This window comes from Symphalangus syndactylus, chromosome 1, assembly GCF_028878055.3.
Source record: "Symphalangus syndactylus isolate Jambi chromosome 1, NHGRI_mSymSyn1-v2.1_pri, whole genome shotgun sequence".
NCBI classification, from domain to species: domain Eukaryota; kingdom Metazoa; phylum Chordata; class Mammalia; order Primates; family Hylobatidae; genus Symphalangus; species Symphalangus syndactylus.
In genome coordinates, this window is record NC_072423.2 from 28150610 (window position 1) to 28707113 (window position 556504).

General features: G+C 43.2%; 1 protein-coding gene, 1 long non-coding RNA gene and 2 pseudogenes across 21 annotated transcripts; 2 read left to right on the forward strand and 2 right to left on the reverse strand.

Moving 5' to 3' along the window:
* Nucleotides 1-9952: 9952 nt before the first annotated feature.
* On the reverse strand, nt 9953-378451 carry NEDD4L (NEDD4 like E3 ubiquitin protein ligase). 20 transcript variants are annotated; one of them, XM_055297875.2, is made up of 31 exons: nt 377969-378451; nt 249551-249624; nt 168119-168200; nt 164676-164714; nt 161581-161634; nt 96134-96184; nt 89696-89757; nt 89099-89201; nt 87259-87425; nt 83329-83461; nt 81528-81704; nt 78162-78236; nt 76516-76575; nt 70842-70973; nt 70214-70333; nt 68910-69107; nt 62110-62187; nt 60680-60734; nt 54450-54508; nt 47366-47431; nt 45445-45674; nt 43806-43927; nt 41253-41323; nt 38464-38559; nt 28084-28157; nt 25814-25874; nt 23917-23976; nt 22261-22368; nt 20726-20822; nt 19924-19996; nt 9953-15321 (listed from the first exon to the last, which is right to left on the reverse strand). In XM_055297875.2, the coding sequence occupies exons 1-31, from the start codon at nt 378014-378016 to the stop codon at nt 15219-15221; spliced, it is 2928 nt and encodes a 975-aa protein (XP_055153850.1). In that variant the 5' UTR covers nt 378017-378451; the 3' UTR covers nt 9953-15218. The 20 variants fall into 20 exon arrangements, with proteins under 20 accessions (XP_055153850.1, XP_063495406.1, XP_055153882.1 ...); XM_063639336.1 differs by lacking the exon at nt 377969-378451 and adding an exon at nt 377062-377080; XM_055297907.2 differs by lacking the exon at nt 377969-378451 and adding an exon at nt 376889-376944.
* A 19508-nt stretch (nt 378452-397959) lies between these two features.
* Nucleotides 397960-421837, reverse strand: LOC134736669 (uncharacterized). The gene is made up of 3 exons (XR_010120835.1): nt 421704-421837; nt 420380-420461; nt 397960-398219 (listed from the first exon to the last, which is right to left on the reverse strand). It is a non-coding gene; the product is annotated as an uncharacterized lncRNA (long non-coding RNA).
* Nucleotides 402107-409605, forward strand: LOC129488170 (uncharacterized; annotated as a pseudogene).
* An 87856-nt stretch (nt 421838-509693) lies between the features above and the next one.
* On the forward strand, nt 509694-510094 carry LOC129492728 (small ribosomal subunit protein eS26-like; annotated as a pseudogene).
* Nucleotides 510095-556504: the final 46410 nt, after the last annotated feature.

The following is a 556504-nucleotide window of genomic DNA, read 5'->3' on the forward strand; positions in this document are numbered from 1 at the left end:
TACAGAAAGCATTGATTTAGCCTCACGCTTTCAGGTGCTTCGGGTGATGTATAGGATGGAGATAATAAACACTATAAGAGACAGAAAGGGACAAAGTGCTGTAAACTCAGAGGAGGGTTGGAACTTCATTTGGTGAGGTGAATCAGGCAGGGCTTCATGGAGGAGGTGACATTCGAGATGGGCCCTGAAGGTTGGCTAGATTTGGAAGCGTGGGAAGGTCACTCCGAGTAGAGACAGTGGTGGGAGCAAAGGCAAGAAGGTAGCAATGCAAGGGCTGCATGGGGATGGAACGGTTCCCTTGATGTGACTATAGGAGCATAGAGAAAAGGTGAGTTAGGAGCCTGATCTTGAATGCCCTTGCTCATAAGGAGTGTAGATTTTAGTTTCATTTTCATTGGTCAATACAGGCAAGCCTTTGAAGGGTTTCTGCAGGAGAATGTAGATATTGGAGTTGGGCTGCACCAGTGCAAACTTGGCTGGGAACTGGGAAGGGAGCAAGTGGGAGGTACAGTCAGGACATTATTGTCATAACTTGGGCAGCAGTTACAGAGGCAAGCAAGGTGGAGAGGGGGTGGAAATGAAGGTGAGAATCCAGATGCCTGAGCTGTGATGGGTGTCCCTGTCTCCAGTTCCTCCCCTTCTTCCTCTAGTGAGGCATTTGCCCCCAAATTCCAGCAAAATCTCTCCTATTAAGGCCACCAATGACATCCACATTGATAATTCCAGTGGTCACTTCTCAGTCCTCATCTTGCTGACCTACCAGCAGGCCATACCACACTTGGTCTGTCCTTCTTCGTAAATAAACTCTCTCCTCCCAGCCAAATCTCTCCAGGGTCACCACTGTCTCCTGGTTTTCCTCTCACCTCTCTGGCCACTCCTCCTTTCCTGGATCCATCTCACGCTCCCGTCCTTGGACCCCTCCTTTTCAGTGTCACAGCTTTAAAGACCATGTACACACTGATGATGCTTTAGCTCCAGCCTGGACCTCCTTGACGTCCATGTTCCTTCCACTTTCTACTTGACCCTTCACTTGGCTAACAGATGGTTCACCTTGGTATAGTCCCAAAGGGCTCTATCTTGTTTCCTGTTCCTCTTTAAGACCTCTGGATTTGCTGTTTCTCTGCCCAAAGCCTCATGGCTCGCTCACTCACCTCCTGGTGCTCTTCACCCTGACTCACCCCATCCAAAATTGCACTGTCCCATACTACCTGGATCCTTTGTCTGCTTTATTTTTTCCCCGCCTTCATCAACATTTAACACACCATATATTGTACTTACATATTCTAGTGGAGGCAACTAAATGAGAAACATATAAATATCTCATAATGGAAGTGATCTTTTGTTTTGTTTTAATTGCTGTGTTCCTAACCCCTACGAGTGCTTGGTACATGGCAGGCACTCAATGCATATTTGTTGAATGAATGAGTGAATGCATGAATAGAAAACTGAACTTTGTCACTCTTTCAACCTAGGGAGCAAAACCATGTGAAAGGTCACTGAGGAAGTTCCAATGTGGATGCCTGGAAGATACAAGAGAACAACTCCCAGAGATTTGGAAATACGGAGGAGGGGAGGTTTAAAAGGAGTGTGAGTTCAGATTGGGACATTTAGAGTTTGGGTGACTTGAGGAATGTCCTATGATGAGTCCATTAGGCTTTTGGAGATGAGGGTCTGGGGAGAAGCTGGGGCTAGAGATAGACTTGGGAATCGTCCACATGGAGGTACTAACTTAAGCCATGAGAGGAGGAGGAGGAGGAAAAGGAGAAAGAGAGAGAGAGAGAGAGAGAGCTCACCAAGAACAAATTATTGGGGAACACCTACCTTTAGGGGAGAAGAAAAAATAGTAGGAGTATTTTAAGAGTGAGAGAGTAACCAGAAGATTGAAATGTCATGGAAACGAAAGACACAGTATCAAGACAGAAGAAATCATCGGTAACACTGAAGGCAGCACACTACGGGGGAGAAAGAAGACTGGGAATTGGTGGTTAGATGTGACCACCTGGAGATCTGCCATCCCACTGCCCGCATGTCCCGATGAGCAGATAGATGTCCTTGAGCACCAGTCAGGAACGCAATGGGGAGTCATGGAAAATTTTCCAGCAGAAGATTGACAAGATCAGAGCTTTGCTGGAAGCAGGCTCACATGAGTGTAAGATGGCTGGGAAGGGGAAAAATCAAGTGGACACCACTTAGTGGGATATTGCAGAAGTCCAGACCGAGGGAGGTCTAGAAGCTAATTAAGGGCTGGTGGCTTCAATGTTCAACATGTAGATCAGGACAATGACAGGCCGAAGGTCATGGGGCTCCCAGGGCTTCCTGGACCTCAGGTGGGTATGGCCATTGCTCTTTGCATGTCACCAGCAGCAAGTGTTTCCCAACTCGGTCTCTCTCAGCCTCCGTAGCTAATATTTGCCTCCTATTGATTCAGTATCTAGCCTGTTACTTTTTAACTGGAGCCTGGGGTTCAAAGGCCTGACTGTTGGTTAAACACTCACTACATTGCGGAGGGCATGTGCCCCTGACAATCTCAACTGATGAACAAGCAAGGATCTTCTAAGTAAATATAGAATGCAGAGAAGGAAAGAGGGGGCCAGGAAGGGGTTTGAGGTCATGGTGAGAGGGGTTGTGAGGGAGGGCGATGACCCTAGCGGCAGAGTCTTAGAATTGCTAAGAGAGCTATATAACTAGAATTCAAAAGACCAATCCCAAACTCAAACTTTCTGCTATAAACAATATTAAATATAGTCATGTTCATGTGTTGCTTAACAACTGGGACACATTCTGAGAAATGCGCTGTTATGTGATTTCATCATTGTGCAAACATCAGAGTGTACTCACACAAACCTGGATGGCATAGCCTGCTACACACCTAGGCTATATGGTCCAGCCTATGGCTCCGAGGCTACAAACCTGTACAGCATGTGACTGTTCTGTTCAGGCAATTGTAACACAATAGTAAGGGTTTGTGCATCTAAATGTAGCTAAACATAGAAAGGGTGATGATGTGTTGCAAAGGCTATGATGTCACTAGGCAACATGAGTAGGCAACAGGAATTTTTCAGCTCCATTATCATCGCACGGGACCACCATCGTATATGGGAGTCCATTGCTGACCGAAATGTCTTTATATAGTGCATGACTGTATGTTACAACTTAATATCTAAAATCCTTTAGTAACAGAAACTCTTTAAAAAATTCAGCATCTCAGAGCTCCATCAAGGAGTTCCTGGGAGTAGAAAATCCAGTCCTCAGTTTCTGGTCCCTTCAGCCCTTCAATTCTGTTGGACAAAGGGAAGTTTATGTTGTCCCTGGAAGGTCCCTGGAAAATATGAGATGCTTGTTTTGTGGTGTGGGGAAGGCTGGAGGGAGGTGGGGGGTTCTGTCCTGTGGCAGCCAGAAAGGCAGTGCAGTGTCTTTTAAGTGCTGAAACTGAGGCTGTCCCACGGATCAGGCTGTCTTTTCCCACTGTGCTGGCATCCCGTATTCCACTGGCGTCAGAGGATTTTGTAAACTTAAGTAGGCCCCCTACCCTCAAAAACCTCCCCAATTTACTGGGACATAAATGCCATAATTTTGAACTTTATTCCTTTGATATAAACCAAGCATCACCTTTGGTATTTGTTAAAATAAAAAATTCTTCTGGAAGGGTCATACGTTTAGCCTATCAGTCATTCACATCTTAGTATGAATGAGTTTATTGTTCTTCAGGATGTGTGGGCAGTAGGATGGCAGATCTCCAGGTGGTCACATCTAACGACCAATTCCCAGTCTTCTTTCTCCCCTTTAGTGTGCTGCCTTCAGTGTTATTGATGATTTCTTCTGTCTTGACACACTGGTTTCTCAGACAGGAGGTTTTGATGGAGGGGCAGTGAATGGGCAGTAGAGTTGGTGGTTAAATGATGCCTTTGAGCCAGACAACCTGGGTTCAGAGAACCACTCTGCGAGTCTCCTAACCTCCTAGTCTGTTTCCTTGTATATAAATTGGTGCTAATATCATCTACCTCTTTAGGCTGGTGTGGAAATATTATAAGAGAGTAAACTGAAGACCCCAGAAGCTTGGCAGATGGCAGGAAGACCACTGCCCCCAGGGGAAATTCACTCTGTAAAAAGATGCTTAAGGCTGAAGATAAACTCTCCACGGCAGCTTGGCTTATTTTTCCCAATTCCTTCCCTTTTCTTTTGGGTGCCACTAGATATTTCCCAGCCCCGTGGGAGGCTCTGGCAGGTGGCTTGGAGGCTGCTCACTCAGGTGCAGGTGAGCAGCTCAGAGAGGCAGAAAGGGCTGAGGGCCCTACTGGAGTGCCACAAAGGGGGGCTGTGGTGACGGCAGGGTGACCCCGTGGCTGAGAGCCTCAGGGCTGACCGACCAGCTGGGGCTTGGGTGAGCATCACAGAGGCCAGCAAGATGTCCCTGGAGGATGGCCCTGGAGTACTTGCAACCCCATTCAGGGGACAAAGAGGATGACACCCTAGGCCCGAGGAGAGAGCCCGCCTCAGCCTATCCCATGAGGATCCACCAGGGACCTCTGGAGGAAAGAGCCTCAACAAGGAGTTTAATCTAGAAATTGAATATTTATCCTCCAAAGACTATTTTAAACCAAAAGAGGCAAATTACACTGAAAGAGCTAATGATTGAAGCCCCTTGCACTGCATGGAAACAGGGCCCCAGTGCAAGAGGAGATTGGTGTCGGGCAGCGAAGGCCCCGTTTGTGCCCATCTAACAGGCGTGGATAGTCCTGGGCCCGTGCCTGTGGAGTGCAGGCTTGTCTCGGCCTTCAGGGCCAGCTCTCCCAGCTCCACATCTCGGAGTTCACTGTTCAAAGACTGAGGACTGCAGAGTATAACAGGCTCTGGGGTGTGAGGGCCCTAATTCCCACCTACTGCTTTTTTGCTCCAGCTTTTTGGGTCTTGCTCCAGCTCAAGGGCTTCTCCTCAATTTTGAGGAAGACAAGGCATAACCCAGAGGGCATGGTGGGCTCTGGTCCCTGTCCTGAAAGACAAAATTTCTTGCGGATGTTTGCCAAGATATACTCCCATGCCGGGATGATGTGTTACAGGAGGTTGATTATGCTCTTTATTATTTTTTTTTTGGGACAGAGTCTCTTGCTCTGTCACCCAGGCTGGAGTGCAGTGATGTGATCTTGGCTCACTGCAACCTCGGCCTCCCGGGTTTAAGTGATTCTCCTGCCTCAGCCTCCCAAGTAGCTGAGATTACAGGCGCATGCCACCACGCCTGGCTAATTTTTGTATTTTTAGTAGAGACAGGGTTTCACCATGTTGGCCAGGCTGGTCTCGAACTCCTGACCTCTCAGGTGATCCGCCCACCTCGGCCTCCCAAAGTGCTGGCATTACAGGTGTGAGCCACCGCACCCCGCCTACTTAAGATCTTTAAATTTTCTTGCTGTCAACTCCTCTTGGGGCTCCTTGGCCCCTTCCCCACCTACAGTGCCAGCCTGCTACTGCCTGCCCCCTTGGCACAGGGCCCATCCTGCTCAGGACAGGTAGGATTGTCTCCATCCTTGCACTTTTTTGAAGGAGAGACCAGCTTAATGTGCTTGCAGATTCCCTGGGAAAACCTGGGTTTTCTGCCTGAACTGGGAAGCGGAAGGATGGAACTCTGCCGGCCGTGTCTCTGCTGGAGTTACCTCCAGGCCAAGGTGGTCTGTCCATTCCCTGCTGCCTCCAACTGCCCAAGCTGGGCCGCTCGTGCGGCTTCCTGGCCTCCCTTCCTGAGCTCAATGTTGAGTCCCCCCTCTGCTGCAGACAAGCCCCTGGGTGGAGGTGGTGGGGTGAACGAGGTCCCGCCTGCTTCCATGGCCCACAGGGGCAGTCGGAAGCCAACCACCTTCGCCCATCAGCCCTCAGGTTTCTAGCTGGGAGAAGCGCCCCCAGGGGCAGCTGTTCTGGGTCTGTACAGGGGAGGCAGGGCTGCCCCAGCAGAGTCCAAGGCCACAAATTAGAAGAAAACCTGGCCCTCCGGGCCCACAGTACTGGTCATATCTAGATTAATCAAGGGCAAGAACCCCGGGACTCACGTGGAAAAGGAGAGCATTAGACAAAGCAAGGCCGGCCCTGCAGGCCCACATATTCTGCTATCATGTGATTAGAGCTGCTGACACCTGGGCACTCTGCAGCGCAGAACCTTCTGCCTTTAGCCTTGGTACTCAGTCTGGATAAGGCCAAACAGGATTGGGAACTCGACTCCCTGATTCTAACAACAGTATTTAAAACTCCTTAGGAAGGGTATTGCTTAGACACCACCCAAATCTGCCTTTAATCACAGGAATGTGGCTCTCACCCATCCTCTGGGCCCTATTCAGTTTCAGTCTGCTCAATTTGGGGGTGTGCTTGCTCTAGTACTGTACACCCCTTCCAAACTAATTTGTCTGCAAGTAAGCCCTTTCCTTGGAGAGGAAAAAAGGCTTACTCCAAGAACTGATGTGGGGAGTGGGCAAAAACGTGTGGAGGAAACACGGTCTCCCCTCACGATTCCAACCGGGAACTGTGCAGCAAGGCTGCAGAGCTGCGAGGGAGGGCGCCTGGAGGCCTGGTAAAAGGGCATATCTGAAAAGGTAGTTTCTGGGGGCACCTGGCCAAGAAAAGGATGAAGCTATCGCAGTCAGTTCCCTGGGAAAACCTGGGTTTTCTGCCTGAACTGGGAGAAATTCCCTAAGCTGGGAACTTACAGCTAAGGCAGTAAGACCAACAGAGGACCTGGAAGAGCCACTGAGAGGTGACAGCATGCTGGCAGTCCTCACAGCCCTCGCTTGCTCTCGGCGCCTCCTCTGCCTGGGCTCCCACTTTGGCGGCACTTGAGGAGCCCTTCAGCCCACCACTGCACTGTGGGAGCTCCTTTCTGGGCTGGCCAAGGCGGGAGCTGGCTCTCTCAGCTTGCACGGAAGTGTGGAGGGAGAGGTGCGAGCGGGAACCGGGGCTGCGCGCGGCGCTTGCGGGCCAGCTGGAGTTCCGGGTGGGCGTGGGCTTGGCGGGCCCGCACCCGCAGCATTCGGCCGGCCCTGCCGGCCCCGGGCAATGAGGGACTTAGCACCCGGGCCAGCGGCTGCGGAGGGTGTACTGGGTCCCCCAGCAGTGCCAGCCCACCAGCGCTGTGCTCGATTTCTCGCCAGGCCTTAGCTGCCTTCCCACGGTGCAGGCCTCAGACCTGCAGCCCGCCATGCCTGAGCCTCCCACCCCCCCTCCATGGGCTCCTGTGCAGCCCGAGCCTCCCCGACGAGTGCCACCCCCTGCTCCACGGCGCCCAGTCCCATCGACCACCCAAGGGCTGAAGAGTGCGAGTGCAACTGGCAAGCAGCTCCACCTGCAGCCCTGGTGCAGGATCTACTGGGTGAATCCAGCTGGGCTCCTGAGTCTGGTGGAGATGTGGAGAACCTTTACGTCTAGCTCAAGGATTGTAAATACACCAATCAGCACCCTGTGTCTAGCTCGAGGTTTGTGAGTGCACCAATCGACACTCTGTATCTAGCTGCTGTGGTGGAGCCTTGGAGAACCTTTGTGTCCACACTCTGTATCTAACTGATCTGATGGGGAAGTGGAGAACCTTTATGTCTAGCTCAGGGATTGTAAACGCACCAATCAGTGCCCTGTCAAAATAGACCACTGGGCTCTACCAATCAGCAGGACGTGGGTGGGGCCAGATAAGAAAATAAAAGCAGGCTGCCCGAGCCAGCAGTGGCAACCCACTCGGGTCCCCTTCCACACTGTGGAAGCTTTGCTCTTTCGCTCTTTGCAATAAATCTTGCTACTGCTCACTCTTTGGGTCCATGCTGCTTTTATGAGCTGTAACACTCACCACGAAGGTCTGCAACTTCACTCCTGAAGCCAGCGAGACCACGAGCCCAGCGGGAGGAACGAACAACTCCAGACGCGCCGCCTTAAGAGCCATAACACTCACCGCGCAGGTCTGCAGCTTCACTCCTGAGCCAGCGAGACCACGAACCCACCAGAAGGAAGAAACTCCAAACACATCCAAACATCAGAAGGAACGAACAACTCCGGACGTGCCACCTTAAGAGCTGTAACACTCACCGCAAGGGTCCGCGGCTTCATTCTTGAAGTCAGTGAGACCAAGAACCCACTAATTCCTCACACACCACAACCCCTTGTGGGACTTCGTGCTTTGAGCAGGCCTGGGAGAACGTGACACAGGGACAGTCTCTGACCTTCACCTGGAAGCACTGAGGGCTCAGGACGCCTTGTCCCCAGGAGGCCCCTGTGAAGTGAGGGCCACTCTGCCGGGAGGTGACGGGAGGGCTCTGCGCTGTCAACACTCCAGGTACCCGAGACTTGCAGCCCAGCTGGGAACTTTGCAGAGGAAAGGGGAGGAGGCACACGAGCAGCACGGGGCACTGTGAAGGGGGCTGGGCAGGAAGGAACACAGCAACAGACTAACTGGGGAGACTGACCTTTTTCCCAGTCTGGCCTAAGGTCAGCCCTAAAAGGTTTCCAACAGGGACTCTCCCTTCTTGCCCTCTTGAGCCCCCACTGGGTCACAGCTGGGCACTGCGGCCTACTTACCAAGGACTGTGTCTTGGGTCTTAAGTAAACTCATGCTCAAATTTTTTCCAGCCCAGTTCAAGTCCTGTAAATGATTCCTTAGAGATTCTACAGCCTGAGCTCTCTGGAAGCTGCTTTGAGAAGTGTTCTCTCCCAGAAAGTGGCTTCTGCGTTCTCACCTCAGGAACCCCTTTGAACATGGCTCTGAGAGCCAACCCCGGGAAAGCTAGCGTCAGAATTCAGGATACCCATGCTCACCGCAAACACTTTTACCAGAGGCTTCACCATCTCACAAGTGCCTAATGAGTCTTGGACTTCAGAGCAGGTTAAAAGCGTATTAATCTAGCGACCGTGTCATTGATGTAATTTGTTCCACCATGTGTGGTTTTAAGAAAGAACATAAATATTCACAGTGGCTCTGTGCCTCTCAATTGTGCCTCTCACGTGTACTCGTAACTCTGGAGGAGGAGGCAGGAATTCCAGGTGCTGCGGACAGCTTCTTGGCAAGATGCCATCTACTGTTAATGGAAAAAGACAAGCCGCAAGAAACCAAAGACTAAATGATGTCCTGCTTCCCCACTGTCTCCTCTGCCCCGAGGGGATGGGTTAAGCACATCAAGAGGAATCTCAGTACTAAAGAAAAAGGGAAAATTCTCCAGGAGTCTGAGATTATCTGAGCGGAGTGAAATGGCATGAGGAAAAATGCCACCGGCTTTGCACAGGACAGTGACATACGGTCGGGATTTTGACAGCACCTTTCTGAGAAGCAACTTGGGGATTCATTGAGTCTCTAACTCTCACACAAGTTGAGGGCTAGGTATACAAGGATGCCTTTTGAGGAACAGACTAACATGGATTATACAAATGTTACGTAAAATCAGTAATTCTCAAGTTTAATAAAAGAACAAAACAGCAGATGGATAAGAATAAATGTGCATCCTTTTAGTAGGCTTAAGCCATGTGTTTTGGGCAGACTTTTTTTTTTTTTGAAACAGAGTCCCACTCTGTCGCCCAGGCTGGAGTGCATGCAATGGCACAATCTTGGCTCAGTGAAACCTCTGCCTCCCGGGTTCAAGCGATTCTCCTGCCTCAGCCTCCTGAGTAGCTGGGATTACAGGCATGCACCACCACGTCTGGCTAATATATATATATGTATATTTTGTATTTTTAGCAGAGATGGGGTTTCACCATGTTGGTCAGGCTGGTCTCGAACGCCTAACCTCAGTGATCCGCCCACCTCAGCCTCCCAAAGTGCTGGGATTACAGGCGTGAGCCACTGTGCCCTGCCAGACTTTAATGTTTTTAAAAGCGCGGAGCTTTTAGGGAGATGAAGGAAATGAACATACTATAAATCTGCAGGCATTTAAACCCCTCTGAAACAATTAAGATGGTGCATTCACAAAGAAGCTTTAAATCAAACAACCCATAATACTTGATGTAGAAAATGTTCCAGCTTCCATAATTCTTTATTAAATATTTGACAAGTTGCATCGCTTCTTTACAATGACTTCATTTTGTCACATTAGTCTTTTGCTGTCAGGAAAACAATCTACAGTTTCTCTTTAGATCTCTCAAGAAAAAAGAAAAGCGAAAGGATTGTTCTTCAAGAAAACTTCCTGTGTGTATCAAATTCAACCATATTTTAAAGCTATTCTGATTGTGAAAATGAGCATTATTCGTAAGTTGCCTTAAAAAAAATTTAAGGTAGTTTGGTTTTTACCACTGTATCAAATAGTACTTGGCTTCCTATTAGGAGGTGGGTTTATAATAAAAAGTTATGAAACATTGAGAATTTATTTGGAATGCTTGAAACTCTTTTCACCTTAAGAGTCACTGTTTTTTCATGTTTCATTTGATGATAGATCCTGAATTAAGAAATGACAGCAAATTAACATCATCTTCCTAGGGTTTTCTCAGGCTCCAAGGGTCGAAATTCGCAGGACACAGCTTGGAGAAAACTGTAGAAGGGACTAAACTCTCACCCCCTTTCGAAACCAGATTACTCAATAAAGGTGTAAAAATGCTATACAAATATATACAAATATATTTGGACAGCATATGTACGTATATATGTATATATATATTACATACAGAGTAGTAAAGGAAGAACAAAGTCACGCAAAGTTAACATGAAGGAAACCGTGACAATCTAGGTGAAATTAGTCTGAGTAAAAGGGGAAAACTGGCTTACACAGGAACACAGATATCTGCAGATACAGAGTTATGGTCATGAGGGAGGCTTCCGATGCACTGGTACGGGGTTGAGAATGCAGTGCACGCGAGGTTAGGCGCCAAAGCAATGCTACTCCTTACACACAGAAAACCAACGAACAGAAAGACATGCCTTTGAAACATGCGTTGCTTTGAGTGGAACATCTTTAACAAACAACAGATGTTTAATGAGAGGTTTGCTTGGAAAATTTCATGCCAACAGGAAGCTAACCCTTTTCTAGAAAACGTTCTCCAAGCTCCCGTCCTAATGCTATGGCACTTTCTCTGACATACTGAGAACACTCTGGGGTGGGGGTGTGCGTATGCAAATGTATAGACACTGTTCATTAAGGCTTATATAAATTAAAAAAGTGGTCCAAAGAATATCACATTTTTTCCCCAGTTTTAAAATCTAAAGTACAAAGTGGAGTTTATAAGGATTTGTTTTTTAAAAACACATCTCAGTCCTGAAATTGGCAGTTCTGACATGACTTATCAGGATGTACCCCAATGCCTGAATGACAGAGGTAGTGTGTGATCTTCGGGGTCGGGGGAGGTCAGGAAGGGACCAGGCAGGCAGTTACGCTGCACCGCGGCACCCCCTGTTGGCAAGGCAGAAAATGATACCAGACAGCACCTCCCACCTCTCCCTCTTAAGTACAGGGGTGCAGGGGCAGGGTAAGGAGGAGAGAGAAGAAAGAGGAGAACTAGCACAGTGGGTAGGGGCTGCAGAACTGACTAACTCAGGCTCTCTTTATACGTTTTTAAATTTCAGAGGTGAGTACGAGACTCTTAGAAATACAGGAGTCGACTGTTAATGGGTAACTGTTAGAATAATTAAAAAGTTGCTGTGTATGAACCTTGCTTTCGAGAGGACCAGTGTGGATCTGGCAAGATAGCAGCAGGTGCACACTGTCTATGCAACAATGGGAGATGTAGAAAATGGTTCAAATGTTTTGCACGCTGTTTCTCAGAATCTGTCACTGTGAGGCCAGGTGCAGTGGCTCATGCCTGCAACCCCAGCACTTTGGAAGGCTGAGGCGGGAGGATCACCTGAGGTCAGGAGTTCAAGACCAGCCTGGCCAGCATGGTGAAACCATCTCTACCGAAAATACAAAAATTAGCCAGGTGTGGTGGTGGGTGCCTGTAATCCCAGTTATTCGAGGAGGCTGAGGCAGAAGAATCGCTTGAAGCCAGGAGGCAGAGGTGTGGTGAGCTGAGATTGAGCCACTGCACTCCAGCCTGAGCTACAGAGCGAGACTCTGTCTCAGAAATAATAATAGTAATCTGTCCCTTTGTCCTTCATGGGAGAAATAATACACGCCAAGTCGCTCTGTATCCCTCATTGTCTGAATTTAGGGAATATCTGGTGTCACCTTCTGAAGGGTCCTGGAAACAAAAACCAAGTGTCTTACCTTTGTTCTTGTGATTTGTTAGAGGACTGGCTACAGAGAAGCATAAACATTTCAGGCAAAAAGGAAAAAGAGCACTGAAGCTGGGAATACACCGCAATACAGACAATGAATGCCTCACCGCTGCTGGCTCCGGGGCCAGCAGTGGGGAGGCACAGGCTGTTAGACCTTCATCCCACCAGGCGCTCTTTCCACATCCTTCCTCGGGCCAACAAGGGGCAGGAATGGCAATACCCGGGACCCACAGGCGGCCGTGATAACTGATATTAAGAGACCCGCAACAGGCAGTGTGTGAGCTCTGGCACGTACTTCTCAGCCTCATGTAAGTGGCCCATAATAACTATAGCTTCAGCAGACAACTAAAGAGACTGCATTAAGGTGATTTCTCTGGCTATAAAGAGAGCCAGGCCTGCAGAGCAGTGTGGCTGCTGGGACCTCTGGGATAGGCAACACTGCCCTCTCCCCCAGAGCTACTCGCTGGGCAGGTCGGGGCCCAAGGAATGACCCAGCAACTGCTCCTTACCCAGCACACTGTCTTTACTGCCACTTGCAATTACGCTGTGAAGATGACTGGGCGTGGTGATCATGATTCAGAGAAATCAAGATCTACGACCATTTTAGGCAAAGAGAGAAACTTGGAGAATTGCTGAGGACTACTGAACCTTGTTTTGCTTTTTTAAAAAATACTAAATCCTCACTTCAGCAATATTTAGTTGTCATTAAAATCAAGCTGATATTATTAAGGGGTTGATGAACTGAGGTGTCACTCACAATTACTGCCTTCCAAGTATTCATGGGGTAGATTTCAGTAATTCTTGTTTGCTTCTGGCTTAGAAATTGTCAGAATGATGTTTCTTTTATACTTTTCAATACTTGACTTAATATGCATTTAGTGACTCTTCTGTTTTTTTCAATATACAGTTTGCAAGATGACAGAAGAATCCCCGTTCTTAGGTTAGAATTGGATTTCTCCCTCTACAATTACACAATTACTCTCAAAAACCAAGCAAGCGCACTGCTCGACTCAGGCTGTGGCATCATTCTTAAAAAGAAAACTGACTCTAGACTATGGGGGCTTACAAAAAGGGGATTTTTGCCACTGAGACATTTGTCATGTTAACTGTAGGGGAAACGTCTCACCAATAGTCAAAACTCATGAGCAGGAATTTTTTTTTTTTTTTTTTTTTTAGTTACATAGCATCTAAGTTTTCTGATCACTACCAGGTATTTTTCAACCAATAAGAAAAGGGAACCAACACTCAGGTCTGTACAAATCTACCTTCTTTTAGAAACCTCAGGCCTCTGTACCCCTGTAGACAACTCATTTACAACCACAACCTTCCATGGCTTCTCACATGCCAGCCAGGGCAGGGTAAAATCGGCAATTTCTTACACCGAAAGGTCCTTTTTATGTAACAAACAGACCTCCCCAAATCACAACTTTTTTTGTCCTATTGATGACTGGCATGAGATCAAATCTCTAGTGTCCCCTAACTGCCCCAACAGGGTCTAGGACAACACAGGTTAAAAAGGACAGCGGGGTTCGTTCAACTCCCACTCTGCCTCAGGTGTTTTCTCAAAGCACGACAATTCTGCAATGGAGACTTAACACGTGGAAAAGAATCAAACTGTGCAGGTACCTTCAGTCCTCTGCCACTACCAGCTCAACAGCTTGAGCTCAGAGGATCAAGTCAAGTCTCTGTCTCACTTTTAATCTAGCACACAACAGACACAACTCAGGCAGTACACGGTATCGAAGCATGCAACAGGTCATTGGTAACAAAACTCAGATTAAGTGTACATTAAATAAATCTTTGTAGTTGAGTAGAAATCACAAAACAGTTGGTGAGGACAGGTCTGTAGGCTCAGCTTTACATCCAGGTTTTTATACACCAGCAGCCAGATTCACAATTGATAGATATTGCACCGGAAAGATGTGTGCAGGGAAAAGAAATCATCATCACATTTAATGTTCATGATAAAAAAATAAAAACAAAACCAGATATGACCTCCATGTAGTACATAAAGTGCCTTCAGAATTGGTGCATTTACAACAAAAACTGGTTATTTAGCTACCATTAGCAAACGCATACAAACAGGAGACTAAACAGATCTGGTTTCCACAGTTTTGAATCAAGCAGTGCCAAGTTTCATTCAAAATGTCTGTACTACAAACAGCAAAGAGGAAAGAGAATAAAAGATGACTGTACAGCGCCAGGAAGGGTTAAGTAATTTCTCGGATGAGAAATGGGAGTCCAACCCTGTCTCAAATGTGTTAGGGCCCAGGTAACTACTTCTAAGGAATAATGGTGTGGTTCCTTTCAAGTCAACACAAAATTTGTCATGCTATGTTACAATTCTCTCAGCCTGTAGCTATTAGCTAAATTTGTACAAAAAAAACCCCAAAACAAAAACGTAATATCCAGTTTTTCATTCTGAGTATGGAAAAAATTATCATTATGTCTAATATTATATTGGAAATTCTCTCAAAGTACTTGTCTGTAGAAGGTTTTTGGACAAAAATTTGCCTTCCAATTCTAATAAAGTAGAGGGTGGAGGTGGCAGAGTACTTCAAAAATAAAAATGTCATTGACATTAAGCCTGGTATGAAAGTGAAATACAAAAAAAAAAAAAAAAATGCTCACTGTTCCAAGTACATGAGACATCTTTAATCATAACGAAATAAAATCTGCAAATCGGTCTAAATCATTTTAAAAAGTAAACATGAGTTGTAATACTATACCTGTAGAGTGATTAATTCCATTCATTGTCATTAGAAAGGATGTAAAATATTTATTAAGGGCTTTGCCTGCAGAGGCACAACATAAATAGCATAAGTCCTCCTGAAATGTAATTAGTGTACACATCAACCAGTTGATAATTTGTGGTGGGAAATGCAGGAACTCAAGCTGGGACCAGGTTCCCGCATCCGAACTTGGATGAGTGCGTGGTGAAGGCTCGGCTCCAGGGACCATGCCTGCAGCTGCTCTCTGCCATCGCCTCTGCAAAAGTCTGTTAGGCAAATGCAAAAGTGCAAGCAGAACTTGCTTGAAGAACAACCACCCCCGAGGCAGAGGGCGCTTAATCCACCCCTTCAAATCCTTGAGCATTTTCCACGGCCATGAGAAGTTTCTCTCGTAAATCTTCAAAAGTTTCATATGGAGGTAAGTCAAGGCGATTAAAGCTGCAAAAGGAACAAAAAGTGTAGGTGAAAAGCCGCAACAGCACTTCCTAGATCTGGTTAATAGGGCATGGGGTTTGAGTAAGAGAATAAAAAAGCTTTAACCAACAATTTTGATTACCTGGAGAAAAAACCCCCGAAAACCTCTAGCTATGAAACATCCACACTAAATAAGCTCTTGTAATTTACAGAGAAAGAACATTTTCGAATGGTCCATGAAACCTTTGCTATAGTCAGATGCAGATCTTGGAGGAATCCTGGTGGGAAGGGAAACATGAAAAGCAAAGTAACTGGCAAGATTTCCAAACCGTTGGAACACAGAGTTGATGCTTTTGGAGTTACCCACGAATTAAGACTGTGTCTATCTCTAATACTATTACTTATTCCACACTAGGCCTCAAGCCAAGTGCTTTTCTATTAACTCACTTCATTTTCATCACAACCCTATGAAGCAGGTCATGTTATCTCCTTTCTGCACAGGAGCTCCTGGAGCAGAGACATAGGGCAAGGTTCCTGAGGTCACAGTCTTTGTCATACGGCAGACCCACAAACAGAACCCAGGCTGTCCGGGGCTCGGGAACACCATTGCTAAGCTACCTCCTCTGATCAAAGTCAGGCAAAATTGACATTTGCTATGCAAAGTTGCATTTAGAAAAAGTCCCTACATATCTGGAGGCTTCAGGTGGGGGCGGGGGCTGCAAATCACCCTGGCAATAGTGAGGGTTTTCAGACAAATGGATGGCCTATGTGCTTCTGTGACATGGGGAAACTGCACATATGAGTGCCAAGTGGATCGGATCAGTGGGCCTGGCATACAGCAAGGGCCCAATTACTCAAGAGATGGTATCAGTGTTAACACCTTTCAACATTTACTGAATGTCTACATGGGGCTCAAGACCAGAGCCTTTAGCCACAGAACCTGCACCTCTGTGTGTGTGTGTGTGTGTGTGTGTGTGTATGTGTTGGGGGGTGGTTGCTGATGTGTATCTGTCATGAAAATGGCATGCACACTTGCCACAGCTGATTATGACATAAGAGCTCATGTTCACGGAGTGCTCACTGTGCCCCATCAGCCTTGTCTCAATGTTATGAACCCTGGCAATCACCTTGTAAGGCAGGTAATGCTTCATCCCTATTTCACAGAGGAGGAGCTTGAGACACAGCAAGGTTAGGTAACTTGCCCAAGGTCACATGGGGCCAGGTACAGCCCCGGGTGCTCCAGCTCTTGAAGTGCACTTGTGCTGCCTCTGCCGCGAGTGCTCACACTGTGTTTAAAACCGCCCCCTCCAGGTATTGATGTGTGATTCCAAGAATGAGCAAAGTAACTTCTTAGGTTTTAAAAGCTAACCATTCACGTGCTCGCTTTGGCAGCACTTGCACATATACTAAAAGCTAACCATTGTCACAGCAACAGAAAAGAAACAAATACTGTAGAGGGCCGTTTAACAACCCCTAAATATTGAATAAGTCCCACTGAGTTCCACTTGGATTCTCTAATAGCCACTAATCACTAAAAGACGGAGAATAACACTGTGCTTCTCAAACTGGGATTCTCAGAAACCCAGGAATCCTAAAAGAGTAAGTACTAATAGAGGCTTTTAACTTTCTATTATCGTATTGATAAAGACAGGACTTCGTATCTACAGATGGCATTCAAAAGAGCCTTTCACGGAAAGTGGCTCCAGGCTTTTCAGCTGGGGTTTCACAGTCCTAGGCCTGCAATCCCTATGGGGGTCTCAGGCCCATTCTTGAGGATCTGTGACCATTTTTTCCCTTTAAAAAAGGTCCACAGATTATTCAGGTTTGAGAAACATTGGCATGATGAAGAGAAAGGCAAAGATGGGACGTCAAGATCTGAGGCTCTGAATCATGCTGCTTAATGCTTCACCGCTTTGCATCTCAGTGGTATCTGTAAAAAAGTGGGTCATAACATCACCCACCTTTTAGGACCGCTGTGATGATGGTACGAGTCAATCACATCAAGTGCTGAGCACCATCCCCGGAATGAACAGAGTGCTTGGTGAGTGTGAGTTCCTATCATTTCAGAGGTCAGGACACACAGACCTGGCTTTGGTCTGCACTAATGAGCTGGGTGACCTTAAGGAGCTCATTGTTCCCACAGGGCTTCAGCATCCTCACACGGAAGATGCATGGGCTGAACGAGATGATTTTTGTTTGCTTTAGAGTCTACCTAAAAGGGCAGGTGGGCCTGTGATTCTTAATGAAGAGTAATTTTAAATGTCTGAGTAGTGACCTTTTATAGAACAATGAAATGAAGTCCTTTGAATGTCAGACACTCAATAATCACCACTGGAAAGCTTAATGAAAGGTACCCTCATCACAGAGAACCAGATCCTTCAGCTTCTGCTCTTCTAGGAAATCAGATTTTTATTTTGAACTTTAATTGTGTATCATAAAACATGGAAGAAATTAAACCTATGCATGGCAAAATTTCACGGCAGAACTGTTGCCACGAAACAGCCAGTGAAGTTTCTGTTTCCTATGTCAAAATACAGTCAGGGTTAGGTAGGAAGGAAAGCCATCTAGAAGAAACAGCAGAACAGTCCCACTCACGCTAGCCAGTGTTGCTTGCAACTGCCAGTCCTCTCCATCCGGGTCAAGTTAGTCTGGGGAGAACATCATTAGGAAAACTACGTAGTTGCTTTATTTCCGTGACACATAAAGAGGAAAATAAGTTCTGGTAAGAGCCAGCTGGGCTGTTCCCTTCCTGTAGGTGGATCTTTGCCCCTCCTAGTGAGGGGCTGTGAATTTTCAACCCTGCCAGCCTGTAAGAATCATCTGGGAAGCTTTGAAAATCCCACTGCCTGGGTCACACACCAGACCAATGAAGTCCAAATCCCAGGCATCAGTGATTTCTTTAAAGCTCTCTAGATGGTTCCAACATGCAGCTGAGGTTGAGAACCACTGAGTTCAGAGGTCTTATCTGGGAAGTTCTACTTGTGGCAGAATCATGCGGGCTCCGAAATAAAAAAGACAGTTCAATAGTTAAGATATGTGTCCCTGAAGTCACGGAGAAACATGGGCTGAATGAACATGAAATTGGTTCACTAATTTGGTTTCCTTGGAAAAGTCTAAAAAGAAAGTGGGTATATCAACAGAGGCAGTGTATCTGGTGTAGTGGTTAAGGGTGCAGGCTCTAATTCTGGTAGATCTGAATTCAAATCCTGTGATCTGGGAATCTGTGACTCAGGTGAGCCCTGGGCCAGCCTTCTGACAGCCCAAGGGAATAACACATCTCATAAGGCTGCCATAAAGATTAAGCAGTGCCTGACCACAGATGATGACTGTGCCCAATAATTTCGCTTTTCCTAATCTTCATCCTGGTTAGTATTATGAGCTTGAGTTCCGTATCACCACCCACAGTCCTGGGGCTTGGCTCAAAGCCAGTGCCTTTCATATGGAGGACAGTAGAACCCAGAAAACCACATATAACTTGGACACTGTTTGGATAAAAGCTCTGAACTACTCAAGCATTCTTCCCTTAGAATAAAGCCAGAGAACCATGGACAATGACTGCTCTGGATATTCATCAATTTTAGGCTGGAGTCAGCTTGCTTTCAAGGCTGTGACAGGCAATGACCACATTCATTCCATTTGGAGAGTCACGTGAGTGGTACGAATGGAAAAAAAGAATCCAACAGAAGTAAAAAATCTTTCACAGCCGATTTTTCGCAAACGTATTTTCATGAGAATTCTCTCCTGGCCAGCACTTCTAGTTTAAGGGAGGGCGTTTCCTGCAGGGAGTGTTCGGTTGCTTCTGTTAGCTCAGTACGGCCAGAGCAGGCTTTGCAGCCCCCGCTGCATGAGAAACACAGGGCTACGCTGCTCACCGTTTTCCAGAAGGCCCACTTCTGCTGCTTCCTCAGGAGCAAGAAATAAAGGCCTTTGCAGAAAAACCAACACGAGGGACATGGGAGTTGGAGTTAGCAAGAGCTCCCTGAACCTGGCTTCAAGAATTCATTTCCGTCCAGTCTGCATTTGTGCTGGGTTTCATGCAACTCTTCAGAAAACAGCTGGGACCCTTCTGCCTCACTGTGCCTCCTGAGAGGGCCTCCTGAGGGCAGCCACGCTCCATGCCTGGGCATCCCCGGCCACGTGTCAGCCTTCTTACCCTCCTCCAACCACAGTCACATTACCGCTCAATTCCAGGGAATTATGGGTTATTTATGGGCATAGAAGGCCTTTGAAAAAGGATGTTTCTACAGGGTATTTTGTCCTAACTTCTCAACCAATTTAAGGTTGGAGTAAAAACCCAATGTGTTTATAGAGGTTGAGAGCTGCCTTATCTATGTATGGGGAACAGTGAAAGCTCCATTACTTAGAATAATGAGGGAAGGACTGGGCTCAGAGGAGACATTCTTCACGGCAGGGAGGCCTGAGCCCTTTATGTGCCAAACATACTGAGTGCGTTACGTCTTATTAGCACTACTGTACAATTTCTATTTTCATCCACATCACTGTCCTTTAATTCTCTAAGCTACTTACAGACAGGAAACAGAGCATTCTATAGCCTCGAGCCCAGCACCATACCCAGCTAAGTAGTTCAAATATTGCTGTTGACATGCATGTGTTTTTGTCACTCACCATGTGTGAGCTCTGGGCAGTTTCTCAGGACTGCCCCATTGCTCTATTGTAAACAGCTGAGGACCATTGGAACCTAGACAAGAAAAGAAAAAGAAATGTTAAGAGTGCTTGGGGCAGAAGAATGAAGCTATGGTGTGGTCTGCAGTCCAGCTACTGTCAGGGCAGGGTTTGCTCCCAGGGGTGAGGTACAAGACACTCTCTTCTGTTGCAACATTGAAATTTAATGTTGAGGGAAGCCAGAAGTCTGCACAATCTCACAGAAAGACTCTGCATCGTCTCCAGAATGGAACTGCACCAAGTTTAACAAACACAACAGTTACGTGGAAAGGCAGGCAGCTACAGCCTCTCAGCTGGACCCTGGAAATTTAAACTTCGGGGGTGGGAGGACGAATGAAATGTGACCTTCAGTATGCAAAGTACAGAGTGATTTTTAAATCTATGGTAAACACTGAAAAATTCTGCCTACTGGAGGTGACTTTATACATCAGTTTACGATCATATAAATGACCCTGCAAAACCTAGTTTTTAACGATTTACTAAAAAACTAAAATAGGAAAAAAAAGAAAAGCAGCCTTATGGATCTCTTCACAAACTGCCCCCCAATCCCTCGAGGTAGAAGCACCATGTTATCTATATGAAGTATAGATAACAGTACTTTCATTGAACTTTTATGGAACCTATGCATGGCACACTGTCCTGAAACTTAGCCTTCTGCAGAGGCCTGGCGGCAGGGTTCTTGGGCCAGAGTTCATGCCTGGCTGGAAATTCCCAGGACAACTGAATCTAATGGCATCCTGCTCACCATAAAGTTCAGCAAATCCATTCATAGGTACTCGCGACGTCCCTGTGACAAACTGCAGTAACCGGATACGCTTTTCGGCGTCCATGAGTAGCACAGCCTATGAACAGAGGCAGAAGGTCATTATACCCCCCATGTGACCCATGGCACATGCTGCTGTCATGCAGGCAGGCAGAACTTAATCTTATTTATATTTCAATGTAAGACCTAGACAGTTGACTCTGAAAACTGAGTAGGTTTTTTATGGCCACAATACTAGCTGGCCTCTCTAATCTAAGAGACTGAGTGATCACAACGTCCGTCTCTTTCTTCTTCTGCCAATAGGCCAAAATAAATGATATAAAAAGCAAATTCTCTGAGGGCACTGAGCTCATGTTTCTGTGTTCGAGGCTTACCAGTTCCCCCTAAGCCAATTATAAATATACAGTATTTAAGATTTGTCATCACAAGGGGAAGCCAGGTTATGAGATGGGGTTTCAGATTGTAGACACATTCCCTAGAAGACATCATTTTATAAAATGAAACAAAAAAAAAAACAAAACAAAAAACAAAGGCAAAGATGGGGTTCTAAAACAATCTGTGTATCTTACATATCTGCATTATTACGGGAATCCAGGTGGCTTCACTGGTAATGCCACTTGGACTGCTGTAGGAAAACATCTAAAGCAAGCCAAGTGAGACCTGGACTGGGCTTTGAAGACTCTGCTTTTTTATCTCTGTATTCCTGCTGGCATTTGAAATAGTAATAAAAGGCATTTAGAAATGTGAAAAAGGCCGGGCACGGTGGCTCACGCCTGTAATCCCAGCACTTTGAGGGGCCGAGGTAGGAGGATTGCTTAAGTCCAAGAATTTGAAACCAGCCTGGGCAACATAGTGAGACCTCATCTTTAAATAAAAATAAAAATAAGAATAAATTTGAAAAAGTTAAATGATTCCTTTTTGGGGTGAAGAAAATAATCAGCCTTTTTGGGGATAACTGTTTTTTTTTTTTTAAGTTTGTTTACTATATCCCCCTTGGGCTAACCCATTCCTATTTTACTTCCCTCCTAAGCCGAACAGGATACAAACAGTGGCCCTAAGATAATAAATCAAATGTTGTGTTATGTTTGGTTGAAAGATACACAGATCAAAATATTTGTTGGAATATATTTTAAAAATTGAGAAAATGACTTAACAGAAAGTGGCATCTTGCAAAGCCATCCCTGAAGCCTGTTTCTGCCCTGGGAAGCCCCCATTTCTGTTTACACATTGGAGGACCAGTCCCTCAAATAAAAGTCACTTTCACGAGGTGGTCAAGGAAGGCCAGTGTGCTTTTGTAGGCACCAACTTCATTCAAGTCTAGCTGTCTGCTACAGTTACAGAGGAGCCACCACGGGGCTGCTGGCTCAGTTTGCCTCTTCCCTCCCCCAGCAGTCCAAGCTCTAACGGACCCCAAAGCCAGCATCAGTCCTGAAGTCAGACCACAATGGAGGGCGCCACGCAGCCCTCAATCCTGCCTCAGGTGGAGGACACCGGGTAGGGCTGGGCCCCGGAGTTACCTTCCAGAACCACTGAATGACGGGGTGGTTTGGGCAGTAGCCATTCTTGTAAATAGAATGCTGTCTCCAGTCATTCACATCCACATCACCGAGGCCGCACATGAGCAACTAGGAAGAAAATTTACCAGATGTAAAAGCAGGATGTGAAAGCTGCGAGATCACACACTGAGAAATGACCACCCTCAGTGCCAGCATGTGGTCACTGTGCCACGAAGGTAAGCTACCAAATCGTAACAACAGAAGAAGGCAGATACCTGTTCCAGGCTCCACCTGCCATAGCAGATCACAGAGGCAGCAGTCACGAGGGCGGCTCAATTTGAACCCTACGCAAGCCATGGCATGTCATATCAGATATAAAAATGCCACAGTCGTCCTCTCTACCCCTCTAGTCTTACACATGGGACCCGTGGATTTTCTCACGCTCCAGCAGCATCTGCGCATTAGCCTGGCTGCTTCTCCTCCCGAGAGGTTATTCCTCTGAATATCTGAAAGCATCTCCCTACCCACAAAAGAATTAGTGCTTATGACTCTCCTCCAGGTTGATCAATTCCAGTGATGACAAATCACCTCATCTGCCCAGAGGCCTAAGAACGGCAGACATATGCTAAGGCATAACTGGGTCTTCGGCTTAGCATTTAGTCTAAGGTTTGCTGTTCCTATTATGCAACTCTCCATCAGGGGAGGTTTCCTGTGGATAAATGGAAGATATTCCTGCAAAGGTACCAGAATGAAATGGAAACAGAACTAAGCCAGAAGCCAGGAAATAAAGTTCCTAGGCCTGACTGTGCCAAAACCTTGCTGGGTAAACCCAGCTGCTCTCTGCCTCAGTTTCCCACCTATCAGAGGAAAGGCTTGAGGTATATGATTTCTACAGACATCATCGATCTTGAACTTTCTCTTTTGAGATAAAAGTATAGAAAGCCAGTCTATGGGAAACGCTCACTGGATATGGATGGGGGAAATGGCCGAGTCCCACCAACGGCTTCTCAACAGACACAGTCTTTCTCCTGTTTCTCTCGACACAACAAAGGGCGAGATATTCCTCTGCTTTTAAAATGGCTGTTGCTCATCTATGTCAACACCAAGAAGCTGAATTAGACAATCATTAAACTACCTTTTGCTACTACCTTGTTGCCTTCTGATATTTTTCCTCACTCAACATAAACCACTTCAAGTTCAATGAGACGTCTGTTCTACAGGCCCAAGTAGATGCTTACGGCCACCTTGTGGCCAACACCCCCATTTGGCTGCCATGGTGGGGGTGGATGGGGATGCAGCAGAGGATACTTGGCCAGTCTGGTAGTGTAAGCAGGTTTCTGCTGTCCAGAGGGCTACTGCAAACCTTGTTTCTACTTGTCGTGGTGATTTGCCTCGCCTGGTGCATAGGGCCATGATCCCAGCTCTGCTCAGTGGCCTCTACTTACTAGGCATGTTCCAGAACTGCCCTCTGATGGGCAAGGCAACTACAGCTGATTATTTTTGCTGTTCCTTACTCCTACATTGGCAAATAAGTCCCATAAGAGACATGTAATAGAATTCATCTGAAGTTACTCTCTAGGACATTATGGATCCAAGAATATTAAAATATTACTTGTGAAGTAATGAGAGATACTTTAAAAAATCCACTTTACATAAAATAATGTTTATAATACAAACCTCCAGCTCATTTTCATCAAAAATTTTAATCAAATCAATAGGAAGTAGTTCTGTGAATCCCTGAAAGAAAAAAAAAATCATCTTAAACACCTATTGCCTTCAAAAAAAAAATTTCACAGGAAAAACAAACTTTTCTGGTTAGCCAGAAAAAAATATAATCTCTCCTGATGATTCCTACGTCAGTGACAGTATCAAGTAACCATAGTTCCAGTAAAAACAACACAGTCACAATATAAAAGTTTCAAAAAATCATAGAATCTAGAAGATTCAAGTAGTGGAGTAATTTCTGAAACCTGATGAAAATACGGGATACTGTAGGCAGGTGGATTCCAAAAGCCATTTATAACACTGCTGTGAGTCAGTGCGTCCTAAAATGCACAGGCTACAGATATGTAAGAGACACACTTAAAAATAACGTGCTGGAGGCATGGAGAAGAAACACAGAGGGAGGCAGGTGATGGGTGCAGAGGCTGTGCGTACAGAAAACCATGCTCCAGTTCCCAGGGTACCACTAACTATGGCGTGATCTAGGATGAGCTCAGCTCTGCTGGGCCCTGCGCGCTGCGAAAGCTGCGTTTCTGAAGGTATGGACCGCCTGCGGTGGGGTCCAGGAATCTGCTTCCTGGGATTTCTTATCTAAATAAAGAGTGAAACCTGCCATTCTGTCCTCCCATTTTAAGTCCCTAAGGCCCCGAGTTGTTTCTGAGTGTGCTGCCCCGGCTTCACGCATCCTGTGTAGGTGCCTGAGTGAAGGGAAAGCATCGCCCCACGAGAGCTCTGCCTCAGTGCAGAGAAAATCAGTCACGTGGACGCGAGGCTGTTTCCTGTGTGATCTTCGAGGTAACTAATACTATCAGATTTAAGAAAGAATTTCACTTTTGGTCCAAGTGGAATACTGTTTAAAATGATGAATCCCTCACCCTCTGCTAGGGGCCTGGGAGCATCCCTGATATTAAAAAGTTGCATCTGGGCAGTGCCCGCTTTGCTCCGTTAACAGGGTAAAAGCTGTCATGAGGTGGCTGGGTATAAAATAAATAAAAACTCAGCTTAAGAAAATGTGTTTTCCATGTATCTGTACAGAAGAGAACCTGCAATGAATTACGCCACAAAGAAAAAGGGCAGGGGATTAAAAAAAAATGCCCAGGACTGGGCGCAGTGGCTCATGCCTGTAATCCCAGCACTTTGGGAGGCCGGGGCAGGTGGATCATGAGGTCAGGAGATCAAGACCATCCTGGCCAACATGGTGAAACCCCATCTCTACTAAAAATACACAAATTAGCTGGGCGTGGTGGTGTGTGTCTGTAGTCCCAGCTACTAGGGAGGCTGAGGCAGGAGAATTGCTTGAACCCAGGAGGCAGAGGCTGTAGTGAGCCGAGATCGCACCACTGCACTCCAGCCTGGGCGACAGAGTGAGAATCTGTCTCAAAATAAATAAATAAATAATGCCCAGGCAGCAGTGATCCAGGGAGGGAGGGGTGGCAAGGCACTGCGGGGACTGCGCTTTATCATTCAGCTCTCAGTCCTCGGGCTTCTTGGAACCTGTCACTGCAGCAAAAGGCAGCCTTTTCTTGGGTACCGCCTGAAACTTCAAGACAATGGTTGTAGATCAAGTTTGTAAAACGTCCTCTTTAAAAACAGGACAAATGTAAAAATAAGAGAAGCCAAGCAGGAGAACCCATGAAAATGAAAAAGAAGAGGTGGTGGCACAACGGCTGAACACTCTTGTGCTGGAGACTGGCCAGCAGTGTGAGCTGTGCGATCCTGGCCTTCCTGCAGGGTCCCCAGCCTTACCTCTGTCTCTGATCAGCTCCACCACACCAGCTAAAGGAGAAGCGCGATCCCCCCTCGACCCGGGACCAGAGGCACATGGCAGAGAACCCTGGCTAGCATGGCTTACCTCCAAGAAGGCGTTCATCTGCTTCTGGACCCTGTTCACAAATCTCCACTGGATGACTAAGCTGCAGGAGAAAAAAGGACAATATTGAACCACCTCCATCATCACTAGTGCTCACTGCTTTCTCCACAACAGGGAGTGCTTCTCCTCCATCCATGACAGCAGAGCAGAGGGGAGGGTCTCCTCTGTGCCCCCACTGTTTAGTTTATTCATGGCTTCTTTCAAGACTCCCTGGAACACCCGTGAAAAACCTAAAATCTCACTGGAGATTTCAAAAGAGTAATTAACTTCCCCCACATCAAGGTTTGGCTGACCTAAACTGCTTTAAATGCTTAACTGCTTTAAAATGCCTTAAATGCTTTAACTGCTTTAAAATGTGACAACATGGAGAAAAGGGAAAAGTCCATGGGGTATGAACACACACGTATACGTGTATAAGATGCACACACCCGTATACACACCCACATATATGTATATGTATTTGTAAAGAGTACTCAGGACAATGCATTTAGTTATCTAATATTTCATTCTAGTGTCCAATGTGCTAATATTCAACAATAACATATAAGCTTTATCAGCAAAATGATTTGCACTCATAATTTAATGCCAAAATTTAGAGGATGAATGGTAAGACCTCCTTATGCAACTGAAGTTCATCAAAACCAAGTTCCCTGCGATAGTGTTTAATGCACAGCATAAGTGATCACAAGGCAAATGTACTCTGGATGTCATCTGAGGCATTCCATCACTCTGAAGGGCTCTCACCTTCGGGGTGGTACACTGTAACCATGGTAATGGCCCTGAGGACCAGCCTGCAGCACAACCACTGTGCAGCCTCTCAGGCGGCACCTCCTGGGCTACAATGAACAGCTCAACAGCATTCTTCTGGCACCAGGGGAGCCAAGGTATCAGGGAGCAGTTGGTGATTTCAATTATACTTTTAAAAATAAAGCTAGCTGGAACCCTGCCTGGCCCTGACTCCCACCACGTTTGAACCCTAAAAGAATTAACTGCAAAGAATGATGCAAGACACATACCACGCATGTCAGAGTCCTCAGATTTGAGACCTGGGTCACCCTGAGCTAGAATATTTTTTAAACCCCACTCACAGTCTGTACTTTCTGAAGGAAGACAATGGTGTCTGCCAGGGTGTCATCAGCTAAGATTGTTCATATTCAGAACAAGAGAGCCAATTAATGTGGCCAGGTAAGAACTGATGTATCTTATTTCTAGTCTATGTATTCAGCATAACAAGCTTTCAACTTGAGAGTGGAAAAAAGTCTGCCGTGTAATAGTTCCACTCCTTCCTGGGATCTCTGAGTAGAGACTCTAACATGCTCCGTTTCTTCCTAATTAGGAAGGACAGTAGGTTTTTCTTTGCAGATCACATTGAAAGGTGCTAAGACCCACAGTCAATGCAAGAGCTGTCTGAATTCAAGACCTCTGACCAATTCCAAATGAGAAGAAAGGAGGGAGCCTAGCTTGTTGAAACGAAGCACTGAATGCAAACGAGGAACTCAGGCCACTGCGGCGACCACAAGAGAGCAGAAACCAGGTGCCAGAAATCACACACTGCAGTGCTCACCTCACCCCTGCACCAGGGGATCTCCTTGGAAGATCCCAGAGTTATGCATTTGAAGCACACATACATACACTAAAAAAGAAAACGTAACGTGCCCAACAGAGAAAAAACTTCTGCCTGGTACAAATGTCTTAGAATCACTTAACAGCTAGACTTCCAAAAAGACTCAACGTTTTGTTCCACTGAGGCTGAGGTTGAGTTAAGAATATTACAAATACCAGAAAGAATTCCTTAGGGTTGCACATGCTGAATTCTTCCTATCCATTTTAACTATTTCTGTACCTTTCTATTATGGAAAAGAAGTTGGGAGAGAGACAAAATATTTTTAATTTGTTGGTTCCTAATTTTGCCCTGCCGGTCACTGACACCGTGGTCCTCCGTTGCAATTCTAAATCTTAGTTGATATCCACATATTCCAAAAGAGTATTTGCCATATTACTCAATAATATAGACCTTCTCTCCCTCCTCTGCTCCTTTATAGGGCAGCTCAATGGAGTCATGATACAAGACAGACTTTCCATCTCATATTCAACTTCCCATTAGCTCAAGCCAGAAAAGAACTTATATTGTTGAAAACTGACCAATCAACTCATGCCCATAATAAATGCATGAGCTGTTTCAGAAAGGGACAGTGACAAAACATGCTTTTCAATTTATTCAAAGAAAAGGCAGTAAATACGTGTATACATACTCGATATATTCCCTTTTGTTTTCATTTGTGACCATTATTTCTGACCCATTGGGCTTCAAATCCACTTGATATGTCTGTAATTACAAAGACAAAACAACAATTACTATCACGAAGTTATCTTGCATATTATTATTGAGTGACAATGTCTTACTATAAAAGGAAGACAACATGTATTCAGAAATATTTCCCAGCAAATGGGCTCTGTGCACAAGAGAATGTCCAATGAGGCTTTTTTGCTAGGATGTTACACAGTTAAAGATGCTATCATTAAAGGCAAATTGTTTTATGGTTATTTATGACTTTTAATTATTCTTCATATATTAGCAATAATGAAGAGCAACATTTTTTCATCTGCCATTCATTTATCAGGAAACTAATTATGTTTAACAGAGAAAAGAACAGGGTACAACCATCAAGACTCCAGAAATCCAAATTCTAATGCATTCTGTTTCTGAAAATTATATTTTCTAGTCATAAAAAAGGATGGATGGCATTTCTTTCAAAAATGCAAACAGAAACTTAAAGACAAGAAAGAAGCTTAAGGATTCAGGCTGAAGAGACAGATTTATCTGGTTTTTGAAGACATTTATTTGCATCAGATGCCTTCTCCTCACTCATCTGCTCTGAAGCGTCCTCCCTTAGCGCCACCTACGATCATGAAAAAAGCTGCTGCAATCAGGGCAGCCCTTTCTCCTATGCCCTGACCCAGACCTAGCTTACCATAAGGCCACATATCGCAGTAACCAGCGTTGAGGGAAGGGAGAGAGGCCTACTATTTTAAAATAAAATGTTTTTTCTAATTTTGGGGAAAAAAAGGTGGAAAAATATAGCACCTACACCTCTCCTACTGAAAGAAAGCCATGCCACTATTTTGGTGGGGTTCCCTCTAAGTCTTTTTTCCTCTGCCTGCTGGTTGCATTATAGACTAAACCAAGCCGGGGGAGAGGGTTTTCCAAAGTAAGTATTAGGGTAGTACCCAGGAGGGATGGAGGTTCCATGTTGTGATGAACTCTGTGCCCTGGCAGAGGCCGCCTCTAGGGGTTCCTTGGTCCTGCCATCTGTACCCAGGAGATCCTGAGCCCCTCTGACCCGAGCGCTCGCACCTGTGTCTCTCATGCGGCTTCTCTACGCACTGGATCTTGTTCCCATTCACACTGAGGTGGCTTTTCAACGTAAAACACATTCATCATCTATTCAGTCCCTCGACATTCTCTTTTTCTCTTTATTCAGGAAGGAATCTCATTTTTCCACTATGCTTTCCATTTCTGCAAAGTCAATTGAACTCTTCACTGTGCCCAATGTGAATTTTAATCCCGCTGCTGTGTTTCCGGTTTTTCTGACATCCTTCATTTCTCCATTTCCCTTTCCAGCTGCCATCCTCCCAGTGCATCCCATTTTCTCCCAGGGGTCATCTGCTCCTGCCCCGTACAGGCCGTGTCGGGGATGGAGGATGCCAAACAGTTTCCACTTGGGGGTGGGGTGGGGATGTTTCTACAGTGAAACACTGCCAGTTCGTGGCTGGTTCTCAGAGGTACGTGGACGACAGTGCTCATCCATACCTTTTGTTCTACGTGTTAATAAACCCAGGTTGGCTTTTCTTCTTTTCCCCATTTATTCCTCCCCAGACTGCCTTGTTGTTCCTTCAGTAAGAGTTTTCTTATCAGATCCACACCAATGACAAGTTAATAAATCCCTGCCCAGGTGTTGGTATTGAGAAGGCTTTCGGTACAGCTCGGCTACACTCAAGCCAAATCTTTCCTCCCACCCTTTCCCCTCGCACAGGGAAAGGGAAGGAGGTGAAGTAGATAAGCATCCACAATCCCTGTAATACACTCCTTCCAGCATTCATCCAGCCCTCTTTCCTTGATCACAGAGCCTTCCTTGGTGTTGCCTGAAAGTTGTAATTTCCAGAGAGCTATTGAATGAGCGGGTCGGCCACAGACAAAGTGGGGAGGGGAGGGCCAAAGAGGAAAACACTCTGCTTCCTCCAAAAGCAGTGCCCAGAGATGAGAGAGAAAATAAGTCAGTGTTGCCGAGTGCAGAGAACTGGTTCTCACCTTCACTGTGGGAGGCAGTCTAATTGGTTCAATCTTTTTCTGAAGATATTATAATTTGGCAATAGGCATCACAATTTTAAAATTATATATCCCTTCTCACAGTAATTTCTCTTTTGGAGTTTATAGCAATGGAAAAAAATTAGTCAAGTACACAAAATGTATATTCCAGATTATACATTTGTATGTTATATATATTATGTATATATGTGAGTATTCCAGGGTTATACAGAATTATATGTTTATATAGAAAATACTAAAATAGCCTAAACGTCTCCCAACAGGGCACGGTTAAAAATATATGGCATGTCTACAAAGTAAAATTCAGCACAGTCATTAGAATGTTATAGACTAATATTTAGTGACATGAAAAGGTACGTGTGATGTATTAATTTGAAAACTGTTTTCTGTTCCTGTGTTAGTTTGCTGAAAATGATGGTTTCCAGCTTCACTCATAAGTGGGAGTTGAACGATGAGAACTCATGGACACAGGGAGGGGAACATCACACACCGGGGCCTGTCAGGGAGTGGAGGGCTAGGGGAGGGATAGCATTAAGAGAAATACCTAATGTAGATGATGGGTTGAGAGGTGCAGCAAACCACCATGGCATGTGTATACCTATGTAACAAACCTGCACATTCTGCACATGTATCCCAGAACTTAAAGTATAATAAAAAAAATTTGGGAGGCCGAGGTGGGCAGATCACGAGGTCAGGAGTTCGAGACCAGCCTGGCCAACATGGTAAAACCCATCTCTACTAAAATACAAAAATTAGCTGGGAGTGGTGGCTCACGCCTGTAATCCCAGCTACTCAGGAGGCTTGGGCAGGAGAATCGCTTGAACCCAGGGGGCGGAGGTTGCACTGAGCCGAGATCATGCCATTGCACTCCAGCCTCGGCAACAGAGCGAGACTCCATTTCAAAATAAATAAATAAATAAATAAATAAAAATAATAAAAAAGAAAACGGTATGCAGAGTGCAATTCCACTTCTGTAAAAAAAAAAAATCTGTTTTGTGCTTACAGAAAATAATTCTGGAAAATATAAATAAAAATGTTAATCCTGAGTTTTCTTGAGATACTGGGAACAAGTGACATTTATTTATTTTACATATTTTTATTATACTGGCTTTATTTTTATTATGGAGGTTAATATTTTATAATTAGATAAACTAATAATTTTTGAAAGAAAAGAAAAAATGGGCCCATACTAACCCATGCTAAATGAGGTCACAGCAGTAAATCATCCTGTGGGCAGCCGTCAAGTTTCATGGTTGATTCTGACCCTGGGTTTCTCTGTGGGGGAGTGAGGAGAGGGCCCAAGGATGGGCACAGGATGAGGGGTTTGTAATTCTGCTCCCTAAGCTACTAGGTTAGGGGTCACGCCCCCAGATCTCGGTGCCTCCTGGCTCGAGCCCTCAGTGGTACAGAAATGCATCCCTCTAGGGTTCGTTACAGGTGGCACTTTCATGAGTTACAGGCGACACTTTAATGAGAAGCAATGACCACTCTTCAAATTCCACTTTTGAGACTGGCTGTCGGGAGCTGATCGTGAGACCGTCTCCTGCAGTGCAGTCATATTGTCCAGCCCACCACACTGCCTTACTGCCACTGGCCGGTGCCCCCGAGTCCTTGCTGGTTGGGCACGAGGCTCCATGAGGGATGGAGGAACAGAGACCACGCCCAGGCTATTTGACTCTAATGCTCGCCTCTGGGCATAAAGATTCCCCACGGGCCTCATTCCTGTCTCACCATCGCTCTAACTACAGCCTGTGTTCTCCTTTCCCCCAAATTCGTCCCTTCTTAACATCAGCTGTTGCCACCACAGGAGGGGACTGTATGTCCTTAGCACCGAACGCCGGGTGGCACCGTGACAGTGTCAGCCCTAAGCGGGAGAAGGCGGGGCAGCGTCACACAGAGGCTGCTCTCCACCCCGCGCATCTCCTACAGGTGCTGCGGCAGCGCCCTGACCCCATCATGAGGGTGGACAGCATCCCGGAGGAGGCAGAGATCCAGCAAAGTGACCAAGGAGAAACAGCGAACTGCAGATGGAGCTGGTGCTGGCACCCAGGGGCCCTGCTCCCTGGTGAGCAGTCTGCAGAGCCTCCTCTGTGGGGTGGATTCTTGCCACCTTCAGCCACGAAACGCACACCCCGCCCTCCCAGGGCTTTCTGGGCCATCGCCCTCCTGTGCCTGGGCTCCTGGAGGACCCCACACAAGGAACACAATGCCCAGCCACAGCAGGTGCTCAGCAAGAGCTCGTGGGAAAATACTGCAGTAGAAAAACTCCTCTTTAAGTCTACCGGCCCCAGCATAAACTTGGCTCTCTTCCTCACAGAGATCAGAGGAACTTCTGGGGGACTCCCTGCCTTGGCCAGTTAACAACCCGATTCCCACACATCTCCCTGACCCTCCATAGATGCTTTGTGCTGCCTGGGAAGCTGCTGAGAGACAGCTTGGATCATATGGAATATGCTGGACTTGGGGGGAGCAAGACTTGTCTGCTTGTTAGACTCCATTCTTGGAAACGGAGCACTGCTGGGCAAACGCCCACTGATGGGTGCTCACAAATCCTGCAGGGCATGGCCTCAGGGGCAGTCAGCACCCTGCACCCCCATCACTCCACCAACCAGGCCTTCCTCATCCTCCCCAGCCTCTCCAGCAGCGCAACTACTGACAGCAGGGAGGCAGCGAGTCCATGCCAGCCTTCCCACTTCCCGTCTTGCCAGGTGCCATCCCTCTGTGTCCCTGACTAGCCTGAAGGCGCCAGGGCCTCAGCCCTCCTGGGAGCCACCTCCAGCTCTGGGCTCTTGGTCTGGCTCCTTCCGGCTTCGGCCAGGACATGCTCTGCCCTCTCCCTCATATTGACCATTTCTGCCTTTTCACTCACTGCCTTTCCCCAAGTGTTTCTCTACCTTTTAATTCATTATCACCCCCTAAAGAGCCTTTTTAGATTCTTTCTGCCAGTGGCCCACCTCTCTCCATGAAATCTTAACAGAGAGATCCACAGTACACCTGTGGTATGTGCTGTGGCTTTTGAGAGGGCCACAAACCACTTTAATGTCTGAGATGATCTCCTCCTTTTTCCCTTTGTGTAATCATTCCTATGGAGACTGGCTCGCCCCAATCCTAAAGAACCTTCCTATATGGCTGCTGCCCATGCTCTCCCTCCAACTACCACACAGCCTCTTGAAACTTCTGGCACCTTGTCAAACCAATCAAATCAGGCCAGGCATGATTTGCACTTCAGGAGGCTGAGGTGGGCAGATCACTTGAGGCCAGGAGTTCGAGACCAGCCTGGTCAATATGGCGAAGTCCTGTCTCCACTAAAAATATAAAAATTAGCCGGGCATGGTGGCGTGCACCTGTAGTCTCAGCTACTCAGGAGGCTGAGGCATGAGAATTGCTTGAAAGTAGGAGGCAGAGGTTGCAGTGAGCCGATATTCTGCCACTGCACTCCAGCCTGGGTGACAGAGCGAGACTCTGTCTCAAAAAACAAACAAACAAACAAACCCATAACCAAATCAGACGTTGCTCTGCTGAACTTGCAATAAAGAATTTTCACTTGTTACAGCCCTAAAAGGGCCCCTCCTCCCAGTGGGGGCAGGTATGTGTGCACAGCAGTGAATGGGGGTGTGGCTTATTCTTCCTGCTCGGCACAGGATCATAGTTTAAATACTGATATTTCTTCAGTGGAAACTTTCATATTAGGCCCTAGAAACCAGCAGCCCGATTCTTACCAATCAGAAAGAAAACAAATTGCAAAATAATGGCAACAGCTGCAGCTTCATTACATGAAGGAACAGCTACCAAACCTCATGGTCTGATATTTCTTTTTTTTTTTTTTTTTTTTTTTTTTTTTTTTGAGACGGAGTCTCGCTCTGTCGCCCAGGCTGGAGTGCAGTGGTGCAATCTCGGCTCACTGCAAGCTCCGCCTCCCGGGTTCACGCCATTCTCCTGCCTCAGCCTCTCCGAGTAGCTGGGACTACAGGCGCCCGCCACCACGCCCGGCTAATTTTTTGTATTTTTTTTTTTAGTAGAGACGGGGTTTCACCGTGGTCTCGATCTCCTGACCTCGTGATCCGCCCGCCTCGGCCTCCCAAAGTGCTGGGATTACAAGCGTGAGCCACCGCGCCCGGCCATGGTCTGATATTTCTAACTGTGAAATTAAAAAAAAAGAAGGTTGAAACACCATGGAAGGCTGACTGCATGTCTGTTTCACCCCATGACAACTGCACTCGCTTTGCCCCACTGTGGAAGTGACTTGACTGTTTGGCACTGGGGAGGAATGGGCTTCCTTCTGGGTCAGAGTCAACAGTTTTGCAGAGGGCCAAAGAGGTGAGAGGCTTGTCCGGGCATCATGCTAACGCCTAGATTTCCACATCAACAACTACAAGTACCCACCATGCACCAGGCAAAGTGCTTGTGGGAAGTACACGACAGTGAGTGAGCACAGGGCAGGCATGCGGTTGCCATCATCGGGAGGAAGCTGAGCAGGAGAGACAGGCACTAAACACAAACATAGTCAGAAATGCAAAGTCGTCTGTGGTACATGCCACAGGGCAGGCATGGAAGATGCATAGGGTCTGGGTCAAGGGCTGGCTTCCCTGATGAAGGGACATCTGAACTGAGACTGGGAGGGAGTATGCTCCCAACAGATGGAAAAGAAAGCAGAGGGCCTGAGGCAGGAAGGGGCTTGTGTTGGACAAGCCCAGTGGGGCCTGTGATTCACAGTGAGTCTGGAGGAGGAGCAGGGAGAGCCAGGCCATGCAGGACCTTGTGGGACAAAGTAAGGTTGCGATCTTTATCTCAAGGGCAGGGGAGACCCCTGAAGGTTTCTGGCAGAGGAATGACATGCTCATTTTTATATTCCAAAAAGACCACTCTGCCATTATAGGAAGCCAAATTGGATGTAGAGACTGGTCGGGGGACTAGTGGGGAAGATGGGAGCTTGGACTTGGGTGTGAGTGAGAGAAGAGATCGGGAGAATGCATAGAAGTGAGAAAGGTTTGGGAGGTGTGTGAATAACTCGCTGATGGACTGGATATGGGAGATGAGATCCATATGCAGCTGTTTAACTTGCTCTAAATTCCTTCCCAGAGTGCAAAATAAATACGTGAGTTCCCTGTTAATCAGGACAGCTCTCTTAAAAAGGCAAGGCAGTAATTCAACAAACTGGGCACCTAATTCTTACCTTACTCATCTCGTGGGTCTGTTTTGATTAATGCATTACTCTACTTGATCCTACCCAAAAGTCAGAAGAAGAATTCACAACATTAAACGAGGAGGTCTGAGAACTGTTTTTAATGAAGATCTGGCCTGAACGATCATCAGAAGCTTTATTAGAGGCCTGCTTAAAAACTCCAACGCTGTGTTTGATTTTCATTTATGAGATGGAAACAATTACATTTAAATGTAATTAGGAAGGTTTCCCAGATCATTTGCTTCTGACTGTGGCATTGTTAACAGTTTTCTGAATTGGGTTAATTTGGTCATATGGTTTTCTATGGATGGATCCACACAAAGACTTTTTTAATGCATTTGACACACAAGACTGATTTTCAGTCTTCCTTGGTTCTCTACTTCCACTCCTTTCTTCATATGTTAAAAATGAAAGGAAAATACTTCCAGGGTGACTAACCATGTCTAATCGTTTGAAAATGGGCAGTTTAAGACCCTTCAATAGGTCCGGCTTTTTAAAAAAAGCCACCAAGACTCAACTGATTTTGTTTTCTCACACTTAGAATTTCTATTACTTACCACCTTATTCCTATTTTTAACAAGCCAGGTTAGCACTCCTCATTCGTTTGCTCAATACACACTTGGTAGGCATCAACTACATGCTGAGCACTGGAGAGACCCAGAAGACCTCAGGGGGCATAGAGCGCACAGCTTGTCATCAATACCTCAAGGATGGCAGGGAAAGAGGTGATGGGAGAGAGAACGAGAATGCATCGGTACAGAGTGGGCAGTGTCGAGCCAGCAACGTGGCACTGAGGCATCTCTGGGGAAACCCTTGAAGGCACACTGTTTGTTGACGGGTTGACAGGAAGGAGGTGTCAGAGGGTAATGCCAGAGGTGGGTAGGTCTGGATCACGAGGGGTCATACGCCATGCTAACGGTTTTCATTTATGCTGAAGGTCACAAGATGGTCAAGCAGAAGAAGGACATTTTCAGGGCTGCATTTCAGAAATAGTCCGTAAGGGGCTCACAGCTGGAGAACAGGGTAGAGAGCAGCAAAGCAGGAAGAGAGCTGCAGGTAGAGAGCAGCAAAGCAGGAAAGGAGGCGGCCGACAGGAAGCTGTGAGAACAGCAATCAGGAAGTGATCGGGGCAGGGCTAGGGGAGTGCACAGACAGGGACGTGCCAAGGACGGGGAGTCACGGGGCACAGCAAGCCTGGGCACGGGGAGATAGCCTGGGCATGGTGAGATGGCATGAGGAGGGGAGATGGCATGAGGAGGGGAGATGGCATGAGGAGAGAGGGAGATTCTGAGGGGATGCCCAAGTGTCAGGTGGGAGGGGACAGTGGCGGCACTGATGAGACCATAACCGATGTGGGGGCTGGGGAGGAAAAAGTGGCTTTAGCACTGGGACCCGTGAGCCTCTCAGGAGAAGCAGTTGAGGAGGCCGTTAGATCTGGGAATTCTGGAGGCTGGAAGGCAGACGTGGGCTTGAGATAAGAGGCTGGTGGTGAGCACAGACGGATGCAGCTGGAGCCACAGGCAGGATTAGAACATCCAGATAGCAAGGGTGAGACAAAAAAGCAGTGGGTGCAAGACAGCTGGCAGGGTGACACCTGCATCCACAGGGCCAGCAGAGGAACATGAACTTCCAGGGGACTGGAGACCAGCGGGGAGGGGTGAGAGCCTGGAGTGAAAGGCACTGTGCCTTGCAGGCGTCTCTGCGGGGAGTGAGCCATTCTTGTCAGAGGCAGCAGAGGAAGGAGGCAGACAGGGCTGGAGACACCCAGTGCTCTTGGTTCTGGGGAGGCTGCTGGAGACCAGAGGGGCAGCAGCTGAAAAGACTCCTTCCTGCCCTATCACAAGGTCCCCGTGCGGGAGAACAGTGTCTGCCTGTCTGTGAGGATTCTTAGGCATAAAGCACAACACTGCGGGGTGGGGAGGAGGCCGGGAAAGCGGGGGCAACGGGGAGGGGGCACAAAAGGAGATTCTTAAAGGACTTGATCATTTACATTAAGCCACAAGGTCTCTTGCCTCTGGTGCCTGAAGTCCTTCTCTGAGTCTCGCCCAGCCACTGAAGGGTACTATGGACTCCTCAAGTTCCACCCACACCAGGACTCACACTAGAGACTGAAATTTCCTGGCTCAAACACAGGACATGGGAATAACAAGTGATTTTGATATTAATGTGATTATTTTCTTATCCAACAATTTTTACCCTCAGTTATCATTAAATCCTCTAGTGGCATCAGCTTCTTTTCTCAAAGATTCTCTAGCAATCTTTGACATCTAGCAATAAAGAACACGTCTATTTCATTTTTCAGAGGGCAACCATTACAATGAGTTCTATGGTCTAATTAATTTCATAGCTATGGAGATTTAGTCTGAGAGATGGGAAATACCTCTGGGCTTTTGTGGAAGGACAGGTACCAGGGTCAGAGAATATCTTGAGAACACCTCCCAAGCTGCACCATTATTACTGAGTGGCAGATGAAGCAAAGGCTTCAGATTTGAGACAAATACATCATATAGATCCTTAGGATGATGAGAATTATTCCAAGCAGGCAACTTTATCTTTGAAATCCACTTTTAGTGGCCCAACCAAATCCCTGCTGACCAGTCTGAAACTGACTTTGAGAATTAATCCAGCCTGAATAACAGCGTTGGGGCAAAGCAGATGGAATGGTAGAAAAACCTGAGCCTGCCATGCTGAGCCCCACAAGACAAATGTCGCCATGACGACAGAACCATAAAACAGAGAGAAAAACCAATGGCCCTTCCAACATCACCCACTCCTGGTCATGTATTTATATTGCTAAGTCAACAATCGCACTATTTTTTAAAGTAAATTCTAAAACTGAGGCACAAATGAAACATTCACATTTGCTTTGGATTAGAAGAGGTGCTGGTTCATGCCCCCAAGGCCTCTTGGAATTTCTGTAACTTTGCTGGAAGAGAGAAATGGTTGTAATTGGAGTGTGGCTTCCTGGCATGACAAGAAGGTGCTGCTACAATGAGATGAAAATGAACACCTGCAGCTCCTGCTGGTTGTTTCTGATTGTCCAGCAAAGTTGTGTTACAGTCTGTCAAGAAGAAAACGCCCCTTGAAAGCTAAAGAAGAGTTCCCAGGGTTACCTACACGTACCTGTCCAAAGTTTTCTTCATCTATGCAGAACATGAGGTCCAGCTCAGTAGGGTCATTCTCCAGGATCCATTTCAAAGAGTTATAATATTCACTATCCTACAGAATGACACAGGAGTGAAAATTCAGCATTTTTTTTCCCCAAAATACAAACGCGTTTGACTTCTTTAAATAATTACATTCTAATGTAATTCTGTGCAGAATGCTCAAGAAATACGTTACTAATGCAATGTTTCCTGCTCCACCTAAACCAAACCTTCCTCTTTAATTTAAAATATAAGCAAACAAACTGCTTTAGTTGTAATGGGCATGCAGTTAAATCCTGTCCTTGGTGATGCACAGTGGAAGGTACCTACTCTGGATGGTGGATGGAGCTGCTGTACTGGTCTACAAAATTTAACATACAGACAACAGTATACTTTCTTTTATCTCTTTTTTTTTTTTTTTTTTTGAGATGGAGTTTCACTCTTGTCACCCAGGCTGGAGTGCAATGGCATGACCTTGGCTCACTGCAATCTTTGCCTCCCGGGTTCTAGTGATTCTCCCGCCTCAGCCTCCTGAGTAGCTAGGATTACGGGCGTGTGCCATTACACCTGGCTAACTTTTGTATTTTTAGTAGAGATGGGGTTTCGCCATGTTGGCCAGGCTGGTCAATATACTTTCTATCTTTTTAGAGTGAAAATATCATCGCTGTTATTGCAGCACTTTGGGAGGCCAAGGTGGGAGGATCACTTGAGCTCAGGAGTTAGAGACCAGCCTGGGCAACATAGTGAGACCCTGTCTCTATAAAAAATAAATAAAGTTTAAAAAAAGAGTGAAAATATCTAAGGAAAATAGGAAGGATAAAGAATGTTCTAGACTGGGCTTGGTGGCTCATGCCTATAATCCTGTAATCCTCGGCTTTGGGAGGCTGAGGCAGGAGGAGGGCTTGAGGCTTGGAGTTCAAGACCAGCCTAAGCAGCATAGCAAGACGCCATGTCTACAAAAAAATAAGAAATTAGCTAGGCATGGTGGTGTGTGCCTGTGGTCCTAGCTACTTGGGAGGCTGAGACAGGAGGATCACTTGTGCCAGGGGATGGAGGCTGCAGTGAACTATGGCTGTGCCACTGTACTCCAGCCTGGCAAACAGAATAAAATTCTATCTCCAAAAAAAAAAAATAAGTAAAATAATGTCCCAAGTAAGTAAATACCAATAGTTTTAAGTTATCCCCTTTCCTGTGCTTTCATCACTCTCCAGGTTAATGTCAGCCAAAAGGGTGGCCGCTCTGGTTTCAGAATCCAGAGGAGCAGTCACAGGCCTAAGCGCCTGTCCCTGGTCCCTCCACGGTCTCTCCTGCTGGGGACACGACGGGCTGTGAAAAGGGTAAAAATAATACGTGCACTGTATTTTAGGCACTAACTGTTAGCATGTGGTATAGAGTTAGACATTAAGAGAAATTCCTATGCTCCTAGCTGCTTCATCATTCAGTGATGAAAGCAGAAAGCACAAATGCAAGGTGAAAGTGGACACTGGAATCACAGGTGTGCATCCCAACCCACCATGACTGGCAAACCAGCAGTGGCTTCAAGGGCACTGCTGGCTTCTTCCTCTCCTTTCATACAATGAGGAGTAACAGAAACACTGAGTCAGCGCTGGTCAGGGCCGAGGACACAGCTCATCTACCCAACCATGCTCAAGATACAGTTGGTATCACAGCCAGGTGACGTAACGCAGGAGCTTTTTAACTCAAGTGAGCAAACACGAATGAGCCGCAAATACCCCAAATGGACAAACGCGCTTTCCAGTGGCCCTGTGTGTGTGCTGGCATGTGGGCAAACACCCATACACTCTGGAGGTAGATGTGGGGAATAGGTACATTAAAAGAAAAACAGAAGCGGAAGTATATTATAAAAAGAACATCAATTTTTGTTTTATAGAAAATCCTGGCCGGGCGTGGTGGCTCACACCTGTAATCCCAGCACTTTGGGAGGATGAGACAGGAGGATCATAAGGTCAGGAGATCGAGACCATCCTGGCCAACATAGTGAAACCTTGTCTCTACTAAAATACAAAAAAAAAAATTAGCCGGGCATGGTGGCGTGTGCCTGTAATCCCAGCTACCTGAGAGGCTGAGGCAGGGGAATCACTTGAATCCGTGAGCTGAGATGGCACCACTGCACTCCAGCCCGGGTGACAGAGCAAGACTTCATCTCAAAAAAATAAAAATAAATAAATAAAAAATAAAATCCTTCCAACTCTAAAACAGTCTGTCTAGGTAAAATTAATGTTAAATGCAACATGAAAACCCAAATCACTGCTTGGAGAACGTCTCAAGTGTTCACTTGCCTGAGCTGTGGCGTCACTCATCCATGTCTAGGATGTCTGCCTGATATTCTTCCTATTGTTTTGAACTTTGCCTCTGCCATTTTTATGAGGTCAGGAAATAGAGGAAGAGCGCATGAAGCTCTAAACATTCAGTAGCAGCAGTTTTTATAGAAAACACAGGTTACCATAGATCTTCAGCTGTCTCTTGGATTTAGTAAGTTCAAATGAGTCCTGTGCCGGGTAAGCAGAGGAAACTGGGATTTGGATGTATCCACCCTGGGTACCATGGTCCCAGGAAATGTGAACAATGATTTGCTTATTACAAGAATTAGATCAATGAACTTTTCAGGCAATTAAATGTCTCCTGTTGTTCACATGGAATGCAACACCCATAAAAGTGGCTGAGACTACAAATATGGCTCTCCAATACCTTCCCATAAGACATAAGTGCCCGCTGATGGCCAGTGTGTGACCTGCATTTACTCACCACAGATTCCATGTCATTCAGGGTTATCTGCTTTCCCAACATCATCTTGTAAAATGGTCTAATGAAGAAACCTAAAATACGGTAAACACTGGGTTTAGTTTCAGGTTTTTGATACTGCTATGTATCAGAGCATGAAAGAAAAGATTAACCTGCTTTCAATGTAAATGAGAAACCAGGACGGAGTAACCAAGGGCCTTCTGCAGTATTGCACAAGTGAGGAGGCGAGATCAGGGGGAGAGTGGCACGAGGAGAGCAGCTGTGCTAAGAGAGATGGCTCAGCAGAGGGGGGCCAGAAAGGCCTCTGGGAGGTGACAGATGAGCTTCAAGGTCAAGCAGAGTCCGCAGTGCAAATCAGGCATAGGAATTGGGGGAGAAAAGGGCACACTAAGCAGAGGAACAAGCCTGGGGACTTGCCAGCAGTTTGCCAGGGCAGGCAGACAGGCCAGAGAAGGGGCCGGCAGTACACAGCCCACATGGGGTGCTGGAGAGTTGGGGTGCTCTCTGAGGGCAGTGGGGAGTCAGTGAAAGGCCCAGTGAAATTCCATCTGTCTTTTGTTATCATTGCTTGGGCAGCGATGGGGAGAAAGCACAGGAAGGGGACAGGCTGGAAACGGGGGAGGCCACGGAGAGGGCCTGTGCAACCTCCCGGGGAGGGACGGCAGAGGCCTCAGGGAGGCAACAGTAGCAAGGTCAGCCTCCCACCATTCAGGCGTCTTGCAGGGGCCTCCATTTCACCTGATCCAAAGGCATCATGTACCTCCTCACAGGGGGCCCTGACCCCACCAGACCTGGCACCCCAGGCTCCTGCTTCTGCTCCTTCATCCCCCCACCAGGCACCAACCCTCTGCAGCACAGGCCAACTCTCCCTGGCTCAGCATGGCCCTATACAGGCTCCAATAGACTCCAGTGTCTGGGGAAGTAAAAGCATGAAGCTGACCAGGGGGAGCAGTGGACAGATGCGCGGAATGAGCCCTGCCGACAGGGACATTCCCATCTGTGGGAAATTTGAAGATACTGCTGACTAGGCCCATCTATGTGCACTTGGACTCTTAAATGTGCAATTCCAGGTTTATATCGTGATCACTCTTGTGGGGGTCACTTTAGCTGGCTCCTTGAGACCCTGAGTGGTTCTTGCTTCCGCCCATCTTCTTCCACAGAGCCTTGAGTCTAGGCCGGTCCTCACTCATCTGAAATGACCCCAGCCTCTGAATGCTCAAATGCTACCCCACCTCTGAGGTGCAGCTCATCCTGGGAAAGACTCCCTGCGCCTCCAGCCAAGTCACTTTCTCCTCTGAGGACTCAATGCGTTCCCTTCTGCTTGGACACTATCACTGTGATTCTTCTGGTTTTGTTCTCATCTCTTTTCCCCCAACTAAAATATAAGCTGCCTAAGGTCAGGATCATATCTTTGCTTCTCTATTACCCCCTGTTATAGAAGGTATTAAAGATGCTGTAGCAACTAACAGCATCTTCTCACTTGCATACAGTGACTAAACTGACTTTCTGAGAAAGTTGGAGTGAATTTGAGCAGGCTGAAATAATCTATGGCCTGACTCCAAAGCTGGAAATTAAAACATATTCACACTATATGTACATGGAAAGAGTGTGTGGTTTAGTTTCCTTCTAGAGGAAAAAAAGTGTTTACTGTTGCCCTCCTACCAAATAAAGCATTAAAATCAGAGTATCAATATCAGCTACCAATTAACAGTAAAAACATATTCATAGGAAAAGTACAGAGGGTATTCAAATTATTTATTAGAAGAGCTAAGCCTCCACAAATGCAATGAACACAGTTCCCTTGGAAATATCTTTCTTATAAGTTACTGCAATGTCAATCTCAAATCCTACTCTCCCTCTTCCCATCCTCAACCACTCTACCTCCAAGCTCTTAAAGGATATTTCTGATGCTTTTTCCTCACTGATGATTCCTGTAGTGTTTTCTTAAGGACACTATTTTGAATTGGCCAAATCTTTTAGAAGTCTCTAAGCCTACAGATACTGCTAGATAGAGGGTTTGACTTCTAACTTTCAAGGTACCTTGAAATTCTTCCATGATTTATATGCTTTAAATAAGAATGAAATTATTTTGTGTTATTTGTTTCAGGGTTAATGCCTTAGCCGAGCGGTAACATTATTTTGAAATTATTTAGTCCCTTCAAATTAAAAAATAATTTGGGGACAAATGCAATAATCACAGGATATTAGACGGATGAGATCATTTTAATTAACTTTTCAATTAGTTTTTCCATCTGTTATCAAATCTTGCTTTCACTAAAGTTATTCCAGAAAACATACAAATGTATAAATACATAATGTTCTGTGTTTTACACTGAAGTTAAAAAAAACTTTTGTTTTTAACTGTGTGTAGACACTATGTCTTCAGTGCCCCAAATAAGCTACCAGAGAAAAGCACATCCATTACGGGCAAAAGATAAAAATACTTTATGAGTAAACCAGTGAAGCTTTTGCTTAAAAACCCGTGATGCGAAAGATAAGACACCTACCAGTGAACCGCAAGCAGCACTGACCTATTTTTATTACTTCAAGACTTACCATCTAAGAGCTTCCCATGAAATACGGCCAGACCAGCAACTCTTCCAATAAAAGTGAAGTAGGACAAATGATCTTCATTACAGAGGCCTGAATTAGGGTTGATCTGAAGGGTGTAGTTGTCCCTTTTGAGGAGAAAGAGAAGAAAAGCCCAATCACACTTTCAAATGCAAGATTTTGCATATTTCTTTGCCACCTATCACTCAACTTTTACAGTGTCCTTGTGAGCATTCTGTACCTAGTGGGAAAAGGTGTGGGCTAGAGGACCTGACTTACCACATGCTCAACCATGACCCACCATGGAGGCTGACGCATACGCACTCTAAAGTCAATTACACCACAAGAAACGCTGATGTTTGACTGTTTTTGACCTACAAAATGTCTATTTCATATGGTTCAGCCAAATATCTTGGGGAGATGAGAAACTCCACATAATAAAGGGGCTGTGTAGGGATTCCCAAAGATGTGAGTCCTTTAGGTCGTCTCTCTGATGAAGGAAGTTTAATTCCTTCCAGAGGCTTTTGGCTTGGCCATAAGATGTTTCCTATGGGCCCAACCCTTGGTCTGTCTTCTGACCACTACTCTGCTCTGAAAAGGCCTCAAGGGGATTAGGAACAGGATATGGCTCTCTCGATGATGCAAACCGGCAAATGTTTAGATTTGTCCAAATGACCTTGCTTGGTTCACAATCATGCAGATCAGTAGTTTTCAAACTGGGATCACAGACAGATTCTTCCGGTGGGGTATCTTTCAAAATGTGGAGGAGAGGTAAAGATCTTGTCTCTCCCCGCCCTGCCCTCCACCTTCAATAGTTGGATAAATTGTACATAGTGGGCTTTCTCATGGGACTCAGTCACAATAACAACAAATCAATTGGGCAATTCTTGGCTAGAGCAACCAAGAAGAACGTACTGAGGTTGCCTTCCAAATGACCCCCAGGAGATTGGTACCAGGTGGGAGACGTGGGGGAACCCACGTCCCCTTAGGGCCCAGGGCTGGAGTGATGACAAATGCCCTTCAGCAAGGTTAATGACTATTCTACTGGGGGCTTGGGTGCAGCCCAACCCTTGGAGGATTCAGAGTCTGAAGGAGGAATGGCAGGCCTGGAAGTAGCCGATGTTAATTGCTCAGAAAGCAATTTAGTCTGCCTCAGTTTCCAAGCCTGGCAATGATGAAATCCTAATGCAAGGGGAAACCTGGTTCTTTCCTTACAGGAGCAGGGCATGGTCCTAGGTCCTCAAAGTCCTTACAAGTTGCCTTTACACAGAGACCTCAGAAATGACTCTTGTTCAAAAAACACCTCCTTTTTTTTTGAATTCTAACCCTGCCAAGTCCTCCTCTTGAACACTGCAAATGAAAATTGCCTCCTGTTCCTTACCATAATTATCCACGTTTTCAATTTCAACTCCATGAACCCAATAGACTAGAAACAACATCAATGTTAGATGTTCACAGAGTACACTATTTCTGCAGTTAGAGTCAGAACCTGTTCTAGACTCGCAAGGGGCTGTGGGGTGAGGAGAGAATAAACTCAGCAGAGTTAATGCATCTCGAACTCGTGAGCTGCTTATTCTTTCATTCTGTTTAAATTCATACAACTCTCTCAGTGGGGGACACACTCTGGGTGTGGCCATATACTTACGTGGCAGAGTACTCAAAGAGGCCGTAGTAGGGGTTGAACATCTCTTTGGACAGTAAGAAGAACCATTCTCTGGCCACACCCCCATAGTCAAGACCTTTCTCTGATTCAAACTCAATCCACAGTCTAGCTTTTAGGACATCTGGTCTTTTCACAGACATAATTCTCCGATAGGACTCTTCAAATATGTTATTTCTGTGAAGTTTCATTTCAAACCTATTGGGGATATCAGCCTACACAAAAGACAAAAGAAAACACATAATTATACAGTAATTACATACTTTGTTTTCTAATAAAAACAACAACAAATGGTAGAAAAGTTGGCAGTCCTCAAAGAAACAGGCAGTGACAAATGTTGGAACCATTTGAGTGACAAATGTTGGAACCGAAATTCTCTCCTTCAGGGGTTTTCCCTTGCAGACAGAAAGCCTCGCTGTGTCACAATGGGACATATGGCATCCACTAGTGATGTTCGGGAAAGTCAGAACTCTGCTGCGAAGGAGAACATCCTCCTTGACCCCTTTAATAAACAACTGTGGGCACTTCTCCAGCATAGGGCAACTGAAAGGCAGTCAACTGTATCTGTTGCTTCACTCAAGAGACTTTAGCCCAGGTAGTCAAAACCTGTAACAATCCCCACCTGGCCAGGTTGGGCCCATCCATGCTCAACAATGGCAGGGCTGCCAGGTGGTAGATATAATCCATGGTGCCTCAAGTCCATTTTGTTGCCATGGGGAGTGGGATCCTGATTATGCCAAGTGTGGGGAAAGCAGCCCAAAGCATGGTTTGCTGACATGAAAATAACAAAAACACTTGACCAAGGCTGTGGCAACTGCCTCCTGCAAAGAGGCGGTCCACACTTGGTCTGGCTGTAAGAATGAATCTGCAGAGATGGTTTCCGGGTAGCAGACACTGCTATGTGAGAGCCACAGAGTGAGACTGGGTGATGACCACAAAGTCATCATCATTACCAGGGCACGTGACTCACAAAGAAAACTGTAGAATTTTCAGTGTTCATTTGAGTTTTGAAGGCAAAGAATCATTTCAATAGCAGTTATCCGCAAGCTCTTGAATCAGAACTTTGGAACAGAGACCAAAACCCCTAAATGACAGCAGACATTATGCCCCATTCAGAGATGTCCCCAGGCAGGAGGAACCAGCTGAGGGGAGGTGGCAGGGAGAGATGGCAACGGAGCTCAGGCCACCGGAGGGGGTCTGAGCTGCAGCTGCTTCTCTCCCCTCCCTAGAGGTGTAACCACAGTGATGGAGAAAATCAAAGAGAAAACTGCTAAGGAGGAATCGGAAAGTAAAACAGAAGATGCAACGTTGAACAATTTGGGGGTGGTGTGTCATTAGAAAATGTAATGTTATAATTTAAAACATTGCCCATAAAAATTTTTAGAGTTTCTCGGTTTTAAACTGCCAGGGATAATTATAAGCAGAAAATTACATTTGGACCTAATACTGCCAATTATTATAATTAAATATAACTTTATATTATAAATATTGTAGTTGAAACTAAGCTTTTGCATTTACAAGGAAGGACTTGAACATTTTTCTAACTGGGATCCAGGTTTATTAAATATGATAACTGTGCATAATTGAATAGGCTTCCCCAGATTTTGTGACTAGGGTTCTGAATTATTTTATATCCCATAAAAATCATTGCTGTCTTTTCATGTATTACATACGAAATTACCCTTCAGGTGATTTGATATGTAATACTGAGTTAATCTTCACTTACCATTTCTGTTAAAAAGAAAATTCAGATTTTAGAACCAGGAGGATCAAAATGCAGTGAGAAAAGGAAGGTAATATTTTTAGCATTCATATAAAAGTAACAACCAAGTTGTTCTCACTGAAGTAACTGTGGTAACTTACAAATGACTAACACAAAGCATTTTTGGAAGGCATGATTACTCACAGGTTTCTTTAATTTCTTCCTGAAGTAGTCATATTTCTGCTTAAATTCTCTGGAATAAGGAACAGCCTGGAAGATAAATTTATAAATATAGATAATGCAAACAATACACTTGAAATTTTATGTAGACTGAGGCAACATTCAAGAGAATTTCATGAATCATAAACCGTAAATTCTCACTTCTCAGATTATCCATGGAAAAATTAGATAATGTCTACACAGCACAGGGGAGAGTCCTAGAACTGATGAGGGCTAATCAGCTTTGAATGCAGCTTTCACCCCTGAAAACAGCTATACTGCTGTTTGAGAAACCATTTAGGGGTACGCTACACAAACTAAACATGCTTTCCAACTGACTTTTGTCAGAATATGAGTCACGGTGTTTCTGTTTTTCTTTTTTGCTGTGGTTTAGGTAAGAGTTTTAACATACAACCCATAATGACCTGTGCTAGCATTTTGAAAAGTCTAATTATGGTTTAATGAATTTTTGTGGGGAAATACAACGAGCAGAAAGGGAAGTGAACTGACCCTCCTGTCAAGTAATATAAAACCAGGCAGATGGCATTCTCAAAAAATCCTCAATTTAGGAGTCAGAAGGTTTGTCTCCTAATATTTAGTGGTCTTGGGCAAGGATTTCTTTAAATCTCAAATGCTTTATCTATGAAATAGAGTGATGGTACCACAGTTGAGGGCTCAGGAATTGAGTTAACTATAGTCATTCAGGCAAAGGAGTAACATCTTAATGTAGTCATTTAATCTTTATTTGCTATGTTGTAAAGTGGCTTACAATATCTTAGAGTCAGGGCCCTGAGTCTCGGCTACTGAAAAAGCTTACAATATTTTTATGAAGCAAAAAAGATAGGGTTTTGCATATACACAGACATTAACTATGACAGCCTCGAAAACAACTCATTGCTTTTTAGCCACTAGTATGAATTTCAGCAGAGAATACTTCTGCTGTTATCATTTTGGCCTAAGTTAATAAAATATACTGATCCTTAGTCTAATATCTCCAGACTCCAAACCTTACACTTTCACCATACTTATCTTGACCAGAAAGAGAAGAAACGAAGAACATGAACTTCCCTCCTTTATAGTTTTAAGACATGTTTATATAAAAAACTAACCCAAAACAAAACAAACAACCACTCTTCCAGAAAATGAGCATGTCAGTGTTTTGCTCTGTAATTCCAGAGCAATAAATACATCATCTTTATATAGCTTAGGAGCAATCTATGGACAATTTATACCGCCTATGGTCTTTTCTTAGTTTTTAAGCCAGTCTTCTTTGATTTTCCACTGAACAACAGATCTGGCCTCACATCCTATTTGTTTTAGGCAGTGTTTAGTCTGATGAAACCACATAGCAATCCTGAGTCTAGGCAAGGTATAAATTTGTTAATACCTGGACAACCACCAAAATAAGAAAAAGAACACACGTTCCGACATAAGCCAATAAAGAGATCATGTTTTCTGCTCTACCAATAGCACATCCCGTCACAAACTAAAATTTCCTCTCAAGTTTATGTCTCACTTTCTGGTCTTCATTCTCATCCATTCAACCGATACTTCTTGAGCACCTACTCTGTGCAAGGCATTTTAGGTGCCAGAAAAATAACAGTACATAAAGCAAAGGTAGCTTTCCCAGTTCCCTCCTGGAGCTCACAAGCTGTTGAGAGCAACAGGAAATAGGAAATCAATGAACAAACCATGGTAGTGCTATGAGGAAAAAAATTGGCCCCCGCAGGAACTAAAAAAGTGACTTCCTTCCACTCTCTCCTGCCAGCGTTAGAAGGCCTGCACTCTCGGGTAGACTCTCATCAGCTGGCTCTGCAACATATCCTCTCTACTAAGGAGTTTCTTAACTGTTAAGTGGAAGGATCTGACTGGATGAACAAACGTGATTCAGCTCTTCTCTTTCTGAAAGTCTGTGATTCCCAGCAACTATTTTTTGTTTGTTCCTGTATTCGTGAGGGTTCTCCAAACATCACGGTTACATCACAGTTCCCCCTACTCCTGAAAATGTTGGAAAAAAAAGCTTAAACAGTCATCACTGTGTATGCAAGTTCGACTGTCTTAAATGACAAATTCCCCAAGGAGCAGATTTCAACATGTGGCCCCCAGCCTGTGAAGCCCGTTCCCTTGCCTGCTCTGTCTCCTGGCAGGGGCTGAGGAGGTGTGGGTGGAAATGTTGAGATATTTCAGGCCTTTCTCCTTCTGGGGAATGATGCGTGAAAGCTGAAAAATCACTGTCTTCCTCTTGTACTCATTATCTTTTCTCTCCAGAGGTAGTTTTCATGACAGAATAAGAAGAGCAAGTTTTTACATTCTCTTCCTGAAAACTTTCCAACAACGTACCAGGACAAACATCCTTCCAGTGCAGCTTCTGAAGAGATTACACGTACATTTTTTTTTTTTATTGGACCAAATCATTTGTTCTCATTTGAAAATCTCGAATGTCATTTTCTGGCTTACAAGTTAGCTTCTAAAATAGGTCTACGTGAAAAATGAACATTTCTGTTGATAAAAGCCCTTTTGCTCTGCATTAAATCTGTGTTCCTGTTTTGGGTGCCGAATGAAAATCTGCCTTATTGTGCAAGTGGGTTCTAAATGTTTTCACATCATCACTGTCCAGGTGACACCGGAGCTCCTTGCACAGAAGGGCTCATGCCCGGCGTGGGGACATCAGTGACACCAGCACATCTGGGGCTTCGGTCCTGATTCCGACCCTTGCAAGGACTGTCAGCAACAGAATAAGCTTTCTGAGCTTCTGACAAATTGGAAATAACAACATTTGCCCTGCCTTTCTGAGGCGACGGCTGTGAGTTTCAAATCAGCTGATTATAAAGTTGTTGGAAAAATGAAAGTGTTACACAACATCAGATACTGTTCATGACAGCAGCATGCGCGAACAGCACTTACTAAATGCTATTACTAGTGATATTTGCTATACACAGAGCATGCTAACTTACAGGAATGCTGAACACTGAGCTGCCACAGAAAGGGTCCTCTCTCCCTAAAAATATGTAGAAATGCTAGGCCTACTTAGAACTGATATTTTTAAAACTTGGGAAGAGAAACTCTAGGTACTAGGTAAGCAGAAAGACTCACAATTAGAGAAATCAGTGGGCACTGGACCTAGACATAGGGGCTTGGGTTTTAATCTCCCATGGGGACACAGAACTTGGCCTTTGGTCTACGTGACGGAGAAAGAACAGTCATTGTTTAAAACCTAACATCTGGAAAGGGGACAAGAAAACTCTACCCACCGGACCAGGGAAGTTGCAAGGAAGCTTACCTTCTGTCCAGGACCATAAATGGGAGAAAAACAAAAAGAAACAGACCTGTAATAAATCCATACTCCAAGCCTGTGCCAAAGTGGGTATGAGGTCCACAATTATACTGACTGGGGGTGCATGAACCCAAGCTAAGAAGTTAACAGTAAATACAGGTCAGGACTTACAAAAGCCTCACAGGAAAAAAAATGAGCTCGCTCATGCTCTCTCTCTCCCTCTCGCATGCATGTACACACACACACACACACACACACACACACACACACACACACACACAAATTATAAACTGAACTAGGCAATAATCTACACTCTTAAGGAGAGTCAACAGACATAGTGGGAGATTTAATGCTCCTAGGACCAGAGATAATAGAATAATCTGAAAGAGGCTAAGAAATAAATATCTTAAAAATAATAAAGAGATGAAAGCATCAAAAATAAAGAGATAAAGAGAACAGGACAGAATAACTACGAAGACAAAAGCAAATTTTAAACGACCAAATAAAACTTTGAGCAATTAAATTTAGTCACTGAAATAATAAACACAATGAACTGACAAAGAGATTACAAAAAAAGCTTAAAGAAATAACTGGAAGAGCTAAGTAATAACTCACAATACAGCAGTGAGAGACAGAAAACACAAAAGTTAAGAGATAAAGCAGACCATGTGAAAGAGAAGTAAATGTCCAACAGGAGTTACAGAAACAGATACTTAGAATCGGAAAAATGCAATATGTTAAGAAATAATAGCTGAGAATTTTCCAGAACAGAGGAAAGACACAATTCCCATACTGAAGAAGCCTGAGTCCAAAGCAAGATAAATGAAGAGAACTCTACACATAAATACATGATGATAGTGAAACTGTAAAACATCTAAGACACAAATAAAAATTCAAAATCACCAGAGAACAGAGCCATTTACCTACACAGAAACGACAATGAGATTGACAGCAAACCCGTTATCATCATTTATGGAGGCCAGAAGACATGCAGGAGAATCTCCAAAGCACTGAGGGAAAATAATTTAACCAAGATTTCTATCATCAGCTGAACTTTCAATAGAGAGGTCAAATGAGACCTTTTGAGTCAAAGAGTAAGAGATATTACCACTCTCAGACTGTCACTGGCAGTGCTGCTGGGCAGAAGTGCTCAAACCTGAGGGGGCACCGGAATCCCTGGGAGAGCAGTTAAAACAAAGACTGGTGTCCCACCCCCAGAGGTGCTGATTCAGTAGGTCTGGGGTAGGACCTGAAAACTTGCATTTCTAACCAGCTCTCAGGCGATACTGATACTCTGGTCAGCAGACCACACAGTAAGAACCATAAACTGGACTAGACTTCACTAAGATCAAAACTCACCCCAGAAAAAAAATGGATGGAAGAACCAATGGTGGGCGAACCAATGGTGGGCAAAGAAATTTGTCTACATTTAGTCAAATTAAAGTATGGACAGTAGGGAGAAAAAAGATAAAACATATTAATGACTATTTGACTATTAGGAAAGTTTAAAGCAAGGTAGTTTTAAAATTCCACCCAACAATGACGTGGCAAATGGGAGTGGGAAGAATGGCATTCAAGTTCCCTGAGGTCCTGATGTTAAGAAGAGTAGACAGTGTAACCCTAAGTCAAGTATGTTGGTTAAACAGTTTAATGTGAGAGCTATAAGAATAGAAATAGAAAGTACAGCCTGCAAGCACATAGAGAAAATAAAAGAGAGAGTACTCTATCAATTGAATAAAAGGCAAGAAAGAAGATAAATATCGCAAGAGAGAAAAGATATGCTAAGCAGCAAATAAGAACAAAGAGAGAAAGACAACGTAGTTATATACACCTCAGACAACATCGACAGGGCAACAATCACCACAGAGACTGACACAACTATCTTGACTAGATCCAATAGCAAAACAGCAATGAGAATGTAGATAATTTGAACACCACAGGCTTGACCTAATGGATACATAAGGAACTCTATATTCAACCAAAGACACAGTACGCATTCTTTTTAAACAGAAAAAGAACATTTACAAAAAATGATCAAGCTTCCAATGAAGTTTTAAATAAACATCCAATAATAAATATTCTATAGACAATATTATCTGACCATAATGCAATAAAATTAGAAATCAATAAAAAAATGAATAGGCACAACCCTCCCATACTCTTAGAAACTAAAAAGCATATTTTAAATAATTCATAAGTCAAGAAGAAAAATCAAATGAAAATTGCCAAATATTTAGAACTGAATGACAACAAAGGCCGAATGTCTACTAAGTTGATAATTACCTAAATACAGATTCTCTTATTGAAAGCAATATAATGAATAATAATAATAAAAATGAAGGAATAAACAAGGCTCTTTTATTAATAGAAAACAGAGAGCTTTTTCTTGGGGGCAAATCTACTTGGCTTTATGATGCTAAGCAATTTTCAGTAAGATTTAATAAGGACTAGTAGTGTTTGAGTGACAGTCAGTAATTGATAAGTGATAAAAATACTTGAAAAGGCTTCAAAGTTACGTCAAAACTCTTCTGCCACTTAAAAAGAATAGTTTCTTGAATTTACTTTGTTCTAATGATGTAGAAGAGAAAATAATATTCTAACAAACAACTGTGACCGTGAATATATATATTAAAAGGAAGCATCAGAGTAAGGCAGTGTTTAAGCCACATAGAGAAAAAAGTTGACTGTTTTTACCCAGGTATTACTGGGCACTTTGCCTAGGAAATAGTACCCAAATGACTGAACAAATCCAACAAGTAACTAATGGGAGTCAGTTACCAGGGCACATTTGCAATGTAATATCTTTTAAGTTTTCAAATGGACATATCTTACTAATTCAAAACATAATTTGAACGGAATCAGATTAAAGCCATGAAATTGGAATTTTAAATCTACCTACTGGCCTCTTAGCTCAGCATGTGATATAAAAAAAAAAAACCAAAAAAAAAAAACAACAAAAAAAAAAACAAACTTCAGTTCCTTTTGCTCTTCTAGTCTAAGAATCCCAAATTTGCAATCTTCTGCTGATCGCAGTACAACTCCTGTAATTCCAAATTATCTCCCTGCACTCATATAGCCACTGACAAAAGCTGGTGGTGTGCTCTCTGCTGATGAGTGTGGTCCCATTCTACAGACTTGTTAACAAGTGTGAGATACTAAGTGTCTCCTGATGCTCCGGGGAGTGGGGTTCTCACACTGCCTTATGAACACAGTGTGCTACGGTGTTTTAAGAGGTCATCACGCCTGCATCAGAATTGATTCTTTTTCCACCCGGCATATACGAGGGGACCATGAGAACACTGTGGGTCAGCAGAGTTCAAAACTCTTAACTCTGCCAGCTCCTGAACTTAGCTACAATCTCACCCAAACTTCTACAGATTTTTGAAAGTTGTAAAAGATTTAAACTTTTGGCATGCATTTACTACTCCTGGCCTAAAGAAATGATAACACTTTATGAAGATAGGGCTTGGTTTTGCTTCATATAAAAAGGAAGGGAGGAAATTTTGACTATACTTATAGTCCACGCGTTTATAAAGGAGAAGAAAAATGTTTAATTCTGCTGTCGTTATCAAGCTGTTTTCTTTTCCTTTATAATGAAATCTCTGACAGGGCACATGCAGCTGTACCTCACCTGGAAACTTCAGTAAGAAGGAGATGGCAGCAAAGTAGTCCGCTTCTAGTCAACTACTCAATCACACCAGTCCCTTGACATCACCGTTATCAGTAATACACAAGAAACATGTAAACGTGTAACCAAAATCTTATACTGAAGAGGCAGAATTTGAAAATACTGACCGGACCAGTAATAGCTGGATTCTGCAGTCTTGGGTCTTCCCACTGAGTAATTTTGCTATCTGAAAATGTTAAAAAAAAAAAAAAAAAATCAGAACATTAGTTCAAATCTATTCTATGTAAAGAAAGTTTTAGAAGGAAGTATTTCTGGAGTCTTCAAAAGCTGTCCAGTCCCCTACCCTGTGTTCTAAAGACAAATTAGTATTTCAGAGTTAGCAGGTAACTACGCTCTATACGGCAACCCCCCTCACATACTGTTTAGTTAAAAACACTCAATCAAAAATGCACAACTAAAGAGAAACCATCTATTCATACTGTTTTGGGCAAATAACTTGCTAAAATGGGGATTATAAACCCCTGTTCTTTTAAGGATTTATAACTTGATCTTGATTTTCATTTAATTGAAAAAAGGTATTTAAAAAGTCTTAGTTTCCCAAAAGGCTAACAAACACACACAGGATATTTTGCTCATTTCAAATACTTTTCTCTTTACTTATGGTGTTGAAAAACTGCTTTCAATTAAGAATCCTGCATTGAACAAATGAATAATCTATTACATGCTTCACTCATATGCACACAAAAATCAAAGCAGCTTAGGCAGTCCAAAAAAGAGAATTAGATACAGCAGAGGAAGATTACGGAGCATGGTTTCTGTTTGGTCACGTTGGCAAAAGGTGGTTTGCTTTCTTCCAAGTGAGTTAATGTGAACAAGATTGTTCAATGCTATCTATACCATCACTTGTGTAGGTGATAATACACAATAGCTGCCTTAGATCACTTGGTGTTTGTAACCGTGCATAATTAAAAAGACCTTATGGATTCCTGTGTGTGTACTAGGGTGGAGTGGATGGAGGGAGAGTGCAATGGACTCACATGAAAGGTACGGGGGGTGGGGCACACTAGGGGAGAGTAGGTTCTCCGGAGTTTTTGGATATCTAGGTTAGTAAAAAAACAAAAAAACAAAAAAGAAGAAGAAAATTATTTGAAAAGTAAAGAGTGGCCAGGAGCAGTGGCTCACGCCTGTAATCCCAATACTTTGGGGGGCTGAGGCAGGAGGATCACTTGAAGCCAGGAGTTTGGGCCCAACCTGGGAAACATAGTGAGGACCCATCTTTACAAGAGGTTAAAAAAAAAATTAGCCAGGTGTGGTGGTGTACGCCTGGAGTCCTAGCTACTTGGGAGGCTGAGGTGGGAAGATCGCTTGAGCCCAGGGGGAGGCTGCAGTGAGCTATGATTGTGCCACTATGCTCCAGCCCGATCTGCACCTGTCTTGGGGACCAGGGTAGGGGAATGTGGGGGAAGAATACTGATTCTGTTTATTTTCTGTATACACTGTAAGTGAGCTGATAAGAATAATTAGTGAATTCTGTTTTCATGACCATATTAGGAATTTTTAAAAGTCTTATTATTATTTTAATAAAAGCAGAGGAAAAGCTAAAAAAAAAAAAAAGCTACCAAAGCAAGTGATGATTCTAGAATCTTTTGTTTTCATGCTGGCAGAAAATTTACATGAAAAATCTCAACTGTTTGAGAGAATCTTGATGGAAGCAAAAGGCATTTTTGGGTCCCTTACCTTTCACAGAAGACTTTGGAAAGTAAAAGTTGCTATTGTGATGGAAAACAAGAGAAAAGAAAACCAAATAAAGGAAACGGAATACAGCTGAGTAAAAACTGCGCCTTAAAACACCAACTTGGATTATAACTGTATCAATGGATATTGTCATCAAAGCAGAAAATAAATGAATAACTCCCGACTCATGGGGATTCGCAAGTCCTCAGACCAGACCTGAACTTCAAGCTCCATCCTGGACATCTGCATCTGGGTTTCCCATAAGTACTTCAGCTTAACTCTACCAAAACCAAACCTCTGATCACCCAACACCAAAACTGGTAACGTGACCTTGCATTCCAATGTGCAGTATCACAATCCACTCACTGTCCCAATCAGGAACCTGGCCATGTCACTCACTCTGGTGGTCCCGGACCAACCCTCTCTATCCCTGATAAGCTTCTTGCTAGAGGGCTCATTTTTTTTCCCTGAACTGTTCTCTGGGCGTCACTGGGAATTGTCTCACCCCCCAACTCCGGTTCAAGACATCTTCTACAGCTCTGCCAAAAGGATCTCTCTAAAGAACGATTTTGACCCCATCCCTCCCCTCTGGGAAACCCCCTGGGAGCTCCCCACTGCCTGTGGCTTGAGCCCGAGCCCCCACACCTGGCAGATACCCTTTGGCTTGGCCTGTGCGCCCCTGCGGCACACTAGCTGTTTGGAGCAATGCTGCGTTTCTCGGAACGTGGCAGCATCTGCACATATTCACACACCTCCACGCATCCTAGGATCATTCTTCCTGGGGCTCTGTCAGCCTCAATCCTACTCAGTGTTTGTCATCTATCTAAAAAGTGACCCATTCCCTCAGGGCCCCATCCCTGTGCCCAACCACCTCCCAAGCAGATGCAGTCCTTGCCTCTTCTGTTTCTGTGTAACAACTGATTCACTCCTCTAACACCTGAAACATCCCCCGCTACTTCCCACTGGACCTAACCTCCCCAAGGACAGGGACTGTGTGTTATTCATCTTTGCAACCCCCTCTCTACCACTTAAGATCAGTCCCAGCAGGTAACAGGAACTTAGTGCATTATTTTTTTAATGACTGAATGAAGCTGATGGTGAAAACAAAGCCCCTTTAAAAAGAGCCTAAGCTTTTGGAACAACATAAGTTTCTACATGGTTATGATAAAGAATTCTTCAGTGAAGTATGGTCAATGTATGAAAGTATGGGGTAGCCAGTTATCCTTTTTTTTTTTTTTTTTAAAGAACTTTGGAGTTTAAACTTGCTTTTCCTCTTTGAGATATGTTTCAAATAAAAGGACAAGAAGGAAGTGGAAGGATGAGAAACTCAGTTTAGCCACGATGAACAGGTCTAGTAAGACTGTTGACAGGAAAGACTAAAATAGGACTTTACGAAATCACTGGAATTCAATTTTCTCTTCTAATGTTGTAGATAGGATACCTGTGGCCAATTACTCAACTGCTGGGCCTGTCTGGTCTTTAAGAAGAATGACATCATTCCTACAAGATGTGGAGATTCAGTTCAAGACCTTCCTTTAACCTCCCGCCCCAGGCCCAAGAGCCAGGAGCCATTCTATAGACAGCAACCAAAGGAATCAAGGAGTCTGAAGAGGTTAGTCTCGATCATTCGTTGCTTTTGAAATTAAATCTTTAAGATGGCTGAGTATTGTTCATCTTGAAAATGTCTAACTTCTCAGGAAAAACTTACAAAGCAGAAATAATTAATCATTGAAAAGACAAGTGCATCTCGTGTGGACCCACATGCCAGGTATGCTGGAAGACAAGATGACTCCAAGCAATTTACAAGATGACGGCATTCACAGCATTGTGGCATACACAGGCATAACCTGGTTCCTGTCCTGTAGGCATTATGACAGCAAAATCAGATGCTGAGTTTTGCTAGAAGATTGTTTAGAAAAAGAGGCTTTATTCTGATGGAAAGGACATTCCTAAATGTTATCTTCCAGGTAATTCAACCCATTTGGAATGTATGTGTCAGCCTGATAAAGCCTCTTCAAAAGATAGGTATTCTGCAGTTTTCACAGACTGAATTTTGTGGAAAGGCAAATGACTTGAACTGTTTCATTGACGTGTACTGCTCTACAGCTTTCCATTGAGTAAACCTTGATGAATTTGGAGAGATGGTAGAAACGTAGCATGAACAGCTAAGGAGGCACTCGTAAACCAATCCTTTTCTTAAATGGTTTTTGGTCACTTAATTTATGTTATATCTCTTTAACAGAATCTTTCAATATGGTTGTGCAAAGGCAAAATAAATTGTTATCTCCAAGTCAACGGCCACAAATATATCGGCACAGCTTAGTTGCATCCGGCTCTGCACAGAGTATAATGGAGCCTCGGGGGTGCTGTTCTAGTCAAGTGAAATGAGGAAATGTTTGGGCAGAGAGCTGGAGTAACTGCAGAACTGATCAGGAGTAAGGAGAAGCCCAGGCATCTAGCAGGTAGTTACCTTCTTCTACCTTCCAGTAAGCCGGAGTTGGGCTAGCCTCAGGCTGGTGGGGGTGGGGGGCTGGAGGGGGGGCACCTACTGCTCCTCAAGTGAGTTCACTTCACTTTCTCATCAAGCACAACAACTTCCTAAGAGCTTCACCACTGATCCTCCATGAACCTGATTTCAAGTCCCCATGTATCAAGCATCTGCTATATATTATACTAGGTCTATGACACCACAAGTGAAATAGTCAGTGATTTTTACTATTTTAACACATGCTAGGATAGCCCTTTGTAATTGTGCTTTTCTGTTTTTGGCTCCTTGCAGTATACTACACACATTCACAACATTCTTTTTAGGTTGACCTAAGCATCAGATCTCCAGCCAGAAAACCGTCACAATATTGTGTGCAATGCTCTCCATGTGTCACAGACCAAGATGTGTTATCAGCAAAGACCTGTTTTAGTAAAATGATCAGTATTATTCACACCTGTCTTAAAACTGGGATTGTGATGTATAAAAAATACTATAAAGGAAACTTTTTTCTTTTTTTTTTTTTTTTTTTGAGACAGTCTCCTCTGTCGCCCAGGCTGGAGTGCCGTGGCATGATCTTGTCTCACTGCAACCTCCACCTCCCAGGTTCAAGTGATTCTCCTGCCTCAGCCATCCGAGTAGCTGGGATTGCATGTGCACGCCACCACACCCGGCTAGTTTTTACTTGTATTTTTAGTAGAGACAGGGTTTCATCACATTGGCCAGGCTAATCTCGAACTCCTGACCTCAACTGATCCTCCCACCTCGGCTTCCCAAAGTGCTGGGATTATAGGCGTAAGCCACTGCACCAAGCTGGAAACTATTATTTTGTTTTTCATGGGAAAAAGAGGTGTGGCCTCTCTCTCATTTTAGTAAATTCTCTTAAGAGTAAAATAATAAATAAATAGTATATTAAGGAAAAAAGTAGGGTATACACATACATGAAAGCAGGAAAAATACTTTATGCTTACTACGAAATTCTGGACAGTTGGCAAATCTGCCCATTTTTTGATAAAAGACAAAAACTAAGTCTCTGCACCTTGAAATATCTCGTTTAAACAAAGGGTAGCCCACCCTTCTAAATACACCTAGGACTTCTACTTTCAGTTGAATTGTAAACTGCTGGTACTCTTGCTTAATTCCATTTATAATAAGCCCTCAACCCCCAGGGCCTGAAAGTGAAATCCTGTTCACAATGTACTCTGCCTCCTAGTAACATATGAAAAACGTACTATGCCTATGAGATGGTGACCAGTCCTACACATGTGAGGATTACTTGTGGCCAGACTTCTCCGCAGGTGGCTCATCAGCGTGCTTTTGTTTAGTTATGAAATTGTGAAGCCAGGGAAACCTGGTGGGACTTTCTATTCATGAACCAAATGAAAGCAAAGACCAAGATACTACCAAATGAAACCAAAGACCAAGATACTACCAAATTGTACTCATGGTTGAAATTTTACATCTATTTGAAGGCTTCTTTTTAATATACTTTTTCAGAAAATTTAAGGGACATAGAAATATGAATCCATGAAGAACATGGCACCTCCAAAAAGAATGAGGAAAAAAAAAATCCCACTGGCTAAAAAGCAAACTTTTATTAGTTGAACTTTTAGTTGGAACGAGAAACCACACATTTATTCATAGGTGCTGGAGCAAATGTCTATAGCAAATATACTACGATTTCCAGAAAATACATATATATTAGTGTTGTGGGTGCAAGGAAACATGCCGTGAATAGAAAATAAGGTCAGAGCGGGCATCCTGCCATAGGACCCTTGAAGGCAGTGTCTAAAAAACTTACATGCTGCTTCAAGCACTGTTCACAGATTTTTGACTAAATCATCATTTCTAATCTTATTTTCTATTACCAGAGTGTATTTATTAAATGTGCAAAAGTCAAGGGATCAACAATCAAAATGTGGTTTAAAAATTAAAAAAAAAAACACGTTAATAGGTCACAAGATCAGATTGGGTGAAAGTTTGATGGGCTACTTTAAGCAAACTTGAGGTGAAAGCACAGTACCGTACGAAGGCACTGATTCTCTGGTATCATTTTCTCCACATAACACCTGGCTGCCTAGATAAAGAGTAAAATGACAAAGCTTTCACTATGATGTTTGAATTACTCCCTTCCCTCTAACCCACAACACCTGTGTGCCCATAACAGCGCCTACTTACTATGATCAATATAAAATGTTCGGCCATCCAAGTGAATTCTTTCTTCCCAGCCAGGCTAGTAACCGGGGAAGGAAGGGAGAGAGAAAATATAAACATTAGCTAGGAGTTCCGAAATCAAAGGCAACATTTAAAAACTACAGGACACCTTTGTACTCTTTTCTGCTAGGGTACATTTATGCATTGAGCGTGAACTAAATATGAACATTTCAAGTTAACTCTTGACAATGTCTAGCAACACGCTTTATCACATGCTCAGGTCTCAGATGTGCTGACTGTATGAAGAACCAGAAATGGGCTGCTAGCTCAAAAGCTTCAAAGGGAAACTGCAACATTCCATGGAACAGTGGAGTTTGAAGTTGAGTACCATTTAATTAAATAAATACTGAGTACTAAAGGAAGGGAAGGGCGGTTAATATAAAAATGTTAGACACGGTTAACTGTATTTGTGTTGTCCAGGCAGTTGATGATCTAATACTGGTATTACCTGCCACGAACTTTTGCTAGTCAAGCTCAGGAACCAAACAGGTTTGGAGAATTTTTTCAAGATAAAGCTGGTATGCCCTCATTATCTGAACTATCCATATTTGCTATCTGAACCTCAGGAATCCAAGAGATTCAGAAAAAAATGCTTTCTTTTGTTTTCTAAACTCACTCTCTGGTTCTTTCTATTTTAACCCAGGAACCAAACAGATTTGGTGTGGGATATCTGTATAACCTCATGAATAATGATTGAACCTTAAGCTTCGCAGCCTCAAATGTTGCCCTAATATACCAGGCAACAAAAAGGTTCTTACACTTGGAAAACAACAACAAAAATTCCCATTTAAAAATGGCCTTGGAGTCCAACCACTGCCCTGTCACCCCCTATGGCTTGTTCAAACTGAGAGTGAGTTGTTGAGGAGGATGTATGTGAAGGTTTCATTCAAAATCCAATTTTAAGTATACAGCTCAACTCCTACTGAGCCGTCACCAACAAGGGAGAAAAAAACTTTAAAAATCTGCAGGTTAAATGACTTATAGAAATGTTCTATGATTAATTAGACCTTCTTCTCCCATACTATTTTCATTATTTTTGTGCTGATGACTTAATCAGCAATATGACTGGAACTCAGTGGTTGCTAAGTTACAAAATAAATGAGTGCCACTTAAATTGTCACCTGCAGAGAATGTCTCTTGAACATCCTGTGTACAAGGTCTATCTTCTGCTAGAAGCTAGCAATTCAGAAACCTCTTTCATAAGTACTGGATATCACATGAACTATAATGTACGATTACAATTCAGCTGAACACCCAATTCTGTTAAGAAACACAAACCAATGAAATCCACAAAGCCTGGAGATACAGAAGGTCCACAGGACCTCTCCATCAACATTGAGCGGATAAAGGAACACACATTTTCAGACCATTCCATGTGTCTCCAGTGTACTCACAGGAAGGGGGCCAAGGTCATTGGGGTTTAAAGATGTCTTTGACCGCATATGTACTGGAAATTTCAAACGCGGATCTTCCTGCAAGAAAAATGTAAAAGACAGTAGATGCTCAGTGGAAGTATCTGTGTGCAGTTACTGGGTGCTTTTCTTCTTGAGCTGTTTGTTTCAAGGCAACCAGGCTGTCCATGCCTGGAGCGTGAGATGGGTCCCATCTCTGCTTTGTACAGGAAGCCTGGCTCACTGTCTCTCGAGACAGACTGTACTCTTCCTTCTTGTGCTTGGTGGAAAGAGGAGAGTAAGAATATTTACATGAAAGGTTAACCATTTCCCTGGGACCTTGAGAAGGGGAAGGGGAAGAGAGTCCCAGCAGTGATGTTACTAGGGAAACCAGAATGGAGGGTGCCAGTGAATGTGGCACAAAGAGGGAGTGGGGACAATGGTTTCGAAATCTCTCCATGGGTCCCGAGCTCCCAGTGAGGGGAACCAGCCTAACACGTTAGGGAACAGGCCTCCCTGCCACACCCGCCTCCAGCACTTGTGTTCCCCTCCACTCCTTCTGAACTCAGCAGAGAATGTGAATCTGGTCTGTGAAGTCACGTGGCTACTCCAGGGAGAGTTGCTTTCATTAGGCAAACTCACAAAGTTATGATACGACTTTACTGAGATTCTTGACCAAGTTCTGCAGATTAAGTTCTCATTTATGTCTTAATATTTAAAAGTTTACAAAAATTTTTTCTTAAAGCATAAGCTTCATAAGATACCACAGAGAATCAACAAAAGAGAAATATGTACTCTGACATCCTGGGTCAGGCTGCATGATTTACGAGGCATGGTCAGATGTAAGATCTTTCAACAGACCCTTGGTAGGAGGTTGGGCACATGGCCTGTTTCTTTTTTTTCTTTTTTTTTTTTTTTTTGAGACAGGTTCTCGCTCTTTCGCCCAACCCGGAGTGCAGTGGCGCAATCTCAGCTCACTGCAAGCTCCGCCTCCCGGGTTCACGCCATTCTCCTGCCTCAGCCCCCCGAGTAGCTGGGACTACAGGCGCCCACCACTGCGCCCGGCTAATTCTTTGTATTTTTAGTAGAGACGGGGTTTTGCCGTGTTAACCAGGATGGTCTCGATCTCCTGACCTCGTGATCTGCCCGCCTCGGCCTCCCAAAGTGCTGGGATTACAGGCGTGAGCCACCGCGCCCGACCAGGCCTGTTTCTTTAGATGAGGAAATGGAGTTTCAGAGAGGACAAGAAGTTGCCCAAAGATTATGACCCAGAGTCCAGGAGCTGACTCTCACTTATGTAGATCCAGTTAAAATGCAGTGTAGGCCGGGCACGATGGCTCATGCCTGTAATCCCAGCACTTTGGGAGGCTGAGGAGGTCAGGAGGTTGAGACCAGCCTGGCCAACATGGTGAAACTCCGTTCCTACTAAAAATACAAAAATTACCCGGGTGTGGTGGTGTGTGCCTGTACTCCCAGCTACTTGGGAGGCTGAGGTAGGAGAATTGCTTGAACCCGGAAGGTAGAGGTTGCAGTGAGCCGAGATTGTGCCACTGAACTCCAGGCTGGGCAACAGAGTGAGACTCCGTCTCAAAAAAAAGAAAAAAAGAAGAAGAAATGCAGTGTAAGGCCAGATGCAGTGGCTCACACTTGTAATCTCAGCACTTTGGGAGGCCAAGGCAGGAGAACTGCTTGAGTCCAGGAGTTCGAGACCATCCTGGGCAACAAAGCAAAACCGTTCTCTGCAAAAAACACAAAAAGTTAGCTGAGTGTGGTGGTGTATGCCTGCCTTAGCTACCTGAAAGGCTGAGGTGGGAGGATCACCTGAGCCTAGGCGGTCAAAGCTGCAGTGAGCCGTAAACTGTGATTGTGCCATTGTACTCCAGCCTGGGTGACGCAGTGAGTCTTGCCTCCAAAAACATAAAAAGGAGAATCCATATCTTTACACTCAAAAAAAACACACTATCAACCAAATAAGCTTAAGATTAAAAAAAGTAAACTGTGAAGACATTTGATATCAGCTTCATTCAATCTTATAATAGGGCCTTTGCTGCTGCCAAATTACTAGATTTTTCTGCTTCCCAAGTCAACCGTATAAGTCATAGTATCACTGAATCATAATCATAGATCTTGGGAATTGGCAAGAATCAAAAAAGACCACGAACAACAAAAATCAGCCTTTGCTTCTTGCTAGCTAGGCGAACTTTTAAATGAAGAAAGAAATCCTGTTAGCAGTTTGTGATGCATACTGACCCTGAACCCAATATATATTTTTAAAAGGTTAAGCAGAGGCACAAAATAATCCAGTACTCTGCAGTACACTGACATACACAGAACATAAAGAAATATGCTAAGCTGATTTAGGATTGAGAAGGTCCAAGAAGCTGATAATCTGGTAAACATCTGTGACTGGTTAAGTACAGACAGAGGAAAAACTGAAATCACTGAATTTCTCAAAAGCTACCCACTCAATGCTAACTCTGATCTGGACCAGGTAATGCCACAACCAGCGGGGGACCCTTGGGCTTCCACCTAGCCTATGACCATGCCAGGTTTAGAGAAAGCTGAGGACTGCTATTACATGAAAGAGGGCAGGGCTTCTGAATGCTACACACAAGGCCAGCCTGACCTTGGAATCACACGTAGGCTACTGTGAAAGACAATCAGCTTTTACCTGTTGGTAAAAGGCTGGTGATTTAAAGGGGGGGCTGGGGGCGTGAAAAGAAGCTGAAATTAGAGAAAAGTGTCAGGGAGGCAGTGAGGGGAAGAGCATGAAGTATAAAGTCAACCGAATTTCAAAGGTCTGCTAAAGCGGCCTTGCATGGAAACCCGGACTTCATAGACTGTGAGGGCCAGAGGCCTTGAGGCTTATAATATTATCAAAAATAATAAAAATAATGGCAGCAGCTGCCATGAACCAGCTCTGAGGGCTAAGGCTAGTGGTCACCCCCGAACCCTGACTCCCACCGAGCCACTCAAGGAGGCAGGCATCTCTCCTTAGTTGCCAGGGCACATGAAGTGGCGGTCAAGGCTCTCTATTAGCTATGGACAACTTCAGAGCTGATAAGAAAGTGGAATACTAACGAGGTCTCCGATGCGATGAAAATAAATGATCCAATGCATAAAGTGTGCTTGGTTGTTTCTTCCTTTCTTCAGTTTCATACGGGAACTCTTTCATGTGTAATATAAAATTGCTTCCCTCTATCGAGTTCAAAGTGTTTTTAAACAGGATGCAAAGAGCAGTATCTTTTTAAAAAGGGCTTTCCTAATTCAAAATATATAAAACACAGGGATTAAAAAAAAATGTGCCTTTTTTCTTTATCTTTTCCATCCTGGAAGAGACCAGCAACCACGCCTAGAATAATAAGTTTCATTAGTTTGAACTTGGATGGAAAACAAACCTGCAACTTAACTAGGGTGTAATCTTTCTTGCTACAAAAATAAGCCCATGCTTCATCTTGTGAAAGGCACAAATACACTAATATGCGTTGAGCATCCCTCACCCATAATGCTTGGGACCAGAGGGGCTTTGAATTTCAAAATATTTGCAGTTATACTTACTGGTTCAGCATGCCTAATCTGAGAATCTGAAATGCTCCAATAAGCATTTATTGCTTCAGTGTCATGTCAGTGCTCACAAGGTTTCAGACTTTGGATCATTTTGGATTCACAATCTTTAAACTTGGGATACTCAACCCATATACATGGGCTCTGAGCTGCTGAGGATGGAACATCCCTCCTCGGCACATCCCTCCCAAGCCCCTGGTCTCCGGCATGCATTCCCCGAAAGGCCTGACCCACGCGGGGAACAAAGCCAATGTTTGTCTGTTTGTTTGAATGAGGCTAAACTTGGCCCGGCAGGGTGTCTCATGCCCATAATCCCAGCACTTTGGGAGGCTGAGGCGGCAGGATCACTTGAGGTCAGGAGTTCGAGACCAGCCTGGCCAACATGGTGAAACCCCGTCTGTACTAAAAAAAAAAAAAAAAATACAAAAATTAGCTGGTGTGGTGGCGTGTGCCTGTAATCCCAGCTACTCAGGAGGCTGAGGCAAGAGAATCGCTTGAACCCAGGAGACAGAGGTTGCAGTGAGCTGAGATTGTGCCGTTACACTCCAGCCTGGGCAAGAGTGAGACTCCATCTCAAAAACTAAAAAAAAAAATTAAAAAAAAAAGAGAATGAGGCTAAACTTTATCCAAATACTGATGGCATACTGCCTTCATATCTGTGTGTGTGTAAAAGGTCATGTTTCATGACATATTTCAATAAATTTTTAAATTTCTCAATGTATAGAGGGGAAATGTCCTGATACTTTTCAGGCTTCTGGGTGGTGTAAGAATCAACAGTGCCCAGGCTGATGGGGGAAGGAGTGTTATTTTCATCATTTTCAACCTGTCCTACCAGTTTTTTTTTCCTTTTTCTATTCTAATGCTCAAATCTAAGAATAGCTATGCTGTTCTCTCATTTGTTCTCTTCCTCTTTCAAAAATAAAAAACAAAGCAAACCCTAAAACCAACTCAAAACAGATTTTTAAGCTGCAAATTATCTTCACGCTTCCCTCCGGCTCTTCATCTTTTGTCAAAATGAACAGGCAATTTAGAGTGTGTCTTCCGCAGGGAGAATCCTGCCTAGGCCTTTGTTTAGAAGCGGTAACACAGCTGTGTCAGCACATCTGAATTCGCTTAAGAAGGGGAGTAACTTGTGGAATTTCCAGTTGTTACCTTGAGGATTTCCCACACTAGCAGCAGCAACAAAATGTTGTTCTAAGAGATTATAATTTTAAATCAGTAAATTAGTCAATAACAAGTATCTGGGTAAAAAGGGACAACTGGAAATTAAAAATGGGTGTCATTCAGTAATGTTGCAAGCAATAAATAAAGCGAGTGCTGTTTAATTTAAAATACAATCTGCCCAGCTGCAATTACACTGCTGTTGTAGCTTGAAAGGCTGTGAAAAGGTTAGGGGATTTGATTACCAAGCTAGTTGAAATTACTAAAATCATAGCTTATGTTGGCAAGCCACAGTGGCTCCTTACACTAATCCATCTACTTTTATATTCGTTAGCCCTTATTTCTGGAGCCTGTTTCTGGCTAAGGACTTGAAATTACAGCAGTGCTACAGTAAATGAGAACGCTGGCAGGACAGCCAGGGGTTCCATGGTAATAAGGAAAAAGACATAAAAAAAAGAACTCCATTACTATATTTTCCAACGAGCTGCCCGTCTCTTACTCTTGGCTTGTCTGCAAATCTGTAACGTTATCTTCAGACTAGTAGGGGAGTCAAACCTACATGTTATTATATGCCTTAGAAGCAGTTTCAGTTTACCAAATGAATGTTACCAGATCTAAATGAGAAATTCTCTTGGCAGGCCATTCCCTTACTTCAAAATAGAAAGAGCTCTCACAGTGGTTCTCACTTAGGGCTGTTTTGAAATGTGTAGGGCATTTCTGGTCGTCACTATGTTGGGGTGGGGGTAATGGTGACCATTAGCACCTGGTGGCAGGAGCCAAGTTTGTTAAATGGTCTGCAACTGAAGGCACAAATGTCCCTGCCCCAAATGCCAAGAATGCCCTTGAAGACACAATGTCCCACGGTTCAAAGGATTCTAGGAGCACACTCTTTAGACCTGCTGGACTGAACTGATACCACACAATGGGCAAGGCATAAAATGACAGCCCAAATCCCCTTGAGCAGGGCTTGTTCTTGAATATAAGGCTGCTGGTCTATCAAATGGACACACTTAATGTCCATCACTAGAAATGGGAATTAATGGTGTATGTTTATTGTTGGTCCAAGACCAAAGAGCTAGGGCCAATGACAATCACCAAAACTCAACCAGCATTCCCATAACATCAGTTCTGAGCAAGTAGCACAGACAACAGTAGGACCAAGTTAAACTCTTCGGTTAACTCTAGCTAGACAATTCGATGGGGACACAACAGGAAGAAAAACCATCTGCAGCATCAAAAATAGCCAGAAATAAGGGAACCAATTTCAGTTTAATTACAGGTATGGAGATTATATAGCAGAAAAATACCAACTGACTTTTAAAACAACCATATACTACACTGAAAAAGCCACCCACTGATTCAGTAAAGAAATAAAGAACTGACAGAGAAATACAAAGATATGCATATTCGCCTTTGATTAATCTCATTTTGCTCAAGATAATACAATGTACAGATTCTTTCTTGGGTACAATTCAGGAGTACGTGAAAGAGTTGCATGGTAAGAAAAATCAATTTTGACAAAACGATCACAAAAAGGAGCTATCAGATTTACAACAAAAGTCACTCAGTACGTCCCCTACCCCATGATCAACGGCATGAAAATGTACCTCAGACGTGTGAATACTGATCTATGTGAACAGTAAAAACTAAAGCGACAAATCAAAAGAAGGTAGGTAATGCCAATGAAAGTGCAAAAAGAAACTGACAAAAGAAAAAATTATCTGAAAGTGATTATAACTCCTAGTGAGATTACTTTGTGAGACGGAATCAATTAACAAAATCTTAACAGCACAGAGCAGTACCTTTCCATCCAGCATGGTGATCTGTCTAAACTAGAGCTTCCCAGGAGAAAAGGCAGTCCCAGCACCAATACCAAAGACAGCTACCAGCCTGTGCCCACCCACTCCCACCCGCCCATTTGTGCAGGGGCCAGATGCAGGCTGAGGAGACCCTCTGGAGACACCCTTTACAGTCAATCCAACTCCTCTGCAAGAACTACAAACACTGAGTAAGGAAATCAAGGAATTAATGCCAGACTTCACGATGAAAACGGAGCCAAATAAAAACAGCAGCCTTACCCAGGTTGTAGTCTTTGTGTTATGATCAATGAAGAAGGGCCGGCCGTTTGGCGCTATCCTCATTTCCCAGCCGGGTGGCAAGAAGCTCTGTGTGACTTTGTGTTGTGGTTTGGGGGAGTTGTAAGGTGATAGCTGTGGGGACTGTGGGTTGGAAAGGGTGTCTTTCACAGCCCGACGTACGGGTGAGTCCTTGGCACCCTAAAGAATAACAATGAGGATTAGAACTCCTTAGCAAGTGCGATTCCAATGTGCCAAAATGTACCTGGGTATTGCAGAAGGCTTCTCTTTGGAGATGGACAAGAGGGAAGATCCCCAAAACCTGTTTTCTGTCATTCATTTACTTTTAAATCAATCTAACTTTACATTTTCTCTGTTGGATAAACACACAACAATATTAAGTATTTATAACCACCATCCTTTGGTAGCTACTTAGTATGTACCAAAAATACTGTTCTGTACTAAGGATTATGGATGGAGATTTTACACAGTGGAGAAAACATGCCCTTGCTCTTAATGAGCTCACAGTCTAACGAAGAACAGATTGGCAAGTTTTAGAGAACAAAAAAGAAAAAAGCTACATCAATAAAGACAACGATCTGGAATCTCACAGTTGTTACCCATGACATTCATATCAGAGTGTGGAAGAGACAGCATCCATCCTCACTTATCAGCATCTGGACCCAGGGCATGGAGAAGCCCACAGCTGTCTCTAAGACACAGTCAAGCTTAGGACCTCAAACATTGCTCTTTGGCTTCTCTAATTCTGACATTTGTGATGTTAAAGGATGGCACCAAAACAATACAAACACGACAGAGAGCACAAGCAGATGCCCAGCCATGATGCAGAGATGCAAATATGCATCAGAAACATGTATGCCCATAGAATGAAAGACCCTACAGTTGAAAGAAAAACAAATGATCAAAGCAATAGCTATGTTTAAAAACTCAATATCAGCACTTCGTATTTGAAAGAGGGATTATGCAATTCTAATGAGGTAACACGCAAAAAGAAGCGAAACACAACAAGAACGGTGGAAGTCCTGAAAAGAGAGTGCCCACGTCCAGCACAAGTCACCACGGCCTTAGCCAAATGAGAATGAGAATCAGGTGAGAGAGTCCAGGAATGTTAACTGGGCGAGACAGAGAAGCAGGTAGAAAGGCTGCACAAGAACACCCTTCACCACCAACACAACGACTGATCAGAGAGAGGAGGTGGCTGCGAAACTAAAGGCAGAGTTAAGAGAGAAGAAAGAATGGGAGTCACAGGACAGAGTGAGTCCAGTTAGATGAGGTAGCCATCTCACCTCCAGCGGGGCAGATAAAGTTACTGTTGGCGAGCTGAGGCTACGAGGCCGGCGGATCTGAGGCTCGATTAGATGGTTGTTACTGTTTGTGGCTGATCCGGATGCACCATCTTCTGCAAGCTATTTTGGAGGCAAAAACAAGTTAGCTTCATAGGAGGATCTCCGTGTGTGTGTGATTAGGAGCGCGAACCCAAACAACAACGCAAACAGCAATAATAAGAGGTCTGGCCTATTTAAAGCGTGGAGGAAATAATTAAACATAATGATGGGGGAAAGGATGGGGAAACACATTCAAGGGAAATAAAAATGAATCACTAGCCCAGCATAAAAACTAGCCTCGGATTAAAGTGGGGGCCGGGCAGGGAAGAAGCTACACACTGCAATAGGCTCTTACTTTGAAAATATCTTTCACGTCACATTTTTAAAATACATTCAGTGATAAACTGATTTGAAAAGCAAATTCTTCCTTAGGCTATTATTGTATTTAAAGTAATGCATTTTCTTTGTGAGAAAGCTTTTACAAATATGGGTCTTTCAGAACAATACATAAACACCAGGAAAGGAGGTTGGTCATGTACATTTCGGCTTCTATGGCTTGTGCTTTTAAGTTGGATGGCGATCTTCGTACCTGCATGATAGGTCGAGTCCAAGTTGTGGTTCGATTGTTATGATTGACATAGTATGTGCGCCCCTTAGCATCTTTTCTTTCTTCCCAGCCTGAAGGCAGACCCGGCGTGGTATGTACATAGGCCACTGATGGCTGTTTGTGCAAGAAATCATTATTATTTAATACCTTGCATTTGTTTTCTGATCAGTTTAATAAAGTAAGGTACACCCAGATAATTATTTTCTCTAGACAAAGTTAATTAGTTCTATTTATAAAGAAAACGCTTACAAGTGTCTGGAAAACAGCAATAGATTTCCAATAGCTTCAAATCTACTGTGAAATGAACCCCATACAGTTGCAGAGTCCAAGTTCTTACAGAACTTGGTTCTAAGACCCTGTAGTCTTAAACGTAAAGAGTTGCTGCTAAGGTGAACACAGGGAAAGGGAAAAACATCATCTGTTCTAGCTACTAAATTCCACTGCCAAACCAGGTAGAGCTTAAAGGTATTTCAAACTGTCCAGTGTCACTGTGTATGAGAGGGATGCTCTGAGTTTCTCCTCGATGTAGCTCCCATGGGGTGCTGTTCTAGCTTAGTCCTAAATTCCTCCATCAGCTTAGGACCCTAACACTGGAGTTTTTGGGGCAAAATTTTAAAATCCCAACACAGAGCCCCTTCTCTAGGATACTGATGGTCACACAGTAGCATATAATCTGGAGGACCACCCAGGACATCTGTGTGCCCCAGCTCAGGAACTCTCCCAGCACCCAGCCTCATACCCGAGGCTGTGTGCACCCAAGTCTGCTGATAGGAGTGTGTTTCCTTGAAGGGAACACAGCTCAGCAGTTTTTGGGTTTAGAGACCTGTCCAGCGTAGAGTGACTGTATTTAGACAGTCCACATTTGATCACAAGCAGATCCCTGAGAAGCACTCTAAGAAATGCAGTGTGGATGGAGAAACACTGAAAAACATGGATGTGTTGATGATGTATGGAGGCACTGGGACTGATGCTGGAGATCAGGGCTGTCCCAGGAGGGCTTGAATGCATAGGTGATGCATGTAATATCTGTGCCTGTGAAAGAGCTCTAAGTGGGGAAAAGCTCAGAAACCAGAAGCCAACCACAGCTATACCACGGCTCCTAGGAGAATCTAAAAGTATAGGAGCCCATGCCTTAGGAATAACCTCTCATGTGAGGTTACAAAAGGAAGCTGCTTCTTTTAGAGTACTCCCATCTCTAGCCAGGATCTTCTCCTGTCCCTCCAGATATTTTAGCAGGTGTCGTTTTCTTGCTATTAGGCTGAGGATACAAATTTCCTCTGAACCCAACTTCTTCCTGTGCTTATGCCACCTTTTCCCTGCACTACCAGCAATGTGTCTTGGTGAAGATGGTCACCCGGAGTTCCTTGGTGGACTCCAGGATCTCAAATTAGAGAAAGCACCAACAAGGACACTGCCGGGTAATTTGGAAACCCCATCCACAGAGAAGCAATATGTTAACCTCACAGGCTTAAAAGCACAATTCAGAGAAAGATCACCTGGGTAAGATCATGAAGCAGCTGATTTTAGATTATGTGTAAGAAAACTTTCTGCTAAAAATGCAGCAACCATTTCCTTAATATTTCCTGAGATGAAGTCCTAAAGCTCCATAAAGATAGTTTATAAAGACACAAAGACTCGGATCATAGAGCATTCTGGATCCAGGTGTGGAGACTCAGCAGGAGCAGAAGAAACATCAACACTGACTTAATCCTTTCATGACTATTAAACATCGATGAACATCGCAGCCTGAGTGAAGCTCCTTCCTCCCCTCCTCCTCTAGCAGTGATGCCAACGCAAAGAGCTACGTGGATCCGGGCACTTCAATGGACTCCCCTGCTGAGCTAAGTTGTAACCTAAGTTCCTGGTCAATTAGTATCTCTGGCAAAGTATGTGCTATCAAGTTTTGACCTACTATTGTTTATGCAATCAATGAAATACTAAACGGAATGTGTTACCTTCTCAGGTCCCTCTGCCCAGAGCCCTCCCCTTCCACCCTTCTGGTGATCCACTTTCCCCTCTCCCAAGTCCCTTCCCTCCCATAACTCCCCCCTCCCCCTGGCCCCGCCCCTGGAAAACTCAGCTCTGGAAACCTTGGCTCTGGAAACCTTAAGGGTATTTTTGCAGTTACTGAATCTCTAGGAGGCAACTGATAAACTGAAAGCACATGGATGTGTCATAGATCATCTCAGAACTGAATCCTAAAGCTGTATGAATTCTAGCAACCAGGTTACTTTGTTTTTTTCCTTTTTTTTTTTTTTTTTTGAGACAGAGTATCGCTCTGTCGCCCAGGCTGGACTACAGTGGCACAATCTTGGCTCACTGTAACCTCCGCCTCCCAGGTTCAAGTGATTCTCCTGCCTCAGCCTCCCGAGTAGCTGGGATTATAGGCATGCGCCACCCTGCCCAGCTAATTTTTGTATTTTTAGTAGAGGCACGGTTTCACCATGTTGGTCAGGCTGGTCTCGAACTGCTGACTTCAGCTGATCCACCTGCTTTGGCCTCCCAAAGTGCTAGGATTACTGGTGTGAGCCACTGCACCCGGCCATACAGGTTACTTTCATACAGCCACAGTGAACAGCACTAATCAGTTTGTGGAAAATTAGGAGTGTAGTACAGAACACTGAATTTGATTAAAATGCTCATTCTCTTCTACTGAAAAGTGAACTGGCAACCTGTAATTTAGTTACATTTATGTAAGAGGGCAATTTGGAAATGTTTCTTTACAGTGTTCTCTCCAAATGACCACATAGAACAACCTGTGCTGATGATTCCATTTGTAACTCACACTGCCTCCTACCCTGCACGGCTAGTTGAAGGGGTCAGGACTCAGCTTCTACAGACAGGCCATGGAAGGGCCAGCCACGAAGCCAAAACCAGCCTTCTGCTGTTCTATGCTTGTGAGCATATTCCACGCTAGCTTAACAAAAAAGTAATCAAACCAGTTAGAAACTGCGACTTAGCTTAACATTTCACAGCTTCTCATCGTAGACTGAATACACTACTGCTTTGTGATGCCCAAAAGCCATTAGCTAGAACTTCCTAGTGGCTCTGTTTCTTTCATTAAAACAAAGAACACGATTGTAAACTGCAGAAGTTTCAATATGCTTTTAAAAATAACCACTTTGACACTGACCATCACAGATTTGCCAAGACTTGCACCGACCCAGTACTGGTGGCCTCGTGTATTTTTAGAATATATACAACGAAGACTGAAAGGACTGTGCTATCCCTCTCCTTTTATCTCATGGGGAGGGCCCTGGCTTAGTCTGCCAGAAAGTGACACCACTGTGCGTTTATTTGCCATAAATCAAAGGGCTGTGGTTTCTTGGCTGAGAATCAGGACCTGTTTATTAGACTACAGGAATGAAAGCACTATCATAGAAACAAAGCTATACCAGGACGGTTACTTCAGCACAGCATATGGAGTCAAAAGGGCGGGGTAGAGGAGGAAGAAATTCCTTGAATGTCGGGAAATTAACATTGTAGTGCCTTCACATCACTGAATATTATGTAATTATTAACATGTCCCAGAAGAATGACCATAAGTTAAAAAAAAAAAAACCAAGTTGCTGAGTAATGTATATATGACATCCCATTTTAAACAAATAAAGTGGCACAATGTGTACCTATGTGTACACAGCCGTATTTCTGTGAGAGCACACAGGGGGAGTGAGATGATATAATCCCACGATGGCTCCTGCCCAGGACAATACACTTCAGTGTGAGTGACGTGCAGAGGAACAGAGGGGATGCCAAAGAGGGAAACACGGGGTGAAGAGACAGAATTGCAAGACAGGAAGTCAAGGGCATTCACGACAAGGGATGTGGAAGAGAAACATGCAGGATACAGCAGAAGAGAAATGGATGTGATCCTTTCAAACCCAACTAGGTAGGGAGATCTATCTACTCTACCAGAGTAGATGAAACACTTAGGAATGAATATTGCCAAGCCTGTGAAAAGAAAAAACCCAACCCATGCTGAAACTCAGTGACGGGGAGGGGAGTGTGCAGGCAAGAAGGCAAGAAAAGGGCAGTCTAACGTGCCACCCGGGATCTCATTCAGAGGGGTCACCTTGTCCTGCCAGGTGACCCTTGCCATGGAGCCTGGTACTGCAACGATTCCATTCCTACTTCATTTACTACATCAGCTACCACAACACTCCAAAGCTACAAGCAGGTTGCAAGGCCAACAAAATACAAAAATAGGTGGTATACAGATGATGTTCATCAGCACTGAATTCTACTAAAATTATTTCACAAAATGATCTTGTCCCCCTCGAAGCTCCACTACTCCCACAGAAATTACAAGTGCACAGTGGGAAACAGTTCATGTAGAATTTCTTGAATTCTACTGGAGGCTGCCTCACTCAACACATGACTCATGTAAACCACTGTAGCTCACTATCTTAACCTGAGCTGAGTGTTCCGGGGCTGACTGTTGCCAGTTTGATTTTCCTCTGTACAATGCTGAGCATTAAATTGAAGTCATCAACATCTTTTAGAAAATCAGCAATTGTGTACGTAAAGTTATCCACAAGTAATGAGCAGTTATAGCAAAATACAACACAGGTGAAACAATAAGGAAATTTTTTTTTTTTTTTTTTTTTTTTTTTTTTGAGACAGAGTCTCGCTCTGTCGCCCAGGCTGGAGTGCAGTGGCGCTATCTCGGCTCACCGCAAGCTCTGCCTCCCAGGTTCACACCATTCTCCTGCCTCAGCCTCCTGAGTAGCTGGGACTACAGGCACTCACCACCACGCCCGGCTAATTTTTTGTACTTTTAGTAGAGACAGGGTTTCACCGTGTAAGCCAGGATGGTCTCGATCTCCTGACCTCGTGATCTGCCTGCCTCGGCCTCCCAAAGTGCTGGGATTACAGGCGTGAGCCACCTTGCCCAGCCAGGAAATTCTTTAAACAGCTATTGCAGTGCGAAGTATAAACTATCAGCTAGCCTAACTTTAGGGATCAAGTAGAAAACAGGCAATTAAAATACAAATCTAAGTCACCCACAAACAGGAATACCATAAATTATTTAAAATAATGAATAAGGATGATTGGCTCAGAGAAACATCAATTTTTCTAGATCACTTATATATCCTAATTAAGCTCCCTTGGAATTACAGAAACTTGTTCATTGTGTGAGGAGAGCCCCTGGTGGCAGAGAAAGGGTCACTGGTGCATTCTGGAGACAAGAAAAATCTAATCCCCTGTTAAAAATGTGGTAGGGGAGATACAGAAAAGAGAACGGCCCTGGGCACACCCAGGAATCACACACACAGTCTCATGCAATTCCTATGGCTTCTCTGATGATCTTCCAACCAAATTATTTTAACCAAGCATTCTAATGAAATGGAAAAACTTATCAGGAGTACAAACACTAAAAGTCAAAAATATCTTCTGAATGGTCAAGTTAAATGCACTTAACCAAAGCCTGATAGTACTCCTAATAAAATTATGTGGGACTAAACAAATCATTCTATTTTACCCAGTACCTTTAAACAATCCCCAAATGAGAAGCTTAAAATAAGAAACGTGTGCAGCTCTGTAGCACAAAGGAGTTAATCTTATTTTTAAAAAGAGCGTATATTCACCACTACATGAAATATTAAAACTGCCCCACAGCCTCTTGCCATTGATGTCTGATAAAGTGGATCATTACCGTTGGTTCCTCACCACCCGTGACAGTTGATGAACGTGCTCTCCCAGCTGGGGCACTGGGCTGTGAATGATAATTTACATCAGTGAAATGAACTTAGGGGATGACCCACTGCTGTCTGAATCAGGGACCACTGCTGTGGCAGCGCTGTAAGGCAGGTGACGTGAGATCAGAATCCCTGAAACCCACTCTGTCCAGACAAAGCCAGCAGTCGCTGATGACCAGTAGCACAAAGGAAGTGTGACTCCTATGCCACCCAAGGTGGCTCATCCTTGACCTGGGTAAACAATGACAACCTCAAAAGAGTGAGCTGCCTTAGAGAAAAATGGAAAGCTGGTCTGGTTTTGCCTGCCATTGTCAAATAATTAGCAGATTCTGAAATCTGCCAACACTCAAAACTCAAGAGGCCACTGGTGATCAGTGAGTTTACAGCATCAGAAAGTACAAAGAAAGAGGGAGGAATCACCAGTTTCCAGGAAAGTGAGTTCTTTGGGAAATAAAATTGACATTGATTTTGAAAAGGAGAGAAAGTACCATTCGTTCAAGGAAAATCACAGATCATGAGGTTGAGAAGGATCCTACCAGTCCATCTCAGTTGATTGTTTTGTTTTTGGGGGCCCTGTACTGAAACCATCCCAGAAAAGACGCTCTTATCAAGCTTATTATTAAGTCTCTCCAGTATAAGTCACAAATGACGCTATTATTTTGACTGCTTCCTTGACTAGTATACTCATTAATTTTTTCTCAAACATAAAAAATTAAAACCTAGGCCAAAATATCCTTTGAAGTCAAGAAAAAACATACGTGAGAGGGAAGACACTGTGATTTCAAAAACCTTAAATGCACTTTTCCCCCTTCAAATTCATATATAATACATTATTTGTCTTAAAAATGATCAAGGTTTTGTAGCAACAGACAAAAACTGTCAAGGTAAAATATCAAATTGAACACATTAAAATCACATATTTTCACCTCCAAAAGAAGAAACAAATTTATGTAAAATTTCTTATTTTTAATGGGTACATCAAACATCTCTCAAGGCAGTTCTAGTCTGCCTTCCAACTTGAATATTTCTTTTTACATACATCAGATGTTACAAAATCCCCTACACTTCTACATTTGCTGATAGCTATTAAAATGATGAGAGAGTTGGAAAGAATTACAGCCAATTCCTGGTGAGCAGAGCTGCCTTTAAAGAGAAGGCACAGAGGCTCTGTAGAGTTCAGACTTCAGGTCCATTAGGAAGGGAAAGGAACATGTGGATGGTGGCCCAGAAGAGTTCTTCCTGGTTAAAGGGACTCAATGTGTTTTCAAAGTAGAAATCACTGGAGCATAACTATAGTAACTCAACAAAGTAAAAGGAATTACTAACTAATATACCAAGACGTTTTAGTGAGCAAATCAAAATTGGTATAAATTTGGGTGAAAAACTAAAGCAATGAAGGTTCCAGCATTTTAGAGATGGGTGGCAGTAACAGTTCTCTGTATTGGAAATCCACTTTCCTAGGGCAATTTGCCAGGAAATTTAAAAACAACTCATTTATATGGTAAATAAATTTACACAGGAAAAACTCTTTTTGCAGCAGCTCAGATGATTGTAAATGAAAGCCCCAAAAGTCAACTGGTGACTGGAAATTAGCATGGGTTACCGGTGGTAGATGGCCCTGTTCTGCAACTGCGTCGGTGACACTGCATGACCTCAACCTTGAGGAGGGTTCTCTTTGCTGGAAGGAGAGGAAAAGACAGGAAGCATCAAGAAATATATTCTTAAAAGCAACTTTCATTGGTTTAACAAATATAGCACTCAACCATATTCACCGCTCTTTGATATTAGAAGGTAATTAAATTAAACATCTTTTCAGAGCAAGGACAGTCACCCTTGAAAAAGTCATCTTCCACTTTAATTTTCAGTTAAGCAGACTGGAATTTTGACCTTGAAAAAAAAGTCATCTTCCACTTTAATTTTCAGTTAAGCAGACTGGAATTTTGATTGGTCCTTAGAATTAGTGGCAAAAATAAGAGGAGACCAAAACTTTCGGAAAGGAGACTCAACAGGACTCTGCAACATTCTAATGCTGCTTTACAAACAGAAAGAAGCTAGCAGTCTTGTAGTTTGCTTTAAGATGCACCCTCAGGGTAAATTTTAATGTGATGTGAATAGAGGGAAGAAGAGGAAGAGGAAGAAATAGTGATATGTGGCTACCCAATATTTATTGATTATTACAATTGAAAAAGAGTCAGTTGCATCCTATATTCAGAGGAGCTCAGACATCATCTTGGCCTACTTCTGAAGGATCTGGTATTTATAATTTTAGCTGCTGCTTTTTTTTTTTTTTTTTTTGAGATGGAGTCTTGTTCTATTGCTCAGACTGGAGTGCAGTGGCATGATCTCAGCTCACTGCAACCTCTGCCTCCCAGGTTCCAGCGATTCTCCTGTCTCAGCCTCCTGAGTAGCTGGGACTACAAGCCCCCACCACCACACCTGGCTAATTTTTTGTATTTTTAGTAGAGACGGGGTTTCACCATATTGGTCAGCCTGGTCTCGACCTCCTGACCTCAGGTGATTCACCCACCTCGGCCTCCCAAAGTACTGGGATTACAGGTGTGAGCCTCCATGCTCAGCCAATTTTAGCTTCTAAGTGGACTTCAAGTAGTAAAGACAGGAATGATTAAAAATAGTGAGATCAAGCTAAAAAAAAAAAAGATCTAGTATGTAGTGTCTAATATTCCTCTCACTTGTTTGTATTAGTCTATGTGGTTAAATGAAGCCTAATTGATATGAATGAAGATTAGCAGCAGGTCACACACAGAAGCCAGAGTCTCCTTATCTGCAAGTTTATCCATGGTATCAGTTTCTAGTATTTACTCATTTTTAATATTTTGTGATAAGTAAATGGTAGACTCTGTGGTAGGGATGGGGGACAATTCATATCTTCCCACATTGGTTACTGTGAAAGAATTAGTCTTTAATAAAAGTGTCACTCTGTTGCTCAGGCTGGAGTGCAGTGGTGTGATCTTGGCTCACTGCAACCTCCACCTCCCAGGTTCAAGAAGTTTTTGTGCCTTGGCCTCCTGAGTGGCTGGAACTAAAGGTGCACCCCACCACACCTAGCTAAGTTTTGCATTTTTAGTAGAGACAGGGTTTCACAATGTTGGCCAGGCTGGTCTTGAGCTCCTGACCTCAGCTGATCTGCCTGCTTCAGCCTCTCAAAGTGCTGGGATTACAAGCATGAGCCACCGCGCCCAGCCAAAGCTCATGTTCTTGCCCTTGAATGCAGGGTAATCCCGATAAGGAAATATCCTATTTGACTCTCATTTAACAGTGAACACGATGCGAAAATAATACAATATTGTATTTGGGTCTTAAGGATATTTCACAGATCTAGAATAATTAAACGCAGGAGCTCCCCATCCAAAGAACTAGAATTGCTAACTTATGATTAATGCTGAAGAAAATTACTATGTTTACTTGGTTTACTAACGGTGTGTTACTGCTATGGATTCTGTGGCACCTTCTTGGTTTTATAGGTTTTAAATACAAGGCTTCATTGTTTATGTTGTTTCTATAACAACAGTTTTATCCGTTCAAATATCCCATATATATGCAATTTCTTTTATCCTGTCCATTTAGTACTACATTTTCATCTTGGTGACACATCTCTTTTTGAAAAAGTCACAGAATTTCAATGTGAAATCACATTAACTGAATGATAAATGCAACTCATGTAATAGAGGCCTATAGTGTCTTTTAAAATAAAAACACCATAACCAAAAAATTTTGTCAGTACTTACTTGCTTTTACATTGTATGCAGTACTATCATTTATGTTTGTTAGGGTCATAGAAATGACTATTTTTTTAGGAAGCCATTTTCAGTGGAGTGACTACCATCATTTACTATCGTACATTTTTAAGTTCAGTTTCTTGAGAAACACTGAGACTTCATTTGCTCTTAATTCTATGCACAAGCAGGGATTTTCTATGGGTTATTTCTGCACAGTTTTGTATTGTCAAACATGGAAGTCTTTGTGACTGATTCCACTGGGCTCAGGCATTGGGCCCATCTGAAGCTTCTAGAAAGTATGTTTCTGATGGTTGAGAGCCCAAGTTAAAATGCTACCTTGATGACAGTGTCACAATTTCACAACATTTCTCAAGGGTTCATACTCTGGGACTTAGGAGATGTCTTCTATCTCCCATTCAAACCTTGGATGAGCCACTTAAGCATTGTGCCCTTATCAGTGAAATGAGAATGATAAATCCTGCAGAATGTGACTTAAGAGGACTGATTAGGCCTGATGGCTTTTAATTGTTACTGTGAAATACTACCTTTGTGATAAAGGTACTATTTTCATGAGCCTTTTGGCTGGGAAAGAAATTCTACAAGGTTAAAGCTAATAATTACAGACATCCTGGAGTTTTACTTCTTTGAGTTCTTTATAAACCAAGAAAGTGTTAGTGGTATAGGGGTGAGCAAAGCTGCCTTCCAAATCAAGAAAGATTCTCACCTGCTTGGGCTAATTTTAGTATAGTCCTGCTTCTCCTAGGGAAGGAGGAACTTTGGAAAATGTCAGAGTTAGCTGGGAGCTGGAAGACCCTTGGTCACTATTTACATAAGATTCTCCTAAAGCAAAAGGCCGGGCGCGGTGGCTCAAGCCTGTAATCCCAGCACTTTGGGAGGCCGAGGCGGGTGGATCACGAGGTCAGGAGATCGAGACCATCCTGGCTAACACGGTGAAACCCCGTCTCTACTAAAAAATACAAAAAATTAGCCGGGCGTGCTGGCGGGCGCCTGTGGTCCCAGCTACTCGGGAGGCTGAGGCAGGAGAATGGCGTGAACCCAGGAGGTGGAGGTTGCGGTGAGCCGAGATCGCGCCACTGCACTCCAGCCTGGGGGACAGAGAAAGACTCCGTCTCAAAAAAAAAAAAAAAAAAAAAAAAAAAAAAATTCTCCTAAAGCAACAAAAAGCAATAAAACATTGCTCAGCTTTTCTTTCAAACAAGGCCACTACTTACAATCAAAGAGCTGAACTGTTCCCCATTGGAGTCTGGAGTGATTTGAAGCCTTCTGTTCAGTTCTTCTGACAGCTCCTGAGGGCTGGTCCGAGATCCTGGGGAAGCTGGTGGTGGGGGCAGAGCCAGACCGAGAGAGTCTCCAGCGATATTCACTTCCTCTGAAATAGTCTCCCAAGGCTTTCAGAGAAGGAGACACTGGGGTAAACACGAGGAAGTGGGGATCCACCCAGCTCCCCAACAAAACCATGTAACAACAATAGCTACGGTGATAACTATAATTAACACCTACTAAGTGCCTCTCATGAGGCACACAACCTTCACAATAATCACGAGGAAGATATGACTACTTCCCCAATTAACAGATGAGGAAACTGAGGCGCAGAGAATAACTTGCCCAAGGTAACATCTAGCAAGTGGTAGGGCCATGATGTGAATCAAAGAGGCCTGGTTCCAGACAGAAGCTGTGCTCTTAACCACTTTATAACACCGCCTCTCTGAACAGTGACTGATTTCCAGCACTTGTAGAATATGTGTGGGCAAAAAAACAAACACACACACACACACACTTCTCTGGAGTTTATAAACAATTGTCATGGATTTTCTTTTACTTTTAACCACTGAGGATTCACCGTGAGAGCAGCATAGAAGCTATATGCTGTAATTAAACAATGGTATAAAATAACTTAGAGTGAATGTATTATGGAATCATTACTTTTGCTTTTCCAAGTTGAATCACTGCATTCTGAATGATCTTCCTAACACAATGTCTAAGAAGAATGGATTTTTAGTACGTAAACAGAGCTGATAAGACAGCATGGAAGATTATGGCTAATTTGTTGTTTAATTCATAACGTTTTAAGCGACATACCATAACTATTTAAAGGGAAAATTACACATTTCTATTCACCTAAATTTATATTTTCATGGTAACAAATCTCTTTCAAGTGTCAAAGCGACTCAATAAAAATATGCATATGATACCCAAATAAGTTACAGGGCTCATTCAATAGCTCAACCATGATAAAAACAAGTTGTCATTTAATGAGACATGGTAAGACCCTGGTGAAAAATAAATTACAAAGTAAAAATATCTTAAGATTTTCATACTGAAAAATAATGTGGGCTGGACACAGTGGCTCACGCCTGTCATCTCAGCACTTTGGGAGGCCAAAGCAGGTGGATCATGAGGTCAGGAGTTCAAGACCAGCCTGGCCAACATGGTGAAACCCCGTCTCTACTAAAAATACAAAAAAAAAAAAAAAAAAAAAATTAGCTGGCGTGATGGCGTGCGCCTGTAACCTCAGCACTTTAGGAGGCTGAGGCAGCAGGCGGATCACGAGGTCAGGAGATTGAGACCATCCTAGCCAACATGGTAAAACCCTATTTCTACTAAAAATACAAAAACTAGCTGGGCGTGGCGATGCGTGCCTGTAATCCCAGCTACTTGGGAGGCTGAGGCAGGAGAATTGCTTGAACCCCGGGAGGCAGAGGTTGCAGTGAGCCGAGATTACACCACTGTACTCCAGCCTGGGCGACAGAGCAAGACACTGTCTTGAAAAAAATAAAAAATAAAAATAATGTTACTACCATTTCTATAATATAGAGCCGCATATACTTGTCAAATACGGCTTTTACAGGCACTTTCAAATTAATATTCAGATGGTAATTAATTCGCGGTATCACCGTAATCTTTATATTCTCAACAACGTTTACTGAGAGAGGAAATTATGATATAAAATCAAGCTGCAGAACATGGGAAGAAGGAGCTGCCGGGCTTTGCAGCATTCTGGGGACATCGTACCTCGGGGACATCCCCGCCCTCCGAGGGCTCAGGCTCCAAGTCTTCACTGATGTGCCTGCGGGAGCGGAAGCGCCGGTGTGCTGCCTCCTGGTTGATCTGTCTGATGTTATTGTCCGACTCTGAGGACACGTCCCTGAGCATGCAGGAAACGGGGAAAGAGAAGAAGAGAAGCTGTTGAGATCAGGCCCTTCATGACAGTCCAATGCTCACGGAGGGCCAGATGCCCACTAAAGTGTCAGCGTCAAACACTGACAACTAGCTGGTCATCCAATGTGAGAATTCTCCCACCATATTATGGCTAAAGTATAGGTTAAGGTTCATTTCAGTCAAATAAATGCAGTTTTAAAATGCATTAGTCACACCATTTTGAGCATCTTTTAGGCATAGATTTCAAAATATACCTTAGTGTTTAATAAAAAACAGAAATCAAAGTCCTCCACCCATTTGTCACAATAACAAGTCAGGCCTCTGGAAGCAGAGGTGACAGGCGAGTTCACACAGCAGCTGGGCAGTCCCAATCCTTCTAGAAGTCCGGCAGTGACAAGGCAGCTACTTTTGGTCACCAGCAATTTGACCACAGACTACAAAAGGTACAAATTCAAAGCTGTCATCTGGAGGAAAGTACATCTGATCCAACATGAATTTTTTTTCAGCTGCTTTCTAGCTCATTTTGACAAAATCTCAAAATCTTGACACTGCATTTACCCCCTTTACCCTACTTTAAAAATCTAATTAACTTCAAGAGATAACCTCTCAAGTCAGCCGGGGTCTGAAGAACACCGAAACAACATACCCCATTTTTTGTCATGTGATGCTCTCAGTTCAGGATCTAAAAGTTTTGATTCAATTTGGAAAACTTTTTTGGGCTGGGCATGGTGGCTCATGCCTGTAATCCCGGCACTTTGGGAGGCCAAGGCGGGCAGAACACTTGAGGTCAGGAGCTCAAGACGCACCTGGCCAAAATGGCGAAACCCCGCCTCTACTAAAAATACAAAAATTAGCCGAGTGTGGTGACGCGTGCCTGTAGTCCTAGCTACTCAGGAGGCTGAGGCAGGAGAATCACTTGAGTCTGGGAGGCGGAGGTTGCAGTGAGCTGAGAGATCGCACCACTGTACAAAACAAAACAAAAAACAAAACAAAAGAAAAACAAAACTTTTTTTTTTGCAGTAAATTATAGGCAATCATACTTTGGGGGAAATATTAGTCAGAGGCTTTTAATGTACAAGTTTAAATGCCAAAAAGTTTTTCAGGGAAAACTCTCACAGATACTTTCAATAAGACAGCATATCCCATTAACAAAAATTATGTCACAAGTCAGTATCTCAAAAGTTGACATCTTTATTTCAGACTAATTGAAATATAGTACTTACCAAGAACAACCATTATAGACTCTTTCTAAAAAACAAATTTTAAAGTTTTCTCACACATTCTGAAATGAACTTATACTGTATCCCAATAAAGGGCCTGCTAGCAGAGGTTGTGGTGGAAACTCTTTTTCCTTAACTAACTTTCCTCTTGCCTTCTAGAAGTTATGTCCATTGGAAGGAGGCGCTCCTCAGGTTCCGCAAGTTCTGCTGTGTCCTTCCTGGCTCAGCCTCTCCCTTTGGCATTGCTGCCCCCCGATGGGGCAGTTATGCCTCTGCCTTCTCCCAAAACTACATGTGAACCCGAACTTGGATTAAGAACTGCATTTTTCGGCCGGAAGTGGTGGGTCATACCTGTAATCCTAGCACTTTGGGAGGCTGAGGTGGGCGGATCACCTGAGGTCAGGAGTTTGAAACCAGCTTGACCAACCCGGTGAAACCCCATCTTTACAAAAATACAAACATTAGCTGGACATGGTGGCGGGCGCCTATAATCTCAGCTACTCAGGAGGCTGAGGCAGGAGAATCACTTGAACCTGGGAGGCAGAGGTTGCAGTGAGCCGAGATGGTGCCACTGTGGGCGATAGATTGAGACTCGGTCTCAAACAACAACAGAAAAAGAACTGCATTTTTCCCTTGTTGCTCTAGACTAGTGAAGAGCCAGCAAGTTATACCTTTTGTTTTAGTTTCTGGGACACTGCCACCAAAGATGGTTTCTCTTTTAAATCACTTTATTGAGGTCTAATCAACACATTAAAAAGCTGTTCATATTTAACGTACACCTCTTGATGAGTCTGGGGACATGTCTACACCTGTGGAGCCATCAAAAAATTGTATATATTTAAAAATATACAAAGTGTTTTCTCAAGAATTCCTTCATTAGTTTCACAACTCTGTGAGGTAAAGAAAGTAGCAATTATCCCTATTTGTCCCCAAAACACAAACTCCAATCTGCATGATCCTTATTTATGAAGTTGAATATTTTTCCATATACATATGAGCTATCAGGATTTTTTCCTTTGTGAGTTGCTCCTGGCCACTTTTCTGCAGAGGTTGCATGAGGATCTACCTTTTCAGGTACTCCTTTCTCATGCTGTTGAGCAAAGGTAGATAATGGTGCTTTGCTTAGGATATTGCTACCAAGATTCTTCTGGTCACTACATGTAACCAAGCCAAGGTGGGTCCAAATTTATTTTTACTACAAATAGCTACGATGGATTACAATAATTTTAATAGCTATGGGCATTAATCAAAAGGAAACAGTAAGCAATAATATAAAAAACAAAAAGAATCAGCCAAGCTATTTCCATGGGAAAAAATTTTAACAAAAGATAGTTTAGCATTACCCAGTTGCTCTGATATTTTTGCTGTCCTGAGACCACTTGGCTGTCCTGAGCTAATGCCCATGCTGGGTAGTCTAAAGCTGATCACGAACAGCTGACATTTACGAGAACCCACCTGGGGGCTCAGGGAAGACAGGCTATTCATTGTTCCAGATTCTGCAAGCTTTATCTCTAAATTAAACGAAACCTAGACCAGAAAACTTGGCCACCCTCTCCACCCACAGTCATACGTAGAGTATCTTTGCAATTTCTAAAGATAAATGGTTCTTAAGAACATGATATCTCATACTGCTTGTTGTCTAAAATGTATCATTAGCCAATTTCTTTCAGAGTTGGAGTAGACAAGAAAATTATGCTACCCAGTAGACTTGCTTTTATTACACACTGGAAGTTGTATAGTTCATTGATAATTTCCTCCTTGTCTTGGCTGCTAGGCAGCTCATAATTTCTAGGATAGAATTCCTTTTCCTTAAGACTTTCTTTTGGCCCTTTGATGTATTATCAATAGACTTAGATCTTGCTGTATAACATGATTTAAAAACAAGCTGCTACAAAACCATTTTTAAAGTCCATGAGTTTTAACCAGTGTTTATTTGCTATCAGTCAAACCACAAATTGCTGAGGGAACAAAACAGGAATTGGTTTACTGCATCCCTGAGGCTGGTGAGGGATTAAAATACACAGTAATTACTAATTCTGATTTTGCAACTCTTCCATGTGTTTCTGATTATATTAAGGGGCTAAAATTTCCTTAAAGAAAAAAAAATTTTTTGAGGTTTCCAAATCAATGCATTGAAGAGAGTAAAAACCCAAAAACTTAGAGAAAACAGAAAATTGCAAAGCCAATTTGCTTGCTGGTTCTGTTCTGGGTCAGTTGGGAGAGAAAGGTGAAGAAGAAAACAATACAATCAAGAAATGTAAAATAAGTCTAAGAAAAACAACCTCTGCTTTGTATTTCAGGAATCGGCATACAAGAAGACATAGAAAATAAATCAGCTCATATTGAAAATAGCAGCATGTGACTCAAAGGCAATTGCTTACAATATACAAGTTCTGACTGCTCTTGCGTGCTTTACGTACATGGAGAGGAATCTTGTACCACACCACCATCTGCTCTTATTGACATATGATTTATTTCCCAGCCTTGTCCCAGAGGGCCGCCATATTTGTCCCTAGCTGTGCAGTGCACGTGCACGTGTTCTTGACCATCACACGGTACTCACATCAGGCTTGGTCGGTGCCACTGAGTGGTCCGGTTGTTGTGGTTGACATAGTAAGTTCGGCCTAAATTGTCCACTTTTTCTTCCCACCCGGGAGGCAGAGGAGGAGGAGGAAGTTCCTCTTGGTGCTGAGAAGCCGAGTCATTTGAGTCAACAACTTCCCATCCATGCTGCAGAATAAAGTTAAAGGGACGATTATGAGGTTGGTTCTTTGGCTGTGAGGAAGAGGTCATCACAGCGTGCCCTGCATGCCCTTCTCCTTGCTCTGGGGCTCTCTGGCTCTAGCCATGGCTTCAGGGCCACATTTGAGTAAATTCCCAATTGAAGGCCAAAAATATATATATATATATATATATATATATATATATATAAATTCTAGAAAGGCCTCAAAAATCTTCTGAGTAATGGCCAATTAATTGTGCTGCCCTCTAAGATGACTACATTGCAGGAGAGCACAATTTGGATCTGCACAGTCGGTGACACTACTTAAGTCACATCATACTCTTTCCATACGTCATGTTTGTTATTTTGACTTGAGGGCCTCCAAGGCTGTACAAAGCCCTGTCAATGATGCGGGTCACATTACAGCTGCCGTCTTTTCAACACCTCTATGAGGTAAAGGGAGCAGGGAAGATGAGCTGCGCTGCACCTGTGTTCTAACAGAACTCATGGCACAGGGGACCAGAGGCCTGGAGCTCTGTTGCTCCCCAGGGAGGCAGGCTCTGAGAGAGGTCTCCTCTTTGCATCCCGAACAACCGCAGGAGCCAGGAGTCTGGAAGCTGCTGCTTTCTACTCAGGCCCTCTACATTGGCTGTGTCCACACCAACAGGTTTCATGGTACCAAAATTCGAGTTCCATTTTTACAGCACATATTTTAGGCGTTACGTATTCCCTTCCTGACATCCTCTGCTAAAATCACTGGAAAATTAAGTAATTCATTGGTTACTGCAGTTGGAAGGCAAGAAGAGTGTAAAAAATTCCTGGGATTTGAGATGAAAATCTGTTGACGTGCTTATGAAATGTTAACATTCATAAATTTCTACCACCCACATTATTCCTCTTCATGTATATAGAGAGATGAAGGCTCGTAAATGAAATAATGCCGGAAATATGATCTCTCAGGCGGAGGGGTGTTCGGGTAACTTCTCCACAACACATTATTCACATATCACATATATGCAACAGCTGCAAACAGATGTGAGAATAAGCCCTGGAGAGGTCTCGTTTAATGGACACTTTGAGAATATGAGAATCTGTCTAACAAACTGGCCGAGGTGTGTGCTGAAAAGGTACAATAGGACCCACAGCATCAGTCTGTGACAAGGTAAATACGGGCGGCTCTATCAGGAAGGAAAAAAGGGACATTCCTCTGGTCAGCTCATTGCAGAATGGCATTTCTAGAGGAGGGTTTTTCTATTGCAGGCTGTCATCTGTGGCCAAATGAGTAAGAAACTTGAAAAAAAGTGATTTTCTAAATTCCTTCACCCACTTTGAAGCGACTTCAATGGCTAAAAAGAATTTACAAAGAGCTGCAAGTCCATAGCAATAACAGAATTCAACGTGTGAGGAGACTTTCACAGAGCTGTGGGGCTAACATTGGGGAATAGGCATGGCATTGTCTAAACAGAAATCTCTCCGAGGACTGGTGTTGTAACATAAAAAGTTCATCTTTAACCAAAACAAATAACTGCACTGGTAGACTATCAATGACCAATTTGTGGACATATGTACTTTTTTTATATTTAAGCTTTCTAAACTTTTATTTCCTTCAATTATAACGTTTGAAAGCAAAACATGAATATGATCTCAAGGAAAGGAGAGAGGCCTGACACCCTCCACGTACCTCCATGTCGTCCCTCTGGTCACTGTTTTCTTCATCTTGACCTCCATTTTTCGGCATATAGGCCATTTTCAATCGCAAAAATCCCTTAACTCGAGACTTATGACTGCATGCATAACGGAAGAAAATTGGTTAGAAGGGGTGTGACTTGAAAGGACACTTAAAATCATCTTCAGCAAAAGCCAACCACCACAGCACGCAGGGCAGGCATCCCCACCCACCCATACCCACAGCACGCAAGGCAGGCATCCCCACCTATACCCACAGCACGCAGGGCAGGCATCCCCACCCACCCATACCCACAGCACGCAAGGCAGGCATTCCCACCTATACCTACAGCATGCAGGGCAGGCATCCCCACCCACCCATATCCACAGCACACAGGGCAGGCATTCCCACCTATACCCACAGCACGCAGGGCAGGCATCCCCACCCACCCATACCCACAGCACGCAAGGAAGGCATTCCCACCTATACCCACAGCATGCAGGGCAGGCATCCCCACCCACCCATACCCACAGCACTCAAGGCAGGCATTCCCACCTATACCCACAGCACGCAGGGCAGGCATCCCCACCCACCCATACCCACAAGCCTCACCTTCTTGGTCTGAGGAGAAAGTCCTTAAATGTATAGGGTCGCTCCATGGTTGGATCTTCTGTCTGTGGGGAAAAAAACAATAAATTAAATTTTAATATTCCTAATAATTTCATGTTTTAGATACAGCCAACTGGATTACAGAGAATATATTTTGAATTTTAGAATGTGGCACCGCTGAATGTGTTTCTTCACTTGGTACCTGACAGTCCACGGAACTGATCTACTAGAGATCCACTAGATGTCACTATCCACACCGGGTTTCAGGAGCCAGCCCCAGCCACAGACAAATGACAAAATTACAGCTGTCATTGCCAAGTAAAATTTCTAACTGCAGGGTGTGGCCTCTGTCTCACAGAGCTGATTAACTTCGGAGAACCAGCGGTCACCGGTGCCTTGCTATATGCCTGTGACTCGAGATACATACGAGTGGAGTAAACAGAAGAATATACAAGATTTAATCTTTGAGGGCAACTTTGTTTTTTGCATTAAAATCTCACATCATCAGCCTAAGAGAATTAAAAGACTATCTCCTGCACAGAGATCACCCCAGGAAGCAGCACCAATCGATCGACCTTCTGCTGAGGTTTAGCTCATGAAGCTATGAGTACAAGTGGAGTATTTGTTCATTTTTAAAGAAATCAGTGTTCATTTGATTGTGCGAAGTTCGTTGGCCTACCAAAGCAGGAAATTGGACAAATAAGTGTGACTATTTCATTAATCTTTAAATACTATATATGCAGTAAAACCTCAAATACCTAGACCCTTCAATTAAACACAATTTCAAATATTTTCATAGCAAGAGATAAACCACAGTCCAATGATTTATTGTATCAGGTTTGTGCGCGCGTGCATGCACACACGTGTATGTACGTATGCGCTGCTATTTGAAATGTTATCTGTTTATGTCATTATCTGCTTTAAACTCTCAATGGGTTCCTACTCCTCTCATAATAAACTGAAAATTCTTTCCTATGACTTAGAAGACCAACTATAATCTGGCTTTGAATCACCTTTAACCTCATTGGGAGCCAGTCTCTCTCTTCCTTCCTTGTACTCCCAACCATCCTGTCCTCATCTGCCATGGATGCAGATTATGTGTCCTGCGGTAGGGCCCATGCACAGGCAGGTCCCTCTGCTGGACAGCTGACTCCGGATGGCATGCCTGTTTCCACTTTGCCATCCAAGTGTGAGATCCGAGGTCACATCTTTAGAGTTCCCACCATCAGCCACCCTTATCACCCCCCCATCCTATCGTCCTGCTGTATCTTCCTCATATCACTGTCTGAAAGTACCTGTTCATTTGTTGACGTACTAGTTTATCATCCATCACTTCCAAAATGTAAGCCCATGAGAACAGAGACCTGAATTTGCTCACCATTGGATCACTGGTGCCAAGAACATTGCCTGGCACCAAGTAGGTACTCAGGTAAGCACTCAATTCATCTGATCTGTAGTAAACTACGGAGGCTCTCAAAATTCACTATCATTGAATGAAGTAAATTATAGTTTCTAGACTGTTCTTATGAGGCAGTAATAAACATACATTTTGAAAATGTTTTCTACCAAAAGGTTTGTAAATATATATAAGGAAATAAATGGAAAATTTATTAAGAAAACTATTGCTGGTTTTCCTTCCTTTTTTCATTTATTAAACCAACATTTATTTATTTAATTTAGAGACAGGGTCTTCTGCTGTCCAGGCTGGAGTACAGGGGCACAATCACAGCTCACTGCAGCCTCGACTTCCTGGGCTCAAGTGATCCTCCCACCTCAGCCTCCCAAGTAGCTGGGACCACAGGTGTGTGCCAGTATGCCTGGCTAATATTTTTATTTTTTATAGACATGGGGGTCTTCCTATGTTGCCCAGGCTGGTCTCAAACTCCTGAGCTCAAGACATCCTCCTGCCTTGGCCTCCCAAAGTGCTGGGATTACAGGTATAAGCCACTATGCCCTGCCAACCAACAAATAATTTGAGAGCAATATTATGTGAACGACATGTGGATACAACGTGGTATACCAGCCCTTATGGTTATAATTACAAGGGAAGAGCCATCGTGTCAACAATCCACTAGAAGCTAAGGCAGAACAAATTCACTGACACGGAGAGGTCACATTCTGAGAGACTTGGGGTACAGGGAAGAGACGGACTCTCACTTGGAAATCAAAATGGTTTTGGATGTGGAGTTCAATACAGGGTGACGGGAAGGCTTTGAGAGGTGGAGAATTGGGAGAAAGGACAGTTTAAACATAGGAAATCAAACAGTATGACAAAGCCTACAGGATCACCAGTGGGCATGAGCAATCTAGGAGCAGCAGAGAACATGCAAGACAGTGAAGAGGGAAAACCACAGAGCTTAGAGGGACTCTGAACCTGAGTCTGTCCATACCCTATGCAGCTTAAATGACTGATACCACACAGGTCAAAATGCAGATCTCCTGGGTTTGTGTCCTGGCTTTGTTACTTACAGAGCCGAGTGGCTAAGGGCAAGTTCCTTATCTCTCCTGGCCTCCGTGTCCTCATCTATAAAATGGGGCAGTAACCATATCTTACAGGGCTGTTGTGAGGATCAAACCAATCAACTGAGTTGGTTTCCATAAAGTTCTCAAGGGCACCTGACACACTCAGCAAACACTGGCCATGTTCATTGGCCAATTCTACACATTCATATCATTTGTCAGTACTGCCAACTCAATGCCAAGCAGTAACAGATAGGGCATTAAAATGAAAGTTCACCTTCATGGAAATTCTCTAGCCTGAATTAGAAGATGATCTTATAGATAACTACAAGATTCTTCCTGGCATTCATCCAGGTTCCAGTCTGATCATGTTCCCTGTAGCATTGCTGACTGGAGACTCCAAGGATGGCTTTGAGGGTGCTCATGGTGGAAAGCCATCTTAAACAGACTGCTGCAAACAGTGCTATTGGCCACAATAGCTACAATGCTGCCCCCATTCCAGGGTAAAAACATTCAGAAGAAAATCTGGATACACAGTACTTTCATCTTGAAAGACAGTAGCTGCTTTCAGCCTAGGTGCACTCACTATGGAATGGAGTGAGATAAAGGATTCTGCAGGCACATGGAAGGAGAGGGCCCTGCTGGGTCCCTACACTCGAAACCTGGATGCAACCACTGCAAGCACTTAAGCCTTGGGCGAATCCACCCCATGCCCACACCCTTGACCACACCACAGGCTCACAATGATGCTGGACACCCAGGGTCAGATCCAGCACCACCAATGACCTGCTTATTGTTGAGCAAGTCCCCTCCCTCTCTGGGCCCGGCTTTTTCACCTGGAAAATACTGGGAGTGAATCAGTGTCTCTGAAGTCCCTCCAAACTCCATGATTTTGAATTCTGCACTGATGAGAGGGAACCATCAGCCTGCTACCTGCTACCAGCCATAAACACAAGAGGGGTAAAAGGATGATGATCAACTGAGTTACCTCCAAGTACAGGCAGGGCATCAAATAATACCACCACCATGAAAATGCCTCATCTAGGAAAATTTAAATTCCAGAGTGAGCCATGGTTGTCTTAAGTGGCACATGACTGGGATTTAGAAAAACTTAATGTTTTAAAATAGCTCTCTCTACCCACTGCCCTTCCCAGGGATGAAGAGATTTTGTGGCTGGGCAAAGGTGGGTTACTGAGGGCTCCAGGTGAAGGGGAGACAGAGCTGACAAATCAAGAGGCAGGTGCAACAGGCAGACGCCTGCCAGAAATCTCACTCTGTTAATACAGATCTCAGAGTTCTCTTTATCTCTAAATAATTAATAGATACAAGTTATCAAATATCATATGAACTTTTAGACAACGATGCAATGAATTTAACAGACAAATGTGAAAATGGTAGTTGAAAAAAGTCAACGATGGTACAGTTACAGCTAAGTTTGCTCTTGGTCTCTCAATGTAAAAGCAAAAGGAGAGCTTGCTCTGTCTCCAAGGCTGGAGTGCAGTGGTACAACCATGGCTCAGCGTAGTAATGACCTCTCATGCTCAAGCGATCCTCCCACCTCAGCCTTCCAAACAGTTGGGGCAACAGGCATGTGCCACCATGCTGGGTTAATCTTTAAGTTTCTCTATAGAGACAGGGTCTTGCCATGTTTCCCAGGCTGGTCTTGAAGTCCTGGACTCAAGCGATCCTCCTGCCTCGGCCTCCAAAAGTGCTGGGGTTACAGGCATGAGCCACTGTGCCTGGTCTATTTCCTTTTATCTAAAACTTGGTGGTTTTGACAAATTTTGAATCTACAGACTGTAAATAATCCACCTTGACAATGGTCATATATTAATCAAGAACACAGCATCCATAATTCACTCCACAAAATACACTCATATGCTCCCGCCCTCTCCACACTCACACCTGTGTGCTATCACACAAAATAGAATGCCACTGTAATTTCCCCATGAGCATCCTATACACGCGACCAAACACACATACGAGAGCACCTGAAATCCTGGATTCAAAAGCCACGTGCATTCAGAACACGCAACTTGGGTTTTACCGCCACATGAATAAAGAATATACCTTTGCGCCTCTCCTTTTGTTTTCTTTGTGGTCCATCTCCCTGACTGTAGTTGGCTGCAAACAGCGAGTCAGTTTGAAGTATGGAGGGGAAGCACGCCACTGCAAGTTACCCTCTGGGCACACGAGTTAACTAGGGGCACTCGGTCCTCTCTGGGCGTTCCCGGCTCTACCCTCTGTAATCGGCTGGCTTCTATTCCTGCCCTGCGCCTCCGCACCGCTTCCTTCTTTGAAGGCTCACTGACCCACCTCCACTCAGAATCCAAAGCTAAACTATTCTTTCTACTGACTTGGTCTCGGAGGAGGAAACTTCTTCTATTTTCTGGGAGCCCTACTCAACCTTTCAAGACCAAGCGCTGCTCACTCACTCAAAAAACAGCTTGTTGGAGCAAGGTTTTTAAATATGTCACTTTTGCCTCTTAGAGAATATTAGAATATTTGCCTCTCAGAAAATTACTTCCCTTGGCCAAGATGTGGTTTTTACATTAGGGAAAGGGTGGCTGGAGACGTCCATAAAAGAGCTGGCCCATCAATCAACACTGTCTAAAAGTGTGAGAGGATCGCAGCTTCAGTCTGAAGAACATACACGGAAGACCTCCCAATGTAGAAGTATGTGAGGTCTTTCCTCACAAAAGGTGAAACAGTCATATCCTTCCAATGTGACCTGAGAAGAGTAGTCAGGTTTCTGATGGCTCATGGAGTAGGTTTCACGAAGAAGCCCCATGCAGGCCCCTCCCGTGGCACCCTGGAGCTTCAGAGTTTTATAAAGAAACAAACGAGATATTTTAAGAATATCACTTTCACTTCCAGTCCTTTGGAACCTTGCAACCTTTCTTCCTTAACAGCTCCCCTGAGTGAGTAAGAGTAAATTACTTGCTATCACCTTCCTTCACAACACATCTTCAAAGCTTCTTTGGTAAGACACAATCTTTCTCGGTATTTAACATATGGAAACAGCCATAATTTCCACACAGCAGGAAGCTTATGCTAGGGGGTTAAGTCACTTTAGTTTATAGACTATTTATGCTACTTGCTCACACAAAGCATTTAAAAAAATAACACGATGCCCTTGTAAGGCAGAAACATTCGCCTTTCCTCTCTCAGCTGCTACTTCTATCACGCCGTGCTGCCCAGGGAAGAAGGCCAGGAGGAAGGCTGGGACGAGCTGGAAAACTGAAGCTGGAATAGGAGATGAGGATCCACCTTTCTCAAGGCCTCCAGGTCCTACCTACACATTCTGTCTGCCCTGACTCCTGTTTCAGGTGACAGCCCTAATGCCCGTCACTAGTCAACAGCCTCGACTGCTCCGCTACTTTGAGCAGAGAGAAATGGCAGTGCCACACATGCTAACTCAGTGCATGTTCCAGCGAGGGTGGGTGTTCCCAGCTGACAAGTTCACTCAGAATGAACAGGCTCTTCTTTTGTCACCACGCTGACTGAGAAAGCCAGACACCAAAATCTGGGAAATGCTATTATAGTTTGTGTAGAGGTATCCAAGAGAAATGGCATGTGTGGTTCCAGACAAAGAGCGCACACATCTGATGGGACCCGGAGGATGCCTTAGGAAGCAGAGACAGTAAGTGACAAGAAGGGAGGCCTGAGTGAAGGAGGTGTCTGTTTTGTAAGATGTGATACACAAAGGTGGAGCAGCTGAAGTGCAGAAAAGAGAGGGAGCTGGTGGATGGGAACGCAAGCGCACGACTCAGGCACCCCTGACTACTCTTACAGCTGCCAGCTTCTCCTCCATCCCCTTGAAAGGACCACTTCCCAGAAAGAACGAGGGCCACAGCACACAAGCTTCATTTCGGCCTTCTCCACTGTGGTGAAGAAATACCACTCTGAAAATACGCTGACTACAAACGATTAGAAACCCCCACCCCCAGCACGAAGCATCAAACATGAGACTGTCCTTACCGGAAGGTGACTAAGAGGCACGTCCACCTGGCCCAGGAAGTCGTCTCGTGTCTGTTAGGAAGAGAACAAAGAGTTAGTGTTTCCATTTCTTCACTGAGCCTCAGCATTTCCTAAAAATGTTTTATCATGAATAGAGACAAACGTCCAGGGCCTGGCACTGGAATGTGGAGGGCGGAAGGCCCCGAGGAGACACGAGTAACCACACCCCAGGAGACCAGGAGCCCGTGCGCCTGGACTGAGTTGGCTGAGATACTGTCTAGTGTCTGCTACCGAGCACAATGCTAAGGAAGCCTCTGTAGAGGCTGGGAGAACATGATCAGTCAGGGAAGAGGCAGGCAGGGCCACAGAGGGTTTGAGGGCACAGCTGGGCCCAGCTGAAAGAGAAGATGGCAAACAAATGCTGGGAACATTTTAATAAGTGTTTACTGATCCAATGCTAAAAACTAAAGAGCTTCTTGAGAGCTGAGAGCCAATGGAAAAAGTATATGGCCTAGTTATGAATGCATCTTACAAACTGCATCTCACAAAAAAATACACACACTTTTTAAATCCAGTAAGTACACTGTTTTTTTTATCTAGTAAGTGCACTGCTTCAGAATCCACGTTTATGGATCAGGTCCTGCTAATTTTTGGACACACCATGCCTCTCCCTCTCCACATCTACCATACTGCACGTACCTGTCCTGACTTCAAAGAGGCCCAGGTGAAAATCATTTGGAGACACACACCAGTCCCCTCCCAGGCTCTGGGAGTCATCTGGGAAGTCATGATTCAGCTCCAGAGGTCACTGGCCTGGACCACAGGGTGTCCGACAGACCACAGTTACACTATGTCCCTCAGTTACGGTGCTTGTGGCATGGCCTGTGATGTTTAGATGACCCAAGAAGCAAACTGGAACACAATGACTATTTGCCGCTCTCATATAAAAATATGCAGCTGGTTCCACCACATTCAAAATGCATAAAAGCTGGGCAGTTCTTTGGATGTGATCAGACGAGCCCCATAACTCGCTTGAGCCACCCAAGAAGGAATCCAGCCTACCTTGTGCTGAATCCTGGCCTCTTACTTCTACTCTGCTAGTTTACAGAGAAAGTTTCTAATTCACAGATGCTACTTTTCAAGCGTACTTGAAAAATATTCTCTTCTTCCATTTAAAAGGAAGCAGCAGGTAAATATGAATGAGATTTATTGAAATGACTTGCTCCAAGCGTAGGAATTCCTTTTAGATAATTGAAAAAATTTGATGAACTGGAAAGCCATCTGTCTCCTCTAAACAATCCATACTGGATAATAAAAAAATCAAAGTTATCACGGTTTGGGTGTGCATGAAGAATGAGACTAGCCCCAATCCTTTTGATGAGATTTTCATTTCTTTTACTTTCTTAGCTGTATCTGCTACAACTCAACGTGGAGACGCCTCATCTAGCATAAAGCGGCAAGAGGAGGTGCCCATAGATTCTGTATGTCTTACCAAGAGCAGCAGTCAGCAGAAGGCCTTGAGAATAATGACAGCCTTGCTATCCAGCTCACAGACCTAATCACGCTGCCCCAGTGACTCACACCAATGACAGTTACACAAGGAGTTAGGCAGTGTGCCTGTTAGTTCTCTATTTGGCTGATTTCACTTTTTTTTTTTTTTTTTTTTTTTTTTTGAGACAGAGTCTCTTGCTCTGTCGCCCAGGCTGGAGTGCAGTGGTGCAATCTCAGCTCACTGCAACCTCCGCCTCCTGGGTTCAAGCGATTCTCCTGCCTCAGCCTACTGAGTAATTGGGACTACAGGCACACACCACCACGCCCAGCTAATTTTTGTATTTTTAGCAGAGATGGGATTTCAGCACGTTGGCCAGGCTGGTCTCGAACATCCGACCTCCAACGATCTGCCCACCTCGACCTCCCAAAGTGTTAGGATTACAGGCATGAGTCACCATGCCTGGCCTGATTTTGCTATAATTTTAAAGCTAATATAAATATCAGTTAACTGTACTATAAAAAAAGAAATTCACTGAATATTGACAATAAATTGTCTGCTTAATGTGAGCAGAGTCATGTGGCCACTTGCCACCTCTCCTCTTCCTGCTATGGCTGCTAACATGGGAAGGAAAAGACAATCAGCAAAAGGACAAGACAATCTTATTCAAAGCTGTTTCACAGCCTGATAGCTTTGAAAGGCTGCCCATGAATCATTAACCTCAGTGCATTTCAACAAAACTTCACAAAATATCTACATGCCCATGTTGTTTTGCCAGGGAGACATCTGAGTTCTAAACTGATGAAACAGCTTTGCCCAGACACCAAAAGACAGGCACCCAGTACTAACGACTGGCAGCCAGTCTTTACACAGTGCTCACTCTCTGTGGGCTCTGTGCCAAGGCTGCGTCTAGTCCTCGCGACAACCTTCAGAGGCAGGTACAATGATTGTGCCCATTTTACAGATGGGAAACCAGAGAGGTGTGTGGCCGAGGTGCCCATCAGCCTGTGCCCTTAACTGACACTGTGTGCCATATGTCAGCAACTGGCAGGAAAGCAAGGTGGTACCATCTCTGGGCTTCCCACTGGATGCTGGCTTTAAAAGGTGTAGATGAGAAGGGAGGGATTCTGATGATGGCACAGTCTGATGAGACTTCAGAGGGTTCTGGTAAAATGCTTATTTGCTATGTTATCTTTACACTACCTCCTACTCCAACCGTTCCTTTCCTCAAATGGAATACAGTTTACCGAATTCCCTGAGGTACTGCAAAGTCAGGAAACTGCACTTATACCTTTTATCATGTTTTCTCATTATGTTAAAAAAATTGTTTAAAACAGTAAAAGATGAGACAATTTGCCATTAAAGGAAACAGAAGGCTCTTATTAGTTTACACGAATAGAGATGGAAATTATTTTTGAAATAAAATAGGGATCAAGCACAGAAACGCACATGGTCAAAATGAATTGGCTGAAACTACTGTTTCACCAGTCAATGGAAAACGTAGTTGGTCGAGAGATCTAGGTTTCAAAACATCCCATTGTTGCTAAAACTACAGAAAGTTCAGGCCATGTAAAATATTTAGGTTAGGGACACCACACCGATTAAAAACAAAAATGGCCAGGCACGGTGGCTCACACCTGTAATCTCAGCACTTTGGAAGGCTGAGGTGGGCAGATCATTCGAGGTCAGGAGTTTGAGATCATCCTGGCCAATATGGCGAAATTCCATCTCTACTAAAAATACAAAATTAGCCTGGCATGGTGGCTCATGCCTGTAGTCCCAGCTACTTGGGAGATTGAGGCAAGAGAATCGCTTGAACCCGGGAGGCAGAGGTTGCAGGGAGTTGAGATCGCGTCACTTGCACTCCAGCCTGGGAGACGGGGCAAGACTCCATCTCAAAAACAAACAAACAAACAAACAAACAAACAAACAAACAAAAAATGTCTTCAATACCACAGAGGAGATCTAACAGGGGATCAGCGAACCTCCTGGTGCCTTTATGCCACGGGGAGGAGCAGGCATGTTGAAGGAACACCTCTGTTTGATGGTAAGAGGAAGTGGGAGGTGTGCTAGTGTGTGGGATCCTGCCTGTGGGCCCTGGAGGGACAACGTTTGAGGCCATCACAGCACCCTTAGGTCATCACCACCACAGTGCAACATCTCATACCAACATTATAAAAGCATTAATCAAATCAATTGTTAATGATTTCCAATACAAAATTATTTCCATCAAGCATCAAGTTAACTACAATAGCCTACAAAACCAAATTAACTTCAACTCATTTGGTGAACACTGGTATTTCTTGTGGTTATTTTTAAGTGGTAAAACGCTGTCAATTTCCATGCCATTACCTGCCATCCAATTCTCAAGGCTGAAAATGTGCCTTTTAGTAACAAAATAATAAAGGCTCCCTTCTAATGAGCCATCAAATATTTTTCCTGTGAAATGACAATGTAGAATGGAGACCCTGAAATGTGTCCTATCAGGTGAAACAAAAATTCATATTCCGATATTGAAAAAGTTAAATAAATACACAAATAAAACACTCTCTTTTAGAGCTTGTGCGGTAAATACTGATGAACTACATTCAGGACTGCCACCCTCCCCTTTAAAAATCACTATTAAGAAGGAGGGGACAAGTGGGCGCCCTGTTCATGCAGAGGGGTATGCTGCCACCAAGGGTGGATGCCACTGGGACCTGAAGCCCGGGGGCTATTATAATTGCTCCAGTGAAAGAGATTATAGCCTGTGGGCATTTCCCCAGATGGTTGTGCACACTAGGTCAAAGCTGTCAGCACTGATGTGGACACCAGGCTTAGATGTCCTCACAAAATACTCAAGACTCAATTTCTCAAAGAACACATCCATTCAAACAACAACAACAACAACAACAACAAAAACCACAGGGACTCTTATCTTTAGGGTAGAACTGTACTTGAAGGATGTGATTCGAATCTTACTATATACCAATGACCACCCCACCCAATTCCTTTCAAGACAGAGGCAGTGGTAGCAGGGCTGGGTGCACAGTAAACTTCACATGGAAGCTCAAAGGGAGAGCATCTGACTGTGCAGAAAGAAAAGCATTAAAGGAAGGAAGGGCTACCCACAGGTCACGCTGGGGTCCTAAGACCCCCAGCTGGGAGCCCAGGGGGTTGAGGGTGCAAGGAGCTATGATCGTGCCACCACACTCCAGCCGGGGTAACAGAGCAAAAGAACTGGTGGTTCTTGGTAAAATGACCCATGTGTATTCCTGGAGCTATGTATCAAGGTAATATTTTTTAAGTTGTGAGTTACAATCCCACAAATGGTACACAGGAAGTATTTTTTGAAGTTAAGCATAATATAGAACAGAAAATATCAGTGCCTCACATAAAACACAGGTATGTGCTATTTTGAGGAACTCACCTCAGTTACATGCATATATAAATGTGTGTACTAAGTTGTGGTCTAAGGTTAATTTCTTTTCGTGTGCCATCAAAAGAATTAGAAAGCCACTCAACTACAGAAAATGAAAACCATCCACTATTACCAACTGTCTGGGGTTTCATCCCCAAAATCATTAAGTAGTGATTTCCAAAAAAAAAAAGGTTTAGAGTTTCTAAAGACAAATGGAAAAGAATTGTAGAGAATTTAGAACATAAGTCAGACAGTAATAGAATGTAAGCAAAGACAGCATATGATCAGATCTTTGTATGTTACAGATCGAGGTAAACATCACAGGTGCCTCTAACACTAAGCCAGAAAAACAACCTGGGCTTTCCCAGAGGACTAGTGAGTGCAGCTACCCCATTAGCTGCTCCATTCTGAGCACAGGCCTCTGCAGGCTGGCCCCAGTGCTGACAGCGGCCCTCAGTAAAGCATGAGACGCCAGCTTTGGCATTACAGAGAAAAGGAAGGAAGAATGTTCCTTTTCCTCCTTCCACTTGTCAGGCACATCAGCTTCTATCACGCAATCAGAGCAGGGCTGTGGTTCAGGAGGAGGTAGAGTGTGAGTGCGATCCCACCCATGCTGGGCGTTGCATAACCCAATGGAAGGTTTCTGCACCTGGGCGGTGCCTCTGCCTTTCAAGGTGAATTGCTTCAAAATACGTCACTGAAATTACCTTAATCAAATAAGAGCCAAGTGGCACTCAAATAAAGAAAAAAGTGTGATGACATATTCTCTGAATGCATATACTCCTACCAAAATTCACTTCGTATGCACCAGAACACAAAACCCAAACAAAATTCAAGTACTTTTTGGTAAACACACACAGGGCTTTTACGTGGCCAGCTCCTCTGCCGTTTAGTTTTTAAGAAGTAAGGGACAAAATCTGCCATTCAGTTATACAGAGTAAGGTGTGTCCTAGAGACACTGGTTCTTATTTATAACAACAAACGAGACCTCCATGTCAACAAAGTGTCAGAGCAAATTTGCAGGACTTTTACAGGCCCCAGGAAAACCATGCTGGAAGGCAGCAGAACTCAACCCTCCCGGCTGTACCTACAACCAGGAAGACCATCTATTTTGAGGAACATTTATTACTGAAGTTTAAAAAGTTAAACTGAAGTCAGAGAGAGAGAGACAGAGCAAGCGAGAGCGAGAGCAAGAGCAAGCAAAGAACAACTGCGCTTGCAAGGACTGCAGCAGCCCTGCAATAGCAGCCTGGCTTTAACCCCAAAGCCTAACTAGACCAGTATAATCGGGGCGGTGAGAAGACACTCCTTTGCGGGCTCAGAGGGAGTCCCGGTGTCCTGGTGGCTCCAGGTACTCGGCTGCGACATCAGGGGATGAGGTGTACCTGATGGCCCCACCTCCCTCTGCTTGGGTGCAGGTGGTTCAAGAACACTCAGTTCTCTGCCCCACTCCAAATATAAGCATATCCCAGGTGCGGGGTCAACTAAGGGCCACAAGAATTACCATTTTTTTTTTTTTTTTTTTTTTTTTTTGCAATAGGAGCACTTGATAATCTGAACTTAAGACCCAGGAAACTGGCGCTGCAAACACTGGGATAGGACTCTGCCAACTAGATGCCCAGGTGAGCAGTACTGTCGTGCTTAGGAGCTTCTCCTCATCAGCTCCTTCAGGCAGGGCTCAGCCACAGGCAGGAGGCATCTCTCCCTGCACATCCTCACCTGGACTGTCCATGGTTCAAGTGCTCAGCAGCCACAGGGTCTGGGGGCTTTGGAGCTCTGGACAGGATACGACAACACAGTTCCGCCACGTAGCAGAGGCATGAGCAGATTGCTGCAGGGACACCTTAAGGGAGTGACAGATTCTGCCGAGGGAAGGCCAGGGATGACTGTGCAGGACGTAACTTCAGGCAGGGTCCTGAGGCAGGAGTTTGCAGGGAGGACAGAGCAGGGAGGACAGGAGTGGCCAGCACTGGAGCATCTGGCTGAGGGCTCGCTGACCAAAAGGTCCATGCCACTGATGAGGCGTGGCCCTGTGGGGCAGTGGGGGGGAGGGAAACTGAGGCCAGGCCTCGGGGTCCCATATGGCTTGCTCTCTCAAGACGACAGTCTCCCAGGGCAAGTGAAGACACATGAGGACATTAAACAGGGAATAACTGGCAAGGACTGTGTCCCAAAAAGTTGCCTGAGCAGGAGAGCTGACTGGAGAGAGAGCACCGAGGACAGCGCTGAGGACAGCGCGAAGTCACCCAGTTGAGCACCACGAGGGTGCGGCCCACTCAGGGCATGGAAGGTGCAGTGTCCCCACAGAAGGGTTCCGCTCAGGGACGCTTCTTGTCAGCAGGTGTTTGTTCACTGGGTGATGAGCGCATCAGGTAATGCCCACTAAGGCCTCAGTGCAGTGCCCATCAGGAGGGCTGGGAGCTGCAGACCAACGTTACTGACTTGACGCGGACACAAAGCAAACGTGGAGGACGGTGGAGGAAGAAGCAGCCCAAGGGAGGCGCGGCCAGACCACTGCCTGGGACTCATACTGAGCGCAGGACCGGCTGTCCCACCATCCAGGCACTGAAGCTGCCTGCCTGCAGCACAGGCGGCAACAGTCCATACCGCCTGTCACCCTGACGGTCACCACCTTTATTCTCCTCTCTGTGAAGAGATGTCTTCCCCTTTCACCCAGATGTGCTTGGTTACAGATCTAGGGGAAATGACTGCCTCTTCAATGTTATACCTTTTCAGAGGAGGGAAGAAGCCAGAGCTTGTCATGCTTACAGGTTCTGGGGCACGGCCTGGCATCACAGTTACTGTTACGTCTGCTCCAAAGCTGTCCAGCTGCACAAATGCCACTGACAGCTTCTTATAAGGCTATTCTATTTTTGCAAAAAATGCAGATGTAGAAACCCCCCAGGTATTACTGGGGTCCTGTTATTAATTATTCCTCCACTGTCTTTCTTGTGAAAGAAATGCTAAATGTATTTGCTGAATAAACTAAAACATTTTAATGAACATAATATGCTAAAAATAAGGCAAACATGTACATATATTCTACTTCTTACAAAGCAAACTGATATGAGATTGAACTTAATTTAAAAGTTAATTTTAAAGTTAATTTAGAAGGAAAATGTGCCACTGGGTTCTCTTAAAATAATATTGTTTAATTTTGTGCTTCTGGTTTTATGGTGCAATTTGTCTTAATTTCTCAAGATTTCAGGATAATTTTACCAGGATAAGTGTCTCTTTTCTACTCTTTTAAAATCAAATCTTCTGCAAGCAATTTCAATATCAGATTAAACGTATCAGGAAAAAATAGCAATGATACTTCTAGGTTCTGTATTTTTTCTCTGAACTTAGCTACCAAAGAACAGATCTTAATCTGAAATACTGAATGACAGACACTCTTAGTAACCATGCAGTGTCAAGAAATGATTTGGATTTGGGTAAAAGTAAGCCTAAGTACACCAGGGGTTCAATGCCAGTTTTTACTTTGATTTCATTTTCATATTTATTGCTAAAAGCTCTTACATATCTCCAGGCATCTGAACCTCACAGCCCATCCCACTGCCTGGCTGTCTCACAGTTGGGATATATGGAATGTCACAAGCCAGCAACAACAGATTACATGGGAATGGAAGTGCCACGTGGTTTTATTCTTGAATTGCAATTACTGAAGACTCTAAACTAGAGTCATACAGGTTTATGCAAGGACACTAGCTAACTTTTCATAAACTCTCCATTAAACAGCCTCAGTGTAGGCATTGACATCCTAGTTAGATCTGCTGCAGGACTTTTCCTTAGTTCAGCTTAAGAGGGGTCCTTGTCACATGACCACGAAAAATTAGGCTCACAATTTAAAGGGTGATAAAAATGGGATTTATTGGACAAAAACCAAAAAAAGGAAAGCAGGAACTCTCCACCAAGCTGGAGTCCTGCTGGTGTGCTTCTTGCCTCGCAGACTGAATCCTAGGTACCACCCAAGAAGAGGAGGGGCCAGGCTCCTCCCTGCTGCAAATGGCTCCAACTTCCCAAGGCTCCACCCCAGTGCGCACTCCTCCCAGTATGCGGGTCGGTCACAGGCTCTCCCAGGGAGCCCTTTCCACCTGGCTGTCTCAGATCCTTTCCTCCTTTAGCCATATTTTGGCTGAAATCACATCTCTGCCCAGCGGACTCCATCAAAGTTGGCTGGGGGAAAAGTTCCAGCTTTACTCTGGGGAGAAACTCAAGTATGCAAGGAATAACAAGCCAACCTGTAGCTCATCTATCATGTGCCTGACACTGCTATAAGGAGGTTAAGAAATTTGCTTGGGCATGGTGGCTCATGCCTGTAATCCCAGCACTTTGGGAAGCCGAGGTGGGTGACTCACCTGAGGTCAGGAGTTCGAGAACAGCCTGGCCAACATGGTGAAACCCGGTCTGTACTAAAAATACAAAAATTAGCCAGGCATGGTGGCGGGTGCCTGTAATCTTAGCTACTTGGGAGGCTGAGGCAGGAGAATTGCTTGAACCCAAAAGGCAGAGGTTGCAGTAAGCTGAGATCGCACCATTGCACTCCAGCCTGGATGACAAGAGCAAAATTCCATTACAAAAAAAAAAAAAAAAAAAGAAGAAGAAGAAGAAGAAAGAAACTTGCCCAAGGTCACAGAGCTAGTAGGGAGTGGCCCAAACATGAACCCAGGAAGCCTTCCATCATGATGCAGAACCTGTATTTCAGGTACCAAAGTTGTAAGGAAAACATGAACAGGCTCCCCGAATCCCTCCTCAAAAATCCTAGTACGCTATGCTGCCATCCCCAACTCCATATCCCCTCATGGATTATGCTTGCCAAATCTTGCCATGTGCTCTTCCTCCCTCATCTATATTTTAATATAAAAATGAAATGAGTAATGTACGAGCTTGAAAGAGAAAACAAATGGAACTGAATAGTTTTTCTTCTTTTACTTCACCCCCCTCATCCTCCCTACCCCTGATATCTTTTAAAGCAGAGCTCTTCAAACTGGAGCATGCACAGCTCTGGGGATACACAAAGACATTCCAGGGGACTTGGACATGGACAATTCTAGAGAAATCATTTTCTAGATCCTTCCATATGTCCTCTTCCTTGAAACCGATCTGGCATGGGAATAGTGCTTGCCTTCTGTGGCCCTCTTTTCCTGCTTCCCCTTTCTAAATCACAACCTTCCATCCCAGCCTTTCCAAAGAAAGACATACTCCTGACCCTTCTTGAATCATACACCATGGTCCACTTTGCTGGGTATAAAAGCCACTGGAGGACAAAATAATGAAGGAACAGAATCTATCATAAAGTCAAACCATTAACTAGGTTGTTATAAAAACATTTCCCTGAAAACTTCTAAGTAGTTAAAGCTAAGTCCCCCGGCTCCCTCCTCTCCCCACCCGACACCATGTAACAATTTTAGATGACAGCAATGGAAGAGAAAAATTCCTTCCTTCCAGCTGGGCACGGTGGCTCACACTTGTAATCCCAGCACTTTGGGAGGCCGAGGCAGGCGGATCACGAGGTCAGGAGATCGAGACCACGGTGAAACCCCGTCTCTACTAAAAAATACAAAAAATTAGCTGGGCGTGGTGGCGGGTGCCTGTAGTCCCAGCTACTCAGAGAGGCTGAGGCAGGAGAATGGCGTGAACCCAGGAGGCTGAGCTTGCAGTGAGCCGAGGTTGCGCCACTGCACTCCAGCCTGGGTGACAGAGCGAGACTCCGTCTCAAAAAAAAAAAAAAAATTCCTTCCTTCCACACACCAGGTTGATGAGAAAAGTGTGGAGAGGAAAACTTCAAAGCTTTGTAAAACAAATTAAACCAAAGATTATATGTATTTTGAAAGTATTCCATATAAAACAAGGATGTCCAAGGATGAGGAGAAACTTCCATTAACTAGATTTCAGAGTCTAGCAGGTGCTCGTTTAGGCACAGAATATGGGCCTCCTTCTCCCTACAATCCACTGAAGACACGCTGAGAAACAGGGCCCAACTCACTCTTTTTCTAGTCTCTTTATGACAGAGTAACACCAGCAGGTACTGGAGCAGAATGCGCAGCACTGAGGTGTGCCGTTAACCAGAGGTGCCCAGGCTGCTTAGACACTGGAATCCCTGCAAAGTTCTCAAATCACTGTACCCAGGCCTCACCTCAGAAAATTAAATTTCTGGTGAAGGGGCTCAGTTGTAGGTGTGATTGAAAAGCCCTCTATCTTATTCTAATTTTTGGCCAGGGCTGATCACTGGGTGAAGCTATCCATTTTCCTTGTTCACAAAAGAGAAACTATAATTACTTATTAAACTAATGTAGTGACACTGATCAGCAAACTGATACTAAATTGCAATCTCAGAGTATATGATAGGTTCCCCTCCTTCTCCAGCTCTCCTCACTTGTGCCTCTGCTCTTCTCCCAAATGAGAAATTGCTGGGCCCATTTACATATGGAAGTAAAAATAACTTCCTGGGCCTGGAATGCAGATGGGATGCAGGAGATGGTGCATTTCTGGCTGTCCCTGTTTGGAACCCCAGCCCTCTGGCCCCGATAGGGCTGGTATATTAATAGGAGTAAGATTCACAGGTGCACAAAGCACAGGGATTTCACTGGTCATGGCCAAGGGATATCTGGATGCCACTCTAACACTGGGGCTAAAAAGACAAATCCCATTTCAAAATAGAACCAGAGAATGTGATCCTTAGGAGGGACCTCAAAAGTCATTTAGTGCAACATACATCTTAGGCTTGTATCCTCATCCATCCCCTCTTTCAAGTGGTTGCTCACCCTGCTTAGCTCTGAACATCATCAGTGATGGGGAGCTAACTACGTAATGGGTTTGTGGAAAGCAGATGGGTTTTGGACACATAGATGGCTAGTTTAAAATCCCATGTCCATCTAGAAGTAGCTGAACAACCAAAGAAAGGTTTCTCAATCGCCAAAGGCCAATCTCATCCAAAGTAAGGATAAAAACCACTTTATCTTGCACAGTCATTGATATTAAATGGGAAAATTAGATTCAACAAATGTTCTTTCTTTCTTTTTTAATTGAGACAGAGTCTTGTTATGTTGCCCAGGCTAAGTGCAGTGTCACAAACATAGCTCACTGTAGCCTCAAACTCCTGGGTCCAAGCAATCCTCCCACTTCAGCCTCCTGAGTAGCTAAGACTATAGGCATGTACTACTATGTCAGGCTAATTTTTTTTTTTTTTGTAGAGACAGGGTCTTGTCCAGGTGGTCTCAAAGTCCTGGGCTTAAGTGATCCTCCCACCTCGGCTTCCCAAAGTGCTGGGATTACAAGTATGAGCCACTGCCCCTGGCCAATCAATGTTACTTCTGACTAGGGCATCTCAAAGTCAGCATCATTAATATTTGGAGCTAGATAATTCTTTCTGCGAGGGCTGTCCTATGCTTCGTAAGGTATTTGGAAGCATTTCTGGCTTCTGCTCACTAGATATAGCAGCAACTCTCATCCCTTAGTTTTGTGCAATCCAAAACTGTCAAACGTCCCTGGGAGGCAGGTGTGGGGGCAGGGGGAAGAAGTGCTCCCAGTTGAGGACCACTGTCCAATCCTACTCCCTCCCCTCCACTCTGGAAGATGTCCATTCCATCTTTGGGCAACTTTATAAGAATGTTCTAGTAATCTGGTGTTCATTTTTCTTTAACTCCTATCTCCTTCAAACATCAAAAGAAAAGTAATGTAAGTTTCTGTAACTAGAAAGTGGCAAGACTAGGATTTGAACCACAATCTCTTCCACGCTAACACTCAAGAGTGAAAGAGTTATTTGTTTCCATTATTTCTTAGTGGCTAATCTCTACCACGGGTCAGGATGGCTTAATTTGAAGAAAGTTATGTCCTTATCCTCTAGCTGCTTTTCCTTTTGCCCCCAGAGTACTTAAAAAAAGATCAGCAAGCAAAGCTCCATGTACCAGAGTATTTCCTTATTAATGGGTAAAACAGAGTGTGACATAGTTCACTAGGTGGCTGCCAGGGAAATCCCCAAGAAGCTGAGACCAAAGGCGGAGCTCCTTGCAAGGCTGAGTTGTGTTTAAGATCAAGAGCAAAAGTTACACAGTTTCCAGAATAAGGAGCCAGGCTACATAGGGCTATAAATGGGAACACACAGTGGGGCTAGCATCAAAGCCAGGAAAGCCCAGGAACACGAGAGGGATTTAAATGTGAGGGTGCTTTAGAGAAAAGCCCAGAGGAGCAAAATGCCCCAAATATTCACTTCAATGTCGTGTCAAAAGCCTTCAACAATCAAACTACCAAAGACAATAAGAATGAGCATCCTAGGCACCAACCTTTGACTCTTTATGTCTCAAAACACAAGATCAACCTGGGAGAGAAAAGTTCCATTCATTACTCATGCCTTTTTCCAAGAATCACTGTGTACATGGGCTACAATTCAGGTGCCCATGCTTGCAAGAAGTGGTTGTGCACCTCTGCCATTTGGAAAACCCACTAGGATGAGTCAAGTAAGGCCCCAGGAGCAGGGCTGCCCAGTGCTGACGGCAGGTGTCTACTTCACTTTTGCACTCTGATGCCTCTCTCGCCTCACCCTAGCCCCAGTCCTGAAACCCGCTTCTGTTGCACTGCATGCCCTCTACTGATGACTACAAGGTAGAAGAGACGAGGAAAGCACTATCTCCAAGATGTACATCACCTCGACGCATGTGTTCAAAGTCACAGGTGGAGATCTGAAGTACGCCGTGGGAGAGGTCCTCCCAGGCCTGGGGCATGGAGCCTTGGGTACTGTTGCTTGTTGGAAAAGAGCTAGCCAAATGGGCACCAATCCTTCCCTGGACGAGGGTCCTCATCTGGAAAATGGGGCTAAGACCCCATTATGCACATTCTATTTCATAAACTGGTACATATCTCAGAGGTCAGGGTATATGAAAGGCTGCTGCAAGTTACTATTGAATGTTATTAAGCTACTGTTGGTGAATATTTTAAATTGACTGTTGAGAAATAGGAGGAGTAGTGGGACCCTGCCAAGGCTGGCCAACTGGAAAGCATACAGTTATTTTCAGAAAGCCAGTGGTTCAATTCATCTGGTCTCCAATGAAGGAACTGTTGTGTTGCAGAGTTCAGTGTGTGCAATTTGAGAAACCTTGTTCTATTCTGTGAGGACAAAGTATATGAAAGAGCTTTAAAAAGTGGGATGGAATGTTAGAAAGTATCCCTTAAAAAATAACTTCATGAAGCAATGAAAGGTAGCATAAGGAGTAAGATGCAAGATGAAATAAGGCTAAAAAACTTGCTCTAACCTCAAAACGGGGACACTCTCTTGGGGTTTTAGAAATGACTTCTTTTTTTCCCCTTTAAAACATTATCTAGTGGGAAGCTATTCACCAATGTATAGACATGATACACTTTTAAGAGACCATTTATGTATATGCTGGTTGTATGAAACATGAAACCTATAATCCCAAAGAAAATTGTGTCATCAACAGTAATCCTCAGGCTAGACTACAAAAGATTCTGAAATCTACAAAGTAACTGGGACACCAAGCAGCACTAACCCAGGAGCTTCAGTTACATTCTCTCACTACGCTGAAGTTCTTAGTGAATCCCCCATCGCTGGGGCAGGGGCAACAAGGGGATGTGATGCGTTCCATCACACTTCCAAGCGCACACTGGTGGGCACCTCTATAGGGCGCCTGTAGGAAACCAAAGGGCACGGCACCAGTGGTAACTCACCTCTGATGACAGAGCTGGGCTTGGGGCCTGGCCACAGTTTCTTGGTCATCCTAAACATTAATGAGTATTCTGCATTCAACTCCATGATATTTCAATGGCTAGAACTAAGGCTGCAGAAATACGCACCACGTTTCTATTGCATGATTCACAGACAACTGCTTGAAAAACACAGGCTGCTCCAACAATCACAAGGACCCTGGCAGAACTGTTCAGTTGCACTCCCTCTGACCCTCAGTAAGCTCCCTAGCCTCTCTGAGCGTCTCTCAAGTGGAGATAATAGTTTATAATCCAATGCGTTATTAGAGGAATCATGAAGATATGCACAAAAGTAGCATAAGGTCTGGAAGACAGCAGATGTCTGAGAGGTAAATTAAACTGTTATTCTACAGGGTACCTCCCTGGAAAGAAAACTAGAGAGAGTGACACATTGCAGGGAGCACTTAGGAGCTGGCCTACATAGTCACAGCTATAAACTATATAGATGATTCCCACATAACTTCTAACCTTCCCATTGATCAAAGTGCCCAATTTCATTAAAATTCAGCTTCTAATGACTATATTCATGGGCTGAATTTTACTAGAACACGAGGAGGAGAAGGGGTCAGTGAATAGCAATGGGCCAGGAGTTCAGATACTCTGGGCTAAACTGATATATTGAGACACTTAAATGAGCTCTATAAGTTGTCATTCTTTTATTGATTTAATCATTTGAGCTCTTCCATAGTTAAAAGGAAAGAGTACTGAGAGAGTTAAAGGACCCTGGTGCCTAACACACTATGGAACCCAAGGGAAATCACCTAAACTTTCTGTGGTGTCTAAAACGTGGGGCTAAGACTCGGCAATTCAGATTCTTTATATGTGTACAGTTCTCAGAGCTTATGAGATACACCCTGCTGTAATAATACCAGTCTCCTTTGCCCTTAGTGTCTATTTTGGACAAAGTTTAACTGAAAAAATTCTCTAATAATCTGTAAATCAAGCAATATGCACACACTTTCAATTTAGAATCTGAGGAGCAAATCTAGTAAAGCAGAGAGAGCTGCACACAGGGGCAAACCTTGTCCACTGGGCCACAGACTCATTCATCCTGGAACCCCTTGCACCTAACAGAGCCCAGCATATACTGGAATTCGGTAATACTGCACTGAACTGAGCTGGGACTCTCTGACTGCCATGTGCAAAAAACTCGAAGCATGGCCTCTACAGAGTTTCTCTGCTCTCTTTCCTGAGTAATTCTGAGAACTGAGTGCTGAGAAAGACAGCAAAAAGAGCATGGCTCCCTATTCTGTCTTTCACTCTATTCCTGGCAATGCACCTTTTTGGATGGTGACTTGGTGTAGTTATTTAACTTCTCCGAGCCCAGCTTCTGCATTTGCAAAGTGGGGATAACACTGAGAGGTATTTGGGAGGATGAGACTGGGAGAAGACTAGTGCACTAGATGGAAGGTAGTATTAAACCTAAATACATCCTCAAGAGTACAGAGTGCTGCAAAACCTCCATTTAAGCTTGGGGTGGTAACCCTCCTATTTGTATCACACAGTTAATTTTAAGCTATAAATCAACAACTATTAGCATATACAAGGCACTCACCACTCTGTGCCCAGCACTATTCTAAGAGCTTTGCACAAGTTAGTTCACTTAATCCTCACAACAACCTTATAAGGTAGATGCTATCTATCCCTATGTTACAAAAGAGCAAAGTAAAACACAGAAAGGCCTAGTAACTCGTCCAGGGTACACTGTGAGTAAGCAGTGGAGCCAAGATCTAAATTCTTACCCACGACAACATGTACAGTCTCTTAAGTCATGGACATGGCTGATTTTACTTTTCAAAGCAAAACCTCCAGTTCTTACGGTTTTTTTCTTTTTGCTGGATAAAAATCTTGCCCAGACATTGGCACATTCTTGATCGTTCCTTGGGGAGCTAGTCATTGTAACACCTGGCAGATCATAAATGGACCATTTAAGCATTTGGAGGATAAATTATAAATCTGAGCCTTACTTTGGATACCATCTTGAGAAAAACTGAGAATAGCTGACCATGAAACTCTTAAAATCTTATTTTTAAAAAAAGACACCAGAAAGCCTTTTCGAAGCTCTCCATTACCCCAACCCCAATTCATCTCCCAAAGGGACCAGGATTGGGAAGGAGACTGCCTATCTATTTATGAAATTTAACTTAATTATATCTGTTACAAGACCTACCTGTAAAAGCTGTCAATGTTTGGGTAAATTGATTCTACCCATCCATAGAAGATAACTTAGGGCATTTCAAACCCACAGTAAATGGCAACTAGCTCCCAACAGAAACTAAAATACATTTAGTATACACAAAGGTACTAAAAAATGTTTTGATTCATTAGTACATACTGTATTCTTCTTTTCAGGCATCAATCTGTCAAAGAAATACCTTGTTGTCTAGCAGCCAAGAAATATATCAATGTTACTCATATGCTACACTGCAATTTAAGAAGTCAAGGGGACAAAAATACATTTGTTTCAGCCAAGCTCAGTCTTTGCATCTCTCTCCCTTCACCCTGCTAAGGGAACTGTAGATAGGAGGTGACACTTGGATAAAGGCACTGATGTGGCACCTTCTCAAATCGCTCATCATGCGGGATGCACACAGTGTGCAAACAATTAGCAGCTTTGTGTAGGAGGAATTCTCTTTTATTCTCTTGAAATTCAAGTGAGAATTTCTAATAAAACAGAATCATAAACTCCAGAATGATTACTGTGCATACACGACCAGATCATGTTGAGCCACAAGCCTTCTTCAGCCTTATCACATGTGTATGTAAATGTGCATATTCTAGTTGAGGAGTGAAAGTCACTGCAAACATTCGAGGGATGTGACTAAAGATAATATTTAGAAGGCAACTGTCATCAATTCAATGTGATGGCTAAGTAATCCTCAGTCATGTCATGAATCAGTATCAGCTACAGCCAGAAACTTAATCACTTATTTATTTAATTTTGCTTTTTGCTGGAAGAAATAATATGCTGTGCTGCAATTCAAGAGGACAAAAATACAGTGAGATATTGTCATATAAAATGTAATTTAGGAGACTGTTCTATATCCAAGGTGACATGATATCCCCAGAAATGTCTGTCATCATGTGCTCAATGGAATGAACCAGAGGGAACAGTGATTACTTAGAAGTGCTGCACTAAAGGGAGCCCATAAACTCACCCAGCCCACAAACATGTTTTTTTTTTTTTAAAGGAAAAAAGGGGAGAGAGAACGAAAAGACAAACTTTAAAGCAATGTTCTAAACACTGCACATGCATTATTTCATTTAACCATCTCAATAATCCTAAGGCAGAAACCATTATTAGTCCTATTTTGAAAATCAGAAAAGTGTGGTTTCAAAAAGTTATTTGCCCAAGTCATACGGTCAATCAAGCCCTAATTGTGCAGTGAAAAATTCAGGATTGTCTTCTATATTGTTGCTGCATATTTTACTAAGAAAACCAGGGTTCCAGGGATAAGCTGAACATCAGGTATTCCCAGAATACTATCAGTATCACGCATTACAACCCAAAGAAATTCAGGTTCCCTTAAAACATACACAGAAAAAAAACTATTTTTTTCTTTTATAGGGATATTTCTGTAATTTACACTAAGATATGACTTTCATGTAGACAGAGTGAACTAGCATAAATTTAAATTACCCAGAATGGCACAGCATATTATCATAGATTCATCTACTATAAACGTAAGTCTCCTTGATTTTATTCGCATGTAGTATCATTGATTTAGATGACTCTAATCATACTTGTTAACCCAGAGACATTATTTTTTAATTGTTTCCCTTCGAGAATTTAAATTGCTATTTTATTGGAGAAAAAGCCACTGAAGAATAGAAAAAGGGATCATCGAAGCACAACAGGGAAGAATAAACACAGAAATGTGCACTTGTAAGAGGGGGCTCCCGGGAAAAGACTCGGAGACAGCGACAAATGATGGAACAGGAAAGAGTCAAATATGAATATGATCACCGAAATCTCTCTGTGGTCAAATGTTCCAGCACACAGAGATATCTACCAAGAGAACAGGCGCAGCAGGGGCTTACAAGGACACTTGTGACTGTATTTAGGGCCCACTCAACTCATCCAGGACAACCCCCCATACCGGGACCCTTCATTTAATCACATTTGCAGAGGCATTTTCATGTAAGGCAACGTTGACAAGTTCCAGGGGTCAGGACCTAATAAATCTGTGGGCCATTTTTCAGCCTACAAAGTCTCCTATTTGGGAGATACGAGCTCGGATGCTCACTGCTGGTACCACTATCTGGCTCTCAGGATCAAACACGACCTTTTTCTTATGACTAATTTTACACACACGTCTTCTCTTCCAACAAAACCACAAGCAACCTCAGGGCAAGCAGAGTTTTATGTATCTCTGTATCTCCCACAGTGCTAAGCAACAGCATCAACATGTAGTATGTTCTCAATAATCACTCAACTCAGCTGCAGGGTAAGATGATCCCTGTAGGACAGAATCTGAATTTTTTGACACTCTCATCCATAAGCTGCCCCACCCTTGTTGAAACTGGGAGACAGTAGGCTGAATACTGGCCCACAAAATTTATTAGGTCCTGACCCCTGAAACTTGTCAATGTTACCTTACATGAAAACACCTTTGCAGATGTGATTAAATGAAAGGTCCTGAGATGGGGGATTGTCCTGGGCCTTAAATGCAGTCACAAGTGTCCTTGTTTATTTTTATTTATTTATTTTGAGACAGAGTCTCACTCTATTGCATAGGGTGGAGTGCAGCGGCGTGATCTCGGCTCACTGCAACCTCCACCTCCTGGGTTCAGGCAATTCTCGTGCCTCAGCCTCCCAAGTAGCTGGGATTACAGGGGAGTGCCAACACACTTGTTTAACTTTTTTTTTTTTTTTTTTTTTGAGACAGAGTCTTGCCCTATTGCCCAGGGTGGAGTGCAGTGGCACAATTTCAGCTCACCACAACCTCCACTTCCCGGGTTCAAGCAATTCTCCTGTCTCAGCCTCCCAAATAGCTGGAATTATAGGCGCGTACCACCATGCCCGGCTAATTTTTGTATTTTTAGTAGAGATGCGGTTTCACCATGTTGGCCAGGCTGGTCTCAAACTCCTGACCTCAGGTGATCCACCTGCCTCGGCCTCCCAAAGTGCTGGGATTACAGGCGTGAGCCACCGCGCCCGGCCCACAAGTGTCCTTGTAAGAGAGATGCAGAAGGAGATCTGACACAGCAGAGGAGGCAAGGCAGCCCCAGTGGCAGAGGCTGGAGCCCGCTGGCAGCCCCCAGAAGCTGGAGGAAGCAAGGTGCAGATGTGTTCCTAGAGGCTCTGGAGGGAGTGCGGCCCTGCGGGCATCCTGACTTCAGTCCAGTGACACCTGCTTTGAAGTGGCCTCCAAAACTGTCAGAGGATAAATGTCTGCTGTTTTAAGCTGAACTGGTAGTAGCTTGGTACAGCAGCCCTGGGAAACTCAGTCATAGGCAAAGACCAATCAGGCTTTGCTCCAAAGCCTGCTTTAGGAAGAAAAGACCTGGAGGGTCAATGATAGATACCTTGTCCCTGGATCAACCAGGAAGCTCTTGCAAGGCTGAATTACATGGGGCAATCTCCTTCCTAACTAATAGTGTCTTGAGGTTCCTTATAAACATCTGGATACCACCAGAATCAAAAATGCTACCTGTGGGTCAAACTCAAATTCCACAAGAGAGATTAGGAGACTGTCTGAATGTCTGCCCCAAAGTGTTCTGACAACTGTGGTATGACTCCGGTCTAGGGGCACACACAAGCTCCCTCTGTCTTGCCCAAATCCTTTTGGTCTGTGCCCACACACCAGGAGTAGCTTTCTTGCTGGAAAAACAAAGGCAATCAAAAATGAAATACTGTTTCACTCACCAAACCAAACTCCTTCAAAACTCTGCTTAAAACAACTGCTGCCCCTAACCACTCCCAAAAAACAAATCTGTACATTCTGAAGAAAATCTCTGCCAGGAATCTCCCCTAAAAAAATCTTGCCCCCTTTTTATTTGCCTGCCCTGGGTGCCAAAGTGCAGCTGTGGGTGGTTGTGTATCTGCTTATACAGAATCTGCTCCTATCATCCTTCCTCACAGCGTAGCACCTGAGCACGCAGCACGGCACTCTAACACCACTCAACAGGACACCCAGCTCAGAAAACTGTGCTTTCTGAGGCTATATGATCACTGAGATATTTTAAATATTAAAGTATTGATATGTCATTTAAACTATTTTTTAAAAAGCTCATAGCAGCTTTATTCATAATTGCCAAAAGTTGGGAGCAACCCAGATGTCCTTCAGTAGATGAATGACTAACTAAGTGGTGACATTTCCAGACAGTGGAATATTATCCCCGCACTAAAAAGAAATGAGCTATCAGGCCATGAAGAGGCACAGAGGAACCTTAAATGCTTATTACTAAGTAAAAGAAGCCACTATGAAAAGGTTACACACTGCATTATTCCACCGGCTGCATGATATCCTGGAAGAGGCAGAACTGTAAAAATCAGTAAAAGGATGAGTGGTTGCCAGGCTTTAGGGGCATGGGAGGAATGAACAGATGAAGCACAGAGGATTTTTAGGGCAGTGAAATTATTCTGTATGACACTATAATAGTGAATACATATCATTATACATTTGTCCAAACCCACAGCATGTACAACACCAAGAGAGAACCCTAGTGTAAACTATGGACTTTAGGTGATGATGTGTCGGCGCATGAACTGTAACAAACATACCACTCTGGTGGGGGAGGCTGATGATGAGGGAGGCTGTGCCTGTGTGGGGGAAATACATGGGAAATTTCTGTGCCTTCCTCTCAATTATGCTCTGAGCCTAAAACTGCTCCAAAAAAATAAAGTCAATTTAAAAAGAAAAAGGAAAAAAAGCTCCAGTGGCCAACCAAATGAATTCTGTTGTATCTGCTGGGCTTTTATTGTTATTTTAATATAGCCTAAATAATGGAGACCATTAGTTAAAAACAGAAAGAACACAAATACATAATGTGAAAAAAACTTGAGACTGGGTACACTTTGGGAGGCTGAGGCAGGAGGATTGCCTGAGGCGGGGAGTTCAAGACCAGCCTGGGCAATATAGCAAGACCCCAGTCTCTACAAAAAATTAAAAAAAAAAAACAGAAAAGACAATCACTTCAACTCCTTTTACCTATGAGCTCAAAAAATAAAAGGAAAAAAAATCAACATGGTCTGGGAGTTTAACTGAATAAAACCAATGAGAATGTCACAGAAAAACAAGTATTTGTAGAAGAAAAATCACTATTTGTAGCTGCTGGTTTTTGAAAGAGCAACAGTTTCTGTTCATTCCAGGGCTGCCATATTTTTATTTAGCCACTTCCTAAGAAATGTGTGTGAACAGCTGCTTGGTTAAAGAATAAAATACTGAATTTAGAACCATTCAGTGAGAGTCTCCCCATCACCCCACCACCCTAGCTACAACTTCCTCTAAAAACACATGGATACCAAAATTAGTCAGTGCCAAACCAAATTCAATAGCCTTGATAAGAAATGCCACCATGGAGTGTGAAAGCCTTCTCATTTATCTTGGTTATCTAAATTAAGTTGGTAGTGGAAAAGGGGAATCCTTGGGTTTATTTTGGAAGAAAACGGCAAGCAGAAAGTGTGACGTGTATTTCCGTGATATTGATTCCTTATCAGATTTCCCATGTGCCAAAGTGAAAGGTTGGTATAAAAATTAGACAAAATAGGTGTTCATGGCACCAAAGACAAATGGTATGTGGGAAACTTCCTAATACCAAAATTTCCTGGTTGGACATGGTGGTTCACGACTGTAATCCCAGAACTTTGGAAAGCCAAGGTGGAAGGATCACTTGAGCCCAGGAGTTTGAGATCAGCCTGGGCAACATAGCGAGAACCCATCTCTACAAAAAATACAATAATTAGTCAGGCATGGTGGCATGTGCCTGTGGTCCCAGCTACTTGGGAAGCTGAGGTGGGAGGACTGCTTGAGCCCAGGAGGTAGAGGCTGCAGTGAGTTGAGACTGCACCACTCATTCCAGCCTGAGCAAGACGTTACCTCAAAAAAAATTTTCCTTACTCTGAGTAAACTGGAGATCTTATAAAATAAACAACTCATGAGAACCCATTATTATACACCAGAAAACATATGAGTCAAAGGTAATCAGATGTTTTACAAAGACTAGGTTATGTTAATTAAAACTTTAAATAAAAACAGCATTAAGTAAACAGCAGTTTATTATTACATGATCATAGCACATGGTTGATGGATTCTTCAGAAGCAAGAGCTTTCTTGTACACAACTTGGGTTATTAAAATTGCTGTGCCTTTTTACAACATCGAAACATATAGTAATTATCCCATATCCAACAGCTGATGTCTTCTTGCTGTTCCAAAGGGGGGGTTATTACTATTCCAGAAGATAATTTGTTCTTTAAATTAAAAACCAGCTAGACAGGTGCATTAACTACATTGGCACTGATTTTCCCAAGAACACAAGCCATTTCTCATCACAGCTTCATAAAATAATTTGATCCATCAGTTAATGAAGAAGAATCCATGGATACGATTATCCCCCCACCTGAAGAAACAAATCCATGTATGGGCTGTAGCAGCTACTCACCAACCAAGTTTGCTCTGTATTATACAAGTTTCCTCTTGTATTATTTGACAAGTTTGAGGAATTAATATCAAATTCCTGGACATTACGAAGTTGGATATGATGAAAACCCAGGAAAATGACATGAGAGAAAAATACAACTTTAGGTACATCCTAGCCCAAAGACAAGCTAATGTATTTTGGGCTGTCAGTAACCTAAACATATAAAAGAGCAAAAAACAAAGTGGTTGTCCATTCATGTGCCTTATAAACATTTTATGGATCTAAAGGTATCACTTTCCAGACTGACTTCTACTTAACAGGCAAGTGTTTATTTAGGACATTGTATGTAATCCAAGCATCCACAGAATAACAACATTTCAGAGCTTACATTCCAAATACTTCTTTGTACTAAGAAGTAATGCATAATAAGCTCATTCATTCAACATCTGATGAGAATTTAATCATGTGTAAAGCATTATACTAGAACATAAGGGGATGAGAAAAGGCATAAAACCATCCCTGGCCTCACAGGAGCTTTGAGAAAAGGATGCAAAAGGAGACATATATAGAACCATCTATAAATACAAGATAAGAGTGTAATGTGAGCCAGGAGCAAGGTAAAAATAAAGTACTACGAGAGAGTAGAGGAGCGAGACCATGACTAGGGTGGGGGCGGCCCAGGCAGCCCTCGGATGGGAAGAGGGGCTGAGAAGTGAGGTGGTGGGTGAGGTGGGGGCACCCCTCCCAGGGGAGCCTGTGGAGAGTTATGCCCAGTGGGGTGGTGAAAGCCCCAGAGAGTAGAAAGGAAAATGCCACCCAGGAGAGGACAACCTGGCTGGGGTGGGGAGCACCTCGAGGCATCTGTCTCTACTTGGAGGGAAAGGGGAAGCCACAGAGGCAGCAGTGAGAGTATACGCTGAGGTGGAAGGACCACTCAGGGTCAGCGCCTCCAAGGAGTCCTGGCAGCCACTTGGCCTTGCGTGGGAACTTGCGGTTTAATCTTCCGTGAACTTCCATGGTTGATACCCACTGTTACCAGCCAGTCCCTCCTGTACGCCTCGGAGGGCACCCAAAGCTGTGCGTTTGAGTGCTCACTCTGTCCTTTAGGGGTGTGAACTGGGTGCCTCTCACAGACCCCCAGAGCTGTGTTCTTTTGTGGTACTTTTCCTAGGGGGTTGCCTACAGGGTTACAGGTAATTAAAGGCCAGATAATTTATACGAATGTGCTTTTTATACTGGTGATATCCCAGGTAAGAGAATTGGGGTTGCTTTTCTCTAAATGAGCATAAATGTGTGGGAAGGGGGTGGCTGGAAGGCTGCAGGGAGAAGAAGGAAGGGAAAATTGAATACATTTTTATACTAGCCATTACCAGCTGCTGGCAAATGTTCACTGTATCCATGGGGTGGTGGGGGTGGGGGGAATCCAAGTTTCACTTATCAACAGTTAAAAGTGGCAAATGTTTTGTCCTTAATTAGTTTCATCTAATTGTGTATCAGTCTTAAAAACTGATAGTCCAGATTAGCTTACTGGAAAATACAAGACATAAAAATTAGGGCTGTCTTTCCTAGGCAAAGATTGTCTTACAGGCAAAAATGCATTTGTCGTGTGCCAGGCAATTGGTACAATGGGGGAATCAGCCAGATTAAATTATTCTCAGGGGTCAGAAAACAGCCAACTGACACAGGATTAGACAAATGGAATCAGTCCATTTAAAACTGAACCAATGGTGCTAGATTCATTGCACTACACTCTAACCACTTTTAAAATAGAAATATTGCTTGCCAATTTTCACTTCTCTCTCCTCTCCAGGCACAGAGAAAAGATGACTACACTTTCTAGCATCCTTGTGGTCAGGGAAGGCCATCTTACCAGTTTTGGCTAATGAGAAAAGGTGACCTGTCTCACCTCCGAGTGGGGGCTGTGAAAAGCTCCAGCGCAAACTTCAGTCAGCCTGGTTTTCTGTGTGACCATGTGGGTCGGTCGGCCTGGTTCTCTGTGTGACCATGTGGGTCGGTCGGCCTGGTTCTCGTGTGACCGTGTGGGTCGGTAGGCCTGGTTCTCTGACCCTGTGGATCCGAATGCCTGTCAACCTATGTTGACGGGTAGTGTGAATGAGAAATAAACCTGGGAATTTGTTAAGCCACTAAGATTTTAGGGCATTCTGACATAACTCTCTTTTTCAGTGATCATCACACCAGGTGGTTTCTCAGTGGACATCCAGAGGAAAAATAGGGTGCTAACTTTATGAACAGATGACAAGTCTTTATAGGACATAAAGTTGCATGTCTGCATAAATGAACAGTTTCTTTTCATTAAAAAAAAAAAAAAAACGACTAAAATTTTGGTCCACAGTCCAGCAACAATAAACCTTTGCTTCAAAGCTGCATAGAGATACATTTTCTCACTCTAATTTGTAGGAGACATTGCAGAAATTCTCTTCTCACACATCATTTCTAATAATATCACTTCATATAAACACAATTTTCAATGCAACGAGATAAGGGATCGCCTACCTATTTTTAGACGCTCTCCCAGTTGTGAGCCTAGCCACTGTTGTCTATATACATTTGGAGTAACCTCCAAGCTTTTATGCTGGTAACTGCTTCACATTTGCCAAGAGTGAGATTTGCCAATAGCATCAAGCAAATGACAGACAGTATCATCTATTTTACCTTACATTTGTGAAGTATAATCAAACAATGGGTTTGGATCTATTTTAGACTGTCCAGTTCAATGATGAATGTGGATCTATTTTTACAACAAACATGTTGCACTTTAATAAGATTAGCAAAACAAATCTGGTTGTTGAATTTCCCTGTTAAACTTCCTGATGAATGGTTGGTGCATTAGTCATTTCTTTGTTTCTTCCTTCATTTGTTCATTCATTCTATAAATACGTATTTGGTGCCTGCTTTGTGCCAAGCATTGAGTGGGCTCCGAATGTCTGAAGTCTAATGTCTAGGAGTTTATAATGATATTAATTTACAATAAAATATCTGATCATTGAATAGTCAGTAGTTATGGATATTTTGTTTTAATCATACAAATAGATGAATATTAAACATATCATTTTTTCACGGCTACATGGGGACATGATGAATAAGAAAGTCTCTGAAAGTCAGTTTACTTAATTTCACTATGGAAATCATGACTATCAATGGTATACAATGCCGGGGTGAGACCCTGATTCTTGAGGGCAATTAAGGCAGAACTTGAACACTTATAAAAAGCTGCATATGTATTTACAATTTGTGCATATACATTTCAAGGGATTTTATAACTCTGGTAACCCTAAAATATGTAGAATCCATAGAAGACATTCTCCTGCCTTGGACACCAAAGACACTCAATAAATACTTGGTGGTGATGAGGTGTCAAGTGGAGGCTTCCTTCCCCTAATTACTAAGAGCTTCTCTTGCTTCAGTTGCTCTCACCCTCTGCAGCTACTGTGGCTGGTGGAACGGGCCCCTGAGCATGTGTAGCTGACTCATCTTACACCTCGAGAGGCATGCTTGCTGCAGGCTGTGTCCAAAACACACTTATGTTTATAACCTTATTTTAAAAGTACTTTAAAAAGCAGATTCTTGTAGTAAACATATTAAAAAGTCAATACACGGAATAGCTTGGTTCACTGGTTCTCCGCTGCTTTTTCCATCAAATCAGACATGCCATGTCTCATAGGCCATATACTCCAAGGCTGCAACCCAGCAGCATGCAGGGGTATCAGCAATCCTGAGACAGAAACCTCCCACCTGCAGGCTGACTTCCTCCCACCTGCCCCTCAGCCCCTCTCACGCAACAAAAAGTTTAAAGATGCAACTGAGCGTTCAGTTGTTAGAGCAAAAACCTTGAATCTGAGCTAATTTATACACAGCGTATAGAGTAAACTTAGTTTATTATCAAATTTACTTGTGAAAACATTCACGACTCATCTGGCACTCTTGTCACTGAACCATCATTGGTCATTTATTCATTTATTTTTACAAGTGATCTAGTTAAAGTAATATGCAGATTGACTTCGTGGTACTGCAGTAGAAACACTTAAATTCTCAGAATAAAATATCGAACACTGAACATGATAACTACATTTAAACTCAGGCCTTTCCTTTTGTCTGTGTACTTCCATTTATGCCTCTGGGTGTATGGTGTAAGAAATGAAGCTGAATCTATACTGAGAACATGAGACGACTATAATACCTTGTCGTGATATTTACTAACTGGAAGAAATACGAACCATTAGTTATTTGAACTTTTTAGTTTTTTCGAAGCAAGTTTGCAGTATCTACCTGTAATGCAAAGAACGTTGCATAGTGAACATTCAAGGTTCAAAACACATTTCACTTAGCACCTCAAAGCAAAAAAAGGAAACAGCCCTCAATGGCACTATTGAGACACATTTGGTCAGCATCCATCACACGGTTTTGGAAATAAAGTTAACATTAACCAAAATTTCCTTTCTCTTTCATTTGGCAATAGCAAATCAAAGATTTTAGTTAAAACAACAACAACAACAACAATATTAAACTATAAAATTCAGTTATATCACTCACTGTTCTTTTTTGCTATACAAAACAAAATTCCCCCATAAAACAATTACCAAATCATATTACAGCCTATCTTGCATCCTATGTAAAGTCTTACATAAACTATCTGATACTTATATGTCCACAACTTATTCCTTTTAGAATTTTATTTTACAACAAGAAATTTTATAATAGGTATCTTCAACTAAGAGACTACTCAGGGTTACCTACGCATGTTTCTATGGGGTGCATAAACAAAGACAGATTACAATTAAAAGGCAGGAAAAAAACAGAGAATCCAGCTTTTCAGCAGATGTTTTCTCTCTCTTCACTTCATGTGGTCTGATGGATGTATTTTGTGCTCTCTTTTTTGTTTATACCTTGACATAAGAAGTAACATGAGCCTTCTCCACAGGCTGCTATCAAATTTTTCTGAAAGTTCGTAGAGGAATGGCAAGATTTCAGTGGGAACTACTGGGTGGGCAAATTAGTCAGGCATGAATTAGCAAAGTTCTACTGTAACTTGACTTCAAAGCTTGCTTCCTGTAATGTTCAAGATCGTGCTCAGCTGTATATGAATCTGAAGTATGAACTACACACGATTACATATGCATGACTGATTATCATTATTGCTGGTATCTTATTTTTTTCTTTAATGGTTGTGAGAGAAGCTGCCCCACCCTCCGTTAGAAAAAGCAAATGGACTCTGCTTCTCGCTTATTCACTATTCCTCCAAGCAAAACACACAGGCACGCGCACACATGCAACTCACAAAAGGACAATGACCTGAATTAGAGCCACAACACAATGATTCCATTGTCTCTAAAGCTGAATGTCTCCTTCTTGAAAAAATATGATACATAAAGAAGCAAAGGGAAATATGTGCGATAAGACCTCTGTAAGACTGCATATTGCAGAAATATTTATACAGAAAAGGTTTTCAGATGGCCGAAGAAAACAAAAGCAGTATGAACAAAAGTTTAGATTCCGCTCTATAAAGTCAGAACTTAACTACTTTAATTTGTCTAATTCCACGTTGCCCAGAGCTGTGGTGCCGAGGTGAACTCGTGATCCTGAGGAAGGCTGGTCTCTGAGGCACCCACCATAATTCTACTCTGTGGTCTCCCTGGGCAGGGAGCCTATACTAGAAGACGAACGGTATGTATGCTCCTCTATCTTTCTTCTCGTGGATGTATCTTACATATACTTTTCAAGCTACAATCATTGAACAGCGTGCTGTCCTCTATTTGTCTGTAAAGCAAGTATGCAGTTGTCTGAATTATTTGGCAGTAGGTAAACAGAAATGAATGAGCCTGGAATTTCGTGCTGGGTTGAGAGCTGCCTTTTTGATCATATGGACCTTTTAGCTCCTTAGCAGGATAAAGTTAAATGAGGACAAAGTTAAAGTTGAACAATGTCAAATTCTAAGAGCCCAGCAAAAAAAAAAGAAAAAGAAAGAAGTGCTTTAAAATAGCTCTCCTAGTTTCTCAAGTATTATCAGCACTCTAAGCACACTAAATTCCTTTTGTGTAAATGTGACCCTGCAGTTGTTCATTCTGGGCAAATAAAAAGTTATATAATTATGGTCAAAGAACAATCAAATGTCCCCATATATCCTTGGCCTTCTGGGAAAATCTCTACTGGCAACCACAGATGACTCTCAAATCATGAAAATTTCAATGTAGTTTATGCACATAAAGAGCGCCTCCCGGGTCAGGATAATGTCATCTTCATCACTGTGGTCCCAATATCTAGCATTGCACTTACTGGTGTTTAATATTCAATTAAATTCAACTATCCACACCAACCTATCTCAATTAGCACTACTGTGTGCTATGGATCAGCTACCCGTTTGACATTTCAAGCTGCTGGGATTATCACGAACGTGATGAAGCCCTCAGTCAGCTGAGACAGACTTACTCTTACACATTCTGAAACAGTTTTTTTTACTGATAAGGGCTATTTTATCAACATGATAAAGAGTGCAGACTAGATAAGTATAATTTATTGTCTTCACAGGATGCCTTCATACTGAACACATCCATTAATACAGACGCTTATGACCAAATTAAATGCAGGGGAGCTACCAAAATTGAAAAGAACATGGCAGTTTCAATAAAGTATTTTAAAAACACTTTATGTAAGACTCATCCTTCAGAATAGGACAGGAAATTTTTTCCAACGTCCAGTTAGCATCTTAAATTGGCACCTTTATTGATACAATGATGACCTCACTGAAACCTTGAGGACTGGGGTGGCATCTACTTATATTCTATAGAACATAGTACTGTACTTCTACAGGCAAATATTCAAATATCAAATGTTTGCAGTGCTCATTCGACGTTTACATTAACACAAACAATTCATAGTTGGCTATGTTCAGGTTTTAATAAATGACATTTATATTCTTTACCACCCTAGACTTAAATGTACCCATGGTGAGTGTCTGCCTATAAACACTGACATTGGGTAAGAACGTGAATCTACTTGCAAAATGCTCTAATATTCTGAAATGTGTCTAAATAAGAACTTAAGGTATGAAAATTGTGTATAGCTACTTAGAAAAGAGGTTAAATTCTTTTCATAGGTGAGCAAACTGTACCTCAGAACATAATGTTCTATTCATTGTGTAAGCAAGATTAACAGCTTGTTGAACATGTTGTTTAAATAAGATTTGTAGGGTAAAGAGTTGAAGAATGAGGAAAACAACAGGCTATAAAGTTCATCTAATATTTACTTTAATTTCAATATTCTGCTTCCATAAAATAGGTTGATCAAAAACATTTGAATGTTGAACGAGCCAGCTTTCAAAAAAGAACAGGTTTCAATAAAACCGCCTTTGCAAAAATTATACAGTGAGCTGATCTAACCCAGCCTCCTCTTGCTTTTAGGTTGCAAGCTGCCTTAATTATTCCTGGGCTTAGGCTGGGCTAGCTTTGGTGGATATTTAGTTTATAGTTTAAATGATAATAAGCCTAACCTGAAACTCAACCGCCTTTGTATAGCTAATGAAAGGGCATCAGACTAGGGGTAGGAGAGGAATCTGAATTCTGTATGGTGGCACATGCCTGTAATCCCAGCTACTCGGGAGGCTAAGGCAGGAAAATCACTTGAACCTGGGAGGTGGAGGTTGCAGTGAGCCGAGATCACACCACTGCACTCCAGCCTGGGCGACAGAGCAAGATCCTATCTCAAACACACACACCTACACACACACACACACACACACACACACACAGTGGAGTTAGCTTCTTGCAGACTTTTAGAATGGGTCCTTTTATAGGAGCCATAAACTACATGACCACTCACTAGTCCTTAGGCTTCCAGCACCAGATGTAGGTTCTGCACACACACACACACACACACAATCTGGGCTTTACAAGCAGTTGCAGAGGAGGTACTTCATTTGGGGAAAAAAGCATGTAACTTGGCAACTATTTAGCACCTCCTTCTCTGGCAGTGATCAGTTAGGAAATCCTTTGCTGGAAGCATCTACTCAGAATTTTAAAAATCATGCAGTTCTTGCTGCTGAAATTTATGAGCACGTAGATGAGAGTATGTATCATGGATGAGGACGGGGACAGCAGGAGCAGGAGTGCCCCACGAGAGCCACAAACAGCAAAGTACAGGAGCTGGCCCGTGTGCACCATTGCCTTGTCCCAACCATAGAGCGGTCCCAGCCACCCGCTTTCCACATAGCCCTGTGGGGTTAATGACATCACTCCTGACAGTGCCCATGGCACCATTCTCTATGGCCATGGTGTAAAAATGGGTTTATAATCAAACAAAATATTCAGATATATGGTTCAATATGTTTCGGTTTGCAAACATCACTTATCTAAAAAGTTTTTCAAAGAAGTAAGATTAAATATTTGATATACAAAATTTACTGAAAAGAACAAGATTATATAAAATCAGGTAGCTGGGCACGGTGGCTCACGCTTGTAATCCCAGCACTTTGGGAGGCCGAGGCGGGCGGATCATGAGGTCAGGAGATTGAGACCACGGTGAAACCCCGTCTCTACTAAAAATACAAAAAATTAGCCGGGCGTGGTGGCGGGCGCCTGTAGTCCCAGCTACTCGGAGAGGCTGAGGCAGGAGAATGGCGTGAACCCGGGAGGCGGAGCTTGAAGTGAGCCGAGATCGCACCACTGCACTCCAGCCTGGGTGACAGAGCGAGACTCCGTCTCAAAAAAAAAAAAAAAAAAAAAAAAAAATCAGGTTGCCCATAAGACTGGGTGTACCCACATGCAATGAAGATACAACCAGAAGTTACCAGCACTTCTATTCATATAAGTCTCCCTCTGCCACCACCATCAAAAGCAACTCCAGCCCCACAAAGCTTTTGTCTCACAAAAAGTGTGTCTTGATAACCACCTGTGACAGTATAATAAAGACAGATTATTCATTTTGCTAGCACAGTCCCTTATTTCTCTTCTTGCTAATACTGAGTTCCCACTAACACATTTTACTCTTCACTCCAAAAGCTACTTCGAGGAAAAAAAAAATCAACAATAGTAGTCAATTTCACTGCAATCAGCATTAGACATCATATTGGCCAGGATTTTACCAAACTTTCCCAAGAGGGTCCTTGTTTCAATTTCCCAAGTGGTACTCCTTGATAGGTCCAAAGAAGATGATAAAAATGTATATTGATTAGCATATTAGTTTGCTAAAACTGCTTTAACAAAGTACCACAAACTTGAGTAGCTTAAACAACGGAAATTGATTGTTTAAAAGTTCGGGAGGCTGGAAGTCCAAGATCAAGATATGGGCAGGGTGGTTCCTTCTGAAGGCTGAGGGAGATTCCATGGTCTCCCCTGCCTTCTGGAGGCTTGCTAGCAATCTTTGGAGTTCCCTGCCTTGTAGACAGCATCACCTGATCTCTGCCTTCATCCTTCCATGGCATTCCCCCGGTGTGCATGCCTGTTTCTGAGCCTAAATTTTCCCTTTTTTATAAGGCTACCTGTCAGATTAGGGTCCACATTCATGGCCTCATCTTAACTTGACTCCATCTGCAAGAGGGTCTGCAAAGACCCTATTTTCAAATAAGACCTTATTTTCAAAGAGGTACTGATAGCATTTCATATCTTTTTGGGGGGACACAATTCAACCTGTAGCAATGAGCAATAAGGAGGTGACCAGGTAAGTTACCTTTTCAAAAGGGATTCCTCACAAGACAAGGGTATGTTGTGTAGCACCAGCAGCTGGCTTCAAGACTTACTGCCTGACTTTTTTTAAGAGTAAGGATTTTTTAATTGCCCCAAAGCCTCAGGATCATTTAGGTGGACTAAGGGATAGTACTGTAGTCTTTAGGGCTGTTCTCAAATATTGCATATCTCTCTCCTTCTCTGGGCAATGGGAGAAATGTACTTCCCAATCTGAAATGGCATGGCCACGTGACTTGCTTTGGCCAGTAAAATATGAGCGGCAGTGATGTGTGCCACTTTCGAACACAGGCTTTAAAAGGGCAGTGTATGGGCTGGGCATGGTGGCTCACGCCTGTAATCCCAGTACCTTGGGAGGCTGAGGTGGGTGGATCACCTGAGGTCAGGAGTTAGAGACCAGCCTGACCAACATGGTGAAACCCCGTCTCTACTAAAAATACAGAAATTAGCCAGGCGTGGTGGTGTGCACCTGTAATCCCAGCTACTCAGGAGGCTAAGGCAGGAGAATCGCTTGAACCCGGGAGGTGGAGGTTGCAGTGAGCTGAGATCGCACCACTGCGCTCCAGCCTGGGCGACAGAGTGAGACACTGTCTCTAAATAAATAAATAAATAAATAAATAAATAAATAAGGCAGTGTGCAATTTACCACGTTCCTTTCACCTATGGCAGTGATGGTGAAGGCACAATGGGATTAGCCGTCATCATCCTAGGGACTCTTGGTGACGACAGAGAATTCTGCTCTCCTGCTGACACACATTGTGTATTGTGAGCAAGAAAATCCCCCTTTGTGGGCCAATTCACTGAGATGTGGTTTGTTACGCAGCATGATCAACATGATCCAGCCTATCCCTGACTGACACAGACGGGAATTTCCCAAATTGAATGTGTTCTCTGTATTTCCTTAGGTTTTTCTTTTGTCTATACTATTAGGAAAGGGAAGTCCATTTCATGAGCTCATATACAGTAGCAAAACTAAATGTAGAATGTTATACGCATCCATACCGCTAATTTACCCTGCCTACTAAAAACACTCAAACTCAACTGGGGCAATAAAATGTCAAGAGGAGCTATGTAGATCAAGGCCCAGTCAGGCCAATTCACTGACATAAGCCAAAATTCATTCGTTCATTTACTCAACCATTCAGTGGATGTCTACTTTTTATTTTTACATCAACTGGATTGATCCAAAACATACTGACTTATCTTTTATTTAATTTCAGTCACTGATATTACAAACATGTTTTGCAATCAATTACTGCATTCACTTAAATTGCTCGCAGTATAAATTTCAGTGGTGTCTTAAAATCAGATAGATTAGTAGATATGAGGATGAGGAGTAATTTGATCCCTCCCTTTCTAGAAAGAGCTCCTTCTTGGTCCTCCTCTGAGGTGACAAGACTTCATTTACCAGCTAACGACAGCATTTTAACCAAATTAGAAAATGCTCCTGGTTACCATAAACACAACGAACAAATGGAAATAAGCCAGCACAAACTATGCAACACTCACGTGGATATTTTGTGAAATTCAGAGACCTTTGCCAACCTGACTTTTAAAAATAGCTGTATAAATAACTAGATACAACCTTATCTTTTAATTTAAAAATATGTTTATTAAACATTTTATAGTTTTTTTGTTTGCTTTGTGGGTGTTTTTTTTTTTTTTTTTTTTGAGACGGAGTCTCGCTCTGTCGCCCAGGCTGGTGTGCAGTGGTGCGATCTTGGCTCACTGCAAGCTCCGCCTCCCAGGTTCACGCCATTGTCCTTCCTCAGCCTCCCAAGTAGCTGGGCCTACAGGCACCCGCCACCATGCCCGGCTAATTTTTTGTATTTTTAGTAGAGACGGGGCTTCACGGTGTTAGCCAGGATGGTCTTAATCTCCTGACCTCGTGATCCACCTGCCTTGGCCTCCCAAAGTCCTGGAATTACAGGCGTGAGCCACCGTGCCCGGCCAACATTTTATAGTTTTAAAACTGTTATGATCAACCAGAAGTAACGCATTAAGAAAAATAAAGGCAGATTTTTTTTCGTTTTGTTTTGTTTTCTTTTTCCTCCAAAATGGCTGCCATAAGGTTAGGGAAGTTGTTATTGACTCATTTGTAATACCGTGCTTTTGTTAATATTGCTTGGTAGGCGTGGAGAGCTAGGACAATGAATAATTACCTAATAATTAAGAGACTTTATAACATAAAGAAGGGGACCATGTGGTAGCAGTTGACAGAAAATATGGTGAGAACTGTGCCAAAGGGTGGGCAGAAAGACACAGAACAATAACAAAAGGCCACCCACTTCAACAGGTTTTCAGATCCTGTACTACACAGTTATGCTACCTAAGGTATTCTGTTGGAAGTCTTCCATTTCCATCACAGCTATCCTTTCCAGTTTGAAAAAAAAAAAAAAGGAGACAGACTTGAAAATATAGGCTGGGCACAGCATCTTACACTTGTAATCCCAGCAGTTTGGGAGGCCAGGGCAGGATGATTGCTTGAGCTCAGGAGTTCAAGACCTGCTTGGGCATCATAGTGAGATACCTTCTCTACAAAAAATAAAAGATTAGTTGGGTATGGTGGTGCATGCCTGTAGTCCAGGCTACTCAGGAGGATGAGGCGGGAGGACTGCTTGAGCCCAGGAGTTCAAGGCTGCAGTGAGCCATGATCGCATGCCACTGCACTCCAGCCTGGGCAACAGAGTGAGATTTGTCTCAGGAAACAAAAAAAGAAAAGAAAAGAAGAAAAGGAAATACTGCAGAGTTTGAGAAATGTCACATTAGTTGAAAGTAATTAATTATGAAATAAGTCATTCTGTTGATTAATCTTTTACCAAATTACATTGGTCATTTTTAAACGACCCTCAAATAGGTCACAATGAATGAATTTCTTGGTTATGGGACTATATGCCATACCGGCTTTCTTAATTTTTCTACAATGAACATAGTAATGATGGTTGGAGACAGCAAAAAATAATGTATTTAACATAATTTTTAAATAATATTTCTCAGATTCAGCCCTCACTCCGAATTCCCCACAGTACTGCTTCCCTGCCCCTCATCTTCTCTCTGTGGCTGTGCTTTCCTAGTGGAAGCACACAGGTAGCTTCCTTGACGGGCTCCATGAATCCACTGCACAACCGACAAGTCTACAGAACCTACCAATATGCACAGGCTTGTGCTCGCTCTGCCTCCTAAATCCCTGCCACATCTGGTCTTTGCACCTAGCCTCACCCGGTCTGCTCCATGGCTTTCCTTTCTTTTTATTCAAAGTCCAGCTCAAATGTGCCTCCCTCAACCCCTGCCCAGAAAGTTCTCCTAACCAGGCCAGCGCCTGGTGCTCTCTTCCCTACACAGGTGGACAGTGGCATGGAACGCACAGATAGCGGCATGGGTTGGACAGTGGCATGGGCCGGACAGTGGCATGGGCTGGACAGTGGCATGTGCCACACACCCAGAGGCAATAGGAAAGGCCAGAGGCATCATCTACCTTTAAAAGTGATGTAGTCAGGTGCAGTGGGTGGTCAGGAGGCCGAGGCAGAAGGGTCACTTCAGCCCAGGAGTTCGAGACCAGCCTGGGAAACACAGGGAGACCCCATCTCAAAAACAAAACAAATACCTCCTCCCCCCGAAAAAAAAATACACACAGCACCTACTAGCACACTGTGGCTTATAAACTAGAAGGTTTGCTGAGTGTGCTTCAGGGATGGAAGGGGTTGGAACCCTGACTACACCACTTAGCCTGGCTTAGAGCAGGAACCCAAAAATCAGAGAGCTTTTTCTCTACTCAACATCCATGTATGTCACAACTAAGTGTATAATGCTTATTTGTGAATGTACTTTAGAAACTTGTGTCTAATGTACATTCAGAATGGACTAGAGGCCAAAATATTTACTATCTGGCCCTTTACAGAAAGTTTGCTAACTCCTGATTTAGAGCATAAAACACCATTCTTGTCAAATCATGCAGTGCCAATTATATCACAGAGCATGTGCAACAAAAAGGTGATCAATGCAAAGTCCCAGCTCTCAGACGGCTTACAAACAGATCCCAGACCTCACACCAGCAAAAAATCCTACTGACACCACTGCCTAGGGAAGAACATCTGCATACCTGCTTCAACATACTTCCCCAGTGGCACTTCTTTTCCTCTCAATCGTGTACCAAATTTCTAACACAGGCCTATTCTACTGAGATTTTCTCATTTCCAGGACTTCTTGCTGGAAATGCCCTTCTTTGCAAGTATAAATCCTATGCCTTTTTCAGGACTCTTGCTCACACCTTTCATCTTATGCAGCCTTTCAGCATCCTCAATTCTGAGAATCCATAGCTTTTATCCATTTGTGTCTTCCTCTTCGTTTGAACTTCTACCACTACTTAGTTCAGTCCCTTCTGTCATGTGCATTATCTTTTTGGTGCCTGCCTCTCTAACTAGACTGGAAGCTGTGTGGGGGCAGGGGCTGTATCACTTTGGACTCTCTCATCTTAACTAACACATTAAAAAGGTATAATTGGCCGGGCACGGTGGGTCATGCCTGTAATCCCAGTACTTTGGGAGGCCAAGGTGGGTGGATCACTTGAGGCCAGGAGTTCAAGACCAGCCTGGCCAACAGCAAAACCCCATCTCTACTATAATACAAAAAAAAATTAGCTGGGCGTGGTGGCACATGCCTGTAATCCCGGCTACTTGGGATGCTGAGGCAGGAGAATCACTTGAACCCGGGAGACAGAGGTGGCAGTGAGCCAAGACTGCACTGCTGCACTCTAGCCTGGGCGACAGAGTGAGACTCTATCTCAAAAAAAAACCAAACAAACAAAAAAAACAACAAAAGTATAATCAGTCAAATATATAACTGTGTGAACCATTTTATTCTGAAAATGTCCATTCTCAAAAAATTTTCAATCTAGTTTGAGACGGATACGACAGAGAAGACAGACATGCAAACATAGATGGCACAATGATGGAGGTAGTAAAGGGGCAGAGCGAGGGGGCTGAATGCCTGTACATGAGGGACTGATAGAAAGGGGAGGGAAGGCTCCTGCACACAGGGGCCACAGGGAATAAAGGCAGGGACGGGCTCAGTATCATGGAGTGTTTGTGGGTGTGTGGACATGCTGGGAAATGCAAGTCGATTCACCTGATTGGTATTGGAGGACCGTATGGGGTTTTGGCAGAATAGGAGAGGATAGAATTTGTAAAAGCCACACTTTTGAGCTATAATATGGGACGTGGATTAGAAGGGGTCCGTCTGGAGGTGGTTAAATCTCTAACCAGGTAGGAAACTCCTCCAAATAAGAGGCTGGCCACAGCAGTGGCAGCAAAGAGACAGGAGGGGCAGGGCCTGGCCGCCAGACATATGTGGAAGATGAAAAAGAGACAAGGGGCTTCCAGGGTTTCTGATCTTCAGATAGCACTGGCCATGCTGGAGGGTCAGACCCCAACTCCAGAACAGACCACATTATACACTGTAAAGGCATGCATTTCCAGTGGAGAGAAAGCCTCTCTGAATCTCTAATGCCTATCTGAAGTTGAATTCTATCAAAGGACTACATGGGATTATGGTCATGCTTCACTTTTTTTTTCTAATTGTAAAAGGGAAGGAATCTTGGATATTTCTCAATGACACAGAAGGCGAAAACAAGTTCAGGAGAAAATACTTCCGAGAAAGTTTTTAATGAGGCATCATTCAATATCTTTTAGACAAAGTTTTCTCAAAGAGAACCATGGACACCCTATGTTGGAATACCTTGGGTATGTATAAAACACTGATAAGCAATTTCTGACCATAGCCTAGCCAGTCTGACCCGTTATGATATTACAACAACGTAGAGGTAGTTTTAAAATAAACTAGCAGAACATGCCAATGCATTTCTAACTTTTTTAAAAAAAACAGCATAAACAGAATCTCAAAATGTAAAACATACAGGCTATTTTAATATGATACATTTTATATCTTTAAATGTACAGTATCTTCCTAGTTGGTAAACATTAAAAATAATAAAAATAAATTTCAGGTCAATGTCTGTGGAACCCCAGAAACAGTCTTTGGAGCAAAGTCTAAAACCACAGGTTTTAATTACCCCATTTATACCCACTGAGAAGCAAGCCAGAGGATGAGAAGGTGACCCATGAACTAGCAGGCAACTGTCACCTAGCTGCCGAGGGGCCTAGGGGAGACTGCCACAATTACAAGTCAAGATCTACCACATGCACAAGATGCCTGGTGGACATTTCTTTTCACTGCTACCAGGCTCTAAACAACCTGCTATGCTCTCAGCTGGGACTATACCACCCTCCTTCCTGCCCCCAGGAAGACAGCTCCTGACATGCAAGCCAGAGCCTGCCTTTCTCTGCTGCCTCGGGGATTATGCTAGGATCACTATCCTCTATTTTATTTGTTGCTTATGTTTTCAGCAGAGTATTTTTTTTTCTCTTCCCCATTGTGCCCCTCACCTGGCAGGACCCATGGGGTACAAAGATCAAATCAAAGTTCTGAGGCACAGCTGGCTCAGAGAAGCCAAGATACACAGGATTCCCCGTCCACAGCCAAGTCCCTTTTCTCCTCTTCCTTGGCCCTTCTTCCTGAGACCTGCCATGCAGTCCTCGTTCTGACATGGCTGTATGTCTGCCACTGAAAAACCAAGGGTAGCACAGCCAACCCGGAGCCTGGCACTAAAAAATAAATACTCCCCAAAGGAAAAACAAAGTCTCTCTACACAGAAATGTTTGATCAACAGCAGGACACGGTCCACTCCACCAAAATGCCTTAGCACAATTATATCAAAGCTCGTAACCAGGGACATAGGCATTCCAGCAACTACAGACCCTGCAATATGCCAAGTTCAGATGGAAGGCTTTGATCATGGCATCATGCGGCTTTCCTTAACTGTTTCCAGCTTAAAATCCTCCTTAAGTAGTTTGGGAATGGGTGGGAGCTATTAACTTCGCCTAGTAAGCATTTTATTAATAATAATAATAATAATAATAATAATAATATTATAGCTGACCACAATTGTAAAACACATTAGCTTTTACAAAGATCTTAAAGTTACCCTCATTAATTCCTTACATAAACTCTACTGCAAGTATTGTCATTTTACAAATAAGGAAACAGATTCAGAAAAGTTAAGTCACCAGGTTTCATAGAACTTGTCAGAAAATGAACATTAGGGCTGGGCATGGTGGCTCACGCCTGTAATTCCAGCACTTTGAAAGGCCGAGGTGGGCAGATTACCCGAGGTCAGGAGTTCAAGACCAGCCTGGCCAACATGGAGAAAACCCATCTCTACCAAAAATACAAAAATTAGCCGGATGTGGTGGCAGGTGCCTGTAATCCCAGCTACTCAGGAGGCTGAGGCAGGAGAATCACTTGAACCTGGGAGGCAGAGCTTGCAATGAGCTGAGATGGCGCCACTGCCCTCCAGCCTGGGCGACAGAGTGAGACTCTTTCTCGGAAAAAAAACCAAAAGAAAATGAACATTAAATCGAGTACTTTATGTATTTACTATACTCTGTTAGGTTGTTTTAAAAACTGCAAATGAGACCTAAACATGAAACCAGTAGTAATATTTTTTTGCTATTAACTTGAATGAGAATTTAATAAAATGTTTGGTTTAAAAAGTGTCAGAAGAGGCCGAAGACTTAAAACTATCCAGTTGTTCCTGATGGCACTAGTCCACACAGCACCAAAAAGATGACTGACAAGCTTAGAGGCCTGCAGGGCAGCTTAGGAAATGGGACCTGACTGCTCCCTACCTTCAATGCTCCCCCTACCTTCAATGCCCATAGGGGATTCTCATGTGCAACCAGGGTGCAGACTTCCTGCTTGTTAAGTTTTCCTGCTCTCAGCCATTCCATCCTTCTCCAATTGAAATGCCTCTGACCCACAAATCTCCATTGGGTAACAGGTGAGGGGTGCTAAGGGTGCCATGCTCAGTCATGAAGCCTGGGCATCAGCAGCACCCATGATGTGCAGGTGAGTCAGGGCATGGCAGGCTGGTGCAGCGGCAGACTACTACTCCCTGGAAGAAGGCCTCGTATCAGACTCTCTGGGGACTTCACACACTCTCATCTTTCAGGACATATAACCTGGCCAAATGACCCAAGAAATGGGAGATTATTTGCTTGTCAAGTTTTCTTTTTTGGTCTAGTAAGATGTGTGTGGGTGGTTAATCATGACGGAAAAAAATCCATTCAAGTACAGTTGACTCTTGAACAAGACGGGTTTGAACTGCATGAGCTCACTTATTATACAAGGATTTTCTTCTACCTCTGTCACCTGTGACAGCAAGACCACCCCCTCCTCTTCCTCCTCAGCTTACTCAATGTGAGGACAGTGAGGATGTAGACTTTACAATGATCCATTTCCACTTAATAAATAGCAAATATATTTTCTTTCTTATGATTTTAACATGTTTTCTCTAGTTTAATTATGAGAATACAGTATTTAATTTTTATAACATAAAATATATATGCTAATCAACTAAGTTATCAGTAAGGCTTCTGTCAACAGCAGGCTATTACTAGTTAAATTGTGGGGGAGTCAAAAGATTTCCAACTATGTGTTAGGATGTTGACACCCCAACCTCCACTTTGTTCAAGGGTTAATTGTATGTAGGTGTGATTTACAACTGATACTGCTTATTGTGGTTTTGAATACAATAGCAGATTTCGTTTTATAGCAAACTTAGTTAAATCAGATGCTACAGAAATCAAATTATTATACAAACTCAACCCATTTATGGAGCACCTACTACATAAAAAACTTATTACCAAGTGCTAAGGTGATAGAGCCTCACAGGACAAAATATCTGATGTGAAATTCACTAGGATTTGACAAGGAAGACAATTAAGACTACCAACCTCCTATTGAACTATTCTTTATTATTGGGAATAAGTCCTTCATCATCCGCCTATTAAATCAGATTAAAAAGAACTGGATCTTGGTGCAGGCCTAGGCTAAGAACTCTTCTCTTTCTGCAACTTTTAAGAATATGGTGAATTTCCTTCAACTACAAATCTTCTGTCCTTCAAGTTGAATAATTCTACTCCTGACAACAAAACACCCACTCTTTCAACTCCCTTGGGGGCACTGCAGCTGTTTATCAGCTGTCTAAGCCAAGTGCATCCCTGAACTGTTTGGTCTACACATCCTGTGCATGGCTGCCCTCCTCCAGCTTCCGGGAAAACAACTGGGCCAAGCACTCCTTCATCCCACACTCCAGGGAGCTCACCTACAGGAGGAGGCAAAGTTCAAACCTCCCAGGACTAAATGTTAAGGACACTCTCTCTTTTGGTTATATGTCACTAACAAGCTAGTCTACAACTTCAGAGCTCAACACAACAGCCACTTACTAACTCTCAGGAATGTGGAGACTGACTGGGCCGATCAGTGGCCTCCTATGTGACTATAGTTGGATGGTGATTGGCTGGAACATCCAAGATGGCTTCACTCACCTGCCTGACACTTGGAGACGGCTAGAAAGCTGGAACTTCTCTCTACGTGGCTCACTTCAGGGCTTTTAGGTGGCAGCTGGATCCCCAAAGCAAGTGTTTCCAAAAGGCAGGAAGTGGAAGCTGCCAGTCCTTTGAAAGGCTACGCGTAGAAAGGGCCCAGCATCACTTCAAGGCAACCACAAGGCAGCCTGGACTCCAGGGGAGGGGAAATAAACTCTCTGTGTGGATGGGAGAGGGATAAAAAGGATCCATGGCCATCTTTGCTCTGTCACATCATTTTCCCATTTTTAATTAAAGAAGAATACACAGATACAATCTCTACCTATGGTTTTAAAGATAGACCTAAAATCCACACCGAAGGTTCTGCGGTCTACCATTTTGGTCTGAAGCAAAACATCTTGTAGGTTAGAGCTCACTGAATGGATAAGTGCATTTGCCCAACTTGTTACATGGTCACGATGCCTTAATCTACAACACCAAATTGTCAACAAGGACCCAGTGTCTGCATAATGAACACAGTTATTTATGTTCAACAAATGAACAACAAAAGCCAAATGAAAAGGCCTTAAACTCCTGGACCAAATGATTCAAAAGTGAAGAGGGATTCTAAAGACATAAAGAGAAGTCTGCACGCCCTCACACACACTCCTGACTCTACTGTGTCTGTATCTCAGGAAAGGCAAGATATCTGGCACAGAATTTGGAAAACAAAAGTAGCCTCCTGTCATTTGTAAGAGTAACAACGAGAGAGAGAGAGATCCTCTGTAAATATCACAGGAGATGTTAGATACTAGTCTTTGTTTTTCCTGTGAAACTGTGGATGCGTCATAATTTTAAAAATTGCTGACTTTTCCCAGGCTTCAGAGCAGCTGAACACATTTGAGTTTTGCATCTACTGAGGGTACCTCCATGCTATTTACATATCAGATGCGTGACTGTGTTCTACAACGTGAACAATCCAGGGGCCCTTGCTTTCCCCTAAGCTCATCCTGGACCACTGTCTCCTCCACTCACTTGGATGATCCCTTTCTGATCCTCCAGCATCTCTGACTCTCTTCCCAGTGCAGGACCTTTGGGCCAGTGGCTGCTTCCACTGCGGTTCCACTGGCCTTGCCCAGAGGGGTCCTTCCCAGGCCTCAGCTTACAGGCCACTCCTGGGGGGGTGGTTCCTTACCTCTCTTCAATTAGGCCTCCCCATGATTTCCTGTCTCAGCTTCCCGTTTGCCTCCTTTGGCACATTCATGAAAATATGTAGGTATTTGACTTATGAGTGTCTCTACCATTCATAAAAAAAGAGCCGGCCGGGCGTGGTGAACCCGGGAGGTGGAGCTAGCAGTGAGCCGAGATCACGCCACTGCACTCCAGCCTAGGGGACAGAGCAAGACTCCGTCTCAAAAAAAAAAAAAAAAAAAGAGCCATGGTCTGCAGTCTCCACAAGGGCAGGGGCACATCTGTCTTATGTATTACTTGCATCTCTAGAACTCGGCACAGTACCTGGACAGTAGAAGGAATTCAGAAGTGTCCCTTAGCCTTTTATGTTTATAAAAGCGGCAACAGCAAGTGAACCATCAAACTTTCTGGACTTAATTCATTCTTTTTTGGAGGAAGGTCGAGATTAAATTTTTTTTTTTTTCCTTGAGATAGGGTCTCGCTCTGTCACCCAGGCTGGAGTACAGTGGTGTAATCACAGCTCACTGCAGCCTCAGTTTCCCCAAGCTCAGGTGATCCTCCTACCTCCTGAATAGCTGGGACTACAGGCACATGCTGGCCAATTTGTGCATTTTTTGTAGAGACGAGGTTTTGCCATGTTGCCCACATCTTGAATTCCTGAGCTTAAACGATCTACCTGCCTTGGCCTCTCAAAGCGCTAGGATTACAGGTGTGAGTCACTACGACTGGCCTTTGGATTAAATAATATTAATTTCCTTCCATCAATATCACTGAACAGCTATTACCTACTCACCCAGGTTTACAAATAAATACTCATTTGTATTTACTACTTAGTGAGGAAATTCATTATCAGTAAGGATTTATTTTCTTGTCTCTACTATTATCTTATGAATTTAATATTGTAAAATCCTAACATAAAATAGGTCTGGAAAGACAAACTTTCCATAATCTTATATAATAACACTTTCACTATCTTAAAAGTATAAGGAAAGTCTAACCTGTGGAAAAATTCAGAAGTAATAAGGTTTTTCTATTTTTCATAAATTTTGAATATATCTTCAATAACCAAGGATGAGGTCCAATCCGTAACACTGCAGTCCTAGGCTTGAAGTTGTAATTTGCTGACAATCTCATTTCAGCCACATCCAAAATTAGCAACTAATTCTTTACACGTACTTTATTAATAGACTCCTGAAATTCAGAGATGAGATTAGAGAGAAGCACATTCATTAAGTTGGGAAAACATACAAAATGAAAAATAAAAGGTGCACTTTAATATAATGATCAAACAAACATGATAATCAGCTAGGGAAAAACTACTCACTCGATTTTTAGACTTTTCTCCTACTCAGTAGTAAAATATACGACTGGTACATACAATAGCAAAACTGTTGATAAAATTCTTAACCCACAATCAACCGTACATCTTGGTTTATGATTTGGTTTTCATTAATTTATAATCTAAGTTTCTTGGAAAAGGTTACTTGCTGAGTTACTTAAAATAATCCTTAATTTCTTTTCTAGCTAATCTCACTCAAAGGGTAACTTTTAAATTATAACAACTGTTTGGGTTTAATAAAAACCAGAAAGAACTTTTTGAGAAATACATTCAGAGGAAAGGTAGCCGTTACCAAAAAGTGATCTTGGTTTGGCCTTTGAAAAAGAAGAGAATAAACCACGAAAGCCTTCAAAGTCCTTCTAACTTAACGTAATAAAAATAAAAGTTGCTGACACCTGGTAGTCAAGTGAATCATACAATCTTTTTTAAGGATACATTTTATTGATTTTTTTTTCAGGGTTCTTCCATAACAGTACAGTAGGAAATTCATTAACCCTAAAGGGATAAAGGCATAATCCAGATGAAGATAAAAATCAAGATGAACTAAAAATGTGTTTGCTGATATTAATTCAGTGGATAGGGTCGCTACATATCCAATTCCTAAACATCTGTGAAGAATTAAGATTTTCTCTTTCAGGGAAAAACAGTAATAATAAGAGCTAATATTTATTAAGCATTAATATGTGCCGAGCACTAGGCTAAACAGCTGGTATAGATTATTCCACTGAATTCTTACATCCAAGTCTTACAAAAATCTATCTGATTCCAGAGATGTTCCAGGAGGACGAGAGTAAAATCAGCAGAGATATGAGGGAGAAAGACCAAAGACAGATCATATACATTATTAAAAAGGTAACTACCCTAAGTCCTCACTCTCAACCTATTTATTCTTCCTTTATAAACAATGCTAGTGAGCTTGACTAAACACCTAAACTTTAAGCAGATGAGAAGCAGCAAATTAGAAGAGGGAATTGGCCTCTATCCTTGGAGCCACAAGAAGTGGTAACTGATAAGCAATAGAAATCAGAAAGAAACAATAAGCAGCAAACATCTCAAGATCATGGTGGTCTAAGAACTTTAATGCAGAAACAAAGCATGCTATATACCTTACCAGGCCCAGACAGCACTGTTGATAAATGTTTATTATGTAAAGAATGACTAGGTCATAAAATAACCCATGGCTAGGAGGGTGACAGTGTGTCAAAAAATTGTTCAGATATGTTCAGAATGCTCTACTTAAGAGAGAATGAAAGACAGCAATACAACAGTGTGAACTGTTGGCCAGACTATGGGCAGTTCATTTGCAGAAGACCCCAGATGGCCAAGACTGAGCTACAGTTTGCACTCTCCTGTGCTGGGGGAGCTGGTGGTTTGGGCTTCAGGCCACCTGATGTCCAGGCTCCGCTACCACACTCCTGTGAGCCCTAAAAAATGAGATGACCCAGGTTACCTTTTCAGGCCTTTTCCTCTTTACTACTTTGCTTTAAATACTGTAAGAAAGAAACCACCTATTACCCACTTCTCTGAAATTCATGAAAATTTGACAACTGGCCAACACTTTCAAGAAGTGGAGTTATCAAAAGCCACAAAAATGCACTCAGTTAATATTTACAGCAGGGAGATACTTTAGTTACCTGGAAAAAAGTGGTATTGGCACACAAGACATAACAGGATAGACCGGTCTTGCCATGGCTAGAATTGGAATTCCACTTTTACTCACTTCTTGCAGTAGGAAACTGAGAGAAAATTAATCCTTTCATTTCAGTTATTTTAGGAGATAAGCTCTTTTATATATGCTTTGCAAATATTCAACTGGACTGCTCTTATTGCACAGGTATTTTACAACCTTGCTTGAATGGAAGTTTATTTTGTAGACCTCTGAGCCATAAAATGACATGTCCCACCTCTAGAAAGAGGAACCATGTGAACACAATATAGACTTGGGGTGATGAAGGACAAGTGGGTGAGAAAAAAATGCATTAAATCAGTATTTACACCAAAGGTTATCAAGGAAGCCCAGATTTAGGCCGTCAGTAGCATTAACTTCTTAAATCAGTTATTCTCAACCCTGACTGACAATCAGAATCCCTGAAGTACCACCTGGGTACTATGCCCTTCTCCCCCCAAGCAATATATCTACTTCTGGCCAGGGGTCCCCTTTAATGTGCTAAATAATCAAAATCAGTGAAATTATTTTTATCCAGTCTGCATTATTCTTGGTAGATTCTATTCCATTAAGAGTTAAACCTGTTCACTGACAGAAATATCAATAAACTAGGATGAAGTAAAAAATCTGCTGACCACAGACTTGTGTTGAACACAAGGGTAATGCCTAATCATTTTTGCTGCAGTGAGCCATTTAAACACCACTCTGAAAGCAGGGTGGGAAATAAAAAATGAGCCATTCAGTAGCCTTGCAAAGATTTGCAAGAACCTAGAATGCTTTTCTGAGAGTTTTAAGCCATGATTTACCCAATCTTTGATATCTGTTCTATAGATAAATACTGCTCGATCCCATCTCCCCAGCCAACACACTCTACCTCCCACTTTTCCTCCCTTTCCTCCCTCTCTTCCCCCACTTCGGGCAAGTCTTCCTGCATCTGTTTTGCTTGGCAACACACATCAGCATTCCAACAGATGTCACCTGGCCACTGACAGAAGATTGGAACATATTAGGCAAAGTAAGAAACCTCTTCAAAAGGAAAAAACGATCCCCAGTGAGGTTTCTGCCAGGGAGGATCACCAGACTTTCAGGCCTGAGGCTTGGGAAGGGAGGAGGCTCTGAGTCACTGAAGGCCATACCTTGTCATCACCCTTGCATGGCTATCAGATTGAAAGAATGCTCCCAAGAGCACTGTCTCCCATAGAAGGCTCCCCTCCTCCCCAAGGACTTTCTCTTCTCCCTCAAACACAGAACCTCTGCAGAAACCTTAACTGGTCAGCTTAAAGAAGCCTGAGAATAAACTGGCTGTGACCACTTACAATGACCACAGGACTTCCTTACAAAGCATGATGCCTATTTCTTTCTTTATTTAAATCCATGTTTAAAGAAAATTTTCACTAGCTGAGACAAAGGAGTGTCTATTTCATCAGCAGCAACTTAAAAACTCTGCCCTACCCATCTCTATTCTTGCCTTTTCCATGAACTAAGATTGTGTCTGTCTATCTGCTCATCCGTCAAGCCCTCAGCCTATCAAGGAAACACATGATAAACTAGGGGGTGAAGGGAATAAAAATATTTCACCCCCAAAATATCCCTCTTTGATACACTGTGAATGTCTGTTCAGAGGGCAGGTCTGTGGGGGGAGATTGCACCTGGGGAGGAAACTGCACTGATGGAGGCCGTCTTTCTCTAAGGCCCTCCCTTGTCCAGATCTAGGGAAGATTCACTGAGAGTCTGATACCTTTAAAGGTCTGAAAGAAACAGCTGCATTCTCTTCTCTGTGAGGGCTGCTACCTAGGAGGTTTCACCTACATAACAGGACCACCTTTGCTAGCCAGGCCTCCTCTTCTCTCCCTCCAAGAATCTTTCTTGCCACCATAACCTGATTGACCACCATACCCTGTTTTTGGTCAGGCTCTGAGCCCCATTCTTCCTATAACCTCAGGATGGTATAGAAGCTTCTGAACCCCATTAGGGGGTTGGGGTAATCACTCTGCATGCACGTTAATAAATTTGCATGCCATTTCTCCTATTAATCGGGCTTCTGACAGTTGATTTTTCAGGGGACCATCAGAAGGCACAGAGCAAATTTTCCCTTGGCCCCTACAGTAGGGGCAAAAAACAACGACCTCCGAAACTGAGGGAAACATGCAAAAACCTTGCTCCTGGAAAACGCTTCTGAAGGGCCTGCCTCTCTCTGGGGGTGAAGCTTGCAGGATAAATGAGCTATTTTAAAAGCTATGTATCAGCTTTGCTTTAATGCCCACACATTATTCATCAATGGACAACACACCTTATAATAAATGCAATCTGCAAATCAGAAGCAGACTCGCTGGTGCAAAAGTGCAAAAATATATCCACCCACGCCCTGGCATGACATAGGCAGCAGAAAGCATCTTGAAATACCACTTCCTCAAGGAGGAGAAAAGCCTCCCATTTTCTAGGCATTGCAACATGAAAATGACAGGCTAAGTACTAAGGGGGACACTAACTCCCGAGACAATCCATGATCTTTCCTGGTATTCGGAGAAATGAAAGGGTGTGGAGGGAAACAGCATAGGCCAGGGACCAGGATCTGCTACATACTAAGGCGACATGCACTTCTGCAAAGGCCTCTCAGCTCCCACCTTGCTCTCCATCCAGTACAGTAGCCAGTGTACTGGTCCATGGAGACAGAAACCAAGTTCCTTGGGAACTGTTACATTTTCATGAGAGATTCTAGTATAACCTAACAGGTCTTCATTTCAAGTATAATAGGGTTTTAGAGTACATGATTTTAAAATATGAAATATGAACAATTTTCAGGAAATTGTAAATTAAGATCCAAGTTAAGGGGCAATCGGAACTCAGAGGACTAATACCTAACCATTAGAATTGAGACATTTTAAAAGTAATCATGTTAACTTCAGGAGCATATTCTTGTAACCCTAGAGTTTTTCACAAGCAAAAAATCATAAAATTGCCAATTGATCAATTCTCTATCTGGACTGAATGAATGAAATTTCCAAATTTTAAAATTCTGGGTGACAAATATATGGAAGGAAAGACTAAAAGCATCCATTTTCCAAAAAGTCTAATGCCTTAGACCCAGATATAACTGCAGTCACCAGATTATTTTAATAGTAGCCAGTAATCTTAAAACATTCCTATTTATCTGTTCTTCATAACTACATAGAAAGCAAGTCCACTTTAAAAGCAGAGAATAATGATCTCTTAATAAGGTGTCTGCTTAGATTTGTAACTTTATCTGGATTAACTCCAACACTTCAAAACACAAGAATCTTAGTACCTATAATTGATCTTATCATTTAAAAATACTTAAGTGTTTAAAAATCACTCCAAAGTCACATTCATGAATACTGCCACCAGCAATCTACGTATATTATTTTCAACCACAAGTTCTCCAATTTGATATATTTTCTATTGGCATAACACAACAGTATAATGAACAACTTGGGAGCTGGACATTTCTGTCTTTCTTGTTAATCCCTTTGTGTGATTCACCTACAAGACCTACTTTGCAATGGAGTGAAAGAGTTGGAGTGGGGGAACCTCAGTATTTCTCCAGTACTTACTAGAACTTTACTACAGAGATACAAACCCACTGGCCAAAATATGCCCACAATTAGACACTGAAAAGATATACATATGAGAACTTACACGAATCACTAAGAAAAACATCTGGTGTTTCCCTCATTTTAGTTATTTTTTTTCATGGTTCAGAAATTTAATACTTTTACACGGCTGAATCTATCCAGCTTCTGTGATTTCCTTTTCTGCTTCTAAGGTTAGAAATGTATCATCCTTCACAGATCTATCTGATACTCAATTTTCACTGCTTATTCGATGATGTGAAACATTTTATATGAATTTATCCTGAATTTAATTTGGCATTTGGTTTAGGTTGTAGATCCGATCAGCATTGTAATTTTTTCAAATGGTTATATGCACATATAATTGAATACGATTTGTTCAAATGGTGGAAATATGGTTTATATTTCCTTTTTTGTTGCTAAATCTAAATACATATAATATTTAAATATATGTACCATATATAGTTAACATGTCTCATATCATACAGATTAGCATTTTTCTTACATAAATGTCATATCCAACAAAAAGAAATGCAGAGACGTATTTAAAATATTCATTTCTTTAGTTTTTCTTCAAGATAAATTCTCCACTGTATACATAAACAGTTTCTTTATAAACTCCATAAATAAAGCCTACTTAGTTGGATACAGTGGCTCATGCCTGTAATCCCAGCACTTTGGGAGGCCAAGGCAGGAGGACTGCTTGAGGCCAGGGGTTTGAGACCAGCCTGGGCAACATAGTGAGATCCCTATCTCTACAAAAATTAAAAAATTAGCTGCGTGTGTTGACATGTGCCTGTGGTCCAGCTACTCGGGAGTCTGAGGTGGGAGGATCACTTGAGCATGGGAGGTGGAGGTGGCAGTGAGCCATCTTAATGCCACCGTACTCCAGCCTGGGCAACAGAGCAAGACCCTGTCTCCCTCCCTCAATTCCCCAAAAGAAAGCTTCATCCTCTCTGTTCCAGTTATGATCCTACACTATGATGTTATAATGAAAGTGACAATAATCCATTGCATTCCTGGGTCTCTGCTACCACCATTAAATGGCAGAAACTGTGCCTTGGTATTTCCTTGTCCTCTGCATGGCCTGGCAGGTGTTCAGAGAACAGCTTTGTGGAAGGCAGGCCAGCAAGGAAGGAATTCATCCAACTCCACATTTGATGGGAAAGAGAGGAATAGTTTGTGATGGCAGCCACACCCAAGAAATCTTCAGCAATGTTTCACATGAAAAATAATTTGCTGAAACCTGCTAATCATGAACAAGGCAATTTGGAGCCAATATGACCACCATATCCCTGGGAGGCACATCTACCTTCAGTCTTTCGATGAGACCCCTCCCACTGGCCCACTGAGACAAATCTGGTCACTTTTCAGCATCTAGTTCCAGTCTTGCCCCTCCATGACACAGTTCCTGTCCCTCCCAGCCTGTGCATAAGCAATCTGTCACCCAATGCCTTGCTTAGTGCCCGCTGTCAGAAGTCAGGCTTCTTCTGCTACGTAGGCCTCACCTCAGCTGTCCCATCTGTTTGTGAAACTGAAAGCTCTATAAACCAAGCTCCCTAAGTATTTATATTTCCAACATCAAGAAGGATAGGGCTTCACGTGCAGTGATTATTCAAAAATAATTATTTCATACTCAAGAGAGAAAAAGAATATTCTCTATTACTGCAAAAGCAAAGCTCTCAGGGTTGGTAAATGGGTACGAAAATACGGTCAGATGAAGGAGTAAGTTCTAGTGTTCAACAGCACAGTAGTCCACGTCCTCAGCACGACAGTTAATAAGAAGTTACTATACATTTCAAAACAGCTAGAAGAGAAGATTTGGAATGTTCTCAACACACAGATGCCACAAATGTCTGCAGTGACAGATATTTCAAATATTTCAGTATGTAATGATTTGATCATTACACACTGTATGCATGTTAACAAAATATCACATGTGCCCCCATAAACAGGTACAACTATTATGTATCAATTTTTAAAAAGTAAAGCTCTCACTTTCCTTATCTTTAAAATTAAAGGAACTGGTCTGCATAATTTCCAAGGCAACTCACAGCTCTGTAAATCTGTGAATCTAAAATTTAAAAATGACCCCTGCATACATTAGCTGGAGAAAAATGCCATACTGCAGAATGCAGGAGCTTCTCTTGCTAATATAATTTCAACCAAGGGTGCAGGCAGGCCTGAGGCACACTGTGTCCTTAGCATTGCTGTGGCCTTAGCCTTGGCATTTGGGCACCTAATAATGCATGCTAATGTGTATAACATTGTTTCTGGATTTTATAAAAGCAGATAATTACTGTAGTAAGAAGTTAGCAAAAAAGATAATTACTGTAGTAAGAGGTTAATTCAACTTAAATATTCAAACTAAATTAAAACATTTAAAGTTTTATTACAACTCGTCCTTGCGATAGTTTACTGAGAATGATGTTTTCCAGTTTCATCCATGTCCCTACAAAGGACATGAACTCATCATGTTTTATGGCTGCATAGTATTCCATGGTGTATATGTGCCACATTTTCTTAATCCAGTCTATCGTTGTTGGACATTTGGGTTGGTTCCAACTCTTTGCTATTGTGAATAGTGCCGCAATAAACATACGTGTGCATGTGTCTTTATAGCAGCATGATTTATAGTCCTTTGGGTATATACCCAGTAATGGGATGGCTGGGTCAAATGGTATTTCTAGTTCTAGATCCCTGAGGAATCGCCACACTGACTTCCACAATGGTTGAACTAGTTTACAGTCCCACCAACAGTGTAAAAGTGTTCCTATTTCTCCACATCCTCGCCAGCACCTGTTGTTTCCTGACTTTTTAATGATGGCCATTCTAACTGGTGTGAGATGGTATCTCACTGTGGTTTTGATTTGCATTTCTCTGATGGCCAGTGATGATGAGCATTTTTTCATGTGTTTTTTGGCTGCATAAATGTCTTCTTTTGAGAAATGTCTGTTCATGTCCTTCGCCCACAAACATCATTCTCAGTAAACTATCGCAAGGACAAAAAACCAAACACCGCATGTTCTCACTCATAGGTGGGAATTGAACAATGAGAACTCATGGACACAGGAAGGGGAACATCACACTCCGGGGACTGTTGTGGGGTGGGGGGAGGGGGGAGGGACAGCATTAGGAGATATACCTAATGCTAAATGACAAGTTAATGGGTGCAGCAAAACAACATGGCACATGGATACATATGTAACAAACCTGCACATTGTGCACATGTACCCTAAAACCTAAAGTATAATAATAAAAAAAGTTTTATTACAACTTAGTATCTCTTTTATTCAAGTGGAAAAGCATAATCAGTAAGGTCCTATGGAACAGACACTATGCTTAAGGCATTTTAACTCATGAGGAAGACCATACAAAAGAAGCCCAGAGGTATGCTGGTAGTTTCCAGTGTTCAACCATGACGAATTCCTTACAAAGTTTAAGAGTCATATTAGTTCTGCAATGTAACTCCTAGCCAGAAAACCTCCTGGATTTGAAGAAGTGCTAGATTGTTTGGTTGGAGCTTAATACACATTATTATATTTCAGTATTTCTGGTTCCACCCCACCTTTTCTATTCAACTCAATTTTTAAAATCTGGACCAAAACAGTTGTTTTCCTTCATGAGGGAACTACCTAGCCACGCATTTGAAAAGAACATGGGAGAGAGAGAGAAAAAAAAAAAGCCCAAGAAGTAGGATTTATTATCACGCTTGAAAATGTCAAGGAAACAGATGAGTTATGACGTGTGAGTCATTAAATGTATTTTAAAAGTCTACCAGCTCTCGATTGACCAATAGAAGAAAGAGAAACTACATCTATCAGAAAGGATTTCAATTTCAAAGTATTTAACATGCTTAATAACAACCCCAGCCCATCTAACCCCCAAGAAAGAAGTAAGCAAGATAATAAATGATGATGTGGGTTGAAAGTAGGCTCCTCAAAGTTATTATACAGCGAAGTAAAAGTCACTTGACTCACTGTGATCTATAAAAATTAAGCCACAAAGAAGGCTGTGTAAACTCTAGGAACCTGTGAAAAGCTGATCTGCCTGGGGGAAATTCCAGTCTCTTGCTACCTGGAGGAATTTACTCTGCCCTGCTTACTGGATACACGGCATAATGCTTAACATTAAAACAAACACTGAATGGTTTCCAGAAATACGGAGGTTGTGCAGGCACTTAAGGGAACCAATATAAAGTTTCTGAATACTAAAGTGTAGCAACAAGTCAAAGCAGAGGGAGGAGGGGCCCCTTCCAGCTCAATTTATGATCCATCCTTTTATTTGATTTCATGACCTGTCCCTTCACAGAAATTTAATCACTGTACTCAAAAGTGTCAGAACAGTCCACGGTTCTAAAATTGTCAGGGCATAAAAAACAGGCTTCTTGAAATACAATCGATTCCATCCTCCATCCTGAAAAAAACTAAGCTTCCTGTCAAAACATGGTGATGCCTAGAGACCAGGAAAGTGCCCGTTCGGGACACGGCATGAAATCAGCCAGGACATCGGGGCTAACTTTCAGGCCCACTCACATCAGGCCACCTGTCTCACTGAGTTACTCATTTATCCTCCTCTGTATCCTAGTTGGCTCAAGGAAGCCACAGTGGAATAATCAAGAGATTCCAAAGGAGAACTCCAGTGAGAACGTTATGCATTCATCATGCTTACTGAGAGAAGATTATTTCTTTTTCTTTTTTTTTTTTTTTTTTTGAGACAGAGTTTCATTCTAGAACTCCAGTGAGAATGTTATGCATTCATCATGCTTACTGAGAGAAGATTATTTCTTTTTCTTTTTCTTTTTGAGACAGAGTTTCATTCTGTCGCCCAGGCTGGAGTGCAGTGGCACAATCTCAGCTCAGTGCAACCTCCGCTTCCCGGGTTCAAGCGATCCTCCTGCCTCAGCCTCTCAAGTAGATGGGACTACAGACACAGGCCACCATGCCTGGCTAGCTTTTGTATTTTTTGTAGAGATGAGGCTTCGCCATGTTGCTCAGGCTGGTTTCGAAGTCCTGGGCTCAAGGGATCTACCTGCCTCAGCCTCTGGAAGTGCTGGGATTACAGACATGAGCCTCCGTGCCCAGCCAGCATTTCTTAAAAACATTTTATCACAAATAGAGACAAAAGTCCAGAGCCTGGCACTGGAATGTGGTGAGCGAAGATTATTTCTAAAAACCTTTCAATAATCTCCACCTGCCCAGCAATGTACAGACATTCTGCAACACCTGCTTTTGCTAATATTTTACACATTCCGTCCTTTAGCCTTCTTAATTTTTGATTCAGAGCGGGGCATACGCAGCAGGTGAAGGCCGTTTTGGTGCTCTCCCTCGTGCAAGACATGGAATATCATGCTGCTTGGTATGAACTAAGAGAACTAGAAGATTGCAGACAGGATGATAACCTGTCCGAATAATCACCAGCCAACTCTGAGGTGGGTTTCCAAAGTTTCCTTTGACATTTATAGAGGAAATGTAGACATTCTGGTACCTATGTGTAGAATCAGCAATTTCAACACCACCTATGAATTTCCTGCTTTTTCCCATTCTTGCAAATGGCTTAATATAATTAAGAGTTAAAAAGGTAAAAACGTATTTAGGATAGCTAACCTGTATCGCCCACAGTAATATGCAGGTAATTATTTTTATTAAAAAATGTGCTAGATCATTGCAAGTTGTACAAGTAGCATTACCATTTAGATTTGCCTCAACTATACAGAAATATTCATCAACTATCCAGAAACCATCAACTATCCAACATTTATTACATTTTAAGGTAGTTTTTACATAAAGTAAATTTCTTCTGGTACTGTGAACTTTTATGAAAAGATAGCAAGTTTCTTATCAATATGTATTATAAAATTAGAGATTTATTTCAATGACTAGGAATTCTGCCACCAGGCTCAGCCAAGAGAAGCAGCTGCACCATTTACGAAAACTCTCTAAAAGACAGTCTCTTAAAATAAGACATACTCCCAAATATCTCCCTCATTTTAAAGTCATACAATGTGGAAATTTTGTAGATCTAACACTATATTGTTTCTCAAAAGCCTCAGTCTATCCCAAAGTAACAGTAGACTCAACCACTGGAAATATTACAGCAAAATGACATAGTAAAAAATATGCTAGAAATGCAAGCCAAAATGTTATAAGGCTTCAAAATCAACACAGTAAATATACTTACGAGTCCTTTTCTATAATGCGTAGTTCAGGAAGCAATTCTTTTCCAAGACTGCATTTGGTGTTAGGGACAAATACTTAGGAAAGATGAAATGACAGCAGAAAGAGCATCAAAGCTATTTATTAAACATTTCCAGGTATGCCATAAATGCATGTTGTCCTTGTGTTAAATGCCATGCTGATCAAAAAATGACTGTTCACAATTAACCTACTTAACCTCCTAGGGGAAAGACTTGTATATTACAGATACCTAGTTCATGAATCAGGTACTTCCATGGACACTTTCATTTAAACCTAACTATGAACCTACGAGCTGGACATTTTTATCCTCAAATTTACTGATGAGGAATAGGCTTAGAGAGGGAGTCTAAGTACTCCAGGACCAAAAGCTAGTCAACTGCAGAGGATGGCTCTTTGGGTCCCCAAAGAAGCCTTCTCTCACCTTCAGGCCAGTGCTGCAAGACACCAAATGAAGTTACCACCTCTAAACTTTTCAACAAAACTGTCACATCACAGGAAGCATTAAACTGCTTTTTGGTTTAACATATACTTTTGAATTGTGCAAATATACACACACACATTAAATACATACTCCCATTATAGGTGCACAAAGTGATATCATAGTATACACTATGATATACACATAATGTTATTACACCTAACAACGGTATCACATCCTTTCATCTGAAACAGTGAAATAACACTATTTCACATGGGAGGGTGAAGTGAGATAATGCCTCCACAATGGGACAGCCATACACATTAAGTGAAATAAACAAAGCATTCTTCAAATTGTGAAGTGCTACAGAAACATAAGCTATGCTGCAAGCCATGTACAGTTTCTGTTTACAAACATATCAGTGTCAACCTTGTGCACTGCCTATCCAACTTTTCAAAACATCCTTGAAAACAGGTGACATTTTAAGATATATATTGGTTTATTCTAAGACCACATTAAGAGAGAGCATTACTATACATGAGAGAAGAAAGAAAGTTGATAGAATCCAATCAGAAACCAAGTCAATGAAAAGAATGTTACTTGTTTTTCTTATCCATTACAATATTATGTTTTATTTTTATTTTTTTGAGACAAGGTCTCGTTCTGTTGCCCGGGCTGTAGAGCAGTGGCAGAAACATAGTAATCTCAAAACTACCGGGCTCAAGCAATCCTCCCACCTTAGCCTCCTGTGTTGTTATGTTTTAAAATAAAGGGGTGGTTAATACATTGGATACTCGAGTTATTTTTAGGGTAAAAAAGAGACATCAACTAATATTAATGTCAAAAAATGCCCGTATATTAAAAACGGCATTCTGTAAAAGAGACTCAAAGTTTTCCCAAATGAAAAGAATTTGGATATTCCCTTGTTGTTCAATAAAAGGAATTTTTAACCACAAGAGATTACTACACCACTCCTGTGAAGTGTATGTCCACTGAGAGGACAAAGAGGAAAGTCCAGAGAGCTTGAGCTGAAAGAATGCTCTCTTCTCCAACAGCATATGCAGTAGGTGTTAGAATTACTGCTTTTGTCTGGGTGGGCCCTCCTCCCTCTGTTTACATTACAAACTGTGTCAGCAAGATACTGAGATTGTCCCTGAAACTTTCCAAGTAACGAGCGTAATGTTATATGCACAGTAGACCTTGAGTACTTCATAACACCAATGAGATTAGAAAACTGGCTCCTCAAACTTGTAAAATGCAGTTTCACAGTTATTATGCACAAAATGGCATACAAAGGGGGCACAAATGCTGGTAAATGTTGGTCCAACTTCCTCAGAATAACTCTAATGCAGTTAAGAGGCTCAGAACCAAACCAAATAACCCAAAAGCTAATTTATAAGAAAATAACTAAGTTACTCACTAAATGACTGCTAATGACTACCACAGACTGAACTGGTAAATTCTAACAATTCTGAAAATTTTTAACTGATTATAACTGATGACTATATGAATGAATTCTTGTCTACTGACAGCGATAGACCAGGTGGAAAACTTATCATCACAAGGGTTTCCCCTGTATTTTTTCTAATAATTTAGTTGGTTAACATTTTTTGGAGTCATGTTACATTTTAGATTTAGTCATGGCAGGATGTTTGGGAGGCACAGATAAAAGTACTCAACAACTTAATCTTGTAATAAGGTTTAAGTATAGTTTATGAAATATGAGCACACTGTCAAATGAATCCCGAGTGGTATTCCCAAATCTAGGAAGACTTTCCATATCATTCCACCACCAAACTGCAACAGATTCTAGCTAATTTTTCATGTAAACTTAATAATGTAATGTCCTTCAGACCAAAGCAGTGGATATTTGAAACACTAAAAAAGCTTGGTGGCAGCCAGACTGTAGACGCCCAAGTGAATGTTTTCCTTCAAGATAAGTAAGGCGGTGGCAGCTGCTGCCTAAACTTAACACCCCTGTCCATATGAAATGCATACAAAGTTGCTGAATGGAGCAGGCGGTTTTGTTATGTGACCAGTTTTGGTCTTGTTTTTTAAAGAAAAATCGTTCTGCTTAAAAGAAAAACAGCTTACTAACTACGTACTAATTCATGTATGTGCACAAAAATACATACATATGAAAATGCAAACTACTGTTCACTAGTTGGAACTTACTCTCCAAGAAAAGCTCTTTATTCCAGAATTTATATTCCCCAAATGTGTAGAAACTTGTTTTTCACTACATAGTACTGGCGAGTTAGAATAGCCCTTTTAAGCAAGGTACACATAAGTTTTAGTTTATTCGATTTGTTTTCTAATTACATTTGAAAGTTCAAACCAAATGAGTCTGAACTTTTTTGAGTTTAATTGTATGAATCCCTTTGTCCTCCACATCTGAACTGCAAAGTGATTTCAGTTTTTGGTAATATAATTGAATAGTTACCAAACTTTAGGAAATATATTTTTGTCAATCTTCATGAGGTAAGTGGTCCAAGTTCAGCATGGAATTCTGTTGCCCAACAAAGCCTACAACTGTCATGATGGTAATTTGTTGGGGTGGGGGTTAAAGGCTCCTATAATATCGAAACTCTGTCAAAATTTGTACCATTGTGTAATACATGGTATAGGTTCAGACCAAGACAAAGCACTTAGCCATTTCCCAATGGAAGAGTTTGAGATAATGAAAGAAAGGAGACACACGGAAGGAAAGAGAAGAAGAAAAATAAATTTTCATTAAGCATCTGATTGTATCTTCAAAATGATGAAAACCAATGATGGAGGAGTGATAAAGTTTACTTGAAAGACGAAACATATTTCTGAACACAAAGCAATAAAAGACAATACAATTCTAGAGTAATACTCAGACACTCACTTTTCAAAATCACAATTCACAAGTGAAATCCAAACAGAAAGTCCCCTAGACATTTACTAATCATATCCTCAAACTGGCAGTCACATGAAATTCAGGAGAAAAAATATCCAATTCAAAATATAAGGAGCTTGTTCTTTAAGAGAAAGCACTCACTGGCTAGTGATTACTAGTAAAAGAAACCAAACTGATTAAACTTTTCATCCCACTCTAAACCACGAAAGCTGCAGAGTCATCATATGCCTGGTCGATGGAGCGTGCAGCTGTCTCTCTGTACTCCATTTCACTGAAAGGGAGCGATCAGGAACAGAGAAACAGGAAGGCCAGAATCTGTTCTAAGGCGTCTATTTCTCCACAGCTGGAGACAGGGTACTTACTATTCTATATACAGCATCCTCGGCTTTGACACTCAAGTGCGCAGCGTTAAATTGCACGCCATGCCATCTGACCATTAACGAGTCCCCATCAGCTTCCCCTAGCCTTGGGCCATAACCCAGTGTGCTTTAAAAACGCATCTGTTAGTATCTTAGCAGTGCCCGCTTGTGGGATAGTAATGTCACTATCCCACAAGTGACACTACTGTCGTTCAGTATTACTTAATGGGACAAAAAAACAAAGCAAATAATGTAACAACGACTCACCTGACCTCCTACAGCAAAAAGGCCATGACAGATAATCAAATTCCACTAAACTTTACGTTCACCTATTTTAACTATTAAGAGACGAAACTCAGGTCCTTTGCAATATCCTCACCTTTCCGAGAACTGATTATTTTTAAAGTGTTGTCACAGGCTATACTTGCAAGCAGCTTTTTAAATGCATTTCCAACATCAGCACGTTGCGGCACTGACTTGCTTTTTGGCAGATTAAAGTAATAAATTTTATTCCAAATTCTCCTATTCTGAAAAATAAAAACAGGGGGAAGGTATCTCTGTCAAAGAACAGACCAAGTTCTTTGACTTTGAGGACCTACAGAAGACACTTGCAGAAATGGTGTTTTGCGCACCAAACACTGGACCACAAATCATCGTGCCAGAACTCGGCCAAACATTCAGATTCGCTGGCCTGAAGCAGGGAAACTCCCAGAACAGAGGGTGAGGTTTTATTTTGGTTACGCCGCAGAGTAAGCATCGAGGTTGAAATCAGTAAACACATATAAACCCGCTGTGAACTTACCGTGGTGTCAGCTCCCGTGGAAACAGGGCTTTTGGCGCTTTTCTCCTCGGGATTCTGGGGAGCTTCTTCCGGCCCCCGGGTTACAAGAATTCTAAAATGCTGCTGCCCCGCGTTCTGATCCTGCCTCATCTTAAATGTGCACCCCTGGCCCTGCGGAGTCCTCTCTGCGGAGTTCGTCCTGCGGATTTCGGGAGCCATCCTGCCAGCCCGAGGCGGTGCCTCTGGGGCTCCCCGATCTTCCGTGGGGCTCCCTCGCTCGCTTCGGGGCTGCGTGGGGTACGAGGTGCTCCTCTCCAGCCGAATGCGGGGATACCTCACCAACCTGTCCCCCTTTGTGCCCGTGAAGCCAAAGTTGAGGTCACTGCCTGGCCCCAGAGCGCCTTGCTGGGGCTGCTGCAACTGGAAGACAAAACACCGCTTCCCGGAGCTTCCAGAAGCATCTGGAACGTGCTGGAGGGACCAGCGCCTGGGCTCTGCCGCGGCGGGGCCGCCCTGGCCATCGGGGCCCAGGGGCAGCAGCCTCACCTGGCGCACGTCGGCGCTGGAGGCACGGTGCTGGATGCGCAGGCCCGGGGCGGCCTCCTCTGCGCAGTCCACGGGGCCCGGGCACCGCACGCGGCGGCCACACGTGCCGTTGACCTGGAGCCCCGGATCCCGGGCTGCCCTCGGAGGGGAGCTCCCGGGGGTGTCCCTCGGCGAGGGCTCCCGGGAGCCGCTCTGGGGCGAGGCCCTCGTGGTGGCAGTGGCGGAGGCCTGGTCCCCGGGGTCGGGCGTGGCGCACGGAGGCCCATCGTCGGCGCCCTCGGGCGGCCCGCACCCGTCCGTGGCCCCCGCGGCCTTGCGCTGCAGGGAGATCTGCACCGAGGAGCTGCACGTGGGGCGGGCGTCGATGCTGGTCAGGAGCTGCGGGATGAACATGGACGAGCTCCGCTTAAGAGCGCCCACGCCTCCCTGCAGGCCTCCGCCGCCGTCGTCCCCTCCGTTCTGGGCGAAGGGGTGCGGGCTGCTTCTCCGCGGTAGGGTGTGGAATGCCATGAAGAAGTCGTCTTCTCTCTCCTGGTCTAGGATCTCTGATTCAGGGGCTGTGTTGCTGCGACCAGAGCCAAAATGAAACCGAAGCCGATGGGCCATGGTGACCAGGGGGGCCAGGAGGGCGAGGGCGAGCGGCAACAACAGGCCCGGCACTGCCAGAAGTCACAAACCAAAGACACAAACTCCAAGAAAAAGTGTCCCATCTGCCAAACTGTTAGCACTGCGGCACCAGGAGCGACAGATAGCAGAAATAACCCAAGTGGCAAGCGGCATTCCAGGCATGATTGGATAAGAGCAAAAAGCTCTCATCCACACTGTGACAGAGGGTAGGGTGGCCAGAACCACATGACCACGCTCTCCCCCTCCAATGCCAGCTTCTGGACTTAGAGGAGTTTTCCCCCACTCGCTCTTTTTTTTTAAACAGCAAGAGCCTGAAACAGCACCTTCCCAGCTGCTGCTTTTCCATCAGAAAGGAGTGGCCCCAGCAGGGCGCTCTCACAGCTGACTAAGGCAGCAAGCACACTGCAAGCCACGCTGCTATAAATCTAAACCACATCACATTCGCAGGGCATTTCTTTCCCAACGGAGTACAGCACTGAGACTCTGTCTAACCAGTGCAGGGACCTGGCATGCTTAACAGCACACACGGTATTTCCCCACCTTCCATCACACGGAATAATGACAAGTAAAATACGGCTTGGCCACCGAGTAAACCCCTTCCCAAGCATCGGATACCATATTTCTGTTATTTATGACATCACTACACTACCAGGATGGAATGCAAACTAATAAAACAGTACTATAAATACAATTACACACCCTACAGAGTTAGTGTCCGTTTAATGCTAAATAATTAGACCAGGATCTACAAGTAACAAAATAGCTAAGTGGAGGGGAGGGGGTGCGACTTGCTACACAACCAGTTGGCCAAGCAGAGGCCTCCTGCTATCACAACATTTTTCATTTAAAAGGTGTGTATGTGTGTGTAGCTCACATATGACTGGCAGACACAAAAGTGTCTCCTCTTCGAAGAGAAAAGGAACCCAGCTGGAGAAAACATTGTCTCCCATATGACAGGTAGGAAAGAAAACATCAACCAAAAAACAAACAAACAACAAAAAACAAAAGGAAAATTGAAGAAGGGAGTGCACGTGGGCCTTTTTTTTTTTTGGTAATAATTTAACTTACATACCATACAGAAGAAATCCTGCCTACAGCTGACTGTTTTCCAGTAAGAAGTCAGCAATATTACCACAGTTGGGACACAAATATGGAATCTTGCTATGTTTGAAAAGGACCAAAAAGGGCCTAAGAAATAAAAGGAAAAGTGCACACTCAAAAAATTGTCATCAGATTTGTAGTTAGCTTGGAAATATTCTGTATTTTAAACTTACTATTTTCTATGATCCAGAAACATCAATTATTTAACAAAGAGGTTTATTTAGAGGGGGTAAAAAAAAATAGGAGGGGAAAATACCAAGCTGTAAGAGTGACAAAAAGTTTATTTTAAAATCTGCAAAGCATTACTTTGTCAACAGCTCTAGCATCCAGGATGTGGCGGATTAACCCTGCGTTTACATACATCCAAATCTGTTTTCTAAAAGCATGTGTTTTAAATGCCAAAAATGACCTCTATGAGAGAAATGGAAGCTAGTCTGTGTAATGCTAGAACTTCCAAGTACTACCATAGCCACGTATTGTCTCCGCTGGGTTAATAGCCAACAAAGAAAAAAAAAAAAAACAGCAACACCAGCATTCTTTGCATGGTAACCACACTGCAGATGGCCTGGGGCAAAACTAGGCATCAATATTATAAAACACAATTTTTCAGATACAGCTTGTATTCATACAAGATTTCTTAAAAGTTTTATATTCTAAGTCCTTTTTGGTTTGGAAGTATAATTTCAGACCCAGGGCAAGATCACCTCAACTACTGTCATTATTTCAGATATGGAAATGGGAAACAATTTTTTAAAAGTAAGTTTCTCTTAATAGAAGAAAATAATAAACTAAAACACATCAAACAAGAGGCCATTTTTCCTCGAATTTGGCCCTTTCCTCATTTTAAAGAAAAGATATTATACTCAATAACTGGAGGATAAGGATTAGTCTACAGACCCCCCATGTCTCCAGGAACGTACCGCTATACTACTCAATACTGCCTAACTCACTTGGTCCTCACTGGATGAGAGATGGAGAGACAAGAACTGCACCCTCAGCAGAATCTCTCATCCGATCTCACAAGAAAGTACTTTTATGCATACAACAAAAGTGGTTTAGTTACACTGTACGACTGTTCATCACCCAACATCCCATACTTTAATGGAAAAGATACTAGGACGGTAGGCCAGGAACTGTTAGTTTTCTCTTTTGGAGAATAATACCAATCATATGAGATTCAATACATTCCCAAACTACCACTGGGCTGGGACTTAGGAGGCCAGCAGGTCAGACCCTGGCACCTCCACTGACTGATGTGTTTATGTAAAGGCTCTAGACCTGGTTCTTCTCATCTATAATAACAGGAGTTAAATGAGTTATTGTATAAGGCTCCTCCAGTTCAAATATTCTATTAACGTCCAGCTATTAAAAATCTGAAGTTCCAACTGAATTCTGCAGAAAGGATTCTTAAGAACACCTTTTAACCAGTCAACATATCATACAAGTTTCAGTGAGGGTAAATTTGAGAATGACTGACTGCACTGAATTATAGTTTCACTTCTGAAGGTACCTTAAGGATTTAACATGATAGTGTTCATTTTCATAGTTGGAACACCTGGTTCATAGCTACTTGATGTACACGTTTTAGTTAGTTAAGAAAGCAAAATGTGCTTCAAAAATTCCATTTCTAAAATGAAATCTGGCCAGGCACGGTGGCTCATGCCTGTAGTCCTAGCTATCCTGGAGGCCTGCTTGAGCCCAAGGGTTTGAGGTTACAGTGAGCTACGACTGCACCACTGCACTCCAACCTGGGCGACCGAGGGAGACCCTCTCTCCAAAAAAATTAAAATAAAAATAATAAAATGAAATCATAATTATTTCAGTTATGTATGTATCGATCTTCATAAACATATTATATATACATCAATCTATACATAAAATGTTAGTTTATATCTATTATATGCCTCAGGCATATCTTTGTTTCTTTAAAGGTACTTTCTAAGGTTCTCTCTTGAGAAAGCAACCACTTTTAAAATACAGCTTGACTTTACCTGCTAAATGTAGATTCACTTTTTGCTATACATTGTTAATTAGATTGTTATTTTCCTCGAGAGAATTACCATAGATTTGCTACTGAATGCATCCCAGTATTATGGTCTGGCTTTCATTTAAAAACCGAGCAAAGTTTGTTTACATTCCTGATGGCCTCTTTAGAGATCTGCCTACCATTCTGTATTCCCAACATTAGCGCATGAGCATATGGGCTGATACTATCACCAGTGGCTTTCGTTAACATTAACTGCAATAAAAATACACACACATACAAATACATTTTTTACCCTAGCAACATAAAAGTATTTGTTAGGATTTTGAACATCAAGCTAGTAGTGGGACAAAAACAGTCTTCTTTTTGGGCACATATACTGTCATAAGTACAACATAAACACAAAGTTTTAAAGACGCTGCTCTGAAAATCCAGTTAATAAAAAAATGAAGCAAAATTCAAATACAGGCATCCACTTACCAGTCTATTTTCATCAAATACTTCAAATAGGAGTCTGTGATTAGATGGGTTTACCTATAAGGAACATAAATAGTACTTTTTAAATGAGCAGGAATCATTTGAACAGCGACGTAAGGAACAGAAAGAATAACATACTGCTTTACAATGCGCCCAACTCAATTGTGTAATATGAACAATTATCCTACTGTTCTGGAAATTCTATGTGTACTAAATCAAATTTCCTATTACTGATTTCTATATTATTCTGCCCCGAATTTAGGCATAGCAAAAGAAGAAAAGGCTCTTAGCTGTTTTTCTAAAATAAGAAAGGATAGTTGTAAATAGCTTTAAAGAGTTCCTAACCTCTATACAAGGCATTCTCATGACTGTAGATAAAAAAATGTTATGCCTGAGGATATTTCTTAGGCCTGATAGCAGTAATAGTAATGATAAAAATAATGAAGAAGATTGTAATAGCTTACGAGCGTGTGTGTGTGTGTGTGTGTGTAGAGAGAGACACACACAAACACACAGACAGACAGACAGAGACAGACAGGGTCTTGTTCTGTTGCCCGGGCTGGACTGCAGTGGCATGATCATGGCTCACTGCAGCCTCAACCTCCCAGGCTCAATTGATCCTCCTGCCTCACTCTCCTGAGTAGCTTGGACTACCATGCCTGGCTAATTTTTGTATTTTTTTGTAGAGATGAGGTTTCACCATGTTCCCCAGGCTGGTTTTGAACTCCTGGGCTCAAGCTATCTGCATGCCTTGGCCTCTCAAAGTGCTGGGATTACAGGCATGAGCCACTGTGCCCAGCCTGTGCACTTATTTTTTAGGCACTGTCTTGTTATTAAATATCAACAATCCATGATCTCATTTAATCTTCACAGCAATCCTATGATGTATAACTATCACGCAATTTTATAAATGAGGAGCCGAGACCCTGAGGTTCAGTGAAGTAACTTGCCCAAGAGCCCACAGCTAATGTGTAGGGCAACCAGGACCTGCACTAGGTCTATGCTGCCTGTCTCCAGAGCCTAGGCTGTGAACCATGAGAGAGACCTGGAACTGTGAGGCAATGACAGAGCTACTGGGCTTTCCATATCTTTTTGCTTCCTTTTCTTTACCAAACCTCATCAAAATGGCCCATATCATCTTCCAAACTCAGGTATCATTTACTAAGCACCAACCATGTGTGTGACATAGAGCTACATGTTCTCATTTACATCATCGCATGCAAATCCTTGAAACAACCCTTCCAGGTAAGGATTCTCTCTCCTATGTGAGAGATAAGGATCCCAGGGAGATTGAGAGTCCTCAGGTGGCCTTTCCAGAGTCACAAAGGCTCTAAAGGGTAAAGCCAGAGAGGTGACCTAGGCCCTGGCTGCTTCATGGTGGGGAATGCATGAAATAACACTTGACCATACAAGCACAGAGAGCTCAACTTGTGCTTCTGGTCCCGTGGTCTGCCTGCAGCCTAGTGACAGAACAAGCAGACAGGGTTTGCTGTCTGTTTAGAAGCTCTATGAAGGCTCACACTGCTTACCAATGCAACCACAGGCTACAGGCAGGAGCTGGCACATAATAGGCACTCAATAAAGATTTGTAAAATGAATAAATATAAAGACTTTTAAGAACCTGTAATCCCAGCACTTTGAGAGGCCAAGGCGGGCAGATCACGAGGTCAGGAGATTGAGACCATCCTGGCCAACATGGTGAAACCTCGTCTCTACTAAAAATACAAAAATTAGCCTGGCGTGGTGGTATGGGCCTATAGTCCCAGCTACTCAGGAGGTTGAGGCAGGAAAATCACTTGAACCTGGGAGGCAGAGGTTGCAGTGAGCTGAGATTGCGCCACTGCACTCCAGCCTGGTGACAGAGGGAGACTCCATCTCAAAAAATAAAACCAAACAAACAAAAAAAACCTTAAGAAAAACTAACAAAAATAGAACTTAAATGTGCCTACTGCCAAGATTAGCTGAAAAAAGTATGAGATGTACTAACATTTGTATAATTGTGGCCAGTGTTCCACTGAAAGGAGTCTAAACACTTTGGAGGTTCCCAAGTGGAAAGCTGTATTTCAGAGTTAACTAAAGGCCAACAGCATCTATCAGCTCCTATTAGCTTTTCAGTCCTCCACAGGGTAATTTCAAATACATCTGGTGGAGGCTGTACATAGGATTTCACCAAGTATCAAAATATCAGTGCCATATTTCAGCTCTGAGCATAATGGAAAGCAGATGCTGTATGTAGTAGTCCAAGTTTGGAGCATAAAAAATACTATTGCGATTGAGAGGAAGAAATCAGGACCAATTATAATGGGCCTCATGGCAATATTGGCCTTTAGAAATCTGCACTAATCAGAAGACCTGGATTATTTCTGGAGGTAAGCAGTTTTTAATATCACAGCTATACAATTAAGATACCTTCATTTTGAAGAGAAAGCCTTTTCTTTCAATTAAATAGCTGAGCAGTCTAATATTTCCAAAATGTCAGTAGTAAAACACAGCAACAACCACAAATGCTCAATAAGCAGAAATCTCTGCTAATTCACACATTTCAGTCATTTCGACATATAGCTATTCTAAGTATTAAATATAAAAGGTTGAGGAAATCTTACCTAATTTCGTTGTATTTAGATACCAGAAGTAATTTTATATTATACACATATATATGCACTCAGTATTTCAGTTGCCAAAATTTTCCTCCCTAACTAGAACATAACTGGTAATTTTTATGTTTCTTTTTAATCATGTTGCCTCTACTGTTTTACTCTAAAATATTTCGTAACCCGTCTCATAGAATTAAACCATTCTCATAAATGATATTTTATCTTATTTCTTAAAGAAAGGTTTGAATTCAAAAGATGAAACATGGTGTTTGGATAATTTTCTTTTGACTTCTCCAAAACACTCCCCAATGAAACAAGTCCGGATTCTGTGACCACTACACTTCTAGTCTTTCAAAATTTGGGACACATTAAGAGGCTACCTATTTTTCATCCTAAAAGGAATTTCTTGTTAAAAATTTAAGAGCTGTTCCTCAAGATGAATTGACTGTGATAATCGACCTAGACGCATCAATAACAATTATTACCAAACAATGAAAAACTTACCCTGAAATAAAATTCTTCATTCCATTTTGGGTTCAGCGTCTGGAAGAGAAATTATCTTGTAGTATCTTTTAGTCTTTCAAACATTAGCAGTTACTAGTACAATACAGTCTACATATTTGCTTAAACATTTTTTTGATTAAAAAAAGCTAAGAGAAGCATTTAGTCAATTTTGAGACTAGCGTATAAACCAAACTGGAGGGGGAGGGAATGTATTTATGAAACAGATGCTTCATAGATATGAAACCTTAAACTGCTTCTATCACCAGAAGGAAAAACAATAGAGGCCTGGAAAGAGTCATCGTGAAAATATAAAAAATTCCTTCAAGAAATTAGCATTGATATGATTATTCTACCAAGAAGGAAATGAACTTTGTTGACTTCCCTCTACCTGCTACAAATCTGTTTTGCAGAGTAATGAAGCAGATGGGGTAAAGTGGAATGTGTTCATTGTTTATATAAATATTGAAATCTTAACATTTTATAGAGAGCAATACTGAGGATCAGATTTTATAACAACATCAAAAAAAGACCAAATATAAACCAAAAGTGAATTATTTTTTTCTCCAAAAATAACCAGGTTAAAAAAATACTTGCCTACTTATCCTTCAGTCTTCCTCTCCATTCATCTATCTGTTCATCTTTCTATCAATCTACTTAAATATACATCTCACAAGGAGATGGCAAGGATACCTTTGTCCTCAGCATGGAAGAGAGGACTGCCAGATATCCCCCAAAACTAAGAGGAAGCATGTTCTAGGAAGGAAGACTGTACATGTGTGTTCATGCATCTGCACATGCATAAGCCTCTTAAACACAGCTCTTAAAAATTGTATGTAAAAATTGGAGACTGAAAAATCATCACTTCCACCAACAGCGACAGATATTTTTAGTCCAAATGATACTTATCTTTATCAATCTATTTCCTTTAACAGATCAGTTCAGGGAGACGAAAAAAAATCAATAGAGTGCAACATAAAAATAGGAAACACAGAGCACACACAACACTGAACCGGCGTTTTTAAAAATTCAGCACTTTCCCCACCCACAACTCCACAGTGAATTCAATCCTAAATAATGGGGTTCATACTTTTCTCCCATGTGAATGAAGCCAAGGATGGTAATGAGCGAGGGGAGGGGAGTGGAGCAGCAGGCCTGGCCTGCCTCTGGCTGCAGTCCCCGAGGGCAGCTTCATGGAAATGCACATGGGAAATGACAGGCGAGGAAAGCAACAAGACATGAGAGTACAAAACGAACGAAGAACCAGTCACAACACCGCAAGGAGAGGAGGATGACGGCAGTTCTCGCACCGGAACGCAGCAGAGGCATACGAACCAGGAGGCGGGCAGCAGGAGAAGGAGAGCAAACCCAGCTACAGAGCTACTCCCTCGACCGTGGAAAGGGAGGGAGAAGGAGGACCTCCCTTTGGAAGGAAATACATCGCAATAGCCCCAGTCACCGGCTTTGGTCCTGGCTCCACATCCACCAGGCGACCAAGTTTCCCAGCTGCCTTCCTGGTGAGCCTTCTAGACAGCCCCCACTCGCCTAGAAACTGAACCAGCAACAATGCCTAACACAGGGAACAATGGCCTCCGTCCCTCACAGGCATCCTCCCTGCTAATCAAAATACTGGCTCCTGTTTGCAAAACAGATTTTTAATGCCAGTCCCAATGCCAAGTGGAGGACACGCTGCAGTTATGGTTCCTTACACAAAAGGACCTGGCTGCATCCTGGGTGCCTGCATGGCAGCAAGACAGTTACAATTTTTTAAAGCACTCATGCTGTCCAGAAAATGTTCAGCAAAGTGTTAGACTATCTAAGCACCCGCCTCTAAAGGAGGTAAGGAAAAAAATCATAGTAACCCATAAATAATACTAAAGCACAGATGAAAGGGGTTTGTTTTGTTTTTTGGGTTTTTTTTTTTAGACAGGTTCTCATTCTGTCACCCAGGCTGGAGTGCAGTGGCATGATTATGGCTCACTGCAACCTTAACCTCCTGGGCTCAATTGATCTGCCAGCCTCGGCCTCCAAAAGTGCTGGAACTACAGCCATGAGCCACCGCATCCAGCCAAGTATTTTTAATAGAGAACATGCATCTTCAATAAAGCCTCTAAATACAGGGTAAAAAATATTTACATATATATATATTACATATGTCTATAAATACATGGAGATAGGCAAATTAAGACATACTTATTGGCCAGGCACTGTGGCTCACGTCTGTATTCCCAGCACTTTGGGAGGCTAAGGCGGGTGGATCACCTGAGGTCAGCAGTTCCAGACCAGCCTGGTCAACATGGCAAAATCCCACGTCTACTAAAAATACAAAAATTAGCTGGGCATAGTGGTGCACACTTGTAATCCCAGCTACTCAGGAAGCTGAGGCAGGACAATCACTTGAACCCAGAAGGCAAAGGTTGCAGTGAGCCGAGATTATGCCACTGCACTCCAGCCTGGGTGACAGAGTGACACTCTGTCTAAAACTAAATAAATAAATAACTAAAAGACATACCTATGGGAACAAATTTTTAATGAAATCATGTACATGAAAATTAGGAAAATAAGATATATACATACATTTATAGCTTTATTATTAATATATTTTCTCTATTTCCATGTAGCTAACCAAGTATTTTGCTTCCTTTAGAAATAATTGTTTCAAGTTAAACTATTCCTTGTGTGCCTACCAATTCCACAAACAGCTCCATTTCATTAAATGTATTTTAAATTACTTTAAGTTTCTTTGTGAAACATACAAAGACAAAAACAAATCCTTGCTTTTGCTGTATTCTGTGCAAGAAAAAATGTTACAACTTATGACATTTTCAGGATACTGTTTTTGTAGGCATTTAAGTAAAAACCTGAATCACTACGTTGGGTTAGTACTGAAAAGTCTTGGAAAACTTCTAGATTTAATACTGAAGGATGCTTAAAATGAAAATACAGTATAAAAGACAAAAAGTGGGCTGGGCACAGTGGCTCACTCCTGTAGTCCCAGCACTTTGGGAGGCCAAGATGGGTGGATCACCTGAGGTCAAGAATTCAAGGCCAGTCTGGCCAACATGGTGAAACTCCGTCTCTACTAAAAATACAAAAAAAAAAAAAAAAAAAAAAAATAGCCAGGCATGGTGGTGGGTGCCTGGAATCCCTGCTATTCGGGAGGCTGAGGCAGGAGAATCACTTGAACCCAGGAGGCAGAGGTTGCAGTGAGCTGAGAATGCGCCATTGCACTCCAGCCTGGGCGACAGAGTGAGACTCCATCTCAAAAAAAAAAAAAAGAGATAAGAAGTGATGCACTTGTATATGGCAGCTCCATTATAATCTCATGGGACTATCACTGTGTAAGTAGTCCATCCTCGACCAAAAAGGCATTACGCAGCACATGACTGTGCATAATTGGCTTAAATTACGACTTAAATGACGTTTGGTTAAAGATCGACACCTACCTTTTTAATTGTTTTTGTCTGGACCAAAGCAAGTTCTCTATTCTCATCCGCTACGTACAATGAAAGTTTCACGTACGGATCACTGTAAGAAAATATTTCAGATTTAATAAGATTATACTTTTCATTCAAAAGAGAAAACAGTGGAACCTAAATGAAAATGCAAATATCAGTTAAAGTCTCAGCTTGTATTATTTCCATAAAGTAAGCAATAACCTTTTTAACATATCTACTAAGTCAATACACTTGGAGTAAAGTTCCTATCAAAACCAGTGCCAATAATGTTTACTTAGAAGCTAAAAATATATATAATTTTAAAGACAGAGTCTGAAAAGATTACAAGAAAGATTAAAAGGCACACAGATTTTGTTCAGACTTTACAAAATTCAGCTAGAAAATTTGGTTTAGGTCTTATCCATATTCTTATTTTTAGTGTCTAGGTAATTAGTGGAGGTAAAAGAGCCATTGTTCATGTGACCCCACACCTACCATTTTACAGATTAAAAACCAAATCAAGGCTGGGTGAGGTGGCTCACACCTGTAATCCCAGCACTTTCAGAGGCAGAGGCGGGTGGATCACCTGAGGTCACGAGTTTGAGACCAGCCTGGCCAACCTGGTAAAACCCCGTCTCTACTAAAAATACAAAAATTAGCTGGGCATGGTGGCAGGTGCCTGTAATCCCAGCTACTCAGGAGGCTGAGGCAGAAGAATTGCTTGAACCCTGGAGACAGAGGTTGCGGCGAGACAAGATCATGCTACTGCACTCCAGCCTGGGCTTCAGAGCAAGACTCTGTCTCAACACCCCCCACCAAAAAAAAACAAAAACAAACAAACAAACAAAAAAACAAAACAAAACCCTAGAAAACTAAAGCCTAGAAAGTCAAGAGAGATTTGCCTAAAGTTATAAATTTGAGTAGTCTAGATTAAAGTTCGGGTTTCCTGACTACAAGTCCCAGAATTCCTTATACACATCACATTATATTTAATCATTATTTCCTTGGGAAAGGAACTTCTAGCAAGATGTATATTTCAAAGGATTACTTACTGTGGACTATCTACTAAGAGGTTAAGTCTAGTCACACTTTCAAGTATTGCTAGCCCTGGGGTAGCTCAAACCTAATCAAAATATCACTTTGCAAGAATTTAGGGTATAGAAGAATTTATTTTGTTTCATACTTGAGATCCTGAAAATCATAAAAAGGGCGCTCATGTATTCAATCTCTAAATTCTCACTTATCTAGTTATCTATAGCAAAAACTGATTGCTATCAATTCATCAGATTAACTTTATGTAATTTGAGAACTGCCCATTAGTGGCTATACTATGACTATTAACCCTTATTTTGCAATGTCTAAGATATTTCCAAAGATTACATCAAGTATCTTAAAATGCTGAGACTGTACTGATTTCTATTTGATATTTCAAATAATAAATATGCCATGAAATCCTTTCACAAGGAAGTATGATAAAAGTTTGGTAGTAACAAGGCTATACTCAATATCTAAAAAACAAATCAAAAGTCTGAAAAATATTGTTAGTACACGTGTGTGTGAACACGTATTTATTACCCATAAGATGTATCTTAATGGAAGCTACAAAACATATCCTAAAAAAATTAGCAAAACGATTTGTTCAGTTATACTCCATTATGAGTAAATATTTTTTTATTTTTAACATTATGGTTTGGAAGGTATTAGTTAATCTTGCCTCTTTTCTGTAAACTGTAAACCTTTATTTGGTTAAATAACATCTAAGCGGATGCCCCTACTTCTCCTTCTATGGACACCCTCAGCCTTAGAAAAAGATGGATCAAGAGCCAGCACCTAGCCCAGGTCAAAGGTTCCATAAGCATCTTCCTAATGGGTGCCCATGGGCTGGCAGATGAATCAGGCATCACTTTCCAGGGGAGTGAGGCTCAGGCTTCAGCATATCAGATTCACCTGGGGGAGGGGGTGATTAAAACACAGAAAACTGGGCCCCGCTCCCAAATCTGAATTCAGTCCGGGGTAGAACCCAAGAATCTGCATTCCTAACACGTTCCCAGTGATGCCACGGCTCCTGAACCAGGAACCACAATCAGAGAACTACTGTTCTAGATGGCATTTGAAAAGAGTATTTTCTAGCTACAGAAACTGAATTTTCAATTTCCAACCACAATCTATTGCTTATAAAAGAGCTCAAGGCCTGATGATCATGTTATCTCCAGAGAATGTGCCATGGAGATGCATGCAGAACACAGGTGCACACACATGCACATACAGAATCCACAGTTATAAAGAATACCATAAACTCTGCTGCTATCTCTCATTTTTATGCCCCTCAGCTATCATGATTGCCAACTATTATATAACTGCAATAAAGAGCTAAGCATTTCCTGTAATAGAACATCCACATTCTTCCACTCGTGGTTCATTTACCTCAGTCTGTATCCCTTGAACAGCTCACAATAATTGACACATGCAGCTGGGGACTGTGGGTGGGATACTTAGGTGTGGGACACCATATCTTCGAGCAGTAATAAAGAAGTCAGGTGGGAATATGTAACATCTTGAGTGCTCACCCAGGTAGGTACCAAGGTATGATCAACTGTATGAGAGATTGACTAAGAAACTTCCTGAAAGTTCAGCCTGAAGAACCAAAGGCCAGTGTCTTGGAGCTGGCTACAGGACAGTAAGATGTAAGCTCAAGGGAAGGAGAGGGTTAGGTGCAGTGGCTCACGCCTGTAGTCCCACCCATTTGGGAGGCTGAGGCAGGCCAACTGCTTGAGCCCAGGGGTTCAAGACCAGCCTGGGCAACATGGCGAAACCCCATCTCTACAAAAAAAGTACAAAAAAATGTAGCTGCATGTGGTGGCATGCACCTGTAGTCAAAGCCACCACAGAGGCTGAGGTGGGAGGATTGCTTGAGCCTGGGAGGTGGAGGCTGCAGTGAGCCGACATCATGCCACTGCATTCCAGGATGGGCAACAGAGTGAGACCCAGACAGAGTGAGACACTGTCTCATTCATTCATTCATAAATAAGAGGAGAGGGAAAACGGGTGCCCAGATTGCTCTCAGGCTCCTCCTCCCTTTCAGCTGGTACTTAAACATTCTTAACTTCAGCCTGCTCATGAATGAAATGCGAATGACAATTCCTAACTCAGGCAGTTTTTGCAAAGACCAGAGAAAATCATGTCTTAATACTAGTGAGAGGTGACAGCGTGCTGACAGTCCTCACAGCCCTCGCTTGCTCTTGGCACCTCCTCTGCCTGGGCTCCCACTTTGGCGGCACTTGAGGAGCCCTTCAGCCCACCACTGCACTGTGGGAGCCCCTTTCTGGGCTGGCCAAGGCGGGAGCTGGCTCTCTCAGCTTGCAGGGAGGTGTGGAGGGGGAGGTGTGGAGGGAGAGGCGTGAGCGGGAACCGGGGCTGCGCGCGGCGCTTGTGGGCCAGCTGGAGTTCCGGGTGGGCGTGGGCTTGGCGGGCCCCTCACTCAGAGCAGCCGGCCGGCCCTGCTGGCCCCAGGCAATGAGGGGCTTAGCACCCAGGCCAGCGGCTGCGGAGGGTGTACTGGGACCCCAGCAGTGCCAGCCCACCGGCGCTGCACTCGATTTCTCACCGGGCCTTAGCTGCCTTCCCATGGGGCAGGGCTTGGGACCTGCAGCCCGCCATGCCTGAGCCTCCCACCCCCTCCATGGGCTCCTGTGCAGCCCGAGCCTCCCCGACGAGCGCCACCCCCTGCTCCACGGCGCCCAGTCCCATCAACCACCCAAGGGCTGAGGAGTGCGAGCACATCACGTGGGACTGGCAGCCAGCTCCACCTGCAGCCCCGGTGCAGGATCCACTGGGTGAAGCCAGCTGGGCTCCTGAGTCTGGTGGAGATGTGGAGAACCTTTATGTCTAGCTCAGGGATTGTAAATACACCAATCAGCACCCTGTGTCTAGCTAAGGGTCTGTGAATGCACCAATCAACACTCTGTATCTAGCTGCTCTGGTGGGGCCTTGGAGAACCTTTATGTCTAGCTCAAGGATTGTAAATACACTGATCAGCACTCTGTATCTAGCTCAAGGTTTGTGAACACACCAATCAGCACCCTGTGTCTAGCTCAGGGTTTGTGAGTGCACCAATCGACACTCTGTATCTAGCTGCTCTGGTGGGGCCTTGGAGAACCTTTGTGTCCATACTCTGTATCTAACCATTCTGATGGGGACGTGGAGAACCTTTATGTCTAGCTCAGGGATTGTAAACGCACCAATCAGCGCCCTGTCAAAACAGACCACTTGGCTCTACCAATCAGCAGGACGTGGATGGGGCCAGATAAGAGAATAAAAGCAGGCTGCCCGAGCCAGCAGCGGCAACCCGCTCGGGTCCCCTTCCACACTGTGGCAGCTTTGTTCTTTCGCTCTTTGCAATAAATCTTGCTACTGCTCACTCTCTGGGTCCACACTGCTTTTATGAGCTGTAACACCGCGAAGGTCTGCAGCTTCACTCCTGAAGCCAGCGAGACCACGAACCCACCAGAAGGAAGAAACTCTGAACATCAGAAGGAACAAACTCCAGACTCGCCACCTTAAGAGCTGTAATGCTCACCGCGAGGGTCCACGGCTTCATTCTTAAAGTCAGTGAGACCAAGAACCCACTAATTCCGGACACACTAGTACCCAGTACCATTCCAAACGTACAATACAAATGCCCCATAAATGACAGCCAAGGTAACTGTTCTTTGCTTCCTCTCTTAGGAGACATGTGAGGTTCTCTGTTGCTCCTTTTGACTCCCAACTCCTGCTACAATGACTGATTTGACACTGATTACCTCACAGTACACACTGGGTGCCGGCCAACTGCAGCATGCTACATATTCCACGCCTCCTCATTATTCATACAGTGTGGAGGTCCCAGGGGATCTGGGTAGAAATGATCAAACTGGGAATCTTACTCACAATGAAGCTCACCAGAATTCACTCTTGGCATCAAGTTACCGTTCTAGTGGCTGCTGTTGATACAACTCAGGGCTAGCATGAATATGACTCTCTAGGAAGCTCAATGCTGTGCAAGAACACGTAGATTAGAAGGCAAATTCTATTTTGCAACCTTTTTGTTTTCTCTGCTTAGTGAAGCTGCTCAGACATCACATTCTACCTTTCAGCCTTTACAAGGAGACAGTAAACTGGTACTAGGATTCAAGCAACCTTCTATTTCCTGAGTGCCTACTATATGCCAAGAAAAGAGACAGGTTCCAGAAACAAAAGGCACTGTCCCTACCCATTTGAATGGAGCACAGAGAAATGAAAACATGATTGTGACAGAGTGTGCCAAGCACCCGGGAAAACAGCAGTCAGCAGCAGTGGTCCCTGACTTCCCGTGAAAATCCGGGTACCTGGCCCCACCCCAGACCTGCTAATCAGAATCTCCAGGGTCAGGACCTAGGAGTCTACATTTATTGAGTGTCTCATGTGATTTCTATGCACTGGTCCATCCAGATACCACTGCCAGATGGAGTCTGAAGGCACACATAGAACCGGGAGGCATGAGGTGGAAAGATCACAGGTAGAGGTCCAGTGATAGGCTGGAGCTGGGGTTCCGAACATTAAAAAGTCTGGCATGGCTGCAGTCAGGAGGGCTCAGGGAGAAAAGGGAGCTGGAGAGGGAGCCCAGGCTCAAACCACAAGGAGTCGGCCATTCCTGCAGAGCTCAAACCCTGGGTCTTCATCAACTAGTACATGACTTTGGGAAACTTACATAGCCTCTGTGCCTCAGTTTTACCATCTATGTAATGGGTATAATAGTAGCACTTCCCTTATAAAAAGGCTGTTAGAAAGACAAATTATAATAGTGCTTGACAGGAGTATAGTGAGCACTTAATAAATGTTAGCTGCTGGCTGGGCATGGAGGCAGGCGCCTGTAATCTCAGCACTTTGGAAGGCCGGGGTGGGCAGATCACTCAAGGTCAGGAATTCCGGACTAGCCTGAACAACATGGTAAAATCTCGTCTCTACTAAAAATACAAATTAGCTGGGTGTGGTGGTGTGCATCTGTAGTCCCAGCTACTCGGGGAGCTGAGGCATGAGAATCGCTTGAATCCAGGAGGCGGAGGTTGCAGTGAGCCAAGATTGCACCACTGCACCTGGGTGACAGAGTCAGAATCTGTCTCTAAATACATACATACATACATACATACATACATAAATGTTAGCTGCCACCATCATCCTCCTCATCGTGGAGTTGTCTAAATACAGAAAAATCATGATCATATTCATTAGAAGGAGATAAGACAGCAGGCAGTGAGACCCATTGGAAGGCCTCTGTGCCAAAGAATAAGAAAGCTTTGAATGCAGAGGTGGCAAAAATCAGAAAACACTGACTACTCATCCAAAGGTGGACTCAAAAGAACAAGGTGGCCAACTGAATGTAGCAGGTAGGTGGGTTAGAAGGAGAGGGAATTCATGCCAACTCCAGGCCTCAGGCCTCTTGACAAATTATGCCATTACACACGGGGCCCTAGAATCTTCTGCTCCATTTCATAATGATGCATTTGTGTGTAAGTGTGCAAGAGCCTACCAAATAATGACGGCCTGAACTGTCTGTCCTCATGGGATCCTAATGATTTAGTGCTATTCCAACAAGAAGTTTGAGCATTGAGCCTGGCCTCCAAATCCACGTCAAGGTTGGGCAGACACCCAAATGCACCCTGAAGGATCTCAGGTTCCTCAGTACTTTTCACTGAGTAAACAAAATCCAAAAGAAAAACCACTTGGGAGGTTCTAGCTGTTCACTCACAAGTAAGACACCTCACTGTCACATAAAAGATTACATATGAAAAAAAAATACAAGGGTGACATCACCTTAGAGATATGAGACATGCCAGGAACTGTGCATGAAATCAAGGGCTAGGAAACAGACTCCCCGAACTAAAATGAAGTCATAAGGAGTCTGACAGATGCCAAGATACTCAGCAGGAAATCCTCAGGCACCTGCTCTCTCAGGAGAGGTCACCAAGAAATCCTGGTCAAAAATCCACTCTGATTTTGCAAAATTTCCAAGAGAAAAGCTTTTCAATTATTGTCTCTTTCATTCTCAACATAGAATCCAGTGCTGAAAATTCAATTCTCTCTTCTGGGCCTCTGCTCCAGTTCTATTAGAGAGACTGCAGGCCTGCACTGATCTCAAGTGGGTTTAAAGAATTCAGAGAGGGAAATCTTATTCAAGGGTCTTGTTCCACCTTCATCACCATGAAGCAAAAGGCAGTGCAGACGAGGTCATCTGTCAGGGAGAGTTGAGAATGAGATTTTCTGGGTTTGCTCCATTGCTCAACCCTTCTGGGACACACTCCACAAGGACAGTCATCCTGACCAATCATTATTGGGGCAATGATTAATCCTCTCCATTTGATTCACTGAAGTGTTCCATGTTCTTTCACACCTATTATTTGCTCATTTTTATCAGAATAAATAGTCTTTGCAGAGCTCCACATATTTTAAGGGGGCAGGGTCGTAAGGGGAGAGGGGAGGGCAGGAGTTGCCTCCAAGGGGCAAAATGTCAAGGGGGATTACATTCAGTCTGCAGCCAGATTGCAATGACACCTGCCTTGTCTACCTGCTATAGAGGTGTTCTTCCAAGATACTTGGGTATCAGAACAACAACGAGAAACGTCTTCATTTTTCAAGTGTGCCTCCTGAGGGGCGTCCCAACCTTAACCAAAGGAAGCAATAATTTTTTGCTGTAAAAGGAAGACGCTCAACATGGCACTGGGACAGCTTGCAAAAATGTCTTTGCTCTCTATGGGCAAAGAGCAGAGAGCTCATGGATGCAGCATATTTCACAGCACCATACAACAAATTTCTTTCGACTACCTGACACACTAAAGATTTAGCTAACCAACAGAAAGTTGCATTGCAAAACCCATTTTGTTAATGACAACTTGTTTTGTTGAAGGTTTCCTCATTCTTTTCCATTTTTACTGTTACCATCAAGTGCTACATAATAACTTATATTCTCAATAAAGTAATAACAACACTTATAAAACACTTATGAACAATATAGAAAAAATCTAGAATGTGTGAGAGGAAAAATACCCATGAATACATGCAATAATATTGAAACTGAAGTTTTTATCTAGCAAACTGTCAAAGATTGAAAAAAGGTAATACTTTCTAAAGAGAGGCAGACATTTAATACTCTACTACTGGAAGGAATAATTATTATATCTTTTCTGGGAAACAATGTGGCAGAAATATCAGAAGCATTCAAAGGGTTGATGCCCTTTGATTCATCAAATTTATTTCTAAGGATTAATCCCAAAGAAGTAATCAGAGAGGCAGGTAAATATTTACTGGTAAAAGATACTCATTACAGCATCATATATAATAAGAAAAAATTAGAAGCAAACTTCCAGTCCAATAATTGGGAAGCAATTAAATAAATTATGGTACAATCATATACTAGAATATTATAAACCACTAAAATCATGTTTTCTGATAATATTTTAAAATGAGAGAAAATAATGGTATAACATTAAGGAATAAGCAGGATCTAAAAATGTGACTAATTCAAATATACATACATATATATATATATGAAAGTAAGGAAAAGGCTAAAATGTTAATAGTCATTCTCTCTATATGATGTTTACGAATTGTTTATTTTGTCATTTATGGTTTTTATTAAGTTTCTACTGTAAGCAAGTACTACCTTTATGAGTATAAAAAAGTTATCAAAAAACTAATAATAGTTACATATACACTTCAATGAGGTACTGAACCCTGTAATTTCATGGCCAGCCTACATCTCAATAACAAACCCTAAGGGGCTTCAAATATTTTGTTTGCCCAGAAAATTGACTTAAATAGATGACTACTGAAAAATTTTGAAAACAAAATGTACATATCTTTCAGCCCAAGATTTACTGAAAGGCATGAAGCATACTTTAAAAGATATCACTCATCACCAATACTAGCAATGAGCCACTACTCTTAAATATGTACAATTTTCCAGCAAATATAAGAATTAATGGGTTAGATTACAGTCAAATGCATTCTTCACTGAAGCAGCTAAAAAAGACATTAAAACTTTATTGCTTAGGCATAGTCTCTGAAGCTGCCGGAAGAACACACTTTTGGATACTTCCATTATAATGGTTTTGTTGTTTGGAACAACTAGTGGTTTACCTGCATTCTAAAACCTTCCCAGCCACTCGAGTCTTGAAATCTCTAGCCAGGACCAACTCTGGCCTTGCGGCCGCCCTTGCCATCCATAACTAGTCACTTAAGGGTCCCAACCTTGGGTCACAGAGACCCCTGGGAGCCAGGGGGCAACTGTATGTGCATCTATCTCTAACAAATATATACACAGCTCTGATGATATCTATATAGCTATCTATATAGGCATCTAGATAGAGATCATCTGAGCTGTGTATACATGTGTTAACTAATAAAAAATGTGCTAATAAAAATATTTATTTTATTAATATGTGGTGACTAGTAAAAATATTTAAATATTTAAGCTTAACTAGTTTGTTAAAAAAATTTGTTCCCTTATCTTTGGGTAGTAAAAATGTTGTTCAGTGGAAGTCACAAAAAGGAAGCTTTCACCTATAAATTACTGAAATATCCATTCAGTCACCAAAGAAAATGACAATCTGTGACTTGTCTTTATTGCCAGCATATTCTCTTATGCCTTTTCCCCATATATGTGCAACTACCAGAGGTTAAGAAAACAGCTCTCTCTTTTATGCTATTAATAATGGAGCCAAGAGAGATAGCAACTCATAAGGCTATAAGGAAACGGGGAAACAAAAACTGTTCCCTTTTTGGAAACTGTTTCGCAATTGATTTTATTCCTCAGATAGTCAAGGAGCATCCACCACACACAAGGGACTGTGGTGGGCACCAAAGCAGGGGGTGGGGAATAGAGGTAAACAGACATAGACTCTGCCCACAAAGAGGCCGTCTACCCCTCCTCCAGAGGAACCAAACTCAGACAATAGTGTTTCTAATGCAGATTTTGCCTTCGTGAAAGTTGGCGATATATATATTAAGAGCTCAAGCTGATAAATCACAATTATTATTGTTGTTGTTATTATTATTATTTGAGATGGAGTTTCGCTCTTGGTGCCCAGGTTGGAGTGCAATGCCACGATCTTGGCTCACCGCAACCTCCACCTCCCAGGTTCAAGCTATTCTCCTGCCTCAGCCTCCCGAGTAGCTGAGATTACAGTCATGCACCACCGCGCCGGGATAATTTTGTATTTTTAGTAGAGACGGGGTTTCTCCATGTTGGTCAGGCTAGTCTTGAACTCCTGACCTTAGGTGATCCGCCCCCCTTGGCCTCCCAAGGTGCTAGGATTACAGGCGTTAGCCGCAGTGCCCGGCCAATGACAATTATTTAAGGATGATCTGAAACATATGAAAAACTATGAGCAATTGGTCATAACTTCCCGGATCATTAAGCAGCTTCTGGGTGCCAGCACCGTGCCTGGTGCCTCACAGACATCATCGCTCATTGCTACAACAACCTTGGCAAGGAAGATCTTAGAGTCTTCCTTTCATGGATGCGTAAAAGAAAAGGAACGGCTGTGAAGACCAGGAGGCAAAGAAAAAAATTCCAAGATCAGATCACGTCAGTCAGTGAATGCTTCCTCTCATGAGTGAGTCTGGGAGGACATTGAGTGAGTCACCAGAACAGCCCACCTACTTCCCTCATGGTTAGAAGAAGAAACGTTAACCCAACCAGTACTTCCTAAAACATTTTCTTTTTTTTTTCTTTTTTTTTTTTTTGAGACAGGGTCTCGCTCTGTCACTCGGGCTGGAGTGCAGTGGCAAGATCATGGCTCACTGCAGCCTCGACCTCTTGGGCTCAAGCGATCCTCTCACCTCAGCCTCCTGAGTAGCTGGGACTACAGACACACACCACCATGCCTGGCTAATTTTTAAAAATTTTTTATAGAGAAGAGGTTACTATGTTGCCCAGGTTGGTCTCAAACTCCTAGCCTCAGGCAATCTTCCTACCTCTGCCTCCCAAACTGCTGGGATTACAGGTGTGAGCCACTACACTTGGCCAAAGACGTATGTTTATTTTTATTTTAATTTTTATTTATTTTTGAGATGGAGTCTCACTCTCTTGCCCAGGCTGGAGTGCAGCGGCACAATCTCGGTTCACTGCAGCCTCTGCCTCCCAGGTTCAAGGGATTCTCCTACCTCAACCTCCCAAGTAGCTGGGATTACAGATGTGAGCCACCACACCTGGCTATAAAGACATACTTTTAATTGTTTAATTATATTTTATTCTGTTTATAATAAATTGGCTCCTTCTATCTCCAATTTACAAAGTACACAGCCTTAAAAAAAAAAAACAACACCCACAGAGACACAGATTGCATTGGAAAACAAGTGTGGGGACAGACTTCTGAACTAATTATTCCCTTGGAACCCTGAAAGTCAATTCCGTGACCAGTCTCACCTATGTCCTTGTGACTGAAAACAGTCTGGCCAAGCACAGGAACTATGAACGTGATGTCAAAGTGGAGGCAACACTGAGCTGTGTCTAACTAAAAAAGAGAGCAAGTTCTCATGGCAGGAACTACTCAGGGAATTCAGCCTGGATTAACTAACCAGGGAAAAAAAGATGCTTACTTTTAATTAATTCTGGCAGTCACTGGTTCCCAGGACTCGGCTTGCACTTCACTTCCACTGTCACTGTATGCTCCTGGGATGCCAGGACTAGAGCTGACATGCAGAGGCACACGGTATCCCTTTTGCATTGCAGAGAGGGACGCTGCTGAGCACCTATGGGTGTCCAGTGCTCAGGACAAAGGTCTAGCCAAGGGAGACACTTTTGAAATGAGTAAGCAACAATAAAACCTGTTAGCAGTGCCACACAGAGTGGGCCTCATAGGGTCAATGTACCGGACAGATGGTAAATTGCATGGTGGAGCTCACTGGTGTACAATTATGTGCACTGGTAAACACTTCCTGTGTACTTAAGCATCAACCTCTTTGCCACTGAGTGTTTATATGAGGCAAGCACCGTCCTAAGCCCTTCCTGTACAATCTTGGAATACACCTGGGAACATTCTGGGCTTCTCGGTGGGGGAGTAACAACGGTGCCAGAAGTATCTCGGGAACTTATTCTACACTCAGCTCAGTTCTCACTGCAAAATCTGACTTGATTCTCACAGGCAAAATTGTTGGAGGGAACGGATTCCTCCCTCACGTGGAGTTAACAGGGGATGTGGCAGCTTCTAATGTCTGAACAGGCAGCCCCCCAGGTGACACCCATTCAGTGACACAGCTGCTGCTGATATACATTCCCAGGGGTACCAGGAAAGCCCTGAGGCAAAGATCTTGAACTTGGCACTGGCCTGAACACAAACAAAGAATGGAGCAGCTCGTCTTGACCCATACTCTATCTTATAAGATGGGGAACTATGTTCCCCCAGTATTTCAGAATGTGACCTTCTCTGGAAACAGGGTCTTCACAGAGGTAATCAAGTTCGAATGAGGTCACCAGGCACAATGGCTCATGCCTGTAATCTCACCCCTTTGGGAGGCTGAGATAGGAGGATCCCTTGAGCTCAGGAGTTCAAAGCCAGCCTGGGCAACATAGTAAGACCCTATCTCTATGAATTTTTTTTTTAAAACTTAGCCAGACATGGTGGCACACATCCATGGTCCCAGCTACTCAAGACGCTGAGGTGAGAGGATTGCTTAGGCCAGGGAGGTTGAGGCTGCAGTGAGCCATGATCATGCCACTGTACTCCAGCCTAGGTGACAAAGCAAGACCCTGAGGGAGGGAAGGAGGGAGGGAGAGAAGGAGGGAGGAAGGGGGAGAGGGAGGAAGGGGATGGAGAAGGGGGGAAGGGAGGGAGGAAGGAAGGGAAAAAAAAGAAAAAATATTTTTAAAAGAAAGAAGGAAGGAAGGGAGGGAGGGAGGAAGAAGGGAGGGAGGGAGGGAGGCAGGAAGGAAGGAAAGAAAGAGAGAGAGAAAGAAGAGAGAAAAAGAAATAAAGAAAGAGAAAGAAAGAAAAAAAGAAAGAAAGAAAAAGAAAGAAAGAAAGAGAAAAAGAAAGGAAGGAAGGAAGGAAGGAAGGAAGGAAGGAAGGAAGGAAGGAAGGAAGGAAGGAAGAAATGAGGTCATTAGGTTGAGCCCTGATCAAACATGACTGGTGTTCTTATGAACAGGGGAAAGGTAGACACAGAAACAAACAGGCACAGAGGAAAGACAATGTGAAGACACAATGAGAAGATGGTCATTTACAGGCCAAGGAACACAGAACACTGCTGGCAAACATCACAAACTAGAAGAGCCAGAAAGGATATTCCCATAGGGCTCAGAGACAGCAGAATCCTGCTAACTCTTAATTCCAGACTTCTGGACTCCAAAACTGATAGAAAATAAATTTCTGTTGTTAGCCACCTAGTTCATAGTGCTTTGTCATGGCAGGCCTAGCAAACTAATACTCCATTAAAGCCAACCTTTTTTGGAAACAAATGTGTTACAGAATTCTGACTTTTTGTCTCACTTTAGAAAGATGACTGATATGGTTGGGCTGTGTTCCCACCCAACGTCATCTTAAATTGTAGCTCCTGTAATTCCCACATGTTGTGGGAGGGACCCAGTGGGAGATAATTGAATCATGGGGGCAGTTTTCCCCATTCTTGTGATAGTGAATAAGTCTCAAGAGATCTGATGATTTTATACGGGGTTTCCCCTTTCCCTTGGCTTTCATTTCTCTCTTGTCTGCCGCCATGTAAGATGTGCCTTTTGCCTTCTACCATGATTGTGAGGCCTCCCCAGCCATGTGGAACTGAGTACATTAAACCTCTTTTTCTTTATAAGTGACCCAGTCTTGGGTATGTCTTTATCAGCAGCGTGAAAACGGACTAATACAATGACTCAGTGACTATTCCAATTATTATTATTATTATTATTATTATTATTTTGATAATTCCAATTATTGCATAGCATCCCCAGTAGGGGCTGGGGCAGGGCCCATAAGTGAATGTTAATATCTGTGCAGCAAGAGGCACAAAGCATTGAATGAAGTGTTATACATGATTCCTAGAATACTCTCAAATCTGTTCACATCAGGTTTTGCTCTCAAATCAATTTCCTACAAACCTACAAAGATGTCTTTGGTTTTCAGGGCTTTTTGGACTTTGGAACGGCAGGTAAAGGATCATGGATCTGCCCTAAGAACGCTTAAAATATGTGCCCTCCTCATGCCACCCTGCCAACCACATTCCAAAACACATGCCTACCTGTGAAATCCTAGAATTCCTCAGGGAGACCAAAGGGCAAAAGTTTCCCCTCAACTCGCAGAAAAACAACTTGCAAAATAAATGTTTAGAGATTTTATCTTTAAGTCTATTAAATGTGCAAACAAACCACCAGACACCTGACTTTTCTGTTATTCTGAGTGCTGCACTTCTTAAAATGAAATTTTTAAAGCGTGGATAAAACAATTGTGTGATCACAGAAGAAAAAACTATAATCAACAGAAAAAGGGCTAGATTATGGTGATGCTCCTATATCCCAACACATGGCTGCCACAGGATGTGTATTTTCCCCAGTTACGCAGATCAATTACAGCAGGTACCCATGTTTGGAACCCCTGGACCCGTGCACTATCAAGAAGAAAGGGAGTTTATAGAAAGAATGAAGCCCACATCAGCATTAAAAGTCTTGGCTGGCCCACCAGTGTGAACTCTGGAATCCATTACCACACCTCTAAAGCTGGACACACACTGGAGATTTTTCCTTGTGTCTGTCTGATTCATCCAAAAAGGACACATTATTATATTTGGATCTCAGGGATCTCAGCCTGGTTAAATCCAATACAAATCTGAGGGCATTTTGATTTTTAAAAATCCTCTCAAGTTACTGTGTGTGTTAGACTGGATATTGAAGGACTTCTACAGACAGTGCAGAGCAAGCTCTGTAATAATTAGTAGAGTGCTGTTCCTACACACCCTGCCCCACCTCGTCAGGGCACATGCTTGAGCATTACAAGTTTTTGCCTCTAGATGACATTGTTTTATGGGTGTATGTTTCTCCCTGTCCTGTGACCCTGGAGAAAAAAGTGCTAAATAATTATGGGGTAAAGGCACAGGGGACACATTAAGATAATTTACATAGAACAAAATGCACCTCTCCTACAATAGCCACGGAGTCAGACCTCTGTTATATTTAACCAGCAGAACACAGGGTCCTTCCTTTACTTTTGCCCTATGCTTCAGACTTTCTATTAGGCAGGAAATGGAGAATCCAATTTAAACCACTTGTTGGCCAGGTGCAGTGGCTCATGCCTGTAATCCCAGCACCTTGGGAGGCCAAGGCAAGTGGATCATCTGAGCTCAGGAGTTCGAGACCAGCCTGGCCAACATGGTGAAGCCCCATCTCTACTAAAAATACAAAAAATTAGCCGGGCATGGTGGCTCATGCCTGTAATCCCAGCTACTTGGGAGGCTGGCGTAGGAGAACTGCTTGAACCTCGGAGGTGGAGGTTGCAGGGAGCCAAGATCAACCCACAGCACTCCAGGCTGGGCGACCGAGTGAGACTCTGTCTCAAAACGAAAACAAAACCACTTGTCAATAATAGCCATGTCTGTTTGGTTTTCCAAACAGGTCAATCTAGTATCTTCACAGTTTTCAGGGTGCTCAGCCCTGGTGTCTATTCACTCATCCTTCATGCTTTACCCCCATACCCTTGGAAATCTTTGATTCTTCCAGGCTCCAGGCAGCCAGCACCTCCTTTCCCTCATCTCCCCAGGATGGAGCACCCCCATAATAACCAGCCTCTCCACTCTCTGAATTCCCACAGTCTGAATACTTAGACCACTCCCTTTTCCATGGAATCTTGTGTCTATTGTTTGTTCCTTTTCTGTTCTTTCTTTCTTTTTTCTTTTTTTTGAGATAGGGTCTCGCTCTGCCACCCAGGCTGCAGTGGCGCAATCTCTGCAGCCTGGATCTCCTGGGCTCAAGCAATTCTCCCACCTCAGCCCCTGTGAGTAGCTGGGACTATGGGCATGCTGCCACATGTGGCTATTTTTTTTAAATTTTTGTAGAGACAGGGGTTTTCCCATGTTGCCCAGGCTGGCTGCGAACTCCTGGCCTCAAGGGATCCTCCTGCCTCCACCTCCCACAGTGTTGGAATTACAGGTATGAGTCACCATGTCCAGACTTGTTTGTCCCTTTTCAAGTATGTAAATCTTAATTCGCTTAAACCGGCTGCACGTCACTCAGGGCCACTGTCCATGTCTTACGCTAGTGTGTCTTTTCCATGCAACCTTGTACGAAACGGGCCTTCAATTAACATTTCTTGGTTGCTTGATTTCTTAACACACACTATGATAGGTTACCTTCTTCCCAGGGTTACATGTTTGGAAAATAGTCTTGTCTGAGTTGCCAAAATGTGGTATTCTCAGTGTGTTTACCTCATACCTGACAATGGCACCTCAGAATGTTGACCTTCTTTGGAAACAGGGTCTTCACAGAGGTAATCCAGTTCAAATGAGGTCACCAGGCACAGTGGCTCATGCCTGTAATCTCATACCTGATAATGAATAACTAGATGCAGAATTTATTTTCCACATAAATCTAATTTTCTTGAACTTGCTTCATTTTCCTCTTTTCTATAATGTAGGAAACACAGGGTCATTTCACATAGTGTCTCGAGTTATAAGCTCATATACACTCAAAGAAACAACAAAATGATTAAAAAAAAAAAAAAAAAAAAGAAGCTTCACAGTGAACCTCACTTCCACAACATTACCTGATACCAAAAACTGAAATCATGAGCCACTTTTCATTAACTAAAAGCATGAACATATTAACTGACTTATAGAGTTGATATCCTTGTGTGTTAAAAACAAATAGTCAAATCAAAAGAACACAAGAAATACTAATGTTTGAGGACGAACTTTGGGAGGAAATAATAAAACATTTAATTCCAGAAACCCTGATGAGGCTGTTAGTAATCAGTTATAAACTGAAAGGGGAGTTCACATTTAAATATAGATCTTCAGCTCACTATGCACCATTATAATTTTTGTTTCCAGTTGCTTACATTCTTAGTGTCATTTTTCATGCTTTTTCACGTCTGCTGTTGATACTTTTCCAACCTGAAAAAGCTTTCCTTTTTTGTTTGTTTTGTTTTTTTGAGACAGAGTCTTACTCTGTCGCCCAGGCTGGAATGCAGTGGCACGATCTCGGCTCACTGCAACCTCCGCCTCCTGGGTTCAAGCGATTCTCTTGCCTTGGCCTCCGAGTAGCTGGGACTACAGGTGCCCGCCACCACGCCCAGCTAATTTTTGTATTTTTAGTAGAGACAGGGTTTCACCATATTGGCCAGGATAGTCTTGATCTCCTGACCTCATGATCCGCCCGCCTCGGCCTCCCAAAGTGTTGGGCTTACAGGCATGAGCCACCGCGCCCAGCCAAAAAAGCTGTCTTTAAATGAAGTTGCATAAGCCTCAATCTAGATATGAATCTTCACATACCAAATAAACTATTAAACAGCTCTCAATAAGGATTGAGAAAACATTCGTTGTAATTAATCTCAAATTTTTGTGCAGCTGACGTGGAATGAGATAATATTAAAGAGCAATGACAATTATATTAAGTACTGCCACTTGGGGATACAGTGAGCATTAGCACAAACAGAGACATGAGTTCTCCCCCAGCTAGGTCATTAGGGGACAAAATGTGTGACAGATCACCACAGGCAATGTGAGGGTGCACAGGGACTTTGTCACCATGCCATCCGCTATGCTGGGGCAGCAGTTTGAAACCTGAGCAACTAATGTCCCGGGAGCATGCCTGCCTGCAGCGTGGCTCCTTACAAATGAGCCCAAACCCTAACCAGACATGTGCCATCTCAGTGTAAGAAATGGCATTTGTGTGGAGACAACTATGTATTCTAGCCAAATATCACTAATTAATTGCTAATGACATTGACACTGTATATATTCTGCAGTCTATAATTCTGAAAAAATTCTAAAAGGTAAATAGGTCCTACAAAAAATACCAAAGGAAAAGGGAAAAAAATCACCCTCTTTCACGCTTAGCAAAGTCATTTTACCACAGAGCAGTGTTCTAGCACTTCACGTGCACAGGGATTGCCTGGGAGCTGGTTAAAATGTAGTCTGATTGGGTAGGTGTGAGCTGCGCCTCAAGAACCTGCATTTCTAACAAGCTCCCTGGTGATGCCAGTACAGCTGGTGGGAGTAGCAAGACTCTAAAGAAGCTCAAATACCACTCACTTTGCAAAGAATTCCAAGTGTGGAAGAGTGCATGGGCTCTCCCATAAAGAACTGAGACCTTAGGAATATCAAGTTGTATGTGGATACTCCCCAATGCTCATCCTGGGCCTCTTTTCACACTGCAGCTTTCCTTGGAGGGGGCTCACACCCTGCCTCCACACACATCTCCCTGACTATTAAAGGCCAGGACCTCAGGCTTGAGCACCAGGCAAGCAAATGAGGGCCCCCTCCGGCCATCCCAACCTGATTAAGCACCTTGAGGAAAAAATTCACGGGAAAGTCCCAACCTCGCCTTTTCCGTATCTTGTCAATGCAGCCAAATTATTAATCAAATAGCCTATGCCTCACCCACTCTGCACTGGTTCTTTGTAACCTACAACGAACTATTGTGGCATACACGGTCTGCCCAGCTCTGGCCCTATTCCATGTGCCTTATACATGTCGCCAAGTGGAGTGACTACGACTTTTAGTTCTCAGAGCACAGAATGCTTTCTCCTCTGCTAGAAATGTCCTGCCCCCACCTGGCATGCACATAACGTTAAAACAAGCTCCAGTCCCTCTGGGAAGGCTTCCTGGCCCTCAAGCTCCACTCCTGTTGGCAGAAGCCTACCAGTAGTGCAGTTGTTTACTTATGTGTCCATTTCTGCTATTGGTCTGGAAGCTCCTTGAGAACAGGGCCATGCCTTGGTCACTTGTGTGCATCACATTCCAGTCACACAGTGGGTCTGCAACAAAGATTGCTTTACAGGGCACTGAGATGGCCCTAGGGTAGGTTAGGCAAATGGGAAATGGGGGTAATGGCGGGAGTGGGGTAGGGTAAATCTTGAGATTTATGGTAAGCAGATACTGCAAAATATCTGTCTATCATGGAGCATACACTTTTCACATGCTGGGCAAGAGCCAGCTCTATTATTTTAAGGTGCAATACTGCTCAAATTTGGGGTAAATTGGATAGAAATAAAATAGCCTTACTTGCTATTATCAGACTCACACTTGATTATTTTTTTGATGTCATGACTGAAAAAAGGTTCAATAGCAATGGTGCAGAAGCTGAAAGAGAAGGATAATCTGCTCTTAGGGAGTTTGAACAAGAGGCAATTAATAAAGGATTAAGCTAAGTAAAACCACAGCAGAACATGTAGCTGCAGCATGTTGAACACTGAAAACCAGAGGGGCAATTAGGTAGGAAAAACCCACAGTGGGTAAAACACTCACTGGGTCAATGAACAACAGTAGGAACTTCACGAGGCTAATCCCTTGTGGACAGACCTCTTTCTAGAAGAGAAGCAAGGAAAGCAGACTCCAGCCCTTAGACAGAGCATGCAGGGACGTCTGGTAATTAGACTGACCACACAGTCCTAAGAACCACTCAGCGAATTCCATTTTACTAATGCATAAAGGTGGGATGAGGTGACCTGCAGACAACTCACCTCCAAGTACTGACAGCTCAGAAGAAACCACAGCCTCCACACTGACCAAAATCAGTATCATGAGGTCCTTCAGGACATCCCCAGGAAGACTGCCTGGAGGCTCCCTTACACAGACCCTCCTAAGGCTCCGGGGTCTGCTTTTTTCTCCCATTTCTTCATTCAACAAATTGTCACTGGCACCACTACATGTCTGGCATGGTTGTTTTAGGCACCTGAGATATGCCAGGGAAGAAAACAGACAAAACGCTCTACCTCTGTGGAGCCTACATTTTACCAAGGAGAGACAGGTAGCAAACAATCCAGAATAAATTACTAAAGTTCACAGTGTTAGAAGATGGTAAAAACTAAAGAGACAAGAAGCACAGCAAGGAGGACTGATGTGGGGATGTGGAGGCAGATATGGGCTGCAGGGTAGGCAGCTTTCTGATTTTGTGAAATCTGTGAGTAGTCGCTTGAAGGAAATTAATATCGCTCACTGGAGAGGCAGACTCTAACAAAAATATAACAATTGCATATTTGACAAAGATCAGATTTTTTTTTGTTTTTAATGGACGCCTTGGTTGACTTGATCTAGGGTAACACAGTGGCATCACAGAGGGCGCATGCGCTCTGGAGTCTGACACACCCTGGTTTGTTTTCTAGCTCTGCCATGTGCAACTAAAAACAACTGAATGTCATCTCTATCAGCTGTAGCAGTGAGGCCTCATGAGATGAGAGGTTTGTACACCCTCTCGCACAGTGCTCAGCACTTGGCGAGCCGAGGCTATTAGCACTGTTCAGACTTAAGACCACAGTAGGTCCCAAAGCCTTCCCTGTCCCCAGGCACAGCACAGGAACTCATGCCCCTGCTCACTTGAGAAGCTCAGAAAAGACAGCTTTATTCTCAGTGGTGCTAACTTTAAGAAATTTAGGAAGTAACAGAACGGTCTCATGACTGTGTTGCTCTGCATATGCATTCATGTTCGTCCCTCCCCCTCAGTATTTATCCTATAGTTGCAAAAAATCATTTGCCAGGCCTGGTTTGATGGGTTACTATAATCAATTTTGACTTGGGGGTCAGGGGAGAAAACATAGAGCTCTGCTATTGGAGGTCACTTAATTTAACACAATTGCATTTGGCAAATGACAAAGCTGGGAGATAAAGGGCACTTTTGCCTTCAATGGTGCAGCCTCAAGTTCGGGCCTTTACTTCTATGTCTAAACCGCTATACCTCTTAGAGGGCAGAATAATTAATTCTCTCTGAGGATATTCCATAGGTGTGGATATTCCTAGTTTCCAATATTGATTAGATGAGAAGAGACTTGAGTGTCTTTGATGAGTGGAAATATTTAAGTCACTTTCAAAGATTTCTAAAAGTTGGTTTTCCTTTTTTCTTTTAACCCCTAACCTAGTGTCAGCCACAACTTCCATATTAACCAAAAATAGACACACTGGAAAATGTTAGGAGATACCGTGGCAGAAGAAAACAAAACTGTGCTGTTTTATAAAAGATCATCCACCCATGTAATTGTGATGGCCTTACCCTGATTTCTTTATGTCCCCCAACACTACTACTAATTCTATTATCAGTTGACTTGGCTATTATGGGTCTCCTCCACCAGGCTGCAGTTCCCTGCAAGCAGAGAGGTAGGTGGTCACAGATGGCTGTGCAGGCCACTGGCTCGGGACCTAATAATGTGCCCTTGGCCTCTTCTATTTGCACTGGTATCTCAAGCAGTGGTACATATTTGCTGAATAAATGAATTTCACCTTAAGGTTGGGAGGCCACTTAGACTCTAACTGGTGCATTTGCCATTTGGGAGCTTGCAAGCTGTATTTTACCTTGCCCACACTTCTCCCCTCTCTTCAAAAATAAGAAGCAAAGCCAAATATAGATGTGCACAAGCATAACAAAAAGGAAATTTAATTGTGAAGCAGATAAAACCCAGGATCAGGCAGATGAAGTGGCTGGGGCTGCTCCCTGCCCAAGGCGGGACAATGGGTTCCCCGCCCACATTGCTGAGCTGAATCTCACTGTTGAGTTTCTGGGTTTTTTTCCCTAACCTGGTTATTGCTAAACTGAGATGCTGGCTTTGTCATCAAAGCTTTCAGTTCTGTGTCATGCTCAAGATCAAATTTTAATGGCAATATCTCTAAAAAGGGATAAATGCATCATCTCTCCAGGGACCTGCAGTTCCACACGGGTGACAGGGCCCTGACTGTGTCTTGTCTTCTCATTCTCTTCTCCCCCAATACCCCTTTCTCTCTGACACTTGTACTCTTCAGCTTTCATAGTATTTCAAGCTAAGTTACTTGTTTTTTCCAGACACAGAGCATTCCTCTGCCATACACACAGTGAAACCACTCACCTGGAGTGGGTGGCCCCTATCAATAAACAAATAATTTAAAGAAAATTAATTTTTTTAAACCAAAATTAAGGGGCATTTTCCCAATCGGATCACCGTCCTCATTCAGACCAATGCTTCGAGACTGTTAAAGTACATATTTAAATATAAATAAACAAATCAAGTGAAAACAAAAGTAAGAGGAAAAGAACAATCGGCCTTAAAGAAAAATGTAGCTCAACAAAAACAGACAAGTGAAAGGGAGAAGGAGTGCCCCTCAATGTCTAGCACAAGACACACTTAGGAAATATTTGGTAACTGACTAAAAGAATAAAGAGAAGACAACTTGTTTTCAAGCAATGAACAGGACAAGTGACTTAAATGGCCTTTTGAATGAGTTAAGCTAAATAGTAACACAAATATAATACCACACAGGACGGTGCCCAAAGAGAACAAATTCCTTTCAGATAGATCACTCACTGATTAACCTCAGGTATAATTATGGCCCTGAAAACCTCAACAAAACAGGGCAAGAGAGAAAAAGTGGAGTATATCAAAATGTCTTAAAGCCTGCCACACCATTTCCTCTAATGAAGTTAGAGACTTCCTTCCAGTCTCAAGCCTGTCAACTTAGCATGGCAGATCTCAGTCAAAATAAACTCCTGGATTCAGTTAATTGAGCTAAAAGGGGTCAAACCCCAGCACTGGCAAAGGCTCAAAGATCACACCCCCAGGACTCTCAACGGCTTCTGCCCAAGAATCTATGACCAAATGACCTCTGATAACGTGACAGGGTTTCCAGTCACTGACCTTAGTCAGAGGAGGCTGTTTATAATTGCATGTGATCCTCTTGCCTGCTGCAGGCCAGATGAGTAATCGTGATGTGAACAAGACAGCTTACATCACTGAAAGCGGTGCGTTTTCCATGTATTCTATGAAACTCCACTGAGTCCACTGGACTCCTGGATCTGTTTCCATTTAGTCTGAAGGGCAGGGGGGTCTCGGCAGGGAGCGCCCAAGTGCTCCCTGTGGCCCCTGTGGGAGGGAATCTGGGTACCGCCTGCCCACATCCCACTGCCCACCTGTTCTCCTGGGTACTGAGAAAACCTGGCCAGGCACAGAGGAAGCACAAATATATACTGTAGATGAGGGTGTGTCGAGTGACCCTTGGGGAATTCTGGGCCACTGGGAACGCAGTCAAGATAGACTCAGAAAACAGCTGAGAACACGTGCTTCTGCCATTGCCCTGAAGGCCAACGGCCTCTGAAACCTCCGTGATTCAAGGTGAGCGAGTGGCAGGCTCACTTCAAGCCCACCTGTAGAAAGGAAAGCCCCGTCTATGTCACTAGCACATTACATCATATTTAACTCAAAGCATATAAGAAGGAAAAGATTTCCATCAAGGTGAAAGAAACGATATGAAAATGGCTTCACATGAAAATTGACTTGGTAAAACCCTAAGAAGTACAGGCTGAAAAAATAAACATTGCCTGGAATGAAACATAAAAATCCCAAATAACCCTCCCATCCCAACAGAACCGTCAAGACCACAAAAGCTCCTGTCCCATCACTTGTCTTAATAAGTACATAGAGCCCCCCACCATCACCACATCCACCAAACAAACCACTTTGGAATAAAACTTCTATACTGAAGTAGCAGAATTCATATAATTTCATACCTGCCTTTATTTTATATCTTTTCATTATATTCCACAGTGCCAAGAAAATGTCCCAAATGTGTCATTTTAAATCAACATTTAGTTGCAATATAGGACTCCAAAAAACCTTCATTTAATTTAAAAAGGCAAATTTTCATAAAAACGATAGGAATGAAAAAGGTTAAGGCATAACATCTGTAACTAATACAGATGTTTACTTCCTCTTAACTAAATAAAAAGCATTTCTTCCTCTCTTCTTGACTTCACCATCATCTTACTAGATTCCCACAAGAATTAAAGTTCACCTTGTACTCCTTACAGACATTAAAAAAAGTTTAAAAGAAAAAAAAAAAAGAAAAAAGGTCAGCAGCCACCACTGTGGTCATTCTTTCTCTTCCTGGTCATTGCTAATGAAACTCACTCACCAGCCTGGGGCCAGCACAAACATACTTTAAAATCCCTCTTCCCTTATAGAGTTATTTGCTTCCTTTTGTTTCTTTCACTGGCAATATCTCATTCAAACATGTGTAAAGTATTTTTCAATGTGAAATAAGTATTAAAGAATAAATATTAAAGAATAGCTATGAAATAAGTACTAACGAATAACTCAGATTTGACTGTAGGCTTTGATATTTCATATTGTTGATACATTTTTATTGTCTTTAGAATTCCAGCCATCTTAACACTTAATGACATCAGAAATACTTTACCGAAAGTAACCCGGCTCATTGATACGAAGGTGTGGCCTGCACTCAAATTTATTTCAAGCTTTGCCAACATATGGATACACTATAACCAGTTAACTAACAGTTTATGAATCACCATGAAATGAGACAGTAAAGAAACAAAAATCACGTGTTAATCATTCAGCATATTCACATGTACGAGTAGGAAGGGTGGGAAAATGATAGAAAACCTGAGGGAAAAACTTAGTTGAATATGTTCTGGGCTTTGACTTTTGTTTTCTCAAACAAAAAATATAATAAAATTTAGTCTAAATCATGTAAGCCAAATTACTCATACTGAGGAAGAGAAAGATTTCTGTTGCTACCAACCAAAAATTCAGATACAAGCCATGAATTATTCTCCAAGCAAACTATTTTATGACCTAAGATGGTATTTCACTTGAAACCAAGTAGAGCTGGTATCTCCCTCTTCTCCAGGAGGTTTCTAAGTCAGAAATACTGAGACTCGAAACAGAACAGGAAGGAAAACACAATTCTTTCCTCCCCAACCTATGATTTCTAAAACAGAAAACAGCATTCATAGAACTTCAGCGGTCTCTATTTTCCATTATTTTCAAAAATAAAAGTATTATTGCTTTGGTTTTTGGAAGAAAAGCTGTACATTTTTCTAAATAGTCAAGAAAGATAAGAAGCAAAGAATAAGGGATCAGAATTCAGATCCCAATTCTTTTCAAGGCTCATTCTTTGCCTATCATTCTTTTTATGCATAAGGAGAGTAAAATTGACCAATTATAGCTAACTGCGAACACCAAAAAGCATTTAAAATGGAAAATCTTGGTATGTGCTAGAACTATGCCGCTGACATAAAAACAGTATTAAACCAACATCAAACTCACACCAAGAACAGATGTTATGCATTCATATAGCAAACATACAGCGGTGTCTTTGTTCTTACCTATACTTTTCCTCAAAGCTGATGAAAAACAAGGCTGGAAAGTGTTCAGCTGGACTAGCGGTGCTGGAAATCTACCTCGGTGACCCTCCGGCTCCCTGGCCTCGTCTTCCTCCTTCCCAGTTTTAAAGCAGTGTCCGTACACACCTCTGCTGATACCGAGGGAATACCAGCAAGTTTTAACACAACTGAGAAGGAATGCACCCAGCTCGCTACTTATACTGATGATTCACTTCAATGACAGGTAGAAAGAAATGCTTGTTGGTGGAAAAGGGAGTTGCGTCAAGCTCCACCCCCTACCATAAGGTTAAGTAGCTCCACCCAGCTCAGCAATTAGCTTACATCATCACCCGGGGGCCTTATCTCCAGGTTCCCTGCAGTTGTTCCTGCAGCATCTTCAAGTGAAGTTCTCAGTGGGCTTACCACACAGGATGGGCAATAACAGAGGTCATGAGGTTTTGTGGATGACTCTATGTCTGGTGGGGCTGTTTTGCTTATTTAAAGCCAGATCAGAGATTTTGGCATTTCCAACAGTAGAGGTCAGCCCTTCACCCTTCCACAAACTAACTCGGCTTCTACATTCTGAGGTTCTGGCCTTCGAGGCCCCATACTCAGCAGATGGGAACACAACTTCCTGGCCCTCCAAAAGCTTATTGTCTTGAAGAGGGGAAAAAAGCAAGAACAAAAATAACTATGATACAAACTACAGTCCCAAAAAGAATCAACAGTCATATGAGAGACAGCCCCGCCCTGTAAATCCACAGTTTCTACTGTGCATCCCAGTTTTCAGATCCCAGTTGTGTGCCCTTAGGTGCAAATCAGGGCCCTGAAGGTGGCAGCGGAGCTCTACCCTGGGACCCAGCAGCACCATGTCCTCGTTTGAGGGGTAGTCTGGCAACCTGACCACCCTTACTCTATGGAAATTCTAAGAGCAAGTTAAACATGTGCTGTCTCCCTGCGACGGGCACTATGCTACTTCTCTTTCCTCTTGCTGGAAGAAGTCACACCCTATTCTCCAACCCATACAGCTCTCCACCCCAGCAGATGTGGCTCTAATAGGAAGTGTCCTCAGTTGTAGCAAACAGCTGACTTTCTATATGCACTCAAATTTGGTGGCATGCTCACTCGTGAAGTGTTCCTGGCATGTCAGCTGAGAAACCCTGTAAACTAGACTTGCAGTTCTCCCCAGCATTCAAACGCTGGGATTTCCAGAGGTGGGGGGAAGATGAACGGATCACCCCTTGAGGCTGGGAAGACTGCTGAAGGCTTAGAGGAGCAAGTGGGCACCAGGGTTCAACTAGAAACATTCACCCTCCTGGAGACAGGGGGACAGTGTCAACCATTCTCAGTCTTTTTTTTTTTTTTGAGACAGGGTCTCGCTCTGTCACCCAGGCTGGAGTGCAGTGGCACGATCTCACTACAGTCTCTGCCTCTGGGGTTCAAGCAATTCTTGTGCCTCAGCCTCCTGAATAGCTGGGACCACAGGTGTGAGCCATCATGCTCCACTAATTTTTGTATTTTTAGGGTTTTGCCATGTTGCCAAGGCTGGTCTGGAACTCCTGGCCTCAAGTGATCCACCCATCTCGGCCTCCCAAAGTGCTGGGATTACAGGCATGAGCCATCGTGCCCAGCCCATTTTCAGTCAAATTCTTAAAACAAGAGGAACATCTCAAGTTTTTAGTCTTCAGCAGTTGAGGATACACAAGTTGCTGAATAGACTAAATTTAAGAACAGATTTCCATCATCTTTGATTATGTCTAAAACTATCAAATTAAGCTACAATGTTTCCAATTTACACACTAGCTGGAAGGTTAAAAAAATAAGAACCACAATACACTATAAGAAAATGTACCTAAACAAGTTGAACAAGTTTTTATTTATTTATTTTTAACGATTTGCCTATTCCTTTAAAGATAAAAAGCATCTACACATCCTACCAAATGTTACCTGATTGTGATGGGCTTAATTGTATTTGCCCAAAATTCCTATGTTGAAGTCTTTAATACTTCAGATTGTGACTGTATTTACAGAGAGGGTATTTAAAGAGGTAATTAAGTTAAAATGAGGTTAGTAGTTGGGTCCCAATCCAATATGACTGTGCCCTTATACGAACAGGAGATTAGGACACAGACAGGTACACAGATGACTTGGGAAAACCCAGAGGAGCCATCTGCAAGTCAAGAAGAGAGGCTGCAGAAGAAGCCAAACCTGCTTCATCGCAGGATCCGGACATCCAGAGCCCTGAGAAAACAAATTCTTGGTAGTTGAGCCACCCAGTCTGTGCTACTTTGTTATGACAGCCCTGGCAAACAATTAAAACACTAATTACACAATTGTCTCCCTCTGAAAATTAATATTAAAAAATTGAGACAATTGACATTTCTAATAACCATTCCCCCATAACCATACACTTCACTTGAGGATGCTCACTTTTGCCTTGTCCCATGAGGTTCTGCCGCAAAAAAATGCATAGAAAAACCTCATTCTGGAAGGGAAAAAAAAGGCTACATTTGATCTTTCCAACTCCAATTCTGCCACCTCCATTCTAGGCAAACTGATCAAACAAATGGTGTACATCCACCTCCCTGCCAACTATGTCATTTTCCCTAACCCAGAGAAATCAGCTTCTGCCAAACTTGCATTAAAATGTAACTGGAAAATAGTCAGTGACCATCAGCACCAAATGAAAAAATGTTAAGCCTGGAGGGAATGCTGGAAGTCTTAGTTCAATTCCTTTTGTCTAGAGGAGAAAATTAGGGCCCAATCAAAGCAGCGCCATGATCTAGGGACAGAGGCTAGAGAGTGGACTCAACCCTTACGCCAGCTCCAACCCAGTGTTACCACCCCTGCCTCCACAATACTATTCACTGAGGGAAGCCTGAAGCTATTCCAACCTCACCAGTGTCCCAAAATGAAAACTGCCACCATGATCACCAGGCTATAGTGAAAAGAGAAAAGGATGCAGATATCAGGATAACCCATGGAAGATGGCCAGCTTCTGAGACTAAGTCTAAAACCAGCTTTCTTTTACCGGGCCACTACTGACATTTTGTGGCTGGGTAATTCTTGGTTGTGGGGGATTCCATGTGTCTGGATTTGATGAAGAAAAAAGCTGCTGGCGTCTTAAGACAGATACTTCAGGTTTATAATCTGGGCAGAATGCAATAAGCAAAAGGAGAGGAGGGACGAGCAGCCTCCCTAGAACTTTCCACAGCCCTCACCGACCAACAAGGTCACTGAAGAGACACCTGGGAAGACCAGGGGTGGGTCTCCCAGAAGTCTGGCAGTAGGAGAGGATGCTTTCATTCTTGCTCATTTCCCTTGGAATTTTTTCTAAACTCAAATTTCAAAATGAAGTTAAAAAGTCATAACATTCCTTTAATTGTATATTACTTATGCTTAAATGTAAGCAATAAGCCATTGTTGGATGGCACCTAACACTTCCGACAATATTACCCAAAAAATTGCTCAATACTGTTGACTACGCTTAAAAGACTGGGCGGTTTTTAGGGTGTGGTTTTATGAAATACCACAAAGGGTCACAATGGATCAGCTTGTTTCAATGCAAAGCAAAGGAAGTATATAAAAAGTTAATTCAACTGCAGACAACATAGCCAAAAGGAATAAGAAAAGCATGAAGACTGATTTCATTCAAAACAGGATTTTATTAAGAACATAAAATCTGAATTTCATAGTATTCCAAAGATGGTTCAGTTTTTGTATTTTGTTTGCTCTTGTTTTTAATCTTAGGATTTGTTAGTGAGATCATCTTGATATTTTCCTCTAAAAAGTCATCATGAATTTATCCATACTCTGCAGCCTTCGAAAAGTATGTTTTTAAAAATAACATTACAAGCTATCATAAAATGCTTACCATAAAATAGTTTAAAAAGCATCATTCTAAAAAATATCATAGTGTGATTCCAAATTCATAAACTATTTCCATACACATAAGTATAAATATAGCCAAATATAGATGGAAATAAAATTAAATGGTAACCAATTTATATCCCTGTGGCTATTTGGCTCCACAGGTAGATCAATGCTTTATGTTTTATCTTTTCCAATAGCTAAATCTGTTATAGTCGGAAAAAAATGTTATTTAAAAATTGCCAAGATTAGCTGGGCATGGTGGCACGGACCTGTAATACCAGCTACTCGGGGGGCTAAGACAGGAGGATCGCTTGAGCCCAAGAGTTATAATGCTGCAGTGAGCTGCAATCGCACCATGGCACCACACCCCTGGGTGACAGAGCGAGACCCTATCCCCATAAAAAATAAAATTAAAAATAAACAAACTGCTAAGAATGTACTATATCACTTATTTTAACACAGTGAGTAACCAAATGAGAAGAATTCAGATGCTGAGGGTGGAGGGGACCCAAGTTTCTCTCTTTTGTTCAAGACCAGCTACAGTAGAGGAGAAACTAGGACACTTGGAGGGGGAGGAATAAATTGAACAAAACAAAGATAACATGACACAGGCAAAAATCTTTACATAACACAGGCAAGGTTTGGTGATAACAACATAGGCTTGAATTTCCTCACATGGTCTTAAATCCCTCCTAACTCACGTTAGCTTTTTCTTCCAATGCTTTACAAATGTGTGGTTTACATGCTTCATAAGGTCCTACAATCAACTCACTATAACGAAACATCTGAAAGGCAAATTGTTTCATCAAGAACCGGGAAAGGTCTCCTGCATCTTTAAATGCCATTCAGTAAACACAATACGATGTACCTCTTCTGCTCAACGCATTTGAAAAGACCCAAAGATTTATATCCTCAAAGCATTTAGAATCTGGCAGTTATAGACAGTTCCTAATTTATGAAACCTTGTATTCCTAATGTTTAATTTTTAGGGCTGTTACTTAGGATCCTGATCACATTTTCACAGGAAAGAAAGACCTCAACCTTAGTGAAATCTTCCAGTTCCTTAGGCTGTAAAGACCATCTAAATGCAAATGACTCTGGCCCCTCTTTTAAGCTCCATTCTCGTTTACCATCATCTTCACACCTCCACTTGGAGATCTAAGGGATGCCTTAGACCTAAAAGGAGCAGTGATTCCACCTCGGCACTGCTCCCCAGCGCATCTGTCTAATCTCAGTGGCCCCCAGCCAGTTCAAGAAGACATTTCCTCAGTTCTGCTCTTCCCTTTCTCTCTTACACATCCAATCCACAGATCCTAAGGGCTCCATCCCCAAATTTAATCCCCCACCATCTCCTCCTCTCCATTCTGAATGTTACCATTTTGATGCTTAAACCATCCGCTCTCACTTAGGCCTCTGCAACAGCCTCCTAACTGGCCTCTGGGTCACTCTCACTTGCAACAATAAATCACACCAAGCCACTCCTTTCTTGCAACTCTCCAGGCTGACTTACTACAACCTTAAGCAGGAAATGCAAATTCCGCGGCACCCACACAGCCCTAAAGAGCCATGGCTCCTTTACCTTCATCTCCAGCCCTCCCCCATGAACTCTCTCCCTTCCCCAGCCCCACTGACCTCCTGGCTACTTCTCAAACCTCTCAAACTCACTTTCACATGCCTCTCTACGAGTACTCCTCCCCCAAATCTTCAGGGCAGATTTCTTCTCTTCTGATGATAGCACAGTGAGTCTTTGCTGATTGCAACATAAACTAGTATCACACTTTAGGAAAGCAGATTGGTAATCTATACCAAAAGTATTTAAATCCTAATATTCCTTGATTTAGGAATCCCATTTCCAGGGAGGTATCATAGGAACAGAATCCGACTGAAAAAAAAAAAAAAAAAAAAATTCTTGTTTTGCACAAAGATATTCCCAGTATCTTTCTCTCTTAAATGAAAAACTGGAAACGAACTTAACAGATATGATAAATAGGATATTGTACATTCAGAAACTTATATATTACATATTGGAATAAATCACCAAAATAGACTATATCTATGTTATGATGCTAAGTATAAATATACATTCTCTCCTAAAAGACAACTAAAAGGAAAATGCCAAAATATTAAGAGTGACTGATGTTCTTCCTGTTGTTTTTTCTGTTTTTTCCTCTATTTTTTTCAGACTTAGAAAAATGTATAATCTTCACAATTAGAGTGGGAAAATCCCTTCTTGTTTTTAACAGAAGGAAATTATGCTGTAAGTAGTTGTTAGCTTTCCAAGTCAACACAGAAAAGACATTTAAAAACACAATGTTAAAATTAAAAGGTGCTATACAAGATATACAATAAATCAAATGAGAAAAAACATATGACAGATGGGGAGTTAAACTGCCCATTTTACAAAGAATTCTTATCAATGAAAAATTAATAGGCCAAAGGAAAAATTGACAGAAGGATGTGAGTTGGCACTGGATAAAAATGGAAATATAAATACACGAAGAGATACTTGGCCTCACTGATTGAAGACATAAAATGAGATGTTTTTACCTTCCATAATGTCAAAGATGAAAAGACTGATAAAATGGGTTAATATTGAACTAGGGAAAAACTGGTGCTCTCATCAACCACTACAGCCAGTGGAAACTAGTGCAGTACTACAGAAGGCAATTTCCCAACGTCTATGAACATTGTAAATGTTCTTGTCCTTTGATCCAGGAATTCAACTATGGGAATTTAGCTACAGAAACCCTCACACATAGACATATCAAGAAACACCAGGCTGGGTGCGGTGGTTCACGCCTGTAATCCTAGCACTTTGGGAGGCCAAGGCAGACGGATCACTTGAGGTCAAGAGTTCAAGACCAGCCTGGCCAACATGGTGAAACCCTGTCTCTACTAAAAATACAAAAATTAGCTGGGCTTGGTGGTACATGCCTATAGTCCCAGCTACTTGGGAGGCTGATGAAGGAGAATCACTTGAACCTGGGAGGCAGAGGTTGCAGTGGGCTGAGATGGCACCACTGCACTTCAGCCTGGGTGACAGAGTGAGACTCTGTCTCAACAAGAAAAAAAAAAAAAAGAAATAAATAAATAAAAAGAAATACCACAGAGTTTTAAAAACACGACAAGCCTCAGAAAACATCCTAGATCTATTAATTAGAGAAAAAACCCCAAAGCTCTGTTGCAATCTAGTATTTCCAGCATGATCCCGTTTAAAACAACAACAACAAAACACACACACACACACACACACACACAAAAAAAAAAAAAAAAAAAAAAAAACCAGAGCAGCTAATGTTTATGGAATCCTTAATATATGACAGCACTGTTCTAGGTCTTTTAAGAGCACCACCTATTTTAATCTTTGCAGTAACCCTAAGAGTAACAGACAGGCACTGTTATTATCCCTGCTCTACAGATGATCCCACTAAGGCTTGGAGAGATCAACAGAAGTTTCCATCCAAGTGGCCCTCTGAGTGTACATTTCTATCTCTCTCTTTCTCTGATTCAGACTAAGTATCACAGTCATAAGAATCTTGGGAAAATAAGACACGGTATCGTCAAATGAACAGATATGGATGGGCTTGGGTTGAAAGAAAAACAAAACCAGGGGACTGCTGCTGTACAAGTAGTATTCTCCAGATGCTGGCAATTCAAAAGAAACAAGTCAAGAGATGGAGTCAAGAGATCCAAGGGGCTAGAGTGACTAATCCTGGGGCAGCGATCAGGTGATTTATCAGGAAGCTTCATTTCCTCTCTGCTTTTCCCATTGCTACCTTGCACTTCATGTAGGCCAAAGCAGGAATGTGGTCCTAAGACTGAAGTGCAAGCAGCTCAAGAGAGCAAGTACGGTCATGCAGGAGCCACACCTGAAAGGCCACCTCCTGGCCCATTCCACCGGGCCCTACATATTGCTTTAACCTGGCACATTCCAGTGAAAAAAGGGCAACTGGGAGGCACAAACAGGAAGACCAGTAGACCACCAAGAACCGCCAATGATGCCAAAGGGGCAGGCAAACGGGGTCTCAGAATAAACCAAAGAAGAATGTTAAATACGCACAATTAATATGCTCGTAAAATCTAAGAGGATATCAGCGCAGCAAAACGAGAACAGACTAGAATTAAAAAAAACAACAACAACAAAAACCAAATCAAGACCTAAGTGAAGGAGCCAGCATGTTTAACCTCAAACCACAGCATTGCAGCTTCCTTCATAGGAAAAAAATGGGATGTGGTTAACACTCACCACTGGTGGGTGACTTGGAAATCCCGGCCACCCCACTCTCCCACCATTCCACATTAACCTCCACCCCACTCCCTGCTTAACATACAGAATGAACATTTTCATCTTGTTCTCCACACTCACACACTTACACATATGGGCACAGGAGGAATGTGTCTTTTACAACTGGATAGTATACATTTTTCTACACATTGCTTCTCATTCATCAAGTTCTCATAAAAACTCCTCCAAAGCCAACTCTGATACAGCTCTAGTTCTCTCATAATATTACATGGTACAAATAGTCCATAAATTGGCCATTTTTCAACTGATGGGTTTTCATATTTTCAGTATCTTGCCACTATAATGGTACAATAAACATCCTTATACATATGACTTTGCACACACTTGTATTTCTAAAAGACAGATAACCAAGGACAAAGGTTGCTTAGAAGAAAGGTATAACAGTTTTTTATTTTAATATACGTTGCCCATCTGCTTTTCAAATAAGGTCATAATTCACATTTCCATCAGTATTATGAGAAATAATACCACTTACCACTTCTATTACAGCCTTGCTATCAAAAAGTGTTATTTTTCTCTATTTTTACCAATCTGATGGGTTTAAAGTAATGTCTCGTTGTTTTAATCTGCATTTCCCTAGCAAAAATGAACTATTTTTCATAGGTTTGCTGGATGTCTGCATTTGTTTTCTGTGGATTCTATATTAACATTCTTTGTCCATTTTTCCTCTGTGGTTTTCTTAACAATTTGTAAGTTTTTTGTTATAGATAGTAACCCCATGTCTGTTTCAAATATCCCTCCTTGATCTATGACTTAATCACGTATCTTTTGCCCCAGAAAAGTTTAAAAATATATTAAAATATATATTCAGGCTAGGCGTGGTGGCTCATGCCTGTTAATCCCAGCACTTTGGGAGGCTGAGGTGGGCAGATCACTTGAGAACAGGAGTTCAAGACCAGCCTGAGCAGTATCGTGAAACCTCGTCTTCACAAAAAATTAGTGAGGCATGGTAGCTGATATGGTTTAGCCCTGTGTCCCCACGCAAGTCTCACCTTGAACTGTAATAATCCCCACGTGTCATGGGAGGGACCCGGTGGGAGGTAACTGAATCACAGACGCAGGTTTTTCCCATGCTGTTCTCATGATAGTGAATACATCTCATGTGATCTGATGGTTATAAAGGGGAGTTCCCCTGCACACATTCTGTTGCCTGCCACCACGTAAGATGGGACTTTGCTCCTCATTCACCTTCACCCATGATTGTGAGTCCTCCCCAGCCATGTGAAACTGTGAAACCTCTTTCCTTTCTAAATTGCCCAGTCTCAGGTATGTCTTTATTAGCAGTATGAGAACTAATACAGTGGGTCTTGCCTGTAGTCTCAGCTACATGGGAGGCTGAGGTGGGAGAATCACCTGAGTCTGGGAGGTCAAGGCTGCAGTGAGCCCTGATAGTGCCACTGCACTCCAGCCTGACAGAGTGAGACTGTCTCAAAAAATAAACAAATAAAAATAAAATATATGTTCAAAGTGTGTCTCTTTTTATAGCTTGTGCATATCCAATTTTGCTTAAACATTCTCCCTCACTCCAAGATTATATAAAATAGGTTCTTATATTTTCTTGTAAAAGTTGAATTGCTTGTTTACATTTAAGTGTTTGAAGATTCTGGAATTTATTACTGATTATGATATAAGATAGAGGTCTGTGCTGTTCCCCCAACCCCCTCTCCAGATAAAGAACTAGTTATGCCAGTACCATCCTCAACAGTACTAACTATCATCTTGTTATACATTCACTCTCTTAATGAGACACAGTCCTAGATTCTCTAGTCTGTTCCACTGAACTATTTATGTAATTCTGGATCAATACCACATTGCTTTGATTAAGCAGATTTGGCTTACAAGGAATGACAACATGCTAAGAATAAGCTTATTCTTAGCATGTTGTCATTCCTTGTAAGCCAAATCTGCCCTTGCTGGTTTTCTTTTCCATATTTGTCTTGGCTCCTCTCAGGTAGTACGTATTTATTCTTCTATAAAGACTTCAGGATTATTTTATTCAATTAAAAAGAAAACCCACCACTTTGGAAATTCTAACTGGAATCACAAGAAATTTACTTATTAATTTTGTAATAAGATATATTCAGGCATTACGTGTTTTAATTTCTGTAGGTTATATTTCACATTCTTCACTAAGAAGGTTAAGGTATTAGTTCAATGTCTTTCTAGGTTATCTGCTGCTATTGTGAAAGAAATACTTAACTTCCATTTCTAGGTGCTTATCTTCAAAACACAGAAAAGATAATTTCTAGAGACCTATTTTTTATCCAGCTTCCTTGACAATTGTTTCTGTTGATTTTAGATTTTTTGCTAGATGCTCTTGCGATTTCTAGACATATGACCATTTCATTGTCTTACTCCACTCACAAGAACCTCTAAGATAATATTAAAACTAATTGTAAAAGGTAAGATTCCCCTCTCATTCCTAATTTTAATTGAATAGCTTTAGTGTTTCGTCTTTTAGGAACTATCTGCTGTGGTGTGTGTGTGTTTGTGTACACACATATGGCCTTTATGTTTAAGTAATTTATTTTTATTCCTAGTTCGCTTTCTCAGACTGTACTATATTAGGAATGGCTACTAAACTTTTTCAGATAGGTTTCTAGCCTCTACTGACTTATTCATATATTCCTCTCCTTCAATATGATTGCATAACAATTGATGATAGTGATGAGTTTCTAATAGTTGATCACCCTGGTATTACTGGAAAATAACTATTGATTATAGTGCATTCGCGTTTTGATGCACTCAAGAGTCTATTTGTTAATAAATTATTTTAAATTTCTACATTTACTTTCATAAATAATATTGATCTTCATTTTTATTTTTTTAATTCATCAGATTTTTAAATTAAAATTTTGCTGGTTTTATAAAATGAACCAGGAACCTTTCCATGTTTTACTATGTCCTAGAAGAGTAAAAATAACACTCAAATTTTCTGTTTTTTCAAGCCAGTGTGACCAACATGGAGAAACCCTGTCTCTACTAAAAACACAAAATTAGCCGGGCGTGATGGCACATGCCTGTAATCCCAGCTACTCGGAAGGCTGAGGCAGGAGAATCGCTTGAACCCGGGAGGCGGAGGTTGCGGTGAACCGAGATCGCACCATTGCACTCCAGCCTGGGCAACAAGAGCGAAACTCCATCTCCAAAAACAAACCAAACAAACAAAGAAAAAAAACCTCAGCTGGAAATCCATGGATTCCTGATGCCTTTCTCAATGGTAACTTTTAATCATTTTTCCTATCTCTTCTATAGTAATTGGTCTATTCAACTTTTCCATGCTTCTTGGATCAACTTCGGTAATTTGTATTTTCCTAAGAAGTCAGCCCTATATTTTCAAATGTGTTGCCACAGGGCTGCATGTAATGTTTTCCTATAAAGTCTATTGATACCTCCTGTGTTTCCTTTCTCATTCCTATTATCTATTTCTTTCTTTTTTGTTGTTGTTGTTGAGATGAAGTTTCGCTTTTGCTGCCCAGGCTGGAGTGCAGTGGAGTGCTCTTGGCTCACTGCAACCTCTGCCTCCCAGGTTTGGGCAATTCTCCTGCCTCACCTCCTGAGTAGCTGAGATTACAGGCATACACCACCACGCCCGGCCAAATTTGTATTTTTTTTAGTACGGACGGGTTTCTCCATGTTGGTCAGGCTAGTCTCAAACTCCTGACCTCAGGTGATCCGCCCGCCTTGGCCTCCCAAAGTGCTGGAATTACAGGCATGAGCCATCATGCCCAGCCTCTCATTCTTATTATCTAGTTCTAAGTTAGGATGATTTCTTTCTGTTCCTGAGTTAGGATAATGAGAGTTTACTTTATTGGTCATTTCAAATAACCAGCTATTGGATTTACATAATTTTTAAAACTTATCATTTCCTAATTCCTCCATCCTAGTTTTTATATTTTTTTGTTTACTTAGTTGATCTTTTTCTAATTTCTTAGGATGCAGACTCAATTCTTTACTTTTTACCTTCATTAAATAATGAAAGTAAGTCTTTTCTCCAGGTGATATGCTCTACGATGCTTAGAATTCCTACAAAGACCAAGAAAGAAAAATACCTAAGATGAAAATGTTATGAGTCACAAGGCAAGTAAGCAATGGAACTAACAGGCTAGTTGTTGGCATTCTAAGAGAGGAGGGGGAAGAGTAAACTGTCCCTAGTGGGCGCAGGGGTGGGGTGTGCAGAAAGAGGAGGAGGAGGAGGTAAAGGAAGAGGAGGTGGAAGAGGAGGAGGAGGTAGAAGAGGAGGAGGAGGTGAAAGGGGGGGGCAGTAGGAGGTGGAGGAGGAGGAGGGGGACAGGAGGAGGGAGAGGTGGAGGAGGAGGAGGTGGAGGAGGAAGAGGAAGAGGAGTTAGAGGAAGTGGAGGAGGTGGACGTGGAGGAGGAGGAGGAGGGGAAGGAGGAGGAGGAGGGGAAGGAGGAGGAGGAGGGGAAGGAGGAGGAGGAGGGGGAGGAGAAGGAGGAGGGGGAGGTGGAGGAGGAGGAGGGGAAGGAGGAGGGGAGGGGGAGGGGGAGGAGGAAGATGGGAAGGGGAGGAGGAGGTGGAGGTGCAGGATGAGGAGGAGGAGGAGGTGGAGGCAGAGGTGGAGGAGGAGGAGGAGGAGGAGGGGGAAGGGGAGGGGGAGGAGGAGATGGAGGTACAGGATGAGGAGGAGGTGGAGGCAGAGGTGGAGGAGGAGGGGGTGGAGGATGAGGAGGAGGAGGTGGAGGAGGAGGAGTAGGAGGAGGTGGAGGAGGGGGAGGAGCAAGGGGAGGTGGAGGATGAGGAGGAGGGGGAGGAGGAGGTGGAGGCGGAGGAGGAGAACAGGGAGGGGGAGGAGGAGGTGAAGGGGCAGGATGAGGAGGAGGAGGTGGAGGATGAGGAGGAGGAGGGGGTGGAGGATGAGGAGGAGGAGGAGGGGGAGGAGGAGGTGGAGTAGGAGGAGGGGGAGGAGCAGGGGGAGGAGCAGGGGGAGGTGGAGGTGGAGGATGATGAGGAGGAGAGGGAGGTGGAGGTTGAGGAGGAGGTGGAAGGGGAGGGGGAGGAGGAGGTGGAGGGGGAGGAGGAGGTGGAGGGGGAGGAGGAGGTGGAGGGGGAGGAGGAGGGGGAGGTGATGGAAGAGGAGGAGGTGGAGGTAGAAGATGAGGAGGAGGGGGAAGAGGAGGAGAGGGAGGAGGAGGTGGAGGTGGAGGATGGAGAGGAGATGGAGGTGGAGGAGGAGGGGGAGAAGGGGGAGGAGGAGGAGGGGGAGGAATTGCTTCCATTTCCTGAGTGCAGGCTGAGTTTGAGCTATAATCTCTTATCTATCATCTTTCTTATCCCATTGTTAGGTTTTCACTCTTCATTTCACATTTTGGGAAAAATGTTTGGGTTCATATTCAGGCTTAAAAAACTAACCAACAAACAAAAAAATTCCCACTGGAATGAATCCTGCAGTCAGACTACATTTAGCCTAATTTTAAAACTGCTATTAAATATCTAGAATCAGTGTTCCAAAGCGAAGGCACCCCAGGATCTTGAATCAGCAGAGATTCACTCCCATGTCACGACAGTGAGCTCATTCATGCATAAATGTGGCCTAATATATCTGAGGAGTATTTTCAGCACAGCTTGATATACAGCTCTGTTAATCAGAAGAGCCAGTAATTCAGAATCCACTCCTCCAGGTTCAGAAATGTACCCTTTTAAGAAGTGACCTTGTCTATGCAATAGCTTCAGACAGCAATTCTCAAAAACCAGTGCTGAAGGGGCAAAGTGAATCTGCTTCTCCCAGGGTGAGAGGCTCTGACCTCATTAGAAAACTGTCTAAGGCCAGAAGCAAAGCTGCTACTATTTTCTTAATCCTCCCTACAGGGAATTTTTGATGACTTAAAAGGTCTCAACCTGGCCTGGGGAACTTGAAAATGACACTCAAATAAAATCACATTCATTTATGCTCTACTAATTCAGAATTATTTTTATGATCTGGAAAGAGTTTGGACTCACGTTTCCATTTTTAGACCCTATGACAACAGGCTGAGAAGGAGGCTCAACCTACTTATGGGAACAAATTTTAGATGCTCTGACTCATACGTAAACAACCAAAGTGCTAATAATTTATCTGTTAGTTAGATCAAATACTTCTATTTGGGTTGCTACCATAAGTCCTTGTAAGAACTAGAACCAAAATGACAATGTTCATATGTCCTATATTTAATTTTTTCACCTTGTTCCTGAATACTTTCCCCCGAGTAAATCCCAGTGAATAAAATGTTACTATTATATTAAACCCCCATTAGAACAGGAACTGTTTGGTAGTAGGAACCATTTAATGTTCCCAAGGGTCTCTGAGAACACTGAGGAAATAATACCACTCTGCTCTTTGTTGTTGCTGTTGTTGAGACGGAGTCTCACTCTGTTACCCAGGCTGGAGTGCAGTGGCGTGACCTTGGCTCACTGCAACCTCTGCCCCCTGGGTTCAAGCGATTCTCTGCCTCAGCCTCCTGAGCAGGTGGGACTACACAGGTTCTCACCACCATGCTAGCTATTTTTGTATTTTTAGTAGAGGCAGGGTTTCGACATGTTGGCCAGGCTGGTCTCAATATACCTCCTTTCTCTTTATGTCAACTTTTGGGGGGAAAGTCCAAAATTCCACCTTCCATGAACAAAAAACCTGACCTGGATCCTGCTTAAGCAACCTCAGATACTGGTCAAGAGCCAGATGTTAGACGACACACGTGAGTGAGTGCAGAGGCATGGCCAAGGGTGTAACTGTACCCCAAACATCACTGGGGGATGGGCACGGTACTGCCGCTACTAAGTCATAGAAATTTTAAAAAGGTGGAACAGGGCCCAGGGACCCTTGGCTATCAAGTCTCTTAGAATCTACTGGCTGGTTCTGCACAGGACCGCCAGCTCAAGTACCTTCATATATTTCTGTTGCCCTAGAGGTTAACAACCCTGTAGGCCATCCACCCTCACTGCCATCTATGCACATTACCCTGCCTGCCTTAACCCATTCTTCAGGGAGGAAACTACAACTCCAGAACTGTAAGTAGGAGAGTTTCAAGACTCGGCGTTGGCTATAAACAAGCGCTGTTTCCAATTTCCCAGAAAAAAAAAAAAATCTCTAAAATAAGGTATTAGGTTGATTTCCCTCTGCCTGACCCCCACGCAGTACTCTGGTTTTCATCCGTGAAAAATAAATCGAACAATCTCTTTTTTCCAAAGTTCCATGATATACAGCTACTTGTCATGGTTAAAATATAAAACAGCGCCGGTTGGAACTTCCAGATATCCTTGTATCTTTTTCAAGCACTTTAAATTTCACTTCCTGGTGAAAATATTCTATCTGATTCCATTCTTGGCAAACAACCGTATGCTAAAGCTTAAAGAGAAAAGAGTGGATGAGAGAACTAATATGCATTTTCACCATGCAAAGGACAACAGGGTAGACACAATTAAAAGGGCTTTTCCTCGTGCACAGGAGGGTGGGAGAACTGAGTGCCTTTGGATCGTCCCTTATTCCATCACACTGTAGCAAGTGGTGTACCCCAACTGCCTATGAAGGTGCCCAGGTGGGAATGCAATTGATTCCTACCTGTATGTTCATGCTGTAATATTTGCCCAATGAGGTCAAGGAACAGGAGACCACCATGCCTCCCACAAACACCCACACACTTCATGCCTCCAACCTCAGCCAGCAATTCTGTTACTTCTCACTTCTACGGATTTCTCTTCTCTTACTTGTGCTCTTTCCATTTTTTGCCTATTATTTCTCCCACATGTCTTAAGTTCTGTTGCCACATCTCTATGGATATGTTACCATGTCTGGCAAAGATTAATTCTCCTGCACCTTAAGCAGCAGGCTGTCCTCCAAGAGCTTATACCCGAGGCGGGGAGGTTTAGACCCCGTGCAAACACAGATCCATAAACTGGTTACATTTGACTGGAAAACTTGGTATAATCTTCAAACCAATGTTGCTGGGCTGAACCAAGCTACTCTGATGCTGAAAGTTTGGGGGTTTTTTGTTGTTGTTGTTGTTTTGAGATGGAGTCTCGCTATGTCACCCAGGCTGGAGTGCAGTGGTGCAATCTCAGCTCACTGCAACCTCCATCTCCTGGGTTCAATAGATTCTTCTTCCCCAGCCTCCCAAGTAGCTGGAATTATAGGCGTATACCACCACGCCTGGCTAATTTTTGTATTTTTAGTAGAGACAGGGTTTCACCATGTTGGTCAGGCTGGTCCCGAACTCCTGACCTCAGGTGATTCGCCTGCCCCGGCCTCCCAAAGTGCTGGGATTACAGGCGTAAGCCACCGTGCCCCATGCTGAAAGTTTCAATGCATCCTGTACCCAGCGCAAAGGGGAGCATCTTTCATTCCTCTGCAAATAGCTTTATTGCAATTAAGAGGAATTAAAGGAATTAAGGAAACCATTGTACAGAAGGTGGTATCTGAACTGGGTCTCATCAGCTAAGCAAAGTCCAGACATATGCAGAAGGAGGCACAAGGACACTAGGATTCTGAGGCTGAAAGAACAGCACAGAGGAAAACAAACATCAGAACATATACAGACAACCCAGGCAGTCTAGCGTGGCTAGAACCAAGGGGGTGTGAAAGGAAATGAGAGGGGACCTGGGTTAGACCAAAACTATATTCTACCAGAATGCCAGGGAAAAGGTTTGGGACCATTTTTTTTCTTTTTTTTAACAATAACTCTATTTCTTAATTACTGGTGGTTTCTACCATTTCTCTGTGAAATCTTCAACTAATGACTAATGAATAGCCCCGAAATTTCAAGATCCGCCTTCCTACATGTTTTCTATTCTTACTAACTTAATCATCTCATTTCCCTCTCCCAACTGACACACTCCACAGTCCCTACCAGCTGCCTGCCTCCCTCCTTCTCTCCCTGCCAACCACACACACACACACACACACACACACACATACACACACACCCCTCTAGTCAAAATAGCCCAAGCTACTTATGATTATAAAACAAACTTTCAAATATTTTTACCAAAAACATTTCTTCTATATATAACTTCCATCATTTTAAAAAGGGTAAATATTTTTGCCAGGTGGCTATATTTACCTTTCTTTAATCTCTGTTATTCTTTTGGACATTTGTGAACACAACAGATTACTTGGCGTGTTAGTTCATGGCTTTACTGCTCATTCTCCTACCAACCCACAACTGTGCCTGTACTAGCTAGAAGCTGGTGACCACAAAATTATATTAGTTCACTAGGAGTTAATTAAAAGGACTAAGAACCTCAAAAGCAGGAAACACAAATAGGACATAATAAAGATGATACCTTTAATTGATTCTACATTGCTTACTCTACTTGGTCGATCTTAGAATATCTTATGGTTTTGGATAAAATGTCTTTGATGGGTTGAACTCTCAACCCAAACATCCCACATGGAGATGCTCACAGACTATTGGATGTCTGGATCTGATCCACATTCTGCTTTCTCACTGGTATGATGCCGAGTTCCTCCCCTGCCATTTTTTGAACTATTTTTTCCCTTTCTTCATTATACTCTTGGATTTCAGAGTTGGAGAGTTTCATTTTGTCTCACAAACCATTTGACCTCTAGTGCTTTTTATAGCACCTTCTTGCTTCTTTTTTAAACATTCACATAGATGACCCTCAGAAAGATCTACAATACATATAAAACCTTTTATGTAATGAGTGTCTAATATGACGAACATGATGGAATATCTAAACCTATTTTTACAAGACTAAAGCTCAGAAACATAAGCAATTCCCATGCGTCATGACCTGTCACCAGTTAACATAATGTGAAGGAAAGTGACGAGAATGATTTTCATTTACTTAGATGCCTGCTCATTCATTTGGTTGGAGTAATCCCAAGAAAACCTTGCCCAGCGGAAATTTCAAGGTTTCTATTAGACTGTAAGCATCTTGAAGTCAAGGGACTTACTCTACTCCTTTATGTACTCCACATAACCATCTTGTCACATATACACCAAAAGCAAAATAACTGCTTATTGTGAATAAGTAAATCACCACTAATTATTTTGTAAATGTATTTGTGCCTACAAAGTACAGATAGATCTACGATAAAGTCAGCTAGACTCTTTTTTTTTTTTTTTTTTTGAGAAGGAGTCTCACTCTGTTGCCCAGGCTGTAGTGCAGTGGTGCAATCTTGGCTCACTGCAACCTCCGCTTCCCAGGTTCAAGCAATTCTCCTGCCTCAGCCTCCCGAGTAACTGGGATTACAGGGCGCACACCACCACGTCTGGGTAACTTTTGTATGTTTAGTAGAGATGGGGTTTCACCATGTTGGCCAGGTCTCAAACTCCTGGCCTCAAATGATCTGCCCGCCTTGGCCTCACAAAGTGCTGGGATTACAGGCATGAGCCACCATGCCCAGCCGCCTAGGTTTTTGGAGTCAAAATGGTTGAATTTTTATTATAAGTCATTCTATGAAACTGGTTATTTTCTGTGGCTAAAAGCAGTGGCTTTTTCACAGCAGTTGGATTGAACTGGGTTCTCTAAAACCAGGGTGATAAGATTAGTACAAATCTTCAGACTGAAAAACTTTCTCCAATTATGCCCTTATAAATTGCAGTACACAGTTGTTATTTTTCAAATGCTACAAGTTTTTAGGGTCTGATTCACTAGTCTTCTCAGACAGTCTGGCAAGACTTAATTTATCTGAGAGATCAACTACCAAATGGAGAATTTCATTTAATTATATAAAAAGTAAAAAAAAAAAAAATTGCAAAATGTTTTTACCAGTCATGGTTATTTTAACATTTACTAATTTGGGTATAGCTAACATAGTTTAGAGAAAAAAAAAAAAGATCATCTGTTTCTTTGTATAAAAAGCTGTCTTTAAAAAGAAAACCCCTATACATTTACCAACATTCCATATTGTTATGCTAAAATCTTTCCTACAGTGTACTAGCCCTCATCACTGAATCTAGATAGATTATTACCACCACTTCCCAAAAATTTACCTTCCAAAACTGAAATGTAAGAGATTAGAAATACTAAATCTAACAATAAAGAATTTTATTTTATTTTTATTATGACAGTGGTTTCACTACTTGTAGTCACTTTTACTGCCAAGTCAGTTTGTGGATAATTTAAGAAGTAATTTACAATTAAGTTTTTATTTAAGTATATCTAAGTATGCATTGAGGGCCAGGTGCGGCGGCTCACACCCATCATCCCAGCACTTTGGAAGGCTGAGGTGGGAGGATGGCTTGAAGTCAGGCGTTCTAGACCAGCCTAGGCAACACAGTAAGAATCCGTCTCTACAAAAAATAAAAAAAAAAATAGCCAGTGTGGTGGTGTGCGCCTGTAGACCCAGCTACTCGGGAGGTTAAGGTGGAAGGATTACTTGAGCCCAGGAGCTCGCGGCTACAGTGAGCTACAACCATGTCTCGGTCCTTCGGCCTGGGTGACGAACTAAAACCTTGTCTCTTAAAAAAAAAAGTATGCACTGAGGCCCCAATATTATCAGTTATTAACACAGGTAGATGTGCACACATGGACACACCTCACAGCAGCAGTAAAGCAAATAAATTGAACTAGTAACTCTTACATGGTGGCATGTATACTAGCAAGCATAATAGGCCCTTAACATCAATGATGAGAAAATGAATAAAGCAAAGGCACTTGTCAAACAAAGGAGTATGACGTATCAGAGACAAATGGAGAAGGATGAAGGCTGTGTTGAATGTATGCAGCAGGAATGGAGGGGAACGCTATCCAAGAAAGACCCTACCACCCAAAGGATCAAGTCTGAACCCCTTCCAGGGGGAAGCTGGTGTGGAACAGGACAGGCAGGCTGGCGGAGTGCACCAGGAGGAAGTGCAAATCCACATGTTGAAAAGGAACTGCACCATCCCTGTTTGCAAACCGCTGTTGCATGCTCCTCCGGAGAAAGCCACCAGTCCAGCGCTTCTCCAAGCTGACTGTGCATGAGTCACCCAGGGAATCCAGTAATTGGTAGATTCTATCTCAGCCCCTCTGGGGCAGGGCCTGACATCTTGCATTTATGATGAGCTCCAGGGATGCTGCTGCCCGTGGACCACACTTTGGCAAGCACTATCCTGGAGGACAGCCTGGCCAATAACAGGCAGAGGGAAAGAGAGTTTAACAGAAAGAATATCACCTGCCAGGCAGGGAACAGGAGACCTAGGCTTCCGGCTCTCCCTTTGTTTCCTGCTCTCAGGTCCTTTAGCTGTAAAACACAAGGGATCTCTTAGGTTCCTTTGTAGCTTTAAAAACTTGAGGCAGGAAGAAAGGTTTATGGCCTGAAGAGCTGCACCTCTTAAATCAGGGATTAAAGATGAGGACAGAGCTTTAGAGAATAAAAGGTTACTGAGGAGCTGCACATCTTCAAGGCAAGACAGGAAGAATTTACTTATTTTTATTGGAATGCCTCGACAAAAATACCAAATGACATATGCCCAGGGCTATTTTTGCAAAACAATGGACAAGTCTGGGAATAACTCAAGCGTCCATCAACAGGGGACTGACTGAATGAACTTCCGTCAGCCTATAGCATGGAGTTATAAAAAGACAAGGGAATTCTCTGTATACTGACATTGAGTGAGTTCCAGTATACAATGCTAAGTGAAAAAAAGAAAACCAGGGCTCAGAACAGTATGTACCGTGTGCTGCTTTATGAGTAAGAGAAAATACAAATATATCCATACTCTTTCCAAAAAGGGCAATGGAGGAGGGATAACCCCAGAACAAATAAAGACAGTTACCTATAAGGGGACAGGGATGGAAGGTGGCCTTAATACAAGAGCGTAATAAGAACATAAACATAAACATAAACTATGTATCAAGTTAGTGGTGAACTCATATAGAGAAACATTATTTCACCTGACTTTAAAACCTGTTTTTATTGTCATCCCTGATGGTATATGCTAAATAAAAAAGGACTGCCAAGAAATATTTAGCTGCCTTCAGTAGCAATAAAGATAGCAAACTGTTAACAATGGTTGAAGCTGAGTGATGGGGTTTCATTATGCTGCTGGTTCTCATGTTATCTTCTCTATTTTAGTATATGTTTGAAGAATAATTTAAAAATAGCTTTCCAAATAATCTTCTGCTTTTTTTATTGAGACTGGATCACACTCTGTCACCCAAGCTGGAGTGCAGTGGCGTGACCTCGGCTCACTGCAACCTCTGCTTCCTGGGTTCAAGCGATTCTCCTGCCTCAGCTTCCCAAGTAGTTGGGATTACAGGCAGGCACCACCATGCCTGGCTAATTTTTGTATTTTTAGTAGAGATGGGGTTTCACTATGTTGGCCAGGGTGGCCTCGAACTCCTGACCTCAAGTGATCTGCCCGCCTTGGCCTCCCAAAGTGCTGGGATTACAGGCATGAGCCAACGCACCAGCCTAATCTTCTTTATCTAACATTAACATACACACACTGAGCAAGAATACAAGAGAGTCCAGGTTTGCAACAAAGACAACCTTAGTCCACCAAAAGTGAATATCAATATATATAAGATCTAAGATACAAGTAGGTAAGAAGGTGGGGAAGTGGGGCCACACCTGACTCCTACTGCAAAGTAATAGATTCAGCATCTGTACAGACCTCACTGTACTCAAATACATTTTATATTAGTTCATTCTGTCTTCACAACAAAATTGCAGGATGACTACTCTGCCCACCTGTAGCGAAGGTAAGTGACTCAATTTGATTCCAGCTCAAGTTCTTTAATCTGCAAGTCCAGTGCTTTTCATACTGGCCCCTCTGGTAGCCCCACTAACAGGAGTGTAGGGCAGGAACGGGGTTCACAAAACTAAAGCCAACAATCTCCAGTAGTACTTTAAAAAATCATGCTAATTTTAAACTTTGTTCCATAACATAACATTAATACGAAAATAGTGTATTTCATGACTTATCATCAATTAAAATAGGCCTGCATATGTATTTTGTGGCTTTATGGACCCAGAAGCCACAATTACTTATTCTGATTATCAGAGGCATTAAATGGCACCAGCCTCCCTGAGGCAGTGATAGCTGTCACCCAGCAAAAAATGGGACAAGTCCCATCCCATTGTCCAACTAGCACATTGCTGGTAGCATTTCCAGTTCACAGTATTTCAACTGGCACCTACAAATACATTTTCTGTTAATGTAACTTTTTAAACCTGAAAATTCTGTCTAGTCTTTTAAATACATCACCCAGAAATGGTTAGTGAATGCAATGGAAAATAAATTAAAATCACATAACATGGTTTGAAATGGTTCAAAATTATCCGGGCACGTTTTTGAAAGAGCCATTTCATGGCTACCCTGAGCAGAGAGCCGAGATAACAAAGAACATACCTTTGCAGCAGCCTATTTCAAAGAAAAAGAAAACAATAAGATTGACTACTATATCTGTTAACAAAATGGGAGCAATTTTGTTTGTGCTTTTTTAATAAACTTTTTTGTTTCAGACTTAGAGAATTATTACAAAGATAAGATGGAGTCTCCACGTACCCTGAAGCCAGTTTCCCCTGGCTTAAGGGGAACGTATTAAGATCTACGTTGGTTCAGGACATGTCTCACAATTAATGCATCAAGGTTGATTTATTATTAACAAAATTCCACACTTTATTTCCATTTCCTCAGTTTTTCCCTAATGTTCTTTTTCCTGTTGCAAGATACAGTTTTCTTTCCATTTAAATTCAACCATAGGAAGGCTATTAAGCTAATAACAAATTCAGGCCTAAGAGACTAAAATGTTTCTCAAGGCATCCTTAGCTAAAGAAAAATGCAGATGTTGGATGAAATACCAGAGTCAGCTCTTCAACAAACCAACCTTCATCTATATAGCATCAGAATCACCACTTCAGAGAACTTAAATGAACTTAAACATGGTCTCAAACTTTTGGGCTCAAGCAATTCTCATGCCCCAGCCTCCTAAAGTGCCGGGATTACAAGCGTGAGCCACCGCGCCTGGTCTTCCACAGCATTTCGTATATGGTCAACCAGTACCGACGCTTTAGGCTGTGTGTCAGGTGCCATCCAGTGCAGTGTAGAAAGTGGAGCAGCACCCAGGCCTCTACCCACTAGATGCTTGCCAGCTTCACACCCCACTCCCTCGAATATGACAATGAAAAATGTCCCCAGATAGTGTCAAATGTCCTTTGTGGGGGAGAAGGCAAAACTGCCACTGGTTGAGAACCACTGGCTTTAAGCAATTAATCATATGGATAAATATAACAAAATTTCTATCACAATGTAAGATGTCAACGTGGATTAAACAACTGTTTTTAAAAACCTTTTATTGGACTATATAAACGAGTATTTGTCTTAGAAAATATAATCAATATGAAAACCAAAGAAGGCCGGACGTGATGGCTCACGCCTGTAATCCCAGCACTTTGGGAGACCGAGGCGGGCGGATCACCTGAGGTCAGGAGTTCGAGACCAGCCTGGCCAACATGGCAAAACCCCGTCTCTACTGAAAATACAAACATTAGCTGGCATCTGTAATCCTAGCTACTTGGGAGGCTGAGGCAGGAGAATTACTTGAACCTGGGAGGCAGAGGTTGCCGTGAGCGGAGATTGTACCACTGCGTTCCAGACCTGGGTGACAGAGCGAAACTCCGTCTCAAACAAACAAACAAACAAACAAAAAAACAAAGAAGCCAAATCATAGTTGTTCCTGTCGACTATTATGAATTAGTGCTTTGTAAAATAATAAATGTAATGTATAGGTTTAATAACTCCCTAGAAACAAGGAATTCAAATTGAAATCATTCTTAACCCTTTCCATCCTAGGATTCTAAGGTAAACATCAGATTCTATAACTAGCAGCCAAACCAATAAGCATGAGGCAGAACTTGGTCTGGGAAAGAGGCCAAGACAGATAATCCATGACCACTGTGTGTCCCCCAGCTCCCCCACACTCCACCTTAGAGGGCCATGGAAACACTGCTCAGGAATCCTTTTGCCACCAGCAATTAAAATAGGCCCCATTCCCTAAAAGAAAATTAGGGCCAGGGAGTAGAAAAGATCCAGTTGGGAAGGACATACCTAATAAACGCTTTAGGCTGATGTCCCCAGCTTCTTATATGTCACTCTGCTTAATTTGGGATTGGAGGTAGCAAGGAAAAAGCCAATAATCCACAGTTCTCAAGGGAAATCTGATAGGCTGCAGGATGATGCCATCCAATTTTTAAAAAAGAGGTTTTAAAAGTTGTTTCTTAAAATAAATTTTAAAAAAGGGCCACCTCTCATTTCTGCAGCTCTGAAAGCTTTTTTCATCTTTGTAAAGGTCTCGACATAAACATGTAGAAATACCACCATCACATATCTAGGTCAGAAGAAAGGGCTAACTTTACCTACCCTACAGCTACTAGGCCATCCAGACAGCTCTTTCCTTTATGTAGGGGTGCCAAGGGGTGTCCGAGCAGAAAGGTGAAGAAGGCAGGTCGGTGCCAAAGAGACCCAGGCTGTTATCACTTGCAGGTGAGAGCCTTTGATCAGCCGCTACCACCCCCACCCCCACCCACTGGAGAGACTGTGGGGCAGCGCCTTCCCTCAAGCAGGCTCAGGGGGAAAGGCTTACCAGAAAGTCCTCAGATTTTAGGAACCCTCAAGCCCTCCACCCAACAGGCTGCTCTGTGGTTGCTCTCTTCTGCTGAACAGCTTTGGTTCTACCTCATCGGTCTCAGCCCAAATTCCATCCAAGGCACAGAGAGCACATGAAAAGAAAACTGGCCATGCCCAGTTCCTACAGGTGGGCAGGTGGCTGGCAGGGAAGGGATCACATGGGAGGACCACGGAGCTCGGCCTGTGCATACTAACCCAGCTCAATGTTAATCAAGGCAGAAGATCATTTACATTAAAGATCATTAACCAGGTACTTGGGTCCCTTGGCAAGAGGCGAGAGTTCACAAGTTGAAAAATGCATCTGGATCAAGGGGCAGCCTCTTGTTGCCAAACACAGGTTTGGGTAATTTCAGGGGAAGGGCACGTCAATGGCAAGGAAGGAGCAGAAGCAAATGGGGGTGTCTCAGGAGGGGGCCCCGTTTCCTTCTTGCAAAGCTGCTCCCACCCACAGCCACACTCCATTCAATCAGGTTTATGTGCTGTTCTTCCTTGTCCCTTATGAGGTAGAACCATCACCTTGCGTGCAAAGCAGCTTACAGGTAAGGAATTATAAACAGGTTAAGGTTTATGGCGTTTGTCTTGCCAATTTTCCATCTCTCAATAGAAACATCTCCTTTTAAGGTGACGGCCCAGGCTCTATCATGGCAAGTCCCACCCAAAAAGGAAGGCACTTCCCTATTCACGAAACCACTTTGCTGTTCCTCCCACATCCAGGGACCCACTGCCACAGAATTCTCAAGCACAACAAGAAGTCGCCATCAAGCAAACAGGGTCAGAAGTTCAATTTCACACATTACCAACCGCCACGGTTTTGAAGATTTCTGGCAAATGTTCTTTCTGACATGCTTCAAGTTGCTACACATGCTCGGTGCCCTCCTCCTCACCATCTCCTCTTCCCCCTCGTAAAAATCAGCAGGAGCTCCCGTCTCAGCCTTTGTCTAAGGCAGCCTGAGACTTTCTCATTGTTTATATAGCATCATCCAAAAAGAGTAGGCACTGCCCTGGTTTTCTATTCCAGCATTAACCTAATTCAATTTTCCTCAAGTTATATGTTTACCAGAGAGTATTACCTGTGGCTGATGTTAAAAAAAAAAAAGAGAGAGAGAGAACAGAAAAGTAGAGCCCCAATATCCCTGCTAGTAAGATTAGGTCAAAGAAAAAGATTAATTTCTATGTCTTTTTTAATGGCACATAACATGGGTAGTCTTTAACTTAGAGTAAAGGAAAACATAAGTGCCAGTTTTATTTTCTCTTAAAGGGAATAACAGTTTATACGTTTGAGGGCTGAAGAATGAGGTAAAAGACAATGAGTAATGATTAGGCACCTCATTTACAATTTTTTGAAGTTCCTAACTGCACGTTTATCCATATAAGAGCAAAATCATTTAATCTGTGTGAATACATGTAAAAACTTAAGTTAGGGGTCATGTGACTCATCCCCAGGTATTTCCTGTAAAGGTTATAAGACAAATGAGAAGGTGTGTGTATCCCAGGAGGTGAATCTAAAACAATAGAAAAGTATGTTGTCCCATCATGAGCTGGCTGATTGCATTAGCTATGCTCTAAATTGAACTTAATTCACAGTGAAGCCTACAAAGAATCAAATTTTAAATAAAAGATCTGTCCTTGCTTCACCTGAGGTTTTGAACTCAGAAATTTGAAAATTTCTGAACTCTGCATGACAGATTCCTTTACAGTGTCTATTTTTGACATTTCAGGAACACAGTGATGACAAATGCAGTAATTTATTCATAAAAGGGGGGAGAGGCACCAGAGCAATATCTGTGTAATTTTTGACTGCACCACCCTGAAGAAAAGAGGTTGCAAACAAGATGATACAGGTTAAATACATAAATAATTAAAATGTTTTCACTGTGCCGCCTTTTGATTTTGAAGCATGCAAAAAATGTCTAACGGACATTTTAAAAAGAAAGCAAGCAAGTTCAAATAATCCCCCTAATCCTGCACATTTGGGTTAAAGCTAATGGATTCACGGTAAGAGAACCTTCTCCTGATGTGGGCACTAATCGAGCAATAAAGGGAATGGAACCTTCGGTGGCACTTACCAGATTCCAGGCAGGAAGAGCTCGTCTGAAGTGGGGAGTGGAGAGAGAGGCAGGTCTAGATTCAGATTGTCTGTTTCCCCTAACAACAGCAACGGCGGCGAGGAGAAATCCTGGTCTCCGCCAGCTCCCGGCCAGGTAACCAACAGCCTGGAGCGGGAGGTGCCGTGCTGGGGAGGCACCGCGTGGACAGGGCTCTGCGGCCGCTCCCGCCCAGGTAGGGCCCCGCGCAGCCACCCACCCGGGCACCCTCGCGCGGCTTAAGCCTGTCTGGGTTGGAAGCTGCTGCCGCGGATGCCTGCCTCTCTCGAATCGGGAGCAAATTCAAATGTGGGGAACACGGAAGTGCCTCATCAGAGGCAGCAGAGCCAATGACTATAGGAGGAACTTCGTGTATTCAAGAGACACAAAAAAGCAATTCAAACCACAGCCCCACAATGCTGCCCTTGCAGCAAAACAACATCAGGGAAGTTAGGATAACAGCCAACTTGCCATGAGACATGTGTATACCTGGCTTGGCCCAGGTGACCCTGGAGCCTCAGGGATCCCTCTCAGGTGCATGGAATGCCCCTTTTGGAATATCAGTGGCATCTTTTCCTAAATGTCCATAGCAATGTTAAAAAGAACTATATTCAAGGCAATAAGGAAACTCCTCTAGATACTTCTGTTTAAATAACTGTCCCACTGTCCTCACATACAGGGCATGCGCCTGTATTTTCATCAGCCAAAACTAGCTTTGGATCCCATCTCCACTAGCTTCGTGACATCCAGCAAGCTTCTTGTCCCATGCCACCTCTGGCGTTCTTGTTTGTAGAAACAGCCTTGAAACCTCCTTCACGTGCTGCTTTCGGACCACAGGTCCTGCAATCAATGTGCTTTGGCCCTTTTTACATTTCCTTGCCTTTCACAGTTACCCGTGGCTCTAAAAGTATTATCCGAAATCAACCAGTCACCCCTTTCACCTTCTCTCAGTTTAAAAATGGATCCAGTGCATACCCAATAGCAAAACATTTTCCTCTTTGCTCTCATTTTTTTTTTTAACTAATGTCTCCAACAGGTTAGGGAGGCCAATTTTAAAATCATTTTTGCATACAATGGTCAAAGAGACAGATCCCATGACCCCGCAGTCCAAACCCTGCCAGGGACAACAAGTTGCAGCCCAAGGCAAAGGGGGTTTCTTCTGTTTAAAGTTCTGTGTAAATTCCCATTTCAAGGCCAAGAACAGGCCCCTTTTAAGAGCCAAGAGTGTTGAGGAAAATGAAGGCTTTATTGGGCCAAAAGGTCCTTTTCTTGAATGCTTCCTTTTAAAAGGTAATTATTTCTCACAATGGGAATTTACAGCTAACTTATATTAGCACTCTTCGATAACATAAGAACGACCAGGGCATGGGTGACCGGCCCAGCACTTATCAAGTGACTGTCCATGGGAGGAGGAGATGCAGAGTCCCACCTGGGCCGAGAGGCCGCATCACCATCTGCTGGTGGCTCCTGCATTTTACAGTCAGGAGCCCTACACCATCTTCCACCACCTCTGTAGCAGGCAGCCCATTAGAATTCCTGTTTTATTACATTAACGTTCTCACAGCTTAGTTTGGCTGCTCAAGGACAACTCTTGTTCTTTCCCACCGGATCTTCTTTCCAACCTTCATTCTTTCCCACAGACTCGTAATCAGGCCACTAACGACAGCGGGGAGCATAAAAGTTCTCTTCCCTACCCACCTCGCGTGATGCGGTGACACAGAATGAAATTCACAACACACATGGAAAAAAGGAAAACAACCAATCCTTCCCCAGAACGGAACAGCTAAGAGCCAACGCTACTGAAAAGCATGGGGCAGGCATCTCCACTGAGTGCAGGGAAGAGGCCAGGTGAAGACCCAGGAAATAAATCAAAAAAGGGACAGCCTTTGAGCTGGTTCCTGACCGGTGAGCAAGACTTAGCTGGGCTCAGGCAAGCTGTTCTGTGTGGCTGGAGTAGAGAATATACTGGAAATCAGGGAGGTCAAAAACAATGAGCAGGAGATATCGGAAGAAATGTTCCTAACCACTTCACTCTCCCAAAGCCTTCACCCATCCCTGGTGACTATATCTAGGTCCAGCAGGGTCTCAGAAGCAGGTGCCAACCTGAGGGGAATATTTACCAGATGAAGTGAAGGCCGTGGAAAAAGAAGAAATTGGAAAATTCATTATTTAAATGGTATCACTGGGATACTCTCTAAAATGATATCAGTAATTTCTAAAAAAGATCTAGGGGGAAGAGAATAAATCTGGGTTTTACAGGCAGCTGTGATGAGGCCTGGGTGACCAGCTGTGCCACAGCTGGCAAATGTGTCTACATGCAGTAGTGGCATCTGTTTGCAGTATGACAGGATAGGGTACCTCTTTTAGGTACAAAGGAAGATAGGAATTATCACAGAACTTCATACCACATAAAAGGTCCTGTCTCTTACTTCCATTACCCCAGTATATTATTTGCAAGTCTGTGAAATTAAGTATATGATTGGTATTTAGTTTAATTTTATACCAGAATAATTCAAGAGGTAAATTTCAGTACCTTCTGTCTTCCAATCAGATGTACATTCTCATATATAAAATATTCCAAAGAAATAGCTCCTAAATAAAATGACTCAGATCAAGAAATACAGTCTCACATCTGACCTCATCCACACCCTATATACTGCCCTTACTCTCCTCTTAGCCACTTCACTGTAAAAATCTTTGCAACTGCCACAGGTGCATGCCCCAAACCATACAGGCTGTTGTGCTGTGTTGGAACATGATCACATCAAACTAGGATATCAATTGTTTAAAATGATCAGAAGTGAAGAAAGCAGGCAGAAAGACAAGTCTATACATTAAAGGATCCTTTTCTTTCTTTCTTTCTTTCTTTCTTTCTTTCTTTCTTTCTTTCTTTCTTTTCTTTCTCTCTCTCTCTCTCTCTTTCTTTCTTTCTTTTTTTTACATCTGGAAATCTATGGCCCATGTTCAAGTGTCAGGCTCAGCTCAAATTAGCAAGCGATGATAAATTCCTGGAGGCCTAGAACTCCGTGTTCCTCATCTCCCAGTACAGTGCCTTTCAACATAAATAGATGGTTGCTGAACTCCCCTGAAAGAAAGAGACAAGTACCTGTGGGCTGCATCACCACCAGCGAACCCAGCAGACGGCACAGATGCCTGCGTTCAGCTAGGTAGGAAACCAACCATGTAAGCAGTGAAAAGCATGTCAAGACAGCTAGTAAAACCATTAAAGTGAGTGGTAAACTGTCAAAAGGCTAACATGAATCACTAAACTAGAAAAGCTAGGAGTCAGGAGACCTGAGAACTAACCCTAATGATGCCCTTAAATACCTTCTTTGCTTAAGACAATTTAGTATCTTAACCTTTGAGAAATCAGCAAGCCTATCACAAGACAGGCAAAAGCAACTTCCCTGCCACTGTCTCCCCTTGTTATCAAATTAACGATGGCACCTTACACACAGTCAATAGTGCCTCAAAACCAAGAAATCATTTCTGATCTTGAACAATGCATTTAGTGTCTGTATGTTAAGATGACAGCTCCTTGTCACACAGTTTAATGGTCCAGGCTCACATATTTAGGAAAACAGGATCGAAAAGCCAACTCAAATGCTATCATCAAGTTTTTAAAAATTATTATTATTTTCTGTAGCTCAGGCTGGAGTGCAATGGTGCAATCTCAGCTCACTGCAACCTCCAACTCTCGTGCTCAAGCCATTCTCCCACCTCAGCCTCCTGGGCAGCTGAGACTACAGGTGCATGCCACCACACCAGGCTAATTTTGGTATTTTTTGTAGAGATGGAGTTTCACCGTGTTACCCAGACTGGTCTCGAACTCCTGAACTCAAGTAATCCAGCTACCTCAGCCTCCCAAAGTGTTGGGATTACAAGTGTGACATTAAGCAAGTTTTTATCAAGCTTGTACCATGTACCTTGTCAGCAATGGGGTTTCCCAGATTGAATCCCAATCCCAGCATCGGAGTTTCCCAGATTGCTTCCCCTTGAAGCACTGGGGTTTCCCAGATCAGGGCGTGCCTCTCACTGCCCATCAGGTATAACTTTTCTGAAATCACCAATTATATGCCTGTTATCTGTGCATGCAATTTAGAACTTTGGTTACACACTGAGGGTGGCAGGAGTATATGTGCTGGTGATACACCAAGTTCTAGCTTAATGTGATTGTTTTGTAAGAAGACTATCTCACCAATAAAGTTTTAAGTTGTACATACCAAGGCCAATGTCTTTTTTAGCAACTTACCTATTATAGCAGAGCCAACCTGCAGATCACCTCAGTCCAGGGAACTTAGCTGCAAAACCCAAATAAATAGAAACAAACCTCTGGATTCTGAAATAGGGGCCATCAAAAGCAGGCCCTTGATCTCAGAGCTTCATTAACCGACTATAACACAATTCTGAACAAGCTTCATTACTGAGCTTCCCATTACAGAGATTAGGCTTCTAATCAGCAATAAAGCACGTCAAATAGCATTACTGTCTCTCCTATAGGAACCAGACACACCAAACACACCAGAAAATGTGGTGACAGGGGGGTTATTCATTGATACAAATGGCAATTAAAAATCTCAGCCATTATAATTATCAACAGTCCACTCAAAAATCAGTTTAAGTTCTTTTTATCACTAGTTTTTGTTTTTTCTTTCTTTTTTTTTTTTTTTTTTTTTTTTTTTTTTTTGGAGACGGAGTCTCGCTCTGTCACCCAGGCTGAAGGGCAGTGGTGTATTCATGACTCACTGCAGCCTTGACCTCCCAGGCTCAAGCGATCCTCCCACCTCAGCTTCCTGAGTAGCTGGGGCTACAGGCACACACCACCACGTCTGGCTAACCTTTTAAAAATCTGTAGGTATGGGGTCTCACTATGTCACTCGCTATGTTCAGGATGGTCTCGAACCCCTGGCCTCCTAAAGTGCTGGGATTTATGTGTAAGCCACCATACCCAGCCTTTTTATCACTGTTACATCTTCTATTTGATGGTAGAAAAAGACAGATTTAAATAATGGAGGTAAAAGGTAAACTAAGAAGTATAAATCACAGGTTCTCGCTCAAAGAGGTAACTTTAATATCTAAATCTAAAATAAACCCTTCCAGTAGTAAACGCAATACAGATTCTTCACAAGATAAGTGTATATACATATCCTGTATACAGACACACTTACACATATACATACTCAGTTAGAAGAAAAGAAAATAAACACTCCTGAGCCCACTTCTCTGAGGTAATGAGGTAATGCTACTAATACATTAGGGCATTAATACCCTTTCAGACTTTCATCTATATTTCTGTATTATGTGTTTCCTAAGATGAGATCAAATTATACAAACCAATCTACAACTTACTTTTCATTCTATGTTATAAAATGTTTCCATAACATTAAATACTTATCTGCAACATCATTTCTAACGGCTTTATACTACTCCATTATAAAGATATACCATTATTAAGCTAATTTAGGGTGCTTCAACTTTTTCATTGTAAGCAATGCTTCATCTTAATAGCTGATTCTTTAGGTATATGATACACACACACTCTTTGGATATATAAGGATAAAATATAACTTCAATACTTCCTTAGGAAGAGTTTCTTTGAATGAAGTGTGTTTGCTAGATCAACAGGCACGCACACTCTTCTTTCTATATATTTGTTACTTTGAACAATATGTTAATTGAAGAAAATTTAGAAATTCAGAAGAAGCAAATATAACTTATACTCCTACTGCTCTAACATAATGTTAATAGTTTGCATACCCTCTCCAGTCTTTTCTAATTATATTTTTTCCCTAAAAATCATTTGGAATACTTGGTTTGGTGTGACTGGAGTTTTGATTCTTTTTTAGAGAATTCCACATAAGGGATTCCATTTACCTACTTTAAATTTAATAACATGAATCGTAAAACTCTTATTCAATAAAGATATGAAATATAAGATACTTGACTTCTGCTGGATGACCCAATGTGCAAAGAGGAAGGGATGAAGTAAGGAGAGAAAGGTGGGGATGGAGGAAAAGGAAAAGGGATTGAGCTATGCCCACCGCTGTGGGTCACAGGCTTCACTATGAGCTATCACTACCTCTGAAGTCACTCAGTGACCATTAGTTACAACAGACAAGTTCATGTAAAGAAAAAAGCCAAAACCGCTGGCCAGAGAGGAAATCACCCCGGGCTGACCAGGATGTGTGCAAGGCCCCACTTCAACACACCTGAATTCTGATTTACACATTCGTTATTGGACTTGAGGGCTGCTAACTCCTTAAGCTGGCTGCCAGCAGATGCACTTGTTCTGAACTTGGACAGCCCCCTGGAGAGCCCAAAACTCACACCAGTCTAGCCGTACAGGTTAAATACGCCCAAGGCAAATCAAGGGTTTTAAAACATAGCCATTTATACTCTAGGCTCATTGTTTGTAAGTTATTTTCTTCCTCTAGGTGTATTATTTCAACTCCCGGGGTGTAAAGGTCACTACCTGTGGTTTGGGTTTTGGAAGAGATGTACCCCAGAGCACACCAGGGCTATGGAGTTCAAGTGGGGAACGCACCAGATGGGGCTGAACTTTTAAAGACAAAAGATCCTGTTGCTGCCTTTCAAACAGCAGGCTTAGCAGACAGAGAGAAAGGCAGCGACAACCTGACGTGGGCTTTATAAAGTCTAAAAATAGGCACTTGCAGCAGAATGGTTTCTTTAGAGAACAATTTTAAAGATTCCCAGGAGATGTCAGCTGTTCACCAGATATTGGATGAGGATAAAGGCTTTCTGAGCTGTCAGGGGATCGCAAAGCCCATGGTGAGGGCACCCGAGACAGATGAAGAAAAGGTCTTGGTTCAAAATCCTGCTCATGACAAAGCGGCCTGGGAGAGAAGATCTCTGATTCAGGACAGCAGCACTCAACAGGAGCTGAGAATCCACTCCTGGCTTCTACCTTGCCACACAGACTGACTGGAAGACTGTTAGGCCATGCAATCACTTTCACTAGAAAGACAATGAATTAACCCACTTTCAAGACTAATAACTACAGATTACTTGCAAAGAGACAGTCTTCTCCATAATGCAGGCATTAATATGCATCTGCTTAGCTTCCATTACTCAAAAACAATGTTGGAGGCAGGTAGATTAGTGCAAAGCCCTGGCCACCAATGTGCTGTTATATGGAAAGTCAAGGGCAGAAGCTGTGGGACCAGAGCAACACAGGGCTTGAGAGTGCACCGGGGCCAGATTCAAACTGGACGTGCCCCACGGCACACTGGAATACAGGCCAGGACAGAGTCAGGAGCCCCAAGCCTAGTCCTGCCTCCCCATGTAACGTCAGGTCCTTGAGGGAACAAGCAGCCTCCCAGACTCTCAGTCTCCCGGTCTGCAGAGGTGGACCCACTCAGTGGTTCCTGACCCTGGCCACCCACATCTCACCCCAGGCCAAGGAATTCACTTGCTCTGGACTGAGTCTTGGCAGCAATATGTTTTTGGAGCTCCCAGGCGATGCTAACGCCGGGACAGGCTTGAGAACCACTGGTGCTAGGGTCCCTTTGAGCCCTACGTTCCATATGTACATTTTCACTCGTCTCCGTTTTCTCCCAGTAGGCCAGTGAAGAGGTGGGTGTCTGATGGAAGGAGAAATGAAGTGCTAGAGGACCGTCCTGTGGGTTGGCCCGGGCATCAGGCACAGGTCCTGGTCTCAGCTGGACTATCGCTGAACAGAGGCCTTGGCCGCACATCCCCTTGGAAGGACTCTTTGCCTCCACATTCTGAACACTGTCCTGCTTTTGTTCAAACTCCTTTCTTTTAGCCCTCAAAATACATCTCACATCCCTATCATGAAGTTTTCCCTGGATTAAATGGAGGCAAAGTAGCAAAAAATGCAAACAAGAGATAACATAGACTCAAGCACATTCCCAGCTCTTTAGAAAGCAAGAACTGAAGCTTCCTGAGCTAGCAGCACATTCATCTCTCTCTCTCCTGAACTCAGACCAAAGAGAAATGAAATGCACATGGGGGTGGGGGGCGGTAGTGAGGATTTTCTGATTTTTAATGTGATTTCCATATTTGCTTTCAGAATACAAGTTCCATCTGCTTCTTTTTTTATAAGAAAAGGAAATCGTGCATTTAATCATCTTTGAATATTACTAATTTTATATTTCAAGTGTCTGGTAATTTGATTTTCATAATTAATCTTAAAATGTATTCAGAACACAAAAAAACTCAATACATGTGAAGAGAGGGAAACAAAAAAAGTCCTATTTTCATCTACTACAGAAAATATTAAGTCAAAGGTTTAAATGTAATGAAGCATACTGGATTTAAATCCTGATCATGTATTTTTCAGATTTAAATTTTTTCTTTATTGCTCTTCTGATTTATAAGAACCTAAGAAAAGGGTTTCCCTTCTTACTCCTTCTTCCCCGGTCCCCGCCCTCTGCTGATTTTGCTTCCAAAGGCTGCCCTTCTTACCCATTCCCTGCCCTCCAGTCCCCCACCTACCTGGTTCAGTGATTCAGTGAGCAGTAAGTGCAGAAAGCCAATGCCCAGAAGACTAAAACAAACTTGTCAGGTTGTCACAAAGTTTTTCTGGGTTCTCCACGCCCCTCTAGAGCCAGCTTATTTGAAGCAGACAACTGCTGGCCAACAAAGACTGGAAGCCACGGAGACAAAGGAAACCCATTTTTCTGAAGACCCTCTGTGGGGTCTTGAAAAGCCTGTGCACTAGGCTTCATGCCCAGCCCTCCCTACTGAGTGGCCTTCTCCACTGCCTGCTGCTTAAAGGCTTTCCAAGCACCTATTAATTTCAAAGATCACTTTCCTGCATGAAGACATGCCTGACAGCATGAACAAGAGTTCTCGGACTGAAAGCAGAAAACCAAGATTCTTAATTAAATGATCAAGTGAGAACCTGATCATTTACTGGTGGTGTAGATCAGTGGCTCCCAGCTCTGGCTTTCATTCCAATCTCCTGAGGAGCTGGAAATGCCAGGGCTGCAGACCAGCTGAATCAGAAGGCCTGGAGCCAGGGCCTCAGCATACCAGGTGACTGGCGTGCAGTGGGCATGAGAAGAGAGTCTACACAAGCACACCGGAACGCAGCTCCAACTCCGGCACTTAAGTCTGCTGTGACTTAAGCAAGATGCCTCACCTTTCTCATCCTCCATTTTTCTTTCTGGAAAATGTCAATAATAATCCTTATCTCCTAAGAGTGATTGATGACTATGATTTAATTATGCCATATAAAGCTACAGTGTCTCAAAATACAGTAGGTCTCAGCCTCTGCTGCTTCATCTATAAAGTGCCAATCAGAATAGAGAGAATGATCTGCTGGGAGTGTGAAAAGGAAATGAAGACAGAAGGGAGTGTGACTCACACATTATAAAAAAAATATGAATTCACGATGGGCTAGAGGCCAATTTACAGAACATCCCATTCTCCTGCTCACATCAGGGGTAACTCAACACAGCCCAATAAAATACAGGCCGTAAGCTCTGCAGGAGCCACCATCTCTCTCTGCAAATGCCAGCCTAGGGCTGACATCCAATGGAGAAAATCAGGCTGAGAATAAAACCTGCAGAGGGCAGAGGGAGGGTGGGAGAGAAGCAGAAGGGATGCTGATGTCTCAACACAGGTTCAGACTGTTGTTTAATGGATCTTTTCTGTTGTTTCTAATCTGTGACTCTGTCAACTAGGGAATGCATTTTCTTGTGCATCCTTCTCTGTACGCGTGTGCATATGTATCCTTCTCTGTACGCGTGTGCATATGTATCCTTCTCCATACGCGTGTGCATATGTATCCTTCTCTGTACGCGTGTGCATATGTATCCTTCTCTGTACGCGTGTGCATATGCATCCTTCTCTGTACGCGTGTGCATATGTATCCTTCTCTGCACACGTGTGCATATGTATCCTCTGTATGCGTGTGCATATGTATCCTTCTCTGTATGAGTGTGCATATGTATCCTTCTCTGTATGCATGTGCATATGTATCCTTCTCTGTATGCGTGTGCATATGTATCCTTCTCTGTACGTGTGTGCATATGTATCTGCTGCATCTTTCTCTATACGTGTGCATATGTATCTGCCCCATGAACTGGCAGAACTGGGAGTGCTGGGTCTAGGAGTACAGGCATTCATCATTTTATTCTACTTTTTAATTTTAATTTTAATTTTTTTTTTTTGAGACAGAGTTTTGCTCTTTTTGCCCAGCCTGGAGTGCAATGGCACGATCTTGGCTCACTGCAACCTCTGCCTCCTGGGTTCAGGTGATTCTCATGCCTCAGCCTCCCGAGTAGCTGGGATTACAGGCATGCACCACCACACCTGGCTAATTTTGCATTTTCAGTAGAGATGGGGTTTCACTACGTTGGCCAGGCTGGTCTCGAACTCCTGACCTCAGGCGATCCACCCACCTAGGCTTCCCAAAGTGTTGGGATTACAGGCGTGAGCCACAGCGCCCAACCAGGCATTTGTCATTTTTATACATATTTCCAAATAGCTAGAGGTTGTACCCACTTAATTGCCCTCCAATGATAGTTTAAGGGTAGCTGTGATAGAAACTGGTAGTATGTTCCTGCTTGTCTGTTTTTACACTTTATATAATATACGTATATTTTAAGACATATTCACCAGTCTGGTCATTCATAGCTTCTCCAATTTGGGGTTGATGAAATGAAACTGCTTTAAGCCTCTTTTTTAAAAAGACATGTGGACATCGGTAGTTTTAAAGTGTTTCATAAGGAACAGGTATCATTCCCTTTGAAATCTGTTTCTACTAATGGTGCTAATCCCAAACTCCCTACCAAAAGCTTACAGGGAAGTGAGCCGCAGTCTGGGGTAATCCAGCTCCCACAGTCCGATCACAATTAAGCCTCCCTGTCATTCCTGTGGCACTAAATGCTAACCAGGAACCTGTGCCCGCTGTTCAGCTGCACATTTGCACCATACTGCTGCTACAAGTACAGTGCCTTGAGAGCAAGGACCATGACTAATGCCGTGCTTGCCTGGTGCTGATGAAACTGTAAACAAATGGCCTAATTCACTCTCCCTCGCAGGGTTAGGTCCTGTTTGGGAAAAACGGTGAGCAGCACTTAGGAGAACACTTTCTTTTTTTTTTTTTTTTTTTGAGATGGAGTCTCGCTCTGTCGCCCAGGCTGGAGTGCAGTGGTGCCATCTCAGCTCACTGCAAACTCCTCCTCCCGGGTTCACATCATTCTCCTGCCTCAGCCTCCCGAGTAGCTGGGACTACAGGCGCCCGCCCCTACGCCTGGCTAATTTTTTTGTATTTTTAGTAGAGACGGGGTTTCACCGTGTTAGCCAGGATGGTCTCGATCTCCTGACCTCACGATCCGCCCGCCTCGGCCTCCCAAAGTGCTGGGATTACAGGTGTGAGCTACCGTGCCTGGCCTTAGAAGTCTTAACAGCAGAAGTTAAAATGAACAAAATAGGCTGTAAATAGGAAAGAGGGTAGAAGTTAAACAAAAATAATTTAAAATTAATCATGTTTTCACCTGCAATGTTCAGGATAACAAAAAGTCTTTTTTGCAAACTTACGGTGAATCAAGTAAAAACTTGGGTGACTGAAATCTAATGAAGCGATCTGAAATGACACCCACAAGTGCACGAAAAAGCTATTTACAGGCCCATGTGTGCTGCATGGAGCTTTGAAGTGAATACTCAATCAACTCGGTAAGATGCAACATGAAAAGCTATCTCCAAGGAGGGGGGTGCTGCAGGTGAGCAGCTGGCTCAGAGCCCAGGTGGAGAGTGTTCGTTCTACCCAGCCAGAGAGCAGGTTGAAAGAGGACATGGCCTGTGAACGTGCAGCTCAAGAAACACTTCAAGAACTGGCACAAATGCCACTCTCTGGGCAAATGTTTGTAGCAAGGACAGCTAGCAGAGTACAGGAAACCATCTACTCCTGTGTTGTGCCAAGCCCGTATTAACTTCAACAGGGACAGCACCAAGTTGAGTCCAAAGAAGAGACCCAGAGCTAAGAAGGCACAGGGTTTATTTGGAGGAACTTATTTACAGGGTGGCCCAGTGGCACTGGGCTGGACAGCAGAACTTCAGCTGCTTGTAAAAAGCATGCAGCTTATACAGCACCTTCACTTAGCACCCTCCTCCCAGCAACCTCCATGTGGCAACCCTCATTTCTTCAGTGACTGCTGTCAGGTATGTCTGCCATAAGGGTCATTCTCAGGGTGTGCTGAAGTTACTCCTGTCAGATGCTTCTCCCATACAACCTGGCGCATTACTCCTATGGGAAGATGTGGTCCCAGTGACAACCCTGCAGGTTACCAGGAAGAAGCCTTCTCAGGCCAGGTCTCCTATGACAGGGGACCCAGCAGTGAGGGAGAAGAGGGAGTATCTTTCAAGGTACCTTCCTCTGCAGTTGACCAAACACTTAAAATAAAGGAATGCAGAATTTAAGCTCTGAGCAGTCAGGACCTCCCTGCGTAGTGCATAGAACATTACAGGGGCTGAAAGAAACATCTGAGAAACCAAGGCACAGCCCAGGTGCAGTGGCTCACACCTGTAATCCCAGCACTTTGGGAGGCTGAGGTGGGCGGATCACTTGAGGTCAGGAGTTTGAGACCAGTCTGTGCAACATGGTGAAACCCCATCTCTACCAAAAATACAAAAATTAGCTGGGTGTGGTGGCAGGCGCCTGTAGTCCCAGCTACCTGGGAGGCTGAGGTTGCAGTGAACTGAGACTGTGCCACTGCACTCCAGCCTGGGCGACAAAGCAAGATTCCATCTCAAAAAAGAAAAAAAAAAGGTATCAATGCCTAGGTCACCAGAGAGAGCTGCAGGAACTGTCCTAACAGCCCTGAGAATGAATCTTAATGTCTGCAACTGCCAAGAAAATAAACTTTAACATCATCTCAACTGACACTTTTTTCTCCCTAAGTGCCTCCCTCATTTTCTGTCCCACTGAAGACATGCATGGTTTTTGTTAGTATTTGTAACATTAAGAGATGTTAAAGGAAAGGAAGGACTTTCTTACAAAATGAGCAGATACATTCCCCCCTCCCCCTGCATTTTCCTCTGTGGGTGTGTTCAGCACCCCCTACTCTGTTTTCAGTTCTTTGCTACGCATATCCACTTAGGCAATCTGCCCAGGTTTCTTGCACCAAGACTTAATGGACTCTTTCCCCTGCCCCTGGTAGAATTTTTATCAAAAACAAAACTCAAGCATCCAGAGAGAAAATCACCCAACCTTGCATTTTAAAAAATTTAAATTAAAAATTGTTGCTGCCGTGGTTGAGGGTCACAGTCATCAGTCTGAAAAACAATGCCATCTACAAAGTTAGCTATAGGGAAGGGATGACAATACAAAAAAAAAAAAAATGTGTTAAAGACCTCTCTAGCCTCTTCTGAGTCTCTTTCACATCACAGATTGTTCCATTAACTTTTTATAATACTAAAAACTCCTACAATCTCAGAATCCTATGAAAGGGGAAATTTCTTTTTATTCCGAAGTCAAATACAAACACTTTTGAGATGAACCTTAGCTGTTACCATAAATAGCATGGATATAGGCAACTATTTATATAACAATATTTTTCTACATGAGGAATTCCTTTATTAGGCCAAGACAGGAGGATCGCTTGAGGCCTTGAGGAGTTTAAGACCAGCCTGGGCAATATAGCGAGATCCCTGTATCTACAGAAAAATTGAAAAAAAAAAATTAGCTGGGCATGGTTGCATGCACCTATGGTCCTAGCTATTTGGGAGTCTAACGTCGGAAGGTTGCCTGAGCCCAAGAGTTCAAGACTGTAGTGAGCTACAGCTGCACCACTGCACTCCAGTCTTGGTGACACAGAGAGACCCTGCTAATTAATTAATTCATAGATAGATAAATTCCTTTCTTAAAGAAACCTGGAAGAGTGTTGAAGCTCTGATTCATAAACACTTAAAACTAAAAATGAATCCTAAACATTTTATCTCTGGGACCATATGAAATGAATACAGTACTTTTCATTTGAAGAATTTAATTTTTTCCCACTATCGGTTAATTATTCCTTTTTAGTGACTGGCATTTTATTTGGATAATTCTACAAGTTTAAGAAATTCTCTGAGAGAAAAGAAAGAAATAAATGGGAAATAAAGTTTAAGACTATGTATTACCTACTTTAAAACCAGCTACGTAAAAAGTAGAAATTACTTAAATAAAGTCATTCTCTCCTCTGCGTAAGTGTCACTTTTGAGAATGGCTTAAATACCTGCTGAAACACACAAAATGTGAATTAAGGACGTCCTCTGAAAAACAACTCCAATCGACTGTTCGATTTGTGTATCATTTTATTTGGCTAGAACAAAAATGCACCTGACAATATGGCCACCAGAGGGTGCTGTAACCCCCCAATACACCTCGATAGAGCTGGAGCAGGAATAGACAGTCAAGAGGCCTTCAGGTGACAGAGACTGCACACCGGCCCTCTAATGAACTTACATGGGCAGAGCCCCTCTGCAGGAGGCTTTCCTTAAACACAAAGGCATCAGTGCTAACTTTAATGTAGGGAAGACAGAAAAGCAATGTGATGGGCACTCATAGAGGACTTTTATATTATTAAAATTCAGAACCTGCATGTTTTAAAGAATGTCTTAAACCTACAGAATAAAATAAATGAGAAAATTAATGAAATGCAAGGGTAATGAAAATATGGGCCTGAATAAGTCACCTAGAGAACAAGCACGAAAGGAGGAGAGATTCAGCCAAGGGGTAGGGAGGCAGAGCCAAGGAGGGGCAGAAGAACGGGCGCTGGAGTCGGCCAAGCACAGAAAGGGGGTAGGGAGCTGTCCTCAGCTCAACGCCCCTGGGCTGATGTGGGACTAGAGCAGGATGTGCAGGACTCGGTGATGGCCCTTGTGGCGCTGAAGGCCTGTCAGGGAGAATCTTAGCGCCATATGCTAAGTGCCACCACAGAGACCTGCACAGGGCCAAGGACTGTGCACCCGGGTCACACACACAGATCAGCAGCACTGGCCTGAGAAAGGACAAGAGCAAGGCAGTTGTGCAAAGAGGGAGAAGGGGGCGGTTCTGGGCACCGGCAAGGCACAGAGCAGGAAGAGCACACGGCGGCTCGGAGAGGGATGCATTGCAGGGTGTCACAAAGACCTCTGTGCCCCCGTTCACCCAGGGCAATGCACAATCACTGAAGTGTTTGCCCGGGCAGAAACACGGTCTGTCTGTGTCTTAGAGATAGAATTCTACACCTAGGTTGAGGGATAGAGAGAATAGGGCAGATACAGACACTGCTTGAGGAGTCCTCTACACCAGCAGTCTCCAACCTTTTTGGCACCAGGGACTGGTTTTGTGGAAGACACTTTTTCTCCAGGCTGGTTCGGGGGTTGGGGGAGTGGGGTGGATGGTTTGGAGATGATTCAAGGGCATTACATTTATGGTGCACTTTATTTCTATTATTATTACACTGTAATAGATAATGAAATAATTATACAACTCATCATAATACAGAATCAGTGGAGCCCTGAGCTTGTTTTCCTGCAAATAGATGGTCCCATCTAGGGGTGATGGGGGACAGTGACAGATCATCAGGCATTAGATTCTCATAAGGAGCGTGCAACCTAGATCCCTCACATGCAAAGTTCCACAATAGGGTTCACGCTCCTATGAGAATCTAATGCTGGTGGCTGATCCGACAGGAAGTGGAGCTCAGGCAGCAACGCGAATGATGGGGAGTGGCTGTAAATACAGAGGAAGTTTCGCCTGCCCACCCATGGCTCACCTCCTGCTGTGCGGCCCACTTCCTAACACACCACAGGAGTTGGAGACCCCTGCTCTATACAAACACTGAAAGCCAAACACAGCAGCCGGAAAGATGAGAGAGTAAAGGATGACTCTTGGGTCCCTAGCTTGGATGACTGTACAGATGGCGAGGCCATCACGGAGACAGATGATTCCAGAGAAAGAACAGTTTCTGATATTTTGACATTCCAGGCCAAGAAACTATGTAAGGACAAACAAAAGATCCTGAATTATATGGCCCCACTAGTGGTTGAAGTCTCATTTCAAGAACATGATGGTTCTACTACATATGTAATAACAAGAGAAGATGCAATCACACTCCAGAGAGCCAGTACACCACCCCGGAAGAAAGATATTTGAAAATTTCTCTTTTGTTTTCCAGATTTGCTAAATAATGTTTAAAATCACCTAACCAACTTAAAATCCCTGTTCTCAATGAACTCCCACGTGATTCAAGTCAGCGTCAGAGAGAGTGTTTTGAGATAATATACAACCAATACTATCATTTTCCTACTAGGAAAAAAAACAAAAGTGTGATAAAGCTGTAAGACTAGCCTAGTTTGATTTTTCTACCAGCCACTCCCAAACTTCAAAAGCAGTATTTCTTCCAAATGTTTCTCTACTTTCCTACCACGAATGCCTAGTTTTAAGCATCTAAAAGTCACAGAAGCTTAAAACAATGACCAATCAGTTCTTCAATAGGAGAGACACACAATAACGTGCCTATAACAATGATGGATAAAAATGCGAACAACCCTTGAAGTGTATTTACTACACATTACTATGCCAGAAGGAATGTTAGCACACATTCATTAAGAATCCAGGCATATTTTCTATCCCTTGTGTTGATATTATACAGTAGGAAGGCCAGTCCTTTTAATAATTTACGGAGGAGTTACACATTGCAGATTCCTTATTAAACATTACTTACACTAAGGTCATAAGTCCAACGAATATTCCATAGAGAAAGTGGGCAATATTTTAATTGCAATACACTAATCTAAATTATGTCTGCATCTGCTTGTATGCATTTAATTCATCATTATTTTTCATGTATTTATAACACAAAGCAGTGAGAGTATTTTCTCTAAGGCAAAAACATTTTACAATTGCATTCATTTTTTAGACCTTAAAATTTACAGTGGATATCCAAAAGCTTCATATGCTGTATTTTAAGCATGTTGCCCTTGAATGGAAAAGAAAATAAATAAAAAGCTACTGCACTATCTAGGAACCCCATTATTCCCTGGCCCAGAAAGTCAATGCTAGCAGAATTAGTCTGTCATTGACCGACCAGCAGCTCTGTGAAAGAGTTTAATCTGGAAACCATGACAAAATAACACTGACACTCCCAGTTCTAAATATATATGTTGTAGAAAATCAATGGCTTATAACATCAGAGGTTGGCAAACTGCAGCCTGCGGACCATGAGCTCACAGACATGCCCCTTGGTTTATATATTGCCCAAGGCTGCTTTAGTGCTATGTCAGAGACCATAAGTCCTGCAAAGCCTCAACTACTTAGTATCTGGCTTTTTATAGGAAAATAAATAAAAAAGCTTGCTAGGCCCTGATTTAGATAACTACCTATAGCATGTAGAAAAGGTTTTATTTACCATTTAAGAATTTGCCAGTTCACTTAACTTATAAATAACCTTTAAAATCTTAGCTTCCAGGCTTCTCCCCCAAATAGAATTATTCAATAATTTTATAAAGTCGATGACAATGTTTCTTAGCAAACGAAGTAATACAACATAGGCGATACATATCTGAGAAAGACAACATTCTGGAGTTCCAAAGATGTTTGCCAAATGGATTCAAGATTGTGCATTTTTAAAAGCATGACTTTTGGGTAGAAGGGACACTGTTACCTTCAATAACACAGACGCATAGTAGGCCCCAAGATCACCAGCCTCACGGCCTCCCCAAAGCTGCACCCACTGAGGATGGGGTAGAGAGCCAGTCCTCACTGTCTACAATGGGGAGAACCATTAACAAGGTTCAGAGAAACGAGTCCCTTCCTCCTGGGGTGGGGACGCCGGCAGCCACGCTCCAGCATCCTAACGCACACCTCTCCCTACACAGCACCTTCTGGCTGTGTTCCTGCAGCCTTGGTTGGTAGTTCAATTTTTGTAAAATAAATATTTTCCTCATTGTCTTACACATTCAGAACTGCTTTCATTTCTGACTCATCTCGAGTTGGCAACCTTCCCTTCCTCATACTTCAGCTTCTTACACTCTTTCTACCCTTCCTCCCCGCAAGAAAAGGAAAACAGAGGAAGACAGCGAGACAAACGGAATGAATTAAGACAAAGACTCCAGAGTCAGGGCATGGGAGTGGGGGCACAGGCAAAGACAGCGGAAGACAAAAGAGAGGAAGGGATGAGGAGGGGCCAGCGGCTCAGGGAGAGGTGCAGGAAGGGGCCAGGGGCTCAGGACACAATGTGAGGCAGGGGATCCAAACTTCACCAGCCCTAGGACTGGCCTCATATTTTTGGCCCTATTGGTGCCTTTGTATTTATGTCAAAAACGCGACCCCAGCACTCCTCAGCAGCTTTTTAATTTAATTTTCTCAGGCTCCATTCTGACCAGATTAACAAAATTTGTCAGACATCTAGTAGGTGTCAGACACCTTCCGCTTACTAAAAAACACATCAGATTCTCTGCCCTACAGACTCCGCGACCCCAGCATCATTCTAGACTGAAGAAAACGAGGGCAAGAAGTCTTGTGGTTTTCCTTCCACTCTGTCAAAACATTTGGTAAAGCAGAGGTGTCTTTGGTAACAGCAAATATCCATGCATCAGGAGTCAGGGCAACGTGAACAAGGTTCTGCAGTAGGGACTCTCACTAATCTCACAACATCAGGGAATGGTACAGAAAAGTGACCTGTCTGGCTGGGCACAGTGGTTTGCACCTGTAATTCCAGCACTTTCAGAGGCCAAGGCGGGAGGGTCACTTGAGGTAAGGAGTTTGAGACCCGCCTGGGCAACACAGCAAGACAACATCTCTATAAAAATTTTTAAACATTAGCTGGGCATGGTAGTGTGCCTGTACTCCCAGCCACTGGGAAGGCTGAGGCAGGAGGACCGCTTGAGCTCAGGAGTTTGAGGTTACAGTGAGCTGTGATTGCACCACTGCACTCTAACCTGTGCAACAGAGCAAGACTCCTGTCTCTTTTTAAAAAGGGTGGGGAAGAGAGAGATGAGGGGGAAAAATGAAGCAAGGAAGGAAGGAGGAGGAGAGAGGAAGACAAAGAGAATGAGGGAGGGAGGAGAGAGAGACAGGGACGGAGAGGGAGGGAGGGAGGGGGAGAGTGAGAGAGGGAGGGAGGGAGGGGGAGAGTGAGAGAGGGAGGGAGGGAGGGGGAGAGTGAGAGAGGGAGGGAGGGAGGGGGAGAGTGAGAGAGGGAGGGAGGGAGGGGGAGAGTGAGAGAGGGAGGGAGGGAGGGGGAGAGTGAAAGAGGGAGGGAGGGAGGGGGAGAGTGAGAGAGGGAGGGAGGGAGGGGGAGAGTGAGAGAGGGAGGGAGGGAGGGGGAGAGTGAGAGAGGGAGGGGGGGGAGGGAGAGAGAGAGAGAGAGAGAGAGAGAGAGAGAAACAGTCTAGTTTGCTCTTTTATTTACCAAAACTGGAGTGGGAGAGAGAAAAAAGCTTATGTGGAAATGTTTGTAAACTGATCATATATCCCCTGCATGCTCACTTAGTGTATACTGAACATGGCACAGTCTTTGCTCAGTGATTCCAGATCATTAGAAAGATCCATTATTGTGGCGCTGGCTATATAGCACAGCAAGCCTCCTGCAGAATGGAGATTTGCCAGCCCTGTGCATTTACCCGTCTGCCATTTCCAGTGCTTCCCTCTGGGAAACCTGGTGGGCTGGGTGATGTGGAGCCTAGGATTGACATATTTTTAAAGGATGTTGCATGCATTCATATACTTAAAGACTAGGAGGTAAACACAAAAATGTAAACAGTTGTGTGGTTGTTAGGGAGTAAAGAGGTTTTTATCTATATTTGCGGGAGAGAGTTACTATCCTTTAATGTCATTTCGGTTTGGGGGGTGGGAAGGAATACAACTAGAACAAACAGCCTAAGAGTTAGATCCTCTGGGGCTCTCACAGGAGTAATTGCACAAGCTATTTGGTGCAGGGATTTTAAGACAAACACTTTTTGGCCCAAGGGCCATTAGTGTTGATGTTGTGATTCTCAGCAATGCCCTAGACAGCGAAGGCTGCTCAGCAAGGCCTCTGGAGGGAAATGTAGCTCTGCAAAGAGCCTGCAGATCACAGACAGACTCTGCACACAGTAAGGTGCTGCTCCTCAATGGGGGAGGAAGAGGAGAAGTCAGTTCTAAATGCTAACGAAGAAACGGTGCAGAGGACAAGTCCAAATGCCGGCCTGTACCTTGAGGGACCTCATGGCCACGTGTCAGCAAGGGAAACCAGCCCCATGAAAACAACAGGAGGTGTACAGTCCCTGGTGGCCAAAAGGGTGCGGTCCCACCTAATGGGCGTGCCCAGCACACACCTCTAGCCATGCAGCCTTGCACAGATGCAGGCTCAGTGTGGCTAGATTGCCAAGACCTTCCAGAAACCTGGAAATCTGGATTTGTATTATAATATGGGATCTCCCAAACGTTGGCTCAGGATTTGTATTTTTTTGTTTCAGTGCTCCACAGGCCAAATAAACTGCAAAGTTTGGTCCAACTGTCTGCAAAGTTTGGTCTGACCTCTGATCCAGAAGGGCTTACAGTTGAGCAAAGGGACTTCAACGTATGTTCAGCCTCTTTCAGAAGTTTATCCATTAGTAAAAGAAGGAGATTTACTTTGTACAATGTTTTCAAAGGAGGGCAAAGAAAGAAAAAACAAAATTTCCAATCCTTTGGAAGTAAATCAATATTTAAAATTCGCAGGTATACAGTGCCAAAACAGCCCCTCCCTCATTACTTGCTGGTCACCTGGAGAAAAAAAAATGTTAATTTTTGACAGCAGAGGGATGAGACTGCCCCCACATTAACCCAGGGATCAATTTTAATCACTGATTATGGCAGAACCAGTCATTGTGTCCTTCCAGTCGCATGTAGCCTCACCCATTCCTGCCTCAAATTTGATCAAGCCTTTAGTCCAACTTCCAATACACAGTACGTACAAGAAACACGGGGAAAAGAACACGTTCATTCATTGATGATGCCACCAGGACACGATGGAATGTGGTAAGTGAAACAACCTTCCTACAAGTCGTTGAAGGGGACAGACTATTGATAGTGATAGGAAGCAGCCAAATGCCTTGGCAGATAGGGGAGGGTCCCCAGTGAAACCCCCATCTTTGAGCCAAAAACAGCCTGAAGGCTGAAAGACTGGACTGCTGGTCCTGGAGGAAACCCACAACCCAGAGTGAGAACTTCTGTTCCTGTTTGCCCACCCTTTCCTGATTGATTCTTTCTGAACAACGCCTTTTAATGAATCAAATGTTGCCTTTTCCAGTACTACCTGCAGCCTGCCCCTCCCCTATTCTGAGCTCATAAAAAGCCCTGGGCCCAGCCACATGGGAAGGAGAGAAGCACCTGACTGCAGTCCCTCTCCACCAAGAGCTATTCCATTGTTCAGTAAAATTCTAGTCTGCCCTCCTCACCCTTCAATGTCCAGCATATCCTCACTCTTCTTGGGTGCCATGTAAGAACTCGGGAACCACTGAACACGGGTACAAGCTATAACACAGGTGAGCTGGGGGACCCCAGCATGGTAGAGTGAGACCCAGGTGAGGTGTTGCTGGCTGGGGGTCCCCAGTTTGCAAAGAGACCAAGAGTAAAAAGCTTTTATCACTATTCTAGGTTGAGTGTCTTAATAGACCTACCAATTAAATGCAATACAGAATTCTCAATTGAATTCTGGTTTAAACAGTCCAGCTGTAAAAGGCATTTTAGGGTCAGCTGGGGAAATTCAGATAATGGATCAGGTAATAGAGTCCATTAGACAATTAGTCTTAATTTTGTGAGAACAGTACTACAGTTATATAGAAACATGTTCTTGTATTTTAGAGGTTTGGGCTGAAGTATTTAGGAACTAAAAGTCATGATGTCCGTAATTCACTTTTGAATACTTCAGGGAAAAAAGAGATGGAGCAAATACAGCAAAATGCTAACAACTTAAATCTAGGTAAAGGGGACTGAGGTGAGCTGTGTCAAAGAGCTATCCTTACACAGAGTTAGGACCCCATCACTCTTAATCACTAGGCGGCAGAAGGACTTTCTGCCATGTCCCTCCAATACCCTTGAGCCCCTGTGTGTTTTAAATTTCAAGTCACCAGCTCCCAAAAGAAAAACTGATAGCAACCCAAGCAGGTTTGATGCCAATGGCTCATCACACACAATAAAGGAGCAACTGTGAAGGAATGTCTTGCAACCTTCTTTATGAAAGCATGAGATTCTATAGTTGGTTTGTCTCAGCCGACATTGCTGAGTTTTAAGAAAGCAGCTTTATAGTCTCAAATGCATGCCAGGTAACCTCAAATGAAGCCACTGATCATAATTAAGGAGAAAAAGGGAGGGGAGTTAGGTTTAAAAAGTTGCATTAAAATGACCCTATTTAATGACTGCTTTAAACCTAAGACAAAAGGTTAAATGTCTTGAGCTTACTGAAAAAGAACAGTTTGAAATTTGAAAAGCTATCCTAAGTTTAAAAGAAAAACTTTAAGATCTTACTTAGCAAAATATACCTATTCTAAATCTAATAATAGTTGATGACACTCCAATTCAAAAGGCTTACTCAGCTACCATCAAATACAATGGCCAGCTCTTTAAATCTGCTAACACAAAAAGGTACCCCTCAAAAAAAGAAATCTCAGGGTTTTCGAGGAACCCTAATAGTCATCTAGTCCCATTCAATTCTCAAACTTTTATCCTCAAGAAGAGATCTATCACTGAGCACAGCATCAGAAGTCACATAAATCTGAATTTAATGGGTCGCACCACTCCCTATACCCTTGTTTGATCTCAGGCTGATGATAACCTCTCAGTTTTCTTACCTATCAAATGGAAATCCCCTCTTCACAAAATTTAGGCAGAATCTAATGACATTACATTGGGTTCCATACGCATTGCCAGCCAACCTGTGAGCACTCAAGTAACAGCTTCTAACTAATTTCTCTTAAGAGATTAGGCCCTGGCTCAATACCTAGCTCTACAACTTACTAAATTTTTCTTGCCTCAGTTTCTTTATCTGCAAAAAGAACAATAGTGCCTGCTGCATAGGACTTTGCTGGGAGGACCCAATGAGCTCCCATGTAAACAATTCAAACCATATCTGGCACACAACAAGTGCTCAAGAAACATGAGCTGCTGAAACTCACTACCCTCCTTCCTTACACCCATGTTAAGAAAGCATGACTCACCTACCCTAACTGCACGCTTCACCATGGCCAAACACCAAGGACTTGTTCCTGCCCCACCACAGAGTGCCTAAAAGACATCCAGAAGAGTCAGTGGTCTGCTGAGCCTGAGGTTCCTGCTGCTGTTTTGGCCTCTGTTTCCTGGACCTGCCTTGGTTCCTGACCCTGTTGGCGGCTGCCTGGTGCCTGCCTCGCCACCTGTACCTCTCCTCTATGGAAGGATGGCCACGGCACTCCATGGTGCCTGCGTCCTCCCTAACCCATCACTCGTGTCCTTGGCTCTCTCCTGACCCCTAAGGTGAGGGTCAGGTGCAGAGCCATGACCTTCTGTGCCCAATCCCAGCTGGGCTTCATGTACCCCTAAGCAGAAATTTCTGGGACCTACCACAAGAAGAGAGTGTGTTCCTTCTATAGGGTATAAAGTAGTCATTCTGCACAAACATCAGCATCAAACGGAGACCGTTCCTTGCCTGCCATCCCACTGACTCCCCCAGATTCTTTTCTCAGAGCCCAGTCTTGAGCTTGCTTCCCTTAACCTCCTCTATCTATGTTCACTTTTCATCCAACCCCTAGGCAGGCCTCCTGTGCTGGTCCACAAAGAGCCTTTGTGAGAATGAGAAATAAGCACCTCTCCTGGATGCTTGGGAGAGATGCTTGAAGAGCCAATGGGACCTTCATGACAATGAGAAAAAAGTACCCCTTCCTCCAGGCTGGCCATCAGGTGCCACAGCACACCATATTGTGTTCCATTCAATGAATTCAAGGCTGTTTACCAGGCAACTGTCATGTGCCAAGATTTCCAGACCTGCAAACAGCAATAAGACAGGGCTGGAGTCTCTGAGCCTCCCAAGTCCGCTAAGACAAGGGGCCGCAGGAGGAGGGAACTTGTAGACCTGCTATAGCCCCAGGAGCAGTGGTGTTCTGTCCCCTTGGGCTGGGGTGATGAGCGGGGCAGCAGTGTTCTGTCCCCTTGGGCTGGGGTGATGAGGGGGGCAGCAGTGTTCTGTCCCCTTGGGCTGGGGTGATGAGGGGGGCAGCAGTGTTCTGTCCCCTTGGGCTGGGGTGATGAGGGGGGCAGCAGTGTTCTGTCCTCTTGGGCTGGGGTGATGAGGGGGGCAGCAGTGTTCTGTCCCCTTGGGCTGGGGTGATGAGGCCGGCAGCAGTGTTCTGTCCCCTTGGGCTGGAGTGATAAGCGGGGCAGCAGTGTTCTGTCCCCTTGGGCTGGGGTGATGAGGGGGGCAGCAGTGTTCTGTCCTCTTGGGCTGGGGTGATGACGGGGGCAGCAGTGTTCTGTCCTCTTGGGCTGGGGTGATGAGCGGGGCAGCAGTGTTCTGTCCTCTTGGGCTGGGGTGATGAGCGGGGCAGCAGTGTTTTGTCCCCTTGGGCTGGGGTGATGAGCGGGGCAGCAGTGTTCTGTCCTCTTGGGCTGGGGTGATGAGGGGAGCAGGGGCCTCAGCAGGAGTGTTGCCACCTAAACTGGGCCCTGACACATGAGAGGGCAGTTGCCAGAAAGGATGTGAGCAGATGCCAGGCAGAGGGGAAAACACAGGCAAAGGCAAAAGGCAGCGACTTCATGGCATATTTAGTGAATGTGAGTTTCTAGTGAAGGGATGGGAAAGGGAGGGAAGGAGAGAGGGAAGAAGAACGGGCTCACTTCATGCAATCTTTTGGTAAATACTTCCTGAGAACCTGTTAGGTGCTATGTGCTATAATAGGTCCTGGAAAATAAAAATAAATAAATAAAATAGAATCCTAGTCATCAGAGGAGAAAAATCTAATTTCAGGAGAAAGAAACAATTCTAAGTATAAAACAACAAGTCAACCTCACAGATAGAACTATGCACAGCACTTCCCAGGGGTCATGGACACCCCAGAGACAGGGAGAGGTCTGCTAGGGGCCAGAGCAACAGCCTGTGTGACGGAAGAGATGGGGCCCCAGCTGGTGAACATAGGATGGGCCACTGAAGGAGTCGCCAGATAGGGGTGAGGTTAGGGCAGGGTACATCCTTGGGAAAGGGGACAGCAGAAACGGGACACAGGCACACAACGGTGAGCTGTGGCCACCCCATGTGGGCTTGTTTTGAGCAGGGTTTTACTTCTCTTTTGATGTCTTAGTGGCATTTTACGTGAGGCCTGCTTTTTTCAAAGGTGCTTTTTATTTTTTTTTTCTTTTGCTTAGCATTTTTTTAAGCTGTTTTGGGGAAAAAAAAAATCACATGCCATTTTTTTTTCCCATGATATAGATAATAAAGGCTGGACGTGTCTGACCTAGGGTGACTGCAGTCTCAATTTACATCTTCTGTCCGGACGTCCCATTCAATGTCGCATTCATTCCAGACAAAAGCGTCCCAGTTTAGATGACAGATTCTATGATTATATGACTGCCCTTTTTTGTCCTCAAGGTATGGTCCAAAGGGAAGCATCTTTCTCTGCCATTGCTGTTTCCCACGTGGGCCAACTGCTCAGATGTTCAAGTGGAGTCGCAGCTCAGTTATCCAATCTGCTCTGAACAAAGGCTCCTTTAATAAAGTGAGACTTGGCTGGAAGGAGCTGAAAATGATCTTGGATCCTAAATACTGGACTGGGGCAGAGACGGCCAAAAAGGACAAGGGCATTTCAGGCACAGGCCTCTCAAGGGGGAAGGGGCCACCTCCAGCTAGGAGGGAGGCCCCACACCTAGTGTCCCAGAAACCCCGGCCTCTGAGCTGGAGCTGGAGGCAGCTTCCATCACCACCTCGGAAGGGCAAGGAGAGATGACGTGCTCCAGTCTTCCCACCATCACCCGCCCCGACCATCCTGCATCCCCAAACATCACATTCTGCCCCCCAACCACCAATCCCTTCCCAACCTCAGGCCAAGTGGCCCAGGGAACCTCCCTTGGAAACAAAGGAGTCGGAGTCCCAGAGATGCAAATCCCTGATTTTAAACACATCATTGTCTACAGGATTTCTGCCACTTTAAAGGCTCTGAAATGCCTCTCATGAAAATGCCCTTCCTCTTCCACCCATTATCCTGTCTATAGCAAGGGCTCCAATGCTTACCCGGCCTTTTTGCTGCTGAGGGAGAATAAGGTGTCTGATCAGGCACAGAGGTGGGGGGAATACTCAGGGAAGAGACTTGGAGAAAAGGCATGCCGGTGGCCCAGGGCTCTAAAGGAGACGGTGGCTGCCAGACAGGACACTACCAAACCTCCGCCCGGTGACTGCTACCTTGAAACACAACAGAGCTGCTGCCAACGGAAGTCACTTTGGGGTTCTTCTCCACATGCCAGTTACAAATAAACTGCTATCCTTGTTGTACACTAATATACGGTGGCATGAGTGGTTTTAAGGGATTTGCCCAAGATAGCATGGAGGGAGAATGCAGGTCGTCTGGCAAAATTTTAAGGCAATAAGCAGTGCCACTCCAGAGCGAGACGCCAAGATGGCATTAACCCACACTGTCACCTCACACTTGCATCTCAGACCCACTGACAAATGCATCCCTGAAGAACTGCAGCACTTCAGAGGAGGGAGGAAAGCAGGGATGTGTGTGCCTACTTATCAATCTAAGAAAATGAAGACCAGAACCAGGGTTCAGAGTTTCTGATGCATTTTCTGGCACTTGGTCCACCTGGCCACAGTACGATTTATCTTTCTAATTAATATCACGAATATTCCTTTCCACCATGTCCCTTAGAAATGACCCTGCCTGCTATTATCTAAACAGTAAAAATTCAAGGTTCAAATCTGCTCTTCTAAGATTTGGAGGCTAATTCCACTACAAATTCAATCTTAAATCTACTTAACTTGCTTAGAAATACAATGTGAATCAATTTTTTTTTTTTTAATGGAAGAGTTTGGATAAAACAAAATAAAAACCCAATCGAGCTTAAAAAGAAATCACCAAAATTTTCTAAATCCAACTTCCTCCTTCAGCACTATAGATTTCATTGGAAAGAGTGAGAATACATATTTTAACGTAAGAGCACAATCCACTACCAGTCGGCATGCAAATGTTTACATTTTTAAAAGATAATTTTTGTTTTTTTTTCCCTTGGTGCTATATGTTAAGTAGTAGGAGAACGACATTAAAAAGATGTCTGTCCCCAGTAAATTTCTTTTTTTTTTTTTTTTTTTTGAGACGGAGTCTCACTCTGTCACCCAGGCTGGAGTGCAGTGGCACAATCTCGGCTCACTGCAAGCTCCACCTCCCAGGTTCACGCCATTCTCCTGCCTCAGCTTCTCCGAGTAGCTGGGACTACAGGCGCCCGCCACCACGCCCGGCTAATTTTTTGTATTTTTAGTAGAGACGGGGTTTCACCGTGGTCTCGATCTCCTGACCTCGTGATCCACCCGCCTCGGCCTCCCAAAGTGCTGGGATTACAAGCGTGAGCCACCGCGCCCGGCCGTAAATTTCTAATCTAGTAATAAAAGCAAGTGAAAGAAATACTAGGAAACCACCAGGTAATGCATCTGCAAAAGCTAAAATGACACTGCACCTACTGTGGCAGCTAAGAGGGATTAGGAGAGGAAAGACACACGCTTTGATACAGGAATATCAAATCTTCTTTCTTGGAATTTTCTTGACAGGCTTCATGGAAAGGCAGGGCATAAGGTGGGCTTTGGTAGATAGCAAACTTGTGAGTTTCAGGAAACAGTATTTCAGCTGGGTAACAAGAGCCCAGACTCATGGAAATGGCTGAAAGTGTTGCTCTGAAAGGGAAGAGAAGGGAAGCAGGGATGCTTCTGCCCATGCCTAGAGACCTGGCTTATCCTTGCATGAATGCAGGCACATGGTGAACCACTCAGTGTGACTTCACGGTCAAGCAAGAGAGTGCCTTCAGGTGGGATTTGCTTCACTCTGACACTATCAGCAGTACAGGCTGATGTCAGTGTCCCTGTGTATAAGGTTCTTTGTGACGCCACTCAGAGTCCTAAGCCTCCGTTAGTCACTTGAGGCACTTCTAAGTACAATAGTTTTTTAAAAGATTTTACTGACATTTGCAACAAATTTTTTTCTAATTCTTTTGGTGCCATTTTAGTAACTTAACAATTGCTTTAATAGACAAAACTCAATCATGCATGATCTATCACAGGTGAGAAAATAGAGGCATGCTTACTAATGGCAGCAAAAGGTTTCTGTGGGGGTGTGCGGGATGGAACAGCTAGCTAGCTAGAAAGGGGCTTCTTTACAGAGGGACTTCAGTGTCAGGCAGGGGCACTGAAATCTAGGGGTCACCAAGGGCCACTGCACAGGGGACTGACAGGGAGAATCCAGTGGCCGGAACTCTCCTCACCAGTCACCTGCCTTCATTGTTAAACCCCACAGTATTTTCAGGCTACTGTGCCACAAAGGAAAACGTACTGGGTAGAGGCAGGAGGAGTGTTCCTGTCACTCCTCAAACATCACTGGCCCACGTGACCTGCACAGGTAGTTTAACCTTTCTGGATTTAAGCTTTGTCAACCATAAAATGGAAAAGTTGGACTAGAACATCACTCATGTCCATTCTAGGTTTAAAGTTCAAAAGATCTTTGGTCTCCAAAATCTGGTTAAATTCTAGTGCCACGTGGCTCCACCCTCACCCTGCTCCCAGTCCAATAACTTCATGCAACACATCGCTGACAGCCAATAGGAACAAAAGGGCTGATCTAAAGATACAGGAACATCAAGTGCAATACTGAAAATAAAAAAGGTGAAACACACAGAAAGATCTGGCTGCTTCCCTGCTGGTACTTCTAGAAATGCCACAGAAATCACCACATCCGCCCCAAATCACCCGATCTCTTAATTCAGATTATACACGTCAAGAATATCCAGTTCTCCTAGAAACAAAATGACACTTTTATGTTTCCCTAAGTTAGAAATATTTTTTAAAGTATTAAAATAAGCACAGCCATAGTCCCAAACTGTATTTTTCTACTGAGAATACAACACCAGAAGCTAATCTCATGAAATTAGCCCATGTGAAGAACAAGCCTGTTAACTACCATTGTGATGCTAAGTCCAGAAGCCCTGTGCAAAATGTGGTCCTGGAACCAGCTGGACCAGCATCACTTACTAAATCAGAATCCCTGCAGGTGGGGCTCAGCCAGCTTTGTCTTAAGAAGTCCTCCAGGTGATTCTGATGAGTGCCTGAATTTGAAAACTGCTTGTCATTTTTCAGAAGTCCACAGACATAAAAACAAAGCCAACATACCTGGCTCCAAAGATGTCCTTTTTGGCAAGATCAATTCCAGAAACAACTTTTACTCTGAGAATACGGGACTCTCCCTGTGAGAAGGAGAACAAAAAAAGAGGTTAAAAACCTGATATTCAATCAATCACTCTCTCATCCAATATTAAAGTCATTGATTTCTACTCAGTCCAGTATTGGGATACAGAACAAATCAATTCAAGCATAAGCAATTCTTCCTTACACTGAAGTTCAAAAAGCAATATTCCAACTCTAAAAGTCTGTGACTCTAGACACTTACAACATCCAAGTTAATTAAGCACAAGTTTAATTCAAAGTAAGTCATTAAGATCAATTACTCCTGCCATTTAAAGTTAGATTTTCCAGCTGTACCAAGAACACAATCACGCACAAAAAACCATCTAGATAAATGTCCAAGTGCCACAAGTTTGCATAAATATAACAAATAATTCCTCTTTTGAAGTTGACATATTTGTATGTGACCTGCAAGAGAAAAGAATTTAATGTGGTAAAACATTTCAAAATTATAGTGCTTTTAAAATGTTGGCATCAACAAGCAAAAATAATTCCTTAGTTCCAGTAAAAAGAAATAAAAACCATTCTAAATGGAAACCACCCCAAAGTGTCTTGGAAATCAATCAACTGTTCATTTGTTCATTTATTCATCATTTCTTCATTCATTCCAATATTTCCTAAGAAGCTCTTATGCCCGGGGCCTTGAAATACAGACATGAATATACTCCAGGCTCTACTGAAGGCAACAAACAGCCCAGCAGTACAGGACCCTATGACAGCTTAGAGAACTAGTTAAGGGCTACGACATTTAGGACAGGTGAGATGGCCTAGGAGAAGGTGGTAGGCAGAAGTCCAGGATAGCTCAGGTTTCCAGTTTGGGTCATGAACTGTCAACATAAATTGAAATAGAGGACTGTGTCCAAGGTGTCTATGAAGCAATCGGATGGAAAACATGTATCACTAAATGGGGAGAAACGTCTGGTCTGAGTTAGAGACTCACTCAGCAGTTATCAATGTAGAGCTGGCAGTTATAACCAAGATCTGCAGAAACCTAGCCTAAAAGCGAGAATAAAAAATGGCTCAAGGGCCAGGTGTGGTGGCTCATGCCTGTAATCCCAGCACTTTGGGAGGCCGAGGCAGGCGGATCACGAGGCCAGGAGTTCGAGACCAGCCTGACCAACATGGTGAAACCCTGTCTCTACTAAAAATACAAAATTTAGCCAGACATGGTGGCATGCACCTGTAATCCTAGCTACTCAGGAGGCTGAGGCAGAAGAATTGCTTGAACCCGGGAGGCGGAGCTTACAGTGAACCAAGATCACACCACTGCACTCCAGCCTGGGTGACAGTACAGGCTGATGTCAGTGTCCCTGTGTATAAGGTTCCTTGTGACACCACTCAGAGTCCTAAGCCTCCGTTAGTCACTTGAGGCATTTTCTAAGCACAATAGTTTTTTAGAAGATTTCACTGACATTTGCAACAATTTTTTTTCTAATTTCTTTTGGTGCCATTTTAGTAACTTATCAATTGCCTTAATAGACAAAACTCAATCATGCATGATCTATCACAGGTGAGAAAATAGAGGTGTGCTTACTAATGGCAGCAAAAGGCTTCTGTGGGGGTGTGCGGGATGGAACAGCTAGCTAGAAAGGGGCTTCTTTATAGAGGGACTTCAGTGTCAGGCAGGGGCACTGAAATCTAGGGGTCACCAATGGCCACAGCACGGGACTGAGGGAGAATCCAGCGGCTGGCACTCTCCTCACCTGTCACCTGCCTTGTTTTTGAGACTCCGTCTCAAAAAAAAAAAAAAAAAAAAAAAGGCTCAGGATGGAGTCCCCAAGAACACAATGGCTGACAGCGCAAGAAAGAAGTAATACGAAATTCATCTACCCAACATGTTTAGTCAAGACCTAGGTGAGGGCAAGAAAACCTCAATGATTATAGAATGTCGAAGAGAACAATGGCAGAGCAAAAATAAAACATGGAGGGTACAGGATGGTGGATCCTTGTCAATTAGCTGCATAGATCAAACATACATCCATGCAATGGACACACATCCTTGAGATACTTCACACTCCAGAAGTCTTCCATCCACCCAACCGTCCATCCAAGCAGGTATCCCAACACAAGACTGCCCAAGTGGCAAGCACGGTGTCCTCATAATACAGTAAAGAACATGAATATGGTAAAGAAGATGCTCTCAACTCGTTTGTGCCAATGTTGTTTCAAACATGGCCTGCTTTCAAGGCTGGCAGGACTGAATGTGTTTGCCAGTCTTCGTGAAAGGATTAAGGGATGTAAAGTAACACCAGGCAAGTCAGGGATAACTAAGACAATACCCTACTATACCAAAGGGCGTCTCAAAGTGCTTACAGAAGCATCAGGGGTTAACTACTCTTCCCTGTTCCCTGAAGCGCTGCAGGGACTGCTCTGCCCATCTCTGGAACACTCACGGGCTGGGAGTCAAGGTTCTTTCTTTAGCACAGGATGTTATGTAGGCCAAGGCTCTTTTCTGGTTCTCACAACAAGTTGTACCCTGCTGCTAATCATCTGATGCCTCCATGGCCTGCTCAGCTCAAATGATGTCACTGCTAGAGTATTTTTTACACATGCTTCAAAACCTGAAGTACCTATAGTACCAGCTACTCGGGGAAGGGCTGAAGCATGAGGATCACTTGAGTCCAGGAGCTCAAGGCTGCAGTGCACTATGATCACGCCTGTGGAAAGCTACTGCACTCTAGCCTGGGCAACATAGCAACACCCCATTCTTTTTTTTTTTTTTTTTTTGAGACAGAGTCTCACTCTATCACCCAGGCTGGAGTGCAGGGGTAGGATCTCAGCTCACTGCAACCTCCACCTCCCAGGTTCAAGCGATTCTTCTGCTTCAGCCTCCCGAGTAGCTGACATTACAGGTGTGTGCCACCACGCCCAGCTAATTTTTGTATTTTTAGTAGAGATGGGGTTTCACCATGTTGCCCAGGCTGGTCTTGAACTCCTGACCTCAGGTGATACACCAGCCTCAGCCTCCCAAAGTGCTGGGATTACAGGCATGAGCCACTGTGCCTGGCTGCAACACCCCATTTCTAAAAAATTTTAATGCACAGAGAACCTGTAATGACATTTCTTTATTCCACAAGTATTTACTGAGTACCCATCATGTGCCAGACACGTTACCTGGAGATAGAGATGTAAACAAGACAGAGTTTCTGCCTCAAGCAACCCACCATCTAGTAGGCGGAAGACAGACTATAAATACATAATGCAAGATAATTTCTGATGGTGGCAAGTGCTCCAAAGACAATATGACAGTTAAACAAAAGCAACTGAGTAGAGGGAGAGGGAAAAAGCAACTGGGGAGAGGAACATTTATGGCTGAGAGATCAGGAAAGGCTTCTTTGGCAAAAAGACACCGGAGCTGAAGCCTGAAGGAAGGAGGCCGAGTGGTGCAGCGGGGCTGGGAGTTGCAGGAAGGGCTGACAGCAAGCCCCGTGTGATGGGGGGAAGCTGGTGAAGGATGGCAGAGTCAATGTGGGGCACCGTGGGACCTGATGGGGTCACGGACCACAGAGGCCAGCCTCAGGAGAGGGTGGACATTATCCCGACCACTGGGGGGGAAGCACTGTAAAGTTTTAAGCAGGCGAGTGACAAAATGTAGCTTCAGTCTTTGAAAGAACCACTGTGGCTGCTGTGAGGGTACAGGGCAGAAGGAGGGAAAACAATTGGACAGAGATTCTGGCAAGAAATTTTAACAAGATAGAGATGGAGAAGTGAGCAGATCCAGCACATAAAAATGTGTCTGAAATAAGCTTTTTTTAAAAAAAGTTTCAAAATGGTTTATAAAATTGAGTTACAAACATGCTAGCTGTTCCACAGAAAGGTGTCCCTTTTCTACCCAGACGTGCAACTTGACTACATTTCCCAGTCTTCCTTGAAGTTAGGTGCAGTCATGTGACTAAGTCCTGGCCAATGGAATGTGGCCAAAAGGTATGAGGCCTCTTCCAAACTGGCCCCACAAGCCCCTCCCACTCAGCAGCCTTCATTCTCATCCATGTCTCTCTGCGAAATGGGGAAGATCCTGGAAATAAAGAAGGAAAAACCATATGAAGGGAGTAGAGCCAAGCACCCCCCACCTCCTGACCCTCCCCAGAAATGAACTGGAGATGAGACTTTTTCTGTTTATTCCCATCCAAAACCAAAAGTTGCTGGTAGGGTAGACCAGCAGTCTACCCTCCAGTACAATGTAATCTCATTTTTTTAAAAATGTCAATGATATAGCTGCATAGAAAAAGACCCGGAAAGGTTGATGTTAGTAGTGATTACCTCTGGAAAATGAATCATTTCTTTGGACTTACTTGCATTTTTTTCCTTTTGAAGCATTAAATATTTTGGTTTAGAAACCAGACTTTTGTTAAAAAAAAAAAAAAAAAAGGAAATATTAAGGAAAGCAAAAGAAAAATTTTAACTTCACTGTTAACGACACCATCCAGGCTTGATTTTGTCATAAGAAAAACAAACCTGCCAGGCGCGGTGGCTCACGCCTGTAATCCCAGCACTTTGGGAGGCCAAGATGGGTGGATCACTTAAGGTCAGGAGTTCAAGACCAGCCTGACCAACATGGTGAAAACCCTGTCTCTACTAAAAATATAAAACTAGCTGGACGTGGTGATGCATGCCAGTAGTCCCAGCTACTCAGGAGGCTGAGGGAGGAGAATGGAGGCAGGAGAATCGCTTGAACCCAGGAGGTGGAGGTTGCAGTGAGCCGAGATTGCACCATTGCACTCCAGCCTGGGCGACAGAGTGAGACCCTGTCTCAAAGAAAAAAAAAAGAAAGAAAGAAAAATAAACAACCCTATGAGTTATTTTTTAGGTGACTCACAAAGGTACAGAGCTGCAAATATGGAAGATGTGAAGGGGTTCTCTTATGTAACATGTAGGCAACAGCTGGGAGGTGACCTTTACTGAGCAATTACTGTTTACAAGCACCTGTTGCAGGAAATTTTACTCCTCTCTGAAGCATTACTCTATAAAAATAGTTTACACATGCATTTTAGAGACACAGCAAAAATGTCTTATCTTTGTTTCCTCAAAATGACAAGCTTAAACACAGATAAGCAGCCATCATCATTCTTTTAGGAAGCACATGACAAGGTGTGTAACCAAATTATCAGATGCAGTGGCCCCAGGCTGAGCCATTGTACTTTCTGAAGCATTTTATTAGTTTCATAAAATCTATGTGTGACATTTTGAACCCTGTTTATGACTCCAGTAGAATTAAATATTTAGCTAAGGTGGCTTTGCTTAGACAATGAAAATATTATTCATAGATTGGCTGTACAATGCAGAGAAGAAACAGCAGAGTAGAAACTAGGCTGAAGAGAAGTTTCAGCATCTCTTCCTGTTATTAATCTATTGTTCTGCATTGTTATTGTGTAACGGGGTGATTCTATAAGCTTTACATATGTTTTTCTTTTACACTGAATTTTCTAATTCTTCATCAAGACATAAAACAAGATAAGGTGCCCGAGCCATAAGTGACAGCAGCACACTAATAAATAGTGTCCAAACTGAGAAACAGGTGGTAATCTGAAGGTTCAGTTGCGAGAGCGTCATCTGGAAATCCAGCAGCCCTACTCATATAAACTGTGCATAAGCAGTTACTAGATTCCCATGGCCACCCACAAAGTCTATAAAATACATAATCCATCAACAGCGTTCTTGCGGTAAAATAAATTTCAAGTTCCAACTCAAAACTCAAGATACTGGAATTTACCATTTCTCTTATGACTTTGTCTTAAGGAGGTAACTTGTTATCCTTTATCCTTATTTTCCACAATGGCGGGTACTCTCCTAAAAAGTACTCTCCTAAAAAGATGATATCTGAGCTGGGAAATAGTGTTCTTCCTGCACAGGGAGCCACTGTAACCCCAGGATCACGTACACCAGCTGTCCAGGCGGACAATAAGTTCTAAGTCAGGGACTTCCACTGTTTTGTCACTCTTACCTAAATTAATTCATGTATTTACCTTCCATATTCTGAAGTACTCTTCTAGTTCTAGCTATTACCCATCACATTTGCAGGCTTAGGGTAAACACTCTCTGGATTAAAACAGATGACCAGTGTTTTTTGGACCACATAAATATGTAAGTTATATATACATTACTTAACTTTAGTTGCTTTAAAAAATAACTAAGCCAGCATATGGACCATGCCCATCGTGTGCCTGCTACACAGCAGCCACAGTCACTCTTTCCATTCCTACCTGCTCTTGCACCAGTCCTGAGACAGGATCCTATTTCATGCATTTTTAAGATTACACTTTTTAGAGCAGTTTTAGGGTCACAGCAAAATTGAGCAGAAGGCATGGAGATTTCCTACGTACCCCCTACCGCGACACACTCACAGCCTCCCCCATGATCAACATCCTGCACCAGAGTAGTATCCCTGTTACAATTCACACATCAAAATCACCCGAAGCCCATCGTTTACCTTAGGGCTCACTCTTGGTATTGTACACTCCGTGAGTTTGGACAAATATATAATGACATGTATCCACCATTATAGTATCATACAGAGTATTTTCACTGTCCCAAAAATCCTCAGTGCTCTGCCTACTCATCCCTCCCCTGCCTGCATTTCTAAAAAAATCTCACACACTGTCTTATTGCCTCCCCACCCCACACATTTCTGTCACTTTCAACTCTTGCCAGGTTGCATCCTCTTCACTTTCTCCCTCCCCAAACCAACGCCCGCCCGCTACACCTTTCTCTCTCTTAACGTTGGGTCTCACAACCTTATATTGCTGCCACCCCCTCCTAAAATCCCTCTGAGTTCTCCACATTGACCATCTAATTATACACTCAACAAAAATGCAGAATGATACTATGTTCAATGCACTGTGCTAGCAAAAGGGAGGGCCACAAAACTGAACCAGACACATTCTCTCGCTCTCAGGAGCTTACAGTCAATGGCAGAGGCAAGGTGTGTGCACAGTTGCCTCTTACACAGCGGTAGAACAGAGGCATAAGACATGAGTAGTGAGAACAAAGACCCAGGGTGGAAATGAAAGCAGCCTACCAGGACTGCATGTCCAGTTCAAACTCAGATGACACTGACAGAGGCAAACAGTCCTAACTCAACGGACTACTCACTGTCATCTCTGATCACCACTAGCAGCCCAACACATAACACGTGGTCAAGTTTCGGTCCTACCATGCTGTCAACAAGCAGACGCCCCAAGGATATGAGTTCCTGAAAAGACTGTGGGATTCTGTGCAACCTAAATCTCTCAACTTCTACTAGGTAATGGCTGCTATTATGCCAAGTAGGAAAAGGGTTAACAAATGGGAAAAAATAAAGGGATAGACTTCTAGAGCAGAACCTTAATTTAAATGTTCAAGGTGACTCTACCTTCAAGAAATGATGCTGTGTGGTTATGAAACAGGTCCACGAACTCTCGGTATTTCTTTCTTCATGAGGTGGGTAATTTCCCATGGGTATCTGATTTAGTGACTCCTTTCTAATAGAATATGGAAGAGGTGACAGTGTGTGACTTTGGAGACTAGGTCATAAAGACATTAGGCTTCCATCTCTCTTTTGGATCATTCACTCTGGGGAAAGCCAGCTGTTGTTATGATGTGCAGACACTCAGTCAGCCCCAAGGAGCAATCTCTGTGATAAGGAATTGAGGCCTCTTGCCTCTAGCCATGTGAGTGACTCATTTTAGAAATGGGTCCTTCTGTTCCAGTCAGGCCTTCAGATGACAGCAGCCTTGGCTGACATCCTGACTCAGCATCATAAGAGACCCTTGCCTGCTACATGCCAGTCACTGTACCAAGGCACATGTCAGAACCACCCAGTTAAGCCACTTTTGATTTACTGACCCACAGAAACTGTGAGATAATAAATATTTGTTGCTTTATAAGCTGCTAACTCTAAAACTAATTTGTTATGTAGCAATAGATAACTAACATACATTGTGAAAAACCCAATGCAATAATTAGAGTCTCATTTATCTCTTTGCTAAGTCGAGATTTTCCTACGTATTAGGGTGATTCTTCAAAATAAGAAAAAAACAGCAGTGAGAAATAAAGACTATTGCCTGTGTTTTCTATCATGTCAAAGCAGTGGCATTTTTCAGGCAAAATTAACAGAGCTTGGTGACTTGTTCAATATAAGTGCAGCAGCAGTATTACTTTTAAGAAACATGGAACCTGATACCACAATAAATACAGTCAAAATGTGAAACCAAGACTACTTCAGAAAACTTAACATACATGATCATTTATTGAGTATGAAATTAAAAAAATCCAAAAAGAATGACAATCAAGAGATGCTGAGATACTTACATGTGCCACTGAAATAACTCTAAATTCACAACTATTCTCTACTCCACAGCCTCAATGCATGTTATCGCTAATGGCAGGATGGTCCAACACCAGTTGGCTTAAGCTCATTTGTTCATTCTTTCAGAACCTATGGAATACCTATTATGTGCCATGCTCTGTATAGCTGGTGGTGGTGTGAGGCAATGTTTCTGCATCCAAATTCGCTTGCTACCATATTAGTCCAATCTTCTTAAAATGTCCCTCTCCACTGCTCTGGTGAGACCTCCCTAGGAACAAACGAATCTAATTAAAACTGCCTGGCCTGCCACTGAAAGCCCACCACAAGCAGCTTCACTGCTGCTGTAAGAACAGCCTGGGCTCTGCACAGGGACCCAATTCTTTTCTTCCAGTTGGTACCTGCCTGTCCAACATCTATTCCTCATTGCTCTGAGTCCACACAGTGACTCAACCCAAAGTGCCTGCCCTGTGCTGAAAACATACAAGGAATAATGACTCAATCACACAGAGTTCAAGCCTGCAAGATTTACTTTCTATTATGTATAAGGAGAGTAACCACAACAAGAGACACGTAATGTGATGAGTAATATTCTTCAGGAACTTGGAGAAGGAAGAAATTAACATACACACAAGGGGTGGGGAGGGAGAAAGGTGGAGAAGTTGGAGAAAGCCACAGATGAGTGAATGTTTGGGCCAGGCCTTCAAGAATGAGAAAAGAGGGAAGAGAAGAGAAAGTTGATGTCCTGGGAGGAGCTGATGTGCCAGGGAAGCAGGGGCAGGTGCAAGAACTGAGTGTGGCCTGCACCTGGCTCCATCCTCTGCAGGATGCAGAGCAAACACAGTAACCAGGTGAGTGGTGGCTCAGGGATGCCATCACCCTGGATGACAGCACAGAGGGCATGTGAAAGGGAGAGGACAGGGATGCTAATTACGTGGTCTTCTCCACCATCTGGCAGATAAGCATGGAGGACAAGGGAATGGCTCCAGTGCTCCTGATGGGGGAAGAATGTGGCTGGGTGACAGACTGGTTTTACAGGGCCAGAGAGAAGGAATGCGCTCAAGTTTGCAGTTTTGTTATTAGTGGGGGTTGCTGCTATTAGCTGGTAGAAAATAAAGAGGAGTGGTGGGTCTTAGGCTAAGGGAAATAAAGGAATAGGGGTTTCTTGGATTTGAGGTTGTCTTCCCAGTGGGCCTGCAGGGCAGTCAGAAGTCAGAAACCAGAGCTCAGTACCGAGAGATCAGACATAGACACCCAGCATGGGAGGCCTGGCTACGTGACTGCCTTCAGACCAACCATGTATTCTGGCACTTAAGTAATGAGGCAATCCAGTCTTTTTTTTTTTTTTTTTCTCTCTCTCTCTCTCTGTCACAGGTTAAGTCTTATTTCCTCAACTAGACCCTGAGGCTGCACTGTCCAATAAAGTATCCACTAGCCATGTGAGGCTGTTTAAATGTAATTAAAATCAATTAAAATTAAAATTCCATTCCTTGGTCACACTAGCTACATTTTGAGTACTCAATCACCACTCATTCCCAGCGAGCACTGTATTAGACAGTGCAGATAGAGAACAATTCCATAATCCAGAAAGTTCTACAGCAAAACCCCACTCTAAGGGCACTAACACAATGCAAGAGTGCAGCAGGATTTGAATAATCCCTTGTGAAAGGAAAGAAAAAAAGGAAAAGAGGAAGGGAAAGGACCCCTATACTTCACCCAATTATAACTGAGAACACATGAGAACACTATGGAATTGAGAACAATTGAGAACAGTATGGAATTCAGCTACAGTGTCACTCCAGTGAAGTAGCTATAGTGACGCAGGAAATGACTGTCTGGAAATGATACAGGCTTCACTATGACAATGTGCTCTAGCATCAATATTTCACCTGCAATATTAAAGACCGGCATGCAAATTAAGTGCCTATCAATTAATAGGCACTTAATATGAAGCCTAATAAAGCAAATACTGAATACTGCAGAAATACATTCTTGCAAAGACATTTTAAAAATCATTGTGCAAATCAACAGTAGGGTAGGTGGCTTGATAGAGTGTGACAAAGATCTGGGAGTGTCTGATGAGTCCAGCATAGGCCAGCATCCTAATGAGGTTGCAAAGCTTGCACAGCATTACCAGGTAGAGTACTCAGGAAGCAGAGACAGAAAATCCCAACAAAGGCTCCCAGTCCCTGTAAGAGAACTGGAAGGTATTCAGAGAGGAAGAGCTGGTAGGAAAAAGAAGCTAAAATTCAGTTAAAGGAGAACGGCTGAAGGAATGGTAGTGGCCGACCACCTAGAAAACTCCCTCTGGGGGCCCTGTGGAGATCCATCAGGCCCCAAGGATGCCCTGTGGGAGAAGCCAACTGTGATTCATAGGGAAGAAGGAGGCCTTCTAACAAGGACATCTGTCGAGTGAGGGACTGGCAGAGAGCCGTGACCACACCCTCCTGCTGCAGGAGACCAATGCCAAAGGCACTGCGTTCAGGCCCCAAATGGTTTCTGTCCATTCCAGTGCTGATTCCACATGGTCTGCACTGAACCACACATGTGTGAAGGGGTGTTTTGATCCATGCCTTAAAAGTGCTTGCATGACATTTCTTTCTTTCAATGACATTGGATGCCTCTGTCTCTGACTTTTGAATAGAGCAGGGCCACGGCACTTGAGGTGTTTTTCCCAAGTTCTTGGCAGATATCACTATTCCACCATCATTTCACCCATAAAAGCCATCACTGAAGAAGAGGTGGGTAAGCAGGTGGGTTTATGGGGTGTGGCAGGTTCAGGGTTACTCGTGGGTGGAGGCTGGGATCAGTTTCATAGTCATGGACATGCTAACCTCCAGGAGACTCACATCTACCATGACTCAAGTGTGCATCTCAGCCAAAATGCAAATTCTTCCACGTGTGAACAGATTTTTAGAGTGACTCTCAATCAAAAATGTTTGATCTTCGCATGCCAAGAATCCACAGTAATTCAATGATTATGGGGAGGAGAGGAGGCTGTCATCGAGCAGGGCCCATGAAATAAATAAGCTGGGAAGAGTTCGAGCTTAAAGGACACAGTCACTCTCTTCCACTAATTAAAAACTCTCCTTTTACCAGAATAGCTGGTAAAACTCCCATAAAAAGGTCTTCAAAGCATCCACTTATCAATGGTTCTTTTGTTCTGAATCTCTAACTCATAAGACAGGAAACATTTTTAAATTCCACCAAGATCACAAAGACAAGCATTATTGGGTGTGTATAGTTCTAAAAATGATCATATAAACAATGGCACTCTGTTGAAAGCCAAGAACTATAGCTCAGGATCTAAAATTCTAGATTTTTTCATGGCAGTCATAACCTTGACCTCTCTCAATAAAGTCAAGTCTGGGTTTCTGGATGGGAAGTGTAGTTTGGACTAGAGAGGTCTAGATTTCACAAGGTAGGAGCTGCCAAGGGCCCCCAAAAAGGCATTCTCTGGGGTTAGTTCTGTTGCTTCATATCTGGATCTCACTAGGTAGGCTCAGAATAGCTTCTAGCATCTTAAAGACACACAAGAACAAAGTTTTCCCCTCCCCCCTACTTTTTTTGTTTGAGACAGAGTCTCACTCTGTTGCCCAGGCTGGAGCGCAGTGGCATGATCTCAAGTCACTGCAACCTCCGCCTCCCAGGTTCATGCAATTCTCCTGCCTCAGCCTCCCAAGTAGCTGAGATTACAGGCCTGTGCCACCACACCCAGGTAATTTTTGTATTTTTAGTAGAGGTGGGGTTTCACCGTGTTGGCCAGGCTGGTCTCAACTCCTGGCCTCAAGTGATCTGCCCGCCTCAGCCTCCTAAAGTGCTGGGATTATAGGTGTGAGCCACCACACCTGGCCCGAGCAAAACTCTTAAGAAACCCAAGACAAGCGACGAGTTGTAAATTTTAAAATGAGAAAATGGCCTGTTTTATGGATCTGGGGGCTCAGGACAAACGACTAGCATTTTCACTCTGTAAGCAAATTATAACCAATCAGCAGGCTGCATGGGGAGCGCGCACTCAGAACCAGGGCTGAGCTTGATTATTCAAACATGTGCTGTGCCCATCTCCGAGAACAAGGAGACTTCCTGCTGCTGGCTCCTGGGTGCTGGAGTTCCTGGACCCTGGACAGGCCTTCGAAGGGCACTGCCAAACAGAATCCTCTCTGGGCTTCTATTTCCTATGCTCTAGGATGCCATTCCCCTTCCATTCCCAGGCTCCATCCTGATAGTGCCACAGAACTGACAAGGTTTCTCCTCTGCAGATGGCAATCAAATCCCAACCCTGCCTCCTGTGGATCACCTCCACTGAAACTCTGGATGTTCCCAAACGCTTCAGCCATGCATTTACAGATAAGTTCTTGCTTCATTCCTACCAATACCTTATTTGCTACTAGCCCAATCCTCATAAGATAACTATTTCTCATTCCTGGGTAGATATGATGTTCTTGCTAAATAAGTATCCACACTTGAGCTACAGTGTGACGCCCCCTGCACTAACACTTACTGGCCACTGGAAGAAAGTGACTAGGAGAACCAAGGCCCTGAAATACCGAGGAACCAGGATGGCCCGATATCCAAGCTCTACAACTGATTCTGCCATCTGTCACATTCTGCAATGACTGAGAGGAAACTGCTGGTCATCTCAGAGGAATTACAAAGATCAGAGCTGGGAAAAGGTCCCAATTCTGAAAGAAAGGATTCTATAAATTATACAGACGGAGCGTATGATAGTTCTTTCCTCTACCAGAACCACCAATTTGCTAATTTTGCTCAGATCTCCTACTTGTCCTTTAGGGATCAGCCTAAGTATCACATTATCTGAAGTCTTTCCAGGGCTCCTGGACTAGTTGTCTTCCTCCAACAAGCTCCACAGTACCCTATAGCTCTCTTCTTGCCCTTTACTGTCTTTGCTTTTAAAATTAGCTGTCACAGCCAGAGATGGAGCTCTCAGAGGGCAGGGGCAGGGCAGATCACAGGGAGTGACAAGGATAAAGGGGTATGTGCAACCGTTCCTGGCCAGAGAGCCACACAGCAATCCCTCATCCTGCTTAATACGGACTTCCTAGACTCTCGCAAAGAGCTGGGCACCCAAATAATTTTTTTTTAATTATAAAAAATACATATTTGACAGATTATCTTTTCATCTATCAAGTCTCCTTTTCCTGGAACACTGTTATGTTGGTGGCCAATGGCTATTAAGATACATTTCAAAAGGGTTTTCACTAAGTTTTCCTCCAACTACCATAGGATGGGCTCACTAATTTCTTTTTTTTTTATTATTATTATTATACTTTAGGTTTTAGGGTACATGTGCACAATGTGCAGGTTTGTTACATATGTATCCATGTGCCATGTTGATTTCCTGCACCCATTAACTCGTCATTTAGCATTAGGTGTATCTCCTAATGCTGTCCCTCCCCCCTCCCACACCCCACAACAGTCCCCGGAGTGTGATGTTCCCCTTCCTGTGTCCGTGTGTTCTCATTGTTCAATTCCCACCTATGAGTGAGAACATGCGGTGTTTGGTTTTTTGTCCTTGCGATAGTTTACTGAGAATGATGATTTCCAGTTTCATCCATGTCCCTACAAAGGACATGAACTCATCATTTTTTATGGCTGCATAGTATTCCATGGTGTATATGTGCCACATTTTCTTAATCCAGTCTATCGTTGTTGGACATTTGGGTTGGTTCCAAGTCTTTGCTATTGTGAATAGTGCCACAATAAACATACGTGTGCATGTGTCTTTATAGCAGCATGATTTATAGTCCTTTGGGCACCCAAATAATTTTAAGGGAAGTGAATATATGACGTCAATCCAAACCAAAGTTGTAGAGAGAATTACTAAACAGTTTGTGAGCATTTAGAAAAGGAGAATAATCTACAGCTAAGGTTCACTAAGAATAAGACATGCAGACAAACTTATTTCCTTTTTGATAAGGTTAGTAGCTCTAGATATGCTGCCTGCACAGGGTACGTAGACTTCAGCCAACCAGCCAGCAACACCAGTAGTACGCTCCTATTTATTCTAGACAAGATGATCATGTGAAGATGAACTAATGGTAAGGCTGGGTGGGATATTGCGCCCAGCTGCTAACTCTTATCCAAAGTGTAATCATCCAGCCGGACACAGTGGTTCATGCCAGTAATCCCAGCACTTTGGGAGGCCAAGCTGGGCGGATCACCTAAGGTCAGGAGTTAGAGACCAGCCTGGCCAAAATGGTGAAACCCCATCTCTACCAAAAATACAAAACAAATGAGTTGGGGGGGGGGGTGGCATGTGCCTGTAAACCCAGCTACTTGGGAGGCTGAGGCAGGAGAATCTCATGAACCCAGGAGGTGGCTGTGTCAGTGAGCTGAGATCATGCCACTGCACTCCAGCCTGGGTGACAGAGCGAGACTCCTTCTCAAAATAATAATAAAAATACAAAATAATTAGCCAGGTGCAGTGGCATGTGCCTGTAGTCCCAACTACTTGGGAGGCTGAGGCAGGAGAATCGCTTGAACCCAGGAGGTGGAGGTTGCAGTAAGCTGAGATCACACCACTGCACTCCAGCCTGGGCAACAGAGTGAGGAGATATATATAGGTGTGTATATAAAAGCAAAACGAAAAACACAAAGTGTAATCATCAGAAAACTCCAGGAAAGTGTCAGAGGGTTATGTCATGGGGCTGTATTATTAGCTGCATTCTGTGCAACGTTCTGAGCCAGGAAAATCTGGATGAGGATATTGACGGCAGACTAATCCAATCTGTAGCTGATCTACACAACTGGATAAAATGTCAGATGACTAAATTAGAATCCTGAAAGATCTCATCAGACTGGGTGGCGGGCCAAGTCCCACAGGATGGGGTTTTATAGTGGTATGTACACTCGGATGTCCGAAACAACACAGGAAGCAAGAAACATGACAATAAGAACATCAAGAGCAGGGGAAGAAACCTTTGGGGTTTTATTTTACCTCTAATTCATTATGACTCAACAATATGACAGTATAAACCACCCGTGTTACCAAAAGTCCAGAGCAAGTAATGTCATCATACTCTGCCCTGGGACAGCATTATGTACAAACCCAGGGGGCACGATTAAAGAGGGAGGTTGTGGTTTGCTTTAAGTAAATAAGACAAATTCCATACTGTAGAACACTATGTAACCTTAAGAAAGAATGATGGTGTTCTGTACCTACAGGTTTGAAAATTAAAGACAGACTCATAGACTAGAGAGAACATTCTGGAGGATATGCCAGCCTTACCATAAGATAGAAAGGGTGTGTGTGTGTGTGTGTGTACGAATATTTGCTTACGTAAATGCATAAAGCAAACATACAAGAAACTGGTAACACTGGCTGACTCTGGGGATAAGAACTGTTAGGCTGGGGATGGAAGTGACTGAGAAAAAAGGAGACTTTGAATTTAAAACCATCTAAATGTATTCATAACTCAAAAATTCATTTTAAGTAGCCAGGATAGTTAATAAACAGGCAAAAGTCACAAAAAGAATGACTTTGAAATGTTTAATCTGGTTTTTCTTATTTTTCTTATTTTTTTTTTTTTTTTTGAGACAAGGTCTCGCTGTTGCCTAGGCTGGAGTGCACTGGAGTGATTAAGGCTCACTGCAGCTTTGACCTCCCAGGTTCAAGCAATCCTCCCACCTTAGCCTCCCAAGTAGCTGGGACTGCAGGTGTGTGCTACCATACCCAGCTATTTTTTTTCCTCTTTTTTTTTTGGTAGAGATCTCCCCATGTTGCCCAAGTTGGTCTCAAACTCCTGGGGCTCAAGAGATCTGCCCACCTCTGCCTCCCAAGGTGCTGGGATTTTTACAGGTGTGAGCCACCACAACCAACCTAATCTGGTTTTAAAAATAATAGAGAGATAGAAAAGACCAGATTCTTTCATGGGAAGGAGGAGGAGGTGGCAGAAGTCAAGTCATTTTCTGTTATGAGGTTGCAGAGGGCAGCTCTCACCCAAGGAGCCAGCATGCAGGAGAGCAGATGAGTCGTAATAAGGGAAAGGAACTGGTGGTCATTAACCCAGGTCAAACAGGGGCAGGCGGCCTCCCGAGGCTGCGAGCTGGCCAGGTAGCACTGGGGAGGGACCAAAGGCTGGGAGGCTGCCAGAAATGTAGGGCATGGGAGGCGGTGGGGGGTAGGATAATGAACCACATGGCCCCGATGTTCCTTCCCATCTCAGGGCCATTGTGATTTTAGAAGGCCTGCACACGAGGAGCCAAAAACTCAATCTAAGAAGAGCTGCACAAGATCACACACTTGATGCATGTATGTAACTTCTCTAAGACAAAGCGCAGGAATAATTACAATTCCCATCTATTTCATAGTGAAAAGCAGATTGTTCGTAAACCAGAATGTTTTCTACTCACAACAGTCTCAAAATATCAGGGATGCAATAACCAATTGAAATGAAATTGAAGCATCTCTAGATAGCATCTGGGGAAGGGCGTATCCAAATCTTAAGTCCCAAAACAATTTATAGTGGCTAACCCACTCTCCAAGAGATGTTTAAAAATTCCTTTTAGGAAGAACACCAACACTTCTACTACAATGGACTAGTTTTAGATATAAAAACAGGAAGGGAAGAACTACATAAGAAAGTAAAAGAGGTTTCTGGTTCAAGGAGTGGCTAAGGACCAGCTTGAATCCTCCACAAAAGTGCAACCAAGACAGCACTGAGAAACCAAATCACCAGCTGGGAAGACAGAGGAGAGATAAACCTAGCCTGCAGAGGGGCTGCAAGTAGAATTTCACTGTCTCATTAGACATCGAGAAGTCAGGAAGCCCAGTGCCACCAACTTGGGAGAGCTGCAGGCTTCAACCACAGGACAGTAGATCCTGGGGGTGACAAGGAGAACAGTACATGTGCAACTGACGATGTCTAGAAACTCCCAAAGCAACGCCGCAGTTCAAACCCATCCCTGATTCCTCACTTCCCTTCTGTCATCCATGTGGCTGAAGGCCTGCAACTGACCACACACCATGAATGATGTTCACCCTAATTTTTCTACCAGGCACCTGCATACCACAGACAAACCGTTGAGATTGCTGGCTTCACATTTAGGAGACAAACATGCCACCGGCCTCATCTTGGCCATAATCATGCTTCGAGAGCTTTACTTCCTTAAAGCGTGCAAATGTCCATTATGAGATTTAACTTTTCAGCTCAGCCTCAACACCCATCCATGCCACCTTACCGCAAAGAAATAACTCATATCAAAAACTCATTAGCAAGATAAACAACTGAAAAACTCCTTAGCTTACTGGATTTTCCTTGTGTTATGAATCAAAAAATTTTTACAAAGCAAAATAGAAATTTGTGAAATTATTTTTTTCCAGTTTCCTCATAAAATACCTAAGATCAAAGGATTTCATCTAACTTGGAGCATTTTTTTTAACTTAAAACTATCAAAGTCAAATTGTCTCACTTTTTTTTTTCAAAACACAAGATAGTCTCAATTACTATGTGGGTGGGTACTGCTTCAAAAGGGATATATAACTAAGTAATATCAAAACTAAAATGACAAATGTTGAGTTATTTTCAACAGAACACTTTGAGAGGAAAAAGAAAACAAACATTAGGATATTCTTTTTGAAGGCAACTACATGATGCTAGATTGTGTCCATGGACTAGATTTCTAAAAGGCCATCTAAAATACATTTTTAAATACTTATTCCTCTCACAGGTAATATCTTACGAAGTTTGATTATTTTTGAATTGTCATAATATGGACTTAATATGGGAGGAAGGTAGTTCCAAAATGACAGAAGTAATCGCTTCCACATTACTTTTGTTTTTCTATTTACATATACAAACGCATTTTTCTCATGTCACAATAGTATCTGAAACATTAAGAGGTGCTCATAAATATTTGAGGAATAACCAGATTGTTTTGCTATTTATTTATTTATTTATTTAGAGATGAAGTCTCACTCTTGTCACTCAGGCTGGAGTGCAATGGCATCATCTTGGATCACTACAACCTCCGCCTCCTGGGTTCAAGCAATTCTCATGCCTCAGCCTCCCAAGAAGCTAGGATTACAGGTGCCTGCCATCACGCCCGGCTAATTTTTTGTATTTTTAGTAGAGACGGGGTTTTGCCATGTTGCCTAGGGCTGGTATCGAACTCCTGAGCTCAGGCAATCCACCCACCTTGGCCTCCCAAAGTGCTAGGAGTGTGGGTGTGAGCCATCACACCCAGCCAAATAACTGGATATTGTAAAACAGTTGAGCTTAACTGCTCCTGCACTGGAAGCAACTTCTGAGATTCACTGGGTCCAAAGGGTGGTTTGGGCTCAGCAGGTATTGTCATTGTCACCCTTTGTGACAGCAGTCATTGTCACTAGTTTGGCCCCTTGGGTCCCAGTCTTCCTTTCTCACCCCACAGTTCTCTCTCTTTGAAATCGAATTCTACCCCAAAGAGGCGGAAGGTTCTATCTGGGCAATACTCACTCTGCAGGATGCCTGAGCTCGGTTACCAGGGAATCCTGCAAAGCCAGGACTGCCTGGGCACAGTGTTCCTTTTAGGAAACTTTTCTTGGCCTTACAGACTTTTTAAACGCCCATGTCACGTGTCCATTTCTCACATTATTTTTAAGGAGATTCTGTTGAATATTTTATTCATTTTTTTATCGATCAACCTCTACTCAGTGCTATTTCTTTCTGTAACTTGAAATTAATGCTTGACTTTAATGCCACACACTTGGTACTTCGTTTTAACAATGTTTCACAAAGGTACTTGGTTTTTGTAACAATGTTTCACAAAGGTACTTGGTTCTTATAACAATGTTTCACAAGGGTACTTGGTTTTAACAATATTTCGGGCCGGGTGCGGTGGCTCACGCCTGTAATCCCAGCATTTTGGAGGCCAAGTCGGGCAGATCACAAGGTCAGGAGATCGAGACCATCCTGGCTAACATGGTGAAACCCCGTCTCTACTAAAAATTCCAAAAAAATTAGCCGGGCGTGGTGGCAGGCGCCTGTAGTCCCAGCTACTGGGGAGGCTGAGGCAGGAGAATGGCATGAACCCAGGAGGCAGAGCTTGCAGTGAGCCGAGATTGCGCCACTGCACTCCAGCCTGGGGGTCAGAGCGAGACTCCATCTCAAAAAAAAAAAAAAAAAAAACGTTTCACAAAGCTAACAGATTGGTTTTCCTTTGACTCTTCAAACATGCTCCCTAAGAGACACAAAGCGGATCACCAGAAGTCAGGAGTTTGCGAGACCAGCCTGGCCAACATGGAGAAACCCCATATCTACTAAAAATAGAAAAATTAGCTGGGCCTGGTGGCTCACGCATGTAATCCCAGCTACTCAGGAGGCTGAGGCAGGAGAATTGCTGGAACCTGGGAGGCGGAGGTTGCAGTGAGCCAAGATTGTGCCACTGCACTCTAGCCTGGGCCACAGGGCAAGACTCTGTCTTTAAAAAAAAAAAAAAGTCAATCTCTTCCCACTTCCAATTTGAATCTCTTCGACTACAGTCCCTCACACTTTGTATCCTTCCACAAAGCTTCTGCTGTACCGTAGGTCCCTCCACAAAGTGCATGTTCTGTTTCTAAGAGTCATTTAAAAAAAAAAAAAATTATCATCAAATGAGAGGTTGTGCAAAGATAGGCATCAATGATTCACCTACAGGACAACAGGACTCATGATAACCATTCCACAGGAAGTATGGGCAATGGAGCCTGAGGCCAGGTGTCTGAACATCAAAGCCAGGCTCTTCCCACAACCTGGAACCACTCCTTTAGACTCTCCTTCACCCAAAACCCTGAAGACACAGAAAAGGCATCAGCCACCCCATAGGTGTCTGTCAACCGTCACGGAATGTTGATGCCTGTCATGAGATTTCCCACACCGGACAGGTACTAGGTTCTCTGCAAGAGTCTATGCTGGAAGAGGTGCCTAAGAAGCCACAGGACTGGCACAGGGCATGTTCCCAGAGTACCAATTTTTTGGAAGTCTTGGTAGGTAGAAGAGTGGTTCTCCAAGTACGGACTCCCGACTACCAGCATCAGCATTACCTGGCAACTTGGAAGAAACGGAGATTCCCAAGCCCCACTTCAGACTTCCAGAATCCGAATCTCCAGAACCAGAGTCCAGCAATCTATGTTTGTAAGCACCCAGATGATTCTGAAGCACAATAAAATTTAACAATGTTCTATTCAAACAAACAAGTATCATGGAATGAAAGATGCTATTTACATACATTTTTAAGATTTCACATTTGCAACTGGACTCCTCTGCAGGGATCCCCTCTTCCCCAAAGAAAACTTGGATGGAAATGTGTGAGAAGGGCAAACAAAATTTCCAAATGCAGATGATCCGTATCTATAGATCTCCCAGATCTGTATCTCCACCTTAACCCCTTTCCTCTCCAGCATGCAAGCTCTGAATATTTGACTCTCTTGGAGCCAGCAATGCTGGAAGAGCACCTGGAACTGTGCAGAAAACTGAACAGGTCCTGAGTGTTGCTCTCATGCCTCTTGTTCCCAAGCCTTGCTGTTTCAGTAGCCTGATCAAGAATCACCCTGTGACAAGACACACACACATTAACAGAGGTGCTTCAGGGTTGTGACAGTACAGGGTGTCTTCATCTTGAGTACAATTGTCTATAATGACGGAGTTTGTGTTTTTTTTAATTTTTCTGAAGAACATGAGTAATGCTTTCATAATAAGAAATTAAATTGCTTTCACAGGAGGTACAACCACTTTATCTCATCGAATTTTTAACCCAAACTCACTAACCGTGCCTTTCTATCCTATGGGATATATTATTTGATGTTCCGTTTCATCAAACATATATGAATAATACACTTATACTGCCCTACTACCTGCTGCAATAATCACATTCCCTTCCTGTCCTGACCCTGAAGCCACTGGGGTAGTCCTGGTGGCCGTCAGTCCAGGCCTGCACCTTGAGCCCTTGAGCTCCATTGCCCACCCCACCCCCCCTCACCCCATCCTCTTACATAGCTACCTCCTTACTCTCCAACCCCACAGATTATTTCCAAATTCAGTCAATTAAGTTACTATCAACACTCCACCCCACATGTCCAGCACCACTGGTAAGCCTTCTCCAGGCAACACACACACACACACACACACGTCCAGGCACAGCTACCTCATCTTCACAATCACCCCTTTAATTACCATGCTATGGTAGTATCCGTATTTTTATACTAGTTCTGGGCTCTCACCTTCATCTTTCTCAAGCTTTATTGAGCACGTGGTAAACACCAGAAATTTACATTTTGGAATGAGAACTAACTCATCCATGACCTACTGAAGCTCACCATGATACAGGAAACACCCACATATATGGAGATAAGAGTAATGATGTGCTAACACCCAACAGTGAAAAAAGGAAAATGGACCAACACTGAAGAGAAAGAAACAGAACAAAGAAAGGTAGAGGGAGTGGGCAGACAAGGCCGACCAGTCCCTTGGAGAGCCATTCTCAAATAGTTTCTTCCCATGCATGGTCTGTCTGTGGCAGAAGCAGCACATTTCTTTCCCTTGACCCCGGCTCCAGGACGCAGTACCAGGCAGACCCGTCTATAGGCATATCGTGAAGAATCATTTTAAGTGAGCACCTGAGAAATGCATGTTTGGCAAAGGAAGGGCTCCAAAAAGTCAAGGTTGTTAGTCACCAGAACCTAACACTCAGGAAAGTTATGAAATCCTCTGTAGAGGGCTTTTAAAAGTAGGTTAGGTCCCAGTCTCTGCCCGGTTGAGGTGTAGCCTAAACTCCCAACAGTGTCAAAGTTCAAAGTCCTTTTGGAGGTGGAGGAGTCAAGAACATCCACCAATTTACCTGGGCCAGTGAGGCAAGATCACAGGAGAAGGGGGTCATGGTACGACCCGCCCCCACTGGACCAAGGCCCCCAGTATGGAAAACCCTTGGCTGGGCCGCCAACCACAGCCACCATGGCAAAGGCAGCCAACAAGTGTGGGCCATCCTGGGACTGACCACTATAGCTCACAAAGGGGTCAGTCACCCAAAGGAATGCATAGCACCTCCTAAGAAAAAGTCATTCCTAGTCTTCCCTGCTACTTCTCTGCAAATAAATATTCAAAGTTAGATCTATCTAACATCTAAAACGCATTGTCAGTCCAAATCACAGTGCTTTTAACTGTCTCCTTATAAGTACAGGAAACAAAGTTTCAAACCAGAAGTTTAAAATTCATCAAAAACAGGCTGGGTACAGTGGCTCACGCCTGTAATCCCAGCACTTTGGGAGGCTGAGACGGGTGGATCACCTGAGGTCAGGAGTTCGAGACCAGCCTGAGCAACATGGAAAAACCCTGTATCTACTAAAAATACAAAATTAGCCAGGTGTGGTGGCGGGCGCCTGTAGTCCCAGCTACTCAGGAGGCTGAGGCAGAAGAATTGCTTGAACCCAGGAGGCGGAGGTTGCGGTGGGCCGAGATTGTGCCATTGCACTCCAGCCTAGGTGACGAGTGAAACTCTGTCTCAAAACAACAACAACAACATTTATCAAAAACAGAAGGTTTGATGGCTCGGCCAGCAAGAGAGATTGGAGGTAAATGATGCATTGACTTTAGAACTGAAAGACATCGCCCCTTCCCAGGATACAGAATGCCATTTTATTTGGTTAATTACACTGAAATCTTCATCAAATTCTCTTAACAGGCAAACAAAAAATATTCTAAAACCTAAGAGAAAATCCATAATTCTTCCAAAAATAACCTAACAATTCTACTCAGTATTCAATATGAGAGAGAGCCTCACTCAGGCAATTACACAGAAATAAATTACCATCCACAGTAGAGTGTCATTTCTCACTGCACAGCATAAGAGAAATATTCACAGATACTCATTTTTTTCCTCAATAAGAAAAATTCACAATTGTCATGGTGTTCCTACATTTTCAATCATTCATTTTCTTAATTTATTTCCCAAAGCTGTATCTCCACTTAGGAAAACTAATCAGGCCCGGTTAGACTTGTTCCTAAATAAACCCTGAGGTTTGAACAAAATCCTTCAAGAAAGAAGTAATCAGGTCAATTACATTAAAGATGAATTAACAGCTCCAGCATCTTGAGGTCATATAACATAATCATGGCTATGGGTGGATTTGCAGAGCTTCAGAATGCCACAGGAAGGTAAAACCTCCTCCCCCACCAAGCAAAGTCTTACCGAGTGTTACTTGCTCAAATGCAAGACGTCTCATTTAGGAGAATATTAAAGGTTTAGTGCATTAAACGAAAGCTGGAAAACTCAAGGGCAGAGCAAGTTCTGAAGAATATGCGGAAGTCGTGTCTGCAGCCAAGGGTAACTTTCCACTGCCAGGTGACAAGGTCACAGGAGAGCAGTTTTAACTTGACTCCCAGGAAAGCAGACTACACGGTTATTCCTCTCTGGAAATGGCTTTCTCTGTGATCGGCTCACATCAAATCACAGGTGTCTTATGAAACTGCCACCTGGACACCAAGGCCCAGCCTCTCCCAGGACTGCCGAGTTACCTCTTCAGGAAATGCAATGAATCTGACCCAGACAACGCCACATAAGATAACATCAGTTGTCCAGGGCCCTCCACCTTCAGTAAATGTTCAGAAGTACACTCTGTCTTAAAGGAGTCCTTGTATATTTCATGTTTTCCCCATGCAAAAGCTTCCTCTCTGCCACTTTCAGTTTGTGTAATCAGACAGCTGGCTGTGAGCATCTCCAAAACCCAGGATTTGTATTGTTTCAACCAAGACAAAAATATTAGGCTCCTCATAGGTCTGGAGGCACCAGTAGTGTATCATTCAGCCAAGTGACACTGAAATTCTTACCAACTGCTTAGAGCAAATAAGGAAAGACTTAAAGTATCAAATATACAGATTCACTTTTCTTCTAAGAAAATATTCTTGAACCCACCACGTATTGGTCTATTCTCCCACAAAGCTTAATATGACATTGATGTTATGGGTGGAAGTGTGTCTCCCTCCAAAACTTCCATGTTGAGGCTCTAGTCCCTGGAATGTGACTGTATTTGGAGACGAAAACTTGAAAGAGGTTATTAAGGTAAAATGAGGTCATACAGGTGGGCCCTAATCCAGTATGACCAGTGTCCTTCTAAGAAGAGGAAATTTGGACACACAGAGAGACACTGGGGCTTCGGGCGTACGCAGAGCGAAGGCCATGTGAGGGCACAGCAAGGAGCCACCTGCAAGCCAAGAACAGAGGCCTCGGGAGAAACAATCCACCGGCCCCCCAATCTTGGCTTCTGGCCTTCAGAACTGTGAGGGATCATGGCCAGGCAAAGTGGCTCACACCTGTAATTCCAGCACTTTGGGAGGCTGAGGCAGGCAGATAACTTGAGGTCAGGAGTTCGAGACCAGCCTGACCAACATGGTGAAACCTCGTCTCTACCAAAAAATATAAAAAGTAGCCAGACACAGTGGCATGTGCCCATAGTCCCAGCTACTCGGGAGGCTGAGGCAGAAGAATCACTCAAACCTGGGAGGCAGAGGTTGCAGTGAGCCAAGATCACACCACTGCATTCCTGCCTGGGAGACAGAGCAAGACTCTATCTCAAAAAGAAAAAAAAAAAAGAACTGTGTGGAATCAATTTCTGTTGTTGAAGTCACCAATCAGGTATTTTGTTATGGCAGCTCTAGCAGGACTAGTAGAATTGGAAAGAAAATATTTCAGCGACCAAAAAAAAAAAAAAGCGGGGGAGAGAGGGGTGGACTCCGTGGGTCCTGTGTCCTTCCCCTGGGCACATGGCCTGACCCGCAACCCCATTCCGAGCCCGGCCCCTTCCGCAGTACACTGCAGAGCCAGAGCACACAAACCAAGCCCTGTGGACACAGCAGTCACTGGGGCTTCCGGGGACAGTGAGGTGCCCTGGAAGAATGGATGAGATTTGCTGGCAGAGAAGAAAAGGCATAGTCAAGAGAGGTCACAGGCATGAAAAGGGCATTCAAAGCTCCAACAGAAAACAGAATGAGACAACTGAACAAAAGACAAGAGGAATCAACCCCAAAATATAGAATTGGCAAATACACACATACAACATGAGGCTATCTCCCTCCTCACCATATGCAAACTGAACTCGCGTGTACTTCAATGCCTCTTATATTAGCAGAGATTAAAATTTTAACATTAGCTGCTGTTTACGCAAAACTGAGCACATTCAGAGCAGTGATATTAACAGCCATCCTGACAATGTACCGAAAGGGACAGTGAAGCTTAGGAGAGAGAACAAGTATCTTCTCCAAGCTCAGGCAGCTCTAAGCAGCAGAGGCTAGACAGAATACAGGACACTGTGTTCCAATAACACTGCTTCTCAATTCGGGGAGGGGGGGATTCTATCCCCCAAATGTGGCAACATGGAGAGATTTTTTTAATATTACACCAGGGAAAGTGCCCCCAGCATCTAGTAGGCAGAGGCCAGGAGTGCAGGGAACATCCCATCGGGCACAGGACAGCCCGCACAACAAAGAGTGAACCAAGGCACATAGTTACCAGTGTCGCCTGCATTGGGAAACCCTGTTCCAGAACCAATGCCAGCTCAACCGCACTCTCACAGCCTTTCTCTAATTTTGAAATAATTTTAGTTTCAAAATAAAAACTTACCAATGCACACACAGACACATAAAGCTATGAACCACTCTGCTACAGATTCTATTTGTAACCCAGAGAAATCTGCCATCATCAGGCCTCCTACCCCAGCCTGAGAACGCATCCTGGGCCCAACACCTTTACATGAGCTCTGCTCGGCGTCCTGAGGCCAGTTCATCCCACCCTTACCCAGGTGTCCTTCTCGTCAGTTTTCCGCCCACCTCTGCTCTGCACATCCCCTCAGCACCAGCGACGTAATTTCCAGGCCCAACGCAAAATGAAAACATGGATCCCTTGTTCAAAAATTATCAAGAATTTCAAGATGGCAAGAAAAGAGCATTAAACCAAACACAGGGCCCTTCTGAGTGTGGAGCAAGTGACCACATCACAGGCTCAGGAAGCTGACCTTGAGCAGCTCTGCACCCTTCCATCTTTGCCTGCCTCCCTAGCCACTGCACCAAATCTTCGTTCTTCTCCAAATTGCTCCCACCATCCCTTGTCACACTGAAGCTTGGCTCTGCACACAGGACAGGTTCCAGGAGGCTACAGTTTCTCTGGCATTTTTTAGGGCCAGGGCTGAACCCTACTCTGGGAATTTCCACCTCAGCCTCCATGTCATGAAGAGTCCTCATTATCTATAGGCCACTTGGCTGGTCACTGGACACCCTAGTAACCATCCTCTCTTTAAAGATGGCATGGAACCTGGGTTGCCATCTTCCTCCCCGGCCCAAATCCTGCATCATCCTGGATCACCGTGGTCCACACCCACATAGCACCCTCAATCCACAAATGACTCCCTGAGCCCCAGACACATCTGCCCATGTTGTGCTCATACCCAGAGGCATGCTGGACTGGGCCACCACGCACCACCTCATCTCTGGAAACCTCAACTCCAGAGCTCCTTTTCTGCATCCAGGTCTCTCCCGCCCACCTTCCCGAGGATCAGCACATCAAATGGCTAATAAGCTCTACGGCTAGCTGAACATCTACCAGAGCCCAGCACTGATTCAACACGTCTATGCATCCTCTCTTTAATCCTCACAATGACTCTGTGAGATGGGCACTACTATTAATACTTTTAATCCCACTTTTCAGGGAGAAAAATGATCCTGAGGGAGATTGAGAAAATGCACCCAGATGAACAAGCCAGTATGTGGCCCCAAGGTCTTGTTCACGAAGCAGAACTGTTTCCATATGACTCTGTGAAAAACATCAAGCTCACTAATACATGCCAATTTAAAAAAATGTATATTTTTCAATCACCTGATTGACAAAGAGTAAAAAGAACAACAAGACCCAGAACTGGTGAAAATGTGAGGGACGGGTGGGTGGTCTGAGAGAAGGAGGACTGGAAATTGATGTATTTCTAGAGCACAATTGGGCAAAATATACAAAGAGCCTTAAGCAGTGGAGACTTTGCTGCAAGTAGTCCACTTCTAAAAACCCACAGAAAGACTCAGACAAGCAGGCAAAGATGTATTTACAGGAGTATTCATCAAGGGAGAAAAAAAAAAAAAACAACCCAATTCCTTAAACATCCACAGGTTTGATAAAATTGGATAGAGTAGTAATTACCCTTATTATCACTATCACTGGATACTGTCAATCAGCTAGGGTAAAGTACTAATACTTTGACATTATCTCATTCGACCCTCACAATTTGGTGTATTTTACAAAAGAGGAAAACATTGCCTACTCCAGAATCTGTTTCATTGAGAAAAATTATGTGGAGCTGTATCAAGCAAGGAAGATACCCATGGTATATTATTCACAGTAAAACACAGGGTTACATTAGAGCAGAGTAGCATTTGATTCCAGATTTGATTCTTCAGACTGTCACGTAGTCTGGTTATTTATTATCTTCTTAGCTGCAAATCCACCCTTCCCTTGTCTGCCCCTTGGCACTTGGACCCCACAAATGAAACTTCCCCGACTCCCTTTCCAGCTGGCTTCCAGCCGGGCCTGATGAGAGGGGGCCCTGGTAGGAGAGCCTCAGGGGGAGGGGAAGCACGGTCCCAGCATCAGCAGTGGGGTCTGATGTCGTCCCACTGCAGAGGTAGCATCAGCAGCGGAGGACGTCCTCCGGGCTCCTGGGCTCAGGTCACCCAGCCCAGTGGTGGTGCCTGTTTCCTGCAGAGCTTGTCTCTGGGCTCTCTCGGGGTCGCCCCAGCTTGTTCTTTCATCCTCCACACCCGTGGAGCAACTCCTCGCAGGAGGTCCCTCTGTTGGGCCCTGACTGGTACCACATGCACGTGTATTAATATTTACTCAGCACTCAACTGCTGAGCAGTTATGCTGTACCAGGGACTCTGCCAGGTGCTGCGGACATAGCACTAGCAAGGCACACCTGTCCCTGCGTCTGTCCACCTGCATTCAATGGTGTGTAGACACACTAAAACACGAACTGTGCGGTACACGCGAGGGAGACTGTGGGTAATTTTTATTTTGTTCCTTTTCTTCTTCTATGGTTTCAGGTTTGTTTTTTTTCCAGGACTGACTTTTATAATCAGAACATTTAGTATTTTAAAATACAGTAGACAAAATGTCCTACTCTCTGAACTCTACAATGCTTCAAAGAGGTAAGATCCCCTTAAGGCTATGACATAGTTTGGATGTTTGTCCCTGAAATCTCATGTTGACAGTAATCCCCGGTGTTGGAGGTGGGGCTTGGTGGGAAGTGTTTGGGTCATGGGGGCAGATCCCTCATGGCTTGATGCTGTTCTGGCAATGGTGAGTTCTCATGAGATCTGGTTGTTTAAAAGTGTGTGACCCAACTCCTTGCTCCTGCTCTGGCCACGTGAAATGCCTGCTCCCCCTTCATCTTCCACCACGATTAGAAGCTTCCTGAGGCCTCCCCAGTAGCTGAGCAGATGTCAGCATCATGCATCCTGTATCATCCGGTACAGTGTGCAGAGACATGAGCCAATTAAACTTCTTTTCTTTATAAATTATGCAGTCTCAAGTGTTTCTTTATAGCAATGCAAGAATGGCCTAATGGACTAAATTGGACATTTTTTTTTTTAAATGCTGCTCTCAGTATATAACCAGAGTCATGAAGCAATGTGTGTGGCAGAATGTTTTCTGTCTTGGCCAAAGAGAACAAAAACAAAAGAGATCTGAGCTACCATTACAACAACAAAAATACTAACTGAACCACCTGCTGTTTCTATCAAAACGGAAACCTATGACTTAATAATACCTAAAGGAATATTCTGGATACCTCATATCAGGCCACAGGGAAAATGCCCATTTCTATATAATATGAAATTCTCTTTCCTAGATGTGAGACAACGTAGCACGCAGCTGCAAAACCCTATTGCTGGCCCTCGGTGCCACTCTTCTCCCTTCCTTCAACAGCTATGGGCTGTCACACCACCAGCCGCTGTGTCTTCTTCACAGGGACCACCCGCAGGAAGGATTAATTCTGCTTCCTGATGGTTTCTTGCACCATCCCATCCACGGTCTCTCTGGGGACGTAGACGCAGAACATGGGACGGGCACGGGTCATGTGTTTATGCTTCTGGAACATAAACATCCTGCTGTGCTCTCCCTCGGTGAGCTTGCTTTCTTATCTTTAAATAGCACTGCATCATTACTGGCACTGGGCTTGCAACACAACATAACACGGACAGCTTTACAGCTTGCCCCAGAGCCTGCGGGCATTTCGGCAGATAAGGGAGAAATACAGAAATAAACTAAATGGTCCCCTTTCAAAGATACTTATGAGAATCACAGAAATGTCTAGGAATACCATAGATACTGTAGCTGATACAACTCAACGTTTTTGAGAGAACAGGCAGCTGAGCTCTGTCTAATGAGGTGAATTCCAATGTGCTGTGAGATCAAGGGTGCAAGGTTACTTATCAGCTGTGTGTACGTGAGCACATTATTAAGCCTCAGTTTCCCTACCAGTGAACGCCAGTGAACAGGGATATGATGTGCATTCCCCTTGTTGTCTATCTTGAAGTGACGCCAGTGATGCCAGGGGGCTTGAGTGATGCATATAAACTAGCTAGGCCAGTACCTGGCACTAAAGGATATCAATATGTACCATTTCCCTCCAAGTTAGGACTTGGGGCCAGCTCTCCTGACCTGCAACAGGCACCTGTCTGCTCCGCATGCTGCCTCTTCCCCACAGGTGGGACAGGTTCAACACTGATCCAATCATGCAGGCTGGATCCCCTCTCCCTCCCTCCATTGCTAAGGACCCTGCCAGCATCCAGATACTGATGACCTGATAAACAACAAATATCTGAGATAAAGACCCTTAATATTAATATTTAAAAATCTGAAAAAAAATGATAAAAGGTGAGGCCTATAAACTGCAATTTTTAAGCTGCTTTTGTTATAGCAGAGGAGATAGGAAATAAAATTCTCATTTCCAGAGTCTTCACAGTCTGGGCCTGAATGCTCATTAAATATGTGGCATTAACATGGTAAATAGAGCGATCTCCTGAACACATACAGGTCATTCAGCCAGTAATGAGAAATATATTAAACACAGTTGTTTCTACAAAACAGAGTGCAAGGTAAGATTCCCAAAACTTCTTTTATCTAGCTTAAGTAGAAAGCTATCCTCAGCAATCCTCTGAGGTCTGGAACATGTTTGAGCCTATTTGCCAGGCTATGAAATGTCAGAGGATCTCTGTGAATATCAGTTTCCCCAACACCCCCATAGGAAGATACAAGACATTTCTTCCGAAAGCTGAAGAAAATTATATAGGTTTTTATAAATCAGGATCAAAACTTAAAAGTGGAAGGTTAAAATTCAATTAGAAATTTTGGGGCTAGGCATGGTGGTTCACGCCTGTAATCTCAGCACTTTGGGAGGTCGAGGCGGGTGGATCACGATGTCAAAACATCGAGGCCATCCTGGCTAACACAGTGAAACCCCGTCTCTACTAAAAACACAAAAAAATTAGCCAGGCGTGGTGGCGGGCCCCTGTAGTCCCAGCTACTCGGGAGGTTGAGGCAGGAGAATGGCATGAACCCGGGAGGCGGAGCTTGCAGTGAGCCGAAATTGCACGACTGCACTCCAGCCTGGGCGACAGAGTGAGACTCCATCTCAAAAAAAAAAAAAAAAGAAAGAAATTTTGGAAGGCGGTGGGGGTCAGGAGGGTAGGGTAGACAAAACCCACAGTGCCTGCTCCTTTACATTTCTCTGAAGTTTGCCATGACCCTAAGCTTCTACTTGGCTTTCACAAAACAGACAGCGTTGTTTTCACAGCTCCTGTGAGTTTCATCAGACAGTAGCTGGGAATGCAAGAGCTGAGCCAGGCTTGTGAACCACAGGCATGGATTCTAAGATTATTTCCCATTTTTAACTTGAAATGTAGAAATTGGAGACAGGCAAGGGATACTTTTCAAATATTCCTTTTAGCTACACTCAATGTAAGTGAGATGCATGCACATACATAGTACGTGGATTCCTAATACTAGTCGCATAACATATACGTACATAAAAATATTCATGACACTAGTCTAGAGGGAAAAACAGAACTTCTTCATATGAATGATGAATTCCTGATTGTTTGTACACAATCCTGTACACAATCAGGAATTCGAAGCCTGCTTTCAGAAAAGGAGTAGGAACAACTAGAGCAGGGTAAACCATCATCACATCAAGTTTTTTAAAAAAAACAAAGAAACAAAAAATTGTCTTTCAAAGGGGTCAACATTTTGCCTTATTTCCATCCCAGCCCTGGTGATTAAAGGAATTTTGTTTGATTTTATTCTGTAACTCAAAATGACTTTTTTTAAATGTCATCCTGACAAACCATATTCGCCTGTCTGCAGTAACACTGTAGCAAGAGTTCATATTTTCTCTAATCTGAATAACTTACACTGTGTTACCCCATAGTTGCCTTGTGTAGGGACAATAAAAGGTGCTTTATCTACCACATCCCCTACCAGGTAATGACCTCCAACACCACTAAGGAGGGAGCTCTCCAACCCCGCTGATGGTTAACACGAACCAGGGCAGCCACCCCGCGCTGGGTGCCCATAGCATGGCCAGCCCAGTGGAGCCACATCAGGAAGGTGTTATTAATATTATCCTCCCCTCCACCTGAGGATACTAAAACTCAGAGAAGAGAAACAGGCCTGGCGCTGGCTTCTGACTGGAGAGCTGGGTCTCAAACCCACGTCTGTCAACTCACAAAACCCCACCATCCCCCATCACTCTTATCAGAACCATATTATTGACAACGTGATAGTTATCGGAGAACAATGAAATCTGCAATGCTTCCTCTAAGGCCTCCGATAATCTCAGAAAAATGAGCAACAACTCAGAGCAAATGCCACAAGGCCACTCCACCGGCTTTACCTCTAGCAGAGCCATGCAAGTGGCCAAGGCCGACACAAAGGTTTAATTCAGCAGCAGAACTCTGCTACCAACAGGACAGATGGCACCAGAGAGGCACTCCTCCTCTGAGAGAAACACTGAAAATACACCATGTTATGGAAAGGAATCCTCCACTCAGAAACGGACAAAAGAATCCACTGATTACTATAAAGGAAGCAACCTGATTGGCATTTTCATGGCAGGCAGCACCAGTCTACATTTTTATAAAATGACAAGGGGACACACTATGTATTTCCTCGTGCTGGTGGCCCTTTGTGGGGCAAACAGAGGGCTAATCCTCCACTCAGAAATGGACAAAAGAATCCACTGATTACTATGAAGGAAACAACCTGATTGGCATTTTCACAGCAGGCAGCACCAGTCTATATTTTTATAAAATGACAAGGGAACACATTATGTATTTCATTGTGCTAGCGGCCCTTTGTGGGGCAAACAGAGGGCTTCTATAAACCTTAGGAAGTATGACTTTAATCATGGGGCAAATTCATAGGTGGAGACTTGAGCATTTCCTTCATCTCTGCACCAGAATTTCCCAGGTATACACTCCCCGCCATGTCATCAGCCCAGCAGCTGCAAGACTGCACGCTCCATCCTTAGCTAGATTGGGGCCCTCTGGGACTAGGTATAGGTATGTCATTGCTCCAGTCCCCTTCTGGATGCTCCAAGTCTAGTCCAGGCCACAACACCTCTCCCCTGGATTCCCTGGGAAGCCCCCTAAATTTGGGTCCCTGCCTCTATTCTTGACCCTTCCAGTACAATGAGCACTGAACCAATGTCCATCAGCAATGCAAGCAAAATATAAATCTGATCAGGTCACATCCCTGCTCGAAATGCTAAGTCTAGGAGCCTTAACATAACCTACAAAGCCCCCATCCCACCTGCCTGACTCGTCATCTTCGCCTCTCTCCACTCCTGCCTGCCCCCACCTGCTCAGCTGTAGCCACCCTCCCCTTTTAGGGGGGTTCTACGGTGGTTTCCTGAGCTTCCTCCCTTTGGGAGGTTAGCAAGGATGAACACAGCTGATCCGAAGTCAGGCTCCTTGGGCACAGCTGCCTCCGCTCAGCCAGATTTCTATGGCTCTACCAGAATGAAGAGTGACTTTCTTTGTAATCATGTAACACAGACAAAAGGCATCCTCCACCCTTCTTCTGTCGCTAACCACCAACACCGGAGTTAGGGGATTGTCAATTTTTACTTTGCTTTTTTCTGTATTTTGTTCGGTTATTTTTAACAAACGTGCATTATTTTAAATATATTTTTCTGATTACAGAGTTGATAGAATGGTGATAGGATTATCAACATTCCTAATAATCCTAAAGTTGATAGGATTATCTTGATTGTATCAGCCCAATTTTTTCCCTGCCAGCAAAACAGAGTTTTGGTTCATTAAGCATTACGTCTCCCAAAATATGTAACTGAGGGTACTGACAGAAATGTATCTGAGGGTCTCCTGTATGGGGCGGAGGTGCGGGGAGGGGTTGGGAGGGAAGAGACAGATAATAAGGAATCCTATTGTGGCCAGATTATCCTCTCCTCCCCAGTCCAGCCCTAGACTATGCATGCACTCAAAGACTATAGAAAACAATCTCTCGGTTTTCTAACAGAATAACACAAGTTTAATCTGTATTGTTAAAGGGCCAAGTATATTAAGTGATCAAAAATAAGTATGAGCATTTTCATTTGAATGTTTATATCAGGTAAAATTAAGGCAAAGCACTGAGGACCCAGAATGCCCAGGCATGGGCCTTAGGCTGGATGATTCATCCAGGGTGGCTGAAATGAGCCAGCGTGGTCCTGGCAGGGCTCCAGGCATCCTGGTGATTGCCGGCCACACAGTGCCTAACGCTGTCAGGGACTGAATGTTTGTGTCCCCCTAAAATTCATGTGTTGAAATCCTAATCCCCAAGATGGCGGTACTGGGAGGTGGAGTCTTTACGAGGTGATCAGCTCATGAGGATGGTGCCCTCGTGAATGAAATTAGTGCTCTCATAAAAGGCACAACAGAGCTTGCTTTCTCTCTCTCTCATCATGTAAGAATACAACAAGGTGACTGCCATCTGCAGACCAGGAAGCAGGTCCCCACCAGACCAGATCTGCCAGCACTTTGATCATGGACTTCCCAGCCTTCAAAACTGAGCATTAAATGTTTTTCGTTTAAGCCACCCAGCCTATGGTACTCTGTCACAGCAGCTGGAGCTGACTAGGACACTGTCCCTCAGCCAAGGAGGGAAGAAGGGCAGGTGAAGATGCTTACTTCCCACATTACTTTGTAATGTGTCCAAAAACTAACTAAAATGGCTTGTCTTTCAGGCCATACCTGATCAAAGCATCAGGGATGCACCTGCGCACATGCTTCATGAGGGAAGAGGAGGAGGGGAGGGAAGAGGAGGAGGGGAGGGAAGAAAAGGAGGGGAGGGAAGAGGAGGAAGGGAGGGAAGAAGAGGAGGGGAGGGAAGAAGGAAAGAAGGAAGTCACCCAACAATGCCTCAGCATCACTCAAAGTGGTCATCTAGCCCAGTGCCTTTCAAACTGCAAATCACACAACCAGTGGGTATGAAATCCATTTAGTGGATCCTATTTATTTAATGAAATAAAAATAGGTAGAACAAAGTAGCACCACTCAACCAGAAAATATCAGAAACCCAGAAAAAGAGAGGAGCCGTCAAAGAGAAACCCTAACGTCCAAGAGAGGTGAAGGAAGTCTTCAGCGGGGCAGCAGGAGAGCACAGGCTGGGTGATGGCAGACCTGGGGCCCTGCCCAGGTCAGACCACCTGGACGGCTCTGGGCCAAACTTCCTCAGGAACGTGGATAGGCCTTATACCTAATGGGTCTGAGCACACTGAAAAGAGGCTGACACAATGGGGGATGAGCTGGGGAATCTTTACAAATAAAATACAAGGAAGAAAAAGACAAAGTTGGGCAGGAAAAGTAATGGTGGTATATGAACCACCCAGCTCACATGTCAAGAGCGTTTACAGAGTATCAGGGGTCAACACAGAAAACGGAGCTGACCAACAGTATGAGAGACCTGTATTTGATGTGGTAGGGACAGGGTGTGTGGGTGGAAAAAAACAAATCCTTAACTTCTAAAATGGAAATCAAGTTTGAAAATTCAAGTAGCTGCACCACAATCATGTTTTGGAGACTGGAGGATACGAGTTGAAAGAATCAGTCAAAAGAGGTGCTTCGGTTGCCTCCGAAGAGCAGGCAGTGAATACACACTCTGGGCTCGGAGACTTTTCCTCCCCGTTATCCTCTCAAACACAAGCTTCTCTTCCTCGCCCTTAGGGACTTTCCCAGCTAATAAACCCACTCCCCACTGGCACTGGTCCTCACACCCTCCTTGACCTCACAGAGCTGAGCCCTCACGCCCCTTCTCCACTGCCCTCCAGAAACTTCCTGTTCTTGCATGCAAGAGATTCTGGACTTACGAGTGGTGCCCATGACGCCCTGCTGAAAAACACACAGAACTCATTTCTATCGTCTTTTTAGATGGGTTGGGCCTTACAATATGGTTTTTATCTAATTTTCTATAAGAATAAATGAATCCACATAAATCACACAGGATGCATTTCTCTCACAAGATAACCAGAACACAACTTCCAGCCCTGAGGAAACCTTGCCCCCATCATGGTGGAGCTTCTGTGGTAGCCAAGTTGTGCTCTCTGCTTTTTGAGAGTCACTAAATATTGCTCAATCGTTTAAAATGATTGCTTTTGCCAGACTGCATATTGTATTACCCTTGGATTCAAGATACACATACAATGGCAGGGAACAAAAGTTTAAGATAATGTCTACACGAGAAATTCTTTAAATGCTTTTTTTAAAAATTTATCTGTTCCTTGATTTTCCTTTCTTGGAATTAGGAAAACCAGACTATTATTCCATTTTAGTGGCAAAACCTGTCCAGTCAGTGCATATGACACTGGTTGGTTGGGCCACTTGTGGAATGACACGTTCAGTTCTGGATTGTACCTTTTAAAGGAGTCGATGAAACAAAAAAGGAGTACCCAAAAGAAAGTTCCAGAACAGTGCTGGGTCTGAACCAGCATCTCCTCTCAATCCCAAGATCTCAGTGCCTGATTTGCTCGGCTTTTCTGGGTCCTTCTGGAATGTTGCTTCACTTTTCTTTGACCTTAAACCTGGTAAGTTTTACTTAAATCTGCCCTACTCCATCAGCCTCTCACTACTTGGAACTGTACCGAAGGTCTTTCTTTTGTGAATATCCACTGTAGTCACAGTTGGTGGCTCCTGGGTTCCTCCCTTTCATTAGCGTCAGGTTCCCCGCATATCAAACAAAATGAAAATCGCTTGAAGACACTGACTGCAACCTGTGTTACTCTTGCTCTACTCCAAACCCAACACTGGGGAGAGAAGGCACTTTGTAAACAAAACAAGTGTTTGTGTCAGTCCCCAAGCAAGCAGACAATTTGTAATTAAAAACACTTTATCAGTACAAAATCAAACAGATGATCTCAACTCAGTGGCAGGACGCGGAGCAGGGTTCTTACTTGAAACTCCACTTTCTCAGCTCAGGGTGAACAATCTTCCCTGATGTACTTTCTCTGCCAACTGATTAAGTGAAGGAAATGGCTTCCCACAGAGAGCCAAAATTGTTATTAACATCCACAATAACAACACATGAAACACCCTCAGCATGTGAGTTGTTATCTTAATTATTTTCTTGCTTTACCTCTAAGTCACAAAAAGTTTCAAGCTGAGTTTACATTTATAATCTTCTTACTCCTTAGTAGATGCAGTAATTGACCACTGGGTTTGCCAGCAGAACTACCTCTATTTAGCCACAAGGGGGAGCAAGCGTTCAGCTTCCTGGCCAACCACACAGGGGTATGGCCATCAATGAGCAAAACAAAACCCAAAGTCTTCTTCAAGAAACACGGGCCAAGACTGTCTCAATAACCTGGGCTCTCCCTGCAGGAGACACACTTCCATTCTTTCCATACCCAGTCTGGCTGTGACTTTCCTCCCATGACAAGTGTGGCCCAAAGACAAAACGATCCCACAAATCAAGGGATGAAGAATATTCCAGTCCACGTACCAGGAATACCAATGAAGAAAACCTTGCAAATGTGTTAATTCTACAAGAAAAGCCAAGAACCAGTGGGAATTTACTAGAAAGAAGTCGGCTGTGGCCAAGTATGCCAAAGGTTAGTTTCTGCAGACTGCCTAGATCACAACTCGGAACTTCAGTCTGCACTCACATAGCTTGTAGAGAAGAAGAAAGTGATTTTTCTCTCTCCATACATGGTCAGGTGGCCTGCATGTCAAGGTTAATTTACAATCAGATACAAGGGCAAACCACACATGGGAGCCATCACAAACACAACACAGCCGGGACTCTCAGAGATGTGCACACACATTGACCACAGACCACAGCTTAAAAGGCACATTCCCTGAGTGAGACAGAGTATCACTAAACTACCACATGAGGCCAAAGTTAATATGGATCTCAAGATGTTGGGCCAATTTGCCACATCATCGTCCCTTCTCTCCTCGTTCTGGAAGTGCAATACTCATTTGTTTCCTCAATCATTTCATTTCATTCATTCATTCATTTATCCATTCATCGTGTACTGTTTCAGGACTTCCACTGGACAGGATGATGCCATGGAGGCTAATATCAGCCAAATAAGGTGGCCAGCCTTTGCCTTTAAGGAGATGAAAATACATGAGCAGGCAATTCCAAAAAAAAAAAAAGAAAGAAAGAAAAAAGAATATGTGAAACCCCTGATTTGAGGCACTAAAGGGTATAGTCCAATTGTAGAAACTCTAATGACACTCTAAGGAAAATCTAATGTCCTTCTAGAATGTTCCTTTGCTTTCCATTGACCTTAGACCTGAAAGGTTTTACTTAAATCCCTCCTACTCCATCACCCTTTGCCTCACTACTTCACACTGTACTAAAGGTCTTCCTTTGTGACTATCCACTGTAATCACAGTCAGTAGCTCCCAGGTTCCTCCCCTTCATTCGCCTCAGGTTCCCTGTATAAAAAAAAAAAAAAAAAAAAAAAAAAGAAAATTGCTTGAAGACAAAAGAAAAAAAAGAGATTAAAAGAAAAAATAGAAGGGGAAAAAAAGAAAACAAATTCTGATTTTCACTTAGGAAATGGAATTGCTTTGATTTGGGTGACAACCGACAGCCAAATTAAGAATATTAGGCCAGGCGCAGTAGCTCATGCCTGTAATCCCAGCACTTTGGGAGCCCGAGGCGGACGGATCACCTGAGGCCAGGAGTTCGAGACCAGCCTGGCCAACATGGTGAAACCCCGTCTCTACTAAAAATACAAAAAATAGCCAGGCAAGGTGGCATGCGCCTGTAGTCCCAGCTACTCAAGAGGCTGAGGCAGGAGAATCACTCAAACCCAGGAGATGGAGGTTGCGGTGAGCCAGGATCATGCCTCTGCACTCCAGCCTGGGCCAGCGAGCAAGACTCCATCTCAAAAAATAAAAATAAAAAATAAAAATAAAGAATATTAAGCTCACTTACTTTCATACCTCACATTCTCATCCCTACAATGGACATAAAGTAATGCCTATCTCCTAGAGTTGTTATGAGGATGAAGCGAGCTCATACTCAAGTTTTTAGAGCATGATTCCATGATTCCTAAGCTCAGAAAGGCAATTAGGACTGGCTTGAGCATGTACCATTTGCCAAGCACCATACATTCATTAACTCACGAAACTTCATGGCAACTCTGTGTCCTACTATGATGCCACCTTATGAATGAGCACAGAGTGAGTGCTTGCTATGTTAGCTCCTTCATTATCATCATGATGTGCGCATAAGCCAGTCTAGCAAGCATGGAGGGGAAATGATATGTTTGCTGCATTATACGTATTACTATATTAAGAAAAAAATCAACTTGCAATTTAGGAGTTTTACTTCTTATTTACACATATTTCTCGCCTCCCAAAAAAACCCACAAACTCATTAATGCAAAGAACATACTATCTAAAGAAAAAAGATTTAGGTTCCAGTCCTGTTCCAGCTGCTAAATCTGGCATAATAACTATGCACAAGTTTCTCTGCATTCTTCTGAGCTCCAACCTCATCTGTAGAAGGGAGGTGAGAGCCCGCTCACTGGGGCAAGATTCGTTGTGGGGCTATAGATATCCCTGTATAAACCCTGGGACCATGTAAACAGGGGAGCAGTGGAAACAGTTGGCACAGAAACTTATAAGTGCATTCTAATTATCCCTGTCCTCAAAAACGTCAAAATGTTAAACAGTAATATTTAAGCATATTAAACCATAAGAATTCCATCAGAGTCAAAACATAGGCTCTCCCAAATCTGAAAAGACATCCAATTCCCAGCTGTTACACATTCCTCCAGTGAGTTCTTTTGACAGAATTTACTCAGTTCCACATGCCAGGCAAGTAAGAGAAGAGAAGCCATTTAACACCACAAATAACTGAAATCTGCAGAGAAAAAAGGCCTCTCCATCTGGTTTGAGAATGCATGTTATGGTCTTCAAAGGCAGCATTCATCTCCTAAGTATGAGTTAACTCACGTTCTCTATTTGGGTTTGGTGATCTCCTAATCGATTTGTCTGATCTCAAATCTCTAGTTACCCTACATATTAAAATCACCTTCCATCCATTGCATTTGAACTTTGTTTTGACAATTTGCTTAAACAAAATATTTTCATGAACTCAATTCTATCACACACACTCTCATCCCCTTAAAAAAAAAACAAAAAAGAGAATAACACGGAATGCTCAGTTCAAAGTCCTCAGCAGGTCCAAGGCCCACTAAGCTCAGAAAGGCAACGAGGATTGGCTTGAGCCCCTACCATTTGCCAAGCATCATACATTCATTAACTCATTAAACTCCACGGCAACTCTATGTCCTATTATTATGCCAACTTGTGAATGAGGAAACTGGGGTATGTGACAGATTAATCAACTTGCTAAGAGCATTCTGGAACAAGGAACTGTATGTACCACTATCCCACCTGACAACAGGAGGGTTCAAAGGAAGATCCGCAATTATTGAAGTGCTTTTTGTGATATTCCAAACAGGAAAAGGTTTACTCCATCACTGTAGTACATGTTAGGTTAAATTCACATCTGCAAAATAAGTAAGTTATTTAAATACAGCAGCCCTTGGATCCATTCCTATGTGGCAGCCTCACATTTAATTAATCCCAAGGAAACTCCATTGGTCTTTTTCTTCTAATCCCCTCTCTCCTGTGGGTGGCAAAAAACCACCACCACTACCATCAAAACAACAATAACAACAACTTTCAAGTGATAATACCAGTCAGGGTAAGTTCAAAAGACTGAACGCACTGACAGAGAATAACAGAACATAAAAACTCAATCCCTCAGCCCTGGGTCTGTGGTTTCCGTCCCCTGGGGTTAACGCTGGCACTTTCTGAGTTACTTCAGCTTAATTCCTCTGCTTCAGAAAGGAGGAGAAGGAGCTGTAAAGGAAAGAGAATGCACTAGCAGAGAGGGGCAAGGGGACCTGCTTTAGAATAAAAAGTGGATGTTTAATCTCACCTTTTCAGAATATATTCACACCAGAACATGTCTCAAATGAAATAATCAAACTTGTTGAGAAAACTGGTTCAAAATCCTAAATTGTTCTTCCCACAACTTTCCAGGTATACAGGCATACAACAACGCAAGATTCCAGGAAGCATCTGCATGCAAAATAACACAAAATCCAACTTTGAAGCACACAAGAAGCAGCAGCTCCTGGGATCCATCACCACAGTTCCACTAGATCACAACCAAACCCCAACAGAGCCCAAATACCATCACAGTTCCGCTAGATCACAACCAACCAAATCCCAACAGAGCCCAACACCACCACAGTTCTGCTAGATCACAACCAAACCCCAACAGAGCCCAACACCGCCACAGTTCCGCTAGATCACAACCAAACCCCAACAGAGCCCAACACCACCACAGTTCCGCTAGATCACAGCCAAACCCCAACAGAGCCCAACACCGCCACAGTTCCGCTAGATCACAGCCAAACCCCAACAGAGCCCAACACCACCACAGTTCCGCTAGATCACAGCCAAACCCCAACAGAGCCCAACACCACCACACTTCCGCTAGATCACAACCAAACCCCAACAGAGCCCAAAACCACCACAGTTCCGCTAGATCACAGCCAAACCCCAACAGAGCCCAGCACTGCCACAGTTCCGCTAGATCACAACCAACCAAATCCCAACAGAGCCCAACACTGCCACACTTCCGCTAGATCACAGCAAATCCCAACAGAGCCCAACACCACCACAGTTCCGCTAGATCACAACCAACCAAATCCCAACAGAGCCCAACACCACCACAGTTCCGCTAGATCACAGCCAAACCCCAACAGAGCCCAGCACTGCCACAGTTCCGCTAGATCACAGTCAAACCCCAACTGAGCCCAACACCACCACAGTTCCGCTAGATCACAACCAAACCCCAACAGAGCCCAGCACTGCCACAGTTCCACTAGATCACAACCAACCAAATCCCAACAGAGCCCAACACTGCCACACTTCCGCTAGATCACAGCAAATCCCAACAGAGCCCAACACTGCCACAGTTCCGCTAGATCACAGCCAAACCCCAACTGAGCCCAACACCACCACAGTTCCGCTAGATCACAACCAAACCCCAACAGAGCCCAGCACTGCCACAGTTCCACTAGATCACAACCAACCAAATCCCAACAGAGCCCAACACTGCCACACTTCGGCTAGATCACAGCAAATCCCAACAGAGCCCAACACTGCCACAGTTCCGCTAGATCACAGCCAAACCCCAACTGAGCCCAACACCACCACAGTTCCGCTAGATCACAGTCAAACCCCAACTGAGCCCAACACCGCCACAGTTCCGCTAGATCACAACCAACCAAATCCCAACAGAGCCCAACACCGCCACAGTTCCGCTAGATCACAGTCAAACCCCAACTGAGCCCAACACCGCCACAGTTCCGCTAGATCACAACCAACCAAATCCCAACAGAGCCCAACACCGCCACAGTTCCGCTAGATCACAGTCAAACCCCAACAGAGCCCAACACCGCCACAGTTCCGCTAGATCACAGCCAAACCCCAACAGAGCCCAACACCACCACAGTTCCGCTGGATCGCAACCAACCAAATCCCAATGAAGCTACGCGTGTGGACAACATAAACCCACGACTGCTGAGATCACAAGGTCCCTATCTGAGTTTCTCTGTGACAAATCTTCTGAAAGTTTATTAAGAACACACAGCTTAATGAAATCATTTGTTGATCCCCCACCCACCACCAGCAAGAGTTCTGAAACACATGATTCCTCCAACTCAAGATGGGCCAGAAAGTAAGTAGAAAACCAAGTTGGGTGCTCTATTTTAGTGGAGAAGCTTCTAGAACAGAGGGGCAGAAGATGGCCAACTGAAATGACAAGACCATAAGAATTCACTGCGTGTTTCCTCTCTTTTTATCTAATCCCAGGACATGAATACATCTGTACTCAAATTTCAGGTCAGTCCACACACTGAGGCCAAATGCAGATGACTTGGTTTCTCCTTTTGAATCCACTGTTGTGTTTTTCTCACACCACTGATAACTGAGAACAGACGAGATGCAAGCAGGCTGAGCAGCAGCAGCCAAGGGTAGGCACAGATGCCTCAGTCAGCCCTTTGTGTCTTGAAGCACAGGCAACTGGCTGGGCAACTTTCTCAGGGCTTCCTCTATCAGCAATCTAGGCTGGAACAACAGGCATGTAAGTTAAAGAAAATGATAAAGCACAAGCCGCTTTTTAATTTTAATCTCAAATGCGTGATCTGGATTTCCATTTTGAAAAGAAATGCTGGAAAATGTGACCCCCATGCAAGGCCCCCTCCTAATGAGGTCTGCCTGTTATACATGCGTGACAGGCGCTTCATAGCTTGGAACTAACCGCACTGTATTTGATGTGCTCAGCACAGCAGGTTACTGTAGGTAGAAAATCATTAACAGTACAGTGAGATCGCAGTCAGCAATCCAAAGGCCAAGTTCAACCAGGAAAAATAAAAGCCACCACTGCCCTCTACATCCAAGAGACTTCATCTTACGCTTCAGATATTTAAATGTGCTGTTCAACCACAATGCATTAAGCGGGGAAGGGCTTCTAAAAATCTCAACATTTACACACAGAAACAGCAAGCACCATCCAGCCATAGCTGCCTACAAAACGCAGAAAGACGCGGCCCCGCCAGGATTTCCAGCATCCGTCCCTGCTACAGGCAGTTGCCAGACAGAACATAAACAAGGGTATCCAATGGAAGAGGAACAAGGGACAGGATTTATGTTGCACTGTTTATGGTATGGAATCTGTTGTTTTTGGACTCAAAACTTCAAGTTGCCGAGATGCCTGTATAATTGACTCAGAGGCCACGATATGGGCAGCTGGACGTACCAATTCCCAGCCAGCCCCATCCAAACTGCCTCAAGGGGAGGGTTCTTTGACCTATTAAGTTTCCTGGGATAAGAAGAATTTTACAACCAGGCACAACAAGGGATGCTAAAATAAATAAATGAGCATGTTGGGAGGCCGAGGCGGGTGGATCACCTGAGGCCAGGAGTTAGAGACCAGCCTGGCCAATGTGGTAAAACTCCATCTCTACTAAAATAACAAAAATGAGCCGGGTGCAGCGGCAGATGCCTGTAATCCCAGCCATTCGGGAGGCTGAGGCAGGAGAATCGCTAGAACCCTGGAGGCAGAGGTTGCAGTGAGCCGAGATCGTGCCATTGAACTCCAGCCTGGGCGACAGAGTGAGACCCTGTCTCAAACAAAACAAAACAAAGCAAAGCAAAGCAAAACAAAACAAAACAAACAAAAAAAATTAGCCAGGCATGGTGGCACTGCACTGAGGCACAAGAATCATTTGAACTGGGAGGTGGGGTTTGCAGTGAGCCAAGATCGTGCCAGCCTAGGTGACAAAGCAGGACTCTGTCTCAAATAAATAAATAAATAAATAAATGTAGATTTTTTTTTTTTTTTTTTTTTTTTTTTGAGATGGAGTCTCACTCTGTCGCCCAGGCTGGAGTGCAGTGGCACTATCTCTGCTTACTGCAAGCTCCGCCTCCCGGGTTCACACCATTCTCCTGCCTCAGTCTCCTGAGTAGCTGGGACTACAAGCACCTGCCACCACACACAACTAATTTTTTGTATTTTTTAGTAGAGACGGGGTTTCACCATGTTAGGCCAGGGTGGTCTCAATCTCCTGACCTCATGATCCGCCCGCCTCGGCTTCCCAAAGTGCTGAGATTACAGGCGTGAGCCACCGTGCCCAGCCGATTTTTTTTTTTTTTTTTAAATAAAGGTGAGGTTTCGCCATGTTGCCCAGGCTGGTCCCAAACTCCTGGCCTCAAGCAATCTTCCCGCCTTGGCCTCCCAAAGTGTGGAGATTACAGGTGTGGGCCACCATGTCTAGCCTGAAATGGATAAATGAATCATAATGGCAAAGATATCATCCTGGACCTTCACACAGCCAAAGAATTGTGTTTGTAAACAAATACAGCGCTGCCCACAGAATGTCGTCCTGTGATGATGGGAACGTCCACATCTGCAGCGTCCTGTGGGCAGCCACTAGCTGCATGTGTCTACAGTGTACCTACAATATGGCTAATACCACGGAGGACCTTTCTATTTGTTTTATTTAAGCTCAACTGGAATCTAGCCTGGTGTGGCCAGCGCTCCTTTATGGGCCAGTATAGCTCTAGTCCACCAGGAGGGAGGATGACAGGAGACAGGCAGGGTTTGCTATTAGAGAAAAGCAAGACAGCATGAACAGGTAAGCAGAGAGAAAGGTGACCAAGCAGCAAGCAGCCATCAACCGTCTCACCTATCCCGAAAGGAATGCAGACAGAAACCCAGAGAGGCAATCACAAGGGTCCTCTGGTCAGTCAACCCCAAGTGAGGACAGGGTCGCCCAGGCAGGCACCTCACCCCTGGGTGCCGGGGTGGGGGTGACCAAGGCAGAGTGAGAGTCCGCAGGGAACTGACATTCCTGGGAGGTGCAATAGACACCTGCAAAGAAATGAGCTAATTTTATGTTTAGAAAGTGCTACAGAGGCGACAGAAAAGGGTAACCAACTGCTGGGGAGGATATGGAGAGACTGGAGCTCCCACTCGATGCTGGTGGGAATGCAAATGGTGCAGATAAAAACAGGCCAGCAGCCTCTCAAATGCTTAAATGTAGAGTTACCGTAACTCCATGGTTATTCCACTCCTAAGCCTATGTCCACACAAAAACTTGCACACAAGTGTTCATGGCAGCATCATTCTACCAAAAAGTAGAAACAAACCAAATGCTCATGAATTGATGGACTTTTTTAAAAAAATAGGTGGTATATCCATACAATGGGCTATTATCTGCCATAAAAAGCAATGAAGTACTGATGCATGCTATCCCACGGGATGGGCTGTGGAAACACGCCACGTGAAAGGGGCCCCAAGCAAAAGACCCCCTAGTATGATTCCATATATGCAAAATATTCAGAATCAGCACACCTACAGAAAGTAGATCAGGGTTCTCCAGGGGCTCGGGGGAACAGGGAATCACGAAGTCATAGCTAAAGGATACAAGGTTTCCCTTTCAGCTGATGAAAATTTTCTAAAATTCGCTATGGTGATGGCTGCACATGTGTGTGAATATACTAAAAGCCACGGCATTGCATCACCCATTAAATGGGTGAATTGTAAGAGACGTGAATTCTATCTCAACAATGACTGGGGAGAAAGCTGCAGCTGGAGTGTTCAGGCCTCTCGGAGCAATGGTCCCCTTCAAGGCTGAAGGGAGTCGGCCCCGTGAGGATGCAGGGGAAGGGCGTTCTGACCAAAAGGAACAACAGCAGATGCCAACTTCCCCAGACTGGAACCCATTTGGTGTGTGCGCCAGGCAGATGGATGCCCGGGTGGCAGGACCTTCCCTGTCCATGAGGTAGCCACAAGCAGCTGCCAAGCACTGGAGATGTGGCTGCCTGAATTGAGAGGTGGTGGGTCAAACTTCCAAGACCCCGGATCAAAAGAAAAGACCGTTAAACACTTGATTAATCTTTGTGTGAATATTGATTACATGTTGAAATATTTTTGCTATCATGAGTTAACTAAAATGCATTAAAATTCATTTCACCTGTTTTCTTTTTAATGGGACTACTAGAAAAGTCACCATACATAGGTGGCTGGCATTTGCAGTCCACATTATATTTCCTGGGCTGCATAAGGCACAGAGAAGAGTGGAGAGGCTGACAGTGGGGTGGTGACTCGAGATCATATAAGGGCTCAGAGACATGAGGTCAGGGTGAGCTTTAGTTCTAAATGTGATGGGCCACTGAGGACCTGATGAGATTTCATTTCTACCATGAACACATCACTATTCCAAAAGACTGGAGGTGAACGAAGAAGGGGGTGGTCGGAGAGAATGACATGAAAGCCTGCCTCAACTGGTCAGATTCAGAAAACATACACAGACACACACACACACACACACACACACGCACACACACCCCTTCTGGGGGGGAAGAGGACAGTGTTACAGTTAAGAGCCCAAGCTTAGAATCACATTGCTTGGATTTAAGTCTCAGCTGCAACACAGGAAATTTCTGTGAGCAAATTATTTAACTTCTTTGTGCCTGACCTTTCTCATTCACAAAATAGGTTATTACAGGCCAGGCGCGATGCCTCACACCTGTAATCCCCACACTCTATAAAGTCAAAGTGGGAGGATCGCTTGAGGCCACGAATTCGAGACCAGCTTTGGCAACATCATGAGACCCCATCTCTCAAAATGTTTTTTAATAAATTAGCTGGTGGTAAGCACGTGTAGTCCCAGCTACTCAAAAGGCTGAGGTGGGAAGACTGCCTGAACCCAGGAGTTTGAGGCTGCAGTGGGCTATGATTGTACCACTGCACTCCAGCTTGGGTGACAGTGTGAGACCCTGCCATTCATTCATCCACACATCCATCCATTAATTAATTAATTAATTAATTAGATTTTAATAGCCTTCCTCATGCAGGTTAATACACTCTTTTTCAAATGCTTAGAATGGTGTCAGGCACATAGCAAGCACTCAATAAATGTTTGTGAGTATTACTGAATAAAGAATGTGAGGGAAGATGATAAGCTTGTTTTTTTAATGAGAAACCGTGTCAAGAGCTGGTGCCGTTTAGTGACAGTGGGCAGGATGTGGTGGTGAGGGCAGATCTGGGCAGGAAAAGCAGCGGCTCCATGTGGGCCGCGTTAAGGTTGAGAATCATCTTGGTCCTCAAGCGGAAATGCCGGACAGAGAGGTGACTCTCCAAAGATGGAGCACAGAGGTGAGGAGGCTAGGCTGGCAGCATCGAGGTGAGATTCCACTTACACGGAGTGCTGGAAGGTTTGGGCTGGATGGAGACAGAGCACAGAAGGGAAACAGAGCAGAAGCCCAGAGCCTGCAGCACTTGGAGGTGGAGAAGCAGAGGAGTAGCCGAGCGAGACCAAGGAGGAGCCACTGGGGAGGCCGGGGAGGAGCAGACAACATGCCACACAGAAGTCGGGCGTCGTAGAGTCAATGCTCTCGAATGCACTGCAGGCAGAGGAAGATGAGGGCAGGCCACGCACGAGTCTGACCAGATGTGGTCCCTAACGGGCTCGCCCAGGGCAGCACAGCTGGCACTGACATCCAGCCTCCCACCTGGGGAACACCCTCTGGCACTCTCAGAAGGGACAGCTTGTCACCCGGTCATTGGAGAAGAAACGGACACAGTTACCAGACTGGAAGGCGCAATCGGAAGGCAGGCACTGGAGAGGGCAGGATCCAGTCTCTACAGGTCACTTCTTTCTATGGAGTGAGGCACAACAGGGGCAGTGGCCTCTAAGAGGGACATGGCACTGGTAAGGACATTTTTAAAGAGGAACGTCATAAGGCCTGTTTCTACACTATTTGGAAGGATGCAGAAGAAAGGAAGAAACGAATAATGCAGGAGGAAAAAGGGTTAACTGCAGGAGTGACATCCTTGGGAAGCAGGAAGAAGATGCCTTGAGGGTGGCAAGGGGCCTGAGTGAGACAGGAGCTGGGGAAGCCTCCACGGCAGCAGGTGGAAAGGAGGAGGTGAGACAGGGGGTCTCACTGACCGAATGGCTTCTTTCCTCAATGAGACAAGTACACCAAAGTCATCAGCCAGGAGAATGATGGGAGGTGTGGAGAACTGATGAGCAGAAGGTATGAGAGTTTTCTCTGAACCGATGAAACTGCTGCAAAAATGTAATAAGATTCCTGATACAATGAGTGATGACAGCCGGTCTGAAGAGACGCGAGTCCAGCTGGCAGTTTTGGAATAATTGTGAAAGTGGGTTTAACCAGGGTGGAGTGTCCAACTGGGGCTGGGGTCTCCTCAGGGAGTACAAAGCAGTTTGGCTGTTTATAGGAAGGGACCATGAGGTTCAAGCTACAGCAAAGTCCCCTGCGGGCACTGGAAAGTCCCCTGCGGGTGAAAAGGTGGTGGGTCCACAGATTGGCAAAGCCCGGGATTTCCAAGACGATTTCAAGAGGGAAGGCTAGGAACAGAAGATCGCAGAGTGGGGTGCCTGAGATGAGGGTTCTGGAGGCTAACCTGGATGAGATCTAAAAAGGGTCACTAAAATGAGGTACAGAAAGGCAGCTGGACCAGAAGAGGTCAAGAATGGACAGGCCAGGTTGCTGGGTGGATACTCCGTGAAGAGACCAGCAGGGTTGGCGGTGTCTTCAAGGGCCAGCCAGGCTTCCATTAGAAAGCGAAGGTGTGGGAACATTCAGATGCAGTGGAGGATGTAAGGATGCTGCCATGACAGGGAACCCAAAAGGCACAGAGGCAAGAACAGTATAATAGATATAAACAGTCAGTGGGGCCGGGTGCAGTGGCTCGCACCTGTAATCCCAGCACTCTGGGAGGCTGAGGTGGGTGGATCACTTGAGGTCAGGAGTTCGAGACTAGCCTGGCCATCATGGTGAAACTCCATCTCTGCTAAAAATACAAAAATGAGCCAGGTGTGGTGGCACACACCTGTAATCTCAGCTACTCAGGAGGGTGAGGCAGAAGAATCGCTTGAACTTGGGAGGCAGACATTGCAGTGAGCCACGATCATCCCATTGCACTCCAGTCTGGGCAACAGAGCAAGGCTCCGTCTCAAAAAAAAAAAAAAGAAAGAAAAAAGAAAAAAAAATCCATCAGTGGGATGGGTGGACACCACTTGACAACTGCTTTGATAGCAAACAATAAATCAGCCAGGTATAGCCTCATTAACTCAGCAGTATCTAAATACACATCATTTGAAAAGTTATCACAAATTTTAAGTCTCTTAAAAAGGGCAAGTTGGAGGTAGCAAGACAAACACCACTCCAGGGCTCACTAGATTTTTGTATTTTATTTTAGACAGAATTTTGCTCTTGTTGCCCAGGCTGGAGTGCAATGGTGCAATTTCGGCTTACTGGAACCTCTGCCTCCTGGGTTCAAGCGATTCTTCCTGCCTCAGCCTCCTGAGTAGCTGGAATTACAGGCGCCCGCCACCACGCCTGGCTAATTTTTGTATTTTTAGTAGAGATGGGGTTTCACCGTGTTGGCCAGACTGGTCTTGAACTCCTGACCTCAGGTGATCCACCCGCCTTGGCCTCCCAAAGTGCTGGGATTACAGGCGTGGGCCACAGCACCCAGCCTAGATTGCGTTTTAGACACTTGTCAGCAACTAAAGACTGCCAACCCTGCCATCAGGTTGTGGGCACAAAACCATCACTTCACCCCACCCTTGGGCTGAATGGCAGCTGTAAGCCAAAGGGCTACCACTAGAGGGCGACACAGCCCAAAGACTTCAGCAACTCCCAGGCACTGATTTTAATGAAACAAAGCTCTGAGCAGAACAAGTTGAAAATTCTCAAGTTCAAAAACCCAGTTTATTTTGTTAAATGAAATAATACTATAAAAACATAGAAAAAAAACACGTATATGGGTGTGCAGAGAAAAAGGTCTCAAAGGCTTCACACCAACCTGGTAGACAGTGACCCATCTCTGGGGAAAATAAGACACGGGAAGGGAATGGGGCAAGGCAGAGAAATGGCAGACCCCCACTTTTTAGCCTAAAGGCTATGCTTAGTATTTTTCAAGGCTGCATTCACATATTATTGGGATAATTTTAAAATATATTACAAATCAGAAAATATAATAAACACAGAAAACATATAGTTGGCCAGGCGTGGTGGCTCATGCCTGCAATCCCAGCACTTTCAAAAGCCAACACAGGATGATGATGACTTGAGCCCAGGAGTTGGAGACCAGCCTGGGCAACACAGTGAGACCTCATCTCTACAAAAAAAAAAAGTTTTAATTAGCCAGCTGTAGTGGAACTCGCCTGTGGTTCTAGCTACTTGGGCAGTTGAAGTGGGAGGATCGCTTGAGCCTGCAGTGAGCCAGGGCTACACCGCTGCTCCAGCCTGGGTGATAGAGAGACCCTGTCAAAAAAAAAAAAAAAAAATGAAAGGATGGAAGAAAAGAAAGATTAACAACGGAACAAAACTTGCTACAGACAGAATCTCCAAACCAGCAGCATTCAGAAGGGTTCTAAAATCCATCTCACTGAATTCTATAGGTAGTTCCTGAGGAAAACAGGGCCCCCAAAGAGTAATTTGCTCCAATACCAACGGCCAAAATTAAAATAACAGCCCACTCTCATCCAAGATCCTAATAACACGTGAGAATCCCTTCTTTGTTGTGTCCTCTACTACAATGCTAGCAGTTAAGGTTTGGTCATCAATGCTAATATCATCTTACTAATATCATTCTACTCTCTTTTCTCTCCACCAAAAAAAAGAGAAGACACTTTTACTTAGATCATATTGCTAAAATGGCATGTCTTCCTTTGGCTAAATTAAATTTTAACAAATATCTGTTGATATTTTCATCACTTGATAGAAAAACATCACTTAATTGTCTATTATAAATCTAAAAACCTACCTAAGTCCATGTCTTCAAATTATCTGTAATTTATAAAAACAGTCCAAGCAGAATACGGTAATAGTCACCCGAGTACATAAAGGTACCAGTGGGGGTGGGGGAGTGAGGGGGGATTACATCCGTTGGACTAAAGAAAATTTTCCTGAACTTGAAGGTAGAAAGGGATTTTTTTTTTTTTTTTTGAGATGGAGTCTCACTCTGTCGCCCAGGCTGGAGTGCAGTGATGCAATTTCGGCTCACTGCAAGCTCCGCCTCCCGAGTTCATGCCATTCTCCTGCCTCAACCTCCCGAGTAACTGGGACTACAGGTGCCCGCCACCACGCCTGGCTAATTTTTTTGTATTTTTAGTAGAGACAGGGTTTCACTGTGTTAGCCAGGATGGTCTCGATCTCCTGACCTTGTGATCCGCCCACCTCAGCCTCCCAAAGTGCTGGGATTACAGGCGCGAGCCACCGTGCCTGGCCATGATATTTTTTAAAGGGTGAACATTTGCTGAATACTCATTATGGGCTGGGAATTGTACTGACAGTATTTTATGTTTTGTTACCTCATTCCATCCTCACAAAACCCAGTGAGATAACTGTAATTAACCTCATCGTAGAGGGAGGGAGAATACAATTGGCCAATGAATAGCAGAACCAGGACTCACACTTAGGACTGCCTAATCCACACCTGCTCTTGGCTGACATCGGAAGGCCTTGTCTTTACTGCTCCTGGTGCGTTTCATTTCACCCCCTGCCCCTCTCCATCCTTGCTGTCTGGCCTCGACACGGATTTCCGCCTCTCTATTTGGGCAGTCCAATCTGGCTGACGTCAAGGCAGCCAGAGAGGTTTCATGGGTTCTGAAGAGAGCAAGCAAGGAGGGATCCAGAGACCGCAGAGGCCCATCCTGGCAAGGAGACTTCTTCCTTAAAGGATCAACAGGCAGAGGGAAGATCTTCAAAGACGATTAAGGAAGATTATCAGATGGCTTGCTTCACAATGCGATGTGTGCCAACCTGCTGCAGAGGGAGATTAAAGGGGGCCTGGGGAGCCAGATAAGAACAGGCCATGGTGCTTGACCCTGGCTGCTAGGAGAACCACCCAGGCAGCTTCTAAGCAAACCGCCAATGTCCAGGCCTGCCAGCCCCCGACCAATGAAGTCAGCATTTCTGGGTGTGAGCCCCAGGGTATGGGGGCAAAGGTAGGGTTTTAAACCTCCCCCAGGTGATTCTAATGTGCAGCCAAAATTGAAAACCACTGGGCCAAACCAATAGCTAGACGAACTGGACAGTTACACAGGGTCTGGCAGGGGCTGCAAACTCAGTCATCCAGCCCCAGCTGGCTGAATCCACTTGTTAGAAAGCTACACTGCTTAGCTTGGTGATGTTCACCAGCAATTTCTGCAGCTAGGAACAGAGAGAACACACCAGGGCCATCCGGGACAGCAGGTCAATGGATCGGGGTAAAGGTGTGTAGTGTGACTACAAAGGCACTGTGGCAGCTGCTGATGAAGGAGTCCAGGCTGATAAGCGATTCCAGAACTCAAACGCCAGAAAGAAAGACTCCAGGGAGGCCCAGAAACCAGGCTGGGGGCAGAAAAGGACCTCAGAATAGCCTGGGTACCTTTTTCAACACAAATGTATACAGGTGCCCACACCTCCCCCACCTCCCCCATTGCTCTGGCCCTTAGGAAAGTGAGCAGGCAACTGGACTTTGGCAAAGCCGTCCCAGGCTTCCACTCCCCATGCCCCATGAGAATGACTGGAACAGAACGGACAGATGGGGACAAAGGGAAGGTGGGGCATAAGAGGGAAGGTGGGGCATAAGGGGTAAGGTTGGAGAGGGCAGACTGCAGAGCCTGAGAGCTTAGAGGTGAAGTGTTTTCAATGAAGACTGGCTTGGATTAAAGACAAGGAAACATTATTGGATTTACTTCGCTGACAAAAGACGAGGACGGTGTATTAGCAAGCACAGCCACAGGGCTATCAAGAGCCTTTAGGATGACCCCGGGGCCTAGCTAAGAACAAAATCCAAGACGCAGAAAGGTAGTAGCAGGTGGTATGAGCTGAGGTTAGGACCTTCAAGAGAAACCCAGTTCAGCTTGGGGAGCTGAAGAGGATCTGGAATCAGCACCCACCCAGGGAACAAGAAATGTCAGCACTGACTGTGACGTTAGCTCCCCCACCCCCTGGGACACAGGGGCCTTCACTGGAGAGAGGGAGAAAGTGTGTCCTTCCTCAGCTGGGAGATGAAGAAATCAGATGGGCTTCTCTTCGCTCTAGTGATTTGATAAGTATTTCAGGACATCTTCAAAGATTCAGTGCAAAAGATTTGGCAACCCTACCCCCACCCCACCACACACACACAGACACACAGACACACACACAGACACACACACACACACACACATCCCAACAAAGAAGAAAAGGGAGGATGAAGAAGAGGAATACAGGTTCCTAGAGTGGCGAGCACTGAGAAGCAGCAGCACAGTTCTTAAGATTTTTATTTTAATAAATAGGATTTTGTAAACAAATTGTTTTAATACAATCATTGATGAAGCAGAGCTTCTAGTTATATCCATAAACGAGATGAGAAAATAGGAAAAGCCACAAGTCTGCTTCACCAATTTCAGTTTCCATTTTTATCCACTCATAAATGTTCAGACCACAAATTCTGCATCCACAGCCTCACGTCACAGGCATCATAAGCACCTGACAAGTGGTTACTGCGCAAGCAGCGCCTTACCAGAATCCGGCAGGATACGTAAGAGCATGTGCATCTTGATAACCATGTGTTCACAAAGAGATCTGTGTGTTCACTGACACAGCAGATGTGAATTCTGAGTCATACACAAGTTAAGGTTCACTCTAACAACTTGGCAATGCCAGCCGAGCTTCTGGGGCTATTGCATGAAGGAAAAGGGAAGGGAGCTAGTTAAATCATCTTGAGGGGACAAAGAAATGTGGGGTGGTGCGGTCTCCAGTGTCAAGTCCATTCCTTCTGCTGGGCTGTCATTCACACTAAGCATACTGGAGCAGCTGTTCTAAAAAACAAAAGCAATGTCTGAATAAAGCAGAGACAACCACTACCCAGAGGTTAGGAGAGGGGAAGCTTCTCCTGGTAGCACTGACAAGGAAGACGAGAAACACTCTATATACTCCATATTATGGAGTATATAGGTGTGTGGTGTGACTACAAAGACACTGTGGCAGCTGCTGCTGAAGGAGTCCAGGCTGATAAGCGATTCCAGAACACAAGTGCCAGAAAGAGAGACTCCAGGAAGGCTCAGAAACCAGGCTGGGGGCAGGAAAGGACCTCAGAATAGCCTGGGTACCTTTTTCAACACAAATGTATACAGGTGCCCACACCTCCCCCTACATCACCCATTGCTCTGGCCCTGTCGGGGTAACCGGGAGCCACGTTTGCTGCATTTCAAACAATCCCAGGGAAACTGGTTCAAAGATAACGGTGAAGCGATGAGGATGGTTTTCATACATAGAGACCTCTGGTCTCATTAGCTTATAATTCTACCTTTTCCACTATAATGCGGTTCCCCAATAAAGAATAAAAAATGGCTGACTGCTTCCCATTTATTCCCGTAAATAAAGATTAACACACAGAAGAAATGTGGCTGACATCCAAACTCAAAAGTGTACTCAAATCAAATTCGAGTATGATAAAAAGTGAATTGATTGTGTATTATCTTGAACATAAATTATTCTGGATGGTAATGAGGATGAACTGTTTTTTCCTGCTCCAAGGCAACTGGGCCTGGAGGTATTCTACATCTTCAATAATATATGTGCTGATTTACATTAGTGTCTGGAACCATGACCTTAAATGAATCTGTAAAAAACAAAGCACTCGAGCAAAGAGGTGGTTCTGCAAATGCTCCAGAAGAGGAAAATCTGTCTGAAAATTCTTAGTTCATTCCTCAACTGTTTACTAAGCACTTGCTTTCTCCTAGGTATGTTAGGAGCTGCTGCCTTCTTACTCCTGAAATTCCCTTCTAGATGGAAGAAGCTCTGTCCAGCGTACTCCTCCTGCCTCTCCCACCCTCACACACTCCAACCAGGGTAAGAAAGAAGGGCCAGCATTGGCAGGAGTTTGGGTAAAGAACTGGCTGTGCCAAGCCAAGCCCCTGCCCCTTGCTGTATTATATCCTCCACGAGGAGATCAGTCCAAAGGATGGACCATCAGTGTGAAGGGCAGCTCAAGCCCATGCTGGCACTCACCGGGGTGGGCATGGGGGATGTTAAGTCTGCCTAATTCCATGTTCTGTGTTAGGAAGCCCACTGGCCTGGCCATAGAAGCTGCATTCCCCTATATTAAGCCTTTGCACTAACAAAGATGATGCTCTGGTCTCCCTCTGCAAATGCTTTTGTTATTTCTCTGGTGAACTGTACTTACTGGACCCCCTTGAGTCCTTTGAGCCTAGAACTGTGCTGCTATTGTATAGGGCAGTAGAGTTTACAACCCATGAGCTGGCCCCAAATTTAGGGTGCATTAGACTCACCTGAAGGGGTTATTTTAAATTGCAAATTCCTAAGACCCAGGCCATAAATTCTGATGCAGCAGATCTGCAGAGGGCTCAGAAACCTGCACCTGGAAGAACCGCAGCTAAACCAAAACCACATTATGAGAAGGCATGGAAAAAAATTCATGGATCTCTGTACCTCTGAGCTTTAAAACAAAAACACAGTATTTTAATAAGTCTGATTTTCCACTTCCATAAAATTAAATGATTTTATGGTTGATTTGGTGACTCACAGAAAATGCTTATAGGGCAAGAAGACTGGAAGTAAGAAATGCAATTCTGAGCGTGCTGTCTGGAAGAAGCACTGTAATCAAATGACCAGGTGGTCACTGCGTTCTACCAGGATGTCAGCGTAAGTTAGCCAGAGCCCAAAGAGGCACACTGGGGTGTGCGCTGGGTCCTTGCACAGGCACAGGAACCACTGAGAAGGACACAGTAGTTTTGGGGAAGAGTTGGCTGTACTGGGTTTGGTCAAGCTATCCAAAAATCATCAGGCCTAAACACGCCTCACTCCTCCAACAACATCAATTTCCAATCCAAATTTAAAAGTTAACAAATGTAGAGTGTTTTCTAGGGCCTGTCAAATAGACACACTGTACTGATTTTGCTAACCTCTTAGCAAGGGAAAAATAATCCTATTCCAAGATCTATAATGTCAAGTTTGCACAAAAGGTGAAGTTAAAACTAACTCTGTATTAATAATATTCCTGGAAGTGTTCCCCTCTGTCAATGTTTGGCTCATGTCCCACGTGTCCCCACTGCATTGCCACACAACACAAGACAGGATGCACGTTCCCTCCATTTAGGCAGCAGTTCAACAGAACTAACAGGAGAGAGTGAGTCAATCTTTCAAAAGTCCAAAAATCCTCAATCGCCATTCTCAATTCAGACCAGGTTCACAGGCTCCTTCCCCACCAGAGTTCTGGAAATTAGAATCCAGTATTTCTCAACAACTTCTGTAAGTATGAGAAATTTAAACTCATCTTGAGAGGACCCCTGGGTTCCCTCTGAGTATTTTTTTTTTTTTTTTTTTTTTGAGACGGAGTCTTGTTCTGTCGCCCAGGCTGGAGTGCAGTGGCGCAATCTCGGCTCACTGCAAGCTCCGCCTCCCGGGTTCACGCCATTCTCCTGCCTCAGCCTCTCCGAGTAGCTGGGACTACAGGCGCCCGCCACCACGCCCGGCTAATTTTTTTTTGTATTTTTAGTAGAGACGGGGTTTCACCGTGGTCTCGATCTCCTGACCTCGTGATCCGCCCGCCTCGGCCTCCCAAAGTGCTGGGATTACAAGCGTGAGCCACCGCGCCCGGCCCCCTCTGAGTATTTTAATATCCTGCATTAATGAGGAAAATGCAACTAACCTCCTATGTTCCCTGAACAGACTTGTCTTCCTGGAAAACTTGAACGTAAGTGGGGAATTGCATCTCCCCTAGGACTGCTTTAAAAACCTCTACCACTTACTACAATGGATTCCCAGAAGGCAACTGGACTCCATGATTCTAAAGCACCTACTGTGGGCCCAGAACCAAAAAAAAAAGAGAGAAAGAAAGAAAAAGAAAAGAAAAGCATCTCAGCAAATACCAATAGGAGTCGGCAAGAAGACAAAGGCCAGCGAGCCAGGTTCACAATATCAGACGCCTAAGGTTTAGCCTACCACTGCCGCAGGTGGAATGACGGTCCCCCAAGATGCCCGAGTCCTAATCCCCAGAACCTGTGACTAGGTCAGGTTACACAGAAAAGAGGGATTAAGGCTGCAGATGGAATTAAAGTTGCTAATCAGCAGACCTTAAAATAGGGAGATTATCCTGGATTATCCAGATGGACACAATGGAATCACAAGGGCTCCTGAAAGTGCAAAGGGAGGCAGAAGGAGAGCATCCCAGGAGGAGATGTGACCATGTGGGAATGGCCACAGAGATGCTACTCTGCTGGCTTTGCAAACGCAGGGAGGGGACAATGAGCTGAGGCTGGTAGATGTCCTGAAGAAACTGGGAAAGGCAAGGGGATCCTCTCCTAGAGCTTCCAGGAGGAACACAGCCCTGGCAACACCTTGAGTTTAGCCCATGTTAGACTCTACCCTACAGGACTATGAGATATAACAGCAAATCCGTGCTGTCTGCAGCCACCGGTCTGTGGTCCTGCATTACAGCAGCCACAGGAACCCCACCTGGGATGCTCCAGAAAGTCCATGCTCCCATCTTCACGTTCCAGAATGACTTCTGCCCGTGTATGTCAAGTGCTATACAAAGACATACTGGATTTTAAAAAGCAAGAGGGTAAAAGATAAAGGTTTTAAAAAATCTCCTGACTGCTGGAGGCCAAGAGTTTGAGATCCTCTGGCACACACACAGACTTCCCGCTTTTTACTTTATATATCTGTGTGTGTGTGTGTGTGTGTGTGTGTGTGTGTGTGTGTGTGTGTGCCTATTTTTTTTAATCTCCCAATGGATTCCAAAAGCAAAAACACCTTTACCCTACAAATGCTGCACAACAGCAAAACTGTCACTAGAAGCAACACCTCATCTTGAGCATAAATAACAAATTTGTCCAAGTACTAGAAATCTGTGAAAGCACGTTTTCTAATTTAGTTGGTAAATTGTAATGATGGAAGGGTCACTCAGAGAGTTGTTTAAGAATGCATGGCCCTAAAAACTCAAAAGTGGTTTCTGCCTTGTCTCTGCCAGGGGCTATGTTCATATTTCAAAAACACAAAAAAACACTAAAGGAGATCTCTCCCAGCAACGCAAGCGAGCCAAAGTGCCCTGCAGCTGGTATGAGAGTGCACATACCCTCACAGGGGACAGAGGACAGAAAACATGGGCACTGAAGCCCCATGTCCCCAGCTGCAGCCCCCACCCCCAGCCATCTGGGTCTTGGGCAGGAAGACCCATGAGGTCCCAGTCTCAGTTCATAATTTGTCCCCCTACATCTATTCTTGCCACCAACCCCACGCCCCCAATCCCAATCCATCTGCCACACAGCAATTAGAGTGGGTTTTGCTTTTTTTTTTTAATTTGGATAATGCCTCCCCTCTGCTAAAACCCGTCAATGACATATCACCCCACCTTGAATAATGCCCAAATTATCAGTTCGTCCATATGACCATCCCACTTTGGCCTCTATGGGCCCCTCTTCCGGCAGTCTCTGCACTCCAACACAGACTTTATTTCAGTTCCTCTAACCTGCCAGAGTGTCCCTGCCTGGGAAACCCCCTCCAGCCACCACAGTGTCCTTCCCAGGCAAGCTCCTCCCCTTCCTTTAGATCTCAGCTGAATATTTTTCCTGCTTCAAAAAGGTCCTTCCTGACACATCTCCCACCAAAGAGAATGTCAAACTCAACTTGAGAAGTCCCTCTTATTCTCTCCTGGAAATCCCTTTCCTTCTGCAGCCCTTGTTCAATCTGTAATCACATCTGCCTTGATTCATTAAAGGTCTATTGCCCCAACTAGACCATAGACTCCATGAGGCAGGGACCTTGTCTACTCTGTCACCAATGATCATCAATCAAGCATGAAATTCAGACTCATCACTCAATAAAGTGTGTTGACCAAATATATAAACTACAGAGGGGTCAGCATTCTCCCCTTTAGAAACTGCCTTTAAGTTTGGGTTCCTCTAACAAACTGTCATAGACTGCGTGGCTTATAAATAACCGAAACTTATTTCTCACAGGTCTGGAGGCTGGGAAGTCCAAGAGAAGGTGCTGGCAGATTCAGTGTCTGACTAGCGCCACTTCCTGGTTCACAGAAAGCACCTTCTTTGCTGTATCCTCACATGGTAGAAGGAGCAAAGAAGCTCACTTGGCCTCTTCTTATAAGGGCACTAATCCCATTCATGAGGGCTCTACCCTCAGGACCTAATCACATCCCAAAGGCCCCACCTCCTAATACCATCCCATCCCACTGGGGGTTAGGACGCAAACATTCAGTCTATAGTAGAAACCACATGGTTTCACATTATATTAAAAATGTATATATACTGGGCCAGGCGTGATGGCTCACGCCTGTAATCCCAGCACTTTGGGAGGTTGAAGCAGGCAGATCACGTATAAGCTCAGGAGTTCGAGACGAGCCTGGCCAACATGGTGAAACCCTATCTCTACTAAAAATACAAAAAATCAGCTGGGCATGGTGGCACATGCCTGTAATCCCAGCTACTTGGGAGGCTGAGGCAAGAGAATCACCTGAACCCAGGAGGTGGAGGTTGCAGTAAACCAAGATCACACCACTGCACTCCAGCCTAGGCAACAGAGTGAGACACTGTCTCAAAAAATAATACTAATAAAATAAAATAAAATCTATATATATACATACTGAAAATACATTTGATCATTTACCGACCAAACTGAAGTAGGCAAAAATAAATAAATAAATAAAAAATAAAGACAAATAGGAACCACCACCTAAGTTCCTCAATTAAGAGAAGAGATAGCATGTAATTTTTGCTCTAAAACAAAATTGTCATTTCCGTTTAAGCTTGAAAGTTTAAGTCACTAAACTTGTCAGTTGATTCAACTGAAAACCTAAACACTGAAAAAATGTCAAATATTAAACTGAGAATGTAGGTCTGGTAATGGAAGGTAGGAATGTCCCCTTACAAAACATGCATGTTGACAAGGACAAATCCTCATAAACAGCCAAACATGGATAAATCTACACAAGTTAATGACAGCATGAGTTGCAAGTTGGGGACAGTATGTGCAAAGTCAGTAATGCAGAAATGTGATCTAAGTTTGGTGTTAAATGACATAAAACAACAGGGACACCCAGTAGGATGGCTATCACTGGACAGACAACACGTGTTGTTGAGGATGCAGATACACTGGAACCCTCAGACACTGCTGGGGGGGAATGTCAAATAGTGAGCTGCTTTGGAAAACAGTGCGGCAGTTCCATTCCTAGGTATAAACCCAAGAGAAATGAAAACATATTCACCCAAAACCTGTACAAGAATGTACTACATAGAGGTTCATAGCAGCAAAAAGCAGAAACAACCCAAATGTTCATCAACTGATAAATGGATAAACAAAACTCTACAGGGGTCAGCATGGCTTCCATCTCTAGAAACCATATGGTTTTATAACACAATGTATCCCATACAATAGACTAGTATTTGACCAATAAAAAGGAATGAAGTGCTGATACCTGCTAGAACATTGATGACCCTAGAAAACACTCCACTAATTGAAAGAAGCCAGTCACAAACGACCATACATGGCATGACTCAGTTTATATGAAATGTCCAGAATAGGCAAAATGTAGAGACACAAAGTAGTTTAGAGGCTGCCTAGGGATGGGGAGAGGGATGTGTGGGAGAACTGGGGGGTGATGGTTATATCGTACAGGCTTCCTTTTATGGGTAATAAAAATATTAACATCAGCCAGGCACAGTGGCTCACACCTGTAATCCCAGCACTTTGGGAGGCCAAGGCAGGTGGATCACCTGAGGTCAGGAGTTTGAGACCAGCCTGACCAATATGATGAAACCCTGTCTCTACTAAAAATACAAAAATTAGCTGGGTGTAGTGGTTTGAGCCTGTAGTCCCAGCTACTTGGGAGGCTGAGCCAGGAGAATTGCTTGAACGCAAGAGGCAGAGGTTGCAGTAAGCCGAGATCGTGCCACTCCACTCCAGCCTGGGCGACAGTGAGACTCTGTCTCAACAAAAGGAACACACAAAAAAATTAACATCATAATGATGGTTGCACAACGTTGAATATAATAAAAGTAATTGAATTATACACTGTAAATGGGTGAATTATAAGGTATGTGAATTATATCTCAATAAAGCTGCTTTTTTAAGAAAGCGTGTGTGTTTCTGACATTTAATTCATTAAAAAATACCTTGGACAAAAGGATAATGGTAACGGCAGAAATGCTTTCGGTCCTAGCTATATTTGTCTGCCTGTGCACAAAGGCACACACATGCACAAGCATATACTGAAAAAGAGTAAGTTCAAAGCTGATTTGTAGCTAAGGAAAAGAAAATGAGCAAGGTTTGGTCTCTTACACAAAAACTTGAGTCAGGAGGAGCTAGGTTAGGCTAGAAAACCACCAGCAAAATCCCCATGTCATCTTCAAGAGCCTAAAACAAAGGCTTCTCTCTCGGGGCAGGTCCGTCACGGGTGGAGGTGGCACAGCGCTCCCTCAGGGACCGAGGTCCACAGTACAGCTACCTTCTGGGACATGCCAAGCACCACAGCTGAGATAATGAGGGCCAGAGAGTCTTGCCCTGGCTTGAAATGCTTAGCTCAAGAGCCACACGACTCTCATCAGCTCACTGCCTAATTAGTCACAGGTGGTCACATGATGACCTGGGCTCAATGGAGCAGGCAGCATCCCACCGTCTATTCTGGAGATTAAAGATCCAAACCTGTGTGACCGATCTTAATGACTACCCTAGATACCAAATTGCAAGCTCTATTCTTCAGGGTCAAGTCTTTAAAGATGAGCTGGCATTCTCCATCCTTCCATCCCATGTGGATTGACTCCCATGGCTGGCCAGCTACCTTTGGGAAAGAGGACAGTACTCAGCCTGCCCATGCCCTCAGCCTCCATATGAAAGGCTATTTATCCACTTGGACACCCAGGCTAGAAACCCAGTCATGCCCACCGCAGACACACCCATCTTGATGCGAACTATCTCAAAGCTCTGCAATCTGTCCTCCTGGGCTGCTGCAGGGCAGCCCAAGTTCAGAACCTCAGTCTCAGCAGAATCATCACAAAATCTTTCTAAAACTTCCCCCCTCAACAACCCTGCCTTCCACTCTGCCTCCTTTCCAAATCAGCCTCCAAGCTGCTGTCACTTTGGTCTTCCTAAAACTGTAAATATCATCAAATCGCTTCCCTGCTTAAAAATCTCCTAGTCAGCCGGGTGTGGTGGCTCATGCCTTATAATCCTAGCACTTTGGGAGGCCAAGGTGGGCAGATCACGAGGTCAGGAGTTAGAGACCAGCCTGGCCAACATGGTGAAACCCCGTCTCTACTAAAAATACAAAATTAGCCAGGTGTGGTGGCGATCACCTGTAATCCCAGCTACTTGGGAGGCTGAGGCAGGAAGGTTGCTTGTACCCGGGAGGCAGAGGCTGCAGTGAGCCGAGATCGTGCCACTGCACTCCAGCCTGGGTGATGGAGTGAGACTCCATCTCAAAAAAAAAAAAAAAAAAAAAAAAAAAAAAAAATCTCCTAGTGGTTCCCAAGGCCTGCGTGATCTGTCCCCTTTTTACAAATCTAGTCCTCCACTTACCACCCCCACAACAAATGGATTCCTGAGCTGCTATTTTCCAACCATGCCATGCGGCCTCTCCCATCCCTCTAGACTTCTGCACATGCTGTTACCATTGCCTGAAATAACTTTTCCACTCTTCTCTGGGTGACTAATTCAAATGTTAATGCAAGTGCCTGCTCCCATCTTGTGGCACAAATCTGGAAACAGTGAAACTCTTCTGCGGGCATAAATCCAAAAGTAGCCCTCTTCAATACCTGCATGACAACCTGAACACACCTGAATGGCAGCACTTATCACGCCCTCCTGGGCTTCCCGCCTGCCTGGAAGCTCAGTGAGGGCAGGGGCCTTGCCTTATTCTAATTTGGAGCACCTAACCACGGCTGGTTCTCAGACTTCAATTGTTGAATGCGTGAAAGAATTGATCCAAATTTTCTTGCTACATATTGTTTTCTATTAAAGAAAAATATTTTAAGAAGTCCCTTAATTTGCCTCCACTTTTAACTACCCACTTTCAACTTTTAACTATCCACTTTCAACTTTCTACCTTCTTGCATAGCATTATCACAAGTGCCTATCATGGGAAAGACACAATGCTGGACAGAACCTCCACATCCATTACTGCATGCAGCAACCCTATGTGATGTGTACAGTTATCCACTTTTCACAGGTGATAAGATGGAAGCTCTGCCTATTTATGTCATATGGTATATCTGACAAAGCTATTAAGTGACAGAGCCAGGATTTAAACCCAGATAGCCTTAAGTCAAAATCCAGTCTCTATTATACCAAAATTTGCTAATTAAAATAATAACAGTAGGCTGGGCATGGTGGCTCATGCCTGTAATCGCAACACTTTGGGGGGCCGAGGTGGGTGGATCACCTGAGCTCAGGAGTTTGAGACCAGCCTGGCCAACATGGTGAAACCCCGTCTCTACTAAAAATACAAAAATTAGCTGGGCGTGGTGGCGGATGCCTATAATCCCAGCTACTCGGGAGGCTGAGACACGAGAATCGCTTGAACCCAGGAGGCGGAGGTTGCAGTGAGCTGAGATTGCACCACTGCACTCCAGCCTGGGTGACACAGTGAAACTTGTCTCAAAAAATAAAAATAAAAATGAAATAAAATAATAATAGTATAAAATTAAGGTATACTTAAGAAGTTTAATTTCAAAATATTTTCATGATGTTCCTCTACAAACATAGATTAAAACAATTTTGGAGTTAAAAACTATTTTTAGGAATCTGAGACCTGAATGATCTCTCCCCTGATAAGAACTGTACTGTGATTTCATGCCTAGTACATGAGGCACCCCATAGCTTTTAGTTCAATAAATGACTCAAATGCCTATCAAAATAACAAATTAACTTCTCAGGCTAACGTTTATCATGCAGTCAGTATCTCTTCACTCAAGATCTAACTAAATCAATGTGCATCCCACAATGGGTCTGCGGATCCCAGATCTCCGTATTCTGAGGATCCTCCTCTCACCGCACAAAAAGTCCTTTCCAGCAGGGTGCAGTGGCTCATGCCTGTAATCCCAGTACTTTGGGAGGCTAAGGCAGGAGGATTGCTTGAGCCCAGGAGTTCACGACCAGCAGAGGCAAGATGGCAAAACCCCATCTTTACTAAAAATACAAGAAAAATTAGCTGGGCATAGTGGCATGCGTACCTGTAGTCCCAATTACCTGGGAGGCTGGAGTGCGAGGATCATCTGAGCCTGGGAGATTAAGGCTGCAGAGGAGGAAAAAAGTCCTTTCCTTTTTGTCCATGACTGACTCTGTTGAAAGACTTTTTTTTTTTTTTTTTTTTCTGGAGACAGGGTCTTGCTTTGTTGTCCAGCTTGGGGTGCAGAGGCACAGATCTTTGTTCACTGCAGCCTTGACCTCCCAGGCTCCAGTGATCCTCCCACCTCAGCCTCCAGAGGAGCTGGGCCTGCAGGCATAAGCCACCACTTCTGGCTGATATTTTGTAATTTTTGTAGAGACAGGGTTTCGCCACGTTACCCAGACTGGTCTCAAACTCCTGGCCTCAAGTGATCTGCCAGCCTCGGCCTCCAAAAGTGCTGGGATTACAGGAATGAGCCACCTCACCTGGCCTGAAAATCATTTTCAAAAATCACCCAGACCGAGCACCTGCTCCATCAGTTCTAGTCCTTCCAAATTCTGGCTTCATTCCAGTCCTTAGTATCTGTGTATTCAATCCCTGTGTTTGATTACTAATCATTTACTGGTATTGGCTGAATTGTGTCCTCTCACCTCCAAAATTCATACATTGAAATCCTAATCCCCAGTACCTCGGAGTGCGACTGTATAAGGAGTCAGGGTTTTTAAAGGAGTAAATAAGTTTAGATGAGGTCAGGAGGGTGGGCCTAATCCAATATGGCTGTGTCCATATAAAAAGGGAATTTGGACACAGTCACACACAGAAGGAGGACCACGTGAACAAGCAAGAAAGTGACCAACTGTAAGCCAAGGAGGGAGGCCTCAGAAGAACCCACGCCTGTCAACACTTTGATCTTCGACTTCCAACATCCAAGATTATATTTAAAAAATAAATAAATGTCTGTGGTTTTGGCCACCCCATCTGCAGTTGTTGTAGCAGCCCTAGCCGACTACCCCACTTCCTCATCATTCTCCTGCTGTGTCAAGAAGCAAAGCAGGTGAATGTTTCAGGGGACAGGTTCAGATCCTGGCTCAAGTCCTTTCTAGCACTGTGACTTTGGGCGAGCGGTTGAGTCTGTCATGCAAAATAGGTATGACAATTGCCCGTTCTGCATGATTGCTTTGAGGATTAAATGTGACCAAAAATGTTATTGCACTGTATTTCTGTAACAGTTTTTTTCATCATCTGCCAGGCACTGTTCTTAGCACTCTGCATACTTTAAATCATGTAATCTTCATAACAACCCTATGAGAAGGGTCCTTCACTAGCCCCTTTAACAGATGACAAGACAAGCGCCAGGAGGCAAGTGGCTTGCCCAAAGTCACATCTGAGAAGTATGGGAACCGGCCCCCCTCACCAGGCAGCCTTCTGACCACTGCAGGGTCTCCCTTAAACCCACAGTGCCTAGCACTCGGGAGACTCTCAACAAGGGGGAGCCTGTAAGCTCCCCAGGAGCTGCAGCTTTTGGCTTTTTTGGTACCTTCCCACAGAGCAGTAGGTTCAAACTTATCTTAAATACCTACAGATAAGAAAGCTTCTACTAGGGTTAAAAAGCCTGAGCTGGAGTTGAAGGGGCAATACTTAAGAGTAGGTACAAACCAACTTCCACAACCCAAAGTGAATGCCATCCACAGTTCTGGACACAGGCTTCCAGCCTGACAGTTGATCTGGGCAGTGTCCCAGGATCCTGGGCAGCACGGATGTCCCCACACAGGGCTCGTGCCTAGCTAGGGACCATCTGCTACCCAGATGGGGCCTCAGGTGAAAGAACGGCTGCTCCTCTCACTCTCCACATCAACAGGCTGCCCAAGAATGATCTTTCTACAGGGCCAAATGGCCATTTCGGAGCTGCGAGCTGATGCAGTAATCATTTAGCTGCTGGGTAACCTAAGGTTTCTTTTTTCAAAACAATTTGTGGAATCTCATTATGCTGAAGCCTGGCCCCTGGAAACAGCAAAAATATGCTTTACCAGATAATTCAGTCGCCATCACAGACTATGACCCCCACCCAGTGATCTTCTGCGGGCTGGCTTTCGTATTCTTTCCTTCCAAAAAGTACCACTGAAAAATGCAAGCAATACTGATGGAGAAAATCTGGAGTAAAACTAAGATGTAGTCAGAGGGCTTGAACCATCATGTGTGGAGTTGGCTTCACAACAACACGTTGACTCGTGATATCAGACCATGAGCCATACCATCTATTTTTCTTAATCATTTTCACAATATAAATAAGAGATGGGAATGAAAAATAAACACACAGCTCAGACAAAAAAGCAGCTTTGGTCAGAAAACATTACCAATGATCCTAAGCAAAAATAAACAGATTCCCATAGTCATTTAGAAGATTTAGATTAAAATCTTAATGTTGTAATAATTAGGTTCATTAACAAGTATTTATTAAGCTGTTGCTAGGCACTGCCAGGCACAGGAGCCTCGAGAATAACTAAGGCACACTCCCCTACCCTCTCAAGTCTCTGGTGGTGAGGGGAATACACTAACCCAACTGCCACTCAAGCACGGCCTGTGTCAAAATGCAGGGAGAACAGGGAGATACGGATTGAATCCTCGAAAGCATCCGAAGAGCTCAAGTGAAACAGCATCGTCACAGCCCACTATGCATTTCTGGGCTTCAAGCATCGTACCTTCAGTCCTAGCGCTCTCCATGCTGACAGATTTCCCGAAACTAGGACATGTCCAGACCACTGGTTCTTCCAGCTACTGGCCACACGGCTGCTAGCCAATCCCACAAGCTGCTCTGAAATTTACCATACCTTATAAGTTACAGGCTTCCCCTGGTCCCTAATACCTGCTGACTTTACCTTCCCTCTTCCCTAGAAGTAGCTGAGGTTCTACCAACTTCACCACTAATATCCCACCTCTAACTTCCTCTGCACACCTTTTTCTACTGTAGAAGACACATCTCAGAATCCTCCCTGCAGCAATGTGCTGTAATGGGTATGGGATGTGTTTGAGGGGTGGAGGGGTCGGTGGGGGGTGGGGGGTGTAGTGAAATATATGTGCACAGGCAGTACTCAGTATGAAACCATAAAAATGTCCGTAGAAGCTGAAACTGTGCAAAACAATGTTAGTGATGAAAGGGAAAAAATGTAATTGTTCTGTGATTTCTTAAAAATTTTGTCAAAGCATTAAAAATTCTATTACTGTCAGTTATAAATGTACAAGGAAGTGAAAAATAGTGAAATATTCAGCACATTGCCATTTAAAACCCTGGAAACAAAAAACTTATCAAGAAATGTTTAAAAGTGCTTATGTTTTTGTCACATAACTTATACAAGCGAAGCATCTTTTCTATGACTTGGTGAAATGTCATATTTTTAAAATCGAGGTGAAATTCATATAACCATTTAAACAATCAAGCGCATTTAGTACATTCACAATGTCATAAATGTCATACAACCACCACATCTACGTGGCTGCAAAACATTTTCTGTTGCCCCAGAAGGAATCTCCACATCCATTAAGCAGTTGTTCCTCATTTCCCTACCGCACCCCAGCCCCGATCTTAGAAATAAGCTTGCTGTGATCTTAGAAACCAAACCACAAATCTGTGTTCTTTCTCTACGGATTTACCAAGATAGTTTACATAAATAGAACCTTATAATATGTGACCTTTGTATCTGGCTTCTTTCACTTAGCATGGTATCTTTGAGGTTCATCCACATTGTAGCAGGTAGTACTTCGTCCCTTTTTAAATCAATATTCCAGTGCGTGGATATACCACAATCTATTTTTTAATCTATTCATCCATTTGTTAATCTATTCACCCACTGATGGATAACTGGGCTGTTCCTACCTTTCCACTACTGTGAACAGTGCTGCTAGGAGCCGTAAGTTTGAATAAGCATACATTTCATCCTTTGCATTTTCTATGCCAGGAAATGGTTCTGAGAAATCCTTTAATGTGAAGTTTGTTTGTTTTGCCAAGGTCATGTCCTCTAAGACAGTTTTATTCTTTTCTTCACAACCACTTTCCTTGTTTATGTGGGTAAACCTGCATTCTCCTCCTCGGGCTGCGCAGGCAGTCTCTCCAACAGCTGTACTGCCAATATTCCCACAGTCAGCTATTTCTTCTATAATTCCATGTAGGTTTTGGTTTCACTTCTAGCATTATCACTTTCAGCTTCTTTGTTGCACTTTTATCTTTGTTCACCAATTCTCTCTCGATTTTTGATACTTCTGTAAAATGTCACACTGGTTTATCCCCAATAGCCAAGAAGGCCACAGAACTACACATTCTGCTGTCTGTGCATGAACTAAGGAACATGTGCACTGACCAATCACCCATGGGCTTTGAAAGAAGTGCTGTGATTGGCCACGGATTCTGACATGCATCTGTTATTTACGTGATGAGTTGTATACTGAAGCACTAGCAGCAAGCTTGTGTACTTCATGCAGTTACTCAATTAACACAAGGGGATAACTGAGATTTGACTAGAGTTGTTGGGGAACTGGTATTATTTAAATCATGGTAACTGCAATTCATGCATATCAGAACTGTGCAAAGTCAGAACCATCTATATATGTGGATACATAACATATATAATTATATATTATATATTATATATAATAATATATCCACATATATAATATGTATATGTAATATATATATGTAATTTAAGCATTACTATATATAGCAAATAGTTTGAGGATAAAGAGCATTGCAACAAGTTAGTGGCACTACTGCTACACAGACAAATAGACAAAGGTCAGTCTGCTGTCCATTCTACTCAGTTCATTCTGGGAGTATCGACACTAAATGCTCACTGTGTCCATACACCGAGCCACTGTCATGATAAGCCAGCACAGATAATAAGCCAGCCGTGATCTTAGAAACCAAATCACAAGCTGGTTTTGAGCATGCAAACAAAGCTGAGCTGCCTGAAAATAGCAACTGTCACAGGATCAAACTTTCAAGATTACAATTTTACAGTACATATTTTATTTATTTTATATTATATACAGTTGTCCCTCAGTATTGATGGCGGAGTAGTTCCAGGACTCCTCAGGATACTAAAATTCACAGATCCTCAAGTCTGTGATATAAAATGGTATAAGATTTGCATATAACCTACACACACCCTCTCATATACTTTAAATCATCTCTAGATTACATATAATACCTAATACAACACAAGTGCTACATAGATATTACACTGCATTATTTGCATTACTTTTTGTTATATTGTTATTTTTCATTTTTCTAAATTTCTGAATATCTTCAATCTGCAGTTGGTTGAATCTGCAGAGGGAGAACCTGCAGATGGGGGTGGGGGTTAACTGTATTTTTAAAAGGAAGAAAATTTGATGTCAAAATTGGTTCTGTGAGTGGGCCCTGAGAGAGAATTCACTGAAAGAAAAGTGGTATTATACTTATTGCACAGAATTTTTGCCACGTATTTCCAGAGTCAATTTTGTTCACTTTCTGATTCTGATTATGTCTTCAATAGGTGGGGTTACAGCACAACAAGTTTCAGGAAAGTGAGCCGTTATAGTAGTTAGAAGTTGATTTTTAATCAGTCTTCCTAGGCCCTGTGTCTCTGGAGACATGTGAGCCACAGCTCACCAAGCAGTCACCACCCCCCACCCCTCTGTATCATTACTGCCTCTCACACAATGGAAACGTATTCAAATGCAGGCAGTCATGGAGGGGGAAGAAGATGAGAAGAAAGGAAATACATACCCGACCTTAATTCAAAATGATTTATCAGAGCTTAAAAAACATCTAGGGAAAGAAAAACAGAGAAAAAAAAAGATAAAATTAGGCTAGGAGTTAAGTGGATGTAGAAAAACCAACCAACCAAGGAAGACAACACATTGGCCCTTGCTGGTAAAGCTTCTTGGTAGCCACATCAACATTAGGGTCTTAATAAACGGGTTGTGAACCATTTGCTTCTACACTAACTTAAAATAATACCCCCATTCATTTCATCATGAATAATTCACCCACTTTCCAAAAAGCACCCAACATGACACAATTAAACAAAAAAAAAGTTCTCCATCCTGGCTCATTATCTCTCTCGGTTTACAGTTGACATTTGCTATGAAGTAACTGACAAGGGCAGAACAACCATCCAAAGAGGTTTACAAATGCATCTGCCTTTGAATAAAAATGCATAGAACACGGAAAGCATTTCCATCTGGGAATACAGTTTTCTATTTCATGATGTCATTCTGTAATTTACTAATTGCAGGGTATGCAAAAATCTAATGTGCAAATGGAAGCTCGCAGGCCCAGCGCAATGAGCAACAGTCACTTGCTACTCAAATGACACTCGACACGGACAGAACCGAGAAATACTTATTGGAAACCTCAGCCCTCATTACCCAAAACAAAGAACAGGCTCTTTCCATGACCAGGCACTCCAGACACCAAATGCAAATTAAACCAACAGAACAAAAACTGTATTCAGAAGGCGCAGATTGCAAAAGCCTTGTTCTGAGTTCAGCCATTCACAGACCCTGAGGAGGACATCGCCCTCAGAGAAACACAGCTGGGCCATGCTGAATATGCCAGGAGTGATGCTCCTTTTAAGCCCAGAGATGTACGATTCCACTTATCTAAGTCTTTCTACTTAGTAGTTTTCCTTCTCCTGGTTGGCTGTATCAGTTGAATACTGAAATTTCATCTGAAAGAAAAAGACATCCATCCCCTGCTGACATTTTTTGAGCCACTGCTAAACTTCCATAACCCATAATCAAGTTATTTCTTTTTCATCCAGGCACGGTGGCTCACGCCTATAATCCCAGCACTTTGGGAGGCAAAGGAGGGAGGATCCTTTGAGCTCAGGACTTTGAGACCAGCCTGGGCAACACAGCGAGACCTCATCTCTACAAAAAATACAAAAATTAGCCAGACATGGTGGTGTGTGTCTGTCGTCCCAGCTACTTGGGAGGCCAAGGCCAGAGGGTCACTTGAGCAAGGAGGTCAAGGCTGCAGTGAGCCATATTCACGCCACTGCACTCCAGCCTGGATGGCAGAACAAGACCCTGTCTCAAAAAAAAAATTTTTTTTTAATTAAAAATAAAAACATTCTTTCTTTTCTGCCCCCTAAAAGGAGCCTCCCACTCCAATATCCATTTCCATTAAGGCCTACATCAGCTAAGTAGGTAGGAGGAAGATGTTTCCTCAGGTTTTGCAGGTTTGTTTTTTTTTTTGTTTGTTTTTTTTTTTTTTTTTTGAGACGGAGTCTCGCTCTGTCGCCCAGGCTGGAGAGCAGTGGCGCAATCTCGGCTCACTGCAAGCTCCGCCTCCCGGGTTCACGCCATTCTCCTGCCTCAGCCTCTCCGAGTAGCTGGGACTACAGGCGCCCGCCACACGCCTGGCTAATTTTTTGTATTTTTAGCAGAGACGGGGTTTCACCGTGGTCTCGATCTCCTGACCTCGTGATCCGCCCGCCTCGGCCTCCCAAAGTGCTGGGATTACAAGCGTGAGCCACCGCGCCCGGCCAGGTTTGTTTGTTTTTAAGGCCTTGCCCACTATGAGAGAGAGCCTGGTTTATGAAAAAGTCAAAATCTCTTGCTCAGAAGAGAGATCTGGAATGCTTTAGCCAAGCTGTGGCCCAGCCTCTGTTCTCAATGTAAGAAGGGTCCCCAAAGAGTATTTTAATCCTATTTGTGAAACTTGAGTTTAGGATAAGGTCTTCACGTTCAAAAGGCATACATAGACCAGGGGAAAGGAACTGTCCTCTGGATCTGTTTGCTAAAACAATTTATCACCTTGGGAAAGTCCCTTAACCACCAATTGTCTCTCTCAAGCAGGTGGCAGGTAAATTACACTGTCATTACTCTGGCCTCTAAGGGAACTGGCTTGAGAGCTACAGCCTAACATAAATCTCAACCTTCAGAGGTAATTTCAGAATCGGCCATGATGTTAAGGGGCCTTAATGACTGATAGCCCAAGGAAGTGGTCCTCCTCACCCTACCACAGACAGTGCTCCTCCCCACTCCAGACAAGGAAAACAGCACTCATTTCCCTGAGCCCACAGCAGCAGGCAGGTCCTGTGCTTCCTTTACCGAGCCCGAGGATGCATCATCCCAGCATGCTTCTGTCTTTGTTTTGTCTGCCAGGAAACTCAGAGCTGCCATTGGCTTCAGGAGTCCTTGAAATCGGTATTTTATCCCTTCTTTTCTGGTTCTATGATAATCACTTTCATTTTGGGGGGTCTGCACTTTGATTATTAGCTAGCTCAGATTATTCTATAAAGCAAGCAGAATATAAATAAAGCAAGAGAAGTAGAACATTACCTACTCTCTTATTTGGGGCTGGTTTTCCTTGAAGAGTTTTCCTATATTGTGTGTGTGCTACTAAAGGTCTGGGCACTAAAGCAGTCCCTGCCAGTCACTCAAACCAATCCTAAGACTCTAAAACAATGGGCCGTCTTACACCCCTTAGAGTCTACCTGAAATGCCTAGGTCAGATTTCCAACTCTTTCAATATACTCAAGAACCAATGCAGCAGACCTCCTGGTTTTAATGTGTATAGCACCCGCTGGTGTTGTGTTTAATGGATGCATTCAATTCCCATTAACACGTGATTGGCCTAAATGGTCATCAGATGAACTGAAATATCACTATCTCACTCTAACAGGAAATAGCACTAAAGGAAGAAAGCTGCCGGCTGGTACACAGCAGACATTCGACAAACGTGGGTCATGTGCATGAGAACCCAAACCTTACTATTTTCCCATTAAAAAATAGGTTAGTATTTATTACTAAGTAATGATAAATGCATTCAACAAACATTTGCCAAATGCCCATTATAAGCAAGGCACTGACCTAGATGCTATAAGGAAAATAAAGATGAATAAGACAATAGGCCTTGAGGAAGCCTGCTTATAAGGCACTGGGATTCGCTTGAGCCCAGGAGTTCAGGGTTGCAGTGAGCACCACTGCACTTCAGCCTGCGCAAGAGAAAAAACTTGTCTCCAAAAAAAAAAAAAAAAAAAAAAAAGGCACTGGGGTATAAGGAAGTCAAAATAACCAGAATCTGGACACAAACAGGTACAGATATTCAAAGATTATTACAATTTTCAAATATCTATAAATGAGCTCACTTAACTCTATCATTTCATGAGTCCCAGTGTGGGGCTAGAAAAAAGATAGTCATCACAACTATAATACAAGGTGGCAAGTAAAACTCATCGTGACAAGTAACATAATAATAGTGACCTGGTGCTCACTGAGAACATTTGCTTACCACATGGTTTAGCATTTACTCACGAAACCCTGTGAGATGGGTTGGGTATCACCATCCTTCTTTAACACGTTGGGAAACTAGTGCTCAGAGACGTCAGCAATTTGATACATTTTCAAACCTAGTAAGTACAGAGTGATGACTGTGAGCCACCCCTGTCTTCTCACCCTAGTATCCCTCTGTGCCTCTTAGGGAATCTAGAACAAGAGACCAATTCCTTTTGGGGGGCTCCAGAAATAATTCCAGAAAGTGTGAGAGTTTGGGTCTACAAGATATGAGGAAATGACAATGATGATGGCAGCAGCTAGCATCTGTACAGCTCAATAACACCATGAAATAGGTACTGCCACTATTACTACCATACAGATGAGGAAACTGAGGCATAGAGAGGTCACACAGCTGGAAGGTGGCCAAGCAAGGATTCAAACCCAGGCAGGTGGCCTCGAGAATTCACACCCCTAACCACTCAGGACAATGCCACTGTATCATGGCGCTCCAGGATCAAAGGCCCGGAGGCTGAGAGTGCTTAGAAACTGATAGAAAAAAAGTGAAGGCAGGAACAGACGGGCCTTATTACCCATCATAGGCCTGGGAGTCTGAACCTCATCAGGCAATGTGGGGCCTGAAGAAGGTGACCAAAGGGACTTCTTGCAGGGGTACCTCCCACACCTGCAGGCTGGGCAACAGGCTCTGTCCCTCCCAACAAAGGAGAGGGATTCCCCTCTCAGTTCTCCAAGTCTCCTCTGCTCAGCCGACCTTAGGCATGAACTCTCCCCTTTCCCATGGCTCTGCATTCTGCCACTTGTCAGATTCTTCACCACTATTCTAACAGTTATCTGGATAAAAGTAAGCAGGGAAAGCCATTCTCTGCAACTATACTTTTGGTTTTTGTTGTTGTTGCTATTTTGAGACAGAATCTCACTGTCGCTCAGGCTGGAGTGCAATGGCGTGATCACGGCTCAGTGTAGCCTTGACCTCCCAGGCTCAAGTGATCCTCCCACCTCCGCTTCCCAAGTTGCTGGGACTATAGGTGCACTACCACGTCCAGCTAATTTTTTATTTTTTGTAGAGATGGGGTCTAGCTATGTTGTCCAGGCTGGTCTTGAACTCCTGGGTTCAAGCGATTCTCCAGCCTCAGTCTCCCAAAGTGCTGGGATTATAAGCATGAGACACCATACCTGGTCAACTACAGTTTTTTAATACTTCTCACTGTTTCCTTTAAGTCCCCTCCAGCATGCAACTACACCAGGCTGGCATCTGAAACCATTTACCTCTTCCCACTCCATCTGTATATCTGATTCCAGTGTGTGTCTATTCAGAAGTTAAGGGCCTTGGGCTCAATTAACTTTAAACTTTAGATAAGGCATGATATACTCACTGACTCACTCCAGATAAAGGGCCAAGGATTCCTGCCTTAGTGCTATAATTAGTTGAGAATGCAACGTGGGGGCTCTGATCCTCTGTTTCTGATGTCCTTCACTCATGAAAAGTAGAACGCGTTGCTTGGTGCTGTATCACTTCAACTAAACATGTGTCTGTTTTAGGTTCTCTGTTTACTTGTCCCGGGGATGGAATGCTTCTCCCACTTGGAATGGCCCTTGCAGCCTGCTGGCCAACTGCGAACTATGGCCCGGGCAAAAATTCAGAGGCAAACACTCGAATGCTCTCTCCATGTTCTTAACAGCACTTGGCATGGAGCTGGCACTATTATTCTGAACAGTCATTTACAATGGTCTCATTTCCTCCCCATCAGAATGAAAAGCCACAGAGCTGGAGGGCTGTGTCATAAGTCTTGGGAACAAAACAATCTTCATGCATTCACTTTTTTCTTCTTTTTGTAATTTAAGGAAGAATTCCAAATGGTTTGCCTCTTGCAATGCCACAGTTTGATGTGAAATTGTATGAAGCACTGACTTTAATGCTTTGAAGATCAGAACCTTAACTGGCTAATGCAAAATAGATAGAGTATAAATAGAAAGCCCTAAGTTCTAACTGCCACCTGCCATTCTTCAACATGGCATTTTAGCACAATGATAAAGATTCTGCAAGGCTGAAAAGATTTCACATTCCAACACACCGCATTCTGTGATTTATGGGCCTTCAGGGCAGATGGAACTGTGTTTTTCCAATGTAAGGGAAAAATTCATTACAGCAAATAAGCATGGAGTTGGTTTCTGAACTTACTGATGTTCTTTTTTTAAAACAAAACTCATAAAATAAAATACAAAATCACACTAAGGCCAGGTGGAGTGGCTCATGCCTGTAATCCCAGCACTTTGGGAGGCTGAGGTGGGTGGATCATCTAAGGTCAAGAGTTTAAGATCAGCCTGGCCAACGTGGCGAAACCCCATCTCTACTAAAAATACAAAAATTAGCCAGGCATTGTGGTGCATGCCTGTAATCCCAGCTACTCAGGAGGCTGAGGCAGGAGAATCACTTGAATCTGGGAGGTGGAGGTTGCAAAGAGCCAAGATTGCACCACTGCGCTCCAGCCTGGGTGACAGAGCAAGACTCTGTCTATAAAATAAAATAAAATAATCACACTAAGGCCAGGAGGATTCGTTTTAGATAAAGATGACCACAGAATGCCTTTTATCAAACTACCCTGAAAATGCAATTGATTCAATATTCAAAAATAGTTTTCCCAAATTTTTAGAAACAGCTATTGGTTACAAAGTACCCTGTACAGAAGAAAATAATAAAGGAAAAGAGCCACACACTAACGTTAGGTTCTACCAAGGAGTTCATGAGGAAAAGCATGCTCATCCTAATGGAAGGCGCCTTTCCATGTAAACATTTGGCATTCCCAAAACCTAAGTCCTAAAACTCTAAATCAGGGGTATCCAGCCTTTTGGCTTCCCTGGGCCACATTGGAAGAAGAAGAATTGTCTTGGGCCACACACAAAATACACTAACACCAATGATAGCTGATGAGTTAAAAAAAAAAAAAAAATCACACAAAAGGCTCATAATATTTTAAGAACGCTTACAAATTTGTGTTGGGCCACATTCAAGGCCATCCTGGGCTGCATGTGACCTGCTTGTGGTTGCAAAAGCTTGCTCTAGATCATGGAAGTCAAAGCTTTCTGGCAGAAATTTAAGTATATAGGCACACCTTTTATTAATGCTCAAATAAAAATATTGGAAAATGTTCATGAAAAGAACTAGAAGAAACTATGGAAATGATTACAGGGCTGGCAGAGATGTTTCTACCTGGTGAGATTTCAAGCTCCACAGTGTCGATCGATGCCCACAACCCCGATGGGCGAGGATTCCATGGGACCCAGCAACGTGGCCACAGCTTCTCTCTATGCCCCGCCCCTCTGCCCTTTGGCCCTGACTGAGCCCTGCAAGGCCCCTCTGCATTCCAGTCTCACCCGCCTGTCCAGGCCTCAGTGCGTCTCTCACTGCCTCTCTCTGTTGCAGACAGATCCAATTATTCCCCATGCGATGGGAGCAACAACTTTAAGAAGCAGCTTTTGCCGCTCCCTCTGCCCGAACTGGCTTCTCCCCATCTGTTCACCCCGGGAATTCTTCAGGCTCAGCCATCATCCATTTCATTTGCACCTTCCCAGAGCGAGCACCTGGCACCCATACCCTCAGTAAGAATCTGCTGAATAAATGTCCCCCCTCTTTTCCTGCCTCCATGGCCCTGGGTGCAAAGCACAGTATGTAGCTCAATAAATACTACTGGACAAGCAGCCCAGGCAGGAGCAGAAGAACCCAGATGAGTGACATCAGAGTGAGTTGGGAGTAGAAGGAAAGAACATAGGAATAAAACAATGAGAACCTCTTAACAACATCTTGTGAAACATCTAGAAAAGCACCAAAGTCTAAGTGAATACACAATCAATAGGCATCCAAAATCTCAGACACATATCTAGATCCTCTAATGTGTCAGCAACTCAGCGGTGAGCAAAGGGCTAATGACATGGGGTGCTTGTTTTTAAACTCATAGGCCATGAACAGGGAAATCCCTTCTTTTTTTTTTTTTTAAAGTGCTCTTTCTAGAGGCATTCACGGCAATCAAGCTGTACAGCCTACCTATTTCTTAGCTGTAATTTGGAATCATCTGTCTTCTAGCCCATACCCTCAACTGCCGGGTCTGTAAGGCCCTCAAGGTGCAGCCACCTATGCAGTCAGGCTCCTCCATGCCATGCCTTGCAGTGGCACTCCCCTCAGCAAAATGATGTTGGGGCCATCTACACAGCAGGGGTGGAGTCCATGGAGAAGGGGAAGAGCTCTGAGGTGTAATTACAAATGAGCACAGTCCACGGGGCTGAACATGGGAGAATGGGGGTATTCCAGACACAGGGAATGGCCAGAGCACAGTCAGGCGAATGCCAGGTGAAATGGTTGCAGTCGTCCAGCCGGCCAGGGCGGCAAAAGGTAAGGGTGCAGGAGTGGCCGGGCGCAGTGGCTCACATGTGTCATCTCAACACTGTAAGAGGCTGAGGTGGGCAGATCGCTTGAGCCTGGGAGCTCGAGACCAGCCTGGGCAACATGGAGAAATCCCGTCTCTATAAAAAAAATACAAAAAATTAGCCAGGCGGGGTGGCATGTGCCTGTGGTCCCAGCTATCTGGGAGGCTGTGGCAAGAGGATCATACGAGCCCAGGAGGTCAAGCCTGCAATAAGCTATGATTGTGCCACCACACTCCAGCCTGGGCAACAGATTGAGACCCTATCTCAAAAAAAAAAGAAAAAAAATTTAAAAAAAAAGGGTGCAGGAGTCCCAGGAGGAGAAATCACAAAGGCAGGAAGGTGGCAGATGAGAAGGACTTTGCAAGCTGCACTAGGAAATTGGGCCGTTATTCTGCAGTTAGTGGAGAGTGACTTATGCCAATCCATGCTGTATCTGCCACCATCTGTGGCAGTATAATGAGGAAAGAAAGGAGTCAGGCTTCAGGAAAGCAGCCCACAGCCCTGCCTCAATCACTCTGGAAGCCCCTGGAGCTAGGACTGCATGTCCTGCTCCAGCATTCAGTGGCACATGCAGGAACTTTTCAAGAGTGGCTCCAGTTTTACAATGGACAGTATAATTCCTCCAAGTTTAACGTATTTTAGGTGTTCTATATCATTCTTCTGAAAAGTTCGATTTCCTTATTGTGTGGAATAAAGTATTTATGATGGTTGGAGAGTTGATGGGAATTCTCCTCCTCTGGCGTAAATTGTGCAATATTTGACCTCTGCATTCTATCGTCAGACAACACATGAGCACGTAGCAAATATAAGACTACCACCAACTGTATCGCAGTTCTTTCCGTGAGAAAGTTTCAAGTGAACTGCTCAGCATGAAACATGAATATGCGCACAGTAGTGAATTGAAGGTATTCAGCTTCAATTTGGGTGGGGTGGGAGATGTTTTATTTACCCCACCTAGAGACAACTCTAGTTCGCTACTCCTACTTTTCAAGAAAAACCTGTTAAACAGTATTCTCTGCTAGCCTAAGGGACAAATATAATTTTGAAATGTTATTACTAACCAACTATGACAGCTTGAGAGGTTGAATGAGAATGAGTGATTAGTACACTGTCTTGTGCATTTCTTACCAAACATCTATCATTCAAGATGCCTGTGAAATGAGTACTTCTTGAAAAACTCCTATGTGAAATGCACCATGCTAGATGTCAAAAAAAAATTTAAAAATCAGTATATTTAGCAAAATCCATGCTCCCAAAAGCTCACAATCTACAAAAAGAACCTATTCCATCACCATTTCACTGAAATGTCCTGTTGCCTAAGTGACACTCATATTATAAGCCCCTGGTCATTTACCTTAAAAAAGAATCTGTCCACATACTGCTGAAACATCAGTCAAGAGAGGGAATACCCTGTCTCTACTAAAAATACAAAAAAACTTAGCGAAGCGTGGTGGCAGGCGCCTGTAGTCCCAGCTACTCGGGAGGCTGAGGCAGGAGAATGGCGTGAACCTGGGAGGCGGAGCTTGCAGTGAGCCAAGATCGCGCCACTGCACTCCAGCCTGGGAGAGAGAGCGAGACTTCATCTCAAAAAAGAGGGAATACATGGAATTTTTTTTTTTTTTTTGGTACCAGGGAGAGAATTGTACCTTTTAATCTGTGAATCTTAAATTCCACATAAACTGAAATTTTGCTCATGTGCACTACATCTCAAGTGCTATTGCCTTCATGCTCTTACACGAACTCTTCTAGATCAGAACATTCTCTTCTGCTTGTCTTCTCCTCCATAAGAGCAGGTGCAGAGCTGTGCTGAGTGGCTTGCAGAACCAGTATGTGAATGGTGGTGATTCCTAGTCATCTCCATTCACTCTAAGCAGTTTATCAACATTCCTCATACAACTTTCATACCTCCCAAATCAGTCTCATCAGAAATGCCCTGCCTAGTGCTCCTTCCCCATCCGTTCGGCATCTGTGATCTCTGCTCTGCCCCTTGGATGCCCTGGACCTTGGCATACTGTGCCTGAGAACCGCTTCCACCCTCAATTCAAATGAGAGTTGCTGGGCAATCTTTCCCGCCTTCTACACACAATCCCCTACCCCAAATCCAAAATACACACATGGGGATCTGAACGCAGCATGCCATCACTCATCTTATATGTAAAAGGGGAAACAGAGCAAGCTGTTCAGCTGGTGCCTCTACACTTTTACTTCCTACGTTGCCAACTCCTCCAGCTAGCGCCCAGATGAAAGGACCTCCCCTCCGAAGGGAGGATGCTGCTGGCAAGTCACAGGGCCTGCCCTGACTTCTGCCCTGTCATCCCCTCTTTTACTCACATCTGTAACTTGGTTCTTCCAGGACTTATTTACCTGGCTTAGAGTTGACACAAAGCTACAAAGAAAACCTAATATGTGGAATAACAGAGTCACAAGTGCCAGAAATGACACTTAATGGCTGAATGTGACATCCCTCACAAAAGCAAGAGTGATGGCCAGTGGGGAAGCAACACAGTTCCCAGGGCATGTAGCGGCTCGAGTCTTCTAAAAGCATGAAATGAGTCCCCTGTGGTATCTGGTTGCCAAAGGAGCTTTTACGGTCTCAGGCAATGTGAATAATGCTATTACATGTGCATTTACATTAAGACAAACTCTCATGCCACAGTGCAGATCACAGCACAGCAGTTAAGAAAGCAGGTTCTAGAGGACTTCCACCTAAATGAAAACTCTGGCTCCTCCTTTTACTAGCTGTTAGAACATGGGCAAGCTATGAAACCTTTTTGAGAATCAAATGCCTCATCTGTAAGATGGGGATAAAGCAAATACTTACTTATGCTCTAGGCTGGAGTGAAAATGAAATAAGTCCTTGTAAAGCCCTGAGCAATGGTGCCAGGCACACAGGAAGCCCTCAGTGAAGGGAGCAGGTACTGGTGATTCACCATTCTGCCAGCAGCCACTATGCAACGGGCACCAGCACGTACCAGCCCCCATCAGGAAATGTGCACAGTCCATCTCATCTTGTTTCATCTTCATTTTATTAATGAGGAACTGAGAGTCCAAGAAGGTTCAATCATTTGCTCAAGGACAAAGGAGTGCATATCAGCTTAAGATCTGAGCAACTCCAAAGCCCAAGCTTTGTGCCCCCGATAACACTACAGGGCTCTGGAACCTTCCCTCACTGTGCCAAATTCTGGTCACCACACTTTAGGAAAGGTACAGAGCAACTGGAACCTAGCCAGTGAAGAGCAAGTGCATGGTAGGTGGCAGCAGGAGGTCTGAGAAAAGTTGTTGTGGAGACACAGGCTCAACCTGGCTCTCTCTCAGCTTGTATGGTGGAAGGAAGGTTAGCGTGTGTAAAATGGACAAGAAGGCAGATTTCACCTCATATTAAGGAAGGACATTTTAATCTCTGTTACTATGCCAAGGGTGAAGTAAGGTGCTTCAGGAGGTAGTGAGTTCCCGTCTACAGGGATACTCAAACATCAGCTATAAGGCACTTCCTGGACAGGGGACCTGCTTGGTTGTTGGACTCAAAGACTTTAAGATTCTCATCCAAGCTAAGTCTACTATTTGAAGGTTGCTTTTGAAACAACATACTTCTATGAAAAAACTTCTCCAGAAAGAACAAGCAACAAAGTCTGAAATCTCAAATGAAATAAAATAAATCACAGGTGTGGCCGGGTGCATTGGCTCATGCCTGTAATCCCAGCACTTTGGGAGGCCAAGGTGGGTGGACCAATTGAGGTCAGGAATTCAAGACCAGTCTGGCCAACATGGCGAATCCTCGTCTCTACTAAAAATACAAAAATTAGCCAGGCATGGTGGCGCACACCTGTAGTCCCAGCTATTTGGGAGGCTGAGGCAGGAGAATCGCTTGAACCAGGAGGTGAAGGTTGCAGTAAGCCAAGATTGCATCACTGCACTCCAGCCTGGGCAACAGAGCGAAACTCCATTAAAAACAAATCATGGGTGTTATCTGGATAATATCACTGTGATGTGAAATGGTAATACATCAGAGAAAATGGAAGGAACCAACAAAAGCCCAGGAGTTCTCATACCAAAGAAAACAAGGAGGTTCTACCAGCTGCACTCAGATCTCATGGCCCAGTGACAAAAACTTTTAAGGTCCCCCCAAGGCACATGTTAATTTACACTTATAGTAAAACCTCCTGCTGGGTCCCTAAACCAGTCACATGTAGTTTCAACAAATCCATCCCCAAAGCAGTAAGCAAGACCGTAACACCAAAAGGAATAAGAATGAAGGTAAGGCTAATTAAGAACCACAGATAAAGCCCATCCTCTAAGAAAAGGAAGTTTGGGCTGGGCATGGTGGCTTATGCCTGTAATCCCAGCACTTTGGGAGGATGAGGCGAGCAGATCGCGAGGTCAGGAGTTCGAGACCAGCCTGACCAATATGGTGAAACCCCGTCTCTACTAAAATTACAAAAATTAGCCGGGCATAGTGGCACATGCCTGTAATCCCAGCTACTCGGGAGGCTGAGACAGGAGAGTCACTTGAGCTCGGGAGATGGAGGTTGCAGTGAGCTGAGATAGCGCCACTGAACTCCAGCCTGGGCAACAGAGTAAGACTCTGTCTCCAAAAAAAAAAAAAAAAAAAAAAAAAAAAGGAAAAGGAAGGAAGTTTGGACACAGACACAGAATAAAGACCCTGTGAAGACACAGGGAGAAGATGACTGTCTGGGAGCCTCAGAGAAATCAACCCTCATGACGCCTTGATCTTAGGCTTCTGGCCTGTAGAACTGCCAGGAAAGAATATCTGCTTAGTTTAAGCCACAGGCCTAGCTGACGAGCCCTTGCTCTCAATGGATGTAGCTCTCCCACTCACCTTTCACTTTTCTGAGATGCATTTGAAACCATTTGAATCCAAAGGTTCAAGTGTTATTTTAAACCACTCATCACCCCATCCCATTCAGTGCCTATCAACCACTTCCAAAAGCTTCCTCTGAAATCAGTAACTCACATTAGTAATATTTGCCCCAGCCAATTCTTTCTCTGGAAAGATAGAATTATGAAATATGGCCAGGCATCATGATTCACGCCTGTAATCCCAGCACTTTGGAAGTCTGAGGCAGGTGGATCACCTGAGGTCAGGAGTTCAAGACCAGGCTGGCCAACATGGTGAAACCCCATCTCTACTAAAAATACAAAAAATTAGTCAGGCATGGTGGCATGCACCTGTAATCCCACCTACTCGGGAGGCTGAGGCAGGAGAATCGCTTGAACCCAGGAGGCAAAGGTTGCACTCAGCTGAGTTTGTGCCACTGTACTCCAGCCTGGGCGACAAAGCAAGACTCCGTCTCAAAAAACAAAACAAAACAAAAATTATGAAATAAAACTTGAATGGGTAGAAAGGTGATACATACAAATTAGGTTTTCTCTGAGGCCAATTCTTCCACATTATGGAGGAAAAGCTAAGGTATTTTCTTATGACCAGGTTGGAAGCTGTAAGCGAGTGGGGACCTTATCTATCTGTTCAGTGCCATATCCGGGGCACATAGAATGGTGTCTGGCCAGCAAGTGGAATTCAATAAATATTTGTTCAGTTCAAGAACACCTGGCTTTTCTTCCCACAAGTAAACTGGAACATCTCATAGCAAAATATCAAGTAAAGGAGAATATAAATACGCCAGTCAGTAGGATCAACATAACTGCCACACTTGAACGACAAATTTCACTCTCAGCTTCCTCATAGCCAGGGCAACAATGGAAACCAAGCTTCTATTTATACTGATTTATGATGCAAAAAAAAAGTTCTCTAAATATTTACAAAATGGACATTGAGTAATAAAACCATGTCCCCAGCTGCATTTATACAAAAATGCAATAATGAAGTTTATATGTTCCTTTCACGAAAGTAAAATCTACTAATAAAAGCAGAGGGCATATACATAATACTAAACTTCAACCCAATTAAATCTATTACTATGAGAGGCTTTGTATATAGAGGCCCAAGGGTAACAAAATAGCAATCCCAACTTAACATAAGAATAAGACACTGGATGGACTGCTTGTCTTTTTAAGGCAAGCCATTCTCACAAGTTTTACAACACACTGGTAAGCCACAATCAAGTCTGAGGTGTATCTGAATTTCTTACCAATTATGTTATCAAACCTCCATGATAGCCCCCAATAATTCTTGCCTCTTGGACTCACCCTCATGTAGTCGCCTCTCACAATGAATAATGCTGACATGTAACCTACAGGATATTGCAGAAATGACAAGAGTGTTACTTCTGGGATTATGTGATAAAATGACACTGCAGCTTTCCCCTGGTCTCCTGAATCACGGGTCCTGAGGGAAGTCAGCTGCCCTGTAGTGAAGGCATTCACGCACCCCTCAGAGAAGTCCACCTGGTAAGAAAAGCAGGCTTCCTGCCAGTAACGGCACTAACTCGCCAGGTATGTGAGTGAGGCAACCAGGAAGCAGGTGCTCCAGTCCCACCCAAGCCCTAGCGGGCATAATGACTGCAGCCTCAGGAGACCCTGAGACATACTGACCCAGCGGAGACACTCTGAGATCCCTGACCCTGAGGAAGTGTGTGTGACAGTAAATGTTCATTTTTGTTTGGTTTGTTTGTTTTGAGATGGAGTTTCACTCTTGTTGTCCAGGCTGGAGTGCAATGGTGCGATCTCGGCTCACCACAACCTCCGCCTCCTAGGTTCAAGAGATTCTCCTGCCTCAGCCTCCCGAGTAGCTGGGATTACAGGCATGCGCCACCATGCCTGGCTAATTTTGTATTTTTAGTAGAGATGGGGTTTCTCCATGTTGGTCAGGATGGTCTCGAACTCCCAACCTCAGGTGATCCACCCGCCTTGGCCTCTCAAAGTGCTGGGATTACAGGCATGAGCCACTGTGCCTGGCCAGTAATGTTCCTTGTTTTCAGCCACTAAGCTTTGAGGTAATCTGTACTGCAGCAACATATAACAAAAACTAGCAGACTCTAGTAACTGGAATTGGTATGCTTGTTAAAAAGAAAAAAAGAAAAATTCCTAAAATGTGTCAGTGACTTTGGAACGTGGCAATGAGCAGGAACTGGAAAGACTGTAAAAAGAGAGTTAGAAAACCCCTGAAGAGCCCCGGAAAAGCTAGAACCTGGAGGGCCTTTCAGGAGGTTGTGGATGATGGTGTAGAGAGGAAAATGTTACTGGAAACTGGGGAAGGAGATCTTTGTTATTTCCTGATGGAAAGTTTAGCAACACTGTTGCCTGCTACAATGTGGGAGATGGAAAATGTACCTAAGGAGATGGCTGATGTAGCTAAGGCAATTTCCAGAGTGTTGAAGGTCCCACCTATAAAATCCTTTGTTAAGAAGTCAGGAAAAAATCCAAAGCAATGGCTCAGAGTACAATTCTGGCAGACCAAAGGCCCTAAGAAGTAAGGGTGTTGTCCCTCAGCAGTCTCCACAGAAGTCCAATATTTAAAAAGTGAACTCCAATGAGATTCACAGGACATCCACAATGCTTTTAAAAGAATTACACCAGCAGAACCTCATCAGGTTGGGCTCTTGGACTGAAAGGCACAGAAACAGTACAAAATGATTACTGGCAGGATACAGAGTGAGAAATCTATTCAGATGGAAACAGGTTAACTTTCACTGAAAAGAAAGAATGAAAGTGTGACATAATGAATGCTTATTGTTTTCATATGCTAAATTTTGAGGCAATTTGTTACACAACACTAGATAACTAACATATTAATAATATACTTTTCCCCCCAAAACATAATCATTTCAAGATTATTCCTCTAATTCCCCTGGATTCAAAAATACTTTTTTGAAGAGAAAATAGTGAAGAAAGTCAAGTAAGGCAACTTACAGCCTTGTTTGTACTTAAAATATATCCGGCATGTTACCGTCTATCCTGTGTGGAAATATCAGAACAACAAAAAGGCTAAAAACGAGAGACTTGAAAGATTTTCCCTAATATTTTTGGAGAGTAAAGGTTTGTTTTCCTACATGAGTAATACATTCAAATAGTTCAAAATATATATATCAGAATGTACACCATAAAAACATCCCTGTCACCCTGCTCCTCAACCTGCCAGTCTCTCCCATCCCCTGCCACACCCACATCCAGAGCCTCCACCCTGCAGGGAACCACTACTGCCAGTTTCTTAGGAATTCTTCCCAAGTTTCTTATGGATCTACAAGCAAATATGAAAATCTCGTCTTATTTTCTCCCTTCTGACACAACAGGTAGGACATTTTACACAGTATTCTGCATCTCGGGAAGCTTTAAATTAGCTGACAAGGTGTCCAATCAAGGCTCTATTTTCTGGCAAAAGATCTCGATAACAGATGTTCTACAGAGCTCAATGGAGTTAGAGTCAAATGCTTATTTGATGTTTTAAAGGATTAAAAGTCAAAATAAAATATGTATGAAATTCAACAACTCCAACTTCAATATCTATAAGCAAAATCTACCCAAACCAAAGAGTACATCCCCCAAGTTTCAATGGTTAAAAACAAAGTAAAACTCAAAATTATAATTAGTAGGAATCCTACCCATCCCTTAATCAAAGAACCAGCTGTAAAATCTGTTACAAATTGTACAATCTGACCTCACATAAATGATTAACAAAGACACTCGTCTCCATCTAACTCTGAGGTTTAGGTTCCTGAAAACTCTCTTAGGAGAATCAGCAGTTAATTAGTGTAAAATAAAAGATTCTCCTTTTAATAGAGAGAGAAAAAGAATTGGTTGCAAAAATACAGTTTGGAAGTGAGCTATAAAAGCTGTTTAAAATAAAGAAAAGCACACTAAATACAGAATCAATGACACTTCATATATCTTACCAACAATGGGACCTATATTTTCATTTATCTGATTTCCCCATTTCACCCTCTTTCTTCTATAAATAAGGTTCAAAACTGTGACATCATCTCAGATGCCTCCATTCTGAAGCTTGGGTTCGCTTTGCTTTTGCAAGGCCTGCAATCCTTTTACTTTCCTTGGGATCACCTCATTATCTTGCACACTCATTTCCCTCAGCCTCCTCCCTCCTCAGTCCATCCTGCAGGGCGCAGAGATGAATTTTCCTGAAGCATGGTTTTACAGTGTCACCCTCAGTTCAGCCCCCAGAATGACCCCCCTACACTGGGTAGAGGACCAAGTCCACACTGCTGCCTGGCACACGGCCCTCCACACTGACCCCATCCCATACCTCTGTGCACACCTCCTGCTGCGTCACAACTGTGGCCCATGCATCTTTACCAATGCATCTCCACTCATATCAGTCCTCACTCCCAACAGATAACCATTGTTCTCATTGGGTTGAACCATGTTCCCCCAGAATTCACATTGGAGCCTTAACCTTCAGTACCTCAGAATGGGGCTGTATTTGGAGACTGGGACTTTAAAGAAGTGATTAAGTTAAAATGAGGCCATTACGCTGGGCTCTAATCCAATACGGCTGATGAGGAAATGTGGACACTCAATGAGACACCAGGGGATATTTGTGCCCAAAGACAAGACCAGGCTGGGCACAGTGGCTCACATCTGCAATCCTAGCATGTTGGGGGGCTGAGGTGGGAGGATCACTTGAGCCCAGGAATTCAAGACCAGGCTGGGCAACATACGAAGACCCAATCTCTACCAAAATTACAAAACTTAGCTGGGCATTGCGGCACACACCTGTAGTCCCAGCTACTCTGGAGGCTGAGATGGGAGGATCTCTTGAGCCCAGGAAGTTGAGGCTGCAATGAGCCAGGATCATACCACTGCATTCCAGCCTAGGTGACAGAGGAAGACCCTGTCTCAAAAAAAAAAAAAAAAACAAACAAACAAAAAACCCCACAAGACATAGTGAGAAGGTGGCCAGGTGGCCATCTGCAAGCTAAGGAGAGAGGCTTCAGGGAAAACCAAACCTGCTGACACCTTGATTTTGGACTTCTAGCCTCCAGAACTGTGAGAAAATAAATGGCTATTGTTTAAGCCACACAGTGTGTGGTGTTTTGCTATGGCAGCATTCAAAAACTAACACACCACCACCCCCATCCTTCCTTCTACAATGCTAAACCTCACCCAATTTTTCATGGTGTTATTTAGATATAATTAGATAATATTAGATATAATAATCAGGAGTTCAAGACCAGCCCGGCCAACATGGTGGAACCCCATCTCTACTAAGAACACAAAAATTAGCTGGGCATGGTGGAACATACCTGTAGTCCCAGCTATTTGAGTGGCAGGTTCATCCATGTTGCAACATGTATGAATGTTTCATTCCCTTTAATGGCAGCATAGCATAGTATTCCATTGTATGGATATACCACATTTTGTTTATCCATTCATCGGCTGACGAACATTTGATTTGTTTCTGTTTTGTTGTTGTTGTTTTTTTTTTTTTTTGAGACAGAGTCTCACTCTGTCACCCAGGCTGGAGTGCAGTGGTGCAATCTCTGCTCACTGCAAGCTCCGCTTCCCGGGTTCATGCCATTCTCCTGCCTCAGCCTCCTGAGTAGCTGGGACTACAGGCACCCGCCACCACGCCAGGCTAATTTTTTTGTATTTTTAGTAGAGACGGGGTTTCACTGTGTTAGCCAGGATGGTCTCGATCTCCTGACCTCGTGATCCACCCACCTCAGACTCCCAAAGTGCTGGGATTACAGGCGTGAGCCACCACGCCCGGCCCCTGCTTTGTTTCTGTTTTTTGAGCCCACCTAAATTTAAAGTCTTACTTCCATCCCATAGCATGAACTAATTTAGAGGTATACTTCCTCCCCTTCCAAAATCCCAGGCAACAATGTATAAATCATTTAGATCAGTACCTCGTGCCAAATCATTACACAATTAGTTATTATCATGTTACTGTGAACCACTGCAGCACTTCTCCTATATGTACCACTAACTGGGCCATTCTTTATGACCACGGATCTTTTCTGTTCATTCAGTCAATAAACATTTATTGAGCCTTTACTGGTACTAACTGGTATTAAGCCACCGGTTAACAAAACAGGTACCCTCTCTACCCTTAGAAATCTTAACCTGTTAAGATCCCTACTAAGAATTTAAGTTCCTGCTAAGAATGTATATGCTTTTGACTGATTAACAGAAACTGATAGGAAGTGACATTTAAAAAGAATGATTGATGAATGAAACTGCTTCCCATCACCTTATTTGTAATATAGAAATATCAGAAACAGCCCAAGAACACAAAAATATGTATCAAATAACTAAGTGAACATCCACACAATGGGACGCTTTGCAATCACGTACAATATTTACCAAAGCTCTTTTTTTTTTGAGATGGAGTCTTGCTCTTGTCACCCAGGCCAGAGTGCAGTGGTGTGATCTCAGCTCACTGCAACCTCCACTCACTGCAACCTCCACTCACTGCAACCTCCGCTTCCCGGGTTCAAGCAATTCTCCTGCCTCAGACGCTCAAGTAGATGGCACTACAGGCATGCACCACCATGCCCAGCTAATTTTTGTGTTCTTAGTAAAGACCGGGTTTCACCATGTTGGCCGGGCTGGTCTTGAACTCCTGACCTCAGGTGATCCACCTGCCTCAGCCCCGCAAAGCGCTGGGATTACAGGCATAAGCCAATGTGCCCAGCCCAAAGCTTTTTTTTAAGAAAAGAAAATGCTTATAGATTTAAGAGGCAGCATACAAAATGCATAAACAGTACTATTCTCAATGTGTAAAAGAATATTTATTAGAAGGCTTGTAATCCCAGCACTTTAGGAGGCAGAGGCAGGTGGATCACGAGGTCAGAAGTTCGAGCCCAACCTGGCCAACATGGTGAAACCCCGCATCTACTAAAAATACAACAATTAGCTGGGTGTTGTGGCAGGCTCCTGTAATCCCAGCTACTTGGGAGGCTGAGGCAGGAGAATTGCTTGAACTCGGGAGGCGAGGGTTGAAGTGAGCTGAGAACGCGCCATTGCACTCCAGTCTGGGCGACAAGAGCAAGACTCCATCTCAAAAAAATATATATATATATATATATTATATATTCATTAGAAAGCAATTAGAATAAAAAGACTGCAAACTGTATATTTAGTCCTGGATTACAATCATTTCCTGTACCATTCCTTTCTAAAATGAAAAAAAAAATGCATTATTTCACTCTAAAATACAATAAATAGCCCTATCACACACAATGAGAGATTATTAGATTAGGTAGTTACCACCAACTATTAGGATGGTGACATTGACATTTCAATTCTATGCAAAATGCATTTGTTATGGCGAAACTGCCTGGAAAAAAAACAGAAAGTTCAGCACAGAGTCAGCCAACTCTTAATTTTTTTCTATAATAATTAAGGTAAGTGCTCTGAAGCAGGGACAAGGGTTCAGCCTGTACCACACAGGTTCAGAAACAAAAGTGGAAAAACAAAACATAAATCAAGGCTGCAGTTCAGCATCAGGGCAGGAAAAGATATGAGATTCTGTGTGTTTTGCTTTGTTTTGACCGAGTTAATTCCAGCATCTAGATTTCCTAAAGTGTTCAAACGTCCTTTTGTGCAAATAACAATAAATTCTCCGCTTTAAAAAATGGGTGGTGTTCCAGCTGGGCACGGTGGCTCACACCTGTAACCCTAGCACTTTGGGAGGCCAAGGCGGGTGGATCACAAGGTCAGGAGATCGAGACCTTCCTGGTTAACACGGTGAAAACCCCGTCTCTACTAAAAATACAAAAAATTAGCCGGGCGTGGTGGTGGGCACCTGTAGTCCCAGCTACTCGGGAGGCTGAGGCAGGAGAATGGCATGAACCCAGGAGGCAGAGCTTGCAGTGAGCCGAGATGGTGCCACTGCACTCCAGCCCGGGCGACAGAGCGAGACTCCATCTCAAAAAAAAAAAAAAAAAAAATGGGTGGTGTTCCAAAATTTCATCTGGAAGCTAGTTGTCTAAAACTCGGAATGTATGTTCCCAAACAGAAATGAAGGGCCAAAACTAGACCACAAATGTCCCTTAACATACAATATGGCTGAGAAACCCTAGGTTTTTTATTCACTGAAAGTAGCAGAGAACACTGTTACTGTAACATTATCATATAGGAGGCTTTCAAAGACCCAGACAACTTTTTATTTCTGGAGCTCCGATGCTGAGGACTCTGGCACTCACATTTCATATCCCCCAGCCCCCTACCACCTCCCAATTCTACATCTCCCCACTCCCAATGAAACTGCTTTCTTAAAAGCTTGAAGGGGCTGCTTTAGGGAACTGTTGCCCCCACTTCCTGGTAGGGTTTGAGGAAGATCAAGGGAAATAACAGTTGTCCTGGGGCAGCTCCCAGGCTCCAACTCACTCCACCAGTTACTAAACGATGGCTTTCTTTTGTCTTTTTCTTGCTTGCTTAATCTTGATGGTTAACACACACACCACCCTCTTGCTCCTCATTTAGAGCAGTCAAGTGAAGCTACACATCCCAGCCTGGGGGCATCCGTCCCTAATAAGCCTGCAGGTACAGGAATGAAGTACATTTGCCTTCTCGCTCATCTGGCCCTGCTCCCTATAGCAATATCTGCCTTCTTCCTAACAGTTTTTCCAAAAAATGATCCACATGGTGGTTCCAGCTAATGAATATACAGCCTCTTACCTTTCCAGACCAGAAAAGTCTCTAGGGAATAAGGATCTCTAACAGAAATAATCCCATTTTACTGCCCATATCAAATCCACAAGCTTCAGGTTATCAAACATGTGAGAACCCAAAACCTCAAAGGGTGGATGTCAAACCTAAAGCTTTTACCAGAACTCTGAAACCTGAGTAAGAGATGCTCGTGTGAAACCGCTGTGCATATGCGGGAGCCAGGTGTCTGGCGTCTCGCCCAGGTGGGCTCCGCATCTACAGAGAATCCTAGGCAGGGTGCGGTGGCTCACACCTTTAATCCCAGCACTTTGGGAGGCTGTGGTGGGAGGACTACTTGAGGCCAGGAGTTCGAGACCAGCCTGGGCAAGACAGTGAGACCTGGTCTCTACAAAAAATTTAAAACTTAGCAAGGCATGGTGTTGCACATGGCAACTACTCGGGAGGCTGAGGGAGGTGAGAGGATGGCTTGAACCCAGGAGTTCAAGGCTACAGCGAGCTATGATCGTGCCACTGCCACCCAGCCAGGGCAACAGAGTGAGACTCTGCCTCTAAAAATAACATTAATGTTATTATTTGTATTATTATTAAAACAAAGAGAATTCTGCATGAGCACTGAATGCCAGTTCCTCATACTTCCCTGGGGACTACCTTCATTGTCCCTGCTGTCCCTCTCCAATGACCCATTCCATACAGAGTTCCCATGCTCATACCTCACCCAGTTTAAAAAGGGAAAAGCAAAATCAAAACCTCCACAATCCCAGTCCCAGGGAAATTACCGCTCCGGTTCCTCACACACACTCCCCACCAACTCTCATTCTTGAAGCCCACAAATGCCTCCAACTCCACAGCCCATGTGGTGCATGCGGGGAGGTGGCGAAGCGTTCAGAGCCCAGAGGGCAGGGTGCCTGCATCCCATCCAGGTCTGCCACTTCCCAGCTATGACTTGGGGCAAATCACCAACCTCTCTGAGGCTCAGTTTCCCCATCTGTATACCAGGGATAATAGCAGTTACCTAAGTTATAGGGTGTTGTGAAAGTTGAAAGTGAGAATTTTTAAGATCCCAGGGGCAGTATGTACACTGTGAGTGTTTGTTACATAAAATTACTGAGGAAGCGTATGCACACTGCTGTTACCACGCCCATCACTACTGCCATTTCAGATTCCCAGAAGCCTTTTTCCAGAAAGCTCCACACCAGAAGTACAAAATCCTAAAGATGAACACTTAGGAATATCCAAGTACCTCTTTCATTTTAGATATGAAAAAATGAAGAAAATTACAATCAGAGACATTAAGCCACTTGCCCAAGGATACATCATAATTAAACCCCGGAGCTGAGCCAAGACTCCCAAGAAGGTTGCCTCATCAGCAGGACCTGCTGGTTATCTGCAGCTCACACACACCCCGCAGGCACGGGTGTCTTCGCATGTCGCCACACCCAGAAGTAACAAGAACACCTTCTGGCACTGGGAGTGCCTAGTACATTTTATCCACACAGTTCCTGTTCATAGTCTCATTTAATCTTCCAACAGCCATACAGGTATTATTTTTCCTCAATGACAGATGTGAAGTGAACTGACACCCATCCAGAGACTAAGCCCAGTTCCACCCATTGCAATCCAGCAGTCTGTTTTCACCACCATATTGTCTCATCAGGTCCCTGAAATCAACCAAGCAGGAAATGGACTGACCAATATCACTTTTCACCTTCATCTTCCTCCTCCCTTGGAGGGCCAGAGCAAATCCTGTCACCCACTGGCTCCCCACATCACTTTCACCTCAAGAAAAGACCTGCCCTTTATTTTTTTAAGCTGTCTTTCTGTTCCACTGTACATATTGTTTTCCTAAAAATTGGTAAAACATGGACTAAGTAGTCAGAGCATTACTAGAAACGCATCTTAGTCAAAAGACAGGTAAAGCCATTCATTGTGGAGTCAAGTGAGACCTTCGCGAAAAATGCCCCCATCCTCCCAAGACACTCAGAAAATTCTACATAGAGCAACTACTGAGAGAAGCCCTCTGCGGTACCCCCTCACCCAGCTCAGCACATCCCTGCCACCCTGCAGGACAGGGCCTGGAACATAGCTACCTGAAAAAGAATCTTGCTTTTCATTCATTATGTTCATCCCAAAGCATCATGTTCTATTTTTCTTTGATATAATATTTAAGATATATTAAAAGAAACTAAAGGCCACCAGCAACATTACCTTTTCAAGTAAATTCACTCAAAGTTTGAGATTACTGACCATCTAACAAGCTTTTAGAAATCAGCTTATTTTAATAAATTAGGTACTTTCTGGAGGATAAATCTGTATTTGACAGAAACCAGGTAGGCAGTGATGAGATTGTCTCTAAAGGTCTCATTTGGCTCTTAAAAATTCATTTCATGTTGTCATTTTATTTTTTACTTTTTATTTTTATTTTTGGTTTGCCTGGAGTCATCTGGAGCAAGCAATTTTCTTTTAGGCAAAAAAAAAAAAATACATTTCTCAGCCTCAGCACTATTGGCATTTCGGTCCAGATAACTCCCCATCCTGTGGGGCTGTCCGGTGCATTACAGGATGCTCAGCAGCATCCCTGATCTCTCATCACTAGATGCCCCCTGGTGTGATAACCAAACTATCCCAGACATTGTCCAATGTCTTTCGAGGCACAAAACTGCCCCTGGTTGAGAACCACTGTTCTAAACAAAAGAGTCCAAGAAAACCAAAAATGGAGCTCTATGGTCAAGTTAAAGATAACTGCCCACCTCTGCATTTTAGGTGAGGATTAGCTATGAAGTAACCGGGAAGCACTCCCTGGGGCAGAAGATCCCAAACCCGATGCATCACAAGAAGCACTTGGGAGCTTTTCAAAGTACTGATTCCTGGGCCTGCCCCATCCTTCTAACTCAGAAACTCTATGATGGCGCTTGGAATTTAATCTTGAAAAAAATCCCTGGAAAAGATCCAGAAACAAAACAAATATTAAACTGTAGTTAACGACGTGCACACTCAGTGTTTAGGACCGTACTGTACCGATGTCTATCACATACTTTGAAACGTATTCCAAAAAAAGAGATTCCAGTACTTTGGGAGGCCGAGGTGGGTAGATTGCTTGAACTCAGGAATTCCAGGCCAGCCTGGGCAACACGGCAAAAGCCCATCTCTATAAAAAATACAAAAATGGCCGGGCGCGGTGGCTCACGCTTGTAATCCCAGCACTTTGGGAGGCTGAGGCGGGCGGATCACGAGGTCAGGAGATCGAGATCACGGTGAAACCCCGTCTCTACTAAAAATACAAAAAATTCGCCGGGCGTGTTGGCGGGTGCCTGTAGTCCCAGCTACTCGGAGAGGCTGAGGCAGGAGAATGGCATGAACCCAGGAGGCGGAGCTTGCAGTGAGCAGAGATTGCGCCACTGCACTCCATCCAGCCTGGGCGACAGAGCGAGACTCCGTCTCAAAAAAAAAAAAAAAAACAAAAAATACAAAAATTAGCTGGGCATGGTAGTACATGCCTGTAGCTCCAGCTACTCAGGAAGCTGAGGCCAGAGGATCACTTGAGTCCAGGAGGTAAAGGCTGCAGAGATCACACCACTGCACTCCAAACTGAGTGACAAAGTGAGACCCTGTCTCAAAAAAAAAAAAAAAAGCAGGTATGAGACCAGGTATGGTGGCTCGTGCCTGTAATCCCAGCACTTTGGGAGGCTGAGGCAGGCAGATTACCTGAGGTCAGGAGTTCAAGACCAGCCTGGCCTGTTAGCAAAACCCCGTCTCTACTAAAAATACAAAAAATTAGCCGGGTATAGTAGCGCGCACCTGTAGTCCCAGCTACTCAGGAGGCTGAGGCAGGAGAATTGCTTGAATCCAGGAGGCAGTGGTTGCAGGGAGCTGAAGTCATACCACTGCAGTCCAGCCTGGGTGACAGAGCAGGACTCCATCTCGAAAAAAAAAAAAAAAAAAAAAAAAAAAAAGAAAAAAAAAACAGGTATATTAAAACGTTCATTGTAGAATAAATGTGGTTGGTATATGGGTGCTCACTGTACATTCTTTACCTTTTCTGCAGGCTTGACATTCTTCATAATAAAGCATTAGGGGTTGGGGAACTGGAGCCATTCTGAGTATCAGCAGGATTTGAAAACCACTGAAACAGGAGTTACAACTCCAGCCCGCCCGCCAGCTGAAAGACACAGGCTCACCTCACTGAGCTCTCGGTTTACCCACTACTCAACGGTAAGTCCAAAAATGCAAGAAAATGTATCCAAACCTCAAACAGGATTTTTTAAAAGTCTTTTGGCCCTTTTCCCTCTGTGGTCCTGCTACCATTTGCTGTATATCCTAATATTCCACTAACAGAAAGCAAAACTTACCACCTTGCCTAATTTTGTTTTAGTTTTTCTGGTTAATAGACCCAAGCCTGAGGCAGAATCTTTCATCAGCTACTAAAGGTTTTTTTATCCTTTACTGCACCCAGTTTTAGAAAGGAAGGTGTTCTATTATGTATTATGAATGAAATCAAGGGTTTGCTCTTCATGTGACATTAGCTACTCACTCTGCCTCCCCAGATTAGTTTATACAACTCAAATTACTAACATCCTGCTACAGTCTGGCTTAACCCCAAAATATAACACCTTCCAGCTTGCATATTTGTAGGCTTCTCAATTAATCAAAAAATCCTGACCACAAAAAAAGCAAACAGCAACATTTTCACTGAGCCCTGGTTTAAGAAATCCAGGGAAATCACTCTTTAGTAATCTAGTTCACTATATTTATCAAGTGGTGTGAGATTTCTCTTGATGCCAACAATGGTTATTTTCCATTGTGCTTTGTGCCAACCTAACGATCACTTTGTATTGCTAAACCGGGGGAAAATCAGTAAGAAAATAACATGATCTCCAGCTATCATCTAGAGGGGTCTCACCCTGTCACTCAGGCTGGAGTGCAGTGGTGCAATCATGGTTCACTGCAGCCTCAATTTCCTGGGCTCAAGCAATCTTCCTGCCTCCCTCCCGAGTAGCTGGGACTACCAGTGCGCACCACCACCACCAGCTAATTAAAAAAAAAAAAAATGTGTAGGAATGGGGGTCTTGCTATGTTAGCCCAGGCTGGTCTCGAACTTCTTTTCTCAAGTGACCCTCCCACCTCAGCCTTCCAAACCGCTTGGATTACAATCATGAGGCGCCACACCCAGCCTGAAAAAAATACTCTTAGAAGTACTTCCCAGCTAGATGCAGTGGTTCACACCTGTAATCCCAGCATTTTGGGAGGCTCAAGTGGGGGGATCCCTCGACCAGAAGTTTGAGGATGCAGCGAGCTATGATCACACCACTGTACTCCAGCATGGGTGATGAAGCGAGCAAGACCCTATCTCAGAAACAAACTAAGGCTGGGTGCGGTGGCTCACACCTGTAATCCAGCACTTTGTGCGGCTGAGAAGGGTGGATCACAAGGTCAGGAGTTCGAGACCAGCCTGGACAACATGGAGAAACCCCATCTTTACTAAAAAAAATACAGAAAGTAGCCGGGCATGGTGGTGTGCACCTGTAATCCCAGCTACTCAGGAGGCTGAGGCAGGAGAACTGTTTGAACGGCCGGGAGGCAAAGGCAACAGAGCAAGGCTCTGTCTAAAAAAACAAACTAACTAAAAAATGACTTCCCTTTTGCTCTCTAGGACAAGAAATCTCTGCCACTACGATACTCTCTGGTCCTAAAACTCCATCATAAATTGGATCTGTTCAAAGCACACTCCCTCCCAAGAGAATGGTGCGTAAGATGAACCCAAACAGGTATCTGACATATTTGGCTAGGTTATTATCATTGTTATTTTGACCTAACAACCACTGTCCATCCAACTGTTCACCTATGGAGAAGCTTCTCTCACACTCCACAATCCTGAATTATCAATGCCTCTTTTGTATTTTCCACCATCCTCTTCCTTTGAGCCTATCATCTTTTACATATTAAAACTTTCACAGCCAACCCTGTGCCTAGATACCCCTGTATCTTCTCTTCCATTTCCCTGCCATTTGGGCTTAATTTTCTTGTCTTAATATAAAGCATCAGTTGTATCCCTCAACCACCAGAGACAAGAATCTGTTTTATTCTTCAAAACAAATCATCATTCCTTACTTTGTAATCATTTACTCATTTTTAGTGTCTCAAGCCATCAATCAGGCAGATACTTTTTGATACCCTCAAATTGCCCAAGATCATCTCTATGGCTTTGTTCTTCATTGTGTCACTTATTTTAAAAATTCTTAGCGGCCAGACATACTGCCTCACGCCTGTAATCCCAGCACTTTGGGAGGCTGAGGCAGGCGGATCACAAGGTCAGGAGATGGAGACCATCCTGACTCACATGGTGAAACCCCAACTCTATTAAAAATACAAAAAAATTAGCCAGGCGTGGTGGCACGCACCTGTAATCCCAGCTCCTCAGGAAGCTGAGGCAGAATTGCTTGAACCCGGGAGGCAGAGGTTGCAGTGAGCCGAGATCGCGTCACTGCACTCCAACCTGGGACAGAGTGAGACTCCGTCTTAAAAAAAAAAAAAAAAAAAAAAAATCTTAGCATGATTTTGGGAAGATAAGAGCAAAATGACAGAATACAAGTAGTGAGAATCGGAGGAAACATCTGATAGGTCTGACATCAATGGAAACTTAAGCTCACCTGTTAGACGAGTGTGGCCCTACAGCTCACATTGCCCTTTTAACTAACTTCCTCATTCAGGAATTGAGGGATGCTCCAATGCTGCTCCCTCAATCCAGGAACAGGGAAGCAGACCCTGCCAGTGGCAGTCCAGTGGACAGGGAAAATCCTAAGCAGATTTTGGAATTCTACATAAGGTACAAATGCCCCAAGTTTGCACAAGCCAGATATTTCAGCTTAATGCACCGCTTTACTAATACCTTAGGTATATCTGGATGTGCTCTTAACTGTATATTGTTTTTAAATAAGTTTTATTGAGATTTCATATACCATAAAATCTGCCCCTCTGAAATGTATAATTCATTGATTTTAATGTATCTCCAAAACTATGCATCTATCACCATTAGCTAATCACAGAAAATTTTCATCACCCCAAAGGAAACTCTATATCCATTACCATCACACCCTATTCTCCCCTTCCACCAGCCTCCAGCAAATATTAATACTCATCTATTTCTTGTCTCTGAATTTGCTTATTCTGGAATTTTCAAATAAACGTGTGGCCTTTTGTGTCTGACTTCTTTCACCTACCATACATTTTCAAGGTTCATCCATGCATTTATCTGAGCTTAGTGGTTTAACGGCTGAATAATATCCCATTGTATGGATATACCACATCCATTCACGTCCTAAGACCCCTGTCAAAAACACAACTGACTGTAAAGGTAAGGGTCTATTTCTGAACTCTCAATTCAATTCCATTGATCTCTATGGCTGTCCACATAGTAGTACCACACTGTCTTGATAACTGTAGATTTGTTGCAAAGCTTTGAAATTGAGAAGTGTGAGTCTTCCAGCTTTGTTATTTTTCAAGGTTGTTTTGGTTATTCTGGGTCCCTTGCATTTCCATGTGAGTTTTAAAATAAACTTGTTAATTTCTGAGGGAAAAAAAAAAGCCAGCTGGGATTTTGTAGGTATTGCACTCAATCTGCAGCTCAATTTGGGGAGTATTAGCCATATTAACAATGTAAGTTTTCTAATCTATGAACATGGAATGTCCTTTCTTTTGTTTTTTAGGTCTTCTTTACTTTCCTCCAAGAATGTTTTATAGTTTGTGTACAAATCATAAACTTATTAAACTTATTCCCAAGTATTTTATTCTTTTTGATACTACTGTATCATGGAATTGTTTCATTAATTTCATTTCTGGATGGTTCAATGTTCTTGTATGTACAAGCTTGCTAAACTCAATTATTAGCTCAAGATTTGTGTGTGTGTGTGTGTGTGCGCCTTAGGATTTTCTATATACGAAATCATGTCAACTGTAACTACAGACAGTTTTCTAGTTATAGTTCTATTCCAATCTCCATTACAATCTCCATGCTTTTATTTATATTATTATTTTATTTTTACTAATTGTCCTAGATAGAATCTCCAGTACAATGCTAAATAGAAGTGGTGAGAATGACTATCCTTGTCTCACTCATAATCTTAGGAGAAAGCATGCAATTTTTCATGTGAAGTATGTTAACTGTGAGTTTTTCATAGACAGTCTTTATCAAATTGTAGAATTTTCCTTCTATTACTAGCTGATCGTTTTCATCAAGAAAAAGTACTGAACATTATCAAACGATTTTTCTGCATCTACTGAGATGATCATGTGGTTTTTGTCTTTTATTCTATTAACATGACATATTACATTGAGTGGTTTTGGTATGGTAAACCAAGTTTTCATTCCTGGGATAAATTCCACTTTGTCATGGTATACAATCCTTTTTTTATGACAGAATACAAGTAGTGAGAATGGGAGGAAAGCTAGCATTGCACTGAGGATTTTGGCCTCTATATTTATAAGGAATATTGTTCCATAGTTTTCTTGTGATGTCTTTAGTTTGGTATCAGGTTAATTACAAAATTTTGAACGAGTTTATAATAATACTCAGTAGACGAAAGATTGCAGATGTGGAAATTAATGCCTAAGATGTTAAGTGACTTAACAAGAGCTAGACCAATTAACTCTGCAATTCGAACAGGAACACATAACTTTTTCTTTTTTTAATTTTTTTATTTTTGTGAAGACAAGATCTCACTCTGTCACCCAGGCTGGAGTGCAGTGGTGCAGTCATAGCACACTGTAGCCTCAAACTCCTGGGCTCAAGTGATCCTCCCACCTTGACTTTCCCAGTAGCTAGGACTACTGGCATGCACCACCATACCTGGCTAATTTTTAAATTTTTAGTAAAGACAAAGTCTTTGTTGCCCAGGCTTATCTTGAACTGCTGGATTCAAACGATCCTCCTGCTTCTGCCTCCCAAAATGCTAGGATTACAGGCACATACCACCATGCCGAGCAGAACACAGAACTCTTGATTCCACAGTCAAATGTTCCACTATATTTGAAGTAAAAAGATATCATCAATAAATACAGCAGATAGCAAAAAAAAAAAAAAAAAAAAATACTCAGTAGAATTCACCCAGTAAACCATGTGGACCCAGTATTTTTTTGTGGAAGGTTTCCTGATTGCTATTTCCATCTCTTTACCTGTTATTGGCCTATTCAGATTTTCAAATTCTTTAGTCAGTTATGGCCATTTGCATCTACATGAATTTGTATAAATTCCATATAGGTTATCTAATTTGTTGGCGTACAACTTGATATGGTTTGGCTCTGTGTCCCCACCCAAATCTCACCTTGAATTGTAATCCCCACATGTCAAGGGCAGGACAAGGTGGAGATAACTGAATCATGAAGGCAGTTTCTTCCATACTGTTCCCATGGCAGTGAATAAGTCTCATGCGATCTGATGGTTTTATAAATGGGAGTTCCCCGGCACAACTCCTATTCTTGCCTGCTGCTATGTAAGACATCACTTTGCACCTCATTTGCCTTCTGCCATGATTGTGAGGCCACCCCAGCCATGTGGAACTGTGAGTCAATTAAACCTCTTTCCTTTATAAATTACTCAGTCCCAGGTATGTCTTTATTAGCGGCATGAGAACAAATACACAACTATTCACAGTATACCTTCATTTTCCCTTTACCTCTTCCCCTTCTGGGACTCCCATTATGGGTATGGTTGATGCTGTTACACAGGTCTCTAAGGCTTTGTTCATTTTTGTATTCTTTCCTTTTTGCTGTTCAGACTGAACTATCTCAAATGACCTGTCTTCCAGTTCACTGATTCTTCTGCCAGTTCATACCTGCTGTTAAGCCCCTCCAGTGAATTCTTCATTTCAGTTAGAGTTTACGACTCCAGAATTTCTATTGGTTGTTTTTTTTGTAATCTCTACTTCTTTATTCCCGTTCTCTGTTTGGTCATCCAACATTTTTTTTAAGAGACAGAGTCTTGCTCTGTCACCCAGACTGGAGTACAGTGGCCTGATCATGACCATGGCTTACTGCAGCCTCAAACTCCTGGGCTTAAGCAATCCTCCTGGCTTCAACCTCCCAGGCATATTTTCATGTGATTCTTTAGACATGCTTTCCTATAGTTATTTGAACATAACTTTCATAGTGACTTAAGTTTTAAGCATGCCCAACATCTGAGCTTCATCAAAGACAGTTTCTATCCTAGAAACTAGGCAGAAACTGAGGTGTGTGTGTGTGTGTGTGTGTGTGTGTGTGTGTGTGTGTTTACCTGTATATGGGACATATCTTCCTGTTTCTTGAGATAGCTTCTAATTTTTGTCAGACTAGAAATTTTATGTAATACAATGTGTCAATTCTAAAAATCAATTCTTCCCCCATCCCAGGGTTTGTTTTGTTGCTGTCTGATTAGTGATTTTCAGGAACTAATTTTATAAAGTCTGTTTGTTTTGTTTTTTGCTTGCCATGTATGGCCACTGAAGACTCTTAGTTTAGTGGTTCGCTAGTAACTGGACAGAGATTTCCTTACGTGCCTTGAACTACCCACCCACCCAGCCTTTACTAAGGGTGGGTGGGTGGGTGGGTAGGTGAGAGGGTGTGTGGGTGTGGGTATTGGGGCATGCCTTCAACACTCTGCTGAATGGTTTATAATTCTACCTTAGTCTTCCTTGAGGCTTGCATAAAGCCTCAAGATCAGCCACAGCAGAGAACATAGAGCCTTCTAGATTCCCAGGAATATGTTGGAGCTTTTTGAAGTCCTCAAGGAACATTTCATTCTCCATTTTAAAAAAACTGTTTGCGCCTGGGTAACATAGGGAGACTCCATCTCTACAAAAAAATTAAAACATTAGCTGGGCATGGTGGCACATATATGTGGTCCCACCTACTTGGGAAGCTGAGGTGGGAGGACCAATCACTTAAACTCAGGAGGTTGAGGCTGCAGTGAGTCACGATTACACCACTGCACTGCAGCCTAGGTGACAGAGAGAGACCCTGTCTCAAAAAAAAAAAATTTTTTTTAATTAAAAATAAAAATTTTTTTGGTCAGCCACTTGGCCTCAATTAGCAACACCACCTCAGACAGCTGTGATTAAACAACTACCACTGATTGTTTTCAACAAATGCTCAGTGAGTACAGCTGTTTGCACAATGTGAGCTGAGCTGTGTTGGGTGAAACAAAGACAAAGCCCTCAGAAAGGCCCTTTTAAGCAAGCTGCCAAATAGTAGAATTGTGATATTTCTTTGAGGATGGTCCTTGAAGAGCTCCAGTTCTGTTCTGTCCCTTCCAGTGGCTTCACAGACTTCTGAGTTTCACAGCTGCCACGGGTGCGAGGCTGCTGGTTTTCAAGGCCATCAAAGAGGTGGTCAGGGGCGGGGAATGGGATTGCAGCAGGTTAAAACACAAGGTTCACTGTTCCTACTGAGATCCCAGTGTTTTCTTGAACAATCATTTCTCAGATTGCTAGAAATCTTTAACTAATTTCCATGGTTCTGAAAAACTTGAAATTAATAGGTTTTGCCAATGTTCTCATTGCTTTTATGAAGTAGATTTTCAGATGTCCTTAATCCACCATCCAGCATTCCAAGGCCCTAATCTGTACTTGGGGGTGAAATTTCAGTGGGACATTCACCATTATTTTAAACTCAGTATCAGTATCACTCAGTTACAGCATTAACACTTCCCATTCGTGTGCTGAGGGACTGCTGCTTTTTTAACAACAGAAGCAGTCCACAAAGGATCTAGAAAATTCACAATCATTGCCCTCTATCCAGCCAAACTTTCTTCCAGGGGAATCCCTAGGACTGCTTCCTAAAACTGAGCTGACAAAATAATTAGAATCTGGAATACTTTTAGTTATCAGTTTCCCACATTACTAAATTTCTACTGACTTCAACATCTGAAAGTTGGTTCCTGGTGAGATAACCTCAATTTCAGTTCTAACACTGGTGGAGCTCAGCTACTTGCAGAGTTGTGAAAATCAAGCTTTATCAATTGCACTCACACACTGTTGACACTTTCTGAGGAAGGGCATGAGGAGCTGGTTGTCCCTTCTGATAAACTATTCAAGAGAAGAGGGTATAACAGGGAACCACAGGGGAACATATATTTTCTTTCCTTTTTTTTTTTTTGGAGACAGAGTCTTGCTCTGTTACCCAGGCTGGAGCACAGGGGTGCAATCTTGGCTCACTGCAACCTCCACCTCCCAGGTTCAAGTGATTCTTGTGCCTCAGCCTCTTGAGTAGCTGAGACTACAAGTGCACATCATCACACCCAGCTAATTTTTATATTTTTAGTAGAGACGGGGTTTTGCCATGTTGGCCAGGCTGATCTTGAACTCTTGACCTCAAATGATCTGCCTGCCTCAGCCTCCCAAAGTGCTGGGATTACAGGTGTAAGCCACCGTGTCTGGCCAGGAACCCTTCTTTCCAAAAGGAGCATGAAGGACCTGGAGGGTCCGCTTTGCCCCATTAACAGAGTATTCCCACCCACTCAGGGTCAGGGCTGGGCCATGGCCACCCACTGATATCTCTCAACCCTCTCCTATGTCTCCTGCAGAGCAATTTTGAATCAATGGAAAATAACCAACCCAAGACAGTAGAGAAATGCTCACTTTTTTCTCTGAGTGGTACAAAATCATATTCTTTCCTTCCTCATCTAGCTCTCTCACTTTGCAAGTAAATCATTTTTCCATCTGCTGAGACTAAAAGCAAGTCATGATTAAGAACAGAGACGTTTCTGTCCTTAATGTTTAAGAATTCTAGGAGTTCAGCCAGGAGCGGTGGCTCACACCTGTAATCCCAGCACTTTGGGAGGCCGAGGCGGGTGGATCACGGGGCCAGGAGATCGAGACCATCCTGGCTAACACGGTGAAACCCCGTCTCTACTAAAAACACAAAAAATTAGTCAGGCGTGGTGGCAGGCGCCTGTAGTCCCAGCTGCTCGGGAGGCTGAGGCAGGAGAATGGCGTGAACCCGGGAGGCGGAGCTTGCAATGAGCCAAGATTGCGCCACTGCACTCCAGCCTGGGCAACAGAGCAAGACTCCATCTCAAAATAAATAAATACATACATACATACATACATAAAAATAAAAAGAATTCTAGGAGTTCAAGATCAGTCTGGGCAACATAGCAATACCTCATCTCTAAGAAAAAAAAAATTCACTGGGTGTAGTGGCACATGTCTGTAGTCCCAGCTACTCAGGAGGCTGAGGAAGGAGGATTGCTTGAGCCTAGGAGGTTGAGGCTGCAATGAGCTATGATCACACAGCTGCACTCCAGCCTGGGTGACAGAGGGAGACCTTATCTCAAAAGCAAACAAAAAAATCTGTACCCCTACTCCCAAACAGTGCAATCCCATTTTACCTTCTGGAAGTCCCAGCCCTTCAAAGTCCAATTCCCAAACTTGACACAGATACACCTGCATTCCCCACTGCCACCAGCAGCTGTCATCTCAGGTCCTGGCATTCCTGGGCCAACTAAGACTGCCAGCTTCCCAGATCACCTCATCTCACCCACATCTGCATGACACTGTACAATATTCCTTTCTCCAGCTCCCACTCCTCAAGTGCTCCACTGGGACACAAATCATACATTACCAAGAACAACATGTGTGCAGCTACAGAAGCACTAAAAGTGTGGCAAAGTCCCCATTAAGCTACTCCTCTTCCTAGCTCACGCTTCCATTTCTCAGTTGTGAGACCCAATTCCGTGGGAACTGCAGATGTACCAGGTAACCCAAGTGTGTCCTCGCAGGCCCCCCACACTACCTCCTCAGAGCAGCTCTCTCCACCCCAACCCAGCCCCAACCATTGCTTTAAGCAGAAAATGTCAAATTAGCTCATTCCCTGATAACCCCTTAAATGAAAATAGCAAAAGGATATCAGATAGCTGAGTGGTTGGACCAGGACTCTAAATCATCTCTTTTGCTTTTCATTCTTCAAAGCCTGAGGTCACTATGGTACTAGATATATGTATGTACACCGACAAAATTAAATTCAAACACTTGTAAGAATGGTATTTGAATTTGGACTTTTATCCAGTCTCATTTAAACTAGGACTGCATTCTGCTTAACTGATCAAAATCATAAAACAGTACTCTAATTCTCCAGTTTGCTCCTGTGGAGCTAAGTTCTGTTATACTTCTCCTTTCTTCTGCTGTTGATCTTTCTTGGCAAAAATCAAAACTCATTAAAGTTCACTTTGAGAGTTCAGGGCTGGAAACATTTAAATTGATAAGCTAATATTAAAAAATATTTTTAAGATGACAAATTCTGAATTGCAATATGTGTGTATGAGGGTTATATGGTTTAGATTTGTGTCCCAACCCAAATCTCATGTGGAATTGCAATCCCCAGTGTTGGAGGAGGGGCCTGGTACAAGGAGATGAGATGATGGGGGTGGATTTCGCCCCTCCGTGTTGCTCTCGTGATAGCGAGTCTGTGCTTGGTTATTTAAAAATATGTGGCACCCCACCCCTCTTCCTCCTGATTCTTCCACGTAAGACATGCTTGCTTCCTCTTCACCTTTCCTCATGACTGTAAGTTTCCTGAGGCCTCCCGAGAAGCAGAAGCCTGTACAACCTGCAGAACCGTGAGCCAATTAAACCTCTTTTCTTTATAAATTACGCAGTCTCATGTACGTCTTTATAGGAGTGTAAAAACGGACTTGGCCAGGCGCAATGGCTCATGCTTGTAACCCTAGCAGTTTGGGAGGCTGAGGTGAGTGGAACACAAGGTCAAGCATTCAAGACCAGCCTGGCCAACGTGGTTGAAACCCCATCTCTACTAAAAATATGAAAGTTAGCCTGACATGGTGGCAGTAAGCTGAGATCATGCCACTGCACTCAGCCTGGGAGAAAGAGAGAGACTCCGTCAAAAGAAAAAAAAAAAAGACTAATGCAGAGTGGATCTAAATTTACAAATTTCACAAAAATAAACCCAATTCTCAAACAAGCCTCAGCACTCAACGAGATCACTCTCACTCAGCCAGTTATTTAATTTCCTTGTGCCTAGAAATGTGTCCAAAGTTAAACTCAGAACCACCTAACTTCTATGCAAACGGATGCTTCCAAAAACGGTTTACCCAAAAAATGTCATGAGATGTAACAGGAAATGGATATGCAACTTAAGTGACTACTAGGGGAGAAAAATGTGCATACATTTCTACTGTACAGAAATCCAGCAGTAATTTCTGCTATTTTATTTAATCTACCAAGTTTCCTTCCTGATGCTAACTCTATGAGATATGAATATTAAAGAGTATGACTGATTATTTCTGAATATTCTTTAAACATTAGGCATTTCATATGCCATTACATACACCTTGGGACTCTAAACACTTATTTAAGCAGGGAGCTATCATTCAACACCCTCCTCAACCTTCCCTACTGGAATAGTTGCCTTTGAAGCCGGGTTCCCAGTACACCCAGCACTCTGTGTGGTGGCAAACATGTTTTTTCCCAGGGAATAAACTTAACTTCTAGAAAAGGTTCAAAGCCAACCATAGTGACTAAGATAAGTGTTCAACTTCGTTAAGGCCATTTGAATGAGGTGTTATTGTAAGGTAATGAAACTAGTATGGCTAGTAACCTGGCTAACAAGGCAGCTTTGACAGAGTAAGGATGACCAAGAAATGCACTGACCCATAGGCACCCGATTAAGAGTAAATGCAGTCTACCAAGAGGCCACCTTGAATGGCAATGCTCACCTGCCTGGGCACCATCCAGCGTATCTCTTAAAACAATAAATAGGTCGTTCCTTATTTTACTGTCATCGCTGACTAAGAAAAGCAAACGGAAAAAGAAATTTTTAAAGGCAAGAATACCAAAGCTAGACAGGAAAGTAATGCAACCACAAGCATGGCAGCTGAGACACCAGCAGCACAGTGTGCAATGCACAAAGAACTGAGCTCCACCTCGCCAGGCACTCTAGAGCCAATAATAATTGATTTTTGTTTGCCTTTAAAAAATACAACAAAAGCAATTGCCAGTTGGAAGCTCAGCAAAGTCATCTGATGGTGACAATGAAAAAAACGTTGCTAAAGATTGGAAAGAGCAGAGATTAAATAAATTGTGCTAATTTACCAGAGCAATTTTCAGTACCAAACTGTCTTTGAAAGTAAAGACAAGGTCTGTGCATGATTAAGCAGCAAGAAATGCACAAGATGTTTTAGATCTAATGAACAATCGCAATATAGATACCGTATTGGGGTCAGGTGATAGTTATTTATATTCTGAAGAATCAGAGCTATGTATTGATAGCACCTGTGAGCAAAATACATGTGCCAACTGAAGAGGCTCCACTACAGCAGGGAGGTTTCCATCCCTGGATATCACTTCCATTTTTTAAGAAATGGGATCAAGCTATGTTGCCCAGGCTGGTCTCAAACTCCTGGCCTCAAGCAATCCTTTCGCCTCCCAAAGTGCTGAGATGAGAGGGATGAGTCATCATGCCTGGCCAGACTATGACTTCTTTGAGAGCTAAGACCACTCCTGGCACAGGAAGCTTTAGGCAGTTATGATCTTAATACACTAACGGGCATATTTTAGATCATCTACATGACCACTTTATGTAAATGAGTACTTCCCCATGATTCCTGGGGCTTCGATCAGCCCTTGTATTCAGGATCAAGATGACAACAGTAGTTCTGCTGTGTCTCCAGCTAACATAACTTTAGGTCAAAGATGTGTTCATGCTCTAGTACATAGTACAAAAGAAGTTTGAATAAAGGAAACCAAGGAAAACGGTGTTATGTTATCACCAAATGGCACATAAGTGGTTAGGAAAGGAAATCTTACCCTAGCAGCCACAACTTCCTGAGCACAGATGATAGAGTTTTAATAAAATAGCATCACCTGTCACATTAAAATCATGCTATCAATTTGAATGGTATTCATTTGAGAATTAGATTTGTAACAAATTTGCATGTTTGTTACGGTGTTACAGTGATGGCTATGGTGATACACCAGCTATAAACATCCTTGTTCTTTTTATGTTTGGATGTATTTTAAGAAACACTGGGCCAGGCGTAGTGGCTCACGCCTGTAATCCCAGCACTTTGGGAGGCCGAGACGGGCAGATCACGAGGTCAGGAGATCGAGACCATCCTGGCTAACATGGTGAAACCCCGTCTCTACTAAAAATATAAAAAAGTAGCCAGGCGTGGTGGTGGGCACCTGTAGTCCCAGCTACTCGGGAGGCTGAGGCAGGAGAATCGCTTGAACCCACGAGATGGAGGTTGCAGTGAGCCGAGATCGTGCCACTGCACTCCAGCCTGGACGAGAGAACGAGAATCTGTCTCAAAAAAAAAAAAAAAAAGCTGTACTATCTCATGACTAATTGTTCTTCCCAAGAAAAGCAATATTAGAATAACGTGCTCCTTGAAGAGAAATTCTGGCGAAGAAAAAAAACATAAGCACAATTAGTTAAGCATTGAGTAACAGTAACAGTATAATAGACAAAACATGTATTTTTATGTTTACTCTTCAATATTGGGCTGAGTTTAGAAGGTATCTTTTAACTTACTGCCCCTGGCCAGGTGTGGTGGCTCACGAAAATAAATCCAGCAATTTGGGAAGCTGAGGCAGGATGACTGCCTGAGCCCAGGAATTCGAGACCAGCCTGGGCAACACAGCACGAACTTGTCTCTACAAAAAATAAAAATAAAAAATTAGCTGGGCATGGTGGCGAGTGCCTGTAGTCCCAGCTTCTTGGGAGGCTGTGGTGGGAGGATCGCTTGGACTTGGGAGGTCAAGGCTGCAGTGAACCGTGATGACGCCACTGCACTCTACCCTGGGTAACAGAGTGAGATACTGTCTTTAAAAAAAAAAAAAAAAAGAATAAATAAAATTATCAACCTTCGATTTTTTTTTTTTTTTTTTTGAGACAGAGTCTCGCTCTGTCACCCAGGCTGTAGTGCAGTGGCACAATCTTGGCTCACTGCAAGCTCTGCCTCCCGGGTTCATGCCATTTTCCTGCCTCAGCCTCCTGACTAGCTGGGACTACAGGCGCCCGTCACAAGGCCCGGCTAATTTTTTATATTTTTAGCAGAGACGGGGTTTCACCGTGTTAGCCAAGATGGTCTTGATCTCCTGACCTCGTGATCCGCCCGCCTGGGCCTCCCAAAGTGCTGGGATTATAGGCGTGGGCCATCGCGCTGGGCCCAACCCTTCAATTTCTTTGTCAAAATTTTCTATTGGTACTTTCACGCTGTACACATGTGAATATGAACATGGGATCTGAAAAGCAGCAGCTGCGCTTTAGTGCCATGCTGTGGTCCCATCTAGGCTGGCTACCAACTACATTTAGATGACAGCAACAAACAGCAAAGTTTTAAGCTCTCCTTTTCTCCATTTTTCATCTGATTTTGTATTAGTCTGTGCCATAATTAAAACATAAACTCAGTATTTCTCTCTCACAACATAAAGCTTGAGGCCCTGTTTGCTTACCAAACTCCATGATCAGATTCCACCCCAAAATGCCCCTCTAAGCATCTATTTTCTAGCAGACTGGAAGGTGCTGCAAACAAGTTCCCCTCAAAGCACCACCACCTGAGCCGGCACCTTTCAGGACAACAGACTCCACAGGTGAAGTACAGAGACCTCACACTCACCAGAGCCCAAGCACACCCAGGTACTGGGTGATCAAGAGAAAAGACCTGGGACCGACACAAAGACTTCTTTTTACAAAGAGAAATCACAACCGCAAGACAACTATCTCAATCTCAACAAAGCAGCCTTCTTCGGAACACCATCCAAAGACTATCTTAAAATACACATTTAACTTTGAAAATACCAATAATGACATATTAAGAAAAGTTCAACTGGGAGAACTCTGTCCCTAGAGCTCTAATATCATGGATAGCCAAGGGAGGCTGCTACATACATGCAGAATCTTCCCAGAACTGGACAATAACCATTAAATTAGACAGTAGCCAAAGAATTAGAAACCTTCCTATTTAGAGCTATATATCATTTTAGCCCTCTAATCATTCTCGACTAAAACAAACTAATTCTCAAAAGGGCTCTGTACCTCTAGCAAATCAAAATATTTTTAATAGTTCAGCTACCTCTAAATCCACAGTGGTCCTGCATGATCTTCCAAATTCCCTTTTGCCTCTTATCCCTTCCCAAAGGGATAGTAATTAATTTGAGAAGCTTGCCATAGTTCATATGCACAGGGAATAAAGTTTTTAAGTTGTAAGTTTTACATTTTACCTTATCTTAATTATAACAGTATATTTTAAAGCAAAAGATGGTAAATGTTCCCGTATTTGTAACTGCAAGGGAAAGCCAACGTCTAAAGGAGATTTCTTTGAACTACCCGCTGCAAGTCCTTCAGGATTGAAAAAAATCGATCCTATGCACAGCTGACTATAAATAACCACCTTCCTTCCTGCCTCCTCTAGTCTGGAGCCACCATGACAGAAAGAAAAAAAAAAAAAAAACCCTCAGTCCAATGTGCATCTTCCTTGGCATCACTGTGAGACATGAAGCAGCAGGGTAAACAGAAGGAGTAGATTTTGACATCTGGAAGATTTGTGTTCAAATTCTGGCTCTTAACACTTACTAGCTGCAGAGCTTTGGCCAAGTGACCCATCCTGTCTAAGCTTCAGTTTTTTATCTGAAAAACAGGAAAAATCATATTTCTGATCTAACATGACTGGCTCATGGATCCAATTAGATAACCATGTAAAACTGATACTACACTACAGCAGGATTTCTCAACCTCAGCAGCATTTGGGGCGAGATGATCGTTGTGGGAGCTGTACTGTGCCATGTAAGATGTTCTGCTGCATCTCTGGCCTCCACCTTCTAGATGTCAAAGGCATCTCCTAAGTTGTGACAATCAAAAATGTCTCCAGGCGGCCGGGCATAGTGGCTCATGCCTGTAATCCCAGCACTTTGGGAGGCCAAGACCGGTGGATCACTTGAGGTCAGGAGTTTGAGACCAGCCTGACCAACATGGTGAAACCCCATTTCTATTAAAAAATATAACAATTAGCTGGGTGTGGTAGTAGGCACCTGTAACCCCAGCTACTCATGAGGCTGAGGCAGGAGAATCGCTTGAACCCAGGAGGCGGAGGTTGTAGTGAGCTGAGATCGTGCCATTGCACTCCAGCCTGGGCAACAAGAGCAAAACTCCGTCTCAAAAAAAAAAAAAGTCTCCAGGCATTGCCAAATGTCCCCTAGGGGAGAAGGAAGGGTGCAAGACAGGCCCCAGTTTAGAGCCACTGTACTAAGTATTTAATAGAGATAGGCTTCTTCCCCTCCTCCCATCTACCTAGTCCTCTGAAGAAACCTAGGGATTATTCCAGACACCTCCCTTTTCTTGTACCTAATCAATCAGTGACCAAATCCAATGGAATCTGCCTCCTAAATACCTCCTGCGTTATCCCCTGGCTCGTTTTCACCGTCATCACCACCATTTCTGCCTGGACAGCTATGCAACTGCCTAGGGTTATCCAACTCAAATCCAGTCTCCCCAAAGCTGCACGGTGAGCTTTAGAAAAGCCCAGATTGCCAGGCCCAACGGCTTGCACCTGTAATCCCAGCGACTCAGAAGGCTGAGATGGGAGGATTACCTGAGGCCAGGGGTTTGAGACCAGTCTGGGCAACATACTTACTAACTAATAAGAAAAGCCCAGATCTCAACAGATTTCTCAAGGTGCCTCAAACAATATAGTCCCAGCTCCTTGATGAGGTCCACAAAGCTGTTCACATCCAGCCACTTCTTCCTTTGGCTTTTATGGTCTGGCCACTCAGGCCTTAGCTGTGCCTTCCCCACCCCAACCCCACCTCCAACCAACCCCTGCTTGAAGCACTCCCGGACACACCACAGCGTGATGGTTCCACTCAGAGTGTCTACAACCGGACTGCTTGTTCAAGTCCTGGCTCAGCCACTTACTAAGTAGTTCTGTGATCCTGGCCAAGTTATTTAACCTCCTTGTACCTCAGTTTCCCCACCTATAAAATGACAGCACCTACCTCAAAGGGCTATTGTGAGGATTTATGTTAGTTTTTCTAAATGTTTATTTTAATTGATGAAAATTGTATCTGTTTATCATGTACATGTTATTTTGAAATATGTACACACTGTGGAATGGTTAATTCGAGCTAGTTAAGCTATGCATTACCCCACATACTTACCAAGTTTGCACACGAAGAACATTTAAAATCTACTCTCTTGGCAATTTTGAAGAATACATTGTTACTAACCAGAGTCGCCATGTCCCACAAGAGGTGAGTTTGTTTCTGCAGCACATTTACATCAACACCTAGCCAAGTGACAACTTCATGGACAGGATGAGGTGGGTTGGCAGATTCCAAACCTCCTAACACTGCTGTCACTCCAGGGGAGGAGTGACATCTCAGTTTTCTAGTTCTGTTGTGGTTTAACACCTGGGCAAGGAGGACACTGCCCATCTTTTTTTTTTTTGAGACGGAGTCTCACTCTGTCACCCAGGCTGGAGTGCAGTGGCGCAATCTCGGCTCACTGCAAGCTCCGCCTTCCGGGTTGACGCCATTCTCCTGCCTCAGCCTCTCCGAGTAGCTGGGACTACAGGCGCCCGCCACCACGCCCGGCTAATTTTTTTGTATTTTTAGTAGAGACGGGGTTTCACCATGGTCTCGATCTCCTGACCTCGTGATCCGCCCGCCTCGGCCTCCCAAAGTGCTGGGATTACAAGCGTGAGCCACCGCGCCCGGCCGACACTGCCCTTCTTAGCCAGGCAGCATGGATCCTGGAGTCACAAAAGAAATACTGGTTTCAAGCAGATGCTCTGGTATTGACAGTGGCAGTTTCAATACCTTCTTTGCCCTTTTATGAGCCTCTGGGGGGAAAATATGGTATAAAGCAATCAAACATGGGTCTGCGACCTTCTGTGGAACACATTTGCCTCTCTTGGGGCCTAGAGAGGAGAGAAGTCTTTTCACTTAGAATTTGAGGAAAGAGAATAAAGAGTAAAATTCTCAGTAATGATACAGACTAGAAAATAGGAGGAGGGGCTGAGCGTGGTAGCTCACACGTGTCATCCCTGAACTTTAGGAAGCCAAGGTGGGAGAAATGCTTGAGCCCAGGAGTTAGAGGCCAGCCTGGCCAACATACTGAGATCCCATCTCTTAAGGGAAAAAAAAAAAAAAGAAAAAATAAGAGGAGTAATCTATATTGCATAAACAAATTAGAATTCCAAAAGACATTTAAAAAGATGTTTTTGCTTTGACCAACTGACCTCATGATTGTCTAACCTGAGATCATCACTTGAATGGAGTAAACGGTCAAGGGGTCTGATTCGGTGCTTGGGACTGGAGATAAATCATTGGGATGTGGCTGTGGCTCTGAAGAGGTGCCTAATCTATATGAGACAGGCACATAAACAAACAATCCTTCATTGCTGTCAGTGAAGTATTCAGTAGAAGTAACTATGCAGGAAGGTGCTATTGAGTCTGGGATGTGAAGAGGGATAGCTGGAGACACAGAGTGCCCAGCTTTGAACAGTGACCTCTGAGCTGACTCTTAAATAAAAATAATAAAATGCACTAACAGCTGTGATTCTGGATGCCCAGGCTTCACTGGTCCCTGACCCCTGTCCAGGCCTGTCTCTCCAGTGTGACAAGTACTCCTGTGCTACCCCAAATTCCTTCAGTTAATTTCTTCTCTGTTGAATTCATCAGATTCAACTGCTGTTGCCTGCAATCAAAACCCTATCAAAGATTCTGTATCAAAGAGAAGATGTGCTACAAGAAACTGGAATGGCTGGGAATGGGGAGGTACTTGTTCACGAGTATGGCATTTCAAGTTTTGCAAGATGAAAGAGTTCTATGGCTAGATGGGGGTGATGGCTGCCCAACAGTGTGCATGCATGTAATGCCACCAAACCATACACTTTAATGTGGCTGAGAGTCAATTCTGTCATGTGTATTTTATCACCTTTTTGAGATGGAGTCTCACTCTGTCACCAGGCTAGAGTGCTGTGGCGCAATCTTGGCTCACTGCAACGGCGTGATCTTGGCTCACTGCAATCGCTGCCTCTCGGGTTCAAGTGATTCTCCTGCCTCAGCCTCCCGAGTAGCTGGGATTATGGGCGCGTGCCACCACACCCAGCTAATTTTTGTATTTTTAGTAGAGACGCGGTTTCACCATGTTGGCCAGGATGGTCTCTATCTCCTAACCTCATGATCCACCTGCCTCAGCCTCCCAAAGTGCTGGGATTACGGGCGTGAGCCACCGCAGCCGGCCTTACCACCATTTTTAAAAAATTGCTTTAAGAAACCATTTTTAAAAAATTGCTTTAAGAAATTGGAATGGCTGAGTGAAAGGAAGTGGGTACTCAGAGTCCCACAATCCCAGTGTGGGGAAGTTGCTCATTCTTGATACACCAGAGAGCAAAAGCAGACTGGGTTAAACTGCCCCTGTTGTCTGTTAGACCCAAATTGTGTGCCTCTTCATTCTAGGCTATTTTTAAATTGCCTCAAGGCAGATGCAGTGGGGATTAGCAGGGCTGTGGGACTTACTGTTAAGACCCAGGAATTCCCAGAACCAGAGACCTCACCTAGGGAAGATCACCGGCTGCCATTACCAGCCCATGGAATTGACTAGACACAAAACTCAGAGCCTGAGTTTTCCTGGGAGCAGTTTTGCCAAAGACATTCTCAGTAAGGCTGGAACAAGCCTGTGGCTATTCAACCCCAAGACCACCAATCCTGAAGCCCCAGACTAATGCCAAACAGCACCCTAGAAAAGGAGCTTTGCCAGTGCCTACCCCATCCAGGTGCAGCCGCAGAGGACAATGACCAAGGGAGATTCTCGCCCTGGACGGACTTCAGCAGAGGCAAGCTGCCAGACCGGCTGACCAAAGCAAACGCTCCCAGCTGTTCCTGTTCAGCCAGCTACCCCACTGTGAGTATCTTATTTTCCCCTTCTCCAAAGAGAAGGTTCATTGTAGTCATCCTGTTCTTATCTTGCCCATTGTAGGTTCAATGTTTTGAGAGACATAGCCTATTTAGTCATAAATCACCAGATAATTGAAAAAAAAAACACAACCTCCTTTCGGGTGTAATATTACCCAGAGATCCTTGCAATACTTAGATGCATATTCGGGTTGCCTCCCTGGAGAAAGGAAGCATGTGCGTTTCATGAAGCCAGGGGCATTTCTGAAGGTGGACGGATTATCCAAGGTGTGGAATGCAAGGTCACCATGCCTGACTTTACCCCCAGCTCAAGAGGTAAGGAAAAAAAGGTAATTCTATCTCCTCCTTGCCATGGTGACTGGTTGCAGGATGAACAGATCTCAGCCTCTGTGGGCCCTGAGACGCAAGGGAAGATTTAAGGCACATGAGGCCATTCTCTTTCCTTTACAAGTACATAGTTTAAAAAAAAAAAAAGAGGGCATAGCTATGGCTGGGCACGGTGGCTCACACCTGTATTCCCAGCACTTTGGGAGGCCGAGGCAGGTAGATCACTTGAGGTCAGGAGCTCAAGACCAGCCTGGCCAACATGGTGAAACCCCATCTCCATTAAAAAATACAAAAATTAGCTGGGTGTGGTGGTACATGCCTGTAGTCCCAGCTACTCGGGAGGGTGGGGCAGGAGAATCGCTTAAACCCAGGAGGCGGAGGTTGCAGTGAACCAAGATGGTGTCACTGCACTCTTGCTTGGGCAATAGAGTGAGACTGTCTCGAAAAAAAGTAAAAAAAATAAAAAAAGGCATAGCTCTGTCAGTGGCAGCCAGCCTAGGACCAAGAAGACCTGGAAAGAGCCAGGTTGCTGAAGGGAAAGCAGAAAAAACAATGAACCTGGTTGCTGACAAGACATCCCTGAGCTGGCCCACTTCCTTACTTCTAAGTGAACGTTTCCTAATTGAGACATCATAGCTGAACAACACAACTAGTTCCCATGACAACTATCAATTATCTTTCACAACTTATGGGCCACCATAAAACATGAATTGAGACAGACCAACTCAAGCCTCACAATTCTAAGACACCATCAACTGTCAGCTGTCACTTTTTGGGGGTGAGGGGAGTGGAGGAGGATGGCGTGAGTACAAGAAACCTACCAACACTTTAAACACATATCAACTGCAACATGAATTCAGAATTATTAAAAGGCTGGGGTAGGGGGACAAGGACAAGTCTCTGATTAAAAGTAACATGGTGTTTGTCAACTCCACCCTTCTGTTTGGGAAGAGATATACTTTAGGTCATACCCAACAGTGGCTGGATATTACAAGTCAGTTGAAAGAAACAATGAAGAACTGACCGCTCACAGGTGAGTATAGCTATGCATAGCTATCACTTTGACATCTAAAACTATTCAACACCTTATAGGGTAATGAAAAGGTCTCTAACTCAAAACCTAAGAAAACAATAATAAGGAGAAACAGATTTGAGTCTGATCACAGGTGACAATTTCCATAGCACACACAAAAAATTTCAGAGAACCCAAAACACTACTAGCAATGTAAATTACTTTCACGCAACTGGAGTGCACAGAAGGATGGAAATTCAAACTTTAAGTGTCCACAGTGGAGAGAAATGAAACATCTATTTTGCAAACTGCAAGTGGAGAAAAAAAAATACAATTTACCAGTCATTTTTTCCTTAAAATAATCCTTGCTCTATCTCTCCAACTCCCAACGTAGTAGTGAGCTCCTAACATGAAAATGACCTTGTAATCCTTAGATACAAAATGCAAGGCAGACCCTAAATAAGTGTTCCACTGAACAAACACTATATCAATATTTGTGCTGAACAAGTACTATATCTTTCACTTGAAGCTTGAAGTACATGCCTTTCAGGGATTTTTAAACTCACTTTTAAACTTACTTTTATATTAAGAAAAAAAGGTTTATTGTAGAAATACAGAAAATACATGTAAGCGAAACACAAGACAATAAAAAATTACCTATAATCCCCTTTGCTCAAAGATAACCTCCACTAACATGCTGGAATATATCCCTAGTCCGTTTTTCTTCTTTCTTGTTTTATAGAGACAGAGTCTCACTATGCTGCCCAAGCTGGTCTTGAACTCCTGGGTTCAAATGATCCTCCCACCTCTATCTCCCAAAGTGGTTCAGATTACAGGTGTGAGCCACTGTGCCCAGCCCCTAGTCATTTTCTCTACATATAAACACTTTTACCCACAATAGGATTCTACTGGATCCACTGTCTTATAACCTACTTTTTCTGTTTAATATTATACTGGTGACATCTTCATGGTATTAAATATTCTTCAACACTGCCCCACCCCACCCATCACTCCCACAGCTGCAGTATACTCTTCTGTACCTCACTTCTCAAAAAGAGGAAAAGCTCTTACTCCTGGCTTAAAGTGTTCTCTTTAATAATAATACCAATAATACTCCTGAAAATTAAGGTATCAATTCCAAAGGCACAGCACATACCAATTTCTCAAGAATCAGCATAAGCATACTCTAGAATTCAAAGTCAACATGGGAAGTTCAGCTCCCTGTAGATGTAGTTCAATCCAAGAGCCACGTTCATTTATCTTCTGGTGTTAACAAGTGAGGAGGAAATACAGTTGGAAGCTTAAAAACCAAGTTACTGACAATAATTATGGCTGCATCCAGTTGTCACACACAATGCATGAAGCACAAAAGGAATGAGAGCAAGAAGGATAATACGAAGTGAACTGATTCAGTCTTGCTTTTTCTTTTCCTTCTGAAATGAGGTCTCATTCTGTTGCCCAGACTGGAGTGCGGTGGTGCAATCATTACTCACCGCAGCCCTGAACTCTTGTGCTCAAATGATCTTTCCACCTGCGCCTCTCAAGTAGCTGGGACCACAGGCATGGGGTCTCACCATGTTGTACAGGCTTTGCTTTTTGTTTAAACCTTGCACTCCTTCCTCTACCCAAAACAAACTGGGCAAGATGAAGTCAGCATGATGAGGACACCCAAAGACAACTCACTTAATAACTGAGAAGGAAAAATAGAGACTAGCAAAGAAAGCAGAAGATTCTCCACAAAGTCCCATTCTTCAGGTTCTCAGGGTAGTTAGGAGATTCATAAGTAAGTTTGTGGAGCCTGTCACGCTGTGGGACACAAACACATTTTCTCCCCATTACTAAATAGTACTGAGGGCTTACTAAGCAAAGTAATTCTCTAAATAGATTAGGGCTACTTGCATTTTCTGAAAAACCAAAGTAACTTCTAGCATTAAGAAAAAAAGAACTTACACATGTAAATAAAACCCATTCAACATGAACATCTTCAATTAAACAAGAAAAATTAATAGAAAGGGTCTTCATCTCCTACATTACCTCTGACCCAAAGTCTGCCCTCACCGGCCTCCTCACATTAGTGACATCCAACACTCACTTGCCAAAACATAAATCTAAAACTTAACATCACGTAGGTCAGGTAAAAAAAATGATTGGCTTCGCATTTTCCAACATTCATTCATAACATATGTTCAACGGGGGCAACTCAGTGCAATCTCCGGTCAGCTAGGGAAGTGTTGGCCATGGTTCCCAAGTGCACTTCTCACTATTACAACAATCTCAGCATTTACCCACAATGGGAATTCCAGCTTTACAACACGCTTTTAAATACACATTATAAGACATGATCCAAAATTGCACCCAAGGAGACCAAGAGCTAAGCCTTGAGTCAGGTTGGAAACTGGAAATTAATTACAATGTAAAAACAGTTGGCCGGGCACGGTGGCTCACACCTGTAATCCCAGCACTTTGGGAGGCCGAGGCAGGTGGATCACAAGGTCAGGAGTTCGAGACCATCCTGCCTAACATGGTGAAACCCCGTCTCTACTAAAAATACAAAAAAAATTAGGCGGGCGTGGTGGTGCGTGCCTGTAGTCCCAGCTACTCGGGAGGCTGAGGCAGGTGAATGATGTGAACCCGGGAGGCAGAGCTTGCAGTGAGCCGAGATCACACCACTGCACTCCAGCCTGGGCGACAGAGTGAGACTCCATCTGGAAAAAAAAAAGTAATAATTGTTAACACAGGCAAGACCAGGGGGTGGAGATGCAAATCACGCCCTTGTCACTGCACCTCTGGGTCCCCTCAAAACAGAGAACACGGTCTCTGCCTGGTAGACAGGAGGTGGAAACATGCTGGAGCCACTCAAGCAATCCATCTACTTGTTACTTCAGTGTGCCTGGGAAATCATTGGTCCACTGCAGCCCAAACAAAGTGACAGGTGATGGGACATCACCCAAACCAGCAAGAGGACAGTTCCCTCAGTTTGTTCATCCTCTTCATGGGACCACCATCCTTACAAGCCCTTCCATGTTCCACCTTCACAGGACAGCTTTCACATCACAGCTTTTTTTTTTGAGACAGAGTCTCACTCTGCCACCCAGGCTGGAGTGCAGAGGTGCAATCTCGGCTCACCACAACCTCCATCTCCCAGGTTCAAGCGATTCTCCTGCTTCAGCCTCCCAAGTAGCTGGGATTACAGGGGCGTGCCATGACGTCCAGCTAATTTTTGTATTTTTAGCAGAAATAGGGTTTTGCCATGTTGGTCAGGCTGGTCTTGAACTCCTGGCCTGAAGTGATCTGCCTGCCCTGGCCTCCCAAAGTGCTAGGATTATAGGCATGAGCCACCATGGGCAGCCACATCACAGCTTTTTAAACTTTAAAAAAAAAAAAAAAAAAGAAAAACTCACTTTTGAATGGCCCTTTTCTTTTGGTGAATAGGAGGTATAAAAAGAATACAAAATCTCTTAGTGGATGTCTGCCTGCCAAGAAGTCACCAAACACTGAATTTGATGACAGCAAGGGAATCTGAGAGCCTTGCCGTTTAACTTAGTGCGTTTTGAATCAATGCAGGACTTAAGTCAGGGATAAAAAGTTGACTGGAGTGTCAAATTTAAGCTAGTTACCCCAGATACACTTATATAATAAGGCTTTTCTCACCTAAAGGCATTACAATAATCAGCACTCGGGTTCAAAACAAAATATTACAATCATAGTGAGATTCTATTATTCATGAAATAAGAGGCCCAGATCTTTATACCACCAACCACCAAACGCCCTGCTAAAACTTCAGCCACAGTCTTGCATCAGGAATCAAGAATGTCTCTGCTAATCAAACACCAGTAGTTGTGATAATTATCAGCTCCTTTTCAGAGTCAGTAACAGAAAGTTACAGAAGGGTCCACACAGCAGAACTAGGACTATTTAGAAAGTCTCTACTAAATCTAAATCTAGTTTCTCTTTTTCTAAATCTAGTTTTTTTTATTCTCAACTCTAAATTATGCTCTCATTTCCATATTCCAGCAACAAGCAACACCCAAGCCAACAGTAACATTCAACAGTGAATAGCACAAACATTGCCACCTATAGTCTGAAAATGAAATACATTTGTGACCTGGAAGAGAAACAATGTAAAAACAGAAAGTAACATTTTGTCACACTTCTCCCACCCTTCTTTATTCCTCCTGCCCTAATACTTACTATTACCATTATATTATTTATATATTATTCTAATCCTCCTTAGCATGGACTACCAAAAGATCAACATATAGTTTGCTTTATCGCTAGTTAACAAATATTTCAGTAAGACAGACCCACGTATTCAAATACCTGCAACATCAAAAAGCTTGAAAACTCTTAAGTTAGGATCTCTTTTTTTCACTGCTGCTACTCACCTAAGACTGGAAATTCAAGGGCAACAGTAAAATCTGTTTAATACAGATCTTGCAACTCAAAATAAAAAATTTAATTGGCTCTTAATCTATCACACATTGCCATGTTTTCATGATGCCATTTTAAACACTGCACAAGCAGACAGGTGATTAAATTAGCAGTGAGCATAGTTGCTTCCTTTTGAAATGAATGCAAAAGTAATTTAGCAGAAACTCCAATGTACTGCTGCAATAATGTCACACTCAATCATTCTTAATATTTTTAAACAGTTTTATTCAGATGTAATTCACACACAACACAATTCATCCATTTGAAGGGTACAAAACTCAATGACTTTTAAGATGTTGGGAGTTCTTCTTTGGGGTGATCTTCCTTTGTTTGCCTTTGTTTTCTGAGACAGTGTCTTGCTCTGTCACTCAGGCTGGAGTGCAGCGGCATGATCATGGCTCACTGCAACCTCAACCTCCCAGGCTCAAGCCATCCTCCCACCTCAGCCTCCCCAGCAGCCGGGACCACACGTGCGTGCCACCATACACAGCTAAGTTTTTGTATTTTTTGTAGAGGCGGGGTTTCACCACGTTGCCCAGGCTGGTCTCAAACTCCTGGGCTCAAGCAATCTGTCCACCTCGGCCCCCCAAGATTATTCATTTTTCTTGGGAAAATATACCAGATATATTGAGGTACCCCAGAATCCCAAAACAAACTTTCCCAAGTAAGCTTCCTGGTGATGTGGGCACACACTGCATTGAAGAAACACCTGAGTACCATGCAATGGTTTTCATTTGAATTGCATTCTGTAATGGTAAAGAAACTACAGTCATCTGAGGATCACCATTTGTCACTGTCCTCACCCTTTGAGCAAAACTATTACTATTCTTTTTTTTTTTTTTTTTTAGTTTGCTCTTGTTGCCCAGGTTGGAGTGCAATGGCCCGAACTTGTCTCACTGCAACCTCTGCCTCCCAGGTTCAAGCAATTCTCCTGCCTCAGCCTCCTGAGTAACTGGGATCACAGCTGCCTGCCACCAAGCCCAGCTAATTTTTGTATTTTTAGTAAAGATGGAGTTTCACCATGTTGGCCAGGCTGGTCTCAAATTCCTGACCTCAGGTGATCCTCCAGCCTCGGCCTCCCAAAGTGCTGGGATTACAGGCATGAGCCACTGCCCCAGCCTGTTATTATTGTGACAGAGTCTCACTCTGTCACCCAGTCTGGAGTGCAGTGGTATGATCTCGGCTCACTGCAATCTCTGCCTCCAGGGTTCAAGCTATTCTCCTGCCTCAGCCTCCAGAGTAGCTGGGATTACAGGTGTCCACCACCACGCCCAGCTAGTATTTTTTTCTTTTTCTTTTTTTTTTTGTAGAGACAGGGTTTCACCATGTTGGCCAGGCTGGTCTCAAACTCCTGACCTCAAGTGATCCACCAGCCTTGACCTCCAACATGCTGGGATTACAGATGTGAGCCACTATGTCTGGCCTGAGCAAAATTATTTTTATTCCTTAAATTAAGGAAACTGATGTTCAATAATGAAATAAACAATCATAACATTCTGATTTAATAAAACTAAATATAATGAAAATTAAAATGTCAATGTCTACAAATTCCACAGACACTACATCCTTGAAGAAAATAAATTCTATTCATTAGTCTTTTTTTTTTTTTTTTTTTTTGGAGACAGGGTCTCACTCTGTCACCCAGGCTAGAGTGCAGTGGCACGATCTTGGCTCACTGCAACCTCTGCCTCCGGGTTTAAGTGATCCTTCCACCTCAGCCTCCCAAGTAGCTGGGACTACAGGCACGTGCCACCATGTTTGGCTAACTTTCATATTTTTTTGTAGAGATGGGGTTTCACCATGTTGCCCAGCCTGGCCTTAAACTCCTGAGCTCAGGTGATTCACCTGCCTCGGCCCCCCAAAATGCTAGGATTACAGGAGTGATCACTGCACCCGGTCCCTATAATCAAATTTTAAAACAACACGTTATATTCATGAATTTTAAAAACTGACTTTAAATGTCACCATGAAAACTAGGTCCTTTTAACATCTGTTTCTCAAACATTACCTATATGTCCTGGTTATACAGTCTACCATCCAGCATCTAGGCCCGACACAGGCACTTGGACTTGGCATGACTGGGCAAGCCTTCTCTCTCTTCAGAAAACGGCCCGTCAGCATTCACCTTGAGAACCAAGCAAAATCTAAACCACAATTTTTGAAAGCAATCTTGTCCTCACCATTTTGCACAGCTGCAAAGATGGCACATAGGGTTTCCCAAGTAATCTCTTGAAAATACACACAGGCCACTTTTTAAAAACTAACAGCTATTCTTAATCACTTACAGATGGCTATCCAGTTGGCTATCATCTAGGCCCCCAGTTCCTTCTTTGCTAATGCCTATTTAAGAGCACTTCTCTTTTTCTAGCACTTTTCTCAAACACAGAAAAGCAGAAATCTGACTACTCGTTGACTTAAAAGTACTGAATGATTGAGGATATTGAAACTGATGGCTTGGAGTTTTCCCAGGTTTCTAGTCACTGTAATACATCAATTCTAAAATATCCTTGTTTTCATATTTCAACTTCTCTGAAGTAAGGATGCTTCATAAGATAGACAGTATGTCATAACTTGACAGCAATTTTTTCTTAGTGGTACATGAAATAATGGCATATTTTAAAAGTGACAGCATCTTAAAGTGAAAGAAATATGGTATCCACGCCAAAGGTTAGCCTTAAAGGTTTGTTACGAAGTGGATAATTATATGTAAATGAGTAGAAAGACCTCTAAGACAATCGAAAATAGTGGTGACTGCAACCATATCACAACCAGCTGCCACATCTCAAAGGACATAATGCCAGCCACTGACTGTAACTAGGTTAGAATGTGTCCCCAATTAAGCCAGATTTTTACCATTTTCATGAAATTTCCAAGCTTTAAAACACTCTGGAGACCACATTAAGCAGGGTTCCTGGTCAAATCTGGCCCAGCAGCCATCAGTTTGCAACCAGTGGTATTTATTTCTCTTACATCATCTTGAATAATCTAGATATTAAGAACTTACAAGGCATTTGTCAGAAAGGAAGGATTATTCAGCACGTTAAAAACTAGGCCTTTCTATTCAAAATACCTGGCTCCATAACTTAACTTGTTTTGTGTCCTTATGCAGGTCACGTCACCTCTTTGAGCTTTCATTCCTTGTTGAGTGTGAGCCTTGTGAGCCTACCTCACACAGTTCTCATGAGAATTAAATGACATAGTATGTGCACAAGGCTTAGCACTTTGCTCTCATGGTGCATCTTAAAAGTGACAGCATCTTGAAGTGAAAAACATACAGGACCCATGCCAAAAGTTAACCTTAATGGTTGATTAAGAAGTAGATAATTATATGCAAATGAGTAGAAAGATCCCCAAGCCAGCAGGGAGCCATGGTGACTGGCACCTATAAGCAGATCTGCCACATCTCAAAGGACATAATGCAAGCCACTGATTGTGACTAGGCTAGAATGTGGCCCCAATTAAGCCGGATTTTTACCATTGGTATAGAAGAGGCATTCAAAAGTAGCCAACTATCCGTGTTTGTACAGGATAAGGAGAGAAGGTGCCATTTATCCTATGTCAGCCTGGCCTTCATTTCTATGCCATTTGCTTCATTTTAACTACTAACGAAATTACTTAATGTCATATCTAATGTGATAAGAAGCTGCCATTCAATCCCAGGATTTTGCTCAGTAGAAAAATCTTTTCAATAAATGATACCTTTCTAAAATGGAATAAAAGATTTCAGAAAGTTAGCAGTAACATTCATAAGTAAACTATGCCAAAATGCACTACAGATTGCCAAAAATAAATAAATAAAACAAAACAAAAAATCCACCAAGGACTCAAGCCAGATGCAGAAACTAGTCCAAAGTGTTCTGATTCCAAACCAAATCTGATCTTGGGCCATGAATCAGAAGTTTTGTTAAACTGCTAATCCCTCCAACACCAAAAGTCCTTCATCTGATGGTTTTGAATCTGGCTACCTAAAGTGACATGATTTAAATCAGGGTAAATATGAATTATAACTCACCAGAGAAACCTCCGCCTGAAACACACAGGAAAAATTAAATAGCACATACATTCACACAAGCAAAGCCCACATCTCAACCCCTTACCTTCTACAAAGTGGACAGACCTCTGCTGATGATGCAAGGAACAGCACCTAAGCCCTCTGCTTTGGCATCCCCGTTTTCTGGGTTCATACAATGCTTCATCATCATCAGTGCAGAGAGCTCAACAGGCTTTAGGAGATGGGACACAACTAAGTGCACTCCAAACATATCCTGCTTTTCATCAATCTCAAATCAAAATACAAATCTACTTTTATGCAGTGTGGTAGGTATGTGTGTCTACTTTGCTAAAAAGTTTATGAGGTCACTCTTCTAAATAGCAGTCAAAATATCTTCGTATGTGATATTCCGCAGCACACCAAGTCTGCAAACTGAAGTGCACACATATTTAATACGCCTTGGAAGAACAACCCTGCCGTTTGCTTCAGCAGGCATTCTACTTTCGGAGCCTGCTAAAATCTTCCATTGGTTTTTCTTACACATACTAATTCAGGGAGACAAAACAAGCTGTGCAAATTCAACAATTTGTCGTTAATATTCTACGAAGGCATTCCCTGATTCTCTGAAGGGCAACCTGACAGCAGGAAACCGCCCATGAAAAACAAATACCAATGAAATGTGAAGTCATCAAAACTGCCCTGGCTTATTTTTTCACTGGTAGGAGAAAGTTGAAAAAGGAAGACGGATGAGACTCATCTTATGAAACACAATGTGTGTGGAACTAAATACTACCAGCGACATGGCAATAAATAGATAATAAAAGGTGTCTTCATCATCTCTTGCTATTTCCTATACAGCCCCAAATTCCCTTCCAGCAACATGCAGGAGTGAACCCAGTCACATGCCAACACACACTCGGACACTGTTTACATTCCAAGCTTCACTTGCACACTAGACACCAGTTATGATGATTAGTAGTGACTCCTGTGGACAAAAGTGGCAAGATGTGCTCTAGGTAGATTACACTGCCAATGTAAATAAAGCACAAACAACAGTGATATTAACGTGTTTCATTTATCCAGTTGCACTTCCCAAAACACTCTTAAAATCCTTTTTTCGGGGGAGTTTTTACAAATAATCATGTTATTAAAACATTTTTTAAAAGAACCTAGGATGAAATGCAGCTGTCCTCACCCCCCCACCCCCGGCAATACGTAAACCCAAGCAGCCCCTTTGTTTAGGAATGTCCGTGTCTCTGCAACTCAGGGCCTGCCCTCTACTGCCACTAATTAAATGGAGAAGTAGAGGATGCAAGGAAAAGCTCCTCAAAGAGAGAAGCCAGGAGGGAGAGGAGAATCCCTCGCGGTCAATGAAACAATGCTACTTTCACCTATCCCCAGGTAGTTACGCAAAACGGGAAATTATTTTACAAAAGCACAGCGAGGCAAAATAAACACACAAATCACACATTATTTGCACTGTGATCATTCTTTGATCAAATAAATACATCAAGCTTTGCCTAGCACCGCTAAGAAAAAAATTCATACCCCAAACACCCTTCCCACCCCAAAATACCTTTCATTCCACACTTACGTAGCACACAGGCACAGTGTGCACACACACACCATGCCAGGGTAGGAGAGCTGCAGAAAGCGGAGCCATAACGCGAGCCTGTCTCAGATAATAGCCTTTCTTCCAACCCCACCCCCATCACGAGAGAAAGAGGGAACCTCTGAAAAGAAAGGAGGGAGGGGAAGAAAGAGAAATCGAGAACGCCTGAATTTCCAGGCATCAACTTTTCATGAAATGCACAACAAGGATAGGAAATACCTCCCTGCTGAGTAATGCTTCTTGGGTTGTAAATTCACCTCTCGAAAGGGGAGCCAGACCTGAGCGCGCACCCCGCCAGATGGCAAACCACTCCTACCTGCTCCATCCAGCCTGCCTGTCACGCCGCGCCCGCGACAAGCGTCCCACCCCCCCTTTTTGGCAGAGCAACATACCAATAAGAGCCGAGCGTGGCTGGTCGAGAGAGGACTAGGCAGTGATTTAGCAGGATTGTTTCAAAAGGGGAGAGTGGCAGACACAGAAGAGAGAGTGAAGGTAAAAACAAAGCCCTTTCCAGTGAAACCGACCGCCTGGGAGGCGTGGCTTATTCATTCGCTTTATTAATAAAAGAGATCAATTGAGCTTTCCTCTCCCCATCCACCCCGGAGGTCCCGGGCTTTGAATCCTCGGGAGGAAAAAAACGGCAGGGCTGCAAGCCTCCTCCCCAAGTTTCCAGGAGCACCTGCCACCAGCCTTGAACACCTCCCCCACCGAGGCTCCGAAATCCACAATCCTGGCCGTAGACTTTGCAAAACGAGGGGAGGGACACACGCAGCGTGTCCCCCATTCCCGCCGGGATAAGCACGCACAGGCTTCTGAGCGCCTGCTGATCCACACAATCATGAGAGAAAGTTCCAGGGGGAAACGATCCGGCTTCTCCGCAGTCCCGGGTCTCCAGCCGCGCGACCCAGACGTGACATGCATCATGGACTCCCGGGCTGCAGGGGCGAGAGGCGGAAAGTTGCCCAACAGCCCCGGGAGACGCTGCTTGGAGAGGAAGAGGGAAGAGAGGCACGCGTGCCCCCTCCCTCTCCTCCCAAAAGCGAGGAGCTGCGGAGTGAACCCCCAGCTCCAAGGGCGTCGCACCGCTTTTATTTACAAACAATGAGCTCGGCTTGCGGAAGGTGGGGGGTGCGGAAGGACCCAAGCTCCCCTCGATCCCATTCCGGGGCGCTCCCGCTTTGGGGCTCCCCTGCAGACGCCGGGCACGAGCACCCAGGGGACGGCCCCTTTCCCCTCCCCCTGCCGGCGCGGGACAGGAACTCCCCGGGGAGTCCCGGGCAGGAAGGGGGTGCCACTCACCTCGTCTTCAGAAAGTCCATAGACCGGCTCCCCAAGCCCGGTCGCCATGGAGCCGGCGCCCCGCGTGGGGTCCGAGGCGCTCCCCGAGGCTGTGCTGCGGCGCGGACGGCCGGTTCTCCCGTCTGCCTCCAGGTCCCCCGGGTCCCGCACCCTACCCTGCGCACGCCCTGCCGGGGAAGCGGCCGGGCGCCGGCAGGTGAGGGTGCCCGAGAGCGCGCCCTGGCCGCTGCCGGCGCCGCTTCCTCCCGGAAGGCTGCGGGACCAGCGGGCCGGCGGCTCCCGAGAGCGCGCCGAGCACGGGGCTGCAGCCCCGGCGCCTCTCCCTGCGCGCGGCGGCGGCGCAGACCTGGCCGGGCTTTCCCTCCCCGCAACGCGCGACTCCCTCCCACCCCGCCGCTCTCCGCCCCTCTCCGAGCCTCCTCTGCGCTCCCGGGGACCCGGTTCGCCCGCCTCCTCGCTAGCGCCGTCCGGGCCCCCGCTCTCTCCGCCCCCTCCTCCGCCTCCTCCCACCGGCGCCGCAAGGGGACCCTCCCTGCTCGCCGGGGCGGGCGCACGCGCCCCCCAAGCCAATCACAGGCCGGGCTGGGGAGCGGGCCGCGGGCTGCGGGTGTGGTGGAGTTCAGCCCCACGCCCACCCCGGCCCTGGGCCTCCGGCGCAGCGCGGCGGGGGTCACCCGGCCGCGGGGCGGGTCCGCAGGGGCGTGTACTGGCGCGCTTGGCGGGCGCCGCCGACCCTCCCTCCCCTCCCGGGTTCCCTCCGCTTTAAGGAGGGGGCAGGCTGGACGTTTGGGGGCGATAGAGGATTTTGCGAACAATAACAAAAACGCCCTGAGCGTTTCTTCCTCCCGGTGGTCTTTTTACCAAGAGCCCTGAGCTCGCTGTTAACTGTGAAAAGGGGAAAAGATGGATGTTTCTAGACCCCTTTAAATTCTTTGCGGCCCCGGCGAGCAGGACTTGGCTACATTGTCAGCTCCCGGGAGCGAGCCGCCCAGCCCGGCTGCCAGCCGAGGAGAGGCTGCCCCAGTGTGGCCGCAAGTCGCCATTGCCTGTGTCAACCTTGCAGGGAACAAAACCAACATAGCGCCCGCCCCGAGTACACACCCACCCACGCGAAAACAGACAGCATGGTTCTTTGAATAAAAGGCAGTTCATTTCTGAGCCGCAACGTGAAATATCAGACTCAAGCTTAAGGTTATCCTTTGCATATGCAAATGATAGAGACGTCTTATTAGCCACCGTAGGATTCGTCCCACCTCCCAGCTACTGTTTCTCTAGCAAGCAGTTCATTTAATCCTTCCGATTTATAGGACTGCAAGAGACTACTTTAAATAAGTGAAAGAAATTCGTCAGTCGACTTTTTCGGAAGCCTTTCCTTAAATTTAGATGTTAAGTGCAGTTGTGAGTTCAAAAAGAAAACAGACGCAGAACATTCCATTTGCCTTTGAAAAGGAAACGTCAAAGTGCCTACTTGGGTATTACCAGGATGCATTTAGGATTTTCATTCAAGGAAGTTAAGAGAGAACTCGCTTGACCCGAAAGAATCATATTCCTCGTTGCCAGCTACATAACAAAATATCTGCTGTTCGCCCTGCTAGTTCGTTTTCAAAAGAAAAGAGCACACCCATGCTACCTTAAGCTCTCCTTTGCCTCCCTGCAGCATGACTGGCTTAAAACCTGTGCCGAAGAATGCACAGGTTTCCTTTGACGATTTAGCCCCATGGAGTCAACACCCTACTCAGAAGCCTTCCCTAGAAGTCTTGAGCCATCAAGTCCACAGTACTTACAGGCCACAAAACCCCCAATGAGAACTATTTATGAAGGACTATTTAAAAGTCAGATATTAAAAGTCAGATTTCTTTCAATACTGAGGTTTTTCAACCCTTTCAAACCTCGAGTCTTTAGGCCGGGCACAGTGGCTCAAACCTGTAATCCCAGCACTTTGGGAGGCTCAGGCGGGCGGATCATAAGATCGGGAGTTCAAGACCAGCCTGGCCAATATGGTGAAACTCCATTTCTACTAAAAATACAAAAATTACCCGGGTGTGGTGGCGGGCGCCTGTAATCCCAGCTACTCGGGGAGGCTGAGGCATGAGAATCCCTTGAACCTGGGAGGCGGAGGTTGCAGTGAGCCGAGACTGCGCCACTGCACTCCAGCCTGAACCACAGAGCAAGACTCCGTCTCAAAAAAAAAAAAAAAAAAACCCTAAAGTCTTTTGATAAGCAAAAGGTACACGTGCACATGCTCTCTCTCTCTCTCTCATACACACACACACACACACACACACACACACACACACACACGCATTCTCAGATGCCCTTGCCCTAGCCTGTGACCCTCATGGATAGGAGTCAGTGCTTCTCTACCTACCCTCACTAGCCAAGCCTTTGAAAAATTTGTACAGTTTATATTATAAAGAAAGAAAAGTAATTGAATAATAATGCTAGCATTTTGGGAGGCAAAGGCAGGAGGATCATTTGAGGCCAGGAGTTCGAGACCAGCCTGGGCAATATAGCGAGACCCCTGTCTCTACAAAAAAAAAAAAAAAATTAAAAAATTAGCCAGGTGTGGTGGCATGGGCCCATAGTCCTAGCTACTCAGGAGGCTGAGACTAGAGGTTCACTTGAGCCCAGAAGTTCAAGGTTACAGTGAGCTATGATTGTGCCACTGCACTCCAGCTTGGGTGACAGAGCAAGACCCTGTGTCTCTAAATAAATAAATACATAAATAAATAATTCTTAAAATGTGCTGGTAAAAAATTATAATTTCTAATTACACAGGACGCGCCTTCCACATCCTGGAGGTACACAATTCCAGGCTTCGCCTTTGGGTAAGGCTGTGATATCTGGAAACTGTAGAGGGGTGTGGCAGTTTCTCTTCCTGTCCTTTATCATCTACTCCCACACACCCACCACAACAGCCTATAGCACTGCACTCGGGGTCATGTCTTTCCCTGAGGTATGGTTATTAGGAACTATAATACGAAACTTGCCATATGTCACTTATTGTGGGGTGTTTATAAAATCGTGATCCATGACATCAACATCCTCTGTGAGAAGACTAATAAACTAGACATTCATTTCAGATCTATGAAGAAAAGCTCTTTTGCTTTCAAGAAACTGGTAAGCTTTTGCATGGCAGATGACCAAAATTATTAAAACTGACTGTGTTTTTCTATCTACTTTGGCCACCAGGAAGCTCAGAACCAGTTTCATGGTCTTAAGCCATAAAAGAACCCATTAAAAAAAAAATCCCTTTTGTAACTATATACCAGCTTTTCCCCAGTGCTGTGGTTCTCTACTCTGCATGTACATTGCAATCACCTGGGGAGCTTTCAAACAGACTAAGTGCCCAGTAAGCAGCGTCAGAGGCTATGATTTAATGGATTCTGACATCAGTAGTTTCAACAGCCTCCCAGGTGATGCTAATGTGCATTTAAGGCTGAGAACATCAGCCTAGGCCAGTAGTTTCCAAATTTTGCTATACGTGGAAACATTTGGGAATTTTTACTACTACTCCTCCCTGCCTCCCACTCCCAGGCATTATGATTTAATTAGTACAGGGTGCCACGTGGGCATCAGGAACTTTAAAAGTTCCCCAGGTGATCCTAATGCACCACTGCCAAGTTTAGAGACATCTGGCCTAGATTTATATTACTATTCTTTTTTTTTTTCTTTTTCTTTTCCTTTTTCCCCCGAGAGACAAGGTCTTGCTCTGTTGTCCAGACTGGAGAACGGTGGCATGATCACAGCACAATGTACCCTCAAACTCCAGGACTCAAGTGATCCTCCCATCTCAGCCTCCCAAGTAGCTGGGACTACAGGAGCACACCACTGTACCTGGCTAAGGTTTTTTATTTTTTGTAGAGATGGGGTCTCCCTTGCCCAGGCTGGTCTTGAATTCTAGGCTTCAAGTGATCCTCCCACCTTGGCCTCCCAAAGTGTTAGGATTACTGAGCTACTGAGCCCAGCCTATATTCCTTTTCTTTATATATTTTCCACCACTCTGTTTTTTCATTCTTTTTTTTTCAACTTAGAGGAAATTACATGTTATAAACACACTCAAATCTTTTGTGGAGTGAGGTAGAATGTAAACATACTTAGGAGACTAGCATCATCAATCAGTTTACCCATCATCTACTCTGAAGTCTCAGATTAGTAATCCAATTTCTTTTCTTTTTTTTTTTTTTTTTGAGATGGAGCCTCGCTCTGCTGCCCAGCCTGGAGTGCAGTGGCATGATCTCGGCTCACTGCAAGCTCTGCCTCCTGGGTTCACGCCATTCTCCTGCCTCAACCTCCCAAGCAGCTGGGACTACAGGCGCCCGCCACCACGCCTGGCTAATTTTTTGTATTTTTAGTAGAGACAGGGTTTCACTGTGTTAGTCAGGATGGTCTCGATCTCCTGACCTCGTGATCCGCCCGCCTCAGCCTCCCAAAGTGCTGGGATTACAGGCATGAGCCACCTCGCCTGGCCTAGTAATCCAATTTCTTTGGGGGTGAGGGAGGACAACCCTTAAAGGAAACTATTCAGCAGGTGTATCAAAAGCAATGTTTCCTCCAGTCCGTTTTGCATCTACCCAACAATTACATAGAACCTTAACTTGTAGAGTCTCTTCTAGAATTCGTTTCCCTTTGTTCCCTTTGCAGGCTGCCTTTAGCATCTTAGATTTGATACTGTGGGTGTTTGGCAAATACTCTTCACTTGGATCATCAGAAATGAAAAATTAGCAGGAACAATTTTAAAGTACAATGGGTAACCACAAATAGGGAACATTTTAATGCTAAGCCTCTTTACAAATTATTGAGTTGTCTTAGCAAAACTGTGTAGATCATAATCACATCTGGGAAGTACCCAAAGAAGAAGAATACATAATGTCACATGTTTAAGTTTCATATAAATAACACTCGATTTTTCTCTTCAATTTTCAGTGATGATTTGTCTTCTTTAAAAAGAAGGCCTATTAAGCAGACATTTTGAAGATGGCCATGAACCTGTAAAAACCGGTATCATCTTGGAACTCAGCACCATTCCTTGACACACGGAAATGTAACAAATTTAAGCCATTTATGATCATGTAAGAAAGCTATATTATGCTTCAAATTTTTAACAAATGTAGAAGTAGGTAGCAAAGAATGACTTGTAAATAGCTCATCTTTTTGTATAAAAATAGCTATATTAGGCCATTCTTGCAATGCTATTAATGAAGAAATGCCCGAGGCCAAGCACAGTGGCTCACACCTGTAATCCCAACACTTTGGGAGGCTAAGGTGGACAGATCCCTTGAGTCCAGGAGTTCGAGACCAGCTGGGCAACGAAGTGAGACCTCATCTCTAAAAACAAAAAATACAAGAATTAGCTGGGCCTGGTGGCTTGTGCCTGTAGTCTCAGCTACTCAAGGAGCTGAGACAGGAGGATCCTTGAGCCTGGTAGTCTGAGGCTGAGGTGTGCCAAGATCGCACCACTGCACTCCAGTCTGGGCAAAAGAGCCAGGCCCTGAAAAAAGAAAGAAAGAGAAAGAAAGGAAAGAAAGAAAAGAAAGACCTGAGGCTGGGTAATTTATAAAGAAAAGAGGTTTAGGCCGGGCGCGGTGGCTCACGCTTGTAATCCCAGCACTTTGGGAGGCTGAGGCGGGCGGATCACGAGGTCAGGAGATCGAGACCACGGTGAAACCCCGTCTCTACTAAAAATACAAAAAATTAGCCGGGCTTGGTGGCGGGCGCCTGTAGGCCCAGCTACTCAGAGAGGCTGAGGCTGGAGAATAGCGTGAACCCGGGAGGCGGAGCTTGCAGTGAGCCGAGATTGTGCCACTGCACTCCAGCCTGGGCGACAGAGCGAGACTCCGTCTCAAAAAAAAAAAAAAAAAAAAAAGAAAAGAGGTTTAATGGGCTCATGGTTCTGTGGGTTGTATAGGAAGCATGGTGCTGGCATTTGCTTCTGGGGAGGCCTCAGGAAGCCCACAATCATTGGTAGAAGGCGATGGGCAGCCATCACTTCACGTGGTGACAGCGAGAGCAAGAGTAGGTTGGGAGGTGCCACACACTTTTAAACAACCAGATCTCACATGAACTAACTGAGCTAGAACTCACTTATCACCAAGGGGATGGTGCTAAGCCATTAATGAGGGACCTGCCCTCATGATCCAGTCACCTCCCACCAGGCCCCACCTCCAACATTGCAAATCACATTTCAACAAGAGATTCGGAGGGGACAAACATCCAAATCATATCAATAGCTAAGCTTTTTAAGAAATACATTTTGAATAACTATGTGCTATTTATTCTAGAGCTCTACAACTAATAAAATATAGTTTATTAGCCTTTTAAAAATCATCATTTCTAAAATACCTGGCTTTGTTTTCACATTTTTACTACATACTTTTTCATGCCTTTTAATTAGTCTTCTGATTGAGTAATGATAGTGTTCTTTGTTTTCTTACTGCATTTATTTCCTCACTTGGGATAGGTTGGGATGTTAATCACAGCATTTCTGTTCTTTTACAGATTACACTTGACATTTTACATGCATGCTGTTAAATTAAGTTTAACAGCCTAAAGGTTTATTCATACATAATGAACTATAACCTAACTAGAAGTGTAAACAGACTGTAACTTACTCTTGTATCAGTCACTGACTTTCAGCCAATCAAAGAGGCCAACTCTTCAAATTGTGTTGAAATAAGGCAAACACTGAGCAGTAACCAATTCAGCTATTTCTGTACCTCACTTCTGTTTTCTGTAAGTCACTTCCCATTTTCTGTCCATAAACTGTCTTTGGCCACACAGCAGCATCAGGGTGTCTGAACCTATTCTTGTTCCAGGGAAGCGCAGTGTTGCTGGATTCTCAAACTGTTCTTTGCTCAATTAAAATCTGTTAAATTTAATATGCCTGAAGTTTTTCTTTAACAATGCCTAATGTAACAAACCAAAAGTTCTTATCTTAATCCCCTATCTGAACATGAAGCTTAAAAAACTATTTTGATCAAGGACCAGTCTTGTTCTGCCTTTTTTTTTTCTTTATTTTTAAGAAAAATTTTGTAGAGACAAGGTCTTGCTATGTTGCCCAGGCTGGTCTCAAACTCCTGGCTTCAAGCGATCCTCCTGCCTCAGCCTCCCAAAATTTTGGGATTACAGGTGTGAGCCACCATGCCTAGCTCCTGTCTTTTTTTTAAAACTACCACATTAGATATTATTATTATTATATTATACACGTTCTTCTAGCATTACCAGTATGTTTTGCAGTTTCTCTTCTAAGGATTCCTTGTTGCTTCTTAGATGTTCCTTTGGGATCGTTTTCCTTCCTCCTAGGAACATCCTTTTAAATTCCTTTAGTAAAGGTCCATTGGTAATAAACTTGCAGTTTTTGTTTACCTGAAAATGTCTATCCACATCCATGAGAGAGGGTGAAATTATATATTAAAAATAGACTCAAAGCTGTTGTGGAACGTGGCTGAATGTAAATAAATGTTCTTAATGTGATTAGTGTCCTTGATTGGTTTTACCCAACCCCTATTACTCTGAAGTCTCAGGTTTATAATCAGTTTATTTTGGGAGGGTTCTTGGGGACAGAACAACCCTTCAGAAAAAAAAATATGGTAGTCTTATCCCAGGTATAATGTTGTTTCATTCTCAGCACTCTGAAGATGTTATCCCTCTGATTTCTGGCTTCCATTGTTGACGATGAACAGTAAGCTCTTAGTCTAATTATTGTCCCTTTTAAGTCATTTGCCTTATCTTTAGCTGCTTTTTGTTTTCAGTGTTCTAAACTTTCTGTAATTTTTCTACATGTGGCTTTCCTTTTCTCCATCCTGCCTAATGTACTTTGTGTTTTTTCTATCTCGGATTTAAATCTTATTTCTGGAAAATGCTCAGCTACTAATCTATTCATATATTCTGTTTTCTCCATTGTCTATATTCTGTTCTTCTAGGGCTCCAATTAATTATATGTTAGACATTCTCATTCTATTCTCTGCATCTCTTAACCTTTTTCATATTCTGTTTCCCTGTCTGCTACACTCTGGATGATTTCTTCAAACCTCTCGTCTACTTTGCTAAATAAATATTTAGTTTAGTCTAATCTTCTGTTTGGCCCATCAGTTGAGTTTTTTTTAATACAACAATTAGACTCGCTAATTGTATCTAAAGGTTTTTAGCCAGGCGTGGTGGTGCATGCCTATAGTCCCAGCTACTCAGAAGGCTGAGGCAGGAGGATCATTTGAGCCCAGGAGTTTGAGGTTGTCTGAGCTATGATCACACCACTACACTCTAGCCTGAGTGTCTCAAAAAATTTAATTAATGAATTATAAATAAAGTTTTATTTAATTCTTTTTCAAATCAGCCTCTCAATTCTTGAGTTTATTTTATGTCTCCAAATTTTATTTCATTAAACATTTCGTAACTAATTATTTTCTATTGTGTTAATTCTCGTATCTGAAAGCTTGGGGTGTGTCTTCCATTGTTTCTGCTGACTCTTACTCATAGTAACTTCATTCCATGTGTGTTGATTGGGAATTCATTTGGTTGCGATTTTATTTGGTTAGTCTTAGTCTATGGGAATCCAAAATGGATTTGTGTTTCTTTCTGCTAAGAAGCAGGAGACCCTACCACCCTAGGACCACTTTAGCCCCATTTGAGAGTCTCAATTTAGTGCAGAAGTCTCAGGTTCAGCCACCAGCCAAAGGGTTAGTCTCCCTTCTACTGCAATATTGATATATTAATAGCATTTACTTGCTGCTTACTGCATCATTCTTTGGTTTTAGCTAACTTTTTTCAGGTTAGAGGAGTATGATAGACCGTATTACTATTTGGCAAATATTTACTTCCTCACCCCCAGTAAATGTCCCTGCCACAGTGATATTGCACCTACTTTGGCCAATGGAATCTTAGCAGAAATGGCAGTGTTGCCAGTTCAAAACAGACATCATAAGAGGTTTGCAAGATTCTGTGACCTCTTTTGTGCTCCTGCCCTCCACCATGAGAACATCACATCCTAGATGAGCATTGCTCCTTAAGTATCAATGAGAAGAACCATGAAACAGACCTGAACCTGATCTGGAGCCTGGAGCAGGATTATCCAGCTTAACAGCTGCCAACATGCAATGCAAATTAGAAATAAATGCTTACTGTTGTAGACATTGAGATTTTGAGATTTTGCTGTACATCATTATCACAGCCAAAGCTGACTAATATATGGGACCTTAAGGGATGAATTCCCTTGTGAACTGCAAGCCTAGCAACACATTTAGAAAGTTAGGTTGGCTTATAACAGGGAGACCCTTCAGTATAGCTAGACCACCACAATGCCAGCCGAGGAAACTCAGTTGCCGCTCTTTACTAATGATGCATTTGAGATTTAATGCAATTAAGACTTTTTTCCTAAAAGAAGCACAGCCAGATTTGTTTTTTGTTTGTTGGTTGGTTGGTTTTTTTTTCAGACAGAGTCTCACTCTGTCGCCCGGGCTGGAGTGCAGTGGCATGATCTTGGCTCACTGCAACCTCTGCCTTCTGGATTCAAGCGATTCTCTCGCCTCAGCCTCCCAAGTAGCTGAGACTACAGGCACGCACCACCACGCCTGGCTAATTTTTGTATTTTTAGTAGAGATGAGTTTTGACCATGTTGGCCAGGCTGGCCTTCAACTCCTGACGTCAAGTGATCCACCCGCCTGGGCCTCCCAAAGTGCTTGGAATTACAGGTGTTAGCCACAGTGCCTGGCCTAAAATTTGTTTTTTTTTGTTCTTCTTCTTATTTTTTTGTCATACCTTTACATTCTTCTTCATCCCCATTAACACATGTACTGAACTTTAAAATCAAACATCAAGTTCCTGTTTCTTAGAAATTGGGAAAAGCATTAATTGGTTCATATGGCTGGCCCCTGTAACATATTACCACACATTTGGTGGCATAAAAGAACAGAATTTTTTTCTTTTGCACATCCGTAGGCCAGAAGGTCAAAATTAATATCACCAGGCCAAGGTACAAGGCCCTCTCTGGAGGGGAGAATCAGTGTCCTTGTCTTCTAGAGCTGGATTCCTTGTATTCCCTGGCTAACAGCCCCTCCCTGCATCTTAAAGCTGGTACCATCTTCAGAGCACTCTCTCTGCTGAGGTCATGATATCACCTTCTTTCTTCTGTCTACAGTCAAATCTCTTTCTGCCTCCCTCTGATAAGGACATGTGATTATATCTGGAATCCACCCACATAATCTAGGATACCCTCTCACCTCAAGATCTTTAATTACATATACAAACTCTTTTGCCACATAATAACTTCCCCAGTTTCCAAGGATGAAGACCTGGATATCTTTGGAGGCCATTATTCAACCAATTACAAGAAGTGTCATGGCAAATTTTAGTCTATACTTTTCTAGATGCCACAGAAATGCTCAATTATTTGAGTTCAACTTTTGCAAGATAAGGGAAATGATTTGGGTTTTTTTCTGCTTTCTTTGCATTTTTATTTTCCAAAAAGCAAAATAATTGATATCCTTCAACTCTAGGGTAGACATTCTAAAACAGCAGCTTTAATAAACACTGTTGACAAGTTTAGTGATTATTTATTTTTAAAATAACAATGTCTTTAGTAGTCTGAAAAATCTCTACTTAATTTAAAAAGCGACCAATGTGTCTTCTCATTTTAGAAGTCTTTTAGTACTCCACTAATGAAATTTCAAAGCATGCTTCTAGATGATTTTCTCTACATTTATGGTTTGTTTAAAAGCAGGAAGACCCAGGAAAAGTTATTAAATGACTCAACTAGCAATTCCAAAGATGTCTCCAACAATGTTGAATTCGCTTTCTGCTGTGTGTGTGGCAGGGGTGGGTGCGGGTGCATATTGGAAAAGAGAAAGGGGATTCACATAGTGGAAATTCTCTTTAACGATCAGTAGCGGCTTCACAATTTACGAGTTCGCAGTTGAGATAACAAAACCAACTCCTTCAGCTAATAGTGGCAAACAAACATCCTATGTTTTTCCTTACAATTTTTCCAATGCCCATCCCCCAATGCAACCCCCATCATGCTCACTGTCCGCCCTCCACTCCTACCCCTTTTGGAATAATAATCTTCTAGTTCTATGAACTATTCTTTCAGTATCACTGACTATGTCAAAATTTGATCCCAACAGAGATTATTCCTCCGTAGACTCTAGATTCTGTTCACCGATGTCCCTTGAACATATTCCCGGGGAGTGCTCCCATCTTATCGCGGTGGTCCTGTGGCTGGAGCTGAGCCCCTTCTCTGCCTTTTCAAGAAGGGCAAAACTTAAGGGAACAGGATTAAAATACAGGAGATTAAAAAAAGCCAAACGTTTGACAAGATACTTAGTTGGCAAATTCATGGGGAAACAAGACACATCACTGGTGAGAATGCAAAGCAACCCCTGTGAGGAGACATTTGTCTGTGTCTACAAATTACACTGGTATTTCCTCATTAATCCAGCAATCCCACGTCTAAGACTATCTGCACTGGCAAAATATGAAGTGACATGTGCATTTGAAATATTAAAAGATTGGAAACAATCCTAAATGCCCACCAATAGAGAAGTAGTTGAATCAATTATTCGTATAGCCAGCCAGTGAAGCACTGTGTAACTCCATGAGGACGCTCCCTCTACACTGAAGTGGAGTAATCTTGAGGGTATATCAAGTTAAATAATAATTTTTAAAAAGCAAAGTGCAGAACCATGTTTATCCTGGGCTACCATTTGTATACAAGTGGAAAAGCATGGCTGAGTCTAGAAGTACAGCTGATATCATCGGGGCTCTGTCTCTCAGCTCTGTGTGTTTCTGCTTGGCATCATTCTGCAGTCTGGTTCTTTCATATAGTAAATAAGGAGACTGCTTGCATCCCAAGCTACACCCCCTCCCTGAAAAAAAAAGAAAACATAAACAAAACCTAGTTTTTGTCAATTACACCTTAATAAAGCTGGGGGTGCTGGGAAGAACTGGTTCCTCCCAAATTATTCTACCAAACAAGAAAGGTGTAGACTGGGTCACAGGCCCACCCCTGTGCACAGGAGAGAAGAGAACAGGGTAGAGTAGCTGACAGCCCCACGGGGACCACATAGCATGAGGAAAGACAAGGTCTCCAGATCAAATGAGGGCACTGAACACACAAGGGCAACAGATGCCCAGTCCAGGATGAGACCTCTGAGAATGAGACAATAGGAAGAGATTATTGCATTTCTCCAGACATCACATTTCTACATAAAATATGTAAGATATTAGGCACCATGAGCCTCCTTATCTCAGGGTATCAGATGGAAGAAGCTGTCAACGTTTCTTAATCCTTCATATCCAATGACTCATAGCAATATATTGAATTAATTTAGGGGCTGCATTATAATTTGTTTTGTGTTTTCCAATGTACCTACTAGATTTTTAAGGGAATCTGAAGTCCATCCTCAGGAAACAAAGCAGGAGTTTTAGAAAGTGAATTCTGAACTGTAAAGGTGCAATAAAAACATCAGGACTCACACCTGTACTAGGACAAAAAGCTTTCAGTGTTATGTTTCATGCCCAGAGAGCTCAGCCTTTGCTTCCCCGAGCATGGTTGCCTCTGGAATTCCCTGGGGCCAGCTGTAATGAAGATCTGCCAGGAAGCAGCGAATATTGCTTATTGGAAGGAGAGTAATGGCCTTAGAAGCATTTTGGGAGAGGCAGAGACACTTCCATTGGCCTTGTCCACCCAGGCCACCTGCTCAATCTTAGAATTTTCGAAGATGGGCAAAAGCATCCAAATGAAAGCAAATTTGTGGGCACCGAAAGGCTGTGATGGCTAAGAAAGTCTGATTTTTCTGGAGGGTCCCACCTGTTTCAGTATGAAAACTTCTTCTTTAAAAAAAAAAATAGAGACAGGGTCTCACTATGTTGCTCAAGCTGGTCTTGAACTCCTGGCCTCAACTGATCCTCTGGCCTTGGCCTCCTGAAGCACTGGGATTACAGGTATGAGCCATCATGCCCAGCCAATATGAAGGCTTCTATAATAATACATTCTCCCTGCCTGTTTCAGCATGAAGACTTCTAAGACCAACTACTGTTATAAATTGTTACAAATATAATACCTCCTCCTCTCTTTCCCTTTATCCTAAAACCAGACATCTTCGGATCATGGCTAGAGACATCTTCTGTCTCCCATGGTTGAAACTGAGCCTGGGGAAATGGCCTTGTTACCTTTTCATAGATCATTCCAGTAAGCCCTGCTAGCTAATGGCCTCTTATTCTGTATGGTCCCCAAGATCTGCTAATTGAAGCCTCAACTCCAGTTAATATGCAGCAACCAAAACTCCTATTTTTTGTTTGCTTGTTTTTTGAGACAGAGTCACCCTCTGTCACCCAGGATGGAGTACAGTGGTGCCATCTTGGCTCACCGGAACCTCCTCCTCCTGGGTTCAAGAGATTCTCCTGCCTCAGTCTCCTGAGTAGCTGGGACTACAGGCGCATGCCACCGTGTCTGGCTAATTTTTTGTGTTTTAGCAGAGAGGGGGGTCTCACAATGTTGCCCAGGCTGGTCTCAAACTCCTGAGCTCAAGTGATCCACCTGCCTCAGTCTCAAAAAGTGCTGGGATTGCAGGTGTGAACAACTGTGCCCTGCAAAACTCCTATGCTTTTTGATAGCAGAAATTTCTCATAATCATGCACACTCACATACTTTTTAAAAACTCAGATATGTTATCCAAGTGTGGTGGTGTGCACCTGTAGTCCCAGCTACTTGGGAGGCTGAAGTAGAAAGGTCACTTGAGCCCAGGAGTTCCAGGCTGTAGAGTGCTATGATTTAGCCTGTGAATAGCCACTGCACTCCAGGCTAGAACACTTGTTTCTAAAAAAATGTTTTTAATCAGAAATTGTCTTTTATTTTATAGCACTGATTACCCTATATTAAAACTGCAGCACATTGAAAATTCATTTCCTTTCTTTAATTTTATCATTAAAGTTTGTTTGACGCTGTAAAGTACTTCTTGGAGACTCATGTCATGTACACTTTTTCTTTCTTGCCACTGGCATCCACAGATCCTCCTCCCTCAACACAGCTATACTGAGTGGAGACTGGTACTTGGTTCACCATGAGGTTCTATCAACCTCAACTTCTGGCACAGAATCCACCTATGGTATAATGAACAGATGCCCAGATTCCTACCCACCCTCCTGGCTTCTCGGCTCCTTGACCTCCTCATATCTAGTGACCTTCTCTCTCTTTCTCTATGCCCTGGACCTTATCAACACTCCAAACTGCTCTACCTTCAAACTCAGGGATTTATTTATTTATTTATTTAGAGACAGAGTCTCACAGTGTCGCCCAGGCTGGAGTGCAATGGCGCGATCTTGGCTCACTGCAACTTCTGCCTCCCCGATTCATGCGATTCTCTTGCCTCAGCCTCCTGACTAGCTGGGATTACAGGTGCACACCACCACATCTGGCTAATTTTTTGTATTTTTAGTAGAAACGGAGTTTCACTATGTTGGCCAGACTGGTCTCAACCTTCTGACCTTGTGATCTGCCTGCCTTGGCCTCCCAAAGTGCTGGGATTACAGGCATGAGCCACCGTGCCCAGCCCAAACTCAGCTTACTCACCACAGACTCCTCATGCCCCAACCAGAGTTACATGGTCTTTGACTTCATCAAAAGCATGATCCCCTCCATTTTCTCCTAATTTTGAGACCTCTTGGTTTTAACTTCACCACCTTTCTTGTCCAGCTTTCATACCACAGTCTCACATTCCAGTCTTTCTCTTGAAATTACTCCCAAACAGCCCTTCCCTCTGTCCTCTGCTATTTCTGCTTTATCCAAGCTTGAATCTGAGTAGTTGAGACTCACTGAAGAAAGTAAAGGATTTCAGCAGTTTCCACCCACTTTGAGTTCCCAGCCACCAACTTCATCTGGGCTTCCATCATCCTTAGCTCCCTCCCCTTCTCTGCACTCTCAACAGTTCACTCTGCTTCCTAGTTCCAGGAGAAAACAGAAGCCATCACACAGATCTCCACAGACACAACCAGAAAGCATCCTCATCCACACCCTGTCCTCCTCTTTCCTTTTTTGTCCTTTTCCTATTAGAGATCAGTCATTCCAAGGAAGCCTAGAACGCATTCTCTCCCAGGCATCCTCTCTCTTGCCCACCGGATCCTCCCCATCAGCATTCAAACGTTCCTCTAACCTGAGAACTCACCTTAATTTCACATGGAGGGTTGTGCCTCCCTAATTTGCAAAGATGAAGTTTTCAAAAAGTAAACACAAAGATATGTACTTCCAACCTAAAAAAGTAAATTGTAAAAAGCCCTCTTTGGACTTCACATCCTCTTCTAATAATCACCTTCTTTTGCTTCTTCTCTTCATGATTGAATGTCTACACTTGCTATCTACACTTCCTCACTACCATTTATCCCCTCAGGCCTCCAGTCTGGTTCTCATACTCCATTGACATTTCTTTCATTAACTTCAATGAAGACATATACGCCACTTCAGCCAGGGGATGCTTTTTTCTATTTGTTTGATTTGTTTTCTTATGGTATCCACCACAGAGATCTTTTTTCTCTGGAAACTTTCTATTGTATTCCCTACACTCAGTGATGCCACACTTGCCTGCTTTCCCTTCTACCCTTTTGGCTTCTTCTATTCGGTTTCCATCATAGACTCTTCTCCTCTGTCCAGTGAACTCTGAGGACCTCATTGCTAGATTCTTCTCTCTTCCTACCTTTTATATATCTCCTGTGAGAATCTTCTGTCTTCTGCCTTTAACCACTATCTCTTCACCAAAGACTCTGAAATATGGATCTCTGTCCCAGACCTGCAAGTCGGTGTGTATGTGTCTACCTAACTGACCACATAGCCACTCCTGGACGTCTCAAACTCAGTATGTCCTCAATTGAAACTATCCTCTCTCTCCCACCCACCTATCCCCCAAATGAACTCCAGACAGAACAAGTAGTATAATCAGAGACATAGAGTCTGAGTGAGAAGCGTAATTTAGGAGCCATATGTGACTCTATTAGGGTAGACATGTAGGAAATGGTTTTCTTAAAAGTGAAATAAAAGATTTTTTAAACATCTGTGATTTGGGCCCACCCTTCATTCATTATTCCTTCTATAGCCAGATCGCTGTTTATTTAGAGGGAGTCAATCCTTCCTCTCCCTCCATCCATTTGATTTGGATGGGGCCGACTCCATTCCCTGAAGAAAAGCACTGGACCCAAGGATGGCCAATCAGAGCTCCAGACCCCCAGCCACAGTGATGGGTTCAGGAATGGGCACATGACGCAAGTGGGTCAGTAAGAGTCATATGCTGGACTTTTTACTGGAATGTGGTTTAAATGGCTTTGTTTTTCCACTGAGGTTCCAAAGATGACATAGGTTGCAAGTCTAGTGTTACTGGTGGTCATCTTTACCACCACATGGGAATGACCTACCTAAGAAGGCAATATCAGTGTGATAAGATTCTATTTGCATTTTAGAAAGATCACCGCTGAAGACAGTGAAAGCAATAGACTGATGCAGTGACCCAGGTAAGGACTTAGAACTAAGATCACTATAGAAGATCCAGAAAGAGGAGGAAATATCTGAAAAGTAATCTGACTGGTAGCCTCTCAAGAGTAAGGAGCTAGTTGGAGACAAGAGAGAAGGAAGAATGAGGACCCTTTCCAGTTTTCTGGATCTGCTGGCTAAGCAGATAATTATGTCATTCTCGAGACAGGGAGCATGGAAACAGTAGATGGCTAGTAGCAGTGGCCTCGGAGTGGTGTGGAGGATGATTTGGTTTACTTTTGGATAGATGGGTTTGAAGGGTTTTGGTGCCTGAAGAATATGTAAATGAAGGTGTTAGAAGATGCATTCATGAAGGAAAATGAAAAGCAGTGGCCAGTGAGATAGAAGAAAAACCGTAAATGGCTGGTATCACCGAAGTTCGGTAGGGAGAAGCAAGAAGTATGAGATCTCCAATTTGTAATCTCCAGCCCAAGTTTTCTTAGAAGCTCCAGACTCATATATCAACATTCATTAGACATTTCCATGTGAATGCAAACATAGCCAGAATAAATCAAGCATTTTCCATACCCAAAACTGTTTCCTTATGAATCAGTTCCATTATTTTATAGTTGCATGGAAAGCAAGGAATCCTTCTAGATACTTCTCCTTCCTTATCCCCCACAAAAATTCCCGTGATTTTTATCTTCTCTTTGTACCCTTCTCCCTTGCTCTATTGACACTGTCCTAGTTCTTCATCTCTTATCACAATTCCTTTAGTTTCTCAAAAGAGGAAACACAGATACGGCTTCCCCAACCACCCTCCATGGTCATGTGTTCGTGGAATCCTGGATTCTGAGCTCTTCTGGCCTGCTCTAATGGACTCAAGGAGTTACTTGGGATGCCCTTGGTCTTGTTTGCCAGTAGAAAAATGAAGAGTAGAGTTCAAGGAGAGAGCGTGGGAGAGGCAGCATTTAGCCACATGGTATAAACACATGCCCTGCTGGCCCCACCTCTTCTTCTCTCCCAGGATCTCCCAATTGAGATTGTTAAGGGAATGGGTTGGACTTAGATCAGACCACAGACGGGCAAGGTTTTTTTTTTTTTCTCTGTCCTTTTATGAGACAGGATCTCACTATGTCACCCAGGCTTGAGTGTAGTGGCATGATCTCAGTTCACTGTAGCCTCAACCTCCTGGGCTCAAGCGATCCTCCCATCTGAGACTACTGGTGTGCACCACTATGCCCGGCTAATTTTTTAAATTTTTTGTAGAGCTAGAGTCTTGCTATGTTGACAAAGCTGCTCTCAAACTCTTGGATTCAAGCAATCCTCCTACCTCAATCTCCTGAGTAGCCGAGACAACAGGCATGAGCCGACACACTTGGCTAATTTAAAAAATATATATTTTTTGTAGAGGCAGGGGTCTCACTAAGTTGCCCAGGCTGGTCTCAAACTCCTGGCTTCAGTGATCCTCCTGGCTTGGCTTCCCAAATTGCTGGGATTACAGGGGCAAACTGGCAGTCGTTAAAGAAGAACCTCTTTGCGTAGAGATTAAGCTGATATATATACTAGTTTTTGTTTTGCCCTGGAACACTAGTGTGGAAGCTCCAGGAGGCAGGGACTGTGGAGATTAAGTTTCCCACTGTAGCCCCTGCTTAGAGCTTCTGCCTTGAACATAGGAGTCGCCTATTAAATAATCATGCAATAAGTGAATATTATGTTGGCAACTGATGTGTGCAAATGTCATTCTGAAATTCTGATCCAGTTTGCATTTATTAAGGGACTTCCAAACAGTATTCTGATGTACTCTCTCGGCAGCAAAACAGAACTGAAGATCACGAAAGTAAATGAGCTTATTGTCTTTGTCTTGCTTCAAGTCAGCATGCCTCATCCCCCCACCCCCCTTTCTCAGTCAATATAAGGCCCCTCAAGGCAAATAACTCTTCTATGACTCAAAGATACTCACTTGGAGGCAATGAATGTCTCTCTCGTGTAGATCCTTCCTCCAGGATGAATTTCCCACTTCAGTAAGGAAAATGAGGATACTCACATAAGCCTACCCTTTCCTGCCTCACAAAGTGGATACGTGAATAAATTAGATGATATTTCTGAAGGCTGACTGTATCTATAAATTCCAAATACTCAGTAGACTTTAGGATATGCTTAGTAATACACATACAACCACATTCCCCAAAATGTAATAACTGCATTGTGTAAAAGCTGGATATAGATGTGTTTTCACATGAGACTAACCCTTGAAAATGATGAGTCTCCAGGTTTATCAGGTTAAAATAAAGCAAGCCTATCCAATCATAAACACACATGAGGGACAGGCTCAGTCTGTTCATTAAATTCTGGAACGCCCAAATTTGAGAACATCCTTTGAAGCTTAAAATAAGTCATTTTATACTTTACACCATGGACTGCAAGCTTATGAAACTTAGTCCCAGATAAGAGCCTCAGCATGAAAATAAATTAGGAAAAGTTTAGTTAAGTTAGTGAGCAACAGATTTAGAGAGAGCTTTTATCATTTATCACTACAGCAAGCACTTATTAAGAGCCACAAGGTGTTGGGGATTTCACTTAGGGCCCTTTAACCTTTTGAGGTTTTAGCATGAGGGTAATTATGACGTCCCATGACATACCCCCTTCATGCTGCTGGCAGAATACTGGCTTGATTCACCACCAGCCTGGCCTCATAAGATGAGCAATTTGTTCTAGTTCTTCAACTCCAGCATTATAAAGGAAATTATATGAATGATTTATCATATTAGTTATAAGTGCTCCAAGTTTAGACAAACTGTCCTTGTCTCTCTGGAAGAATTAATATAATCCTTTTCCTATGTTACTCCAGGCTGCTTTCTTCTTTAAAAAAACAAACAACAACAAAAAAAACAAAACAAGATCTTGCCTAGGCTGTAGTGCAGTGGCGTGATCATAGATCACTGCAGCCTCCATCTCCCAGGCTCAAGAGATCCCCCTACCTTAGCCTCACAAGTAGCTGGGACCACAGCTGTGCACCACCTTGCCCAGCTAATTTTTAAAAGATTTTTTGTAAAGATAGGATCTCACTATGTTGCGCAAGCTGGTTTCAAACTCCTGGGCTCAAGTGATCCTCTGGCCTCAGTCTCCCAAAGGCTCAAGGCCTTCTAAACCAGCAATATGTATACACATGTAAGTGTGTGCCTGCAGCTATGTGTGTCTTTTTGTCTCATATCTTGTCTTCCCACACAAGCGAGCATGAAAACATAAGAAGCACCGGATACACGTCCTAGACTCAGGGTCTCAAAAGCCAGTCTTGAAGTTTCCACACTCACTCCCAGGATGTCAGCCACTTCTAGTGTGGTTGTGGAAATCTCAAAACAAAACCCATTTCTTAGGCTGAGTGTGGAGGCTCATGCCTGTAATCCCAGCACTTTGGGAGGCTGAGGCCGGCGGATCCCTTGAGCTCAGCAGTTCCAGATCAGCTTGGGAAATGTGCTAAAACCCCATTTCTACCAAAACAAAACCCAAAACAAAAAACAGCCACAACTCATTTTTTCTCATTTCAAGTTTTTTCCAGTTCTGCAAAAAGATAATATGCCAAAAGGAGCTTAGGAGCTGGGAGACACACCACATCAGAATGAAATAAAACAGCAGCATGTTCAGGAATGATGGATCCAGGCACATATTAAGGTAGCACCTCCAATCTCCCCTTTCTTCTTCATTCAGAATATAAAACATTCCTGCTCTGAATTAATTTTATAATTGCTCTTCCACACCACTTCATGGAAACAAATTCATGGAAAGCGATTTGATGCAGAGTTCCTGTATTGAAGGAATGAAGGAAAATATTTTTGTTGTGAATATAAAACCATGCATTGGTCAGGTCCCCCAACCTGACTGAAATGAATGGCACTATCAGTTCACAAATTCACTTGATTAAATTAAATGCAAATCCCAGGCCCAAACTGCCTGGAAAATATTGTCATACCACAGCTTTCCTAGTAAACAACCATTTTTATTTGCCAATCAAAATAGATAAGACTTCTACACAAGAAGCAGTAATTGATTTAGTGTATTTGATTTAGATAGAGTGAGAGAACTTAGTCAGTTGGGATAAGAAGCCATTGTTAGAGAGTACAGCTGAGACTCCAACAGAGTTCTTTTATTCTCTCTTCCCTACCCTGGGAGATGGACTTTGGAAAGGCTTGTAATACAGCTGGTTCCAGACCTTACTTCCACCGTAAAAGACTTCACTGAGCCTCAGTTAATCTGCTTGTTTATGTACTGTTCAGATTCAGCCAATTGGAGGATGGAGGGATCTGAAATATTTCCATGACAACAGTTTTTTATTAAGACAAGAAAATGTTAGAATTCTTTTTATGATCAGGCCATTCTGAGATAAATAATGGTCAAAAAGGTTATTCAACAACTTTTTTTAAACCAAAATAATTTTCTAATTATTAGTTAAAATTGTGGACTAGTATAAAAAATTCCTGAATCCTAATTAAATATATCATTTGATCACTCTACCTTCCATTCTCCCAGAAGGAAATAGAGATCATAATAGTAAACTTCATGCAGGAGTCATTTTAGCATTAATTAGCTCATGTTAGTAAAGGGTGTTTTGAAGCAGTAAAATAAAAAGTATTACAAAATTTTGTTAGTCTCCATTGTGCCTGACATTTATGGGTTTTAGCTCTTACTTCTAAAATTTAGTAGCTGTAAGGTCATTTTGAGTGGATTTTATTAGTATCTCCTGAATCGTAGCTTAAGCAACTCACACATACATACACACAACCCGTCAGTCACAAAGCCACAGCACACAGTAAGTCTTCCAGGGAGATGACCAGAATCCCTGGTCTGATACCATTTCTTGCTCCCACTCAATTTCTTACTTATTTAGGACATAATATCACATGTGCAACTATGAATGCTTCAGCACAGCTCCAAAATTTGACTTTCTGGTTAATTAAATACTTAGATAAGCAGAAAGACATTAGATAACATATTCAAATTATTACTTTTCCAAAAATGAGAATTCAGTAGAAATATAACAATTAGTAAATTATACTGAATACATTATTCTTTATATTGACAATTCAGAAAGGTTTTTTTTTTTCTGTCCCCAGGCTGGCATGCAGTCGTGCAATTATGCCTCACTGCAGCCTTGACCTCCTGGGCTCAAGTGATCCTCCCACCTTAGCCTCCTGAGTAGCTGAGACTACAGGCATGTACCATCATGCCTGGCTAATTTTTTAAATTTTTTGTAGAGATGGGGTCTCACTATGTAGACCAGGCTGCTCTTGAACTCCTGATCTCAAGTGATCCTCTTACCTTGGCCTCCCAAAGTGCTGGGATTACAGGCATGAGCCAACACACCTGGCAGAAAGTATTCTTAAGGGTTATAGTTAATAGTAAATATCTTCATATTCTATTATGGATTTCCAGATAAAATGCACAGTGAAAGAACACGTACTTTGTCTTTTTTTAATTGATATATAATATTTTACTTATTTATGGAGTACATATGAGTATTTGTTACATGCACAGAATGTGATTTTTTTGTAAATCTCTTTTGTTTATCTTAGTACCAAATACAGAAATCTATACATGGGGAATTTAATACATTTTTTTATAAAATCATAGCAGCAGCAATCACCCTCTACAGTAGGCAGTTTTGTTTTTTTTTTGTTTTTTGTTTTTTGAGATGGAGTCTCACACTGTCCGTGGGGCTGGAGTGCAGTGGCACGATCTCTGCTCACTGCAATCTCTGCCACCCGGCTTCAAGTGATTCTCCTGCCTCAGCCTCCCAAGTAGAAACCCCAGGCCAGCTTCACTCCCACCACCTTTGGAGGTGAACTAGGTGGACCGGGTTGGGGATGAATGCGGTGGCAGGTATGGGAGGAGGCAGTGGTTGAGGTTGCACAGTGCCTAAGGGCCCAAAAGTGTGAAAGAGAGATAACATTGTCCACAGACAGGGCTAGAGAAACAGAATAACATGTGAAACCTGGGGAGAAGCGCAACTCATATAAGAAACCAGAAAATTGACAGTACATGAGAAAACCTCAGAGATATTCTTGGTCATGGCTCTTCGTAACTGGTGCAGTGACAGGTCCCCTTGTGAATGAGTAAACAATTCCTGCACAAAACCAAGAGCATTTATGAACTTGCTTTTCTTTCTTTTTAATTTTCATTTATTTGTTTATTTTAGAGCCAGGGTCTCACTCTGTTGCCCAGGCTGGCGTGCAATGGTGTAATCCTGGCTCACTGCAGCCTCAATCTCCTGGGCTCAAGCTATTCTCCCACCCAGCCTCCTGAGTAGCTGGGACTACAGGCATGCACCATCATGCCCAGCTAATTTTTTGATATTTTTGTAGAGATGAAGTCTTGCTATGTTGCCCAGGCTGGCCTTGAACTCCTGGGCTCAAGTGATCCTCTCATCTTAGCCTCCCAAAGTTCTGGGATTACAAGCATGAACCAGCTTGCTTTTCTTATACATTTAAAAAGTGTTATAATGGAAGGGGAGGGCGATGTGTGGGGACTCTAGACCCTGACTTAGTGACAGGTATTTCTGTCATGGACAGCTACCATAGTTCTGGAATAAAAAAATCATTGGACATGCTGGAAAAGCAAAACAAGTATACTTTGGGAAGAAAGAGACAGACCATTTGAAATCTTGACTCACCCACACAAGGTAGGAGGTGTGGTCTCCACAGCTATGCAGGGACAGATGACCTCTGCAGGGGGAGCAGGTATGGAACAGGTATAGCGCCATTGGTGACTAGAAGCTAGGTGTGGGGGCTGTGTGACCTTGGTCACCTCATTTCATTTAGTTTATCAAATATTTATTGAGTTCATGGGAGGAGGGAGTGCAGGGAACATAAAGATGGGCAAGATAAGCTCTGGATCTCTGATTCCCAGTTTCCTCATTACAGCTGAAGTCCTTCCCTATTCTAGGCATATCTGATTCCAGGGTCCTTTATTTAAGATGAAGGAAAAGTTAAGGAAGTGTGCTCTCCTCAAAGGCATTTATTTCATTTGGTACTTAAGTGGTGCTTAATCTTAAGCCCTAATAGTCCTTTAAATAATTTGAGACTTGGCTTCGCCATCTGTAAGTTGGGGATAATAATATCTCTCCTATTATCCGCTAGAAAAGTGATTTGTCAAGCCTAAGGGCTATTAAAATTTACTCCACAATAATGAGAGTCTATGTTAGCAGCCTTTCCAGCATGTTAGCAGCCTTTCCAGTCTATGTTAGCAGCCTTTCCAGCATGTTACAATAACCTGGGGAGACTTAAAAAATAACCAAGTCATGCAAATAAACACAGGCATGCTCTTTCTCCCTGCAGATGTGACTGACAGCACATTGGCAGTTATGCCATGGCTGGCTGACACAGCACAGGGGCATTATCCCACTAGGAGCAAAACAGGTTTTCATTTTTTTGTTTTGTTTTGTTGCAGCTTTTTTTCTTTCATGTATATAACCACTATACTGCAGCATCAGTATAGGGAAGTGTTACCCATTTTATAACATTATTTCTTTTTTTTGGCTTTAGGCATGAGATAGGAAAAGTTGGCCTGAAATCCATTGGAGGAGCAAACTCACTTCTATAACATCCCTGATCCAGGCAGCATGATGTATAAGCCATAGTGGAAGATGGTAATATATAGTGATGGCAACATTTGAAATGATGATGAGTAAGGCCGGCATGCATGGAAATCAACTAAAGCCTAAGTCTGCAAGTTTGGAAGACCTGTGTAAAGGCTGATATGTAAAACAAGTACAAGATTTCCAAACTGCACATACTGTGGTTTGCATTTTACTCCCCAGGTACTTGGTGAGCATAGTTCCAGTCTAAAAGGTTGATTTCTTTCCTGGTGCTCCTCAAGACACTTTATTCCTTTGCTCTGGTGACTTTTATAAATGTTTATACTCCATTTCACTCAGTGTAAATCAAATGGTGGAATCTGATGGGCTATGAGGAGCCCCAAGCTCTTTCTATAACTGTGTGTACATTTTCTCTAGTTAAGTACTAAAGTAACACCCCATGGAATGAAAAGAATAACAGTACAGACACAGTGAAAAGCCTTTTTCTGGTTCTCATCTAAACACATCACACACATATTCAGAAATAAGAAAAGCTAAGACATCAACATACTTTACTGTTCCAGATAGTCTCTAGCCCCCTCTTTTTTTAGCCTGTGCTTTTTAAAAGTAGACTGTTTTCATGAGTAACCAAAAAAAGATAGTAGAAATAATTGCAGCTAGCACTTATTTTCTTCTTTTCTTTTCTTTTTCTTTCTTTCTTTCTGAGACAGAGTAGTGCTCTGTCTCCCAGGCTGGAGTATAGTGACATGATCTTGGCTCACTGCAATTGCCGCCTTCCGGGTTCAAGCGATTCTCCTGCCTCAGCCTCCCGAGTAGTTGAGATTACAGGCATCCACCACCACACCTGGCTAATTTTTGTATTTTTAGTAGAGATGGGGTTTCACCATGTTGGCCAGGTTGGTCTCAAACTCCTGACTTCAGGTGATCTGCCCACCTTGGCCTCCCAAACTGCTGGAATTACAGGCATGAGCCACTGTGCCAGGCCCAGCTAGCATTTATTGAGTTCTTACCACATGCTGGATACTCTACTAAGTGGTTTATAGTTTTTTCTTATTTAACCTGTTATTTAAATGTATAATTTAATCCAGTGTACTTTTTGGTTGTTTTCACCAGGAGGGCAGTCAGAATCTCTAACTAGCCTTAGTATCAGCAAGGAAATCTCAAAGTGAGACCTTGGGCAAGTTGTTAACTAGACACCTATGAGTAGGTGCTATTGTTGTCCCCATTTTATAGAAAAGAAAACTGAGATTTAAAAGCTTAGTATCTTTGAACCTGACCCAAATGCAGAACTCATGTGCTTAGGAATTACCCACTGAGCCCTCTCCACCTAAAGAGAGTCCACATTCGGCTTGTGCGCTCTTAAAAATGTAGACATACATAGAAATGAACAAAGCCTCCAAGAAATTTGGGACTATGTGAAAAGACCAAACCTACGTCTGATTGGTGTACCTGAAAATGACGGGGAGAATGGAACCAAGTTGGAAAACACTCTGCAAGATGTTATCCAGGAGAACTTCCCCAATCTAGCAAGGCAGGCCAACATTCAGATTCAGGAAATACAGACAATGCCACAAAGATACTCCTCGAGAAGAGCAACTCCAAGACACATAATTGTCAGATTCACCAAAGTTGAAATGAAGGAAAAAATGTTAAGGGCAGCCAGAGAGAAAGGTCGGGTTACCCACAACGGGAAGCCCATCAGACTAACAGCTGATCTCTCGGCAGAAACTCTACAAGCCAGAAGAGAGTGGGGGCCGATATTCAACATTCTTAAAGAAAAGAATTTTCAATCCAGAATTTCATATCCAGCCAAACTAAGCTTTGTAAGTGAAGGAGAAATAAAATACTTTACAGACAAGCAAACGCTGAGTGATTTTGTCACCACCAGGCCTGCCCTACAAGAGCTCCTGAAGGAAGCACTAAACATGGAAAGGAACAACGGGTACCAGCCACTGCAAAAACATGCCAAATTGTAAAGACCATCGAGGCTAGGAAGAAACTGCATCAACTATTGAGCAAAATAACCAACTAGCATCATAATGACAGGATCAGATTCACACATAACAATATTAACGTTAAATGTAAATGGGCTAAATGCTCCAATTAAAAGACACAGACTGGCAAACTGGATAAGGAGTCAGGACCCATCAGTGTGCTGTATTCAGGAAACCCATCTCATGTGCAGAGACACACATAGACTCAAAATAAAGGGATGGAGGAAGATCTATCAAGCAAATGGAAAACAAAAAAAGGCAGGGGTTGCAATCCTAGTCTCTGATAAAATAGACTTTAAACCAACAAAGATCAAAAGAGACAAAGAAAGCCATTACATAATGGTAAAGGGATCAATTCAACAAGAAGAGCTAACTATCCTAAATATATATGCACCCAACACAGGAGCACCCAGATTCATAAAGCAAGTCCTCAGTGACCTACAAAGGGACTTAAACTCCCACACAATAATAATGGGAGATTTTAACACCCCACTGTCAACATTAGACAGATCAACGAGACAGAAAGTTACAAGAATATCCAGGAATTGAACTCAGCTCTACATAAAGTGGACCTAGTAGACATCTACAGAACTCTCCACCCCAAATCAACAGAATATACATTTTTTTCAGCACCACACCACACCTATTCCAAAATTGACCACATAGTTGGAAGTAAAGCTCTCCTCAGCAAATGTAAAAGAACAGAAATTATAACAAACTGTCTCTCAGACCACAGTGCAATCAAACTAGAACTCAGGATTAAGAAACTCACTCAAAACCACTCAACTACATGGAAACTGAACAACCTGCTCCTGAATGACTATTGGGTACATAATGAAATGAAGGCAGAAATAAAGATGTTCTTTGAAACCAACGAGAACAAAGACACAACATAGCAGAATCTCTGGGACACGTTCAAAGCAGTGTGTAGAGGGAAATTTATAGCACTAAATGCCCACAAGAGAAAGCAGGAAAGATCCAAAATGGACACCCTAACATCACAATTAAAAGAACTAGAAAAGCAAGAGCAAACACATTCAAAAGCTAGCAGAAGGCTAGAAATAACTAAAATCAGAGCAGAACTGAAGGAAATAGAGACACAAAAAACCCTTCAAAAAATTAATGAATCCAGGAGCTGGTTTTTTGAAAAGATCAACAAAATTGATGGACCGCTAGCTATACTAATAAAGAAGAAAAGAGGGAAGAATCAAATAGATGCAATAAAAAATGAAAAAGGGGATATCACCACCAATCCCACAGAAATACAATCTACCATCAGAGAATACTACAAACACCTCTACGCAAATAAACTAGAAAATCTAGAAGAAATGGATAAATTCCTCGACAAATACACCCTCCCAAGACTAAATCAGGAAGAAGTTGAATCTCTGAATAGACCAATAACAGGTTCTGAAATTGTGGCAATAATCAATAGCTTACCAACCAAAAAGAGTCCAGGACCTGATGGATTCACAGCTGAATTCTACCAGAGGTACAAGGAGGAACTAGTACCATTCCTTCTGAAACTATTCCAATCGATAGAAAAAGATCCTCCCTAACACATTTTATGAAGCCAGCATCGTCCTGATACCAAAACCTGGCAGAGACATAACCAAAAAAGAGAATTTCAGACCAATATCCTTGATGAACATTGATGCAAAAATCCTCAATAAAATACTGGCAAACCGAATCCAGCAGCACATAAAAAGCTTATCCACCATGATCAAGTGGGCTTCATCCCTGGGATGCAAGGCTGGTTCAACATATGCAAATCAATAAATGTAATCCAGCATATAAACAGAACCAAAGACAAAAACCACATGATTATCTCAATAGATGCAGAAAAGGCCTTTGACAAAATTCAACAATGCTTCATGCTAAAAACTCTCAATAAATTAGGTATTGATGGGATGTATCTCAAAATAATAAGAGCGATCTACGACAAACCCACAGCCAATATCATACTGAATGGGCAAAAACTGGAAGCATTCCCTCGGAAAACTGGCACAAGACAGGGATGCCCTCTCTCACCGCTCCTATTCAACATAGTGCTGGAAGTTCTGGCCAGGGCAATCAGGCAGGAGAAGGAAATAAAGGGTATTTGATTAGGAAAAGAGGAAGTCAAATTGTCCCTGTTTGCAGATGACATGATTGTATATCTAGAAAACCCCATTGTCTCAGCCCAAAATCTCCTTAAGCTGATTAGCAACTTCAGCAAAGTCTCAGGATACAAAATCAATGTACAAAAATCACAAGCATTCTTGTACACCAATCACAAACAAACAGAGAGCCAAATCATGAGTGAACTCCCATTCACAATTGCTTCAAAGAGAATAAAATACCTAGGAATCCAACTTACAAGGGATGTGAAGGACCTCTTCAAGGAGAACTACAAACCACTGCTTAATGAAATAAAAGAGGATACAAACAAATGGAAGAACATTCCATGCTCATGGGTTGGAAGAATCAATATCGTGAAAATGGCCATACTGCCCAAGGTAATTTATAGATTCAATGCCATCCCCATCAAGCTACCAATGACTTTCTTCATAGAATTGGAAAAAACTACTTTAAAGTTCATATGGAACCAAAAAAGAGCCCGCATCGCCAAGTCAATCCTAAGCCAAAAGAACAAAGCTGGAGGCATCACGCTACCTGACTTCAAACTATACTACAAGGCTACAGTAACCAAAACAGCATGGTACTGGTACCACAACAGAGACATAGATCAATGGAACAGAACAGAACCCTCAGAAATGATGCCGCATATCTACAACTATCTGATCTTTGACAAACCTGACAAAAACAAGAAATGGGGAAAGGATTCCCTATTTAATAAATGGTGCTTGGAAAACTGGCTAGCCATATGTAGAAAGCTGAAACTGGATCCCTTCCTTACACCTTATACAAAAATTAATTCAAGATGGATTAAAGACTTAAATGTTAGACCTAAAACTATTAAAATCCTACAAGAAAACCTAGGCAATACCATTCAGGACATAGGCGTGGGCAAGGACTTCATGTCTAAAACACCAAAAGCAATGGCAACAAAAGCCAAAATCGACAAATGGGATCCCATTAAACTAAAGAGCTTCTGCACAGCAAAAGAAACTATCATCAGAGTGAACAGGCAACCTACACAATGGGAGAAAATTTTTGCAACCTACTCATCTGACAAAGGGCTAATATCCAGAATCTACAATGAACTCAAACAAATTTACAAGAAAAAAACAAACAACCCCATCAAAAAGTGGGCAAAAGACATGAACAGACACTTGTCAAAAGAAGACATTTATGCAGCCAAAAAACACATGAAGAAATGCTCATCATCACTGGCCATCAGAGAAATGCAAATCAAAACCACAGTGAGATACCATCTCACACCAGTTAGAATGGCCATCATTAAAAAATCAGGAAACAACAGGTGCTGGAGAGGATGTGGAGAAATAGGAACACTTTTACACTGTTGGTGGGACTGTAAACTAGTTCAACCACTGTGGAAGTCAGTGTGGTGATTCCTCAGGGATCTCGAACTAGAAATACCATTTGACCCAGCCATCCCATTACTGGGTATATACCCAAAGGACTATAAATCATGCTGCTATAAAGACACATGCACACGTATGTTTATTGCGGCACTATTCACAATAGCAAAGAGTTGGAACCAACCCAAATGTCCAACAACGATAGACTGGATTAAGAAAATGTGGCACATATACACCATGGAATACTATGCAGCCATAAAAAATGATGAGTTCATGTCCTTTGTAGGAACATGGATGAAACTGGAAAACATCATTCTCAGTAAACTATCGCAAGAATAAAAAATGAAACACCGCATGTTCTCACTCATAGGTGGGAATTGAACAATGAGAACTCATGGACACAGGAAGGGGAACATCACACTCCGGGGACTGTTGTGGGGTTGGGGGAGGGGGGAGGGACAGCATTAGGAGATATACCTAATGCTAAATGACGAGTTAATGGGTGCAGGAAATCAACATGGCACATGGATACATATGTAACAAACCTGCACATTATGCACATGTACCCTAAAACCTAAAGTATAATAAAAACAAACAAACAAACAAAAAATGTAGACATACATGATCACTCATTCAGCAAAAGTTTTTGAGTACCTAACACATGTCATATAATATATGAAGAAACTAGGGTACAGGGTTGAATAAGACAGTTATGGTCCCTGCTTCCTGAAGATTACAGTCCAGCTGGAAAGAAGACAGGTGTTCTATAATAGCTGCAGAGATCACTATTTAAGTTCAACTGTGACAAAAAGCCAAGAAGGAAAGTAGAGTGACAAGTAAGAGCAGCTGACAGTGGTGAGGGGCTTACTGCAGGTTGAATAAGTAGAAGTCAACCCAAGATGAGTGCTTACTATGTGCCAGGCAGTGTTCTAAGCACTTCACATTTGCCATTTTTTATATTCTTCACAACAATTCTTTGCACTAGTGCTATTATTGTCTTCATCTTACAGAGGAGAAAACTGAGCAGTGCTGGGTTAAGTAACTTGCCCAAGGTCTCACTTTGAGGTTTCCTTCTTGAAAGCACTTAAGAGCTGACATGATAACAAAGAACTAGTAGTTTAAGAATCTACATAAAGCGGGGGGCCGACAAGGAAGAGCCCAAGAGGAGATCGGCGCGGTTGTCAGCTAAACCTCCTGCAGAAGTGGAAGCGAAGCCAAAAAAGGCAGCAGCGAAGGATAAATCTTCAGACAAAAAAGTGCAAACAAAAGGGAAAAGGGGAGCAAAGGGAAAACAGGCTGAAGTGGCTAACCAAGAAACTAAAGATTTACCTGCAGAAAACGGGGAAACGAAAACTGAGGAGAGTCCAGCCTCTGATGAAGCAGGAGAGAAAGAAGCCAAGTCTGATTAATACCATATATCATGTCTTATCAGTGGTCCCTGTCTCCCTTCTTGTACAATCCAGAGGAATATTTTTAACTTTTTTTTTTTTTTTTGAGACGGAGTTGCGCTCTTGTTGCCCAGGCTGGAGTGCAGTGGCACGATCTCAGCTCACAGCAACCTCCGTCTCCCGGGTTCAAGCCATTCTCCTGCCTTAGCCTCCAGAGTAGCTGGGATTACAGGCACGTGCCACCACGCCCGGCTAATTTTGTATTTTTAGTAGACACGGGGTTTCTCCATGTTGGTCAGGCTGGTCTCGAACTCTGGACCTCAGGTGATCCGCCCTCCTCGGCCTCCCAAAGTTCTGGGATTACAGGCTTGAGCCACCGCGCCTGGCCGAAACATTTTTAAGAAGGAGGGAATCCCACCTCATCTCATTTTTTAAGTGTAAATGCTTTTTTTTAAGAGGTGAAATCATTTGCTGGTTGTTTATTTTTTGGTACAACCAGAAAATAGTGTGGGATATTGAATTATGGGAGGCGCTGACTGTCTCGGGTGTCAGCTTAACATTCCATAGATAGGGGGTTAGTTTTTATATCCTATAATAAAAAGCATATTAAATGGCAATATGGAGTCAGTCCTGCATTTAATGTCTTGAACATTTTAAATTACTTCTATTCCCATGTTGTTTTTTAGTAGAATTTTTTCCTAAAGAAAACCACTCTGATCATGGCTCTCCCTGTCAGAATTGTATGCACTCTGTAACACCTTTGGTTGTGGTAGTCCTGTTGTCCTAATAACTTTGTTACTGTGCTGTGAAAGATTACAAATATGAATGTGTAGTGTACGTGCTATTCAGTTGTGGCCGTATGTGCTATTCAGGTGGGCCGTATGTAACAGCTGACCAACTGTGAAGATACTGGTACTTGATAGCCTCTTAAGGAAAATTTGCTTCCAAATTTTAAGCTGGAAAGTCACTGGAATAACTTTAAAAAAGAATTACAATACATGGCTTTTTAGAATTTCGTTACGTATGTTAGGAATTGTCTACAAATTGAAATGTCTGTACTGATCCTCAACCAATAAAATCCCAATTATGAAAATAAAAAAAAACCACATAAAGGGAGAAACGCTCCAAAATATATAGAACATAGAGAGTGCTTTCTGAAATTGAACGTCAGTTGTCAAGGTCCCTTGGATCAAGGAGCACAAAAAACAAAGCCCAGGGCTTGCTCAAGCAAAGAATCTAATATATAAGATCTTCCACAACCTTGAGGTCCTAAAGGACTATACCTTTCATGTTTAATGAACCAGAAATAGCCTTGCCTTCCAGGGAAGTCTTCTTGGACCTGAGCACATCAGGAGGAATTAATCCTCTGGCCCAAGGACACTATAATGGAAAAAAAATCTTCTCATGGGTTTGCAGCCCAAATTCACATCACCCAGGCAGTCCAGAAAACCTCAAGCTATAAACTTATTTTAGAGTTGTCCCAGACTGCTAATAGTTTCAGGAACCTGACAGAAGCAAATGTAAGTATCAGAGAACCCCACCTTCATCTGAGGCCTCAAGCAATTCCCTCGAATAATTTTCTAAGGAAAATGCATAGCTCACAGTAATAAATTAATGAATGAATAAACACTAAAAAGAAAAACAAACAACCCACAGCAGAACAGACTCACAAAATTTTAGATATTGAAATTACCTAAGGCCAGGCATGGTGACTCAAGCCTGTAATCCCAGCACTTTGGAAGGCCAAGGCGAATGGATTGCTTGAGCCCAGAAGTTTGATACCAGACTGGGCAACATTGGTGAAACCCTCTCTCTACAAAAAATTAAAAAATTAGCTGGGCATGGTGGTGCTCCCCTGTAGTCCCAGCTACTCAGGAGGCTGAGGTGAGAGGATCACTTGAGTCCAGGGAGGTTGAGGTTGCAGTGAGTTGTGATCATGCCACTGCACTCTAGCCTGAGCGACAGAGCAAGATCCTGTCTTGCTCTGTCTTGCAAAGAAAAAAAAAAAGAAAAAAAGATTTCTTAGAATACTAAACCTACTACTTCAGAAACAGATAAACGAATAGACAAGGTGAAAAATATTTTCAGGGTATAGAAAATAATAAAAATGATATAGCAGATTTTAAAATTTGAATTAACAAAGATAAAAATTTAAATGATTGAAATTTAAAACTCAGTGGGTATATTAAGCATTAGGCATGGCTAATGAGAGAATTAATGAACTGGAAGACAGGGCTGGAGAAATTATGCAGAATGCAGCACGTGAGATGAAAAATATAAAAGGGGCATGACAAGATACAAAAGACAGAATTAAAAAGTCTCACATTTGTCTATCAGAGTTCCAGAAGAGAGGAGAGTGAGATTGGGGCTGCAATATGAAACCTGAATTTTATCTTGAGAGCAGTAACAAACCATTGAAAGAATTTGAGTACGGTGTTAATGAGGGTTGTTATGAAAGATGGTGCAGTTTCGTCACTGCTCAAAGGTTTTTGGCTGAGGGGATAAAAGGGCTAAAACGTGGCTTATGTTCAATTTAGCAGGCCACATGCCTGGTGAGGGGTTGCATCTGGCTGGAGGAAAGAAAGCAATTTTTAAAAAAAAATTCCCACAGAAATATTATATGGCTAGTCATAGCCCTGGCCCTGACACAGGGGAGTTCAAGTTTTACTCTTCAGATACAGTGTAGAGAAGAGCTTTTCTCAAAGAAAAATGGTGTTAGATCAGTTTTTCATCTTTTCTGCCACAGGTCAGATTTCCAGACTTTTCTCCAAAAGGTCATGCTCCTAAGAAACAATTAACATACATTCATTTTTGTTTCATATGAGATTGATTATAGCCAAATTTAGTCCTCAATCTAGACTCTGCTATTATCCTCTTCTATAGTCATTTTTGTTCTTTTCTTGTCCTTCCTGAATACATTTTGGGGTGGAAAAGGGAATTTCATCTTCTTTTTTAACTTAGCAGAGTATGTAACACAATATGCACATTGCTTTGCATTCTGAAGCGTGGAAGTGATTTTTTAAACTACTATATCCAAAAGATAGTCACTGCTCAACTTTGTATACTGTATTATCTGAAGTCCCTGGTCAAATGAGCAATTCACTATATCATCAACTGTCATGTTATATCGCCTGGGTTTTAGAGAATAAGGGGTGGTGGTTGGTTAATAGCCCAACTTGAAATATTACTAAAGAGGGACAATTTGAGCCGAGATCATTTACAACTCTCAGAATGGGAATTGGTGGTAGAAAATAAAGAAGGGCATTTATGTGGGGCTAATTATATTGAAGGAAAATGAGGCCAGAAGTTGGAGTGTACTCCGGTGTCTATTACGATGTAGGAGCTGAGATACGAGTGGGGAACGGGTGGCCTCTGTAGTTGGACTTTTAAGTTAGCAGGGATGGAGTTGAATCTGCATAATCTTGGAAAAGGAACTTGAGAAATGTCTTCTGAACCAGGCCAACTAGAGGAAACCAAAGTTACCCCAAATCGTCTGGGTCTTCTGTAGGTGACTCAGGGGACCAGCCCCAGCTCATAAGAACAGAAAGTAGTAAGCATTTGCATGACAGGGAACCACTGTGAGGAAGTGAAAGCACCTTATTTGCAGAAAATCAGGACACATTTATACCATTCTGTGAAGACTGCAGGGAAGAGAGATGTTTCTAGTGGAGAAGGGATGCTAAATTGGATTAATTACATAGCATGCATTAATACTAATTAAAGATGTGTAATGCATCATTGGTATCTTCTTATTTAGTATGCTCTCAGCTGCTCATTTTCCTTCAGTGAACACAGAAAATATTAATAAAGGCTTTCATAGAATCACTTTAAACTTTGCAATCCAATTCTCCTTTTAACATGTAGCTGAACATTTTATGAGGAAATTCTGAACCTTACTCTTTTAGTCAAGGTCTTATTGCACTTATATTTTTAAAGAAGAGATTGTTAAGTCCATCACTAAGGTATTTATAAATGAGGGTTATCTTGCTATCATCTGCTACCCCACTTCCTCAGAAAGGATGAACCAAGCCCACAACCCTTGGGTTCTGTAACAAGTGATGGAGAAACAATGATAAATAGGACAAAGAATCTTTCTTCTGAAAGACATAACACAGAAAGGTTAATAGCTGGCTGGGCATGGTGGCTCATAACTGTAATCCCAACACTTTGGGAGGCTGAGGTGGGGGGATCACTTAAGCCCAGGAGTTTGCAATTACACTGATCTATAATCGTGCCACTGCACTCCAGCGTGGGTGACACAGCAAGAATCTATTTCAAAAAGTAAAAATAAAAAAGTGAAATAGCCATATAAATAAACCACATAATTCAGTATGGTAAGTGTTCAAGTAGATGGTTGTACAATGTATAGGTGGAGCACAGTGGAAAGAACACTTTGTTCATTTTTAAAGTGTTTAAGACCTACTGTGTGCCAAACACTATGATAGGCATTGAGGGAGATGAAGGAATAAGAAAAAACTTTCTTGCACCTTTTCTTTGTGTGGGGTAGAAGCACTCTTGAGAAGAAACTAATTTTGAGAATCTTCAGAAGGATTAAGAACAGTCATTATTATACAAAAACCTCCTAACAGATCCCACTACCTCAGGCCCAGTGGTAGAAGAGAGAGACTGAGAAAGGAATGATCCCTGCCAACCCTTCTGGCCCAGAGAAATCTCTTAGCTCTCTAGGAGCTAAGCTGTGTTGAGTCAGGCAGTTATTTTTCTCTGATGTTCCAGAACATTGCAAGAACACGTGGCCAAATTTGGTTCACTTTAACAGGGGTCACTAGCAGGGCTTTCAGCAAATGTTTAACCAACAGGTTTGCATTTTACTAGCAGTATGGTTACCATAATCTCTCTTTGCTGACAGATTTGCAGGTCAGAGGTCAATAGCAGCTTTGAGAACAGTTATTGATTCATGAAGTCAAATATTCCTTAGTCCTTGCCAAACATAGACGCCTTTCCTCACCCAGAGTAATTGGTATGGGGGTAGTTGTTACCTGGAGAAAGGGAATTCTTCTAAGGCCTGTTGTGTAATAGCATTGTAACAATAATGTATATATTCATGGCATCTGATTTCATTCAACACCCAGATTCATTGCCTTTCAAAGAATGTGTTGACTTTGCCACCACTTCAGTCATTATTTACTTTGGGATAGATAATGTGAGTCAAAACTTTAAAGGTGGTGCCCAAAGCCTACTGATTAAAGAAGCTTCAGGCAGGGAGAAACTAAAGCAATGTAATGAGGAAACAGAAAAATCCCATGTCACCTTTTTAACAGCAACAATTTTGCTTTCAAAACCTGAGTCAGGATTCCTGGTGAAGCCAACACCGGCCTGATGCTCAGGATATTCTCAGGAAGCAAAGTAGATGTAGTCTGCCCCATTCAATGAATAATGTCATGCATACCGTTTCTTCCCTGAGCTGGGAAGGAAATGGGAGTAACATTTGTGATTCACAATTTTATTAATAGCATTCATTGAGCATACCAAATGTGTGATATGCATGTCATTCAATTCTCATCACACAAGCTGTCCTACACAATTGGGACTGAAAAAAGCTCTGTGCCAGCAGCTTATGACAACAGCCTGTTCAACCAGAGCCTCAGTTTATACTTGAGGAAGCTGCTACCCAGAGAGGTTAGGGACAGTTTTCAACGGCCATGCAAGGAACACCAGAATTCTGAGTTTCTGGGCCTCTCAACTGCTCTACCCATTGCTCCGTTCATTGACAGAGAAACACCTTAGACCTTTGCTTCTCAAACCTTACCTGCATGCAAGTCCCCAGGGATCTTGTGAAAATAAAGATTTGATTCAGCAGGTCTGGGGTGAACCCAAGATTTTGCATTTCCAACAAGCTCCTGGTGGTGCCAGTGCTGTTGGTTCCTGACTGTGCTGAGTGAGAAGGCTGTAGATGATTGTGTGTTCTTCATTGTTCTCTTCAACGCGACATTTTCAGCACCAGTGGTGCCCTTTTCTATCTTATTATATATAGATTTTGAACTAGTGGTGACATTATATTAAATATGAAATCTGCTAAAGGTTCTTGAGTTCTGAAATAATGCTGAAGAGATTCATATATAGAGCATCTTCTTAGGAAACTTTAAAGCATCTTTGAGTCATTTTTCCTTGAATGTCACTCCTGTCACCATTGAGATAGGTACCAGCACTAAGGACCAAAGTGTGACAGATCAAAGCACAGTATTGATTGTGCAGTCATTGGCGTACACATACAGATATTTAAAAAAATGTGACAAAACTTTTAAATATATTTTGGGTCAACACCAACATATATTTTTCAGAGATGCAGCAGTGTGGTAGTGGTCATTTGCTAGGGATTGGGATCCTGGATTCCAGTCTCTCTGCCTCTCCCACATAGCCTTGAGAGCTGAAGCTCCAGCCCTCTAGGCCTCATGGTCCAGATCTCTAGGAGAATGGTTGGAAGAGATAATCTGGAAGGCTTATTACTTTCTTGCTTTATGGTTGGTGATGATTAGCATCTTTCTTTTCTAGAATGACCTACCACAAAATGTAGAAAGCCAATTTTCCCTTTGGGTAACCAGGAAGATTTTGACAAAAACAGCTGGCAAATATAAGCCAATTATTGGCTTCTCTTAGCCTGTTGCTATAGCAGAAGGAGTCCTGAATTTAGGAGGCTGCAGATACATGTTGTGTAATATTGGGCAAATTACTCCATCTCTCTGAGTCTCAGTTTCATCATCTGCAAAATGATGGGATTGATGCTCTAATTCTATTTTAGTACTAATGATCCATATAATAAATGGAAACAGTTAACAAATTTCTTGAACCTGGTTTTCCTTTCTCATTTGTCCCCGATCTTTACCCATGATGAAAGGAGTGGGTCCCCAACCATGCCCCATATCCTTATGGATAGAGAACTTATGAACTCCTGAAGAACAGACATGTCTGCTATTCCAGCCTTCCCTCATCATCCTTTGAATAGTTGGCACAATGAATGAATGAATGAGCTGTTGTACCACAGGACTAATAGGAAACCGTCAGATCCATTGAGGTCAGTGTTGTCAATGAGATTGTCCAGGAGCTATAACACATGGGTCTATAGTGGACAGCACAGAAGCTATTGACCACAGGGGCAGTGGAAAGTGTTTTTATCTCCTGGATGCTTATAGGGCCAAGATTACCCAGGATGCAAGATGATGTTGTTAGCAAAGGATGCTACTACATCCTTATGTTATTAGCAAAACCGCAATGGTGTTAAGGACCCTGGGAGGGAAGAAAAATTAGTAACTTTGAGATCATCCTCTTTAGTTTCCATTTCAATCTCTAATGCTAAATTTTAATTCGAATTGGGAATTGGGTTTAATCAGAAGTGTTTCCATAGGGAACAGGGCCTGTGAAATTTAGAACATATTTGTAGCTGTCTAGCTTGGTTTCAAGAGAAAAATCCCTTCTTTTGGGGAGACTATGAACATCTGGGAATTGTGGGCAGATATAATTAAAAGAATCATAGATGTTAGGGCAGGAAGGATCCTTGTCAACTAGTTCTACCCTTTGTTTTCTGTTCTTCTCATAGGCAAACTTGGGGTGTGGAGAGAAAATTAGCTACGCGAGCATTGGAAGCTGCTCCCCTCAGACTTAGTGGTGACTCTGAGAAAACACAGACAACAAGACCACCTCCAGATCAGTGCTCCTTAAAAACACATTTTCCTGGTTGGGTGCTGTGGCTCACGCCTATAATCCCTGCACTTTGGGAGGCCAAGGCAGGCAGATCATTTGAGGTCAGGAGTTTGAAACCAGCCTGGCCAACATGGTGAAACTCTGTTTCTACTAAAAATACAAAAATTAGCTCAATGTGGTGGTGCGCACCTGTAATCCAAGCTACTCGGGAGGCTGAGGCAGGAGAATCACTTGAACCAAGGAGGCAGAGGTTGCAGTGAGCTGATATTGTGCCACTGCACTCCAGCCTGGGCGACAGAGCGAGACTCCATCTCAAAAACAACAACAACAACAACAACAACAAACACATATTCCTCAGCTCCTTCATGCACACATTCTCCTTCAGGGGTTTGGGGTAGGGCCAGGGACCTGTGATTTTTACCAAGCTGCCTAGATGATTCTTAGACACTCTTGAGTTTGAGAATCTAGCTTTGGGCAATTTGCAGTCATTCCCACTTTCACCTGAATAAAATTCAAGTTCTTTCCTTACTGTAGATTGTACATATTTAAGAGGAAGAAAGAAAAGAACTATGGTTAAATACAGGAGAGTATTTTGATTGTTTTGGTTTTTGTTTTAGAGATGGAATCTTACTCTGTTGCCCCAGCTGGAGTGCAGTGATGCAATCATAGCTCACTGCAGCCTTGAACTCCTGGGATGAAGCAATCCTCTTGTCTTAGCCTCAGGAGTAGCTAGGACCACAGGTGTGCACCACCAAGCCTGGCTAACTTTATTATTTTTTTCTTTGTAGGAACAGAATCTCACTATGTTGGCCAGGCTCCTGGCCTCAAGCAATTCTCCCACCTCGAACTTCTGAAATTCTGGGATTACAGGTGTGAGCCACTGCGTCCAGCCAGAAGGGTATTTTGTAATGCTCTGGGAAGAGGTGACTTTGGGGAGAGGTGAGTTTTAAAAAAAATAACACAAGTGAAAAGGTAGGATGCATTGAGGAAAAAAACATTTTTTTTTGAGACAAGATCTTGCTCTGTCACCCAGGCTGAATGGAGTGCAGCAGTGCTACCTTGGCTCACTGCAGCCTTGACCTCCTGGGCTCAAGTGATCCTCCCACCTCAGCCTCCCGAGTAGCTGGGACTATAGATGCACACTGCCACACCTTGTTAATTTTTGTATTTTTTGTAGAGATGGTGTTTTGCTGTGTTGCCCAGGCTTATATCAAACTCCTGGGCTCAAGCAATCCTCCTGTCTCAGCCTCCTAAAGTGCTGTGATTACAGGCGTATGCCACTAAGGCAGCTGGGAAAATTTTTTCATCAAAGCTCTGCTCAGGGTTGGTTAGCTTTTATTTGAAATCTTCTTTAAAGATATCTAAGACTAAACATCCCTTTTAAGATGTTTCTATACAATGAAGAAATGGAATTGTTCTTTAAGTCACCTCACCAGCTCAACGCCTCAAACTACGAATTATCTCCACTGGGGATGGCGTGGGATGGGAGGAAGGAGACCCTTGAAGACATTTTGCAAGACTAACCTTCTCGGCCGGGTGCGGTGGCTCACGCTTATAATCCCAGCACTTTGGGAGGCCGAGGCGGGTGGATCACGAGGTCAGGAGATCGAGACCACGGTGAAACCCCGTCTCTACTAAAAATACAAAAAAACTTAGCCGGGCGTGGTGGCGGGCGCCTGTAGTCCCAGCTACTCGGAGAGGCTGAGGCAGGAGAATGGCGTGAACCCGGGAGGCGGAGCTTGCAGTGAGCCGAGACTGCGCCACTGCACTCCAGCCTGGGCGACAGAGCGAGACTCCGTCTCAAAAAAAAAAAGACTAACCTTCCCCTCAGCTATCCAAATGTTGTGTGAGCACAGTCAAATTCTTTGTTATGTTTGTCTTTTTTCCTTCTACTCCTTGTGGAGACATTCAAAAAGGAAGAAATTTCACCGGACATACAGACACCTCAAAAATCACACTGCATTTCTTGATGTACAGGGCTGTTGTGATTCATGGACTTGGTAAATATAGGCCTTTTCAAGTTAGACTTCTCCAAGGATTGGCAGTAATTTATACACTGGGGCCTCAGGGAATTGAGGAATTCATGTATTGTGTAGGAATGGGCTGAGTCTCTCCCTTGGGACTAGCACTACTCAAGGAGTACAGAAGACACAAAATACAGTGTCTCTATTTTCTAAAAGTGTATAGTCTTGTCAGGGAGATAAAACAGACACAAATAAAGCAGAGAGAAATACCAGACCTTACAAACAATGGTGTTAAAGTGAATATCACTCATTTAACAAACTCCTTCCTATATAGCACTAACTGAATTCAACTCAGGTGAAAAATCGTCTTTTTGAAATGTTTTCTCCCAGATTGCAGTAGTAAAACTTTTCCACTTGACTCTTAACTTACAGCAGCACTCCCTTGGTAGACAAATCAAAGATGGAGGGAGAGGAAATAAATGTATTTTGCATGTGGGAGTGATGTGAATTGTTGTGGCCAAAGGGCAAACAGTGACTGATTGTCTTTTCCAGAGGTAACTAAACCAGTAGATTCCCACTCCCATATGCTTTTCCTGTAACACGATGGATACTCCTTCCACTGAAAGGTGAGATCTATAGTCCATTCACTTGAATCTGGGCAGAAGCTGAGCATACTGACAATCAGCCAAAAGCTGGGCCTTTCACTCTTACAAGGAAATGAATTCTGCCAAACACCCGAAAAAGCTTAGGAGCAGGTTTCCCCCATTTGAGTCTCCAAATGAGAATGCAGCCCAGCCAATACCTTAATGGCAGCCTTGTGAGACCCTAAGCAGAAGATACAGTTAAAAGATGTGGCTTAAGCTGGCCGGGTGCGGTGGATCATGCCTGTAATCCCAGCACTTTGGGAGGTCGAGGCGGGCGGATGACGAGGTCAGCAGATTGAGACCATCCTGGCTAACATGGTGAAACCCTGTCTCTACTAAAAAATACAAAAAAATTAGCCGGGTGTGGTGGTGGGCACCTGTAGTCCCAGCTACTTGGGAGGCTGAGGCAGGAGAATGGCCTGAACCCAAGAGGCGGAGCTTGCAGTGAGCCAAGATCATGCCACTGCACGCCAGCCTGGGCGACAGAGCGAGACTCTGTCTCAAAAAAAAAAAAAGATATGGCTTATGCTTGACCCATGGGACCTGTGACATGAGTGTGCATGGTTTAAGCCACTGAGCTTATGGTGATTTGCTGCGCAGCGATAGGGAACCAAAACACCTGGCTACCCTGATGGTGCCATGCTGGAGAGACCACACTGGAAAGGCCACATTGCAACAAAGAGACAGCTCCAGGAGTCCAAGCTGTTTCAGCCCCCAGCTGTTTGAATCTCTGCAGCATCAACCACTAGGCTTGTAAATGGGCCTTCAGGTGATTCCAGTTCCCAGCCTTCAAGCCCTCTCATATGACGTTGAGCAGAGCAGAGACAAGCTATCCCCACTAAGCCATGTCTGAATTGCAGACTCATGAGCAAAATTAAATTTATTGTTTGAAGTCACTAAATTTTGAAAGTAATTTGTTATGCAGCCACCATAACTGGAACAGGTATAGGTAAGCTCCCAGATCTGCTTCCACCTTGACCTGCCTTTCCTGGTGTATTTCCTTGACTTTCTGTAACTTTTGATGATGGCTTTTATCCTCTTGACACTGATCAGCTCTTGCTTTTTGGCTTCAGGACCTCTTGGTTATGTGTGTCAGGCTTCCCTGTGTGTCCCATACTTTGTGTGCTCTTCCCAACTTGATCCAACAGAACCATGCATGGAACACAAGTAAAATTCAGGCAGCCACAAGACAGCCTTAGCTTGTTTATATACTTGCCGTAATGTATTTATGCATCTCCATACCTGTTATCCCCATCAGACCATGAGCTCCTCCATGTCAGTGCCTTTGTCAGTCTGGGTCCAACTCAGGATATAAATGCTCAATCTGTTGAATGAATGAATATAAGTTATCTTGCTGTGTGGAAATTAAAGATTTATATGCAAAGACCTCTTCCCTTAAAGAACTTACAGTCCAGTACTAAAATACATGGTCCATATTACAAATGCTAAGAAAGGAAAGGTTGTAGTATTGGCTTAGAAGGCTTCACAGAAGAGGAGAAACGTGAACTTGACATTAAGGAGGGATTTGCTGGATTTGGGTGAGAGGAGAGGAGACAAGATGGCATTTCAAACTAGAAGAACAGTATGACAAAATTATGTAGAAGTTGGAGGGAGGAGAAGACTGGCATTTTAAGGACCTTAATGAGATACTCCTGGCAGAAGCTTTTTTTTCATGGAGAAGTATTAGCAATGGTCTTTTTCTTCTACTATCTCTCCATGGCTACTGGATTCCACAAATCTTGTATATCCATTTGATATCAATTTATAATCTAGATACATTTTAGATTGAGTATCCAGATTTTTCATCAGTTGAAACAATAAACTGTTACATGGATTATTTATTAATTTATGTTGTCAGCTTGCCATAAATTCATTTCACATCAATCATACTGGGTGAAACTCCAGTGAAATTCCAATTCATCACTAGGTAGAATAATTTGATATATGAAGTAAGGTCTACAAATTGTAAAATCAGAACACTTAGGTTTCCTTTCTTTCTTTCTTTTTTTTTTTTTTTTTTTTTTTTTTTTTTTTGAGATGGAGTCTTGCTCTGTCACCCAGGCTGGAGTGCGGTGGTGCAATCTCAGCTCACTGCAACCTCCACCTCCCGAGTTCAAGCCATTCCCCTGCCTCAGCCTCCTGAGTAGTTGGGATTACAGGTGTGTGCCACCATACCTGGTTAATTTTTTTGTATTTTTAATAGAGACAGGGTTTTACCATGTTGGCCAGGCCAGTCTCGAACTCCTGACCTCAGGCACTCCACCTGCCTTGGCCTCCCAAAGTGCTGGGATTACAGGCGTGAGCTACTGCAACCAGCCAAAACACTTAGATTTCTTAAGCATCAAGAAAATTTGTGAATAAAGTTGAATACTGTGACTAATGGCTGCCTACACCTCCTGGGATTTAAGGTTCGTGTAATCCTAGGTTTGATGATGTTAATAATTCTGACCTCACCAGAGCTAGTTGAGGTATAGTGAGACTAGCAAGTGTGTGCTTTAATTTGGAAAATCTGAGTTGCATGGTTGTTATGACAACAACTACTATGCAACTTCTGTCAGAGGCTTACCATGAAATTAAAAGGGAAGCAAGTCCATTGTCATCATGGTATCTAGATATATGTAGTCCAATGACAAAGCAACACTTCTAATTGGAAAAACGATGCCTTGCAGGCTTTACAGCAGGAAATCATTCACCTTTGTGAGGAACCTGGGAAATGAGTAGAAAGACCTGAGTCAGGTTACATGAGACAGGGACATACGTACGTACTTATATGAGGATGGAGTCCTCATCAGTTGGGGTAGCCTGAGTTATGCTGCAGAAACAATTCCAAATCTCAATGGCTTAAAACTATTAGTACAAACAGTATTTATAGTTCAGGAAGCTTCTGTCATGGGTCATTCTTAAGGTTCTGTTCTGCTTTATCCTCACATAAGGACGAAGGCAGAGGGAAGTCCCATCTCTGTGTTTCTAAGACTTGCAAAGTGGCCAAAGTAAAAAAAAGGATACATGGTGTTATGCCCTGGCTTTCGAAATTTTTGTCTAGAAATGCAGCGACTTTACATTGGCCAAAGCAAGATATATGCCTACACCAACTTTAAGAAATGCAAATTATACCATATGCCTGGAGGAAGAACTTGTAAAACTGGGAGAAGAGCATCAGTGACTAGCACACCAGCATGCTCTCCCATCGTTGGCGCTACTGACATTTGGGCCCGAAACTTTGTTGTGGGGAACTATCCTAGGCATTATAGGATGTTTAGCAGCATTTCTGGTATCTACTCACTAGATGCAAGTAGAATCCCCTCCCCCAAGTTGTGACAACCAAAAATTTCTCCAGACATTGCCAAAGGTTCCCTGGGGGACAAAATTGTCCCCAGTTGAGAACTATTAGCTTAGAGTAATGCACATAAGAGTCCATACATTTCTAGGCTTTGGAGTTAGACTGCTCAGGTTTGAATCTCAGCTCTTTTATTTTATTTTATTTTATTTTTTAGAGACAGGGTCTCTATCATCTGGCTGGAGTGCAGTGGCATGATCATGACTCATTGCAGCTTCCAATTCCTGGGCTCAAACGATCCTCCCACCTCAGCCTTCTGAGAAGCTGAGACTACAGACATGTGCAACCACACCCAGCTGATTTTTAAATTATTTTGTAGAGACAGGGTATCTCTATGTTGCCCAGCCTGGTCTCAAACTCCTGGCCTCAAGTGAGCCTCACACCTCACAGCCTCCTAAAGTGCTGGGATTACAGGCATGAGCCACTGCACCCAGCCAGCTCTTTCTTTTACTAATTGTGTGACCTTGAGCAGTTACTTAACCTTTCTGGGCCTGGTTTTTTAAATATGTAAAATGAGGATACTGGTTGTACTTCTCTCATAATGTTACAGAGATTGAATCAGGTAATACAATACTTGTAAAGTGCTTAAATACTGCCTGATATATAGTAAAATATATTAAAAATAGACTTCAGACAAAAAGTACCCATTCATAGTGGCCTACAGTCTGCAGCAATCCATCTAGTTTCAAGTTCATTTATATTTTATGTCACATTGAATATGCCATTTCAACAAGTGAATTGTCAACATTTCATATTAATTACACACGATAGGTCCTTAGGACCCTATGGCTTACCTTGGTTAAGAACGACTCAGTTCACTTCGATAGGGTTTGAAATGAAAAAAAAAAAACAAAACAAAAAAAAACAGGGTGACTAATGACAGTGACTCAATAGACTTATATTTAACATACTTTGCTTCTGCCCTTTTCTTTCATTTGATGTTTGTGGGAAATATTTATGGTGAGCAAGAATTAAAAGTCTATACTTTTTCATTGGAGCACTTGGTCAGAGCAGAATGCTAATAAGATTTAGATCAAATGTGTTTGATCCCTACCAGCCCAGAACCTGGAACAGGCTACTATCCCAGAAGAGCTAATCATGGCCACATAGGACAGTGGACAAGAGTCAGGGGGACCTCAGGAGCCAGGAGACTCCAGACAGTCAGTTTAAATGTCTTGCTGTAGAACTTTCATGTGGCAGCAACCTTTTATTCAATGTGTATTCATTTGTCCCTGATTAGTGACAAGCACAGGACTGACCCATTGTAGCTGTTTAATAATAATGTTTGTGCATTTAAAGACGCTGTGCTTTGGAATCAGCCAATTTTGAAGGGCGGAGGAAGAAAGGAAACTGGTTTGCCATCTGGCATTTACAAAATGGGAAACAAATGCATTGACTTTTTCTTCCTCTCAAAACTTCACAAAAATGGCAATAAAGAGACTGTTTTCTGAAGACATAAACCCATGAGGATGAAGAGCATGGAAGAGAAGATAACAGATAACAATAGAAGATAACAATTTCCAAATTTTGGAAATTGGAGAAATGCTTATAAAGGGGCTTAGCAGAGCCAAAAAAAACTGAATTCACTCTTGAACCCGGGAGGTGGAGGTTGCAGTGAGCCAAGATCATGCCACTGCCCTCCAGCCTGGGCAACAGAGCAAGACTGTCTCAAAAAAACAAAACAAAACAAAATCTGAATTCAAAGCTGGCACTGGAGAAAATTGAGACCTGATCTGTAACACAGAAGAAATGACCCAATGACCCCAAAATTGGTGGCATCAGGCAACTTTGAGAAGATGGAATAAAAAAAGATTGCTAAAGTAAGGAGGTTTATCTGAAAGGCTGTTTAAAAATCAGTGTCCAGGCATGGTGGCTCACACCTGTAATCCCAGCACTTTGAGAGGCTGAGGTGGCAGGATCACTTGAGCCCAGCAGCTTGAGACCTGCCTGGGCAACTTGGTGAGACTCCATCTCTACAAAAAAGTTTAAAAAATTAGCCAGGCATGATGACATATGCCTGTGGTCCTAGGAACTCAGGAGGGTGAGATGGGAGGATTGCTTGAGCCTGGGAGGTGGAGGCTGCAGTGAGCCATGGTTGCATCACTACACTCCAGCCTGGGCAACAAAATGACAGCCTGTCTCAAAAAGAAAAGAAAAAAAAATCAGATCCATAGATCTTCCCCTACGATCCCCTCACGCTGGCAGAAGATTCAAGGTTTTTCCACTGAAGATAGTCTCTGGAGTAAGTACAGAAGTATCGAACTAGAAAGGGGAGGGTGGACTTAGTAAGCCATATACACTGTATGCTGAAGGCTTCTGTCCACGTTCTTCTCTGGAGTAACAGAAAAATAGCAGCCAGGCCAATGCCTCCCTGGCAGGAGATTGGAACCATCGGCTGTGAAGAATCTCAACTGGCAAGGAGGAAACACCTAAAGATACAGATGACATCAAGTTTCCCAACTAAATAGTTTAGCCAGATCATTCCACAGTGAGGTTAATGGGTGACAAACCCCAGACACATACTCAGAGCTTTCTAAGAACATTTCCTTCCCCAACTCTTACGTATATGAGTTGACAACCAAGGATTACCAGCTGTCAAGGAAAGCCTCAAGCTAGATGTATAGAAACCAATGCAGATGAACAGAAAAGGAGGAAATAGGTAGAAGAAAACATTTAAAAATCTACCAATATTCTTAGAGAGGTAAGAAAATATTGCAACTATGAAACAAGAAGAAATGTTATAAAAAGAGAGCTCTTGGGGAACAAAAATAATACCGGTTAGAAATTAAAAATATGAAGACACAAATTTAAGATTCAATAGAAAGTCTGTGAAAATATACCTGAAAAATTTCCCAGTAAGCAGAGTAAAAACAAATAGATGGAAAGAGGAGAAAAATATAAGAAAATTAGAAGATTGGTACAGAATGTCCACCATTTGAATAACAGAAGTTCTAGAGAAAGAGAACAGAAAATAAAGGAAAGAAATCATCAATGAGATAATTCAAGCAAATTTCTCAGAACTGAAGGATATGAATTTCCAGATTGAAAAGGCTCACCAAATGCCCTGGACACTGAGTGAGAATAAACCCACAACAAAGCATGGCATCAGGAAGCCCAAAAATGCTTGGGACAAAGAAAAAACCTTAAAACTTTCAGAGGACAAAAGCAGATCACAATCCTGAAACAGGGAATTAGGATGTTCTTTCGACTTCTCAAAAGTAATACTAGGCTGGGCACAGCGGCTCATGCCTGTAATCCAGCACTCTAGGAGGCCAAGGTGGGAGGTATGTTTGAGCCCAGGAGTTTGAGACCAGCCTGGGCAACATAGCAAGATCCCCATCTCTACAAAAACATTAGAAAAATTAGCTGAGTGTGGTGGCATGCACCTGTGGTCGTAGCTACCCCAGAGGCTGAGGCAGGAGGATCAGTTGAGCCCAGGAGTTCATGGTGCAGCCAGCTATGATCACACCATTGTACTCCAGCCTGGGGGTGACAGAGACCCTGTCAAGAAAAAAAAAGCAAAAAGCAATACTGGAAGCTAAGGAGATATGAAGCAATACCTTCACAATTTTAAGGTAAAATTATTTTTTAACCTAGAATTTCATTCTCAGCCAAACCATCAATTAAGTGTGAGGGTAGAATAAATGAATTTTTGGAGTGTAAGGACTCAAAACATTCCCTCCCATGAACCCTTTCTCTGGAAACTACTAGTGCTGTGCTGTCTAATATGGTAGGCATTTGCCACAGATGCTTATTTAAATTTACATTTATTACAGTTCAATACAATTTAAAATTTTATTCCTTAGTTACATTACCCAAATTTCAAATGCTCCATAGCCACATGTGGCTAGTGAGCATCAATTTTTATTTTTATGTTTTGAGACAGTCTTACTCTGTTGCCCAGGCTGGAGTGTAGTGGTGAGATCTTGGCTCATTGCAGCCTCCACCTCCTGGGTTTAAGAGATTCTCGTGCCTCAGTCTCCCGAGTAGCTGGGATTACAGGTGCATGCCACCATGCCCAGCTAATTTTTGTATTTTTAGTAGAGATGGGGTTTCACCATTTTGGTCAGGCTGATCTCGAACTTCTAAGCTCAAATGATTCACCCACCTCGGCCTCCCAGGGTATTGGGATTACAGGTGTGAGCACTGCACCCAGCCCGAGCATTGATTTGATTGTGCAGATATAGAACATTTCTATCACTGCAGAACTTCCATTGCACAGCACTATACCTGAGAATGTGCTCAACCAAAATAAGAGGAAAACCGTAAATAGCATTGACACTGGGAGATAGTATGTAACATATTATACAGAGATAATATTACCTTTTGACTTTTTTAAATCTGAAAATTTCTGAATTCTGAAACATGCTTACCCTAAGAGTTTCAGAGAAGGATTATGAACTCATGTTAATAAAAAGAAAATTTAAAATTAAAGAGTAAGATAGTATGGCAAAGACTCAGTATTGTACAGGTGTCACATTTCCCCTAGTTTATTGATAAATTTCCCCAAATTAATTTTAAAATCCCAACAGAGAATTTTTCTCTCTCTGGAACTTAACAAACCAACTCCAAAATTTATTTGGAAAAGCAAGGGTCAAAAAAAAGAAAGACAAATGTAGAAGAACGAGGTAGAGAGATTTGCTCTATCAGGTAAGACATTAAAAAGCCACAGCAATAAATAGAAGACGTGATGGCAGGGACAGGCAAATAGACCAATGGAACAGAATCAGCATGGAAATAGGCTCGCTGTGGCCACTTGATAAATGGCAGAGATGGTGCATTAAGTAATTGGGAGATTTTTAAAAATTAATAAAGGGTACTGGAGAAATATTTTTTAAAATTAATAAATGATGCTGAGACAGTTGGTTTTCCTTAAGGAAAATAACACAATTAGGTCCCTAACCCTACACCAAAATCAATCCAAGGAGATTAACATCTAAATGAAAAAAGTAAAAATTATTTCAAAATTAAAGGGACATCATTAAGATATGCTAGCCAACAGGGCTTTCTTAAATAATCCTTAAAAAATATAACATGGCTGGACGAGGTGGCTCATGCTTGTAATCCCAGCCCTTTGGGAGGCTGAGGCAAGATGATCACTTGAGGCCAGACGTTCAAGATCAGCCTGGGCAATATAGTAAGACCCCACCTCTATTATTAAAAATAAATAAATAAACATTTAAAATGCTGATAAAATTCAATGCATAAAAAGATAAAGCTTCTGTGCAACAAAGGACCAATAAAATTAAGAGACAAGCCTTAAAATAGAATACAATATTTAAAACGAATGTAATTAATACAAGATTAATATCCAAATTATATAAAGAACTCCTACAAATCAATAAGAAAAAGGAAAACAACCCACTGGAGAAAAATAGTCAAAGGACAAGAACAGGAAATTCACAGAAGAAACATGAATGGCCAATACATACACGCAATGATGCTCACTCTCACTAATACCCAACGTAATGGCTGTTAAAACCAACTGCCATTCTATTTTGAACAGATGGGTAAATAGTAAAATGAATGCCAACATCAAGTGTTGGTGAATTGGTGGAGCAATGGTGATTATCATGTACTGGTAGTGGGACTGTAAATTGGTACAATCACTTTGGAAAGGAATTTGGTCACATCGTTAATGTTGAAGATGTGCATTTCCTACAACCCAGCATTTCCACTCCTAAGAGTCTGTATCAGAGAAGCTAGCACCTAAGAGCATAAGCAGAAATGTATGACATTGTTCTTTGCAGTGTTGTTGGTGATAGCACAAAAGCTAGAAACAAGCTAGATTTCTCTCAATAGGTAAGTGGATAAATAAGCTGTCGTTTTGTCATACAGTGAAGTACTGTATCACTGTTTGCTGTATCACTGTTAAAGATAAATGAATAAATCAACATGAATATATTTCAAATTTTGAACAATAAAAGTGAGTTTTAGAGGAATACACACAGTATACCATTGAAACAAAGTTAACAATAAGCAAAACTACATATACAATTAATTCTTTACAGATATTTATACATGAGGTAAAATTATAAAGACAAAAATGGGATAATAAACCTCAAATTCAAAAACTTCTGGGGGAATATGATATTACAGAAAGGTACATAAGCTACTTCAACTGTCTTATATATGTGTGTGTGCACTATATAAAAACATATATATGTAATTTTATTTTATCTTATTTTATTTTTTTTGAAAGAGGGTCTCACTCTGTTGCCCAGGCTGGAATGCAGTGGCATGATCTTAGCTAACTGCAGCTGCCAACTCCTGAGCTCAAGTGATCCACCTGCCTTGGCCTCCCAAAGTGCTCGAATTATAGGTGTGAGCCACCATGACCGGTCTACATGTATATTTTAAATAAAGTTTATTTTTGAGTATTTTTAAGTTCACAGAACAATTGAATAGAAGGTACAGCGATTTCCCATATATTCCCTGCCCCCATATACTCATAGCCTTCTCTACTATCTAAATCCTGCCCCAGAGTAGTACATTTGTTGTAACTAATGAATCTACGTTGACTCGTCATTATCATCCAAAGTCCATAATTTACATTAGCATTCAGTCTTAGTGTCATACATTCAATGGGTTTTGGCAAATGCATCATGACATGTATCCATTAGTATAGGATCATATAGAATAGTTAAACTACTCTAAAAATCTTCCATTATATTTTATTTATTAAAAGGAAGAGAGATATGAATTATATATGGCAAAGTGTTAAGGTTTGACAGCTGGACTGAATGTACCTGTGTTTAATAATCAATTCTGTAAAATTTTCTGAATGCTTAAAATATTTTAAAATAGAAAAAGATCATAGGTATCTCTTAGGTGAGACTTTTTAAAAAATACGTGGGGGTTATAAATATATATTTGGTTTCAAAAGTTCTCTATCATCAAAAAAAGCAAACGGGCCTATTCCTCTACCTTCAGCATCTCTCAGTCTTCTCTTATTTTCACCCAATTTCATCAACATAAAAATGCATATAGGATCGTTCCACGTGGCTTGCCCTTGGTCCTGGGCACACCTAGGAATGAGGGCCTGAAACAAGTGTGTGGATGGTTGGACCCTGGGAACTGGTCTTTGCTGGAGAAGCAGCTCAGCTCAGATTTGTGGATGCTGACTCAGCAAAGTGCTACAGTCTTGGTGTTCCATTGTGACTGCTCGACCGCTGAGCTGTGTGACTGATTCTTTAGGGACAAGTAAACCCCCCATCCTCACTGTTTTTCCTCATTACTTTTTAATCGCTGGGGTCCTCAGGAGAGTTCCATTTGGTGGGCTCCAGGCACCTAAAGGAGTTCCTTAAACCACTTAATTTGCAAGGCGTATGGGGATTATAGAACTAGAAGAATCGTGTTTATTAACTAGTCTCAGCCCCACTGCCCCAGAACATGACACACACTCATCAGATTCTTCTCTTTGTGATTGGGAAAGCACCAGCGACACCAGCTCTGGTGTCACCAGGCCAGCTCAGGGGTACAGCTACAGTGTGCACAGTGCCAAATGGGGTTTAATGAAACATCCAAGTCATTGGACCCACACCTCTCTGCTTTAAACATGATCTCCTTGGCTGCCACGTTCTGAAGGTCCTCATTTGGGTCAGTCCTCAAGAACATAGCCAGTGGCAGCTTTGGAAGGTGTGGATGGTCCTTAGGGGAAGGAAGAAGATTGGCTGTGGGGTGTTGGGGGCAGATGTGTATTTGTGACACATGATAGGCTGAATAATGGCCTCCAAAAGTGTTCATTTCTGAATCCCCAGAATTTGTGAATATATTATTTTATGGCAAAAAGGACTTTGCTGATGGGATTAAATTATGGATTTTGAGGTGGGCAGATTATGTTGGGTTCTCTGGGTGGGCCTTAAATGTATTTACAAGTGTCCTTATGTGAGAGAGGCAGAGTGAGATTTGACTATAGAGTAGGAGTGTTAGAGTAACACGGAGTGAGAAAAACTTGACCAACCACTGCTGGCTTAAAAAATGGAGGAAGGATCCCAGGCCAAATAATGCAGGAGGCTTCTCAAAGCTGGAAAAATCCAGGAAGCAGATCTCCCTGAGAGCCTGCAGAAGCAGTGCAGCCCTGCTGACACCTTGATTTTGGCTTGGTGAAACAGATTTTGGACTTCTGTCCTTGATATGGTTTGGCTCTGTGTCCCCACCCAAATCTCATCTTGTAGCTCCCATAATTCCATAATTGTGGGAGGGATGCAGTGAGAGATAAATGAATCATGAGGGTGAGTCTTTCCTGTGCTGTTCTCCTGATAGTGAGTAAGTCTCACAAGATCTGATGGTTTTAAAAATGAGAGTTTCCCTGCACAAGCTCTCTTTCTTTCCCTGCCACCATCCATGTAAGATGTGACTTGCTCCTCCTTGCCTTCCACCATGAATGTGAGGCCTCCCCAGCCATATGGAACTGTAAGTCCAATAAACCTCTTTCTTTCGTAAATTGCCCAGTCTTGGGTATGTCTTTATTAGCAGCATGAAAACAGACTAATACAGTTCTCCAGGACTGTAAGAGAATAATTTGTGTTGCTTTAAGACACTGTTTGTGGCAATTTGTTACAGGGGTGTTACGGGTTGAACTGTGTCCTGCCCCAGTTCACGTGTTTAAGTCCTGACCCCCACTACCTCAGAATGTGACTAGATTTGTAGATAGGGCCTTTCCAGAGGTCATTAAGGTCAACTGGTCCAACACAACTGGTGACCTTGTAAGAAGAAAAAGTTAGGACACAGACATGTGTGTGCACAGAGGAAAGGGCGTGTGAGGACACAGCAAGAAAGTGGTCATCTGCAAGCCAAGGAGAGTGATCTCAGAAGAAACCAAACTGGCTGACACCTTACTCTTGAACTTTCAGCCTCCAGAACAGTGAGAAAGTTTATTTCTGTTGTTGAAGCCACCCAGTCTGTGGAGTTTTGTTATGGAAGCTCTGGCATACAGGTTGGAATACAGGTTGCTCCAAGAAAACCAGCTGTGCCTCAAGGTTGGACACTGAATATGTAGATCATCTTACATGAAGTGAGACATCAATCAATTGTCCATATCAAAACAAAGTGGCCAGGCATGGTGGCTTATGCCTGTAATCACAGCACTTTGGGAGACCGAGGCGGGCAGATCACCTGAGGTCAGGAGGTCAGGAGGTCAGGACTTTGAGACCAGCCTGGCTAACATGGTGAAACCCCATCTCTACTAAAAATACCAAAATTAGCTGGGCATGGTTGTGGGTGCCTGTAGTCCCAGCTACTTGGGAGGCTGAAGCATGAGAATCACTTGAACTCAGGAGGCAGAGGTTGCAGTGAGCTGAGATTGCACCACTGCACTCCAGCCTGGGTGACAGAGCAAGATGCTGTCTCAAAAACAAAAACAAAAACAAAATGATGGGGACTATTGAGGTGCTAGGCCCCCTCCCCAAAGCTCCCTCTTGGCCTGCCACTGACATAGTTAATGCCATTTTATTTTTCAGTGTCTTCTCCTTAGCTCTGAATCATTGACCACGTTGTTTGTAACTCCGCTTGCACTTTGCCTTTCCTGGCGCTACCCTATTACCCACCCGTTCACCCTCCAAACACAGGCAGGGGAGGCACTACGGCTGAGAATCTGGGGGACACTCTGCTAGCTGTGCACCTCACAGGCACTCGCTCTCCTGGACTGCTGCTCCTTCCTGGGCTTAGATTTTGCCTGCTGACTTTCTTTTAGGGTATTTGTTTTCTCTGGTTCTGCCTGCCTTGTTCCCAAACAAGCTAGAGCTTTTCTCTTCAAAGCGCTTGAACCCTAAAGAAATAAGATTTTGTGAACTAGTTTTCAAGACACTGTTTTAGGCTGGGCGCAGTGGCTCATGCCTGTAATCCCCAGCACTCTGGGAGGCCGAGGTGGGCGGATCACCTGAGGTCAGGAGTTCAAGACCAGCCTGGCCAATATGGCAAAACCCCGTCTCTATTAAAAATACAAAAATTAGCTGGGTGTGGTGGTGCATGCCTGTAATCCCAGCTACTTGGGAGGCTGAAGCATGAGAATTGATTAAACCTGGGAGGCAGAAGTTGCAGTGAGCTGTGATTATGTCACTGCACTCCAGCCTGGGTGACAGAGCAAGACTCTTTCAAAAAAAGAAAAAAAGACATTGTTTTATTCTCATCCTCAAACCCCTCAGGACAAATTTCACTTCAGACAGCCCTCCTGCCCCTTCATGTGGCTGCTTCCAACTACCACATCAACCAAATTTTGCTCCTCAGCTTCTGATTTTAATCCTGGTATTGTTTGTTGCTCCAGAACTCTTCTATCCCCTGCTGTCCCCCATATCTTCAATTTTGTATTGAACCTATCACCTTCTTCCTCCCTCCCCCTGTCCTTCCTCCTTTCCTTGTCTCCTCCCTTCCTTTCTCACTCCTCTTCCCTTCCCTCTAGTAATATTGATCTTCAGCTCTGCACGGAGTGTATATTTCCGGGTAGTCACTATTAAACCCACTCATTAACCAGAGAGGAACCAAAAAAAAGAAAACACTGGTCTTCCTGTATCTCTCGTGAAACAGTCAGGGCAAGGTAAGGGCTGCTTATCACACAGAGGCCCTGAGTCATGCACCTCCCCTTCCCACTACCATCACTATATCATCATCCATCTAATAGTCATCTATTGCTACGGCATTTTATTGGAAGTCCAACTGTTCTTTTTACTAAATTGATTTTCTGGGCAGGAACCAGGAGAGTTCTGTACATTTTAGTGTAAGTAAAGGCAACTTCCAGAGGTTAGGGGAGAGAAAGTAGTAGAATCTACACTATCTTGAATATATTTGGCTGCCAGCCATAGAAAACTCTGTTAACCATGGCTTAAACAATGATGGCATCTTGTTATTTGACCAAACAAGAAGTCTGGAGGAATCCAGACCAGTGCTGGACTAGCAGCTCAGGGATGGCATCAAAGAGCAGGGCTTTTTCTATCTTTCCTTCTCCACCATCTTCTGTGTGCTGGTTTTTCATCTTTGTGCTTGAGGCTTCATGATTACAGAATGGCTGCTACAGCTTCAGACACTACAACAGAATTCTGAGACAGGAAATAGTGGGAGAGGGGCACGAACTAACAATAAAACAACTTTTCCTCAAATGCCTCTTTTCTTTCATCTGTAAAGAAAGCATTTTTGCAAAAGATTCTGTCACCCTTCTTCTTATATCTCATTGACTAGAACTGCGTCACATAGCTGTCTTTAGCTGCAAGGAAGGCTGGGTAAGGAAGGATCTCACTTTTTCAGCTTTGCTACAGGATGTCACTCATCAGAGAAAGAGGTTGGCATGGCTGTGTGTTGGCCAATTGATCATGAGTATCAATAACTCTTGACACTCAAAAATTCTTAACTATATCTACTCAGAATCTCCAAGGGAGCAAAAGGTAGCACATCTGATAAAAATGGAGAAAGGATTTCTCTGGCATTGCCCCGCTTCCTCTCCCTACACATCTCACTCAAATCGCTTCTCAACACAATGCACCCAGAGCCACCAGGTTGTGGGTGCTTTGCTTGTGCATATGTTCTGAGACTCTCAGAAGGCTGAAATGGGGATCAATGGTCTCCAGTGCCTGGGTTCGTATTTATTAGGCAGAACAATGTTGGCAGGAATCTGTGATTAAGACAGTGTTGGATTTCTCAGAGCCTGCCATTCCTGAAACATGAATGGAGTCAATTTCCATTCCAAGCAGAAATAGTCTCAAGGGTTCAGACATTACACAAATCAATTCCATTTTAGATTAGAGTCTGAAAATTTAGCAAAAAGGAGACATCACATTTATGGTGGTCATTTTGGCCCATACCAGTGGTTGATAGGAAGGCTCTAGAGGCAAAGGCAAGTTTTTAAAAATACCCAGCCAGCTTGGAAAAGGAGCAAGAAAAGGGCATAAGCTTTGAGGCTTTAATAGGAGTTGCCAGGGTGGTGCAAAGATCATCCTCTGCTCAGGCAGGACAGTGGCTCGTGTTAATCCTCAGACCTGCCAGGTTTCAAGCACGCAGGGTAAAGAACAATAAAAATGCTTTGTCATTTATGGCTGAAGATGGTATTGGTGACTCACATCGGTAGGGTTTTATTTATTCTTCCTGTAGGAGCAGAAGATTTGTGTGGGTGGCTCACGCTCCCTCATTGTACCCTTCCTACCAGAATAGAGTGTTCTTTGAGAGGATTGAACAGGGTTGGGGCAAAGACTGTGGGTTTTTTTGTTTGTTTGTTTGTTTGTTTGACAGTGTCTCACCCTGTCACCCAGGCTGGAGTGCAGTGAGGCGATCATAGCTCACTGCAGCCTCCAACTCCTGGGCCAAGAGATCCTCCTGCCTCAGCCTCCCGAGTAGCTGGGACTACAGGCGTGTGCCACCACACCTGGTGAATTTTCTTATTTTTTTGTAGAGATGGAGTCGTACTACATGGCCCAGGCTGGTCTTGAATTCCTGGGCTCAAGCAATCCTCCCACCTCAGTCTTCCAAAGTGCTGGGATTGTAAGCATGAGCCACTGCACCTGGCAAGACTGTATCCTTTGCATAGAGCAGGAAAATGGCCTGGCTGCCTTTTCACCCCCTTGGCTCCCTGCTTCCCTCAGCTGCTCCAAATATTGCCTGAGGTTTCTGAGCCTGAGACGCGCACCTCACTTTTCCAGCCTTGTGTTCTCCCTCTAGCCACTTCTCCAAAATTACCCCTCTCTGATCTGCTTTCAAGCCCTGCTACCTCTACCCATTTCCTTCCCAGCCCTGGATCAGTTTCTTCAGCTCATCTTAATGAAGCTGACCCATTTTTCAAGGCCCCTCTCAGCCACCATCTCCTACGTGAAGTCTCCTGAAATGAACTCCAGCAGATTGAGTTGTTCTTAGCCCTGTCTGCCATGGCATCTTGTATGTATGACTTGTGTGCACTTGAACTTTAGGGCTGAACCAGGGCTGTGCTATTTGTGAACAGGCATGTCTCTGCCTGAGGTAATAAACTGAATTACAATCATGATAGACACAGTGCTTGTCTCAGAGAAGACATCCAAATTTTAAAAGGAAGTTGAAATTCTGGTATAAATGGTCACTTTATCACAAAACAACAATTTTGGAAAAAAAAATATTAGAGGACTTCTAGTACTCTATTTATTTTTTCTTTTTTTTTGAGTCAGAATCTTGATCTGTTGCCCAGCCTGGAGTGCAATGGCACGATCTCGGCTCACTGCAACCTCTGCCTCCTGGGTTCAAACAATTCTGCCTTAGCCTCCCAAGTATTGGGATTACAGGCACCTGCCACTGTGCCTGGCTAATTTTTGTATTTTTAGTAGAGACAGGGTTTCACCATATTGGCCAGGCTGATCTCAAACTCCTGACCTCGTGATCTGCCCGCCTCGGCCTCCCAACGTGCTGGGATTACAGGCGTGACCCACCGTGCCTGGCCATACTGCCCCATTTCAAAAGTTACTACAAAGCCCTGTTAATTAAGACAGTGTGGTATTTATGTAAAGATAGACAAACAGGCCAATGAAACAGATTAGAGTCTGGAAGTAAATCCTTGCATTGGTGGCATTTATGGTTGATTGATTTTTGACAAAGGTGTCAAAACATTGCCATGGGATTTCTTTTCAGCAAATGGCACAATTATACATCCCTATGCCAACAACAACAACAAAAACGTACCTTCATCACACACAAAGGATAATAGCCCAAAACGTAAAAGCTAAAAGTAAAAAACTCTAGAAAAAAACATAGGAGGAAATCTTTGTGACCTTGCTTTAGGCAAAGGATCTTTGGATTCAGCATTAAAAGCATGAGCCATAAAAAAATTGATAAATTGAAGCTGAATAAATTTAAAAACTTTGACTTCAAAAAATATGAAGAAAATGGACCACTGGCTGGGAGAAAATATTTGCAAATCATATATCTGACAAAGGACTTGTATCAAGAATCCAAAAAGAACTTCTATAACTCAATAAGAAGACAATCAACCCAATTAAAAATAACCCAAATCCTTGAGTGAACATTTCACCAAGGACAGCCTAGGAATGGCTAATCAGCACATTAAGATATGCTCAACATCATTGGTTATTAGAAACATGAAGGTTAAAACCACATTGAGATACCACTTTGCACGCTCTAGGATGGCTACAATAAGAGAATGCAAAGTGCGCAGAGAGAAACTACAACTCTCATAGATGGCTGGCAGGAATATTGAAGAGTACAGTCACTTTGGAAAACAGCGTGACAGCTTGTTGAAATGTTAAACACAAACATACTCAACAAATCTACCCAAGAATCCACCCAAAAAATCCACCCAAGAGAAATGAAAACATATGTCCACAAGAAAGACAGACATGAATGTGCATAGCAGCATTATTTATAATAGCCAAACACCAGGCACAGCCCAAAGATCTATCGAGTGATGAATGGATAAACATAATTTGGTAGCTCCATACAATGGAATACTATTCACCAATTAAAATGGAATAAAATGCAGATACAGGCTACGATACGGATGAACCTCAATAACATTAAATTAAGTAAAAGAAATGAGTCACAAAAGACCAAATATTGGATTATGGCTGACACAGGACATGAGTTGATAGTTTTTGAAGCTGAGTGGTGAATATATGTGGTGAACTGTTCTCTATAATGCTGTATATGCTGAAAATGTTCCTTTTTTTTGGTTTTTGTTTTTGACAGTCTCACTCTGTTGCCCAGGCTGGAGTGCAGTGGTGCGATCTTGGTTCATTGCAACCTCCGCCTCCCAGATTCAAGCAATTCTCCTGCCTCAGCCTCCCAAGTAACTAGGATTACAGGCATGTGCCACCATGCCTGGCTAATTTTGTATTTTTAGTAGAGATGGGGTTTCACCATGTTGGCCAGGTTGGTCTCGAACTCCTGACCTCAGGTGATCTGCCCACCTCAGCCTCTCAAACTGTTGAGATTACAGGCTTGGACCACTGCACCTGGCCTGAAAATGTTCCTTTACACGAAATGTTTAGAGGCTACTAGTCATTTTTTTGTTGTTGATGATGTTTCAAAAACACCAAATCTATTTCATATTTTATCTGCCATCATTTATTTTACTGCATTCTACTTTCATTGCTATTTTCTTTCTCTCCTCCCTTGACATGGCCTGTGACATACTGATAAACACACACACACATGCATACACAAACATGCTATGTTCCCTATCTTAGCTGTTGTCAGCTTAGAAGCTGTTATTGCTCTCCCAGTTCACTTTCTTTCTCAACGTCCCCTTCCCTCATCTTCTTGCACTTCTTTTTTCCCAGAGAGGGTCCACACACCCTCCCAGACACTATCTGCTCACACTTGGCCCAGATAGTAGTTTCTGCGGCTTAGCTTTTATGTGGTTCTGTTGTCCATTTATATCTGCTTTGGAGCTCCACAATCTTTGTGTGTGTGTGTGTGTGTGTGTGTGTGTGTTTGTGTGTGTTTGAGACAGTCTTGCTTCATTACCCAGGCTGGAGTGCAGTGGTGCTATCATGGCTCACTGCTGCCTTGACCTCCTGGGCTCAAGCATTCCTCCCAACTTGGCCTCCCAAAATGCTGGGATTTTAAGCATGAGCCACCATGCCTGGCTTCATTTATGTTTTTGAAAACCACTCTAATAAGCTTCTTCTACACTTTAAAAATGCTGTATTTGAGTTTTCTTCCATTTATATAGGGACAAAGCCAGGTTTTCTTCTTATATGTACATTGTTTTGGGGAATTGGTATATGATAGTAGTTTACAAACATTTATTACACACACACACACACACACACACACACCACAGTTTCCATCATTTTATTTATATATATATATATATATATATATATATATATATATATGTTGTCTCACTTCTTTAGCTCCTAATAACTCCTATCATTTGTGGTAGGTGAGTTGGATTCAAATTTACTCTAATTTATGCTTCACAAACATCTTAAGAGGTAGTATTGTTATGCCCATCTAACGCAGGAGTCCCAGCCCCTGGGCCATGGACCAGTACTGGTCCGTGGTCTGTTAGGAACCTGTCTGCATAGCAGGAGGTGAGCAGTAGGGTGAGTGAGCATTACTGCCTGAGCTCTACCTCCTGAGAGATCAGCAGCAGCATTAGAGTCTCATAGGAGCTCGAACCCTATTGTGAACTGCACATGTGAGGAATCTAGGTTATATGCTCCTCATGAGAATCTAACTAATGCCTGATGATCTGAGTTGGAACAGTTTCATCCACGAACATCATTCCCTCGCCATCCCATCAGTGGAAAAATTGTCTTCCAGAAAACCAGTCGCTGGTGCCAAAAAGGTTGGGGACCGCTGATCCAATGGATAATAAAATTGAGGTTTTGGGAGGTTGAATAACCTTCCCTCGAGATCACGCAGGGTTCTCCTTCTGATATAACAAGCTGTCTCTCAAAGAGTTACTTAAAATAGGATTGGCATAGTCAAAGCGTGGAGTTAGAAGACAAGCTTGCCAATTAATATCTGAAGATTCCTTGTCTGAGGGGAAGAGATTATAACAATGCTGGTGAGAGAGCCAACCTCAGTCACAGGTGGAATAACTGGTAGGAGGATTTCAGGGCTTTATCCAAAATAATTTCCTAGACACCTTGTCTTTGCCAATTTGGGATGCTATAATTGAATACCAAAGACTGGGTGGCTTAAAAAACAAACATGTATTTCTCACAGTTCTTGAAGTCTGAGCTTAGGGTGCCAGCATGGTCAGCTCCTGGCGAAGGCCTTCCTTCTAGTTCATAGACAGCTGCCTTCTCACTGATTCCTCATGTGGCAGATGGCAGATAGCAGACAAGCAAGCTCTTCAATGTCTTTTCTAATAAGGGCCTTAATTCCCTAAGGAGGACTCTACCTGCAAGACCTAATTACCTCCCAAATATTATGTCCAAATTGTGTCCCATTGGGCATTAGGGTTTCCACATGTGAACTTGGGGTGAGGTGGGTGGACACAAATATTTAGTCCATAGGATACATCCACTTGAAATTCTAAAACAACGGGATGAAAAGACAATCCTGAGAGCTTCTACAAAGAAAAACATGAATTACTTATAAAAAAAATGAAAATCAGATTGGTATCAGATGACTTGATCCACAATGTTGGATAGGAGATGTCAACCAAGCAATGTCTTCAAAATCCTACACCTGGAACTTAGAACTAAGTATCCAGCCAGACTATCAATCCGATGTGAAATAGAAACACTGACATTTTCAGATATTCAAGACCAAGAAAGTTTATCTGACATGTAGGCCTTTGAGAAAAAAAATGTATAATAAAGGAGAACCAATTTTACATTGATATTTAAAATATTATGCTTCCAGTGGTACAGGCTTACAGACATAAAATTGCTTTCACTAAGTTCAATTGTGGATGAAATGTCATTACTTTTTTCAACTAGTAAATCATACTTATATGATTTAATTATCTTATTACTAACACATGCGGGGCTTAATGCCTAGGTGATGGGTTGATAGGTGCAGCAAGCCACTGTGAAACATTTACCTATGTAACAAACCCACACGTCCTGCACATGTATCCCAGAACTTATAATAAAATAAAATTTAAATAATTGTTATTACTTATATTTATAGTATACAATTATGATATTATAAATGCTGCTTACTGGCTCTTGATTTTGAAAATTGACCTACAGACACATCATGGAATATTTACACATGCCAAAGGGATAGGGATAGTATGATTACAAATTTTCACGTATAAAAATAATGGTATGGCTGGAAGAAGCTGAGAGGTAGAGGGAGGGAGATTAGCTGGTAGTGGGAGTGGGTATCTCACAGAATGGAGAGAGAGAAATACTGGTTATATTTGGAAGATCACGAAATAGAAGTTTAACTCTATTGTTTAAAGTTACGAAGTTGTGAGAGACTGAATATCCATCCAAGCAGGCAATGGCCAGGCCATGTATATGTAGATGAACTTTGACCCACGATCTGCAGCAACCTGCCCAGGAAACCAACGTCCTTTCTTACCATAAACAACCCAGCCAGCCTAAGTCAGCCCCAAATGGCCAGGACTTGTTTAATAACTGACAGCTTCCCGAATTTTTATCCCTGCTTCCGACTTAGGATCAACTAGAGGAAGCCAAATACGCACCCCTAATCACATAGGATACCGTACTTCGACTTAGTCCACCTATAGCTTCCGCACGCCAGCAGCCTTCAATCCGACTGTAGCTGAAGCCTTCCTTGTTCTCTAATCTAAAGCTTTCCTACTCCTCTGCCTGCCTTTGAGTCTCTGCCAAAATGCAAATGACGGTGGGTGGCTGACTCCCTTGCTACAGCAAGCTCAGAATAAATAGTCTTTGCTTTTCTCATGTGATTGGTCTTTATTTATTTTTACAGTTGACTCATAGAAGGACCAAGAGATAAAAATATAATAAACAAAAATGTAATGAGGGAGGGAAAAGGGAGAAGATGAACCAAACTCTTCAGTTTCACAGTAAAAAGTGGATAGATACTATTTAAAGAGAGAAATCAAGAAATAGGGCATATCATATTATTTAGAGTTATGGGGTACTTTCTCATAATTTACCCAAAAAATGGTCAAAAGTATTAATAACTGCCTAAGGAGTGAGACCGGGAGGGGCAAAGGGAGGAGGGCATTTTGTTTTTATACAAGAGCCTTCTACAACATTTGAACTTTTGTTTTTATACCAACTCATTACTTCTATAATTCAATACATTTCTGGATAGTTCCCTTTTATTCCTTTGTATAAGAATCCTGCTTTTAAAATGTGGATGCACATAAGAAAAGCAAAGCGCTTGGTAAGAAAAGCAAAGACCTTGGAGCAAAGACCCAGGCAATGGGGCAGCCATGAACGGAGAATGGGCAGCCCCAAGTGCTGACGGGAGGGCCTGGGAAGAGGCTGGGTGTTGCAGGATGGGTGTGGTTTGGCCATGTTGGTGGCTATGCAGTCGTTGTCATAGAGTGAATTTCAGGAGGGACACTGAGACATCCACACTTTCCCATGCTATGCCTTTCCTAGGGACAGTTGCTGTCTATCCAATCACAGACATACAGGGTCAGACCAACAGCAGTGAGAGTGGGACTGGAGAAAAAGGGGTGACTCTGCAGAGACAAGGTTTAAAAAGCAGGATTCGACACCAGGCGGCAAAACTGAAATTCATCTGAAATTCTCCAATAAATGTTTTCTAAGGAAAACCTTAATCCACTTTTACTTAAGATCTAAAATAAAACTGTCTGCTCTGCTTTATACTTTTAAAAATTGTGATTATTTAAATGTCTTTGATTATTTTCCCTTTATGTCATTTGTGGGGGTGGGGGTGGATGATGAATACTTGAGTAACGTCTGAAATGTTCCTTGCAGTTCTGAGTGAATAATTGAGTTGGTGCTGCCTGAGAAAAGGGAGGTCACAAAAGGCTGCTGTTTTATTTAAGAAGCCATACAGCTTGCTCTTGTCCATTAACACTAAAGAAGGGCTGAGTGTGGGGGCATTGTCATCTTCAAACACCCACTAAGTTGTTGCCTGCTACAGTAAGGCTGAGAGTGGTGCTGAAAATGCAATGTAAATATTTAAACCGAAGGAAGCTCCCTGCCATCCTAGTGGAGCAAACTGTTGGCGCCACCTCAAAATTAAGACTTTATTTTTAGCAGTGGGTAAAGTGCTGTCAAGGACCAATCACTTTCAGCCTACGCAATTCTTAAACTAAGTTTCGTTCAACTGTTGATGCGTCCTCCGCACCACTGCCCATCACGATGCACCAAAACCCTTGTGATGAAAAACTTTCCATTCTCTATCATTCCCAGTCCCCATCTGACTGCCCCTGGAGCTAGGCAGGATTTCATGAGACTCAGCTTTTTGGTTCTGGGGCACCTGCTATGGCCATTGTCAACTCTTACTGAGAAGTCAATTACAAAGAACACAGTAAAGGAACAATGGAGCAGGTGTCAGGAGACTTGCCTGAGGTTTGGCTGCCAACTCACTAGATCTCCAATCAGTCACTGAACCTCCCTTTCCTCGCTGGTAAAATTCTACCAGGACATCCTATTCACTCTTCATTCTGCTCCCCATAGGGGCTTTCCTGGTGCATTTTACAGTTTTCTGGCACATCAGAGATAGTGTAGATGCACAGAATCCTAGAAGTGGAGAGATACGTAATAAAGAATATACAAGTAAAAGATAAGGCCGGGTGCTGCATGCAAGCCTGGATTCCTGCCTCTTTGGTTTGGTTTGAGGGATTCAGTGGATTTTTTTTCTTTTCTTTTCTTTTTTTTTTTTTTGAGACATGATATCATTCAGTCTTCCAGGCTGGAATGCAAGTGGCAAGATCATAGCTCACTGTAGTCTTGACCTCTTGGGCTCAAGCAATCCTTCTGTCTCAGCCTCCCATGTAGCTGGGACTACAGGCATGTGCTATTATGTCCAGCTAGCTCTTTAGTTTTTGTTGTAGAGACAATGTCTCCCTATGTTGCCCCTGCTGGTCTCAAACTTCTGGCCTCAAGTGATCCTCCCACCTCGGCCTCTGAAATGCTGAGATTACAGGCATGAGCCACCATGCCCAACCTTTCAGTGGACATTTTTGGATTTTGCTGCCCAGCAGTAATCCTTCCTTTTGATTACATTGTCTTTCTCCATTGCTATTTCCCACTCTCTTTCTAACAGCTGGAATCCTTGACAAATTTAAAAGAATTTCTGATGTAAATATGAGGCAATGCAAAGCCTAGTATCTTTGAAAAAGTGAGAGAGTCATGGTTAACAGGCCAAGTGGATGGAAATTGAAATTGAGTCTTGGAGGTTATTAACAAACAACCTTTAAGAGGGCAGTTTTATTACATTTATTCTTTTTTTCATTACAAATATAAATAGACTACACACTATATAGATCTGTCTGACTGAGGAGATTGCTGTGACAGTTTAAAAACCAAGGTCCACTCCAGCAAAATGAATGTCTTGCCCCTTGCCTTTTGCCCATCGTAGCTCTGTCTGTAATCAGTCTCTCATGAATGTGTTTGATTGGCAGGAACTAAATTACACATGGGGACCTGGCTTCACCTGTCATTTTCTGCTTCTTGGCCTCTGCTGTACTGAAAGACAAGCTGGTCAGGGGTGTTGGATGAGCCTTAAGCAAAGCAGCCCATGGTCTCTGCCGCATCCTCTCCGGTCTAGAAACTCACAGATGAAGATGGCATTCACCTGCCTGCGAGGAGCTCCTAGTTCAGCTCAGGTGACTGGCCTATAAATATGCCATTATGTTTCCATGGGAAATGCACTGCCTACAGGCTCAGTGGCAAGGGAACATGCAGGAGGGAATGACTTGCTGCCATGAGGAGTCACAGAAAGCTCTACCAACAAGGAGGTGATGTCAGAGGTCTGAGTGATGCATGTGAGGTGAAGAAGAAGGGATATCATGGAAGGCCATGCAGGGACCTCCACAACGAGTGCTGTGGGACAAGAGAGGAGCTGGGTGGGCAGCAGGTCACGTTCCTGGACAAAGGGGCTGCCTGAGCCCGGGTTCCAAGCACAGGAAGACAGAGCCACTGGCAGACCTAAGCCCCATATTGCCTAGTGGCAGTATAGCCTGCGGAAGCTGCTAACAGTTATGGGCTCTAAAGCCGAATGACCTGGGTTCAAAGCCCAGCTCTGTCACTTCCTACTTGGGGTCAAGCTGTTTAAACTCTCTAAGCCTTAATTTCCCCATTTGGAAAATGTTGATATTATTGGTACTTAAGGTAAATATGAGGATTAAAAGTGATGGTGATGATGATGGTGTTGCAAAGCATTTGGTCTTATGACTGACACTTTGCAAGTGGCAGTCCATGTTAGCTGTGACATGGTCACTGTAAGGGGGAGCCTTTAGATCCATTGAGGATGAAGGGGCAGTAGGTGAGATCCAGACAAAGGGGATGCTAGAGTCGCATCAGTGGCATGCGTGGTGGGTAGTCAGTCTATTCCTGGGAGGCTGTAACTGTGAGACACAGCACCCTGCACCCCAGAGGAGATAGCAAGAGCAGGGTGTCTGGGGTCCCAGGGGTCACAGCTGTTCTTTCCTCAGTTATAAAGCTGAAATGTCTGCAAGGGGCAACAACTGCACTGAAATTCACATAAAATCTATATGCAGGATCCCAGAGTCACCGATGCTACACCCAGATGTTTAGATAAAATGTACGGTCTTCCTCAAGAGACCCACTTACTGCATAACAAAAAAAATTAACAGCCCCAGATTAATCTGTTGATCTAAGTATGATGCAATAATTGTAACAGCTTCTTTATATAAAATGATGAGCATCACAGAAACATTCCTTTCTCTCTTCCATTTCCCTGTCCTCCTTTGTCTTCTCTTCCATCCCCCTTGCTCTCCTCCCTCTCCCTTCTTTTTCTTTCAAGGAAGGTACTTCATGTTTGAATCAGAAACCCTTGAGGTGCTGGGGAAAGGAGGTGGATCTGGGTGGAACCCCCCCAACTCCCCCAACCTCTGCTCCTTGCTCCCCTGCTTCTGCCTGTCTGCTGGCCATCACGGCTCTGGGAACTGACCCACTGCTGTCTCAGCTTCATCCAGGCTGGTTGCTTAATGCCTATGCTTCAGCCAAGCCTAACTCCTCCTTTTACCTTCACAATGGACCTGGCTGAGTTTCTGCTGCCTCCTCCACCTGACCTTGGCTAGGAGGCCCCCTCACCCCTGGCCATTGCAAGGCCCATGGCCAGCCACTGAGCCTCATGCCAGCTGTCTTCTGAGTTCCCTAAAGCCTCAGATACAGGTGGGACCTTCCAGGTTCACCACGTGGAATGCCATCCTTCCTCCATCTGCTTAGTCCTGTTGTACTGCTGCTTCCACTTTGATGGAGCTGCCTCCAACTTGGTGGAGAGAGGCAGCCTAAAGCCATGGACAGGAGGCAGGACAGATGCCTCTCTGCCTTCCAGCTTTTTAGCACATTTGTAGATATTTCCAAAGCTGCCTCCAACTGACTCCTTGAGGGGGCAGGGAGGGAAGATGAGAACCTGAGCGCCTGCCTTCCCCTCTGCATTTGCCTGGCTCCCTTGTTCTCCTGCATTCCCTTGGGCTGGATGGGGCCATCTCTAACCTAAAACTCCACAGTGCAGGTGGCCAGGCCTGGTTCTTGATAGTCTCTGGGAGGAGATAAAAAGAAACTGTGAATCATAATTACATAGCTTTTAAATCTCAACAAAGCTGGCTTGTCATACTAGATCTCTGGGCAAAATCCTCTTTTAAATGCCAGAAGCTGAATGCGATCTCTTCTTCTGTCTTTGCTCTCTCATTGTAATATCAGCACTGCTCTAATCTGCCCTCCTGCCCTACCCCATGTCTATATGTCAAGCCAACAGGAGAAGGTCATAAACACGAAATGCAAATGAGGAAGTCACTGTCACTGTTTTTTAAAAACATCAGTGCTGAGAACACAGAGTGTTTCTGAATGGGGTTTGATAAAGCGGCGTGCTCGAGGTGTGTGTGGAGGAAAACAAGGCATTGCTGGTGGGGAGGCAGAGGCAGAGGCTGAGCATGTTGGGAGCACTGCAGGCAGCTTTTGCCTTCATCAGAATTTGACCCAGGGCAGGCTCTGGCAGGCATTTTCTGTTCCTGCTTGCTATGGAGGGACAAAAATGCAAGCTGCAACACAAGGAGAGGACCCCAGGCAGGCCCACACCTGCCCTGCTGGCCTTCTACTCCCTCTTCCCCGAGCTTTCCCTTCAGCCATGGCACTGCCTGCATCCCTGCAATCCCTACCAGTTTCCTGACCACTTGTCTGTTTGCCCTCTGTCGGTTATTTTCTTTCCTTTCCTTTTTAGAGACAAGGTCTTGCTCTGTCACCCAGGCTGAAGAGCAATAGCACAATCACAGCTCACTGCAGCCTGGAAAAGTGATCCTCCTACCTCACCTCCCAAGTAGCTGGCACTAAAGGTGCACACCACCACACCCACCTAATTTTTATTCATTTATTTTTTTTTGATAGAGACAGGGTCTCACTACATTGCTGAGGCTGGTCTCAAACTCTTGGCTCCAAGAGATCCTCCCACCTTGGCCTCCCAAAGTGCTGGGATTACGGGTGTGAGCCATGGTTCTCAGTCTCTTTCTTTCTTTCCCTTTCTTTCCGTCTTTCTTTCTGTCTTTCTTTTCTTTCTTTCTTTCATTTTCTTTCTTTCTTTCTTTCTTTCTTTCTTTCTTTCTTTCTTTCTTTCTTTCTTTCTTCTTTCTTTCTTTCATTTTCTTTCTTTCTTTCATTTCTAAACGTTTTCTTATGGACAATTTTTAGAAATATCGAGTATAGTATAATGAGCCCTCAAGTATTCATCATCAGCTTCATTGTTGATCATCTCATGGCCAATCTTATTTATCTTTAAATATCCCCTTCTTTCCACCTCTCTTTCCCACCAGATTACTTTGAAGGAAATCCCAGACATTGTATCATTTCTAGAAGCTTTTTAATATCCCGAATGGCAATTTGCTGTCTCATCTAAAATGCATGAGCCCGTCACTCAGTACCTAAACTAGATTCATCATCCATTGTGTGTAGCTCAAAGTTGATAACTTGAATTCCATTCAAATGTCATGTCTCTCTAGGAACTTTGCATAAATTTTTGGTAAAGGGAAGAGTTCTTTAGTAATTAGAATAATTCCATAATTCATCTCCTTTAATGAACAAAGACACCGGTGTGCTAGTGATTTCTTAAGGAAGTAGATGGTTCGAACGTGCTTTAAAGTGGTTAAAAGTTGCTTCTCTTAGTAGTTAATATTTCTTCCCACTCACCTTGCTCTGTGCTGTTTACCTTATTAGTTTGCTTAGCAAACCTTGTCGGTATAGATAGAGCAAAGAAATTTCTACCCAACGCTGGTCTGAGTGAATGAGATTGTGCATATTTTTGTATGGTTTCCTTCAAGTGGAGAGAAAGTACACAGAGTTCTTATCAGTTTTTTGGCTTTAATTAATTGGCTTGATGGCTACAAGAAAGTACAGAGGATTGTCTTAGTTTGGGTTCACACAAAAAAGAAAAGTCTGTTGAAAAAAAAGGCTGTTTCATTTCTTAGGTGGATCTGAGCTTGTTCCTGTGCAGGAACAAATTTTACTTAGATAAAACCATATTCTCTGCTCTTTTCTAGCCACCTTCTTGAATAGTGATTGTAACATGAGATTCGCCAGTACAAGCCTGGACTTGCAGCTCCCATAATGGTAGGAGTGGCTAAAGAGAAACCCCAGCTTCACCTGTCACCAGAAGCTTGTTTAGAGTAAGACTTCCAGGGGTTTGCTTCTTGCTGAAACATGACAATGTTCCTAGGATGATGAGCGTGTTAGTTTTGGAGTTTGTCTCTAAATTCTGTAGGTAACCCTTGTACCATGGCTGAATTTTAAAGAAGCAAATGACTCACCAGGTGACTTGGCCTAACTGTTCACTTTTGAAATATGACGCATTCTCAAACAAACTTAAAGGCTTAATCAAGTATTATGTGTTGTCAATATTTTGTCAGTCAATGGTTTTTCAATATATATTTGCAGGCAAACATTCTTATCATTAATATTGCTTGGAATGAAATATGAGATATTTGGAAATAACATTACATTAAAATGATAACTTTATATATTAATATGAATCATGTTGAAGAAGTATATATTCTCTCATTTTTCTTTCTTTTTTTTTTAAAAAAAATTATAGAGACAGGGTGTAGGTTGCCTAGGCTGGTCTTGAACACCTGGGCTCAAGTGATCCTCCCCCCTTTGGCTTCCCAAAGTGCTGGGATGATAGGCGTGAGCCACTGTGCCCGACTATTCTCTCATTTGATAAGAAATTCTCATTTTTAAAATGTAAATCCCGTAAGATTTTTTTTGAACTGCTCTATAAAGGCCAGTTTCCAAATCTTAACTCCTATTTGCATTTTGTATTACTTAGTGGTTTCAGGACCAAATACAAATTTGATTCGTAAGTTTTTTTCTCAGATCCAAGAGTTTCTGTAAATATTTAAGGTAATTGCTAGGAAAGAAAATGAAAATCTTCTAGCAAAGCCCAAATCCCTGAAGGAAGGACAAGGAAGCTGGCACTTCAAGAAGTTCATGTTGCCAGAAGTGGGGAGGACCAGTAGCAATACAATCCGCATATTCTTATTCCCACTCATCCTACTGATCCCTAACATTCTGTTTTTTAAAAATTATTTCTGGTGGACAGGTGTGGTGGCTCTCACCTGTAATGCTAGCAATTTGGAAGGCCAAGGCCAACAAATCGCTTGAGCCCAGGAGTTCAAGACCAACCTGGGCAACATGGAGAAACTCTGTTGCTACAAAAAATACAAAAAAAGACAAACCAGCTGGAATTGGTGGCACTCACCTGTAGTCCCAGCTACTCAGGAGGCTGAGGTGGGAGGATCACTTGAGCATGGTAGGTGGAGGTGGCAGTGAGCTGTGATCGTGCCACTGCACTCCAACCTGGGCAACAGAGTGAGACTCTGTCTCAAAAAAAAAAAAAAAAAAAAAAAAATATATATATATATATATATATATATATATATATATATATAATGATTTCAGCAAAATTTTATAGCTCAGTTGCCATTTAACTAACTGAAACTGGGATTACACTCTAAAATATATTTAGCTTGTCTGTGATTCCCTTCCCTTTATGGAAATTAAATGTGCAGAGTATCAGAAGTCATTGGCACTTGGGAGAACAGTGGCAATTCTGGGGGTAGAGCCAAGCTCAAACCTCACTATATTCCCTGAGCACTTCGCCTGTCATAAGGAAAAAGGATCTCTCCGGTGCTTAACTTTGGTCCTTTGGGAAGGGACAGGATAGTGTCATCTTCCACAGTGAAGATAAGTGAGTCAGTGCTGAATACTGTTTCTGTTACCCAGGCTGGAGGGTGACATTTATGATCATAGCTCACTGCAGCTTCAAACTCCTAGGATCAAGCAATCCTCCTGCCTCAGCCTCCTGAGTAGCTGGGATTAGAAGAATGAGCCACCAATCCGGCTTCAGTGGTGAACACTGGCAAGTGATCTAATGTTGGATGGTTAGTGGTAAACAGGGGTCTGGAATGCTTAACCCCAGTGATCTTGTGATTACAGACCCTGATAAGGTCAGGGCTGGAAGCCACTGTAAAGGGCATCCAGTAGAATTCTCCTATTTTATAGATAAGAAAAGTGACAGGACACGGTGGCCCATGCCTGTAATCCCAGCACTTTGGGAGGCCGAGGTGGGCGGATCACAAGGTCAGGAGATGGAGACCATCCTGACCGACATGGTGAAACCCCATCTCTACTAAAAATACAAAAATTAGCCAGGCGTGTTGGCACGCAACTGTAGTCCCACTTACTCAGGAGGCTGAGGCAGAAGAATGGCTTGAACCAGGGAGTTGGAGGTTGCAGTGAGCCGAGAAAAAAAAAGAAAAGAAAAATAAGGCCCAGATCATGATGAGATACGCAAGGGAGAGTGGGGAAGCTCTTGGAGAATGAGTTGTGTAGATGTGCAAAGCAAAAATGCTGAGTACAGGACCTGTTTCTCAGGCTCCGAAAGCTCATCTTCTATGAGTGCTTTTCATCGAGCGTCTGCCACCCATAATACCGGGGCGGTCTGAGTTAGGTGTGGGTAATGCAGATAACATTGAATCCCATGCTGAGAAAGAAAGGTATTCCCTTTCCATCGCTCTTTCCAAACTTCTCTGATTAGCTAAGGAAGAATTTCTGTAATACTCTCTGATCTCCCTTTTCCCTTAGGCTCAAAAACCAAAGGCAACAGTAGCTGGCTAGAGTTCAAAAGTAACAGTGTTGTTGTACTTATTTTTTAATATGTTTATTTTTGTGTTACCTTCCATTTGTGGCAAACAATACTGGTTTTCCATTTATTGAAAGCTTCCTTTTAAATGAATTAATTTAGATTAAAAAATGAGTTTATTTGCAAAAAAAAGGTGTCTAGTAAAAATAGCACACGTGGTATGAAGATAAGGCAAAATTGGTAAAAGGTAGCAGGTGACATGTTTGGAAAACACAGTACTAAGTAGATAAAAATGGGTCTGAAGGGCAAAAGTAGAATTTAATACTGATCAAGTGGCAAATATTTGTATAGGGTCTGGCTCATGCCTTTGAGGAGCATAAAATGCATTTTTAATTTGGGAAAACAAGGCTTATACATAGTTGACAATAAACTAAAATAAATACATCACAAGTCAAAATGATGAACAGTCAGAGAAGGGCATGTCTTGCCTCTTTTTCTGCCATGAAAGGAAAATAATCACTTTAAAAGATTATTAAAGAGAGAAGGCTCCCTTTAGCCTGGGCATAGAGAAGATATCAGCAAGGAATTGGGACTTTCTCCAAGCCTAGAATAGCACAATTTTAAAAATTAAACAGGAGAAGTAGAACATTACCAGCAGGGATGTGGTTTCCAGCAGATTTTTAAGGATTCTGCATAGAGGCCAATAATTCAAATACTATTTTTTCCATTTTATAATTTATTTTAATTTTAATTTTATTTTACTTGTTTTTTGTTTGTTTATTTTTCTGTCTTTTTTTTTTTTTTTTTTTTTTGAGACAGAGTTTCACTCTTGTCACCCAGGCTGGAGTGCAATGGCGCAATCTCTGCTCACTGCAACCTCTGCCTCCCAGGCTCAAGCGATTCTCCTGCCTCAGCCTCCTGAGTAGCTGGGATTACAGGCGCCTACAACCATGTCCGGCTAATTTTTGTATTTTTAGTAGAGATGGGGGTTTCACCAAACTGGCCAGGCTGGTCTCAAACTCCTGACCTCAGGTGATCCTCCCGCCTCAGTCTCCCAAAGTGCTGGGATTACAGGTGTGAACCACTGCACCTGGCCTTTTCCATTTTTTTAATAACTGTTTTTTAGAACTGTAAAAACACATACTTATATACACGACAATGTGACACATACAAATGTATGCAATAATGGAGACTGCAATGTGTTACCTGTGCCAAAAGGCTAATCTGCTTGGTGCTGACCTCAGTCTCTTTATTACTATGCTTACAAATGCAGATAATGCACCATTGAGGAAAATGACATGAAGTTTATCCCTTTATTTTGTTTAAAACTTCTTTTGCTTTAAATTAACTTAAAGTTTATTTTGCAAAGCAAAATAAACTTAGATGTTTTGAAACTTTGAATAAATGTGTCAGAAATGAGCAATGAGATTTTTGAACTTGTTTTTATTTATGTCACTGAACATTTCGTATTGTTATAAGATGTATTTGGAAAGTATTTTCTAAAAACAGACAAAATTTTAAGTGGCTGGGAAAGCTGTTTATTAACACCCTCAAAATTAAACAATCACCTGTTAAGGATTCTGAGCTGTTGGTAGATACTCTACATGCTTTGACTTTGAAATGGAAATTTCCTATAACTCTACTCTTAAGCTTTGGGAGGACTTGAAGTACATCTTGAGATTGCAAGACAAGCTGTTAAATTATTAGCACTTGCAAACATTTAACTAAGTGAATAGAGATATTCTTGATACCAACAACAAAAGAAAGAACCAAAACTAAAACCAAAACCAAAACCCAGAAATAAATAGTATGCTGATTCAGATAGGATTCATTGTTTTAAGGAACAAAACCAGTACTGTCTTACGCAAAAAGATTTTGGACATTTATTGCATTAATACTGGGGGCTTAGAAAATCAACAGGTAGTAGATGAAAAGAATCTTGGGAAACAGTCAGAAACCAAAAGGGCTCAGAGGGTGAGGCAGTAGGAACACAGCAACAATTCTACTGCACACTATTGCCACTGGGTTCACCTCCTGTCACCCACATTTCTGTGATACTGGCTCAACACTGAAATTCCTAGGGGAAAGCTTCCAACTGGCTACGGCTGTTAGAGTGAGGAGGGTCTGTTAGACAGTCTGTTAGAGTAAGGAGAAAGAGCATGTAGCCCCATTCATTCCCATAGTGATACAGTCACCACTTCCCTCTAACTGTACACAACAGGGACACCCCACAGCAGCTGGGGTACTAGCAGGAGGAAGAGAAGGTCACATGCTAGACTGCCCAAAATGACAATTATTCATTACAGACAATGATATGATAGAAGACCACAATGATTATGTGGTCATACTAACCATGACTCCTAAGTTCAAAGTTTTGTGTCCACCAAGTTCACCCAATACCTAGAGCTTGGTCTCTGATAGCACGAACCAGGCTTCACGGAGAAAAGCCTGATTCCAGGACTGGGGTACAAGATGGGTCAAGAATGCAGCTACTCCCACGTGTGTGGGACACCAGGCAAATAGTTTCTGTAAACTCTCTGTCTATATAAAATATTTGATTAAAAATGTATTGCAAAATTCATGGATCAGGTAAGGGACAGCAATGTCTTTAGACTGATAGAGAAGAGCTTTCTACCTACATTCACTGTTCAAACTGTACCCAGGAAGACCCTTCCTAGGGTCCAGGCACTGTCTCTTCGGGTTCTTTATTGTCAAAAGTGCCGTCCCTGGCTAAATTTGTACCAGAGAAAGGGGAGCAACTCATTATGCTAATCATAATGCCATGGTTCTTCATTTCCTGTTAGTATTGAAATGATAGAGCTCTTGCCTCCGCAGTTCCCTGGTACCATTTACTCACACTGGATGTTGTATCATCCACGGAGCCACCTGTGAATGCTGGCTTCCAGTGACTCAATCAAATGTTGTTCCTGTGCTTTGTTGATGATGTTCTCAAATGCCTAAAAGATGCAGAAAAATGTAAACTACTACTTGCATTCTGCACATGTTAAATTTACCATCTGAATTTTATAGCCTAAAAGTAGAATGGCGTGTCTTCCAACCATGTCTTTTCTTGCCCTCCTTAGGCCTGAACCACTGCATTCCTGGACTTTTTACTCTTTCAATATTGGCTGCACTCTTGCCTTGCAGAGACCACCAACAGCACGAAGGAAACACGAGAGGCTCATGGGTGGTGTGAGAAGGGCAGTGTCACTTATGCAGGAAATGCCGATCTCTCTTCTATGACAGCTTCAGACTTATCAGAGGGCAAGAGAGGACAGAATGGAAGGAGAATTTACCTTACCCAAGTTGAGATCTGGCCTTTGCCATCAGCTACTGGGAAGTGATCTCCAGGATCACCCTGGAACGTCCTGCCCGAAGGGAGTAGTTGTGTTTGCCTGGGTGCTTTGACTGCCAGACAGTCCAAATATGTAATTTATGAGAGAGACTTTGGGCCTCTCCATATCGGTCCTAATCTCTGGAGGGACCGGAGACTAAACGTAGACTAAACGTATTAGCCTGACCTCTGGGAAAAGCTGGAGACTAAAGGTCAGTCTTATAGGCACGAGCCCCAGTAAAAGCTGTGGGCACCCAAGGCTCAGGGCGAGCCTCTGCGGCTGGAAATCCTCAGTCTGTATTGGCACACGCTGCGGCCAAGGGAAGGCAGCACTGTCCATGACTCCACGGGGAGAGGACAGCCAGGGCTCTGCATTCAAACCCCTCCCAGATGATGCCTGCATGTCGCTCACCTTGGCTGATGATAATCTGTGCCTTTTCCTCTTTATAAACCACAACCGAGTATAACAGCTTTCAATAAGTTCGGTGAGCCCTTTGAGTGAATCAGGAGAACTGAGGGTGGTTTTAAGACACCCTAAACTTGCAAATAGTGTCAGAAGTGAGGGCAGCCTTATAAGACTTTTCCCCTAGGCCTTGCAGTTTGGCCAGCTCTGAGAACAGAGCAAGGGTCTCACCAGCCCTTGGCTGAAATGGTGAGGCCCACGTGCTGTAGAGTAGAACATGGACGGGTGGGTCCTGATCCCCAGGCACATAGGGACTCAAGTCCAAGAGCCAAGATAGCAGATAGTCCAAAGCTCTGAATGAATCCTGGGCCCAGATGAATGAGAATCACCCCAAATAAGTGTGTCAGCACATTCTGGTAGCTCAATCTTGAGTGACCCCATGAAAGAAATAAGGAGAGGGGAGAGTGAGGTTGGAGAAGTACCCCAAAGGGGAGACAGGGCACCCTAGCCAGGTGAAACTGCTTGCCCTGGTGAGTGCCAGGAGCCAGAGGAGGACTTTGAAAATTATGAGGATGGTGGTCTTAAAGCACTCAGTCTCCTGAGATGCTGGACCAGGAGCTCGCCTGGGTTTAAGGGCAGTATTGGCCTGGGATAGTCCTCTAGGCCAGAATGTAAGGAAATGCTCCAGTCAAGGATGGGGCAGAGCAGGGGGACATGTGAGCCAGCTTGAAGGGGCTCCCCTAGCCAAAGCTGTTACAATCTGAGCACCAAAATGATTTAGCATGAAAACCACGTACAAACGATTTAAAAATAGGATTTCATGAATTTAGATAGACAGATAGATAGATAGATAGGCAGACAGACAGGAGATGAGGGAGGGCTGTCTTGTTTACCAGGGCTACAGATGAACTGATAAATGTGGAAAGGGTGCTGGAGCTAAAACATGCTCACTTTGCAAACATTAGGTAAAAGTTGGAACAGTGAGAATCATGAATGGATGTTAAGTCTAGGTGGACATTTTGATGAGGAGCAGAGTGTTTGTATAGTCTTAAAGTTTCTCCCCAGAGATAGCATCTTAGTTACAAGGGGAGGAAGAAAGCAGTCATTCTCTACTGGAAAAACTAGGCAACACCTAGACCAAGTGCTCAAAATTAACATTCCCAACAAGGGGTAGACAGGCATCCGATGAGGGCATCAGATGTACCTCAAGATGTGATGCTCCGAGAAGGACCCCTCAGCACCTGTGCATTCTGGCTGAGGGTGCAGAACCTCAATCTCATCACACGGAAGCAAACATCAGACAAACACACAATGAAGACTGTCCTATTGCAGAAAAATAGTCAGCCGGGCTTGGTGGCTTACACCTGTAATCCCAGCACTTTGGGAGGCTGAGGCAAGAGGATCACTTGAGCCCAGGAGTTTGAGATCAGCCTGGGCAACATACTGAGACCCCATCTCTACAGAAAACAGAAAAAATAGCTGGGTGTGGTGGCACATGCCTGCAGTCCCAGCGTCTTGGGAGGCTGAGGTGGGAGGATCACTTGAGCTGGGAAGGTCATGGCTACAGTGAGCCATGTTCATGCCACTGCGCTCCAGCCTGGGAGAGACAGCAATATCCTATCTCAAAATAAATAAATAATAATACATAAATTAACTAAATAATATAAAAATTGAACTTTTTTTTAACCAAAAAAAAAAAAAAAAAAAGAGAGAGGCAGAGGGAGGACTGTATTCTTTAAAGATGTTAATGGCATAAGAGACAGACAGACTACAGAAATGCTCCAGACTAAAGGATGCTGAAGAGATATAAAAATGAAATGAAATAACTGGCTCCAGAATGGATCCTATAGTGGAGGGGGGAAATGTCATAAAGGACATATTAGGTTAACTGACAGAATTGGAACAAGGATGGTAGACTATTAAATCAAAGTAAATTTATCAAGTTAGTAACTGTACTATGGTCACAAAATAAAATATCTCTACCTTTAGGAAATACACACTGACGTATTTAGGGATAAACAGTCATGACATATGTAACCTAGTCACAAATGCTAAAGCAAGTGAGTAAAATGTTTACAACAGGCAAATTTGAGTAAAGGATATACCAGAATTCTCTACGTTATTTTACTTTTTGCAACTTTTAGTAAGTTTGTCATTATTTTCGAAGAAAAAGATAAGGTGTTTCATGTTCATCAAACCAGCCTTAATCTATTCATTGGTTGCCTTTATTATACATAAAAATTAACTCAATTAAATGTATCTGTTGTGTGCAGTTTGTATAGGATTTTGGTTGTTTTTCTTTTCCTTTTCCTTTTTTTTTTTTTTTTTTTTTGAGATGGGGTCTCACTCTGTCACCCAGGCTAAAGTGCAGTTGCACGATCTCTGCTCACTGCAACCTCCACCTCCCAGGCTCAAGTGATCCTTCCACCTCAGCCTCCCGAGTAACTGGGACCACAGGCGCATGCCACCATGCCCAGCTAATTTTTTGTATTTTTGATAGAGACTGTGTTTCGCCATGCTGCCCAGTCTAGTCTTGAACTCCTGAGCTCAAGTGAGCTGCCTGCCTCGGCCTCCCAAAGTGCTGGGATTACAGGTATGAACCACTGTGCCCTGCTAGGATTTTGTCAATTTGTTTTGAAACACAAAAGGTTGGACACCCATGATGTAAAGGCATCATCCTGAGGAAAAGATGCTGAATTCACTGTAGATGGCTATACTTGCAGGATTAAAAGCACATCCAGGCCTATATGAATACACACACATGTGCGTATGGACTTCTGCTTACTAAATGTGTTTTGGAGAGAAATGTGAAGGGCAGTGGAAGCTGTATGTAGCATCCTTCAAGTCACAGATTTGGAAAAATCTACGCGATTGTTTTGTTAATTCTCTTGCCTTAAATATGCACAACTTAAACTATCAAATAAAGGTCCCTACAAAATAAGATCCACACTTTCCTAAGATAATCCATTTCAATGTTTAACATTTCAACTTTCAAAGTCCTTTTCAGTTTTTACCATATCCTTTTACAGTACTCAAATTCTTATCTTCTTGCTCTATCCTCAGGGAATAGGCAGAAAGAACATTTTCACTTTAAGAATCAAAATAACCACCAAAGAAGAAAGGCACGCTATAAATCCCAAACACAAACACCTACATTCTCAGTGCTGGGTTTCTTCCTATCAAAAAATGGACAAACAGCATTCACTTGTGCTACAAGAGTGCTCGTTAGCTACTAGATTCACTAATGGGCATGAAGTATTAAAAAGCATAAACTCAGGTGACAGTAAAAACACTTCTGGTGCAAGACAAGGTTTGGGGTAGTTGGAAGTTGTGGTGCCTGCTAAAGTAGACTTGGAACAGTGGAGGTAACGCTAGCCGCTCACTGGTGCACCTGAGAGTGTGCCAAGATCCTGGCTGGCCAGGCTGCCCCCAACCCCACCCCAGACCAATTACATCACATCCAGGCACCAGTATTTTTTAAGGCTTCCCAGGTGATTCCAGTATGCAGCCAGGCTGAGAACACCACCTTAGAGGGATGTTTTCTGCCTCCGGTCTCTGCTCTCCACCTGCATGGCTTTCATTTCTCTACTGCCTCACCACAAAAAGACTGTTGGGCAAAAGGCTGCATTGGAAGGTTATGGAGAGTTCGCCCACTCACCAACAGAAGAGAGATCGTCTCTAGGCCACCATGCTCATCTCAATTGTTTGTTGAATCCAGACTAATAGGGTATCCTCACACAACTCCAGGGTGCACTGTACACGCCCTGTTTTCTGGGATGAGCTCTTCTGGAAATAAAACTCCCCGTGAGTGGCGCCACCTGGAGTTGGGCAACAGGCTAGCCACAGTTCAAATGCTGGCCCAGTTGTGGTGAATAATGAATTTCGTGTTCCTCTCTTCACACACTAATGTTCCACCCCCAGGTGCAGTGTGAGTGCTGCCTGACTCCCTCCTCCACCTGGTTCTGGTGGAGATGCCTGTGTCACTCCCTGGTTCATGAGCTTCAGCTGGGATGGGTTCTATAGGAAGGTGGCCAGTGAGAGGCAAGGTTGCCTCTATGGTGGATGCTAGGAGGTGCTAGAAGAAGACACTGAAACCCCTCAACATCTCACCCACTCACTTTGCCATTGAGCTCCATCTGTCCACCATGGGCTTCTTGTTTGGTTGAGGGGTTTTGCAGGTAGCTGCAAAAATGGAAATATGATCTCACAAGGAATCTAAGAAATTAATTTTGGTGTAATTAAATTAGCAACATTAACTTTGCAATGAATGGGGCTAAGGGAATGAGAATAAAAGAGTTGTGTTTTTAATAAGGGGCATAGAGAAAGGAGGAATATTTTTATCTCCTGTCATTTTGCATGAGAAGAATTTGTGGGGCCCTTGTGGGTGTGGTGGGAGGATGCGGGTGTGGAGTGATGAAGGAGATGAGGGGACCAAGAAAGAGAAATACCAAGAAAATTCACTTACTTACAATATTTTCGAGAGCCAGTCTGAGCATTCTCTCCTTTATTCAATAAATAATTTTTCAGCATCTGCGGAGCACTGTGTGAAGTGCAGAGAATAACGATGAACAAGGTGCTTTCCTTATCTTGAGCCGTTCACAGTGTAGCATCAGGGACACTTAGGATGATTTAAACGTTGCCGTGTGATATTAGAAATGTTGATTTAAACAATGCCATGTGGTATCAGAAAACCCAACTCAAAATGTCTTCGACAAAGAGGAAATTGTTTTTTGTTTCTATCTCTCGCTCTCACACACACACACCTGCAACACATGCAGTCTTGTTGGGCAGTCCCAGGGGTGGTTAATTCCGAACCTGAACGATGTCATTAAGGACCACGTTTCTTCCACAGTTCTTCTATCTCATTGTCAGTGTCTTCACTTCAAACCCACTCTACCCACACTCATAAGACGGCTGCCATAGTTCCAGGCAACACTGTGAGACCTGAACATATACAAAACTGTTACTTCCCTGTACGTATTAGTTTGCTCTTTTACTGCTGTACGGAAATACCTGAGACTGGGCAATTTTTGGAGAAAAGAGGTTTAATTGGCTCATGATTACACAAGCCCACCAGGAAGCATGACTGGGGAGGCCTTAGGAAACTTACAATCATTCTGGAAGTTGAGGGGAAGCTGGCACATCCTACACAGCTGGAGCAGAAGGGAAAGAGAAAGCAGGAAGGTGCTACACACTTTTAAACAACCAGATCTTGTGAGAACTCACTCACTCTCACGAGAACAGCAAGGGGGAAATCTGCCCCCATGATCCAGTCACCTCCCACCAGGCCCCACCTCCAACACTGGGGAACACAATTTGACATGAGATTCGGGCAGGGACACAGACCCATACCATATCACTAGATATCTGTTTTTTTATTTTTTATTTATTTTAGAGGGAGTCTTGCTCTGTTGCCCGGGCTGGAGTGCAGTGGCACAATCTTGGCTCATTGCAACCTCCGCCTCCCAGGTTCAAGCAATTCTCCCACCTCGGCCTCCCGAATAGCTGGGATTACAGGTGCCCGCCATGACACCTGGCTAATTTTTGTATTTTTAGTAGAGACAGGGTTTCATCATGTTGGCCAGGCTGGTCTCGAACTCCTGACTTCAGGTGATCCACCCGCCTTCAGCCTTCCAAAGTGCTGGGATAATAGGCGTGAACCACTGAGCCCGGCCTGGATATCTTTTTTATTTATTCATTTTTTTTTTTTTAGCATGAAACCCCAGCCTGGATATCTTTTTTTTTTTTTAGCATGAGAAAATCTTTCCCAGAACCATGATTTATCTGAGACTAGGGGAGATGATTAATATCAGAACAAAAGCAAGGCTCTGATAAGTATGAAATGGTAGATTATTGGCGTTTTAATTTGCTTTTTCCTGTTGACCAATGAGAATAAGCACCATTCCATATGCTTACTGACTACGCACATTTCCCTTTTTAGAATTACTTGCTTATTCCTTTACCTTCTTTTCAATTAAGTTTATCCTAATCTTATTGATGGGTAAAAGTTCTTAAATACACTGAATACTAACCCTGTGTCACTTCTATGCATTCGGGTGTCTTCTTTCAGAGCACCTTGTCTTTTCTTTTTGTCTTTTCTTTTTTTTTTTTTCTGAGACTAGTCTCACTCTGTCGCCCAGACTGAGTGTAGTGGCTCAGTCTCAGCTCACTGCAACCTCTGCCTCCTGGCGATTCTCCTGCCTCAGCCTCTGGAGTAGCTGGGATTACAGGCGCGTGCCACCATGACCAGCTATGTTTTGTATTTTTCTTTTTTTTTTTCAGTAGAGACAAGGTTTCACCATGTTGGCCAGCCTGGTCTCGAACTCCTGACCTCAGGGGATCCACCTGCCTTAGCCCCGCAAAGTGCTGAGATTACAGGCGTGAGCCACCTCTCCTGGCTGCACCTTGTCTTTTCTATGTTATGTTTGGTGTCCTTGGTTATAAGAAATTTTAAATTTCAAATTAGTCAAATTTATAGATAATTTCCATTAAAATTTGTGTTTTTGTTTCTTTTTTCTTTTCTTTTTTTTTTTTTTTTTTTGAGACTGAGTCTCACTCTGTCACCCAGGCTGGAGTGCAGTGGTGCGATCTCAGCTCACTGCAACCTTCACCTCCTGGGTTCAAGCGATTCTCGTGCTTCAGCCTCCTGAGTAGCTGGGACTACAAGCATGTACCACCCTGCCCAGCTAATTTTTGTATTTTTAGTAGACACGGGGTTTCATCATGTTGGCCAGGCTGGGTGTTTTTGTCTGTTAAGATATTCTCCTGTATCTTTATCTACAATTTGCTTTTCACATTTAGGTTTTTAATATAGCTGGAATTTATTTCTGTATGTGATAGGGACCCCACTTTACTTTTTCATATGGATAGCCGATTCTTCCAGGCCATTTATTGAACAGGCCATCCTTTCTCCAAGGATTTGTAATTCCACCTCTGCTGCTGACCAAGTTCCCCATATGAGTGGAATCATCTCTCTATTCTCTTTCACTAGTTCTATATTCCTTTTCTCTTTCTTATGAATTTTTAAATCGGCTTGTCAAATCCAGCAAAAATCCTGTGGAAATTATTATTAGAACTCAATTTAATATATAAATTACTTTTGGAAGAGTATCCTTCTTTATGAAGTTCTGTCTTCTATGAAGAAACCACATCTTCACTGATTCAGGCTTTCTTGTATCAGTTAATGATGGGCATAATTCTTTTCATTATGGTCTTGTTCATTTTTGTTTGAGATTTATTCCGAGGTACCTTACAGTTTTGTCTCAAAAAAAAAGAAGGCATGCCACCTGTGGGAGGCTATTACATCATGCAATCCTAGCCTAAAGATAAATGATGAGTGAATTTCTATTACCAGCCACTGATTTGTGTAATAATCAACTAATGAAAAGTGTTTGTTGAATACCTAAGTGTCCAAAATAGGTGAGTTATGGTATTGTTCTTCTCTATTACCACTAACAATTGAATAAATATTGATGACTCACGGATTATCTGATTATTTCACATGTGCATTCACTAAGTAATGGTGTCTCCTGTTGTAGAGGGTTCATTTCCATAGTCTGGCATAGAATATACTGAAAGTGCACAGGAACCCACTCTAGATTTTAACCTGTGACCCATAGGCCCCACCCAACCTCATGGCCCTGACACCATATGACCTTTAGATACAAGAACTGGGCTCAAAAGAGACTTACATTGAAAATGAGAATGCACTGTTGCATAAAGAAATGCTCACTGGGCATCTTAGAGTATTCCTATAGGCGTTCAGTGGGGCTAGGTTAAACAGCATGCTTAGCTAAGCCTGGAAATTTGCTTTTACCAGACAAAAGAAGCACCTTTCCAACTGCCCTCGCAGCTTCGGCAGGAGGGCAGCCTCCTTACCACCCTGCCGCAGCCCACAAAGCACTCAGCTCCGAAGCGTTTCCAAGTTGTTGCTGGCAGAGCTGCCTACCTGGACCCAAAAGCCAAGGAACGCATTATCTCCCACATGTCCTAAAGCAAATGAATTACTAATAACGGGGCTGGGTTTTAGATCTCGAAGTGCTTTCTCCAGCATTCTGAGCCCTACCACAGTGTAAGAATATTGCAAGGCACTAAGAACTTCATTTTTCCAAATAAGATTTCCTTTCCACAAATTAAACTACTCAGTAGCAGTTGTTTTGACAGAGCTTTAGTCCAGAATGCTGCTGAGGTATTTACACCATGCTCTGCTTAACAAGAGGGCAAGAGGCACCCTGAAGTCTCTCTTCTCAGATGTCACTGACCTAGCCCAGAACTTAAACCTGGAACAGGTAGATGTCCAGGGAACACAGCGTGGAGAGGAGGAAGAGGAGGTTGTTTTTACAGCCTTGTAATGACAGGGCGCTCTCTGCTCAGGCTCAAGTCCAAATGACATAACCTTTTCATTCAACATAGATAATGAAATGAAACAGATATTTCCAAATGATGTGTTAGAATAAATATTATCTTGGGCAGATCTGGTTTTATACATGGAAGAGGGAATGCAAATGCATAGTGAACCCTTTACATTCTGGGATTTGAAAAATTCAAATATATCAATACTCAGATATATGTTAATATATCATCTCCCCTGGCTGCAACGTCTCTGCTCCAACTCTCAGAACTCCCAGCTGTGAAAGGTTTGGACCATGTCTGGCCACTTTGGTAGCTTCTGTTCGGTGTTTCTGCCTCCTAGCGGGGTGATGGGGAAAGGTTGTCATCTGAATGCACTCTTAGAGTTGGCAGAAACACCTAAGGAACTGTTGTGTGGAAGAGGTACCAGGCCTGATGTGAATTGTTTAGAAGAAAGAGTCTCTTTTCTTGCTTAGTAATATACCTGATGGATGAGATCATAGTGATGGTGTTGACATAGCAAAGGGAAAAAAAATGTGTCCATCAGAAGCGGGACAAGCTAACAGAGGGCCTAGAGAAAGCCAGCATCAGGAGAATTGTGGATACCATGCCAGTCTGAACCCAGCACCACCCCAGAGGTGTGCCCTTCCATGAAGCATCCGGGTGTGCCGCTGGGAAGCAACTTCTCTGTTGTGGAGATAAACATATTTAGTAAATAGATCTGGTACCATTAAGCACTCAGTTCCCATAGCTCATTTGTTTTTAGTTTTGGCTTGCCTGTGGGGGACCATCATGACTTGAGTATTTTTAGATATATGTCATTTTATTTGTCATCATGAATTATGAGTTACCAAGGAAGTTCGCCATCAGTCTCCATAGGATTGGCCAATTATGAGGACTCCCCTAAGAACTGGACCTCATGCTGCCGAGAAAACCAGGGATTGAAGATTTCCATACTGAAGACTCTAACCTGGACGATGGTGAACTCATCATGATGATATTGTTGGGAAGTACTTTTGCATGTCAGCAAGCAAAATTGTCTCACAACACTCCTGCGTTGCTGAGCCTCAAGTAAACATCATGTCTGCACCTTAAAGATGGGGAAACTGAGGCAGTGAGCTGTTAGTAACTTGCCCCAGTAATACCCTACTAAGTGCTGGATACAGGATTCAGGCAGGGGACAGGTGACTCCAAAGTCCAGCTCTTGCACCGTAACAGGCTTACCCTTGTAGCTCTGCCATGGGAAGCTGTTACCTCCTCCTCTAACCTGGTCTTATTCATCTTTCTACTCCTATACGTAGCACACTGTCCAACAGACAGTGGGCCCTCACATGTTTTGAATAAATGAACAATGAATGACATTTCTGTGTTCTGGCTTCACAACTTCCCAGCATTTGACCCTAGCTAACACCCTGAGCTTTGGTTGTCTTACTCATGTCGTGGAGATGCTCATGCCTGCCCACATCCTCAAAGTGTTATTTAAGGAATCTAATGAGCTTGGGCTTGTGTGCATGCTTTTGTAAGTGGCAAAATATTATCTAAGTATAACTATTTAAAGTGATTCAACCCTGAGATGTGTATCCTTACTGCTGTATCCAAGAGCACAGAGATTTTCTTTGGTTCTAGATGCTGCGATACGTTCCTTCTGTCTTTCAGCTCTCCACAGTTTCAGGAAGTGGATGACTTTCTTAGCTGCATTATATAGATAGGGCAGCTGAAATTCAGAGAGGTCAAAGAACCTGCCCAAGACACATAGCTAGTAAGGGAAGGGATGGGGTTTGAACTTAGGTAGTTAACCATCACACTATACTCCCTCCCACAGCAAATGGTCTTTCCTATGCTAAATGGTCTAGTGGCTAAATGATCTTTCCTATGCTGTCAGGAAGAAAAAAGATTAAAAAAAAAATAAAATGATGGGACATCAGAGCTAGAAGTGATTATCTGGCCTAAGCCTCTTCATTGAAGAAGTGATGAGACTTATGTGCCCCAAGAAAAAAGACTTGACCTTGAAATGTAGGAACTTGGTTGTGAGCTTGGTCCTTGGAAAGTGGTCTTTCTGCTATCACATGACTTGAAAGGTGGAGCAGATTCTCTCCTTCTCTGATAGGATCTTAGGGATAGTCAGGTCATCCCAGAGAACACCCCAATTCCAGCATGTGGGGCAGGTCTATTGCTTTAGATTCTCACTCTCCATGTTTCTAATACCTTAATGCCAAGGGTGTCTTTTTTTTAATAATTTCAACTTATTTTAGATTCGAGGGTGCATGTGTAGGTTTGTTACATGGGTATATTGCATGATGCTGAAGTTTGGGGTACGGTTGATCCCATTGCCCAGGTAGTGAGCATAATATCTAACAGTTTTTCAACCTTTGCCCCCACCCGCCTTTCTTTCCTCCCTCTAGTAGTCCCTAGGGTCTATCGTTCCCATATTTATGCCCGTGTGTACCCAATGTTTACCTCCCAATTATAAGTGAGAACATGCAATATTTGGCTTCCTGTTTCTTGTTTGTTTGTTTGTTTTTGAGATAGAGCCTCACTCTGTCACCCAGGTGGAGTGCAGTGGCGCAATCTCGGCTCACTGCAACCTCCACCTCCCGGGTTCAAGCGATTCTCCTGCCTCAGCCTCCCTAGTAGCTGGGATTACAGGCACGTGCCACCACGCCTGGCTAATTTTTGTATTTTTAGTAGAGAAGGGGTTTCACCAAGTCAGCCAGGCTAGTCCTTGAACTCCTGACCTCAAGTGATCTGCCTGCCTTGGCCTCCCACAGTGCTGGGATTACAGGCGTGAGCCACCATGCCCAGCCTGGTTTTCTTTTTCTACATTAATTCTCTTAGTATAATGTCCGTCAGCTGTATTCATGTTGCTGCAAAGAACGTGATTTTGTTCTTTTTATGACTGCATAGTATTCCATGTTGTATATGTACCACAGTTTCTTTATTCAATCTACCGTTGATGGGTAGCCAAAGGTGATTCTTAAGTAAATATGGAGGTAGAGGTACGGGAGGCTGTCTCTGCTCAAATCAGTACATCTAAGCATGAATTGGCTTGTTAGATTAACTAGAGCACCCTTATAGGAAATCCCTTTACACTAGTAGTAAATAAGGGAAGAAAAATGATGGAGAGGAGGGTGGGGAAGGTAGGTCCTCAAGCACAAGGCTTGGCTGGGCACGGCTTTCACTTTGAGTTTGTGAGAAAACTGGACATGGGAAAGAACAGGGAGAAGTTGGAAATCGATGGACTGCAAAGTAGGAAGGAAGTTGGAAAGGCGGATGAAGAAGTAAAAAAGGTCAATGATTCTCTCTTTAACCCATGTCCAGCCTACTGAACAGTTTCCCCAACACCATTTGAGGGTTCTAGTAGAGACAAGCTCTCTGCACTCTCCTACATCCAGCCAATGCCCTTTCTTACCTGGAAACCCTGCTCAGTTGGCAGGAAGCCTCCCCAGGTATGCAAGAGTACAATCCTCTGGGGCTCATTTTTCTTAAGGTAATGGAACAGTAAAGATGAAAAAGAGCATTCTCTGTCCCTGGTAACTTTAGTGCACAGAATTCCTGCAAGGTTCCCAGAACTGAAGATTAGCTTTCCTACAATAATCAGAAAGAATCTGGTGTAAGGAGAGTGTTTCTAGTATTTTCCACCTAGTATGTATATCACCTAGCATGTATTTTAGTAGTGATTTTTTTGCTCTTTTACATATTATGTAACAAATGTCCTAAATTTTATATAAATTAAAATTTATGCAATTATATGCTGTGACATAAATATAGGCCCTTTATGAGAAATCAAGCAATACAAAAGATGGAATTAAAAAGTATAGTTCTACTTCTTTCATTCCACTCAGTCTTCAGAGGTTAACCACTTAGCATTTTAAGACATATTCCTATCAGCCTCTTAATATGTGTTTACATTTAACTAAATCTATCTGTCCATCACCTGTATTTCTTTTTTTTTTAATTTTTATTTTTTTTTTTGAGATAGAGTCTCACTCTGTTGCCCAGGTTAGAATGCAGTGGTGTGATCTCAGCTCACTACAACCTCCACCTCCCAGGTTCAAGTGATTCTCGTGCTTCAGCCTCCTGAGTTGCTGGGATTACAGGCACACGCCACCACGCCTGGCTAATTTTTGTATTTTTAGTAGAGATGGGGTTTTGCCATGTTGGCCAGGCTGGTCTCTAACTCCTGACTTCAAGTGATCCACTGGCATCAGCCTCTCAAAGTGCTAGGATTACAGGTGTGAGCCACTGCTCCCTGCCTGTATTTCTTATATAATTTTAGTGTTTTGATTTTTCATTCTTTTTTTGATAAACCAGATAGACTATGCTTTGCAACCTGCTTTTTTTTAAAAAACTGTCCTGAAAATCTTTGCATATCAGTACATTTGCCATTATCATGTTCTTTATAACTTTTGGATAGTATTCTGTAACATAGATATAATTTATTATTATTATTATTTGAGACAGAGGCTCACTCTGTCACCCATGCTGCAGTGCAGTGGCACAATCTTGGCTCACTGCAACCTCTGCCTCCCGGGTTCAAGTGATTCTTGTGCCTCAGCCTCTCAAGTAGCTGGGACTACAGGCATGTGCCACCATGCCCAGCTAATTTTTGTGTTTTTAGTAGAGATAGGGTTTTGTCATGTTGGGCAGGCTGGTCTCAAACTTCTGGCCTCAAGTGATCCACCTGCCTCGGCCTACCAAAGTGCTGGGATCACAAGCGTGAGCCACTGTGCCCAGCCTGGACATTATTTCCTTAACCAGTTTTCTGCTATGAGACACGTTTGTTGCCCCAGCTTTTTCATTTTTGCAAACTGTGCCAGAATGAACATGCTTATACATGCATCTTTGTGCACCTGCACAAGCATGTTTGTAGGGAAAATTCATAGAAGTGAATTGCTGGGTCAGAAGGTATATGTATTTAAAACATTTACCAATACTGTCAAATTGTCCTCCAAAAAAGTCTGTTACAATTTATACATTTTCTGCATAGCTTGTTCAATATTGGATATTATGAATATCTTGCTAGTATGATGAGTAAAAATGGTACATGGTTTTGGCTAATTTGCATTTTGTGATTACTAGTGAGACTGAGCTTCTTTTCACATATTGATGGCCATTTGCATACTTCTTTTGTGGATGAAGTCCTAAGGTTTTACAAAGAAGTAAAACATACCTTTCTGTATAATAAGATATTACTATAGACTGAATGCTTGCATTCCCTATAACTCATATGTTGAAGTCCTAACTGCCAAGGTGATGGTATTAGGAGGTGGGGCCTTTGGGAGGTGATTAGGACATGAGCATAAAACCGTCATAAATGGGATTAGTGCCGTTATGAAAATGACCCCCGAGAGCTCTGTTAACTCTCTTTCTTGAAGTGTGAGGATCCAACAAGAAATTGGCAGTCTGTAACTTGAAAAGTGGCCGTCACAAGAAACCAACCATGCTGGCACCTGGTTTTGGACTTCTCAGCATCCAGAACTGTAAGAAATAATTTTCTGTTGTTTATAAGCCACCCAGACTGTGGTACTTTGTTATAGCAGCCTGGACTAACCAAGACAGATACCTGTATCTTCTAAAGTATGAATAAAAGGCAAAAAAGAGTTAAAGGTATTGATGGAGTTGGACTGTCATATGCATTTGGTGACTTATTATGAAAATTATATTCTGAAGATTGCATGGATACAGATAAATTCTAATTTGAACAGAGGATACATTTGTAGAGAGCACTTCCTTTAGCCAAATCTGATATAAAATATGAAAATCCAGACTTAGAGACAGATTTATTCAGGAAGTGATTATTTGCTTTACAAATGGTTTCACCATAGCATTCCCTTATATAGTCAGCTCTTCTGTGTGTATTTAAAAGAAAATGCCCTCTTATAAAAATGTGTTTGCACACACAGTGTTAAGAATACATCTGACACATAAGGAAATGTAGGTCTCCTAAAATATGTGCTATGCTTACAGGTGAAGCTGTTCCTTTTTAAAGATGTCTGTTGCGATGGGGAAGGGTATAGAGTGTATTTTCTCCACTCTTCTCTCCCTTTTGAAACAGTAAAGACAATAGATAAAGAGTGATGTTCTGCCCTCTGGCAGGCACAGGTTATTGCTGGGATCAACTTGGGTGTGATGCAACCTGGTTCCCAAAATCCTGGCACTCACCTGCCCTCAAATTCTCCAGGAAGACAACCGGTAGGCCTGTGGCTTCTTTGACGGTCTTGGTTAGTGATGGCCAGCTGCTCTTCCAGCCATAGCTCCACCACCAGAGCTGTCCTTGAGGTTCATGGTTACCCCTGAAATCTCTTAAGAGGCATAATGTAGAAACAATGTGAACTTGAACTCCAGTTGCGTGACTTTCTTCTGAGGCCCACCTTGTTACCCACAGACAGATCCCTGTTTTCTACCTTCCTGAGCTCCTAAGAAATGTTGCTCTACAAACCTCTTTGCTAATCTCCACCTTTTCCTAGGGGATAGTGGCCACTTTATCTTGGAACTCAAAGCCTCGAACACTGAGCTAGTCACCAACACTGCTTTGGATGCTGCTACCTGAGTTAAACAGGATTCCCCATCACCAGAGGGAAGGTCCCCAGGCAGGTTTTTATCCATTTTGTATATACCCCACTTGCCTGAAAGTGAGTAGCTATGCCTCCCCAGGACCCAGAGGTATGACAGTATCCAGAACTTTCCAGATCATGAAATAACATGTTTTCTCATTTAAGAGGGACAAATAGAATAGGCTCTCTTCTGATCCGAGTTTGTTAAAAATGACCCCCGAGAGCTTTTCTTTGCAAGTACTTCCATTACTTACAAAATGTTCACCAGTCATATCATTTTGCCAACTTCAGTATTATAATAAAATCAATTTCAGGTAAAGCTAGTTGTATCTCACTGTTCTTTGCATCAATATTCTCCTTACTTTTCTGAATGAATTTTAGATTTATTATATTAAGTTTGATAAAGTAAGCTATTAGAATTTTAACTGGAATAGTGTTAAAACTCTGACATGTAACTGGAGGGAATTATCATGTTTACTGTGTTCTCTCTCCTTTAAGGAACATGGCATTTTGCTCCAGTTGCATTAGGTCAGTTCCCAAGCATTTTATATTTTTGCCTGCTTTTAAAAACATCATCATGAGCGACACAGAAGACGGGTGATTTCTGCATTTCTGCTTGAGGTACCGGTTTCATCTCACTAGGGAGTGCCTAACAGTGGGTTCAGGACAGTCGGTGAAGCGCACTGTGCTTCAGACGATCAAACTACTCTGAGCTACGAGAGGAAATTCAAAACAATAGCAAAGAAGTTAAAAACTTTGAAAAAAAATTAGAAGAATGGATAACTAGAATAACCAATGGAGAGAAGGGCTTAAAGGAGATGATGGAGCTGAAAGCCAAGTTTCGAGAACTACGCGAAGAATGCAGAAGCCTCAGTAGCAGATGCGATCAACTGGAAGAAAGGGTATCGCTGATAGAAGATGAAATGAATGAAATGAAGAGAGAAGGGAAGTTTAGAGAAAAAAGAATAAAAAGAAATGAACAAAGCCTCCAAGAAATTTGGGACTATGTGAAAAGACCAAACCTACGTCTGATTGGTGTACCTGAAAATGACGGGGAGAATGGAACCAAGTTGGAAAACACTCTGCAAGATATTATCCAGGAGAACTTCCCCAATCTAGCAAGGCAGGCCAGCATTCAGATTCAGGAAATACAGAGAACGCCACAAAGATACTCCTCGAGAAGGGCAACTCCAAGACACATAATTGTCAGATTCACCAAAGTTGAAATTAAGGAAAAAATGTTAAGGGCAGCCAGAGAGAAAGGTCGGGTTACCCACAAAGGGAAGCCCATCAGACTAACAGCTGATCTCTCAGCAGAAACTCTACAAGCCAGAAGAGAGTGGGGGCCGATATTCAACATTCTTAAAGAAAAGAATTTTCAACCCAGAATTTCCTATCCCGCCAAACTAAGCTTCATAAGTGAAGGAGAAATAAAATACTTTATAGACAAGCAAACGCTGAGTGATTTTGTCACCACCAGGCCTGCCCTAAAAGAGCTCCTGAAGGAAGCACTAAACATGGAAAGGAACAACCGGTACCAGCCCCTGCAAAAACATGCCAAATTGTAAAGACCATCGAGGCTAGGAAGAAACTATAGCAACTAACGAGCAAAATAACCAACTAACATCATAATGACAGGATCAGATTCACACATAACAATATTCACGTTAAATGTAAATGGGCTAAATGCTCCAATCAAAAGACACAGACTGGTAAACTGGATAAGGAGTCAGGACCCATCAGGGTGCTGTATTCAGGAAACCCATCTCACGTGCAGAGACACACATAGACTCAAAATAAAGGGATGGAGGAAGATCTATCAAGCAACTGGAAAACAAAAAAAGGCAGGGGTTGCAATCCTAGTCTCTGATAAAATAGACTTTAAACCAACAAAGATCAAAAGAGACAAAGAAGGCCATTACATAATGGTAAAGGGATCAATTCAACAAGAAGAGCTAACTATCCTAAATATATATGCACCCAACACAGGAGCACCCAGATTCATAAAGCAAGTCCTCAGTGACCTACAAAGGGACTTAAACTCCCACACAATAATAATGGGAGATTTTAACACCCCACTGTCAGCATTAGACAGATCAACGAGACAGAAAGTTAACAAGGATATCCAGGAATTGAACTCAGCTCTACATAAAGTGGACCTAATAGACATCTACAGAACTCTCCACCCCAAATCAACAGAATATACATTTTTTTCAGCACCACACCACACCTATTCCAAAATTGACCACATAGTTGGAAGTAAAGCTCTTCTCAGCAAATGTAAAAGAACAGAGATTATAACAAACTGTCTCTCAGACCACAGTGCAATCAAACTAGAACTCAGGATTAAGAAACTCGGTCAAAACCGCTCAACTACATGGAAACTGAACAACCTGCTCCTGAATGACTATTGGGTACATAATGAAATGAAGGCAGAAATAAAGATGTTCTTTGAAACCAACGAGAACAAAGACACAACATACCAGAATCTCTGGGACACGTTCAAAGCAGTGTGTAGAGGGAAATTTATAGCACTAAATGCCCACAAGAGAAAGCAGGAAAGATCCAAAATTGACACCCTAACATCACAATTAAAAGAACTAGAAAAGCAAGAGCAAACACATCCAAAAGCTAGCAGAAGGCTAGAAATAACTAAAATCAGAGCAGAACTGAAGGAAATAGAGACACAAAAAACCCTTCAAAAAATTAATGAATCCAGGAGCTGGTTTTTTGAAAAGATCAACAAAATTGATGGACCGCTAGCAAGACTAATAAAGAAGAAAAGAGAGAAGAATCAAATAGATGCAATAAAAAACGAAAAAGGGGATATCACCACCGATCCCACAGAAATACAATCTACCATCAGAGAATACTACAAACACCTCTATGCAAATAAACTAGAAAATCTAGAAGAAATGGATAAATTCCTCGACAAATACACCCTCCCAAGACTAAACCAGGAAGAAGTTGAATCTCTGAATAGACCAATAACAGGTTCTGAAATTGTGGCAATAATCAATAGCTTACCAACCAAAAAGAGTCCAGGACCTGATGGATTCACAGCTGAATTCTACCAGAGGTACAAGGAGGAACTGGTACCATTCCTTCTGAAACTATTCCAATCGATAGAAAAAGAGGGAATCCTCCCTAACACATTTTACGAAGCCAGCATCGTCCTGATACCAAAACCTGGCAGAGACGTAACCAAAAAAGAGAATTTCAGACCAATATCCTTGATGAACATTGATGCAAAAATCCTCAATAAAATACTGGCAAACCGAATCCAGCAGCACATCAAAAAGCTTATCCACCATGATCAAGTGGGCTTCATCCCTGGGATGCAAGGCTGGTTCAACATACGCAAATCAATAAATGTAATCCAGCATATAAACAGAACCAAAGACAAAAACCTCATGATTATCTCAATAGATGCAGAAAAGGCCTTTGACAAAATTCAACAACCCTTCATGCTAAAAACTCTCAATAAATTAGGTATTGATGGGACGTATCTCAAAATAATAAGAGCTACCTACAACAAACCCACAGCCAATATTATACTGAATGGGCAAAAACTGGAAGCATTCCCTCTGAAAACTGGCACAAGACAGGGATGCCCTCTCTCACCGCTCCTATTCAACATAGTGCTGGAAGTTCTGGCCAGAGCAATCAGGCAGGAGAAGGAAATAAAGGGTATTCAATTAGGAAAAGAGGAAGTCAAATTGTCCCTGTTTGCAGATGACATGATTGTATATCTAGAAAACCCCATTGTCTCAGCCCAAAATCTCCTTAAGCTGATTAGCAACTTCAGCAAAGTCTCAGGATACAAAATTAATGTACAAAAATCACAGGCATTCTTGTACACCAATAACAGACAAACAGAGAGCCAAATCATGAGTGAACTCCCATTCACAATTGCTTCAAAGAGAATAAAATACCTAGGAATCCAACTTACAAGGGATGTGAAGGACCTCTTCAAGGAGAACTACAAACCACTGCTCAATGAAATAAAAGAGGATACAAACAAATGGAAGAACATTCCATGCTCATGGGTTGGAAGAATCAATATCGTGAAAATGGCCATACTGCCCAAGGTAATTTATAGATTCAATGCCATCCCCATCAAGCTACCAATGACTTTCTTCACAGAATTGGAAAAAACTACTTTAAAGTTCATATGGAACCAAAAAAGAGCCCGCATCGCCAAGTCAATCCTAAGCCAAAAGAACAAAGCTGGAGGCATCACACTACCTGACTTTAAACTATACTACAAGGCTACAGTAACCAAAACAGCATGGTACTGGTACCACAACAGAGACATAGATCAATGGAACAGAACAGAGCCCTCAGAAACGATGCCACATAGCTACAACTATCTGATCTTTGACAAACCTGACAAAAACAAGAAATGGGGAAAGGATTCCCTATTTAATAAATGGTGCTGGGAAAACTGGCTAGCCATATGTAGAAAGCTGCAACTGGATCCCTTCCTTACACCTTATACAAAAATTAATTCAAGATGGATTAAAGACTTATATGTTAGACCTAAAACCATTAAAATCCTACAAGAAAACCTAGGCAATACCATTCAGGACATAGGCGTGGGCAAGGACTTCATGTCTAAAACACCAAAAGCAATGGCAACAAAAGCCAAAATCGACAAATGGGATCTCATTAAACTAAAGAGCTTCTGCACAGCAAAAGAAACTATCATCAGAGTGAACAGGCAACCTACACAATGGGAGAAAATTTTTGCAACCTACTCATCTGACAAAGGGCTAATATCCAGAATCTACAATGAACTCAAACAAATTGACAAGAAAAAAACAAACAACCCCATCAAAAAGTGGGCAGAGGACATGAACAGACACTTCTCAAAAGAAGACATTTATGCAGCCAAAAAACACATGAAGAAATGCTCCTCATCACTGGCCATCAGAGAAATGCAAATCAAAACCACAGTGAGATACCATCTCACACCAGTTAGAATGGCCATCATTAAAAAATCAGGAAACAACAGGTGCTGGAGAGGATGTGGAGAAATAGGAACACTTTTACACTGTTGGTGGGACTGTAAACTAGTTCAACCATTGTGGAAGTCAGTGTGGCGACTCCTCAGGGATCTAGAACTAGAAATACCATTTGACCCAGCCATCCCATTACTGGGTATATACCCAAAGGACTATAAATCATGCTGCTATAAAGACACATGCACACGTATGTTTATTGCGGCACTATTCACAATAGCAAAGAGTTGGAACCAACCCAAATGTCCAACAACGATAGACTGGATTAAGAAAATGTGGCACATATACACCATGGAATACTATGCAGCCATAAAAAATGATGAGTTCGTGTCCTTTGTAGGGACATGGATGAAACTGGAAAACATCATTCTCAGTAAACTATCGCAAGGACAAAAAACCAAACACCGCATGTTCTCACTCATAGGTGGGAATTGAACAATGAGAACTCATGGACACAGGAAGGGGAACATCACGCTCCGGGGACTGTTTTTGGGGGGGGGGAGGGGGGAGGGACAGCATTAGGAGATACACCTAATGCTAAATGACGAGTTAATGGGTGCAGGAAATCAACATGGCACATGGATACATATGTAACAAACCTGCACATTGTGCACATGTACCCTAAAACCCTAAAGTATAATAAAAAAAAAAAAAAAACATCATCATATTTTAATTATGTTTTCTTTTTTTTTTTGGTATGGAACTGAAATTTGGAGATAGCTCTCATAACCAGACATTTTATTGAACTTTTAGTCTTTACTAACTTTTGTGTTCACTTCTTGGGTTTATTATAAACACATTTTTGCAATTTGAAAACCATCTTTTTATTGCTTTTTTTAGAGTTTTAAACCCTCTTGGCACATCTGACCAGTTTCCATGGCCTTAACAACCAGCCATATGCAGAAGAAAACATGAAGGCTTATGTTAGGAAGCATTTATCTAAGATCATGGGATCCTGGAGGAGAAGTGACGCACAAGTCAAAGGAAGGAAGACTTTCAAGGTGAGAAGATTCATCCAGGAATTCTACTTGTCAGAATCTCCCTTAAAGAAATAATTTAAAATGTGAACAAAATTTGATGTGTAAGTGTTCAGAGTATTACTTACCCAAGCCAGCACTTGTAAAAAATGTAAGTGTACTACAATAAGGAAATTGATAAATAAATTATGGCACTCCATGTAACGAAGTTGTATGTGAGCATTAAAAAATAACATTTGCATCTGGGCATGATGGCTCATGCCTGTAATCCCAGCATTTTGGGAGGTTGAGGCAGGAGGATCGCTTGAGTCCAGGAGTTCAGCACCAGTCCGGGAGTTTAGCACCAGCAACAAAGCAAGACCTTGTCTCTACTAAGAATTTAAATAACTAACTGGGCATGGTGACATGCACCTATAGTTCCAGCTACTCAGGAGGCTGAGGCGGAGAAAACACTTGAGTTCAAGGCTGTGGTGAGCCATGCTGGTGTCACTGCACTCCAGCCTGGGTGGCACAGCAAGACCCTATCTCAAAATAATAATAATAATAAATGACAGTGTTTGCAAGGGGTATTTGATCACTTAAGAAAATAGTCATTGATTGTTTATTTTAAAAGCAAGACATGAACTAAATATCATCTAAACTTGAAATCAAAGTACATGAACACAGAAGAATGGAAAGACGTTACTTGTGGTTATTTCTAGATTGTGGCAGTGTGAGTCATTTTCTTCCGTGTATTTCCTTTATTTTTAATTCTCTACAGTAAGCATGTAGTACTTTGTGATAAAAAGAACACCTGCTGTGGCCTGAATGTTTGTACCATCTGCCCCTCATTCACATGTTGGAGCCTAATCCCCAGTGTGACGGTATTAGGAGCTGGGGCCTTCGGGCGTAAGAGCAGAGTCTTCTGATGAGATGACATTAGTGCCCTTATAAAGAAGAGACTAGAGAGACGATCTTTCTGTGAAATACGTGAGGATGCAAACCTGGAGGTAAGCTCAAATTAAACACCGAATCTGCTGGCCCCTGATCTTGGACTTCTCAACCTCCAATACTGTGAGAAATAGATGTTTACTGTTACGTCCCCCATGGTATACTACTTTTGTTATACAGCCTAAGCAGACTAGGATAGACATATAATATTCATTATAAATACAAAAAGAAAAATGAGGAGAAGGAGGGAGAGGTTGGGCTAAGTAGCAAAGAGAAGATTTAAATAGGATTTGACTATTAGAGTTAAGCCACCAGGGCCCAGGTGCTCCAGGTGAGCTCAGCCTTTCAGCCATCCCTGGCAAGGCAGCAGACACACAGGATGAGCTATCTTGGACTCTCCAGACCAGTTCATCCAGCAGTTACTAAATGACCTCTGTGGCTGACATGTAGAATGGACAAATTGCCCAGCCACACTCAGACTGAATTCCTGATACACATAATTGGAAAATAAAATAAAAGTTTGCTGTTGGAAGCCAGTACATTTTGGGTTAGCTTTCTAGGCAGCCATAGATAACTGGAACAGTGGGGTATGGCTATTTTTGCATGAGCTGCTCTTCATTTGCATAGAGAAGTAACTGGGCATCCTTGCTTGGTTAATTTCCTTGTGGCACCCATAAAAATCACGGGAAACCTCTGGGAAGTGCATGGGCTCCCAGACTGGGGAATTCCAGTAAGAAAACTTCTACTTTTCACAGCCCTTAAAGAATTCTTCCAGAAAATTTTCCGTGTCTTTCCTCCTTATCAACTATCTGCTGGCTGCTTTAATTATTTTAATTGAACTTAGATATGAAGCAAAGGTAATTGGATGAGGGAGTGAAGGTGCTCTAAGGAGGAAGGGGCCCTATGAAAATGCTGTGTGCTGGCCTGACAGGAGAGTGACAATTCATCAGGAGTGGGGTTCGGGTTCTGAAATGAGCATTTTCATTGTTCTTACTGTAGAGACCACATGTCTGGGCTGCTTTTAATCCCCCTAAAGGAATTCTCCTCTAAGGTGTGAGGTGCAGCCCCAGTTCCTGAGTTGTTAGAGCTAGGATGGTCCCCAGGGATCCTTTAATCCTACCTCTTCATTTCACAAAAGAGGAAACTGAGCTCTCATATGTGTAGGGGACAGATTCTGAATCATAGTTTGTAACTTGCAGAGAAGTGGCAGAAAACCCATTCCCTGACATACCCTTGTATCATGTCAGTATAAGATGAGAAATACGAGAAGAGGAACAAAAAGTATTGATTTTTAGCACGTAATCAGCAGGTTCATTCACCTGCCAGTTTGTTAACTTCCTATCCCTGCAATAAGTGCTGGAAATTTCTCCCTCACGAGAATGGATAATAGGGAGTGACGTATTTGACAAGCATCAGCAGGTCCTGGGGTTAACCACATCCACGCTGAGTGGAGCTAAGCAACCAGGAAAGATGCAAGAATTCAGGGCAATTTGGAAAGAGGCCAGTGGCCTCCCACCCTGGAGAGCCAAGGCAGGTGGAGGACCCACGCCTGCAGCTCCCTGGCCCTGGACCCCAGGATGCCTTACTGTAAGCCTTTGGGAACTGCCAGCAGGACATTTTGTTTGCTGGGAGCGTGCTCTTTGAAAAATCTTGCACTGGGTACACGCCTTTTGTCAGCCATATGCTGTTTTCTCTTTTTAGCTTCTGAATATGGATGTGTGGCTCTTTGTGTGATTAACAAAGTTACATAAGGACTGATTCAATAGGTAATATTTACGATCGGGCTAATTTTCTTAATGACACTGTTGCAAGAATTCTCTTTTTGAAACTCTATTCTCCCAGGTATTTATCTTACAGCTTGTGGTGCATTTTGAGTTTTGTTCATCTTAATTCAATTACTGAGACAAGATAAAAATTAGCAACACTTTACCCTCCTTCTGGTCTTCAGGTTCTCTATGAAATTTTAGATTGAGGGAAAAAGGGAGTTAAATTTGTATCTTCCAAGTGTCTCTAAGGGGCATAAATGTATTCAAAATGTTCAATTTTTCTCCAAATTGATCTCTAAGGTGATTCATATGCACTATTCTTAAGAAGCAAATGATTCTGAGCTAATATAATAATTTCAAACAAAAATAAAATGGTGGCTGGGCGCAGTGGCTCACACCTATAATCCCAACACTTTGGGGGGCTGAGGCAGGTGGATCACCTAAGGTCAGGAGTTCGAGACCAGCCTGGCCAACACGGCGAAAGCCTGTCTCTACTAAAAACACAAAAATTATCCAGGCATGGTGGCACATGCCTTTAATCCCAGCTACTCTGGAGGCTGAGGTAGGGAGAATTGCTTGAACCCTGGAGGGGAGGTTGCAGTGAGCCGAGATCGCACCACTGCACTCCAGCCTAGACGACAGAGTGAGACTCTGTCTCAAAAAAATAAAAATGAAAATAAAAATAAAAAATAAAATAAAATGCTTCTGGTCCCAAAGCTAGACGAAGCTACCTCATTCCCCCATGCTGTGTATATGGTAAAAATAACGTTTGTTCAAACCTTGCATTTGTTTTGCAGCATAGGCATTTTGTTTTATGTTCCAGACAACATCTGTTTGCTGCAAAATCTCAGCCAGTTCTTGTGTTACCTGAGCAAAGGAGACAGTGTTGAAGGCCCCTAGAGGCCCATAAATTTATTCTAAAAACACCAACACAATCAGTTTTCTGAGGCTGAGCATGAGGATGTATGATCCTGGATATCAATCCGTGTAAAAAGAATAAAATAAAGAGGTTTGGGTTGTCTAAAGCAAAGATCTGTGCTAAATTTAATGCAGAAGAGGAGGCTTTGAATAACTGATTATTCCTGCCCATCTTCCTCATTTCTTTAGGATTTCTCAACTGTGGTCAGCAGAGATATTATTTCTTACCATGGCCCATGACACTTCACTGTTAGAATAATTTGACAAAGGTTATTGGCCCAGTGGAAAAAAAAAAATGGTCTTATAAATTACCACTTCACACCAGCATGTATTTGCATATGTGGGCTAAGCAGACTCTGTTCAATCTCAAAAACACTCATATAAGGCAAACTCATCATACACTGTTCAGAACTCAGCATTCTCAAAAAGTTACAGCATCAAACATAAGAATTCCCAAGGCTAGAGAATATACAGTTGGCAGCTCCTTCTGGGGAAAAAATATGATATGACATTTGTACAACTATTTTAAAATTTAGTCAAGAATTCTAGAGCCCAACACTTGGAAGCAATGGCTGAGTCTTGGAAGAGCTCTCTGCAGTGATAGGAACTCAGCCAGAGACCCGGGGGTCACTGCAGCCTAGTCAAGCCCGGGGAAGGATGCTGTGCAGAGCCAAGACGTGCACATGATCTTTTGCCAAATGCAATCACACTGACATTGCAGTGTTGCTGTAAAGGCAATGGCCTGGAATATGAAATGTGATCAGAACTGAGGAGAGGGAACCTAGACAGAAATTCAAACTGATAGGGCAGTCAACATAAGGTGAAGGTGGATGGGGAGCAGTGGGGTGCCGGTAAATGTTTAACAGCCAGCTTTCTGGAAAAAAGTAAATGTGTATGTTATATATTTTTCTGATGTAAAGGATGTGTAGGCCAGGTGCAGTGGCTCACGCCTGTAATCCCAGCACTTTGGGAGGCCGAGGCAAGTGGATCACTTGAGGACAGGAGTTCGAGACCAGCCTGGCCAACATAGCAAAACCCCATCTCTACTAAAAATACAAAAACTTAGCCGGGCGTGGTGGCTCATGCCTGTAATCCCAGCTATTCAGGAGGCTGAGGCATGAGAATTGCTTGAACCCAGGAGGAGAATGTTGCAATGAGCTGAGATAACGCCACTGCACTCCAGCCTGGGTGACAGAGCGAGACTCTGTCTCAAAAAAATTAAAAAAAATTTAAAAAAAGAATGTGTAGCGGACAGTTTACAAGTAATAGTAACATATACAATGCTCTTTATTATAAATTCCATATAGCCATTTGATCCTCACAGAAAGTTTTGCTCTTTTTGTCAAATTCTTATATCCATAGTCAACCTATGGTTGTGTCAATGATCATTTGATAAAGGGAGTAAGTGGAGTTGTATCCCAATATGATACCTATTTCCCCAATAAATTGCTTTCATTAAATCTAATATGTGATCTACCATTAGACTTTCTCAGTCTCATATACATTATATTCATTAAACTGAAACCTCTTTCAGCTTTACCACAAGATCACTCTGTCATTTTGGCGCTTTAGGGATCTGAATCTAAAAAATAATTGTATGTTACATCAGTAAAAGTCACAAGACTGAGTGAGCATTAATGTAAAATTTTGTTAATTTCTTTATGTAATTATAGAAAAAAGTTTTAAGCTAACATATTTACCTTAGTTTTCAATTTATACCTCTATATTACTCCAACTTGCAATTTCCTCAAAATCCACTATCAGTTTTAATAATTCTACCATCGACAACAGTGTCATAAAATCAGACTATGAATAAATGCTTAATAACTATCCAATTCAGTAAAGAAGTTGCTCATATCATTGACGGATGAGTGTGGTAAAGAGATGAATGTTGGTTGATGTTTTCATGTACTTTAACATGTAAGATGAAAGTGAAACAATGAAGATGAATGTTGGAATGTCACTAATTCATCATGACAGGAGCAACTGCTTTCCTGAATTAGATAACAGTTTTCAATACGGCAACACTATTTCCTCAAATTTTTAATGCTATTCAGAATGGAACAGCTGCATTTGTGCTATGCTTTTAATTTTAATCCACATTCTTAACATTTTATCATTTTCTTAAGTCTACACAATCGACAAAACAGTAAATCAAGCCCCATTTGATAGCACTGGCCAATTTCTACAGTATAAATACTTTCACCACCATCGATTTCAAGCTACCACCCTGACATCACTGAACTTGGAGTTGAACAGTAGCACAGCATTGTGTATTTCCCCTGTACAGATTTGACAGATGTCAATGACAGTAAAGTGCAGTAAGATCACAAAGTGTTGAGTTTTGAGTATTTATTACCTTTGTTTTAATATAATTTATTTAGTGAAAAGTTTACATCATTTAATTGTTTAATAACTATATTTAACAATTGCCTCTGAAAATTCCTGAACATTTAGCCACCAGCTCTTCACAAGCTGGTATAGGACACACACCTGGTGGAGGCACAGACGATAAGGGAGAAACAGAAGGGAGGCCAGTGGAAACTGCTGGACACCCTCTCTTATCCCTGAGCATTGGATTCTGAATCTGGTTGGAAATGGAGGTGATTCAAGATGTGATATGGAGATGCCGCTTTATTTTGGGGCTCGCTGGTTCCTCGGCATGGAAGTGGGCCTTCATTCCAGACTTACTTCCAATGGAACAGGAATTGTTTATATCCCTCTTGTTCTTGCTTGATGGGCTTAAAACAGAAAAGAGACTAGGCCCTTGGTTGTTGTAGGGTTGTCAGTAGGTTGTGCCAACAGGACCTATACAAAAGGCAGAGGAAAGAGAAATCAGGCAGAGCTGTCAGAAAGATGCCTGTGGTGCTGTTCTACAGTGAGCAGGTCTCTGCAAACCTACTCCAAAAGGCCGAGGGAGCTGGGAGGCTGAAGAAGGAGGCCAAAGAAGGAGGCTGATAAATCCACTTTTTTCGAAAGAAACATTTAATAGGGACTTATGAGTAGAAGCCATGTCTCTGGTGGCCATGAGAGAGTGGATCCCTGCCCTGGCCCTCCAGAAAGTATTCTTTCCATGGCAAGTTTTTAGGGTAAAGCATGCTGCTGGTCATGTCTCAGATCCTCCTGTGAAACTTAAGACCACCAAGGAAATGAGATAAGCATCTTCATGAGGAGTTATTATGCTACAGGTATTGTTTCTTGACTTAGCTGCAGGAATGCCTTGGTGTGCTGGAGTCAAACATTGGTCATTATGGTGGTTTCACTTCAAGATGGCGTCACTCTTGCCATGCAACAGGCTGTTTTCCTACAGGTGCCTACCTCTACTCTGCACCTTTAAGCTAGCCCAGCACACCCAGGCACACATCAGCCTGCTGGGCCATGAAACAACTCAGTGGACACGCAGGATATTATAGTACCTGTAGGAATGATTTCAAGCCTTTCTGTGTGTCTGCAGCCTGTTTTCTCTCTCAAGTGTCCTTCACAACCTCATTTGGACCCACTGATATGGGCACTGAATCTCTGAAGCTCTGATTCTTGGATCCATCTTGAGGCTCTGGCTTGAAAAATATTTTAAAAATCATATTTGTTGATGGCAAGGGTGCAGTAAAATAGACATCTTATAAACTGCTGGCAGGAAAGTAAATTAGGACATCTTGTATAGAATTCAATTTGGCCATAACTGTTAAGAGTATGTTAAAAGAAAAGCTTTAGCTGAATTAAATGTAAAAAAGTTTAATTGAGCAAAGAACAATTCATGAATCAGGCAGTCTGCCGAGCTAGAGGAGGCTCAGAGACCCCAGCACAGCCACACGGTAGAAGAAGATTTATGAACAGAAAAAGGAAAATGATGTTCAGAAAACAGAAGTGAGGTACAGAAACATCCAGATTAGTTACAGATTGGCGTTTGCTGTATTTGAACACGGTTTGAACAGTTGGCCCCATTTCATTGGCCAAAACTCAGTGATTGACACAAGAGTAGGCTACAGTTTGTTTATAACTCCATTTAGGTTATAGTCCACGAGGTACAGAAGAACCTTTAGGCGGAACTTAAAACATATAAGGAAGCAGCATTAGGCTAAACTTGGTTTAACAAGTCTTTAAAATGTCCATAGTGTCTGCCTCTATAATTCCACTTCTAGGCATGTATGTTATAGAAATATTCATAGATGCTGCAAAGATATTTATGTAAAGGAAATGCCTTGTTTGTTTAGTAAATAGGAACAACCTAAATATCCAATAATACAGTTATATTTAAATTAATTCTAAGTCCATACTAGAAAATATATGGACACTGAAAAATCACACTTTTAAATAATATTTAGTAATATAGGTAATGATTAGGACATAATAAAAAGTGGAAAAAGCAGGAAACAAAACTGCACATGCAATAGGATCCCAATTTTATTAAAAATTTACATATATAATGGGAGAACTAAAAGGAAATAAACTAAAATGCTACCAGTGGTTATCCATATTCATTGTGGGTGATTTCTGTTTTCTTTTTTAAAAACTTCCGTATTGTAAATTTTTCTAGAATCACCATGTATCATTTTTAATACAGAAAAAATTTGGTGGCTCACACCTGTAATCCCAGCACTTTGGGAGGCCAGGGTGGGCGGGTCACTTGAGCCCAGGAGTTTGAGACCAATCTAGGCAACGTGGCGAAATCTCATCTCTACAAAAAATTTAAAAAATTAGTCAGGCATGGTGGTGCATGCCTGTAGTCCCAGCCAGTTGGGAGGCTGAGGTGTGAGGATTGTTTGAGCCCAGAATGTCAAGGTTACAGTGAGCCAAGATGGCACCACTGCATGCCAGCCTGGGTGACAGAGTGAGACCTAGTCTCAAATAAATAAATAAATAAAATACTAATTTAAAAGACATTGGCTTGCAACAGCCTGTAGCTCCTTAGCTTGTCATGCTGCACATAAAGTTTGCAAATCTATATATTGATAGCATTTTCCCAAAGAAATCCTCCTCTAATTTCATCAAAAGAAGTAATAAAAAATATTGAATTTACTGAAATTTACTTTACAATCAAATTGAGACTATAAACAAAAAATAGCTATACATAAAACTTTGCTTCCATCACAGCAAAAGAAGCTGCTAATGGGGAAGAATTAAAATTAGAGGATATGTTGATATTTGGATTCTTCTGAAAATTTCCTGGGAGAGCCTTTTAAAATATAAAAGATGGCTTCTGATACCTACTTGAAAGTATACATGTAAAAGAAGAAAATGCACTATGGAGAGAAATTTGTTCTTTTAGTGGCTCTACTTTACAATTCTATTCAGCATTTATTCAAGTGATATTGAAGGCTTCACTCTGTCATGCTGAAGTTGTGTCCAAGACTGTGAGAACATTTTACCAAATAATATTTGGAAGCCAGGCTCAGTATCTCAAGAATAATAGCATTTTAATTTTTAATTACATTTTCTGCCATTACAATCAATATTTATTAAGTGGTCTAAAAATGAAAATGACACTCTGTTGAGTGCTGTGTGAATTATTCAAAGGAAAGTTTTTAGAAAAGTGAAACCCAGCCTAGAGGATTACTTTCATCATTCTTTACTGTCTTCCTCTCACTTTGCCACGTTTCTGCTCTGCCATTATTCTCTCGTATCCTGATGTCACCCCAATTCACTCTTTTCTTACTTCCTTTGGCTCTCAGATTTTCCCCCATGCAATTTCAAGTTTGACTATGGTCTGTCTCTTATTATTCTCTTTTAAAAATGTTTTCATTTTAATTGATATGTCAATCCTCTGAAAGCTGGTACTTTCAGCAAAATAAAGTATCATCAGAGTGAACAGACAACCTACAGAATGGGAGAAAATTTTTGCAAACTATCCATCTGACAAAGGTCTAATATCTAGAGTCTACAAGGAACTTAAACAAATTTTCAAGAAAAAAAAAACCAACCCATTAAAAAGTGGGCAAAGGATATGAACAGACACTTCTCAAAAGAAGACATTCATGCACCCAAGAAACATGAAGAAAAGCTCAACATCACTGATCATTAGAGAAATGCAAATCAAAACCACAGTGAGATACCATCTCATGCCAGTCGAATGGCAATTATTAAAAAGTCAAGAAACAACAGATGTAGGTGAGGCTGCAGAGAAATAGGAGCACTTTTACACTGTTGGTGGTCATGTAAATTAGTTCAACCATTGCGGAAGAGAGTGTGGCAATTCCTTAAAGATCTAGAACCAGAAATAATAACATTTGACCCAGCAATCCCATTACTGGGTATATACCCAAAGGAATATGAATAATTCTATTATAAAGATACATGCATGTTCACCACAGCACTATTCACAAGAGCAAATACCCAAATGCCCATTTAATGATAGACTGGATAAAGAAAATGTGGTACATATTCACCATGGAATACTATACAGCCATAAAAAGGAAGGAGATTATGTCCTTTGCAGGGACATGGATAGAGCTGGAAGCCATTATCCTCAGTAAACTAATGCAGGAACAGAAAACCAAACATCACATGTTCTCACTTGTCAGTGGGAGCTGAACAATGAGAATACATGGACACAGGGAGGGGAACAGCACACTCTGGGGACTGGGAGGGGTTAAGGGGAGGAGAGCATCAGGAAAATAGCTAATGCATGCTGGGCTTAATATCTAGGTGATGGGTTGATAGGTGCAGCACACCACCATGCCACACATTTACCTATGTAACAAACCTGCCCATCCTGCACATGTACCCTGGAATGTAAAATAAAATAATTAAAAAAAAAATTTTTTTAGGCTGGGTGTGGTGGCTCACGCTTGTTAATCCCAGCACTTTGGGAGGCCAAGGCAGGTGAATCATGAGGTCAGGAGATCGAGACCATCCTGGCTAACACAGTGAAACCCTGTCTCTACTAAAAATACAAAAAAAATTAGCTGAGTATGGTGGTGGGCCCCTGCAGTCCCGGCTACTCGGGAGGCTGAGGCAGGAGAATGGCGTGAACCCAGGAGGTGGAGCTTGCAGTGAGCTGAGATCATGCCACTGCACTCTAGCCTGGGCACAGAGCAAGACTCCGTCTCAAAAAAAAAAAAATTTACGTGGCACTTTGCCATTTTCTTGTATCCCGCTTAGGCACTTGAACCAGCATTGAGCAAACAATTTACACTGGAAAAATCTTGTGGGCTTACACTGACTTCACTCTCCTTTCAGAGGCTAATTTAGGATTATAAATTCAGTCTTTGACCTTAAGCAAAATGGGCAATACTTGGGGGCTCGATGGACCTGTCAAAAGGACCCTTCAACTATAACCCAAATTGTTGTTTCTTTTTAAATTAAATTTAGACTATTTGCAACTTGATCAGAGACCCTAATAAGCCACATCTTGAATAACTGACTCTCAGGGTCCACAGGGGGTCTTTAAGAAGTTCACAGAAAATATGTATTCTGAAAAAACAACGCATGGATTTCAATTTTTTTTTTTTTGCACCAAAATAAACACACACTAACTTGTTGTAACATGGCTGGACAGGATCTGGTTTGAGGCGCATCATTTTGAAAAGAGTTCCTATCACAGCAACATGAATCCTGCTGTAATTGAAGCAAGAATAAACATTGAGTTTATGGTGGAGCTTGGGTGGAAGAATGGTGAAATCATTGACGCTTTATGAGAAGTTTATAGGGACAGCGTCCTGAAGAAATCAGCAGTTTACAAATGGATAACTCACTTTAGGAAGGGTTGAGACAACATTGAAGATGAAGTCCATAGTGGCAGGCCATCCACATCAATTTGCAAGGAAAAAAATTCATCTTGTTCATGCCCTAATTGAAGAGGATTGATGATTAAATGGACAAACAATAGCCAACACCACAGATAACTGGACTAGTTCAGCTTACACAATTATGACTGAAAAGTTAAAGATGAGCTAACTTTCCATTCCATAAGTGCCAAAAACCATTGTGCCCAGATCAGCTGCAGACAAGGGCAGAGCTCTCAATGGAAATTTGAAACAAGTGAGATCCAGATCCTGAAGCATTTATTTGAAGAATTGTAGCAAGAGATGAAACATGGCTTTGCCAGTACAATCTTGAAGATAAAGCACAATCAAACCAATGGCTACCAAGAGGTGGAAGTGGCCCAGTCAAAGCCAAAATGGATCCATCAAAAGCAAATGTCATGGCAACAGTTTCTTGGAATGCTCAAGCCGTTTCTCTTGTTGACTTTCTGGAGGGCCAAAGAATGATGACATCTGTTTGTTAGGAGATGTTTTGAGAAAGTTAGCCAAAGCTTTAGCAGAAAAACACCTGGGAGAGCTTCACCAGAGAGCCCTTCCCCACCATGACAGTGCTCCTGCTCATTCCTCTCATCAAACAAAGACAATTTTGTGAGAGCTTTGATGGGAAACCATTAGGCATCCACCTTACTGTCCTGATTTGGCTTCTTCTGCCTTCTTTTTGTTAAAAGACCACCATTTTTCTTCAACTACTAATGTCAAAAAGACTATATTGACATGCTTAAATTCCCTCAGTTTCGTGTTTTGTTTTGTGTTTTTTTTTTTTTTTTGAGATGAAGTCTCACTCTATCACCCAGGCTGGAGTGCAGTGGCATGATCATAGCTCACTGCAACCTCAAACTCCTAGGCTCAAGTGATCTTCCTGCCTTAGCTTCCCAAGTAGCTGGGACTATAGGTATGCACCAACTCATCTGGCTATTTATTTTATTGTTTTTTAGAGATGGGGGTCTTGCTATGTAGCTCAGGTTGGTCTTGAATTCCTGGCTTCAAGCAATATTGCCTCAGCCTCCCAAAGTACTGGAATTACAGGCACGACCCACCATGCCTGGCACTGACCCTCAGTTTTTTAGGGACGAACTAAATGGTTAGTATCATTGCTTACAAGTGTCTTCAACTTGATGGAGCAAATGTTGAGAAATAAAGTTTATATTTTTTTTACTTTTAGCTTTTAATTCCATTTTTCAACGAGCTTTGTGAAGTCCCTTTGTATTTCCTTTCATTCAAAAAGCACAATCAGGGTCCCCAAAAGAAATGGAAAGAAGGAAATGGCAATGAATATAATACCATTTCCCCAGCCCCTCAGCCATTAAGTGGAGCAAAAATACAAAGACATTTCTGGGAAAATATAAATGATGATAATTACCTCTGAGGGTACAGGAAAGAGGAGGGGCAGGGGTTCTCAAGTTGTATCTGCAATGTTTGAAGCAATAAGGTGAAGGGTTAACACATTAAATCTGGGTAGTGGGTACAAGAATGGCTGTCATGTAAATTACTTTTAGTTAAGAAGAAAAGAAAGAGGGAGAAGGGGACTGGACATGGTGACTCACAACTATTATCTCAGCACTTTGGGAGGCCTAGGTGAGTTCACTTGAGCCCAGGAATTCAAGACCAGCCTAGGCAATATAGCAAGACCCCATCACTACAAAAACAGAAAACAAACAAACAAAAACATAAAACAATTAGATGGGCATGGTGGCAGGTGCCTATAGTCCCAGCTACTTAGGAGACTGATGTAGGAGGATCGCTTGAGCCCAGAAGTCCAACACTGCAGTGAGCTATGATCACACCATGCACTCCAGCCTGGGTGACATAGACCTCTTCTCAAAAAAAAAAAAAAAAAAAAAAAAAAAGAAGAAGAAGAAGAAGAAAGAAGATACTAGTACTTATATTTTAACCAATGAGAGAACTAGGTGCCTGGGCCCTGCATCTTTCCTGGAAACCAGCCCAACAGGTGGGAATCTATTTATAGTCTTCAGAGTGTAAGCAGACCCTAAATTATATATAGGTACAGGATAAATGCAAATCTTTAGAAAGCGTTACAGTAATCGGTGGCTACAGGATAAATGCAAATGTTTAGAAAGTATTGCAGTAATCTGTGGGGTAGGTCCTGAGCCCAGATCTTCCCAATAGACTGGTAGCAAATGTGAACCACCCTCCTGGATAGAGAAAGTGAAAGTACTTGATTCATTCAAAAGGTAACTCACCAGCAAAAGCAGTATGAAAGAGTTTAGAAAATTCAGCATAAAAAATGGGCAAGAGAAAAATATATCCCAGTGGAGAAAAAAGATAAACAACTGCAATCTACAAGAAGCTAAAACATAGGATGAGGCTCTTTCCTTCTCAACGTTTCTGAACGTTGAGAAGGGGAAACACCATATAATGGTCTAAAGAATGCTGCACATTTAGGGGCCGCAGCAAGCAGAAATGTGCCTGTTACTGCCTCTTGGAATAAAACAGCAAACCCTCTTGAGAGGTGTGGAAGTTGGCTCGGTCAACTGTTGTTCTTCTCAGAGTGTGAGTTGAAGCAGTATTGAGAGCCAGCTGTGGCCCCAAACCACTTAACACTGTTCTGTCTGATTCACGTGGAAATAAATGATACTTAGGAGTAATCTGATGTTGACATTCATGGCAGAAAACTAGAAAGCATCTGTTTCTTGAGGAGTGTCTATAGGCAGTGAATGGCTGTCTACACAGACGACCTTGATGAGTGGGTTGAATATTGCATCTCCTGGACCTGACTTTAATGCCCCAATAAAAGGATTTGTCATTTCACGAGCTCTGGAAAGACTGTGTCCACATGCTGGCCTGGTCAATATCTATGTATTTTGTGTGCATGTGTGCCAACTGAATCAAGTTTATTGAAAAATATCATTGTGTCTGTAACTTAAAAACAATAATAGCAACGCTATGTATAAGCATTTTTGAGGGGCCAGACCACTCCATGATGCGCCACACCTTGGTTTTATATAATTCTTGCAGCAACACTTTGAGATGAAACTATTATTATTCTAGGTTTAAAGATGAAAAAACTGACCTCCAGAGAAGCAATGTCCCCAAGGTCACACAGATGGTAAATGAGGGAGCTGGCACCTGACCCCAAGTCTATCAGACCCAAGCCTCTGCTCTAATTGCTGATCTGACAGTAAAAGACACCCTTGTATGATGCAAATTCCTACTAATTCTCTAAATTTAGTAACTTAAAATTCGGCTTTTTTCCCACCAGTTTGCCCTTGAAAATAATACGATGTACTCCTTCATACCTCCTTCCACAAGAACTAGGGTTATCATTACATATTAGAATTAGTAGTATCAGAATTATATATTAGTATTATTATGTATTATATATTCATTTCCTTGGTTTACCATTAAGTGGCACAAGGTGGGTGGCTTAAAATAACAGCAGTTTATTTTCTTTTTTTTTTTTTTTTGAGACAGAGTCTTGCTCTGTCGCCCAGGCTGGAGTGCAGTGGTGCTTAACTGCAGTCTCTGTCTCCTGGATTCAAGTGATTCTCATGCCTCAGCCTCCCGAGTAGCTGGGATTACAGGTGTGCACCACCACGCCTGGCTAATTTTTGTATTTTTGGTAGAGACAGAGTTTCACCATGTTGGCCAGGCTGGTCTTGTACTCCTGGCCTGAAGTGATCCACCCACCTCAGCCTCCCAAAGTGCTGGGATTACAGGAGTGAGCCACCACACCCAGCCATATTTCCTCACTGTTCTGAAGGCTAGAAATCTGAACTCAAGGTGCCAGCCAGTCTAGGTGCTCTCTTAAGACACTTGGAATGGATCCTTCCTTGCCCCTTTCAATGTCTGCTGGAACCAACCATCCATGGACTTCCTTGGCTTGGAGACACATCACTCCAATCTCTGCCTCTGTTGTCCCGTTGCCTTCTCTGTGTGTCTCTGTGTTTGTGTCTCCAAATCTCTCTTTCCTCATAAGGACATCAGCCCTTGGCTTTAGGGCCCACACTAATCCAATATGATCTTACCTTAACTTGATCACATCTGCAAAGATGTTTCCAAATAAAGTCACATTCTGAGGTTCTAGACGAACGTGAATTTTGAGGGGGTCACTATTCAACGTAGTACACCATCCAAGAAGTTTACCAGCTCTCCTGACCCCAGTTAGTGCTCCAGCCAAGGATAACTACTTTTAGGAACATCCCATGGTCTCGGGGGTCAAATTACAGCGTCTGTCCTACCTACAGGCCAGAGCAGCCTCTAGAACTCAAATCAACAAACAGCAGCTCCTGGTAATCTCTGAAAGTCACAGACCAAGGATAAGCACTGGCTTGATATCACTTTTCTACTTTTCCTTCCAAAAAATTTCTGGACTCTCTTCCAGCACCAAGACCATAAATCCAGTGGCATGTGTTAGTGCTTCTCCATGACCCTTATGAATAAGGACACCTTCCTAGTGATGACAACTTGATCCCAACAACACAAACCATCACCTTCCATGCAAATGAAGGGCACAGAGGACTTTGAAATACAGACCTCCTCCCCTCCCGGGCTCCAGAGCCTCATGACTATAGGACCAGGCCTGGAAGTGGACACACCACCCTTCCTCATCATGCAGTGATTCGTTGCTCGCTCTGCACTCAGCCTGGGCCTTCCCCATCAAGAGGAGATGGGGAAGAGACAGGAGATGGAGAGAGGGGAGATGAGTCTGGCCCCAATCCCATTTCTGTTGCAGGGAATCTATCCCTCAAGAGATGAAGACATTCTGACCCTGGGGACTTGGGAAATGGACTCCTTCATCTAGCATGTTAGTTCTGCTTTTGCTTCCTCTGCTCTTTCCCACCTCTCTGACTGCTGCTTAAATGCTGAGGTCTTGGAGGTCTGCCCCCTGGATGACACCTGCTGGAGCCGATGACAATCTGGATAGGAACCAAGCAGGCCAAACCCCTGGTGCTCATTGCCTTCACCTGAACCAACCTTGTTAGCCTCCACCTGCACAAGTCCCAGGTCCCAGTGAGAAGGGCATGGACCTTTTTCCCTTTCTGACAGTCCTGTGTTGCTGTGGTTCTCTGAGGCCCCTGTTACAGGGCACTGCAGTGGACTAAGCCCCTGTATGGCGGGACACTTAGTCCTCACTCGTCTGCATCTGAACTCTTCCTTTGATCTCTCTGCAGCAAACAGCAGCTCATCCTGTTTCAACTCTCCCAGGGATGTCTCAGCCTCACCCAAGAACAAAGTTTTCCTACAAGACCCTCAGTCTTCTCACATAATCCTAAAGACACCAAATTAATTCTGGCTCTAGCATAAATAGTTCCATTCTAGGTGGGTTCATCTATTCCTGAAAGTTAAAAGTTGATTTTTTTTTTTTACTTAATATACCTTGACTCCCTTTCCACATCTCTGCATAAAGTATGCCCAGCACCGTGTGAGATCTGGAGACATAGCCTTCTTGGAGTTTACAGGACAGGCTATAACAGCTCTTTCACCTTTGGTTGTTTATCTACTGCCCTCTTAGTGGATAGTTTGGCCATTTTCAATGGTTGCACAACTACAAACTATCCTGCAATGCACATCCTTATGCCTGCATATTTGCACAGTTGTGTGAGTATCTATGTATGGTAAATTCCTGGAAGTGGAATCACTGGATCAAAGAGAATGTATTCTTGAACTTTTTAAATCATTTTTTTCCATTTTTAAAAATTTTGTACTGATTGAAGGGTACAAGTGCAATTTTGTTACATGGATATATCGCATAGTGGTAAAATCTGGGCTTCTAGTGTAACCATCACCTGAATAGTGATTTACATTGTATTCATTATGTAATTTCTCATCCCTCACCCCTTCCCACCCTCCCACCCTTTCAAGTCTCCAATGTCTATTATTCCAAACTCTGTGTCCATATATGAACATTATTTAGCTCCCACTTATATGTGAGAACATGTGGTATTTGACTTTCCATTTCTGAGTTATTTCATGTAAGATAAAGGCCTTCAGTTCCACACATGCTGCTATGAAATACATGATTTCATTCTTTTTTATGGCTGAGTAGTATTCCAGGGTATATATACACCATATTTTCTTTATCCAATCATCCATTGATCGACACTTAGGTTGATTCCATCTCTTTGCTATTGTGAAGAGTGCTGCAATAAACATAGCAAAACAGGTATCTTTTTGATGTAATTATAAAATCAATTTTGTTGAGATATAATTTACATAAATGGGCCTATATAAAATGTACAATTTAATGAGTCTTAACATATATATAATACCTGTGTTTATGTATACATGTTTGTGAATATATATTAATATATACACCTGTAAGGCCACTAGCATTATCAACATACAGAATATTTCCATTCTTCTTTCCCATTCGTAGTCTATCCCCCCATTTTTATCCTGCTCCAGGCAAACACTGATCTGCTTTCTGCCACTATACATTGGCCTACGTTTTCTAGATTTTTATTTTTATTTTTATGAGGCAGGGTCTTCAAAAAACTTTAATAAAATGGGAATATACTAATTTAACATTGTTAAATTAGTATATTAAATGAAAAAGTCTGCCTATCATCTGAGCTTTGATAAAGGTAGACGCAAAAGAGTACACAGTAACAACAACAACAACAAAGGCTGAAAGGAAACACAATATTTACAGTGACTATCATTGGGTACTGATGAATTTTCTTTTCCTTCTTTCTTTCTTTTTTTTTGGCAGAGGGTCTCACTCTGTCACCCAGGCTGGAGTGCAGTTGTGCTATCTCGGCTCACTGCAGCCTCGACCTCCCAGGCTCAAAGGGTCCTCTCACCTCAGCCTCTCGACTAGCTGGGACCACAGGCATACACCACGATACCCGGCTGGGTCTTCATTTTTAAAGCCTTCTGTGTCATGTGAAACTTATACTAAACAAATGTGTATGGTTTAATCTGCCTTGTTATAAAGGCCTCAGCCATAAACCTTGTGGTGAGCGAGGAAAAATATCTTTTCCTCCCCTACAGTATTCATGATACAATCTAGAGTCCAACACATTGGCTGGCACACAGTAATGACTCAGCAGATGGTGTCATCAGTGTTACAGTAATTCTTACAGAGAAAGATTAGTGGGGCCAGCTTCATGGCTGTGCAACCTGTATAGTCACTCACGCTGCAGGCTGCATACTCAGGAGAGCGCTGCTGTGGGTTTTTTTGTTTTTTTTTTTTTAGACAGAGTCTCGCTCTGTCACCAAGGCTGGTGTGTAGTGGTGTGATCTTGGCTCACTGAAGCCCCCGCCTCCCTGGTTCAAGCAATTCTCCTGCTTCAGGCTCCCAGTAGCTGGGACTACAAGCGTGTGCCACCACGCCAGGCTAATTTTTTGTATTTTTAGTAGAGACAGGGTTTCACCATGTTGGCCAGGCTGGTCTCAAACTCCTAGCCTCAAGTCATCTGCCCGCTTCAGCCTCCCAAAGTCCTGGGATAACAGGCGTGAGCCACCATGCCTGGCCTCTGCCCATGGTTTAATGCTCTGCTGTCATCATCTTGAAAGTATTAGTGCTTTTCCAACCAGGGACTCCCCATTTTCACTTTGTACTTGCCTCTGTGAGTGGCGAAGCTGATCCTGAGGATTACAGCATTGGAAATTCATCCACAGGCAATCTTCTGGCTTCACAGCTCTGGTCTAGCTTCTTAGTGTGTTCTTTTCTTATAAGTATGGTCTTAGTTTGCTTTTCCCCAAAAGAAGGTCCTGAAGGAACAATGTGGGTATAAATAATTTATTTGGGAGATAATCTCAGAAAGCATAATGAGGAAGTAGGGCAGGGAGAGAGGGCAGGAAGGAAGTTCACGAAGGGCACATTAACAAGAGAGTCATTGGGGTGGGCAACTGGGGATCAGATCTGCTGAGGAGCCTCTGAGTCACCAGGGAACACATATCCCAGCATCATGACATCAAGGAAGCGGTGAGGAATCAGGGGCATTTATCCACCCATTCCCGACCCACACTCCTTAAGCATTGCTTCTGGGGAATGAAGCCCCCAGTGCTTTTGGCCTGCCCCAGGTGTGGGTCTGAAGCCCTCTGGCAAAAAGACTCAGAAGCCAGGCCCAGCACAGTTGTTCATGTCTGTAATCCTAGCAGTTTAAGAGACCAAGACAAGCAGATCGTTTGAGTCCAGGAGTTCAAGACCAGCCTAGGCAACATGGTGAAACTTCATCTCTACTAAAAATACAAAAATTAGCCAGGCATGGTGGCATGTGCCTGTAGTCCATGCTACTTGGGGGGGCTGATGCAGGAGGATCACTTGAACCTGGGAGGTCAAGGCTACAGTGAGTGGAGATCGCACCACAGCCCTCCAGCCTGGGTGACAAAGTGAGACCATGTCTCAAAAACACAAAAACAAACAAAAAGACTCAGAAGCTGGAAAATGGAAGCCACTGAGGTGATGGAAAATCAACCTCAATAACATGTTTGGTCTTGGATTTCTTCTCCAACTTCAAAACACACTACGTATCCAAATATCATGATCTGGTAGAAGTTACTCTCAGTTGAAAGGTAGGATGGTTGGGTCTTAGTTCTGATTCTGCTGTGTGAGCAAGTCAGGTCCTCCATTTCCCTGGGCCTCTTGTCCCATCTGTGAAAACAGAGAATTGAATGACATCTAAATTCCTTCTACTCTCAATGTTCTATTCTAATTCATTTCTGTAACCAAGAATGTTGAGCTTGGGGGAGGAAAAGTGCCAATCTACCAAACAAGTAACTCATTAAAATAGAAGAGTCTCATTAATTTTTTTTCTGAAGAACTGAATTCTTTAAAATAGGGAAGCATATTGAATAGGAGAGCAGGAGCAGCTGTTCTGTTTTTCTCTGAGGATAGAATGAAAGGGACTGGACTTAAACTGTGCCAAAAGGGATTTATTTAAATTAGACATTAAGCAAGTTGTGAGACAATGCAACGTGTTACCCAAGGAGATGTTGGAACCAGCTCTCTAGAGACAATTTTTAAAGAATTGTTTTATTTTTGTTCTTCAAACTGTACATGTATGTTTCTATCCAGTGTTTTGTATGTACATTTCATCTCATCATAAAATGAGTATGTACACTGAGGTCTTTCTAGGAGAAAATGGCAGATAGGAGGCACTTGCTCACCACCATCTCCAACCTATAGCCATGGTAGACATTACTAACTAATTACTGCTTTCTTCCTGTCCCAGCTCAGGCAAAGCCTCATCATTTATCTCAACGCCATGATCCAGGTATCCACCATCAATCAATCACAGTTGGCCAGTGCAGTTGAAACCTTTACGTCTCACATGACTATGGGATCTCTCCCTATGACAGTTATGACTATTTCACTTGCATTCATGGCTGGCTCCAAACAATTTGTACAGAATCCTATGAAAAGATTATGCTCCTAAGTCTCCTCAAATATAATAGTTACAGTGCTCCTTCCTGGGAACTTTAGCATGTTAAGAATTATCTGTTCTTACTAAAATGTAGATTCCAGAATCCCACCCCCAGAGAGTCTGATGATTATGGGAAGAGGCCCTGAACCTCCATTCTCCGTAATGATTCTGTGTGACTGATGGATCCAGTGATTACTCTCTGGGAGGCAATGCCACCAAAGGAGGGCAGGAGTTGCTGTACAGGTTCAGAGACCTGTGTGGGAAATAAATGTCCTACATTTGCATCTCAGTTCTAGCTCGTTCTGTTCAGTCTCATCTGGAGTACAGCTTCCAGGCTGGCCCTAGGCTCTGCCATATCTTTTTTGCACAGAAACAAGCCCTTCTTGGTTGGCTCTAGGCTGTCTCTCTACGTGGGATTCAGGTTAAATTGAAACTGCGGGAAGCTCTCTATTGTTTGTTACCCACTCAGCAGGCCAAGACACTTTGCTCTTCACTTTTCTGTGGCTTTTCTCTTAACCATCTCAGATATTTCAGATCCATATGACTGACCTATCCCTGGACTTTTCTAGTGTATGATTCTCCTTTTCTTGACTCACACTTGCCTTTTTTACAGGAGGACACCAATCGGTTTCACACTTTGTTTCCCCAGGCTTCTACAGATTCATGTCTACTCATCCCTTTAACAAAGAAGGGTGACAACAAGGATCATATTCAAAATATTTGACAACTGCTCAGAGCGAAGTAAAATATAGACACCTGGCACAGACCCCAACCAGTCAGAACAGGCATCAGCCCTGATTAGCCAGTACAGTTGCATGCATCCCACCTGGTGTGGAAAGCTGACTAATGCCCTGCTGTCCTAGTCCCCGGAAGCTGTGAGTGTCACCTTATATAGCAAAGGGACTTTGCAGGTGTGATTAAGTTGAGCTTGAGATAGAGACATCATCCTGGATTATCCAAGTCTTAAATGTAATCATAAGTGTCCTTATAAAAGGAGGGCAGAGGGAGCTTTGACCATGTAAGACAGAAGACATACAACTATAGAAGCAAGATGCTTCACGGCCGCTTTGAATATGGAGGAAGGGGACCTGAGCCAAGGGATGTAGGTGGCATCTAGAAGTAAAAAAGGCAAGGAAATAGATTCTCCCTTAGAGCTTCCAGAAGGAACCAGCCCTACCAACACTTTGACTTTCATCCAATGAAACTAATTTCAAACTCTGACTTCCAGAACTGTGAGAGAATAAATTTGTGTTGTTTTAAGCCACTAAGTTTGTGATAATTTCTCACAGCAGCTCCAGGAAACCAGTGCATCTGGATATATCAGAGTGGAGATGGTCAAGGGAGGGCTGGAGGCACGAGGAGAGTTGGCCATCACACACCCTGGCTGGGCTGAACTGTGGACCCCAGTGCAACACGGAACCAGGGAGAGGCAGGGAGAGAGAGTCTGAGATCTGCTGGGAAGACAAGGCAGGACAAGTGCAAGAGTAAGATGTAGCCAGAAAAGTACTTATGGCCAGAGTCAAAGCAAAACTGTAATCAAGTCCTATACATATCCTCTATGTCACTAAACAACGCTTTAGAATGTCTAGGGCAAAACTCATGGGCTCAAGTTACTGCTGAGTGCAAAGGCTTGCCCCCACCTTGTTGGTAACGGGCAGTAAAGAAAAAAGTCTACTCTATTCCCCTCTAAGAGTCCTGTCCCCTTTTCATGGTGCATCCAGAAATCCTCTAGTACCTGTAGGGTCCTTCACTGGTACCATGGGAGCTGGCTTTGCACTCTCTGAAATGACTGTCTATTGGGTGCCTTGTGGGCTCTTCTGGGATTCCCACTGCTAAAAGCCACCCTGATGATCTTTTGCCTCTGGAAGATACTGGCCTAAGGATAGATATATAGATCAATGGAATAGGATTGAGAGTCCAGAAACAAATCTTTATATTTACGGTTAATTAATTTTTGACAAGGTCACAAAGACAATTCAATGGAGAAAGAAGAGTCTTTGCAACAAATGATGCTAGGACAACTGCATAACCACATGCTGAAGAATGAATTTTCAACTCCATCTCACAGTGTATACAAAAATTAACATAAAATGGATCACAGACCTGTATGTAAAAGATAAAACTATAAAACACTTAGAAGAAAACATGAGCATAAATCTTCATGACCTTGGAGTAGCCAATGGTTTCTTAGATGTGATGCCTAAAGCACAAGCAATCAAAAAAAAATAGTTAAGTTGGACACCTTCAAAATTAAAAAAGTGTGTGCTTCAAAGGACACTACCAAGAAAGTGAAAGGACACTCCACAGAATGGAAGAAAATATTTGCACATTGTCTACCGACAAGGAATTTGTATCCAGAATATACATTGAATTCTTACAATTTAACAATTTTTTAAAAACAATTTAAAAATGGGCAAGGGATTTAAACAGACGTTTCTTCTAAGAAGATATATAAATAGCCTGTAAGCACATGAAAAGATGCTCAGCATCATTAGTCATTAGAAAAATACAAATTAAACTCACAATTTTACACTCATGAGGATGGCTAAGATGAAAAAGACAGAAAATAAAAAGTATTGGTGAGGATGGGGATAAATTGTAACTCTTATACATTGCTAGTGGGAATGTAAATGGTGCAGCCATGGTGGAGAACAGCTGGGCAGTTCCTCAAATGACTTTCCCTCTTACTCCATGTTCCCACGTGGAGGACAACCATCACTGTAATACTTCTGGTATCTTTCTCCATTCACTTCCCCCCAAGACACACACACACACACAAATGAGACAGACAGACATGGGCTGGGGATGGAGGCTTCTTCCCTTCTGACCAGGGGCTTTGCCTCTCTTATTGTGGGAGTGAGCTTGGCCTGGGAAGGAGATGAATTATAATGGAAGACAGAGAGGGAAAAAATACAGAAGACCACCCAATAGTGGCCTCCCCAGGCCTATTTTCTATTTAGGCATTCACTTTCCTCCCATAGGCCTCTGTGTCGTGGTGCCAAATTCTGTTCTTTGCTAAATGGCCTAAGATTTCCTCTTGGTATCACAGGCTTCAAAGTCTCCTGGTGCATCACACTCAACTTCCTGTCCCCCTGGCCAGATTTCTGTCCTGACAGCAGGGTGTTTCCTGGGCCCTCTCACTGCCTGCCTTCCTCAGCTTTGAGAGGCTGACTGGCCTGAGGACCATTTCCCCGACCTGTCCTTCCTCTCCAGTGTCTCTGAGCCCACCTTCTCACCTGGTCACAGTTCCTGCTTCCTGCCAGTGCCCTGAGTCTAGTGGCTGCAGCCCCTTCTCCTTCCTCCCACGAGGTTCTGCCTTGGAACCCCTGGTCCTGGCCTCTCCCTCTGTCTCCCCACTCCCCTTCTCTCCAAAGCCCTGGCAGGAGGAACTAGGACAAAGGGACTAAATGGGAAGGGCTAAGAAATCTGGGAGACAAAAGGAACCTTTGTTTTCATCTACTCCCTGCTCCTGGCCAGCCCCTTTGCAGAGCTGTGCCATCCACCGTCAAGTTCACATTCACCCCCTGATCCACAGCACATGGCCTGGCCTTCCCTGCCATCTGTCCAGCAGCATAACTGCCTGGCTGTGCTCATTGCAGACTGTAAATAAACCAGTAGTCTCCACTTCTAAGGGAAAACCAGAGCACAGAAATTATGTTAATTCCATTCCTAACCCATTTACATGCATATATTAATATGAATCATGTTACTGCTCCAGCTGTTTCATTATTACAAATACTCTTTGGTGATAAAACCATCAGGTACAAATAACAAACAGCTCTCCTTCTAGCCTCCACTCTTTCACAACTGCCAACACAATCTTGCTTAACTCTACCAGAAAATCTGCTATAGCCATTAGGAATTTAAAGCCCCCCAATAATTTAGTTTCTTTCAAATGGATATTAACTGTCATGTTCCAAGGAAAATGTCAGAAACAACAGGCTATGGTAGCTGGTTGGTGCTGGAAGTTATTTTAGAAGAACTTGAATCCCAAGCACACAAGTTCATATGCTCACTGAGATCAATGCATGTCACACTCTAATGAGTGTTGGATCTTACATAATCGTTGAGCAGATGGGCTGTAGCCATGATTTTGTGCAAATGTAAATTATCCTCTAAATGAGATGTGCTTGAAAAAGATACACCAGGCTCAAATTTCCAAACACAGAAGGGAAAAAACAACTCACCAAAGCCCCATTATTTACTCAGCTGGTTTTGAATGCAAGTCTCCTAGCCAATGTTTTGAAAAATTTATCCCACAGTCTTAAGAAGAGGGAGAAGTCAAGGGCTCTGCACAGTTTCACCTTCCTTTCCCAGCCTCCAACAGCAAGGCATCTGTGGAGAGAGAGGAATTTTGCTATTTACTGGGTACAGTCCAGGAAGGTTCACATTCTAATCCTTTTTTTTGTGTAGTATATTTTAAATGGAGGTGTAATTAACACACAATGAAATGTGTAGCCCTTAGATGTTTCAAACAAACAAACTTTGACAATTGTAAATGTCCATGTAACCAACACTTGAAACAAGATATAGAACATTTTCATCATGCCAGAAAAGTTTCCATCCCTACCCTCAACCAGGCAACTGCTGATTTTCTTTCTGTTACTATAGAATCAGTTGTGTCTGTTTTAGAATTTCATGTATGTAGAAGCATACAGTAAGAACTCTTTTGCTTTTAGCTCCTTTCATTCAAATAATGTCTTCGAGATTCATTCAGCTTGTTGCATGTATTTATAGCTTGCTCTTTAAAAAACTTGCTGAATATATTCCATTGTTCCATGAATGTATTCTATTACTGGAATTAGAATCCAATGATGGAATGTATTTCATTATTCCATTATTCTACTGAATAGACTAAAATGTGTTTATCCATTTACCTATATCTGGACATTTGGATTGTTTCCAGTTGTTGGTGCTAATTCAGTGGGGAAAGGAAAGTCTTTTTAACAATATTGCTGGAACAACTGGATATATGTGTGGAAAAAAATGAACTCCAATCCCTATCTCACTCCATTTATAAAAGTTAATTCAAAATAGATCATACACCTAAATGTAATAGCCACAGCCACAAAATTACTCAAATAAAGCATGATAACTTCATGACCTTGGGGTGGGCAGAGTCCTTGGACAGAACACAAAAAGCACTAACCATAAAAAAATTTGGATTTTATCAAAATGTAAAATTTCAGCTCATGAAAAGAGATGACAAACCACTGGCTGGGAAAAAATGCTCGGAACACATATATTTGACAAATGACTTGTATCTAAAATATATAAAGAATGCTTTTAGGCTTTAATTACATCTCAATTTTTAAAGAATGTATACAAGCAAACAATAAAAAGACAAAACAACCCAATTTAAAATGGCAAAAAAAACCCTCAACAGACACTTCACAAAAGATGCACAAATGGCCAATAAATCCACAAGAAAATGCTCAAAATCTCTAACAGCCCAATTTTTACCAGTTCTTGTTTAAAATTCATCTGGTCAGCTGTTCAAAGCGTTCCCATTTCCCCATCACACTGGAAGATATAAAATGCCAAATAGAGGCAGATTTTGTTATGTGAAGACTTAGTTCTCCAGCCCCCTCAGATTGCGTGCTTTCTGCTTAGTAATTACAAGGCATTTTCTAGAATTGCTGAGGTGAACGTACCTGCAGCTGCCAGAACCTATCTTTGTGTCATCTCGTGCTGCAAAAAGGAAAAACTCTGAGAGCTCGTAGCTTCGGGCCATGTGTGGGAAAAGAAGGGGGTGGCTTGTGGGCTGCAGGCAGGGCAGGTCAGCCTAGAAGGGAGGGAAAGTGTGTAGGGATTTTATCAGGACCTGCATACAATCCGCCCTATCCAGTGAAGTTCAAGTTTAGTGCAGCTTTTATAAGCAGAGTAAAATCAGAATCTCCAAAGGGTTCAGTTTTCATCACTAACCATTTGAAAGAGAAAACATTAGCCTCCAGGTTTCTTTAAGAGGCTGGACTTCAGCTTTCCTAAAGAATAGCAACGTTTAGAATTTATCAGTACAACTACTTGTGGGGCACCAACTACATCCGCAACAGGCGCTCTTGTAAGCGCGGTGAAGGTATGACTGAGTGGTACACAGCCTCAGGAAGCGTCAAAGACGCTAACCAGGCTGTTTTTCAACCAGTCAGTCAACCATCCATACCAGGTAGCTAAGGAGAAGGAGTTTTCATTGGTGGCTGAAACTGAATAGTGACAAAAGTGTCCCCGGCCCAGGGCATTCAAAACATTAGAATTCTGCTATTGTTAGGCAGGTGTTTTATGTTACTCCCTGAATCTGGGAAACTAGCTGCTGAGATAAGTAACAAGCATTTTATCTGGATCTTGATTGGAATCAGATTTAGATTAAATTCAGGTGAAAACAGAGTCGGCCTTCTAACTACATTTTGAGAACTGCCGCTAAAGGAGGAAGAAGAGACGTGCTAAGAAGGAGGCTCTTGGCAATGGTGCTAAACTCCACAGAATTGAATTTAACAGGAGCACAACAACATCTAATTAAAGCTTATTTGGGTAGGAGGATCCCACATAAATTTATCAGATAACTGATGTTTATTGAAAAGCATTTTTTAAAAAAAACTTACTAATATATTTTATCTAACCCAATATACTAAAAATATCACTCCAACACGTAATCAGTGTGAAATTGATTAATGAGACATTTTACATTCTCTTTTTTGTACCAAGCTTTTGGACTCTGGAGTGTATTTTACATGTGCAGCACCTCTCAAAGTGGCCTGAATTTCTAGAGTTCACTGGCCACATGTGGCTCATGGCCTGCTCCCATGTTGGATGGTATAGGTGTAGAATCTCATGGCTCATGTTTGGCCTGTTGCTGCTCTTGCACATGTGAATTTTTCTCCCTCAAAATTTGCAGCTCCTCCTGTAATCCCAGTGCTTTGGAAGGCTGAGGCAGGAGGATAATTTGAGGCCAGGAGTTCGAGACCAATCTGGGCAACATAGCAAGACTCTGTCTCTACAAAAATTTTAAAAATTAATTGGGCATGATGGAAAACACCTGTAGTCACAGCTACTTGGGAGGCTGAGGTGGGAAGATTGCTTGAGCCCACAACTTCGAGGCTGCAGTGAGCTATAATGATGCCATTGCACTCCAGCCTGGATGACAGAGCAAGACCCAGTCTCTAAAGAAAAAAAAAAAAAAAAATATATATATATATATATATATATATGGTTCCTTAAGGGCAAAGCTGACAGCTATTTCTGTTTAACATTATAACTTCCATAGTGCCTTGCCTAAAACAGCTGCCTATCAGATACTAGCCAATTAAAGTTAATTGAGTAAGAACTTGTGGATTCATCAACTGTCTCCTGAATTTTCCCTCAGAATGTTGATATTCCTTAAACTGCCAATTTGTGACTTAAAAAATATTTTTCTCTGCTTGGTTATCTTGGTTATATGCTGAGCTGCATTTTCTGCATTTTATTTGCTTTAGAGACAGCTTCTGTTTTTCCTGTAAGTCAGAGATGAGTGTGCCACCCCACTCCTCCCTATATCCATGGGCTGCCTCCTAGGGACTGTCCTTCCCCCGATGGGAGGCCAGTGGACCAGGAGAGATGCCAGCTGTGTTTCCCACACTTGCCAGATAGAATCGCCCGGAGTGCCTGTTAGGGTCACAGGTAAAAGCCACAAAATGTTTAACCTGGTTCATCATTTCAGTTGGAAAAACTTTCCAAGATAAAATAATTTGTTAAGTCTGCAAAGTATTTTACCATTAACAAAATATACGTGAGCTTTATTGCCTTTGCTACTTAAAACAACAACCTCAAGAGGTCTGTAGGGTAAATGTCAGGCACCTGTTTGTCGTGTGAGGCGCCGAGACTGGGAGGTGCGGGTACACTGTCTGAAGTCCCATAGCTGGGAGCTGGTGGATAGAATTTCTGAACACAAGTTTTCAATTCCCAGTGTTTCCCACATGTTGAAGACCCAACTGTTTGTAGTTAGCTATTGTTTCCATGAAATACTCGAATTATGTTGGCTTCAATCCTGACTTGCTAATTGTCAGGGATTGGTGCCCTTTAGTGTATCCTCTAAAGAGTTCTGTGAGCGCCATGATGCCGTTGCCCACATGCCCAGGTTCCCCTCAGCCTGCATGTTGACTGCGACCCCACTGCACCCTTTGCCGCCCATGGCCATTGAGCGCTCTCTGCTCCGTTGGGCACCTCTGCCCTCTGCTGGTGACCCCTGCTCATAACAACTCTCTCGCCATCTTTGGTGCTCCCTTCCAATGTAGGACCTGCCTTCCCCATTCTCCCCAAAGCATCTCAGGGGCCAGGCAGTTACTTGCAGCCAAACTTCCTTGATATATTGTTCAGGGGACAGAAAAAAGAAAATACAACCCAAAGAACAGCTGATACTTCCAAATAGACGTGGCTCTGAGCTTCCAGCCTTGACCCAGCCCCAGAGTTCCTCACCATGTTTGGCTCTTAACTGTCTTCCCAATGTCAGGGCCAGCCCCACGTTACCATACACTGCCATGGGGCCGAGAAAAAAATGACATGAGTCCCTTTCCCTAGTCTGAAATTCACCTTTCAAGTTTTCATTTACTGACCTAGAATCAGGTTAGTGGAATTATCAGCAGGGATGGTCTCTTTTCTCAGGGAATTTCCTCCTCCCCAAGCTTGCATTACAGCCTTGAGTGGGACAAATGAAATAGCACCGGAAAGTAGCCACCCAACATCCCTGTGTTCTGAGGCACTCAGACTTAAATGACTGCCTCTAAGATAGTCCTCTTCCTTCGCACATGCTTTCCTTCAGTGTGAGGTCAAGTTCAAGTCTACAGAGGACTCCTGTTCCCACGGAAACACAGATCTAGGTCTCCAGCTTGTTGAAGAACATACCCAACTCCCCAGAACAGGCAATATCTTAAGGACACAGGGCAATGTCACTCCCTGCTGAGAAAGTACAGATCTCTTCTAATAACAAATGTCTGCCAAAAGAGACACTGAATTTGCAAAACCAAGAAAAAGCTTAACTCCTCAGTCTAAGAAATCTGTAAGAGGACCACTTTACCAAATTCAGGTTTTCTCTCCACAGAGGTCTATGAACCCCTAGCTCCACCTTTGCTTTCCCCCAGAGAGAGGCTTTCCCTGACAAAGGGAGAGAAGGGGACAGCCTGCCTCAATGAGAAATTTCATATTCCCCTCTTAGGAAGTGATTCTCTTAGGAGGCAGTTTCTGCTGCTAACTTTAACATGCTGCTTTTACCAACTATTAAACCCACCCAGGCTTCCAAAAACAGATGCAGTTCTAGTAAGGGCAGTCTGTGATAGCCAGTGCTGAGGAAGTTGAGTGCTCTGCCCATCCTCCTGTGAGTTCTTACACAGTGTAGACAGAACAGAACTTCGCCTCCGCTGGGTGACTCAGGCACCCAAACACCAATTAACTGCGCTGTTCTGCTAATACAATGACGCCTCCAGGGAAACTGGGCTGGGCAGGTCAGTTTACCCTGGTATTAAAGGGCCCCAGACAACTCTTCGTTGAGTTCTGTCTCCTGCTTTATAGGTGTCTTAGTCTGTGTTGTTATAATAGAATACCAAAGACTGGGTACTTTATAAAGAACAAAGATTTATCTCTTACATTCTGGAGGCTGGGAAGTCCCAGGTCAACGAGGCTACAATCTGGTGAGGGCCTTACTGGTCATCCCATGGTGGAAGGTGGAAGGACAACAGAGTACATGTGAGAAAGAGAAAGGGGAAGGATGCCAAATTCATCCTTTTTATCAGGAACCCACTCTTGCGATAACTAACCCTCTCCCACCCTAACGACATTAATCCATTTATAAGGGCAGAGCCTCATGACCTAATCACCTCTTAAAGGTGATTAACACCACCCACCTCTCAACACTAGCACTGGGGATTCAGTTGCCAACACATGAATTTAGGGGGACACATTCAACCATAGCAGTAGGATTTGCATTTCTTACTTGTCTTTCAGGCTGTCACATTTGTCCTTCCTGCTATTGTTGGTGACTCTGCTCCACAGAGACCCATCTTCTCTTCTCATCCCTGTTGTGAGCTGAGAATCTTGACATCCAAACTTCATAGAACTGCTTCTGCATGAACAGCATATCCATTTTGAGTGAGGACCTCAGGATCTTCCATCTGAGTAAATAACATCAAATTTAGTTTCTTAATTGTTTCTTCTTTTTTCAATTCTGTTGCTGATATTCATTCATCCATCTATTCATTCAACTTGTGTGTTAGGTCCTAGAGCCATGGTTCTTAACCTTGGCTACACACTGGAGTCAGCTGGGGAGCCTTAAAGACTTCCCAACACCAGGCTTCCATCACTGGAAGCTTCTGATATAAATGGTCCGGGGTATGTCTTGGGCATTGGGAGTTTCAGAAGCTTCCCAGGTGATTCTAATGTGCAGCCAGGGTTGAGAACTCCAGGTCCAAAGGCTAAGAGACTTCTTCATGGTTTGTTAATAGCCTGTGGGAACCCATCAGCTCCCTTCCCCATAACATCTGACAGCTATTTCCACCGTTAGGAGTCTTTGGAGCTTTGTCTTGTCTATATTTTTTGCTCCTTGGAATATTTGAGTCTTTAGGGATGCTTTTCTGGACCTTTCTTTCTTGCATAATGTATAGAATATGTGACTAGAAAGATTAAACTCTTGGGCCAGAGTCTGACATCGTTGCAGATAATAAGCTTTTATTGGTCATTGACTTGGGATCAAATCTTAGTATTTAAGAAATCTGAGCTGCTTCCTAGAACAGAATTTTATCTTGAGCTATAGAAGGCACACTCTGTCCCCAAACATCACGGCTTTTTTCCTCATCTTCCAGACTTGAAACTCAGGATTCTTTTTCAGCATAGAGGTCTGATCCAAAAGGGCAAAGAGTTGTAGTTCCAGCTTTCCTAATCACTTCCTGTGTGACCTTGGGTAAGTTGCTTAATCACTCTGGATTCTAGATGCCTCATTTTAAGGTTTTCAGTCATACATGTCATAAACTTAATTTTATTATCAAGGGGTTGTTGTGATCATCAAGGATTGTAAATGCATGCTTTTTTTGTAAAGAAAGAAATTCAGCAGTTTTATTACAAAGTAAAATACTGTGAATTGGTGTTAACCCTTCACTTCTTCCTTTCTTTTCCACAAGTTTAACTCTAGTTTAGTGTTTTAAAACTTTATACAGAGATTATTGAACGTGATTTCTGAGACTCCTGTAAAGCACAAATAATATACTATTTTAATTTGGGATGGGGTTTATTTTGTATTAATTCTATTTAGGGTTAGAATTGGGAACGTGTGAAAAGAAACAAAGTTGAGTGATACAAAGTCCAGCCTTCTGAATGGAAGACAGAGTTTCAGGAGTTGCTTGGGGGCTGGACAGCCCTTCCCTCACCCCCTGCTATATACAAGGAAAAATATACCCAGCAAGCGGGCAGGGCACTTCCCAAGGCTAATTTACCGGAGCTGTTTTGTAATGCAATTCAGGTTACTGACTCTATTAGCAACATGTTGTCCCACTGTTGTGCCTGCAGGAAGGACATCTCTTGCAGGCCAGGGGAGGTTAATGGCAGAGATTAACCCTCGTGGTGCCAGAGGACCAGTTTATTTTCAGATGTCCAAGGCTGACAAAGGAAAATCAGAAAGAGAAAAGAAAAGTGAGCTGTCGCTTTGAGTCAAGACCATCCCAATTTCTTTTATCCACGCCTCCATCCTCAGGGCTCAGGGCTCTCCTCTCCACCTCCACAGCAGAGTGGGCAGGAGAGAGCCTAGCTGTGACTTTTATGCACCTGGATGGGGCCCATAGATTTTCATGACACAAATGGAGACTGAGGTGGGGGAGAGTCGGACAGACCAGGGAGAGGGGATGCTGAGGTCTGAAGGAGAAGAGACTAAGGAGCTACACAGTGTGGGGAGAGGGAGATGGAGGCAATGGGAGGAAAGAGATGTCCCCAAGAGGGAACACTGTGCAGCCACAAAGTACGCTGCTCTGATCTCTCTTCAAGACAACCTGCCTCATGGAGAGAAACTGGTGTACGGCATTCTGCATATTCTGATCAGTTTCAGCCCTCACAGGGAGCCCCCAGCACCCCCACTGCACTCCTCAAGCTGCTTCCAGCCCATCACTGAGCAGAGTGAATGCTCCTTTGCCTTGAAGATCCCCATCTGCTAGGCTTCCCTGAGATTCCTCCTCCCCAGGCCTCCTTCCTCCCCTTGCTCCTCCCACAGGTATCAGGTCTGAGCTGTACTCTGAAGACGTTCTCTTTACTTTTCACAGACGTGTCCCCCAGTCAATCAATCTCTTGCGTGTCTAATTCCATCTTAGTGTCTGCTTCTTAAGAAGTAGACTGACCCAAACTGACACTGCCCCTCTGGGATGTCCACAGGAACCTCTACACAGGGACGTCCTAGTTTATGTACAAAGAGTCCTTTCCCTTCTGCCCATTTATAATCTCCCCTGTCCCACCGTGCAAAATGAAGAGATCCCTTTCACTTCTCCAGCGTCTGAGTATGAACATTGCCCCAGGGGTATTGAAAACATCCCAGGTGCCAAACAAGAACAGTGTGAAACATTGGCATTAGCCTTCTTTAATCAAGATACTACGAGCCCGTGATTGGTTCCATCTTAAGTACATTGTGGCTAATGGACAAACCACGGTGTTTTGTCCATGTTGTCATGTTCTTGTTTCACATCTGTTAAAGACCAGGGCGGCAGAAGTGATGCCCAGTTTCATTCAAACATTTCCTGGAGTGGCCATGAGAAGGCTCCTCACAGAACTCCAGCTCCAGGTAGCTCAGTGGACTCAGGGGCCCCTGTTCCCACCCTCTGAAATCCATTGGCACAAATGCGCATGGTTCCATCACCATGAGCTACTCTCAGCCAACTGCTGAATGTGACTGGGAAACTGAGGCAGATCTGCTCCTGGTAGACTCGGGACTCCTCCGATAGCCAGCCTTGACTCGCGAATTCCCTGGTGGCCTTGCTGAAACTTCCTAAGGGTGCACGGCAGCCTGGGATGCTTCCACCCTCTCTCCTTCATGCAGCCTCGCACTCACACTGCCATCTGACCAGTCCCAGCCTTCCTCAGCACTGCCATCCCACCTTCGCTTTCTCTCATCCTTGATTCCTCTAACAAAGTCTTTGCATGCCAAGTCTCTGCATGTGTAAGCTCATCATGGGTCTGTTTCTTGGCGAACCCACCCAAACACGGGTCCCTTCTTCCCCCATAAGCCACCCCTGCCCTGGCTGTCAAAGACTGCAGCCCTCCTAAAGGGGAGCCCATGGGCACAAAGCAGATGCCCTGACAGAGCTGAGCCTTTCTTCACCTGGACCCCATTACATTGTCACCCAGACATTCGTGGTGGGGCTCCATGGCCCAGCTCTCCATGTCTCAATCAGAAATGCAAGGCTGCCATCATGAAGGATGCAAGTCAACAGAAAGATTTGCATTAAAAAATAAAGTTGAACTTTTTTTTCTTTTTTGACACAGGGTCTCACTTTGTCACCCAGGCTGGAGTGCAGTGGCAAGATCTCAGCTCACTACAGCCTTGACCTCCTGGGCTCAAGTGATCCTCCCACCTCAGCCTCCTGAGTAGCTGGGACTACAAGCACACACCACCACACCTGGCTAAATGTTATTTTTATAGAAATTGGGAGGCCGAGGTGGGCAGATCACGAGGTCAGGAGTTCGAGACCAGACTGGCCAACATGGTGAAAGCCCATCCCTACTAAAAATACAAAAATTAGCCGGGTGTGGTGGTAGGTACCTGTCATCCTAGCTACCTGGAGGCAGAGGCAGGAGAATTGCTTGAACCCAGGAAGTGGAGCTTGCAGTGAGCCAAGATCGTGCCACTGCACTCCAGCCTGAGTGACAGAGCAAGATTCCGTCTCAAAAAAAAAAAAGAAAGAAAGAAAGAAAGAAATCGGGTCTTACTGTGTTGCCCAGGCTGGGCTCGAACTCCTGGGCTCAAACAATCTGCTCACTTCAATCTCCCAAAGTGCTGGGACTACAGACATGAGCCACTGTGCCTGGCAAAGCTGGACATTTTCTAACAGAAAGTAAGTCTGTTTTGACAATGAGACCTGGCCTTGCTATTTTGATTACACGGCAGACATTTTCTGTATGTTGAATGACTGAAACTGGGGGGCAGGGTGGGGAGAGCCCACATGTTCAAGCACATAGTTTAAAAAGTATAGATTTTTGCTCTCTGGTCCATGCCTCCAAGATGACAAAGAAAAGAAGGAACAACAGTCGTGCCAAAAAGGGCCACGGCCACGTGCAGCCTATTCACTGCACTAACTGTGCCTGATGCGTGCCCAAGGAAAAGGCCATTAAGAAATTCATCATTCGAAACATAGTGGAGGCCGCAGCAGTCAGGGACATTTCTGAAGTGAGTGTCTTCAATGCCTATGTGCTTCCCAAGCTGTATGTGAAGCTACATTACTGTGTGAGTTGTGCAATTCACAGCAAAGTAGTCAGGAATCGATCTTGTGAAGCCCGCAAGGACCGAACACCCCCACCCCGATTTAGACCTACGGGTGCTGCCCCACATCCCCCACCAAAGCCCATTCAAGGAGCTGAGTTCTTAAAGACTGAAGACAGACTATTCTCTGGAGAAAAATAAAATGGAAATTGTACTTAAAAAAAAAATTACAGATTTTTAAATTACGTTTATAAACAAGAATTGAAATTAATGATATTTCAGGCTATCCAACCTCTTCTGAATACAGCAGGTATGAAAATATGCTTCCAAAGAAACTGTTATAATTAAGAATCACTTGGTAAATCTTGATAAAGCTTTTTGGTGTACTTCCTAGAGAGTAAGAGAAATAAGTGGTTCTAATGACTGAGTAACAAATCCTTCTGCAAGTCAAATGGTTTCTAGTTCCTTGCCTTGAGCAAAATTGAAGGAGTACTTAATTGAGCTGTCAACTAATAGATGGAAAATATGATTTTTGGCAGATACCTTAGAAGGAGCTTAGAGAATTGAGTGCTACTAATGTAAGAGAAATTTTTCTCTTTCCTCCTACTTATTTATGTAAGCCAATGTTTACCAGCACCTGAATCTATAAAATTAAGGATAAAAATAAAATTGTTGCTAACTCTGTCTCATTCACTTCCATATATGTGAGCTCATTGGAAAACATGAACAAATACTTTCATTTAGCTCACTGAGAAATTCATTTCAGATGCAATTTTACTTTTCCTATTTAAAAATTATATTTATGTTTAATAAGTCGTGATATTTTTATGTTATGCTGATTAATGGGTACTACTAGTGACATTCATGATAACCAAGAAGAAATATTTTAACACTTAGGGCTTGAGGATGCAGAATAAAAGTCTTATGTATAAAATTTTCAATTTATGTAGATATTTTTGTGGCAGAGAGGTAAAACAGGATGATCAACAGGTATTGGAGTATAAAAATGTATTACATTAGAAAAATACATTAGGGAAAGTCAATGAAAATATGAGTTCAAGGAGCAAAAAAAGTAGTGCAAAATTTTAGACTACTATAAAGGAGCTTGTTTTTGTATTTTTTCTTTTTTTTTTTTTTTTGAGATGAAATTTCGCTCTGTCACCCAGGCTGGAGTAAAAATGGCCTGATCTCAGCTCACTCCAACCTCCGTCCCCTGGGTTCAAACGATTCTCCTGCCTCAGCCTCCCAAGTATTTGGGATTACAGGCGTCCGCCACCAAGCCCAGCTAACTTTTGTATTTTTAATAGAGACGGGGTTTCACCATGTTGGCCAGGCTGGTCTCGAACTCCTGACCTCAAGTAATCCGCTTGTCTCGGCCTCCCAAAATGCTGGGAGTACAGGCGTGAGCCACCACACCTGGCTTGTTTATGTATTTTCAAATGGATAATAGATATCAAATCACTATGATGTTTAGATATCATTGGATATGTTTATTAATACATTTAAAACGGCTTTGTTTAAAAATGTCCATAGTTATGTATAATCAGTCAGAAATACTATTCCATGCAACTACTTTAACTTATTTAAGCTATGATGCCAGGGGACAAGGCTTTTCATGATTTGCTGAGAGGGGATGCAAAATAAAAAGTCTGAAGGCCAGGCAGCTCAAGAGTTCTCAATCTTGGTTGCACATTAGAATCTCCTGGAGTGGCCTGTAATCCCAGCACTTTGGGAGGCTGAGGTGGACAGATCACTTGGGGTCAGGAGTTCGAGACCAGCCTGGCCAACATGGCAAAACCCCGTATCTACCAAAAATACAAAAAAATTAGCCGGCCATAGTTGCAGGCACCTGTAATCCCAGCCACTCGGGAGACTGAGGCAGAAGAATCTCTTGAACCTGGGAAGTGGAGGTTGTAGTGAGCCAAGACCGACGCCACTGCACTCCAGCCTGGGTGACAGAGTGAGACCCTCTCTGGAAATAAATTAAATAAATAAATAAATAAATAAAGTACAAAAAAAAAAAAGAATATCCTGGAGTGATTTTTTCAAAAATATATAGATTCCTGGGCCCCACTCCAGACCAAATAAATCAGAGTCTCTAGGAGAGGGACTCAGGCATTGGGATTATTTAAAAATACTCAGGTATTTTTAATGTGTCTAGGCTTGAGAACTCCTTAGGGCCTAGAAGAATAAGGACTCCTTCAAGGTGGCTGAGAGCCTAGAAGAATAAAGACCCCTTCAGGGTGGCTGAGGGTTATCTGATCTTGTGGAAGGAGCAGGTAGCTGAAGCTCTGTGGCCCTGGGGCAAGAACAGTGAGAACTCCAAAACTTCTGATGCTTCTCTTGATTTTAGTCTCTGGTGAAGAAGAGCTGAGGTGTCCTGCCAGCTGTGTTCTAAAACTGCACATGGCCACTCCATGGCTCAGTTCTCAGGGTCTGAGAAGCCCCCTCCTGGGCTGCTCCTGCTTCTCCTGGAGCTGGGACTCCTCTTTCTCATGATGGAGGTGAGACACCCTTTCGCTAGACGTGCACAATGTGAGGCTGACCTCAGGGCAGGGAAGGCGAGAAGAGAATTTGGAGACAACAATACAGGGTGGAAGTGCGTGCTCCCAACTCCTGTAGAGCATATGGAGGGGCCATGTCAGGGGCATTGATTATGTTGATTCCGACCCACTGTAAGTCCTTTGGGATGATTTGAACTTGTCTAGGCTCTACACGGCTCCCGAGAAACAGAGGCACCCAATTTGCATGAATGACAGGTCCACAGCAGGTAGGCAGAGCCAGAAAGAAAACCAACAGGGAACTAGGAGTCATAAGCCTTATGGGCGCCAGGGGAGGCTCCCTCCTGGCTGGCTATGTAACCCTGGGACTTTGTTCACACAGATGGGCAGAAGGAAGTAAACATTAACCTCTGTTCCAGCTCTGTGATTACATTAGATTGGTGCAAAAGTAATTGCGATTTTGCCGTAACTTTTAAATGGCAGTAACTGTAATCACTTTTGCACCAACCTAATATCTCAGTGGTCTCCTGCTTTGTAGGAGTTTGTAGACCTAGGAGATCGTCTCTTCTAGGTCTGTCTGGACTGTTTGTATGAAGCACGTGTTCTCACAGAAGTGTTAGCTTAACCCGGTCACGGTCACGGGCAGCTTACCTAGACGTCCCCACGGCCAACCGCCCGCCCCTGGTTGACTCATTGGATTTACAACGCCTCTCACGTCATTCTCGCGTGTCTTATGCAATCAATATCTGACATCAAACACTGAGATTTACCAGCCACACCTAATTCTGGGAAAGGCCAAATGAGAAAGGTGTGTCTCTCACACATGACGCCTCTCTTTATGTTCTGTACCTGGTGTGTTACTTTCCTGTGCCTGCCCTAACAAAGCACCACAAACCAGGTGAGTTAAAACAACAGAAATTTATTCCCTTACGATTCCAGAAGGCAGCAGTCTGAAATCATTATCACCGGGGCATAATCAAGAGTTGGCAGGGCCGTACTGTCTCCGGAGGTTCCAGAGAGAATCTGTTCTTGCCTCCTTTGGTTTCTAGGAGCTGCAAGCATTCCTTGACTTGTGGACACATCATTCTAATCTCTGCCTCCATCTTCATATCACCCTCTGCTGTGTGTGTGTGTGTGTGTGTGTGTGTGTGTGTGTGTGTAAAATCTACCTTGGTCTTCTCTTTTAGGGATAAATGTGATTGCATTTAGGGCCCAGCTAATCCAGATAATCTCCCTCATCTCAGGATAATTAATGTAATCTCATCTGCAAAGATATTTTTTCCAAATGATGTAATATTTACAGGTTTCAGAGATTAGGACCTGATATCTTTGAAAGCCATTATTCAGTCTACTACACCTGGTGAAGAGATGTCATTTGGTTATAACGAGCTTTCCATCGGTCACTGAAACTTATCCACTATGTGGTCCCTGGTCACACCTTTCCCTTGTGGGTTTGGCTTCTGGGTTCCTAAATGTCTAGTGCCACCTCTAACAACAATACTCAACTTGATGGCTTCTAAAATTCTAGGTGTCTGCCTGAGATAGGAATCTAGGCCAAAATATTTCAGATACTTGTTGTCAGAGGGCAGTATGGATGGGGGAACAGGATGATGTGTTCCAGAACTTGGCCTGGGAAGCAATGCTATGAGTCTACAGGGGAATCAGAGAGACTCATTCATCAAATTACTGCTCTGTGTAGACGTGTCATTTTATGGTGAGGGAGTCCTTGAGTCCTAGGTGTCCTCCAGGGACTCTGTGTAGTGGAGGGACAACTTTCTAGGCCACAAGACAACTTATTTTTTTTGAGACAGAGTCTTGCTCTGTCACCCAGGCTGGAGTACAATGGCACGATCTTGGCTCACTGTAACCTCTGTTTCCCGGGTTCCAGCGATTCTCCTGCCTCAGCCTCCCAAGTAGCTGGGATTACAGGCGCGTGCCACCACACCCGGCTAATTTTTGTATTTTTAGTAGAGATGCGGTTTCACCATGTTGGCCAGGCTGGTCTCAAACTCCTGACCTCAGGTGATCCACCCACCTTGGCCTCCCAAAGTGCTGGGATTACAGCTGAGAGCCACCATGCCCAGCTTGACAACTTTTTTTTTTTTTTTAGAGACAGGGTCTCACTCTGTTGCCCAGGATGGCATGCAGTGGTGCAATCAAAGCTCACTGTGACTTCAAACTCCAAGGCTTAAGCAATCCTCCTGCCTCAGATTCCTGAGTCGCTGAGATTACAGGCGCGTGCCACCATGCCCAGCTAATTTTTAAAATGTGTTTTAGAGATGGGGTCTCCTATGTTGCTCAGGCAGAGGACAACATTTTTTTTAATTTTTAATTTTTATTTTAATTTCTGGGGTCCATGTGCAGGCTTGTTATATAGGTAAATGTGTGCCATGCACCTATCAACCAATTACCTAGGTATTAAGTCCAGCATGCATCAGCTATTTTTCCTAATGTTCTCCCACCCGGTGAGAGGCCCCAGTGTGCATTGTTCCCGTCTCTGTGTCCATGTGTTCTCACTGTTCAGCTCCTACTTATAAGTGACAACATGCAGTGTTTGGTTTTCTGTTCCTGCATTAGTTTGCTGAGGATAATGGCTTCCAGCTCCATCCATGTCCCTGCAAAGGACATGATCTTGTTCATTTTTATGGCCACATAGTATTTCATGGTGTATATGTACCACATTTTCTTTATCCAGTCTATCATTGATGGGCATGTGGGTTGATTCCATGTCTTTGCTATTGTGAATAGTGCTGTAATGAACATATGTGTGCATGTATCTTTGTAATAGAATGATTTATATTTCTATTTCTTTTGGTATATACCTGGTAACAGCATTGCCGGGTAAAATTGTATTATTTCTGGTTCTAGGTCTTTGAGGACTCACCACACTGTCTTCCACAATGGTTGAACTAATTTATTTTCCCACCAACAGTGTAAAAGGGTGAGGAGAACTCTTAAAGGGGTCCAACTGGGCTGAACAATCTGTAGCCAGATCACCTAAACCTGCCCCTTGAATGGTGGCAGGAAAGAGGGAAGAAGGGAACAAGGGGCAGCAGAGGGGAACATGAGCTCATGCCCCATATTTGGATGCTGTTGGAAAAGAAAGCCAAATAGCAAGAGGGAGGGGATGTAAAATCTTGATAAAGGATCTCCATCTGCATGGTGCTTTTCATCAACAAATGGATCTGAGGTGCAATTAGTAAATGTGAAAGGATCTCTCAGGACAGCCACAAAATGGGTTGCTAAGTTTGGAAGCTTCTCTGAGTACCTCGCACATGGTAAGTCCCATTAAATATTTGTTAATGTGTTGGTGTTTCCACTTGGGAAAGAAGGGTTTCAGCCATGCATGCACAGCATTTTTTTAGCTTTGGGTGGATGGTGGATTCTCCTTATTCTCTCCTGGCATTTGCTGTACTAAGAACCCTTTCATTCGAATTTGGGTAGCTTCATATCGTATTTGGATTAACACTGAACCAACACTGTGGATAAAGTGTTTTCTTTTGGGTTTTAAGAGCATCAGCTCTATCCATTTGTGGTGTTTAATCTATTCTGAATCAATTATATAATTCAAATAAATGACTCAATGGTTTGCTTATTTACAAATCTTTTTACTTGTTTATTTTCTCAACTATTCTAAGCCATTCTGCATTATCTTAGTATCCACTTTTTGACTCTCTCTCTCTCTCTCTCTCACACACACACACACACACACACACACGAGTGAGCTGTCCTTCATAATTTGGTACCAGCTGCAAAATGACTAATAGGCAATTACAGTTTCCTCTTGAGAGTCTATGGAATATCAAACAGTTGGAGTCCTCTGATTGGGTCCAAGTGTTTGGTGATGATTTTAACCACATTGGAGTTCAAGAAATCATCAACCTACTATAATTCTTCTGGAATGGAACCAAACCAGGGACTCTCCTGGCTGTGACAGCAAGTGTGGAGAGTCAAAGTCTAGGCCTGGCTCTGCCACTAATTTCCTTCCCTGTCCAGGGACCTGCTGCAAGCTGCTCCCCAGTGGCCGTGTCTCTGCTACCAGCTTGCAGCGGATCCCTGGGCAGAGAAGGAGAGAGGAGAGTCCCTGGAGCTCTGTGCCTATCCTCCTCCCAGACTATTCTCACCCTAGCATCAGGCCCTAGCTTTAATGCCATTTCTTGGGGATGCCTTTCCTGACTCTGAGTCTAGTATAGATTCCCCTGCTGTCTTCCTCCAGGCCCTGATCACCCATTACCATATTCATGTATTCAAGTACCTACTATATGCCAGGCAGTGAGCTAGATGACAGGCATGTGGTGTGAAAAAGACTGCCTGTCCTTACGGAACTTATGATAGGTGGCAGGGAGGGGCTTGAGATAGACAGCAACCCTATATGCAGTAAAGGTAGAATTCAGCCATGGGAAGTCACCAAAGGAGAAGAAAGGGATATGTTGAGAAAGTTCACCAATGGCCATCATGGGGACAGAGCTCAGGCCCAGGTCCCAGCTGGAGAGATGAGAGCCCTGTGATCGTGGCTGCCCAGGTGCCTGCTTCGGGGCTGTGGCTCAGAACCTTTCATTCAACACAATGTACTGACACCTACTGAGTGCCCAGCTGTGATACGCCTCTTTCTTCAAACCCTGCTCTTGGCCAAACCTAGACTGTTTAGCCTGTGGTGGGCACAAGCCCCGACCTGTAGAGGGTGGTCTGGCTTTGTCACAGAATTGGGCATTTCTGACAGTTTGAGAGATTCCTTAACAGGGATCAATATAAAGTACAACATGGTTAATTCCTGAGTGCAGGCTGTGATGAGTGACAAAGGAATCAACTATTAAGCAGGAACAGGAACCCAAGAAAAAGGAAGGGTCTGCATAAATAGGGATGGGTTTCTAGTTTTTCTTTCAATGCATATTAAAACAATGGTGCCTGGTGGCCATGTCTGTGCTATAGACTGTCCCCTTGATCACTGCTAATAGAGCCAGAGTAAATACCTGACTACACTGGGCGAGAGTACACGGTCATCAGGCTACAGCTGATGGGACCAGAGAGAGCACCCATCCCAAGGGAGACCAATCAAAATGTTTCTCCAGGTAGCACCCAATAGCCAGGTCCCAGCCATATAGAGGATGCCACTATGCAGCACGACATAGTAGGAAAGAAAGAAGTTGCTGTGAAGAAAGAAGCACATATAGAATTCAGACACAGATAGATAGATGATAGATAGATAGATAGATGATAGATAAAGAGAGAGAGAGAGAGAGAGAGAGAGATTTGTGGTGCTATTTTAATCCCTGATTCTAGGCCAGACACAGTGGCTCACGCCTGTAATTCCAGCACTTTGGGAGGCTGAGGCGGGCAGATCACTTGAAGTCAGGAGTTTGAGACCAGCCTGGCCAACATAATGAAACCCCTTTTCTACTAAAGATACAAAAATTAGCTGGGCATGATAGCAGATGCCTGTAATCTCAGCTACTCAGGGGGCTGAGGCAGGAGAATCACTTGAGCCCAGGAGGCAGAGGTTGCAGTTAGCTGAGATCATGCCAATGCACTCCAGCCTGGGTGGCAGATCAAGACTCTGTCTCAAAATAAAATAAAATAAAATAAAAATCTCTGCTTCTAGTTGTTTCTGTGGCCCAGAAGGACCCCCTACCCTTACCATGACTTTGTTGTTAACTCCTTAGGGGAAAAAGAAATCCTTCCATTCTCTAAATTAGCTTGAGTTGATTTATATCACAGCATCTCCAAGAGCATAGATCTTCTGCTACACGACAGGGCCAGGGCCAGGACCACTTTCAGCTCCAGGCAATTGCACTGAGGACTCAGTGACACAAGTAAGTAGAGCTTCTCCCACATCAGCAATTATTGTTTCAGAGAAATTATTTGAAGACATTATTTTGAAGAAACTAACATCACACAGATAGCCAATGTTGACCTTAATTATGTTATTATAAGATTAACTCAACATAATTTAGCAAATATTTCTTAAGCGTCTAGAACATAATCCTGTTCTGGGAACCAGGGAGAAAGCAATGACCGAAAAGTGCAAAAATCTCTATTCCTCATAGATATGGCTTGATCTGTGTCGCTGCCCAAATTTCATGTCAAATTGCTATCCCCAGTGTTGGAGGTGGGGCCTGGTGGGAGGTGATTGGATCATGAGGGCAGATTCCCCCTTGGTGCTGTTCTTGCCATAGTGAGTTCTCATGAGATCTGGTCGTTTCAAAGTGTGTATCACCTCCCCCTTCTCTATCTCTTTTTTCTGCTCCAGCCATGTGAAGTGCCTGCTTCCCCTTTGCCTTCTGCCATGATTGGAAGCTTCCTGAGGCTTCTACAGAAGCAGAAGCTGCTATGCTTCCTGTACAGCTTGCAGAACCATGAGCCAATTAAACCTCTTTTCCTTATTAATTACCCAGTCTCAGGTATTTCTTTAGAGCAGTGTGAGAATGGATTAATACACCCATTCTAAACCAACTGGTTTGCTAGGGCTTCTGTAACTAAGTACCACAGATTGGGTGGCTTAAGCAACAAATTGCTTGTCTCGCAGTTGTAGAAATTAGAAGTCTAAGATCAAAGTGTCCATAGCATTAGTTCCTTCTGAGGGCTATGAGGGAAGGATCCATTCCAGGCCTCTCTCCTTGACTTATAGATGGGCATTGTCTCCTTTCATCTTCATATCGTCTTCCCTCTGTGTCTGTGTCCACATTTTCTCCTCTAAGAACACCAGGCATATTGGATAAAAGCCCACCCTAATGACCTCATTTGAATTTAATTATCTCTTAAACATCTGTGTTCCCTCAATGACCAATGTCCCCTTAAAAAACTGTGTCCCCTCAAAAATCCATATGCACCTCAGAATGTGACCACATCTGAAGACATAGTTCAGCCTACAACAACCTTCATTGTTTTAAACCACTGAGATTTGGGCACTGCCTGTTACCACAGAATAACCCAGACTACCCTGACTGATACAAAGAAACAATCACAGGTAGACGCAAAAAGACAGTTTCTTCGAGTTGCATTTATGACCCTATTAAAAATGGCACCGGGGACTTTATTTTAAAGAAAGCTGGCCAGGCACGGTGGCTCACGCCTGTAATCCCAGCACTTTGGGAGGCTGAGGTGGGCGGATCACAAGGTCAGGAGATCGAGACCATCCTGGCTAACATGGTGAAACCCCGTCTCTACTAAAAATACAAAAAATTAGCTGGGCGTGGTGCAGGCTCCTGTAGTCCCAGCGACTGGGGAGGCTGAGGCAGGAGAATAGCGTGAACCCAGGAGGCGGAGTTTGCAGTGAGCGGAGATCGCACCATTGCACTCCAGCCTGGGCGACAGAGCAAGACTCCATCTCAAAAAAATAAAATAAAGAAAGAAAGAAAGCTATGTGTGTCACAGCCATGAATAAATTAGCCCACAGCAGTATTCTTAGAGTGGAACAACATTATTTTTTTCAGTTTAGGAGGCTGAGGCCAGAGAAAATGAATGTTTCTTCCTGAGCAAATAGGAAGATGCTGGCCTGGGATGACTCCCAGTCAGGGGTGTTGCCTGGTGCCTTCCTGCCTCCCTGGGATCCAACATGGCGCCTGTCACCCAGGCCAGCTTCCTCCCCTCAGGCTTCTCCGTGAGTGTCAGACTTGTCAGGGACCACCAGAGCTGTCAGGCCTCCTTGTCTGCTATGAACTTGGGATGCCTCTTGCTCACTGAGGCATTATCCTCCAACTAGTGACAGGTTAATTCCTTAATCACCTGTTTGAGTTTTCCCTCTGCCTACCAGGCCTCACTTCCTATTTCCTCGTGGTTCTGAGACAGTCAGAAAGGTAAAAGGTGGTTTACTTCTTCCCCTGGGCAGGTCCTTCAGACTCTGAGGAGGAAAATACCCTCTGTGTTAGTTTCTGTGGCTGTGGTAACAAATTATCACAAACCAATTTGGTGACTTAAAAGAAGTTTATTCTCCCTGGAGGCCAGAAGTTCCACATCAAGGTGTCAGCAAGGCCCTGCATCCTCTGGGAGCGCGAGGGGAGAATCCTTCCTGGCCTCTCCCAGCTTCTGGTGGCGGCTCCAGGCAGTCCTTGGATTTCCTCCCTGCATCACCCTAAACTCCGTCTCCATCTTCACATGGCTTCTCCTCTCCATCTCAAACCTCCCTCTGCTTTTCTCTTAAAAGGACACTTGTTAAGGCCGGGTGGGCAGATCATGCTTACAACCCCAGCACTTTGGGAGACCAAGGCGGGAGGATTCCTTGAGCCCAGGAGTTCAAGACCAGCCTGGGCAACATGGCAAGACCCCATCTCTACTAAAAATACAAAAATTAGCCATGGTGTGGTGGTGTGGGCCTATAGTCCCAGCTACCCAGCAGGCTGAAGTAGAGGATCACCTGAGCCCAGGAGGTCGAGGCTGGAGTGAGCTGTGATCATGCCACTGCCCTTCAGCCTGGACAACAGGGTAAGACCCTGTCTCAAAAAAAAAAAAAACAAAGACACTTGTTGTTGGATTTACGCACACTTGGATGATCCAGGATGGTCTCATTTCAGGATCCTTAATTTACTTACATCTACAAAGATCCTTTTTCCAAATAAGGTCCCACCCACAGCTTCCAGGGATTAGGATGTGGGTATATGCTTTGGGGTGGGTGCCACCATTCAACTCACTACGATCTCTGTGTGTAAAATTTTGCCCTTCTCTGCAAGGGCAAAATAACCTCAACAAACTAAATTGGCGAAACCAGGAAAATGAAACCTAACAAGGATAATAATACCACTAATAAAATAGCTACCATTCTCTTGGTGTGTAGCTTCATGAAAACTTCTCAAGACAAGTGTGGGATGTAAATAAAGTCTGTGCTTGGCCTGTTCATCCCTTTCTTCACAGGTTTTTCTCCTTTTACACTCTGTATGGGAAAACTCACTGCTTTTCCTTCTTCTGTTGTTTTGTTTTTTTTTTTTTTTGAGACAGAGTCTTGCTCTGTTGGCCAGGCTGGAGTGGAGTGGCGTGATCTCGGCTCAGTGCAACCTCTGCCTCCCGAGTTCAAGCAATTCTCTGCCTCCGCCTCCCAAGTAGCTGGGATTACAGGTGCCCATCACCATGCCTGGCCAATTTTTGTATTTTTAGTAGAGACAGAGTTTCACCATCTTGGCCAGGCTGGTCTTGAACTTCTGACCTCGTGATCCACCCGCCTCAGCCTCCCACGGTGCTGGGATTACAGGCGTGAGCCATGCGCCCAGCCGCTGCTTTTCCTTCTACACTCACTCATAACATCTCTTTTGGCATCAGATGTGTATGGGTTTTTCCCCACACCAGGCGGTTTTCCAGTTCTCTGCAGACACCAGCTGGGTGTCCTACAATTCAATTCTGACACTATCTGCCTGAAATCAGTGCAGACCCCATAGGTTAGGAGCTCAGTCCCACAAAACAGACCCCTCTTCAGACGCCAATGGCAAGTCTAAGTTGTCACCTGTGCTTCTGAACCCAACCACCTCCTTGGGTTTGATAATTTTCTAGATTGTCTCACAGACTTCAGGGAAACACTTTGTTACTTGATTACCAGTTTATTACAAAAGTATACAACTCAACTCGGCAACAGCCAGATAGAAGAGACACCTAGAGCAAGGAGAAGGGGGCATGCAGCTTCCATGCCTCCTGGGGTGCATCAATCTCCCAGCACCTCCACCTGGTCAGCAACCTGGGGGCTCTCTGAACTGTGTTGTTCAGGGATTTTTAGGGAGGCTTCCTCACAAAGACATAACCAGTTATGAACTCAACTCCATCTCCAGCCCCTCGCTCCTTCCCAGAGGATGGGGGCATGGGGCTGAAAGTTCTATGCTTCTAATCATGGTATTGTCTTTCTGGTGACCAGATGCCATCCAGGAGCCACCAGGAGTCACCTCATTAGAACAAAAGATGCTCTCATCACCCAGGAAACCTCAAGCACTAGAAGCTCTGTGTCAGGAGACAGGGTTAAAAACCAAATAGTAGGCCGGGCGTGGTGGCTCACACCTGTAATTCCAGCACTTTCGGAGGCCAAGGCTAGAGGATCATCTGAGGTCATGAGTTCAAGACCAACCTGGCCAACATGGTGAAACCCCGTCTCTACAAAAATACAAAAAGCAGCGGGGCATGATGGCAGGTGCCTGTAATCCCAGCTACTCGGGAGGCTGAGGCAGGAGAATCGCTTGAACTGGTGAGGTGGAGGTTACAGTGAGTTGAGATCACGCCATTGCACTCCATCCAGCTTGGGCAACAAAGCGAAACTCTGTCTCAAAAAAAAAAAAAAAATAGTAGAACAAAAGATATACCTAGCACCCCTACTGCTCAGGAATTTACAGGTTTTAGGAACTCTATGCCAGGAACCAGAGAGAGAGACCAAAAAATATATATATACATATAATTTTGTTATGATGTCACACCTCCTTCTACTTCCACCGTCTCTCCATAACCCAGGATCCTCATATTTATCAACTAATTCCATCTAAGTTCCTAGGTGGTTAATAAGTAGTTCCTCCACAGACATTTGTATTTTACATTTGAATAATACAGAGAAGGACAATGCTAAAGCCGGGGAATAAATTTTCTCATTGCAAAATTTTGGACATTGATGAGGGATCTGTTTCTGGATGAAAAGAAGGAGTGAAGTGGTAGCACTGCTTCTAATTGTGCATGCTCTGTGTCTCAGGCTGTATCAGATTCTAGCATTAAGTTAAGCCCCAAGATAGACTCAGCACTGTGGTCAGACTGGAGCCTAGCTTGAGGCTGGGAGGAGAGAGGGGGGTGGGGAGAGAGAGAGAAACAGAATTGGTACTCAAAATACTCTCAATGAGCAAAGCTGCTGAAACCAGGGAAATGAAACCTAACAAGGATAATATTAATACTACTGCTACTAATAAAATAGCTACCATTCTTTCAGTGCTTACAACAAGCTAGACAGTGTGTTGGCAGCTTATAAATTTCCCTATTTGATTTCCAAAGTCAGCTATACACATTCAGCATGGAAAAAACTTTGCAGGTGGTTCTCATGAAAAAAAAATCTAAAGGTTTTAGTGACCACAAGCTCAGTAGGTGAGTAACATCATTAGCATGTGTGGCTGCAAAAAGGGGGCATGAATTTAGGCAGTTTTTGTGATATTGTAGTGCCCAGATCAAGGGTGATAAATAAACCTAATTTAGCAAGAGGCTACCTCTTGCCCCCTTTAACTGAGCTCAGGGTCTTGAGGGTCACAAGATAAAGCAAGTACCTTCCAATGTCATAATTTCTTATTTGTGGACAGATCTTCATTGAATCCTAACTGGCTTCTTGCTCCTTGGAGATGGCTTGAACATTCTGGGAGAAAAGCTGAAATGTCCCCTTTAGCTTTCTCTCTGCCCACACACCACAACCCTGGAGCAGCCACCTCTGGGTTCATGCCTTGACCTGACTTCCTCCTGGGGCATCCCAAAGGCCTCTTCCCCACTAGAATGTCTCAGCGCCTAAAGTTAGAATCTTTTCACTCCTTCTTCAGGAGCCAGCTGAACCCATTCTGACTTGAGTCCCCCTTCATTGAGGGTCTCTTTTTATTGGACAAGGACTGATGATGATGGGACAAGTGGAGGGAGAAGTGAAACCTTCAATTAAGCAATCCAAGAAAGCAACCAGAATGGGGTGGGGGTTGGCCTCCAGGCCAGGTAGGAACAGCTGGAGTGTATTAGTCTGTTCTCACAATAAAGACATACCCAAGACTGGGTAATTTATAAAGGAAAGAGGTTTAATTGACTCACAGTTCCACGTGGCTGGGGAGTCCTCATAATCATGGTGGAAGGTGAATGAGGAGCAGGGTCATGTCTTACATGGTGGCAGGCAAGAGACCATGTGCAGGGGAATTCCTCTTTATAAAACTATCAGATCTTGTGAGACTTATTCACTATCACGAGAACAGCATGGGAAAGACCTGCCCCGTGATTCAATTACCTCCCACTGGGTCCCTCCCATGAGATGTAGGAATTGTGGGAACTACAGTTCAAAGTGAGATTTGGGTGGGGACACAGCCAAACCATATCATAGAGGAAATGGGATATTTAGCTTAGAGAAGGCTTTGGGAGTCCCAAGAGCTGAATTCACATAATGATAATTTTAACTATCATCTATTGGGTAAATAGTAACAGGCTTTCTCCTCCGTGTTTTATCTACATCATGCTTATTCACCTGAATATTCACAAGCCCCTTATGAAAATAAGGTAAAGCAAAGCAAGGCAAGGCACTGAGAGCTTAAGCAACTTGTTTGAGGTCTCATAGCTAAGTTAATGTCAGGACCAGCATTCTACTAGAAGCTCTAATGTCACTCTCCACCATCAAGAAGGAGAAAGCAAGATTTATTTTCTTTTACACTGAAAGATAAATGTAATATTTAGTAAAGCAGATTACTGGCCCAGTCTAGGAAAGAATTCTCTAACAGTTAGAGCTGTCTGGTAACCAGTGGGTGGCCTGTGGTGCCCTGAGCCTCCCATCAGGAGAGCATCCAAGCAGAAGTCGGCCAACCATCTGCTGTGGATATATTAAGGAGATCTGCCGTCGAATGAAGGTTGGGGCAGGAGAACTTGTGAGGATGTATGTGCTTGGTTCAATGAAGCCCTCTTGAGTTCTAGGCAGTTCTCTAAAAGCCTGACATTCTAGGATTCCCCAAACCTGATAAACATCTTTGCAATATTAAATCCACAACAATCAATGTCTTTGGAATCTTACCAGAGAAAAGCAATGTCTGACCATGTTTGTTTTCTGGGCTGCTTCTCATATTCCATTCTCTCTCTTGTCCAGGATTAATTTTACACTCATATTTTCTTTTCCTTTCTACAGTTAAGAACAATGGTGCACTTATACTGTTCTTAGCCCATTCCTGAGACAGGAATAAGGCCTGAATTCTCTACTCTTATTGAATAACTCCATGTGTGCCAAATATCAATTCACGCTTTATTTTATAACAAATTTTGGTTTCTTAGGCTGTATGTTCTGAGAACTTGGTATAAGAGTTCCTGGCATCCTCTGATTCACTGTGGCTTTCCATATTCTATGGTGTTTAATGTCTTTATTCTGAAGCTTAAGAACAGTGACACTGGAAAGGGGCAATTTGAGTTCATTAATAATAATCACTATAATGTAACCACAACCACTAACGCTTACATGGTACTTATTACACACCAGGTCCCATCCTGAGCACCTTAAATATATTAACTCATTTAATCTTCATGACATGGCCATGAAGTAGGAGCTATTCCAATTATCCCCATTTTAAAGGTAAGGAAACAAGCATGGGGGAGTTAAGTAATTTGCAAGAAGCAGAGACAGGATTTGATTCCAGGCAACTGATAGTGACAGGAGGCAGCCAAATGCCTTGGCAGATAGGGGAGGGTCCCCGGTGAAACCCCACCTTCAAGCCAAAAACAGCCTGAAGGCTGAAAGACCGGACTGCTGGTCCTGGATGAAACCCACGTCCCAGAGTGAGAACTTCTGTTCCCGTTTGCCCACCCTTTCCCAATTTATTCTTTCTGAATGATGCCTTTTAACCAATCAAATATTGCCTTTTTCAATACTACCTACAGCCTGCCCTTCCCCTATTCTGAGCCCATAAAAGCCCTGGACTTAGTCATATTAGGGGGGACACTCCTGCCTTTGGGTAGGGGGACCACTCCCACATCCCCTTTCTACTGAAAGCTGTTTCATCACTCAATAAAACTCCCCACTTTGCTCTCTCTTTAATTGTCAGTTCATCCTCATTCTTCTTGGGCATGGGACAGGAACTTGGGAATCAGTGTGCAAGCCACACTCAGCCCAGGTGGGCCAAATGGGTGGACCATCTCCTGTAGCAGGTAGCGTGGTTGAGTGAGGCCTGAGTAGTGTGTCACTGGCTGAAAATCCCTGGCTTGCAAAGTGACCTAGAAAAAAATCCAGCTTAGCAACTGGGTTCCATTGTCCCCACCCTTAATCCACACCATCCTGCCTAGAGTGTGGGCCTGCTGATGACCAAGGGACCCTGGGCGAGTTGTCCACTTCCCCGGCTTTGGCATCCTCATCTGTGACATGAAGAACAGGCCAGGTGCTCTGTGACCACTTCCAGCTCTGATGTTCAGGAGACAGCATTTCAAGGCAATGACACAGTATATGGACATGGCTCTATGTCCACACCCACAAGCCAGCCCAAGAACCCTGAATTCACCTAATAGAGGAGCTCCTTACTCTGTTTTCTGAGCTCTCCATGCATTAAAATGACCTCATTTGATTCAGAAATCCATTCCTGGGTGTGGCTGTCTCTTCATAGAAATTACAATTCATTTCCCCTCATTTATTCCTGAGTGCAGCAGGGAAAACCAGGGGTCAGCATGTAGCAAAATACACTCTGCAACCTAAAAGTCATTTATTAGCATTCTTTAACTTCTTTTTGACTAAATAAACCATTAATCACATCCTTTAGATTCATTTATTTACTCACCAACACATTTATTGAATGCTGTTAGTGTAGCAGGCACCATGTTAGCCTCTGTGTCTCTGTTTAGGTTTTGGTAAAATCTGACTTGGGAGGCCACATTAGGGCTATGCTATCTGCTGTAAAACCTCCACAGTTCAAAGGTTTAACAGACAAAAGTTTATTTCTTGTTCAGCTAAAGTATAAAACTGGTTCTGACCCAGGTTCTTTCCCTCTTGTAGCACTCACTCCCTGGGGCATAGGAGGTATTTGCATGTAGCTCCTTGATGGGAAATGAGCAGGAGAAGAGAAGGTGCAGCCCTTCTACTCATATGCAGCCCTTCTACTCATTGGTTACACTGCTGGAGGCCTAGATGCAAGGTCTGAGTGGGTAGATGGGGGTGGGATGCTGAGAAATGTCACCCCAGCTCGGCAGCTTCTTCCCAGAAGGGAGCTTCTCTCTTGGGGGCAGCTTCTGTGAAAGCTATTCAGTGGCTGATTTGTGGCACGCATACCAGAATGCACCCAGCAGGGCCTGCTGGACTCTCCAGTGAAGTTGCCCTGGGCAGGTGGGCGGGAATGCTCTGTCCGTGACACTGATGTGCACAACAGCTCCTGGCAACTCTTCTTTGGAAATTACTTTTCAAGCAATTTGGAAGCAAAATTTCTTTCTTTGTCAGTCCCTCAATGGTGACAATCTACATTCTTTCTGGGTCAATTTAATTGTTGCAGATAGTCACAAGTCATTCAGAGTTAAGTCTGGAATATAAAAAGAGTGCAGAGTGCTCAGTAATGTTTTGAATCAAAGTCAAAATGTATCACTAAGTGAAGGGATTGATTTTCTCCGGTGCCTGCCGCATGGACTCTGAGATGAGCCGAGCCCCAGCACTGTTTAAGGGTAGGACTGTTTGATTAAGGCAGCAAAAGGAAGAACACCATTTTCTAAATATTAAATACATAGTCCAGAACAAGTCTCCAGACCCTTTCTGGACTTGTTTCTTCATCTGTAAATTGGGAGATGGGTGCTGACTAGATCATCCCTTGCCTTCCTTGGAGCCCTGACATGCCAGATTCTAAGGATCAAGTTTTCTAAGGAGACTGCTTTGAATCCCACCTTTCATCTGCATAGGTCGCTGCTGGAGGATTTGGTTTAAATACAACCTTATTTCTGCGAAAACTCAGCCTCATATTTTCAGTTATTTACACATTGTATTTTCTAGAATCAGAGAAGCCCAGACTGGAAAACCATTCATCAAACAAGTTGGAAGCAAAAGTTCCTTCTTCATAAATCTCTCAGTGTTGGCAATATGCATTCTCTGTGGACAGATTTAATTCTTGCAAACGGGTCCTAGCTCTGCCATCACACATGAACCAGGACAAGCTTCAGAACCTCTGCTTCCTCAAATATGACCTGGAAAAATCATAGCCCCCTCCCCATGGAAATGGTGTGAATTCACAAGTCAGAAAACGCAGTGTCTGGACATGGTGCCTGGCACGAGAAAGCACCAATAGATACGTACCATTGGGATTGCGCTATCTTGACCATTACTATCAGGCATTCCACTCCCTGACCTGCTCCATGGGACCCCTGTTGATGATCTGGGGGATGGGTGGGCCCTCTGGCAGTATCCCTCTTTGAATCATACTGTTTTCAAAGAAAAGTCATAATAATAGCGGGGCAGTTCTACTCCCTGCTCCCAGCTTGTATCCTTGGGTCATGTCATACAAAAGCAGTCAGGCCTCTCTTCTATGAGGCAGCCCTCAAATGCAGAATGCCAGCTAGAAACATCCCACTGTCTCTCCAGCATCCTCACACTTGTACTTTCTGCAGTTGTTCCTCTTATAAAAATGAATTCCTGTTTTTTCTTCCCCCCCAACAATTCTGACTCCTCTTCCTTGAAAAGGAACCAGATTGTCTTTATTTCATGCATGGTGGTTCATGCCTATAATCCCAGCACTTTCGGAAACCAAGGCAAGAGGGTTGCTTAAGACCAGGAGTTCAAGATCAGCTTGGGCAACATAGCTAGATCTCACCTCTACAAAAATTCAAAAAAATTAGCCAGGCATGGTGGCGCACACCTGTGGTCTCAGCTACTCGGGAGGCTGAGGTGGGGGCCCTGGAAGTCAAGGTTGTGGTGAGCTATGATTGTACCACTGCACTCCAGCCTGGGCAACAGTGTGAGACCCTGTCTCAAAAAATAAAAATAAATAAATAAATAAAATGAGACATATGGAATGAAGCTGTAGGTGAGACTGGGCCTGAGTCCAGCAGAGGGGAATGTCACAACTGCACATTGAATCACTTGAGGAGCTTTAAAAACTCCGATGCCCAGGCCACACCCAGACCATTTACATCAGATTCCCCAGGGATTTGACATCAATATTTTTAAATCTTCTAGGTGATTTCCATGTGCAGCCAAACTTGAGAATCACTGTTATAGATGCTTATTCCTGTTAATGTGGTATAAAATTACAATCAATACTAAACTCAATATTCAGTCATATTTAGTCTACTGTTAAAAAATGAAACAAAACACTGTGTCTCTTTTTACATGGTAGAAAGCCATTGACTCTCAATTTTTGTTTTTTTAGAGATGAGGTCTCACTATGTTGCCCAGGCTGGTCTCAAACTCCTGAGCGCAAGCAATCCTCCTGCCTCAGCCTTCCAAAATGCTACGATTACAGGCAGGAGCCACCGCGCCCAGCTAGTTCCCAATTCTTTATTGTTTTAATTACTTACATACAAATATTTTATACTTATAGGGATTAAATATTTTCTGGTTAAATTTGTCTCTTTCATATAATCCAGACTGAGCGTGTTGGCTCATGCCTGTAATTCTAGCACTTCAGGAGGCTGAGATAGGTGGATCACCTGAGGTCAGGAGTTAGAGACAGTTTGGCCAACATAGTGAAACCCCGTCTCTACTAAAAATACAAAAATTAGCTAGGCGTGGTGGTGACCTGTAGTCTCATCTACTTGGGAGGCTGAGGCAGGAGAATTGCTTGAACCTGGGAGGCAGAGGTGGCAGTGAGCTGAGATCATGCCATTGCACTTCAGGCTGGGTAACAGAGTGAGACCCCATCTCAAAATAAATAAATTAAATTAAATAAGATAAAAAATAAATAAATAGAATTTTAAAAGACATATAATCCAGAAGTCAACAAACTTTTTCTGAAAAGCGCCAAATAATAAATATTTTAGGCTTTATAGGTCATGCGGTCTCTGTCGCAAGTAATCAATTCTTCCATTATAGCGCAAAGCAGCCATAGACATCCATGAACAAATGAAGGTAGACAAGTTCCAATAAAACTTTGTTTATAAAAACAGGCAGCGAGCCAGACTCTCCCCTAGGCTATAGTTTGTCAACCCCTGTGTAAGTGAGCAACTTTATTTTGCTTCCCAGTTCTGTCATATAACACATCGGCTTCTACCTTCCTTTGCTCAACAAAGCAGATAAGCAACTTTTCTTTGTTTCCATCTAAATCATTGATAAAACTGTTGAACAAGACAAATCACACCCATTAGGATGGCTATTTCACATCCAGTAGGATGTCTATTCTGAAAAAAAGAAAATAAGAAAACAGTAAGTGTTGGCAAGGATGTGCAAAAATTGGAACCCTTGTGCATTGCTAGTGGGAATGCAGAATGGTGCAGTCACTGAGGAAAACAGTATGGTAGTTTCTCAAAAAATTCAACACAGAATTATCAGGTGCTGTATTTCTGGTATACACCCAAAAGAATTGAAAGCAGGGACTGGAACAGATATTTGTACATTAATATTCATCGCAGCATTACTCACAATAGCCAAAAGCCAGAAGCAACCCAAATGTCCATCAAAGAATGAATGGATAAACAAAATGTGGTATATACTGCTATGATTTTGATGTGATTTATCCCTACCTAAAACTCATGTTGAAATTTGATTCCCAATATGGCAGTGTTGGGAGGTGGAGCCTAGTGGGAGGTGTTTGGTTCATGGGTTCCCATTGTCATGAATAGATTAATGTTGTCTCACAGGTATGAGAGAGTTCTCACCTGCTCAGGAATGGATTAGCTCCTGGAAGTGGGAGTTCTTTTTTTTTTTTTTTTTTTAGATGGAGTCTTGCTCTGTCACCCAGGCTGGAGTGCAGTGGGGTGATCTCGGCTCACTGCAACCTCCACCTCCCGGGTTCAAGTGATTCTCCTGCCTTAGCCTCCTGAGTAGCTGGGACTACAGGCGTGTGCCAGCATGCCTGGCTAATTTTTGTTTTTTTGTATTTTTAGTAGAGACAGGGTTTCACCATATTGGCCAGGCTGCTCTGGAACTCCTGACCTCATGCTTCGGCCTCGCAAAGTGCTGAGATTACAGCACTCCCATGCCCGGCCTGGGAGTTCTTATAAAGTGATATCACTGCTCTTGTGATATTGAACATACCTGCTCCTCCTTTGACCTTCTGCCATGTTATAACACAGCATGGAAGCCATCACCAAAAATCAGCACCATGCCCTTGAACTTCCGATCTGTACAACTATGAGCTAAATAAACCTCTTTTTAAAATAAATTACCCAGAATCAGGTATTCTGTTATAACAACACTAAACACATACATACAGTGGAATATTATTCAGCCTTAAAAATGAATGACCATTTTTTTTTTTGCTTAAACAACAGACTTTTTAAAAAAATTTATGGATACATAATAGATGTACATATCTTTGGAGTACATGTCCATATACATTATATATTATATACACACATTATATGCAGTCATATAATGTGTAAAGATCAAATCAGGGTAATTGGTACATCCACCACTTTAAATATTTATCTTTTCTTTGTTTTTTTTTTGAGATGGAGTCTCAGTCTATCGCCCAGGCTGGAGTGCAGTGGCGCTGTCAGCCCACTTCGAGCTCCGCCTCCCGGGTTCACGCCATTCCCCTGCCTCAGCCTCCTGAGTAGCTGGGACTACAGGCGCCCGCCACCACGCCCGGCTAATTTTTTTGTATTTTTTGTAAAGACGGGGTTTCACTGTGTTAGCCAGGATGGTCTCAATCTCCTGACCTCGTGATCTGCCCACCTTGGCCTCCCACAGTGCTGGGATTACAGGCGTGAGCCACTGTGCCAGGCCTTATCTTTTCTTTATACTAGGAACATTTGAATTATTCTCTTATAGCTGTTTTGAAATATACAACAGATTATTGTTAAGTATCATCACCCTATTGCTCTATTGAACACTAAGCCTTATTTCTTCTATTTAACTAAATATTTGTACCAATTAATCAACTTCTCTTCATCTCCATCTTTCTCCTTCTCTTTCCAGCATTTGGTAACCACCAATCTGCTCTCTGTCTTTATGAGATCCAGGTTTTTAGTTCCCATATGTGTGTAAGAACATGCCACACTTGCTTTTCCGTGCTTGGCTTATTTCACTGGACATAATGACCTCCAGTTCCTTCAGTGTGGCTGCAAGGACAGGATTTCTTTTTTTTATGGCTAATATTCCATTGTGTGGAATATATACAATATAAATAACTCCTTACATATATACCACATTTAGGAGTGACATTTTGAAATACGTCACGTGGATGAATCTTGAAGCCACACTGAGTGAAATCCCCCAGATTTAAAAAGACAAATATTGTATGATTCCCCTTATAAGAGGTGCCTAGAATAGAAAAGGTAAATTCATAGAGTCAGAGACAGAAAGTAGAACAGAGGTTAACAAGGACTGGGAGGACAGGAGAATGGGAAGTTATTGGTTTATGGGTACCGAGTTTGCATCTGAGAAGATGAAAAGGATTTGTAGTGATGGTTGCACAATAACGTGAACGTACACAATGCCACAGAGCTGCACGTTTAAGAGGGGTTATTTTTATGTATATTTGACCACAATTAAAAACAATAAAAATCAAAAGAGCCTGAAGGCCAGCCTCCAAGGATCTCCCTCCAGCTGTCATCAATACCTGAGACCATACACTTCGAATACAATCACCAGCACAGAGCTGGTGATAGAAAATTGTGAATAAAAATAAACGAACCTGATGTCAGCTTCTCGTCTATAGCATCACTTTCCTATCATTCACAGGAGATCATAATAGATCTCATAAATGCTTTAGCATGTCTACTCACTTATTAGCTCATCGATTGCTCTACCAGCTTTGTCACCTGTAGAGGAAGGAACTGAGTTTCACTTTGTCAGTCTAGAAAAGATGAGTCGGTGGAGGCCTCAGGTCCTGCCCCGCAGCAGCACGCAGGCTGCACGTCAGGGCGTGGTTAGGGGCTGCTGTGTCTCGGGTCAGCTGCAGCTTCTTGACCTGAACACAGAGCTGAGGTCTGCTGGGGCCCCTCATGACATGTATACCAATCAACAAGGCCCTTTTCTTCCATGATTTTGTTGACCTCTGTGCATACGTTGCAAAATGTTCACGACATAGCCGACCAATAAGACAGCTATGCAGGCAGTGAAGGGAGCGGTCCGTGTGGTGTGGCGCTCCCTCTCGTGGTGAATGGGGAAAAGTTCGGACAGACAAGAATTGAACACTTTGCATCTGCGTTTGGCATTTTTGTAACATAGTTAAGTTTGTCCTGTAATTTTCATGTTGTAACTATAACTGTAATGAAGACTTTTGCCTGTTAATCTGAAAATAACTAGGACTAAGATTAACCAGAAAGAAAGAGAGAGGGAGAGAGTGAGGAAGGAAGGAAAAAAAGAACAAAGAAAGAAAAGAGAATTTTTTTAAAAAGAAAAATTATGATGCTTTTCTTCTTTTTAGTTTTCAGTTTCCAAGACAGTGTTCCATGGAGGTTAAAATTCTCTTATGACATAGATTTATTAAGGTACAAAATTAATTTCCTTTTGTTCCATATATCAGCCCCCTTTTATTATTATCCCACAAAATTCCATAATACAGTATTTCTTATATCACCACAAAGGCAAAGGGACCTTTCTTTTAATCTAAAATGAAGAAGTACCAGCCTGGGAAACATAGAGAGATTCCATCTCTACAGAAAATAATTTAAAAATTAGCTGGGCATGATAGCGTACACCTGTGGTCCCAGCTACTTGGGAGACTGATATGGGAGGATCACTTGTGCCTGGGAGGTTGAGGCTGCAGTGAGCCATGATGGCACCACTGCACTCCAGCCTGGGTGACAGAGTGAGCCCCTGTCTAAACTAAAATATAAAATAGAATAATAATATTAAAATTAAAAAGGATAACTACAACAACAGATACCCTTTAAAAGCAGTTTTTCATCTAGACACCCTATAAAGGCTTGAATATTTTGCTCTTAAAAAAAAAAAAAGTGACTGGGCCGGGTGGGGTGGCTCACATCTGTAATCCTAGCACTTTGGGAGGCCGAGGTGGGTGGATCACTTGAGGTCGGGAGTTCAAAACCAGTCTGGCCAACACAGTGAAACCCCGTCTCTACTAAAAATACAAAAAAATTAGCCAGGCATGGTGGCGGGCGCCTGCATTCCCAGGTACTCAGGAGGCTGAGGCAGGAGAATCGCTTGAACCCAGGGGGCAGAGGCTGCAGTGAGCCAAGGTTGCACCACTGTACTCCAGCCTGGGCAACAGAGCAAGACTCATCTAAAAAAAAGACTGACAATATTTTTTGAGGTCACAAACTTGAGAAATAATAAAAACTATGGACCCAATCCCTTTTTATGCCCCTAACATGTCATAAACATACAAAAATGACAAAAATGTGCAATTGTATACAAAATGTGTGCAATTGTATACAAAAAATTGTGTGAAGAAATGTACACATAATTCCAGGAGATTTAGCCTCCCTCAAATCCATTCATGGATCTTGAATTTCAGGATAAGAATCCAAAAGGGACCCAACATTCCTTTCAGAATGGAAGTGTGTGTGGAGCCCAGGAGAATGGAGCACACTCCTTTCCTCAGGTGCCTGTAGCCAGGCATGAGGTGGAGATGGAATAAGGACTCTGTATGGGAGAGCAGCTTACTGTTGTTAAAGGAGCTTAGGGCTTTATCTCATGGTCCCTCACAACTACCTAGTGAGGTCAGTAGGGAAAGAACCATTCATTGTGGGTTGACAGCCACCAGGGGAAATGTTAGAGAAAGGCAGGCAGAAAACAAATACTTTGTCACAAAAAGCAAACCGTTATAAAGTATTTGCCTCTCTCCTCAATATCCATGAAGTCATCCATCTATTTTCTCATGGCCATCAGAAATTGTATCAGTCTGTTCTCATGCTGCTAATAAAGATATACCCGAGACTGCGTAATTTATAAAGAAAAAGAGGTTTAATGGACTCACAGTTCCATGTGGTTGATGAGACCTCACAATCATGGTGGAAGGCAAAGGAGGAGCAAAGTCACATCTTACACGGTGGCAGGCAAGAGAGAGGGCATGTGCAGGGAAATTCCCCTTTATAAAACCATCAGATCTCATGAGACTTATTCACTATCATGAGAACAGCACAGGAAAGAACTGCCCTCATGATTCAATTACCTCCCACTGGGTCCCTCCTGTGACACGTGGGGATTATGGGAGCTACAGTTGGAGATTTGGGTGGGGACACAGCCAAACCATATCAGGAATAATGATAGAAATTGTCTTATCATGCCTGTAGGAAGCAATGACATTCATTGAGACTATAGACATTCAGTGTAGTCATTGAGCTATACTTACACAGGTGTTTGTGGGGACAACTCTTTGAGAGGCTAGCAAGAGAACACCAGGTCTTTCCCTAAACTAATGGGTGTGTTATCAGTTGGCAGGATATCCATCCTACCAACAGTATCATCATCTTTCCACCATCCCTAAGCATCCCATGTCAACTCCAGCAGCTGGGACTGCCCCATGATGCCTTACCATGTGGTCCTGCAGTGACTGGTTATACATCTGTATTCCTCAGTGGTGCTCTGGCAAGGCAGAGACTATCCTACCATACTCCATGCATAGTACAGTACCTGACACACAATCTCATTTTCAAACTCTACTTGGGAAACTTCCATATTAGTCTACATTCTCCCAAGAAGCAGATGCCAAAAATATTAAAAGGGGAAGTGCCTGTGCAAGAAAAAAATTAGGGAGGGAGTTGGGTAAATATGGCAGTGCTGTTGAACTGTGATACAAGTCTAACCATGAGTGAAGGAGAATGAGAGAGAAGGTTGGATGGAAGATTCTTAGAACACCATGCAGGGCTGGGCATGGTGGCTCACACCTGTAATCCAGCACTTTGGGAGGCTGAAGTGGGCAGATCACCTGAGGTCAGGAGTTTGAGACCAGCCTGGCCAACATGGTGAAACCCCATCTTTACTAAAAATACAAAATGTAACTGGGTGTGGTGGAGGATGCCTGTAATCTTAGCAGGAGGCTGAGGCAGGAGAATTGCTTGAAGCTGGGAGGTAGAGATTGTAGTGAGCAGAGATCATGCTAGTGCACTTCAGTCTGGATGACAGAGTGAGACTCTGTTTCCAAAAACAAACAAACAAAGAAACAGAACATGCAGTCTAAGGAAGGCTCATCAAAGTCAGGTGATGGGGAGTTGGTGGTGGTCCTTGAGCCAGTCAATCATCTGAAGGCGTGTGGCCCTGAATGGAGGTTAGGCCTTAGCATTCTTGCCACCCTCATTTGTTGGCTGAGAGCAGCGAATAGTCAGTGTGACCTTGGTTCAGGCATGCATTTGGAGTTCTGTGAGTTCATCTGTGTGGCCATCACGTCTTCTATCCTGCTAGCTCATTGCAATTCTCCAGCTTCATTGTGATCACCAGTCTACTAATTTCACCACTTTTACCGGATCCGTTGTTCCTCTGTGTCTTCATTTTTCTTCTAACACTTGTTTTGGAGCCCTTCCCTAGAATGTCTGCATCGCAGACTCCCTGAACTCTGTGGGCCTTCTCTCAGGTGCCCACCTGGTCTAGTAGGCACTAGTAGATGTTTATTGCCATATCCTCCTTCTTCAAAGATCCCTCATTTTGTTCATGGCATTCACTGTCTTATCCTAAGCCATTAGCTCTCAAGCTTGGCCGTGCATCAGAATTGCCTGGGGGGTTTGTTAAAATACTGACTGTAGGGCCCCACCCCCCAGAATTTCTGATATAATAGATCTAGAGTGAGGCCCAAGAACTTGAATTTTAAACAAACAAGTTCCCAGGTGAGGTGGATGCTGCTGGTCCAAAAATCACACTTTGAGAACCACTGGTCTAAATCCATCCTAGAAATCCCATGGTGCTTGCCAATGACTGATTCAGGAGACCAGATTGAAGCCACCAGCACATGGCATTCCCATGGTAATCGTTGATGCCTGAAGGAAATGCCCTCTCTTCCCTGGCTAGTGAGAGCGTGAGAGGGTTTCCCTCTCTTTTGCTCCACATGAATGAGGAAGCGGGTAGAGGTAGACTAACTGCCCCCAGCCACTGCATCACAACAGCAGAGTGCAAGCCATGAGAAGCAGCCAATTCCATAGACAGCCAAGTAGAGGGAAAAAGAACCTGAGTCCTTGATGAACTCACGGGGCCACTGAATCAACAACCCTGGAGCTTGACCTACGTCTGAACCTCCTTTTAAGTTAAATAATTCATTTTCTTATTGTTGAAGGTGGCTTGAGAGAGGTTTTCTGTTACTCACAATGAAAAACATCCTAATTGATACACCTAGGAAACACCAAACCCTGATCTAGCTCGACTGTTTCTTGACTCTACCCACACCTAAACAGATGAATACTTTTCAAAAATCATACAAACCAAGCCAACTTGGTTTACTTCAAAATTATGACCCAACTCTCACATGGTACCTAGGAATGTCTGTCACTCCACTTACAATTCCTGAAAACATTCCCCTCTTACTTTCTGGGATGCTTATTCCACACTTCCTTAAAGACATATGAAATCTAATCATGTTTATCACCCTAACCTGCCCCCCACCACCCATCTCAGCCAACAGCATTGCCCAACATATCATAGAAAGGTGGACAGTCAAAAAAGAACCATTCCATCCCTACCATCGCGTCTATCACCTTACCTTGGCTTATACCTGCAAAATCCACCTTCCCTCCTGGTAGGGGGATTTTTTTTGAAACAGAGTCTCACTGTGTCGCCCAGGATGGACTGCAGTGGCGTGATCTCGGCTCACTGCAACCTCTGCCTCCTAGGTTCAAGCAATACTCCTGCCTCAGCCTCCCGAGTAGCTGAATTACAGGCGCGTGCCACCATGCCCTGCTAATTTTTGTATTTTTAGTAGAGACAGGGTTTCACCATGTTGGCCAGGCTGGTATCAAACTCCTGACCTCTGGATCTGCCCGCCTGCCTCCCAAAGTGCTGGGATTACAGGCGTGAGCCACTGTGCCCAGCTAGGACATCATTTCTAAATGGAATACTCTAAAGTTCTATTCAAAAAAGTCTCATCATCTTGGTGATTTTTAAAGTTTCTTTATGAGACAGAGTCTCACTTTGTCACCCAGGCTGGAGTGCAGTGGTGCAACCAGAGCTCACTGTAACCTCTAACTCTTGGGCTCAAGCAATCCTCCCATCTCAGCCTCCTGAGTAGCTGGGACTATAGGCATAAAGCAGCACACCCTGTTTTTTTTTTTTTTTTTTTTTTAATAAAGATGGTGGGGGGGTCTTAGTATGTTTCCCAGGCTGATCTTGAACTCCTGGCCTCAAGTGATCCTCCCACCTCAGCTCCCAAAGTGCTGGGATTACAGGTGTGAGCCACTGGACCTGGTCTCAAATTTATGTCTTGCTTTCTAATTATTTTATTTTATTTTATTTATTTTTTGAGATAAGGTCTTGCTCTGTCACTCAGGATGGAGTGCAGTGATGCAATCATGGCTCACTTAGGGTAACAGAAGCCATTTTTCATATAGTTTCAAACTCTGTCAAATCCTTTTAAGTGGTCACATAATATTTCATTGAGTTGACATGCCAAATATTACTTAACCATTCTCCGATTACCTAACAGGTCTCTAATTGAGCTGTCGTTGTTGTTGTTTGCTCTAGTATGAATAATGGTGCAATAAACAAAACTGTTCATAAAGGATTTCTTTTTAAAAATATTTCTGATTATTTCCTTAGGATAATATCCCAGAAATGGAGTTAATCAGGTCAAAGGGTATGAGCATTTCTAAGGCATTTTGCTAAATTGATTCAAGGAGTAGATTTTAGTATTTGTAAGACAGTTTTTAGTGACTTCTTTGCAGAGGTATAAATTCCTTTCAAACAACTACTGGCCATAGATCAACTGGAATAAAAGGAAAACTTCTTTTTTTCATATGGGGTGGGGTAATTCCCATGGGGAGTAAGTTTCAGAAACTTGACTTCTTTGTCATTGGAAATATTTAAGCCCTCCTCACATCCTCATGGGCTTTCCACTGAATGGAAGTGACTCCCTGCCTAGGTGGGAGGGTGGTCTAATTCACTGTTTTCCTAACCAGTTTCTCATCAGAATCACTTAAAGAGCTTTTGAAAGTTAGACTCTAGATTCTGGGGCTCCACCCCAAACCTGCTGATTGATCCTCTACCGTGGCTTTTGGAAACCACAGAGCTACCTGCTCCTGCCGCCATGATTCCAACATCTCCTCCAACTACAATTCCATGATGTTACGAGTCTTCAGATACAGTTGAGGCTAGAGAGAATGAAGTTCCTGACCAGCGAAGAACTTCTCCCTTCATCTAACAACTGTTACATACCTTGAAGGGCACCCAGGAAAAGGTGCACAGATATTCTGCCTCTGCCATGGATCCTGACCCTGTGTGGACATCCCACCTATTCCACTCCTGTTTTCTTATCTAAATGAACTGGGAATTTGCAGCAAGAGCTGCAGAGCCACAGCATGGATGATTCTGGAATTCTCACCACCGAAATTCCTTACCTTGTCTCCATACCATACCTCTAGCTTCAGGCCCAGTTCAGGGAAGTCAAACACACCAGGCTGTCATGCTCTCTTCAGAAGCAGTGTGCAGGGAATGAGCCCCACAAGAGGTGTGGGCAAGTTCTAGTCTTCAGCTTCCTCAAGCACACAATAGTACATTTGGTCCAAATATTCTCTGAGGAAACTTCAAGAGCTGAACTTCATGGGTCAGTATTTTTTTTTTAAGCGATTGTGCCCGACAACGTTGTATAGTATCAAAAGCAAAACACTTGCGTATTCTGCCACACCTTAGAAAACTGCTGGTGAAAATGTGTTGCATTTAAAATATCACCAAATTTTATACATACTAATGACACTTTTGTAAAATTATGTATTATCATTCAAGATTATAAAGGAACATGGAGCTATCAAAAATTTTTGTGCTGGGGCTGGGCACAGTGGCTCACACCCATAATCCCAGCACTTTGGCAGGCGGAGGCAGGTGGATCACTTGAGGTCAGGAGTTCGAGACCAGCCTGGCCAACACAGTGAAGCCCCATCTCTACTAAAAACACAAAAATTAGCTTGGCGTGGCGGCACACACCTGTAAATCCCAGCTACTTAGGAGGCTGAGGCACCATAGTCACTTGAACCCTGCAGGTGAAGTTCGCAGTGAGCTGAGATTGCGATGCTTCATTACAGCTTGGGTGATAGAGCAAGACTCTGTCTCAAAAAATAATAATAATAATAATAAAAGGAAAGTTTTATGAAGCATGAATGTCCATTATAATCACCTCTCTCTTTTTCTTAAAACTGAATTTTACTTATTCTAGGACTCTTTTTCAATATTTCCTTCAATATTAATAGTCATAAAAGTTGTCAAAGGAATGTTTTCTGGTTGTGGACTGAAAAAAGATGTTCTTAGCAAAAATAAGATTATTAGTAGTAGACAGTCAAGGATATATCAAAGTTAATTTGTGGGGAGTTTGGATCTTTTCTATACCCCTCAGGGCCTCCTAATTTTGGAAAGACTGGGAATATTTTGAAATAGGCTAGCCAGGCATGGTGGCTCACACCTGTAGTCCTAGCACTTTGGGAAGCTGAGGCAGGTGGATCACTTGAGGCCAATAATTTGAGACCAGCCTGGCCAACTTGGAGAAACCCTGTCTCTACAAAAAATGCAAAAATTAGGCAGGAATGGTGGAACAAGCCTGTAGTCCCAGCTACTCAGGAGGCTGAGGTGGGAGGATTGTGTGAGCCTGGGAGGCAGAGGTTGCAGTGAGCAGAGTATGCGCCACTACACTCCAGCCTGGGCAATGGAGTGAGATCCTGCCTCAAAAAAAAGAAATAAGCTGAGTGCAGTGGCTCACACATGTAATCCCAGCACTTTGGGAGGCTGAGGTGGGTGGATCACAAGGTCAGGAGTTTAAGACCAGCCTGGCCAATATAGTGAAACCCCGTCTCTACTAAAAATACAAAAATTAGCCGAGCATGGTGTTGGGCACCTGTAGTCCCAGCTACTTGGGAGGCTGAGGCAGGAGAATTGCTTGAACCTGGGAGGCAGAGGTTACAGTGAGCAGAGATCATGCCACTGCACTCCAGTCTGGGCGACAGAGCAAGACTGTCTCAAGAATAAAAAAATAAATAAAAAGAAATAAAAGAAAGCAAGAAAGCAAGCAAGAAAAGGAAAGAAGGATGGATAAAGAAGCTAAACTTATTATTTGGCATGAATATTTTATTCTGCCTAAATTTTTAAAATTGATATATAATAGTTGTCTATATTTGGGGGTAGATGTGATATTCTCATACTTGTATATAGTGCAGTCTGTATATTTTTGTGTTCTCAGTGTTAAGAAAAGCATAGGACTCAGTAAATATTTGCAGAATAAGCAAATATTTATTTATTTGCAAATAAGCAAATACCTGAACGAACACATGGATAGCTTTTATGGAAATGTATACATCCAGTGTCTGACAGAACTTTATGAGCTTTGCAATCATTAGCAAATAGTCATTTTTTCCAAATTGCACTTTTCACCTCTACAATGGGAAGAGGGTGAACATAACACAGAGTTGTTATGCAGTTCAAAGAAGGGGATGCAGTGTCTGGTATCCTGTCTGCTCTAAGGGCTTTTCCTTCACATTGAAAATTTAAAATCAGGGCCAGGCACAGTGGCTCATGCCTGTAATCCCAGCACTTTGGGAAGCCAAGGCAGGTAGATCACCTGAGGTCAGGAGTTCAAAACCAGCCTGGCCAACATGGTGAAACCCTGTCTCTACTAAAAATGCAAAAAAAATTAGCCAGATGGGATGGCAGGTGCCTGTCATCCCAGCTACTTGCGAGGCTGAGGCAGGAGAATCACTGGAACCCAGGAGGTGGAGGTTGCAGTGAGCTGAGATTCCGCCACTGCACTCCAGCCTGGGCGACAGAGCAAGAATCTGTCTCAAAAAAATACAAAAAATAAAATTTTAAATCATTTATTTTATAAGAGAGGGGTATCTAGGTTTTTATTTGTCCCCAACCAACTCTGTCACGTCGACTCCTATACATATTGGAGTTTTTGGCATTTTGGTAGGAATTCTTTTTCTTTTTCTTTTTTTGATAGGGTCTTGCTCTGTTGCCCATGTTAGAGTGCAGTAGTGAGATCACAGCTTATTGCAGCCTCAACCTCCCAGGCTCAAGCCATCCTTCCACCTCAGTCTCTTAGGTAGCTGGGACCATAAGCGTCAGCCACCAAATTCAGCTAGTTTTTAATTTTTTTTAGTAGAGGTGAGGTTATGATATATTGCCCAGGTTTGTCTCAAACTCCTGAACTCAAGTGATCTGCCTGCCATGGCCTCCCAAAGTGTTGGGATTACAGATGTGAGCCACCACGTCCTGCTCTTTTAAATTGAAATGAAGCCAAACCTCACAGTAATGCAGAACTCTATATTTCTTACGAGCCTCCTACATGCTAAAAACTTGATAATCTAGAATCATTGGGGAATAAATGACTCCAGAATTGTGTCTAGTTTTCGATATAAGTCAGAATTGCACAGGTTGGGATGAGAAGCTTATATTTTTTCCTCTCTCCAGGGAATTCAGAGGCAGAGCCATGTTTGGGAACTCCTGGTGTAACTTTTCGTTTCACAGGCGAGGACTTGGAAAGACTTGCCCACAATGGTCAAGGCTGCAAGCTGTTTCTTGACCCTTGCTCTTCTAGCAGACTCACTAGATCCTTCGGCCAGTTTATCATTTTAATGCACATTTCCACCCTGCTTCTTGTACTTTCGTGTGATTTTGTCCCCAGCGCTGCTGTAGACAGTCTGTACTAAGAAGGTGAGACAGTCCTCCTAGCACGAGGGCCACCAGGCATGGTGGTGCATGCTTGTAATCTCAGCTACTCAGGAGGCTGAGGCAGGAGAATCGCTTGAACCCGGGAAGCGGAGGTTGCAGTGAGCCAAGATCATGCCATTGCACTCCATCCTGGGGGACAGAGTGAGATTCTATCTCAAAAAAAAAGATTTACTTTGGTCTGGGTGCAGTGGCTCACACCTGTAATCCCAGCACTTTGGGAGCCAAGGTGAGTGGATCACTTGAGGTCAGGAGTTCGAGACCAATCTGGCCAACATGGCAAAACCCCATCTCTACTACAAATATAAAAATTAGCTGGGTGTGGTGGTGCATGCCTGTAATCCCAGCTACTCAGGAGGCTGAGGAGAGAGAATCGCTTGAGCCCAGGGGGTGGAGCCCAGGGGGCAGAGGGAGCTAAGATCACACCACTGCACTCCAGCCTGGGCGGTAGAGTGAGACCCTGAAAAAAAAAATTACTTTGATCCAGAATCTGTGCTGGAAATGTGAATGTGATGAACAGACAAGGTACTGTGCCTCTTTGTTCCTCAAGAGTATATGAAAAAACCAAACCATTGCATAAAAGTGACAAGCTCTATGATGCAGGGACTGAGAGTAAAGGCAGATTTTTGAGGAAGAGTTATAGAAACCTCAGGAGAAAGACTAAGGAGAAAATTATGTGTATGTTAAGAACTGAATGAAGACTTAGCATTAGCTGGGAGAAAAGATTTCCAGGTAGGTATGAAAGCCAGTGCAGAGATTTGGGTGTGGAAGATACAGGAGAGAGCTCAGTATAGTTGGAGTGGAGAAAACGAAGTGAGGGACGAAGTTGGAGCCATAAATAGACGCCAGGTCTTCAGGAGCTTTGCTGCCATGTTGAATTGGAACATTATCCTGAGGCATTAGAGAGCCTCTGTGCGGTATTAAGCAGGCAAAAAATCTGCTATAAAGTCATATATTTGGGTTGGTGGGAAGAGGACAGCTTCTTGTATTCATCCAGACTTGGGGATTTTCAAAGCTGGTAAAATGGAAGAAGAAGGGGAAAGGGAGCTGAGGGTATCGAAAAAGAGAGTGGTTGAAATGATGGTTCATGGAGTCTAAAGTGGGTAAGGAAAGAAATCAAGAGTGGAGCAGAGCAAAACCGAAAACAGTTCTGTAGAGAGGAACCAAGGGCAAGAATTTCAAAATCAGAAACCTGTCATTAGAGACTGAGATGTTCAAGATTTCCAAGGTACAATTTCAGATGAGTACAAAGTTCAAGTGTGGCCATGGATGTGGTAGACTAAAATGGAGAAGACAAGAAGGTCATAAAGTAGAGGCGTTCAATACATGGAGAATGCAAGGTGTGGGATGTACCTGCCATGTGAAAGCTGAAGTCACCCAGAAGAGAACAGGAGCTGAAATTGAAGAGGAAGCTTTGAGACAGGTGGTAAAATATTTGATGCATGAAAGTGGATACCTGGGAGGTGGTTAGATAGCAGAAAGAGAACAGAGAGAAAAGCATAGCCAAATGATGTAGACCTCAAAGGAGCTGATGACTTTATATAAGGACAGAAGACAAATGGTCTGGAGATGTCAGAGGATTCCAAGATCTGACTCTGAGGCACTGAATATAGGAAAATATGCGAAGTTGACCAGAGAAGACCACTGGGGTTGCAGGACATACCAAGAGGATTCAAAAAAGTAAAAGAGTATTTAGAGTGGATGGGGTGGAGCGTGGAGGGATGGGAGATGGGGCTAGAGAAAGGGAAAAACAGTGAAATATTGGGATGTAGAGTAGGAACTTAATAGTTTGCCCACTCACACAGAAACTCTCCTGAAACCTCTGCCCATGCTCTGATGCACAAGGTCACAGAGCAGATCTCCAGCCACCAAGATATTTCAGGGACATCTCCCTGGTCATAGCTGATTGGACCAGAGGTAGACACCTGACCTTATGTGGACTAAGCAGATTCTTTTCTGAGAATTAGGAATTCAGTCGGTCATTAAATGTTTTGGGGCTGAAACATGTGACCCTGGGTGCTACAGTTAGCTACCTTGTAGGCTGCCTACTATGTGGACTGAGAAGCAAAGACAGCTGGTTTGCCAATAAGGAAGACTGAAGCAGATGCTCATCAATGAGCAGAAGGAGAAACTGATCCTGTGCTGTACGTCTGAAGTTCATCTGACACACCACAAGGGGCTCTGCTCCACACAGTTATTCAGGTACCCAGGCCGACGGAGGCTTCCAAAGTCACCCTGGGCATCCACTTGGAGCCAGATGGGGAAGAGTAAAGAAGGCACTTCTTTTTTTTTTTTTTTTTTTTTTTTTTTTTGAGACGGAGTCTCGCTCTGTCGCCCAGGCTGGAGTGCAGTGGCGCGATCTCGGCTCACTGCAAGCTCCGCCTCCCGGGTTCACGCCATTCTCCTGCCTCAGCCTCTCCGAGTAGCTGGGACTACAGGCGCCCGCCACCACGCCCGGCTAATTTTTTGTATTTTTAGTAGAGACGGGGTTTCACCATGGTCTCGATCTCCTGACCTCGTGATCCGCCCGCCTCGGCCTCCCAAAGTGCTGGGATTACAAGCGTGAGCCACCGCGCCCGGCCAAGAAGGCACTTCTTAACCACCTCACTTCAAATTCTGTTACCCCTACCTAGGGAGAAAAAGGTTTGGGAAATGCAAGACCTATTGCTGCTATACCCCAAAAAGAGCTCTTCTTAATGGAAAAGGAAGCAGGAGTCATTGGTGGTTGTCTTAGAATACTCAAGACCGGGTAATTTACTTTTAAAAGAAATTTGTGTCCAACAGTTTTGGAAGCTGGTAAGTCCAAGACTGTGGTGCTGGCATCTGAAGAGTTGTCCCTTGGCAGGGCAGAAGATGGAAGGGTGAGGAGGGTGAGAGTGAGAGAGGTAGAATGTGAGAGAGACAGAAAGGAAAAGGGGGCCAAACACCCACAATAATGGCATTAATCCACCATGAGGGCTCCACCCTCATGACCCAATCACCTCGAGAAAGCCCCACCTTTTAACACTACCACAGTGGCAATGAAGTTTGCAACACTCCATCTTCCAGGGGACACTTTCAAACCAAAGCGCTTGCCATCTACCTGGACTCTGTATTAGCTATCATGAAAGCCAAGTGAAGAAAGCAGTTCAGGAAAGAGGCAGTGATCCAATGGTTGAAATGCTCTTGATTTGTCAATAAAATGAAGACTGAAGATTGCCTAGTGGATTTGACAAGGGCAATTTTGGTGGAGTTTTGGGTCAGATGTCTGAGTGAAGCAGGTTCAAGAGAGATAAAAGGAGAGGAAGTCAAGACAAAGCATAACAAGTCTTTGGGGAGAGTTTTGATATAAAGGACAACAGAAAAATGAGACACAGCTGGAGCAGAATACAGGGTGAAGAGAGGATTTTTTTTTAACCTAGGATCAAAGAAAGGGAAAATTAATAATTAATGATTCAGGGGAAAAAAAAGAGGGAAATTTCAGGACAAAGCCTAAGTTTCAGCTCCTTTGACCATAGAGGATCTCACAGTTCTTTCTAGCTCCATAATTGTCTTAGTCAATTCCGGCTATTATAACAAAGTACTATAAACAGGGTGGTTGATAAACACCAGACATTTATTTCTCTTAGTTTTGGAGTCTGGAAGTTCAACGTCAAGGTGCCAGCGTGAGTGGGTTCTGATGAGTGCTTTTCTGGGTAACAGACTGCAGTCTTTTCATTATATCTTCGTATGGTAGAGAGAAAGCAAGAGAGTTCTCTGGGATCCCTTTTATAATAGGGGCACTAATCCTATTCATGAGGGGTCTACCCTCATGAACTAATCACTTCCCAAAGGCCCCATCTCCTAATCTTATCACCTTAGGGGGAAGGATTTCGACATATGAATTTGGGGGCAGGCTGGCTGAGGTGGTCTGTAATCCCAGCACTTTCGGAGGCTGAGGCAAGTGGATCACCTGAGATCAGGAGTTTGAGAGCAGCCTGGCCAACATGGTAAAACCCCATCTCTACTAAAAATACAAAATTAGCTGGGCCCGGTGGCAGGTGCCTGTAATCCCAGCTACTAGGAAGGCTGCAGCACGAGAATTGCTTGAACTCAGGAGGCGGAGGTTGCAGTGAGCCAAGGTCATGCCACTGCACTCCAGCCTGGGCGACAGAGTGAGACGCTGTCAAAACAGAAAAGAAAAAAGAAAGAAAGAAGGAAAGAAAGAAAGAAAGAAGTAAGTTTCACGTGCGTCCGTTTGAAGAGACCACCAAACAGGCTTTGTGTGAGCAACAAGGCTGTTTATTTCACCTGGGTGCAGATGGGCTGAGTCCGAAAAGAGTCAGCGAAGGGAGATAGGGGTGGGGCCGTTTTATAGGATTTGGGTAGGTAAAGAAAAATTACAGTCAAAGGGGGTTGTTCTCTGGCGGGCAGGGGTGGGGGTCACAAGGTGCTCAGTAGGGGAGCTTTTGAGCCAGGATGAGCCAGGAGAAGGAATTTCACAAGATAATGCCATCAGTTAAGGCAGGAACAGGCCATTTTCACTTCTTTTGTGGTGGAATGTCATCAGTTAAGGCAGGAACAGGCCATCTGGATGTGTATGTGCAGGTCACAGGGGATACGATGGCTTAGCTTGGGCTCAGAGGCCTGACAGGAAGGAAGGAAGGAAGGAAGGAAGGAAGGAAGGAAGGAAGGAAGGAAGGAAGGAAGGAAGGAAAGAAAGAAGGAAGGAAAGAAGGAAAGAAAGAAAAAGAATTTTGGGAAAACATATTGAGTCTATTGCAAAAATGTTTCCACAATATTTCTACTTTCCTGTTCTTGTTATTCCTCTCTTAGAGATCCCTTTTGATACAGAATTTAATCAATTCACATATCATTGCATTCATTTAGGCTACTTACCATCATGAATCAAATGGCATTTCTGAAGTACCCACAAGATCGAAATGCAAAAAAGGGTGTTTTTAGGTATCCTCCCTGAGAGGTTGGTGGATTTTGTTAAATCTGTCCAGGATTTGTGGTTCTAGCAGTGTGTGTGCTTCTGGTCTCCATACACTATTAAAGCAAACAGCAAGCGATCTAATAGCAGCTTCCCAGGCTACCGCAGAGAAGGCTAGACAATCTTCTGGTCATAACGACTTTCACAGCTCAAACTGTGCCACAGACCCAAGGACTTAATTTCCCCAGCTTCTAGTCCTCTTTGTGAAAACCATTATATTTTTGTCATCTTCTCTGGTCCCTCAGTAGGAAAATCTCCACTTGTCCAATATGCTGGCCATTAGCAATTGGAAATTTCACTCCTGAGAGTGCTGCTTACAGAGAATGGGGCGATTTGCAGTCCATTTATTGTCCCCTTTGTTCTTTAAAATTTATGAGGCCGTTTGCCTGGGTTCTTATTGCTGAAAGTGAATTGACCATTAGCAGGAGACTATTAGCTGCTAAGTGGAGTCTGTTGTAGAGTATTCTCAAAGACCGTTAGCTTTTCATTGGGGGGCAATTGGTGTTTACTGTTTATTGTGTGGTTCAATTGCATGCATTGTTCCCCTGAGGTTGTAAAACCTTTAAAAGCATTGAGAATAGCTTTTAAAAATCCACTTGAAAATGTGCGACCATTTTCACTAGATACAGCTAGTGAATAAGAGGAAGAGCTGATCACCAGGGCTTTGTTTTACTCATGATCAGTCTGGTATATTTGCCTTCTAACTCAGTGGCTTATTCCCCTTCCCCTGAGCTTCAGAGTTAGCTGTAAACAATGTGCATCAAGTCATTTCACCCTAAATGCAAATACCAGTCTCGGAACAAATATTAAATAGCACCAATCGAGGCTTTTATGTTCTTTATCAAACCCCAAGGTAAACACGGCTTCTGAAAAGAGGTTCTTTCCTGTGGATCAATTCTGATATCTAGTCTACAGGCCACAAGTTTTTCACTCATCCTCTGCCTTTGCCAAGGAGTTAACTGGGGAATGGGGAAAGCATGAAAAATAGTAAAGGCAGAATAGAAATTGTGAATAAAGGCGAGAGGAAAAGCTTATAAACCTGCTAGTAATGGAGTAAATAGGAAATAAAGTCACTTTAGGTAAATCATTTATAAAAGTTAATCTCATTATATATTTATCATATCAGTATAACAAAATACTTTTTGCATAAACTTTGTTTTTCCTTTATTTGAGGGAAAAACATGTTCTAGCCTCCCTGCTTCTGTGAAAATGCAGCACAGTTGGACAGTTGGTGCTCTGAGTCACTGGATTCCATGGACGCCTGTTGCCTTGCCTGAGACTCTAGCCATAATTTTTATATTGTTTCTATGGGAATATTGTGTTTTGCATCCCAAACAACAAAATTCCAGATGAATTTTGGACTAACATGTTTATAGCTTGGGCCGAGGATCTTCCATTTCAAAAGAGAGGCTGTAGTTCCTCCCAACACTCAGATTGGTACATCACATCCTATCTAAAGAAAACATAAACCATCACATTACAAAAGAATTGAAATTTCCTGACCTTCTTATTTTGTAAATGGGTTCAAAGTATGGAAGGCTAACTTAGACCCTGTTAAACTATGACTTATGTATTAATGAATTAATGTTCTTTAATTTTTATGTATTCCAAAGTTTCTACAACAAACATATTTTACCGTTGTAATCAGCAAAACGAAACAAAAAATAGTTTGATTTCTTTTTTGAGATAGGTCTCACGCTCTCACCCAGACTGGAGTGCAGTGGCTCACTTCAGCCTTGACCTCCTGGACTCAGATGATTCTCCCACCTCGGCCTCCTGAGTAGCATGACTACAGGTGCATGCTACCACTCCTGGATAATTTTTTGTATTTTTTGTAGAGATGGCGTTTCGCCATGTTGCTCAGGCTACAAATACTTTTTAAAAAGAGATTCTGGAGCTTCCTTTCACATAATTAAAGAAAAAATCATTAAAGTTGAAAAAATTCCATTTGGGCCCGAAAAGATTTTATTGAATCCCGCCTTTCTTGAGCAATGCCACAAACTTCATTCTTCATGAACTGAGTTTATGTTTCAATAGAAGATTGAGGAAGAACTGCAAAGAGGGTCATATTCATTATTTGCACTTAACCTCATAAACTTTCACCTATCCTTCGCCATCTGTTATCAACCACACCCGCAGGATGGACCGGGGATAACAAAAGAGGCTTTCAGGGGCAGAAAACTACAGCTAAACCATTCCAAAGTCAAAGGTGCCTCTTTGGGAAGTCTGCCTAGATAGCTGGGGATTTTTCTTAATCGTTAACACATTCACATAGTTCATGAATTTAAAAATAGAAAATGTCTTCCAGGGAATACTTTTTAAAATCTTTTATTTCTACAATTTTCATCTCTCCAGCCCTCACAGGTAATGAATTACTTTTATTTATTAGTTTCGGGTCTATTCTTCAGAATTTCTTTAGGCAAATATAAGCGTATATGACCTCATATACATTTTAAGCTGTGGACCATTTAAAGAGCAGCATATTGGGTGGGAATGATCTTTCTTACAGAATTTTGTTGTTGCTGTAAGAAGAAAATATTATAGTGAACTTTATACTATTTTATTCTCCAGCAAAAGTAGAGATAGCCCAGCCTATTAACTAGTACTAGGAGTCAATAGACCATTAGTTTAAAATATAACTCTGAACTGTTTTTCCTCGTGCTTCAGCTGAGAAAGAGAATCTGCATCTGTGAGTGTGAAGGCTAAATGGGACATGGATGTGGCAGGCTCTGACAAGAACAAGTACAGGAAGATGATATTAATGATTACCTTTATGTGGGCCATAGTATCTTCTAACCTTCAGCTGATGATATAAATGAACAGCCTTAAATTGTGGCTCGAAACTATTAAGCCAGATTTACAAAGCAAGATTACTGTTATCAAATATTATTTCTATAACGGACTGATCAACCCAACCTTCTTTTATTGCTTACAAATATCACTACAATTGGCCAAAGTTTATTGACCCTCTGTAATATGCTTTCTACAATTCACAGTGAGACTAATGAATTGGAAGAGACCTCTGGACCTCTAGAATGTCTAAGAAGGCAGTTGGTATCCTGCCATAGAAAGGGCCTATGGAGATTTGCAAAGGAAATGAGGGAGGTCTGCCTTCTTTCTTTCATATACCTGAGACCAGGTACATTGAATAGCTGCGTGGGCTTTCACAGCCTTGTTTTGTGTAAATCAATGTTAATTTATATGTTACATTAAAGCCTAGTATAGTGTCTTTAAACAATCTACTCTATGAAAAACATTTGCCTTATTTGTTTTATCTATCTATAAATCTATATTTATTTTATGTAATTCATATTACATATTCTATATTTCTGAACATTTAAGGCTAAATTTCAGACATCAAGTTCCTTAATCCTAAATGAGTAGGTATGTTTATTTCCCAAGAACAAGGACATTTATTTGTATAACCACAGTACGTTACCAAAATCAAGAAATTTAACATTGAAACAACACTATTATCCAATGTATAGACCCTATTTGGATTTTACCAATTGTCTCAAAAATGTCCCCTATAGCAATTTTTATGTTTTCTGGTATGAAATCCAATCCAGGATCACTCAATGCATTTTATTTGAATGTGTCTTTAGTCTTCTTTATAATGGCACAATTCCTCAGCTTTTATTTATCTTTCATCATATGGGCATTTGTGAAAAATACAGTTCCTTTGTAAATATCTCCCAATTCCTGTTTGTCTGATGTTTCCTCATGACTAAGCTCAGGTTGTGCAAAAATGGAAGGACTACTATGCAAGTGATGTTGTATTCTTTTTAGTTGTTTTACTTTTTTTAATTTGTTTTTTGAGACAGGGTCTCACTCTGGCTCTCACTCTAGGCTGGAGTGCAGTGGTGCGATCACAGCTCACTGTAGCCTTGACCTCCCTATCACCCAGGTTGGAGTGCAGTAGCATGATCATGGCCCACTGCAGCCTCAATCTCCTGGGCTCAAGCAATCCTCCTGCCTCAGCCTCCCAAATAGCTAGGAGTATAAGCGCAGGCTACCACACCCAGCTTCAATATAATTCTCATAAAAACTCTAACAGGCTTTTTTTTCTTTCTCTTACTTAGTGGAATTTAATAAACTTGTTCTAAAATTTTATATGGAAATGTGAAGGACCAAGAATAGCCAAGGTATTCTTGAGGAATAAAGTGGACAGACACACTTTACTAAATAAGAGAACTTACTACAACATTCATATGCAGAATGCCATAGATATAGATACAGACATAGATACAGATCTCACTCTGTTGTCCAGGCCAGAGTGCAGTGGTGCTATCTCAGCTCACTGCAACCTCCACCTCCTGGGTTCAAGCAATTCTCCTGCCTCAGCCTCCCAAGCAGCTGGGATTACAGGCACGTGCCACCACACCAGGCTAATTTTTGTATTATTGTAGACACGGGGTTTCACCATGTTGGCGAGGCTGGTCTTGAACTCCTGACCTCAAGTAATCTGTTCGCCTCAGCCTGCCAAACTGCTGGGATTACAGGTGTGAGCCACCACACCTGGTCCAGAATACCCAGTTTACATTGAACCCTCATATAAAGAAAATAAAACTTGACCTTACCTCACACCGTGTGCTAAAATTAATAACAGGTTGATCATAGACTTAAATGTGCAAGGTGAAACAATAAAGTTTGTAGAGGATAATAAAAGATGATACCCTCATGTTCTTGGGACAGGGAAAGATTACTTCAACACGACACACAATGCATTTAACATAGAGAAAAAAGTTAAAACATTTCCTTAAGAGAGCGAAAAGCAAGCCACAAACTGGAAAAAGATATTTGTAATATACATAATGAGAAAGGCTTGTGTTTGGAAGATACATAGAACTTGTGTAATTCAGTAAGAAAAAGACAGACAATAAAGGGAAAAATAGGCAAGCGATTGGAACATGAGCTTTATAAAAGGTGATATCCAGTAGCTAAGAAACATGAAAATGTGTACAACCTCTTTAATTTTAAATCACCTTGTCTCTAAAAAAAAAATTGTAAAATGCAAATAGAATCCATAGATCAATACAGAGAAGTGACATTTTTGCAATATTTATTCCAACAATTTGTGAACATGGTTTGTTTCTTCTTTTATTTGCGGGGGTGGGTGTGTGTATTTCTCTTCATAATGTATTACAGTTCTCTGTGTAAAGCTCTTGCACATCATTTTTAAATTGTATTTCTTGATACCTGATTTTTTTAATTTATTTATTTATTTTTAGACAGAGTCTCTCTCTGTCACCAAGGCTGGAGTGAAGTGGTACCAGCATGGCTTATTTCAACCTCGACCTTCTGGGCTCAAGCAGTCCTTCCACCTCAGCCTTCTAAGTAGCTGGGACTACAGGCATGTGCCACCATGCCTGGTTGATTTTTTATTTTTTGTTGGGACAGGGTCTTACCTATGTTGCCTAGCCTAGGTTGGTCTTGATCTCCTGGGGTCAAGCCATCCTCCTGCCTCAACCTCCCAAAGTGTGGGGATTATAGGCATGTACCACTGCACTTGGCCTGACACCTTATTTTTCTATGCTACTACTATTTAAGGATGCAAGTGACCTTTTTTTTTTTTTTGACGGAGTCTCACTCTGTCGCCCAGGCTGGAGTGCAGTGGTGCCATCTTGGCTCACTGCAACCTCCGCCTCCCAGGTTCAAGCGATTCTCCTGCCTCAGCCTCCTGAGTAGCTGGGATTACAGGTGTGTGGCACCACGCCTGGTTAATTTTTCTATTTTTAGTAGAGACAGGGTTTCACCATGTTGGTCAGGCTGGTCTCGAACTCCTGATCTTGTGATCCTCCCACCTTGGCCTCCCAAAGTGCTGGGATTACAGGTGTGAGCCACTGCACCAGGCCACAGTTGACTTTTTATGTAGACATTACATGCAACAAAATTGCTTAACTCCCTTGTTCTAAATACTTAACTTATATATTCCTTTAGAATAGTGTATACACACAGCCATATAAGCTTCAAATAATGTCAGTAGTGTTTCTAAATCTATAAACTTCTTTCTAAATCTTCAAATAACATCAGTATTGTTTCTTTCTAAATTTCTAAATTTCTTCTCTGTGTTTTTCTATTCTTTATTCCCTGACTGGGACCTCTAGTATAATATTGAATAGAAGTGGTGATATTGAATATTTCCGTGGCAGATGTGGAGGTGAGTCTCTCATATCTTCCTTCAAAACAGAGGCCAGGTGCGGTGGCTTATGCCTGTAATTCCAGCACTTTGGGAAGCTGAGGCAGCTGATCACCTGAGCTCAGGAGTTTGAGACCAGCCTGGCCAACATGGCAAAACCCCATTTCTACAAAAAATACAAAAATTAGCTATGTGTGGTAGCGCACGCCTGCAGTCCCAGCTACTAGAGAGGCTGAGGCAGAAGAATTGCTTGAACCTGGGAGGTGCAGGTTGCAGTGAGCCGAGATCATGCCACTGCACTCCAGCCTGGGTAAGAGTGAGACTCCATCTCAAAAAAAAAGAAAAAAGAAAACCTGCCTTGGAGAGTGCAGTTGGCTCACAGCTTCCGGCTGCAGGCACCTTCAGCATCTTCTTCAGCTTTTGAGCTGGGCCATAAATTTCCAGAGCAGCCTCCAATCAATTAATGGGCTTGGCAGTGGTGCAAGGACTCATCTTTTTGGCCAGCGTGGGACTCCTCCATGGGAAAATCTTTGAGCCACAGCTCCCCATTCAGCTAGTCAAGATATTCTCAGAGCTGCACTGTAATTTGCTGTTCTTCCTACCTTATCCTCTTCCTTCCCTTCTCCTGGCACAGGGGTCAGAGCATTTAGGTCTGAAGGTTTCTCTGCCCTCTCTTGCTGCCTCCCCTCTTGAGCTTTCATGGGAATTGCCTCCAATAAATCCATTGCACTTCTAAATCTATCTTGATATCTGCTTCCCAGAAGACTTAGCCAACATACTTGCCCTATCCCCCAAATCAAAAGAAAATTTTCAACATTTAACTATTAATTATGGTGTTCATAATAGGCTTTCTGTAGATGCTCATTATCAGATAAGGAAGTTTCTTTTTATTTTTTCCATTGACAATAAATGGATACTGAATGTAATCAAAACTTTTTCTACATCTTTTGACGTGATTTTACATTTTTTTCTCTTCTGTTCTGGTATTGTAGATAATTACAACGGTTGATTTTTTAGTGTTAAATAAATCTTCTTTTCCTGGGGAAAAAAAACACCCAACTTGATCATTACTTATTGTCTATTTGCATATTGTTGGATTCTATTTGTAGATATTTTGCATAGGATTTTTACAACTATATTCATGAGTGAGATTAGCCTGGAATAATCCTTTCTTGTAATGGTTCTTTTTTGTAGTTTTCAGATCTCTGCTGAAATTATGTCTTGTTTTTAATCTTCTTGAATACCATAAGCAAGTCTAGTCTGCTAACTCCAATATCTGGAGTTCCTTTAGGTCTGTTTCAATTTTTGCTAGTTCTGCTCTTTTTTGCTCATGTAGTGTTTTGTCTCCACATGTGGCCTGGCTGTTTTTTTTCTTCTCTTTTCTTTTCTTTTTTTAGATGGAGTCTCACTCTGTAGCCCAGGCTGGAGTGCAGTGGTGAGATCTTGGCTCACTGCAACCTCTACCTCCCAGATTTAAGCAATTCGCCTGCCTCAGCCTCCCGAGTAACTGGGATTATAAGCCTGCGCCAGCACGCCTGACTATTTTTTGTATTTTTAATAGAGGCAGGGTTTTACCATATCGGCCAGGCTGGTCTCGAACTCCTGACATCAAGTGATCGCCTGCCTCGGCCCCCCAAAGCGCTGGGATTACAGGCTTGAGCCACTGTGCCTGGCTGCCTGGTTGTTTTTTATTCTGTGCTGGACTTTATATTTGCAAAATTATTTTTAGAAATAATTTGATGCCTAGGTTGATACCATCTTTCTCTAGAGAAATTTGCCCCTGCCAGGAGCCTGGAACACTAGCAATCCAATTTGAGAGACTGAGAAGATTTGAGGTCGAGCTGCAGTCCCAACAATAGTGTGTCAAATTGTAATTCACCCCTATTCATAGCGTGTAGCCCTTCAGGGTTCTAACACAAAGCAAAAATTGCTCATCGGGGCCTCACCTTCTTGGCAGCCCTGGACTCCAGGATGCCAGTGCACCTCTCCCTGCAATCCCTGCAAGGTTGTCCAAAAGCATTGCTCAGCCTCTCAGGCACCCCCTCCTAGATCATCAAATATCAATGGAAATGCAGCTCCCCTCCCTGAGATTCCATCCTCCCCAGATCAGAGCATTATAGTTACTCACTTTGTACTCACTTAGTATAATAGAGATTCCTATATAATATATGTCTATATGAATTTGTCCATTTAACTTAATTTTTCAAATGAACTGGCAAAAAGTTCACAACTTACTCATATCTTTTTAATATCTGTGGCACTTAAGTAACGTTCCTTTTCCTTTTTCTTTTTTTTTTTTTTTGAGATAGAACCTTGCTCAGTCACTCAGGCTGGAATGCAGTGGTGTGATCATGGCTTACTGCAGCCTCAACCTCCTGGGCTTAAGCAATCCTCCCACCTCAGCCTCCCAAGTAGCTGGGACCACAGGTGCATGCCACAACACCCACCTAATTTTTGTATTTTTTTTTTGTAGAGGTGGAG

Excerpts from the sequence above, each read along its gene's own strand:
- NEDD4L (XM_063639308.1), bottom strand. The coding sequence starts at position 376,720 with ATGGCTCCGCTTTCTGCAGCTCTCCTACCCTGGCATGGTGTGTGTGTG. Across the intron at positions 54,509-60,679 it reads AACATTTTATATTGATCATA|ATAGCAAAATTACTCAGTGG; the intron begins GTAAGTAGGCGC and ends TAACATTTTCAG. Across the intron at positions 43,928-45,444 it reads CTCTTTGAGTACTCTGCCAC|GGACAACTACACCCTTCAGA; the intron begins GTAAGTATATGG and ends TCTCCTCAAAAG.